The sequence below is a fragment of the Rana temporaria genome, chromosome 6, assembly GCF_905171775.1.
Source record: "Rana temporaria chromosome 6, aRanTem1.1, whole genome shotgun sequence".
NCBI lineage: Eukaryota > Metazoa > Chordata > Amphibia > Anura > Ranidae > Rana > Rana temporaria.
In genome coordinates this window covers 154,870,075-155,446,790 of record NC_053494.1, presented here as the reverse complement: position 1 = coordinate 155,446,790, position 576,716 = coordinate 154,870,075, and the positions used below count along the sequence as shown (strand labels likewise).

General features: G+C 42.7%; 2 protein-coding genes across 2 annotated transcripts; one reads left to right on the top strand and one right to left on the bottom strand.

Annotated features, from left to right (window-relative positions):
• Positions 1-108,030: 108,030 nt before the first annotated feature.
• On the top strand, positions 108,031-312,209 carry ITGA4 (integrin subunit alpha 4). The gene is made up of 28 exons (XM_040357643.1): positions 108,031-108,373; positions 112,503-112,624; positions 173,816-173,922; positions 176,059-176,185; positions 178,845-178,912; positions 180,549-180,678; positions 188,567-188,652; positions 193,303-193,365; positions 196,142-196,279; positions 223,004-223,112; positions 235,801-235,895; positions 239,441-239,531; positions 243,126-243,171; positions 247,039-247,193; positions 248,467-248,621; positions 253,020-253,172; positions 281,673-281,749; positions 287,678-287,825; positions 288,513-288,611; positions 290,637-290,716; positions 294,193-294,282; positions 295,605-295,692; positions 296,657-296,764; positions 297,938-298,057; positions 298,466-298,585; positions 301,047-301,142; positions 305,776-305,895; positions 311,565-312,209. The coding sequence occupies exons 1-28, from the start codon at positions 108,159-108,161 to the stop codon at positions 311,661-311,663; spliced, it is 3,105 nt and encodes a 1,034-aa protein (XP_040213577.1). The 5' UTR covers positions 108,031-108,158; the 3' UTR covers positions 311,664-312,209.
• A 6,335-nt stretch (positions 312,210-318,544) lies between these two features.
• Positions 318,545-483,950, bottom strand: CERKL (ceramide kinase like). Its single transcript, XM_040357642.1, has 13 exons — positions 483,486-483,950; positions 416,276-416,515; positions 386,962-387,093; positions 372,839-372,902; positions 357,821-357,963; positions 339,950-340,024; positions 337,641-337,818; positions 334,086-334,151; positions 330,866-330,897; positions 330,675-330,783; positions 328,322-328,418; positions 320,707-320,891; positions 318,545-318,792 (listed from the first exon to the last, which is right to left on the bottom strand). The coding sequence occupies exons 1-13, from the start codon at positions 483,928-483,930 to the stop codon at positions 318,711-318,713; spliced, it is 1,848 nt and encodes a 615-aa protein (XP_040213576.1). The 5' UTR covers positions 483,931-483,950; the 3' UTR covers positions 318,545-318,710.
• Between the last annotated feature and the right edge of the window lie 92,766 nt (positions 483,951-576,716).

Below are 576,716 nucleotides of genomic sequence, written 5' to 3'. Positions count from 1 at the left end.
CGTTTTTCGGGTTGTAAAAAATGATCGTGTGTATGCGGCATCAGTCGTGCACATTTGGCATTTTTGGAAGAGTGGCAAGAAGAAAGCCATAACAAGTCCCATTTGCAGTTTGTGAGAAGTCATGTGGGAGACACAGCAAACATGTGAAAGAAGGTGCTTTGGTTTTGCCAATGTGCCTATCAATTGCCGCTACTGTGGCCATCAATTGCCGCTACTGTGGCCATCAATTGCCGCTACTGTGGCCATCAATTGCCGCTACTGTGGCCATCAATTGCCGCTACTGTACTAGGTATAAGCAAGCCTTAACAGTTACATTTTCAGGACAAGTTTTCATGATGTACCTCTTTTTTTCTAAGTCCTCATTTACACATACTTTGCTCTCTGAATGGGGATTTACATTCAAAGAGCAAAGTAAGGACACGTGACACCATTACTGAATCTTCTTCCGCCACTGCTGCTCTCTTTCCTCCCCCTGTTCTTTCACAAAAGCCCTGTATTCTGTTCAAGAATACAAGATGCTTTGTAAATGGAGTGAGGGATAAGACAGCAGATAAACACCAGGATCTCCCCTTGTCTATTCCCAGAATGTATTCTGTGAAGTTATTACACTGCAATTTGTAAATGGACAATGGGATAGGAAGTGGAGGGTATGAGAGATGCAGCAAAGTGGCATTCCACACCAAGGACAATATTAATTTGCAGTAACTAGTTTGACTTGTCCTGTTTGCAAATAAGAAAAAAAAGAAATTCCACTTGAAAATGAAAGATCATTTGGGCTTTAACCATTTCCATACAGGGCACTTACGCACCTTCCCGCCCAAGCCAATTTTCAGCTTTCAGCCATGTCAAACTTTGAATGACAATTGTGCGGTCATGCTACACTGTACCCAAACAAAATTGGCGTCCTTTTTTCCCCACAAATAGAGCTTTCTTTTGGTGGCATTTGATCACCTCTGCGATTTTTTTTTTGCGCAACAACTAAAAAAAGACGGAATTTTTTTTTAAAAAATAAAGTTTTTATTATTTTCTGTTAATTTTTTTGTAAATAAATACGTTTTCTCTTTCAATTACGGGCACTGATATGGCGGCACTGATGGGCACCGATGAGGTGGCACTGATGGGCACCGATAAGGTAGTACTGATGGGCACCGATGAGGTGGCACTGATAGGCGACACTGATGAGCGCTGGTATGTGGCACTGATGGGCACTCTTAGGCGGCACTGATGGGCACTCAAAGGGGCACTGATGGGCACTGATGGGCGGCACTGATGGGCGGCACTGAAGGGCACTCATAGGCGGCACTGGGCACTCATAGGCGGCACATATGGGCAATCATGGGCGGCACATATGGGTGGCACTGATGGGTACTTATGGGTGGCACTGATGGTACTTATGGGTGGCACAGATGGGCACTAATAGGTGGGCACTGGGCATGGATTGGCACTGTGGGGTGGCACTGATGGACACTGTGGGGTGACACTGATGGACACTGAGGGGTGGCACTGATGGATCCATGTTGCCAATCAGTGCCCATTTGTGGGCACTGATTGGCATCTTTTTTTTTACTGTCTTTTTTCTATTTACATTTTTTTTACTATTTTTTTTTTTGCCCCTTTTTTTTTTTAATTCCCTGGTGGTCCAGTGTGGCGATCCGAGGGGGGGCTGCGCTGATAAACAATCAGCGTGAACCCCCCTGTCAGGAGAGCCGCTGATCGGCTCTCCTTTACTCGCGTCTGTCAGACGCGAGTGAGGAAGAGCCATCAACCGCTCTTCCTGTTTACATCGTGATCAGCCGTGATTGGACCCGACTGATCACGTGGTAAAGTGTCTCCGTGAGAGACACTTTACCTAGATCGGTGTTGCGGGGTGTCAGACTGACACCCCGCAACAACGATCGCCCCAATGCGGGCCCCCGGGGGCGCGCAGCGGCTCAATATCCTGAGGACGTCATATGACGTCCAGTCAGGATTAAGCAACCACTTTGCCGCCGTCAATCTGTCATTGGCGGGCGGCAAGTGGTTAAGTATGCCTCTGTCATGTATACAGTGCCTTAAAAAAGTTTTAATTCTTCTTGAACTTTTCCACATTTTGTCATGTCACAACCAAAAACTTATATGTATTGTATTGGTATGTTATGTGCTAGACCAACACAAAGTGGCACATAATTGTGAAGTGGAAGGAAAATGATAAATGGTTTTCATTTTTTTTTTTACTAATAAATATCTAAGTGTGGTGTGCATTTGTATTCAGCCCCCTTTACTCTGATACACCTAACTAAAATCTAGTGGAACTACCATATTTATTGGCGTATAACACGCACAGGCGTATAACACGCACCCTAACTTTAAGAGGGAAGTTTCAGGAAAAAAACTTTCCACAGCCCCCTGCGTATAACAAGCAGGCACAGTTTACTCTCTATTTTCAGGGTAAAAAAAGTGAGTGTTATACGCCAATAAATACTGTAATTGCCTTCAAAAGTCACCTAATTAGTAAATAGTCCACCTCTGTGTAATCTAATCTCAGTATAAATACAGCTGTTCTGTGAAGCCCTCAGAGGTTTGTTAGAGAACCTTAGTGAACAAACAGAATCATGAAGGCCAAGAAACACACCAGACAGGTCAGGGATAAAGGTCTGGAGAAGTTTAAAGCAGGGTTTGGTTATAAAACAATAAATCACAAGCTTTGAACATCTCACAGAGCACTGTTCAATCCATAACCTGAAAATGGAAAGAGTATGGCACAACTGCAAACCTACCAAGACATGGCCGTCCACCTAAACTTACAGGCCGAGCAAGGAGAGCATTAAGACAAGAAGCCCATGGTAACTCTAGAGCAACTGCAGAGATCAACGGCTCAGGTGGGAGAATCTATTCATAGGACAACTATTAGTCGTGCAAATTTGGCCTTTTTGGAAGAGTGGCAAGAAGAAAGCCATAACATGTCCCATTTGCAGTTTGTGAGAAGTCATGTGGGAGACACAGCAAACATGTGAAAGAAGGTGCTTTGGTCAGATGAGACCAGAATTTAACTTTTCAGCCTAAAAGCAAAACATGTGGTGGAAAACTAACACTGCATATCACCCTGAACACACCATCCCCACTATGAAACATGGTGGTAGCATTATGTTGTGGGGATGCTTTTCTTCAGCAGGGACAGGGAAGCTGGTCAGAGTTAATGGGAAGATGGATGGAGCCAAATACAGGACAATCTTAGAAGAAAATATGTTAGAGGCTGCAAAAGACTGGGGCGGAGGTTCGTCTACACAGGACAATGACCCTAAACATACAACCAGAGATACAATGGAATGGTTTAGATCAAAGCATATGCATGTGTTAGAATGGCCCAGTCAAAGTCCAGACCTAAATCCAATTTAGAATCTGTGGAAAGACTTGAAAATTGCTGTTCACAGACGCTCTCCATCCAACCTGACAGAGCTTGAGCTATTTTGCAAAGAAGAATAGGCAAAAATTTCGCTCTTTAGATGTGCAAAGCTGGTAGACATCCCCAAAAAGACTTGCAGCTGTAATTGCAGCGAAAGATGGTTCTACAAAGTATTGACTTAGGGGGGCTGAATACAAATGCACGCAAATACAATACAAATGCACGCAAATTACTCTCCTATAGTCCAAGGGAGGGGGCGAGCACGACACTCCACACCAGGGAGAAAGCCTTGCATTACTGTGTGGAGTTACAGACAGAAAAAAAAGGAAGTGAGGATTTCTCAGAAGAAATAAGGACATTTAAAAGCAAAATCGAAGGATGAGGTAAGTGAAGGAGGACTGCACTAAGGTAAAGGAAGCTATTTAGGAAAAAAAAATTGTACCTTTACAACCCCTTTAACCACTTAAGACCTGGACCAATATGCAGGTAAAGGACCAGGCCTCTTTTTGCGATTCGGCACTGCGTCGCTTTAACTGACAATTGCGCGGTTATGCGAAGTGGCTCCCAAACAAAATTGGTGTCCTTTTTTTTCCACAAATAGTGCTTTCTTTTGGTGGTATTTGATCACCTCTGCGGTTTTTATTTTTTGCGCTATAAACAAAAATAGAGCGACATTGTTGAAAAAAATTCAATATTTTTTACTTTTTTACTTTTACTATAATAAATATCCCCCAAAAATATATATAAAAAAACTTTTTTTTGTCCTCAGTTTAGGCCGATACGTATTCTTTTACCTATCTTTGGTAAAAAAAATCGCAATAAGCGTTTATCGATTGGTTTGCGCAAAAATTTATAGCGTTTACAAAATAGGGGATAGTTTTATTGCATTTTTATTAATATTTTTTTTTTACTACTAATGGCGGTGATCAGCAATTTTTTCACGACTGCGACATTATGGCGGACACATCGGACAATTTTGACACATTTTTAGGACCATTGTCATTTTCACAGCAAAAAGTGCTATAAAAATGCATTGTTTACTGTGAAAATGACAATTGCAGTTTGGGAGTTAACCACTAGGGGGTGCTGAAGGGGTTAGGTGTGGCCTCATATGTGTTTCTAACTGTAGGGGTGCGGGGCTGGACGTGTGACGTCATTGATCGCCTTTTCCTATATCAGGGAACAGACGATCAATGACAGTGCAACTGTGAAGAACGGGGAAGGTGTGTTTACACACACCTCTCCCCGTTCTTCAGCTCCTGTGACCAATCGCGGGACTCCGGCGGCGATCGGGTCCGCGGTTGCCGCGGTCACGGAGCTTTGGACCGGGTCGCGGTCGCGCGACCCACGGCTAGGCACTTAAAGAGGACGTACAGGTACGTGCTTGTGCCCAGCTGTGCCATTCTGCCGACGTATATCCGCGTTAGGCGGTCCTTAAGTGGTTAATACCATAAATAATAACATATTTTTCACTCTAGGAGTATATAATGAGTTTGGAAATTGTAGAGAAATGCTTAAATAATGCATTACAATTTAACTACACCCATTAGATTTTGGATGACTAAAATTAGTTTTAGTCGACTAAAATGTACTGGAGATAAGTCAACTACCGTAAATACGACTAAAATGAAAACAATTTTAGATGACTAAAAAGGGACTAAAACTAAATTGTAATTTTAGTCAAAAGACTAAGATTAAAACTAAATCAAAGTTTGCTGCCAAAATTAACACTGCCTCCCACACTGCCAAAAGTACCAATACCTGGTTTAATGATTATGGTATCACTGTGCTTGATTGGCCAACAAACTCGCCTGACCTAAACCCCATAGAGAATCTGTAGGGTATTGTCAAGAGGAAGATGAGAGACACCAGACCCAACAATCCAGATGAGCTGAAGGCCACTATCAAAGCAACCTGGGCTTCCATAACACCTCAGCAGTGCCACAGGCTGATCGCCTCCATTACACGTTGCATTGATACAGTAATTCATGCAAGGAGACTCGGCCAAGTATTGAGTGCATGCTATACTGTACATGGACATACTTTTCAGTAAGCCAACAATTCTGTATTAAAAATCCTTTTTTTTATTGGTTTTATGTAATATTCAAATTTTTGGAGATACTGAATTTTGGATTTTCACTAGCTGTAAGCCATAATCATCAAAATGAAAAGCAAGAAATGCTTGAAATATATCACTCTGTGTGTGTTTCACATTTTGAATTGAATTACTAAAAAAAATTAACTTTTTGATGATATTCACATTTTTTGGAGATGCACCTGTATCTATTTCCTCTTAAATGTACTGCATTTTTCATATGTAACCCCCCTCAAGACTTACAATGATATACTTTTTATTAGGGTTGTCCCGATACCACTTTTTTTCAAGTACTCGCCGATACCGAATACCGATACTTTTTTTTAAATGTGTCCCCAAATGCAGCCATGTCTCCCACGAATGCAGCCATGTCCCCCACGAATGCAGCCATGTCCCCCACATATGCAGCCATGTCCCCCATATATGCAGCCATGTCCCCCACATATGCAGCCATGTCCCCCACATATGCAGCCATGTCCCCCACATATGCAGCCATGTCCCCCACATATGCAGCCATGTCCCCACATATGCAGCCATGTCCCCCACATATGCAGCCATGTCCCCACATATGCAGCCATGTCCCCCATATATGCAGCCATGTCCCCCCACATATGCAGCCATGTCCCCCACATATGCAGCCATGTCCCACACATATGCAGCCATGTCCCCACACATATGCAGCCATGATGCCGCCGCCTAGTTTATCAGCGTGCGGGGAACATTACAGCTTCTCATTTGAATAGCTGTCTGTTCCGCGGCGGGGAAGGATAGTATCGGATCTGGCATCGGGGGCATACAAGTACTCCCGCAAATGCTCAGTATCGGTCCCGATACCGATACTGGTATCAGTATCGGGACAACCCTACTTTTTATATAAAATAAAATATGTAAAAAATTATATAATGTTTATTTATTCGAGTAGGTTTGAAAAGTATACAATTGTGAATTGAATCAGAAAAAAATAAAAATTGTATTTGTGTTTTTTGTAAAACAAAATCTCTGAGATTCCAAATATATTTCTAAAGCACATCCCCATCTTTGCTAACTAATAAAAAGTGACACCAAAATCACTTTATGAACTCAATTTTTAAGAATTAAAAAAAACATTTAAGCAAAATTAAATAATTACAATGTTCTCATGCATATAATTTGATTTTTTACCTCAGCAAATTAAATCAGCATTTTTGCATGTAGCTGACCGCTACCTATAGAAAATACAGTACATATGTTCCAGACTTTGTAAAATCTTCTGTTACTCTACAGTAATTATTTCCCTGACTGTTACTTGTATTTGCTGTAGGTATTTATAGTAAAAAAAAAAAAAAAAAACACCGCAACCCAGTGTGTTTTCTGTTTCTTGAATGGATTTCCCTGATTGCCTCACATATCAAGGTCGTGCCCTTCTCTGCACATCTGTTTCTTAGAAAATGTGAAGGATTTCTGAGACATACTGGTGTAGCGAGCACTACTTCCTGAATAAACATCCATAAAATACAATTCAGTAAAGATGGCAGTGGGCAATACTATGTTATGTTGTCAGACTGGCAATAATAAATCTGAATTCCTGGCAAACAGCTAAAAACACAGGGGTAGATTCACATACAAATAGATCGGCGCAGCGTATGTGAGATACGCTACGCCACTGTAACTTACATTAGGCCAGTTCGAATCCCCAAAGAATTCGCGCCGTAAGTTACGGCGGCGTAGTGTATCTCAAACGGCATAACGGCGCGGAATTCAAATCGGTGATTAGGGGGCGTGTTTCATTTAAATGAAGCGCGTCACCCCAGGCCGAATGAACTGCGCATGCGCCGTCCCTAAATTTCCCACCGTGCATTGCGCTAAATGACGTCGCAAGGACGTCATTTTTTTTTAACATAGACGTGACTTACGTACATTCCGATTCACGGATGACTTACGCAAATAAAATTCAAATTAAACGCGGGAACGACGGCCATATTTAACATGGCAAGTCTAACTATACGCGCCGAAATAGCAGCTTTAACTATACGCCGGAAAAAGCCGACTACAGACGACGTAAAAAAATGCGCCGGCCGCTCGTACGTTCGTGGATCGTCAGAAATAGCTAATTTGCATACCCGACGCGGAAAACGACGTGAACGCCACCCAGCGGACGCCAAAGTATTGCATCTTAGATCCGAAGGCGTACGAGGACGTACACCTGTCGGATCTAACCCAGATGCCGTCGTATCTTGGTTTGAGGATTCAAACCAAAGATACGACGCGGGTAATTTGAAAGTACGCCGGCGTACTCTGTCTGTGGATCTGCCCCACAGTTGCCATACATATATGTGAACTGTTTTACTTTCCATTAATGTAATTCTGTTGAGTTTGTCTTGTAAGGCATATACCCCTGCCAGATATCTTAGCCAGGTCAGTGACTTTATTCATTTTTCCACTGTGGGTAAACAGTACAATATACACTGTTATACAAACTGTACACTCACAACGTTTCAATGCAGCAAAGTGTAATTTCTCAGGCCCCGTACACACGACCAGTTTCCTCGGCAGAATTCAGCTTCCGACCGAGTTTCTGGCTGAATTCTGCCGAGAAACCCGGCCGTGTGTACACTTTCGGCCGAGGAAGCCGAGGAGGACCTCGGCGAGGAAATAGAGAACATGTTCTCTATTTCCTCGTTGTTCTATGGGAGCTCTCGGCCCGCCGAGCTCCTCGGCGGCTTCAGGGCTGAACTGGCCGAGGAACTCGATGTGTTTGGCACGTCGAGTTCCTCGGCCGTGTGTACGGGGCCTCAGAGTTGTAACATTAAAAGATACAAAAAAATATTATAAAAATGTGAGGGGTGTACTCACTTTTGTGAGATACTGTATATATATATATATATATATATATATATATATATATATATATATATATATATATATATACACATACACACACAATTAAGAGAAAGCAGTACTTTTACCTCTCAAGTCAATACTCAATGCAACAGGAGGATAACCCACCGTTATACCTCCTATATACGAGAATCCAAATATTTTTATCACTACATGAAATAAAAAAAGAGAAGTGTGCTGCAACTGCCTGGCTTTGGATTTACTGTATATACAGTAAAAGTAAAAATGTGGTGTATGTATATATATATATATATATATAATTTTTTTGTACATAAAGCACATCGTGCAGGCTACATACCATACTTGAGATAAATCACAGATACAATTCACTAAAGCATGACCTCGTTATTTGGAGCCATGCCAATCAAAAGCTGTCACTAGAAATATCCAATTTTCATTAAAACACTTGATAAAACTGGTTTGCATTAAAATCAACATCTAAAATTCAGTCCAGATTCTCTGCTCTACGCAATAATTCATTAGTTTATCAGGTTTCCTTTTTTTTTTTTTTTTAAACCATGAGAAAGAGAGTTCATTTGGACTTTAATGCCAACTTCAAAAATCAGATTTTCAAATACATCATACAAATTACATAGGGCTAGTACTGTAATATTGTTTTGAGTAGACAGTTATAAGTATCTCACTGCCATCTTAGTTTTATAGGTATTTTCTGCCAATGTAATCACAATCCACCAGTCTTCTTGTGAAATTGCTTGCCACTGCTCCCTGTTCATAGTCCATACCTCTACCTGTTTATAAAATCTGAGGACAGGAAAAGGGAGACCAAAGTAAAAGCTGGAACCCAAAGTGACCAATCAGATTTCTTGGCCTTTTTTTCAAGGAAGTGAAGACCTGATTGGTCATTATTGGAAACAACAGTGATTTTGTCCCCCTTTTCTCTAGACCTCAAAGTGGTTTTGTTCTGCTTACTGAAGACTAAATGCAACAGGCCTGTCAATATTGAAGGACATTGAAGGTTTTTCATCAAACCAAATCCAGAAAATCTTAGATGCTAAATGGACATGGTTTTATCCCAACCTGAAAAAAAAACTGTGTAAACAGCACCAAATTCAGGGAGCAAGTGAAGTATGACTCTAGTTGTTAGTTTATTTCTTCCAAAAACCTTGTGTGCAAATATGGCCACTTTAAAGGAAGTCTGTGCTGAGATGAATGCAAAGCACTCCAAATAGATGTGTTTTATGTGTTTATGGTGATGACAGTGTGACATACAGCAAGAGAGACTGATGTTTCAGGGATTTGCAGGGCCCCTTTCGCAAGGCAACATAGTGATGAAATGTGTGACTTGCTGAGAATACACAGGCTAAACTCCTATTGAAAATTCTGGCTCAGTGACTTGTAATGCAATTTTGATGGCTGGTTCCGATGACTGACTAAACTAATGCCGCGTACACATGGTCGGAATTTCCGATGGAAAAAGACAGATGGGAGCTTTTAATCAGATATTCCGACTGTGTGTATACCCGATCGTACTTTTTCTGTCTGAATTTCCGACAGACTTAAATAGAGAGCAGGTTCTCAATTTTTCAGATGGAAAAAATTCCTATCAGAAAGTCTGTATGGAATTCTGATGGTAAAAAAAAACATGCATGCTCGGAAACAATTCGACGTATGCTCGGAAGCATTGAACTTCTTTTTCTCACCTCATCGTGTTGTACATCACCGCGTTCGTAGCGCTAGAAAGTTCAGAGAACTTTTGTGTGACCGTGTGTATGCAAGCTAAGCTTGAGCGAAATTCCTGTACACACAAGCGGAATTTCCGTCGGAAAAAAGTTGGATGTTTTTTTCTGACGGAATTTCCGCTTGTGTGTACAGGGCATTATTAAATGGTTTGGTTAATGACATCCCCCCCAAATCCCTGGCCACTTTCTCTACAAACAGCAGCTTGCTCAGGGTACTAGTATTTGTAAAGAGAGTAATGGCGGGGCAGCATCATCAGCTGACAGGTCATCGTGGGAGTGTGGAAAAAATGTCTGGTGGAATGTCATCATCATTGACAAGGATCTATGATTCTAGACATGTTATTAGCATTGCATCATTTCTTTTTAAATAAAGGTCTAGGAATGAGTAACAAGATGTAGTAAAGTAGCTCCTCATACTCATACCCCTATAGAGATGTAGGTCCCAGATATCAGATACCCTTATTAAAGGGATCCAACATCACTTTTGGTGAGTAGAAGGCAGAGATGAGGTCCTTCTCTTCTCGACATTAGGACATAGGGCCTTGCAATGACCGCTGACGTGCATGGTCCCCTCTCTGTTTAAAAGCATGTGGTCTGCTATTGTTCAGGAGAACATAGGCCCAGATTCTCAAAGGGCCTAAGACAGCGCAACGCCATGTACGCCATCGTAAGTCCTAATCTGGGCCGTCGTATCTATGCGACTGATTCTTAGAATCAGTTACGCATAGATATCCATTAGATCCGACAGGCGTAAGGCTCTTACGCCGTCGGATCTTAAATGCAATTTTTTTTTTGTCCGCTAGGTGTCGCCTCAGTCGTTTTCCCCGTCGAGTATGCAAATTAGCTAGATACGCGAATTCCCGAACTTACGCACGGCTGAAGCAGTAAAGTTACGATGTTTATGTTAGGCTTTTCCCGGCGTAAAGTTGCCCCTGGGTATATGAGGCGCAACCAATGTTAAGTATGGCCGTCGTTCCCGTGTCAAAATTTATAAATTTACGTTGTTTGCGTAAGTCGTCCGTGAATGGGGCTGGACGCCATTTACGTTCACGTCGAAACCAATGACGTCCTTGCGACGTCATTTGGAGCAATGCACCCTGGGATATTTTACGGACGGCGCATGGGCAGTACGTTTGGTGCGGGAACGCGCTTAATTTAAATGCTACACCCCCCCTACACGCATGCCCTGGGTGAGTTACGCTATGCCGCCGCAACTTCTTTGTGAATAAAGCACTTGCCTGAAAAACTTGCGGCGGTGTAACGTAAATGAGATACGTTACGCCCGCCCTAAGTTACGCCATTCTACGAGAATCTGCCCCATAATGTTTGCTGTTACCCTCTCTTTCCTGCACAACCTGACTGCATGCCTGGATGAGAGTTAGGTATAATTTTTGAGAGGCCCTTATGTCTTTTTTTGTAACTTATTGCAGAATGCTTTTTTTTTCTATGAACATAGTTCCCCCTAAAATCTATGAGCTTGCAGCATTCTCTTCAACACTGGGACAGTGTAAAGGTTTTATCCCTTGCATGGGACGAGGTACAAGAGCCTCATAATTTCTAGAAGAGGGGAGGACTTATTGGAATCTGGAAGCCCCCTTTATAATCAAGGAGTCCTCAGCTTTACATTCCCCACCATGAGGAAGGCGTAAAAGGTGCATTAGTATCCATTATTTACTAAAAAGTAAAAAGCAAAAAAATAAAAACACCATGACAAAAAAAAAAGAATCCATGTCAGTCACATTATCTAGTGATCTAGTGATGTAGCTGCTTACCATTCATGACAACCCCATGCCATGACGACCCACCACCTGTTCACCATTTGCACTCCTAATGCAAAATGACAGATCCCTGGCCAGCTGCTGTATGTAAACAAACCAACCTGTTTGTTTATAACCATCAGCCAGGAGTTCGGACAGGAAATCTGGCCAAATGTGATCAGTTTACTTGGCCATTTGCTGAACAAACAAAATAGCTCATTCCCTACTGAAATACACTTTAACATCTGTCCCTTATCCCTTATACTGACTAATTTGTTAGGAAGAGAAGGTGTAATACTAATAAAATTACTACTGATATTACTATTACTCATTTTAATACTATCACCACTGCTAATGGCAAATATTCCTAATATTATTGTTATCATTTAAAATTATTTATTTATTAAAAATCTATAACCCACAAGGTTAATTGTTGTACAATGTACATTTCTTAAAAAAATAAGACCATACTGTAGAATTATTTGTGCTAACTGAACTGCCTGTAGCTGTACTATGGGGTAATTATGCCTTTCCTGGCACAGATGTCGAGACTTGGGAAATTAGAACCACAACATCTGGCTGCCTGGCATGATACACAGGCAGTCGCACTATATAAATCGGATCTGCCTCTAGGTCCCTCACATAGTGACACTATTGTAATTTTCCTAGTTGTACTTACGACTTCTATTCTAGCCTTGTAACTTGTCAGTCTGTATTACATTTAGCTTGTTTACTGCTTTGATCATATATCGTTTACAGTCATTAAAGCCTAGTACACTGTTTTTGTGTTCTTATTAGCCTCTGTTCAGTAGGGCTGCATTTACCAATTACCAAGTGTGGACTTTTTTTAAAAAGACCTTGTCACCAACTTAAATGTAGGTGAAATCACAGGAAAATCAAGTATTGTACATGCCTGCGTGTGTTTTTTCTTTCTATAAATGATTTTTTATCCCCCTGCACTTTGGAACTTGCTAGAAAATCTGACAAATCAGTTCCCTAGTACATCTCCTTCATCCTTGCAAGTCATAGCCTTCTCTTCTTCTGAGGCCTCGTACACACGGCCGAGGAACTCGACGTGCCAAACACATCGAGTTCCTCGGCCAGTTCAGCACTGAAGCCGCCGAGGAGCTCGGCGGGGCGAGAGCTCCCATAGAACAACGAGGAAATAGAGAACATGTTCTCTATTTGCTCGCCGAGCTCCTCGTCGGCTTCCTCGGCCAAAAGTGTACACACGGCCGGGTTTCTCGGCAGAATTCAGCCAGAAACTCGGTCGGAAGCTGAATTCTGCCGAGGAAACTGGTCGTGTGTACGGGGCCTCAGAGTGTCTAATTACTCCCCCAATTGGCCCAGCTTCTCCCCTCCTCCCTTCACAACCATACATAACCTTTTATGGAGCTGCCAGGGCAAGAACAAAGGCAAATTCTATAAGTGACAGCACTGAGTCTGCTGGGGATGCTGACATCATATTCAAGATGGTGGTGACCAAAAGCAGAGGGGTTGTAAAGGTTAATTTTTTCTTTTCTAAATAGGTTCCTTTAAGCTAGTGAATTGTTGGTTCACTTACCTCTTCCTTCGATTTCCCTTCCAAATGTTTTTTTTCTTTGTCTGAATTTCTCACCTCCTGTTCCTCCTCAGTAAGCTGTTCTCACTGACTAACCCCCAGCCAGAACAGCTCGGATGATGGGGGCAATCTTACTGAGGAGAAACAGGAAGTGAGAAATTCAAACAAAGAAAAAAAACATTTAGAAGGGAAATCGAAGGAAAAGGTAAGTGAATCAACAATGCACTAGCTTAAAGGAACCTATTTAAATAAAAAAACAAACCTTTACAGCCCCTTTAAGGCTTTTGGATATCAATAAAGGATATTACAGATACAAAACGGGTCTAAAATACATTAAACACACATATAATCTTTGGAGAATGTTTTCCGCATAGGCTAGAGACAGGTTAGGCATCCAACAACCATTTTTGGCTGTTAGAGGTCCAGTTGCATGATAGAGATTACTGGGCACTAAGATACAGAGCAGATAGGCTGACGGAGTTCCAATGCAACACCACAGTTTTAGCTGGTGAGAATCTGCGTTCCAGGCTGGTTGGACAACAGTTGGAGGATTTCCCCATCACCACTGATCTTGTATTCAGGTTTCCAACACAAAGACGGACACTGCATCATGATCATCCTCAGGGGCCTCGCCAACTTAACTTTGCTGCCACATTCACCTGGAGGTATCCTTACCAATAACTATATATACCTGGATATACAGTAAATACACAATTACACCAAAACTCTTTTTTGCTGGGCCGTTTGCTGATAATACCCGTTAGTACATTTTATGTATTATTATTCTTTTCTTATATAAAGGTTGTATTATTTCCATACTGGTGGGCATTTGTCTACTTATGGTAATGTTATATACTGGTTGAAGACATTCCTCTGCTCTTAATTACTTATAGAGGAACAGCAGTCTGTTCACATAATTTGTAGTAAAAATATCTTTGCCATTCTAAAGCTTCCCTCTAACCACTTTGCATATTGTTTTATATATACTGTGATTCTGTACTTGCCAAATATGCTACAAAAATCTCCCTCCACTAAGTCTGGCTGCAACTATTTTAACGGTGGGCAGCTGAAGCTGCTGCCTGTTCACTTCCTGGATTTACAGAGACACACAGAGGCACACCTCCAGCTTTGCAGCCCTGCAGCTCTCATTGGCTCTTATGACTCATCATCTCTTCTTGGGAAAACTCTCACAAGAATGAGAGAGAGAGAGAGAGAGAGAGAGAGAGAGAGAGAGAGAGAGAGAGAGAGACATGTGCATGATGTCATAAACCTAGGCCTTTTACCAGACAAGAAACAGGACGTGGGCTGTATAAGGTATTTACTGGCAGAAACAAAATGTTTTATAATCCAAAGTTAAAACAACAAGGGTGGAAGATTTAATAAATGGAAAGTTGAAAAAATGACTGAAGGTCCGCTTTAAATTAGATTACTAGCTACCGTATTTATCGCGGTATAACGCGCTCCCGCGTATACCGCGCACCCCCAAAGTGGCCCTAATTCCTGTGGAAATTTTTTTTTTTGTTTTTTTGTACTTACAGATTTGGTGTCTTGCGCGGCGTTCATCGGCGGCCTCGACGGGTCCGGCGTTCGTCTGCGGCTTCGGGCGTCCGTCTTCGGCGGGTCGGGTGTCCTCTTCGGCGGGTCGGGTGTCCTCTTCGGCGGGTCCGGCGTCCTCTTCGGCGGGTCCGGCGTCCTCTTCGGCGGGTCCGGCGTCCTCGCGTCCTCCCCGCTCGTTTCCCGCCACGAGTTTTGAATACTGCGCCGGCATATACCGAGCGCAGTACACTCGTGAATCTTCGGGCAGGCTCGGCAACTGTCGCGCTGACGTCCTGTACGTACAGGACGTCAGTGCGAGAGGCGCCGAGACTGCCCGAAGATTCACGAGTGTACTGCGCTCGGTATATGCCGGTGCAGTATTCAAAACTCGTGGCGGGAAAGTGGGTATCGGCGTATATCGCGCACCCACGATTTTGCCCTGATTTTCAGGGCAAAATAGTGCGTGGTATACGCCGATAAATACGGTAATTTCCAAAAAAGGAATCCCTTCTATCCACAGAGGCCCTGGCTTTGGTGGACACACTGCCAATGTTATTATCAAACCTGTTTGCCTACAGGTTTAGCATAATATCCTCTTTGGGAAGGACAATTCCTTATAAACCCAACCCACCCCAATAGTGGACTACACTTGTGTAAGATCCCTTTCACACTGATATGGTGGGGTTCGACAGCCCTGTGGGTGTAGCGCAGTGTACCTACTTGTTTTGTGTAGGTTAGCAGCACTTTACCATCTATTATGTCCTAGGGTTTTTTCTTTTGCTTTCTGAAAAAAACTGGGATATACTAGTCTATAAAAGTCTACGCAACATTAACTGCTCATTAAAACATTAACATTTCTCAGGTGGTTATAATGTAGCCTTACTCTCAAGCCTTAATTATCCAGCTAAATAACAATGAATGAAAATTTGATAATGAATTGACACATTTTCCCATTGATAGCAACTTATTTTTAGTATAGTTACTGTTACCACAATAATGTACTTGTAAGAAATGCTTTCAGCATTTCATATGTAATGTGTTAGGGTAAGTATAGGTACAAGCTTGTATGGAATTGAACTCCTTCTGATGATTTGCACATGTCTGATAAACATTACATCTGTCTAGCTACAAAATCCCCTGTGTGTAACGTAAATCACCCTCTTCTATAAGACTATACTTCAGTCATGGAGTACTGTCATTTTATCCTGTGAGCAGGCAGATTAACTTTTATAATAGACATCTGCAAAGGATTTTCCTGCTTTTTGTTCAAGGTAGCAACCCCAGGAGATGATAAGCTTAGATGATAAAGTTACACAATTGTCCTATGAAGTAATATAATTGCTAACCATGTAGGCTGGTCCCCCTGGAGGAACTTATCGCAACTTATCTTGGAATTGCTATGATTTCATTATGTTAGCATGGCTTTTTAGGTCCCACGCAGAAGATATAAAAGTGAATTACTGACTATATATAAACATGCATGAAAAATCTAAAATCTGAGAAAAATATTTTTTTGAAAGAAAACTGTTATGAATTTGGGTCTGTTTGCTTCAAATTTTTTGTGTCTTTAAATTTATAATTTTATTTGACTCTTTATTATTAGACAGTGTGTAGAACTATGCAAATCATTGCTTAAAGATAATTCAAGGGAAATTCTTCTATGCCTCACACTGCAATTGTTATACTGTATGCTTATTAAGGTCTAGGGGACAGGAAAAGCAGTTTTACTTTCCCAATTCTCCACTGTCCTATCAGTTGTCACTCCCATGTTCTACAATGATAGACTGTTCCTTGGTGTCCTTACAACTAAGGCAGTGCTATGAATTGATTTGGATTAGGGGTTAGCTGACAATTCAATCCGAACCTAGGTTCAGATCGATATTTGGTTGTTCAGTTGTTTGGACAAAAGACGATCATTTGCCCATTTGGCCCCCTGTTTAGAGGATCATATATAGCAGTGGTATTTTAGCTTCCTACTGTCACTGGATCCAGATTTGAGCCTGTCACATCCCTATGAACTGCTGACCACACAGTACATTTGGGTTGATTTACTTAAAGCGGTAGTTCCCCCTCCAAATTTTTTTTACCCTTAGTCTGATGCTCATTTTGTCTAGGGGAATCGGCTAGTTGTTTTAAAATCGACGCTGTACTTACCGTTGTTGAGAGCGATCTTCTCCGCCGCTTCCGGGTATGGGTCTTTGGGAGTGGGCGTTCCTTCTGATTGACAGGCTTCCGACGGTCGCATCCATCGCGTCACGAGTAGCCGAAAGAAGCCAAACGTTGGCACGGCTCTATACGGCGCCTGCGCACCGAAGTTCGGCTACTTTTGGAAAATCATGACGCGATGGATGCGACCATCGGAAGCCTGTCGGAAGACTGCCAATCAAGAAGGAACGCCCATACCCGAAGACCATACCCGGAAGCGGCGGAGAAGATCGATCTCTACAACGGTAAGTACAGCGTCGATTTTAAAACAACTAACCGATTCCCCTAGACAAAATGAGCATCAGACTAAGGGTAAAAACATTTTGGAGGGGGAACTACCGCTTTAATGCAAATAGACGGTGCACTTTGCAAAGTGCAATTGTTCCAAAGTTTTGTAAATTAGGTAAAGCTTCACTTTGCAAAATGTACCCACTATGCAATTTGCATTTAGTAAATCAACCCCATTGTCTTAGATGACCAGTACTCCCCAGCCACATAACCAAAAAGGCAGGGATAGTAGTGACATCACTGCCCATATAGAGCCAGGGGCTATATTTGGGCAATTATGTCACCAGTATCCCCGTCCTTTCCCTTTTATCTTTTTAATAAAGGACTGGTCAAAGGTTTATTTCTAGGTTACATTTTTTTCATTAATGAGTGGTGGTTTTATGTACCCCATACTTATTCAGGTAGGGGGGGGGGGCGTTGCTAGGGTCTACTTATTATGAAAGGGGGGTCCCAGATTCTGATACGTCCCCTGCCAACAGTCCCCAGTAACCACTGCTCAAGGTTGTAGGGCCGAGGCCCTTGCTCTCATCAACATGGGGACAAGTTTTTCTCATGTTTAGGACATGTGACCTGGTATGGTTCAGGAGGGGGGCCCACTCGTACTCATAATTTTCTGGTCGGCCAGGGTGTATATATATATAGAGTAAAAAAGTAAATAATTGCGCTTCCCTAAAAGTATCTATGGTGGGCTGCCAACACAACAAAAGGATAATTGTAACAAACTGAATAAATAAAAGTGCAGAGCCAATAACAGGAACTCTTATGACCAGATTTCTAAAATATTGAAAGTGTGACAAAAAACAAATTCAAACGTATCACCGTGAATAAGTGATAAACAAACTCAATATAAGTGACATATATATATGAATGTCCGTGAAGGTGAAAAAGATCCAAAACGGGGGGGGGGGGGGGGGGTGTTAATTCTTGTAGAAACAATATGGAAATTTTTCTTTCAAGGAAAGGTGATCCCTCCAAAGCCAAATAATAGGATACCCTTACCAGATAGGGTGGACCCAAACTACACCATACGGTGGTGGGTCATACTTGCATAGGGGGCATGTGGTAATTCTCCTCGTTCCCACTGGATTGGTGGTCTCCTCGGTTTGGGCACATACCCTGGTCCACACCACTTCCATACTGTGCAAACTGTGTATTGATGACCTTTACATTTTTTTGATATGGTTGTTGTGGTGATTATTTTTAATTTTTAATTTTTATTTTGACATTTTTTGGGTTTAAATGTCTGCCCTTTTGTGGATTTTAAGAATTATTTTTTTTTAGTTTTTACGCTATGAGGAGTCGTTTTCCTTGTTTTTTCTGTTTTCCCCCATGTTGGGAGCCTACTGAGTCTATTATTAGCTGGTTTTGCTTCACCCATTTTCTATATCCGGAATTGGAGCGGAAGGAGTCACCTGAAAGTTGATTTATACAACATCCTGCCGAGGAGACCACCAATCCAGTGGGAATGAGGAGCATTACCACAGCAATGACCAGATTGGGCAATCGACCCCTATGCAAGTATGACCCACCACCGTATGGTGTAGTTTGGGTCCACCCTAAGGGTATCCTATTATTTGGCTTTGGAGGGATCACCTTTCCTTGAAAGAAAAATTTCCATATTGTTTCTACAAGAATTAACCCCTCCCCCCCAGTTTTGGATCTTTTTCACCTTCACAGACATTCATATATATATGTCACTTGTATTGAGTTTATCACTTATTCACGGTGATACGTTTGAATTTGTTTTTTGACAGAAAGACATTGCCTAATATTTCATGCCTAATATTCATTAAACATTCAGTGCAGGTGCATCTTCCTGCAGTTGTTATCCCAATCACTATTTTATAAGTATGCCCCTATGAGTAACTTAACAGTTGACTGTGGTGATGAGTATCTCCACAGGGTAAAGAAAAATTATAGTTTTGTTAGTCTGGCTTCTAAAGACCTTTTCATTGTGTGATGCTAATTAACACTGTATTGTGTGAATTTCTATTGATGATAAATGTGTATTGTATATCAGGTGAGAAGAGCCGGAGTCATGATGTCTGACTTGTCAGCTGTAGCTAATTAGCTCATGTGGATTGTGTCAGACCTGGTGCCAGAAAGTCTACCCAAGATGTGTATTGGAGGCTCGTTAGTACCCATTGTATGATGTTGTGGGTGGAATGTGTCATTGTCCCTTTGATTACTGCAGCATACTTTTTGGTGTATATAAGAAGCCTGAGTTTCCCATTAAAATCTATTCGTTGAACCAGAGAACAGAGCTGTGTCTCGTTTCTGGGGAATCTTTATGGGCCATGTTCGTCTGCTGGATTGTGGAGTGTCGATAAGCTGTCGTGGGTTGGTGGAATGGAATATCGTAAATGGCGTTAACCCCTGACCGTTACAAATGTTGGCTAGCAGTGGGATGATTCCATCGCCAGAAGAACAGCTACAAGAGGACACAGGACAATGGAGACACAGTATGAACGGCTGAAGCTCTCTTCCCTCAAGGACTTACTGAAGAGCCGGGGCAGACCGGCCACCAACCGTAAGAAAAGGGACATTATCGCAGAACTTGTCGAAATGGATAGAGCTGAACAGCCCAGCGTAACAGACAGGACACCCGAGGAGGCAAGTTGTGATCGGGCTGTTAAACTAAGACTGGCACAGTATGGTCCTAATCCTCCACCGGAGATCATAGACCTGGTTATAGCGACTGTGGATGCAACTTGGCTACATCAAAGAGGTGCTGCAGCAGAAGTCACAGCAGCACCAACTGAAGAGAGAGGAGAGGTACAGATACCAGTCGCCATGGAAGAGGAATTCAGAATGAGGTTACAAGAGATGCAGATACAGCACAGAGGACCAGTATCAGAGGAGGCCCTGCTGGGATGGTCTGATTTGATCCGTTGCCAACTCTGGAAGGAAGCGCTAGCTCTTGAGCAGCAACACCAGAGAAAGGTCCTCCCCTCTATCCATGTAAGGTACTGGCCGCAGTATGACATACGAATGCCGTTGTCGGAGGAACAACCGAAGCAGGAGTGGATCAGCCGAGTTAAGCAGGCTGATCCAGGCAGAGATGCGGTTGGACGAGAGCTACAAAACCCCCCGTTGGTATGTAGCCCAACTGTAGCCCAACTCAAAATTCAGGATTTTCTTTTGTTTTTTAGTCTTGGTGACGGTGCTCACCAAGCTCACCAAGAAAAACAGAGAGACAGAAAAAATGTCTTTAGATGCACTTTTAAGCCAATCATTACTAGACTTGATGGGAACATGCTATGTCATCTAATTTGAGTAATGAGACATAACAAAGCTCTATTTTTTTGGAAAGAGATTTTCTTATCTTGATTTATTTATTAAATGTATTTGCTCTGCAGGTGCAATTTAAGAAACTCGTTCCTGTTTAATATGTTCAAATGTTACAACGTGATAGTGATAAGAATATCTAGAAGTAATTTCAGATTATATATGTAAATGAAAGGTACATCCATTTATCCAGCTTACTCCAATTATTTTTAATTATTCACATTGTCTTTATGTATACTGTTGGAGAACTTTTGTGTTTTTCTGTACCTATTTGCTGTTTGCTTAAGATACAATTTCCCGGGTTTATGAAACTTTAATATCAGTTTTTAATTGTATCTTTTTCAGATATTTGGACTACATGTACTGATTTTATGGCTAGTTTGCTTGTGTAATTGTTGTGTTTTTTATGCAATTATGTTTAATATTGCTAGCCAAGTTCATTATTTCAGCTTCTGAAATTTAATTAGAGGAACAACTAAGGACAGATTCTGTTGCTTTCAATTACATTTATAGACCTAGATATCAGACTAGCAAGTACATGTAGTTCTGTCATCAAAGTTACACTCCAGACAGATCTGAAAATTTAAGTTAAACTTTCATGGTTTGGGGCCTATTTTTCATGCTTTGTTAACTTTTTTTGTGGTTTTTTTTTTTCTGTAGACATTCAATAAAGAAAGAACAGCAGAACAGCCATCCCTTTGAGATTCACCATCTTTGTATGAACAATCTAAAGAGAGGGGCTGCTCTGATTCATTCATTGGTTTGAATAAATTTAATCTTTAACTACTGAGCTTTGTAAACAGTTTTTTTTTTTTAGCATGGGAGATAAAGAGACTTTGAAAAATGTGTGAAATACAGAGTTATGCCGCGTACACACGATAATTTTTCGGGTTGTAAAAAACTACGTTTTTTTTAATGTCATTAAAAACGATCGTGTGTGGGCTTCAGAGCATTTTTCGGGTTCTGAAAAAGAGCCACATTTTTTTCCGAACATGCTCTATTTTTTCACGACATTTTAAACGTTGTCGTTTTTCGGGTTGTAAAAAATGGTCGTGTGTGGGCTTTAACAACATGAAAAATCCGCGCATGCTCAAAAGCAAGTTATGAGACGGGAGCACTCGTTCTGGTAAAACTACCGTTCGTAATGGAGTAAGCACATTCATCACGCTGTAACAGACAGAAAAGCACAAATCGTCATTTACTAATACAAAATCAGCTAAAGCTGGGTGGCACCATCAGAATGGAACTTCCCCTTTATAGTGCCGTTGTACGTGTTGTATGTCACCGCACTTTGCCAGAGCATTTTTTTTTCACGGTCGTGTGTAGGCAACGCCGTTTTAATGATCAAGTTGAAAAAAACTTCGTTTTTTCTAGAGCCTGAAAAACGTTGCTTTTTTACAACCCGAAAAATTATCGTATGTACGCGGCATAAAGATCTTCACCTTCTAGCTGTATATGAAAAAAATATTTATATGCAATATTTAAAACCTTTTTTAGTTCTGACTATATTAAATAAGGAAACAGTATGCATTTAATTTAAAGCTTAACTGCATGCATTAATTTCAATAAGGGCCTAAGTCCATTATAATAAGAAGAAGCAACTTGGGTTGCAATACAAACCTTCATTCCAAAGTTTTCCCTGCAGTACATCTCTTTAGTCACAAGATGTGCTCAATCTTTCTGGTTGAATGATGCCCAACATAAGACTGAGGATTTACTACAAAGGTTTCATGGGCTCGTTGAGAGAGTGTAACACAGCCAACCTTCATTATTAGTAATTGTATGCAGAAAGTGGGACTTATGTAATCATGTCACGCATGCGACAATGAGACTGCATCTCACATGACCGGTCAAAAAAGATTTTTTTTCTGACTGGGATCTGAAAATTTCCTTTTGCTTGCCTGTTTAAAAGGCAGAAAAGAGATTTCCAAACATGTCCATTACATACTCTTTGCTTTATGCAGTTACTTGGAAAGCCTGATGGGTCCACGGGTTAGTACTAGAATGTTCTTCACTGTCACAAATCAGATTTAAACCTGCCTTGAAAGTATGACTTAAGTATTAAATAGAATTTAATAAAGGTAAATTAAATCAATTTTCTAATGTAAAATTGCAGAGTTGCTGAACGGCATTAGTAGCTCACTGATTGATGTCACTGGTTTCCTAGTATTTATCTTTTATTTTATTCTTTAACTAGTATCATATTTAATAATAAATACACAGACCATCCACAGATTTAATCACTAAAAGTTCTTCTAAGTATAACCAAATGGCTACATTCAGAGCTGAATGTACTGTAGGTATCAAGCATGGTGGTACATTTTGTTGAGCAAATTTTCCAATTATCTCCTAGCTACTGCAATCTTGACTTGATAGGTTGGTAAGTTTCAATGTCTCTTTACGCTTATCTAAAAAAAATAAAAAAATTCTGATGCCTACTATGCTTAGGTGCTAACAATGCATCAGACTTACTTCCAGGTGTATCAAATGTGTAGTCCTCCACTGAGCCTTCTACTTTCTCCTACTTGTTACTGCTGTGTTCTGTGGTGATGTAGTTGTCAAGGGAAGGATCTACAGTATGTGGTGGGGGGGTCAGTGTTGCCAACCGCCAGTATTTTTACTGGCAGCCAGTTAAAGACAGGTTATTTTCTTCTGCCAGTAAGCCTAGGTTCACACTGCTGCGAATTCAAAATCACGGTAAAATGCGCGATTTTACCGCGATTTCGCGGCCGCGATTTTGCCGCGATTTGCGCCGCAATTTAATGTAAATCGCGGCGCGAAATCGCAAAAAGTAGAACAGGAACTACTTTTTGAAATCGCAGATGCGGCGTCGCACTGATTAGGACAGTGCCATTGCCGACAATTGCCGCCGATTTGAGATGCGATTTGACATGTCAAATCGCATCTCAAATCGTTCCAAATCGTACCCAGTGTGAACCAGGGCTCAATGCCAGTAAAAGGTTGCCAGTAAAAAATATGGCTTTGATGCTCCGCTTGGTCCGGAGCCTGCTGGGACCATCTGAGTTCCTTCTACAGTGTGATCAGACAGCTCTGGTGGAGGCGGTGCCTGAGCATGTCTTGTGGTGTCAAGGTGCAATGGAGCCAAACAGAGCGGCCAGAGCCTTGTGTGTGTGTCAACGGTATGGGAGCAAGGCAGGCTGGGACCAGGACCATCAGTGCTGTTTAGACTGGAGGAACCACTAGGCTTAGAGAGAGACTGTCACTGTGACTCAGCAGGGGACGTGTCATGTCTGTGAGGTCTCATCATCATCTGTGCTTCTGCTGTGAGAGTCAATTTTATGTGTGTGTGCCACCCATTCTTGCCTTCCTGAGGCCAGTCCCTGAGCTATTTATTTACTATATCAAAAATAAAATAAGAAATATGTTTTTTGCCTTATTATCTACCTTAAATAATATTGCTAATTGCATATTGTATTTTTTTGTAGCCTAAATACCCTAATTTACTCTTAAAACTATAATTTTGTAACTTTTGGAAATGCCAGTAAAAACTTGGCTGTGCCAGTGAGGGCGCGTACACACGATCGGTCAAAACCTGATGAAAATGGACTGAAGGACCATTTCATCGGTCCAAACCGATCGTGTGTGGGCCCCATCGGTCAGTTATCATTCGGTCCAAAAAAAAAGAACTTGCTTTAAAATTGAGCCGATGGACGCCTAACTGATAGGTCAAAACCGATCGTTAGTATGCAAAAGCATTGGTTAAAAACCCGCGCATGCTCAGAATCAAGTCGACCCATGCTTGGAAGCATTGAAATTTGTTTTTTTCAGCACGTTGTTGTGTTTTACGTCACCGCGTTCTGACACGATCGGTTCATTAACCGATGGTGTGTAGGCACATCAGACCATCAGTCAGCTTCATCGGTTAACCGGTGACAACGGATGGACTGATCGTGTGTACGCGGCCTAAGTTCTGGGTGTTGGCAACACTGTGGGGGGTGCAGACATCCAAAACAGTTTAATGCTAGAGATTCCTCTAGCTGTTGTAGCTCTGTAGAAGAGTTACATTAAGGCATACAACCCCCAGAGATTTAAGTACTGAAAGCCAGCAGGAGCTGTTTTTTAGAAATTTTAAGGCGGGAGGGTTGTTTCAAAGCAAAAAAAAATCTTTGAAAGATTTGTACCTGGAAAAGAATGCTCTTTTCCTGCCGCCCATTCCTCCAGGATAGAGTAGTCCCTGGCTGAAGTTTCTTTTAAGACTGTCACTTCCAGGAGTGTCAATCTCCTGGGTCTTATGCCGCGTACAGACGGTCATTTTTTGTGATGAAAATTTTTGAAAAATGTCATTTAAAATGACTGTGTGTGGGGAAAACGTTGTTTTATGTCTTTTGAAAAACGACCAAAAAAAAATTCGAACATGCTTGAATTTTTTGTGTCGTTTTTCAAAACGTCGTTTTTTGTGTCAATTAAAATTATGGTGTGTGGGCAAAACGACGTTTTTAAACCCGCGCATGCTCAGAAGCAAGTTATGAAGCTAGTTTCAATGGAAAAGAGTGCTGAACGTAACCGCGCTTTGCTAGAGCATTTTAAAAAAACGATGGTGTGTAGGCAACGTCGTTTTTGAAAATGAAGTTTCAAAAACGTCGTTTTATTTCATGATTTAAAACGTTGTTTTTTTTTCATCACAAAAAACGACCGTCTGTACGTGGCATAACACATTGCTCAACGGTTCCTCTTGCTGACCGTCATTTCTTTACAGGATACAGTAGTGACATTCAGGACAGAAGGAGGAATTGTTGAGAGATGCTGTGAACCCCGGAGATTACCACTTTTGGAAGTCTCAGAAAAAACTTTGGCAAGAGATTAGGCCTACAACATAACAGTGGTTGACAGTATAGGCAGAAGAGAGAAATAAGACAACTGAAGATCAGAGAGTGCTAAGAATGCAATATGACCACAAGATTGATGCAATGATAATATTTCACACGTCGCAAAAAAACATAAAACATGCAGTGGTGGCCATCATTTTGAATGTTCACTGCTGTTAATTTAAAATAAATTTAATTCAATAGAAAATAAATAACATTTTTAAATTAGGAGCACTAAATATAACTGCTAATCCCAAGAACAAAAGTATTATATTGTAGGTTACCAGTCTTTAGATGTGGCAGCTACGATCAATTTTCAGGTAATGAACATTTTGAACCATATTTGAACAATTACAAAACAAAATGGTTGAACTTGCCAAAGATCCATTGACCTTGTTCTTTCCTGTGATATGAAGAGAACACAAAACAAACTTGTCTTTGACTTTGCCATGACTAAGGACTAACATCTCAAACGCGTAGGATGCTTTTACACCATTATACATATCTTTTCAATAAAGAAATACCCCACCCCACAATGCCCACAGCTTATAAATCTTCTTTTTACATTAAAATATTGCCACTAAATACCTAATTGGATGATCTGTATACCACGGTTACATCATAAATTGCACAGTTTCTTCAGTGCTGAGAGTTAAGGAAGGTGTAGATTTGCACCCTGTATACATGCCAACATGTGTGATGTCGATATCATGTGACCTGGCTATCTTTGAGAACAAGAAACTGTTCTCTCCTCCAGCATAAAAGACACAACTGAGCATGTGCATGTGCAGTCAATAGACTGTGTGTTAGCTGGCTTTTCCCAGATAGACATTGCAGGGAGGGGGGATTTAGGCATACAGGATAAAACAGCCTTTTTACACAATGCCCCTTAACCCCTTAACTTCCACAGTGAGTATAACAAGCATGCTATGCTGCATATACAGACTGATTTTACTGTTGTGGGTTTAGTAACACTTTAAAGTGATTGTAAAGCATTGTTTTTTTTCTCTAAAAAAAACAAACAAGTTATATTTACCTGCTCAGTTGGTTTTGCACAGAGCAGCCTAGAACCTCATCTTCTCAGATCCCTCTTCAGCTCTCCTGGCCCCTCCTTACTGTCAAGTGCCCCCACTGCAAGTAGCTTGCTATGGGGGCACTCAAGCTAAGTCACAAGGAGACATAGAGCCCAGGTTCAGCACGCCTACTCTCTCTTGTGATTGGCTAACTGACTTTGATTAACAGCAGCGAAAGCCAGTGCCTTAGCCAATCAGGAGGAGGGTCCCAGATGACCAAGGAACTCGTGGACATCGCTGGAGAGAGATGGGGCTCAGGTAAGTATTAGGGGGTGCTGGGGTGACTGCTACACATAAGTATAGATGAAGTATAGATGAACATGAACAACTTCTGACTTTAAAACCCTTTTAACCTTGTCTTTGTTTTGTAAGTTGTTAATCTCACCATCCCCCGTGTAATGGAGTTGAACAAAAGCAGACATGTTTGAAGGCCATGGGGGGAAAAAACCCTATTGTGCAGCTGTACCTTTAATGCCCTGTAAGAGGGTGCTTGGCCAACAAGGATATCATGAAAAACTTGCAACTAAAAAGCCAAGTACACTGCAAGTAGCTACTGTATATAAAGCCCAATGTTTAACTGACTGCAGGTCCCATTCTGATCAACCTTTAAATAATGAAATATCTTCACTCAAGACCAACATATTACATTTTCACTGACCGAGAGTGTCAGTGTTGAGAAATTGACCTCTTACCCCAAGGCCAGTTCTTCTCCAGCAATTTATGGGAATAATTCTGTTAAAGCAAGGAAATACTGTGAAGGAGGCATAGCAATAGCGAATACTTTTCTCTATATTAGTGTAGCACCTTCTAATGTGTGCTAGAAGTAGTGTTAGAAGTAGGTAAAAATATAGTTTACCTCAGGGCTAAGCCTGAGCTATGTAATCTGGGTGAGGGTTTACTAGAGTTCAGGGGTGGGTGACTCATACTGGCAGCTCTCTGGTGCCTCTCCCTGGTCTAGAAGGTTGGAGAATCGTCTAGAATAAGTGGGAGTAGGGTAGGAGTAGATGCCTTGAATATTTATAAAAGCCTCAGCCAATCCCCAGAGGCTGGCTGGAAGGGGGCTGAGACCACTCCATAAACAGAGGTTGGCCATGCCAGCAGGGGCAGTCAGGTGGAAGATGGAGACACAGTGCAGAGGAGGTTGTCGTGGGGGGTGCCACTAGGGCGGATGTCCTGCCTTGGGCCAGGACACAGCTGCTGGAGGATCCTGCCACAAAACACCAGAGGAAGCCCTTCCTGGAGGCATGGGAGTAAGAGAGGACAGTGTGAGTAGATTAGCACTGCTGGGGACTGACAAGGGAGGTGTGCTTAAGTCTTCATTCTTCCCTGGGAGATCTCCTGAGAGTCAGATGGGTGGGCTGGAGAAGAGTCAGTCTGGAGGAATGGTGTGGAGTGTTAGCCTGGAGGGCTAGAGAAAGGGGAAGCTGCAGCCAAGTGGGTTGTAAGTGGCTACAGAGGAGAGGTGACGAGGTGTTCCACTACATTTTTGCTACAAAGGGGCTTTGAGCTTCTGCCTGTAAAGGGCTATTGCTACAACCTGACTGGGAGTCTGTCAGATCATAATGCAGTGATTCAGCCAGTGCAAGCAAGTGTGTGCAGGAGGAAAGTTGAGACTGTATATAGACTGTATATAAGAACATGTCCCTGAAGCTGTTGTTGAAGGCTTGCTGAAGTCAAGTGGACATCCCATAACCTCCTATCCCTAACCAAGTTATTAACCCTCAAAAAATAATAAAAACAGTCACGGACTATTACAGTACATAACTGCACCAAAGACCCCAATGGTTGGATCACCAGATGTAATGAAAGCTGCAGAATGAAAAATATTCCAAACTACTTTTGAAATTAGATGAATATATTAAAGTGTATATGACATTTTTGTGAATGGGTTTACATATACTTTAAGGAGTATATTTTTTTAATCAGTCAATTTAATTTGTGTTCATGTTTAACACCCAATCATATGGAGATGAATTTTAAAAATAGAGATTTTCTTTGTACATGATTGAAATAAATACAGCTTCAATGAGCTAAGTGAAAAACCTACTTCTTTATTAAATCAACATAATTATCTGCAGCAAGGGCTGAGAGGATATAAATGGTTTTGTTATATTGCCTTCATCTCTGCCTGCATAGAGATCTGATTTATTTTTGGAATCTTGGGATAAACATATGTTTTCCATATGTGTTTATATACTAGTTCAATATGAGCTAAGAAATAGTTTTTATTCCTATAGGGCAGAAGATCATCCAAGGTCACATAATTGCATATAGTCCAAAAACACTGATGTTAAACGGGTTGTAAAGGTAAATGTTTTTTCACCTTAATGCATCCTATGCATTAAAGAGGAGTTCCACCCAAATTTGGAACTTCCGCTTATCCCACTCCTCACCCCCTTACATGCCACATTTGGCATGTAATTTTTTTGGGGGGGGAGTGGGGGCTTCAGGAAGAGTGGGACTTCCTGTCCCACTTCCTCCTTCCTGTAGGTGATTAAGCTTAATCGCCTACAGGAAGGGGCTGCTGTAGGCGATCGCCTAGGACACGTCACAGGTCCTAGGCGATCTCCTGGCCAATTACACGGCAGTGCCGCTCGCGCATGCGCAGTGGGTGCCCGGCCGTGAAGCAGAAAGCAGTCACAGCCAGGTGCCCACAGTGACAATGAAGACACTGGCCGGGGAGGGGGGGACAGGAGTCGAGCCCCGGCCGGCGCGTCGCTGGAACGCTGGAGCAGGTAAGTGTCTGTTTATTAAAAGCCAGCAGCTACACTTTTTGTAGCTGCTGACTTAATAAACATACAAATTGGCTGGAACTCCCCTTTAAGGTGAAAAAACATCCGACAGTACCGCCCCCCCCCCCCCCCGAACCCCTGTTTTACTTGCCTCACGCATCGAAAGTCCCGCGCGTGTCCCCGTGATCCTCTTCGGTTCCCAGCCCGGCCATTGATTGGCTAGGCTGGACGGATTGATAGCAGCGCAGCCATTGGCTGGCGCTGCTGTCAATCACATCTGATGATGCGCGCGCCGGGGGCGGGGCCGAGTGATACAGTTGGCGGCTATGCCCGCAGCTGTATCACGGGAGCACGCTCGCAAAAGCTTTCCACCATGCGAGTTCGCTCACATGAAGGTGGAAAGCTCTTGCGAGGAGGAGCTGAGACAGCCGCTGAGGGATCCCAGAAGACAGGGTTCGGGGGCACTGTGCAAAACAAGCTGCACAGTGGAGGTAAGTATAACATGTTTGTTATTTAAAAAAAAAAATATATTTTTGCCTTTAGTGTTCCTTTAAGTATTGTACACATCTAATAATACATTTGTACATAAAAAATAGAAGATAAGTAATTATTATTGTGGTTGGGAGTGGGGCATGTATTTGTATATGTTTTTACCAGTATATTGGTAGATTGCACTATAGATCTGTACATGCAAAATCTTTACAGAACATATTAATGCTTAAAGGGGTTGTAAAGAAAACATTATTTTTTTCATAATAAGCATCCTTTACCTGCAGACATTCCTCTTTTCACTTCCTCTGTTCTTTTTTGCTCAGAAGTTGCTCTATTTCTTCTCTGTTCTGTTCACTTCCTGCTTGTCTGATTTTACTGACCACCGTGATGGGAGGCTTTACTGCGGTGGTCAGTAACGTGCTCACCCCCTCCTGGGAACTGCATCTGCGTGGCAGGACGCTCTCTACGTGTTAAGCCCCATACACACTATCAGTTTTCCTGATGGTTTTCTCTTCAGGTTTACCAAAACCATCTAATATGAGGTCAAACCTTAAGCGTTTTAATTTGAATGCAATCAGGCAGGTCCTTGTACTACATGGTTTTGGTAAACCTGAAGAGAAAACCAGCAGGAAAACTGATAGTGTGTATGGGGCTTTAGAGACTTCAAGGAGGTGTGAATTACTGGGCGTGCCGCAATTCATACTGGGAAATGTAGTTCTTACATGAACAAGCGATGCAAACCAGGAAGTGAATGAGAGAACAGAAACTAGAATGCCGGAGGTGATATAGATGAAGGAATTTAATAGGTATTTACTCGTTTTTAAGCAGAATCATTACACTATTCTGTCTGTCTACCTTGCAGACATTAATTTTAGGCAAAATTATTTTTTCCTTTAGTGACCCTTTAAGTAGATGTGTGCAGCAACCAATGAAAATTCCTGTTTTATTTTCACAGCTGGGCCACAGAAATACTAGCTGACTGGTTCCAATTGGCAACAACAACATGTGCTAAAGGAGAAGTCCAGCCTGAGCGTGAAGGAGCAGAACAGGAGAGCTGATGACTGACAGGCAGAAGCTCACTGCTCGGGGAGCTGTCAGAACCGAGCCATCAGTGGTGTTCGATGGCTCGGTTTTCATTGCAGAGGCGCCGGGGGACAGATGCAGCATTGGATCGATGCTGCATCCACCTAGGTAAGTATGATGGGTAAAAAAAAAAAAAGTACTTCTCTTTTAAATGTACCCTAGGCCCTTAAAGTCCCATTTGGGGGTTGTTCTCTTCTTTTCAAATATTAATGTTGTATCTAAACACTAACTGGAAGAATACATTACATGAATAAAGCAAAGATAGTTTCAGTGCTGTATTTTCCCATGGCAAAAATGTCATCACTTATGTTTAGTTTGCTCCATGGAATGAGGTTAGAGTCTGACTAATTTGTTTTATTTCCCATAGCAAAATATCTATTTAACCTCAGAAAGCTAGTGATAATACGCAGCAACCTCCATCATTTATTTCATGTTTGTCATATTAATGTTTTCATAGACAGGAGACCGTATGATAAATGAACAATAAAGTGACAACTTTTGTCATGTTAGGTAGATGTTGGAGCAATACTTATTTTGTAGCCCCCACTACCTTGCTCCTAGCTCCCATTGCTAGTCCCCTCATGTACCCAATCCAATGAGATATGTGCTGTGCAGTCATGTTGGGTCTATACATGCACACCGCAGCATGTTTTCAGTTCTATGCATAGTTAGTTTGAAGTGTGAACTTGTGCTTGTAGGTCCTTATTAGGACTGAAAGAAAGCGCTGGCCGGGCATAAAAGATGTTGACAAGTAGCTTTTCAGTTTCACAATGACAACAATGCTGACAGTGAGCAGGGAAGCATATTAGGTGAGTGGCTATGGTCAGGGAGATCAGAGAAGCAAGGGTGGCCATAGTGAAGGAGCATAGCTTCTGTTCCAACTGTCCCTGATTTCGAGAGACTGTCCCTGATATGGAACAATGAAACTCTGGCCCTCTTTCCTTCTCATTTGTCCCTGATGTTGGTCTGATTTAAAGTATATAGTTGTATATAAAATGTACTTATCTTTCCCGGTGCTAAACCTTTCATCCAGTTTCTAAATTGCTGCATTTGCAAATGTTAAAAGCCAAAATAAAGGAATAGTAGTGGTAAAAAAAATGGCTTTAACTAATATTTTTTTTTGCATATTTCTCCTTTTAAGGGGGCGTGGCAGGGAAGTGTGCCCTATGCCTACATACTTTTACTAATAGGTGTCCCTCGTTCCCATCTCAAAAAGTTGGGAGGTATGCAGGAGCAGCGTGGGTATGGTGAAGGAGAGCAGAGAAGCACAGGAACAGAGCAGCCATATTGAATGAGATCAGAGCAGCGCAGGAGGACAATGGCCAGGAATGGATGAAGGAAAGCAGAGGAGCACAGGAGCGGGTAGATTGGCCATGATAAAAAAAAAGATCAGATAAGCACAGGAGCAGAGCAGCTATGGTCAAGAAGAGCAGAAAAACACAGAAGCAAGGTGGTCTTGGTAGAATTAGATCACGAGAAGGACAGGAGCAAAGTGGCCATGTTGAAAGGTAGAAGAGAAGCACAGAGATAGAGCGGCCATGGTGAGGGAGATAAGAGAGGCACAGCAGCAGAATGGCCATAGTGAAGGATAGCAGAGAAGCACAGGAAAGCAAAAAAGCAGCCATGGTGAAAGAGGGCAGATTAGACTTAGTAGCAGAGCCTAGTAGCAGAGTGGCAATGATAATGAAGAACCAAGGCACATGGGAGCTGAACATTGATAGAGAACAAGAACTCTGAGGCCTCGTACACACGACCGAACATGTCCGCTGAAACTGGTCCGGCGGACCAGTTTCCGCGGACATGTTCGTTCGTGTGTAGGGCCGACCGGACAATTTTCCGGCCGACCGGACAGGTTTCCAGCGGACAAGTGTTTCTTAGCATGCTAAGAAACATGTCCGCTGGAACCATGTCCGCCGGACATGTCCGATGGTCAGTATGACTCATCGGACATGTCCGCTGACCCGAGAACCCGCGCATGACGTCGAAGTGATTCGACGCATGCGTTGAAGCATTGAACTTCCGGGTTCGCGCACGTCGCCGCGTCATAGTCGCCGCCACGTCACTGCGTCTTAACCGCGTCGTCACTGCATCGTCTGTCCGCGGGAAATTTGGTCTGATGGTGTGTACAGCCATCAGACCAAATGATCCCAGCGGACATGTCCGATGAAAACGGTCCGCGGACCGTTTTCATCGGACAGGTCCGCTCGTCTGTACGAGGCCTGAAAGACTACATTTTCACTAAATGGTCGCTAGTGCCTATAGTTTTTCCAGAAATAAGTAACAATTCATAGTGCAACTAATGTGAGCCTAATATACACAAAAAAAAAAATAATAACAAAATAGTGGATCGCTTTTTAATTGCTAACAAAATGTGCACAAGCAGTTATGAGCAGCTGGCTGACACAAAATGGAACAAAGGGACACCTTCTCATTTACTTTGCAATTCTTTCTAATTCAAGTTGTTCAAGTCCACATATACAGTTAAGCCGGCCACAGATGGTCTGAATTTCAGCCGGTTAAGGAGGGGCCGGCCTAGATTCAAACTATCTTTGGGCAGGATGAATGTAACCAAGCCGAAAAATCAATCGACATATGAAAAAAAGGAGGTTTGAAATCTTCTGGAAATTAGGCCACATCCCTGGTAGATTGAGAGAAAAATAACTCCCCTGACATTTGGGACTTTATGGGCTCTGAGGAATGTACAAACAACAAAATGAATGTGAAGTATTTATTATTATCAAAAAGTCATTAAAAAAATATAAAATGGTACATAAATACAATTACATGGAAATAATGGGTGGTCAAGGACCAAAAAACGAATCCACTCAGTGGTGGTACTGGAGATTGATACACAAAACCATACACCAACACGTTTCGGAGTCCTTTGAGCTCCTTCTTCAGGGAAGGCTTTAACAATCTTGACAAATACAATCTATAAAACAAAACACATATTAGAGTATTCATTGTTAATCATTGGTGTCATAGCATGATATAAACAGAAAGGGTTATGGAGACGGAAAAACTGAAAATCAATCGACTTAGGTACAACCAGCATGCCGGATTTTTGGCATGTGATTATTGCCAGTGGCCTGATTTACAGAAAGTGTTAAGACTCATCACACAATAACTTGTGTGATTATTCCTTTCAATTATCCAATGATGTGAAAAGTGAATTTCTGTTCAGCTTGATGTATCCCTTGTGATGCTGTGTCCTCATCTAACAAAATTCTTCCTCCCTTATCCTCACCCCAGCTACCTGACCCCTGGCATGCCACATTTGGCATGTAATTTTTTTGGGGGGGAGTGGGTGCCTAGCTTTGACAGGTATCCAGCTCCCACTTCCGCTCTCGCAGCCTAGGCGACTTGAGCGAAAGTTCTCCTCTCCCTCCCTGCAATCTCCTAGGACACGTCACTGGTTCCAGAAGATTGCCCAGCCATTCAGGACACAAAGCGCTACTCGTGTATGCGCAGTGCGCACCTAGTTGTGAAGCCACAAGCTGTCACAGCCCAGTTCCCATACTAGTGATGCCAGCGCCAGGAAGAGGCGGGGGAGAGAACCAAGTCTTCAGAGCGGCAGCATCGCTGGACTGTGGGACAGGTGAGTGTGTGTTTATTAATAAACACAGAAACGGCTGGAACTCGGCTTTAGGTAAATATTTTGATGCTATGTTAAATATAGCATTAAAAAAATTAAAACCAATGAACGACACTTTCACTGGTAGTCCAAGCAACCAATCACCAGCTTGTTAATAGGAAAAGTACATTTTGCCAGCTCCTGCCCAACTCCCCTCCCTGTCCCCACCTCATCTATTTCTTTGCTGACTCCTGCTGTATGCCAGGCCTTGCTAATAGAGTGACAGGGGGCGGACGCTGGGAAGAGAATCGGCTCCTGTTCAAACCCCGCCCCCCCCCCCCCCACACAAACACACACACTCGCCCTCAGCTAATTTTCACTTGCCTAATATGAGCAGGCAAGTGGAAATTTTGAGGGATATCTTTAGTAAATCTGGCAATATGATCATCAATATCACATAATCATCAACATCACACTGAATGTATCATCTTTGATTCTATGGGGTTGATTTACCAAACTTGGAGGGTGCAAAATCTGGTGCAGTTCTGCACAGAAACCAATCAGCTTCCAGGTTTTATTGTCAAAGCTTAATTGAACAAGCTGAAGTTAGAAGCTGATTGACTACAATGCACAGCTGCACCAGATTCTGAATGCTCCAGGTTCCAACCAAAATCTACTCCAGATACCCAAAGCCAGATACAAGTCCAAAGGAGAACGTAGATTTGCGGTCCAAGGACCCAGACTATGGAACCCTCTACCAACCACCATCCAATTGGAGGTAAACCACCTGGCCTTCAGGAGAAAGATCAAGACCCATCTCTTCTGAGGGCCCAGGGAATGGATACCAAGCGCCCAGAGGCGATTCAGTTTGCATGTGTTGCGCTATATAAGTTTCTCACTCACTCACTCAATAAGGCCCCTTTCACACTGGGGCGGGAGGTGCGGTGGCGGTATACCGTTGGAATTGCGGCGGTATTTGGCAGTTTTAACCCCCGCTAGCGGCCGAAAAAGGGTTAATAGGGTATAGCCGCAGGGACCCATTGTTTTCAGGATGGGAAGGAGTGGTGGAGGAGCGGTAAACACACTGCTTCTCTCACAGCTCCAAAGATGCTGCTAGCAGGACTTTTGGAGCGGTCCCGCCAGCGCATCGCCTCAGTGTGAAAGCCCTCGGCCTTTCACACTGAGACTGCAGGGCAGGAGTTTTTCAGATGGTATTTAGGCGCTATTTTTAGCGGTAAAATGCCTGAAAAACTCCTCAGTGTTGTCAAAGAGGTCTAAATCTACTTCTATATTTCATGCATCTTTGCAAAACTTCAACACTTGAACATTTTCTTTTGTAACACACATAAACTGCTTTTTTCAAAAAAATATTTAATTTGTACTGTTTAGTGAATGCGAACACTTTAACAAATATGCCTGCAATGACAACCTGCAATTGTGGGTATTCCTTACATAACTCAGCATTCATTACTGTCTGTTTTTACTGACGGGGTAGACATGAGGACACACACTTTGTAAAAAGATATTTTAAGCACTTTGTGGTAATGTTCCTGGTTCCAATACTGACCAAATATACCATAAGATCCACTATTTGTCTGCATGTTAAAATCCAGTTTTGATCCTCTCTGTATGTTTCCTGTGTGTTTTTGAGTGTGGTTCATTAAAGCAAGCACCACGTTTCCTAAAAGAATATTAAAATGCTTGCACACACAGTTGACATCCTTCCTAAGCACATCTGGAGGACCTAAATCCTGTACTTCAACCACAGCTTGCAAGGTCACTGTGTAGCCAGCCCCTTACAGCCACCGTCTTCTTCCAATTGGCTAATGAGTCGCTTTTACATTTCCTGACTGATAGGAAGGTGTATGTGTCAGGAAGGGTGAACTGCACAATGACATTGTAGGCTCTGACCACAATCATCATTGCAGAGCGAACCCAGGATTTGAGGAAGTTAACTTCACATGCATACACCAGATAGGGCCTGCTATACAACCATGCAAGGCGTTTTATGTCTTTAGGAAACAGACACCCATCTAAATTTCAAAAAATATCACTATATCAAATGAAAATATTACGAAAAACAGTCATTTGCATGAGGGCTTGTTTATATCATGACACACATGCAAGGACATACAGTACATTGCCATGTCTTATAGCTTGTGTTGCATTTTAGAAAAATCCCATTCAGTTGAATTTAGCAACCTTTAAGACTATATATGTTGCCTAATGGCAGTTGAAATGTGTTGCTAAGGGGTACAAGGCACAAGGCAAGCAGCCTTATTCAATAAAAAGCCAATCAGAATTCCTCTAGTCCTGTTCTGACTTAAAGAGCAACTCCATTTTTGTTGAGAACAAGCATTCTGGGTGATCTATGTACAGTACACAGCAAAGATTTTAACTAACTTTGTTGCAGAGTCCTGCCTTTTCTTATTCTGAATAAGTCCATGTGTGTTTCTCTGTGCCCATGTCCCAAATGAGTCTAATAAGTGTGGTTTCATAATTATCAAGCAGCTGCTGCACCTGCAGGGCTCTGTGGAAAATTGCAGGGTCTTCATCCCTTTAGGCCTCGTACAGACGACCGAACATGTCTGCTGAAACTGGTCCGCTGACCAGTTTCAGCAGACATGTTCGGTCGTGTGTGCGGCCGACCGGACAGGTTTCCAGCGGACATTTGTCCCCCCGACCGTTTTCGAGCGGACAAATGTTTCTGTTCAAATGTTTCCGTCGGACATGTTCGGTCGTCTGTACAGACTCACCGTACATGTCCGATCGGCCGCCATCCCTCGCATGCGTCAAAGTGATTTGGCGCATGCGTGGAAGCATTGACCTTCCAGGGTCGTGCACGTCGCCGCGTCATCGTCGCGGCGACGGCGCGACACGTCACCGCGTTTGTTTTCCGCAGGGATTTTGGTCTGATGGTGTGTACAGCCATCAGACCAAAATCTGGCAGCGGACATGTCCGATGAAAACGGTCCGCGGACCGTTTTCATCGGACAGATCCGCTGGTGTGTACGGGGCCTTAGACGTGATTTCCTATTGGGCGTATCACACCAAAAATTACATTTTAGTTGCAGGGGAAGGTTTTAAGCCTTTCTCAGGTTGCTATCGGGGGTTAAATGCGCCCCGCTAGCAGGCGAAATGTGGCACAAATCCACCCATAGCGTTGGCGGTAAAAATAGCGGCGTTTTACCACTGACGCTATAGGCGGCTCAGTGTGAAAGGGGTCTTAAGCAGAGTAAATGAGAACAGAATTCCCCTTTTCAATACATCTTTATACATAAAGTTCTGACACAATATTTTAGGCAATGTTATATTTGCACGGAATGTTCTTCATGTGGTCAGTGTACACTGTTTTAATTATTTTAATAATTTTGATCTATTTATTGATCTATTTTAATTTTGATCTATTTATGAAACACTTGCTTTAAAGGGTAACTCCACTTTCTTGTGCGACACAAGTCAAATTGTAGTTGAATGTTAATAAAAAATTACCTTTCCTTTTCAATTTGCAGCCACTGTAATCTTCTGTCAGTGCAGTGCAATATGGCTCCCTGGAGTTGTTCTGTACCCAGAAACATAATTTCCTGCTTGTGTGATTGGCTCACAAATTTTCCCAGAAGTTTGCCTAAGATACAAGTCAGATTTCAGGCATCCCCTGCAACAAAAATGTCATTTTTGGTGAGATACTCCCAATAGGGAAACGTCTAAAGGGATGCAAGCCAGCATCTTTCCTCATTAGTGCCCTGCAGGTGCACAGCTGATAGATAATTATGAAACCACACCCATTAGACCTATCACAGAGGAACATACAGGGATTTCTTCAGAATAACATTAGGTAGGAATCTACAACAAAGGTTGTTATAATCCTTGCAATGTACATAGATCACCCAGAGGGGAATGTTTTTTTTCTCAACAAAAGTGGAGTTACGCTTTAAGTAAAGGTCTAATTACAGGGCTACCCAATTGACTTTGTTCCAGTAATTATCACTTAAGACTCTGATCATCATTTATTTATGACTCTGTTTTGTAAACGTGATCTTTAATTATTTGTAGCAATTCACATTCCTCTTTTACAATAACAAGTATTTATATCGGAACGTTTTAATATTTCTAGGAAACAATCCACACAGTGGTCTGTGCTAAATTGGTCTTCTGTAGATTTTCTTTTTGAAGTTTAATCTTTGTTCGAGGATAACAGTTTATCTGCCCATGTTGCCTATTTAATGACTTCTCTATGCATTATTCTTTTTAACCTGCTAATGTTTTCTATGTTTCTATATAGATGTGCATTTCAATGTATTTTTCAATGTGGCTTTACAAATCAAGAGCAGCTCTGAAAACAAATAATTTGGATAACCCACTAGTTCTTAGGCTGTGTAGTAATGTGCAGAGGACTCCAGTTGAGCGGAGTAATGCACGTTTAAACGCATACGAGTATGTGAATCAGTGTTTTTTCTTTTTTTTCCAACTCTTTAACCACTTCTCCAGAAGATTTACCCACCTTCCTGACCAGCCCATTTTTTGCAATATGGCACTTCATTACTTTAACTGACACTTGCGCGGCCGTGCGACACTGTACCCAAATACAATTCATATCCTTTTTTTCACAAAAATAGAGCTTTCTTTTGGTGGTATTTGATCAATATTGTGTTTTTTATTGTTTGCACTGTAATCAAATAACTACAAAAAATTTGGGGAAAAAAATCAGTAAAAAAAAAAAGTGCCACCCCACAGTGTCCATCAGTGCCACCCCACAGTGCCCATCCATGCCCAGTGCCCACCTATCAGTGCCCATCTGTGCCACCCATAAGTACCCATCAGTGCCACCCATAAGTGCTGCCCATGAGTGCCCATCTAACAGTACACCAGGTGCCCATCTAAAATGAGATAAATATAAAGATTTGTAGTGGTAGTTTCTGGGGATCCACTACTCCCCATGGACAAACCCAATAGAAAAATAGAAAAAATAAAAAGAAAAGAGGGGATCAAAAATAAAGGAGAGGAAAAATAAAAATAATAAAGGTAAAGGTGTTAGTGTACCTTGCCACAAGGCCAGTAAGCTAATGCCATGAGGGGAGACGCAGGGGATGCAGCCCCGCGTATAGAATCCTGCCCGGGGTTGAGACAGGAGATCCATAGACCAGGATGAAGAGGGGGTCATGGGGATCCCATCAATCGCTGCCATTCATCATGCCGAGGGGGAGTGCTGATTTGGTGGTTAGCCATGTCTGTATGAAGGTGAAAAGATAAATGAGAATAACTAGTGGATCAAGGTGAGGATGTAGTGACGTGTGATGGAAAGGAAAAGAAGGGAGTAGTGGATCCCCAGAAACTACCACTACAAATCTTTTTATTTATCTCATTTTAGATTACTCTTTATGCATCCAAACTCCCGATGAGTGGCAGGCGCCCACGAAACGCGTAGAGTACACATCCTCGGATGCTCTACGTAAACCTATATCATCGTTTATTTATTGTTGCACATGTTGACCATGTAGCTTATTTATTCACTGATTAGTCTTTGATGTACGGTATTTATTATTATGTTTGTATGTCATTAATCATGTTTCCCTAACTAATCATGTGTTATTAAATTAATGATGATTATGAATTGCTCTTTTGTGATTACATTCCTGTATCATAAATGTAACATGATTACTGGTTCATATACACCGTATCATGCCAATCCATAGGGAACTCTGACATCCAATGTATTTCGTTTATCCTATTTATTACACCTTTATGCCTCATTTAAAGTCCCGACTCCAGTATCTTTTTGTTTTTGCATAATATATTTAGGGATGGAGGTATTCTGGTATGCCTTTAGGCTGGGATGGGTCTCACCCCTTCTTTCTTATTCTCTATGGTGGTGCATCATGTGCTTGTAAAAAAACATAAATAAAATATCTAATCTATAATGTGCAGCTAAATGAACTTGGCTTGTCTCTTAAAGCCTTCTAAACATTCTATTGGACCTCAGTTGATTGATGCCTGATTGCTTAAACATTTGTGTCCATGTCACTGGAATTTGATGATACAAAGGACTCTATAAAGCAACCATGTAAACATAGGTCAGCTGTAAAAATAGTTGCAGCGTGTGCCCAATTTCCTGAGCGAGGCGTCTGTTTGTGATTACAAATCAATGAAAGGTTGAATTCCAAAGCAGAAACTACAAAAGGAGCAGACATTGGGGGAAAATTCAATAAAGCTGCCGAACCACTATTGTGCCAAATTCATGAAGCATTTGCCACATTTTTGGTTCTGATAGCAACTCTTGCACCAGGTAGTTCTTACATGTGGCACTTTTACATTGCAAAATAAAAAAAACGACAGTTCGTATCTTAAGAAAGTGGAACTAAATAAGACCAACTCTCTTTTGGCTTACAGAAAGAGAAACGTATGCACAAAGATTTTGCGAAAATGATGCCGCAAATGCCAAATTCAAGTACAAGTTCTACACAGGTACATGAATTTGGCGTATTTTGTGCCACTCTTAGAAAGCATGAGAGACACTTTCACAAAGTCTTTACGAATTCCATTGTGTTTTTAAGGTGACATGATTTCAAGTGAGAGGAACAGAAGTTTCTGCTAAAAATTTAGGACCTGAAATCAGAACTAAGGTTTACATGTGCGATAGTTACTGCCACCCTTTTGAAAAGTAATCTGTGAAAGATACATTTTCAGAGGTGTTTGACTGGTGGTTAGAAGATGATATGCCCCCCTCTAAGGCTACTTTCACACTGAGGCGCTTTACAGGCGCTATAGTGCTAAAAACAGCGCCTGAAAAGCGCCAGAAATCGCCTTTTCTGCCACTCCAGTGTGTTTCACACTGGAGTGGTGCGCTTGCGGGACGCTAAAAAAAGTCCTGCAAGCAGCATCTTTGAGGCATTTTAGGAGCAGTGTATACACTGCTCCTAAAATGCCCTTGCCTGTTCAAATCAATGAGCAGCGCCACCAACGCTTTTAACCCCCGCTAGCAGCCGAAAAGCGCCTCTAAAATGAAGATAAAGTGCTGCTAAAACTAACGCCGCTTTACTGCGACGCCCCCGCGCCTCAGCATGAAAGTGCCCTTAATGCCACACCACTGGGTTGCAACTGCATGCATTACACAGGGTTTCTGTTTTTTTTTTGCAAAGGATCACAGCCACAGTATGTGTGCACCCTTGTTCAACTTCCATTGCAACCCTGGGGGGGCGGTTTCAGTTGGGGGCAGTAAAAATGTGGCTTAAGTACCTGGTTAACCTTGGGCTCCCCCCAAGCCCTTAAAGGTGAAAAAACATCCGACAGCAAAACCCCCCCCCCCCCCCGAGACCCCGTTTTACTTACCTCACCCCTCGAAAGTCCCGCGCGCGTCCCCGTCATCCTGTTCGGTTCCCAGCCTGGCCCTTGATTGGCTAGGTTGGACAGATTGATAGCAGCGCAGCCATTGGCTGGCGCTGCTGTCAATCACATCCAATGACGTGGCGCTCCAGGGGCGGGGCCGAGTGATACAGTCGGTGGCTATGGCAGCCGCTGTATCACGGGAGCGCGCTTGCAAGAGCTTTCCACCATGCGAGGGAGCTTGCATGAAGGTGGAAAGCTCTTGCGAGGAGGAGCCGAGACAGCCGCCGAGGGACCCCAGAAGACGGGGTTCGGGGACACCCTGTGCAAAATGAGCTGCACAGTGGAGGTAAGTATAACATGTTTGTTATTTTACCAAACATGCCTTCAGTGTTCCTTTAAAGTAATTGTAGAGGAAAACATTTTATTGAAAACAAATAACAAACATAGTATACTTACCAGCTTTGTGCAGTAGATTTTCACAGAGCAGCCCCAATCCTCATTTTCTCGGGTTCCCCCACTGGCGCTCTGGGCCACTCCCCCTTGCCATGAGCCCAGGGCTGTCTTAATGAGAGGGCACACCTGGGCACTGCCCAGGGGCCCCAGCTGCATGGGGGGCCCCTGCACTTTCCCCAAAGCAGCTGGTCCTTGAGCCCACGCTTCCCTGAAATTAGAGGCCCCATGATGGCACTGAGAGTGATAGATGCAAAGGGGAGGCAGTCTGCCCCCTACCTACTTAATGTCTGTTTACCTGCACTGTCATCATTGTAGGGGCCCCAGACCATTACTTTGCCCAGGGGCCCATGATGCTGTTAAGATGACCCTGCATGGGCCCCCATTGCAGACCGCTTGCTGTCAGAGCACTTGTGTAAACTCACTCCTGAGTCGGCTCTCTGCATCCATAAAGCCTGGTACACACAATGAGATTATCAGACAAATTTGTGTAAATTGTTTGTGTATGCTGCTAGTCTCATATGAAAAGTATAGAGGTTACTCAACATACGAAAATTCCCGTACGACAGAATTCAACTTCCGATGTGATATAATGTGTTGAATTTTTTTGTATTTGTTCTTTCGTTTCTAAGCATGCATAGTCTTGTTTTTACGATTTTCGGATGAAAACTGTACCAATTGAATGAAAATCGGATTTTGGATTCACATATCACAACATTTTTAGAGCCTGCACATCCAGTTTTTGCCATCCGAAAATTTGGAATCGTCTGTCGAAAGCACCATACTAACGATCAAAAAATTGTCAGATCGTTCATCGGGTGAAATTTTACTTCCGATTTTCTGATTGTGTGTATGGGCCTTTAAGACACAAAGTGTGGCTCAGCCCCGCCCCTCACTCCCGCCTCACTGGCTGTGATTGACAGCAGCAGGAACCATTGGCTCTCAAATTGTATCTCAGCCAATCAGAAGGGAGAGATCTGGGAGAGCCTCGGGTCTTGTGCACATTGCTTTATCGAGATCGGGCTTAGGTAAGTATTAGGGGGGCTGAGGGGGAGCTACACTCTGAAGCTTTTTTTACCTTCATACATAGAAACCTTCAGCCTTTACAACCACTTTAAAGCTTACTACAGCCTTTCTCTGCTCAGAAGTGATAAATCTTTTGGATCTGCTAGCTACCCGAGGGGATATTTTGCTATTGAAAAAGTTATAATGCAATTTTTCTACCAACTACCACAGAAATCCGAAATATCAGTTTTCAGAGGTTTGGGCCTTTAAAAAGTCCAAAAATATACAGAATGATTTATGTGAAATTTATACATAGCCAAAAATATACAGACTGGTTTATGTAAATGTTTTAATGAATTCCATAGATAAACATTTACGAATGTCTGGAACGCCATGTTACATTATATGTCTACTGTACATGCAAATAGTGTATTGTTGATTTTCGTTTTAAATGAATTCAGATGAGGGTGAGATATGATACAAAGCTGATTTATTTCTGATATGCTGCCCCCTTTATAGGCAGACTAAATTATTTCTGCTGATTTAGCCTAGAGGGTCACAGCTGTGGGATCTATTGAGAACCTTCAGGGGAACGCAACATATTGGCCACTGCCAATACTTCTTCCTTCTCTTTTCTGGTGGAAGAAATAGGTCTATTTTTTTTTTTTGCTGTTAGCATTTTAGACTGGCAATTAATTAGAAAGACATATTATTAAGCACATATGCCAGGGAGAGCTGTAATTTCTGGTGCAAAACACATTACTGGCACTAAAAAGCTGAGTTCACTGCCATGGAGAAATTATACACGCATCTCAGACTGGGAAATTAGAAAAGTGTAAGATGTCACTAATGAACAAACGCTTTGCCAAGTCAGAGTGCTAGATGGCTGCTCATTGCACTTGGGACTTAGAAAACTATATTTGCTCGTGTCTTGACAAATTGAAGGTCATTTTCCATAAGATATGGCAAAGAAATGCATACTTTTTGCCTGTTTGAAAGCCAAACACATGTTGGATAAGTAGTTAAGATCTTTTTCTTGTATTGACTTTATTCCTTCATTACTTTCCTGTCTAGTGACAACATCGTAACTTTTGCTGAAATTAGCTTTAGGGCCAATTCACATCATATACGTTGGTCTAAGCTGGGTAGCATTGCCAAATATGTAGGTAGATTCACAAAGAGTTAGGCCGGCTTATCAGTAGATAAGCCAACCTAACTCCGAATCTACGCCGCCGTATGTTTAAGCGTACGCTCAAACAGAGATACGCTTAAACAAAGCTAAGAAAAGACGGCTTGCGCCGTTCTATCTTAGCTTGCAATTTTTCGGATTGGCCGCTAGGTGGCGCTTCCATTGCGGCCGGCGTAGATTATGTAAATGAGCTTTTACGCCGATTCCCGAACGTACGCCAGCCCGCCACAGTCGAATTATGTCGTTTTCGTAAGGCCTTAGGCGGCCTAAAGTTATTCCACCTATGAGGTGGAATAACAATGTTAAAGTATGGCCGTCGTTCCCGCCGCGAGGTTCGAATTTTTTACGTTGTTTGCGTAAGTCGTCCGCGAATCGTGAGTTACGTCGTTTACGTCCACGTCTAAATCAATAGGCCCGTACGGCGTACTTAGCCGCAATGCGCCCTGGGAAATGTAGGCGCCCGGCGCATGCGCAGTGTAAAAAAACGTCAAAAAACGTGAGGTCAAGCCTCATTTCCATACAACACGCCCCCCTCCAACTCATTTGAATTAGGCGCCCTTACGCCCGCTCGTTTGAGGCTACGCCACCGTAGATTAGCAGGTAAGAAGATTGAAAATCATTACTAGCCTAGCTAATTTACGGCGGCGTAGCCTAAACAGGCTAGGCTACGCCGCCCTAAAGATATTCCTGTGTACCTGAATCTACCTAATAATTCCTAAAAATAAGACAAGGCAGCTTGCCCTACATCCTATTTTTTAAGTTCAAACCAATGCTGGAAAAAGTTGGACAAGCTGTGTTTTTTTGGCAGCACAGTGTGATGCAACACAGTAAACCCCTGGTGCCCCCCTGAGTGGCAGTGGGGTGCCTGATGCTGGAACACTTTTTAGAGTTCTCTCCATCCACAGTACAAGAAAAGTTCTGGCCTAGGGAGAGAAAGAGCGTAGTGCAGAAGCATGTGATGGGTAAGTGATTACCAATGGGGATGGGGAGGGGAAATGGAGATTAACTTTCACTGTCACTGACCACCAATGTAGGTGGGGTTGATTTAATTACCATGACCACCAATACAGTGGAGGGTTTACATTTTCTCTGCCACTGACCACCAATGTTGGGGGGTTAATGTTCACTGTTATGACCACCAATGCAAGGGTGGGTTAACGTTTACTACCACTGACCACCAAAGTAGGGCAGAGAGGCTAAACTTCACTACCACCGACATCAAAATGCAGGGTAAGTTAAATTTCACTGCCAGTGACTACCAATGTAGGGGGTTAATAGTACTAACACCCATGCTTGAGGTTAATATTGTGTTTACTAACACCAATGTGGAGGGTTATTATTGCACCCACTGACACCAATGTTGGGGGTTATTATTTCGCTCATTGATACCAATTCTGGGGTTATTGTACTCCAAATTCTTCAGTGTGCATTGTAATATGCTGCAAAAAATGTGTCAGGATCAAAATTTGGGATGTTGAAATATGAATGTGCTACTATTGTGGGACTCCCTGGAAGTGTCAGGGGCTGCACTTGAGGCCTTCTATATTTTCAAGTTGACCATGACTGTGCTAAAATTCAATTTTGTGAAAATTCAATAAAATATATGTAGCACTCTCTCAGCTATTGTAGGATGTTAGGTAAATTAGCGTAACTCCTCTGTGATCAGTGGAGCAGCAGTTGATTGTTTTAGTCTGCTCAGTGTTTCAGAGGCTACTGATCTGATTACTTCCCCCTGTTTTCTAGAGGATTCTAGAATGTCAGTGGATGAAAGAACAAAAAGGGAGCCTGAATATTTATGAGGACCAAGCCAATCCCTGGGGAGGTGTGTCCAGTAGGTGTTTGTTGGGCCAAAAGCCTGGAGCAGAGGATGTGTGGGTCCTGGGTCCAGTCCTGTAAGAGGAAACTCCTGTCTAAGGGGCTTTGCCCTGAGGGCAGTCTGCTGGAGATGATGCTTGAAGGTTATCGAGGTTCCAGCTGTAGTCTAAGCTTGGGGGATCTCTTAAAATCTGGAATTTTCTTACGGTCTGGAGAGCTCACTGGAAAATACCTGGTGGAAGCTGGGGGGGGGGGGGTGTCTAGCTGTCCTGATATTGTGAGTCTGTGTCCTCCTCACTGAATGTTGTCCAGTTGATATCAGGAGGCAACTGATGATCCTGTGGTATTATGATTATTGACCTACGTGCTGTGACTGTGTTCAGTTCTCGGTTCTACAAAGGCAAATCCAGCCAGCAGTGAACTTTGTGGGAGCTCTTCATTTGAACAGTGTGAAGAGAAGTGGTCTTGGTCAATTGTTTTCTTTTGGGGTATGCCATGTGTCTCCTCACCCTTTTCAAGTTTACTTTAGAAATAAAGAATAAAAGTCACTCCCTAGACCCTTAATGAGCCATTGAGGAAACAGAAATGCAGTATTACTGGCTGTGTGTGCAGTCTGGGGGAAGGGGACAATCATAGTCAATGGCACCTTCTGGAGTGCGCTACATAAAAAAGGTACCAATGCATTGAACCACCTCACAAGCACACACAACTCCCCCCGCCCCCCCATACTCCCTGTCCTATAGCCAAAACAGGAAATATGAGGAAATCTCTCTAAAGGAAGGGAGCCTCTGGTTGTTACTAATGTCAATTAGTGTGACTTTCAGTAACAATGGTAAACATGACAGATAGAGAGGGTGAATTTCCCAGACAGCAGAAAAAAATCTAAGAGGGGTTCTAATTCCTCTCCACTCTATTCAAAACTGAAAAACAAAAGTTTTAGTCATATGTAATTTACTATGGCAACTGTATTGCTAGCCATACATACTGGCTTGAATTTTGGGTGATTTCTTTGAAGGAGCTGGGCAGAAAGTTCTAAGTGGAACAGTAAAGCCCTGTACACAGGCCCGGTTTTCTCAGCGGTAAAAAGTCAGAGGGGAAAACTGCCATGGAGCTTTGGTCGGGAATCCCAGTCGTGTGTATGCTCCATCGGCATTGCCTCGCAGTGTTTCCCATAGGAAAGTAGTAGATCTTGCGGAAAAAACGCTGGGAATCCCGGCGGGAAAATAGAGAGCAGGTTTTCCCGGCCAAAAGCTCTCTTGGCACTTTTCCTGGCAGGAAAACCGTGTGTAAGGGGCTTAAAGCGGTGGTTCACCCTCCATAACAACATTTTAGCATAAAATTAGGCATAGTAGCGCGAGCTACAGTATGCCTGTATTTATTTTTTTAGCCCGGTACTCACTGTGCAATCGTATATTATAGATTCCGACTCCCCGCGGGGAATGGGCGTTCCTATCCAGAGGGAAGGTGATTGACGGCCGGCTCTGGCACGTCACTCTCCCCGAAGACAGCCGGAGTAGGTCTCGGCTCTTCACGGCGCTATACGGCGCCTGCGCACAGACTATGCGCAGGCGCCGTGAAGAGCCAAGTCCTATTTCGGCTATTTCCGGAGAAGTGTGACGTGCCAGAGCCGGCCGTCAATCACCTTCCCTCTGGATAGGAACGCCCATTCCCCGCGGGGAGTCGAAATCTTCAATATACGATTGCACAGTGAGTACGGGGCAAAAATAAATAAATACAGGCATACTGTAGCTCGCGCTACTATGCCTAATTTTATGCTAGAGGAAACATTTTTTTTTTTTATAGGGTGAACCCCCGCTTTAAGGACTCATGCACACTGCAGCTCCAAAAAAAAGCTGCTTTTACAGGCATTTGAGCTTTATTTCTCTACAGCTTGAACAAACTTGTGCTTTTTTGTACTCTTTTGCATATTTTTATTTGTGCTTTTTAGAGATTTTTTGAGCATAAGCATTTTTATTTCACAAACCCTCCCCTCAGCTAATTTTTTTATTTTTTTGGCGCTTTTATGAGCTTATTTTTCCAAACTTTTTCAAGCTTCTTCATGCTTTTTTTTATTTATTTTTTGTTTTTAATTTTTTTGGTTGAGAGGGGGTTCTGTCTGTAAGAGCATTTGCCTGTAAACTCCTGAGAAAGCCATATAACTAAGGCCAATCATATGCAGTCACTGTTTGGATACTCGGACATCCACAAATGCAACAGCTATTCAGAATACAATAGTCGACAGGGGGGGGATTTCTCCAATCACACTGTTTAGCATTAACCACTTGCCGTCGCCGCACCGTCATAATACGTCCACAAGGTGGCTCTCCTAGGCGAGATCACGTATTATGACGTCCTACCTTTTAGCCGCCACTAGGGGCGCGCGCGCGCGCCCCCCGCTCGCCCCCGACTCCCGTGCGTGTGCCCGGCGGGCGCGATCGCCGCCGGGCACACGCGATCGCTCGGTACAGAGCGGGGAACGGGAGCTGTGTGTGTAAACACACAGCTCTCGTTCCTGTCAGCAGGGGAAATGCTTTTCTTCGGTTCATACAATGTATGAACCGAGGATCAGTGTTTCCCCTAGTGAGGCCACCCCCCCCCCCCCCACAGTAAGAACACACCCAGGCATACTTAACCCCTTCCCCGCCCCCTAGTGTTAACCCCTTCACTGCCAGTGGCATTTTTATAGTAATCTAATGCATTTTTATAGCACTGATCGCTATAAAAATGCCAATGGTCCCAAAAATGTGTCAAAAATGTCCGAAGTGTCCGCCATAATGTCGCAATACCAAAAAAAAAATCGCTGATCGCCGCCATTACTAGTAAAAAAAATATTAATAAAAATGCCATAAAAATACCCCCTATTTTGTAAACGCTATAACTTTTGCGCAAACCAATCAATAAACGCTTATTGCGATTTTTTTTTATGAAAAATATGTAGAAGAATACGTATCGGCCTAAACTGAGGAAAAAAAATGTTTTTTTATATATTTTTGGGGGATATTTATTACAGCAAAAAGTAAAAAATATTCATTTTTTTCAAAATTGTCGTTCTATTTTTGTTTATAGCGCAAAAAATAAAAAACGCAGAGGTGATCAAATACCACCAAAAGAAAGCTCTATTTGTGGGAAAAAAAGGATGCCAATTTTGTTTGGGAGCCACGTCGCACGACCGCGCAATTGTCTGTTAAAGCGACGCAGTCCCGAATCGCAAAAAGTACTCTGGTCTTTGGGCAGCAATATGGTCCGGGGGGTAAGTGGTTAATAAGAGAAATCTAATGTATCAAGTTCATAAATAAGTCACTTAGTTGGGCCATACGCTGTAATTATTTTTAAAGCCAGTAGTCTGAAGAGAAAAACTAAAAGAATCCTCCATCCACACAAATAAGGTTAATTATAGGAATACCTCCTTGCTGGGACATTGTATTCCGGCAGCTTCAACCACTGCTGGCAGAATACACTAATCAGTGGCTGCAGCTCATTGGATTCAGCCACTGATCGAGAAAAACTTTCCAAACTGTCCCTTTGATAGAAGTCGATCAAATGATTGACTTCTGTTGAGCAGGAACTGTCTCACACACTGACTGAAAGTCCGCCATTCCTTGCGGAGGCGCTTCAGTTTTGATCAGGTCAGCTTTATGTATTGACTTCTGTACGACCACCCTGCTGGAACATGTCCTCTGATCTGTGTGTTTTGTTGGTGGAAAAGTCTCCTCACTGTCAGAATACAAAGAGGGAGGATCAGGTCAGTTTTTTTTTTCTTTCAATCCTCTGGTTGAAAGGCAAAACAAATTGACCCATCTAGGGCCAGCTTTAAGCTGGCATTACCGGGATCTAAATATGGATGATTCATCAGGGACCAGTAGACTTTTTGATCCATCTATGGGCAGGCTGGTTGTACTGAAGCTGACCTATAGATTGACTTCAGTACAACCAGCCTGTCCGTTTTTTTCCATCTGATTGCTACCGGCAGCTATAGCCTTTAGCAGTGATCATTGTATTCTGATGGTGGGACAACCTCCTGCAGTCAGAATACAGTAGCACAGCAGAAGGGATTCCCCCTATCGACACTGACTGTGTTGATGGGGAAATTGAGCAATTTGCTTTTTGTAAAGCTGTGATTGAAGGAAAGAAAATTGCATAATCTATGGCTTGCTATAGTATTTTCAAGTGATTAAAAACAGCGTGAGGTGGCAGGAACATTTAAATGTTTTATAATAGGAAAGTGGGATGTTGTGCCTGTAACACAATGCTAAGATAAGGAGTGGTTGTAGACCATCCTCTGGGGACAGAGCTAGTGTGGAGGGCGGCTTGTTAAACATCTGTGATAGATAACAATGAATGGAGCATTACAAACACTACTCCTACAGGCTAGGAAAAAAAGCCTCCTTACTTGTAGCTTATTAAGCCAAACTTGTCAGAACAATTATATTTTTTTATTAAATAGCAAATTCTTTATTTAGTCTGACTTTTTCAGGAAATAAGATGAGAATTCAAGCCTGACTTAAGGGGTTTATGCTGTTTCAAGCTTTCAATTCATTAAAAAGATATCATTTGTTTAAAGTGTATCTATAGCCAAAACATTTGATTTTATTTTTTATTCCGCGGAGAAGGATTAGAACTTCTGAAAAGTTCTACTGCTGATAGAAGCTCTGTTGGGGATCTTTCTTAATTTTCTTTCTGGTAAGAAGATTGACCCCAGGACAGGACTTGAGGGGACATCTTTCCAATTGAGCCCCAGAGAGCAGCATATTCTGACGGAGTTCTGACCTTCCCATTCTATTCAAAACAACATCATTTTCTGGGTATAAGTACACTTTAAAGCAGTGTTAAATCCAAAAGCAATGATCAGCTTTTATGTATTTATGTAAAACCTTTATCCCAAAAGGAAAAAAAAAACTGTTTGCTGTAACTGCTTATAAAATGTGATCTGCAATTTATTAGTGTATCTTAACCACTTGGGATCATGGGTGTAGGAACCGGGGGGGATGGGGGGGACGCATCCCCCCCAGGAAATAATGCAGGGGGGACATGTATTGTAAAATCCCCCCCAGGTAAAACGGCCGCGGCGCTGTCTCAGCCTGTTTTTTGCTTTTTTTTTTTTTTTTTCTGTGCAGCGCGGAGGCCCAGCCCTCTACATTGCCACCCCCTTCTACTATTCTCCTCACGAATGCTAATACCGCCCCGCCTCTCCAGCCCTCTGCTTTGCCGCTATACTCACAAATGCTGAGGATAGTAGGAGGGAGCGGCAATGTAGAGGGCTGGAGAGGCGGAGTTCAATGTAGAGGGGTGGAGGGCAGGGGATAGTACTGAGCTGCCGATGACTAATGGATTACAAACTTTACTGGTGGAGGCGGAGCCTAAAGCTCCGCCCACCCCCTCCGTGCGGCTGTTGTTCACTGGGTCCTCTCTTGGGAGGGGGAGGCTGTCTGATGACAGGAGGAGGAGAGAGAGAGAAGCACGAGGGGAACCCCCTGCAAAGGACAGCAGGTACAAATGAATAAAATACTCTTATTATGATATGCAGATCATGATTTTGCAATAAAGTGATCCATGCTGCAAACTCAACAGTCTCCCTTCAGCGACAGTTCAAGTTTTGCAAACTTTGCAGTACATGAACTTTCACTGAAGGTGGAGACTGTTTAATGAGTTTGCAGCATGGATCACTTTATTGCAAAATCATGATCTGTATATTAATACACTTTCAATGAATGTGGTCTGTTTAACGAGTTTGCATTGATTTCAGCATGTGCAAAGTGTTCCATGCAATGCATGCTGTAATCAATGCAAACTCATTAAGGAGGTTGAGGCTGCACTCATTGCCACTGATTAGGCAGCACTCTAAGGGCCCTTTCACACGGAGCGGACCAGTAATGATCCGCTCCGTGTGTCCGTACAGCTCAGCGGGGATCCTCTGTAAAATCCCTGCTGAGCTGGCAGCTGACAGGGCGGTCCCCGCACACTGTGCAGGGACCGCCCTGTGTTTCCTCCGCTCTCCCCTATGGGGGATCGGACGAACACGGACCGTATGTCCGTGTTCATCCGATCCGATCCGGCAGACGGAAGAAAAATAGGGTTTTCTTCCGTCTGCAAATGCAGGTCTTTGCGGAGGCGGACAAATTACGGGTGTCAGCGGATGTTCATCCGCTGACACCCGTAATCACATAGGGACCCATTTATGTCCCGTTTTCATCCGCAAACGGACGGATGAAAATGCAGACATACGGTCCGATAGTGTGAAAGGGCCCTAAGGCTACTTTCACACTGAGGCATCAGCAGTAAAGTGCTGCTATTTTAAGCGGCACTTTACTGTCGTTTTGCAGCGCTATTCGCCTGCTAGCAACTCCCAGTTTACTGGATAAGAATATACCTGGCGAGTAAAAATGCTGTCCCCCCCAGATTTGTAAGGGTTCCTACACCCATGGAAGCCGCGCTATGGACGAAAGACGTCCACAGCGCGGCTCTCAAGTGCCGAGTGGACGTCTTTGGACGTCCTGTTGTTGTCATTCCCCGTTCGCGCCGCTGGGGGCGCGCAGCGGGCAAACAACGTGCATGGCGCATCGCTCGGGAGCCGATGCGTGTGCCTGGTGTCCTCGATGTCCGCCAGGTACCCACGATCGGTGGTGACAGCAGGGACGTGGAGCTCTGTGTGTAAACACAGAGCTCCACGTCTTGTCAGGGAGAGAGGAAACCGATCTGTGTCCCTTATACATAGGGACACAGCATCGGTCACCTCCCCCAGTCAGTCCCCTCCCCCCACACAGTTAGAACACACCCAGGATACACATTTAACCCCTTCCTCACCCCCTAATGTTAACCCCTTCACTGCCAGTCACATTTATACAGTAATTAGTGCATTTTTATAGCACTGATCGCTGTATAAATGTGAATGGTCCCAAAATTGTGTCAATTGTGTCCGATACGTCCGCTGCAATATCGTAGGCCTGACAAAAATAATCGCAGATCGCCGCCATTACTAGTAAAAAAAAAAAATATCATAAATCTATCCCCTATTTTGTAGGCGCTATAACTTTTGCGCAAACCAATCAATATACGCTTATTGCGATTTTTTTTAACAAAAATATGTAGAAGAATACGTATCGCCTAAACTGAGGGAAATGTTATTTATTTTTAAAAAAATTGGGATATTATTATAACAAAAAGTAAAAAATATATTTTTTTTCATAATTTTCTGTCTTTTTATGTTTATAGCTCAAAAAATAAAAATCACAGAAATTATCAAATACCACCAAAAGAAAGCTATCTTTGTGGGAAAAAAATGATAAAAATATAATTTGGGTACAGCATTGTATGACCGTGCAATTGTCATTCAAAATGCGTCAGGGCTGAAAGCTGAAAATTGGTCTGGGCACGAAGGGGGTTTAAGTGCCCAGTAATGAAGTGGTTAAGCCTCGTACAAACTTTTTCCCTTGGATTTTTGTCCGAAGTGAGTTGTCCGGTCACACCCATAGCATACACACACTCTGACTTTTTCGGCAACAAACGCAAACGTAGTGACGTTTCAACGTACTGACGAGAGTTTAAAAGAGGAAGTTCAATTCTCCGGCGTCACCCTTTGGGCTCCTTCTGCTAATCGAGAGTTAGTAGAGGTTTCGTCTGTGTGCATTCGCAATTTTCAGTTTCGTGCAATTTTGTTTGTTTCTGAACGTCCGTTCGTCAAACAGACATGTTGCGCAATGGGGTTGTGCTAACACACAAAAATATATAGAAATATGTTTGATTCATATAACCAAAATACACAAATCCAAAGTAAAGACATTTGTTTTTACTCCGTCAGTATCACCAGCAAAGCAGCTTTTAGTATTATCACATTATAAAGAAGAAGAGAATGTGCGCTGCTTTTCTTGATTTCAGAACTTGCCGCGCCACGAATGTGCTCTTTCAAATACGAACGCTAGTTTTACCAGACAGAACGCTTCCGGCTGGTCTTTGCTTCTGAGCATGCGCGTTTGTACTTTGTACAAAAGTCAGATTGCTTGCTGTACACACGGTCGGACTAGGCACCATCGGACTCTTGTTGATGTAAAGTTTGTCCGTTTGCAGACCAAACTTTTTGTCCGATGAAACCCGAAAAAGTTTGTCCGATGGAGCGTACACATGGTCGGACTATTTTGAAAACTTGCTCATTTTGAAGTTTGTTGGCAAAAAGTCCGACCATGTGTATGGGCCTTAAGGCTGACAATACCTTATGTTTTCTGTTTTGTTCAACTAGCGGGTTGAATGAAAGAAAATAAATCGATTCCACCATCCACACATTTGAACCCCTCCCATGGTGCTATTGTATTTTGGCAGAGGGGAGACTTCCCCACCATCAAAATATACTCATTAGCACCATTGTCTAAAGCCGGAAGCACTGATCAAGCAAACATTTTCCCACAGGCCGGTTGTACAGAAGTAAATCGAGAGATCAACTTCTGTACAAGCAGTCTGCCCATAGATGGTTCAATACTTTGCGGCCCCTGCTGAACCAGTCGAATTTCAATTTATCTATGAACGTCTTAAACCTGCTAGTACATCTACAGTGGCTTGACACCCGCTGAAGTTTCCCAATTCTTCACCGTCCCCAGTTGGTGAGAATACTACTCTGGTACTTGCTTCAGCTACTCACAGTGGTCCCTGGTAATAAGATGGATGGTCCCTTAGTGGCAACATCTTCCCCTATACCTCCAACCACGATAGGTTCTCCGGCCGGCAGAACCTTCACTTCTGGTTGGTCTGCAAGCTGCAGTCCCAACCCTACACCGCTCTCTTGCTTCTGGATTGGCCCTCAGACTGCCTAGCAGCCAGATGTACCCGGATAGGCCTCAGGCTCTGGCCTAGCAGCCTGGGGCAGCACAGCACACGTCCACCCAGACAGACGTCCAGGTGGCACAGAACCCCGATCACCTGACCTCACCCAAATAAATAGGCTCTCCCAACTAGCCAGGGGACCCAAGAAAATCCCTGCCCGTTGGCTGAGATGTCCTTTATACTGGCAGTCCCCTAGTTACAAACATCCAACTTACAAACTACTCCTACTTACAAATGGAGGGAGACAACAGGAAGTGAAATTAAATCTACCCCTAGGAAGGGAAATTCACTCCTGAAAGAGTTATTATGGGAAAAAAGTGTCTCCATTGATGCTTTATCACCAATACTTGTTTCCACAACAACCCAAAATTTTCAAAATCCAATTGTTATTGGGACAGAAAGTGAGGTGAAATCTTCTGAACAGAGACACAGACAGCAAAACAAACGTTGTAGGGGTGTTAACCCTTCCCTATGCTATCCTAAAAATATTTTTTTTGGCTGGAGATACACTTATAAAAGTACCTGTTCCGACTTACAAACAGATTCCACCTAAGAACAAACCTACAGACCCTGTCTTGTTTGTAACCTGGGGACCGCCTGTACTTCTATTCTGTCCTTGCATTGCCCTTTTCTTATCTAATGCCACCAGATATCCGTGACAGAAGAGAGAAGTGCAGAAATTTCAGAAGTAGGGTGAAATCAATAGACCTTCTATCAATCGGCCAAGACAACTATCACTTGGCAGGTAGATTTGTTAGCAACCCTGCCTAAACATCAGGGTGCTACATAAAAAAAAAGAAGAAAACAAATCTGACTTTCTGGGAAGAGGGAGGGGTTCACATTCAGGAGAGTCTTTTTAGTCAGAACAAGTTGAGACCAAACAAGTGCTGCTTAGTGGGCAAAAAAATAATACTAAATAATTTACCATGCAAGGCAAAATAACTATACAATAACTGCATATAGAAATTATAATACCATAATGTACATTAATAGCTTTACTATGTCATTTCTATGTGTTGCTGATATTCACGGATGTATCAACATACACATAAACATGTCACTTCATCAATCCCTTAATCCCAAACAGCTTCCATGAATGTGACACAATTTTCCCTCTCTAACTTAACCAGCCATGTCACTGCGTCTTTTTAATGGTGACAGACATTTATCCTAAATTATGTCTGTTTATATATGCTGTCTAACTCTTTGGCCTTTTTGTTTCCATAAGCTAAATAGGTCATGGGAAGCTGCTCAATGAGAGAATTGGAATGAGTGATTCTTACAATGAAACAAGCATCCTAATAATGTATTAACATATTTATCAATTAATTTTCTGCTTTTAGCATATTCAGTTTCTATTCTTAATGTTATGGTGTTACCTAAAACTCAGTTTACATTTTTAATGAATTATTATTTTACTCAACAACAGCATCTTTAAGTTACACAGTAACCCAAACTACACAGGTGGTCCTCCTGCAATGTTCAATGGCGACATTAACATAAACTGATTCCCAGGTGATCAAACCATCATGATTGTCCATTCACCTTCCATGTTTGATATTGCATAACTGGGGCATCTGACAATCACAGTAATAACACATAATTGTCTATAAACAACCATAGAGGTCAGAGAGAACAGGCTGGAGTAAGTATTTTCCGGAATTCACAGCGATGTGCATATTGCGACAGAATCACCTATATCATTTGGGTTTAAAAGCTATTTATATTCACTATGGCCCAGATTCACGTACAGCAGTGTATCTTTGAGCGGGCGTAACGTATCCGATTTACGTTACGCCTCCGCAACTTAGACGGGCAAGTGCAGTATTCTCAAAGCACTTGCTCCGTAAGTTGCGGCGGCGTAGCTTAAATAGGCCGGCGTAAGCCCGCCTAATTCAAAGTGTGAAGAGGTGGGCGTGTGTTATGTAAATTAACCATGACCCGACGTGATTGACGTTTTTAACGAACGACAGGAACGACGTCCATACTTAACATTGGTACACCGCATGTACGCCTCATATAGCAGGGGTAACTTTACGCCGGGAAAAGCCTAACGGTGTATCTGTACTGCGTCGGCTGGGCATACGTTCGTGAATTCGCGTATCTAGCTGATTTACATATTTCTAGGCGTAAATCAGCGTACACGCCCCTAGCGGCCAGCGTAAATATGCAGTTAAGATCCGACGGCGTAACAGACTTATGCCGGTCGGATCTAATACAAATCTATGCGTAACTGATTCTAAGAATCAGGCGCATAGATACGATGGCTCAGACTTAGAGATACGATGGCGTATCTGGAGATACGCCATCGTATCTCCTTTGAGAATCTGGGCCTATATTACCAAAAGTAATTTGGAACGCCTGCCTTTACACGCACATTAACTTCAATGGCATCCCAGTCTTAGTCCGTACGGTTTAATATTAAGTTGGCCCACTCTTTGCAGCTATAACAGCTTCAACTCTTTTGGAAATGCTCTCCACAAGGTTTAGGAGTGTGTCTATGTAAATGTTTGACCATTGTTCCAGAAGTGCATTTGTGAGATCAGGTACTGATGTGGATGAGAAGGCATGGCTCGTAGTCTCAACCCAATTGAACACCTTTGGGATGAATTAGAGTAGAGGTCAGAACTCTGTGCAGGCCAGTCAAGTTCCTGCACCCCAAACTCGCTCATCCATGTCTTTATCTACATTGTTTGTGCACTGGTGCGCAGTCATGTTGGAACATCCCTAAACTGTTCCCACAAAGTTGGGAGCGTGAAATTTTCCAAAATGTCTTGGTATACAGGAGCCTTATGAGTTCCCTTCACTGGAACTAAGGGGCCAAGCCCAACCCCTGAAAAACAACCCCACACCATATTCCCGCTCCACTAAATGATTTGGAGCAGTGCACAAAGCAAGGCCCTTATAGACATGGATGAGCATGTTTGGGGTGGAGGAACTTGACTGGCTGTAACAGGCGCCGTCACGCCGCCTGTTCTCCCTTATAACAGGCGCTCCACGCTGGAATGCATACTGCGCCTGCACGATGATGTCATCGCCCGGCGCCGTGTGCGTTCCAGCCTGGAACGCGGAAGTACGCCCTGGTGTATGGCTATTCTCCATACACCTGCATCGAATCAGTGCTGATGCACTGCACCTGGTTCCATGCCTATAAAGGCATTAATTTAAAATACATACTTTGTTCTATTATTGACGGCCGTAGCCGGCTAGGCTACAACCAATCTATAGCTACCAGTAATCCCTGGACTGCATCGCTCCCCATGCTGCAACACCGCTCCAGCTGCAACTACTACTTAAGTGCTGTTACTTCTAATGCAACAGAGAGCCATTGTTGGGGACAACCTTGAGGCCTTCCTTGCTGAACACCTTACACCACGGAATCTCTCCTTACTACACTGAAGTCTGCAAACAAATAAGTAGCTATTGTGTCACTTGTAGTGCCATAGGAAGATCTGCTGCTTATGTTCCATCTAATACAATTGCTGTTATTTATTAGGCCTTTTACCTATTAACATACTATTTGGGATATAATGTTGTGCTTATTGCTCATTACTAAGTTACAGACAGAAGAACAGGAAGTGAGGATTTCTCAGAAGAAATAAGGACATTTAAAAGCAAAATTGAAGGATGAGGTAAGTAAAGGAGGACTGCACTAAGGTAAAGGAAGCTATTTATGGGAAAGAATTCCTTTACAACCCCTTTAATTCTTCTTAATATGGGACACTCCAATAAAGGGGAGCTTCAAACCATGCAGGATTTATGAAGTAGAACAAAAACACCTCATTGTGCATTATTTTGGACCATCCAACATTTAAATTCACCAAAATGCTCCCAAACAGTGAAGATAAAATCAACATGTCAATCCAAAATGATAAGAAAGTTTCCAACCAACGAAATGGCTGATTCTCATTCGTGGAGGCGTCACGTGTCCAGGCTTCACCCAATGCGTTTCATCGTAAAAAGATGACATCAGGGCCCCCTGGAAATCTGATGCATTAGAATTGGCCATTATGTTGGTTGGAAATGTTCTTATCATTTTGGAGTGACATGCTGATTTTATCTTAATTGTTTGTCAGTATTTGTGTTTATTTAAATAAATGTTGCATTTGAAACAGCCTATGGAGTCACATTCAACTGAATTTGTTTTGCAGTGTTGAAGATCTTCCATAACTTGTCCAAGCCACTTTCTCAGTTCTAAGGAGTGTCCGGAAAATGTCCCAGCATGTACATCCAAACAAATACATTGATTAAAGTGGATGTAAACCCAGTCTTGCCACACAGAGTTAATCCAGCTCTGAGCAATCCTCTTTTATTGTTCAGTGAAAATTAACAGACTTACAGATAAAACCCTGTCGAAATACAAAGTCCTTTCCTCTCTCCTTGCTTTGAGTGACAGGTTATTTACATATCTAGCTTGGACATGTTTATCATATGTTATGTTATGTTTATCATAACATGAGGTGATCCACAGTATAAAAAGTGAGAAATCCACCCCTCCCCCACATAACACATCCTGGTAATATACAATGACTTGTGGATCACCTTATATTATGATAAACATAACATATGATAAACATGTCCAAGCTAGATATGTAAATAACCTGTCACTCAAAGCAAGGAGAGAGGAATGGACTTTGTATTTAGACAGGGTTTTATCTGGAAGTCTGTTAATTTTCACTGAACAATAAACGAGGATTGCTCAGAGCAGGATTAAACCTGTGTGGCAAGACTGGGCACAGATGATAGGAGATCTTATACTCTACATTGTGACATAAAAAAAAACATCCACTTTTAATGGAAAGGGGGTGTTACTGTCTAATGCCGCGTACACACGATCAGAAATTCTGACAAGAAAAGTTCGATGTGAGCTTTTGGTCAGAAATTCCGACCGTGTGTACGCTCCATCGGACATTTCCTGATGGAATTTCCGACAACAAAAATTTGAGAGCTGGTTCTAAATTTTTCCTACAAAAAAAGTTCTTGTCGGAAATTACGATCGTCTGTATGCAATTCCGACAGACAAAAAACACGCATGCTCTGAATCAAACCGAAGAGCCGCACTGCCTATTGAATTTAATTTTTCTCAGGTCGTCGTACGTCTTGTACGTCATCGCGTTCTTAACGGTCGGAATTTCAGACAACATTTGTGTGACCGTGTGTATGCAACACAAGTTTGAGCCAAAATTCAGTCGGAAAAAAATCCATGGTTTTCTTTCCAATTTTCGATTGTATGCGACATAAGGACAGGGTGGTAGGTGTGAAAGTTTGCAAACCACTTATGCCTTGTACACACGATCGGAATTTCCGATGAAAAAAGTCAGACGGAATTTTTTCATTGGATATTCCGACCGTGTGTGGGCCCCATCTGACTTTTTTCCATCAGAGTTTAGAAATAGAACATGTTTTATTTTTTTCCGATGGAAAATCCAATCGTCTGTGTGGAAAAAAAAGAGAAAAGAGAAAAAAAACATGCATGCTCAGAATCAAGTCAACGCATGCTCGGAAGCATTAAACTTAATTTTTCTCGGCTCGTCGTAGTGTTGTACGTCACCGCGTTTTGGACGGTCGGAATTTGGTCTGACAGTGTGTATGCAAGACAGCTTGAACGGAATTCCGACGAAAAATTCCATCAGATTTTACATAATTTGTGTCTGGAAGGCTTCATAAATGTTAATCCTTCAATATACATGTCTTGAAGTATAAATTGTTGTCAAAACACAATGGTAGACTGCAAAAAAAAAAAAAAGCAAGGGTAGGGATGTTAAAATGACATTATATGTGAAAGACAGATGATGTTAAAGGTCCCATCCTCGTTCACTGACTGTTGTCCTGGTTTGATGTAGATGGCTTTTACGGTCACGGAGCTTAGGACTGAGTCGCGAGCACGCCGCTGAGCTCTTAAAGAGGACGTACAGGTACGTGCTTGTGCCCAGCTGTGCCTTCTGCCAACGTATATCGGCGTGAAGGGGTCCTTAAGTGATTAAAGGGATTTAAAAGTAAAACAACTTACTTATCCCACTGACCAGCTCATTGGCAAGGGTCTCCCTTCTCATAACACTCACCAATCTACTTTTTTTAACCAGCACAATTGAGCAGATTCAAGCCTGTGAGCTATTTTTACAGTGCCATCAAAAAGTATTCATACCCCTTGAAATTTTCCACATGTTGTCATGTTACAACCAAAAACGTAAATGTATTTTATGGGGATTTTATGTGATAGACCAACACAAAGTGGCACCTAATTATGAAGTGGAAGGAAAATGATAAATGGTTTTCATTTTTTTTTTTACAAATAAATATCTGAAAAGTGTGGTGTGCATTTGTTCAGCCCCCTTTACTCTGATACCCCTAACTAAAATTTAGTGGAACCAATTGCCTTCAGAAGTTTCCTAATTAGTAAATAGAGTCCACCTGTGTGTAATTGAATCGAAGTATAAAATACAGCTGCTCTGTGAAGCCCTCAGAGATTTGTTAGACAACCTAATGGGCGCGGCCACGCCCCGCGTATTGTTTACGCGCGGATTTCTGTATGATGGTGAGTAAAGCCACCATACAGAAATCCCCGGGCAGACATGTACAGTGAAAACGGTCCGGCGGACCGGTTTCATCGTACATGTTTGCTCGTCTGTACAAGGCATTAGTCAACAAACAGCATCATGAAGGTCAAGGAACACACCACACAGGTCAGGGATAAAGTTGTGGAGAAGTTTAATGCAGGGTTAGGTTATAGATATATAAAAATATCCCAAGCTTTGAACATCTCATGGAACTCTGTTCAATCCATCATCCAAAAATAAAAAGAGTATGGCACAACTACCAACCTACCAAGATGTGGCCGTTCACCTAAACCATGGGTCTTCAAACTACGGCCCTCCAGTTGTTCAGGAACTACAATTCCCATCATGCCTAGCCATGTTTGTGAATGTCAGTGTGTTGCAATGCCTCATGGGATGTGTAGTTCTACAACAGCTGGAGGGCCGTAGTTTGAGGATCCCTGACCTAAACTGACAGGCCGGGCAAGGAGAGCCTTAATCAAAAAAGCAGCCAAGAGGCCCATGGTAACTCTGGGGGAGCTGCAGAGATCCACAGCTCAGGTGGGAGAATCTGTCCACAGGACAACTATTAGTTGTACACTTCACAAATCTGGCCTTTATAGAAGAGTGGCAAGAAGAAAGTCTTTGTTGAAAGAAATCCACAAGAAGTCCTGTTTTCAGTTTGCAAGAAGCCATCTGGGGGACACAGCAAACATGTTGAAGAAGATGCTCTGGTCAGATGAGACCAAAATTGAACTTTTTGTCTAAAAGTGTGGCGGAAAACTAACACTGCACATCACCCTGAACACACCATCCTCACCATGAAACATGGTGGCAGCATCATGTTGTGGGGATGCTTTTTTTCAGCAGGGACAGGGAAGCTGGTCAGAGTTAAAGGGAAGATGGATAACGGATGATACAGATGGATGATACAGGACAATCTTAGAAGAAAACATGTTAGGCCGCGTACACGCGGTCGGACAAAACCGATGAGAATGGACCAAGGTTCAGTTTCATCGGTCCAAACCGACCGTGTGTATAGCCCATCGGTCTGTTGTCCTTCGGTCCAAAATTTTAAAACATGCTTTAAAATCGAACCAATGGCCCGCTACCCGATCGGTCCAAACCGATGGTTAGTACAGAAAGCATCGGTTCAAAACCAGCGCATGCTCAGAATCAAGTCGACGCATGCTTGGAAGCATTGAACTTAGTTTTATTCAGCACGTCGTGTGTTTGACGTCACCGCGTTCTGACCCGATCGGTTTTTGGAACAATGGTGTGTACGCACATCAGACCATCGGGCCACTTCAGCGGTGAACCGATGGAAATGGCCCGTCGGACCATTCTCATCGGTTTGGAACGACCGTGTGTACGCGGCCTTAGGCCTCGTACACACGACTGAACATTTGTCGTGTGTACGGCCGACCGGACATTTGCATGCTAAGAAACATGTCCGCTGGAAGCCTGTCCGTCGGACATGTTCGGTCGTCTGTACGACTTACCGGACATGTCCGCTGGGCCGCCATCCCTCGCATGCGTCAAAGTGATTTGACGCATGCGTGGAAGCATTGACCTTCCAGGGTCGCGCACGTCGCCACGTCATCGTCGCGGCCACATCGCGACACGTCACCACGTTTGTTTTCCGCTGGGATTTTGGTCTGATGGTGTGTACAGCCATCAGACCAAAATCCGGCAGCGGACATGTCTGATGAAAACGGTCCGTGGACCGTTTTCATCGGACAGATCCGCTGGTGTGTACGAGGCCTTAGAGTCTGCAAAAGACTTGAGACTGGGGTGTAGAGTCATCCTCCAGAAGAACAACGACCCTAAACGTACAGCCAGAGCTACAATGGATCAAATCATATTCATGTATTACAATGGCTCAAAGTCCAGACATAAATCTAATTGAGAATCTGTGGCAAGACTTGAAAATTGCTGTTTACCGACGCTCTCCATACAAATCTGATAGAGCTTGATCTATTTTGCAAAGAAGAATGGGCAAAAATGTCACTCTCTTCAACAAAGTATTGACTCAGGGTGGCTGAAAACAAACGCCACACTTTTTTACATATTAAATTGTAAAAAAAAAAATTAAAACCATTTATCATTTTCCTTCCAATTCACAATTATGTGCCACTTTTTGTTGGTCTATCACATAAAATCCCAATAAATTACATTTACATGTTTGCTTGCAACTTGACAAAATGTGGAAAATGTAAAGGGGTGTGAATACTTTTTCAAGGCCCTCTACGTTTTTGTCAGTGCAAAAAAAATTCACAGCATTTTAAACCAACAGGTTTCTGCATTCTGGATAGACTGCATTGCACCATTGAAACACGAGCACTTCCAAATGGTAGTAGTCTTGTAGCTAGATTCAGAGAGAGTTAGGCGGGCGTATCAGTAGATACGCCGACCTAACTCAGAATCTGCGCCGTCCTAAGTTTAAGTGTATTCTCAAACTGAGATACACTTAAACCTAGCTAAGATACGACAGCCTGCGTCGTCGTATCTTAGGGTGCAATATTTAGGCTGGCCACTAGGTGGCGCTTCCGTTGAGTTTGGCGTAGAATATGGAAATGACTAGATACGCCTATTCAAGAACATACGTGCGCCCGTCACAGTAAGGATATGCAGTTTACGTAAGGCGTTTTCAGGCGTAAAGTTATTCCATCAAATAGCTGGACTAGTCAATGTTAAGTATGGCCGTCGTTCCCGCGTCGAAATTTGAAAATTTTACGTTGTTTGCGTAAGTTGTTCGTGAATAGGGCTGGACGTAATTTACGTTCACGTCGAAACCAATACGTCCTTGCGGCGTACTTTGGAGCAATGCACCCTGGGATATGTACACGGACGGCGCATGCGCCGTTTGTAAAAAACGTCAATCACGTCAGGTCACCCCCCATTAACATAAAACACGCCCCCTCAGCCTAATTTGAATTAGGCACGCTTACGCCGGCCCTATTTATTCTACGCCGCCGTAAGTTAGGAGGCAAGTACTTTGTGAATACAGTACTTGCCTCTCTGACTTAAGGCGGCGTAGTGTAAATACAATACGCTACGCCGCCTTAAAGTTGCGGCGGCGTCTCTGAATCCAGCTATTGGAGTTTTTCAAGCTAATTGATAGAGATTCTGGAGCGTGGAGTGATCAGTAACAGCATGTATGCAGGTTTTACACTTTCTGCTAAGAACTAGAAAAACCTCTTTCAATTAAAAAAGAAAGCTAGCAGTGCTTGTTACACATACTGTATACTGACAAAGGGAAAAGTTATATATCCAGTTTGTTAGGAACATGTAAGGAGAAATATTACAGAACTTTCATGGCTGGGCAATCCAGACTTTACCCAAAACATTGCTAATTCAATGTATAATTATAATCTCCTGGGACCATTACTTCACTCTAAAAATAACATAGGGATAATGACAGAAAGTTCTGAAAATTGCTCTGTGCTTCATAGCTCTTTACACTCCATTGCAGCTGAATGAGTGAAAGCGAATGGTAAAAAGCTTAAATCCAGAAATTGTACAGCTTATTAAAACCTTCGTCCTTCATAGGTTTAATTGGTCACTAAGTTTCAAATAGTTTCAGATTCAGTATCACAGATTTCTTAGTACTTCCAGCTGGATGTACATTAATGTTTATGTGTCTGTAATGTGACTGTTATTGTATAAAGTTTTTTTTTCCTTTTGACGGGCTCGGATTAGTGAATTATCCATTGATTGCTCATAAGGCAAAAAATATCAAAAATGTATTTAGGAGAAAAAAAAACAATATTAACTTCCTAAATTCAATGGAATCTGTAGACTGCGACGTCTTAGCTCATTCTCTTGGAACAAATGGCTTGGCTCGAGACTGAGTTGAGAAGTTAAGCAATTGACCTGCAGTAAAGTAATTCAGTACCGGCTTTAAGCTACTGTGATTAAAGGACAGATTTATAAGATATAGCTGTATTTTTTTCTTATAGTCTTTGGATTGAATTTGATCCAAAACCTTCTTCCTAGTTTTGGACAGAGTGAGATGGGTTAGAAGCTTTGTTATCATTATTATTATTATACAGGATTTATATAGCGCCAACAGTTTACGCAGCACTTTACAATATAAAGGAAGACAAAACAGTTACAATACAATAAAATACAAGAGGATTAAGAGGGCCCTGCTCAGAAGAGCTTACAATCTAATTGGGTGGGGCAGGTGGTACAAAAGGTTGTAACTGTGGGGAATGAGCTGATGGAAGTGGTAAAAGATTAGTTGGAGACGTGATAGGCTTCCCTGAAGAGGTGAGTTTTCAGGGATCGCTTGAGGGTAGCAAGAGTAGGGGATAGCCGGACAGGTTGAGTTAGTGAGTTCCAGAGGATGGGAGAGGCTCTGGAGAAATCCTGGAGACAAGCATGGGAGGAAGAGACAAGAGAGCTTGACAGTAGGAAGTCTTGAGAAGAGAGGACAGTTTGGGATATGTTTAGAGACAAGATTGGTGATGTAGCTTGGGGCAGAGTTGTGGATGGCTTTGTAGGTTGTGGTTAGTATTTTGAATTTAATTCGCTGGGTGATAGGAAGCCAGTGTAGGGATTGGAGGAGAGGTTTGACAGATACTGAGCGGTTTGTAAGGTGGATAAGTCTGGCAGCAGCATTCATAATAGACTGAAGAGGGGATAGCCTATAGAGAGGCAGGCCAATAAGAAGGGAGTTGCAATAGTCTTTGTTGGGGGTTTATTGCTGTCCGTGACCCAATTTGGGGGATTTCCCTTTTATTTTATGTCCAGGGAACTACGATCAATGGAATAGAAAGTGAAAGAAGACCTAAAATTTTACAGTTGTCACCAGCTCAGGAGGTGATGAGATATCTTCCAATGGGAACAACTCTTTCAGTGACAACTGCAAAAGATGAGACTTTTCCACTCATTGGTGGGATTTTCTGCTAATTCCATTTATTGCTTTCAGGATAGAAAGTGATAATGAATTAAAAACCAGACAGAAGGTCTAATGTCCTGTACACACGAGCGGAATTTCCATCTGAAAAAAGTTGGATGGTTTTTCCGACGGAATTCCGCTCAAGCTTGGCTTACATACACATGGTCACACAAAAGTTCTCTGAACATTCGATCGTTAAGAACGCAGTGACGTACCACATTAAGACGTGGCGAGAAAAAGAAGTTCAATGCTTCCGAGCATGCTCCGGTAGGTACCCACGTGGTGGGTGCACGTGGGTAGGCACCCACCACGTGGGTACCTGCCGGAGCATGATGGGACGGTGATGCCTATATAAATGGGATGTAAGGCGCGCTTCCATCATTGCAGCGACAAGAGGCGACGAGGCAACATCGGAAGAAAGGAAGAGAAGACCCTGACGCCACAGAAGACCGCGCTGGCTGCCTGTTAGAAATTGAGCTAACACACAAACATAGCAGGCAGCCAGCGCTGAAGAAGAAGGCACCGGACATCTGCAGAAGAACCGGGGTTCGCCGAGTCAACAGCGGAAGAGGGGAGAAGATGGAAGAAGCCCCCCGGAGTCCGGAGAAGCCCCCCCGGAGAGCGGAGAAGACCCCCGGAGAGTGGAAGACCCCCGGAGAGCGGAAGAAGAAGCCCCCCTGGTAATTGAGCTAATAACGAAGACAGGGGGGGCATCCGGAGCAGAATAATAAAATATTTTAAAAAGCCTTGTGTTGTGTGTTTATTAACTTGTACTTTTTGCCTACAGGTGAATGGATATCCATTCACTTAGGGTGGGGGGCCGGTATCTGGGGGCCCCCTTATTAAAGGGAACTCCCAGATTCCGATAAGCCTCCGCCCGCAGACCCCGACAACCAATGGCAAGGGTTGTCGGGAAGAGGTCCTGTCCTCATCAACATGGGGACAGGGTGCTCTGGGGTGGGGGGGCCCGTAGTGCGCCCCCCTGCCACAGAGCACCCAACCCCCCCATGTTGAGGGCATGCGGCCTGGCACGGCTCAGGAGGGGGGGGGGGGCGCTCGCTCGTCCCCACTCCCATTCCTGACCGGCCGGGTAGCGTGCTTTGGATACGGGTCTGGTATGGATTGTAGGGGGACCCCCTACGTCGATTTTTCGGCGTAGGGGGGTCTCCTTACAACCCATACCAGACCTAAGGGCCTGGTATGCTCCTGGGGGGTGAACCCATGCCGGTTTTTTCTTTGAAAATTGGCATGGAGTTCTCCCTCTCAGGAATGCATGCCGAGCGACGCTGTAATTTTTTTTTTTTTTTTCCCCGACGCAACTTTTTTAAGCCGTCGCGATCCTCAAAACTCGGCGTAACGTAACTTCGCGCATGCGCAGTACGGCCGGCGCGGGAGCGCGCCTCATTTAAATGGGACTCGCCCCATTTGAATAGGAATTTTAGTTACACAGCCTGAAATTTCTAGATAAGTGCTTTGTGGATCAGGCACTTAGGTAGAAACTTTAAGGCAGTGTAACTTAAATGGGATTTTTTAAGTTACGCCAGGTTTTTGTGGATCTGGCCCATCGTGCCTGGGCATCCCCTTAGTCTGCCTGTAAAGTGGCACATCCAGGGGCGGACTGACAACTCATGGGGCCCCCGGGCAATAGAATATTATGGGGCCCCTGGGCTTACAGATGGCCACCACGCCAGGAGGCAGTGCAGAGGCGGGGCAGCTAAAATCTCTGGATTTTCACATCAAAAGCATGTCGGTTTCGGACATAACATGGTCACCCGTGTCAAAGGGGGCTTCCAGACTCTGATAAGCTCCCCACTCGCAAAACCCGACAACCACTGCTCAGGGACAACATGGGGACAAGGGGCTTTGGGGGTGGGGGGGACCCCACACCATTTTTTTTATAATTTTGGCATTGAGTTCCCCTTAAAATCTATACCAGACCCAAAGTATGTCACAGTACATGTTGGCATTCGTGGTTCCCTCAATGAACTGTAGCTACCCAGTGCCGGCAGCACTTATGCAGCCCCAGACCCACCCACCACTGTGCTTGACTGTAGGCAAGACACACTGGTCTTTGTACTCCTTACCTGGTTGCCGCCACACACGCTTGACACCATCTGAACCAAATACATTTATCTTGGTCAAATCAGACCACAGGACTTGGTTCCAGAAATCCATATCCTTAGTCTGCTTTTCTTCAGCAAACTGTTTGTGGGCCTTCTTCTGCATCCTCTTTAGAAGAGGCTTCCTTCTGGGATGACAGCCATGCAGACCAATTTGATGCAGTGTGCAGTGTATGGTCTGAACACTGACAGGCTGACCCCCCACCCCTTCAACCTCTGCAACAATGCTGGCAACACTCATATGTCTATTTCCCAAAGACAACCTCTGGATATGATGCTAAGCACATGCACTCAACTTCTTTGGTTGACCATGGCAAGGCCTGTTCTGAGAGAAACCTGTCCTGTTAAATCACTGAATGGTCTTGATCACCATGCTGTAGCTCAGTTTTAGGGTTTTTGCAATCTTCTTATAGTCTAGGCCAACTTTATGTAGAACAAAAATTCATTTTTTCAGAGAGTTCTTTGCCATGAGGTGCCATGTTGAACGTCCAGTGATCAGTATGAAAGAGTGAGAGTGATAACACCAAATTTAACATACCTGCTCCTCATTCACACCTGAGACCTTGTAACACTAACAAGTCACATGACACCAGGGAGGGAAAATGGCTAATTGGGCCAAATGTTTACATTTTCACTTAGGGGTGTACTCACTTTTGTTGCCAGCGGTTTAGAAATTAATGGTTGAGTTATGTTAGGGGACAGCAAATGTACACTGTTATACAAGCTGTACACTCACAACTTTACATTGTAGCAAAGTGTGATTTTTTCAGTGTTGTCACATGAAAATATATAAAATATATATATATAAAAAAAACTTTTGTGACATACTGTGTATCATGTAAAATAAAGTCTGAAATGTCAATGACAATTAGATTTTTTTTTGCAATTCCTTTGTAAGTAGCAGAGTCCTTTGTGCGTTGCTATTGATATGGTTCTTTTCATCTTTTTTAAACTGTGGCTTTCCAAAACAGGAAGGTCTTCCGAGCACCCCTTCATGATAAAAAGACAAACAAACACAAAACATCCTTCACCATTTAAGACACATTATTTCTTTTAGCTAAGGAAGTGATGTTTGCTTGTGCAAGCAGCTGTTTCCAAAAGCCTGTAGTCCAACTAAAATATGTCATCAATATGTATTGTTTGTTACTCCTTATTAGTAACAAGTAGCATTTTTTATTGGCTCTATCTTAAAGTGGCATTAAACCCAAAAACATTATATATTGCAGCTTACCAATTCTTAGATGTGGTGGCTGCATTCGTTTTTTTTTATTATTTAGTTTTTTTTGCCATTATTTCTTCTGGTGATATTGCCAGTAACACACTTCTTGCCTTATGCCGCATACACACGATCAGTCCATCCAATGAGAACGGACCGATGGACAGTTTTCATCGGTTAACCGATGAAGCTGACTGATGGTCCGTCGCGCCTACACACCATCGGTTAAAAAAAACGATCGTGTCAGAACGCGGTGACGTAAAACACAACGACGTGCTGAAAAAAACGAAGTTCAATGCTTCCAAGCATGCGTCGACTTGACTCTGAGCATGCGTGGATTTTTAACCGATGGTCGTGCCTACTAACGATCGGTTTTATTCTATCGGTTAGGAATCCATCGGTTAAATTTAAAACAAGTTGGCTTTTTTTTAACTGATGGTTAAATAACCGATGGCGCCCACACACGATCGGTTTTGACCGATGAAAATGGCCCATCAGACCATTCTCATCGGTTTAACCGATCGTGTGTACGCGGCATTAGAGTGTCTGTATTCTGAATGAAGTAGTAAAGCTGACACCTTTAAACAGCGACATTGTCATTCTAGGAAGAGGGGGGTGTAAAGCCTCGTACATACGGTTCGATTGGTGTACAACCGAGCGTTTGATTTTTGTCAAAAGCGCGTGTGCAGGATTTTGTCTAGCTTACTAACTATCCGCAAATTGATGTTTGACAAACACAAAAGTAGTGACGTATTACGAGAGTATAAGGAGGAAGTTAATTTTTGAAGTGCCGCCCTTTGGGCCCCTTCTGCTAATTTCATGTAAGTAGAAGTTTGGTGAGCGTTGATTCGCATTTTTTTTAATTCATTTTGCTTGGATGGCAGATAGCATCTCTAATTAAATTTTGGTTGTTTTTGTTTTTTTCCTCTGCATAATAAAAAAATTGTGTAGAATAATAGTAGGCAGTTACATTAAAAACAACACAATGGAAAATTAACAAGGGACACCAACATAGTTGTATCTGAAAAAGTTATATTGAAAAACAAAACACTAACTCAGCCACCACATCTAAAGAATGGTACGCTGAAATGTAATATATTTTTTTAGATTTTGGGGTTTAAAGTGTCAATAAAGGACTTTTTTTGGGGGGTTGATTGTGGAAGGATTTAAAACACCTTGTTATTAATCCATAATTTGGCCACCACATAGGAGAGCTGGTTTACATGAATGGTTAATATGTATTCACTGCATCCTTTTGGCTGTTACCTTTTGTACTGAGTTGGAAATGTTTCCTTTGCATAGTTTATCTCCTCATTGTACTTGGCAAAGCTTGATCAAGTAATCTGTCCTATTTTGCCTTAAAAACAATAATCTTAGATGCAGCCCTTGCATAACGCCGCAGCAAGGTTACTTACGGGTGCTGGTAGGAGAGATCATATCACCCCAATTTTGAATACCTTGCACTGGTTGCCCTTTCCGTGAGCGGGTTCTGTTTAAGATTGGCTGTTTTATGCATAGGATAGTCCATGGAGGTGGACCAGGGTACCTGCGGAAAAAATTCACACGATATGCTCCTAGTAGAGCATTACGTTCAGCGGGACAAACAAATGTCATTGTCCCTAAGGGGAGGAAACAGAGACGAGGAGGATGTGCTTTCTCGGTGCAGGGGGGTAAGGTATGGAATGATTTGCCGTTGGTCCTAAAAAACACCACCGACTTGCTAAGCTTCAGGAAGAGTTTGAAGACCTTGCTCTTCCAGAAGTGTTATGGAGGCTTATAGGTCACTGCATCCTGGCCAGTAAAGGAGCTGGATTAAGAAGATCAGAATCTCCCTGCTCATTAAAGTCATACGCATCGAGGCCCAGACTGCGTTTATAAGCATTTTTTAATAATATTCAAGGAAAACACCAATGTTGCTGGCAAGCTGAATTCTAGACTGGCTTCTATTTTTTTAAGCACTTAACATTGATATACACTGTTGTCAACCAAGCTCCCCATCGCCTGACTGCTGTAACCATCAGTGCTTGTTACTCTGTAAACAAAAATAAATACATTCTAGTTAGCTGAAGCGGTCAGAAGAAGCTAATCACAAAGTATCTTATTTTATTAAACATTTTTTTAACACAGGGCATTATTTAAAGGAGTTGTAACATCTCATGGTTTTTCACCTTAATGCATTCTATGCAGGTGAAAAACCTTCTGTGCTGCAGCCCCCCAGAGGCCTCCTTATTTCTTACATGAACCCAATCGTTCCAGCGATGGGGACAAGCAGAGCAGCTTCAGCTGTTGTCTAATCGCATAGATTAATAGCAGCAAGAGCCATTGGCTCCCAATTCAATCCAGTGACATGGGAGGCAGGGGCAGGGCTGAGTCCTGCTGTCTTTGTCAATAGACACAGCAGCAGGACTCGGGAGTGTGCCCACATAAGTACCCCAATGGAAAGCGGCTCTCTGTGGGGGACACTCGATGAAGAGGAGGGGCCAGGTGCACTGCCGGGGGACCCCAGAAGAGGAGGATCGTGGCCGCTCTGTGTAAAACCCTTGCGCAGGGAAGGTAATTATATCATGTTTGTTATTTATTTATTTTTTAAAACAAACCTTTACAATTACTTTAAAGCAGAGTTTCACTCAAAAGTGGAACATCTGCTTTAGGGCCTCCTCTCCAGCTTCTGATGGTAAAACAGAGCTTTTGGGGAGGAGGGGGGAAGCGGGTACCCTATTTTGACAGGTACCCACAGCCACTTCCGTGCCGGTCGCCTTAGGCGATCGGAAGTGGAAGTTCTCCTTCCTTCTTCCTCCCAAAGTCTTCTGGGACACAGGACAGGTCTTAGAAGACTTTGGAACCAATCACAGAGCGCAGCGCCACTCGCACATGTTCAGTGGGCACTTGACTGTGAAGCCGCAAGCTGTAACAGCTGGGTTCCCATAGTAAAGATGCCGGCGGTGCCTAGGGAGGAGAAACTGCTGGGGTGTGTGCACCGCTGGACCGTGGGACAGGTGCGTATGTGTTTATTAACAGTCAGCAGCTACACTTTTTGTAGCTGCTGACATTTCAATAAACACAAATGACTGGAACTCCACTTTAAGTGTAATGAAAAATGTATATCATGTTTAGGAGATATTTCCAGAGCATGCAGCCAGTGTCATGACTGGCACATGTGCTCTGAAGGAACGACCCAAATGAGCCATTCCTTCCGAGCCCGTGCCGTGAATGGCGGCTCCCACGCGCATGTGCCAATCACAGGGCTGGAGCCCACGAACCCCCGAAGGAGCTCTGGGAAAGATGTTGGCTGTGACATCGGTGTGGGAACCGCTGCAACAGCTTTGTTTTAAGGTATTTCAAAATGAGCTCATCATGCCCTTTGTCTTGCAGGATTTTTTTGGGGGGAGGTGGGATTTTTTTTCAGAGGTTTATAACCTCTTTAAGTTTCTTAAGATATGTAGAATTGTTTTAATAAAAAGATTGAATATATAAAGTAAACATGTGATACATCGAGTTGTAGTACCTAAAAAGTCCCAAGAATAAAGGTGTTATGATAAATGGGACAAATTACAGATTCAAATTATTATGTCTTAGAAGACTGTTCACGTTGTAAGGGAAGTTGCACTTTGCAAAACAATTTTCTCCAGGGCTTATGCCGCGTACAGATGGTTGTTTTTTGTGATGAAAAAAAACGACGTTTTAAATCATGAAATAAAAACGACTTTGCCTACACACCATCGTTTTTTCAAAATGCTCTAGCAAAGCGTGGTTACGTTCAGCACTCTTTTCCATTGAAGATAGCTTCATAACTTGCTTCTGAGCATGCGCGGGTTTAAAACGTTGTTTTGCCCACACACTATCATTTTAATTGACACAAAAAACGACGTTTTGAAAAACGACACAAAAAATTCAAGCATGTTCGAATTTTTTTTTTATCGTTTTTCAGAAGACATAAAACAACGTTATCCCCACACGGTCATTTTAAATGACGTTTTTAAAAACAACGTTTTTTTTCATCACAAAAAACGACCGTCTGTACGCGGCATTAGTGTATCAGATAAAACTCTGCTGGCTTCCAGGAAAAATTAAATTTTTTGTTTTTTTTCCCTTGTACATATCTTAATATCTATTGCTGTTTATTTAGACATACACATGCAGTGAATTAATTTTAGGGGATGTCTGTTAAAAAATAGTAAAAAAAAATTGGAGGAAAAAGAAAGCAATTCCTTTTTAAAATGTAAAATTTCTCTAAAGCATTACAAGTTACTTTCTTCCAGGAAGCAAACTACTTTCACTTCTTCTTTTAATTCCAGTCCTACGCAATCTTCTGTCTTACCTAGTTCCATGTTTCCCACATGTACATCACTTCTGACTTAATTAACTATATTATAACTTATGCCTTGTGATTTACGATCTTGAAAACAGTATTGTGGCTTTATACATAATGGAGTAGATTCACATACCTTTTGCGGTGGCGTATCTCCAGATACGCCGCCGTAATTTGAATTCCGTGCCCGCGCAGCGTTACGCCGATTCACAAAGGCAGTTACGCTGAAAGAATAGGCTTCCTCCACCGACGTAACTTGATTGCGGCGGCGTAGAATTGTGTGCAATATAACTTTGGCCGCTAGGGGTGCTTCCGTTGTTGTCGGCGTAGAATATGCTAATTTCCTAGATACGCCGATTCACAAACGTACGTGCGCCCGGCGTTCGTTTTTTACGTCGTTTGCGTTAAGGCTTTTTCGGCGTAAGGCTGCTCCTGCTATTAGGAGGCGCAGCCAATGTTAAGTATGGATGTCATTCCCGCTTCGAAATTTGAATTATTTACGTCGTTTGCGTAAGTCGTTCGCGAATAGGGCTGGACGTAATTTACGTTAATGTCTAAACCAATACGTTGTTACGCCGTACTTGGAAGCAATGCACACTGGGATATGTACATGGACGGCGCATGCGCCGTTCGTAAATCACGTCAATCACGTCAGGTCATCACATATTACCATAAAACACGCCCCCCCTTCCCCATTTGAATTACGCGCGCTTACGCCGGCCCCATTTACGCTACGCCGCCATGACTTATGGAGCAAGCGTGAATACACTACGCTGTGCCGCCGTGACTTATAGCGTAGCTACCTGAATCTACCCCAATGTCTGTATTTTTTATGATCAGGGTTAAAAGAAAATCTAATAAATTATCAGGTAAATTTACAAATGTTGTCTATAAACATTGTGTTGTCTTTTATCAAGCCAGCAGGTAGAGCTCTTATTTCCTTTTCACATGTTTTGCTCAGATTTTTTACCATTAAGCCCAGGTTCACACTGGTGCGAGCCTAAAAACTGCATGTTATTCATACCAGAATTTTGTATGGCTTAAATCACATTGCATCCACACCAAAATGGTGCATGGACAATGTCAAAAAGGGATAAACACAAATACTGAGAGAACAATTTAGTAAAAAACACTTATAAGATCTTTTTCTATGCATTACACCAAGGAAACTTGTTAAGTTCCAGATAAAAACAAGGGTAGCAGTAGGACTGGGCAAGTTAAGTGAAATAGCTCTGTGGAATATATTGAGGAGAGCTGTTTAATCTGTTTTATGCTGCACTGAGGCGACACTTTTTTTTTTCTTCTAGACCTGAATCTCAGCAAATCGTATTCGTTTCCCACATCGCATCACTGTGAACCAGGGTTCACTGTAAATAACCTATTTACACTGTTTAAATTTACATATTTACACACAGATGACAGTGACTCATCTGTCAACTCAATTCTAAGTTTCAATAAGATCATGCCTGAAAGGGACCAAATTTCATCTATGTTGTGTCTATAGCTTCCCCATAGTGCTGTGGGAATCCTTTGCCATTTGTTTTTAAAACTAGATCTAAAACTGGTTAAACTGGTACACAATAATAGGGCTTACCTATAGGTAAATGTCTGCAGAGGAAGTTTCTTTCCTCTGTAGAGGTCAGTCACAAGGTACACATACAGTCAACTGCACTGTAATTATTTATTAAGGTGGGAAGCCAACTGTACTAAAGTACTAGCTAAATAACAATTTAAATCAGAACCATTTAGCATGAAGACTTTGTCCTCTGTGTTAGTGGGAATGCAACATTTTGTACTTGTCTGGAGTTTCCCTTTAAAAACACAATGATCTAATTGAACCTGGATTCATATTTGGAACCAAAGTCTGGAGTTAAGGCTTGCCTTTGCCAACACTAGAAAAAGATCGGTTATTATTTGATGGAAATCATAGTTACTGAGCTTCTTCTTTTTTTTCCTGTTCTTATAAATAAATCCCAAGGTTTTTATTTACTGAAATATTTTATGTGAAAGCAATTACTTTTGACCTTTTCTGTTACTACATGTCCTAACTGAGCTTCATATTTGCTTTTATTTCCCGCATACATGACTTTTTGTACACCTCTGTCCGCCACTTGGCGCGTGACAGCCAAAGGCAACAGTTGACTATTGGGATATATAGTTGCCGCTATTGTTATTGTCTATTTTTTTTCTTTGAAGTATCATGGCAAAGAGCACTCCGCTTCCTTTTTGTAAGACATTCAAGAATTAGAATTTCCGTTCTTATTTTTGGAATGTAACATTTGGCAGGAAGGTGATATTAACACTGATAAGAGACTTATAGGGTTGTTTAATTTACCGGTAATTTTATTATTATGAATATATGCAATCAGGATAATTTCTGCTGGGAATAAAAAGCTAGCAAAAAAATTCTTTACACAGTTGGAACTGGAAATGGTTTGTTTTGCACTTAAGTTCAGAAAGTAGTAACGCTCAGAGGAAGTGGTTTAAAGGTTACTTGTTGATGGGTAATTGTGGCATGTGTGAAGCATCCATGTAAATAAGGGAATAACTGGTGCCTGCTTGGTTAGAGATACTCCAACCAGTTGCAAAATATCGGTGTGTAATAAAGTACAGTACAGTACAGCATATCTAAACACAAAAAACAGAAATTCAGTATATTGCAGATTACCAACCCTTACACGTAACAATAACGGTACCTAGGGGCCAAGAAACTCAAACTTTACCATCTCAGCATCTCAGGTCCAGATGGTTTTACCCCCTTCATGGCCAGGCCATTTTCTGATATTCAGCACTGCGCTACTTTAACTGGCAATTGCGTGGTCATGCCACAGTGTACACCAACAAAAATTATATAATTTTTTTCACACAAATAGACCTTTCAAAAAAAACTGTTTTTTTGTTTGGATTTTACTATATAAATGAAAAAAAATCGAAAATGTTATATTTTTAGCTATGGGTGGGCTTAGCTTGACATAAACTTTCTACCTGACATAGTTTCTAACTCTGTTCCAGCCCATCTGGGATTTAAGCTCTGTACACACGACCCAGAAACGTAGTTTTTCCTGACAAGATTCTTGGAAAGATTCTCTTGACGGCCGAGTGTGCACACGAGCCATTCAAAAGAACCGCCGTTCTTTTGAATGGCACGAATGCTGTGAAGTCATCGAGTACGACGAGCATGCGCTCGTCACATTCGCTGGCGTCTTGCTTTACCCTACCTATTCCTTGGAAGCTACCACGCATGCATCAAAGTCATTTTGAGCATGCGCGGGTTTCCATGGAGAAGTAAGTACACACACGCTCGGGTTTCTCGGCAGGAAAACACTGCCGAGAATCTCACGACGAGAAAATAGAGAGCAGGTTCTCTATTTTTCTCGTTGAGATTCTGGGCAGTTTCCTTGACGAGAAATCTCAAAGCCTCGTACACACGCACGGTATACTCGGCAAGAAAGCTCTGCCAGCTGTTTTCTTGCCAAGAAAACCATGCATGTGTACAAGGCTTTATGGGTGTTTCTCTACACCATTATGTGTTCTAGTCCACATAGGGTTTTATTGACTGATATTGGGGTGAATATAACCCAACGCTTTCCAGAGGCTCTTGAACGCCTCTTCATCAGGGCTTGGAATCTGCATAAACTTGAAATAGCAGGACTCATTTATGGTTAATTATTGGAAGAGATGACTGGATAACTGATTTCAAGTGAGTACTTGAAGCAGCATTAGATATAACCAAAACAATACACTTTATCATTTATTAATACATATGTGCATTAATGTATATTTTTGTATCTGCCTGGAGTTCATCTTTAGGTCTCAGAGATCGTTTTTTTTTTTTATTATTATTTCTTTTTATTTCTGCATTTATGAAATATTGCAACTCAGATAAAATAAATGATGAGTACATAAAAATCTGATTACAAATCCACATCCACTCCCTGGGTGGGTCCTCTTTATGCTTACAGCTGTTCACTGTAAAAGAAAAGAAGAATGCATTTGTCTAGTTTAGTGTGTTTGAATATCTGTAACCACCCTGTAAGTATAAGCCCAACACAAATTTCATTACAGTTATTTGTCTGGTAACAATAAACACATACACAGGATCAGAAAGGGGCATAGACTGTTTGTTATATGTTTATCTCTCCACCAAGCCTATTAAAATGAAAGTCTACCCAAAACTGGTATTTCGATACCAGCTAAATCACCTACTAGCTTATTATATGTCTTGGGAATTGTTATTTGATCTGCACACCTGCTGTGATCCTGCTTTCCTGGATTGTTTCTTAGCGCATTTAACTTTTTGGAATATGCAACAGGCAATGTTAGAACACACAATGGTGAAGAGAAACACCCTTAAATCCCAGATGGACTGGAACAGAGTTGGAAACTATGTCAGGGAGATCTTGTTCTTAAATGTAAAAAGGTTGTGTCAGGCTAAGCCCACCCATAGCTTAAAATATCATATTTTTTTTGAATGGCCATTTTGTGGCATAGTAGTAATATGGAGGGGGTTGCCATCTTCCTCTGTCCCATCATAACTTATTATTATACAGGCTTTATATAGCGCCAACAGTTTGCACAGCACTTTACAATGTCCGGGCAGACAGTACAATTACAATACAATTCAATACAGGGGGAACCAGAATGATTTGAAACCTCATTCTGTTGTTTATATCACCTGATGAATTGAGGATTGTCTAAACAAAATTGATGGTGCTATTATAAATGGATGGACACGTTTAAAGCTCATGTTCACGAACTGACGTTGCTGCGCATACACAAGGCACTGCTGCACTCTCCTACTAGTCCGGCTGTGGGGGAAGGAGCCAAGCTGCTGACGTAATTTGCCGCAGCCTGGTCTCCCAGAAGTGGGGATGGGTATCTGTCAAAGACAGGTAGTGGCTCTTCCCCCCCCCCCCCCCGAAAGGTGCCAAATGTGGCACCAGAGGGGGGGGGGGAGACAAATGAGCAGAAGTTCCAATTTTGGGTAGAACTCTGCTTTGAATTGACTTTTAAATGGAATCCTGTCTAGATGTAAAAACAAATTTCGGGAGTAACTAAATACATTTATTTTTCGGACGAAAACAAAATTCCGAAACAAAATATTTCAGTTTGCACAGGTCTAGTGATTAAGAAGGTCTCCTCTTTCAGTCAGTCCCATCCCCCCACAATTAGAAACACCTTCCAGAGAACACATTTAACCCCTTGATCGCCCACTAGTGTTAACCCCTTCCCCGCCAGTGACATTTACAGTAATCAGTGAATTTTTATAGCACTAATCGCTGTATAAATGTCAGTGGTCCCAAAAAAGTGTCAAAAGAGTCCGATCTGCCCGGCGCAATGCCGCAGTCCCACTAAAAAATTGCAGCTTACCGCCATTACTAGTAAAAAAATAAAATAATAAAAATGCCAAAAATCTATCCCCTATTTTGTGGACGCATAACTTTTGCAGACACCAATCAATATACACTTATTTCAATTTCTTTACCAAAAATATGTAAAAGAATACATATTGCCTAAACTGATGAAGAATATATTTTTTTTATTTATTTATTTGGGATATTTATTATAGCAAAAATTCAAAAAAACATTTTTTTTTTCAAAATTGGTATCCTTTTTTCATTTATAGCGCAAAAAATAAAAACCGCAGAGGTGATCAAATACCACCAAAAGAAAGCTCTATTTGTGGGAAAAAAATAACGTCAATTTTGTTTGGGAGCCACGTCATACGACCGCGCAGTTGTCAGTTAAAGCGACGCAGTGCCGAATCGCAAAAAGGGGCATGGTCCTTTAGCAACAAAATGGTCCAGGGCTTAGGTGGTTGACTAGCATTTTTAGTTTGTGTTGCTCAGTTGCAGTCTAGTTCTACTTTAAAGTAAACTCGTGCAAGCGAAAGCAACAACACACAAAATTTGTTTTTATTCATTTTGTTTCGTTAAAAAAATGCGTTCGTCCGAAAATCCGAATGAATTAAGGTTGAATCTGTCAATGAAGCCTCATGGTGTCTGTCAAATGTTCGAAGAAGATTCGACAAAGCAGCTGAACTGTACGATGTCGCAATTGTACATTTCTGGTCAAATGCTCCGCCCACAAGCTATAGTAGAACACTAGTAATAATTATATTTATTAATTATTATTACTAGTCAACCAACATTCGAATTCTTCTATAGCCTATGGGCCGAGCATTTGACCAAAAATGTTCGCTTGTGGTGATCGTATGTTTTTAGCTGCTTCGTTGAATCTTCATGTCTCTATAATCTTTTCTCACTATGTCAAATCTTTTCTGTCTATAATGTCGAATCTTCGTGTCTCTATAATGTCGAATCTTTCCTCTCTATGTCGAATAATCTCGGACTAATAGAGTTAGGTTAGGTACATTCAACCGCAGATTGATAGAGACTATTGTCACCGTCATGTCGAATCTTCTATCTATATTGAAATGTTGTTGCAACAAAACAAAATCAAAGTATTTTTTATGTCGGATCTTTCGGATTTTGGACTCTGCACATTCGTTATCATTTGTAAAAACGAATGCAAAAATCCCAGAAATTCGGACAATAATGCATTCAGACGAAAACTAATGCACATGTCTATTAATCTCTAAGGCCTCATTCACACTTGGCTACGGAGTCCGCCTGCTCCCGTCGGCTCAGCGGGAGATCAGTCCGCAGATCTCCGCTGAGCCGACGGATGACAAGCTCCTCTCTGCTCACTGAGTAGGGAGGGGCTTGTCAGGCACCGCTGTGTCCTATGGAGCGATCTGATGAAAACGGACAGCATGTCTGTTTTCATCAGATCTTACCCAATCCGATCCGCATGGACGGATGGGGACGTGGCCCCCATACGTCTGTTTTTAGCGGGTCGGATCGGGTCGGATGTCAGCGGACATGTCTCCGCTGACATCCGACGCTCCATAGCAATGCATGGAGCAGCCGTTCAGGTCCTTGACAGACGGACCCGAACGGCCCAGTGTGAATGAGGCCTAAGAACAGCAGTTCTTTCTCTCTTCCCCTGTCAGAACAGGGATCTGTCTGTTTACATTGACAGATCCCCGGTCTGGCTCTTACCCATGATCGCAGGTGGCCGGCGGATATCGTGGCCACCGGCTACGTGCAGTGTGCGCGCCGGCTCTTAAAGGAGCCGACGTGCACCTACAGCGATTTGCAGTAACGAGCTGACCTGCCGCAGTATAATGACAGCGGCTGGTCGGCAAGTGGTTAAAATATGATCTCCTTACCTATCTTTTTTTTATGCTATGTTTTAGGCAATTTTATTTGAGAGAGTGAAGCTCCACTTTAAGGTTTACATGTAAATGTATGAGGTGGAAAACATGCTATACTGGCTGAAACCTACCCCACTACTGGTATTACACATAAATTAAATGCAAGTATAAACTGTATACTTTTAAACTCTGACTTAATGTATATTATATATCTTATTAAATCTAGTAAATGTCATGTACATTGTTTCAACTTATAATAAAATCTCTGTACATAGTGCTATAATATATACAACTATGAAATGAAAACAACAAACATTCTGCCAAACTGACAATGACATGCATACAGTTCAAAAGACATTTTAATAAGTGAAGATATTAATATTTAAAAGGGTACCACAGAGTTGGCAGTGTTATGCAGATCACAAGAGTGTTTCATGAAGTCAGTAGCTTTGACAGAACACAGGTCTGTAGAAACCATGGGTATGAGAGCAAAACATTCAAACAAACTGAACAAATGAAGACACTTATGAGGGTTGATTTGCTAATGCTGTCCATACACTAAGTTCAGATTCCTCCATTGATGCTACACAGCAGGGATGAACAAATGTCCCACTGCCACTTGTATTTTAACAGCTGGCCCTGCCATAGCAGGTCCAGCAAAGCCACCTCCTGAGCAAATTTTGGGCTGGTTCCTCAGGAACCACTCAAAATTTGAACAGTGTATGGCCAGTTTAAAGGAAGCCAAACGTTTTAATTTTGCAAAGTGAACATTTAGTGGGCCAGATTCAAGAAGCACTTGCGCCCGCGCAACCATAGGTTGCGCGGCGCAAGGGCTTACTTGCTCCGGTGTAACGAGTGCTCCTGATTCAGGAACCTCGTTACACCGACTGCAGCCTATGATGTGACAGACATAAGCCTCCTTATGCCTTCACATCCCAGGCTGCATTCTTGCGTTGGCCGCTAGGGGGCGCGGCCATTGTGATCGGCGTATAGTATGCAAATTGCATACTACCACCGATTCACAAAAGTTGCGCGGGCCCTGGGCACGCAAGGTACGGAGTTTCCGTATGGCAACTTTAGCAAATAGCAGGGGCAGCCAATGCTAAAGTATAGCTGCGCTTCCCGCTCGTGAAATTTAAATTTCACGTCGGTTACGTAAGTGATTCGTGAATGGCGCTGGACGCCATTCACGTTCACTTAGAAGCAAATGACGTCCTTGCGACGTCATTTGCCGCAATGCACGTCGGGAAAGTTTCCCGACGGAGCATGCGCTGTTCGCTCGGCGCGGGAGCGCGCCTAATTTAAATGATTCCCGCCCCCGGCGGGATCATTTACATTAGGCGCCCTTACGCAGGACTAATTAGCATTGCGCCCGCGCAATTTACGGAGCTAATGCTCCGTGAATCGCGGGCAAAACAAAATATTTGCGTGGGCGCAGAGAAAAATCTTTGCTCTTTGCCCACGCAAATATTGCCCCGATCTACCTGAATCTGGGCCACTGAGTTTAGTAAATAAAGTTATGTTGTGTTCATTTACATACCCTGGCCGAATTTATGATTTATTGTCCATTTTTCAGAGATTATGAATAATAACACAAAAACGTTTCTTTCACTCATGGTTAGTGTTTGGCTGAAGCCATTTATTATCAATCAACTGTGTTTACTCTTTTTAAATCATAATCACAATAGAAACTACCCAAATGACCCTGATCAAAAGTTTACATACCCCAGTTCTTAATACTGTGTATTGCCCCCTTTAACATCAATGACAGCTTGAAGTCATTTGTGGTATTTGTGGATGAGGCTCTTTATCTTCTCAGATGATAAAGCTGCCAATTCCTCTTGGCAAAAAGCCTCCAGTTCCTGTAAATTCTTGGTCTGTCTTGCATGAACTGCATGTTTGAGATGTCCCCAGAGTGGCCCAATGATATTAAGGTCAGGAGACTGAGATGGCCACTCCAGAACCTTTTCTTTATTCTGCTGTAGCCAATGACAGGTCGACTTGGCCTTGTGTTTTGGATCATTGTCATGTTGGAATGTCCAAGTACGTCCCATGCGCAGCTTCCTGGCTGATGAATGCCAATGTTCCTCCAGTGTTTTTTGATAACATACTGCATTCATCTTGCCATAAATTTTGACCAAATTTTCTGTGCCTTTGTATCTCACACATCCCCAAAACATCAGCGATCCACCTCAGTACCTTTCATCATAGGCCTTGTTGACTCCTCTCCAAATGTAGCTTTTATGGTTATGGCCAAAAAACTAAATTTTGGTCTCATCACTCCAAATGACTTTGTGCCAAAAGGTTTGAGGCTTGCCTCTGTGCTGTTTGGCATATTGTAAGCTGGATACTTTGTGGAATTTGTGTAGTAATGGCTTTCTTCAAGTGCCTCCTTATTGTGCATCTTGAAACAGCCACACCACATGTTTTTTAGAGAGTCATGTATTTCACCTGACGTTATTTGTGTTTTTTTTTTTTTTTTTAAATCCCAAACAATTTTCCTGGCAGTTGTGGCTGAAATTTTAGTTGGTCTACCTGACCGTAGTTTGGATTTAACAGAACACCTAATTTTCCACTTCTTGATTAGAGTTTGAACACTGCTGATTGGCATTCTTAATTCCTTGGATATCTTTTTATATTCCTTTGCTGTTTTATACAATTCAACTACCCTTTCCCGCAGATCCTTTGACAATTCTTTTGATTTCCCTATGACTCGGAGTCCAGAATCGTTATGCAGCACTGGATGAATGATGCAATGGTCTGTAAGGAGTCCAGAAACTCATTGACCTTTTATACACTCACACTAATTACAAGCAAACAGATCACAGGCAAGGATGGTTACCTTTAATAGCCATGCCAACCCCTTTGTGTCAATTTGTGTGCATGTTATAAAAATAAAAAGCTAAAATTGTACAACATTTTAAATAAATACATAAATAAGGGCCCATTCTAACAGGTATTCTGTTTGCATGTTGTGGTAGTGTGGTACCCCAAAAGTGTAGTGACCCAGAATTCTTAACTGGACGGGTTGAGGGGCTCCAGGGAGCTTATAATGTACAGAGGACTGGTGTTTGAGTTTTCTCATTATTTAATAAAGTCCACTTTGGGACCTGGAGCCTGGGGATTTCATAGAGATCTGGTGGGATCATTGGGATGAAATCCCCAGTCCTTGGTCCAGATTTTGAGATTTACCAGCACACTGAATGGTCAGGTGTGTGCTGGCCTATTTGTAGACACCTGACCATGGTTCTGGGCTCCACCCTCCCAAGGGGTCCAGGCTTGCAAGGGAGAACCCAGAGTGTGCAGGTATGCACTGGAGTGGCTAGAGAAGCTGGAGAGTGCAGATTGCACTTTGAATCCCAGAGACCTGAGTCTGAGGTTGCTGACAGGAGTCAGGAGGGCTTCATGTGGGAGCCTGAGCAGTGGTGCTGCTGCTGAAGAGAGCCAGGTAGCTCTGTATTTTCATTTGCATGTGTGAGCCAGGAGGCTGAACATACTATCATTTAATATTGATGGTGAAAACCCTTGCGAGGGAAACCACTTTTGTTTTCATCTCTGGAACTTTGTTTGATTTTCTTTAATAAAAGTGGGCCAACAAGCCCTCAAAAGTAAACATTTGTGTGGGACTGTGCTCGCTAGCGGGTGCTACACTTGAGCTAACAACCCCCAACATTACAATGTATAAGTGGCTTGTTCATGCAGCTGGATCTCCCTGTTATGCTTGGTTTTTCGTTCCTGTCAGCTAGACTGTATGGGACCCCTTGAACAGCAGCCCTGATTGGAGGGTTCTGCTTGCTTCCTGTGTGGTAAAATGTCATCAGAAGAGAATGTAGGGCGGCTTCCCATTGCCTTGCTACGCTTTTGCTAAAAGCATAGCTAATGCACAGTTTTAGTGCTGTTTCAGAAAGAGCACCAAAGATGCAGCATGCAGGAGTTTTGGTGCCCTTCCTGAAACTGCACCAAAACCACAGGTCCTTATAGAAGTCTATATGAAAGCTCATTTAACCCACACAAAATCCGCTGGTTAGCTATGCTTTAGAAAAAGTGCAACGGGGCAGTGTGAAAGCTGCTTGTAATGCGTAAATCACTTCCAGATAGTCCCAAACTATCCTGAGGTTCTAACTATTCCCCATTCTATCCTAAAATAAGAAAAATAGTTTGGGCTGGACTTACACTTTAAAGTGATTGTAAATGATCACGTTGTAAAACAACCCATTCAGTTTAAAATATAATTTGTTTCCCTTTTTTATAAGTGATCACATTCCCTCTGTTCTCAGCTGCATACTGGGTGAGGAGAAGCAGCAGCACACCGAGCTTCCCAGTGAATGGGCGTGAAGGACAGACAAGTCTGAATTTTGGAGAAGAATACACTGAGTTTCCAGCATAGGTAGCGAACTGATTATGCTGTGCTCGCCTGCTTAGTGTGGTCAGTTTTTTTATTAGGAAAGCATAGGGACTGGCAGGAACACCAGATTTCGCACAAAGGAATCAATACAAAGAGAACAGGATACTTTCTCATACAAGTACATGGTACAGCAGGCACATATTTTAGGAATATGAAATGTTGGGATAACAAACACTTAAGCCCAGGCTCACACTGGGCTGTGGAAATGAAGCCGTGTGAGTTCAGCTGAACTCGCACGATTTCACTCCCGCTGGCAGTCCCGATTTCGGCCGGGATTACAATGTAAAATGTGAAATCGCAAAAAGTAGTACAGAAACTACTTTTTGAAATCGGTGCAGCGCCATAGAAGCAGCGTCGCACCGATTAGGACAGTGCAGTGCCGCCGATTTGACATGTGAACCAGGGCTAAAGTCCAGCTATAGGCAAACAGCTAAATACACAATTGAAATATTCACACTATTTGTGCTGCAGCAAATGTGTTATTGGCAAATCTTTAAAATGTACAATATGGCTTGTTTCTTGTTAACCAGAATTTTTATTTTATATTTTATTATTTTTATTTTATGTTCAATACATGTGGAGCAAGTGATGATTGTTCGCTGCTCTAATTGACGATTCTTTAACATTCTACATAAATGATTAATAAAAACCATTGAAACAGAAAATGTACAATATGGGCAATTTTTTGGTAAATCCCTCACAAATCCTCAATGAGTCTTATAAAGGTATACATTTTTTGATTAGGCATATTCTGATCCCAAAAACAAAGATTTAATTGTAATTTTACCGTTATTTAAAATAGTGGGTGGAGCTATGCAAATGTTGGTATGTCCTGGGCTATATATCAATCCAGAACCACTTTTTACATATTTTGCAGCACAGATACAGCACCATAGATGTTCCTAATGATGTATTTGACCCAAAGCAAATATGTTCTCCTTGTGTTCAGACACTTGATATACACATGTTTGTTTCCGGTCAGTGATTTACCATGCAGTGAAGGAAGGATAAGGATGGCAGCACCTTCAAAAAAGTTGTCAGTTGCAACAAGTGGTGGCTGGTGCTCAAAATTTCTTGGGGGCGCAAACAAACAAATAAAAAAAACATCAATTGCAGCCTCCCTGTGTCCATCAAACGCAGCTACTGTGCCCATCAATTGTCGCCACTGTGCCATCAAACGCAGCCACTGTGCCCATCAATTGCCGCCAGTTTGCCCCCTCAAATGCCGCTAGTTTGCCCCCTCAAATGCAGCCACTTATCCCCCTTAAATACAGCCGCTTTGCCCCCTCAAATGCCACCAGTTCGCCCCCTCAAATACCGCAGTTTGCCCCCTCAAATACCACCAAATTGCCCCCTCAAATACCGCCAGTTTGCCCCCTCAAATACCGCCAGTTTGTCTCCTCAAATACCGCCAGTTTGCCCCCTCAAATGCCGCCAGTTTGCCCCCTCAAACGCTGCCAGTTTGCCCCCTCAAACGCTGCCAGTTTGCCCCCTCAATTGCCGCCAGTTTGCCCCCTCAAATGCCACCAGTTTTCCCTTCAAATGCAACCAGTTTGCCCCTCAAATACCGCCAGTTTGTCCCCTCAAATGCAGCCAGTTTGCCCCCCGCCTGGCAAATACCTTTCTCGGATCAGCCGTCCTCCTCCACGCTCCCTCAATATCATCTCTGCTCGCCTGGTGCTTCAGCCAATCAGGTGACCTTTAACCAGACCCGGTAACCAGACCCTACCATAGCACTGTTTAACCAGGGAACGCACAGCCGCGTGCCCTCTGGTTAACCATTTGAAAGCCGATTAGAGCCCACAGGCTCTAATCAGGAAGCTTATTAGGCACTAATCAGGCACTTCCAAAACACACCCACCACTGTTATTCAGATGGCCAGCGCTCAACAGGGGGTCAGACACCTGAATAGTGGGCGGCAATGCATGAATCTCTGTATTGTTAATTGATGGGTGCAGGAGAGAGGGGGCGGCGCTCCTGCAACCACTATGGACACACCACCACTGGTTGCAACTCTTATAGCCCAAACTGGCAGTCATCTCATTTGTATTGGCAATTTTTACTGACTTGCACATTTCTATAAGCACCCCCGCCCCCCCCCCCCCCAAACTCAACTAATACTGGATTTAATGTTTCAACAGGCAATTCGCCTCCAGAATCATATACCTGTGTGTATTACCAATATAAATGCCTATTACTGTTCAGGCATTTAGGCTGATCCAAGGGCCTGGTAAAATCTCATCCATTCTCTTGGGGATTTATCTTTAAAGATTATGAATCCATTTGTCTCTAATAATACCCTCAAAGTAATGTAGTTCAATAGAATTATGCATGAACTCCGCTGACCTATCATAACTCTATTATATTCTCTACAGAGAAAGTGATATTGTCAGCAACAATCCGCCAGAGAGATTCATATGATGAATGGAAACCCAAGGCGGTGAATTCTTAGGACCTGGCATTATGTAAAGCTGGTGAGCCATCAAATTATTTTAAAAATAAATTACAGACATTAATGTTAACACCAGCTAAACATAGGCCCTCCAAGGAGGTGAATTGGAATGATTATCACTTGTATATTGTAAGGTTTCCTTTTATATTCAGAGGTAGTATGGTTATTATTTACGCATGATTGCTTTAGCACTGCATGATTATATGAAGAATTAGGATTACGGTATATGAACATGCATGACTTTTAAATCAACTTTGTTACAAAACTGAAACAATAAAGTGAATCCGTTTTTTTTTGTTGTTTTTTTTTTGTTTTGTTTTTTAACCCTTCTTGCACAGAACTTGCGTATAGATGGCAATGGTTTACTATAAGATGTGTACAGAACAGGTCACATGCAAGTCAAAAATCTGGTTATCAGTCTTTAGGCCTGTACACACCATTGGATTTTCCGACGGGAATTGTGTGATGAAAGGCTGGAATTTCCAACAACAAAGGTGGGATAGCATGCTTTAAAAATTTCCGTCAACAAATGTGTGATGCCGCGTACACACGATCATTTTTCGGCATGACAAAAAAACGTTGTTTTAAAAAATGTCATTTAAAATGATCGTGTGTGGGCTCCACATCATTTTTCGGGTTCTGAAAAACAACAACATTTTTTTTCGAACATGCTGCATTTTTTAACAACGTTTTAAACTATGTCGTTCTTCGGGTTGTAAAAAAATGATCGTGTGTGGGCTAAAACGATGTTAAAAACCCACGCATGCTCAGAAGCAAGTTATGAGATGGGAGCGCTCGTTCTGGTAAAACTACCGTTCATAATGGAGTAAGCACATTCATCACGCTGTAACAGACAGAAAAGCACGAATCGTCTTTTACTAACATGGAATCAGCTAAAGCAGCCCCAAGGGTGGCGTCATCCGCATGGAACTTCCCCTTTATAGTACGTGTTGTACGTCACCGCGCTTTGCTAGAGCATTTTTTAAAATCGATGGTGTGTGGGCAATGTCGTTTTAATGATGAAGTTGGAAAAACGTTGTTTTTTTCTACATGCCGAAAAATTAGTTTTTTTTTAATGCCGAAAAATGATCATGTGTACGCGGCATGAGGCTTTGTCTGCAGAAAGTCCGATCTTGTGTATGAGGCTTTTTTGTCAATCTGTCCACCGGAATGCTTTCAATCTGTGCTGCCCATAGGCATTCAGCTATTGCGAAACACGAAATCATGATCTGGCCACACTCTGGGCAAGCCATCTTCAGAACTTTAGGCAAAACTTTTTTTTTTTTCATTTTGGATAGAGCAAGGGAGGGGGATAATCCCTGTCAGACTTTTTTCTTGCCAACTGTGCTGAACAGGAAGTGAGAGGAAATTGCTGTAAATTATGGGATTTCCTTGGAGACCTCCAGGTCATCAGAACTAGTGTACCTATTGGAAGATTTCAGCGCTATAACTTTTTCTGGGGACAACCCAAAATGTGGGATTTATTTTTTACTTGTACTTTTAATGATAAAGCTAAACAGGACAAATGGAGAGGGGGAATCTGTTTAACGGGGGCACAGACAGCCATAAAAACCCTAATACCTCTTCAATCTATCCAAAACTAAAAAAGTTTTGCTCTTAGTTATACTTTAAGCTTGGCCCACTAAACATTGGCAAGGTGCAGGTCAATAGAAAGGAGGGGTTTGCTTATGAACTGGGAGTCATGTTTCAACCCCCTTGTCAGTTGCTTAATGTTGGTATCTTTGTCCTGTTGATGATATCTTCCTTCATCTCTTTATAAGCAGGTACTGATAGGGTCCCTGTGAATATTTTAGCCCTGTCTGCACTGCATTGTGATTTACCGGTATGTATGTTGTCAGTTCAGGCTGCCCAGGATGGGAAGGGGTTAACTGTGTCTCAACTCTTTCCTGGGCTTTCTGAGTCCTGCCCCCTGCTATAAGCCTCATAAATACCAGGGGAGGGCTCAGAGCTACTCTCTCTCTTCCACATGGGATTTACAGAGGATGGTCTGGTGCATCATGTAGTCCTGCTGGAGCATGTGGCCCCCTTCTAGATCACTGTGCTGAGATTCTCACTGGACTAGGAACCTACCATCACTGGACTTTTGCTGAATGGACTTTTCTTCTGTGGTAGGTGGGAATCTAGGCAGCCTGCATTATTTTATGGGTGCTGTTGAACTGTGTTGCTGAACCTTCAATATAGCTGTTAACTGTTTCAAGCCTGGTCTGAAGTCATTGAAAGGGGTGCATGGTGGTACATGGTGTACCAGAAGAACAAGACCTGTAAAGCAGACATAGGGTACAGGAGGAAGGCCACTACAAGGGCAATCAGCATGGTACTTGGCAAAGGTGACAGGTCCTCCTTTAGCGAGGGGTCGGTTCTCTGGTTCCCTCTCTAGCGGTCGGTTCACCCAAAAGTATCTGGGACTGAACCCACGGTACGAAGACTCCATATACCTATCTGCTTGGTATGGGAGAGTTGAAGGGATTAATTAAGGCCACTCATGAGGTCTGCGCTATGTGCACAACGGTACCCTCTTCTGTCACTGAAAGAGAGGTGGCAGAGTTACGCTGGACTGATGGAGAGGGCATAGGCTCAATGGTGTCCCACCTAAAGGCAACGTGCATCAGGCAAACGTGTGTAGTGACAGAATGCTGGGAACTCTGCTTACAATATATAGCTCACCTATAAGCTGGGGTACTGCCATAATGTTGACATTCACTTAAATGCGTCCCTGTCTGGTTTTGGGAATTGATGAGAGCGCACACTCTGAGGTGTGAAGGGTGGTTATGCCCCTGCCCTGAGACACTATAGGAAATAAGAGGAAATACAGTTTCTGTAATTTGAAACAAAAATCTTTTGGGTGTCCAGTAGTAGGACTTCACCTCTCCACCTATTACAGAGACATGATAAAAGCTATTGGTGGGAAAGCACAGACATCCATATATGTTGGAAAACTCTTGCAGTCAATTGAAGATCTCAATAGAAAAATTATTTTATTGCGCATGCATCATATCCTGATGTTGGTTAAACAGAGGAGATGTGATCTTCTGGTTTTTGCAATAATGCAATGGTCAAATCTGTTGAAAATAGTCCTATACACATAATACCCATAAACATAATATGACTATCTACCCATGATTGTCAATTTTAACAGCTGACTTTCATCAGTCTTGCCTACACACCATCAGTTAAAAATCTGTTTGTGTCAGAACGCGGTGACGTAAAACACAACGATGTGCTGAGAAAAATTAAGTTCAATGCTTCCGACCATGCGTCGACTTGATTCTGAGCATGTGTGGATTTTTAACCGATGGACTTGCCCACAAACGATCGTTTTTTTCTATTGTTTTTATCAGATCATTTTAAAACAGGTTCTACGTTTTTTCACCGATGGGAAAAAAAACGATGGGGTTCACACACACGATCGGTTTGTCCGATGAAAATGGTCCATCGAACCGTTTTCATCAGACAAACTGATCGTGTGTACAGGGCATTACATTCGTAGATATTGGAAGGCATCCTAGTCAACTGTTATTGGAGGAAAGATTTGACATACATATTGGAATTGTTTGACTGTTTATTATTTAGTGCTTCCATTGTCGAAAAAGAGTACTAGCATGCCTGCTCGCGCACTTCCATATACACTTGAACGGCGTTAGTAAAAAATGTTCTTAGGGTGGGGCGGGGGTGTGGTTAGTTCATGTCCTTGTCCTAAGCTCACCTTTTGGAACATGTTACACATTCCACCTATTTTTAGTGTGGAACACGCGACACGTTTTCACTGCTGCCTCTAGTGACTCCCCCCCCCCCCCCGTACTTCCTGTCACAATTTCGCCCCACATGGAATCATTTATTCAGAGTTCTGTAAATAGAAGAACTACAAGTACCAACAGCCTTTACGAAGTATGAGCAGACATCTTACACAGTCTGCAGGAGTCCTGCATTGCACTCGCGATCTGCTGATTGTGGGTGCAATGCTCTGCAGGCTCCTAGTAAAAAAAAAAAAAAATGCACTTTTTTTAACCTGCAAAAAATATGTGCATTTATTATTATTTTTACATAGGTAAACATATACTTTAGGGAGCCAGGCTGAGTTTATGAGCCTGAGCTGGAATGTGTTCATAAACATTTACATTACAGACCATAAAGGTAGACAACCTAATGAGACAGAGGGGGTATAGTAATTCCTGCATTATAGCTGTGTGTTCTCAGCATGGGAGATAAGATCATTTATGTAGCTGGCCTGGAGTCTGGTGATATACAAGGTGATATAGAACTACAGAACAAGAGATAAACAAAGTGCGTTAGAAATAACACAAGGAATGAAGGAAAAACACTTTCTGTACTTTGGTCAAGTCTTTTGAAGGTACCCAAAGATATTAGATGATTGTGGCTATTTTTTTACAGATTTCATCTAATCACTAGCATTTCCTCCAGGATTAGGTTGGCACCTTTTGTGTCTGGTTAATTTCTCCTTTTGAGCTGGCCATAGATGCATTGAAATGTATCTGGTTCAGCAGTTATCGGCCTAATTGTGATGCAGCCGGGGACTTTCTTGTTCCATAGTTACATAGTAACCCTGTTCATCATGAGAAGTCAATCTGATGATTCACGATCACGAATAGGTTTGTTGAAAAATTTGTGTTTAATTAGCTCTGCAGCCAATCAACTGCAGCATTGATCAGTGTATTCTGACAGTGAAGGAGTCCCGCTGTCAGAATACAATGGTGCAGCAGGGAGGATTCCTTTATCGCCTTGCTTGTGTGGAGGGGGGAACACACCTCCCTACTTTTTGAGATGGGAACGAGGGACACCCATTAGCAAAAGTATGTAGCATAGGACCCACCCCCTGCCACACCCCTTTAAAGGCAAATTATAAAAAAAAAAAAACACAAGTGCTTTTTTTTACCACTGCTATTTCTTCGTATCGGCTTTTGAAATTTACAAATGTAGCAATTTAGAAATTAAATGAAAGGTTTAGCACTCGGAAATACTTTTTGAAAGATAAAAAATGCATTTTATATACATCTATATAGATCAGATCAAAGGGATGGACACATGAGGAGGAAAGAGGGACAGTCCCTTGAAATCAGGGACAGTTGGGAGGTGTAACGGTCACCACCGTTTACGACCTTCCATCCCAGTCACGACAGCTTATCGACACTCCAACCGACAGGACCCGATCCCATTTCATTTGCCCAGAATCAAGACGAGACACAGCTCTGTGCTTGTTCCAAATGTAATAACAATTTTAATGGTTTCTTCTCAGCTTTTTATACAGTACAACCATGTGACAGTGAGATGAGTCACTATTGACTGGTTGGGGTCACAATTAACCAACATCTTGCAGTGTCTCAAAATCCTGCAATACGAACTATCAGTGATGTCCCATCTCATGTAATACATGAATTATGATTCACTGGCCACCCCATGCCCAAAGGGCACAGAGTGGACTCAGACCCAAGAGTTATCAGTCACGCTGACACAGGAGTATCCTCCATCCTCACAAAGTCTCTGGTTGTCACGGGTCATTCCGTTACAGGAGGTATGGGGGAATCAGGGACAGTTTTTTCAATCCACCCGCTGGCTAATAAAAAATACAAAAAATCTGAATAATGTATGTCCTGCTTTATTTCTTCACAAGCAAAGGCATGCAAGCTCTTCCAGTTTGTAAGTGCTTGTTTGAGGGTAGCCTAAAGCTGTCCATACACTGGGCAGTTTGAGAGCCAATAAATGTTGGGCTCAATTTATTTTATTGAAATCACAAAATAATTAAAGACATTGTCACTTTAAAGTATAACTAAAGACAAAACATTATTTTTAGTTTTGGATAGAGTGGAAAGGGATTAGTATGTTTGTCTTTTTGTATTGTTGTCTGTGCCCCTGTTAGGGAGATTCATCCTCTCTATTTGTCCTGTTTACCATTATCATTGAAAGTGAAAGTAAAAGAACATTTTGGGTTGTCCCTAGAAAAGTAATAGAGTGGAAATCTTCCAATGGGGACATTAGTTCTTATGACCTGGGGGTCACCAAGACATTCCCTTAATTTGCAGGGATTTCTTCCCACTTCCTGTTTGGCTATGGCACAGGAAGTAAAGGGAAATCACCATAATGGGACACAGATGGTAGTTTTTCTATTCAGCCTATATTACTTTAATCGACCACAAAGAACCATTGGATCAAAAAACAGATTGTTTTCTACAAAATTTATGAAGTTCTGTTCTGATTTCTATTTTAATACAATAAACTGTTTTGAAGCTGTAAAATTCATTACGTAGTTCTAAAATTGTAATCAACCGAATTGAAATGGTTTATCAAACACATTGGTAGTAGATTTATTTGCTTGGTTTCTGGAAATTACTTGCAATCATATTTGTGATTCCTAGTTGCTTTAGGCTGGGTTCACATATGACTAAGCACTGACATAGTGCGAAACATATCGGCTGTCCCCCTCTGTGGCTGTGTTTTGTTTTGAATGCCGACTTTTATTGAATAAAGACAACTTTTTGAAGTTCTTTTTGAGTGCGGCTGTCCATCATCTCCCCATTCTCTACATATGAACACGCAGCTGCTCACAGCAGGAGTCCGGTGCGTCCTCGTTCACTGTTTCAGGCTTGATTTCAGACCGAATTTTTCAGCGCTTCCTGATGACGTTCTAAGTAACGAAATGTAAGTCGAGGTGCATCGGTCACGTCACTTCCGGTTTATGAACACCACGACGGTGGTGCCCCAACTAGCGGAAGCTAAATGGCTGCATTATCTATGTGCCTTATGATATATGTCTTTAGTCCTCGTTTCCTGGACAAGGCACTAATACATGTATGAGGCCATTTGGCTATTTCTATTTTTACTTTTTATCATTAAATGGTTTTACGCTATGGTCCTCTTTCTATCTGTTTTATAATGGTGGAGATATGTGAGGTTCCCAGCCATACCAGTGATCGCCAAGATTCATGTTTCTTACAACACTGCGCATATCGACCTGCTTTTTAGTTAAAGAGGTCATTGTGGTTTGGTGAGTAGGCCCTTCACTCACTTTCCACCGGGTGACATATGTGAAGTTTTTTCCTATTGATGAAGAAGCACAACTGAAGTTCAATGCAATCAATTTATGGACTTTTGTTTGATGAAATATTCACTTATTGTTCATTCGTTGCACTTTTGATGATCATCTAAGTATTAATAAACATCTATGTATTTTTTTTACTGTATCATTCTGATTTTCATATGTGATGCATATGTCATATTATCACTTTGCACTTTACTATTGTTATAGGCAAACTGACTAGAGCATTAGCGCCCCCTTTATTCGCATACATTCACAAGTTAAAGTCAGCACATTGCACTTTCCAGGGGAGCAGCTTTTTTTTTGTATAATGTATTTAATTATTATCCCATAGTGCAAGGTCCTTCTTTACATTTATTACACGTTAATGGCAGTGTGTTGAGTTATTTTGAGGGGACAGCAAATTTACACTGTTATACAAGCTGTACACTGACTACTTTACATTGTAGCAAAGTGTCATTTCTACAGTGTTGTCACCAGTGGCGGCTGGTGCTCAAATTTTTTGGGGGGGCGCAAACGGAAAAAAAAAAAAAACAATTGCAGCCTCACTGGGCCCATCAATTATCACCACTGTGCTATGCCATCAAACGCAACCACTGTGCCATGCCATCAAACACAACCACTGTGCCATGCCATCAAACGCAACCACTGTGCCATGCCATCAAACGCAACCACTGTGCCATAAAATGCAGTCACTGTGCAATGCCATCAAACACAGCCACTATGCCATCAATTGTCACCACTATGCCATGCCATCAATTGTCACCACTGTGCCATCAATTGTCACTACTGTGCCATCAATTGTCACCACTGTGCCATCAATTGTCACCACTGTGCCATGCTATCAATTGTTACCACTGTGCCACCAATTGTCACCACTGTGCCACCAATTGTCACCACTGTGCCACCAATTGTCACCACTGTGCCCAATTGTCACCACTGTGCCCATCAACTGTCACTGTCCAGACATCCATCCACCTCAGAGCCTTATTGTATATGAAACCTGCTGGGACTTGTAGTTCTCCATCTTCTCATGGAGAAGATGGAGATTGGAGAACTACAAGTCCCAGCAGATTATACATACAATATGGCTCTGAGGTGGATGGGTGTGGATTGCATGCACCTATCAATCCCGGGGGGGGGGGGGGTGTGCAGGATCGGATAACAGTGTTATCTGATCCTGCCCCCCCCCCGGGGATTGATAGGTGCATGCAATCCACACACCCATCCACCTCAGAGCCTTATTGTATGTATAATCTGCTGGGACTTGTAGTTCTCCAATCTCCATCTTCTCCATGAGAAGATGGAGAACTACAAGTCCCAGCAGTCTAACTACAATAACAGGCTCCAATCGGGATGGGGATCAAGTAGTGCAGGATTGGCTTGATCGCCCCCAAAGTCATCAGCCGTGACGTGACACAACAACCCAGGCAGGCATCCATCGGCTTACCGTTCCGCTCGGGCTGTATGAAATGATGTGCGCTCCCGCGTGACGTCACTTCCGCTTTTCGTCTAAAAGACGAATGGCCGGAAGTAACAATGCTCCCGCCTCCCAGCGCCAATAGAAGCACTGTCAGGGGGACGGGAAGCTCATCAGCGCTTTGCAATGCGCTCGATAGGCGGGGATTGAAAAGCCGCATATGAAGCACCATGTATGCAATCTAAAGATTGCATTGACACGGCGCTTCATAGGGCAATGGTGGCCGGCGCTCAAACATGTTTTAAATAAAGGAAAAAAAAAATTTTTTTTCAAGTTTCTAAAAGGGGCAACTGAAAATATATATATATATATATATATATATATATATATATATATTTTTTTTTTTTGTGTGCCTACAGGAGGGGGGGCGGCGCCCGGGCGCCCCCTATGGGCGGGCCGCCACTGGTTGTCACATGAAAAGATATAATAAAATATTTACAAAAATGTGAGGGATGTATTCACTTTTGTGAGATACTGTATGTGTTGTGGCAACAAGAATGTTATATGCATTGACGCATTGTGGTGCCATTCGTCTTCAATAGCACTATGAAGGCAGTGCACTGCAATGCGCCACTATTGATTAGTAAAATATTGATTAGTAAAAAACAAAGCATACAAACATATTATAAACTGCCCCACTGAAAAAAATCAAAACACCCCCCCCCCCTTTTTCATACCTGACCCCTACAATGTTGACATAGATCTATCCATTATTATATATGTGCTCTAACTTTGGAGGCCCTCAAAATATATAGTTATAACTACAGTACACTGGGGTGCTGTGAAGTGGCCCTGCAGCTTACACACACAGGGCCGCCATCAGGGGGGTACAGGCATTACACCTGTAAGGGGCCCGGCCGCCCACTCGTGTTTTTTTGTTTTTCGTCTGCCCCCCCACCTTTAGCATCTTGCGGCAGGAGCCAGTTCCCTCCCCCCCCCTGTTGTTTTTTTTTTTTATTGCCCAGGGTCAAATCAACATTTAAGATGGCCGATGAGTAAATGTTCCCAGTTCTGGGATGTGGCATGGGACTGTGCGAATGCGATTTGGAATGTATATAGTGATTACAGAGAATTTGCTGAGGTACCGCAGGGATCACACATGATAGACAAGACTTGTATATATATAAAAAGTATAATTTAATTGACATTAGACATGTACGAAAACATATAAGATATAAAACATGATCACATAGGATAATATGTTTCACCAATTAGGTGACCCTAAGATGGCCCTGGTTGCACACCCATCACATAATATACGTATTAAAGAATACAAATGTAGTTTGAACCCTTTTCACTTCTTTCTGTCTTATTGGTTCTAATCCTACAGATCTATGCAATGATTTCAAAGGAACTTACTTCATGTTTTTTAGCATAAGGGCCAAGCCGAGCTTAGAAGTTTGCAGCTCTCTGCAGACTAAGTGCTCTGAGGTTCATATTTTATAGTATGCAATGTCTAGGATGTATATCTGTAATGTCTTTTTTTTAAACTATTTAAATAAAAAATGTAATTATAAAAAAAAAGTGCCCTGAGGTCAATCCTGCCTTCATAGACCACCGTCTGATGTCTATAGGCTGCCTTAGTGGTTAGCACTGTGGCCTGTGGCAGTGCTGGGTTCAACATCCCCCAGTGACATGGTGTTTGAATTTTCTCCCTATGTGCTTGGGTTTTCTTCCGGTAGTTAAAAAGCATATAAACAGCCTCTAACCAAATTGGCAGTGAAAAGCGTAGTGTAAAACTAAGGTGAGGGTGTTAGACTGTTCCTTTTGAGGACAGAGATTGGTGTTCAATACTCCATGAAGATGCTACCAGTGTCAGAACTAACATCTTTTGACATCATCTGTTTCAAATTCGAATACAAGTAAAGGGACAGGCAAATAAAACAAAATGAATAAAAGTGAACATAAATGTGTGTTCCATAAACAGAAGCTGATGCTCGTTTGTAGCCATACGTTGTGTTCTGTCCTAAAACCAGCTGTGTCTTCACATCATCGGGTCCATCAATAGTACAAACATGTTCTCCACTAAATGCAAACAACTGTGACCAATCCATCATTTTATCCAATTTATTCAAATTTTCTTAGCGGAGAGAAGGGGCCTGAACAGCGTATGGTACACATCTGTATGTAATTACTGTAGCATGTTCCTACCACACTTGTAGGACGCCGAGGAAAATGCTACATTTAATTACATTAGGGCTTGCCCAAAACATGCGAGTCCTGATTTGGAAAAAAAAACTAAAAAAACACTGAAACAATACCAACGTTTTCAGGAAAGGAAAATGGATACCTATACCCTACGGCCTGGCTGATCTGTGAATTGCCCTTCACTATTTTGGTAATGTTCCATTCAAATTTCATATCTGACCACATCTTGTCAATTTTTAGTATATCTAATATTTATAGCAATATTAAACCCAAAAGCAAACATTAATTATATTGCAGCTTACTTGTTCTTAAAGTGTAAGTAAACTCCCCTATCGTTTCCAGCCAAGGAAGCTGCCATCTTTGCCTCTGTTTAATCTACAACTGCCAGGATGCTGCACATGTGATCAGTTATGACACCAGCCATTGGGTGGTTTGACAGTTTGGTTGAGAGCACAACCAATGGGAGTGTTACATTTCTGTCACGTGCCGGAAATGAAACTTTTTTATGGATGGGTTTACTTCCGATTTAAGCTGCGTACTCACGACCATTTTTCATGTCATGGAAAAAAGTTTTTCTCGACGTGAATCTTGTCAAGCCTGCCTTGCATACACGCGATCCTGAAAAAAAAAATGCTCTAGCAAAGCGTGGTGACGTACAACACGTACGACGGCACTATAGAGCGGAAGTTCCATTCGAATGGCGCCACCCTTTGGGCTGATTATGCAAATTTCCCTTCTCATAACTTGCTTCTGGGCATGCATGTTTTTTTCCCAGTTGTTAAAGCGTACATGCGACCTTTTTCATGACGAGAAAATAGAGCATGTTCTAAATTTTTAATGCTCTGGAGCCTACACAATTTAAAAAATTGCATTTTTCTTGTCATGAAAAACGGTCGTGTGTACGCGGCATTAGACGTAGTGGCTACATTATTATTAATTTTTTGGGCTTTTTTTTTATTTATTTTCATCTTCTATTTTTATCTGGTGATTCAACCAGTAAGTCTTTTGTTTTTCCAACAGAAAAGCATTCTTGCCATTATAGAGTTGAGTTAAACTATTTACTTTAAACAATTTATTAAATTATTTATGTAAAACCTTTATCCCAAAAGAAAAAAAAAAAACATATAGGCCCACATTCAGAAAGATCTGCCTATCTAAAGATGGGCGTAGCGTATCTCAGATACACTACGCCGCTGTAACTTAGAGCGGCAGGTCCCGTATTCAGAAACAAGTTGCGCTCTAAGTTACGGCGGCGTAGTGTATCTGACACGGCGTAAGCCCGCCTAATTCAAACTAGGCTGGTAGGGGGTGTGTTGTATGTAAATGTTTCGTGACCCCACGTAAATGATGCTCTTATCGAATGGCGCATGCGCGGGCATGCTCAGTATCACGTCGAATTACGCCCGCTCAATGCTTAAGCGACGTGAACGTAACCTACGCCCAGCCCCCTTCACGGACGACTTATGCAAACAACGTAAAATACGACGCTGTTCGGACGTTTCCGACGTCCATACCTAACATGACTTACCCCTGCTTTTTGAGGGGTAACTTTACGCCGGTCCGACGCCTTACGTAAACGACGTATCTTGATACTTCGGGCGCACGTACGTTCGTGAATCGGCGTATCTAGCTAATTTGCATATTCTATGCGAAAATATACGGAAGCGCCCCTAGCAGCCAGCGGAAATATGCACCCTAAGATACGACGGCGTAAGAGACTTACGCCGCTCGTATCTAGGCAACTGTGAGGCGTATCTGATTCTATGAATCAGGCGCGGAGATGCGACGCCTCACACTCTGGAGATACGCCATCGTAACTCCTTTGTGAATCCGGGCCCCTGTAAGTAACGTAAGTGTAAGCTGGCTTTTTTAAATCGGCTAGTACATCTAAACCCCCCCCCCCCCCAAGACCAATGCTACTGTCCAAAGGTGCCCCCTATCCAGAGTGGGGGCTCTTTAATACAGGAGCTGTATTACTGGCCAGATCATCAGGTGAAAACAAATGCCGCGTACACACGATCGGATATTCCGACATTAAAACTGTGGATTTTTTTCCCGATGGATTGTTCGCTCAAACTTGTCTTGCATACACACGGTCACACAAATGTTGTCGGAAAAGTACGCGGTCAAGTACAACACTACGATGAGCAGAGAAAATTTAAGTTCAATGATTCCGAGCATGCGTAGGATTTTTGTGCATTGGAATTGCATACAGACGATCGGAATTTCCATCAAAAACTTTTGTTATCGGAAAAATTGAGAACCAGCTCTCAAACATTTGTTGTCGGAAATTCCGAGCATACACATGGTTGGATTTTCCGACACCAAGCTCACATCGAACATTGGTTGTCGGAAATTCCGAGTATGCGGCAAAAGGGGAAAAGCCTATAAAAATGAAAATAATTTCAGCCAACGCATTTAATGATTGGTAATCTGCAATATATTACATTTTGGGTTTATGTGTCAAGGTTAAAGCCCCAACAGTTTTATTTATTTGTATTCGCTGTCTCTTCCTGTTGGGGTGATTTACCTTCACTTCCTGTCCCACAACAGGAAGTGAGAGGAAATCTCTCCAAAGCGAGGTTAATCATTTCTTGCTCACCAGAACAAGTGTTCTAATTTGATGATTTTCTCTCGCTTAAGCCTCGTACACACGACCGGATATCTGATGGAATGTAATCCGATGGATTTTTTTGTCAGATATCCGATGAAGCTTACTTTCATCAGTCTTGCCTACACACCATCGGTCAAAAATCAGATTGTGTCCGAACGCAGTGACGTACAACACTACGACGAGCCGAAAAAATTGAGTTCCATACAGACGTTTGGATTTTTCTATCGTTTTTTTTTATCCATAGGAAAAATTTAAAACATGTTCTATTTTTTTCCCCCGATGGAAATCAAACCGATGGGGCCCACACACGATCGGTTTGTCCGATGAAAATGGTCTGTTTTCATTGGACAAACCGATCGTGTGTACAGGACTTTACTGTTCTGGTGAGAATTTAAATGTTTTATTTTTCCTCACATTCAGTCCCAGTGACAACAGTCACCAAGACAAATATGACAATAGTTACCAGGACCATAGTGTGTCAATCTCTTTAGTGGGGACACTCCATTCAAGAAAAAAAATCTTCTGGCTTTCAATATATTTTGAAACTGCCCATCCATCCCTAGCCTGATGTCTATTACAGAGTTCTCCAAACTTTCTAATTAAAGGGCCAGTTTACTGTCTTTCAGACTTTAGGGGGGGGCGGACTTTTCGGAGTAGAAAATGTCCTGGTGTAAGTGAGAGTAAACAATGCAATCATTGGTGTCAGTGGGAGAAATAGTGCCCCATTGATGGTGTCAGTAAAAGGAATAGTCCGAGAATCCGTCTCCTGGGATCCGAACCAAGAGTGCAGGCGATGCAATTAAAAGGAATAGTCCCCCATTGATGGTGTTAGTGGGAGAAATAGTGCCCCATTGATGGTGTCAGTAAAAGGAATAGTGCCCCATTGATGGTGTCAGTGGGAGAAATAGTGCCCCATTGATGGTGTCAGTGGGAGAAATAGTACCCCATTGATGGTGTCAGTGGAAGGAATAGTGCCCTATTGTTGGTGTGTCAGTAGGCAGAATAGTTCCCTATTTTTGGTGTAAGTGGGAGGAATGGTGAGCCTCATTGGTGTCTATGAGAGGAATAGTGTCCCCTTGTTGTTGTCATTGAGAGGAATGGTGCCCCATTGTTGGTGTCAGTAAGAGCAAAAGTGGCCCAAAGGCTGAATAAAGATAAGCAAAGGGCCACATCTGACCCCAGGCTGCAGTTTGGAGACCACTGGTCTAATGCAATCATTCTCAACCAGGGTTTTTGTGAAATCCATGGGCTCCTGCAGAGGTTACCAGGGTTTCCTTGAGCTGTGGCAGCCTGACCTCTGGTGATATGGCCTACCAGGCCAGGGCGCACATGCTACGGGGAGTTACTGACTCTGGGCCCTCAGGGTCCGGAGTAACTGATGCTGCAAAGGGACCCCAGTGACTTACTAGGTTCCCCACCTCTCATCAAGAAGATCCCAAGCGAGTTGTGCTGTTCGATGGGGAGTCGGTCTGAGGTGAACCCGGAGGCAGGTGATCCAACAGGGCTTAGACGAGCCATTGGGGATATGGGTGACCGGACACTGACAGGTTGTATGCTGCAAACTGTCAGGACTGAATAACTGTCAGGACATCCATAGGCCTGAATCTGCAGAATTCTCTCTTTTCACCAACCTACTTCTATCTACCTCAGTTTGATTGTTGGTCATGTTGGACCAGTAATAAAGCACAGAAAACGTCACTCTGCTTTCTGGACATTCCGTTATTGCTTCACACCATCATCATCATCATCCCCTAGACACATCGTAGAGGTAACATAATTACGCCGATCCCAAATCTAACCAGCGGCTCCATGCCAAACGCAGCCACTGTGCCATCAAATGCAGCCACTGTGCCATGCCATCAATTCTTACCACTGTGCCCACATCAATTGTCGCCACTGTGCCCACATCAATTGTAGCCACTGTGCCCACATCAATTGTCCCCACAGTGCCCACATCAATTGTAGCCACTGTGTCCACATCAATTTTAGCCACTGTGCCCACATCAATTGTCCCCACTGTGCCCACATCAATTGTCCCCACTGTTCCCACATCAATTGTAGCCACTGTGCCCACATCAATTGTCGCCACTGTGCCCTGTAAAATGCTGCCAGTCAGATTGCCCCCCGCCCGGCACTTACCTTTCCTGGGTCAGCCATCCTCCTTCCACGGTCCCTCGATGTCTTCTCCCGCCCTCGATGATGCTTCAGCCAATCAGGTTACCGGTTCTTGGGTGACAATGCTGCTTCCCCAAAGGTAAAAGAGCATCGTGACACTTACAAAATCACAAGACGGAAAGAATAAATCGAAATGCAACCACCAAATTTAAAGGGTGAAGCCTCGTACACACGCTCGGTTTTCTCGGCAAGAACCAGCAAGAAAACTGCTGGCAGAGCTTTCTTGCTGAGTAAACCGTGCGTGTGTACGAGGCTTTCAGGTTTCTCGTCAAGAAAACTGCCCAGAATCTAGAGGCAGGTAGGGTGAAGCAAGATGGCGGCGACCGCATCGAATGTGACGAGCGCATGCGTGTCGTGGTCGATGACATCACCGCGTTCTAGCCATTCAAAAGAACGGCGGGCAAGAGAATATTGCCAGGAATCTCGTCAGGAAAAACAACGTTTTTTTCCTGACGAGAATCCGGGCCGGGTGTACAGGGCTGAACTCTCCTTTCATGGGAAAGGAAATTAATAAAAATATAATATAGCATATACAATTGTGACACGAGTCATATTGTAATTAAATGTTATTAAAAATTACCTTTCCTTTTCAATCTGCAGCTCCGTAATTTTCTGTAAAGTGCAATGCAATATGGCTACCCGGACAGAACGCCCCCCCCCTCCCCCCCAGAAACATACATTTCTGCTAATGTGATTGGCTCATTGATTTTCCCAGAAGTCTGCACTAAGACACAAGTCAGATTTTTGGTGAGATGCTCCCTGCAATTTTCCTCATTAGAGCCCTGCAGGTGCAGCAGCTGATGAATAATTAGGAAACCGCTCCCTTTAGACTCACATTGCACATGGGTACAGAGAAACAAACAGGTATTTCTTCAGAATAACAAAAGGTAGGAATCTGCATTAAAGTTTGTTAAAATCCTTGCAATGTACATAGATCAGCCTTTTTCACCCAGGGTGCCTTGAGGTTTCTTAGGAGGTGCCTTGGCAAAATGGCTAAAAATGTATCAAAAATTGTATACAAGCCATGGGTTTTCATTATACACCCTTTCAGTATGCCGGATGCATGAATTCCAATGCGGGGTGGGTGTTTTTTTGAAGCACCAGAGGCTCTAAGAGGCTTCAAAATTGGGTGGGCTCAGGCCGCAGAGAATGCTAACGAAGCCCACCCAGGTGTGTGAGAATAGCGAATTAATATTCACTATTCTCACACTGAATCTCTTCTCCGCCAATCAGGAAGCAGGTCTGAGACCCGTTTCCCAATTGTCCGAAAAGGAGGAGGGGAGAGACGGAAGTCGCTGAGCAGGGAAAGGAGAAGAGGCTTGTGATGCCCGTCGCTATGATGCCACTATGGATGGGGTAAGTGCACCGGCCGACCAACCAATCAGGGGGGGGGGGCTGAACTGTTTGCCGCCCCCCAAAAAAATGACCCTCGGCCGCCACTGCTATACACCATTATTACTTTCTAGACACTGGCATTCTAACATCCAATGATGTTATCAGTTAATAGGGAGGATGTCTGTTGCCTCCACAACATCCTTGTTTGACCCTCCCTTGACCCTCTCCGTCAGCATTGGGGACACATTAGCTGACATATAGGGAGACATTGAGGGACAGGAGAAACATTGGAACACTAGTCAGTACCAGTGTGCAAAAGTGTATTTGCTTTGGAAGAATAAATCACCTCTAACGTTGTGTGGATGTTGCTGCATTGTGTAAAGCTATTAGAATAGTTTTGTTACATTTTAGAATGGGGTGCCTCCAGAGTGTCCATAATTTTAACCACTTCCCACCCGGTTATCCTGACCTGACAGGATAACAGCCACCGTGTGCCCGTGGGGGCGTGCATCGCGGCGATCGGTGTGTCAGTCTGACACACCGCTACACCGATCTCGGTAAAGAGCCTCCGACGGAGGCCATTTACCACGTGATCAACCATGTCCAATCAAGGCTGATCGCAATGTAAACAGGGAAAGCCGTTGATCGGCTTTTCCTCACTCGCACCTGACAGACGTGAGTGGAGGAGAGACGATTGGCTGCTCTCCTGACAGGGAGGGTCTGTATTGATTGTTTATCAGCACATCCTCCCCTTGGATGCCTGCCCAGGACAACTAGCATGCCGCCAGGACTACCAGGGATGGCCATCCACACTGGACCACCAGGTATGCCACCTAGACCACCAGGGAAATGCCAATCTGTGCCAAGGCAGCTGCTAATCAATGCCCAGGCTCCTGCCAACCAGTGCCCACTCAAAATTCCCACCAGGGCCACCAGGGATGCATATCAGTGCCGCATATCAGTGCCATGTATCAATGTCCATCAGTGCCGCCTATCAGTACCCATCAGTGCCGCCTATCAGTGCCACCCATAAGTACCCATCATTGCAGCTTTTCAGTGCCCATCAGTGTCACCTATCAGTGCCGCCTGTCAATGTCCATCAGTACTTACAACCCCTCCTGCCCTGTGCCTTTACAACTAATACTATGCCAGATTGCCAAACATATACTTTTTCATCCTAGGTACAGTGTTACACACCCCTGAAGAGCGAGCTGGATCTTGCGAAACTAGGCTGGTCGGGTAGTATGATGCCCGTTTACTCTGTCCACTACTATACTTGTGTATTAATATTTACTGTCTATGTATTGTTTCAATTGGCAATTGTTGGTGTTATGTATGTAACATTTTTACTCTACGCATGTAAACAATTTTACTGGAATAAATGATATACTATACAATACTGTTATTTTTACTGGCGGAAACGTTGCCCACTTCATTTAAAGTCCCGGGGCGAATCCTTTTGTTTTGACTTTATGTAACAGGGATGGAAGTGTGTCACTGGGGACACCAGACCTTTCCTCTTTCTTCGTATGTCCATCAGTGCTGCATATCAGTGCCACCCATCAGTGCCCATTAGTGCCGCATATCAGTGCCCATCAGTGCCATCTCATTGGCGCTGCCTTGTCAGCGCCGCCTTATCAGTGCCCATCAGTGAAGGAGAAAACTTACTTATTTACAACATTTTATAACAGAAACAAAATAAAAACGTAATTTTTTTTAAGATTTTTGGTCTGTTTTTATTTGTTTAGCAAAAAATAAAAACTGCATATTTGAAAAAATACCACCAAAAGAAAGCTCTATTTGTGGGAACCAAATGATAAAACTTCTGTTTGGGTACAGTGTAGCATGACCGCGCAATTGTCATTTAAACAGCGACAGCACAGAAAGCTGAAAATTGGCTTGGGCAGGAAGGGGGTGTAAGTGCCTGGCATTGAAGTGGTTAAAGAATGCCTCTTCTGAAAAAAGGTTGAGAAACACTGACATAGATCACCCAGAGGGGAATGTTTTTTTTCTCAACAAAAGTGGAGTTCCTTTTTAAAGCGGATGTTGCGCCAAAAAAAAATATTAAAAGCCAGCAGCTACAAATACTGCAGCTGCTGACTTTTAATATTAGGACACTTACCTGTCCTGGAGCGATCGCTCGTCACCCTGCTGCTCCCCCCTCCATCCACGCTGAGGGAACCAGGAAGTGAAGCGCTCCGGCTTCACTGCCCAGGTTCCCTATGGCGCATGCGCGAGTCGCGCTGCGCCCGCCGATTGGCTCCCGCTGTGTGCTGGGAGCCAAGTGTTCCCAGCACACAACGGGGGGGGGCGACGGGATGTGACGCAATGCCCGTCTTTTGCCCGTGAATGCCGGAAGTGGGTGCAAATACCTGTCTTTAGACAGGTATCTGCACCCCCCTCCCCCTGAAAGGTGTCAAATGTGACACCGGAGGGGGGGGGGGTGCCGTTTAGCGCGACTTCACTTTAGGGTGGAGAACCGCTTTAAGTTCACACCCATGGGTATGCTTTGTGTAATGCACACCACTTGGCCTGCGCTGTGGAAGGACTGTTTACTTTTTTTGAATTTTATTGAGATGTCACAAAATTTCATTCATTTTTACGTAAAAATGCAGCATGTCCTATTTTTTGTCCCAGCGCACACCAACGCGGCGGACATAAGGCGAGTTGCGTTTCGAAGCTGTCCAACGCAGCTGACACAATTGTAGTGAATGAGCCCCAGTGAGCTGCATTACATCACATTGGTGTCCTGTCTTCAGATGGGGTCAGTCAGCCCTGTAATGAAGCATTTGAAAGGCAAATAAATAGCTGATCTTTTTTCCCAGTAGCCAATCGGAAATGGTAATGAGTTGTACAGTAATTCTACATCATGGCTGTAATTACAAAGGAGCTCCATTCTCTGTGTGCCCCCAGTGATCGCCTTCAGTGCTGATGATGATGAATTGCAGGGGGGGTCGTCCTCCAACTCTCCTAAACTTAGAGAAGTTGTGTGCTGGGCTGTGGGCGGGGCTCCGACACCAACTACACCCATCCGTCTGCATACAATGAGAGTGATGGGCTGCTGCTGGATCCTCAGTGCAATCACAGGAGCTCAGGATCAGCAGCATCATCCCTCACAATGTACAAAGTTACTTCTACAAGTCCCAGGAGGATGGGGAGGAGGACAGCCGGAGCACTGATCACCCTCAGCCACATCTGTACCTTCATCTGGGTGACTCTTCCTGCTGCTGGAGCTTATAACATCGATGAGTCCAGCCCTATGATCTTCCAAGGACCCAGTGGATCTCTGTTTGGTTATTCTGTCATCCTGCACAGCTATGGGACTGAGAAATGGTCAGTGAATGCTGCTGGATTCTCATTGACTTTTTCTGTTTAGAATTCATCAGTAGAATACAAAATAATGTACAGTATTAGAATGAAACAATTTTTTTGCACATTATTATAATCCTACAATATAAAGTACAGCATTATAATTCTGCATTGCACTACACAGTATTATAATCATACAATATAATGTGCAGTATTATTATCATGCATTGCACTACACAGTATTATAATCATTGAATGTAATGCAAAGTATTATAATCCTACTATATAATGCACTGTATTATAATCATGCATTGCCCTACACAGTATTATAATTATACAATATAATGCAAAATATTCGAATCATGCATTGCACTACACAGTATTATAATCATACAATATAATGTGCAGTATTATTATCATGCATTGCCCTACACAGTATTATAATCATACAATGTAATGCAAAATATTCTAATCATGCATTGCACTATACAGTATTATAATCATGCATTGCACTACACAGTATTATAATCATACAATATGATGCAAAATATTCTAATCATGCATTGTATTATAATCATACAATATAATGTGTAGTATTATTATCATGCATTGCACTACACAGTATTATAATCATTGAATGTAATGTAAAGTATTATAATCCTACAATATAATGCACTGTATTATAATTGTGCATTTCCCTACACAGTATTATAATCATACAATGTAATGCAAAATATTCTAATCATGCATTGCACTACACAGTATTATAATCCTACAATATAATGCAAAATATTCTAATAATGCATTGCACTATACAGCATTATAATCATGCATTGCACTACACAGTATTATAATCCTACAATATAATGCAAAATATTCTAATAATGCATTGCACTATACAGCATTATAATCATGCATTGCACTACACAATATTATAATCATACAATATAATGCAAAATATTCTAATCATGCATTGCACTACACAGTATAGTATTATAATCCTACAATATAATGTACAGTATTATAATCAGATAATATTATGCCTTTTATTATCTAACATTACAATACACAGTATTATATATTATAATCATACAATATAATGCAACATATTTAAATCATGCATTGCACTACACAGTACTGTAATCATACAATATAATGCAAAATATTCTAATCATGCATTGCACTACACAGTATAGTATTATAATCCTACAATATAATGTACAGTATTATAATCAGAAAATATAATGCAAACTATTTTAATCATGCATTGCACTACACAGTATTATAATCACGCATTGCACTACACAGTATTATAATCATACAATATAATATGCAGTATTATAATCAAACAATATAATGCAAAATATTTAAATCATGCATTGCACTACACAGTATAGTATTATAATCCTACAATATAATGTACAGTATTATAATCAGATAATATTATGCCTTTTATTATCTAACATTACAATACACAGTATTATATATTATAATCCTACAATATAATGCACAGTGTAATAATTATACAATGGGGAAACTTTATCACATCTGGAATAGGCATAATCTGAAGCAGCTGTGCATGGCAACCAATCCACTTCTATCTTCAGCTTGTTCTGTTAAGTTTACAACATTTAGGGAGAAGCTGATTGGTTGCCATGCACAGCTGCTTCAGATTCTGGCAGCATCAGTGTCATAACCCCCCAGTATATTTACACAGTATAGTAATCATATAGTATAATGCATAGTATTATAATAATATGGTATAATGCACGACACTAAAATCATACAGTATAATGCACGGTATTATAATCATATAGTATAATCAATACAGTATAGTATAGTTGTATACGGTAGTATAGTTATTATATTATATAGTTATTATATAGTATGCAAACATTATATTACAGTATACAGTAAAACCTTGGATTGCGACCATAATTCGTTGCAGAAACATGCTTGTAGTCCAAAGCACTTGTATAGCAAAGCGAATTTCCCCATACGAAATAATGGAAACTCAGATGATTTGTTCCGTACTCTCAAACCAAGGTTTTACTGTATAGTACAATATGTAATATTATAATCATATATAGCTGGATTCACGTAGGGCGGCGTATGTTTGAGCCGGCGTAGCGTATCGTATTTACGCTACGCCGCCGTAAGTTAGAGAGGCAAGTGCTGTATTCACAAAGTACTTGCATCCTAAGTTACGGCGGCGTAGCGTAAATGTGCCGGCCTAAGCGCGCCTAATTCAAATGAGGAACAGGGGGGCGTGTTTTATGTTAATGATTCATGACCCGACCCGATTGACATATTTAACGAACGGCGCATGCGCCGTCCGTGGACATATCCCAGTGTGCATTGCTCCAAAGTACGCCGCAGGGACTTATTGGTTTCGACGTGAACATAAATTACGTCCAGCCCCATTCACAGACGACTTACGCAAACGACGTAAAATTTTCAAAATTCGACGCGGGAACGACGCCCATACTTAACATTGGCTAGGCCAGCTTTTTGTTGGACTAGCCTTACGCCTGAAAACGCCTTACGTAAACGGCGTATCTTTACTGCGACGGGCAAGCGTACGTTCGTGAATAGGCGTATCTCGCTGATTTACGCATTCTAGGTGTAAATCAGCGTTCACGCCCCTAGCGGCCGGCGGAACTAGACAGCTAAGATTCGAAGGCGCAGGCAGTCGTATCTTAGCTACATTTAAGTGTATCTCAATTTGAGAATACACTTAAATGTACGACGGCGCAGATTCAGAGTTACACCGGCGTATATACTGATACGCCGGCTTAAGCCCCCATTCACACCTAGGCGTTTTTACGCCTGTAGTGCTACGCCGCTGCCGCCAGAGGGACGAAAACACATGTCCCTCTATGGAGATGGTTCACATCTCCACGCTGAACGTCCCGGACCTTTTTTTCAGGCGGCTTTCGGCGTTCGGCTAGGAGATGGGAAGCATCTCCATAGAGGGGGTCAATCTGGGGCACATCTAGGCGGACAATACCTGCGTTTTGTCGCCGCAAATCGGGGGTACAAAACGCCGCTATTTGTACCGCGATTTGCGGCGACAAAACGCCGCAAATTTGTCTGCCTAGGTGTGAATGGAGCCTAGCTCTTTCTGAATCTAGCTAATAGTATAAAGCACAGTATTATGATCATATAGGAATAAGGTGTGTTCTGCGTTTAAACAGCCTATTCATTTGGACGGGCTTTCTACCACATCAAATTGCACCAAAAAACACTATAATCATCGCGATGCGCTGAGATTTCCGCTTTAGCACTGTGTCACCCCAGCACACATCAGTGGCCTTGGTACCAGTGTGGCTGCTGGTGTGAGTCAGCCCTAAGGATAAATGGCACTTTGGTGCACCAACATGCACAACATGAGTTGTTGCTTTTGTGGTGACGCACGCACCAACACGTGTTACTGCAACGCAACAGCCTAATGCAGGCAATGGCATGCAATCATAGGCTCAACAGCTGGAAGCAGTTGCGGCGGCGTAGCGTAAATAGGCCGGCGTAGGCCCGCCTAATTCAAATGTGGTAGATGTGGGCGTGTGTTATGTTAATTGTATGTGACCCCCACATAAATGACGCTTTTTACGAACAGCACATGCGCCGTCCGTGAAAGTATCCCAGTGCGCATGCTCCGAATTAACCCGCAAGAAGCCAATGCTTTTGACGTGAACGTAAATGACGCCCAGCCCTATTCGCGAACGACTTATGCAAACGACGCAAAATTTTTAAAATTCGACGCGGGAACGACGTCCATACTTAACATTGTACGCCTCATATAGCAGGGGTAACTGTACGCCGGAAAAAGCCTAATGTAAACGGCGTATCTGTTCTGCGTCGGCCGGGCTTACGTTCGTGAATTTGCGTATCTAGCTGATTTACATATTTCTAGGCGTAAATCAGCGTACACGCCCCTAGCGGCCAGCGTAAATCAGGCGTATAGATACGACGGCTCAGACTCAGAGATACGACGGCGTATCTGGAGATGCGCCGCCGTGTCTCTGGGCCTGTGATGGGCAATGCATCCTCCGCTGCTCCTGTTATATGCGGCCTTTCCTTCGCTCTGAATGTGATTAAACGTTTATTTGATATAGTGTAGAAAGAATTTTTATCAAGTCCTTTTCTATCCCAGGATGATTGTTGGAGCCCCAAAAGCCAACCAGACTACCCGGCCCAATATTAGCAACCCCGGAGGAATTTTCAAATGTAAGATTGGAGATAACATCAATGGGAGCTGCGAGGCGATGGATGTGGGTGAGTAGAGCGCAGGGTGGGATTGGCGAGGATGGTGATGTCATTGGTGTGTTTGGTTCATGTTTCAAGAGTCTTTGCAGGAAAAATGTCATTAGGTTTGTGTATACTTCCTGGATGACTGGAAACTCCATACAGTCCTATGGGAAGTGTAGATTCAGGTTTCCTGGTGATGCACACAGGAGGGCATTCATGGACTTGTAGTTCCACAACAGCGTCTTTTCTTCTGTGAAGACACATTTTTGTCTTTGGGTTGGTTTCCTAAAGTAATTTTATTTCTGCATCACATTCCTATACAGACAACCAACACAACCCATTTATTAAAATTGGAATAAAAAAACTGATACTGATTATTCGACTTGAAGATACTAGAGGGAAATGGTCTACCCAGACCTAAGCCAGCCATAACCGGAGGAATTCTATTTCCTGCAACCACGGGTTGCAGGAAATAAAATCACCCGATTCCCCATCACGGTCAGTGTTGATGGTTGATGGGGGAATCCCTCCCGTGGAGCCATTGGGGTTGATTTACTAAAACTGGTGCAGCTCTGTACAGAAACCAATCCGCTTCCAGGTTTTATTGCCAAAACTTAATTGGACAAGCTGAAGTTAGAAGCTGATTGGCTACCATGCTCAGCTGCACCAGATTTAGCACTCTTCAGTTTTAGTAAATCGACCCCAATGTGTTCTCCCAGTTGGGGGAAGCTGTCAGGGCCGGCCTTAGGTGTTCAGGCGCCCTGTGCGAGCTAATCCTGTGGCGCCCCCCCATCTTCACCCCTCGCCCCCTGGTCACCTAAACATACACAAAGAGGAAAAAAATATTTATAACAAATAATAATTGTATTTTACTTCTTTTTTTTATTATTATTTTAAGTCCCTTATATCCTCCTCCCCTTCTGTGTGTAGGCTGGCTATAAAAAGTAAATATTTTTTCTTTTTAACTGAAAAAGTATATGCATGCAGGGCCAGGGGCTCAGTTTGACTTACCTTTCGGTGGCGCCCTGCGCCGCCCGGCGCTTAGACGCCACTGCGCATGCGCCCTCTGCCTGAGAATAGTCAAGCGTTTTCTGGCTTTCCCGAGCAGCGGCGGCTCATGCGCAGTGTGCCTATCGGGGGCAGCAGCAGCCATTTTTTTCAGGTGTCGCAGTCGATGCGTTGCTCTTCACCCTGTCCCAGGGCAGGGTGACCTGGCAGTGCCTGCTGCTGTGATTGGTAGGAGTCGGACTCCTGTGATGATCATGTGAGTAACTGACTGCTACTCACATTCTGCGAGCTATGATGGCTGCACGGCGCCCCTTTTGCCCATGGCGCCCTGTGCGGCCGCACAGCTCGCACACCCCAAAGGCCGGCCCTGGAAGCTGTCCCCGCCAGGAGAACACAGTGATAGCTAGCAGCAATAATAGTAAAATCCAACAGGCTGGTCGCACCCAAGTTGATCGATCAACTTGGGTACATTCAGCTTGCCCATACATACATGGTTAGCATCTCGGGCCAGTCCCTGTTGGACCATCTACGGCCAGCTCTAGGTGCACAATTACACCAGTGTCCACTTTTCGGCTTACGAGGTCCTGTTCTCACCAGTGTAAAGAACAAGCATTTACATCACGGTAATGTTTTTCAAACACATTCCAAAGCCAATAAAAACAAATGGTGTAGTACACACATAAAAGTCAGAAAAGCTTTGAGGAGCTCTGCTACACTTTACATTGCTATTGATCTGGCCAGCAATGCTTGACAGACATTGGCAGCTTCCAAAGCATACCAAACTCCTCAATTCAAGTCAGTGCCCATAGACATTCTTTAGACGTTCGGGAAGCTTCTGGTTTTGATACATTTCCTTCCAGCAAATTATTTTAGCAGTGATCATTTTAATCACCCATGCTCTTATTAAGTGGATTATCTCAACCATGTAAACTGATACATTCTGCTGAAAAACTTGAGCCTTTGAAAAATAAAAACAGACTTGTTGGCTGGATCACCAGATTAAAATAGAAGAAAGAAAGTCTAAAGAAGGAAACAAATGCAGCCATAACATCTAAGAATTGGTAAACTGCACTGTATTAAATGTTTGCTTTTGGGTTTAATACCACTTTAAGGCAAAATACAATTTCCAGTGTAATGAATACACACTCAGTGGTTTCCGTGGTTCACCATAGAGAGTGGTGAATGTCACATTGGCAGCGCTATGTATACTGCTATTGTTCCAGCTGAAGAACAGGACAATGCAGATGTTGGTGAAGGTCAGCGAATGTCTCTTCATCCAACCCAAGGTGTGCGCAGCCTATTGCATTAGGGTGTGCACCCCAAAGCTCAAACACACACTACCGATCACTCACCATGTTCATTCAGAAGGGTAAGGGGCTGATAAATACATATTTACCGCCCCCTTCCCTCACTCATGCTAAAACATCTTCGCAGGAACAGCCTGCAGGAGAGGAGGGAAGCCGGAGGTTCTGCAGAGGGAAGGAGTGGGGAGCCAGGGCGGTAGGGGAAATCTGTGCTGCATAGAAAAATGATTAGGGTGTGCCTGGGCACGCCCGGCACACCCTGTGCGCACGCCTATGCATCCAACCAATATGTCAACTAATCTGATCTGAAAAATTGTATTTGATAGAGACTACAAATAATTTGACAGTAGAAACCTTCTTTTATTCTTATATACCAATAACTTACCTCATGTGGTCAATTTACTAAAGGAATAGAGGCTGTTCAGTTGGAAAGTAAATGTTTATTTTGCAAAGTTAATGGGTAAATCTTACTTTGCAAAGCACTGCACAAACAGTTGGCGTTATATAATCCCCCATTCATACGTAAAGTGTTACTAAACCCGCAAGAAATCAGAATCAGTCTGTACATGCAGTATAGCACGCTTGTTATACTCACTGTGGAATTTAAGGGGTTAATCCTCTGCATTGTGTAAAAAGGCAGCTTTATCCTGTATGCATAGATCCTTCCCTCCTGCACTGTCTTTCTGGGGAAGGCCAGCTAACACAGGCAGGGTAGACGACCTGCACATGCTCAGTTGTGTCTTTTATGCTGGAGAGAACATTTACTTGTTCTCAGAGCCAGCCAGGTCACATGATATTGACATCACACATGTGGGCGTGTATACATGCTGTAGTGCAAATCTCCTCCTACCTGATCTCTCAGCACTGAAGAAGAACTAATTTCATATTACTGGATTTAGTAACATTTTAAGTGATTTAAATCAGACTTAAATGCTCGATACCAGACTTCCAGGTTATTTTATTGTGCCCATCCTGCCATCCCCTGATCATAAACAGATCCTAGGGAGCTATATGTAACAACTCAATAACTGTGCAAACTCTCAATACAAAAACCCTATCCGCCATGGTCGCATATGTATGCCACGTGGGCATTAAAGTGATTATAAAGTTTTATTTAGAAACAAAAACAAAAAAACAAACATGGAATACTTACCAGCTCTGTGTAGTGGTTTTGCACAGAGCAGCCCGAATCCTCCTCTTCCTCGCTGAAGCTCCTGGCTCCTCCCTCCTGCCAAGTGCCACCAGAGCAAGCAGCTTGCTCTGGGGGCACCCAGACATGCTCACTCTCCATTCACACAAAAACCCCTGGCTCAACCCTGCTTCTCCCTCTCTTGATTGGCTCACAGGCTGTGATTGACAGCAGTGGGAGCTAATGGCTGTCACCTCAGCCAATGAGGAATGAGAGCCCCAGACTCAGGCTCTTGTGCACATTGCTGGATCAAGATTGGGCTCAGGTATGTATTAGGGGGCTGCAAACAAAAAAAAAATGTTTACCTTCATGTATAGAAAGCATGTAGGTAAAAAAACCTGTAGAACCACCTTCCCTGCTATTGAACATATGCGTTATGTGGTCGGCAAGAGGTTAAATACTCAATAACGTTCTAGATCTTTTCATTTCCCTGGTACATAGTTGTGCATTAGAAGTGAACATTGCTTACCCTTATATTGATCCTTATTATATAAATATATATTATTGTCATTATTATATTATTATTATTATGATTTAATTTATAATATATATATATATATATATATATATGTATATATATATATATATATATATATATATATATATATATATATATATATATATATATATATATATATATATATATATATATTGTACACTTTGCTAGGTTCCATGGCAATGTTTAGTGTTTCAGTTGTAATGGATTCTCTGTTATTTCAGTGTTTTTTGTGTTGCACAATATTTAGCTCCCACGGCATGAACGGTGGCTTTTGTAACATATTTGAACAGACATTTAAACCTGCTTTCACTTTCTTTCCGCTTCTTAAAAATGTAAACAAATGGGCTCATAATTCCATCTCCATTCACTAAGCCATGAATGTGTGAAGGGGGAAGTGTGAGTTGTAGGGGGTTGTGAATTGATCACATCTGCTAGATAATCTGCTGCCATGTTCTGGGCAGGAAATGAAGTTGATATGTAAAACACAACTTCCTTACACCAAGTCTAATCTGCTTATGTTTTGCCTTCCCTGGTTCCTCCTTTCCCCCTTATCAACATTCGAATAACAATCTTTAATAAAAACTTTTTGTTGACATTTGGGCCGGATTCAAGAAGCAATTGCGCCTGTGTAACCATAGGTTACACAGCGCAATTGCTTACTTGCCCCGGCGTAACGAGTGCTCCTGATTCAGGAACCTCGTTACGCCGACTGCAGCCTAAGATCTGCGCGGCATAAGGCTCTTATGCCCGCATATCTTAGGCTGCATTCTTGCGGTGGACACTAGGTGGCGTTCACGTTGCAAATTGCATACTAACACCGATTCACAACGTTGCGCGAGCCCTGTGTATGCAATTTACGTCGTTTACGTACGGCGTAGCCCATGTTACGTATACCCGTCGTATACCCGTCGTTCCCACGTCGCAAAATTAAAATTTTACGTCGTTTACGTAAGTGAATCGTGAATGGCGCTGGACGCCATTCACGTTCACTTTGAAGCAAATGACGTCCTTGCGACGTCATTTGCCGCAATGCACGTCGGGAAAGTTTCCCGACGGAGCATGCGCTCTACGATCGGCGCGGGAACGCGCCTAATTTAAATGATTTCCGCCCCCTACGCGATCATTTGAATTGCGTGCTCTAGCACCGGGCATTTTGCCGGCGCGCCCGCGCAATTCACGGAGCTTCTGCTCCGTATATCAAGGGCAGCGGAGCAAATTTGCGGGGGCGCAGGGCAAAAACGTTGCCCTGCGCCTCCGTAAATAATGCGCAAATCTCTTTGAATCCGGCCCATTATCACTGGTCCTCTTTGCTCCTCTATGCCAGCTTTTTCAAGCAGGGTGCCCAGACACCCTGGGGTGCCTTAAGGTTTCTTCAGGCGTGCCTTGGCAAAATATCTAAGGAGGATGTCTGTTGCCTCCACAGCATTCTTGTTTGACCCTCCTCGGCTTCTCTCCCTCAGCACTGGGGTGACATTTGCTTTCCTAATGTTACGGCTGCGGCGGCAATCCACCGAACACGGTGTGTGCCGATCCGAAGGGGGTGACCCGTTTGGATCACGGATCAACGGTGATCCGTTGCACCACTAAGATCTATCTATGCTCTGTTCAACAGAAGTCGATTTATCAATGTTGGGAATGTTGTAAAATTTGCATTTGTTTAGCAGCTGCAGCCAATGGGTTGCAGCTCTGATCTGTGTATTCTGACAGCAGAGGAGTCCTCACTCTCGGAATACAATAGTACAGCGGGAAGGATTCCTCCATCCACCTTACCAGGGATAGGGGAATGTATTGTTTTTTTTTTTTTTTTATCAGCCCTCCGGCTGATTGAAAAAGAAAAGAAAGTCCCATCTAACATCAGCTATAGCTCCCTAGATTCTGGATCTGGGAAACAATATAAAGCTGCTGTATGCATGTCTGTTTTTTTAGTATTTATATCCTCAGAAGGTCATGTATGTAGCAAAGGTTACAGGAAGACGTGCAAACCCGCAGCTGTTTATTTCCTTGGAAGTAGAGGAAACACACAGTGCTAGCAGTTCTGGGGGCCGGAGTCTGGAAGCTCAATACTAACGAATAAAACATGTTTTGACTGGATTCCCCTATCCAAAGGTGGATGAAAAAATCTTCTCCTGCCATTATTGTATTCTGACAGAAGGGACTCCTGCGCTCTCACAATACCTTATCATGTTAAATGAAAATTTGTGTTTGATCAGCACTGTGGCCAGTCACCTGCAGCACTAATCGAACACAAATGTTCCAACATTCCAGTTCAAGAGGAGTCGATCACTAGGTTGACTCATCTAAAACATGAACAGCCATAGAAAAAAATATTAATATACCGTATATACTTGAGTATAAGCCGACCCGAATATAAGCCGAGGCACCTAATTTTGCCACAAAAAAAAATGGGAAAACGTATTGACTCGAGTATAAGCCTAGGGTGTCCATCTGCATGCCTCACTGTCAGGCCCGTCGCTACAGGACAGGCAAAACAAACAATTGCTTGGGGCCCCGAGCTGGCCTGGGGCCCCCAACATCCCCTTCCCAGGCTGTAGCGTGGCCGAGCTCCTCTTCCTGCCTCCTGGAGTCCTGTCAGTCCGACCAGGTACCACGCACGGTACAGGAGATTCAGTTTCCTGTTCCCGGCTGGACTGACAGGAATGGTACCCGGCCCGGGCACTATCTGATAGGGGACTGGGGACCCATAATGATAAAACACCGGACTGACAGGAGGAAGAGGAGCTCGACCACAGGGGAAGCCTACAGGGAAGAAGGGGAGGTGAGAAAAGAAAAATATAGGGACTGGGGGAGTAAGAACATGGGTGTAAAAAAATTGTGAAGCGCTTATGTAGGCTTTGCGTGCGGGGGGGTGCTTGGGGGCCCCCATTTTGCTTGGGGCCCCCAAATTCCTTCAAACGGCCCTGCTCACTGTGCCTCACTTTGCCTCACGGTGTCCATGTGCATGCCTCACTGTGTCCATGTCTCACTGGGCCCATGCCTCACTGTGTCCTTGACTAGACTGACGTTTAACATGTGAGTCTATGGAAGGGGTGCCCGGCTTTGAAAAATCAGGGGACCTACGGCCGGCCGGTACTGGGTCCCCAAATTCCGGGAGATCAGGCGCAAAAAGGAGACTCGAGTATAAGCCGAGGGGGGCATTTTCAGCACAAAAAAATGTGCTGAAAAACTTGGCTTATACTCGAGTATTTACGGTACAAGCTTTATATAGCACCAACAGTTTGCCAGCGCTTTACAACATGTGGGCAGATAGTACAATTATAATACAATTCAATACAGGAGGAATCAGGGGGCCCTGCATAGATAAATCAAAATGTGTCCAGTCCCTGCTGAAACAGCCTTACAAAGCTGGCCATATACAGAGCGAATTTCAACTGGCTCCTGATGAACTAGCCAAATTTCTTTTAATGAATGGCCTACTGCCTCCTGCCCAACTTTTATTGGTTGAAAAATCACAACGTGTTGGGACGCATAGACTTGGATAAATTGCTGAGAAGGGATTTTTTGGGAGGCTAAAATGGACTTTAATGGTACCGTAACATAATTGGTATGAAATGTTTTCATTTTTATTAATTACAAACAGAGTTTAAAATACATAGTTTTAAAAAAGAAACGGAATAAAGGCTCTATCTGGTCACATACGGTGTGACATTGGAATGATTATACCATGCAAAAACTGTACGCTCGACATGTTTCGCGGAAGGAGTTTCTGCTTCTTCAGGAGCTTATGTTTCTACATACAGGCATATATTTCTATAGAGCGATTATAAATGTCAAACTATGAATCAAAAGAAAAACATATTAGTCATCAGATCCTAATATACAGTCGTTAGAGTATTAATTACATGTGAGGTGAGAATATATTTTATGTAACTGAATTCCCAAAAGGCCATCTTACTTAAGACACAGCCACGTGCACAACCCATAAAGAGGTTTTGAATATATTGTCATTTTTTGACACTTCAATAAAGTAAAAAAAAAGCTAAGCAGTATATGCAATGTGGTGTGCTGTGTAGCGCATTGTGCATTGCATTCTACTGTGCCTTGTCTTGGGGTGCCATTTACAATGGGTTGCAGCACAACACAGCTCCCATGAAGCAAGTGTTTTTCGAAGGAGCTTATATGTTTTAGGCCTTTTTCACATTGTATTAGTTCAGGTGCAAGGATTTTTGACACCCTAGGCGAAACCTAATTTTGTAGCTCCACCCCTTTGTCCTGCCCATGTATACCCCACCTTTTTAATGAAGTGCTAATCAAATGCAGCCCACCAGTGCCCATCAAATGCAACCTCACCAGCACCCATCAAATGCAGCCTACCAGCGCCCATTAATGCAGCCTAAGAGGGCCCATCAATGTAGCCTCACCAGCGCCCATCAATGCAGCCTGACCAACGCCCATCAATGCAGCCTCACCAGCGCCCATCAATGCAGCTTCACCAGCACCCATCCATGCAGAATACTCGTGCCCATCAATGGATGTTTGCTTGCTCCCATTCATTCAGGGACACAGTTATTCGCCGCCACTGCACCTCTAACACTATGTACGAATGGAACGATGGCTGCCTGCTGATGCTGATACTTAGTTACTTGTTGCAGAGAGAAGAGAGTAGGAAAACCAGTGGCCGGGTGCCCCTAGGCAGCAGTGCGCACTAGGCGGCTGCCTAGTTGTAGCACCAGCCATGCATGGTGTATTCTACACCATTCGCCCATGTGAGGGCTGAACACAGAACACCTATGCATTCGAGCGTGGGTAAATGCAGGCATTACTCGGTCACCAATATTTGGGGCCTTGTTCCCGCACCCACACGGATGTCAGATTGGAAGCAGCGTGGACTGCTTGCATGGGATATCACAGAACACCCTCGCACGGGCACACTCCTTACTGCACATTTGCACAACACACAAGTGTAAATGGGCCCCTACTGTTTTGGGGTCCACACAGCTCTAAAAAATGCTGAAATGCACAGTAGTTCAAAAATCTCTCCTGCCTGTGTGGCCATTGGTGTGTTTTCTGAAAAAGTTTTTGCATTGCTTGTGTTTACAGCACATACCAAGATTCTTATTTTTACCACTTCAAGGGTAGCGCAAAGTAACTATCATGCATTATAAACCAATAAAGGAAGTCTTTAGCTAATCTTCAGTATCCTGTTGCCCGGTATTACGTCTGCTGGGAAAGTATAAAGACTGCATTACAGCTGCTTGTATTACAATGCAGTTTTCATTATCAGTGGTGTTACTGAATCTGGTATAAGCATTATAGAGCTGTCAGACCTGCATGCCCACTCCAACTGACAGCCAGGTATTCACATTGCTGATAGACAATCCAAGCCTGCATATTCATGTTGCTGAGTATGACTGTAGAACAGTCAGAACTGTAGAACAGCAAACACTCGTGGATCTGGATTACTGAAATTCAGCTAGAGATGAACGATTGCCTAAATTTTCTAAAATGGGCATTTGCTTTTTCCCTCTGGAACAGTCAGTTGTGGTGTGTGTTGCTTTTGCTGGTGCTCATAGATAAGGGATCATCACCTCATGCAGCCCAAAGCAGCCAGGCAGTTTACTTTCCGCTGTTGGCTTCTGATAGAATTGCAGTGGCGTTGCGTCCATAGAGTGCGCCGGAGCGCCGCCCCCTTTCGCTACCGCACCGCCACTGATACAATACATAGATTCATGCATTGCATGAATCTGTGTATTGTTGCTGCCACCCACTATTCAGATGGCCGGCCCCCTTGTGAGCGCCGAACATGTAAATAATGGCAGCTGGTTGGCTTTGGAAGTGCCTATCAGGCTGTAATCGGCTTCCAAATACTTATCCAGGGGACGCACGGGGGGTGCGTTCCTTGGATAAGACTGACAGGTGTCTCAGCCAATCAGGTTCACCGGTTCTGGGGTAACCTGATTGGCTGAAGCATCTTCGAGGGCGGGAGAAGACATTGAGGGACCGTGGAAGGAGGATGGCTGACCCCAGAAAGGTAAGTGCCGGGCGGGGAGGGGGGGGCAGCATTTTACAGGGCACAGTGGCGACAATTAAAGGGCACAGTGGCGACAATTAAAGGGCACAGTGGCGACAATTAAAGGGCACAGTGGCGACAATTGATGTGGGCACAGTGGCGACAATTGATGTGGGCACAGTGGTAAGAATTGATGTGGCACAGTGGTAAGAATTGATGTGGGCACATTGGCGACAATTGATGTGGGCACAGTGGTAACAATTGATGTGGTAACAGTGGATGGCATGGCACAGTGGCTGCATTTGATGGCACAGTGGTGACAATTGATGGGCACAGTGGTGACAATTGATAGCACAGTGGCTGCATTTGATGGCATGGCACAGTGGCTGCGTTTGGCATGGCACAGTGGCGACAATTGATGGCACAGTGGCGATAATTGATGGCACAGTGGCTGCGTTTGATGGCATGGCACAGTGGTGACAATTGATGGGCACAGTGGCGATAAATGATGGCACAGTGGCTGCATTTAAAGGCATGGCACAGTGATGACAATTGATGGCATGGCACAGTGGCGACAATTGATGGCATGGCACAGTGGCTGCATTTGATGGGCACAGTGGCTGCATTTGATGGGCACAGTGGCTGCATTTGATGGGCACAGTGGCTGCATTTGATGGGCACAGTGAGGCTGCAATTTTTTTTCCGTTTGTTTGCGCCCCCCAAAAATTTTTGAGCACCAGCCGCCACTGGAATAGAGTAGACAGTGTGTTAAATGCTATGAATAGAAAACCTGACCTTAGGCACCCCCCATATATTGGTGCTCTTCATTACCACACTGGTGGCACATATCTTAGATGGTTGGCTTAGATAGCTTACAAATTAGTCATCCATACCTTGGTCTGTGTGCTTTGCAAAACCACATAACATTTTCTGTACTATTCTATTTCCTGTAAGGTCACCATTGTTTCTAATTACCTTTGCACTTTTCCTTTTTCCACACTAATTTCAAATTATAGCATTTTTCAGTGATTTTGATATTTATCGATATTATGTATTCATGCTTTTGTGGTGTTTCTCCTAATGGAAATGTTAATCTTATTTTTATTTATTTTTTGTTATAGTATTAAATATAGATATTTGCAGATTGGCTACTAGAGGGAGCGCTGTATTTGGCAAAGTGCAGAATGCACAGTGGATTTGCCGTTAGTAAATCAACCTCCAATTCTGCAACTTTGCGTGCATGCACTACTTTAAAAACATTTTTTTACATAAACTTAGTTCTGCTTTAAAGGGGGGGTATGGAGAACTTTCATTTTGAGTCATTATTGAAATGTTTACCTGAAAATTATTTTTGATGTGGTTTTCACATTTACCACCTTCCTCTTCCATATTTTTTGTTATTTTACTAAAGTAGAGATTTGTAGATTAGTCCCTAGGACAGTATAGATTAGCACAGTTAGGTGCAATGGGCCTAATCCACAAAAGGGATACGCCGGCGTATCTACTGATACGCCGTCGTATCCCTGTTCCTATCTATGGAACTGATCCACAGAATCAGTTTCTCATAGATAGGCAGAAGATCCGACATGTGTAAGGGACTTACACTGTCGGATCTTAGGATGCAGTACCTCGGCCGCCGCTGGGGGCATTTCTCATCGAAATGCCGCTTCGGGTATGCAAATTAGCACTTACGGAGATCCACGAAGCTTTTGCGCTTCGTTTTTTCTCCATAAGTATTAGTTTGCCGTCGCAAAATTAGGGCTGCTTTTACAAGGCCTAAACTGTTTACACCTTGTAAAAGTAGACCCTTCTATCCCGCGTCGCTGTCTTTTTTTTTTTTTATTTATTTTTTTCCGCCGCAACTCGTTTTTTTTTTTTACGCCCGTCGCGATTCTCAAAACCCGACGCAACGTAAAACCGCGCAAAGCACGTCGGGAAAATGACGTCGGGAGCATGCGCAGTACGTCCGGCGCAGGAGCGCGCCTAATTTAAATGGGACTCGCCCCATTAAATTAGGAACGCTTTGCACCGGACGGATTTAAGTTACACCGCTCAAAATTTCTAGGTAAGTGCTTTGTGGATCGGGCACTTAGGTAGAGATTTTGCGGCGGTGTAACTTAAACGGGAAAAAATACGTTGCGCCGGGTTTTTGTGGATTAGGCCCAATGTTTTTAGGAAGTCAACCAACTCACTGATTTGCATTATGAGAAGGAGCTATAAAGCACAACCATGGTGTAGCACTGCAAAAGCAGGAAGTAGAGCCTGAGAATGTAATGATACTTTGTACATGCTTTATTGTTTTTACGCCTGTAGCGCTACGCCGCTGCCGCCAGAGGGCTGAAAACAGATGTCCCTCTATGGAGATGGTTCACATCTCCACGCCGAACGCCGGATGCCTGTCGCCTGCCGCGTGAAAAAAGGTCCCGGACCTTTTTTTCAGGCGTCTTCGAGCGTTCGGCTAGGAGATGGGAATCATCTCCATAGAGGGGGTCATCTTGGGGCACATCTAGGCGGACAATACCGGCGTTTTGTCGCCGCAAATCACGGTACAAAACGCCGCTATTTTTACCGCGATTTGCGGCGACAAAACGCCGCGATTTTGTCCGCCTAGATGTGAATGCAGCCTTAGGCTGGGTTTACTGTAGTCCCATAGACTTCTATTAGGTTACATGCTTTCTGAAAGCGAACCAAAACTCATGCATGCATCTTTGGTCTCGGCTAAAGCCGCAGATAAAATGCAAGAAAACAGCAGGAACACCTGTGCTGCGGCCAAATCACAGCACATGAGTGTAGGCCTAGCCTTAGACAAACTAGGTACAACGTTGCAAATCTCCTTTAGGTTAGCCAGTGTTCGGGGTAATGTTACAATGTAACACTAATACATTTAGCAATAAAAAAAAAAAGATTATCGACGGCAGAGTTTATTAACCACTTCAGTCCCAGCTGGTTGAATGAAAAGACATGACACCACTCACCCATCCAAACATTCAATCTGGGTAGGGGAATTACTCACTGAGCTATTGTATTCTGACGGCGGGGAGCCTTCACACCGTCAAAAAACACTGATCAACGCTGAACCATACAAATTTTGACCCATGTATGGAAGCTACAATGTGACACACAATTTTGCATAAATTATTAGTGTAACATTAAGACTTGTGCGACTTGAGATCAGATTTGTGAGACCCCAAGTTGCAGGACATGTGAAATTCATTGTAATCTTATGAGAGACATTCCTACTGACACTACAGAAATGCTGCGACTTCAAAAAAGGTTCCTGCACTGGAAATCGTGTGACTTTGGTAAAAGGAGCCTAAATCGGGTTCATGATTATCCTTATCCTGTTTGTCCCTTTGTCCGGAGCTAACTGATCCCATCCTCCCTTTCACAGATGTATACTGACTGAGATCCAATGGTCTCCATTGTTTGTTGATGTCCTGTGCCACAAGTTTCTCTCCTGACCTAGCAGGCAGATTATATCCCTGTAGCTGTCTATGTGAAAATCTACATTTGTCTACCTATAATTCTGTAGAGCTGCTATGTGCCTGCACGGCTAGGACAGAGTGGGCTTGAGGCACAGGATGTCAATAAACGATGGAGGTCATGACAGTTGGAGTTTGATAAGTATACATCTGTGGAGTGGAAGGGGGGGGTGTAGATCCAAAGGAGGCACCATTGTTGGACTATGTTTAGGAGATCAGTTGCCCTGACCCTGGAACAGGCCCATATTTTAAAAGCAGTTCCACATGCTTACACATGAGTCTGTTACTTCAAGCCTTCAGATTGCTTTTCAGAGGTGTTTGACAGACAGTGAGGCGATATGACGCCTCCTCAATGCCACTTTTAACCCTGTAAATTTCCAACCTTGCTTGAATTGGTCATGGATTGAATGCGATGTGGTAGGGGGTAATAATAATAATTTTTGCCCTAGCCATGGTGGCTTGTGTACAGCTGTAGCTTAAGGGGGAAGCTCAAATGTGTTTATACCGAGCCCCCAACCACAAGTGTAAGCTGACAATCACCAAACATTCAATGCAGAAGAATGTAAGTGAGGGGAGCTGTTTTAAGCCCCCCGTGCCTATGGGAATGTTGCAGAGGGGAAGTTTCTAGTTTCCCCCTCTCACACACCTGGAGAGTAATGGGTATTAATCAGGCCCCAAGGGGGCGGGTGTAGTTCTTTCCCACACACCTGTAAGGTAAGGGCTATAGGTGAGGTTAGCTAGGGACCAATGAAAAGCAGGATTCAGGTCACATGGCACATGTGAACGTTCTGGAAGGTGGGAAGGTTATTTAGGACAGGTGCAGCGAGCTGCTTTGACCAGACTATCAGGTAACCCTTACCTGTAAACTCCCTCCCCCCACCTTGTCGCGGCCTAATTATTACGTGGTAACCCTTTTGGTTTTTGTGAATACACAAGAGGGGTTCGTTAATACCGTGTTTCCCCGAAAATAAGACCTACCGCGTAAATAAGCCCTATTGTGATTTTCGAGGAGGGCTGCAATATAAGCCCTACCCCAAAAATAAGACCTAGCGCAGTATGTGATGTGGGCTGTGTGTGTTGGTTTAGCACCACTCGGGGCTCAGCTTGCTTCCCGCTGCTCTCCTCCTCTTCAGACAGCTGTGAGCGGGGAAATTTTGACCTCCCCTCAGTGCTCGGAGCGGGAACAAGCGCTCCGGCGGGCCATGGAAGCACATAGCGGCACTCAGCTGATGTTCCGCTGCTTCTTTCCTCACTTCAGCCAGTTGTCAGCGGGGGATTTTGACCCCCCTCAGTACTCGGAGCGGGAACAAGAGCTCTGGCGGCCCATGGAAGCGCATAGCGGCGCTCAGCTGATATCCCGCTGCTTCTCTCCTCTCTTCCTTCTGCTGTCAGCAGGAGATTTTGACCCCCCTCAGTGCTCAGAGCGGGAACAAGAGCTCCGGCAGGCCATGGAAGCGCATAGCGCTGCTCAGCTGATGTCCTGCTGCTTTTCTCCTCTCTTCTGCCAGCTCTCTTCTGTGGGGGATATCGGACCCCCCTCCATTTGCAGTGCTCTGGCTGGACACGGGTGCGGCGCTATGTGAAGGTGTTTGTCACACATGGATTGCAGAAAGGTACAGTTTTCATTATCTGATAATGTAATCCAGAGCATTCTTGAGTTTTGCAGGCACTTTTACTCGGTTGCACTGGCCACTGGAGATTCCTGACAGGCAGGGAGGGAGATTGGGGGAGAAATCAGCACATGACAAGCCCTACCCCGAAAATAAGCCCTACTGGGACTATTGTTGCCAAAATTAATATAAGACCCGGGCTTATTTTCGGGGAAACACGGTATGACGTTATATCCAACCTGAGTCGTAGTGGCTGGGTTGATGACTGTTGGTGGTTTAAGTTAATAAGTGATGTGTTTATTCGTTATATAGCAATGGTTATGTGTTTAATAAAAGTTGATAAAAGGAAAATAAAATACCAGTAATAAAGGCCTGCGGCCAAGTTTAACCCACTTTCTGCCTCTTGAGTCATTATTTATAGGTAGCATTCTGCATACAGTCCCATATTCCTGATGCATTTGTTTAAAATAACAGTGATTGATTTATTACGAGGGAAAATCTAGTGAACGTCATATTCATTACCTCAAAAATGTGTCCCTTGGTGTTCAAAAGCTTAAAAAAATTTGATTTTTCGGCATGTATTAAGATGTTTTTCCAAGCTTAAGGCCTCATGAACACTGGACGCTTTTTGAAATTTTTCGAGCTGCTTTTTTTGGCTTTAGATGTTTTTTTCTACAGTCAATAAACTCTCCAGCATGTTATCCTGTGTATCCATGCACACATAGGCTGTTATCAACTAGTCAGTTCAGCTGTAAAAACTCTCTAACGTCAAAAAACGCAGTTTTCTAACGTTTTTGATCCCACTGATTTAAAAAAAAACTCTTAAAAACACTGAGGCCCTGTACACACGAGAGGATCCATCCGCTGAAAAATCTCAGCGGATCGGTTTCAGCGGATAGATCCCCTGGTGTGTACGTTCCAGCGGATATTTATCCGCGGATATTTCCGAATTCCAGCAGATAAAAATTTGTAGACATGTCTACAAATCTATCCGCTGGAATCGGCTCCAGCGGATCGATCCGGTGGTCTGTACAGACTCACCGGATAGATCCGTCCGAACCCATCCCTCGCATGCGTCGTAATGATTCAATGATTCGACGCATGCGTGGATATCCTTATATGACAGCGTCGCGCACGTCGCCGCGTCACGTCACCGCGATGGGAATTCGGCGCAGATTTCAATCCGATGGTGTGTACACTCCATCGAATTAAAATCCGCAGAGGATTTATCCGCGGATACGGTCCGGCGGACCGTATCCGCGGATAAATCCTATCGTGTGTACCAGGCCTAATGCTAAAAAATGCGGAAAAACGCAAAAAATGCTAAACAACTTTGAAAAACTCTACTGGCGTTTTTATAACATTATTATAACGTCCAGTGTGCATAAGGCCTATCAGTGAAAGTTGTAATAGATTGGTTCTTCTTATTCGGAATGCGGAAGTTTGTAATCAGCGACTCCTTATCTATAGTCAACTGTAGAATAAACATTGATAAGATGGCTTACATAAACCATCTCCTTTACATGTTTATTCAGAAATAAAGAAAACATTGCCATGGCTGTCATCCCAACTTCAGCTAGAAAAAGATGCATTTCAAGTAGTGGCCTTCCATTAGTTCTGACTACATAGGGAATTGGCTCTTCATTTTGGAGAAGCCATGAAAAGAATTGGATGTTTTTGCAAGTTTAGCATATAAATTAGCCAGTGCCTCTTTATAACAAATAACATTTGTAGTTGTCAGTTGTGATGATTGGACAGCTGTGTAGCTCATCCAATCAGATCAAAGCAAGTGTCATTAGCACAGTTTTGAAAAGGTTGTCACTGTTTGCCTTCAGGTATTAATGACCTTTATGCGGTCTGGCAGGATGAGCATTTGATAAATGCCAAGTACCATTGCTGCTTACACAGCCACCAACAGTTGTCATAGAGTTCACCGATCCTATCAGTGGTGCTGTTTATCACATTTTGTGGGAACCGTAACTTAAAGTGGAGGTTCACCCAAAAACCTTTTTTTTTAACATTAGATTGAGGCTCGTTTTGTCAAAGGGAATCGGGTGTTTTTTTTTTACAATCGAAGCAGTACTTACCGTTTTAGAGATGCAACTTCTCCGCCGCTTCAGGGTATGGGCTGCGGGACTGGGCGTTCCTACTTGATTGACAGGCTTCCGACGGTCGCATACATTGTGTCACGATTTTCCGAAAGTAGCCGAACGTCGGTGCACAGGCGCCGTATAGAGCCGCATCGACGTTCGGCTTCTTTTGGCTACTCGTGACGCGACCGTCGGAAGCCTGTCAATCAAATAGGAACGCCCAGTCCCGAAGACCATACCCGGAAGCGGCGGAGAAGATCGCTCTCTAAAACGGTAAGTACTGCTTCGATTTTAAAAAAACTACCCGATTCCCCTTGACAAAATGAGCATCAATCTAATGATAAAAAAAAAATTTCGGGTGAACTCCCGCTTTAACTGCCTAGGATGTGCCAACGTGTTTGTGAATATGAATGTTTCAGGGCTGCCTTTTGTTATCATGGTGAGTTACCTACTAGAAAGGGAATAAGAATAAAAATCTGGGGCAGGCGCAAGTACGTTCTTGAATCGGCGTATCTAGCTCATTTACATATTCTACGCGGAAATCTACGGAAGCGCCCCTAGCGGCCAGCGTAAATATGCACCCTAGATACGACAGCGTACTAAGACTTATGTCGGTCGGATGAAGCAGGAATTCAGGCGTATCTAGTTCCCTGAATAGCGCGCATAGATACGACGGCGCATCGTTCAACTTACGCAGCGTATCAATAGATACGCCGACGTAAAGGGTGTGTGAATCTAGCTCCTGGTGTCCTGACACTTCACAGGCTTCATTCTTGATCAGGGTCAGTAATTCATCGAGTAGTGAAGGATGGAAGTGCAGGAACTAACAGTCTAATGCCCCTCTCTTGACTGACATGTAGTGGTTCCTCCCCTCCCCATTGCAAAATACATGCTTAGTTTGTCTTGGGCAGGGATCTCCAAATTTTCTAAACAAAGGGCCAGTTTACTGTCCTTGATGCCGCGTACACACGATCATTTTTTGACATGAAAAAAACGACGTTTTAAAAAAATGTCATTTAAAATGATTGCGTGTGGGCTTCACATCATTTTTCGAACATGATGCATTTTTTAACGACGTTTTAAACTATGTCGTTTTTCGGGTTGTAAAAAATGATCGTGTGTGGGCTAAAACGACGTTAAAAACCTGTGAATGCTCAGAAGCAAGTTATGAGACGGGAGCGCTCGTTCTGGTAAAACTACCATTCATGATGGAGTAAGCACATTCATCACGCTGTAACAGACAGAAAAGCACAAATCGTCTTTTACTAACAGGAAATCAGCTAAAGCAGCCCCAAGGGTGGGGTCATCCGAATGGAACTTCCCCTTTATAGCGCCGTCGTACGTGTTGTACGTCACCGTGCTTTGCTAGAGCATTTTTTTAAAACGATCGTGTGTGGGCAATGTCGTTTTAATGATGAAGTTGGAAAAAACAACGTTTTTTCTACATGCAGAAAAACTTGTTTTTTTTTTTTATGCCGAAAAATGATCGTGTGTACGCGGCATCAGACTTTTAAAGGGCTGGACTGTGCCCCATCAATGGTGTCAGTTGGAAAAATAGTGGGAAGAATTGTGACCTGTCGTTGGTGTCAGTGGGAAGAATAGTTGGGGTCTGTGGTAGGAATGGTGACCTATTGCTAGTATCAGTGACAGGAATTATGCTCCATTGTTGGTGTCAGGAATAGTCCTCCAATGTCCAGATAAAGGCAAGCAAAGAACCACATCTGGCCCCTTGGCCACAGTTTGGTGACTACTGGTCTACTACCGCGTACAGACGATCGGACATTCCGACAACAAAACCATGGATTTGTTTCAGACAGATGTTGGCTCAAACTTGCCTTGCATACACACGGTCACACAAATGTTTTCGGAAATTCCAAACGCCAAGAACGTGGTCACGTACAACATGTACGACGGCACTATTAAAGGGAAGTTCAATACCAGTCGTGTTAGTAGAAGTTGGGTCGGAGACGATTCACGCTTTTCAGCCTCAGTCTGTTACAGCGTGACGAATGTGCTATCTCCATTATGAATGCTAGTTTTACCAGACCGAGCGCTTCCATCTCATACTTGATTCAGAGCATGCGTGGAATTTTGTCTACACACGATTGGAATTTACGAGAACGGATTTTGCTGTTGGAAAATTTGAGAACCAGCTCTCAAATTTTTGTTGTCGGAAATGGAGCCTACACACGGTCTTAATTTCCGACAACAAGCTCCCATCAAACATTTGTTGTCAGAAATTCCGAGCATGTGTACGTGGCATTAGGGATGATAAATAAGTGCTGACCTTATGGCTTGCTTATTTCCGTGTTGCTGTCTCCCAGGCAGCGGTCCTGCATTCTACATGAGGCCAGCGAGGGCCTGTCCACATTCAAATAATGTCGAAAAATGGAGAAGAGCACCATATGCCAAGGGAGTGAGGAATAAGGTAAGTATTGTATCTGCACTTATTCCAGTCCCTCTAGACCAACCTTTTTTAAAGCGGAGGTCCAACCAATTTTTTTTTTAAAAGCCAGCAGCTACAAATACTGCAGCTGCTGACTTTTAAAAAATTGACACTTACCTGTCCAGCGCGCCCACGATGTCGGCAGCTGAGGCCGATCAATCGCTTGTCTCTCGGCTGCCCCTGCCGCCATCCTCGGTGAGGGAATCAGGAAGTGAAGCGTTGTGGCTTCACTGCCCGGTTCCCTACTGCCCACACGTGCTGCGCGGCGCCCCATCACTGGTCCCAGCTATCTCCTGGGACCAGTGTGTTTCCCAGAAGACAGTGGGAGGGTGACGCGAAGAGGCGTGACTCCCACGGGAGTCTATTCCCGGAAGTGGGTGCAAATACCTGTATTATACAATGTGACACGGGAGGGGGGGAGGGTTCCGAAAAGCGGAGGTTCACTTTTCGTGTGGACCTCCGCTTTAACTTTTTTTTTTCCCTTAATAAAACTCTTGAAATAATATTCAGGTCTCAGGGAACCCCTGCTAAAAAGGATTATATCTACAGCCTGTAGTATATTATCCACACCACATCAGTAGCTGATGAGAGAAGGGTTTCCTTGCGGTGGTGGTCAGTGGAAAGAATGCCTTGTTAGTTTGATAGTCAGTGAGAATATGCCCATCACAGTGGATACCTGTGAGAAAAATGGAGGCAAGTGTAGGGCCCTCATACATTGGTGGACAGTGGTAAGAATGCTCCTTACATTGTGATTAGCAAGAAGAATATTGTCACTTGTGTCAGTGGTTAATTCTCTGAAGTTCTGGTAGTTCTGCTGAGTGGTGTTGATGCCAGAACTATCTGAGCACCATCATGCAGGAGGTCAATCCATCACTGCTCAAGAAACCCCTAGCAATCTCTGGAGGAACCCCAAGGCTCCATGGAACCCTGGTTGAGAATGTCTGCCAAAGACAAACCAAGCACTTATCCTATTAAATGTGGGAGCCTACTGCATGCTTACATTTTAGCAAAAATCTGTGATGGCCTATTTTTCTGTCCTGATTCTCAGGCCTCGTACAGACGACCGAGTTTCTCGGCAAAAACCATCAAGAAACTTGCTGGGAGATATTTTTTTGCTGAGGAAACCGGTCGTGTGTACATTTTCGTTGAGGAAACTGTCGAGAAACTCGACGAGCCAAAAAGAGAGCATGTTCTTTATTTCCTTGACGGAAATGGAGAAAATTGGCTTGTCGAGTTTCTCGACGGCTTCACAAGGAACTCGACGAGCAAAACAATGTGTTTCGCCCGTCGAGTTTCTCGGTCGTGTGTACGAGGCCTCACGCTTTATGTCTCGTACACACGGTCGCACTTTTGTCCGTGCAAAAGTCCGCCGTGAGTCCGTCGGACTTCCGACAAAAAAAGTCAGATGGAGGCTACACACGGCCAGACTTTCCAAGAAAAAAAGCCTGTCTGACTTTTTTTCTCTTAAAGTCCGACCGTGTGTACGAGGCATTGGGGACCCTATAGATTTGTGTTGCTCCAAACATCTGGTGACAATTCTATGTCTATGGGAAAAAAGCAGACACTACTGGCTAAGATCAATCAAGGAAATAGTGGGATGGGTAAGATAACTTTGTCCAATTGTTTTTTGGTGTTAACCAGCTGTGTCTGCTCCCTTCTGAAAGCACAGACATTAATGTCTGACAAGCCTGTTTACGCTGCAGGCTGTATCTACAGATGACTAGAGATGGTCTTATCATGCTTTGCGCATTTCCTCTTTGATGTCTATAGGAACATTTAGCTACATGGAAGACTCCTAATTGTACTACCATTTGCCTGATAATTTCCCCAGTCTCCCGGACTCTTCCCCCTTCCCCCACTCCCAAATTAGCTGTTCTATAATTCTTTTGGTAGCTTACAATACTAGTATTAGTGTCCCATGTTATTGGGTAACAAACAAATCATTGTTTCTTTTAAGCCACATTCACAATGGCACGTCTGCGTTTAGCTTTCCTGAAGGCAGAAGAAGTCATTTGGGAAGTATAAACAACTTTTATACCATGGTCCCTGGTCGCTTTTTACTGTCTTAAGATGTTCCTATTTAAGCAGGTTTAGCTGCATTTTAGGCCCCTTTCACACAGGCAGTTTGTTGCCGTCTCCAGATGCCTGCAGAAAAAAAATGCTGATTCTTGTTGCAGGAATGACTGGGTTATGCGATTAACATCGGTCGCTCAGCCTATTAAAACTAATGGCGGGCTGACAGCGATTGCTGCTCATTGCAAACAACCACACACAGAAGGATTAGCTGCGGTTCCGGGACAGATGTCCAAGCTTGGATGCAGCTGACTATGTCCAGTCTTAGGCCTCGTAAACACGACTGGACATGTCCGCTGAAACTGGTCCGCGGACCAGTGTCAGCGGACAGATCCGATCGTGTGTACAGGCTAGCGGACAGATTTCCAGCGGACATGTTCGCTGGAAAGCTGTCCAGCGGACATGTCCGCTGGTTAGTACACCTAACCAGCGGACAGATATCTCCCGCATGCGTCGAATGGATTCGACGCATGAGTGGAAGTATTTTACTTCCTGGTTTGGTGACGTGGCGGCGTCAACGTCACCGCCACGTCACCGCGCTGTCTGTCCGCGGGGATTTAGGTTTGATGGTGTGTACAGCCATCAGACCGAAATCTCCGAGCGGACATGTCCGATGAAAACGGTCCTCAGACATTTGCCCTAGAACCGCAGCTAATCCCTCTGTATGAATGAGGCCTAACACACGGTCTGAATTTCTGATGGAAAAAGTCAGATGGGTGTTTTTCATCGAATATTCCGACCGTGTGTTTGCCCAATCTGACTTTTTCTGTCCGAGATTCCGACGGACTTAGACACCTAACAGAAAAAATTTCTATCGGAAAATCCGTTCGACTATATGCAATTCCGATACACTAAAAACCATGCATGCTCAGATTCAAGTACGAGACGGGAGTGATCGGTCTGGTAAAACTAGCGTTCGTAATGGAGATAGCACATTCATCACGCTGTAACAGACTGAAAAGCATGAGGCTGAAAACTTTTACTATTATCAGCAAAAGCAGCCCAAAGGGTGGCGCCGGTGGAATTGAACTTCCGTTTTATACTGCCGTCGTACGTGTTGTACGTCACCGCGTTTTTGACGGTTGAAATTTGGTGTTACCGTGTGTATGCAAGACAGCTTGCGCGGAATTCTGTCGAAAAGAGTTTATTCTGACGGAAAAAAAACGGTTATGTGTCCAGAGCATTAGGCTGCATTTACACCCTGGCATTTTGAATCGCGGGTAGATTTGCCATGATACTGCCCACAATTTCAAAACGCCCAGGTGTAAATGGCAAATCGCACAACGCACATTTCAGATGCCATCATTTGAAAAAATGCAGAGCGGTTCTGCCAAGATTGTTGTCTGATAAATCGTGTTGCTATCACAAACCACATTGCGTGAAGCATGTTGCCCAAAAGAAGCTCCTGAACTTTTTTGGACGACAAGCTTCACTCCATGTGATTTGCCGCGATTGCAGCATGATTTATTGCGGCAGAACCGCACTGTGTTTTTAGGTGCCATTCAAATGCATGGCATCTGAAATGTGCGTTGTGAGATTTGTCATTCACACTTGGGCGTTTTTGAAATCGCGGGCAGAATCATGACAAATATACCCACGATTCAAAATGCCCAGGTGTGATTTCAGCCTTTTGGCCTGTACACACGATCCGAAAATAGGATGAAAAATACCGCTTTTGACACCTCCGTACGATAATCGGATCGTTAGTACAGAGCATTCGAGAGCCGATCACAACAATTCATCCGATATTATTAGATTGGACAAGCACAGAAATTTTCCTCGCACAACACCAGATCGTATGATTTTTGTTTAGTCAGTACAGTTGTCGTCCGAAATACAATAGAAATACACTACAACACATGACATCACTTCCAATTTTTTTTTTCTGTCCTACGAGAATTTTTGTGACTTTAGTAACCTATTCAATTTCTACTTGAGACTAGTATGCGAAAAAAGTCGGACGATCTGTCATCCAATTTTCAGATCGTGTGTACGGGGCATTAGAGTGTCTAATCAGATCCGTGATGCACAGAATCCTACTTTAGGCAGCTAAACTCACCTAAATGAGGTAAATGCACAGTGTAAATAGAACCATTGGAAAATCATTACATGATCTTTTAGAATTTAGAAATGTCCACTAAAGGTATACAAATGCAGGTTTGACAACTCTGGCGTGAATGAGGCCTACAGGTCCCACTGCTGTGTGTGTCTCGTTCACACCACAAGCAATATAAAAATGCACAAAAATTAGCCTCTTTTATAAATTGCAAATCCATGCAGCTCAATCAACCTGGTCTGATTGAGCCCTAAAAATAATTGTGAAAATAAATATTATGCTGCAAAAGCAATCCTTTGCAAATCACCCTTGTAGTAAGATCTTCGATTGCCATCATTAGGGAGCACTTTACTAAAACATTACATTCAACAATTGATTTCTATGTGCAATATGGGTTTGTTTTTAGGAGAATGCCCAGCCCCCAGGTGTCAGGGTATTACATATACTTTTATAATGTATTATTTATCATTTATATAGTGGAAGGAGATTAGGCAGAACTCCATGTAGCACATAGATCTTTACATCAGGGTTGTAAAGGTTTGTTTTTTATTTTCTAAATAGGTTCCTTTAAGCTAGTGCATTGTTGGTTCACTTACCTTTTCCTTCCATTTCCCTTCTTTCTTTTTTTTTGTTGTAAAATCTTTATTTTCATTTTCAAGTAGTATTGACAGTTGCACAATGCAGCATTATCAAACAGACAAAAAGCCAATGCGAAATAATAACAATAACCAGAACAGGGGGTAATGGGAGAGAAGGGGAGGGGACACGGGATAATGGGCAAGGGGGAGGGAGAAGGGAAGGTGAAGAGGAGGGACTCCAAGGGGGGGTGCATCTGGTCCGAGCTCAGGCAAACATTAAACTGGGAGTAATAGCCCACAACAGTACAGGGACAGGAGGGCACATCGCCCGCCCAGGACATTCGATCCACATGGGCAGGTCTCCCCCCAAATTAATGGGGGGCTACGTATACCAATGTCCCCACCCTTAAGTAAGCAACAAGACGGCTCCCTCTACTACATGTCAATCGAGACAAGCCTGAGGTGGCAGGACTAGTCAAACAGACTGGAGGTTGTACCAGAAGTCCCAATACTAAATAAATAAGTACACATTAAACAGTTGGGAAGGGGGAAGGAAGCAGAGAATAGAGAATTTGAGTGAGAACCAAGAAACGGGACAAGAAGAGTGGAAAAAGGGAAGATGAGAAGACATGTGGACCAGCTTTAACCAGATTCACCGACTTCACATCGACGTGGGGCCTCAGGTGTCCAACTGACGATGCGCCCGGACAAGTTCCCCAAAGGAGGGATCTGCTAGCACAAGTAGTGCCTCATCCAGACTGGAGGAGAGCAAAGCCGTGTCATGTACGTGGGCTTTCCACTCTGCCCAAGTGATTTCAAATTTTTCGCGGGTGTCCCTGCAAGTAGCCAGCCAATCCTCCGCTTCCATGATCTCCCCCACCTTCCTCAACCAGTCTTGTTCACTTGGAATGTGTGAACTTTTCCAATGAATCGGAAAAAGTCGTTTCGCCGCATTGAGGAGGTGGGGAAGAGCACTACGTTTATATCGTGACAGAGGGATGGAGGGGACATGGAGCAGGAAGTGTTTGGGCTGGGCCGGGATATCCATGCCCAGGCCCTCAGACACATGTTTGGTAACCATATCCCAGAACGGGCGAAGCACCGGGCACTCCCACCAAATGTGGAGGAACGTGCCCCTCTGTCCACACCTCCTCCAGCATCTATCAGAGACATTAGGGAAGATCCTAGCCAAAGAGGCCGGCACCCTGTACCATCGCGTCAGTAACTTATAATTATTTTCTTGGGTTTTGGCATCTACTGAGCTCTTGTAAGTCAGGCGATAGAGGTGGTAAAGTTGTTCATCCATTAGGTCGGTCTGTAGGTCCCTCTCCCATTCTCTAACAAAGTAAGGAAGGGGGCTAGGCGAAGCGTCCTCCAACAACCGGTATAGTACTGAGATCAAGTGGGGCTCTGGATCCGCAGATGCCCAAAGACGCTCAAACTCTGTCAGGCTGGTTCTGATCTGCGCTACCCTATGACACTTAGTGATGAAAGTCTCTAGCTGACGGTGTCTCCAAAAGTCAAAGGGAAAGCTACCATACCGGGCGCGCAAGGTAGTCAGCGACGTCAAAACTCCATTGTCCACAAATCTTGCGAGGCTGACAACTCCATCCCTAGTCCATGTTCCGAGGGAGGTTTTTAGCTCTCCAGGGGAGAACCACGGGTAACCACCGACAGGCGCCAGAGGAGAAGTCCTCGGCGCCAGTGCTAGGCAACCATTCAATTTATCCCACATGGCCAGGGAGTGAGCCGTCAGCGGGGAGACCCAGTCTGAGAGCCCCCTACTGTCCGTCGGGACCCAGGGTGCGTAGGACAAGTCCCGTCCCGCCATCGTCTTTTCCAAGGGGACCCTCGATTTCCCTTCTAAATGAACGGCTCAGATGATGGGGCAAGCTTACTGAGGAGAAACAGGAAGTGAGAAATTCAGACAAAGAAAATAAAACATTTAGAAGGGAAATCGAAGTAAAAGGCAAGTGAACCAACAATCCACTAGCTTAAAGGAACCTATTTAGAAAATAAAAAACAAACCTTTACAACCCCTTTAAACTGTCGTAACGTCCCTTCCATAACTGTACAGACATATGCATTGAGGCCAGTTCAGGAAACCATATAACCCAGTTGTGTGTTTTTGGTGTGGGAAACCAACACAATCACGTGGACATTTCCACTTAGAGTTCCTCATGATAACGGAACCTGAGATTCCATTGCTGCAAATGTGATTTCAGACCTGCAGCTCCATAGCACTCATACTAATATTTTTGGATTTGGAGAAAAGGTCATTTATGTACTAGCAAGCAAACTGCAGTACTAACTGTTCTGTCCTCGGTTCCCTTTTTGTTCCTCTATTGAACCCAGCAATACCACAACATAACTCTTTTCTTCCTTTTTATTTTTTAACCTATGTGACAGTTTGCTGCTACTTATGTGACTTTTTTTTATTATTTACGTGAATTTTTAATGCTTAAAGAGGAACTGCAGTCTTCTCACATAATTTGTAACTAAAACATATTTGCCATTTTGAAGCTTCCATTCAACCACTTTGCATATTATTTTATATATACTGTGATTCTGTACTTGCCAAATATGCTGCAGAAATCTCCCTCCACTGAGTTTGGCTGCAACCATTTTAACTGTGGGCAGCTGAAGCTGCTGCCTGTTCACTTCCTGGATTTACACAGAGGCAAAACTCCAGCTCTGCAGTCCTGCAGCTCTCATTGGCCCTCTTATGACTAATCACCCCTCCCTTCCTGGCAAACTCTCGCGAGAATTAGAGAAAGAGCTGTGCATGAGCCAATCAGCGGGTCTGGCGGACCCGATGTCCACCGGCCACCCCTGATGGCTCCACAGAGAGGCAGAACCGTGTAAACAAGGAAGATCCCTGTACTTTCTGTTATAAAACATATCCATTAAAAGAAAAAAAAAATCTTCATAATTTTAGGCCAATATGTATTCTTCTACATATTTTTGATAAAAAAATCCCAATAAGCGTATATTAATTGGTTTGCGCAAAAGTTATAGCGTCTACAAACTATGGGATAGGTTTATAGACTTTAACTTTTTTTAATTGTTTTTACTGGTTATGGTGGCGATCAACAATATATAGTGGGACTGCAACATTGCGGCAGACAAATCTGACACTAATGCCCCGTACACACAATCGGATTTTCCGATGAATAAAGTCAGATGGACTTTTTTCATCGGAAATTCAGATCGTGTGTGGGCCCATCGGACTTTTTTCCATCGGTGTTTAGAAATAGAACATGTTTTATTTTTTTCCGATGAAAAAAAAAGCGATAGGAAATTCCTATCGTCTGTGTGCAACTCTGACGGAGAAAAAACCCACGCATGCTCAGAATCAAGTTGACGCATGCTCGGAAGCATTGAACTTAATTTTTCTCGTCTCGTCGTAGTGTTTTACGTCACCGCGTTTTGGACAGTCGGAATTTGGTCTGACAGTGTGTATGCAAGACAGCTTGAATGGAATTCCGACGCAAAATTCCATCGGATTTTAGGCCATCGGAAATTCCGGCATTAGTGACACTTTTTGGGGACCAATGACACCAATACAGTGATCAGTGCTAAAAAAAATGCACTGTTACTGAATAAATGACTCTAAGGCCCCGTACACACGGTCGAACATGTCCGCTGAAACTGGTCCACGGACCAGTTTACGCGGACATGTCCGACTGTGTGTACGGCCTAGCTGACAGGTTTCCAGCGGACAAAAGTTTCTTAGCAAGCTAAGAAACTTGTCCGCTGGAAACATGTCCGTCGGACATGTCCGATGGTTAGTACACCTAATCGGACATGTCCGCTGGTTATGACGTGTAACCAGCATCCCGAAATCCCACGCATGCGTCGAATTGATTCGACGCATGCGTGGAAGCTTTGTACTTCCGTGTTTGAGAACGTCGGTGTCTTCTACGTCACCGCGTTCTCTGTCCGCTGGGATTTTGGTCTGATGGTGTGTACACACATCAGACCAAAAGCTCCCAGGAGACATGTCCGATGAAAACGATCTGCGGACCGTTTTCATCGGACATGTCTCCTCGTGTGTACAGGGCCTTACAGGGAAGGGGCAATCAAAGAGTTAAGTGTGTTCCCTGGGAGTGTTTTTGCTAACTGTGTGGTTGGTGGACTGACAGGAAGAACACAGAGATACCTGTTCCTTCTTACAAGGACCAGAAGATCTCTGTGTACTTCCCTATAAGAACGGGGATCTGCCTTGTTTACATAGGCAGATCCCCATTCTGCCTCTCTGTGGAGCCATCGCGGATGGCCGGTGGACATCGGGTGTGCGCCTACAGTATCTATTGCACAAAATGACATACAGGTATGCAATAGAGCCACCTTGCCCCAGTACAGTAACACCTTGGTTTGAGAGTAACTTGGTTTGAGAGCGTTTTGCAAGACAAACAACATTTTATAATACATTTTGACTTGATATACAAGCAATGTCTTGATGTACAAGTAGCGTCATGTCACAATTGAGTATACAAGAGAAGAGAGGCGCCTCTAAGTATAGCAATATGGTTACATTTAATGAAGGTACACCATTTAGCAATTTCATAAGGCAGATGATTAAAAGAGGAACATCTAAGTATGCAGGCATCCGGGTAAAGCTGTCCACATAGACCATCCCCCGCACAGATATCGTCGTCATCTCTTCCACGCTGCGCTCCGCGACTGTTTCAAGCCTCCCTTTCAGATCCCTCTACTGCAGGGTAGTCTTCCCGGTCACGATTGCAGACTGACAGCGGTAAAGGACGGTGGTGCGGAGGATGGTCTATGTAGCTCCTGCTGTATTTTGCTTCTAATCCCCTTGTGGAGGCTGCCATTTGTAGATGGACATTTTATGGTTACACAACCAATCACATTGCTATAATCTTTTTTATATGGACCACAAACGGAAGGACTTATGAATAAATGGTTAAGGGAACAAATTATTTGAGTTTCCATTATTTCTTATGGGAACATTTGCTTTGATATAAGAGTGCTCTGGATTACCAGCATGTTTCCGGAATGAATTATGCTCGCAATCCAAGGTTTTACTGTATATATGCAGTGGGCGGTCTCTAAGGCTGCGTACACACGGTCGTTCCAAACCGATGAGAATGGTCCGACGGGCCATTTCCATCGGTTCACCGCTGAAGTGGCCTGATGATCAGATGTGCGTACACACCATCGTTCCAAAAACCGATCGGGTCAGAACACGGTCACGTCAAACACACAACATGCTGAATAAAACAAAGTTCAATGCTTCCAAGCATGCGTCGACTTGATTCTGAGGGTTTTGAACCGATGCTTTCTGTACTAACCATCGGTTTGGACTGATCGGGTAGCGGGCCATCGGTTCGATTTTAAAGCATGTTTTAAAATTTTGGACCGAAGGAAAACAGACCGATGGGCTATACACACGGTCGGTTTGGACCGATGAAACTGAACCTCGGTCCATTCTCATTGGTTATGTCCGACCGTGTGTACGCGGCCTAAGTGGTTAAGGTAAGGGAGAAGTAAAGCCATGGCTTGTTTGGTTGTACATCTCCTGTAGATCACACGCAGTACGTTCTGCACCCCTGTGACCTGTTTTGAGCAGACAGCGACATGATCTTCAATAATTTTTTCACCTTTCATCGATTAAATCTTCTGCCCTTGTTTTAAATTTGGATAGTAAAAATGTTTTTTTCTTGCTGTAAATATCTTATTCGGCATGAAATAATGCACAGCTCTCTCTCTCTCTCAGAGTTTGCCAGGAAGAGAGGGGGGGTGAGTCATAAGAGGGCTAGCGAGTTGGAGGTGTGCCTTTGTGCATGGGCGTCTGCAGAACTTTTTTCAGGGGGGGGGGGACCAGGGCTCAAGTCCTGCGGGAACGCGTGGGAACGGAGTTCCTGCACTTTTTTCACAGCAGGAACTCAGTTCCCTTTGCAGGACTAGAGCAGCCGAGCCGCCTGAGCCAATCCTTCACTTCCTCGATGCCGCAATGTCTCCTGGGAGCTTTTGCCATTGTTCCCAGGAGACATTGCGGAGGTCTACCGCGAGTTATCGCGGGATTTAGAAAAAACATGCGGTTTAGTAATTATGCATATGAGCGTATCATTTTTTATTTTTTTTGGTGGGGGAGTTGATCTTGGGTGGGAGTTCCCACACTTTTTCCCCCAGGACTTGACCCCTGGGGGGGACATAATTTTAAGGTCACTCGTGCAATATAAAATTATGTACATTCTCTAGGCTATAGGCACTGAGTAGGCGGCACTGACACTGGCCGGATCTACATAACATGTACACAGGCAGGCAGCCAATCACTGAAGAGGAATGGCGGAACGGCCGAGCTGCCGAGCCATCTCATCCGATGATCGGGCCGGGGGTGAGGGAGGGACATTAGATGTGTCAGGACAGAGAGCAGCCAGCTGACTCAGAAAAAAGTCAGCGGCGGCCAATGCAGCTGGCAACTACAACACCTATTGGACAATTCCAGGAGGGAGGGAAGTTTCCCCCCTTGCCCCTACCTGCAGACGTCCATGCCTCTGTGTGTCTGTGTAAATCCAGGAAGTGAACAGGCAGCAGCTTCAGCTGCCCACAGTTAAAATGGTTGCAGCCAGACTTAGTGGAGGATATTTGGCAAGTACAGAATCACAGTGTATATATAAAATAATATGCAAAGTGGTTGGAGGGAAGGTTCAGAATGGTAAAGATGTTTTTATTACAAATTATGTGAGCAGACTGCTGTTCCTCTTTAATACATGGTTGTATGGTTGTATGTTGACATACTCATAAAAATTGAGTTTATCATGTTGAGCAATGGTTAGCAAGATAGCATTGGTCACATGAGGATTTCCTCTCTGGCTTCCTGAAATTGGAGGGTTAGCTATACTGACCAATATTAACAGTTTAAATAATTGTAACTTCAATCTTTCAATAATCACAACAGTCATAACCTGTCCTATAGGAGGATAAAGCTGCTGAGTTGTCATCGACCTCTACTGCCAAATTATTTACTGTACCAACTCATTTATTGTAATGGCCATATCACTGTCCAAAAGTAGTCACTAATCTACTAGCGAATTCTGAGGCCCCGTACACACGTCCGAGGAACTCGACGGGCAAAACACATCGTTTTGCTCGTCGAGTTCATTGTGAAGCCGCCGAGGATCTCGGCGAGCCAAGTTGACTGACGAGGAAATAGAGAACATGTTCTCTATTTGGCCCGACGAGATCCTCGTCGGTTTCCTCGGCCGAAAGTGTACACACGGCCGGGTTTCTCGGCAGAATACAGCTCCGATCGAGTTTCTGGCTGAATTCTGCCGAGAAACTCGGTCGTGTGTACGGGGCCTCAGATCAGCTGCAGCCGCTGTTTAAAAACTGCTTTTCGACTTGTTCATTCAACAGAAGTCGATCTTATGATCAACCTCTGTCTAACAGGGACAACCATAAACTAATTGAAATTTAGCAGTTCCCCACTGAACAAGCCACGTGGTGACAGCTATAAGATTTCGTATTTCTTCTACATTTCTTTCACAGTGACAATGGACGCAGACAGCAAGTTCTAACCCTCTGCCACTCTACCAAAAAAAAAAAAACTAAGATAAAAAATAAAAAGGTTTCCCCTAGAGTTACACTTTATTGACTTCTGAAAGAAGAGGCACAAAACATGGGACGTATTGTTCTTATGAGAAACATCTATATTAGGAGAACGTGAGACTATGAAGTGGTACTTAAAACCAATTGTTCTTCTTAGCTGGTATCTGATTATCATAAGCTTTAACATCCTCTTATAGCTTTTACTTCCTTTTGCTATTGAAACATTTTGAAGGAATTCCTCTTTCCTGGAACTACAATAACATTCTACAGATTGACTTATATCTCCTCTTTCCAAATCCCAAAGTGTAAACACTTAGAGGAACTGTGAACATATGCCACCGGATTAGTAAAGGACCCCTAAAGAATTAATTATAAAAATTAATTAAAGGAGTTGTAAAGGAAAAACATATTTTGCCTAAAATTAATGTCTGCAAGACAGACAGAATAGTGTAATGATTCTGTTAAATTCCTTCATCTATATCACCTCCGGCGTTCTAGTTTCTGTTCTCTCATTGACTTCCTGGTTTGCGGCGCTCGTTCATGTAAGAACTACATTTCCCAGTATGCATTGCGGCACGCCCAGTAATTCACACCTCCTTGAAGTCTCTAACACGTAGAGAGCATCCTGCCCCACACATGTAGTTCCCAGGAGGGGTTGAGCACGTTACTGACCACCACAGTAAAGCCTCCCTTCACGGTGGTGAGTAACAATCAGACAAGCAGGAAGTGAACAGAACAGAGAAGAAATAGAGCAACTTCTGAGCAAAAAACGAACAATGAGGAAGTGAAAAGAGAAATGTCTGCAGGTAAAGGATGCTTATTATGAAAAAAAAATTTTCCTTTGCAACCCCTTTAAAGTTTAATCTTCCTTACTGTTTCTTCATTAAAATGGAATATCATTGTTATCTTTATATTGATATGGAAGGGGTATTATGACAGCCTTACCTTAAAACTAATCCCTTCAACGGCGTGCTGTCACTGTTGTCGGTGCTTCCATCTCTACTGGTCTTCATAAGCGTGCACACAGGGTGTGCTTGGGCACACCCTAATCACCCTACATTTTGCAGATTCCCCCTGCTTCCTCTCTTCCTCCTGCAGTGGTGCCAGCTTCCCTCTTCTCCTCTAAAGAGCAGAAAAGAGGCAGGCAAATATTTCATTAACCAAATTTTCTGAATGAACTCCATGAGTTATCTGTACCGATCGCTCCTGTCTTCATTCTTAACTGAAGCATAGTTAACTATGTTTACTGCAGGCTCCAGAGAAAGGGACTAGGAAATCTCTGTCCTCAGTTTTTTTTCCATAAAAGTGAGACATCAGGGGTCTGTTTAGACCAGTGGTTCTCAACCTTTCTACTGCCGTGACCCCTTGATAATATTTCACAAATTGTGGGGACCCCTAACAGTAAAATCATTTTCGTAGCGTGGAACCCGTACTACAGTGGTGTCTTGCAGCAGTGACACCTATGAAATCAGGAGATAGGGTCTCTTTCAGCCCATCCCACTTCACTTTCCTCACCAGTCAGCTGACTTCTAGTCTCTGCCCCCCAGCCATGCCGTGAACTGAATGGGCTGAGTGGGCGGCCGTGGGCTCTAGGAACAGCCCAGCTGGGCGGCCGAGAAAAGGCTGGGAGAGCGGTGTGGGCTTCAGAAACAGCCCAGGATTTGGTGACCCCTGGCAAATCATCATTCGACCCAACCCCCCAGGTTGAGAACCACTGGTATAGACCCTTGATATTTCACTAAAGCCCCGTGATGGGCTCCTAAAAAAGTGTAAAAAAGTAATATTGTTAAAAAATAATAAAAAACATAAAATTGTAAAAATAATGATAAATGTAGCACTACCCCCGAAGGAGCTGCTGGTTTGTTTTGTGTGGCATGTTACCTCTATTTCCTCGCCATCTAGGGTATCAGATGAGAGTTGATTTAGACTTATTTTTCTTTACTTTATTTGTTGAACTTGGTAAAAGAATAAAAGTAGTAGTTGAAGAGGTGGAAGAGTAATAGGTAATAGGCTCTGGTGTATAACTTCTATTCGGAAACACTCCTGCTTCCTACAACGCAGCTTTCGTCGCCACTCTAGCCAGAGCGGGTATTATGCACCTGGATAGGCCTCTCTCACTAACCTAGCAGCCAGGGTGTCATATGGAAACTTGGTAGAGTTTCTGCCACAGACCTTTCCAAAGATGGAGGTATATTCGGTCCAAAAACCTCTCAGTACAGGATTAAGCACCCGGATCTCTCCCGAATAACTTCTTGTAACATTAGAACCTGACAGGCGATCATCATTCAGCCTTTCAGTAGTAGTGCATCCTTCGATGAAGTTCAAGGCCTCTCATGAGATACCAGCCTCTTGCTTGATGCTCGCCAAGACAGGTTCTTCATCGAGTGGCTTCCTCCCTCAGGACGGACAGCACAGGACCACTCTGCAAGCGTAGACCCAGTCTGACTACCGGGCCTACTTAGTAGACCACAACTCCGGAAACAACGTGGTCCCGGAGCCAGGAACACTTGAACACGCACCCACGGCCAGGAGGGCCATGCACGGGGGTGGTGGGACGACAGACCCAGGATCGACGACGACCCCGGACTAATGACATCTGTCCCTTAAGTACTCCTCCCCAGCATGCACAGCGGGACGATCAACTCCCTCTGATTGGCTGCCGAAGGGGAACACCCAAAACACCTTGACTTGACTTCTGCCACCCTTGGTCTGGGATGGTAACAGCACCCCAGACAACAATAGTGGTCACTCACAGTACAGCCACGGCTGGAACAGAGGCCAACATTTTGTGAAAAATCATACAGTCTGAGTCAACTAACTCTCAGACTACCCTCTAAATTTAAAGCAGCACCGGCTAGAAAGTAGCAGGCTGCTACATAAAAATAAAATAAAATACTACTGACTCTGTCCACTGCCCTACTGACAGCAATCTTTGCTCTACTGACACCCCCCACTGCTCTGCTGATTTACACGAATTTGTGTTTGTGCTCTGGGCTGCACACCCTAATGCAATAGGCTGCGCACACCAATGCTGGTCTTCCTTCCATATTCACATGCTCTGGCCATTTGAATGGCCAGGCCATGATGACATCACTCCTGTTCATGTGGGAGTTGTGGCACATCTCTCTCATTGGAGCTCCACCCTAAAGTGGAACTTCCGCTCATCGGAACCCTCCCCCCTCCGGTGTCACATTTGGCACCTTTCAGGGGGAGGGGGGTGCAGATACCTGTCTAAGACAGGTATTTGCACCCACTTCCGGGAGTCCACTCTGCGGGGACCTGTGGGTAGTGCGGCATTTCCTGTCCCTGTCCCCCCCGTTGTGTTCTGGGAAACACACGGCTCCCAGAACACAGCAGGGACCAGTGAGCATGTCGCAACTCGCGCAATGCGCCGTAAGGAACCGGGCAGTGAAGACGCAACGCTTCACTTCCTGGTTCTCTCACCGAGGATAGCGGTGGGGGCAGCTGAGTGACGTTAGCTCGTCTTCTGCTGCCGACGTCGCTGGACTCCAGGACATGTAAGTGTCCTGATATTAAAAGTCAGCAGCTGCAGTATTTGTAGCTGCTGGCTTTTAATATTGTTTGTACGGCAGAGCTCCGCTTTAACAGGAGGATAGAACAGAATATACAGAGGTAGGGTTTTAGTTACCATTATGTCACCCTTGGGCAACTGCCTAGAGCAGGGCATAAAGGGGCATTTTGTTTCCCTCTGCATTCCACCAAGAGTTTGCGGGAACAGGGTGACTACGCTGTGGAGACAGGGTAATGATACAGTGGATAATCAGAGTCCAAGCGGAGATTGAGGCAGGCAGCAAGCTGGAAAGTAGTCAGTGTTCAAGCAGAGGTTGAGACAGGCAACAGGCAAGTAGTAGTGTCCAGGCTGAGAATGAGGCAGGTAGTAGATAAGAGAATGGGTCATGTTCAGGCAGAAGTTGAGGTAGGCATAGGCAAGAGAGAAGTCAGTGTCCAGGCTGAGGTCAAGGCAAGTGGCAGACAAGAGAATAGTTGGTGTTCAGGCAGATATTGAGGCAGGCAACAGGCAAGAGAGTATTTAGTATCGGGGCTGAGGTCAAGGCAAGTGGCAGACAAGAGAATAGTTGGTGTTCAGGCAGAGATTGAGGCAGGCAACAGGCAAGAGAGTAGTCAGTGTCCAGGCTGAGGTTAAGGCAGGTGGCAGACAAGAGAATAGTTGGTGTTCAGGCAAAGATTGAGGCAGGCAACAGACAAGAGAGTATTCAGTGTCGAGGCTGAGGTCAAGGCAGGTGACAGACAAGAGAATAGTTGGTGTTCAGGCAGATATTGAGGCAGGCAGCATGCAAGAGGGTAGTCAGTGTCCAGGCTGAGGTCAAGAGAGGTAGCAAACAAGACGATAACCGGAACGAGCAGAGTCATTAATGGGGGCAGGACACATGAGCAGAGTCAGCAAATCTGGGCTAGCAACAAGCAAGGTAGTAATCTCACATGCTAGCAAAAAGGCATCATAACGGAAGGTGTTTAAATGCCCTCCTGGGCATATGTGTATGCCCAGTGTCCGGGACACATATCAATGCCCAATAATGCTTGAATGTTCACCAACACATGCTTGCACACACAACTGGCCAGAGCCTAAATGCTATGATCTGGCACATGTGACACATCCCAATCAAACAGGACTGACCAGGCCCAGGGGTGAACAGATGCAAACCCCAGAGGTACTTAACAGACAAGACTGCAACGGAGGTCCAGGACCAGGACCAACCAAGCTGTTTAGGGTTGTCTTGATTACAAGATAAGTCTTTTGGCAGGGAAAACTTCTCTCATATACATATTTCAGTTTTGTAGATCAGATGATTGTAGCTACCGGTAATTAGTAAATTATGACCTTCAGCATGCATCAATTACTGTATGTGCAAAGTGGAGTGTCTCATGGTAGGCAACCAGTAATTCGTTCACCATAGTAATAGCAAGGAAGATGTGAATATGGTTGCCACAGGAAACTTAAAATAGCATATAGTACTTACTGCTTTATTATGCATTTATATGTATGTGTATATATGCATATATGTTAAGTATTTATATATTATGGTGATCAAAATGTAAACCCATAAAAAAATGATGTCTCAGTTATGAGTAGAAGCTGGCTGGGTTTAGTCACTACCTACTGTATATATCGAAGGTACTTCAGTGGTGAGATCAGTGAGTTCTTAGATATGCCAACCGTCAGCAACTGCTATGTAAAAATGGGTTTCAGTCTCCCTGTGGGATCTCTCAGTTCTTTTACAATACAGAGAATGAAGCAGTCTCAAGGGAAGAGGAGGAAAGACATGTACAGTAAACCTAGACAGGAATATTTCTCTTCTGAAGTTACTGAGATATAAAAAGCCTTTTGGTAATCCAGCCCTCAAGTGTACCTTCATTCCTGGACTGTGATCAGTTTTGAGCGGATGAATCCTTTAATGTTTTATAGATTAATACCTAACCAACATAAATTACATCCTATTCAGGTTTATGCAATAAGGCAAAGTGCAATGACCGACAGCGACTAATCAGAACTCATTGCTTAATGCCGTCAGTGAAGGTTTGTTTGACATAGGTTAATGGACTTTAGATTTGCATTCTACATTCTTTTGTTGATTAAAGGGGTTGTAAAGGTAAAAACGTTTTTCCCTAAATAGCTTCCTTTACCGTAGTGCAGTCTTCCTTCACTTACCTCATCCTTCGATTTTGCTTTTAAATGTCCTTATTTCTTCTGAGAAATCCTCACTTCCGGTTCTTCTGTCTGTAACTCCACACAGTAATGCATGGCTTTCTCCCTGGTGTGGAGTTTCGTGCTCGCCCCCTCCCTTGAACGACTTACGCAAACAACGTAAAATGTTCAAAATTCGACGCGGGAACGACGTCCATACTTAACATTGGCTATGCCTCATATAGCAGGAGTAACGTTATGCCGGAAAAAGCCTTACGCAAACAACGTAAAAAAATCTGCCGGGCGCACGTACGTTTCTGAATCAGCGTATCCAGCTAATTTGCATATTCTACGCTAAAATCGACGGCAGCGCCACCAAGCGGCCAGCGTAAATATGCACCCTAAGATACAACGGTGTAGGACACTAACGCCAGTCGTATCTTAGCAACATTTAAGCGTATCTCAGTTTGAGCATACGCTTAAAGTTGTGACGGCACAGATTCAGACTTACGATGGCGTATCTACTGATATGCCCGTCGTAAGTTTTACTGAATCTAGCCCAAGGTGTTTAGAGGCAGATAAAAAGTCAAACGCCCTTAAAAGCGGCATTTTTGACGCCTAGTGTCCATAATGTCTAAAATATATTGTGTCGCCACATGAAAGGAATGCCTTTATTTTTACTTTCCTACTACTACCCACTATAGTGTAATACTATAATAAAAGATAAAAGCAATTAAGCTGCTAGTCTTTACAAAAAAACATTTGGAGAGCAGAACTAAGTGGGTCATAAAAATTGTGTTTGTTGTCACTAGAAGAAGTGAATCCTCTTCTCCGACATTCAAAAATCCTTCTGCCATATAAAACAAAGGTAAAACAACAAAACTGGTCATCTGGAAATTGTTCTAAGCAAGGGGTTTTGTAATTGTTGTTTTAACCAACATACAGATTACTGGCTTCTGTTTACTACCAGTACTCTTCATTAACAAACAAATGGACACAAACCCATTCTCCTGCTACAATGGATGCTGCAATTTTATTATAATTCTATACTCCAGGCCTATATGAATTCTAGGCAAATCTAAAATCCCAAGATAATCTAGTTGTGGATTTATCTAATGTATTTTTTTAAATTTGCTAAATGTATTTTACAGGTGACTTTAATCTATTTTAAAGTCAACCTTATATAATGCTTTAAATCAGTCACCAAACTGCGGCCCTTTGCTTGCATTTATCCAACCCTTGATGCACTATTCCTCCCAAAAATACAAGGCATTATTTCTCCTACTGACACCAACAATGAGGCTTCATTCCTTCCATTGATACCCACAGTGAGGCATAATTCCTCATTGACACTTAGTGGTGGAACACTATTCCTCTCACTGACATCAACGAAGGGACACTATTTCCCTCACTGACACCAACAAAGGGACACTATTTCCCTCACTGACACCAACGAAGGGACACTATTCCCCTCACTGACATCAACAAAGGGACATTATTCCCCTCACTGACACCAACAAAGGAACACTATTCCCTTCACTGACACCAACAAAGGGACACTATTTCCCTCACTGACACCAACGAAGGGACACTATTCCCCTCACTGACATCAACAAAGGGACATTATTCCCCTCACTGACATCAACGAAGGGACACTATTCCCCTCACTGACACCAACGAAGGAACACTATTCCCCTCACTGACACCAACGAAGGAACACTATTCCCCTCACTGACACCAACGAAGGGACACTATTTCCCTCACTGTCACCAACGAAGGAACACTATTCCCCTCACTGACACCAACAAAGGGACACTATTTCCCTCACTGACACCAACGAAGGGACACTATTCCCCTCACTGACATCAACAAAGGGACATTATTCCCCTCACTGACACCAACAAAGGGACACTATTCCCCTCACTGACACCAACGAAGGGACACTATTCCCCTCACTGACATCAATGAAGGGACACTATTCCCCTCACTGACACCAACAAAGGGACATATGTACCTGACTAACTATGTACTATGTACTATTCCCCTCACTGACACCAACAAAGGGACACTTTCAGCTCAGGAAATCCAGAACAGACTAAAAAAAAACAATCACTGATCCCCTCACTTGAGTGAAGCCAATAATTAAATGTAACCTAGCAGCTTAATTAAAAGGGGGACACTATACTATTATAATGCTGCCAGGTCTAAACATATACCATCATAAATATGGGGCTCTTTTATTTTTTATATTTGCACAGGTAAGTGCTGCAGCAGGGAATACAATATTGGTACCAGCACATAAGGCCCCGTACTCACGACCAAACATGTCTGCTGAAACTGGTCGGCAGACCAATTTCAGCAGACATGTTCCCTCGTGTGTACAGCCGCGCGGACAGGATTCCAGCAAACAATTGTCTGACAGACCGTTTCTGAGCAGACAACTGTTTCCCGGACTTGCTTTAAAACAGTCCGCTGGAAACCTGTCCGCCCGGACATGTACGGTCGTCTGTACAGACCTACCGTACATGTCCTGCCGCCCGCCATCCCTCGCATGCGTCGAATGACTTTGACGCATGCGTGGAAGCATTTTCAAGGCAGGCCGCCCACGCCGGCGCGTCATTGTCGCGGCGACACCGCGTCATCGACGCGTCGACACCGCGGACACGCCCCGCGTATTGTTTACGCGCGCTCTTCTGTTCGATGGTGTGTATAGCCATCGAACAGAAGTCCCCGGGCAGTCCCCGGCCAGACATGTCCGATGGAAACGGTCTGCAGACCGTTTTCATCGGACATGTCCTGCCGTGAGTACTCGGCCTAAGAGAGTTGGACTGCAGCTCTGTCACATAAGGTCTGGTTCACACCTATGCATTTTTTAGAGTGTTTCAGTTTTGCAGAAACACACTACAGCCCATTTAACATGGGTTCCTATGGATGTAGTTCACATCTGTGCATTTTATGTAAAGGGCCAGGGACTTTTTTTTTTAGTTTTTTGGTTCCATAGAATTCAATGGATGAAAAGCATATATTGGAAAACGCAAAATGCATGAATTCATGAAACCATTTTTTTCCCCCCAAAAAAAGGCGTTTGAAAAATGATTGCGCAAATACAGTGAAAGATAAAAAGTTTCAATGACCGTCATTTTATTCCCTAGGGTGTCTGCTAAAAAAAACATATATAATTCTGAGGGTTCTGAGCAAACTTCTAGCAAAAGAATGATGATTCTATTCATGTAGGAGAGAAGTGCCAGAATAGGCCCGGTATTGAGGTGGTATACAAGCCCGGTAATGAAGTGGTTAAAGAGGAGTACCAGCCTGGGGGGAAAAAACTAAAGTCAGCAGCTACAAATACTGTAGCTGCTGACTTTTACTATATGGACACTTACCTTTTCAGGGAGCCCGCAATGTCAGCACCCCAGCCGATCTTTGGATTGGCTGTCGGGGTCCTGCTGCCGCCATTTCTACTAAGGGAAACCGGTAGTGAAGCCTTTCGGCTTCATGGGCGGTTCCCTACTGCGCATGTGCTTTTTTAATTGGCCCAGTGGCAGAGGAAGGAGAAGGGGCCACAGCCCCGTCTCCTGGGAGTGGGAACAGGGACCTGTCAAAAACAGGTCCCCCCTCCCTCTGAAGGGTGCCAGATGTGGCACCGGAGGGGGCAAGAAGCAAATAAGTGGAAGTTCCACTTTAGGGGGAGCGGGGGGGGGGGCTACTGATATTGAACATTTTTTTACCCCTTAAAGATACATTAAGGTAAAAAAAACTTTTTGAGTTTAGAACCACTTTAAATGTACTTTTAATAGTGGTGGTTGTATTCTTATATCTGCATCTTCCATTGAAGAAATGTTGTGTGATCCTGCCATGAAGGTCCTTGTACAGGCAGTTTCTGTCATGGGGTAACAACTGTATCTAAAGCCGGCCATGGACAGTTCAAATCTCGGCCAGTTCAGCAGGGACCATCTGAGATTTGAACCATGTATGGGCGAGCTGAATGTATCCAAGTTGGATTATTGATCAACTTGGGTACAACCAGCCTGTTGGGTTTTACATACGATTAATCTGTAATCACTGTGTTCTACCGGTAAAGACGCCCCCCCCCCCCACCACGGGGGAGAACACAATGGCTCCGGGAGGGATTCCCCATCAATAGTGGCTGGTGTTTTGTTGGCTCTTGTTTCGAGATTCTTCTCCTGGGATTGTACATGCTCCAAAACTGGAGGTCACGCATTGGGTCTTCTGCTACCTTTAGTAGTGCCACATTACTTTGAATATCCTGCTATAACTAAAACCTTATGCAATTAACTTTGTTATAGCTACAGCCTTGATATAAAAGCAAAACGCTACATTTCAGGCAATGAGTGTGAACCAGTGAAGAAAAGCATGATTCCCATTAGGCCATAACTGAGTAAGCTCTGTTTTCAATCAACGTAATGTAGTGTTAGGGGTGGCCACAGACACAGGCAAAATCAGATACTGTATTGCAAAGAACCTGCTGTCCCATTGCTGCGAGAGCAAATAAAAATGGTTCATTGGTTTATTTGTTGATTTCAAGTGACTTGTTTTCAAGCAGTATCCTGATTTATCACAAGGTTAAATGTAGTTAAGCCATAAAAATATCTGAAAATATACTGTCAACATTATAAAAGCAACAGTGAAAAAACACACACAAAAAAATGTATTTAGGGACCTTTAAAGGGACACATTTTTAATGCAATTGCCAAACATTCACTGCAGGTGAATCTTCCAGGTGCATGTGTTTTAAATGACAGTGATATTATTTTAATCACAGAAAAAAATATGTTATAAACTGTCTCACTTGACCTCTCTTGGGGTGCAGCCAACATTTAAAGCATATCTAAGACATTAGATGTGGTAACTGCATTTGTTTCCTATGTTTCACTTGCCTGTAAAACAGGGTTCCCTAAATGGCAGACCGAGATCCGGACCCAGACCATGTGACAGTGCTGTCTGGACCGCAGCTGTGCCACTTATCGGGGATGGTTATGTAAAGGAGGAGAGGGGGGGTTATGACTGCAAGGGGTACTGTGATGTGTAATGGGGCATTGTTGTGATGGGGGGAAGGAGGACAACGATGTACTGGGGGCACTGTGATGTGTAAAGGGGCACTGTGATGTGTAACAGGGCACTGTGATGTGTAACGGGGCACTGTGATGTGTAACGGGGCACTGTGATGTGTAACGGGGCACTGTGATGTGTGACGGGGCACTGTGATGTGTAACGGGGCATTGTTGTGATGGGGGGATGGAGGACAACGATGTACTGGGGGGACTGTGATGTAAAAAGGGGCTTCAAAGTTTTATAGTGCAACATTTTACTGCTCCATGAATTTTAATTCAAGACCCTCGCTGTAACACAACCATTGTCTTTGGGTGACCACACTCACTGTACTTCATTTACAGAGGAACATTGGTGTCACCCTAGTTCAGAAATGTTGTTAGGATTACAGAACACCCCCCTCATCATTTCTGTAACATAGAAAGGAGGTGTTCTGTAGTTTACGAAGGAGAGCTGAACAGGGCTGACAACACTGCTTGAGATAATGCTACTAAGTGCTTAAGAACTTGTGAGCTCATTAGGCCTCGTACAGACGACCGGACATGTCCGCTGAAACTGGTCCACGGACCAGTGTCAGCGGACAGATCCGATCGTGTGTACAGGCTAGCAGACAGATTTCCAGCGGACAAATGTTTCTTAGCATTAAGAAACATGTGTGCTGGAAAGCTGTCCGGCGGACATGTCTGCTGGTTAGTACACCTAACTAGCGGACAGATATCTCCCGCATGCGTCGAATGGATTTGACGCATGCGTGGAAGTATTTTACCTCCTGGTTTGGTGACGTGGCGGCGTCAACGTCACCGCCACGTCACCGCGTATCCTGTCCGTGCGGATTTCTGTTTGATGCTGTTTACAACCATCAGACAGAAATCTCCGAGCGGACATGTCCGATGAAAACGGTCCGCGGACCGTTTTCATCGGACAGATCCTCTCGTCTGTACGGGGCCTTAGAGTTCGGAGAAGAGCAACTGGTTTATTTTAGTAAAAGAATCTAACAAAATACTTTTATTTAATGCATCAAAAAAAGGGAGAAAATAAGAGCGTTTTACCGTTGGGGTTTACATTTAGTTTAAGGATGTTTTTAATGAAAACACGACTGGGTTAGAGGGGGTATTTTACAGTATATCTGCCTACATTTTACTTTGAATTCCTATGTAAGCTGCATGAATCATGGTCCGTTCATGACACGTACCATGAAACCACCATATAACATGAAAAGACTGGGACTTTTTTATTTGACTTTTCCATGGCAGCTGACTCATTTCAGAAATGTTTGGTTTGCTCTCTGCATGAACTCCATAAATGATTGGTGGAGATGTGCTAGATTAGGCAAGTCACATGTTCCTTTATAACTACACTAATTCTTGTCATGTTAGTCCATAATGAAAGAAATACTGCTGTCTTCAACATGGACAATGGAATAGAGCAAATCATGGAACACGTTCTTAAAACATGACGAAACTGATATTTAAAAAAAAAAAACAGCATTGGCAGCAATTTGTATTCCTTGTATATTAAAACTGCCACACAAATGAAAAGTTGAGACTTAGGACGCATTTTATAGCTAACACTGTTTTTATTTTAGATGTTTGGAATTAGAAATAAGCAAAGAGTAAAGGTCGAAGTATGGCAAGCCATTGGTGTTAATTAACCTGAGACAAGATGGTTGCTGCTCACACGGCACTTTTTCACATTGCCATAGGCTACATGGACGTTTTTTTGAATAAAATATGAAGAGAAGGGGGTAAGCCTGTTTTAAGGCCCCCCTTTTCCTTATGGGATCATGGTAAGAGCTGTTTTTAGGCTCCCCACTGTGAGGAAACAGAGAGGAAGCCTGGGATTGGTGTTTCAAGGTCAGCTGACTTGGAATCTTCTAGAATTCTGGAGCCCCCTTGTTGGGATAGGTCAGCTGGGGTCATATGACCCCCTGGAACATTCTAGAATTCCAGGGGGTCCATATATAAAGGGCTAGTCCGTAGTGTCCGTGACCAGTCACATGAAGAGGATCAACAGTGGAACTTCCTACCCCCCTTCCCCTTGTCGCGGCTATATCATGTGGTAGGTAGGGTCCCTTTTGCTATTTAAAGTAAGAGGGGACAGTTTTGTAAAATAATATGGAAGACAGATTGTTTTTTCAGCTTGAGTGGCTGAGCTGTATTTTCTTAAGTTTTGGTGTATTGAGTTATTTCTATGCTGAAATAAAATACATATGGTAATTTAAAACCTAATGAATATGTTTATAAACCAATAATATATGCCGCGGCCAAATTGTATCCAAAAAATATTTGTGCTGAAAGAAGTCTTTTGCTTGTTGAGTTTTCATTTATGTCCGGGCATTCCTGCCTGCGATCCCATATTCCTAGAATGAAAAAGCATGACATTTTAACATGCCCTGGAAACCAGGGGAAGGGGGTGGTAAGGTAGAGGGTATACAGCCAACTAGAAAAGTGAATAGCTGTACTCCCCTTTACTTGTGTAAAGCGCCAATGCTTCTCTGAAATGGCGTCTCATGTGCATGACCTGTTTTCACAAATACTGAAGTTTCACGTTCAGGTAAATACATTATATGTGCATGCATGGGTAAACACTGATGCACAGAAGAAGCAAGTCAAGTGTCTATTGTCCATGCAGTGCTCCATGCCTCTTAAAGCGGAGTTCCAGTCTGCGTAAAAAAATTATTAAGAGTCAGCAGCTACAAATACTGTAGCTGCTAACTTTTAATATAAGGACACGTACCTGTCTAGGGATCCATTGGCTTCAGGTGCAGGCAGCGGCATTGTAAGTAAGGGAACTGGCAGTGAAGCCTTCAAGCCTCGTACACACAATCAGTCCATCCGATGAAAACGCTCTGACTGATGGTCCGTCGCGCCTACACACCATCGGTTAAAAGAACTGATCATGTCAGAACGCGGTGACTTAAAACACAACAACGTGCTGAAAAAAACGAAGTTCAATGCTTTCAAGCATGCGTCGACTTGATTCTGAGCATGCGTGGATTTTTAACCGATGGTTTTGCATACTAACGATCGGTTTTGACCTATCGGTTAGCAATCCATTGGATAAATTTTAACCACTTAAAGACCTCAGGTGTTTTTCAGATTTGGTGTTTGCAAGACTAAAACATTTTTTTCTGCTAGAAAATTACTTAAAACCCCCAAACATTATATATTTTTTTTTCTAACACCCTAGAGAATAAAATGGCGGTCATTGCAATACTTTTTGTCACACCGTATTTGCGCAACATCCTTACAAGCGCACTTTTTTTGGAAAAAATTCACTTTTTTGAATTAAAAAATAAGACAACAATAAATTTGGCCCAATTTTTTTATATATTGTGAAAGATAATGTTACGCCGAGTAAAATGATACCCAACATGTCACGCTTTAAAATTGCGCCCGCTCGTGGCATGGCGTCAAACTTTTACCCTTAAAAATCTAGATAGGCGACGTTTAAAAAATTCTATAAGTTGCATTTTTTGAGCTACAGAGTAGCTCTAGGGCTATAATTATTGCTCTCGCTCTAACGATCGCGGCGATACCTCACTTGTGTGATTTGAACACCGTTTTCATATGCGGGCGCTACTCACGTATGCGTTCGCTTCTGCGCGCGAGCTCGTCAGGACGGGGCGCTTTAAAAAAAATTTTTTTTTGTTTTCTTATTTAATTTTATTGATTTTATTATTTTTTACACTAAAATATAAAAAAAAAAAAAAATGATCACTTTTATTCCTATTACAAGGAATGTAAACATCCCTTGTAATAGAAAAAAGCATGACAGGTCCTCTTAAATATGAGATCTGGGGTCAAAAAGACCTCAGATCTCATATTTAGGCTTAAATGCAAAAAAAAAAAAAAAAAAGGAAAATTTGTCATTTAAAAAAATGACAGAAAAAAAATTGTCTCTTTAAGAGGCTGGGCGGGACTGACGTTTTGACGTCACTTCCGCCCAGCAGAGCTATGAGGACGGGTGGGGGCCATCTTGCCCTCACTCAAGTCCTCACTCTCCTGGCGGCAGCATCGGATCTCCTCCGCCGCTACCGACGGCTCCGGTAAGCGGCGGAGGGCGCGGAAAAGCGGCGGGAGGGGGGGGGGCCCCTCTCCCGCCACCGATAACGGTGATCTCGCGGCGAATCCGCCGCGGAGACCGCCGTTATCGTTTACACGGCCGCCAGCTGAAAACATGGATATCTCAGTTGTGGCAGCAGCTGCTGCCGTTACTGAGATATCCATGTTTAAAAAGAGGACGTATATATACAGTGGGGGGTCCGTAAGTGGTTAAAGCAAGTTTGCTTTTTTTTAACCAAAGGTTAAATAACCTATGGCGCACACACACGATCGGTTTGGACCGATGAAAACGGTCCATCAGACCGTTTTCATCGGTTTAACCTATCGTGTGTATGAGCCTTAAGGCTCCACAGCCAGTTTCCAACTACACATGCGTGAGTGACAGTGGAGGGGGGGAGAGTGCGAACAAGCGGAGCTTCTCTTTTTGGGTGGAAATCCACTTTAATATGCTTCAACAAGTGCAAGTAGTTCTTCTGTGAAATATATCAAGAAATTTGCAGTAGTGTGTACACTGTAACATTTAACATCTGATTCAGACTTCCCAAATGAAAATTTCCAAAGGAGCAAGCTCCAAACTTTTTCTCTTATATGAACAGAACTAAAACATTTTGTTTAATGTGTACTGTGTACTGTTTTCATATGAGAAAAATTGGATACTAAAGATTGTGCATAATCTGAAACAAATTTTCGTACAATTAGTACCATCATCGGTTTCAACCTACTGTGAAACATGGAGAAAAACCGAACAATCGTTATTTTGACTTTCTTATAGTGTATACTGGGCTTTGCAGATATAACCGGCTCTTTCAGGGCAATCATAATGCTGATGGGGCCCCCAATAAAATTGAGTTTGATACCCATTGATACACAATGATCCAGTTGAGAGGATTTTCGCATTCCACTTTGAAGGTGTGGATGAGAGAAAAAAAAAACAGAGCAAGCATTTTAAAACGTGAAAGTCACATTAAAATTACTGTTATAATGACTGTAGGGCCCATTTGATATGTACTGTGTCATATGCAATGTGCGTTTTCCTTTGTGTGTCGACATGCATCTTGTCGCACGTTTTGAAATTTAGAATTTGAAATAAAGAGGGTTTGACAGCCATTGACCAATGTTTGGTAATACTTGTTGCAAACACATCAGAATGTATCAAGATAAGTGATATGCATATCGATGTATTGCCAATGACTTCCTTTGGCAGTTGGTTGCTCAGACTGAGTTGCCTTTTGCTCCCCCATACCTGGAAGCACCAATATTTTTTTAAGCGGCTCCATCAGAGCCATGGAATGCTGGAGAAGTACACGTAAAGCAAGTGTAAGTGTATTGGTGGGAGGTTTTAAAAAGCCCTGAGCTTTTTTTCTTCTAAGAACTGCAAAACTTTTATTTTATATGGTAATTTCCGATGACTCTCACCAACGGACTTTTATGTTTATATGATATTGTTGATTAATACGAGTCTAGCTGTGGGTGATAGCCATCGAGCAGGCTTGCTAACTCTTTCACTATTTGCCATCCTTTTTGTATTTTCAATGTTGTTCCAAATAAAAACATTTTTAACCCCTAAAAAGCCCTGATCTAATGTAAACCAAACAGGCATATTCTGTTCTAATAGCTCAATACGGGTTACATTTGGCTCTGGGATGCTGTACATTTTTCTTAAAGTGATTGTAAACGATCATCTTGTTAGACAACCCATTTAGTTTAAAAAATAAATAAAATGCAAAACATTTTTGTATAGATATAAAAAAACATAATAAATACCTTTTTTTCCCCTTTTTTATAAGTGATCACATTCCCTTTGTTCTCAGTTGCATAAGAGCTGGGGGGAGGAGAAGCAGCAGCACACTGCGCTTTCCAGTGAATGGCTGTGCAGTGCGGGGCATGTCAGGACAGGTCTGATCATCGGAGGAGAGTATACTGAGTTCCCTGCATAGCTAGAGAACTGACCACAGTGGGCTTTTCTGCTTAGTTTAGTGTGGTCAGTTTTTAATAGGAAAGCAGAGGGACTGGCAGGAACACCAGGGATTTCACACAAAGTAAATAATACAAAGAGAACAGGATACTTCCACATACAAGTACATGGTATAGGAGGCACATTTCAGGAATATGAAGTGTTGGGGTAACAAATGCTTTAACTTTTAGTCAATACTAAGAATTTATATTGTGTTAGCTCACTTTCTGTAATGCATAAATATAGTCAAATAAATATTTTTTTTAAAGCCATTGTTTTTTTTGTTGGCTTTATCCCCCCAAAGAATTATGGGCCAGATTCACAGTTATCTGCGGCGGCGTAACGTATCCCCTTTACGTTACACCGCCGCAAGTTTTCAGCGCAAGTGCCTGATTCACCAAGCACTTGCGTGTAAACTTACGGCGGTGTAACGTAAAGCCGTCCGGCACAAGCCCGCCTAATTCAAATGGGGCGTGTACCATTTAAATTAGGCGTGTTCCTGCGCCGAACGTTCTGCGCATGCTCCGTTAGGAAATTTTCCGACGTGCTTTGCGCAAAATTACAGCGCCCCGACAAATTGTTTGAACGGCGATGTGCGTTACGTCGTTTCGTATTCCCGGACGTCTTACGCAAAAAAATAAATACATTTGAAATTCGACGCGGGAACGACGGCCATACTTTAACATGGCTGTTCTAAAGATAAGCCATGAAAAAGCAGGCATAAGTTTGCGACGGGAAAAAAACGACTAGCGACGACGTAAGAGATTGCGACGAACGCGCGTATCTTCGTGGATCGCCGTTATGAGCTAATTTGCATACCCGACGCTGGAAAACTACGCAAACTCCACCCAGTGGCCACCAGAAAATTACACCTAGGATCCGAAGGCGTACGAAGCCGTACGCCTGTCGGATCTTAGCCAAAAGCCGTCGTATCTTTTTTGTGAATTACAAATAAAGATACGACGCGGCAAATTTGAAAATACGCCGGAGTATCAGTAGATACTCCGGCGTATTTCCTCTATGAATCTGGCCCTATGTTCACAGCTAATCAGAACAGATCAAATTCTTTAGCGGAAACCTGTGCTGAGAAAAATATTCAGGCCGCCATTGTAGACATTCTTCTGAAATGCTAGTTGCCCGGCTATGCATGGCTTTAGTCACTGACCTAGGACAACACACAGCAAATGAAGACCGACTGAAGTTTCGGGTCTATGGATCATCATGGCATATTCAGAAATGGGGATCAGAAATAGCAGCTGCAGTTTGGCTACAATGATTCTTCAATACAGGTTTCATTTAGGAATGTTGATCTCGTTGAATACATGTTAAAATAAATCATAAAAGCAGATATCAGCAGTAAGAAACCGTTTTTCTGTCTCTACTCGGAATTTTGTTCAGCTGACTCCTTCAAGAATGACTGTAAGCCGAGGCCACAAACGAAAACCCCAAGCCACCAGCTCACCGCTATTAATGTCTCTATGGCAACAAATAATCATGTTTTTAAAAAAGCTGGCCAACTACATTTCTAACTGAAACTGGCTAAGAAATGTGCACTGAACATGGAAACACTGCACTAACCAGAAATTGTAGGAATATTTAAAGAGATTTATTTTAGGATCGTAAATGTTGGAATGGAATTCTGAGGTTGGCAGTTCCTGGAAGCTTTTAAAGGGATTACCTTCGTTTGTAGACTGAGGGGGTCCACAAAAAATTTGCTTTGCGAATGTCTCACCAATCTTGCAAAAGAAATTGAATAATAACCATAATGTTTGTAATATGTGTGTAATGAACATTTTTATTTATTGCCTCTCTCCAGATGAATGTAACTTTCACTAACATTTGATCCTAAGGCCCCGTACACACGACCGGATCTCTCCGTTGGGATTTCTCCCCGGATCAGTTCCAGCAGACAAATCCGGTCATGTGTACGGCCTAGCGGACATTTTTCGGCGGACATTTGTCCAGCTGACCGGTTTTCAAGCGGATAAAAATTTCTTAGCTTGCTAAGAAATCTATCTGCTGGAAACCTGTCCGTCGGACTGATCCGGTGGTCTGTACAGACTCACCGGATAAGTCCGACCGATCCCCATCCCTCGCATGCGTCTAAGTGATTCGACGCATGCGTGGAAGTATTTACCTTCTAGGGTCGCGCACGTCGCTGCGTCATCGTCGCAGCGACGGCGCGGCCACGTCACCGCGTATGTTTTCTGCGGGGATTTTGATCTGATGGTGTGTACAGCCCATCAGATCAAAATCCGGAGCAGAAATGTCTGCTGGAAACGGTCCGGCGGACCGTTTTCATCGGATATCCGCTCGTGTGAACAGGGCCTAAGAGAAATTAGCCTATATGCCAGGAACATTCAGTCATAAGAGTTGATGAACATTCCACCAATAGAGAAAATAGCCTAACACTTAAGACAAGAACATTCGACCAGAGGGGAAAATAATATGAGGGAGACCACTGCGTTATGTACACAGTTACTGAACTAGTATGTCATCTGCAGTGTGAAGTGAAAAATGTAGCCGTGGTATTAGGGCTCCTGGTTGTTAGGAGGCTGGCACCTTCCGAAGCGTCCTAACAGCCAAGCTCGCCCTTCACATTCAGTTGAATGTTAAAGAAAAATAGTTCCCACAACACACAACATTCATACCAGGCGCTTGAAGTCTGGAAAGATTTTATGGGGACTCCACAAATAAAAGAAAAATACATTTAGGGACCCCCCAAATTCCTGAGAGAATTTAAGGAACAACTCCACAAAAAAATATAAGTAAAAAGAAAAAGCAATATCAATACCAGACCCTTAGCTGAGCATGCAGCCTGGCTGGCCAGAAAAATGGGGGCAGTGCACGAACTTCCCTCCTGAACCATAACATGCCACTTGTACTCAACAAGAGAGAACAGGGTAGACCCCTCTGGCAATGCACCTTGTACCCATGTTGAGGAGGACATGGGCCTCCTCCCTACAACCTTGGCCCAGTGGTTGTGGAGTCTAGCGGTTGGAGGGCTCATTGGAATCTGGAAGCCCCCCCAAAAAAAAAACATTTACTCAATTCCTCCTATCTGAATCTGTAAGGGGTACAATTCAATAGTAAACACACACACACACACACAGATTTTGCCAAATTTTTTAATTGAAAAAATATATATACAGTATATCCACAAAGACAAACAGTGCTACTTTGAGAGGTTTTGGAATCCCTTGATTGAATTTGTTAAAAAGATTTTAATATTACTTTTGTAAAACCTTCTGTGTTTCTTTCTTTAGACAAGGGATTTGCATGACACTGGGTTTCTTTCCTATGTTTTCCTTTCCTCTTCCTCTTTTTCTCTTTCTCTTTGGTTTTCTGTCATCGTTTTTTCTCTTAGATCTTAACCCTTTGGTTCCAGTTATGCCTGATTTTTAGTGATAGAATCTAAAGTCTAGTACAAACTAATAGTTTTTTGTAACTAACTATTTTTTTTTTTTTAAAGCGGAGTTCCGGGCCACAATTTCACTTTTTAAATATAAATACCCCTGTAATACACAAGCTTAATGCATTCTAGTAAAGTTAGTCTGTAAACTAAGGTCCGTTTGTTAGGTTGTTACAGCATTTAGACACTTTATAAAATAGAAATTGACTGGGGCCATCTTAAGTGTGTGCATCATGAAGCCAGACTGTATGACTTCCTGGATTTCAGCCTTGCAAATCTCGCACATGCTCAGTGCTGCACAAGCAGTGTCAGATCAGGTTTCAGCACCTGTGCTGTCCAAGTCACATGATTCTTTGAGACTGGGCAATGCACAGACTCCTGGAAAGTTACACCCACTACATTCCCAGGAGTCTGTGCAGTGTAGGTTAGGAAGCATTAAGCATCTAGGTGCAGGAAGTGGGAAGATTAACTATTCTGCCTAGCAACAACATTTTGAAGGCATCTAAAAAAAAAAAAACATTTTCGTAAAGGACTAATGACATTTTTTTAAAACTACTGATGTAATGTTATATTTATGGGTGGAACTCCACTTTAAACGGTCTACCCCCCAATAAACTGACAGCTCAGTTTGGAGCGATCTTCCCTGCTATTCTATTGTGTTCTGACAGGGGGACTACTCCCCTATCCCTTCCCTCTGGGCCGTTCAGCGTTGATCGGAAGGCCAGTCGACCGCCTTCTTTCAAATCGGCTGCCATACACACAGGCTGAATGTCAGATGGTTTTTTATTGAATGGCTTAATTCAGCTGATCTTTTGAAATATAAAGGGCCTGACTGATGTTATAATGTCTCAGATCGCTGTTTTTGTATGTAGGTATCATTATTTCTCTATCTGAACTAAATATAAAATTAAATTAAATCACTAAAAGTTAAAAAATAATTAAAAACCCGAAAATTGTTTCACAATATAAATCTACCATCAATCAGGTTGACCAGCAATGCAGATCCACATCGATACCCAGCGGTCATCAAAAGAAAAAACTTGCTGCCCACCGACACAGCCAAGCCCATTGCTTAACTCCCACCGAATAACATCTCTTGGTACCTGCAGTTGCAATGTGAGCAAAGGGTCAAGGTCTCCTAGTTGATACCCTTAACCATATATATATATACAGTACATGACCATGTTTTGTCAATGATGTCACGTTGACTTCAGTGACATCATTAGCCACTCCTTTGATCTGGTTGTGTGGCTGCCCCCTCACTTATGTCCTCAGGTACAATGGTGGTTTAGTGGTAACTGCTTGTCCTGCATTATACGTGATGATGTCAAGGACCCACCTAAAGTCCAGGGCTTGAGCAGCAGTGAGGAACAGCGTCAGGAATAAGAGAACCACACCCACTTAGACTGATTGAGCATTAAATCATGAATATATGATGAGGTGGGAATTTATTTAATACCTGGCCAGAGTTCAGCTTCAGCTTTTTTTCAGCCATGTGTCTCTTGAAATGAAGGCCAGCTATGAGATGAAGTGACCTTCAGCTTTGTTTGCCCTTTGGAGATGGCAGTGGTGAAATCTTAAAGGAAACCTGTCAGAAAATGATTTTGGCTGCCTATACTGTCATCCTTTTCTAAAAATGCTTGTTGCCTGGCTATCTTTCTATTTATGCTTTTGCTTCAATACTAATTCAGAACACATGTAGAAATAAGGAATTCTAGCTTTATTCTTCTTTCATTTTCTTTGCTGCAGTTCCTGTATTTAAAAAAATCTATAAATGTCAGTGTAAAGCATTTTACATGTTTGTTATCAGCCATCTAAGAATAGATTTTTACATTTTCACTCTGTGCTTTGATATGTTGCTACCACTGGAAAGAAAAGAGATAGTTGTGATCTGTGATATCTATTTGCTAAATGCCATCTCTATTTTTAACAAATTTAAATCTGCTATTAGGAAATATTCATAACTGATATTTATGGTCACGCTGAAAGTAGGGTTAGGTCCTATTCTACCAGATAGATAATTGAATTCTTATTTGTACTGTAAGTCATTATTCTTTAGGGCCCAACTTTGAACTCAACAAAAAATAATATCCTGGCAGTGGGTAATCCCTGCAAGCTTTAAATGCTGCACTCCAAACCAACGTAGCTTTATTTAAAATAAGAAACAAGCACTACAAGCCACAGCAACGGAACTCAGGACAGTTGACGCGTTTCACACTAGAATGGGCGTCGTTCCCACGTCAAAATTTGAAAATTTTACGTTGTTTGCGTAAGTCGTCCGTGAATGGAGCTGGACGTAATTTACGTTCACGCCGAAACCAATACGGCCTTGCGTCGTACTTTGGAGCAATGCACACTGGGATATGTCCACGGACGGCGCATGCGCCGTTCGTGAAAAACGTCAATCACCGCGGGTCACGAGTGATTAACATAAAACACGCCCCCCTGTTCCACATTTGAATTAGGCGGGCTTACGCCGGCCAATTTACGCTACGCCGCCGCAACTTACGGAGCAAGTGCTTTGAGAATACTGCACTTGCCTGTCTAAGTTGTGGAGGCGTAACGTAAATAGGATACATTACGCCCGCTCAAAGATACATGGCTGTACGTGAATCCGGGCCTTAGTGTTTACTCATAGCTGAAACAAGTCAGCTGTCCTGAGTTCCGTTGCTGTGGCTGGTAGTGCTTGTTTCTTATTTTAAATAAAGCTACGTCGGTTTGGAGTGCGGCTGTCCAAGATATTCTTCTTTTTTTTAATTGCCGGCACCCTTGGTTCTTGAGAGAAAGATCATAGTTCATTAGACCGGCCTGAAGCGACAACCGCTCTAAGCTTTAAATGCTCTTTAAGTCTAAAGGGCACAAAAAAAGGCTTCTGTACTTACCTGACCCTTCGCTCTGGCCAGCTCTGGCACTTTTCTCTTCTTTCCGAAGCTCCGGACTATGGGTGGTCCCTTGGTGTCATCACATTTATTGCAGGACTATAAACCTGCATGCGCAGGGGCGGGCAGAACTCTGCTTTAAGGACCTCAGATTGTAAGCTCCTTGAGGGTAGGGACTGATGTGAATGTACAATATATATGTAAGGCACTGTGCAAATTGATGGCTCTATATTAATACCTGTAATAAATAAATTGTATATACTTGGAATCGCTACTCTAGTTTGAAATGTATGATTATTGATCACAAACATGAAGAAAGAGGTTTTCTGAATCACTCATTTGGGTTCACTGCACCTGTGGGCAGCGCTGTATCCTGGCCTAGGCCAACAAGGCCCAGGCCTAGGGCATCACTTTGCAGGGGGGCAGCACAGAAAGAGTCCCCGTCGGCTTGCACTACACTGTTAGTGTAGCGGCAGTCTAATGGGGCGGACTGGGCTGAGAGGCAAATTAGTCTAGCGCCCCCATAAAATGGCCGCACTGCTTCCGGTATGCGGGTGGGCAGAATTCCGCAACTGTGGGGGGGGGGGGGAGCTGCTTCTAATTTTGACTGTCCTATCATCCTGGAGCACAAACCTTCCTCACTGTGCAATATGTTTTCTGCTGCACCATTGGCATGTTATATCTTTAGTCCTCTCCATAAAATTATCAGAAATATGTGCTTAAAGTAGAACTATAGGCAACACTTTTTTTTTCATTTTGGATGAATAAGGGAGGGTTATAGCCCCTGTTAGTTTATTATTTACTATCCCTGTACCATTGCAGAGATTTCCCTTCACTTCCTGCCCCATAGCCAAACAGTAAGTGAGAGGAAATCTATGCAAATTAAGGGAATCCAATGCCCCCCTCCCCCCCAGGCCCTCAGAACTAGTGTCCCCACTCGAAAATTTCAGGGCGGGTCTTAAACAGAAAGGGGTGTGGCCTTGACAGGAAGGGTTAGGTCATATTTAACTTAGGGGGCGCTCAAGTTTAGTCAGGCCTAGGGCAGCACAAAGCCTAAATACACCACTGCCTGTGGGGCACTGAATAATGATCACGACTTATGCCTTATCTTTTGAGTAATATTGTCTACTGTAAGAAAGGATCCTCAGTGGTGACAATTTGTGCTTACACTGCTGAGGTTTTTGCTCATACTGCTTAGTTGCATTGTAAGGTTTAGGTGTGGATTAGTTGGGTTCTTAGAGACCTTGTATCACGCCTCTTCTGGTTCAGTTCTATATGAATCAACTTTATTCACATTTGTTATCAGCCTGAGAAAGGGCAGGGATGGGTGCACTGTTTGACCTAATTTGGCAATAAAGTAATGACGATGAATCCTTTTACCTTTCTCGCTGCATATGTTTATATGTGTGTGTGTAATTATACATGTGTGTATATGTGTGTGTGTATTATATATATATATATATATATATATATATATATATATATATATATATATATATATATATATATATATATACATACACAGTATTGTGCTACCATTTTATGCAGGTGTGAAGAATTGCTATAAAGTAAAAATGCTTTCTAAAATATATATTTGAATTGTTTATTTTTTTGTTAATTTACAAAATACAAAGTGAGCAAACAGAAGAAAAATCAAATCAATACTTGGTGTGGCTACCATTTGGCTTCAAAGTAGCATCAATTTCTACACTTGTACACTTGCACAGAGTCAGAGATGTTATAGTTTTTTTTGTCAGGTGAATGATTAACCAATTTTGCCAAGCAAGTGCCAATGATCATCAATATAAGTGAAACAGTACAGCTGGGTAAGAGGCTTAAAAGTGGGTGAAGAACAGCCAAACCCTGCTACTAAGGTGAGAATGTGAAAGACAGTTTCATGTTACAGGTCATACACAATGGCAATACTGAGCACAGCAGCAAGACAAAAGGTAGTGTTATTGCATCAGCAAGGTCTCTCTCGGGCATAGATTTCAAAGCAGACTGGGGTTTCAATATGCGCTGCTCAAGCTCTTTTGAAGAAGCACAAAAAAAACGGGCAATGTTGAGGACCATAGATGCAGTGGTCAGCCAAGGAAGCTTAATGCAGCAAATGAAAGACACATGATGCTTACTTCCTTTCGATATACAGCAGTGACATCAGCACAGAACTGGTTGAAACCAGTAGGACCCAGGTACACCCCTCTACTGCCCAAAGATGTCTGGCCAGAAATGGCCTTTGTGGAAGAATTGCAGCCAAAAAGCCATACCATCGACCTGGAAAAAAAAGCTAAGTGACTCAACTATGCATGAAAACATAGGAACTGGGGTGCAGAAAAATGGCAGCAGGTGTTCTGGACTGATGAGTCAAAAATTGTAATATTTAATTGCAGCAGGAGGCAGTTTGTTCGCACATGTGCTGGAGAGCTGTAAAATGATGAGTGTCTGCAGGCAACAGTGAAGCATGGTGGAGGTTCCTTGCAAGTTTTGGACTACATTTCTGCAAATGGAGTTAAATATTTGGTCAGGATCAATGGTGTTCTCAATGAGACATACAGGCAAACACTTATCCAGTCAATGACCCCAAACATACAGTCAGTGTCATTAAGAACTGTCTTTAGTGTAAAGAAGAACAAGATGTCCTGGAAGTGATTGTTTGGCCCTCACAGAGCCCTGATCTCAACATCATTGAGTCTGTCTGGGATTACATAAGGAGACAGAAAGATTTGAGGCAGCTTTCATCCACAGAAGATCTGTGGTTAGTTCTCCATGATGTCTGGAACAACCTACCTGTCGAGTTCCTTCAAATACTTTGTGCAAGTATACTGTACCTAGAAGAATTGATGCTGTTTTGAAGGCAAAGGGTGGTCACACCAAACATTGATTTGGATTTATCTTCTGTTCATTTACTTTCCATTTTGTTAATTGATAAAAAATTAACTATTAACACTTCCATTTCTGAAAGCATTCTTAATTTTTTAATACCTGGCTAAAACGTTTGCAAAGTTATATATGGATATTTTAAATATCTATCTATCTATCTATCTATCTATCTATCTATCTATCTATCTATCTATCTATCTATCTATCTATCTATCTATCTATCTATCTATCTATCTATCTATTTGTAGTGTGTATATATATTGTAATGAGAACAGGCTGAGGTGCTATTGATAGCAGTAAACAATGCATGAGACAAGGACATCCAGGAAGAGTCCTAGCAGTTTTATTCTGTATGTTGTACTTTTATTCAACAGGATATTAAACATACACTGGGGGGGGGGGGGGTTGTGCTGTAAGCCCATAGCAGAAAACAAACAAAACATTTGGGGCTTAGCGGACTCTGCTTTGCTCAGCGGGGGGATCGATCTGCCGATCCCCGCTGAACAGGCAGATGACAGGTCCACTCATTGTGCTGAGATGGGCCTGTCAGAGCCCTGCTCTCCTCTATGGGAAGATCGAATGAAAAACAACCGCCTGTCAGCTTTCATCCGATCCACCAGATGGATGGAAAATAGCCAGAAAATCAGCCATGAATAAGCACTAAGTCAGTGCGAAACGTCGGTTATCCTCCTGTTTCTGTTGCTCCGGTATGTTTTTGCTGTTCGTTTAAATAAAGACAACCTGTTTGGTTTGGAGTGCGGCCATCCATCCTTCATTTTATGCCAATGCTTGCCTAGTGCACTGCCAGCACCCTTGGAATCCTACACCTGTGTATGACCCTATAGCAGACCCACCTTGAGCGGTGATTTTCCTTCTTCTGGATGGAAAATAAGATCTCCATCCGTCTGGATTTCACAGACAGGATCAGATCGAATAGCAGCAAGTGTCAGCGGACATGTCACTGCTGACATCCGCCAGAGCCATATGGCTAAATTGAGTATCCATGTAAAAGGGGCATTGCTTGTCTGGGCCACTAACAAACCTATGTCCCAAATAGCAAACAGGCAACTATTTGTATCTTTTTAGTTTTCTCTCAGCAGTCAGCCTTTTTACCCAACAGCAGGCCCCCACAACAGACAGAGTGAGAGAGAGAGCCCTGTGTACAGCTGAGACTAATAATGAGGTCTGGCTACCAGGTAAGATGTAGACCTAGTAGAAGGGAGTCTTTTTTCACCCAAAGCTTTACAAAGTCTCTGGGCTCTAGGTCCAGGTCAGGATTTATTAGAAATTTGAGAAAACAAAAGTTTTATTTCCCCATTTCGGACACTAAACCCTAGAGCCTCTCACCACATAAGGCTTTACAAAGCCTCTGGGCTTCAGAACAAGGACAAAACTTATGAGGATTTTGAAAAAACAAAAGTTTGCATTCTCCATATCTGACACAAATCCTCTAGTGCCTCATCATGTGTAGCTGACAATATACACTGCCCAGAACCCTGCCAGTGGCTCACAATTTTTAAAAAAAAGAAAAAAAGCGAATGATTGTCAAATCCCTGAGGTTTTTGCCCTCTTTAGTAAAGTAAAGCCATTCTGAAATGTATTAGCAATAAACCCTTCATGAAAAATTCCTGTTTTTACTACACAGGGCTCCATTTCCGCTGATCTGCAAGGAATACATTTCTAGAATGAAATAAACCACTATAATCAGTTCCTCCATGTTATTTGTGGGATTCCATAAATGAAAATTCATCTTAAGTGTAGCCAAATATGATTTGTGGTCGCTTTCAAGTCTGTTTATAATTGCAGTGGAGCATGTGGAATAAATGTGCCATAAATCTAACCGCTGAGCAGTGTTTTTACTTTTGCACATTTTGGATGTGAAGTGCTATCGGCTGCTTTTGATTGTCTTGATATTGGATTATTTTGCATTGTAATATCAAAAACCTGCTCATTTACAAATCAACAAGTGTTTTTAAGTGGTCATCTAAAGTCATACTCATGGTCAGGTTTAGATAAGTTGGGACCATGGGCAAAAATCTAACAGGGCCCCTTTTGGCTGGAATACTGTTGGCTTTCTGACACAACCCACTTCAGTGCAGAATACTCTACTGTGTTGCTTTTGTATCTTTCTTCCTTCTTTTAAATCTCCTAACAGCTAAATACACGTTTTGAAAGCCCCGTACACACGGTCAGACTTTTGACCGGCCAAAATGACATCAGAATTCCGACAGAATTCCAACGGAGTAAACCGCGGTTCTTTTCAAAGGCAAGAACGTGGTGACATCGCCGCCATCTTGCTTCACCCTACCTATGCCTACCCACCCTACACTGCGACAGGTAAGTATACACACTCTCTGGTTTCCCGTCGGGAAACAGGCCGACAAGAATCTCGACGAGAAAATAGAGCACAGGTTCTCTATTTTTCTCGTCGAGATTCTGGCTAGATTTCCCGAAGAGAAAACTGAAAGCCTCGTACTCACGACCGGTTTTCTTGGCAAGAAAGCTCTGCCAGCAGTTTTCCCATTTAGTGTTAATAGTTTCCTGTTTGATGCAACCACTGGACCAGAGTGGGGTGAAGCCATGACAAACGTCTCTGTCTATGTATTATCTATGTAAAATACACAATGGAGTCTATTTGTAAATTCTTTCACCCAAAATTTAGAATCTTGGATGCAGGTTATATGCATCTTGCTTGAAAACATTGATAAATAGACCCTCTATGACACAGGTGTCAAACACAAGGCCCGCGGACCGAATCCGGCCCTCCAGGCAATTTCATGTGGCCATCGCACCTCTTCTGCAGCTGCAGGAGAGCTCCAGTCCTCCTCCAGACCTTTACTTTCTGCTTTTAAGCAATGCTTTCAGCTTCTTCCCAGTAGCAGCATAAGGAAAGGGGGGGGTGCACTTAGGGTAACCACGTGTCCCGGATTGCCCGGGACAGACCCCCATTTTGCAGGTCTGTCCCGGGCACATTTATTCCAGGACAATACAGTGTCCCGGAATGAAACTGACACCCCCCCACCGTGCCAATCCCGCCCCTTTCTTGTGATTGGAGAAATCATAAATCCTGCCTCTTGTGTGCTGTGATTCGTTACAACACAAGCTGATTTTTTGGGAAGGGAGGGTGTCCCTGAATGGTAGTTTGGAAATGTGGTCACCCTAGGTGCACTGTGATGTAAGGGAGAGTGGGGGATTCAACTTTTGATGGTGGGTGGCTCTTAACATCTAATGTAAGGGGAGGGGAGGCCCTTTTGAGGGCAATCATAATGCTGATGCGGCCCACAGTGAAATTTTGTTTGACACCCCTGCTCTATGATATAAAACTATGACAAAAGAGATTTTTTTTGATTATTTCAGGAAATGAAATCTGTGTATTTTATAAGCATTTAAATAAGTGATTTCTTCCCTCTCAGGTGAACAAAACGGGGCAAAGTGTGGACGGACATGTATAGTGGACCAAGATGATCAATGGCTGGGTGTCAGCATGTCTAGACAACAGACAAAAGATGGAGAACTACTGGTTAGTGTCGGTATGCAACAGAATTTTAGGATATGAATTAGCTATACAGTGAAACCTTGGTTTATGAGTAACGTGGTTAACGAGCATTTTGAATAACGATGCCGAGCAGAGCCAAGCGGATCCGGTCAGAGCCAGTCAGAAATACTTGTCAGTTCCCGAGCCTTTCCAATGTTTTCCGAGTTCAGCCGAGCCTTTCCGAGTATTTCTGAGGCTCTCTGGCACCCCCCCACCTCTGGCCACATGTGGTATTTCATGCCATAGAAGTCAAATTATCTTTGTTTCCATTGACTTCTATGGGGAAACTCGCTTTGATATGTGAGTGCTTTGGATTACAAGCATTTTCCTGGAACGGATTATGCTTGTTATCCAAGGTTCTACTGTATCAAAGTGGAAAGAAAGGCTAAAATAACCCACACCTAAAATGTTGGCTACCCACTGCTCTTATAAATATGCTGCATACCTATCGTAAGAAATCTCAGTGCAAATACCCTTTTTTCTTCTTCTGAGTGATCATGTGACTAGAAAACTTCAGTTTCCCTGTGTAGATGTGTGAGCCAACAACAGGGCGTCGTGACGTCGCCCACTTTCATTAGATGGAGCTGAGTTCGTAGAAAATAAATGCCCTAAGTAATTATGCCGGGTCTTGATATATTGCCCTAATATATTGGTTAATAAATAGTCTGTGAGAAATACATTTCAGATATGGTGCATGTATGTTCCTAGCAGCTGTCCAAGCTCTTCAAAGGCAGAGGACAGATATCTGAACAGCCATAACTTCTGACATGTTATGATCAAGCTACCACTTACCACAAGTGTATGTATGAATGTGAGTTTAGAACCTAGATTGTAAGCTCCTTGGGGGCAGGGACTAATGTCATTGTATACCTAAAGAGAGCATAGCACAAGTACTTCCCCTTATGGCAATATTATTGCTCACTCAGATCTCAGGTGATGATATCTAATAAGGTATAAGCCAAATTTCACCTTGAGCTATTGAGCTCTATAAAAAACGAAATTAGAAGAAACTGTAAATGGGGATTTTGATCAGGGTTATAAAATACTATATATATATACATACACACACACACACACACTATCTTAGTCCGTAGGGTTCAATATTGAGTTGGCCCGCCCTTTGCAGCTATAACAGCTTCAACTCTTCTGGGGAAGGCATTGATGTTGGATGAGAAGTCCTGGCTCGCAATCTCCAATTCATCCCAAAGGTGTTCTATCGATTTGAGGTTAGGACTGAACCTGAAACATTTGTTGGAGGGGGGATTATGGCGTGGGGTGGTTTTTCAGGGGTTGGGTTTGGCCCCTTAGTTCCAGTGAAGGGAACTCTTAACGCATCAGCATACCGTTGGACAATTTCATGCTCCCAACTTTGTGGGAATAGTTTGGGGATGGCCCCTTCCTGTTCCAACATGACTGTGCACCAGTGCACAAAGCAAGGTCCATAAAGACATGGACTAGCGATAGAATGCCTTTGGGATGAATTAGAGAAGAGACTGCGAGCCAGGCCTTCTTGTCCAGCATTAGTGCCTGACCTCACAAATGCGCTTCTGGAAGAATGGTCAAACATTCCCATAGACACTCCTAAACCTTGTGGACAGCCTTCCCAGAAGAGTTGAAGCTGTTACAGCTGTAAAGGTCATGGGTGAGCGAGTTTGGGGTGGAGGTACTTGACTGGCCTTCACAGAGTCCTGACTCCAACCCGATCGAACACCTTTGGGATTAATTGGAGACTGCGAGCCAGGCCTTCTCATCCAACATCAGTGCCTGACCTCACAAATGCGCTTCTGGAAGAATGGTCAAACATTCCCATAGACACACTCCTAAACCTTGTGGACAGCCATCCCAGAAGAAGGAATATCTGCAAAGGGTGGGCTAACTCAATATTAAACCCTACGGACTAAGTCTGGGAATGCCTTTAAAAATCATGTGCATGTATAGATAGGCATCCCAATACTTTTGGCAATATAGTGTATATGTAAAGCGCTGTGTATATTGTTGGCGCTATATAAATACCTGTAATAAATAAATAAATAAATATATTTCTTAATTAACAGATCTAGGTCACATATTTGTGTAATTTTCTCTCGGTCTTACAAGTGTTTGTGTTTTTTTTTTATATAGGTTTGTGGTCATAGATGGAAAAATGTCCATTACGAAAAAGTCCACAAGCTACCGCATGGAATATGCTATAAAATACCTGCAAATTTGCGCACAGACTTACAGAACAAAATATGTCCATGTTATAGAGGTATGTAAAGACCAATGAATGATAGATCGATAGCATGCCTGGAAATGAATGAAAAGCTAAAGGAAATTAAACAAAACAAATTGTATAAAGTGTAGCCAGCTTTAGCCTTTCAGCGTTGCTCTGTCAGTGCTCCTGCTGGTCACAGGCACTTTTATTTTTTCTTGGTCCTCTTTCTGGGTTCAGTCTGTTTGGCCACTTGAATGGCTGGGCCACAATGACTTCACTTCTGCACATGTGCACAGGCACGACACAGATGGGTGCTATAAATGTATGCTGAGCTGCTCATGTGTATATGTATGTTGACAGACAGGGAGAAGCATTTATGACAAGGGACACCATTAGGGTTTTTTTTTTTTCTTAGTTCAATTCCACTTTAAAGCCCAGCTGAGGTTTAACACCTTATCTATTGATTACATGTATTTATATAGCAGCAGAAATGTATGCAGCACTTAAAATATACTGTAGATTATACAGTCATATCAGTCCCAGCCCTCCAGGAGCTTACGATCTAAGGCCCCTAACTCACATTCATACATACACATACTAGAGTCAGTTTGGACACGTGAACATGCTGTACTACATGCAAATAACACCTTTTCATCTCTTTATTATCCTATACCCCTGTTTAATTTTTATTGTTTTTCCTTCAGTGATTGCTTCTGGATCCCACCTTTTAGTACTGGCAGAGCTGAGTAACAGCTGCACCCCTTATTACAAGCTTGTTCACTTGGACTTGTAATGAGTAGATAGAGGATAGAGTAGAGTAGATGGAGTACAGAGAAGGAAGGGTCTGATGTGTCTGTTAAATTACAGAGTGCACTTGGCATTAAGGGCCAGATTCTGATACATTTACGTTGCTCCACGGCAGCGTAACGTATCCCATTTACGTTACTCCGCCGCAGGTTTACAGCGTAAGTGCCTGATTCACAAAGCTCTTACCTGTAAACTTGCGGCGGTGTAACGTAAATCCGCTCGGCGCAAGCCCGCCTATTCAAATGGGGCGGGCACCATTTAAATTAGGCGCATTCCCGCGCCGAACGTACTGCGCATGCTCCGTCTGGAAAATTACCCAACGTGCATTGCGCTAAATGACGTCACACGGACGTCATTTGTTTAGACGTTAACGTAAATGGCGTCCAGCGCCATTCACGGACGACTTACACAAACAACGTGATTTTTTAAATTTCGACGCGGGAACGACGGCCATACTTAACATGGCTTAGAACACCTAGGGCTCAGCCCTAATTTTGCGACGCGTATCTCGGCGGAAACGACGTAAAGTTAAAGCGACGGGTAACGCGGACGTTCGTGGATCGCCGTAACTAGCCATTTGCATATTCTACGCCGACCGCAATGACCTAGCAGCCGGCATAGAATTGCATCCTAAGATCCGACAGTGTAATTCAATTACACCTGTCGAATCTTAGGGCTATCTATGTGTAACTGATTCTATGAATCAGCCGCATAGTTAGGACGGGCAGATCACAGAGATACAACGGCATATCAGGAGATACGCCGTCGTATCTCTTTTGTGAATCTGGCCCTAAGTATGGTAACAATTAAACAGCACAGTCATAATTAGACACCATATACGTCGTTTTGCCTGACGAGATTCCTGGCAAGATTTTCTTGCCGGCTGAGTGTACAGACGTATGATTCAAAAGAACCGGCGTTCTTTTTGAATGGCACGAATGCAGTGGCGTCATCGACTACGACGAGCATGCGCTCACCACATTTGATGCTGTCGCCACTATCTTGTTTCACCCTACCTATGCCTTGAAAGCTACCGCACATGCGTCAAAGTCATTTTGAGCATGCGTGGGTTTCCATGGAGGCAGGTAAGTATACAGACGCTCGGGTTTCTCGGACAAAAAACACTGCCAAATATTACGATGAGAAAATAGAGAACAGGTTAACTATTTTTCTCGTCTAGATTCTGGGCAGTTTTCTTGACGAGAGACCTCAAAGCCTCGTACACACGGTTTACTCGGCAAGAAAGCTCTGACAGCAGTTTTCTTGCCGAGAAAACCGTGTGTGTGTACGAGGCTTAAGAGTAAAAAAATGGAGGTTGTTGGTGCTACGTCTTTCTGACTGAACATCTATTTCTGTGACTTCAATATTCAAGTCAGCATTGGTCCTCCAATCTCTCCCTTTTCCAGTGGCTCTAATGATAGAATACCTAACAACCATTCCTCATGATTGTATGCTTTGGGGATTTTGGTCTGATTGGTTTAAAATGTCAGAGCAAGTGGGTAGGGAATCCTGATAACCTGGATCTGTTCTGTGGTTACATACATTCCCACCATACATTGGGGTAATATGGTCGTCACAGAAGCTAGCTGAGCCTGTGATTGATTTCCTGTACTGCTGACCTTATGATTGTGGCCAACCCCCACTTGAAACCCGCTCAACAGTGTTGTTATTTACTTTTTTATAATCTGGCCATATGGTTTTCGTTCTCTGCAACACTACAGGAAGAAGGGTTTTCGGGTCTCTTTGTTGCTTATTTTCTATGGTCATGAAGGTTATAATAGCAATGCTGAAATCTGTGTTTGCCAAACAAATACTCGACATATTTTCCGTAGTGCTGAATTAAACATTTAAAGTAGTTGCATGCATTTAAAAATCTTAATTTGATATTTTTGTTTTCTTTTTTTAGATTATGTTAAAACTTTTGGTGAACATTATGGTTCATGTCAAGCTGGCATCTCCACCTTCTACCTAGAGGTAAGACTTGTGGAGTATTAAGTTATTTCCTACTCTTTTAATTCCAATTAGCCTAGCTTGACAAGAATGTATGTATAAGATTCCCACGGTAATAATGCTTCTTTTGTTTGTTTTATGATTTATACAGTTTTAGGCATGGCTAAATTAAGTCAAGGAATCGGGTATCCCCTATTGGGCTAAAATGTAATCAGGTGAACTAGAAATTTGCTATAGGTCATACATTGGTCAACCAGGTAGTGCATGGATAAGCGATGACTTTAATTTTCAAAGCACATGGCATGCTCAATTGGATATGAAAGTCTAGGGGCTAGTTCGAAAGAACTGAAGCAAAAATTTGGGCCCAAGATCTAGGTGCTGCCCATACCAACTGATGAGGTTTCAGTTGATATGGGCAATAGTGTATTTTTTTAATAGTTACTAAATGTCCTTCAGGGAGATAAGGATTGTAGTTAAAGTGGAGTTCCACCCAAAAAAAAAATCGTCGATCCGGTGTCACGTTTGGCACCTTTCAGGGGGCGGAGGGAGCAAATATCTGTGTAATACAGGTATTTGCTCCCACTTCCTGGCATAGATCACCGGGGTGGACTGAACAGAGCAACACATAAAATCAGAACTAAAATAATATTTAACCCAAGATAAAAACTGTAATATATTGCAGCTTACTGCTCCTGGTGCATTCGTTTCCATTTTACAGTCTAAGAACATTTATGGGAAGTACAGGAAATACCTGTTGATCTTGCCAGAAATACAGTGTCCTCATCACTGCCTGTGAGCTGACCTGTTAGCGTAAAACAATGTTAGCCTTCTTCTGTAAACTACTTACATCAAGAACCTTCATGTATTGGAGATGTATTGGACCCTTCATGTATTGGAGATGTATTGGACCCTTCATGTATTGGAGAAGTATTGGACCCTTCATGTATTGGAGAAGTATTGGACCCATCATGTATTGGAAGGTGTAGGACCCTTCATGTATTGGAGAAGTATTGGACCCTTCATGTATTGGAGAAGTATTGGACCCTTCATGTATTGGAGAAGTATTGGACCCTTCATGCATTAGACCCTTCATGCATTGGACCCTTCATGCATTGGACCCTTCATGTATTGGACCCTTCATGTATTGGAGAAGTATTGGACCCTTCATGCATTGGACCCTTCATGCATTGGACCCTTCATGTATTGGACCCTTCATGTATTGGAGATGTATTGGACCCTTCATGTATTGGAGATGTATTGGACCCTTCATGTATTGGAGATGTATTGAACCCATCATGTATTGGAGAAGTATTAGACTCTTCATGTATTGGAGAAGTATTGGACCTTTCATATATTGGAGGTAGACATGTTTGAAGTCCAGCTTAGCTGGCAATGATGGCTCCTTCCATTGACACAGTGGAGGAATTGGCATAGCCACCTATGGACAGGAAGTGTGGTTACAAGGTTACCAGATGACAATAAATAAAATAAATAAATAACATGCAGCCACGTTATCTAAGTACTGGTAAGCTGCAATATATTGCATTTTGTTTTTGGGTTTAAATATAATGTAATGCCCTAAAACGTCTATTGTATGTTTACATTTGTGGATGTTTTTTATACCGCGCAGTGCAAAAATATGTTTTTTTTTTCTCTCCAGGATTTAATCATTATGGGGGCACCTGGGTCATTCTTCTGGATGGGCTCTATCTTCGTGTACAATACTACACAGAACAAGATTTACACCTATGACAATAAAAATAACACCGTCAAGTATGGCAGCTATTTAGGTAATTCAGCTCTTTTTGGTATATTGTTACATAGTGGACCACTACCTCTGCAACAGAAGTTGAAGGAAAGCTCCCCAGTGGGGACATAGACATACCCAATGCAGCACTGACGTAGACAAGACCAGAACCCCCATAGGATTTGGGACTTTGAAGAGCAACTAGTACACCACAATTTAGTTTAAAAGTATTAACTTATTATGACGAATTAAAAGGAATCCAACAATGAACACAAATAATAAAATACACAGCTTTAATGTACAACCATCAGTAGATTGTTAGTGGTCTTCTCTCAAACTGACACGTTTCAGGTCAATAGCCTTTCTTCAGGGGTATTTTAAAGGAGAAGCATTGATTCAAACATTTTCACCTCAAAGAGGTTAAGGTGTTTGTAGGCTGTGTAGATATTTAAAAGAAAAATTAATATTGCCTCGGCCTGGATAGAGGAACCACTGAGGCATCAACACCCCCGGTCCCCAGAGAGCCCACAGGAAGGTCCCCACAGAGAGGTCACGGTTATCTAGATGCCAGAGGTAGAAGGATAATCTGTGTAGTTACATCATATAGAAGAACTGTTATTGCCTGCCCTCTCGGGAAAATATGGTTATAGATGTTCATAGACCATCAAAGGGGATACATGCCACGTATGTTATAAAGAGCTGTCCGTCTCGCATCCTCCTAGGCAGGCATAAGCTGCCATGTACTTTGAAAATGCCAGTTGCCTAGCTGTCATAGTGATTCTCTTATTTCATCAATTTCTGAATTTTTGGCTCAGAACAAGAATGCAGTTGAGAACTTTTCTGAAACTCCCGATTTGCATACCTGCAGTGACTTAGTAACAAACCCAGCGGTTGTGCAGAACAACCAGGAAAGTAGTATTTTCAGACAATCCTCTTCACATGATAGATTTACTTTAAGCTACCAATAGACTGAGGAAGAATAATGATGTGACCCTTGTACTAACCTCATTTCTTTTGGAATTTCAATCGTAAAACAGAAATTGAGAAAATGTAAAATCATGTAACTATGACATGAACCAGCGTTCAGAGCGTTCTAAGAAAGGAGTAGTGTTTTCTTTGTCCAGAATATTTATTTCAGCAATATTAAAATCAAATTTTTTTTAAATAAAATTTTAAAAACAGAAAAAAAATATAGAATATTTAATGATTTCCGAACAAGTTTTTTTGGAGATCGCTTCCTTTGAAGTGGGTTTATTTAGAATCTAGTGTTTTAAGTTACTTACTGAAATATAAAGTTCAGGAGTTCTGTAGCACACAATTTTGTGGTGACTAAAACAAACTTTATTATTATAATTATTATACAGGATTTATATAGCGCCAACAGTTTGTGCAGCGCTTAGCAAAATGAAGGCAAACATTATAGTTACAATACAATTTGGTACAAGAGGAATCAGAGGGCCCTGCTTGTTAGAGCTTATAATCTAAGAGGGAGGGTCAATTGATACAAAAGTTAATAGCTGTGGGGGATAAGCTGATGGAGAAAGTAAAACAGTGTATTAATTAGAAGCAGGATAGGCTTCTTTAAAGCGGATGTTCCACCCCCAAAAAATATTAAAAGCCAGCAGCTACAAATACTGCAGCTGCTGACTTTTAATATAAGGACACTTACCTGTCCTGGAGTCCAGCACCGTCCGCAGCAGAGCACGAGCGATCGCTCGTCACCCTGCTGCTCCCCCCTCCATCCACGCTGAGGGAACCAGGAAGTGAAGCGCTGCGGTATCTGCACCCCCCTCCCCCTGAAAGGTGTCAAATGTGACACCGGAGGGGGGGAGGGTTCCGATCAGCGGGACTTCACTTTAGGGTGGAGAACCGCTTTAAAGATAAGTTAACCACTTCACCCCCCGGAGGATTTGGCTGCCCAATGACTGGGCCATTTTTTGCGATTCGCAACTGCATCACTTTAACTGACAATTGCGTGGTCATGTGACGTTGCTCCCAAACAAAATTGACGTCCTTTATTTTACAGAAATAGAGCTTTCTTTTGGTGGTATTTGATCACCTCTACGGTTTTTATTTTTTGCACTATAAACAAAAAAAAGCAAGAATTTTGAAAAAAAAAGCAATATTTTTTACTTTTTGCTATAATAAATATCCCTAAAAATATATATATATATATATATATATATATATATATATATATATATATATATATATATATATATATATATATAAATATATATATATATATATATATATTTATATATATATAAAAAATATTTCTCAGTTTAGGCCGATATGTATTCTTCTACATATTTTTGGTATAAAAAAAAAACAATATGCGTATATAGATTGGTTTGCGCAAAAGTTATAGCGTCTACAAAATAGGGGATAGATTTATGGCATTTTTATTAATAGTTTTTTTTACTAGTAATGGTGGCGATCTGGGATTTTCATTGTGACTGCGACCATATGGCGGACACATCGGACACTTTTGAAGCTATTTTGGGACCATTGTCATTTATACAGTGATCAGTGCTATAAAAATGCACTGATTACTTTGTTAATGACACTGGAAGACAATAAGTTAACCACTAGGGGGCGAGGAAGAGGTTAAGTGTGTCCTAGGGAGTGATTCTAAGTGTGTGGGGGCTGGGCTACCTGTGACACGACATTGATCACTGCTCCCGATGACAGGGAGCAGTAGATCAGTGTCCTGTCAAATGCAGAAAAGGGAAATGCCTTATTTACATCTCCCTATTCTGCAGCTCTGTGGCACAATATTTGCAGCATTATGTGAGCACCAACTACGTTTGAAAACCCACTACTTTTATCCACCTTGTAAAAGTTGTAAATTTCATTACTGTGCTGCACATAGCCGTAAAGAGAGCAGAACTTTGACAGGGACCCAGCAGACCACATATTACAGGCTGTCTACAAACTACAAGAGGGGGCAGATACGAGACCAGTCACTCCGAACAAGCAATAAAAGCAGATGGTGCAGCGCTATAAAAAGTCCATATATAATGCAAAGACACCTTCAGTGAATATAGTGCTGGTAAACAAAGGGCATAAGAAGTGACTTCACAAGTGCGATGAAACCTCCACCACAAGATGAAATGGCCTCTCACCTCACACCGAGGACCCTATGATGATAAAGGGTCAAAAGCGCTTTCCCTTAGGGGGGCACTAACAAGTTAATCCAATGATCGATATCCAGGTGATGAACACAGAAGGTTTTCCCAGGTCTCATACATATTATCCCTACTGGGATTTTTTGATTATTGACCCTGGTGTTCAGCTGCTTCATATAGGGTCGTTTGTTGTTTATTGCACTGATTTGTTTTCTCTATATACTCTGAACAAGCAGCAGTGACTGGTCTTTATTACAGGAATCTTCTGCACATAGGCAAAGTTGTATGCTAGATTACTGCACAAATGTGGCGAAGTACCCAATGCATAACAAGATTCAAATAAGAATACATCTGCCTCTTTATTTGCTTATCCCAGAGTTTGGCTTTAAATTACAATCATAGGTGCGCATAGCCTATTGCATTAGGGTGTGCACCCCAAAGCAAAAACACACATGCATTTCTCTGCAGCCTCAGCTGCACTGGACAGTGAATGAATAGGAAGAGTTCTGTGCTGAGCGGCTTCCTGTTCATTCACAAACTGAAGCATAGTAAACACGGTTTATGATTGAACACAGTGGGTGAGTGTGTTCACTGTGTTCATTTAGAAAAGGAAGGGCTGGTAAATGACATATTGATAAGCCCCTTCTCCCGCTCTCCATTTTGAGACATCCTCCACAGCAGCCACGGGGGGGGAGGAGTGGAGGGAAGCTAGTAGCACTGCGGTGGGGGTGGGGCAACAAAGGGGGGGGGGTGAGCCCAGGCAGTAGAGAGAATTAGCACCACACAAGAGTGGAACACACCTGGAACACCCCTTGCGCACGCCTATGATTTCATAAAGACTGGTGCAGACAGATTTTGCGAAAGTGCCTCTAATGCATTCTCAAACTGGTGAAGAACGTGCCAAATTCATGTACCTGTCTAAAACTTGTACTTGAATTTGACTCATGCTGCGCCATTTTTAGAATGCATGTGAGAAACTTTTTGCAAAATCTCTCTTTGCCAGTTTTTCTCTCTGTATACCAAAAGAAAGCTTGGTCTGTAATTAGCTCCACTTTTGGCGCATTCATTGCGGCACAATGTAAAAGTGTCACATTTATTGCGACACAATGTAAAAATGTCACATTTATTGCGACACAATGTAAAAATGTCACATTTATTGCGACACAATGTAAAAATGTCACATTTATTGCGACACAAAGTAAAAGTGTCACATTTATTGCGACACAATGTAAAAGTGTCACATTTATTGCGACACAATGTAAAAGTGTCACATTTATTGCGACACAAAGTAAAAGTGTCACATTTATTGCGACACAAAGTAAAAGTGTCACATTTATTGCGACACAAAGTAAAGTGTCACATTTATTGCGACACGAAGTAAAAGTAGTGCATTTTAGATGGATCTGAATTAGGTGCACAAGGTGTTGTCAGAACTAAACGTGTCGCAAATGAATTTGCCAAGATTAGCAAGAGAGATTAACGCTAGAAAAGCGGTGCAGCAGCTATATTGAATTCCTCCCCATTGTTTTAAACATTTACCATGTAATCTGTGAAAACAGTGGGCTAGATTCAGCAAGCATTTACGGCGGCGTATCTCCAGATACGCCGCCGTAATTTCAAATCTGCGTCGGCGTATCGTTACGCCGATTCTCCAAGGCAGATACGTCCAAAAAATAGGCTTCCTCCTCCGACGTAACTTGAATGCGGCGGCGTATAATTGTGTGCATTCTCACGCTGGCCGCTTCCGTTGTTTTCGGCGTAGAGTATGCAAATTACCTAGTTACGCCGATTCACAAACGTACGTGCGCCCGGCGGTAGTTTTTTACGGCGTAACGTTGCTCCTGCTTCTATGAGGCGCACGCAATGTTAAGTATGGACGTCGTTCCTGCTTCGAAATTTTTATTTTTTACGTCGTTTGCGCAAGTCGTTCGCGAATAGGGCTTTCACGTCGAAACCAATACGTTGTTGCGGCGTACTTGGGAGCAATGCACACTGGGATATGTACACGGACGGCGCATGCGCCGTTCGGAAAACACGTCAATCACATCAGGTCATCACACATTAGCATAAAACACTCCCCCCCTTCCACATTTGAATTACGCGGGCTTACGCCGGCCCCATTTACGCTACGCCGCTGTAAGTTGGGAGGCAAGTGCTTTGTGAATACAGCACTTGCCTCTCAAACTTACGGCGGCGCAGCGTAAATACGATACGCTGCGCCGCCGTACGAATGGGCGCAGCTACGTGAATCTAGCCCAGTGTAATTGCTGAGTATCAGATAATGCCGCATGTCCCTCTAACTGGCTTATAAAACAAGCAGACAGGAAGTTTTGATGCGACTCGCATGTGCTGCTACTAAGGAGACAAAGGATGTGGTTTCTTTTTATATACGTTTTACTTCCCATCGAACAGTTTTGTATTCTGTTTTGATATCAGCAATTTCTAATTCAGATCTACGTTGTGTCTTTAATTAATCTTTAATCTGACCTGCCATCTGGACAATCTTAACAATATAGGGCATTTAAATTGAGTGTTTGTTATGCTGTGTATTGCCATCCCCTGATGCATGTAAAATGATCGTACTAGCTGTTTGTGCCAATAAATGTGCACTGCCAGCATCTGGTGTCAGGGGGGTAGACCTGCTGGCTGCTTTTCAGGCAATGCTGCTGGTAAGCCAAACACTTATGCTTGCTATACAAGTGTTATAGTATTTTTATTTTATTTTAGATATTCATCTAATACTAGACAGCTAATTTATAGTAGGTAAATCATGCTACTGAAATTGTTAGCAATTAATGTATTGTAACAATCAACCACTAAGCTCATGGGTCCTTACTGTGTAAACTATACAAGTGGCATACTGTAGGAATCAATCATCCATAATCACGCAATGCTGCAGTTGTTTGCGTTTTGATCGATACAACATGCTACCACATGTTGTTTGTGTAGCTAACATTATAGAGAGACATTTGTTCTACATGTTTAGCGATCAATTATTAACTCTTGTAGAATTATCTGTCCTGTGAAACGGCATGTACATTTGTTCAGTGTGAACAGGGGCAAAATTTCATGTTGTTAGGCTATTTTCTCTCAAGATCGAATGTTCTTTATAGCGTGAATCAGAAATCTACTACATTATAGCCACCAGATATAGCTGATCATCATAAATACATAGGCCCAGATTCTCGTAGATGGGCGTAAATTTGGGCGGGCGTAACGTATCTGATTTACGTTACACCGCCACAAGTTTTTCAGGCAAGTGCTTTATTCACAAAGCACTTGCCTGTAAAGTTGCGGCGGCGTAATGTAAATCACCCGGCGGAATTCAAATTCGGCGGGTAGGGGGCGTGTATCATTTAAATGAAGCGCGTCCCCGCGCCGAACGAACTGCACATGCGCCGTCCCTAAAAAATCCCAGCGTGCATTGCTCTAAATGACGTCGCAAGGACGTCATTGGTTTTGACGTGGACGTAAATTACGTCCAGCACCATTCACGGACGACTTACGCAAAAGACGTAACTTTTTAAATTTTCAACGCGGGAACGAAGGCCATACTTAACATTGACTGCGCCTCATAGACCCAGGGGCAACTTTACGCCGGAAACGCCTAACGTAAACGTCGTAACTTTATTGCGTCGGCCGCGCGTACGTTCGGGAATTCGCATATCTAGCTAATTTGCATACTCGACGGGGAAATCGACGGAAGCGCCATCTAGCGGGCAAAAAAAATTTGCATTTATGATCCGACGGCGTAAGAGACTTACGCCTGTCGGATCTAATGAATATCTATGCGTAACTGATTCTAAGAATCAGTCGCATAGATACGACGGCGCTAGGCAGAGATACGACGGCGTATCTGGAGATGCGCCGTCGTATCTCTTTCTGAATCCGGCCCATAGTTTACTATGATCAGCACCTTTGTCTTGTGGCCATAATGAGGTATTTTATGATTCACTCTATAAAGAACATTTGACCGGAAGAGAAAATAGCCTAAGAACATTTAATTTTACCCCCATTGGCACATAACAATGGTATATTCAGTTTCCCAGTGTGCTCTGCAATTTTTTTTAATAAATATGCAATTTAGTGATTAATTACCAACAGTTTTAGTAGCTTGAAGAATCCTCCTTGCACTAGGCCGCAGTCACATGACACAGCTCTTCGCCTCTTTTTCCGCACTTGGCAATCCTAAGTGATGCAGGGCAGTGGTGGCCATCCATAGAGGATACACAGGCACCTCCCCCCCTATCCATGTATCCAGCCCTCTGGTCTACATATCAGGCCGCCGGACTATGGATTCCAATGGAGGGGGGTGTTTTTTTGAAGCACCTCATTATAGCCAGAGGCTCTAATAGGCTTAAAAAAAAGGTGGGCTCGGGGGGCGCATAGCACTGCGCTACAAGCCCACCCAGTTGTGTGACACTAGAGAATGAATATTGTCGTTGTGCTGGTGCTGCTCTGCTGGCTTGTTTGCCCCCCCCCCATCCCCCCCCCCCAAAAAAAAACACCAGCCACCACTGATGCAGGGAGTGTCACTGACGTGGTGATGTCAGTGCTGTTCTCTGGATTATTGTATTGAGAGTACAGAGTGGTGTGCTGATGCTCCCCCACCCGCCCAGGAATTGTAAAATTCAATAGTTAATGTTGATATGGTATATAATTAGATGTCACCTCCATTGTTGAGTAGTTTTTGAAATGCTGACTTTAATACTATGGTTAATACAGTATCGTACTATGGCACTGCCACCCGGTAACTATTTTACTGATAAAACACTAATCTACCAACATTAATTTTGTTAGGTTACGCAGTCGGAGCCGGGCATTTTATGGCACCTAACAGCAATGACATTATAGCAGGGGCTCCACAACAAGAACAGATTGGTAAGGTAAGAAAATATCTATCATTTTGCTATGCCTATAAATCAACATATCTTTTTTTTCAGAATCTAAGGCCAAGTAGTACCATAATTCCTAAATGAGCCAACATATATACTTAAAGGAGACCCTTTAAGCGAGAAGGTTTTCATTCTTAAAATGGTAGTTGCCTGACTGTAATGCTGAGCCTCTTGCTTTGGGTTACTAGCCTGGAATATTTATGCAGATCGGACCTTTACCCTGACTTTCTATATAAATGTGTGTGCTCTGGCTCAGTGACTCAAATTATTGAAGCCACAATGTCAACATAATAGCGTGGCAATTGACATTTTCATAGTGACCACAGCCAAAACACCAGGGCCAGCAACAGGGTTGGGCAAACTGGGCAATTGCCCCAAATCATCACATTCTTTAGGGCCCCAAGGGCTTCCCCCCAACTGCCCCACCCGATTTTTTTCCCCCTCAGACTCCATGTCTTTATGGACCTTGCTTTGTGCACTGGTCCAAATCATTTGGTGGAGGGGGGATTATGTTGTGGGGTTGTTTTTCAGGGGTTGGGCTTGACCCCTTAGTTTCAGTGAAGGGAACTCTTAAGGCATCAGCATACCAAAACATTTTGGACAATTTAATGCTCCCAACTTTGTGGGAACAGTTTGGGGATGAACCCTTCCTTTTCCAACATGACTGTGCACCAGTGCACAAAGTGGGATCCATAAAGACATGGCCGAGCAAGTTTGGGGTGGAGGAACTTTATTGACCTGCACAGAGTCCTGACCTCAACCCGATAGAACACCTTTGGGATTTGCTTTCAAATATTTTTAGTTACAAAATAACGGAGTGCCAGTTTTATACAATTCAGTTCCACAGCTGCCTATAGCACTCTGTGCCTATCTTGTAAAAACATTCAGATATTAACTTCAATAGTTGTGGCTGTAAAGGAAATGTTACCCACAGGATAAGGACATTAGGTCAAACCACTAAACTGTGCACATCTAAAGGGGTTTCTAATCAAGGTGAAACGGTTAAGTGTGGTAATTTTTCAAACAATTAAACCAGAAGTAAAACACAGCATTAGCGCAATGTTAATGCCAAGAAAAATGAAACTCGACAGTTGAGGAGTAAACTTTCAATATCTTAAACATTCTCAGGATGTGTCATGCTACTTTACCCTGATGCAAAGATTAGTGAGATGTTCGGTCCTCTGCTGCTGTTAGGCCTCATGCAAGACATTTATTTAACTCTCCTAGAAGCCAGCAGTGTTTTTGCAGAAAAAATTCCCCAACACTTGCAAAAACGTGTAAAGCCTCGGACACACGATCGGACTTCCAACAAACTTTTTCGTGGATTTTTCTCCGAATGGACATTGGTCGTGAACTTGGTATGCATACACACGGCAGGTCTTCTTTCAGCCAACTTTCACCAAGTCACATGGTTTTTCAGCTATTTACCACCACCCTGTGGGCAACTTCTGCTATTGTTGTTTGTGGACTTAAAGCGGGAGTTCACCCTAAATAAATGTTTTAACCTTAGATTGATGCTCATTTTGTCAAGGGGAATCGGCTAGTTTTTTTAAAATCGAAGCTGTACTTAACGTTTTAGAGAGCGATCTTCTCCGCTGCTTCCGGGTATGGTCTTCGGGACTGGGCGTTCCTATTTGATCGGCAGTCTTCCGACAGGCTTCCGATGGTCGCATCCATCGCGTCACGAGTAGCCGAAAGAAGCCGAACGTCGGTGCGGCTCTATACGGCGCCTGTGCACCGACGTTCGGCTACTTTCGGAAAATCGTGACGCGATGGATGCGACCGTCGGAAGCCTGTCGGAAGACTGTCAATCAAATAGGAACGCCCAGTCCCGCAGCCCACACCCGGAAGCGGCGGAGAAGATCGCTCTCTAAAACGGTAAGTACAGCTTCGATTTTAAAAAAACTAGCCGATTGCCCTTGACAAAATGAGCATGAATCTAAGGTTAAAAATTTACATTTCCGGGTGAACCTCCACTTTAAGTCCGATTTAGTTGTGTACACACAATCAGATTAGCCGACGTAGGACATTTGTTGCCTGAACATTCGTTGGACATTTGTAGTCAAAAAGTCCTATTGTGTGTATGGGCCTTAAAGCTTTTAGGAGCTTTTACAGGCTTTTGAGCGTTAATTTTAATTGGCCAGAATAAATAATTAATTCTGGCCATTAAAAATAATTAGTGCTTAGATGCTAGGTTTTAGGTGCATTTAGCAGCTTTTAGCATTGTTTAGCAGCGTCAAGCATTTTTTCTGCCCAAAGTCTGCTGCTCCTGGATGCACTGGCAGTGTTCTTTTTTCCTGCCTCTAAAATCTGCTGCCACTCAACGCTGCTTATGTGTGCATGGTCACATAGGATAACATGCAGGGGTGTTTAAAGCCAGGAAAATTAAATACCTGACGCCCCTAGGAGCAGCTGTAAAAACGTCCAGTGTGCATGAGGCCTTAAACTGTTCCATACAAATGGTGCATGGTGGTTGATTGGTTGTATAGAAGACAGGTGGAGGAATTCACTATATAACAGTTAAAACGATGTGGATTTTTGCTTCTGTTTAGGCCAGTCCTGATATTTACACAGCTTTACTAGAGAAAACCACAAGGTTGGTGACCTGGCAGTTAGAGCAATACAGCTAAACTGCCAGGAATGGTGTTCTCACAACAATCCCATAGGAAAGGAATTGGATAAAGATGGTTAGGTCTTCATTAATTGAACCAGCTGGTAATAACAATGTTGAAGAGTTCATGCATGTGACCCCTGATCGGGTAACTTGAAGAGTTCTGCTGCTAGCTATCCACACAAGTAGTGATAAGTATACACACAGGGCTGGATTCAGATACAACGGTGTATCTATCCGCCCGGCGTAATTTAGGGCGCAAGTTCTTTATTCAGAATCAACTTGCGCCTTTAGTTACGGCGGCGTAACGTATGTGTGTCGGCGTAAGCCCGCCTAATTCAAATGTAGATGAAGTGGGCGTGTTTTATGTATATTAACTGTGACCCCTGCGCCGTTCGTGAAAAAATACCGGTGCGCATGCTCGAAATTCCACCGCAAATCATTGCTTTCGACGTGAACGTAAATTATGTCCAGTCCTATTCGCGAACGACTTACGCAAACGATGTAAAATTTTCAAATTTCGTCGCGGGAACGACGGCCATACTTAACATTGGTGCGTCGCATATACGCCTCATATAGCAGGGGTAACTTTACGCTGGGAAAAGCCTAACGTAAACAGCGTAAATGTACTGCGTCGGCTGGGCGTACGTTCGTGAATTCGCGTATCTAGCTGATTTACATATTCTAGGCGTAAATCAGCGTACACGCCCCTAGCGGCCAGCGTAAATATGCAGTTAAGATCCGACGGCGTAAAAGACTTACGCCGGTTGGATCTAACAGAAATCTATGCGTAACTGATTCTATGAATCAGGCGCATAGATACGACCGGCCATACTCAGAGATACGACGGCGTATCTGGAGATACGCTGTCGTATCTCCGTTGTGAATCTTCCCCACAGTCCGTGTAGATATAGGCACATTGAGGCACACAGTGATGAAACTGCAGCTAAAAAAAAAGGAACAAAGTTTTGTACTGATGGGCTTTAACCTCTAAAAAAATTGTTGCCATGTAGCTGTGAAGCCTAAACTATCTATAGCTGGAAGTGTGATTATTGTCAAACCCTCTCAAGAAACCACAAAAAATAGCAATATTTTGAATTCTGATAATTGATATCAAAATGTCATTGCTGTAAGCCTACGTACGATCCAGACACTTTGTTACACTTGAAGCTAATGCTGTTTGGTTGATGACCACCAGTACTGTCCTGGTGGCTATTAAAGAACTATCATTAATTGTTTTTTTAGACAGTTCTGCCCATCATGGGTCAAAGTACATGTAGTACATTTTCCCATGCTGCTAGGGGCTTCCTAAGTTTAGTCCAACCTGTACCCACCCCCTGCGGCAATCTGATAGCAGGCTATGCTTGAGCAGGGGGCATGTTTAAGGGGCAGGCTGTGACCGGGAGGAGGTGTGCCAGTGGCAGGCTGTGATTGAGGGGGGGTGGTGTAGTGGCTGAGCAGACTACCCAATGCAGGCATGCTGTGTATCTGCACAGTGTCCTGTACCTCTGAATGGTCAGCCAAAGGATGAAAACTGATCACCTAACACAGATCAGCTTCTGTGCTTTGTGTGGTCAGTTTAGAACAAGGAAGAAAGGTAACTGGCAGGATCAACAAGGGAATTTCAGATGTAAGAAGTACATGAAAATGATAGAGGATTTAAAAAATATACATATGTGAACAATTATTTAGAGTAACATACACTTTAATTCTTATTTTCTTTCCTCATCGGAGATAACTCAAAGGGTGGAGGTGCAAATGAAATTAGAACCTAAAAATGAACCACATTGTAAAAGTATTATCGTAACTAAGTATTCTTGACACAACATAAAATGGTCTGTTGGTTAACAGCCACAAAGTGACATATATCTTAGCAGTATTGGTGACAACATATTTACAAACGTTACTTCTGTTTCTGTCTTGATAATGCTTTGTCAAAAGTGTTTCACAATTTTCATTACTAAACCAGAAACAAACAAGGATTACACATAAATGTGCTAAATTGTATTTATTGGCTTTGTGTTTCCCAGGTCTTTATCTTTGCAATGGAGGGGAGGATGCTGATTATGCAATTTGAAGCTGAAGGTAAACAGGTGTGTGTTATTTTTTTAACCGGTTTGTTACATTTGTGGTCATGTGAGCTGGTTTTGGTTCTTCCCAGTTCCTTCTTTTGTTACTTGTTTGAGTTCTTCTAACAAACCACAGTTAAAGAAAAACATTAGTCTTTTAACTTAATTGGGTATTAGAATTATATTATATGCAAAATGTGGTGGCCCTTCCTAAAAACAAGCGCTCATGGAGAAAATTTAAAAAAAGAGTGAATAATAAATGCAGGAAGAGGTACTATAAAACAGGATTAAGCACTAGCTCAGTGCAAAACGCGTCGGCTGTTCCCCTGTTCCTTTGCTGTGACCTTGTGAAGTGATGCATTTGCTGTTCGTTTGAATAAAAAGACAACCTTTTTGGTTATTGGAGTGCGGCTATCCATTTCCTCTCTTCGTATCTCATGCATGGTCAGTGCATTGCCAGCACCCACGGTATCCTGAGTCAGTCTACTCCACATAGCGACCCACTTGGAGCGGTGATCCTCTTTTTTACCTTCCTCCTGCTGCCAATGACGGCTAAAGCTGCTACCTTATCCTGTCGACAGACAGCTAAACAAGTCTAAACATACAACATACAATAAAATATAAAATATATTAGGCAGCGCTACTAAATAGCGATATTTCACATTTAAGAGATATATGCAAATAGCTATACGAGTCCATCAATCCCATGGGAAATATCAGGGAACAGTCCGTGATAAAAGCAAAGAAGGAGAAGTCTCAATTGATTGAAATGATATCCTTCTACCACCAAACACCACCACTCGTGAAAGATAGCGTGGGGATATGAGGCCACCCCTGTTGTGATTGCTCTTACCAGACAGCGCTGGATCACTGGCCTTGAATAACCATAGATAGACCCCTCGTCTCTCAATACCGAAGGATAAATAGGGACATCGAGCAAATGCTCATATGCAGAGGTAAAGGAAATAGCAACAATAGTGTAATTCCGTAATCACTCTTTTATTATAAATCAACCCCCTGCTAAAACCGCACTTACCATATAAAACAATACATCACATTTTAGACGAAAAACCACTGCCGGGACTGTAGGTAATCCAGATGATAGGGCAGATGATAGGGCAGAATTCCTCCCAATGATAGGGAAGAATTCCTCCCAATAACACCAATGATGGGGCAGAATTCCTCCCAATGATGGGGCAGAATTCCTCCCAATGATGGGGCAAAATTCCTCCCAATAACACCAATGATGGGGCAGAATTCCTCCCAATGATGGGACAGAATTCCTCCCATTGATGGGGCAGAATTCCTCCCAATGATGGGGCAGAATTCCTCCCAATGATGGGGCAGAACTCCTCCCAATGATGGGGCAGAACTCCTTTCAATGATAGGGCAGAATTCCACCCAATGATGGGGCAGAACTCCTCCCAATGACACCAATGATAGGGCAGAATTCCTCCCACTGATGGGGCAGAATTCCTCCCAGTGATGGGTCCGAATTTCTCCAAATGACACCAATAATGGGGTCCAATGACACCAACGATGGAGGATTTTGTACTCCTGATGGCCACAGTCCAGCCCCTTAGGCTGCATTCACACCTGAGCGTTTTGTCGTCTGAAGCATGAAGCTCCAAAACGCTAGAGGGGAAAAAATACATTGGCCCAGATTCAAGAAGCTATTGCGCCCGCGCAACCATAGGTTGCGCGGCGCAATAGCTGTTTTGCTCCCGCGTAGCGAATGCCCCTGATTCAGGAACCTCGCTACGCGGACTGCAGCCTAGGATATGACAGGCATAAGCCTCCTTATGCCTTCATATCTCAGGCTGCATTCTTGCGTTGTCCGCTAGGGGGCGCGGCCATTGTGATCGGCGTATAGTATGCAAATTGCATACTACCACCGATTCACAAAAGTTGCGCGGGCCCTGCGCACGCAAGGTACGGAGTTTCCGTACGGCGACTTTAGCGCAAGGTTGCTCCTGCTATAGCAGGGGCAGCCAATGCTAAAGTATAGCCGTCCTTCCCGCTCGTGAAATTTAAATTTCACGTCGTTTACGTAAGTGATTCGTGAATGGCGCTGGACGCCATTCACGTTCACTTAGAAGCAAATGACGTCCTTGCGACGTCATTTGCCGCAATGCACGTCGGGAAAGTTTCCCGACGGAGCATGCGCTGTTCGCTCGGCGCGGGAGCGCGCCTAATTTAAATGATTCCCACCCCCGGCGGGATCATTTACATTAGGCGCCCTTACGCCGGGCTATTTAGCATAGCGCCCGCGCAATTTACGGAGCTACTGCTCCGTGAATCGCGGGCAAATCAAAATATTTGCGTGGGCGCAGAGCAAAAATCGTTGCCCTTTGCCCACGCAAATATTGCGCGGATCTACCTGAATCTGGCCCATTATTCTCAATGGAGATGGTTTACATCTCCACTCCAAAACGCCTGACGCCGAATGCCTGAAGCTCAAACAAGTTCTGGACCCTTTTTTGTCGCTCGAATTGAGCATATTTGGGCGTTTTTTGGTTTTTAACATTGGTGACCCTAGACCTGTCCAAAATCGTAGCAAATATTGCGACAAAACGCGGTAAAAACGCTGCAAAATCGCGGCAAAACGCTACGCTCAGGTGTGAATGCAGCCTTAAAGTCTGGAGGACAGTAATCCGGCCCTTTGTTTAGAAAGTTTGGAGACCCCTGCTCTAAATGATGCAAATGGCAGTTGGAAGGGAATTGCAGATCTATGATAATGATGTTTGTGTTAAATTAGCTAAAGAAAAGTCTAATTCTACATATTTTCTTTCCCTAATAGCTCGGTTCATACTTTGGAGCATCTGTGTGTGCTGTGGATCTCAATGGCGATGGACTTTCCGATTTACTGGTTGGAGCGCCAATGCAAAGCACAGTGCGAGAAGAGGGGAGAGTTTATGTTTACATGAATGCTGGAGAAGTAAGTAACTTTGTCTTACTTACAAAGTCCATAGGTTCCCACATTCCCACACTTCATAGATTTAATTAATCTCGTTTTTTTTTTTTTTTTTTAAACATCAACAAACAGGAGACAAGATGTGAAAAGTTCAGGCACTGAATGTCATGATATTTTGTTCCTGTGTATTTATTAGATTTTAGATCTACTAAATATTTCCTGAATATTTCACAGTAAAGGCACATTGTACAAAAACACATTTCTTTTGTATTAATTTCCTTAGAATTTCCTTTGTTTTGGCGATCCAAGTCTAGAGAGTTGAAATTTTCAGACCAAAGGGAACCAGGACTAAAGAAGGGCCATTATTTGACTGATGGTCAGTTGTACGATAAAATACATTAAAATACAGTACATTAGAGTAAAAGGACAGACATTGCTCTATGCAGCCAATAACATTACAGATCCTAGTGCAAGTTAAAAAAATAAATGATTGTAAATCATAAAGTCAAAGTCAAAATCAAAGTGTAAGTCAAAGCTTTTGAGCTCTACCGCTGTATTTTTCTCGGGTAGTCATGTAGCTGTGTGTTCATATTTACATAGTAACACCTAATTCAGAAAAAAATATCTTCTAGGTCTTCTAAAGCCTCATACACACGATTTGACTTCCATCGGACTTTTTTTTCGTGGATTTTTGTCCGAAGGGGCATTGGCCGTGGACTTGTTCTGCATACACACGGCAGAACATTTTCAGACAACTTTCACCAAATCACGTGGTTTTTCAGCTCTTTACCGCCACCCTTTGGACAACTTCTGCTATTGTTGGCTAATGTTTAGCATTGGTTCTGAGCATGCGTGTTTGTACTTTCGACTTTAGTCCGATGGACTTGTGTACACACAATCGGATTATCCTCCATCGGACATTTGTTGTCGACAAGTTTGAGAGCATTCACAGCGAACATTTGTCTGTTGAAAAACCGAAAACAATTGTTCAATGGAGCAGACACCGGGTCGGATTTTCCGATCAAAAACGTCCGTCGGACTATTGTCAAAAAGTCAGATTGTGTGTATGGGCCTTAAGGACGACATGCACAGTGCCGATCCCACCCCTCTGTGTCTATGAGGCCGCGTACACACAACCGGTTTTCTCGGCAGAATTCAGAAAGAAACTCGATGGGAGACGTATTCTGCCGAGAAAACCGGTCATGTGTACACTTTTCGCCGAGAAACCCGTCGGGAAACTCGTCGAGCCAAAAAGAGAGCATGTTCTCTATTTCCTCGTTGGGCAATGGGAACATTTGGCTCGACGAGTTTTTTGACAGCCGAACAAGGAACTCGACGGGGAAAACGATGTGTTTCGCCCATCGAGTTTCTCAGACGTGTGTACGCGGCCTGATTGTACTCTTATGGTGGGAGTAGAAGAGGTTATACTGAGCTGACCACAAGGTTATTGTTCAGTGTCCAAATCCTTCTGTAGGCAGCAGTATAACCCAACAGTTCCAGTGTCCCTCAATGAACTCCAAAAAAAGAATTTTGGAAGTACAGAAGTCCCATTTTTTTTCTGAATAGGTCACTGTATAGTCAATATAAAATACTGGTAGGAAACTGAAAAATGCCTTAAGGACAGGGCCGGACTTACCATTGGGCTTGACTGGTCTCAAGCCCATGGGCCCCGGGCTCAATCACGGAAACCCTCCGTTCGAGTCAATCCCCTCCCGCAATTTTGCGGCAACCCCCTCCCACAATTTTGCGGCAATCGCGGCAATCCCCCGTTCGCGGCAATGGAGGCAACCCCTTCCACAATTTTGCGGCAATCGCGGCAACCCCCTCCCGCAATTTTGCAGCAATCGCGCAATCCCCGTTCGTGGCAATTTCGGCACGCCCCCCCGCTCAACAACTTCGATGCTCCAGGGGGCCCCTTCACTGCAGCTGTGCAAGGGGCCCCAAAAAGACTTACTGAAGGTGGCCCTGGGAAGAGGTAAGAAGTCCGTCGGCGCACTGCCCCCCGCCATCGCTCAACAACTTTGATAGGTCGGTCAGCGGATCCAAACCCCCCCAACAACTATGATGGGTCGGCGGTAACAACCCACCCACCTCCTTGCCTCTCTGCTTCAGGGGGCCCCTTCAATTATTAAAGCGGTGGTTCCCCCTAAAACACATTTCTAACAATAGATTCGTAAGACCCGTTACACTGCGGGTAGGCTGGCTTTTTTTTTTTTTTTTCCGTACATACCGAGATCTCGGCTTCTCGTCCCTTGGCGGTGGGCGTTCCTATTTGATTGACGTTCGTCGGACGGGCGCATACGTGACGTCACGACTTTCCGACAGAAGCCGAACGTCATTGCGCAGGCGCTGTATAGAGTCGGCTCTATACGGCGCATGCGCAGCGACGTTCGGCTTCTTTCGGAAAGTCGTGACGTCACGTACGCGCCCGTCCGAGGAACGTCAATCAACTAGGAACGCCCACCGACAAGGGACAAGACGGGGAGATCTCGGTATGTACTAAAAAAAAAAAAAAGCCAGCCTACCCGCAGTGTAACGGGTCTTACGAATCTATTGTTAGCAATGTGTTTTAGGGGGAACCACCCCTTTAAGCCCCCACCACCCTAAGTCCTGCCTTGCTTGATCTTTCACCATGCCACTACCACCCTGTAAGATGCAGAACATGGAAAAAGCTGAACACTTTTATGTAAACATTGAGCCACCTGACCCAGCTTCATACCGGTATTTATTGTAATTGGTTAAATACAGCATAATCTGACCAATTCAGGTTTTAATGCCATATTTCCTGTTAGATTATGTTTAGCCTGGGGATACCTAATCTTACCAGTGAAAGGACTGTGTATGAATTAGGACATTGGTCTAATTTATTACTTACTATTAAAACCCTTATAACACTATGTACAAAGTTCTTATAAACAAACAAAAACAGATATAGCATGAAATACACCAAATCAGGTTTTTTATCTTCATGGGTACATTATCTGTATAGAGTTTCTAGATTGACATACTGTAAGGCCCTGTACACACGATACAACATGTCCGATGAAAACGGTCCGCGGACCATTTTCATCGGACATGTACACTGGGAGATTTTGGTCTGATGGCTGTACACTCCATCAAACCGAAATCCCCGCGGACAGACAGTGCGGTGACGTGGCGGTGACGTTGACGCCGCCACGTCACCAAACCAGGAAGTAAAATACTGCCACGCATGCGTCGAATCCATTCGACGCATGCGGGAGATTTCTGTCCGCTGGTTAGGTGTACTAACCAGCAAACATGTCGGACGGACGGGTTTCCAGTCGACAAGTTTTAAAGCATGCTTTAAAACTTTTGTCTGCTGGAAACCTGTCTGCTAGGCTGTACACACGGTCGGATCTGTCCGCTGAAACTGGTCTGCGGACCAGTTTCAGCAGACATGTTCGGTCGTGTGTACAAGGCCTTGGGCCCCGTACTCACGACCAAACATGTCTGCTGAAACTGGTCCGCAGTTTCAGCAGACATGTTTGGCCGTGTGTTGGCCCGAGCGGACCATTTTCGGGCGAATCGGACAGGTTTCCAGCGGACAACTGTTTCCTGGACTTGCTTTAAAACAGTCCGCTGGAAACCTGTCCGCCCGGACATGTACGGTCGTCTGTACAGACCTACCGTACATGTCCTGCCGCCCGCCATCCCTCGCATGCGTCGAATGACTTCGACGCATGCGTGGAAGCATTTTAAAGGCGGGCCGCCCACGTCGCCGCGTCATTGTCACGGCGACACCACGTCATCGACGCGGCGACACCGCGGACACGCCCCGCGTATTGTTTACGCGCGGACCTCTGTTCGATGGTGTGTATAGCCATCGAACAGAAGTCCCCGGGCAGTCCCCGGGCAGACATGTCCGATGGAAACGTTCTGCAGACCGTTTTCATCGGACATGTCTGGCCGTGAGTACAAGGCCTAACAGTTAAAGTGGTATTAAAGTCATTTTTTTCTTAAATCAGTTAAAAAAAAAAAACTCTTTCGAGCTTGTTTTTTTGTTTTTTTTCAATCGTCCCCTGGCCATGCTGCTTGATGTCCATTCTTTCTGTGCCTCCTATGATGCTGGGATGTGCACGCTCGCACTCTGTACTCCCAGTCTACATGCAGGTGCTCCGAGTTCCACAAACATAGCCTGCTGTGGAGGAGGAGGAACGGCATGGCTTTCCCTCTCTGTGTCCCTCTCCTGCTGGCTGTATGCTCTGAGTGATTGTATGTAGACTCAGTGGGGTTGATTTACTAAATCTGGAGAGTGAAACATCTGGTGCAGCTCTGCAGCAGAAGCCAATCGGCTTCTAATTTCACCTTGTTCAATTAAGCTTTGACAATAAAACCTTGAAGCTGATTGGTTTCTTTGCATTTTGCACTCTCCTTTGTTAGTAAATCAACTCCAGTGTACAGATCGGGAGCACAATGCTAATGGAGACTTGGGGGTATCAAGCAGGCCATGGTGCAAAAGCAAAAAACAAGCCCTGAAGAGGAAATAAAAAATAAATAAATAAAAACAACAAACACGTGCATAAATTTCAAATTTTTTATCTGATATAGGAAAAAACAATTTTTTACTTCAATGCCACTTTAAATTGGATGAAAAGGTGTACGTTTTTTATCATAATGCATTCCCTGCATTTAGGTAAAAAACCTTCTATGCACAGGTTTCCCCCCCAGCCCCCAAACCTACCTGAGCCCATTCTCGAACCAGTGCTGTGCCCAAAAGCAGTGGCTCTCTCTGTGTTTTTTCTCCTTACATGGCAGAGAGGCAACAGCGGGAGCCATTAGCTGCTGTCAATCAAATCCTGTAGTGAGGAAGCGGATGTGACATGATAGGAATGCGGCTTTCTATGGTGGCACACCAAAAAGAGGAGGACCCAGGAGCGCTGCTGGGGGACCCAAGAAGAGGAGGAGACAGGAGCGCTGCCAGGGGGACCCAAGAAGAGGAGGTGCCAGGAGCGCTGCTGGGGGACCCAAGAAGAGGAGGAGACAGGAGCGCTGCCAGGGGGACCCAAGAAGAGGAGGTGCCAGGAACACTACCATGGGACCCAAGAAGAGGAGGAGCCAGGAGTGCTGCAGGGGGGACCCATGAAGAGGAGGTGCCAGGAACACTGCCATGGGACCCAAGAAGAGGAGGTGCCAGGAGCACTGCTGGGGGACCCAAGAAGAGGAGGAGCAAGGAGCGCTGCCAGGGGACCCAAGAAGAGGAGGTGCCAGGAGCACTGCTGGGGGACCCAAGAAGAGGAGGAGCAAGGAGCGCTGCCAGGGGACCAAAGAAGAGGAGGTGACAGGAGCACTTCCGGGGGACCCAAGAAGAGGAGGAGCCAGGAGCGCTGTCGGGGGACCCAAGAAGAGGAGGAGACAGGAGCTCTGCCAGGGGGACCCAAGAAGAGGAGGTGCCAGGAACACTGCCATGGGACCCAAGAAGAGAAGGAGCCAGGAGTGCTGCCGGGGGGACCCAAGAAGAGGAGGTACCAGGAGAACTGCCAGGGGACCCAAGAATAGGAGGTGCCAGGAGCACTGCCGGGGGACCCAAGAAGAGGAGGAGACAGGAGCTCTGCCAGGGGGACCCAAGAAGAGGAGGTGCCAGGAACACTGCCATGGGACCCAAGAATAGAAGGAGCCAGGAGTGCTGCCGGGGAGACCCAAGAAGAGGAGGTACCAGGAGAACTGCCAGGGGACCCAAGAATAGGAGGTGCCAGGAGCACTGCCGGGGGACCCAAGAAGAGGAGGAGCCAGGAGCGCTGCCAGGGGACCCAAGAAGAGGAGGTGCCAGGAGCACTGCTGGGGCACCCAAGAAGAGGAGGAGCAAGGAGCGCTGCCAGGGGACCAAAGAAGAGGAGGTGACAGGAGCACTTCCGGGGCACCCAAGAAGAGGAGGAGCCCGGAGTGCTGCCAGGGGACCCAAGAAGAGGAAGAGCCAGGAGCACAGGCGGGGGACCCAAGAAGAGGAGGAGCCAGGAGCGCTGTCGGGGGACCCAAGAAGAGGAGGTTCCAGGAGCACTGCCGGGGGACCCAAGAAGAGGAGGAGCCAGGAGCGCTGCCAGGGGACCCAAGAAGAGGAAGAGCCAGGAGCTCTGCCAGGGGACCCAAGAAGAGGAGGAGCCAGGAGCACTGCCGGGGGACCCAAGAAGAGGAGGATTGGGACTGCTCATGCAAAAATGTTCTCATATATCATTTTATTGAAAGCTTTTTATAAAATACAAAAACTCATACAACAGACAAAAAGGAATAGAATGCAAAGCCGGTTATTCTTTAATTACAAGTAGACAATATGTATTATATCTATTATTCATTCACTAACAATGCTTTATCAATTCTTGACCTGTAGGATTACATTAAGGCTGTCCATACATTATGCAATTTTCTTTCCTTCGACCATGGATTGAAGGAAAGAAAATTGTTAGATGTCTCCATTAATACAGTCCCTCCCGCTGCTCTATTGTGATCTGACAGTGGGAGCTTTTCCCACCGTCAGAATACACTGATCACTGCTGTCAGCTATATATAAACCTAAAAAGTAAAGTTGTACTGAAATCGATCAATAGATCGACTTCTGTACAATCAGCTCAACCATAGATTCTGCTGAAGCGGCTGAACTTCGATCCGTCAATGGCTGGCTTAAGTATAAGTAAGCACACCACAACACTGCACCTTCCATGCACTTTAAATTGTTTTCCACCTAAGTATGATTATACCAGGATCATTATCAAGTGTTAATTTGGGTCGACAATCCACTTCTCTCAATAGCAACATCTATTTCCCAAGAGATAAAGTGATAACATTAGGTGATAATGATATATTACGCATCTCATTCACAGGAGTTCTTTACTCCGATCATCACTGTTCACCTCGGTTTTCCTGAAGAATAATTATAATTCTCAAATGTTTATTCAATCATCTGTTCTTGAGTAGCAGACAAAGTATGACCCCAGTAAGGACATCTCAATTATATTAGCAAATTGGATAGGCTGTGTATACAAAGAGCTGAAGCAGGGAAATTCCTTTGGATGAAGACACAAGACAACTTCAATATGTGCATACTTTTATCATGACATGCTATCATGACACTGTGATGGACATATGGTGAAGTTTCCTTCAGAAATGAATAAGAAATTGTAGCATTGATTTCTGTGAGTGAACGGAGGGCATCTAGTATTGCCCTGTCATGTTGGAAATGTAACCATGCACTGGATTATATGTGAATTTCTCATATTGTCTACTATGACACTGGGATGATTGCTGCTGGGCCCCATCCAAGCTCATGATCCACTGGCTTGAGGCAGATCGTTGAAGTGAAGATTTGTTTTTGGCTTTAAAGCGGAATTCCACCCAAAAGTGGAACTTCCGCTTATTGGATCCCCCCCCTGCGCGTATCAGCACAGGTCCCCCTATTGGGCGGGGCCCATGGGCTTGAGCCCAGTCAAGCCCAATGGTAAGTCCGGCCCTGGGTGCCACAATTGCCACCTTTCGGGGGGGGGGGCAGGATACCTCCCACTTCCGGGAGTCTGGGCCGCAGCCATGACATCAGCGGGGGGGCTCCCTCTTCTTTGCCTGGCCACCAGGACAGTAGGAGAGAGGAGCGGGGCCTCGCCACATGCGCAGTAGGGTTCCCCGTGAAGCCCAAAGGATAGACTGCCGGGTTCCTTTACGACGGTGCTGGAAACATCAGCTGCGGGTACCGACATCGCTGGACTCCAGGACAGGTAAGTGCCCATTTATTAAAAGCCATCAGCTGCAGTATGCTGGTTTTAAATTATTATTTTTTTGGGCGGAACACCGATTTAACTAAAAATGTATCATCCGAGTGTTCTTCCCTTTTAGAACAAACTAGTTGCTATAGATCCTATATATGGAAACAGATGATTTTAAGACCTCAATGTGAATTTTAAATGATTAGGACCCTTTCAGACTGGCTGTCCAATTAGGTCTACCTGTCAGTTTTTCTGGTGGACCTGTTCGGACCTTCTAGTCTCTTCTGACACCTGCCACCATCCGATCTGATCCTGTCCACCAAAAACAGACGGGTGATGGTTCTGTTCCCCATCTGTTCGTTGGATCGGATGGCATCGGATGGAAACAGACAGGTGGTCCATTTCCATCTGGTTGCCCCACAGAGGAGAGTGGGACTGTGTCTGGGTCTGCTCTGCATAGCGGAGCAGACACGAACCTGTCACCTGCCTCTTCAGTGGAGAGATCACCCGTTGAGCAAGCAGACGTCCCTTAGCGGAGGGGTCCGTGTGAAAAGGGCCTTAGGATTCAAGGTGGGGTACGTAGGTAAACTGGAAATAAAGTAAGGGCCGATTCTTTCTCTCCCGGTGGAAAGTAAGGTCTCCTCCCCCTTTTTCACCCCCCTTTATTACACTAATGCAGGAGGTGCGTTACTAGCCAGATCACCAGGTAAAAACAGAGGGAAAAAACGTTCAAAGAAAAGAAAACAATGCAGCCACCACATCTGATCATTGGTAAGCTGCAATATATTTCATATTTTGGTTTCGGGTTTAATACCACTTTAAGCCCTCGCTCACATTGACTTTGGCTTTGAAATTGTGCCACTTCATCTGAAATCGCACAATTTTAAAGCCGCATGTCAGTGTGACTTTAGGTGTGATTTTGAAAACATCTGTGCAGCTTCATGCACAGATGTCTATGCAAGTCATACCCGAAATTGCCAAGAGTAGTGCAGGAACTACTTTTTCAAATCGATGTGGTACCACAAAGTCGGTGTCGCACCGATTAGAACGTGGCAATTGCCGACAATAGGGTGCGACTTGTAATGCGATTTTACCTGTCAATCACATGTACTAATTGGTTTTAAAATGTATTTTATTTGTTTTCCTTTTAGTTTTCTCTCATGTTGTATTTTTTGTATCTTATTTTTATGAAAAGTTTAATAAAAATAGATTGAGTAAAAAAAATCCAAAAAAGAGGAACCACTTCATCAATACATGTGTGATTAGGCTCAAAAAGCCAACTCATTCACACAGCTGATAGCAAGCCTCCCAATCGGTTTACAAGCAAGAATCTTTTTTCTGACTTTTTGTGTGTAATAGGTTAACATATGACTTGGCGTAATCCTTTGCTCTGCCCATCCCATGTGATTGCATACAGGAAACGGTGAAAAGCAGAATCAGTAACCTCTTAGGCCTCGTACACACGATAGGTTAACCAGAGGACAACGGTCTGATGGACTGTTTTCATCGGTCCAAACCGATCGTGTGTGGGCCCCATAGGTTATTTAACCATCGGTTAAAAAAAGCCAACTTGCTTTAAATTTAACCGATGGATTCCTAACCGATGGGAAAAAAACGATCGTTAGCAGGCACGACCATCGGTTAAAAATCCACGCATGCTCAGAATCAAGTGGACGCATGCTTGGAAGCATTGAACTTCGTTTTTTTCAGCACATCGTTGTGTTTTACGTCACCGCGTTCTGACACGATCGTTTTTTTAACCGATGGTGTGTAGGTGTGACGGACCATCAGTCAGCTTCATCGGTTAACTGACGACAACGGTCCATCAGACCGTTCTCATCGGATGGACTGATCCTGTGTACGAGGCTTTAGGGAATCCCTATTTCTCAGTGTTCTGTGGATATATGATCTCTTCAATGTAACTTCAACTATGAAGGGAGGGACTGTCTGTTTCTAGTTTGTCTCTATTGAGTCATGAGCCATCAATTATAACTCCGAACACTGAAGACATTGGCCTCAGTTCACAAAACACGTGTGTTACCATACTGTTTTCTGCAATAGAAATACTGTATATACTTGCGTATAAGCTAAGTTTTTCAGCACATTTTTTGTGCTGAAAAAGCCCCCCTCTGCATATACTCGAGTAAGGTTCCCACTTACTGCTCTCCGGTCTCTCTGGGGCCGCTTTGAGCCGTTGCTGCGACTAGAGGTCTAACAGCAGCCTGCAGTGTTTCGGAGTCGCTGCTATTTTGTTGTAGCCGAGGCTCAAACCCAACAGTACAGTGGACAGCGGGAGACTGTAAACAAGGTGAGGCTGCAGAAGGGCACAGTGAGGCTACAGATGGGCACAGTGAGGCTGCAGATGGGCACAGTGAGGCTGCAGATGGGCATTGTTTACCAGTAGCTGCTGCATTTCCCACCCCCTAGGCTTATACTCGATTCAATAAGTTTTCCCATTTTTTTGTGGTAAAATTAGGTGCCTTGGCTTATATTCGGGTCAGCTTATACTCGAGTAGGTTCATATATACGGTAGGTGTTTTCAGTTCATTAAAGGTTTTATAGCCCAGATCAGTACATTTATATCTACACGTTAAAGCTGAACTCCAGGATAAGCAAATATTGTCTAAACACAAGAGGCATGTGTGTCCTTGCTTGAATCTTGGTGTGCTTTGTATATTTCTTCCTGATCTGTGCGGTAATCCAGTGGGACACTTTGCCTCCTTTCTGTACTAAGACCAGTCAATGCTGCTCTCTCTCTCCTTCTGCAAGGTGACTGGTCTTGTATCCGCCCCTTCCTGAGGTTTCCTGCAGGCAGCCTGTAGTGGGTGGACCTGTTAGTTTGTCCCACAGCTCTGTTCTGTGCACAGTCTATGTTAATGTCACTGTTACTTTTACAGGGTAATAATATTGTTATTATTATTATTATTATTATACAGGATTTATATAGTGCCAACAGTTGGCACAGCACTGTACAACATGAGGGCAGACAGTACAGTTACAATACAATTCAATACCGGATTCAAATGGCCCTGTTCAGTAGAGCTTACAATCTAAGAGGAAGGGTCAAGTGATACAAAAGATAATAACTGTGTGTGTGTGTGGGGGGGGGGGGGGGGGGGTGAGTTGGTGGAGAAAATGAGTACAGTTGTTAGGTGAAGGCAGGATAGGCTTTTTTTTGGGGGGGGGGGGGGGGGAATGTGAGTTTACCATGGCAATCGGTGCTTGCAAAGTGGATTTCTATCCTTTGTGGCTATTGAAGAATAAAGTTAAATGAAAAACTTTTGGACCTGGAGTTCAGCTTTAAATTTTGTGGGTTTTGTAACATTCCATATGATAGAAACAAAAGTATTCCTGAGAAAAAGTACAAATTCTGAAAAAAAAAAAGCAATAAACGTATTCAAAGGTTAATTACCATACAAAGAGTATAGTATAACTTACACAGTGCTTTACATATATATTGTACATTCACATCAGTCCCTTCCCTCAAGGAGCTTACAACCTAAGGCCCCTAACACACATTCATACATATACTAGGGCCAGTTTTAGACGGGATTTAATTAACCTACCAGCATGTCTTTTGGCGGTTGGGAGGAAACCAGAGTACCCGGAAGAAAGCCACGCAGGCACAGGGAGAACATGCAAATTCCAGGCAGATGATGTTGTGGTCGGGATTTGAACCACTACACCACGGTGCTGCCCATGTATCAAAACATTTATAAATAGACTCTTTGGTATTCCCCCCACATGCACCAACATTGGGCAGTAAAGCTTTTTAATGAGTTGCCTTCATACAACTATCAGATGTAAATAGGAGATAAGTCCAGGAGGTGGCATGCACCTTGTTGGACCCAACTCGTATAATGCCAGCCCATTTTACAAAGTGGCTAAAAAAACAGATTTATTTTTACATAAGTTTAGTTTCACCTTAACATAAAAATTACAGTATATGTCCTTTTTAAGGCTTCATTTCCACTGGCGTTTTTACAGCCACTTTTCTGAGCGTTTTTTACAGCTTAAAAACGCCTGTCCATGTTATTCTATGGCATCATGCCCACATAGGCGTTTTTGAGTTGCAAATGGCATAGGGGTTTTTGAGCTGTAAAAAAAACGCGGGACCAGGGCGTTCTGTGGCTCCAGCAATAGAGCTGTAAAAATGCCAGACATTAAAAAACGCTCAAAAACTCGCAAAAACGCTACCGTTGCGTTTTTGAGCTCCAGCTCACCAGAAAAAAAATAAACATGGACTGGCGTTTTTAAGCTGTAAAAAAGGCTAAAAAAAGTGGCTGTAAAAACGCCAGTGGAAATGAAGCCTAAAAGTTACCCTGAAGATCACAAGTTGTTACAGAGATTCGTAAGAAACACAATGAGTTTGTGTGATTTATTTTAAATATGTAAAAAAATTAATTGAACTTGACATTTCCCACATACGGTATATGACGATTTTATTGAGGCGCTCACAATGGGCCTCGCTGAGTCATATGACCTAACACATTGTTAGAAGATGCAGCCAGACCTCGTAGGAATAGAAAGGTCTGCATAATCTGTGCTTCCTATGGTTGGGAGGAGAATGAGAGGTGAAGATCTGCTGTTATAAAGTGGTTTACTGAAGACCGGGCTTTGTGGCTTACTGTTTTTCCGGACTTGAATATTTATGCAGTGTGAATGCAAGGGTGTGATATGTGAGACTGATGTTCCATTCAGCCCTAGCACTCTGCACCTGCTTTTGTTTTTTCACATGACTTTAGATGAGTAGAGGTAATAGTTTCATATGTAGACTTTTTTTTCTTTAACAAGCATGCTTTGTCATCTTAAAAACTGAAGTCTAAGTCATTTAAATGAGTTTGCTAAAAAGCACAAGTGTCATGTTAAAGCAAAATAACCTAATTATTAATTCATACATCATTGTCTTCTTAATGCAACTAGTGTAAGTCCTTGCATTCAGGTGGTTTAAGTCTTATTTCAATAGCTCTCAGACCGGGAGAAGCAGCACAATCACAGGCTGGTGGAGGGACAAGACCTGTTTCACCCAACCCAAGAACAAAAATATACTAAAGTGCATCTTGGGTGAGGTGGTTGCAGTGGTTTCCTTAGTTCAGGCTAAGAACATTTTCAGCAATTACAGAAAAATACCAGTTGCTATAACCAGAAGAGCAATGTCCTTAGGCATCCACACAGGGTGTACCAGATGTGCCTAGGCACACCCTAATCACCCCATGCACATTAGCATTATCGCTCTGTGTGCCAGCAGGAACATGGGAAAGATCTTCATCTTACCCGCACTTCTCTTTGACTGTGACGGTCATATACAGTGCCTTGAAAAAGTATTCACACCCCTTGAAATTTTACACATTTTGTCATGTTACAACCACAAACGTAAATGGATTTTATTGGGATTTTATTTGATAGACCAACACAAAGTGGCACAAAATTGTGACTTGGAAGGAAAATGATAAATGGTTTTCATTTTTTTTTTACAAATATGTGAAAAGTGTGGCGTGCATTTGTATTCAGCCCCCCTGAGCCAATACTTTGTAGAACCACCTTTCGCTGCAATTAAAGCCTCAAGTCTTTTTGGGGATGTCTCTACCAGCTTTGCACATCTAGAGAGTGACATTTTTGCCCATTCTTCTTTGCAAAATGGCTCAAGCTCTGTCACATTGGACGGAGAGCGTCTGTGAAGAGCAATTTTCAAGTCTTGCCATAGATTCTCAATTGGATTTAGGTCTGGTCTTTTACTGGGCCATTCTAACACATGAATATGCTTTGATCTAAACCATTCAATTGTAGCTCTGGCTGTTTAGGGTCATTGTCCTGCTGAAAGGTGAACCTCCACCCCAGTCTCAAGTCTTTTGCAGACTCGAACATGGTTTCTTCTAAAATTGCCCTGTATTTGGCTCCATCCATCTACTCTGATCAGCTTCCCTGTCCCTGCTGAAGAAAAGCATCCCCGGAATATGATGCTGCCACCTCCATGTTTCACAGCCGGGATGGCGAGTTCAGGGTGATTTTCAGTGTTAGTTTTCCACCACACATAGTGTTTTGCTTTTAGGCCAAATAGTTAAATTTTGGTCATGTCCAGAGCACCTTCTTCCACATCTTTGCTGTGTCCCCCACATGTCCTCTTGCAAACTGCAAATGGAACTTCTTATGGCTTTCTTTCAAAAATGGCTTTCTTCTTGCCACTCTTCCATAAAGGCCAGATTTGTGGAGTGCACAACTAATAGTTGTCCTGTGGACACATTCTCTCCTCTAAGCTGTTGATCTCTGCAGCTCCTCCAGAGATACCAGAGAGTTGAAGATAAAAATGTACAACTTATGTAGGAGTATTGCACATGTAAGGGTTTACAACTGCTTTAAGTAAACTTCTAATTCTACCACCATCTGTAATCATCCTCTAGGTCAGTGGTTCTTAACCTGGGTTCGATCGAACCCCAGGGGTTTGGTGAGTCAGTCTCGCGGGTTCGGCAGAGGTCAAGACACACACCTATACACACTGGCGTAGGGCGCAACATTTAGGGGGGCGCCAGTGTGAACTGTGTCACTCTATTAATTTGTATTCACTGTGTCACTTTACCTGTGCACCGGACCTGCCGCCATGTTCAGTCTCGACAATGGCGAGCCGGTGTGCTGTGATTGGGTGAATAGGTCATGTGGCCTGGCCTGAGCTGGCCTGTCTGTGATCACGGCGGGTGGCGCATGCGCTTGGAGTCTCCCACCTCTGGCTCGCTGTCACTCCGATGCCACCGTCATCTCCTCCGCGGTGCGGATCACTTCACCGACCGTGGCAGTGGCACTGCAGGTAGCGGCGGTGCCGCGGCGCATATTGTGCACAGACAGGATTCGGAAGAGCAGGTGAGACTGAGAGACTCAGACGAGTAATGTTGCTTGCCCGGCCACTGCCAGTGTGTCTGGAACTGGGGGAGAATGACCTGAGCGCCGGAGGTCCAGGACGACTAGTGTGGACTGGAGACGGATAAACATTCTGGCTGATTCTGAACGGTAGTGGCTTATTAAGTAAGTAAATAATATATAACTTGATATATATGATATATAACTTATATACCAAACCTAGAAATCTAGAAAGGATTTTAAAGGTGGACCACATACAAAAAAAAATAATAAAAAAAAAGATATTGAGTACAGTGCTATGAGGCTCATGCCTTTCTGGTGCTAATGTTTGCTGCTAATTTTAATGCAAGCCTTTGGTAGAAGTTGCAGAATAGTTGCATCGATAGGATCCTAGCTGTTGCACAGTGCTTAGATTTAGATAAATATATACCTAAATATATATCTATGTTTTGAATTTGAAAAAAATCTTATTTTATTTTTCCAATTAAGAAGGGTTCGGTGAATATGCATATGAAACTGGTGGGGTTCAGTACCTCCAACAAGGTTAAGAAGCACTGCTCTAGGTGTAAATACCCACTATTTTCAACAACACCCTCACTACCACCCCCAAACTCCCAGAACCCTCACTTTTAAAAGCATGGCCCTTCTCAAACTGGGGAGATTTAATTGCACACTTGCTATAGGTGATAGTGATGTAGAGGGATTTAGTATGAACCTAGGGATATATCATTTTTTCCCTTTTTTATCTCTATATGTTTTAATTTTATCTGTGATAATTACAGTACACAGTTTGTCTGGTTAATAAAATGTATGAAACAGTGCTGGTGTTGGCTTGTCTTACGGTTGCATGATTTCCTAATCTATCCCTGGTTACAGCCTGGTTGTATATAAACAGTGATATATCTGAGTAGAATTATTTCTTATCAGAGAGGTCCGTGTTAACGTTCTTTTTCCTGGAGATCAGGATGCAATTTATAAGTCATACACAAGTCACGTGTTGGAGATAAGATAAACATTGCACCAGCATCAGATAGCTGAGCTGCTTGTTGTACTAAATGGATGCGCTGGTACAAATATAAACCGCATCTCCTGTTTGGTGGCCTTTAACACATCATGCCTGCTGATATAATGATCTGGCTTGTTAGATCTTTTCTGAGATTCTGATGTCTAAATTAAGAAGGTTTCATTTTAACAGTCAATGAGCTCCATTCGCAAAGCTTTAACACAGAGATAAGAATATGTTTTGGCTATGTGACTGTGATGCTAAAATGTCATTGACTCAAAGTACGAAAAGTATGAAAGTACGAATCCTTATCTTGGTGTTTTTAGCTTTGCAAATTGTGCCTAATGAATGTAAGCTGAAAATACTAATTATCACATAGTCTGAATTATTTTAGCGGGACTGGGCTATAGTTAAAAAAGTAAAGGAATGTAAAATCCGCGCTCGCTGTAAATAAGGAAAAATAGCAGCCATTTAGCTAACCGTGATACAAGTTAGTAAATTATAAAGGAGAAAAAAAGCAGCGCTCCAAATAGTGCAACAATATATAACATTCAGTTGTACATACAGTAAAAAAGTGTCAATGTGCAAAATAGAACTCAATCTTAACCACTTGCGTACCGGGCACTTAAACCTCCCTCCTGCCTAGGCCAATTTTCAGCTTTCAGCGCTCTTACTCTTTGAATGACAATTGCGCAGTCATACAACACTGTAGCCAAATGAAATCTTTATCATTTTTTCCCTACAAATGGAGCTTTTTTCAGTGATATTTGATCACCTCTGTGGTTTATTTTTTGTTAATTTAAAAAAAAAAAAAAATTAAAATAAATAAATTGCAAAACCGTTTTATATTTTGTTATAACATTTTGCAAACAGGTAATTTTTCTCCTTTGATGTACACTGATGAGGCTGCACTGATGGGCACTGATAGGCTGCACTGATGGGCACCAATGGGCTGCATTGATGGGCACTGATAAGGCAGCACTTGTGGGCACTGATAGATGGCACTGGTGGGCACTGATAGGTGGCAGTGATGGGCACTGATAGGTGGCAGTGATGGGCACTGATAGGTGGCAGTGATGGGCACTGATAGGTGGCAGGGATGGGCACTGATTGGCACTGGTAGGTGACACTGATAGGCAACACTGCTAGGTGGGACTGAGGAGGCACTGATTGGTACCACTGGTGGGCATTGATAGGTGGCATTCTTGGGCATTGATAGATGGCCCTGTTTTGCACTGATTTGTGGCACTGTGGGCACTGGCAGGTGGTACTGGTGGGCACAGATGAGGCAGATGTGCCTCTTCCTCTTCGGGACCGATGTCCCTTGCACAAAAGCCGATGATCGCCTGTCAGCATGAGAAAAAAAAATGATTACCGTGCTTTTGTGTATATCACGTGATCAGCTGTCATTGGCTGTCAGCTGATCACGCGGTAAGGGGCCGGCATCACAGTGCCCTGCAGGGGGCGTGCAGGGAGCGTGCAAAGGGGAGGACATCTAATGGCGGCCTCCTGGCAAAGCAGGTCCATGCTGTAGCCGTCATTCGGCAATAGCGCGGATCTGAAGAAGTTAATAATGTAACAAATATCAAAAACAGTCCATAAGTGCAAAACAATACAATGAAGGAATGATCCGTGCAGAGTGAAAGTGAAGGGATCGGTCACCAGCAGCACCCTCACGCTCAGGCTTCTTACCAGTTGTCCAGGACCATAAATTATAACAGGCAGCCTGTCGGGAAAACCGGCCGCGTGTACACGGGGAAAAGGGACCAAGCCGATCCTCGGTTTTCCCGTCGGGTTTCTCTGCGTTTTTTTTACCGCCGAGAAACTCGATCGTGTGTACGCGTCATTAGGGAGATTCACCCTCTCTATTTGTCCTGTTTATCATTAGAAGTGAAATTAAAAGAAAATCCCAAATTTTGGGTGGTAATAGGGGGGAAATATTCCAATGAGTCTAGTTCTGACGGCCTGAGGGGTCCCAAAGGGATTCCCTTAATTTGCAGGGATTTTCTCTCACCTGTTAAAATCTTTCCAGTGGGGCACACGTGGCAAAAAAATAGGGGATATATCTCTCCCTTACTCTATCCAAAGTAAAAAAAAAAAATGCCTTCAGATCTACTTTAAAACCAAACATTGTATCAGAGCTGAAAATGTACAAAAACATTCAAAACAATACAAATATTGAAAACCATCAGTGTATATCAAAGAAATGGATAAAAAATTAAGTCCATGGTATAGGTCTAACCAATATCACGACACTTTAAGCATTTAATTATTTAATACAAGATGACACAGTTACTAGAAAATGATTGACACTTTTTGTGGTTGAACTGGATGGACTTGTGTCTTTTTTCAACCTGACTAACTATGTAACTATGGGCCAGATTCACAAAGGGGATACGACGGCGTATCTCCTGATACGCCGTTGTATCTCTGTTTCTATCTATGCGACTGATTCATAGAATCAGTTACGCATAGATATCCATAAGATCCGACAGGTGTAATTGTTTTACACTGTCGGATCTTAGGATGCAGTACCGCGGCCGCCGCTGGGGGGAGTTTGCGTCGTAAACCAGCGTCGGGTATGCAAATTATGAGTTACGGCGATCCACGATGGATTTTCGCGTTCACTACGTCGCTGCTAGTCTAGTTTCCCGTCGCAAATTTAGTCGTCGTTTTGGGTGCCCTAACTTTAGTCAGCAATCGTCGCCGTTCGAAAAAATTACGTCACGGCGCGCTAAGCACGACAGGAATTGCGAAACGGAGCATGCGCAGTAGGTTCGGCGCGGGAACGCGCCTAATTTAAATGGCACACGTCCATTTGAATTGGCCCGCCTTGCGCCGGAGGCCGCCGGCGTAGTTTTCATCGCAAGTGCTTTATGAATCAGGCACTTGTGCTGAAAACTTGCGGCGGTGTAACGTATCTACGATACGTTACGCCGCCGCCATTCTAAGTGAATCTGGCCCAATGTAACTATGACCCCCTATAATAAGAGTGGTAAAAAAAAACACCCAATATCAAGCAAGCAATCCCCATAAAACCTCCAGGAAGATCCTCCAACATGGCAGTCTTCCAAGCAAATCCTCAAACCAGGAAGTCGATATGTGAAACAAAAATGCTTCAGATAGTGTAATATGTATAGAAAAGCTCTATATAGAAATAAATAAAAATGAACCCTCACATTTGAGCAAATAATACCAGGAATCGTCTGATTTGCATAATGACGTCATCACAGAAGGCAAATAAAGCCTTGCACACAGACTGGTACTAGAATTCTAAAGCCCTGTACACGCGTTCGGTCCATCCGATGAGAACGTTCTGATGGACCGTTTTCATTGGTTAACCGATGAAGCTGACTGATGGTCCGTCACGCCTGCACACCATCGGTTAAAAAACCGATCGTGTCAGAACGCGTGACAGAAAACACAATGACGTGCTGAAAAAAACGAAGTTCAATGCTTCCAAGCATGCGTCGACTTGATTCTGAGCATGCATGGATTTTTAACCGATGGACGTGCGTACAAACGATCGTTTTCTTTTTCTAACGGTTAGGTATCCATCGGTTAAATTTAAAACAAGATTGTTTTTTTTTAACCTATGGATAATTAACCGATGGTGCCCACACACGATCGGTTTGGTCAGATTAAAAAGGTCCATCAGACCGTTCTCTTCGGTTTGACCGATCGTGTGTACGCGGCATAAGCGTTCCTAAGGAAATAGGACATGAATGTGGTGCCTTCAGTTCAACACTGTTGTTACTTTAGTATTTTTTTAAAGGCTAGATGAGGTTCACTTTAAAATATTCTGGGTAAAAAAATAATAATGGTAGTATGCCTAGAACAAAATCATTTTCAGTGTCAAGCGACTGGAAAGTCTGAGTGGAATTGGTTTGAATGACATGAATGATAGATGTATGACAATTGCTTCCGGCTATGTGTTCAGACTTTATACTCTTTATACTCTTTTTTTGGTACTTTACCAAAATGAGAAAAAAAAAATGATGCCACTTCCTCTGTGTGGCTTAAGGTTGATGAAAGTTTGTGGTAAATTAACAGTGAACTGAACTTTTGAATTTACTACATTGGCACCAAAATTGTATTAAAATTTGTATTGTAGATATTTTCGAGATGTGTTCCGGGAAAAAGATTTGACTGTGCCAGATGTAACTTTTTTTAAAGACTGACATCAAAAGCCTGAAGTGGTATTAAAACCAAGAGCGAACATTTACCATATTGCATTTCAGCTTACCATGTCTTAGATGTGATGACGGAATTCATTTTTTTTATGTTAGGCTTTCCTTCTTCTATTTTTATCTGGTGATCCAACCAGTAAGTCTGTTTTCAAAAGAACAAGCTCTCCAGCAGAATGTATCAGTTACAGAGATGAGACAAACCATTTCACATTAGTAGGGGTGCTTACAATGGCCAGCTTTTATTTTTTTATTTTTTTTCTATAATCTTTCTTTTTTTTAGAGTTAATTGACAGACATATAACCAACAAACATAAATAGACTACCTCATACAAATCCCCCAGTACAATCACACATTCATATCAAAAGAAAAAAAAACAAAGAAAAGGAGGGGGGGGATGAATCTTCAGTACTGCAACAAAAAAAGGGGCCAAATCCTCAAAAAACGGGCTTAACTTAACTTTTCCGAGTTAAGTTACACTGCCGCAAATCTCCCAAGTTAGGTGCCGATCCTCAAAGCACTTACCTGGAAATTTTCAGGCAGTGCAACTTAACTCCGTCCGGCGCAAGGTGTTCCTAATACAAATGGGCGATTCCCATTTAAATTAGGCGCGCTCCCGCGCCGGACGTACTGCGCATTCGCGTGACGTAATTTTCCCGACGTGCATAGCGCAAAATTACGTTACGTCGGGCTTTGTGGATTGCGACGGGACAATAAAGTTGCGTCGGGTAAAAAAAAAGATACAGCGCCAAAAAAAAAAATTCTAATTTAAAAAAAATCGCGTCGCGAGCAAGAAAGGTCTGTTTTTACAAGGTGTAAACAGTTTACACCTTGTAAAAGCAGCCCTAATTTTGCGTTTGCAAAATTAAACTTACGGAGACAAAACGAAGCTGGAAAGCTTTGTGGATCTCCGTAAGTCCTAATTTGCATACCCGAGGCGGCATTTCGACGCAAAATGCCCCCAGCGGCGGATGCGGTACTGCATCCTAAGATCCGACAGTGTAATTCAATTACACATGCCGGATCTTCGTCCTAACTATGGGAAACTGATTCTGTGGATCAGTTCCATAGTTAGGACCAGGGATACGACGGAGTAACAGCAGTTACTCCGTCGTATCTCTTTTGAGGATTTGGCCCAAGATTCCTAAGTTCCACATCCGGGGGAAAAAAAGGGGGGGGTGTCGCTTCCCTTTCATGGAAAAAGAAACTGTAAACTCCTGCTCGCTGTACTAAAATGAATCCATGGTTCCAACTTAGCATGAAACTCTTCCAATCCATTAATATTGGTACAGACCCGTTTCTCATATCTTCCATAATTTTGTTGACCTGTTTCACTCAGTGTTCTATAGTAGGTGCTTGTGGCTTTTTCCAATAGCCCAGAATTAGCCCTTTAGCTTCATCCAACGAGAAGTGGAACTATACTCGTCTTATATGCCCTGATGGAACATTGAGTACCATGAAAGAGGCATTGCACAAGGTCGTCCCTGATCAAGGCCATTGTTATTTTAGAGATCAAATTCCAGAGCTCAGCCCAAAATGGCCTAATCTTAGGGCATTCTTACCAGGTGTGGATATGAGAGCCTTGTTACCCTCAGCCCCGCCAACATCTATCCGAGACTGAGGGGTATGCAACGACCAACATCTGCGGGACCCTGTACCACCTAGACAGAAGTTTATAATTTGTCTCCTGTATTTTAGTATTTATCGAAGATAGTTACTGTATGTGTACCAGTCTTACCATATTCCATTTCTGTAAGTCTATAAGTCTGTGAAGTGATGGTCTAACTCTGTTTCCCACTCCCCCAAAAAATTGAAGGCCTGTGGTGACACACTGGGCCAGATTCTCAAAGAGATACGACGGTGTATCTCCTGATACACCGTCGTATCTCTGAGTTAGGCCGGTCGTATCTATGCGACTGATTCATAGAATCAGTTACGCATAGATATGCATAAGATCCGACAGGTGTAACTGTGTTACACCGTCGGATCTTAACTGCAATTTAAAAATGGCCGCCGGGGGCGTTCTCGCTGATTTACGGCGACGATATGTAAATCAGCGAGATACGCCAATTCACGAACGTACGCGGGCCCGACGCAGTCACTTTACGTCGTTTACGTAAGCGTTTTCCCGGCGTATACTTACCCCTGCTTCTATGAGGCGCAGCCAATGTTAAGTATGGCCGTCGTTCCCACGTCAAAATTTTTTTTACGTAGTTTGCGTACGTCGATTTGCAGAAGCGCTGGACGCAAGTTACGCTCACGCCGCAACCAATGACGTCCTAGCGACGTGATTGGGAGCAATGCGCATGCGCATTTAAATCGGCGCCGGAACGCGCCTGATTTAAATACTACACTCCCCTAGCCGCGGAATTTGAATTCCGCCAGGGGATTTACGATCCGCCGCCGCAAGTTTGGAGGTAAGTGTTTTGTGAATTACCCACTTGCCTCTAAAACTTGCAGCGGCGGATCTTAAATCAGATAGATTACGCGGATCTAAAGATCCGCTAATCTATCTGTACGTCTATTTCGTACAAATACCATACTAATTACACGGAAATAATTTGTTCTGTTATCGTACAAGAAAAAAAATTATGCTTGTCCCTTCTCCAAAACTATCAGATTATCAGACAATTGTTCCAAAAGCAGTATTTTTTATCTGATGTTCTCATAGTGTGTACTAGGCTTTACTGGCCAGATCACCTGAGAAAAAGGCCTAAGAAAAGAAAATGTAGGCAGCCACCTCATCTAATGATTGGTAAGCTGCAATATATTGTAGCTTACCAATCATTAGATGAGGTGGCTGCCTACATTTTCTTTTCTTAGGCCTTTTTCTCAGATGATCTGGCCAGTAAAGCCTAGTACACACTATGAGACACACTATGAGAAATTTTTCGTTTTGGGTTTAATACCACTTTAACCACCTCCCTCCTGCCATATATGGAATTGACAGCTGCGGGGTGGGTCTATTGTTCTGGGACGACATCAGATGACATTGTCCCACTCTCGCCGCACTTGCGCACCAACGGGGGCGTGCATCGTTGTGATCGGTGGTGCTCCGTGTCCCCGGGACATGGCGTATCTTCAATCCTGGTAAAGAGTCAATGACGTGGCTCTTTACCCATGTGATCAACTGTGTCCAATCACAGCCGATCACATGTAAACAATTAAGTGCTGGTTATTGGCTTTCCTCTCCTCACACTGACAGTGTGTGAGGTGAGGAGAGCCGCCTATCCGTGCCCATCAGCTGCATATTAGTGCCTCCTCATCGCCACCTCATCAGTGCCCTTCAGTGCCGTCTCATCAGTGCTGTATCATCAGTTCCCATCAGTGCAGCCTCATCCGTGCACATCAGTGACGGAGAAAAATTACTTATTTACAAAATTTTCTACCTTCTTTTTTTTTTGCAAAAAAATTTAAAACCAGTGGCGATTGAATGACACCAAAATAAAGCTCTATCTGTCTAAAAATTTTTTTTTATAAAAATGTTGTTTGGGTACAGTGTTGGGTACGTGCGATTGTCATTCAAACTGTGACAGCACTGAAAGCTGAAATTTGGCCTGAGCAGAAAGGGGGTAAAAGTGCCTGGTATTGAAGCAGTTCATTTATGTATGCATGGTTACTTTAAAGCAAATGCCTTGATAAGGAAGGCATAAATAAGATAACATAATATTTTATATAACGTACCTTTCAAGCGCGACATTACATGTGTTTGTTTCCCTGAATTATGTTAACACCTTTTCAAATATCTACTGTAAGCATCTGTGTTTTATTTTTTGTTGCTTGTTCAGCTTGTTATAATGTCCTTTAAATTCTGCTTCAAATTATTATTCACTTCCTGCTTTGTTCTTAATGACTTCAAATAAAAAACATCATGACCCCTGATAAGTATATGTAAAAAACAGAATGTATTTATTTTGCTTAATCCCTTGGATGCCAGTTATTCCCCCACCCCTCCCCCCCATTGTTTGTTAAAGCTGAACTAAATGTGAGCTTGTTGTCGGAAAATCCGACCGTTTGTATGCTCCATCGGACATTTGCTGTCGGAATTTCCGACAACAAATGTTTGAGAGCTGGTTCTCAATTTTTCTGACAACAAAAAATTCCAATCGTCTGTATGCAATTCCGACGCAGAAAAATCCTTCCGCATGCTCGGAATCAATTTGACGCATGCTCGGAATCATTGAACTTAATTTTTCTTGGCTCGTCGTAGTGTTGTACGTTACTGCGTTCTTGGTGATCGGAATTTCGGACAACATGTGTGTGACCGTGTGTATGCAAGACAAGTTTGAGCCAACATTCCGTCGGAAAAAAATCCACGGTTTTGTTGTCAGAATGTCCGATTGTGTGTACGCGGCATTACATTAAAAAAAATTCTATCAGGCTTTTATTGCCGAATACACCAAGACACAAATGTGCAGCTTGGTCTACACTCTCTGCATCCTTTGGGTGGTGGGTCAAATCTGTGTGTATGTGCTGGATTCACATGATCTCAGGCCGGGCCAATAAAGAAGCTAAGGCCGCGTACACACGGTCGATCCATCCGATGAGAGCGGTCCGAAGGAAGCAGACTGATGGTCTGATGTGCCTACACACCATCAGTTCAAAAACCGATCGAATCCAACGCGGTGACGTAAAACACAACGACGTGCAGAGAAAAATGAAGTTCAATGCTTCCAAGCATGCGTCGACTTGATTCTGAGCATGCGCGGGTTTGGAACCGATGCTTTTGCGTACTAACCATCGGTTTTGACCCATCGGTTAGGCGTCCATCGATTGAATTTTAAAGCAAGTTCTCTTTTTTTTGGACCGAAGGACAACTGACCGATGGAGCCCACACACGGTCGGTTTGGACCGTTGAAACTGAACTTCAGTCAGTTTTCATCGGTTTTGTTTGATCGCGTGTACAAGTCCTAAGTCCAGAAGAAGACCTAAAGAACATGCCAGCAGTTTCTACAGAGCAACGAGGAAGCTTATGGACATTGCATTGCTGCTTTGAGAAGTAAGTGTGCCATAATGTGCAAGTACTGTATGTTGAACATATTTGCACAATATGGCCCACCCACCGCGATGCAAGCTTATGTTCACTTTAAAGACCAACTCCAGTAAATACCTTTTTTAGTTTATAATCATGTAGGAAAGGGTAGATCTTTTGTCCATTTTTTTTCCATGTACCTGTTAGCCACTTAAGCCCAGGACCATTTTGCAGCTAAAGGACCAGGCCCCTTTTTGCGATTCGGCACTGTGTCGTTTTAACTGACAATTGCACGGTCGTCCAGCGTGGTTCCCAAACAAAATTGGCGTCCTTTTCCCCCCACAAATAGAGATGTCTTTTGGTGGTATTTGATCACCTCTGCGGTTTTTATTTTTTGCGCTATAAACAAAAATAGAGCGACAATTTTGAAAAAAATTCAATATTTTTTACTTTTTGCTATAATAAATATCCCCCAAAAATAAATAAAAACATTTTTTTTCCTCAGTTTAGGCCGATACATATTCTACATATTTTTGGTAAAAAAAATCGCAATAGGTGTTTATTGATCAGTTTGCGCAAAAGTTATAGCGTCTACAAAATAGGGGATAGTTTTATGTCATTTTTAGTGTTAATTTTTTTATTAGTAATGGCGGCGATCAGCGATTTTTATCGTGACTGCGACATTATGGAGGACACATCGGACACTTTTGACACATTATTGGGACCATTGTCATTTTTACAGTGATCAGTGCCGCGGTACACACGGTCGGTCCAAACCGATGAAAACGGCCTGAAGTCCAGTTTCATCGGTCCAAACCGACCATGTGTACGGCCCATCTGTCTGTTGTCCTTCGGACAAAAATTAGAGAACTTGCTTTAAAATCGAACCGATGGTTAGTACACAAAAGCATCGGTTCCAAACCCGCGCATGCTCAGAATCAAGTCGACGCATGCTTGGAAGCATTGAACTAAGTTTTTTTCAGCACGTCGTGTGTTTACGTCACCGCGTTCTGACCTGATTGGTTTTTGAACTGATGGTGTGTACGCACATCAGACCATCGGTCTGCTTCAGCAGTGAACCGATGAAAACGGTCCGTCGGACCATTCTCATCGGATGGATCGACCGTGTGTACGCAGCCTCACTGTGAAAATTACACTGGCAGTGAAGGGGTTAACCTGTAGGGGGGCACTAAAAGGGGTTAAGTGTGACCTAATGTGTGTTTCTTACTGTGTGGGGGCGTGGCTTGGTGTGTAACGTCACTGATCGTCGTTTCCTATGACGATCGGGTCCCTCGGGCGTGGTCACGGAGCTCAGGACCGAGTCTCGAGCGCGCCGCCGGCGGCATGCGCGTCCCGCAGCTGGCCTCTTAAAGGGCACCGCACCTGTATGTGCTTATGCCCAGCCGTGCCGCTCTGCCGACGTATATCGGCATGAGGCGGTCCTTAAGCGGTTAAAGAGAGATCTCTTATGGCCCATACACACAATCAGAAAAACTGACAAAATATAATGCTTTCGAATCGATCGTACGATTATCTGATTGTTAGTGCACAGCTTTTGACTGCTGATTATGACAGTTCGTTCTGATATTACCCAATGGGACAAGCACAAAAGTTTTTCTTGTACGATACCAGAACATAGGATTTTAGTTTAATCAGTACAGTTGTCGTTCGAAATAACAATACAAATACACTACAATGCATTGCATCACTTCCGAACTTTTATTCTGTTGTACGAGAATTTTTGTAGCTTTTATGGCTGTTAGAGTGGTATCCACTCACTTTATGTTCTTTCTGATCTGGACAGGAAGTGGAGGCGATCTCCACAAGGAAACAGGCAGCAATGCAAAAATTTACTCAAAGCATCACTTTTTTGGGCCTTCATAGGGTTTTTTTTTTGTTTGTTTTTTTTGTCTAAACATTTCAGGTAAAATATAGATCTGCAGCAGTTCAAATATGTTTTTCATGCTCTGTGATATTTAAAGTGTTTAATGGACATACAGTATAACAAAACACTCCTGTTTGTTTTGAAGGGGAGAATAACTGAACTGGAATATGAACTTTCCGGAAGTGACTTATATGCAGCAAGGTTTGGAGAAGCTATTACTAATCTCGGAGACCTGGATAATGATGGATTTGAAGGTTGGTTCCTGCTTATATTATTACTATGGTTTATGGATTCATTATTTTGTCTCTACAAGGAGAAGAGTACAGTGAGCACTAAGCTGATATTATCTGAATCGATCTTTTCATCTATTGAACATGGATATGAGGTAGTTACATGTTACTGTTGGGTTATTTCAGACAGGAATATCCAACTTATCCATTTGCTGGTACAATTATTCTTAGGCCTACGACGCCTCCTGTAATAGTCAATGTGTGACCTAGAACTTGTTATCGTCTACATTTCATTCCTTTTTTTTTCCCAACCATGGGGAGTGAATGCCCAGAATCTTGCTACTAATGTCTGGGTCCTCTATGGAACATATGCTCAGTGCTTGTATGTGGGCATTTATGTTCCTCCGTGTTTTTTCTGTTATGAATTAAATACCTGACCTGTATAATCTCTCCTAAGGCGATAGAACGGCATTTTCCTAAAAAAGCCAAAGGGATATCTGGACTGTGGTACTCTGTTGTCTCTGTAATCCACCCATAATATCACATTGAAAACAATGAATGAGATAAAAGTGGAAACACAGATGGGTGATCAGGGCAGCCATCACAAATTTTGGGGCCCCTTTTGGGGCCCCTTACACAGCTTTAGGCAGGGCCCCCCTCTCTCCTGCCGCAAGATGATAAGCGGGGAGGGGTTGTGGTAATGAAAGTGTCATATCACTTGTCTTCTCTCTCCTGCCGCGAGATGAGATGATAAGCAGGACAAACAAAGCCAAGTCAAGTCTTCTATTCTCTCTCCTGACTCAAATAGCAGCAGTGAGAGTGAGACCGTTTTGCAAATCTGCCATTTTTAACAGATTTGTCACAAACTCTTAGGCCTTGTACACACGACCGAACATGTCCGCTGAAACTGGTCCGTCGGTCCAGTTTCCGGTCCAGTTTTACGTTGTTTCGGCTTACGCAAACGACGTAAACAACGTAAAATTCGACGGCTGTCCCGACGTCCATACTTAACATTGGCTGCGCCATCTTTTTGGTGGTTTATCTTTACGCCTGAAAACGCCTTACGTAAACGGCATATCTTACTGCGACGGGTGTGCGTACGTTTGTGAATAGGCGTATCTTGCTCATTTGCATATTCTCGGCGTAAATCGCCGTACATGCCCCTAGCGGCCAGCGTAAATATGCAGCTAAGATACTACGGCGTAGGAGACTTACACCGGTCGTATCTTAGCAACAGAGAAGCGTATCTCAATTTGAGCATACGTTTAAAGATATGACGGCGCAAGTTCGGACTTACGACAGCGTATCTACTGATACGCCGTAAGTCTTTGTGAATCTAGCTAATAGTGATCACAGGGCTTCCACATTGAGGAATCCACACTGTTGAAAACTGCTCAAGCATTCTCCCAGAATTCTCTTCTTAGGCACTCCTCAAGAGAGTCATTTGACAGGAATTGAAGGACTGCTCTCTAATGATAAAGTGTAATTTTTTTTTTTACAATTGCTCAATAATGTGACATCAGCAATTTATTAATGTAGACTAGGGATATGCAATTAGCGGACCTCCAGCTGTTGCAGAACTACAAGTCCCATGAAGCATAGCAAGACTGACAGCCACAAGTATGACACCCAGAGGCAGAGGCATGATGGGACTTGTAGTTTTAAAACAGCTGGAGGTCTACTAATTGCATATCCCTGATGTAGACGAATGAGTTACTGACCAGTCTTAGTAACTTTTTTTAAACAAGTTCCTTTTTGTTAACTTTAGAATGAAGAATGAATCTATTTTTTGCATAGTGAGGAAATATTAATTACTGTCCGTGTCCCCATTAAGGGAGGATCTCTAGCTGCCCTGGTGGCCATTGTCACAGGTACAAAAAGTGATTGGTAATCCAAAATTTTGGAGTTGTCACAGGAATGGGAGGTAGAAAGAAGTTTCCAATGGTGACACCTGTTCGAGTGGTAACAGTATAAGTGGGCATTTCCCCTGCCTTTGTCACTGGGCCAAGAAATGAGGTGTATAAAAAGGGAAAAATGTGGCTTTACTACTTGCTTTAATCTTTTGCAAACAATTAAATTTAAGTTTTAGGAACTGATCGGAATGGGAAATAATAAAATGAAGTTGGTATTGTAAGTAGAGACATTCCCCATCATGCACTTGTGTTACTGTCCAATGATCTCATACAACAAGACTGACAATTGTCTCTTTTCAGCATCCTTTTACATGTGTATTTGTGAATGTTGTAATTCAACCTTTTTAACATTGGTAACTTTTTGTGTTAGGTTTACTGGTCCTTAAAGATTGTTCTGCAAAACAAAATAACCACTAAAAGTGGTAAACACACCCAAGTAGCATAAGCCATAAAGCCCACAGAACATGTAAAGATAGTAAAGGACTAAGTGCGTACAGTGAACTGAAACTGTTTTAACATATTGTGGTAACTCACTTTACAAGGGGCGAGGTATATGTTAGTTCTCTATGGGTTTTTCTCTGAATACTGTGGCTTGACGCATTTATAGGCTTATAATTATACATTTTATAAGTTGCAAGCAAAATACTATACTTTTTTTTTTTTACAGTCAGAGTATTTTTGTGCTCTTTAAGCCCTTGGGTTTTTATGGACTCTAAACTGTCACCATTGTATGCATCCTAATTTGAAGACACATTCTGTTTAAAGTAGAACTATGGCCAAACTATAAAATCATGTGATGTAGACTTTCAATTTCAGTAAGAATGTGCTCTATGTTTTCTGGAACATTTTGCAAATAGACAGTGGGGGTAATCCACAAAGATCCGGCGTAACTTAATTTTTTCCATTTAAGTTACACTGCCTTAAAATTTCTACCTAAGTGCCCGATCCACAAAGCACTTACCTAGAAATTTTGGGCTGTGTAACTTAAATTCCGCCGGCGCAAGGCGTTCCTATTTCCATGGGGGCGATTCCCATTTAAATTAGGCGCGCTCCCGCGCCGGCCGGACTGCGCAAGCTCGTGACGTCATTTTCCCGACGTGCATAGCGCAAAATTACGTTACTCCGAGCTTTGTGGATTGCGACGGGTCAATAAAGTTGCGTCGGGAAAAAAAAAAGATACGGCGCGAAAAAAAAAAAATCAAAATTAAAAAAAAATTGCGTCGCTGGACAGAAAGGTCTGTTTTTACAAGGTGTAAACAGTTTACACTTTGTAAAAGCAGCCCTAATTTTGCGTTTGCAAACTAAAACTTACGGAGAAAAAACGAAGCTGAAAAGCTTTGTGGATCTCCGTAAGTGCTAATTTGCATACCCGAGGCGGCATTTCGACACGAAATGCCCCCAGCGGCGGATGCGGTACTGCATCCTAAGATCCGGCAGTGTAAGTCCCTTACACATGCCGGATCTTCTGCCTATCTATGAGAAACTGATTCTGTGGATCAGTTCCATAGTTAGGAACAGGGATACGACGGCGTAACAGCAGTTACGCCGTCGTATCCCTTTTGTGGATCTGGCCCATAGAGTGGAAGGAGGATATTGATATTTTCTGTTTGTGTAGGTCCCCCTAATCCAAACCTGAACCATATATTTACCTGCATAATTGTGAAAAGGGTCTGCAATGAAGCTGTGGATTTGCAAGTGGTTTGGTGGGAATACAAATATCTTTAGACAATTGTGTTCCTGCCCTCTGAGAGTAGGTTGGAAATGTAATAATTTTAGTAATATTAATAATATCAAAGCTGCTGCCTAAAAAATTGTGGTCAGAACCATAACATAGGTTAATAAGATTATACAACATGATTTTTTTTTACTTTTAATATGTTTATTGAAATTTAACAGGGATAATATAACACACAGTAACAACCAATCACAGAAACATATCATATGAAAACACTAGGCGTGATACAATATGATTTGCTCGCCGCCTGCCAGGGGGTTGTCCTAAGGATTCCTATCACATGCTACTGCTGTCCCATGCTGAAAAATTCCTAAGGGATCACTAGGGGGGATCTTCCAACCGCACCAGGGGATGTCCAGCCCGCCACCCTAATGGGAGCAAACTGTGTCAGGGCTCAACCTCCCCCCGGTACCCTGACCTTCCCCCCCAGCTCCAGCACTGAGAAAAGCTAGTCATGGGACCCGCCTGATCTGCCACAGTAACAGGCTTCTTGGAAAGGAGATCCAGTAAGATGATTTTGGGAACCGGGTTGCTAATATCATCTCGGTATCTCAGCCTGTTCATAACCTGCTCCGCTTCACCAATAAGGGGTGCTGTTTCCCCTTTTCATACTTAGAGGAGAGTGTCCCTGACAGAGAGATTAGGGGGGGGGGAGAGGAATAGGGAGCCAGTTATTGGTTCACAATGCCCGGACAGAGGGAAATATTGCAGTGCGATGCCCAGGGTTCCCAAATGGCTTCAAATTTCACTACTTTGTCCTGAAGTTTCGTAACGATGTGTTTCTGCGCCATTATCCAGGATATTTTCCACTTGGCCCCCCTGAAATAGACGGTAGGAGTTTTCCATGCCCTTGTGAGTATTATTTTTTTCACACCTAGGAGGATATAGAACATTAGGGCTTGCAGATGTTTAGGAATCAAGGGGATTCTGTGGTTTAAAAGGGCAATGGTAGCGTCTGGAGATATTGTGGTGCCCGTTATCTTCCTCAGAGTGTGAAATACCTTTTTCCAGTAGGACCTAACTTGGGGGCAAGTCCACCAAATGTGGAACATCGTGCTCTCCAGATCGCACACCCTGAAGCAAAGGGGAGACATCTCCGAGTAGATCATCGTCAGTCTGGAGGGAACATAGTACCACCTGGTCAAATCTTTTACATTTGCTTCTATCAATGAAACATTAAGGATGCCTTTATATGTGTGTTGGAAGGCCTGGGACCTATGAATGTCCCGTGTCCATTTCTCAGGTCTGGGCGTATGGTGGGATGCCTTCTTTGGCCACCAGGGAGGAGTAGATCAGTGAAATAAGTCCTCTCTGATCCATAATGTTAGAGCACCATCTTTTGTAAGGGGTGATCTTAGGAAGGTATTTCTTATGTACCCAGATAGAATTAAGGAAATGGAGGATTTGGGTGAATTGGAACATTTCCGAGTTGGGCATTTCTAACTGTGTCTTGCAGTGTTGCAGGCTTAGGGGCCCCGACAGTGAGAGGAAGTGGCCAATGCAAAATATGCCTGGGGGGAACATTGGGTTGTGGAAAATGTGAGACAGGGGGCGCAAGGGAGAGCTCATTGAGTGTTGTTTGTGGAGGTTGTTGCACAGTGCTACCGAGTGAGAGAGAGTAGAGGACATAATAGGCGGTCTGGATTTGAAGTCGCTCCATAGGAGGTAGTCTACGGTGTTCAGAGGGACCGCTTTTCTTTCCATCGGGAGCCAGTCTGGTCTAGGACCCTTAGCATATGTTATGGATATTTGGGCGAGCTGAGCGGCTTGATAGTACCACCACAAGTTTGGAAGTCCCACCACGCCCCCCCCCCTGCATTTTTAGCCTGTAGAGATACAACATGATTTTTAAAATTGGAATATTATAATTCTTTGTTACTCTTTAAATGTAAAGGGCAATTTCAATGGTCAATGGATCCAATATGGATAAAAAATTCCAGTGTTTTCCATGAACTAGCTTTGTATTGGATGTGGTTTTATGTATAGGGGATTTATTTAAGATGTACAATGTACATGAGTCTAAAATACAATACGCAAAGATTGTGTAACATGTTTACTTAGACCAGCTCTGTTGAAAAGCCTAATATTTCCATTTGTTATGGTTGCCCATACCTCTTGGTACTCATGGTTCTCCAGTGATGAGAGACTCTTGAAGTCCTCATTTAACAGGTGCTCTATATTTTCTGGTCACAAATTTTACCACTCCTTGGAAATTAAAAAGTAAAATGTATTTTTAGGAGCTCCTGTACATCCTCAGGGTTTATGCCAAGCTTTCTAGATGTTTATATATGAATGCCATTTTAAAAAAAACTTGACAAAGCTTCTAAAAACCTTTTTGCATTGACCACAAACAGTTTCAGGACTTCAAAACAGCCACAGTCATAACAAATGGCAAAGTCTACCACAACCATTTGAGTAATTCCTGATTGTGTTGTGAGGCAGATATTTTATTAGAAAATAAATGTTACTTGGAATTTAAAGTACACTATTCAGAGAAAACATTTTTAGGTTTTATATCAATATCTGGGTTATCCTCTGCTGGACAGTGCCTTGGACAATTCCCTGAATGATTCTGCCTTGAACCTTGTTTGTCTTGTACCTTGAACTTTTTGCTCCTCCTATGAACTTCCTGATTTAGGGCATGTCTCTGCACTTCCTGTTTGTCAGATTATTCTGCTCTCTACAGGCAGTATCTTGCTTTTGACTTTTCTTGCTGCAGTCCATATCTTTGCCGTCAGCTTATTTACTGAATATGCTTCTGTTTGATCCTTACCTGCTATATCTGCTAGTGGACCCCGGCTTGCTCACCTCCTTGTGGGGGAATCCTGAGGATTGTGACCTGGTACTTACATGCAGCTAAACCCATCTCCACCATTAGGAGCTCTGGTGAACACTGGTTAGTACTTAGACTCTGCACCTTAGGTGACCCTGCGTTATTTTCCAGGGTGACTTGCTTGAATACCAATTTTGCTGGTCTGTGGGAGTCCCTCTACTGCTATAGATACTTGTCTCCAAGCCTGACTCCAGACCTTGACACACACCAGTACTTCTGACTAATGTTACAAATGTCAGTATTGTCAGATTGCCAAGCATGTTCTTGATGAAAGTAGTCATCTTTATCATGGAGTGAGCAGTCCTCAGGAGCTAAGTAACATCCTTACCGTCAGCTCACTCATACAGCCATTCTTAAAGTGGAGGTTTACCCAAAAACTCAATTTTTAACATTAGATTGAGGCTCATTTTGTGAAGCAGAATCAGGTGTTTTTTTTTAAATCGAAGCAGTACTTACCGTTTTTGAGATAGATCTTCTCCGCCGCTTCCGGGTATGGGCTGCGGGACTGGGCGTTCCTATTTGATTGACAGGCTTCCGACAGGCTTCAGACGGTCGCATACAGCGCGTCACGATTTTCCGAAAGTAGCCAAACGTCGGTGCGCAGGCGCCGTATAGAGCGGCACCGACGTTCGGCTTTTTTTCGGCTACTCGTGACGCAATGTATGCGACCGTCGGAAAGCCTGTCTGAAACCTGTCAATCAAATAGGAACGCTAAGTCCCGAAGACAATACCCGGAAGCGGCGGAGAAGATCTATCTCTAAAACGGTAAGTACTGCTTCGATTTAAAAAAAAAACACCTGATTCCCCTTCACAAAATGAGCCTCAATCTAATGTTAAAAATTGTTTTTTTTAACATGAGGCTGAATGGAAAACAACTTAACATGTATGCAGTGTGCGGCGTATGGTCTGAGTACTGACAGGCTGACCCCCCCACCCCTTCAACCTCTGCAACAATGCTGGCAGCACTGATACGTCTTTACAGGGAGTGCAGAATTATTAGGCAAGTTGTATTTTTGAGGATTAATTTTATTATTGAACAACAACCATGTTCTCAATGAACCCAAAAAACTAATTAATATCAAAGCTGAATATTTTTGGAAGTAGTTTTTAGTTTGTTTTTAGTTTTAGCTATTTTAGGGGGATATCTGTGTGTGCAGGTGACTATTACTGTGCATAATTATTAGGCAACTTAACAAAAAAAAATATATACCCATTTCAATTATTTTATTTTTACCAGTGAAATCAATATAACATCTCAACATTCACAAATATACATTTCTGACATTCAAAAACAAAACAAAAACAAATCAGTGACCAATATAGCCACCTTTCTTTGTAAGGACACTCAAAAGCCTGCCATCCATGGATTCTGTCAGTGTTTTGATCTGTTCACCATCAACATTGCGTGCAGCAGCAACCACAGCCTCCCAGACACTGTTCAGAGAGGTGTACTGTTTTCCCTCCTTGTAAATCTCACATTTGATGATGGACCACAGGTTCTCAATGGGGTTCAGATCAGGTGAACAAGGAGGCCATGTCATTAGTTTTTCTTCTTTTATACCCTTTCTTGCCAGCCACGCTGTGGAGTACTTGGACGCGTGTGATGGAGCATTGTCCTGCATGAAAATCATGTTTTTCTTGAAGGATGCAGACTTCTTCCTGTACCACCGCTTGAAGAAGGTGTCTTCCAGAAACTGGCAGTAGGACTGGGAGTTGAGCTTGACTCCATCCTCAACCCGAAAAGGCCCCACAAGCTCATCTTTGATGATACCAGCCCAAACCAGTACTCCACCTCCACCTTGCTGGCATCTGAGTCGGACTGGAGCTCTCTGCCCTTTACCAATCCAGCCACGGGCCCATCCATCTGGCCCATCAAGACTCACTCTCATTTCATCAGTCCATAAAACCTTAGAAAAATCAGTCTTGAGATATTTCTTGGCCCAGACTTGACGTTTCAGCTTGTGTGTCTTGTTCAGTGGTCGTCTTTCAGCCTTTCTTACCTTGGCCATGTCTCTGAGTATTGCACACCTTGTGCTTTTGGGCACTCCAGTGATGTTGCAGCTCTGAAATATGGCCAAACTGGTGGCAAGTGGCATCTTGGCAGCTGCACGCTTGACTTTTCTCAGTTCATGGGCAGTTATTTTGCGCCTTGGTTTTTCCACACGCTTCTTGCGACCCTGTTGACTATTTTGAATAAAACGCTTGATTGTTCGATGATCACGCTTCAGAAGCTTTGCAATTTTAAGAGTGCTGCATCCCTCTGCAAGATATCTCACTATTTTTGACTTTTCTGAGCCTGTCAAGTCCTTCTTTTGACCCATTTTGCCAAAGGAAAGGAAGTTGACTAATAATTATGCACACCTGATATAGGGTGTTGATGTCATTAGACCACACCCCTTCTCATTACAGAGATGCACATCACCTAATATGCTTAATTGGTAGTAGGCTTTCGAGCCTATACAGCTTGGAGTAAGACAACATGCATAAAGAGGATGATGTGGTCAAAATACTCATTTGCCTAATAATTCTGCACTCCCTGTATTTCCCAAAGACAACCTATGGATATGACGCTGAGCACGTGCACTCAACTTTTTTGGTCGACCATGGCGAGGCCTGTTCTGAGTGGAACCTGTCCTGTTAAACCACTGTATGGTCTTGGCCACTGTGCTGCAGCTCAGTTTCAGGGTCTTGGCAATCTTCTTATAGCCTAGGCCATCTTTATGTAGAGCAACAATTCTTTTTTTCAGATCCTCTGACAGTTCTTTGCCATGAGGTGCCATGTTGAACTTCCAGTGACCAGTATGAAAGAGTGAGAGCGATAACACAAAATTTAAAGTGGACCTTCAGTCATTTTTTCAACTTTCCATTTATTAAATCTTTTGTCCCTTGTTGTTTTAACTTTGGATAGTAAAAAAAATTTCTGCCAGTAAATACCTTATACAGCCCACTTCCTGTTTTTTCTCTGGTAAAAAGCCTAGGCTTATGACATCATGCACAGCTCTCTCTCTCATGAGAGTTTGCCAGGAAGGGTGGGGGAATGAGTCATAAGAGGGCCAATTAGAGCTGTAGGGCAGCAGAGCTGAAGGTGTGCCTCTGTGTATCTGTAAAAATCCAGGAAGTGAACAGGCAGCAACTTCAGCTACCCACAGTTAAAATCGATGCAGCCAGACTTAGTGGAGGGAGATTTCTGCAGCATATTTGGCGAAGTACAGAATCACAGTATATATAAAATATTATCCAAAGTGGTTGGAGGGAAGCTTCAGGCCCCGTACTCACGACCAAACATGTCTGCTGAAACTGGTCGGCAGACCAATTTCAGCAGACATGTTCCCTCGTGTGTACAGCCGCGCGGACAGGATTCCAGCAAACAATTGTCTGACAGACCGTTTCTGAGCAGACAACTGTTTCCCGGACTTGCTTTAAAACAGTCCGCTGGAAACCTGTCCGCCCGGACATGTACGGTCGTCTGTACAGACCTACCGTACATGTCCTGCCGCCCGCCATCCCTCGCATGCGTCGAATGACTTCGACGCATGCGTGGAAGCATTTTCAAGGCAGGCCGCCCACGCCGGCGCGTCATTGTCGCGACGACACCGCGTCATCGACGCGTCGACACCGCAGACACGCCCCGCGTATTGTTTACGCGCGGTCTTCTGTTCGATGGTGTGTATAGCCATCGAACAGAAGTCCCCGGGCAGTCCCCGGCCAGACATGTCCGATGGAAACGGTCTGCAGACCGTTTTCATCGGACATGTCCTGCCGTGAGTACTCGGCCTTAGAATGGCAAAGAGGTTTTTTTTTTACAAATTATGTGAGCAGACTGCAGTTCCTCTTTAACACGCCTGCTCCCCATTCACACCTGAGACCTTGTAACACTAACGAGTCACATGACAAGTACTCACTTTTGTTGCCAGCAGTTTAGATATTAATGGCTGTGTGTTGAGTTATTTTAAGGGGACAGCAAATGTACACTGTTTTATACAAGATGTACACTCACAACGTTACATTGTTGCAAAGTGTAATTTCTTAACCTGAAAAGATATACAGTAAAACCTTGGTTTGAGAGCGTTTTGCAAGACAAGCAAAATGTTTTAATACATTTTGCCTTGATATACAAGCGATGTCTTGATATAAGAGTAGCGTCATGTCACAACTGAGTATAAAAAAGAAGAGAGGAGCCTCTAAGTGTAGCAATATGGTTACATTTAATGAAGGTACAACATTTAGCAACTTATTGCTACACTTAGAGGGGCCTCTCTTCTCTTTTATATCCTTAAAAAAAAATGCTTTGATATACAAGTGCTTTGGATTACAAGCATGTTTCTGGAACGATTTAGGCTTCATTTCAATGGACGTTTTTACGGCCACTTTTTTTTAGCCTTTTTTACAGCTTAAAAACGCCTGTCCATGTTTTTTTTTTTTTTTTTTGAGCTGGGGCTCAAAAACGCAGCGGTAGAGTTTTTTAGCGTTTTTTGCGAATTTTTGAGCGTTTTTGTGCGTTTTTGAGCGTTTTTTAACGTCTGCCGTTTTTACAGCTCTAAGGCTGGAGCTTCAGAACGCACTGGTCCTGGTTTTTTTTGCAGCTTAAAAACGGCTCAGCCATCTACAGCTCAAAAACGTCATGGTGGGCATGAGGCCATAGACTAACATAGAGAGCCGTTTTTAAGCTGCAAAAAAAGCTCAGAAAAGTGGCTGTAAAAACGTCCATGGAAATGAAGCCTATGCTCGCAAACCAAGGTTTTACTGTAATAAAATATTTACAACAATGTGAGGGGTGTACTCACTTTCATGAGAGACTGTATATATAATGCATAGCCAGGATACATCTATTGAATTTCAGCCACGTGTTAACAGTTATTAAAACTTTTTTTCTCATTATAATAGCAGCTTAAATAAGTATTAATGTGTAATACATTATTGTAAAGTCACAGCAATGTATTTACAATAATATGTGGGTAATTTGAAAAAATAAATTGTATTTAATAAGATGGGTGATGGGCTCCACTGCCACCTTGTGTTTAATCTTAGTATAACATGTTTAAATTGCTTTTCCTTCCTAGTCAGCTTGTATTTAACTTTTTTATAATTTTTTATAACATTTATATGTAAGCAATTAAAACCTAATAGCTGCTATAGTACACCATTAACAGTCTGCAGCCAGAATTCACAACAACATGATAAAACTAAAGGTAAAAATGGTTCAAGCTGCTTTTCTCTGATATCCTTTCACGTAATGTTATCAGGGATGGACAAATTAATTTGTAGTACAGATATCAGTATACCCAATTTGGGATCCACAATGTATAAAGATCTGTGAACACATGTGTTTCTGGAATTTAAGGGGCAGATCCACAGAGATCTGCACCCGCGCAGCGTATCAGAGATACGCTACGCCGCCGTACCTTACCTGGCTTTAAATCGAATGCTTAAAGATTTTGCGCCGTAAGTTATGGCGGCGTAGTCTATCTCTGGCGGCGTAAGGGCGCGGAATTAAAATCAGCGATTAGGGGGCGTGTTTCATTTAAATGAAGCGCGTCCCCGCGCCGATCGAACTGCGCATGCTCCGTTCCGAAATTTCCTGCCGTGCTTTGCGCTAAATGACGTCGCAAGGACGTTATTTTTTTTAACATAGACGTGAATTACGTCCATCCCGATTCACGGACGACTTACGCAAAAAAAATAAAATATTCAAATTAAACGCGGGAACGAAGGCCATACTTAACATGGTGAGTCTAACTATACGCGATGAAATACCAGCTTTAACTATACGCCGAAAAAAGCCGACTAGAGACGCCGTAAAAAAATGCGACGGCCGCTCGTACGTTCGTGGATCGTCGGAAATAGCTAATTTGCATACCCGATGCGGAAAACGACGTGAGCGCCACCCAGCGGACGCCGAAGAATTGCATCTTAGATCCGAAGGCATTCAGTCGTACAGTCGTACGCCTGTCGGATCTAACCCAGAAGCCGTCGTATCTTGTTTTGAGGATTCAAAACAACGATACGACGCGGGAAATTTGAAAGTACGCCGGCGTATCAGTAGATACACCGGCGTACTCGCTCTGTGGATCTGCCCCTAAGTGTCCTACGCTTTTAGGCGTCAGCTGTCACTTCCATTTTGGAATCAGTGGCTATTAGGCTTCAAGGATTTGTTCTTTCCTACATTTTTTGATAATATGTTCGTGATTGACGTCTCTATTTTCAATACAACAATATGCTTTTATTTAATAGATGTGGCTATTGGAGCTCCTCAAGAGGAAAATTTGCTAGGAGCAATATATATTTACAATGGAAGAGAAAAAGGAATCACACGTTCATTCACACAGGTATCTTTTTTAAGATATACATTTTATGTTGATTTTATAGAAGGCGTGTGCCTATCATGAAAAGGGAGCCTCTTGTATCTAAAAGTAGAAGCCGGAATTTGCCTTAGCAATTGAAAATAAAAATTTCCCTCTGCAGGTTTTAAGTACCCAACAGACTTCACTCTGAGCTTGCTTATGCCCCATACATTGCAGGATTATATTAATCTAATATGTCTGATAATTTTCTTAAAAACTGAACTCCAAGCAGATAGAAAAGATACAAATGAATGCAGATTTGTAATAAATAATACATAGGGCCATATTCACGTAGGAGAGCGTATCTTTTACGCTACGCCTCCGCAACTTAGACAGGCAAGTGCAGTATTCACAAAGCACTTGCTCCGTAAGTTGCGGCGGCGTAGCGTAAATCGGCCGGCGTAAGCCCGCGTAATTCAAATGTGGAAGAGGTGGGCGTGTTTTATTAAAATGAGCCGTGACCCCATGCAAATGAAGCGCCGATCGTACGGCGCATGCGCGCGCATGCTCAGTATCACGTCGAATTTACTCCCTAAGATACGCCGGCTCAATGCCTGTGACGTGAACGTAACCTACGCACATCCCCATTCGCGTACGACTTACATAAACAACGTAAAAAGATACGCTTGTTCCGACGTCCATACTTTGCATTGGCTGCGCCTCATATAGCAGGGGTAACTTTACGCCGGACGTAAGCCTAGCGTAAACGGCGTAGCGGGCGCAAGTAGGTTAGTGAATCGGCGTATCTACCTAATTTACATATTTGACACGTAAATCTACGGAAGCGCCCCTTGCAGCCAGCGTAAATATGCACCAAAGATACGACGGCGTAGGAGACTTACGCCGCTCGTATCTTGGCCAAATGTATGCTTAACTGATTCTAAGAATCAGGCGCATAGATACGACGGGTCACATTCGGACTTATGACGGCGTACGTGGAGATACGCTGTCTTAAGTCCTTTGAGAATCTGGCCCATAGTTTTTGTTTAATCAAATCGTTTTCATTGTATGCTTTTTAACACATTTTAAAACATACAAGCTTGTACAAAAACACAACATAGAGATGCACATATTTGTAAAGGAGACTGAATAATACACCATTAAATGTAATTTTTTAAAGCAAGTAGTGTAGATATATACTGTATTTATATATCATTGGGCCTGGCATCAACTTTTTGTAATCCCTGTACAGCAGAGCTCAGAGTAGAAGTAGAAGAAACAGCACAAAGCGCCAACCATTTTTTTTGCTGACAAAACGCATGCTGATAGATGGAAAAAGCAGAGCAACAGAGATGAGTTTGTCATTGTGCTGCTTCTCCATCACTGGACAGTCAGGGGTGGACAAATGACAGCCTGGGTATAGAAGAAGAGGGTTGAATGATGCTGACTGTCATTAAGCCCAGAAAGTGAGACTATCTAGTGTCTGAAAAGTACTGCAGGGACAGCTGTGATTTAAAGATCAGTATTGCAGAAAAAGCACCATTTTTTTAAATGTTATCTTATAACAAGCAATTCATTTTTTTTTCAGCAGGAATTTTGCTTTAAAGAAAAAGTAAAATATCCTCGTACAAATGTTTTGTTTATGATGCAAACAATCAGCAACCATATTTTATAGTGTTTTTAGAGTGTTATAATATTTGGTAAAATCTTTCAACTATCTGCACTGATGAGGCTGCACTGATGTGCACTGATAGGCTGCACTGATGGGTGGCACTGATGGGCACTGATAGGTGGCATGGAAGGGCACTGATGGGTACTGCTAGGTGGCATGGAGGGAACTGATAGGCGACACTGATGGGCACTGATAGGTGGCACTGATGGGCACTGATAGGCGACACTGATGGGCACTGATAGGTGGCACTGATGGGCACTGATAGGCAGCACTCATAGGGGAAACTGATGTGGAGGCAATGATGGGCACTGATTGACAGCACAGATGAGCACTGATTGGCAGCCCTGATGGGCACTAATGGGCAGCATTGGTGGCCACTGTTGGGACTGTACTAATAATCGGGACACTGATAGTGCCCTAATTGTCAGTGTAGATGTCCCTTTTACACAAGCTAGTTATCGGCTCTCCTCTCCTCACACTGTCAGCGCGAGAAAAGGAATGCCGATAACTGGCTTGTGTTTACTTTGTGATCAGCTGTGATTGGACATTAACTGAACACATTGTAAAGAGCCACTGACTGGCTCTTTACCCAGATCTGTGATCATCTGTGTCCAGAGGACACCATCTGATTGCAGGCATGATCACGGGTGGACGTCATATGACACACACCCAGAACTGTAGCCACCATTCAGCTATAGCGCGATCGGCAAGTGGTTAAACTAGAAGTTCAGCCTAAATCTAACTAACGCTAAATCTACTGGCAGCCACATTCTAAAACTAATCTATCTGGTAGCAGCAGTAGCTATCAAAATGACAGTTAAATTATTCTGTTGTATAATTTGATGCATTATTCACTATTATTAAAATAATAATCTGCAAACACAAAAAGACAGCTTAATGACCACTTCTGCAATGATAATGGGCTGGATTCAAGTAGATTTGTGCATTTATTACGGAGGCGCAGGGCAACGATTTTGCCCTGCGCCCCCGCAATTTTTTTGCGCTGCCCTCGATTCACAGAGCAGAAGCTCCGTAAATTGCGTGGGCGCGCCGGAAAATGCCCGGCACAAAGCGCACAATTTAAATGATCCTGTAGGGGGCGGGAATCATTTAAATTAGGCGCCGAGCGTAGAGCGCATGCTCTGTCGGGAGACTTTCAAAATGAACGTGCATGCGCCATTCACGATTCACTTACGCAAACTACGTAAATTTTAAATTTCGCGACGCGGGAACGACGGGTATACGTAACATTGGCTGCCCCTGCTAATAGCAGGGGCAGCCTTATGCAAAAACCGCCATACGGAAACAACGTAAATTGCGTACGCAGGGCTCGCGCAACGTTGTGAATCGGTGTTAGTATGCAATTTGCATACTATACGCTGAGCACAACGGGAACGCGACATATCGGCCATCGCAAGAATGCAGCCTAAGATATGCGGGCATAAGAGCCTTATGCCACGCATATCTTAGGCTGCAGTCGGCGTAACAAGGTTCCTGAATCAGGAGCACTCGTTACGCCGGGGCAGGTAAGCAATTGCGCTGTGTAACCTATGGTTACACAGGCGCAATTGCTTCTTGAATCCACCCCAATGTAAGCTGAGCTAGCTGTGTGCTATTTGTGACAGTCATTACATGTTCATATTACACCCTCAACATATAAAAATGATATAAAACACATAGATATAAATGCCTTGTTATGTCTTGTGTGTTATGTCAAGATTTTGCAGATAATTGGTAATATGAATGGTTTGATGTGAACTTCCCAAGCTTTCTTTCCTGTAAGATTCCCTGAAGGAACTAACCTTTGACTATGTCTTCCTTCATACTTACTGTACATCTGCAGCAAAGCTCAGAATCACATTCATCAGTCTGTATGTTTATTGATATGCCTGACCAATGTCATTATTTCATTTTATAGAGAATACAAGGGAAGACCTTTGGCTATTCCTTGAACATGTTTGGCCAATCAATATCTCAAGGACTGGATGCTGATGGGAATGGTTATCAAGGTAAGTTATTAAAAACATCTCATATATTCATAGAGAACAGAAATGCATTTTTCACCCCAAATTACATAAGAAGGTTATTCCAGTAAGTTATGTTTTATGAAGGGTCTCACCTGCTTTCTTCCAGTGTACCCGGTCATCCTCTGAGGCTTGGCATTTCCATTTGTCTTAGGCCCTGTACACACGACCGGTTCATCCGATGAGAACGGTCTGACGGACCGTTTTCATCGGTCCACCGCTGAAGTGGTCTGATGTGTGTACACACCATCAGTTCAAAATCCGATCGGGTGAGAACGCGGTGACGTAAAACACAAAACGTGCTGAAAAAAACGAAGTTCAATGCTTCCAAGCATGCGTCGACTTGATTCTGAGCATGCGCGGGTTTTGAACCGATGCTTTTGTGTACTAACCAGTAGTTCTATAATTTTTGTCCGACGGACAAAAGACCGTTGGGCCGTACACACGGTCGGTTTGGACCGATGAAACTGAACTTAGGTCCGTTTTCATCGGTTTGGTACGACCGTGTGTACCCGGCCTTAGGCTTCCTCTGTGAACCAAAGAGCATATTTCTCTTAAAAATGCAAAGCATTGTCCCAACTATTTCACAGGTCAAACAAAAGATGTAGTGGTATCTAGTCAACAACAAATTGGCCATTATTTTGCATAAAAAAATATGGATTCCTTAGGTTTCCAACAACTTATGGGGGAATCACAATGACCCAATGTGGTCACTTTAAACTGCTCTAAGTTACCATCTGGGGGTTCATCCCTTGGGCGGGATTGGTCCTGGCCCTGCTCCAACCCATTACTTCATCCCCCTCTATTTTCTTGCTTCTTTTTTTTTTATTATGTTTATATTAATGCTATGATGTCACAGTTGCTATTTAAATAGTATGGGGTTCTTACTGACCTCTTCACATGGGGAGATGCCTCCCCTGAAGCAATATGCAACCCACCCATGTTACTTATGCTTTTTGATCGGTCCTGTCCATTTACTTATAATAATCTTTTATGCCTTGTACACACGAGCGGAATGTCTGATGGAAAAAGTCAGACGGCAGATTTTCATCGGATATTCCGTCTGTGTATGCCCAATCGGACTTTTTCCAATCGGAAATTCAGACGGAATTATTCAATTATTCTGTTGTAAAAAAATTTGATCGAAAATTCTGATCGTCTGTATGCTTTTCTGAGGGAATAAACACCACGTATGTTCGGAAGCAATTCGACACATGCTCAGAAGCATAGAACTTAATTTTCTCGGCTTGTCGTAGTGTTTTACGTCACCACTTTCTTGACGGTCGGAATTTAGTGTGACCGTGTGTATGTAAGACAGCTTGAGTGGAATTCCGTCAGAACTCCATCAGAAAAACCTTTGGAGTTTAGTCCGACGGAAAAAACAGTTGCGTGTACAATGCGTTAGTTGTAAGGCTATGTCAGTCTACTGTTCACCATTAGTAAACTGTTGCATAAATTAAACTGCTGTAAAATGAAATGCTTGTTTAATCCTTGCATAAGCGTAATACTTAATATGCTCAATAAAAATGTATTAAAAAAAGAAAAAAATCAAACTATCACCATTATTATGCCAGCAATAGATTACTGATGGTGTTTTGGCAAAAGGCAAGGTTTTCTGCAGTAGGAAAATATTCTAGCGTTTAAGGAAAAAATATTTCGTCCACACTTAGCATATACCCCTGCTCATGCTTAGCGTATTCCCTAAGTTACTTTATAAATGGAATGTTTACAGACCGTTATTTAATCCTTGATGAGTATAAACCCATCAAAATAAGTGGAGGAGTCTAAAGCGAAGGTAGAGCATCAGTTAGATAGAGTCTAAAAACAATAAGATAAATTGTCAGCGCAAAAGACTAGTGCATAACAAATGTAAATAGATATGGATAGAGGATAGATCTAAAAAACAGTCACAGGGCCTGATCCACAAAAGGGATACGCCGGCGTATCTACTGATACGCCGTCGTATCCCTGTTTCTATCTATGGAACTGATCCACAGAATCAGTATCTCATAGATAGGCAGAAGATCCGACATGTGTAAGGGACTTACACTGTCGGATCTTAGGATGCAGTACCGCAGCCGCCGCTGGGGGCATTTCTCTTCGAAATCCAGCGTCGGGTATGCAAATTAGCACTTCCGGAGATCCACGAAGCTTTTACGCTTCGTTTTTTCTCCGTAAGTATTAGTTTGCCGTCGCAAAATTAGGGCTGCTTTTACAAAGTGTAAAGTTAGTACACCATGTAAAAGTAGACCCTTCTTTCCCGCGACGCTGTCAAATTTTTTTAACATTTTTTTTTCCCGCTGCATCTCTTTTTTTTCCCGACGCAACTTTTTTTACCCGGCGCGATTCACAAAACTCGGCGTAACGTAAAACCGCGCAAAGCACGTCGGGAAAATAACGTCGGGAGCATGCGCAGTACGTCCGGCACGGGAGCGCGCCTAATTTAAATGGGACTCGCCCCATTAGATTAGGAACGCCTTGTGCCGGACGGATTTAAGTTACACCGCTCAAAATTTCTAGGTAAGTGCTTTGTGGATCGGGCACTTAGGTAGAGATTTAGCGGCGGTGTAACATAAATGTCAAAAGTTAAGTTACGTAGGGTTTTTGTGGATCAGGCCCACAGTTCTTTAGTCCATATTCTAATATGTGGTAATAACCAGTCCTTTAAAGGAGGAGAGGAGAGGGATAGGAGGATGGAAGGTGGCAGCTGTCCTCAGAGAAAGTCGGCTCTGTAAGGGGAAGGCAGGTGAACAAAACAGGAAGCGCCACCTAAGTGCAATATGTTGGTCACAATTTATTAGGTTAAAAAGGAAATGCACTTACAAACATGTATAAAAAACGGGCTCATCTGTGTGCTGTAATCACAGTGCGGTCCGGTCCCAGGTGCATCCAGGCTCATGGGTAGGCAGAAGAGAATTCTCAGTGGTTTGCCTCATACTGTCCTTCCCCTGGTGTTCTCTCTGGTTCCGCTTCCTGTGATGTCATCGTATGTGTTCCATGCTGGTTCTGGCTGGCTTCCTGATTACTACAGGATGAATTTCTACACTCTTCTGCCTAGCGGTGAGCCTGAATGCACCTGAGACCGGATCGCACTGCGATTACAGCACACAGATGAGCCCGTTTTTTATACATGTTTGTAAGTGCATTTCCTTTTTAAACCAATAAATTGTGACCAACATATTGCACTTAGGTGGCGCTTCCTGTTTTGTTCCCCAGTTAGTTAGAGTCTGAATAGTCATGGTTCAGAAATAGGATATACACTCTTCTGAAGGCCACTTATTGGTTTTATGTATGTTTCTTAGATTTCTGGCTGCAGTAAGAGAGCAGAAGAGTCAATGATGGGGACATTAACATCCGGCATTGGTCCTATGGGGTAGAGTAAGGAGCATCTCCAATAGAATACATAACACTGATATAGTGTTGCATTATTTGGATTTGTTATTAGGTTTTTGCTGTTACATGGGCAGATATGTCAGTGCCGGCTTGTAATTGTGTTAGCCTGTACTATTAATTCTTAAGAATTAGGACAAGGTCAGCTAATGAATGGTACTTGAAAATCTTTCATATTTGCCATCATAGATGTTGCAGTTGGGGCATTTCTTTCCGACTCTGCAGTGTTGCTAAGGTAAGACTACTTTGCTTTATTATGTTTGGCTTTTACCTACAATAAGGTAAGAAGATAGTAACTCAATTATCAATCTAAGGCAGTGCTTGGCTATCTCTGTCCTTGGGTATGCTTCACAGGTCATGTTTTTAGGGTTTTATTAATAATGCACAGGTGGACTCGATTTGAAAACACCGCTTTAGGGAAGGTGCAATAGCATTCCTATCTTTTTTCATTGCCCTTGCCATATTAAGCATAGCTTCAGGCTATCAGAAAACAGCTCTTACTGCATACTATTTAATGTAGACCGAAACACACAGGTTTTTTTTTTTACAAACTCCCATGAATACATAATGAATATATAAGCAATGTAACTAAAAAATATTACCTTTTTACAAAGAAAATGCTGCTGTAGGCATTCTTCCATGTGACCAATCGCCTAGTTATTTGGTCACATGATCTTTATTGAGAGGGCCAAGCAATACTGAGCCTCCCCATCAGAAAATATCACATACCCAAGTGCCTAAGCTTTTGCTCATGTAACCAGCACAGAATGAGCCTATTGCCTCCCATCTTTAAATATCTATGTACTTGTTTGCCTAAAATTACCCATGGCTGCATTGCAGTCCTTGGAGGCAGATGAGTAATATTAGCTATAATTTGGTAAGAAGGTAATTTAATTTTTCATATGCAATATTACATTTTATTAGGGTCCTTGAGGAAAGGTTTAAGAAAGAGTTGTGTGCCACGAAAGTAAATAAGAATGATAAAATTTAACCATATATTATTTGAGAAAGTTATAGAATATAACATCTGACCACATACATTGTTAGTAAAAAAAAAAGTTAAAGGAATTGTCCAGGATTTCTGTTAAAATTGGACCATTCTTCATGTTTCCTAACAGGTTATTTTGTTTGATGGATTTTCTGTTTCAGCTCATGAGCCCCCAGGATCACGAGTCAGTTATAAAATATAGTAGTGAGCCACACTGTTTACAATTTTTTTTCCCCAAAAGTTGTATCTAAAATGTTACACAGTTTAATGATATGGCAGAAAAGAAATAGCCTATGGTTGGCATGATGCTTATTAAAAGTATAAAACACAACAGGAGTTGGGTAAGCCAGACATTTTAAAATTCCAAGAGCGAGACCTCCATAAATCATCAGACATAATAGAAAGAAACTTGTCATTTAGTCTGTATTTTCTTTCTAATTATGATCAGGGCTATAAAATAAAAATACTATGTATGTATGTGTGTATATATATATATATATATATATATATATATATATATATAATATATATATATATATAATGTGTGTGTATATGTTGTGCTAATAAGTTTACATACCCTGGCAGAATTTATGATTTCTTGGACATTTTTCAGAGAATATGAATGATAACACAAAATCTTTTCTTTCACTCATGGTTAGTGTTTGGCTGAAGCCATTTATTGTCAATCAACTGTGTTTACTCTTTTTAGTTCATAATTGCAACAGAAACTACCCAAATGACCCTTATTTTTGGCCTGATAGCATGCACACAAGTTGACACAAAGAGGTTTGAATGGCTATTAACAGGAACCATCCTCACCTGTGATGTGTTTGTTTGTAATTAGTGTGTGTGTGTATATAAAAGGTCAATGCGTTTCTGGACTCCTGACAGACCCTTATATCTTCCATCCAGTGCTGACGTTTTTGGATTCTGAGTCATGGGGAAAGCAAAATAATTGTCAAAAGAATCTGCGGGAAAAGGTAGTTGAACTGCATAAAACAGGAAAGGGATATAAAAAGATACCCAAGGAATTGAGAATGCCAATCAGCAGTGTTCAAACTCTAATCAAGAAGTGGAAATTGAGGGGTTCTGTTGAAACCAAACCACGGTCAGGTAGACCAACTAAAATGTCAGCCACATCTGCCAGGAAAATTGTTTGGGATGCAAAGAAAAACCCACAAATAACTTTAGGTGAAATACAGGACTCTCTGAAAACATGTGGTGTGGCTGTTTCAAGATGCACAATAAGGAGGCACTTGAAGAAAGATGGGCTGCATGGTCGAGTCGCCAGAAGATAGCCATTACTACGCAAATGCCACAAAGTATCCGGCTTACAGTACATCAAACAGCACACAGACAAGCCTCAAACCTTCTGGCACAATGTCATTTGGAGTGATGAGACCAAAATTTAGTTTTTTGGCCACAACCATAAATGCTACATTTGGAATGGAGTCAACAAGGCCTATGATGAAAGATACAGAGGTGGATCGCTGATGTTTTGGGGATGTGTGAGCTACAAAGGCACAGGAAATTTGGTCAAAATAGTTGGCAAGATAAATGCAGTATGTTATAAAAAAATATTGGAGGAACATTTGCATTTATCAGTCAGGAAGCTGCACATGGGACGTACTTGGACATTGCAACATGACAATGATCCAAAACACACAAGGCCAAGTTGACCTGTCATTGGTTACAGCAGAATAAAGTGAAGTTCCTGGAGTGGCCATCTCAATCTCCTGATCTCAATATCACTGAGCAACTCTGGGGAGATTTCAAACATGCAGTTCATGCAAGACAGCCCAAGAATTTACAGGAACTGGAGGCTTTTTGCCAAGAGGAATGGGCAGCTTTACCATCTGAGAAGATAAAGAGCCTCATCCACAAATACCACACAAGACTTCAAGCTGTCATTGTTGTTAAAGGGGGCAATACACTGTATTAAGAACTGGGGAATGTAAAATTTTGATCAGGGTCATTTGGGTAGTTTATGTTGTGATTATGATTTAAAAAGAGTAAACACAGTTGATTGATAATAAATGGCTTCAGCCAAACACTAACCATGAGTTTAAAAAAAAAAAGTTTTTTTTGTTATTATTCATATTCTCTGAAAAATGGCCAAGAAATCATAAATTCTGCCAGGGTATATAAACTTATGAGCACAACTGTGTATATATATACTGTAACAGGTATAACGGCTTCAAATCTTCTGGGAAGGCTGTCCACAAGGAGTGTGTCTATGGGAACGTTTAACCATTCTTCAAAAAGCGAATTTGCGAGGTCAGGTGCTGATTTTGGATGGGAAGGTCTAGATCGCAGTCTCCACTCTAATTTATCCTAAAGGTATCCTATCGGGTTGGGGTCAGGACTCTGTGCAGGCCAGTCAAGTTCCTCTTCCTCAAACTCGCTCATCCATGTCTTAATGGACCTTGCTTTGTGCACTGGTGCGCAGTCATGTTGGAACAGGAAGGGGCCATCCCCAAACTGTTCCCACAAAGTTGTGAGAATGGTCAAACATACCCATAGACACACTCCTAAACCTTGTGGACAGCCTTCCCAGAAAAGTTGAAGCTGTTATAGCTGCAAAGGGTGGGCCAACTCAATATTGAACCCTACGGACTAAGACTGGGATGGCATTAAAGTTCATGTGCATGTACAGGCAAGTGACCCAATACTTTTGGTAATATAGCTTGTGTGTATGTGTATATGTTAATGTATATATGTATATATATATATATATATATATATATATATATATATATAATTTTATAACCCTGATCATAATCCACATTTACAGTTTCTAATTAGTTTTTTTTATAAAGCTCAATAGCTCAAGGTGAAATAGCTCAAGGTGAAATTTGGCTTATCCCTTATTATATGTCATTGCCTGAGATCTGAGTGAGCATCAATATTGCCATAAGGGAAAGTACTTGTGCTATGCTCTCTTTAGGTAACTCAAAGGACTTTGGTAATCTTTTGGCATGTATTCAATGTCTAATTGTAAAATAAGATTGTATGTGTATGTATGTGCATGTGTACTGTATGTGTGTGTAGGTGACACAAATGGCAATAATAACATCTAATTCTTATTTGCTTCTGCTTGTGTGCTGTCCTTAGAACAAGACCGGTTGTAACCATTGATGCATCTTTAAAACTGCCAAATTCAGTGAATCGTACAAAATTTGAATGTGTTGAGAATGGACATCCTGCAGTGTGCATGAATGTCACAATTTGCTTTAAATATCGAGGACGTAGCGTACCAGGTCACATCGGTAAGATATTCTGCTTGCATGGGAATATTATCTTATGATTGGTTTAGCTTAGTGCATGAGGGGTGGAGCTCCTGGGTCCATAGCGTGACCTGTACTTATGATAGCCAGCCAAAGTTGAAAATCTCAAATTCTATTCTAATGTACATTAGTACTCCAACATTTATTTTTATTTTCAAGGAAGTAAAATCTTGTTAGGACACAATATAACACACATCACCATGTCAGACAAATGATCCAGGATCACTAAGGGACAGCTTACCTTTTCCTATGGAGTTGCTTTCTTATTGGAGAAAACTAATTTGGTTATTTATTTTGTAATTATATCATTAAATTAATTATTATTATTTTGTAATTACATCATTAAATTAATTATTATTATTTTGTAATTATATCATCAAATTAATTTATTACAATGCACACAAAACAAAGTTAGCCAGATCTAGATCATTGAGCCCAAGAGTTCATCAATTAGATATTTTCGAGCTTATGATGAAATGACAAAGATGTGGTCATTGGTTGCCAGGACTAAATAACCATGCATGCAGCTATGAAAAAGTGTAATATTTTGCTATAAAAGGAGGGTTTAAAATTCAATTCTGCAAGCAGATTTGTCTTGAAAATGTTGGGTATTATCTGAGCCTTTTAATTAAGCATTGTTTGCAAAGCTCAGTAGCTGAAGCTTCAATGCATAGAGTGACTCGTCTCTCTTCTTCTATATTTCATCTCTGCTCACACAGGCCATAGAGAGTTTCAGTAAGAGAGAGATTCTGAGGGTCTCTTAGTATTCTGTGAATATAGTGTCATGGGTGCACCTTGTATTAAAAGTTTATATATGGATTAAAGATTTTTGAATACATAGGGCAGCTATATCTTTTTTCTATTAGTTGACCTAATACACTGTTTGTTAGCAAGATTTTTGAGAATGCACTGAGGGAAAAAAGGGCTCCAGGCTGTGATAAGTTGCATTGCATGTATGGCTGAATAAAAGTTTTTTGAGCCTAGTGACTTCATCGATGTGTGGCCTTTTTTCTTCGGCAGTACCTTTTCATGGAGCATGGACAAACTGTAAGACCAGCTCGCAATGAGCTTACTGCAACAAAAGCTTGGAGCAGTGGCTCTCCTATGATTTATTAAAAGATTTCATAAGCCATTGTTAACCACACAAGTCTTAGACAAAATACCCAAAGATTTATTTGTATGTATTATTTTAATGAAAGCAAACATCCTGAGGCCATTGAATGTTTGAATAATGATCTGTTTCCTGCCTTTTCAGTTTTGCACTATAACATCAGTTCAGATGTTAAGAGAAAGAGCGGCACTCCAGCCAGATTCTACTTCTCTTCCAATGGGACCAGTGATGTTTATTTAGGGAAGATTGAATTGTACCAAAAGTTTGCAAATTGTAAAATACACCAAGCATTTATGAGGGTGAGTAAACAAATAACCCCGGTAACAACATAGTACTAGACAGTGTGAGATATAGAAGTAGAAACAAATTCTGATATTGGCAAGGTTATGTTGTGTAACCCTTTATGTAATTTGGGATTGCAAAAGTTTCACATCATGTCCAGCTTTAAATTGCGATCAGCGATTTTTTTTGTGACTGCGACATTATGGCGGCGACTTCAGACAATTTTGACACATTATTGGGCCCATTGTCATTTTCACAGCAAAAAATGCATTTAAATTGCATTCTTTATTGTGAAAATGACAGTTGCAGTTTGGGAGTTAACCACAGGTGGCTCTGTAGGATTTAGTGTACATTTAGTGTGTGTTTACAACTGTAGGGGGGTGTGGCTGTAGGAATGACGTCATCGATCGAGTCTCCCCTATAAAGGGGATCACTTGATCGATGCAGCGCCATAGTGAAGCACGGGGAAGCCGTGTTTACATACGGCTCTCCCCGTTCTTCAGCTCCGGGGAGCGATCGCGACGGAGCGGCTATAAACAAATAGCCGCGCCGTCATCCCGGATCGCTCCCCGAGGGAACCCGACCGCCGTGTGTAGCGGGGGGGGGTCCCGATCGGACCCCCGACCCACGTCTAGGCAGGCACATGCAGGTACGTTGATGTGCCTGTCCGTGCCATTCTGCCGACGTATATCTACATGCGGCGGTCGGGAAGTGGTTAAGGAGCGGGGCGGCATCCTGGGATTCCCAGCTTACATCAGAATATACACAAACCGGTGTCGGCATTCATTTTTTTTTTAAACAGCGTGGGTGACACACCCCTCCCCCAAATCTAGCCAGGCTCTTTAGGTCTAGTATGAAGAACCCCGTGCCAAAATAAAAAAAAATGCAATAGGTCCTCTGTTCCAGATCTTTTTCCGAGCATGCAGCCCGGCGGGTCAGGAAAGGGGGGAGCAGCAAGCGTTTCCCCCTCTCCTGAACCACACCAGACCAAATGCCCTCAACATGAGGGTGCTTTGAGGCAGGGTGCTCCCCCCCAAGGCATCTTGTCCCTTGATGGGACCAAGGGCCTCTTCCCCCAACCCTGGGTGGTGGTTGTAAAGGTCTGCAAGCCGGTGGCTTATTGGAATCTGATCCCTCAGATCCTGCCCCCCATGTGCATGAGTATGGGGTACATTGTACATACCCCTACTCATTCACTAAAAAAGTGTCAAAAATAAATAAAAAACACAGACAGTTTTTGACAAGTCCATTATTTAAAAAAACAATGTCCCTTGAAGTAAATCCAGTGGCAATCACAATAAACAGCGCTGCCACCAACCCAGAACAAAAATTGCTCCACACCCATCGCTTGTCTTCTGGCATCTGACATGGCTGCTTCCCAGTGCCGACGGTAAATAAACAAAGGATGGGGGTCACCTGTCATTGGTGACCCCACCCCATTGTTTATTTTACATCAGTGGTAACTGGAGATGTCAGGTGCTGGAAGACAAGCGATGGGTTTGAGCTATTATTATTTTATTTTTTTCGGGTCACCAGCGAGGGTGTTCATCGTGATCGACATCAGACAAAAAGTTTGATGAAATAAGTAATGCAGAATTATACTTTTGCTAATTAAATGGTATGTTTTTTTTTTTTTTCTATAGAGGTCTATACATAACTAGGGAGGAGTAAGAGACAAAGGGATTTGGTTTCAAAAGGGCACTGTCCTTCAAATTAGGGACAGTTGGAAGCTATGAGTAAATGCCAATCTCAGTGAATACAAACTACACATAACATGATCTTGTGCTGAGATGCTGGAATACACTGGCATACAAAGAGTTATCAAACTGTTAAATAAATGTTAATTCTTCTCCTAGTTTTATTTAATAAGGCTGAAGGGGTCTTTAATTATAAAATGAATTACAACACATTCTGTTTTTTTAAAACAGTAAATATTCATATGGTACATATTGTTTTCACATCAATGAATTTACGGCTGAAAATCATATGTTTTAAATGCACTGTGTATGACTTTTGCACGTTTCCTTTATTTTCTGGAATATAGTCACATTTCATTAAATTGAAAAACAGAATAATTAATAGAAAATGTATTTGATGGAATAATGCTCACACAATCACAGCTAGACACTTCAAATTCAATTACCTGAACATGTGGTCAAACACACACTTTGCGCTAAGGAATGACTATGGTGGAAGAAAAATCTTAAAATAAGCAGTTTTGTTTTAAGTGTTTCTATTTATAGACCTGCATGGCAAAAGATATATATATATATATATATATATATATATATATATATATATATATATATATATATATATATATATATATATATAGTTATTTATTTATTTAAGTTTTCACTTACTCCACAGGAGATCTAAAATCTACTAGACATTGCAGAATTATTGTGGTTCTAAAAAGGATATAAAAAAATACAAGAGAAACCCTCTGGTGGGACTTTGAAGGCAATAACTCCACCCAATTGAGTATGCAAAAAGATTAAATTTATCAAGAAAATATATGTATTACAACATCAATATGGAATGGTCCTTAGAAAAAGACTGCATATTCCAATTGACAAGATAAAAAAACATAAAACAACCACTAATTACAACACTCGTGTATAGTATACATAGTGAAGCTCACTTCACTTTGAGCTTCACTATGTATACTATACAAGAGTGTTGTAATTAGTGGTTGTTTTATGTTTTTTTACCTTGTTATGTCAATTGGAATATGCAGTCTTTTTCTAAGGACCATTCCATATTGATGTTGTTTTAATGATTTTGTAATAAATATATTTTCTTGATAAATTTACTGTTTTTGCATACTCAATTGGGTGGAGGGTTTCCTCTTGTATTTTTTTATGTATTATTAGGGATGTTGGCAATCTCCACCTCTTCCCACTAGAGTTGAACCACTCTTTATATTCTAAAAAGGATAGTGACCCAAGTGGATGGGTCTAAACTCTCATCCCTGTGGCATAGTATTAGGTAGAGTGTGCGGGACTGGTGCCATGGGTGAAGAGTGTGGTATATTTGAGAGTAAAATATGGCTTTGCCAGAGTCCAAACTTGATTGTTCCTGCAGTAAGAAAAATTTTATGACCATGCTAAAAGGGGCCCCATAGCACAGCTATTTAGGCTTGACTTTACAGTAGATGGCTGGTTTTAGTAAGTAAGTAAATTTTTAATTACAAGTGTGAGCCAGGTGCAGGTATTGAGAAAAAAATAAATATTTTTTTTAAGTATTTATTGATCATTATAATAAAAATAATGATAATAATCCTTACATGGAAGCTTTTGTGTTTTTTAAAAAAAACATGCATAATAAGATTAGTATTGTAGCCTTAAAACATCTGATCAGCAACAAAACAAAAATGTCAGATAGCTTTATAGAAAAATGCTCATTTGGATTTCATGCTGGCTTTCATGCTTAACTCACCTGGATCAAACAATGCTAATAAGAACTTCTAGTTTTGACTTATTAAAATACTTCTGTATTATTTAGAGCAGGGGTCTCCAAACTGCGGCCCGAGAGCCGGATGCGGCCCTTTGCTTGCCTTTACCTGGCCCTTGGGACAGTATCCCTCCCACTGATACGAGACACTATTCTGACATCTGACACCGACAGTGGAGCACCATTTCTCCCACTGACACCACTAATGGGGCACTATTCCTCCCTATGATACCAAGGATGGGGCACTATTTCTCCCCCTAATACCATATGTTTAGTTCCACTGATGCCAGGAACATTTCCAACCCCCGCTGGCCAAAGTCCGGCCCTCCAAGAGTCCAAAGGACAATAAACCGGCCCTTTGTTTAGAATTTTTGGAGACCCCTGATTTAGAGTATTGAAACCAGTGAGTTATACCAGCCTGGAAACTGGTGATTTCAGAATGACAACAGCAAAACATGGCAGGCTTTCATTTTTATTGCGATAGGCTGTGTAACTATGATGCCTCGTACACACGACCGGTTTTCACAATGAGAAAACTGCCATTTTTTATATTGGTTGAGAAAACCAGTCGTGTGCTCCCTAGAAGTTTTCTCAACGTAAAAACTGCCTGCAAAAAAATTGAAACCAGCTCTCTTTTCTCGTCGTGTTTCATGCATGCTCAGAATCAAGTATGCAGCCTAAAAGCAGCCCAAAGGGTTGCGCCATTTGAAAGGAACTTCCCCTTTATAGTCCCGTCGTACGTGTTGTACGTCACCACGCTTTGGTCGGACGTTTTTTTGCATGAACGTGTGTATGCTAGTCAGGCTGGAGAGAAATCACGTTGTGATTCTGTGCTTGTTCTAGTAAAGAATGTCCCATTTCATTATATTATTTCTAATAATTTGACCTTTGTTTTCTTTCTGTGCATTGATTTTTGAAATGTATGTGCTATATTTTTTATTATTATTTTCTTTTTGTAGAGAGATGTAAGAGACATCCTGACTCCAATACATATGGAATCCCGATACTATCTTGGAAGACACATTGTTAATAAAAGGAATACAGATGAGCTCAAACCACTTCTGCCAATTTTGCAGAGGAAAGACGGGGAAGAAAATGTGTTACGAAATGTGGTAAGAATCAAACCATAGATTGTGTTCTTTCAATGTTTTGGTTTGTGGTGGATCTCTAGGATTCCAATTCAGGGCAAATCCAGAACTTTTGGCTGATATTGTGCGCCTGAGCTTTGGAATACCAAATAAAGCACTACTTTAGACCTCTTGACACAGAAGACAAAAATATTGAATTTGGATGTTTTCAGATGTGAATGCAGCTCCATTAAATCCAATATGTGCACATGGGGTCATCTAGCTCAGTTTACTAGAGCAACTTTCAGAGGCATAAAACTGAAACGTCATAGTCCTGTGGTAATGGAAGAAAAGTTTGTGATTTTTTTTACACACGTACAGTACAAGCCTACATACATTCTAATGCTTGGAGTAAATTATTGTGTTTAAACACATATGCTTCTAACCGTTGTATCCATGTAATTGTGCTTACTTTACAATACGCTATTACAATAATTTTTCATACACTGGATCCTTCTGCCAGCTTCACACAGCAAGATTCTGTGTTTGAATGAGTATTGTAAAAGGAACTCTGACTGACCACCCAATTTTTTTTGTCTCGCTTACCTGATGGTGGTATCTGGACATTTCAGATACTCACTCATCCAGTAGATCCAGCCTTTACCCAGCCACAGCCATGCCGTCTTGTTTTCTCTGATGTTGTTTAGAGGCTTGTCTGCTTTTCTGGTTTTAGTGGGCGGGAACTTGATGATGCGCCGTTAGGACTGACCCTCCTCCTGTTCTTGAATTGAAGTCTATGCCTCCTGGGATATGTCATGTACATAAACCGGGAGGCACAGCGGGCAGTGTGTGTGTGTGTGTCATTCGCCTGTGGCAAGTGACGTGCATAGGGAGGCAGGGCATACTTAACATAAAAAAATACCTAGACAAAAGGAAAAAAAATTATACCCTATTCCAGTAGAGGTGAAAAGGCGGGATCATCCTCAGGAGGGTGAAGGTCCCCTTTAAAGTATAACTAAAGTCATTTTTTTGGGATAAAGTAAGGAAGGGTTATAACCCCTCTCAGCTTTTTTTTCCATGTGTGTCCCACATGTGATTTCCCTTCACTGTCCCATAGCCAAAACAGGAATAAGGGGAAATGCTTCCAAAGTGAGAGAATCCCGGGGTGTCACCAGGATCAGCAGAACTAATGTCACCATTGGAAGATTTCCCCTCTATGTTCTGGTGTGAGCCCAAAATTCTGGATTTTATTTTATTTTTCTTATTGATGATAACAGTAAACAGGACAAAATAAAGAGGGTGTATTCTCCTAATGGGGGCACAGACAGCAATGAAATACTAACAGGTGTTCAAATCCCTCTCTACTCTATCCAAAACTAAAAAAAAATTGCCTTTAATAACAGTTGTGGGCATGAGCCCTTATGCCTTTGCTCCTAGTCAACAACGGCCAATGATCTGAAGTGGTGGACAACCCAGCCCCCTCACTATAAATGAGGGAGCTCACATTAGCTGTGTTGTCAGTTTTTTGGACTTTCAATATATATAATTAAAGAGTGCCATGTAACTTATTATATATGTTACCTGCATGCAAACTGTTAGAGGAGCCTTTAGGCTTTGTCAGGGGGGCCCCTACGACTCATTGTTCAGGAATGAAAGCTGCGATATCCAAATGCACTGACACTGCAAGAAACGCAGCATAAATTAAATGATAATTTAAAACATGTTACATGTGTATGGTTATGAATGACAACTGTGAGATGGCTGGAAGCCTTGGCATATAAGAAGCTTGGTGTAATGTTCAAGGTGGAGTTCTGGCCTTTAGAAGTATAGGGTTTAAGACAGGACTCCTGCATGTAGAGGCTCTATCCATTCTTGAGTCACTGAAAGCATCAAATTTAGATGAAATTTGAGTCTAATTCGGATGGGGTTTAATATATCCTGTTTTTAATAGTAAAGGATGAGAAGAATATGAGAGGTCAAAGTCAAAAATGAAATGCCCCAGATTCAGAGAACTAAAATGCTTATCAGGCAGGGTCAAAAACAGGGGCATAACAGCAGTTGATACTGGGTAAAGATAAACACAGTCAGGATTTCCTTATTTTGATAAGTAAAAATGTGACACAATGAACTCTTCCTATACTAAACAATTCATTATTTCAGCAATTCAATCATCTTCACTCATCTGAACAGAGTTCATTAGTCTAAAGGGGTTTTCTAATTTTATGCAGTCCCCTACTGAAAATGCAAGTTCACCCTTCTACAGAGTACAGCTAAAGCTCCATCTAATCCCTTCTCCATTGTGTATATTCTTCTTGCATGTGAGTTTATCAGCAGTAACATAAACTAACTGCCATCATGTTTCACCAAGCAATGTAAATTGCTCGTTTTTTTTTTTGGCGAGTGACCTTTCTTGCTTTGGTATGCCTCGTATACACGGCCGGATTTTCGGAGATAAAAAGTCAGACAGGCTTTTTTTCTAGGAATGTCCGGCCGTGTGTGGCCTCCATCTGACTTTTTTTTCCCGGAAGTCAGACGGACCTTAGATAGAGAACCTATTCTCTTTCTTTCCGTCAAACCTCCGACGGACTCATGGCGGACTTTTGCACGGTCAAAAGTCCGACTGTGTGTACAAGGCCGTAGCGTTCATATGGGTGGACAGCTCCATAGAGCAGTTACCTATACAAATGGGTCCTGTCATTTATTTTCTGTGATTATACTGAATTTTAAGACCACATATGTTATCTAACTACTTTAGATTTAGTAAGATACAGAGAAATATACCGTATTTATTGGGGTATAGCGCGCTCCCGCGTATAGCGCGCACCCCTAAATTTGCGCCGAAATTCCTGTGAAAAAAAGATTTTTGTACTTACAGTTTGGTGTCTTGCGCGGCGTCCATCGGCGGCCTCGTCGGGTCCGGCGTCCGTCTGCGGCTTCAGGTATCCTCTTTGTCGGGTCCGGCGTCCTTCTGCATCATCCTCCCCGCTCGTTTCCTGCTTTCCCGCGCCGAGTTTGAATACTGCGCCGGCATATACCGAGCACAGTACACTCGGGCAGGCTCGGCTACTCTCGCGCTGACGTCCAGGACGTCAGTGCGAGAGGAGCCGAGACTGCCCGACTATACACGAGTGTACTGCGCTCGGTATATGCCGGCGCAGTATTCAAACTCGGCGCGGGAAAGCGGGTATCAGTGTATAAAAATAGAAAAAAGGGGGTGGAGATAAGGGCCGTCTAATGTGAGCCACCCTCACTGCGCGTAGCTGGAGAATAAATGTGAACACTAGTGATATTTATAAAATAAATGAATAAATTAATAAATATGCAAGAGCTGCTGCTTTAAAAATTATAGAATCCAAAATAGTTAATATGCAAATACAGTGATACCTATTATAAATAAGGTGCCAAATGTGATATTAAACAGCGCTCAAAAAAATAGGTGAAAATGTAAATCAACAAATATAATATTGGTACAGTGACATAGTGAAAAATAAATAAATAATCCACCCTCTAAGTGAGTCAATATATAAGTGTCCAAAAATCCGTGCAAAAATCGCATCAAAAAATACCAGGTTGGCAAATAAAGTCCATGAACTGTCTAAGTGAACAAAAAAATATATATAAATAGTTCATAAATGGAGAGCAAAGGAAAAGAAAAAATCCTTCCCGATCTTCAATAAGTGCTTTCACCACACCACAGTGACTGCGTGCTTCCACCACCCATCAGAAATGCAAACTCACCGCAACAAATGGCCTGACACTTTCGTGTTTAGGCACACAGGCTTGTTAACTGACCCCCTCAGTTTAGTTGATAGAACTCCTTCTTTTCATATAGAGTGGAGCATTCAGTTAAACAGATGGAGATCCGAAGCAAAAAGAAAACTCCAAGATAACAGCCATATGCAAATAAGAAAAAGAGAGCACAATAGTGTGATACTGTAACACAACTTTTAATAACACACTACAAATCTCCCAAAGAATGCACTCACAAAGGTAACTCTTGTTACAAGCAGTGTATAAATCCAAAAACTGACACGGTGTAAAACAAAAAATAAAAAATAAAGATATCCTCTAGGTGAACTAGTGGTCACAGCGGACCAACGAATAACCCAAGTGTTACTCACAGCCCTTGTGCAGGTGTACTGGAGCCGCTGCTTAGGTAATTGAGCTGGTGGCAGATTAGACCATTCCACGTTCAAGCTTAGAAAGTTAAGGTGTGCGGTTGTGACTTCAGTAATCACTCCCCGACATGTTTCATCGAAATGATTTCTTCATGGGGTTACTTACCAGCTGTCTAGTGCCGCTTTATATAGTTGCCAGGGTCCTCCCTCCCCCCTTGTGTTGATGCGTGCCTACTGATGTTTACAAGCTGCAGCTGAGTGGACTTACGTTCCTCCCAGCCATGCTAACATGCAGCTGATCCACTCATCCAATCAGAGCAGCATCATCGTCATGACGCTGTAGCTGGCATTCTTCCAACGTGGTGGAGGCCCTCAGTGGCGACGTCGGTGTATTACACCACATCCCACTGCCTAGTATCGAATGTAATGTCTAACCCCAATGGTTAAACTGGGGTATGACACGCAACCTGCCTGCAGTGTATTCCATAATGGAGGGATGAAAACCAAATATTGCTGACTGTCAGCTTTTCGGATGTCCCTATGACCACAAGTTACCTCTAGGTCTATGCATACAGAGTATAGCAGTATAAATTCAGAAACACAGAGTACATTGGCTCTCATTATTTAAGCACAAGAGCCAGCCAATTAATGGTGTGTATAGTTATGAATGACATGTATACATATATAAAATATATATTATATAGCACTCTAAAATCTACAAACACATCTCTAGACAATAAGTGTATATACAAAATATAAATGATATTTTAAAAATTGTATATAAAAGAGTTGCAGATATTGTTATCCATATTAAAAATGCATAAAAATATTAGTTAAAAGATATTAATAGGAATAAACAATATATATAAAATACATATATTTTTAAAAATGTTAAAATTATTTAAAAACATTATATTAAAATGAATACTGGAAAAAGATAATAAACTGGGCCATGAGCTGTAAATGACATGTGTATAAATATACGTTAGTAAAACAAATAAATGCTCTGGTTTAGACGTAAGTGGGTGTACTACATCATCCCCATATGCATGCACTCATCAAAACTCTGGTCATGACGGGTAGCCCAGTTGTTTGGCCCCCTTATATAAACATAGCTCATGATCATCCTATATATGTAAAAAAGGAAGGCTCAAATCTATTGCTCATAATTTAGGCATTGCTAATGAAGCAATTCACATCCAGTTCTATGTTTAGTCCCCTCGGAAAATGGCTTTTTAACAGGAAGATCCATTGAGTTTCGCGCTGCGACAGGTCTCTCACCCTATTTGAGCCTCTCCACGAAGGGTACACACAGTCAATACCGCAGAACTGAGCTAACGAGGGGTCTTGGTTATGTTTTTCTTTAAAGTGGACTGACACACTATGATACTCGAAGCCTTTCTTAATATTCGCAAGGTGTTCAGCCACTCGAATCCGCAATAACCGCTTGGTTCTCCCTACATAAAGTAGCCCACAGGGGCACCAGATCAGGTATACTACGTAAGAAGAGTTACACGTAATAAATTCTTTAATAGAAAAACTCTTCCCATCACTACTCATGACCTGTTGTTTACCCCTGTTACTTGTTCGTACAGTTCTACAGCAGATGCATTTCCTACAGGAGAAAAATCCTTTAAGATCTATTCTAAGGGCCTGTTGGTCTGGGGGATCTAAAATCTTACGAACCACCTTATCACCGAAATTAGGAGCCCTCCTGTAGATGAATCGTGGTTGACTCGGAAGAATTTCGGCAAGGTGTCTGTCCTTACCCAAGATGTGCCAGTGATTTTTAAAAATGGCCTCTACCTCCCTATATTGGGCATGAAACCCAGACAGGAATCCGCATTGGTGTTGATTATTGTTTGGCTCTTCTGCCTTCTTCTCCAAGCATTTATCTCTAGGGATAACAGCAATGTCTTCAATCATAGTATTCAAAGCTGGCTCATCATATCCCTTTTGAACAAATTTATTCTTGAGTATTTGTGCTTGTGAGAGATAGTCAGTGACATCTGAGCAGTTGCGTCGAACTCTTAAAAATTGCCCCTTAGGGATATTTTTAATCCACGCTGGATGGTGTCCACTATTAATGGACAGGTAACTGTTCCGATCAGTGGTTTTAAAATACACTTTAGTCTTTAATTTATTTCCTTCTCTTTGAATAGTCACATCCAAGAAATTGACAGTATTTTTTAGGGCATCGGGGGAGGGGAGGGAGAGGCGGGACGCCGAAGAGGTACCCACAGACCAGGAACAACAAGGGAGGAGACAAGCATGCTACTCCGAAATTTCCACAAAGAGGACCAGAAATCTATCAAAGAGAAGACGGGGATGCAGGGCAGGGCGAAGGAAACAATCCCAGAAAACGAATGAGGGAAGTGGAAGCATAGGAATATTTAACCTGAGTAAGGTAGCGTTGAGCCCGAAAGAGCTCAATGTCCTCAATACGGGTTTAAAATGTGCCCCTAGAAAAACGATGAACAAATTCGATGTGTACATGGACACACAGAAATTCATCAGGACTCTTAATTTAAAGAAATATTTCTTGAGCCACCCTGTAACGTCTTCTATGAATAGTACCATTGTGACAACGAAAGTAGATAGTGGACTTAAGAATAAATCATTATTCAATCCCCAGATTTCCAATAATCATTTTATTGAGGTCTTCAAACAGTTGGTACTCAAAGATATTGAGGAATTACCTCTGAAAAAAGGGGTTAACCCCCGTTACAAAGAGGGTATTGAATCTTTGGAGGATAAGAAGGATATTGTGATCCGACCAGCGGATAAAGGGGGAGGGGTGGTAGTCCTGGACAAGGAGTTCTACTGTACCCAATTATCCCATATGTTGAGCGATACCTCCACATATAATAAACTACCATCAGATCCTACTGAACCTTTTAAGGTACAACTTGATGCGTTGGTAGATTGGGGATATCACATTGGAGCTTTAAGTCTTAAAGAGAAAAAATACTTAGCTCCTTCAGCGTGCAGGATACCGGTGATCTATACTTTGCCGAAGATCCATAAGAATGAAACCATTCCACCTGCTCGTCCAATAGTCAACGGGATTGGATCAGTTACAGCCAGACTGGGAGAATATCTCGATAGGTTTCTTCAATTGAGTGTGCGGACCACCAAGGCATATCTGAAAGATACCACTGACCTGCTACAGTCCCTGGACAAAGTGAGCATCAAGGCTGATATAGACATCTTTTTGGTGACAGCCGATGTGGCGTCACTTTATACTATCATTCAGCATGATGATGCCGCACTGGCATTGAACTGGGCTCTTAGCAGGAGGGATGATTTATCGCACATTCAGAAGAGATTTATGGGACATGTATTAGAATTCTGCATGTCCCATAACTACTTCTGGTTCGATGGCTCTTTCTTTTCCCAGCAGGTTGGCGTGGCTATGGGGGCTAAGTTTGCCCCCAGCCTCGCCAACCTGTTTATGGCTGAGTGGGAGGACAGGCATGTTTTTCATAAACGGAGACCCCAATTATTATTTTATCGGAGGTTTATAGACGATATTTTATTTATATGGGAAGGATCACAACAAGAAGCACTCCAGTTCCTGGGAGAACTCAATAATAATTCCAATAATATTAAACTGGAATACACGATCAGTGGAAATACTGTCAATTTCTTGGATGTGACTATTCAAAGAGAAGGAAATAAATTAAAGACTAAAGTGTATTTTAAAACCACTGATCGGAACAGTTACCTGTCCATTAATAGTGGACACCATCCAGCGTGGATTAAAAATATCCCTAAGGGGCAATTTTTAAGAGTTCGACGCAACTGCTCAGATGTCACTGACTATCTCTCACAAGCACAAATACTCAAGAATAAATTTGTTCAAAAGGGATATGATGAGCCAGCTTTGAATACTATGATTGAAGACATTGCTGTTATCCCTAGAGATAAATGCTTGGAGAAGAAGGCAGAAGAGCCAAACAATAATCAACACCAATGCGGATTCCTGTCTGGGTTTCATGCCCAATATAGGGAGGTAGAGGCCATTTTTAAAAATCACTGGCACATCTTGGGTAAGGACAGACACCTTGCCGAAATTCTTCCGAGTCAACCACGATTCATCTACAGGAGGGCTCCTAATTTCGGTGATAAGGTGGTTCGTAAGATTTTAGATCCCCCAGACCAACAGGCCCTTAGAATAGATCTTAAAGGATTTTTCTCCTGTAGGAAATGCATCTGCTGTAGAACTGTACGAACAAGTAACAGGGGTAAACAACAGGTCATGAGTAGTGATGGGAAGAGTTTTTCTATTAAAGAATTTATTACGTGTAACTCTTCTTACGTAGTATACCTGATCTGGTGCCCCTGTGGGCTACTTTATGTAGGGAGAACCAAGCGGTTATTGCGGATTCGAGTGGCTGAACACCTTGCGAATATTAAGAAAGGCTTCGAGTATCATAGTGTGTCAGTCCACTTTAAAGAAAAACATAACCAAGACCCCTCGTTAGCTCAGTTCTGCGGTATTGACTGTGTGTACCCTTCATGGAGAGGCTCAAATAGGGTGAAAGACCTGTCGCAGCGCGAAACTCAATGGATCTTCCTGTTAAAAAGCCATTTTCCGAGGGGACTAAACATAGAACTGGATGTGAATTGCTTCATTAGCAATGCCTAAATTATGAGCAATAGATTTGAGACATGCGTTTTTACATATATAGGATGATCATGAGCTATGTTTATATAAGGGGGCCAAACAACTGGGCTACCCGTCATGACCAGAGTTTTGATGAGTGCATGCATATGGGGATGATGTAGTACACCCACTTACGTCTAAACCAGAGCATTTATTTGTTTTACTAACGTATATTTATACACATGTCATTTACAGCTCATGGCCCAGTTTATTATCTTTTTCCAGTATTCATTTTAATATAATGTTTTTAAATAATTTTAACATTTTTAAAAATATATGTATTTTATATATATTGTTTATTCCTATTAATATCTTTTAACTAATATTTTTATGCATTTTTAATATGGATAACAATATCTGCAACTCTTTTATATACAATTTTTAAAATATCATTTATATTTTGTATATACACTTATTGTCTAGAGATGTGTTTGTAGATTTTAGAGTGCTATATAATATATATTTTATATATGTATACATGTCATTCATAACTATACACACCATTAATTGGCTGGCTCTTGTGCTTAAATAATGAGAGCCAATGTACTCTGTGTTTCTGAATTTATACTGCTATACTCTGTGGGCCAGATCCACAAAAGAGATACGCCGACTTAACTCGATTTTTCTAAATTTACACGGCGTGTATCTTTGCGCCCGATCCTCAAAACGAGAAGCGCCTGAAATTCGGGCTTTTCCGTCCTACCTAAAAATATTACGCTGGCGCATTCTCGTGCGCAAATTACGCTAGGCACGCCGCTTTATTTGATAGGCAAAGATGCAAATGAGGGAGATAGGGCGATCCACAGAATTAAGTGTGTGCGCCATAGATTACGCCCTGTGCGCACCTGTTAGTTTTTTGGTGGGATTTTACACATTATAAAAGCAGCCCTAATTTTACACATGCCGTCTGAATGTCTGCTGAAGCAACACCATTCAGGAAGAGCTCAGCACACAAACGTTCAGGACTGAAATCTCTCTGCCAAAATGCCAGGACCAGCAATGATACTAGCTGCATTAGTTGATATAGAGACACAAAGAAGGAGGAGGGCACAGAGGAGGAGGATGAGGGCACAGGAGAGGGTCTACCGCCCACGGCAAGATTTGTTTGGCATGCCTGCTTGTGAAGTTTACCGCACCTACAGATTTACCAGTGAGGCCATCCTGGAATTAACATCAATACTTCAGGATGATATTACCAGCCCAACCCAACGCTCCCATGCCCTGCAGCCACTCACCAAAGTACTGGCCACTTTGCATTTTCTGGCCACTGGCTCATTCCAACGCACAAGTGGAGGCGTGGCTGGGATGGCACAATCCTCCATCAGCAGGTGTGTGCACCAAGTGGTCCCTGCAATCCTGCTGCGCATGGGAAATCAGTTTCAGAAACCCACCCAGGAGGATCAGCGTTTAAAGTCAATGACCGACTTTTACAACCTTGCCAGATTTCCACGCACCATCGGGGCCATTGATTGTACCCATGTGGCACTACAACCACCCCATGATACTGAGCACATGTTCCGGAATCGTAAAGGCTGGCATTCCATTAATGTGCAAGTCATCGTCGATGCCCATGGCCTCATCTGGCACGTCTGTGCTAAATTTCCTGGATCCTGCCATGATAGTTACATTTACCGGCAGACACAGATCTCAAGAGATTTTGACCAGAACATGTATGGAGACAGCTGGCTGATTGGTGAGTGACATGTGTGTCAGGTATGTCCCCCCCATGATGCTGACATCACAAGGGGCACATGCATGACTAATATCCTCCTGTCTTTTCCCTTACAGGTGACTCTGGATATGCCTTGGGACCTCATCTAATGACCCCATTCAGGAACCCCCAAACCCCAGGAGAGCAACGCTACAACCAGGCGCACATACGAACCCGGGGAGTGGTTGAACGGACCTTTGGGCTTCTGAAGTCCCGCTTCAGATGCCTGGATAAGTCTGGGGGTACCCTGCTGTATTCCCCTGACTTTGTGTGTCAAATAATTGGGGCATGTTGCATACTCCATAACTTTGCCCTCAGAAGGGGACTGCATATTGACTTATGTAATGACCTGACCCCTGACCCAGGCAATACTATCCCAACCAACTCTACCCGGTCTGCTGAGGGCACAACAGCTAGGAGACGCCTTGCAGAAGGCATTTTTTCCCAGTAAATGTACATGATTAATGTCACAATAAGTATGTTTTTTTTTCACTGTAAATGCACATGATTAATGTCACAATAAGTATGTATTTTTTCACTGTAAATGCACATCAATAAAGTCACAATGATAATGCATGAATGCACACCACTGTGGTTCCTTGCACAGACACATCACATGCACATCGAATTGGATTAGATCCAAGTCCCCCCCCCCCCCCCCTTGGGACTTGGGAGCAGTAACGCCACGCCACGGCTCCAATTATGTCACTGTGCATTCATACACCATTCAGGAACCTGGGATTGCACTTCTCCCTGGTCCTGGGGATCCCTTCTCCACCAAAACTGAGGGTGACAACCTTAATTTCTTAGGAATGCCACCCCCCCACATTCACACATCATTCACACACATAAACCAAATCATAAGTACAGAAGACCAAATTAAAAAAAAAAAAAAATGCATAAACAAAAAAAAACAAGTATCCCAGCAAATTTTTTAGCGGCGGCGATTGCTACGCCTTGGCTGGGCAGGGGCACGGGCAGGGGCACGAGCACGGGCAGGGGCACGGCCACGGCCACGCCGTCGCGGAGGATGTCCATTGGGGGGGTGTTGAGCTGGGGAAGGAGGAGCCTCCTGGGGGGGTTGAGCTGGGGAAGGAGGAGCCTCCTGGGGGGGTTGAGCTGGGGAAGGAGGAGCCTCCTGGGGGGGTTGAGCTGGGGAAGGAGGAGCCGCCCCTGCTGGCCTGCCCTCCATGGCCCCTGCAATGCGAGTGAGACAGGCAGTGAGGGCAGCCGCATTGGCCTGGCCAGACCTTGTATTGTCCTGCACAGCCTGGGTCAGGGCACTCAGCTCATGGGCCACGCGCGTTGTGGCGGTCTGTATGTCATTCAAACATGTTATGACCGCCGTTGAGTTGGTGGCCACATCACCGAGTGCCTCCATCATTTCACCATGGCTGTGCTCCATCTGCGTCAGTTTTTCCAGAATTTTACCAAGAATGCGGGTCTGCCGGGCATTGTCCTTCACCACACTGGCCGACAGACGCTCGCCCACAGCCACGGTCTCCTGGGTTGTCCCCCTGGCTGCCGCTGAGTCTTGCGGGCCTGGAGGAGGGGAGAGAGTGACCCTGGTGACTGGAGGCCTGTTGGGGGAGAAGTGGGAGGGGCTACCCCTGATGGTGGCCTGACTGGTGCCAGCCTCAGGGGTAGTCTCAGGGGAAGACTCAAAGGTCATCATATCAGTGGCCAGGAGGACTTCCCGGCCAATCTGCATATTTTCCTCCTCCTCCCCCTCATCATCCTCCTCCCACTCAACCTCAACCTCCTCCCCCTCAACCTCCTCATGAGTGTAGGTTTGGCCAATCCCCTCCCCTGGGGAATCCTGCCCTTCTTGGGACTCATCATCTGCCTGTCTTGGGGGTGGTGCTGCAGCCTGGCCCGATGGGCCTGCAACCTCCTGGCCTCCAACCTCCTGGCCTCCAACCTCCTGGCGTGGAACCTCCTGGCCTCCAACCTCCTGGCGTGTAACCTCCTGGCGTGTAACCTCCTGGCCATCTGTGGAGGACACAAAACAATCACATGTTTGAGGAACCACACACTTGGCACATCTTCCCTTCCCCCACCCACACATGCTAATCAACAGAGAATAAACCAAAAAACATACCTGTCCTCCTAGGAACATCTGACGTATAGCCAGGCAGGCCCACCACCTGCTGTGGGTGGAAACACTGGGCCACTGCCCATTCCTCCTCCGTCAGTCTGACTGGGCAGGGTCCCCCTCCTCCAGTGCCCCTGGTATGGGCGTCGATCCTTGCCATCTTAGTCCGGACGACGCTTCTCAGATCGTTTATTTTTTTCTGTATGCCAGCGGGGGTCCTAGTCTCCCCCCCCCCCGCCGCATTGATCTGGTCCGTTATCTTTTTAAGAAGCTGCCTCCTCCTGGCCGGGGTGGTGTTCTGGCTCTCAGGGCCATGCAGAAATCGCCCATATTTCACAATGCCCCGAGCAAGAATTTGCTTCTCTCCCAGGGTGAAATTAAGCTTCCTGCGTTTAGGGGGCATCTCATACACCACCCAGCAACAACAAACACACCCGACAAACAATCGACAATACACACCCAAAAACCTGACAAAAATCTATACCACAAAAAAATCAAGAAAATCTAAACACACAAGGACACAGCTAATAGTAATTCAAAAAGAAACACGCACCAACAAACAAACAAAAAACAAACACCAAAAAACAAACACCAAAAAACAAACACCAAAAAACAATCAGCAAAAAACAATCAGCAAAAACAATAACAAACAAATTAAATAAATACACTTCTCAAACACAAACAACAACTAGACTCTCCAACTCCTCAAACACTTTTCTCACAAACACAACTTACCAACACACAAACAAACAGAGCAGAAGCAAATTGCTCATGGAAGGGGAACAATGGGATATACTTTAGCAAGGGAAGTGTGTGTGTGTGGTGCTTTTTAGACACAGGGCGATCCTCAAACTAAGTACACTTGGCCTTTTACCTATCTCACTGATTGCGCCGAGATAAGTTCTGCACATGCCCAGTGAGGTCCCGATTCGTGCGCGCATGCGCAGTAGGGCCGGCGCCTCATTTGCATGGGGTCACGGCTCATTACAATGAAGCACGCCCACTTCCTTCCCACTTGCAAAAACCCCGCCTTACGCCTCTGAATTTAAGTTACGCTGGCGCACATTTAGACGCAAATGCGCTGTGGATACGGCACTTACGACACCAACTTAGGGCAACGTAACTTAAATCACATAAGTTAGGAAAAACTAAATTTGCACCGCTGGCTGAGGATCTGGCCCTGTATGCATAGACCTAGAGGTAACTTGTGGTCATAGGGACATCCGAAAAGCTGACAGTCAGCAATATTTGGTTTTCATCCCTCCATTATGGAATACACTGCAGGCAGGTTGAGTGTCATACCCCAGTTTAACCATCGGGGTTAGACATTACATTCGATACTAGGCAGTGGGATGTGGTGTAATACACCGACGTCGCCACTGAGGGCCTCCACCACGTTGGAAGAATGCCAGCTACAGCGTCATGACGATGATGCTGCTCTGATTGGATGAGTGGATCAGCTGCATGTTAGCATGGCTGGGAGGAACGTAAGTCCACTCAGCTGCAGCTTGTAAACATCAGTAGGCACGCATCAACACAAGGGGGGAGGGAGGACCCTGGCAACTATATAAAGCGGCACTAGACAGCTGGTAAGTAACCCCATGAAGAAATCATTTCGATGAAACATGTCGGGGAGTGATTACTGAAGTCACAAACGCACACCTTAACTTTCTAAGCTTGAACGTGGAATGGTCTAATCTGCCACCAGCTCAATTACCTAAGCAGCGGCTCCAGTACACCTGCACAAGGGCTGTGAGTAACACTTGGGCTATTCGTTGGTCCGCTGTGACCACTAGTTCACCTGGAGTATATCTTTATTTTTTATTTTTTGTTTTACACCGTGTCAGTTTTTGGATTTATACACTGCTTGTAACAAGAGTTACCTTTGTGAGTGCATTCTTTGGGAGATTTGTAGTGTGTTATTAAAAGTTGTGTTACAGTATCACACTATTGTGCTCTCTTTTTCTTATTTGCATATGGCTGTTATCTTGGAGTTTTCTTTTTGCTTCGGATCTCCATCTGTTTAACTGAATGCTCCACTCTATATGAAAAGAAGGAGTTCTATCAACTAAACTGAGGGGGTCAGTTAACAAGCCTGTGTGCCTAAACACGAAAGTGTCAGGCCATTTGTTGCGGTGAGTTTGCATTTCTGATGGGTGGTGGAAGCACGCAGTCACTGTGGTGTGGTGAAAGCACTTATTGAAGATCGGGAAGGATTTTTTCTTTTCCTTTGCTCTCCATTTATGAACTATTTATATATATTTTTTTGTTCACTTAGACAGTTCATGGACTTTATTTGCCAACCTGGTATTTTTTGATGCGATTTTTGCATGGATTTTTGGACACTTATATATTGACTCACTTAGAGGGTGGATTATTTATTTATTTTTCACTATGTCACTGTACCAATATTATATTTGTTGATTTACATTTTCACCTATTTTTTTGAGCGCTGTTTAATATCACATTTGGCACCTTATTTATAATAGGTATCACTGTATTTGCATATTAACTATTTTGGGTATCAGCGTATATCGCGCACCCACGATTTTGCCCTGATTTTCAGGGCAAAAAAGTGCACGGTATACGCCGATAAATACGGTAGTTGCACCATACAGAACTGTAATGGAAAGGTTAAAGTGGAGTTGATTTATTAAAGGTAAATAGTGTGTGCACTGCAAGAGTACCTGCAAGTGCACTTAAGCCCAGGTTCACCCAAGGCTGTGGGAATGAAGCCGCGCAAGTTCAGCTGAACTCGCATGATTTCACTCTGTCTTGTCAGTCCCAATTTTGGCCGCGATTACAGAGACATCTGTGCAGGTACAAAAACTACTTTTTGAAATTTGGTGCAGCGACGCAACGATTAGGACGGTGACATTGCCGGCAAATGCCACCGATTTGACATGTCAATACGCACCAATGTGAACCAGGGCTTAAGTGCATTTGCTCTGGATCTAAAAGGTACATGCAAGAAAAATAAAAAAAACTGAATTTTTGCTTACACATGATTGGATGATAGAAATCAGCAGAGTTTCCCCTCAGATCTAGCGCAACTGCACGTACAGTCCACTTGAAGTGCACAAGTACAAGTAACAAATGGCAGTGCAACAATAACAAGAAGGGTTCAGCATGGCTGAGAATACATTTGAAGATATCTTGCCACAAGAACCCCTTGATCTCAAAAATCATTATTTATGGTCCATCCATACATACAATGGGCCAGATTCTCGTAGTTTGGCGTAACTTTGTGCGGGCGTAACGTAACCTATATACGTTACGCCTCCGCAACTTAGACGGGCAAGTGCTGTATTCTCAAAGCACTTGTTCCGTAAGTTGCGGCGGCGTAGCGTAAATAGGCTGGCGTAAGCCCACCTAATTCAAATTTGGAACAGGGGGGCGTGTTTTATGTAAATGTTCTGTGACCCGACGTGATTGACGTTTTTCACGAACAGGGGTAACTTTACGCCGGGAAAAGCCTAACGTAAACGGCGTATCTGTACTGCGTCGGCCGGGCGTATGTTCGTGAATTTGCGTATCTAGCTGATTTACATATTTCGACGTGTAAATCAGCGTACACGCCCCTAGCGGCCAGCGTAAATATGCAGTTACGATCCGACGGCGTAAGAGATTTACGCCGGTTGGATCTAATAGAAATCTATGCGTAACTGATTCTAAGAATCAGGCGCATAGATACGACCGGCCAGACTCAGAGATACGACGGCGTATCTGGAGATATGCCGTCGTATCTCTTTTGAGAATCTGGCCCAATATTTTTAATTTGCATAGTAAATGCCTGACACGTAAAATAAGAGGTTGGATTGTGAAAGTGATTCTAAAGTCTCTTTAAAAAAAATATATATGTTAAACTTACCTGCTCTATCCAATGGTTTTGCACAGAGCTGCCCAGGTCCTCCTCTTCTGAGGTCCCCCGCTGTTGCTGCTGGCTCTTCCCCCCTGTCCATTGATACACAGTAGATGGCTCAGCCCCACTCTATGCTCACTGGCTGTGTTTGACAGAATGAATATAGAATGTATGACATCTACTCATATAAATGATTATGCATAGTAAAAGCAGATTGCTCCATATTCTGAATTTGCGTGGGCTAACATATTGTAAGTTTATGTTGGTTTCTGGAGAGATTGGGAGAAAAAAATATATACTTTGATATTTATTTGAGGTGCGTTGACGCAATCCAAATTTTGATTGCTTGATGTGGTTACTGCAATTGTTCTCAATGCTCTGTGTACTACATTATTAACAATGTCTTGTAACCATAGTTCATGTGCAACATTGTATGTTGCCCATCAAAGCAGTTACATGGAAAATCTGTGTATATAGCAGCAGCAGGTCTTCACACAGTATTGTCATGGGGCTACTGTTTAAATTATGAGGAGCCATATAATTCTCATGGGGAAGTATGGAACTGGTAGCACCATGTTCCTTTTCCTAAAATGAATTAAACATATGGACAGGGAGGCACAGCTTTCCCGGGCTTTGCTTCATTCTACAGCTGTTGTTATGTTTGGCTTGGAGATGCCAAATGTAACCGGGGCATTCCACTCCCAAATTAAAAGGTAGATATTTTTACAAAATAATTCTACAACAATTTATTAATTCATTTATATAATAGTAAGAACATATCCAAAACAAGATTTTACTGTATATCCAGAGGAGCATTAGATACACAAAAAGTCTAAAAGACCTAGAATATTAAATATAAAAAAACTGACAAATCTGCGAAATCTTTTCGCAAAACCTTAAACTGTGTTACATATGCGATTAAATATTGTTTATTTTCAGCCCTGCAATTATTATCAGCAGCTCTCATTGACTGTCATTGCTGAAAATAACTGCCGTTATGGCAAATAACCAATGAATACATCTTAGTAAGTTGAGGTTCATGTCTATTTAAATAGATGTGCTACCTCTCCAGGATAATGGTTCCACTTGATTCCCACCTTTGGCATATCCAGTCAATGTAAAGTAGGTAAATAAAAAAGTCTTATTCATATCTATATCAGTCTGGAGTGTTCTGTAAATCCCCGTACACACTACTAGTTGGGTTGAACGAAAAAAAACAAAAAAACTGACAGCTCATGTTGGTGCCGCTGTACTAAAAATCTGATGTTAGTACAGTAATCTCTCCTGCTGCGCTATTGTGTTCTGAAGGGGGGGGTGGCCCCCTGCCAGAACACTCCGGTCACCGTGGGACATTAACACTGAACAGCAATGTAAGACCTTGTTGTGGTTGGGGGTGTAGTAAAAATATACAGTTGAGCCATGTTTTTTTTTTTTTTACCATCCCTTGACTGCCCCCTTAGGATGAAAAGGCTGCTGGACAGGGTTGTACATGTGCCATGGACATGTTGTGTTGCTTCGTATTTGCGGCATAAATTACACACCTTGTTGCATTTTCTTGGCAGTACCACCACCAGCAATGACCAATTTAAGTGAATGGGGCCATGCCACAACCACCTGCAAATCAAACATTTATGCCAAGGTGATGCAGTTTTTGAGGGATAGACAGGCACCTCCAAGTTACCTGTCAACTGCCCTCTGAGAAGCGACCTACCATGGATTGCTTTGCAGAGGGGTGGCAAGAGCTGCCACATATGTAAACAAAGGCATTTACAGTGACTCCCGCCTTGCTAATCTCTGCATCCGTATACACCCCCTCTCAGCTCATCTTTTGTATCCTTAATCTCCCTATTCACCTCTGCTTACATCTACATACCCCCTTCAGCTGACCTTTGCACTCTAACCCCTGTGCTCACCTGTGCCCCAAAATGGTTAAACCCCTTTGCTCTGCTGCAGTGCTGCATCACCCTTGTACCAAGCATTTATGGTGATGGCAGTAGCAGGCAGGACTCCATATGGCAAAAGAACAAAAAGCGGCGCCCTCTAAGCATAGTATAGAGTTTAATAGAAAAGACAAACAACAATAATTCTTATGAGAGGTTACTCACAATAATGCGGGGGGTACAGGTATTAAAATACTGATGTCATCTGTGGCTGGCGTCCGGAGTACATGAACTCTGCTGAGTTGGTCTTCTCGCAGGCTTCAGGCAGTCAGCGTGATGGTTTATCCACAGGGTGGGGGCCGAGTGCGGCGTCTCTGAATGTCCCTAGATGGTGACACAGCGCTGGTACGAGGGGAGAAGCAGGAACGCCACATTCGGTGTGGTGGAACGCAGCCGTGGAGCGCAAGCAGCAGAGCGTCACTTCCGGATACAGTCTCAGGGCGGTGCACGCGTTCGAGGACTCCATATGGGCAGCATTCAGGAGGTAAAGGTGGGCAGGAACTGCAGGTGGGAATCAGCATATGAATCAGTGCGTAATTTACATATACATTTCACAATATTTACATATGATTCAAATTCATATGTACATATTGTGACATGTATATGTAAATTATCCGATTTCATTGTACACACTGTAACAGGACAGAGATGGTGACAGTCTCAGGCATCATGCTTTGATGCTGTGATTTTGGGACAAAGCTCAGGACTCAAAAATCGGGATTGTCCCACCAAATCCGGGACTGTTGGCAAGTATGAACATTTGATATATTACTTTTCTTTTTTTTAGGGTTTTTTCCTTAATTTTCAACTGTTAATTCGGCAAATAACTGTACTGGATTGGCTATGCTCACTCCTCCAGTGCATCTATAGTGTGAGCAATGGTTGCCAACCAGGCTGGACTTCAAACATGTTTCTGTATTCATCTATATTACATGGGAGATGGGTTGATTAGTAGTTTTTTAGAAGAATAGGGGCCAGATTCTCGTAGATCGGCGTATTGTTGCGCAGGCGTATCGTATCCTATTTACGTTACGCCTCCGCAACTTAGACGGGCAAGTGCTGTATTCTCAAAGCAGGGAGAAAGAAAGGCGCACCAGCCTCGTGTACTACCGTTTGGCAAATTTTTATGAAAAATTTAAATAATGAAAACTACTCACAAACAAAGAATGATAAAAGGCATGTCAAACGATAATTGAAATACCCCTCAAACCACACTCCAGAATGTAGAGGGGGGGTGGCGAGGTGCGTTGCTGCTTGGCTGACGCGTTTCGAGGTGACAGAGACCTCTTCCTCAGAGCCCAGCAGTGTATTCTCAAAGCACTTGCTCCGTAAGTTGCGGCGGCGTAGCGTAAATAGGCCGGCGTAAGCCCGCCTAATTCAAATTTGGAATGCGCATGCGCCATCCGTGGAATATCCCAGTGTGCATTGCTCCAAAGTACGCCGCAAGGACGTATTGGTTTAGACTTGAACGTAAATGACGTCCAGCCCCATTCACAGACGACTTACGCAAACGACGTAAAATATTACAAATTTGACGCGGGAACGACGTCCATACTTAACATTGGTACGCCGCATGTACGCCACCATATAGCAGGGGTAACTTTACGCCGGGAAAAGCCTAACGTAAACGGCGTATCTGTACTGCGTCAGCCGGGCATACATTCGTGAATTTGCATATCTAGCTGATTTACATATTTCTAGGCGTAAATCAGCGTACACGCCCCTAGCGGCCAGCGTAAATATGCAGTTAAGATCCGACGGCGTAACAGACTTACGCCGGTCGGATCTAATAGAAATCTATGCGTAACTGATTCTAGGAATCAGGGGCCAGATCCACAAAAACCTGGCGTAACTTAAAAAATCCCATTTAAGTTACACTGCCTTAAAGTTTCTACCTAAGTGCCCGATCCACAAAGCACTTATCTAGAAATTTCAGGCTGTGTAACTAAAATTCCGCCGGCGCAAGGCGTTCCTATTCAAATGGGGCGAGTCCCATTTAAATGAGGCGCGCTCCCGCGCCGGCCGTACTGCGCATGCGCGAAGTTACGTTACGCCGAGTTTTGAGGATCGCGACGGCTTAAAAAAGTTGCGTCGGGAAAAAAAAAAAATGACAGCGGCATGCATTCCTGAGGGAGAACTCCATGCCAATTTTCAAAGAAAAAACCGGCATGGGTTCCCCCCCAGAAGCATACCAGGCCCTTAGGTCTGGTATGGGTTGTAAGGAGACCCCCCCACGCCGAAAAATTGACGTAGGGGGTCCCCCTACAATCCATACCAGACCCGTATCCAAAGCACGCTACCCGGCCGGTCAGGAAGGGAGTGGGGACGAGCGAGCGCCCCCCCCCCCTCCTGAGCCGTGCCAGGCCGCATGCCCTCAACATGGGGGGGTTGGGTGCTCTGGGGCAGGGGGGTGCACTGCGGGCCCCCCCACCTCAGAGCACCCTGTCCCCATGTTGATGAGGACAGGACCTCTTCCCGACAACCCTTGCCATTGGTTGTCGGGGTCTGCGGGCGGGGGCTTATCGGAATCTGGGAGTCCCCTTTAATAAGGGGGCCCCCAGATACCGGCCCCCCACCCTAAGTGAATGGATATGGGGTACATCGTACCCCTATCCATTCACCTGTAGGCAAAAAGTTAGTTAGTAAACACACAACACAAGGCTTTTTAAAATATTTTATTATTCTGCTCCGGATGCCCCCCCTGTCTTCGTTATTAGCTCAATTAGCAGGGGGGGCTTCTTCCGCTCTCCGGGGGTCTTCCACTCTCCGGGGGTCTTCTCCGCTCTCCGGGGGGGGCTTCTCCGGACTCCGGGGGGCTTCTTCCATCTTCTCCCCTCTTCCGCTGTTGACTCGGCGAACCCCGGTTCTTCTGCAGCTCTCCGGTGCCTTCTTCTTCAGCGCTGGCTGCCTGCTATGTTTGTGTGTTAGCTCGATTTCAAACAGGCAGCCGGCGCGGTCTTCTGTGACGTCAGGGTCTTCTGTTCTTCTCCCCTCTTCCGATGTTGACTCGTCGCCTGTTGTCGCTGTAATGATGGAAGCGCGCCTTGCATCCCATTTATATAGGCATCACCGTCCCATCATGCTCCGGTAGGTACCCACGTGGTGGGTGCCTACCCACGTGCACCCACCACGTGGGTACCTGCCAGAGCATGATGGGACGGTGATGCCTATATAAATGGGATGCAAGGCGCGCTTCCATCATTACAGCGACAACAGGCGACGAGTCAACATCGGAAGAAGGGAAGAGAAGACCCTGACGTCACAGAAGACCGCGCTGGCTGCCTGTTTGAAATCGAGCTAACACACAAACATAGCAGGCAGCCAGCGCTGAAGAAGAAGGCACCAGAGAGCTGCAGAAGAACCGGGGTTCGCCGAGTCAACAGCGGAAGAGGGGAGAAGATGGAAGAAGCCCCCCGTAGTCCGGAGAAGCCCCCCCCGGAGAGCGGAGAAGACCCCCGGAGAGTGGAAGACCCCCGGAGTGCGGAAGAAGCCCCCCCTGCTAATTGAGCTAATAACGAAGACAGGGGGGGCATCCGGAGCAGAATAATAAAATATTTTAAAAAGCCTTGTGTTGTGTGTTTACTAACTAACTTTTTGCCTACAGGTGAATGGATAGGGGTACGATGTACCCCATATCCATTCACTTAGGGTGGGGGGCCGGTATCTGGGGGCCCCCTTATTTGAGGGGACTCCCAGATTCCGATAAGCCCCCGCCCGCAGACCCTGACAACCAATGGCAAGGGTTGTCGGGAAGGGGCCCTGTCCTCATCAACATGGGGACAGGGTGCTCTGAGGTGGGGGGGCCCGTAGTGCGCCCCCCTGCCCCAGAGCACCCAACCCCCCCCATGTTGAGGGCATGCGGCCTGGCACGGCTCAGGAGGGGGGGGGGCGCTCGCTCGTCCCCACTCCCTTCCTGACCGGCCGGGTAGCGTGCTTTGGATACGGGTCTGGTATGGATTGTAGGGGGACCCCCTACGTCGATTTTTCGGCGTAGGGGGGTCCCCTTACAACCCATACCAGACCTAAGGGCCTGGTATGCTCCTGGGGGGGAACCCATGCCGGTTTTGTCTTTACAAATTGCCGTGGAGTTCTCCCTCGGGAATGCATACCAAATGCCGTCGCTGGAATGGGCTTTTACATGGTGTGACTAGTTTACACTTTGTAACATCAGCCCTAGTTTTACACTTGCAAAATAACACTTACGGCGAAAAAACGAAGCTGGAAAGCTTTGTGGATCGCCTTAAGTGCTAATTTGCATACTAGCAACGGCATTTCGACTCGAAATGCCCCCAGCGGCGGATGCGGTACTGCATCCTAAGATTCGGCAGTGTAATTCAATTACACATGCCTGATCTTCTGCCTAACTTTGGAAAAAGCCTTTTGAGGAACGTTTCCAAAGTTAGACACAGACTGAACAGCAGTTAAGTCTGCGTATCTCTTTTGAGGATCTGGCCCCAGGCGCATAGAAATGACCACCCAGACTCAGAGATACGACGGCGTATCTGGAGATACGTCGTCGTATCTCTTTTGAGAATCTGGCCCTAGAAGTTTTTTTTTGTGCTTTCTGTAGAGCATGCAGAAAGAGAAAAGAATGCTGCAATTCTGGCAAGCTAGGTATTTTATGTACTTGCTGAAAATGTTCTTATGCCGCATACACACGATCGTTTTTCATGACGTGAAAAATTACATTTTTTTAAACACGATCTGTGTGGGCTCCAGAGCATTTTTCATGACGTAAAAAATGGACATAAAAAATTTAGAACATGCTCTATTTTTTCGCGCCGTTTTTCACATTGTGTAGGCTTTAACAACGTGAAAAACCGCGCATGCTCAGAAGCAAGTTATGAGACGGGAGCGCTCGTTCTGGTAAAACTACCATTCGTAATGGAGATAGCACATTTGTCACGCTGTAACAAACTGAAAAGCACGAAGACTGAAAATCGTCTCTCACCAAACTTTTACTAACACGAAATCAGCAAAAGCAGCCCCAAGGGTGGCGCCATCCGAATGGAACTTCCCCTTTATAGTGCTGTTGTACGTCACTGCGCTTTGCTAGAGCATTTTTTTTTTTCACGATCGTGTGTAGGCAAGGCAGGCTTAATAAGAATTGGGTTGAAAAAAACGTTGTTTTTTCTAGAATATTAAAATGGTCGTGTGTACGCAGCTTTAGTCTAAAACTAGTGCAGCTGCAACATTAAAAGACTGGTAAGCTGCAATATATTACATTTCATTAGAGGATTTAGTTATGCTGTAAATTGATCTGCGTCCCTATTTAACTCAATGGTTCCTACATCAAGGCTGTACATGCGGCCTCAACATCTCTCCAAGTCTAGATTAAGTCAAACCACTTCCTGATACTAAGCCTGTTGCAAATAATATACTTAAATTAAAGCTAAATCTGCTGCTTGGTGATACAAAAAGTTGGAGCTGCTGCACTCAAATACACCTGTTTTAAAGTGACAACAAATATACCAGAAAAAAAGTGCGCTGTCTCCCTAAGTAATGATATAATAATAAAATAATGAATATATAGAATAACACTTTTTAATTAAGTATTTGATTAAGAAAGAAATTTCACATCTACAATATAAATTATGAATCAAGTTACTCTACATTAAACATTTTCCACTAATAGAAAGTGGGAATCAAAGGTGAACAATAAATGGTTAAAACCTAAATAATTCACAAGTCATGGAAAAATTCAAGTCTATTTACTTATGAATGAATATAATTATGATAAAGTTCTTTATTGCATACATGCAAAAATCAATCATATAAAGTCCATAAAGAAGTGCTGAAAAACGTGCTCAGTGCTCGCTGTAAACAATAAAATTCAAACATGCACCAAAGGTGCCCGTGAGGTAATGCCGCCTCTTACGGGACCAAAATTATCTCAGATTATAGGGATCAATAAAGAGACCAGTTTCTGGTGTCTGCTTAGCCTCTATCCACACCTCCCAGATAAATTCCGACACTCAAAATAGTAAACATAAACAAAAGGATCTCATAACACTCAACTAAAAATATCTATTTATTATTGACCTCCCTTGGGTGGAGTTGGGTCTGTGACGTCATCACGCTGAAGCTGCTCGGATAAAACCGCAGCTGAAGTTCTTTTGCAAGCTGTCTGTCTAAATGATTAATATATCTGCAGTTCATGTAAGTGCAATACTACTTTAATAAATGGATATTTTTAGTCAAGTTGAGCTGTGAGATGCTCTTCTTTATGCTTACTATTTAGGGTGTCTGAATTTATCTTGGAACTGTGGATAGAGGCTGGCTGGGACTGGGCTGTCAGAAACTGGGCTGTTGGTCTTATCTGCAGGTGCCATAGACCGGAACGGCAATCTGAACTGCAATCTGTGGCTGTGAGAGTCGGATCCCTGGATAACATACCAGCTTTAATCTAATAATCTAATACACACGATTGGAAATTCCGACAAGAAAAGTCCAATGTGAGCTTTTGGTCCGAAATTCCGACCGTGTGTATGCTACATCTGACTTTTGCTGTCGGAATTTCCGCCAACAAAAGATTGAGAGCTGGTTCTCAAATTTTCCTACAGAAAAAATTCCTATCGGAAAATCAGATCGTCTGTAGCAATTCCGATGCGCAAAATTCCGATGCATGCTCGGAAACAATTCAACGCATTTTCAGAAGCATTGAACTTAATTTTCTAGGCTTGTTATAGTGTTGTACATCACTGCGTTCTTGACGGTCGAAAGTTCAGAGACCGTGTGTATGCAAGCCAAGCTTGAGCGGGATTCCGGTAGGGTCCGGTTGGAGGCTGCATTACCTCACAGGCACTTTTAGAGCACGTTTGCAATTTTTTGTTTACAGCAAGCACTGAAAACTTTTTTTCTGCACTTCTTTATGGACTTTATATGATTGCTTTTTGCACTCAATTCAATAATGAGCTTTATCACAATTATGTTCATTCATATGTTTATTGGGCTTTATTTTGTACATGAGTTATGAATTTAAGTTTTAACCATTTATTGTTCACCTATGATTCACACTTCCTATTAGTGGAATATATTTATTGTAGAGTAACTGGATTCATTATTTATATTGTAGATGTAAATTTTCTTTCTATATCAAGTACTTAATTGCACAAAGGTGTTATTCTATTATGATCATTATTTAAGGAAACGGCACACTTTTTTTCTGGTATATTTGTTGTAATTAATATAATTTAATAGATAACCTGTGGACATTTGTAGAAACTAAAAGGGTTTGGGTATGAACACTATCCTAGGACACGGGACTGTAAAGTATGTAGTATACGTGTGATTTACTGATAGAATGATTGTATTGTGTTATTCACATTATTACCAGCAGCCTCAATGTCTGGCGTACATATGTGATCTACATAAGTTTGATATTGATATGATGTAATATACAGCCAGATGGCTGTATATTACAAATTATATATTAATCTATATCTCCCAGGAAACTGGGATCTGTCAATTACAATCCTAATTGTTCAGTGCTGGGTGGGTGTTTCACCTTTTTTCATTTGTACGTATATTAAAAAAAAAAAATGTATGTCCAAAAGGTTATTACTTAGCTTAATTGTGTTTAACGTTCAAAAATCAGAAGGAGCTATCTCAGGTTTTTACATGAAACAGACATTTACGTCATACATTGGTTTTTGGTTATGTATCTGGGTGGGGATAAAATAAAGATGCAATCTTCTAATAATATCCTGTTCTGTTGCTAGATAGATATGTTGTCTTCCTGTTTGTGAAGTACTGTACTAATCTTCTCTAGTGTGCACCATTATAAAGCCACAATGAAAATATATGAGGAATGATCGTCTGATTTTTTTTATATTTTTTTGCATGCTAGACTCGTATTGAAAATTAATAGGTTACTCAACTTACGAAAATTCTCGTACGACAGCACACAACTTTGAATGAAATGTAATGTGTTCAATTGTATTGTAATGTATTCTTTCATTTCCGAGCATGCATAGTCTTGCTCCTCTGATTTTTTTTTTTTTTTTTGTCTGAACAGCCAGAATCGGCTGTCGAAAGAATATACTAATGGTCAGATAGTCGGCTGGTCATTCGTCATACTGACATTTTATTACGATTTTCTTATCATGTATACGGGCCCTAAAGGGGTTGTAAAGTGCAGTCCTCTTTTCACTTACCTCATCCTTCAATTGTGCTTTTAAATGTTCTTATTTCTTCTGAGAAATGCTCAGTTCCTGTTCTTCTGTCTGTAACTCACCACCGTAACGCAAGGCTTTCTTCCTGGTGTGGAGAAAGCCTCTTGAGGGGGGAGGGCGCGAGCAGGAGTGTCAGGACGCCCACTAACACACAGCTCCTTTCTCTATCTGCAAAGTAGAGAGTGTCCTGACTTGCCTGCTCGCCCCCTCCCCCCTCAAGAGGCTTTCTCCACACCAGGAAGAAAGCCTACCATTACGGTGGTGAGTTACAGACAGAAGAACAGGAAGTGAGCGATTCTCAGAAGAAATAAGGACATTTAAAAGCAAAATGGAAGGATGAGGTAAGTGAAGGAGGACTGCACTAAGGTAAAGGAAGCTATTTAGGGAAACAAAATGTTTTCCTTTACAACCCCTTTAAGATGTTGAATCTGACTTGCAGTGGTATCATACAATTGAATGACTGCTGGGAAAAGAGCTGCAAAAGGGAAATATGAAATCCACACATGGATTGAGTTAGCTCAGGGGTCTCCAACCTTTCAAAACAAAGGGCCAGTGTACTGTCCTTTAGGCTTTAGGAGGGACGGACTGTGGCCATTGTGAGTAGAAAAGGTTCCTGATGTCAGTGGGAAATAACAATGCCAAATCTTTGATGTTAGTGGTAGGAATTGTGTTCCCTCATTGGTGTCATTGGGCGAAATGATGTCCTATTGTTGGTGTCATTTGGAGAAGTTGTGCTCCATCATTAGTGTTATTGGGAGGAATTGTGTCCTATCATTGGTATCATTGTGGGAAATGTCTCTTCATTGGTGTCAGTGGGGGGGGGGGGGGGGGGGTTTATATAGTGCCAACAGTTTACGCAGTGATTTACAACTTGAGCGTAGACATTAAAAATACAATACACTGTAATACAGTAGGAATCAGAAGGCCCTGCTCCTGAGAGCTTACAATCTAAGAGGGAAGGTCAAGAGATACAAGAGCTAATAACTGTGGGGGATGTTCTGATGGAGGCCAGTGGAGGCCAGATAGGCTTCTCTAAGGAGAGATGAGTTTTCAGGGATCGTCTGAAAGTGGACAAAGTAGGAGAAAGTCGGACAGATTGGGGTAGAGCATTTGAGAGGATGGGAGAGGCTCTGGAGAAGTCCTGAAGGCGAGCATGGGATGAGGTGACAAGGGAGTTTGAGAGCAGGAGGTCTTGGGAGGAGTGAAGAGAACGATTAGGTAGGTATTTTGAGACTAGGTTAGAGATTAAGCTGGGGGCCAGGTTGTGGATGACTTTTCTAAGTTATTGTTAGTATCTTGAATTTAATTTGCTGGTTGAGTGACAGCCAATGGAGGGATTGGTGAGGTGGATGAGCCTAGCAGCAGCGTTCATGATGGACTGAAGTGGGGATAGCCTATTTAGAGGTAAGCTAATGAGGAAGGAGTTTCAGTAGCCGGGACGAGAGATAACCAGGGAGTGGATTAGAAGCTTTGTGGTCACATTGGTTATTAAGGGATGCATCTTGGAGATGTTGCGGAGGTTGAGATGGCAATTTTTGGCTAGCGATAGGATGTGGGGCCGAAAGGTTAGTTCAGAGTCCAGAATTACACCTAGGACCTTGGCGTGAGGGGACAAGTTGATAGTTGAGCCGTTGATTATACCCCATTTTCAGTATCAGTGGATGAAATGGTGCCGCAAGGACCAGATAAAAGCCAACAAAGGGCCACATCTAGCCACAGTTTGGAGACCACTGAGTTGGTCAGCACCCACCAAAAACTGAAACATGAAAACACCGACACCTAGGGGTTAGAGCAAGTAGTGGTCAGTTAATCAAGAAGAATGTGATGCAAATAAAATAGATGTTATAATAAAGTTGTAAATGTTTTTGCAATGGAATGAATTATATATTCCCTTTAAATTTAACTTGGAAACACATGTCTATACATTTTCTGACTAAATGTGCAGCTCATTCAGTGCTTTTGAATTTTATTTTCAGGTTTCCTTTGCAAGATACTGTGCCTTGGAAAACTGCTCTGCAGATTTACAGATCTCAGGAAAGGTTTCCTTCCCAGGGTAAGTTTAAATAAAGGGAGTCCGCTTTCAAAAATAAATTATTTTTATGACGGATTAATCCAACATTTCCTTTCAGCTGCACTAAAGAGCTTTTCATTACCTTATATTCTACCTTCGCTATAAGCAGGATTTCATAAATCTTCACTCTTCAAATACTGTGTTTCTCTACTTCTGTCTTCAAGTCATATTTTCAGGATTTCCTGTTTTTTCCTTTGAAACGTGGGAGTTGAAAAACACTGTACACATGGGGAATGCCACAGATGACAGACTATAGGATTGCATTGACAGCTTTGGCCCATATCTATCACCCCATGCAGGAAAGCATGCATTAAATGCAGCCTGTCTGTGTGTTTGGTCAGTCTCTTTTTTGTTAGATAAGCAGCAATCCTTGAGGAAACAATCTGTGACAGCAGAGAAGAGGAATGCTTGATTGTCACATAAAACTTTTTTAATATTTTTATCTCAATTGAATGGGAAAAAGTTATGCTCTGTCAGGTTTTTATTGCTGTCTGTGTCCCCAGTGATATTACCATGGTGATATTCTCTCAAAGGGTAACTTTCCTCATTAGAACACTACAAGTGCATCAGCTGATTAATAATGAAAAAGTCACCCCCATTCAGATTTACTTTGCACATTAACATAATCAAACAAAGAGCTATTCCTTATTTTCCATATTGCTTCAGTCACCTGAATTTGGGGAGCAGCTGTATATTTGTTATTGTTATTTTTCTTAATTGTAATTTATTTTGGCCCTGCCTCCAAGCAGGTCCAACCGTGGCGCACAGATTTTCTTACCAGAAACAGGTAGGACTCTGAAACAAAGTTGGTTAAAATCCTTGCAGTGGATGTTCCGATCGGGTCCGCCTGTCAGTTTTTCAGGGTAACCCGATCGGAACCTCCATTCTTCTCTATGCAGCTGGGGATATCAGCAGACACCCGCCAGCATCCGATCCTGTTCCCCATCCATCCGGCAGATTGAATAACAGTCGGATGGAAACGGACAGGCAAGAAATCATAGTAAGAAGTTTTATATAGGGGTGTGCAAGTCAAGTTCCACTCTGCTGGTAAAACCTTAATGATTTTAGGTACATTTTTTAATACAATTGTTTATTTTACTGTAAAATCCCCTTAAAATAAATCTGAAAAATGGTTGAGTGGGAAGTAATTTGTATCACTATTGGTTATCAGTCAATTAGCAAGTGCTAACATCCCTGACATTTGCCGTCAGTGCAGACTAGCGATATGCTACTTATTGAGATATTGAGATAACACATTCACACTTGCACAGTATCACTGTTATCAACCACATATTGCTAGACTAATGCTGTCTGGACAGAAGAGGATTAGACTTAATTGAAAAAGGAATGTTATCCCATGCTCATCAGAAATATTGGTGGTGTCCTTTGTTCTTATTCTAGGATAATTTAGATCATGGAAGGCAGAATATCACCTTTGTAATTATTTGATGCACAGATGTAAGCAGAGCCATTGCAATGCGAAGCAGCAGGGTGCTGTCACTCACAGTTGCTGTTTGGGGCCCTGCTAAGTCCAAATCCTGGCCTCCCAAAGTGCTAAGCTTGGCTGTCTGTGAGAATGCCTGTCCTCTGGAGGTTTGTCACTTGGACACATTTGTAAAGAAAAAAAATCTGTTTGTTTTCTGTACTGACGCCTTAGCCAAGGATCTAGAATATTTTGCAGCAGCTATGAACTTTTAAGAGTGCAATGAATACATTAGTTGTTTACAGACACAGCCATAAAGGTAATTCATACTGAAGAATAAAAGTTACGTCTTTTTGTAATTTTCTTTGTTTGCAGTATATTCATTTCAAGGCAGGCAGATAGATACAGTCCTCATGCTGTTACAAATACCATCCTGCCCATCTAAAACCTCAGGAGAGTGTAGAAATGATTGGTCTGTTATGTGTCCGGGTCTGCCAGCAGTGCTGTTCATCATCCTGAATCTTATGCATTCCACATTTAAAGGAGAAGTACAGCCAAAGCTCATCCGGCTATACTTCTCCTGCGGATCACAGGAGCACAGTTCATCCTGCACTCCTATGAGCCATTGTTAGCAAACAGCAGGCTGAAGTTTACTGTCTGCTGACATCACAAAGCTGGTCCAGGCTCAGGCAAGTTCATGACAATGGAGTCGGGATCTAGCCACAGACCTGGACCATCTCCCATCTCAGCGAGCTGCTAAGAGGCTGAGCCGGCCGCTGTCACCCCATCCACAGTCCAGTGCTCCAGTGAGTGCAGGAGGCAGAGTAGAGAGCCAGTGACTGACAATTACAGAGGGCCACTTAAGTGATTTGGTAACTGGTCATAGGCCACAATGAAATAAAATGTTTCAGAATTTTGAATTTTATATTTTAAATATCATAATGAAGTTTTTAAACAACAATGAACAACAACCAGGATCATCATTTTTCGTGAGGGCAAAAATCTGTTGGGTGTTTAACCACTATTACATCATGCAGGTGTGTTGCACTTCCTGAAAGCGCACCAAAACTCTTGCATTCAGGAGTTTTGGCGTGCTTTCGAAACCTGCACCAAACCCGCAGAATATTTTAGAAGTCTATGGACAGGATCCAGCGGTACAGAGGAATCATTGGCCTATGTGGCTCCTGCTCCCTCCATATCCGCTCACTCCCTCCATCGCCTTCTCCATCCACTCAGATGCTCTGGGATGGCGTTGGCAACCTGTGGTTTGTGGGCCCCATCAGAGGGTTCCGCGGGGCACTGGTTGAGCACTCCTGCTTTAGGCATGTATGCACATTGGCCTCAGTGTATTTCATCTATGAAGGAACAGTGTTGTCATTTTAGGACAGGAAGTGTGTCAGGATTACTGACCAACCCCCTATCTCTAATCTCTGTAATATCAGGCATTCTCTAGTTCATAGAGGTAAACTCGATAGAAGAAGATCCTGGACTGCTTGTAGCTACTCGAGTAAGCATCACATGATGTGAAACATGTCAGCCACCTTTTTCGTGTTGTTCACTTCATTTTGACTGCATCGCTTTGGTTGTTTTTTGGATTTCATTTGTACAATAAAGACATCGTTTTAAGGAGTGCGGCAGTCCAGGATCTTCTTCTATCCAATGCACCTGTGCATAGCCAGCACTTTTTTGGTTTAGTGGGACAGAAGCAAAGCCAAGGGATCAGCAGTTTTTAGAGCGGTATCATCTCTCACATAGAGGTACACTGGGCAGAGCCGATAATTCTGCCTGAGATTACACTGCAGAGCAGACAGGAACTTTTAAGCAGGGATGAGCTCAGATGTATTCAGACAGTCTGAACCCACCTGAGCTATCCCACCAGGAAGCTGTCAAAGCAGACAGCCAGTCATATGCAGTGGAGGCATTCCCTGTCCCTCAGTCGTGTGTATATATAACCCTTGTATATGTGAGACTTCAGGCAGGGGCATGCCTCTGCCACCTATGATTGGCTGTCTGCTTTGACAGCTTCCTGGTGGAATAGGTCAGATGGGTTTTAACTAGTTTTCAAACACACCTGATCTCATACCTGCTTGTGAGCTCATTGGATTTCTGGCAGGATCAAAGGGTATTTTTTGCACATATTGAACAGATATAACAAAACATTCTCAAAGCTAAATTTAACATACCCTAAGAGCAAAAACCAGAAGGTTGCTGTTGGGGTTTACATATACTTTAAATCTCTAAAGTCAGTGTAGTGCTAGCCTTGTAATATATGTATTTGTGCACTGTGACCAATTTGTTATTCTGGAGATAACGGTACATGTATAGGAGTGGCAAAATAGGATTGAAATTTGTGCATTGTGCGATCATTTAGAGTCTCACTTTAAATAAAGATCTAAATAAACTTTTCCCCCCCAAATCTTAGCTGAAGAGTGGAAAAAAATGAAAATGAAAAAATGTGAAATGTAATTGCTACACCGTTAGCAATATGTTTCTCTCTAATTTGCTGTTGTCTTGGAACCTAGCTGTTTATGCAGTACTTTCACCTTCTGCTGCTTGTGTCTGTGCCAGCTTCTCTCCCCAAGGTGTACCATGAGTAATGCTTTGGTCTCCTGCCAGATCATTCTATAAATGTCACTTTATTTGCATCTTTTCAAGAATTCTTACAGTATTTAAATGAAATAAGCACATCTGCATTTCCATCTCGTATTTTCTCAATTTTTTTGTTATATAAATTAAAATATCTTAATTTTATTTTAATTTGCATCAACATATACATTGCATAGTCATACGGTGCTCTTTGATGTGAAAATAAAATAAAACAAGCACATTTGTGGTGAAATTTGTTATAGAGGCTCATTTTGGGGGGTGGGTGGTAGACCTAGGCAAGCATCAAGCATCCATGTTTTTTTAGGCTTCACCTGGCTTGTGCTGATCTCACTCTCCTGGCAAAGAGGGCTGGGAAATCTTGGTGGGTGTTTTTGGGCTACATTAATCCATCCAGTAAACATCCTTGTGATTTTAGCCTACAGAGAATGACCTGCTATGCATATCCCATCAAATCATTAAAGCTGAAGTTTATTTTCACGTTTTATCTTTCCTTGCATTTATTGTCCCCATCAACATGCTAATCCAATATCTTAATTGCACAGTACAGGACACAGGCTGCATATTCATAGATCCTGGGTTATAGGCTGCTACCCTCAGTCATGTGACACTGGTAAACTTTTGGAACCCCCCTTGGGCATACCCCTAAAGCCCTACCACTCTGTGAGTGTTTATGTTTGAAGTGTCCTGTAGGTTATAGACCTCTTCTCCCCTATTTATAGACCAAGTTATGTAATCACTGGGCCTCTTCTCAATTCAATGCAGGAAGAACTTGGCTGGTGGGAAGGGTCTGTAAGGTACTGTACATCTACTGATTCTTGCTGGTGGCACCTTCCCCCAGCCATTGCTTTTTGGCCACCAGAATGCACCCTAAACTTGGAAACAAGGCTTTAAGGAAACCTGTACTGTTATGCCTAGTACACACAATCGTTTTTTCTGTCGGGAAAACTTCTGTGTTTTCCTTTGGTCGGTAAAACCGTCCATGTTCATGCTCCTTAGCAGTTTTCCTGACAGGAAACTGCGGTTTAAAAAATAAGAACCTGCTCTCTTTTTTCTCACCTCGTATCGCAGTGTTTTTCCCGCAGTTTTCCTATGGTCAAAGGACCGCCGGGAAAACCGAGGGGAAAACCGAGAACCGCCTCAGTCCCTTTTTCCCTGTACACACGGCCGGTTTTCCCGACCAAAGTTTTCCTGTCGGGAAAACCGGCCGCGTGTACAGGGGTAAAGGGACTGAGGCGGTTCTCGGTTTTCCCCTCGGTTTTCCCGGCGGTCTTTTGACCATCAGGAAAACTGATTGTGTGTACTAGGCATGAGAAATATGGGGACTAAGATAACCAAATATATCCAAAGGTTAATCTGTTGATAAAAAATAATTAGGACAATTGTTTCCACTAGGGCACAGTTAATATACTGCTACAAAGTCTTTTTAAAGGAACACAACTAAAATTTGTGTCTGGTTTAACTCCAAACGAATCAACAGTAAAATCTAGTTGATATAGGTTACTTTATTCTGCATATTACCATTAATGCTGAAATAAAGATAACCTGTCATCTAAGAATCATGGGGATTCTGAACATTTGGGCTGCCAAGCTTTCCCTGCCTTTGGTGCTTCCTGAGTCACCGACTTGAGACAAGTGTGCAACATGTAAAGCCAAAGAGAACAACTCATTCAGATCAGTGACTCAAAGTATTGAATCCACTGGATCAATATGGTGGCCAGGGAGCCTGTTCAGGAGCTGCTTTTGTATCTCACAGGTTTTCTTTTAACTTCTTTTTCAGATATGCGTGGACACCTTCCTTAGGGTTCATACAGAAACCAGTTTGTCATTTGCATCTTTTAGAAAACCACTCTATCTTATGTAACTATGTTCTCTATTTGCAGATTTGAAAACAAAACATATGTTGCGGTTGGAGGCATGAAGACCATCATGGTTAACATCTCATTGTTCAATGCTGGTGACGATGCCTATCAATCCAATCTACAAATGAAACTACCCCGAGGACTTTTCTTCACCAAAGTATTGGACCTGGTAATATACTAGTTTTGTAGTCTTTGGAATAAATATAAAGGTAGGGTGTATCATCCACCTTTATTTTGGAATGTGATATATGAGTGGTAGTGAGTAGTGGATCCAGCAGCAGATAACATTGCTCCATATGCTTACTCCTTCTTGATCCTCCAGTATGTATTGGGTGCCTGCCCAAGAGCGTGCCCTCCCTTCGGCAACCATATGTCAAAGAGGAACGAACAGACCACACATTAAGGATGTCACTGTTTAAAAACAATATATTTTAGTAAAACAAATCCACTACATGTCATCTTGTCTGTCATCTACGTGCTCCACTGCGTTTTGCATGAAAAAGCTGTATCATTGAAAAGCCTTTTTTCTGCAAAATGTGTCATAATGGTGACAACAGTGGAACAAGTCTGTGGAATGTGCACTGACAGGGCTGCTTGAAGTTTCCACGGGGGATCATGTGACAAGGTGACAACACAGCATGATAGGGACAGAGTGTTGTCACTTTTTAATAGGATTTGAACAAGGTTTATATGTGATTTTGATGCTCCTTTGGTGGCAGAACCAGTTTAAACCCCATGGAAATTTAGAATGTTTTAATATTTACTTGTCACTATGAACTTTGCAGAAAATAATATACACTTTCACTTCTGTACTGTAACGTCCTTAAAAACGTGTTTGTATCTTTGTTAATGCCAGCTGGAGAAACAGATAAACTGTGCCATCTACGAGGAAGAAAATCAGCGGACAAGACTGGAGTGTACTATTGGTCATCTGTATGTTGACTCGCTGTCAAAGGTATGTGAAGAATTGTGGGTGGAAAATAAGCTTTCTTACCAGGAAGCAAAAGTGTTGGCTTATGTACCATCATTTGTATGATCATAAAATCCTCCCACCACTTAACAGAAAATGTGCAAGGTAGGGACCCACCCTAAATGTAGTCTTTATGTGGGGGATAGATGGAAATGCATAAAACCGGAATGACTTGATGACAGCCAGAACAAACCTGAAGTTGTATGTCTAGGAAAACCAGACAGGTAGTTTATCTCAAATATTTTGTTTGCTTTGGGTGGCAGCTCCATATTTAAAGGGTAACTCCACTTTCATGGTAAAAAAGAAAAAGCAAATAAAAAAAATAATATAGCATATATAGTTGCAACACAAGTCATATTGTAATTGAATATTATTAAAAAAATATTTACGTTTCCTTTTTAAAGGAGTTCTCTAAGCTAAAACTTTTAACCCCCGCTGTGCCCGGGCTGTAAAACTATACAAAATAAACTTTCACTTACCTGCCTACGATCCCCCGTTGTTCCGTTATCGCCGCCCGTGCTCCGGTTCCTGTCAGCTTCCTCTTCCTGCGGGTCGGTGACTCACCGTGCGCTCAGCCTATCGGCGGCCGCGGCGGGACAAGATTTTTGTACTTACAGTTTTGGTGTCTTGCGCGGCGTCCATCGGCGGCCTCGTTGGGTCCGGCGTTCATCTGCGGCTTCGGGTGTCCTCTTCGTCGGGTCCGGCGTCCTTCTGCGGCGTTCTCCCCGCTCGTTTCCTGCGCCGAGTTTGAATACTGCGCCGGCATATACCGAGCGCAGTACACTCGTGTATAGTCGGGCAGGCTCGGCTACTCTCGCGCTCACGTCCTGTACGTCCAGGACGTGAGCACAAGAGGAGCCGAGCCTGCCCGACTATACACGGATGTACTGCGCTCGGTATATGCCGGCGCAGTATTCAAACTCGGCGCGGGAAAGCGGGTATCGGCGTATATCGCGCACCCACGATTTTCCCCTGATTTTCAGGGCAAAAAAGTGCGCGGTATACGCCGATAAATACGGTATGTATTCATGGGACACTTCTTGGTTGACAGGAAAGTTTATGTACAGTCTAAGCCTGCAGATCAAATATTAGAATTTAGCAAATAATCTTATTTGTAAGAGGTAGCATTGACTCCATCATTAAAATGACTATATCATATGATCCTGATTTGTTGAGTGCAAGATGCACAAAAACTTTAAACACTGTACATTTTTACTTTGTTATTGGTTATCTATGACACTGTTAAGGACTTATTATTAGTATTATAATTATGGTAGTGTAAAACATAGTTCTGGTTTCACAATTTGCTCTGATCAGCATTTTTTTTAGAATCAAAGGTGGCAAATTGCTTTAAAATGACATTAAGAGTAGCACAAAGAACGTGTGAGCAATTTGCACTTAGGAATTTCACACCCAAGAGTGTCAAAGGATGAGTGTCATATAGAGTGATGCACAAGGGAGACGGGAGCATGAACTGTGATCTCACATCTTTTGGCTTACTCACCCGCTGTGCACTTCTGATTGCTATAGATCTAAAAAAGCAACCTGTAGATGTCTGTTTCCATGCTGGGACCTGTGGTTCCAAAGAAGCCAGCTGTTTTATTGGGGGTAGAAACAGGTAGTGGGTGATTTTTTTCCCTTAATGCAAAGAATGCATTAAGGAAAACAATTATTTCTCTATAACATCTTTAAAGGTATTGTAAAGTCTTGTTTTTTGTTGTTTTTGTTAAAATAACAAGTATGTTATACTTATCTGCTCTGTGCAATGGTTTTACACAGAGCAGCCCTGATCATTCTCTTTGGGGGGTCCCTGTTGGTGCTTCTGGCTCATTTCCACCCGCTGAGTTTTTGATGTCAGAATGTCCAATCGTGTGTACGCGGCATACCAGTGTATGGGCAGTTTATGATACAGGGAGATTTCTAGATAAAACACTCTTTATCTGTATATGAGAAGACTTTTTAAATGATGTAGTAGTAATACTGTCCTGTTCTTATTTCTTATTTTTACAGCAAGAATTCTCTTTCCTCTTTGATGCCAGTTCACTAAGCAAAGCTGAAGAAGACCTTCTAATCAATGTAACTGTGAACTGGTAAGATTCAGAAGCGTAATATAAAATATGCCTAGATATACCGTTTGTGTGTAGATAAACGTCTTTATATCTAACATCTATAGGCCATTATATGTTGTTTCATTTGACATTATAAGCAAAAAAAAAAAATATATATATATATATATATATATATAGGAGAAATGCACAAAATTTAAAAGATAAATTAAAACAGAGTGTAGAGTGTTGCCCATAACAGTTTGATAACAATTAATGTTATTTAGCCAAAGAACATACATTCCACATTAATTATGCTGCCAAAATGAGCATGTGCTGTATATTTCCTCAAGCATTGCTCCTGTTCCTTTTTGCTGGAGGCTGTTATTTTGTTAAAGCCCAGATCAGTATTTAAAACTCTCCCCCTCTCCTTGGTCTCAAAAACTATATGTCACTTTCTGCAAATAAATTGTGTGCATTTCCAGCCTTGATTGTACAGTATGTCTTGGCTCAGCTAGAGTAGAAGGCTGACAGAAGCTTACAGTGTTCTGTCTCATAGAGATGCCACAGGGGGAAAGGAGAACAGACCAGGGAGATAAGATAAGACAAGACAATGTCCTTGTAAGATTAACTCTTTTATGTTTCCCTGGCAGTAGAGTTTGTCCTGTCACCTCTCCTGTTTTTCTTTTCTCCCTCCCTAATCAGTTTTTCCTAGGCATAGTCTGTGTGTAATTCCTGTTGCTTCTTCCCCCCTGACCAGCAGTAAATCTTGAGGCTGTTAGCGGATCAGCCTCTAGTGACTGATTATCAGCACAGTGCCAAAAATACAGTACTTCTGAGGCTGTGCGGAGCAGGGTGAGACAAGGCCTTACAGTGGTGGGTAAATACCACCAAAGGAAAGCTTTGCTTGGGTACAGCATTGCATGACTGTGCAGTTCTCATTCAAAGTGAGACAGTGCTGAAAGCTGAAAATTGGCCTGGACAGGAAGGGGGCGAAAGGGCCTTGTAGGCAAGTGGTTGAACATTATATGCACTAGTTTTTAATGTTTTACATAGCTATACCTGAGAAAGGGGCCAGCCTGGAGTCATCTGTCAGGACTGAATTTTCTGACTAAAATTTCACTTTAACAGACATTTTTAGCCCAGTTTTAAATTCTATTCAAAAATACTTTTACTTTTTAAACACTAGCATAATTGTCTAAAATCTACATTTATATAAAATGTATCCACTGCATCTAAACATTTTCAGACACAGGTGCAGTGTTAAAGTGACCCTGTGTTCAGGGCCATCTTTAACACAGGGGAAAAAAGGGGCAGCTGCCCAGGCCCAGTCATTGTTATGGGACCCAAAGCAGCTGACCCTTGAACCTGCGCTGCACGCAAATAGTTGATAAGTGAATTTGGGAGGGCCCAAAAAAATGCTTGCCCAGGGTCCAATCAATAATAAAGACGTCCCTAACAGGGCCATCTTTAAGGCCTTGTACACACGATAGGTTAACCAGAGGACAACGGTCTAAAGGACCGTTTTCATCGGACAAAACCGATCGTGTGTGGGCCCCATAGGTTATTTAACCATAGGTTAAAAAAAAGACAACTTGCTTTAAAATTAACCTATGGATTGGTAACCGATAGGTCAAAACTGATCGTTAGTAGGCAAAACTATCGGTTAAAAATCCACGCATGCTCAGAATCAAGTCGACGCATGCTTGGAAGTATTGAACTTCGTTTTTTTCAGCACGTTGTGTTCCGCATTCTGACACGATCGGTTATTTAACCTATGGTGTGTAGGCGTGACGGACCATCAGTCAGCTTCATCGGTTACTAATGGGGGAAGAGGGCGCTAGTAAAAAAATACCTCTAATGGGGTGTTTAAAACGTGATCCCAAATGGTATATGTGGGAAATGTGTATGTGATACACTCTAATGTCTAAACAATTAATATCTCGATTTGACCATATGCAATCACTGTGCTAATATAGCACACACACTGGTGACCTCAGTGAAAGTCCAAAAAAACACTATCCAAATAGTGCGTCTTATTGCGGTACTCAAAACCATATGCAAAATTAAATAAAACAGTCCATGTGTGCTTATTGACAAATCCAAACGATCATTGGAGCATGCAAAAACGGATCTTGAGTGTTGCTACAGCCACCACCATTAATACATTTGCACCCGAAGTGATCTTGCTAAAAGGGAGGCTTACCAAAGGCAGTGGACCCCTTTCATATGAATTGGGTCAGATAAGCTGAACAGGTGTTAGTGCCTGCACACTGATGATAACGTGCAGACTGCACGTGATGATCAGGATTCCATCCAAAAACATTAACAGAGAGAAAAGCTATAGTGCATTACCGTTTATTTTAAAATCACATAACATAAAAAGCTGATTGGCCCCTTACTTGGAGAGTGCCTGCCCGGCACTAGGACTGCATGCGTCTAACAGGACCCTCAGGTGTGTGGGTTGCTGTGTGAAGATGCGCGTTGTACAATTGCAGCGGCGTGCGGGATCAGCTGGTGTGCTGAGAAAGTGCCAGACTAGCCTCCGACAATTGTTTCGTGGGTTTCCACGTCACGCAGCTTCATCGGTTAACCTAGGACAACGGTCCTTCAGACCATTGTCCTCTGGTTAACCTATCGTGTGTACGAGGCTTGACACAGGGCAAAAGGGCCCAATCATTGTTGATGGGCCCAAAGCAGCTGCCCATTGAGCCCACACTGCCCGCAAATAGTTAAGTGAATTTGAGAGGGCTCCAGAATTTTTTTGCCCAGGGTCCAATCATTATTAAAGATGGCCCTGCCTGTGTTTTCCCACTCTGGGCAAAGACATAGAAAGCAGTGTGTTTTTTTTCATCCATTGTCCAGTAAGTAGACTGGTGGCTGTGACAAGTGAGTTGTAGAGTAGCAAGTGAAAGTTTGGCAATATAACATTCAAAGCAAAAGTAAGCACTTCTATTAAAAGATGCTAGTTGCCTGGCTGTCTGTTTTCAATACTGTCACTGCCCTGGAACAATCAGGCTGCAAGTCAAGTCAGAGTGAAGTCAGAGCTTACATTTTCCAAGTGACTCATAATATTGAAGATAACAGTCAGCTGGACAGCCGAGCAAACAAGATTTTCTGGCACAACAGTTAGGAATGCCAGATTACATGCTTCCCTCAGTACAGGCTGCTATAAATATCTGTGTTCAAGACACCTAGACTGGAGTTAAATGGTGTTTCGCCATGTATCAGTGGGCACAAAAAATGTAAAAGCATATACTTATTGTGAACAGCGAGGAGATTTCAGCACGTCGTATTGTGTGAACCACCTTTTAAGGACTTTCCAGGACTCAGGAGTGATCTCTCCTGGAAGGAATCTCTGGATATCTTGCATCCTGCAGCCGGATCCCCCCCCCCCCCCCCCCCCCAATCATGCAGAGATTGTATTTTTGGTCTTTCTTTCGTCGTACTCCAAACAAACTGTTTTAGATTGCAGGATGATTTTTATACATGAATGCTTCTTTCTTTCTTTAAATCTGCAGTCAAAATGAGGTAAACGAGGCATCGCTATGGAATAATGAAGCCGTTTTCATCATTCCCACAAGATACGAGGTCAATGTCAATGTACTTGGGTGAGTTACTTGTGTTACTTGTTGCAGCCATGTCATGTTGGTTATATAGAGCATTGCCTTTAATCAGAGATGCATTGTATATCAAAGCGAATTTCCCCATAAAAAATAATGGAAACTCAAATTATTTGTTCCACAACCATTTATTCATAGGTCTTTCAGTTTATAGTTCATATAAAAAGATTATAGCAATGTGATTGGTTGTGTAACCAAAAAATGTCTATCCCAAAATGGAAGCCTCCACAAGGGGATTAGAAGCAAAATCCAGCAGGAGCTACAGAGTATAAAAGAGAAGAAAGGTACCTATAAGTGTAGCAATATGTTGCTAAATGTTGTACGTTCATTAAATGTTGCTACACTTAGAGGCACCTCTCTTCTCTTTTATACTCAGTTGTGACATGACGCTACTTGTATATCAAGACATCGCTTGTATATCAAGTCAAAATGTATTAAAAAAAATGTTGCTTGTCTTGCAAAACGCTCTCAAACCAAGTTACTCTCAAGCCAAGGTTTTACTGTACTATACATATATCCTTTATCATTTCTATATGTAAATACTATGCATTACAATTACTACACAGTATTAGTTGCATAGTAGGTGAGGTTGAAAAAAGACACAAGTCCATCAAGTCCAAACTATGTGTGTGAATTTATGTCAGTATTACATTGTATATCCCTGTATGTTGCAGTCGTTCAGGTGCTTATCTAATAGTTTTAAAAAAAAATCTATCAATGCTCCCCGCTGAGTCCACCGCCTGTGGAAGGGAATTCCACATTCTTGCAGCTCCTACAGTTAAGCCCCTTTCACACTGGGGCAGTAGATGCGTCAGTGGTAAAGCACGGCTATTTTTAGCGTTGCTTTACCTCAAATTTTGTGGCACTATTCGGCCACTAACGGGCGGTTTTTACCCCCGCTAGCGGCCGAGGAAGGGTTAAAAACCACTCTGCATAGGAGCTTTGCCGGCGGTATAGCCACGGTGCCCCATTGATTTCAATGGGCAGGAGCGGTGGAGGAGGGGTATACACACCGCACCCTCACCGCTCCAAAGATGTGGCTAGCAGGACTTTTTTTTACTGTCCTGCTAGCACAACGCTCCAGTGTGAAAGCAGCGGCTGTTTCAGGTTGGTTGTAGCGCCTGCTACAAAGGGTCAAAAGAACCCTCTAAGCAGTTTAAGGTTTAGCCACTTTTCTTCTCATTTTAATGAGTAGCCACGTGTCTTATTAAACTTAATATAGGCATGTAGCTCTTGCAACAGTTTTACTTATTAGGAATGCTGTCACTTATTCATGAATTCAGACCAACCAGTTTTCTTTGTTACTTTAGCTCGGCATCTCCGGTATCATTTGTCTACGGCCCACCAGATGATGAGAAGATCATATGCATCAAGGAAAAAATAGACTATACGTTCAAAGTTTGTACCATATACAGTAGATGTTTCTTTTAATTATGATTTAAATATGCATGTGCCATAGACAGGGCTGCTGTTAGAAATCACAGGGCCCCGTACAGCCTACCTGACAGGGCCCCCCTGGCTCCCCCCAAATATATCAAAACAATATTTTCACAAACACACTAAAATCATTATCAGCGGACACAAACCTGTTTGAATTAGCCCATTATCTGTAAGTAAATTGCACACACAATACAGTCCCATAATTTCCATCCCATGCAAACATTTTCTTGGTAGGTAATTGTCTGGTGAGTCAGAATTAGTCCATAGATGCTGAGATTATGGATAGATCGTAAACAACCTTTGCTGGTAATCAGTATGTAATCAGTATGTGTGGCTTACATCTGTCCTCAAAATGATTTAAAATCTTCATTGAGAAGTAAGTAATACCTAAAAGCTAATTTATGCTGCCTTGATGTCATTGGCTTCCAATCAGAAGTTTCGTTGTCTTCAAAGGGCTTTACAAAATTAGCCCCAGTGTATTTTTCTAACCTTGCTCACGAGCTGAAATTTCTACTTCTCTGCTGAGCTACTTATGCCTTCTCCACTCCCCTACATGGCTACAGAATTTCTCTGAATTAGCCCCATTTTCGGGAATTCTCTCCATTGACTAGTCTCTACCAATTTTTGAACAGTCATTCAAAACCCACCATCCCTACCCCAACGTATTGCCATATAACTGACCCTAATTGCCCAAAACCCCTTGCCTGCTCCCTTGTGTCTTTTGTTTACTTACCTCTTAGATTGTGGATTTGTTACTTTTTCAACTTTGTGAAGAATTTTTTTTTGTCTAGACTCATTGTACCATATTATTTAATGTACAAGATTTTCCTTTATAAATAAAGAAAACAAATAATTGCCCTTTGCCAGGTTTGGTTTTAATACTTTCGCTAGAAAACAACATTCTCTTGTTTTTCTTATTTAGGTGATCAATGTTGGACCAAGTCTCGTTCCAAATGCTGTATTTGAGATTAGGTTACCCAACACGTTTGCTCCAAGTGACATCAAGTTATTTCAGATTTTGGATGTTAAAGTAAGTTATATATATCATTATAGAAAACAATGCATGAAAAATGTGTGTGTTGTATGCACCAGCCATATAAGTGCCAAGTGTTTAGGCTTGTACTTAATCATCAGGTTTAATGTAATAAAGTAACTCCACTGAATCTTTCTTGGCTTTAGGGCTCCTATATTATATGATGGGCAAGTATTTTTTTGCTGCAACTCAAAACAGGTCTAATACAGTTCAGAATCAATTAACTGCAGGTCAGATATACCTGTCAGTAAATTTGGAGGGTCTCAAACTGATGGCAAAAGCACATTCCCATAAACACTTAAATTAACGCAAGCTACAAGCACTACTGTTTTGAATTTACAATGAATTCATTGTTTAAGTAGGCCCTCACACTACACAGTTGTTGGTAGATGTAAGGGAGATTGTTCAATCAGATGTTAATGATTGTAGCCAGCTTAAAACTTGGTGAACAAGGGCCGAATATCGGGAGACATCAGCCGGTTCAAATAAAAACTGTCCAACATTTGGCCTGTGTGTATGTCGGTCTGTGTGACAGAGGCTGCCGACCGAGTCCCAATCAGCGTTCTCAGAAAATGGCAGAGAGAGCTGATCGGAGTGTTCTGGCGGGGGGGGGGGGGGGGGGGGCGTCCTCCTGCTAGAACACAACAGCTTAGCCGGGGAGATCACTATACTAATTTTGCATTGTTAGTAAAGTGGCTCAGACCAAAGCCATCAGTTTTTTTCCTTCAACCCACTGAGTGGGCCGACAATATTGGTAATTTCATGTTCCTGGTTATGAGGCAGTTTCTGATCACCTAGGTGGTGAAGGTGTCCTCTGGTTGTAGAATGTGCTCACTATCTTATGTGGAAATTATCCAGCCTTGGTAATTCCTGTACTGTGGACCAGAGGAATGGTGTCTCTACTGGCCAGTTATCATACACATCCCACCACTCTAGTGATTCATACAAGCACAAACAGATATCTCTCCAGCCATTGTCCTCAGGGAGGTATCTTGCTGTCTACAGCCACCATAAGCTTTCAGCGTGAGAAATTTTTCATGTTTTTTTTATGATTTCTATGGGGTACAATGCCTGTTACTGCTCTTTCCAGGGCAAAACCTGCTTCCTTAGAATTTGTGTATTCAGTCATAACATTATAAAAAGTACACAAGTATTGTTTGTTATTTTTAGACTACTACGGGAAGCTGCTATTATCATACTGATACAAAGGTCTGTGACATACCACCTACCAACAAAACAATATTTAATGAGTTCATTGACTTCTTTTCAAGATCTGGGAAAAGGCTTTTGGTAAGTATTGATTTACCAACTTTTGTATTTTGTGTTTTTTTTAAAACTCACTCATATTTACATGAATGTATACAATGTGACAGATTATTTGCAAGAAGAAAGCCAGGAGTTGTATGTTTTTTTACCGGAATATAATAATACTACAGAAACATTCAGTAAGGCCTTCATAAGAGCACTTACATATTGTACAAAGTGCAGTAACCCATGATGGTAAACTATATTTTCAATTTTGATCACTTCAGAGAGTAATAATTACTTTACTACTACAGACTGGTTCTTGTTGTTTGCACTTACTCCTAGTTTTTTGGCTTTACTAAAGAAAGCTGTTAGTATTTTCAATTAGCGTTAGATCAATACAATAAGAAAGTGTTGGATTGTGACATTTATAAGTCTTTGCCCATTTTATAGTACTGCTATAGAGAAGATCCCTCTTGCATACATATTGCATGCCCATTTGGAGACATGGAAGTTGAACATGAAGCAATTGTGGAAGTAAAGGTGGAAACAAATCACGCTCTTCTAGAAATGGTAGGTAGAAGTGTAAAATGTGATGCTTTATTTCAGGGGTAATGAATTAAAATTCACAAAGGTCTAGTCTGTACAATTTTCTTCCAGCCAGTTCTCACCCCCCTTATAGTACGCCCTTCACATTCCTGTGCTCACCCCCTTTATAGCACCCTCTTCACATAGCTGCCCTTACCTCCACCCATTTTATTGCACCCCCCTCTTTACATTTCTGTCCTCACTCATTTTTTTATCACTCCCCTTCACATAACCGTCTTCACCCCCTTTATAGCACCCCCCTTCACATTTCTATATAACAGTAATAGAGCCATCTTCCCCTGTCCTATGTTGCACATGGCAGAGGGCAGGAGGCACAGCAGGTGACATCGGAAGCAGCTGACATCAAAAGTGTAGCACAGAGATGGGCAGAGGTCAGGCACTGGCCCATTTAAAGTGGTTGTATACCGCTGAAAGTAATCCCCCCCCCCCTGCAAGGTAAAGTCATAATGTTCTAGTATGCATTGCATACTAGCACATTATGTGAAACTTGCCTTACGACAAAGTGTTCCAGCGCCTCAATGTCAGTGCTGCAGGGGCTCCCATCTTCACTCGTCTTGCTTCTGGGTTTGCAGGCTCCGACTCTGTGACTGGCCGGAGCCGCGATGACGTCATGCATGCACGCGGGAGTCATTGTTCACCGAACAGGGTTCTTAAGGAACGGCACGGGTGGCCGTTCCTTCAGAGAGCATGCGCCAGTGATTTCCCTGGCTGCATGCAATGTAAATATCTCGTAATCGGTGCATGTTTAGGAGATATTTACACAACCTATAGGTAAGCCTTATTATAGGCAAAAGTCAGTAAAGGAAGTTTACTTTGATGGTTGCTAGAATGCAGGGCTGTGCTGCTCTTCCGATGTCAGCGCTGCAAAGACAACACACCTAGTGGCGGCTAAGGGAAAAAAGTGAATCCTAAATGCCACAAATGCAGCGGTTCCAGGTGGGACAGTCCAGACCCAGACCGCGGTCCACCATTTAGTGATGTCTGCTTTATTTGGGAGGCATTGCCAAATGAATAAAAAAGAAAAGACAGAGTGCGCCAATCTGAGTGCAGTAAGCCCAAATTTAATAGCTGGAGTAAAATAAATATACATATACAAAGTGCCTACTCACAAACAGGAAGTAGAAAAGAGACCAGAATGGGGAGATGTAGGCGATCAGCAAATGGATATGTGCCTGGAGTCCTGCAGTAGTCTTGGATGGCGGGCATCCAGAGTGTAAGCTGTAGCAAATCGTTGGAGATCGGTGTCAGGGAACAGGAACACCGGAGAGCCACAGAGGATGCGGCGTGTGCTTCACCGTGGAGCGCAGCGTGCCGTCGTCGCGCCGGAAGTGACGTGCAGGTCCGTGCCGGCCAATAGGATTACGCGTTTCACAGCGTCATCTGTTTCATCAGATCCATGAATGGATGGATCTGATGAAACAGCTGACGCTGTGAAACGCGTAATCCTATTGGCCGGCACGGACCTGCACGTCACTTCCGGCGCGACGACGGCACGCTGCGCTCCACGGTGAAGTGCACGCCGCATCCTCTGTGGCTCTCCGGTGTTCCTGTTCCCTGACACCGATCTCCAACGATTTGCTACAGCTTACACTCTGGATGCCCGCCAGCCAAGACTACTGCAGGACTCCAGGCACATATCCATTTGCTGATCGCCTACATCTCCCCATTCTGGTCTCTTTTCTACTTCCTGTTTGTGAGTAGGCACTTTGTATATGTATATTTATTTTACTCCAGCTATTAAATTTGGGCTTACTGCACTCAGATTGGCGCACTCTGTCTTTTCTTTTTGATCGTTTCAGAGCAATGCTTCTGCTTTAAAGTGCTGCCGCTAAGTGTTCCCCACAGCCACTTGTACCATATTCCATTGATCCAGGACTTTCATGGACACTTTTATTATTGGACTCTAGTATTAGAATTTTATATACCTCAGTTTATTCACTGGTTGCTCTGCTGGATCGTGCGCCACATATCCGTTTTTTTTGCATTGCCAAATGAATAGCATCTGACAAACATGGTGATGTTATTACTTACAATATTACATTTTTGTGCATGCTTTTGTATGTGTCTATTTGAAAAAAAACCTGTATGGCTTATATTTGTAATATATAGTCTGCTGTAAAAAATAAGTATATTAGATTAGAAGTGACAATATAACTGAAGGCGCAGGCTGAGTACATTGATAAAGGCTATTCAGGTGGGAGGTAGTTGGAATTTATTAAAGCCGTGAGCAGGATTTACTGTGGCAGTGAGGATGGGTTATCTGACAGTGTTAAGACAATGTTCTGAAGTCAGATTGTACTGTTAATACAAATATAATTTAAAGACATCAAATGCATTTCATAAAAAAAAAGTGTTTTCAATGTAATGTTTACTATAGTTTTTATTTAGAAACAACTTACAATATGTTGATTTTGGCACATTTTAGGAGATTTCTTCTTTTCTGCAATTTATGACAACAGCAGCCGTGACATTTGGAGAGAACCGAAGAGTTATCAACCTTCATCAGCAACAATCTGGACATGTGAGAATTTTTTATTTTTTTTGCGGACTTTTATAATTCAGAACCATTTAGGGAAGAGCATAGAGATTGTGGGCCAGATCCACATAGATGTAGAACGGCGCAGCGTATCAGAGATACACTACCCCGCTGTACCTTACCTGGCGCATTTTCGAATCCTCAGCGAGTTTGCGCCGTAAGTTACGGCGGCGTAGTGTATTTCTGTCGGCGGATTTGAAATTGGGCGGGTTTCATTTAAATGAAGCGCGTCCCCGCGCCGAATGAACTGCGCATGCGTCGTCCCGAAATTTCCCGCCGTGCATTGCGCTAAATGACGTCGCAACGACGTAATTTTTTTAACTTAGACGTGACTTACGTCCATCCCTATTCACAGACGACTTACGCAAAAAAAATTAAAAAAAATTTTGACGCAGGAACGACGGCCATACTTTAACATGGCAAGTCTATCTATACGCCACATAATAACAGCTTTAACTATACGCCGGAAAAAGCTGACTAGAGACGACTTAAGAGAATGCGACGGCCGCGCGTACATTCGTGGATCGTCGGAAAAAGCTCATTTGCATACCCGACGCGGAAAACGACGACGCAAACTCCACCCAGCGGACGCCGAAGTATTGCATCTGCGTTCCTGTCGGATCGAACCCAGATGCCGTCGTATCTTGGTTTGAGGATTCAAACTAAAGATACGTCGCAGGAAATTTGAAAGTACGCCGGCGTATCAGTAGATACGCCGGCGTACTTGCTCTGTGGATCTGCCCCTGTATTTTCAGCAAGCCCATTCTATCTCTTGTTTGTGGCAGTCTGCTCAGCACATGGTGTACTTCTGGATGCTCCTGACTTGGTACTGAACAATTTGTAGGGTTCCATTAAATATTTTTGTTCTGCCCCTTTGATATTTTAGCACACATGGCGTCATTGAGAATACCCATGCACTAAATGCAATCAGAATGAAAACAATTTAATATGAGTTGCCTTTAAACATTTTAATGTAAAGCACTCCCTTAGCTCCCCTCTCTCCCAGTCCCTGAAATATAGTCCAGAGAGAGGGCTACCATAATGGTGTAATAAGGCTACAAGTTGGCACCAGCAATATATGTCCCTGCTAGCATGCTCAGCATAAAAGGTAGACACACCAAACCGGGTGCCCTCTGTGTATCCTATCGCCACAAACCAGTCCCATCATTTGCACAGATCAGATATTGTTAGGCAGTGCTGAACATTGTTTCACAATGACAAATCAATTATTTGCAAAGTACATCAGTAGCTTCTCAGATATGGGAATTATACTGTTCAGATTAAATTACACACTACCACATGCATGGACGTACCTGTAAGTCGGCCCGTGGTTTGCGTATCCGAGCCGCCTTGCCACAGTATATATGCGGATGGCGGTTGGCAGGTGGCTAAACTAATTTGTAGATAACTGACCAACAAGCAGGGAAACATTGATTTCTCTGTTTGATTATTATCCACTTAGCTATTTAAAAGATAAAATAGAAAATCCACTCACACAAGAGCTGTATCTTCTTGTCTATGCAATATGTAATGCAGGGGTGCTCAACCCGTGGCCCAGAGAGCACTCTGATGTGGCCCACGACCTCAACCAGGGAGGTGCATGCCCATGCTGGTTGCCAACCCCCCATCCCAGAATATCAGAGTGCATTAAGCTGGCACTGGCATCAGATTGAGCAGAAACCCTGTAAACAATTTTTTTCCTCTGTGGTACCAAGCAGGGTGATACCAAGTGCACTTTATCTGGGAACTTTCTAGCAGCCTGTAGAGTGATGCCAGCATATTAGCACTTCTAAAAATGAGTTATTCTACTGCTTTCACACTGATCCGCAGGTGCAGTGCAGTTGCAGCTTTTCTGCAGGTTAGCTGCACTGAGCCAAGGACTTCTATTATACCCTGTGGGTTTGGTACACTTTCTGAAAGCACACCAAAACTCCCCAATGCAGGATTTTTGGTGTGTTTTCAGAAAGTGTACCACACCTGCAAGATGTAATAGAGGTCTATAGTAAAGCACAGCAAACCCGCAGGAAAGCCACACAAGTGCACTGCACTCGGATCAGTGTGAAAGCAGGGTTATAGGGGGGCTCAGGACAGTAAGGGCTTGTTTATTTTTGGTTTGGAGGGCGGTAAAACCCCTTCATTCATTGTGTCCTGCAACCAATTACCAAATCACTTAAGTGACCCTCGCTCATCAAAAGGTGTAACATTAGCCGGATCGTTCTATCCAGCTCCACAATTTTTGGGCTATTTTATTCCCGTGCACTTTGCACTGAGTTTTACATGCCCCCCTTTTTTACTCAATAAACTTGTGGAGTACACTTAGGCCTTGTACACACGGTCGGACCAAACCGATGAGAATGAACCGAAGTTCCGTTTCATCGGACCAAACCGACCGTGTGTATAGGCCATCGGTCTGTTTTCCTTCGGTCCAAAATTTTAAAACATGCTTCAAAACCGAACCGATGGACTGCTGCCCCATCGGACCAAACCGATGGTTAGTACAGAAAAGCATCGGTTCAAAACCCGCATGCTCAGAATCAAGTCGACGCATGCTTGGAAGCATTAAACTTCGTTTTATTCAGCACGTCGTGTGTTTGATGTCACCACGTTCTGACCCGATCGGATTTTGGACTGACGGTGTGTACACATATCAGGCCGTACGGCCACTTCAGAGGTGAACCGATGAAAACGGTCCGACGGACCAGTCACATCGGTTTGGTCCGACCGTGTGTACAAGGCCTTAGTCTGTCTCCTTCATCTTTTCTGGACCATTCGGGCTCCATTGTGATAACACTCATCACTGCACAACGGAGAGTACTGACATCAAAGGTCAGCCCTGGATATCCAGATCATTTGATCGGAGGCACTCCAGCTGCATTGGCCACTTTCATCATTCCTTGGTGGATACACGCTTACATGACCTTTTCCTAACAGAGAGGTCCACCCTTTCTGGTAAGCACATTTGTGTTTGTGGTGGAGGATTCTATCTCACACTTATCAGCAGAGGATTCACTCATGCTTTTCCCACGAGGGATCTTGTTCTGTTTCACTATTGGGACTTATATTTGATGAACGGACATTTATCTTATATTTTCACTTTTGCGCTGCACGTACTGTTTTTGTATACTGATTGTAGTGATTACCTATTAGTGTTCAGCTTGCAATCCTTTTGTGCTCATATTAGTTGTTTGCGCTTATTGTTTCCATATTTATAAAAGACCCCCAATGTGTCTTTTTTTTCAAATGGGCCCCCTGCAGGTTTATGCCATAATGTGCTTGTATACATCACCTACTAGCGAATTATGACAAACTTACATTTCAAACAGGGCCTTCACTGCCCCCAGCACTTCCATCTTCACCCAGTATTCCTTCTGTGTTTGTGCTCTACAGCTGTTTGACTGGCTGGGCTGCAGTGACATCACGTGCCACTGCAGATTGCAGTGGGTCTATCAATCCCGGGAGTACCCTCAAGTGTTTGGTTAAGTAGAGTCCTTCTCATCATTCTGATTTTGATGTTCTTGTACACCAGTCTGGGTCTAGGTATACTTTCCTCGCAGCCTATCCTTTGTGCGGGTTTCACTTGCACACCCTAACCTCTCCTTCAGGTGAACCAGGTAACCCCATTAGGGTTATTAATGCTCTGAGGGCTTTTGCACACAATTGCATCTTCTTGCATGATTGGTTGTCTGTTAGGCAACCTCTTCCTTATCAGAGATTACTTTCCGTGAATTTCAGGGTTAGGAATGCTAGACTTGTGCCATTTACCAGCTGTTTTTGTTTTTTGGACTTGTTTAGTTTTTCCAAATGTCTCATTTGGGACCTGTTTTCTGGAGATTGGCCCAGTGCATTTATTTCCTGTTGACCACACCTCGTTGTTTGGTCCAGTTTCTTCCTATTCAGGTGGTGTTTTTCTCCACTTGTTTTTTGGTGGAATTTTGGTTGGTCCTACAGTTCTATTGGTTTTTCCTTCAAGTAAGAGTTTACACTCGGAAGTGATTTTCTGTCCTGCTCTGGAACACCAGGATGATCCACGGGGCTCCCCTTTTGGTTGTAACAGTACCCTTGTCTTGGGAGGGGCATTCAATATTGATTTGGATGTTGGACCTTGAGACAATTTTAATGCAGATGGTTCCAAATCCATTTGAGCCTGTCATTGGTTGTTGCCCAATCACTAGTTGGACTGCTTTTGGACATCCCAAATGTTTCTCAATTCCTGTGTCCCTTGAAGGACGATGGAGAAAATAGGATTTTTGTACTTACCGTAAAATCATCTTCTTCAAGTCCATTAAGGGACACAGGTGCAGTTCCTTAGCATTTTTTTTTCTGGCCATATGTACTGCTTGTTTACAATATTGAGGTATGCTGGGAAGAGGATGGGTTATATGGGGACTGGCTTACAAATTTTTCTGATGGGCAATGTCTCAACCCCCTCTAGGCAGCAGTATAACCCAACTGTTTCTGAATTCCTGTGTCTCTCAAAAAACAAGAAAAAGGTAAGTACAAAAATCTTTTTTTAAATAGGGAGCTTTCAAATTTGTGGTGAAGCTTGAAAACATGTGCATCTGCCCTGATAGCTGCATGTGAACAGTTTGTTTAAACATCTTTATTCTTATACTTTCAGGTCCTATTAGAAGCAGTGCATAATCAGAAACCAAGAAGTCGCGTTATATATACAATCATCGGAATCAGCTTAGTATTTGGACTTCTTTTGTTTTCACTAATGACTTATATCTTATGGAAGGTAAATTTTAATTTTAAACACAATTAAAGTGGAGTTCCACTAATTTTTTTATGTTTGTCTGTGCTGCATGCCCTAATCTCATAGTGTTCATAATGGACAATTTTTATTTATTTTGTTGCTTGTAAATACCTTTATTTTGTAGTCCTTCATTACTTCCTCCTCCTTATTAGCCTAGGCTATTAAGTCACAAGGCTATTTGCAAGGGTTTCTGGGATAGGCATCATGTATCCCAGTAGTCCTTGCAAATGGCCTATTTGCATAGAGAAGGGGCGGCAACTTCCTCTGACACTCCCGTTGCTATGGAAACCTGACTGAAACCTATTACAGAGCTATTAATGAGCATGTGCGAGATCTGCAAGGCTGAAATCCTGAAAGTCATACAGTCTGGCTTCATGATGCCCACACTTAAGATGGCCACTGTCTATTTCTAGATTATAAACTAACTAAATGCTCTAACAACCTAACAAAACGGACCTTAGTTTACAGACTAACTTTACTAGACTACATTAAGCTTGTGTATTACAGGGGTATTTATATTTAAAAAGTGAAATTGTGGATAGCGTAATAGGGGTTTTAAGTCCTGACAGTTTTTTTTTCGCCATCTGTGTCCTATTGTGGAGATTTTCCTTCACGCCCTGTCCCATAGCCAAACAGGAAGCGAGAGGAAATCTATGCAAATTAAGGGAATTCGTTGGGGACCCCAAGGTCACCCATTGGAAGATTTCCCCTCTATTACTTTTTTGGGACAACCCAAAATGTTGGATTTTCTTTTACTTTACTGAACTAAATTTCAATGATAATAGTAAACAGGACAAATAGAGAGAGGGCACAGACAGCATTACCAACTGGCAAACATTTTAATCCCTCTCCACTCCATCCAAAACAAACAAAAAAGTTTTGCCTTTAGTTATACTTTATGTTATCCTCTATATGTCTATAGAAATCCTTTTTTTCATTATTATATTAAACACAATACAATGACTATACATCACATTTTGCAATTTTAACCATTATTCTATATGAGCAAAAATGCAATATTGATACATCAGAAATCCCCTTTAATTATGTTGGACTTTATTGATGAAAGTTTACCTCACTTGGTTGCTAAGAGTTAAGCTGGTCATCCAGCATGCTACTGTATATACCACAGATGGACAAATCCCCTACTGTGCTTGTAACAGTTTTCAGGATATCCAAACAGCTGCATCCGATTGGACAGGGCAACCCACGTAACAGATTTGCTTAGGATGCACTTAGATTGTTCAGTTGTCTTTGTTCAACCAGCAGGTTGTACAGTGGAACCTTGGTTTGAGAGCGTTTTGATTTGCGAGCACTTTTTTAAAAAAAATTCTCACTCGGTTTGCGAGTGATGAGCATAATTCAAGCTAAATAGGCCTGCAGTATCTCATTTGGCCTGAGGTACGGTGGCGCAAGAAAAGAACCAAAGTGTCCTCGGGCCTTTTCGGACGTTTTCGTCGCTCTCTGGTGCCCCCCACCTCTGGCCGCATTCGGTATTGCATCCCATTGAAGTCAATGCGGAACAAATTATTTTTGTTTACATTGACTTCAATGGGAAAACTTGCTTTGAGATGCGAGTACTTTGGATTACGAGCATACTCCTGGAACGGATCATGCTCGTAATCCGAGGTTCAACTGTACAAAAAAAATGGACCCAATTCCTTCATCAACACATTCCATGTGGATGAGGGAATCCTCCCTGCTGTGTCATTGTATTCTGACAGTGAGAGAGTTCCCCGCCATCAGATCACACTGATCAGTGTTGTGGCCTAGACCCTGCAGTGCTGATCTAGTGGGGAAAATCCAATCCTAGTGATTATACAGAAGTCGATTAGTAAATCGACTTCTGTACAACCACAGGGGCCATACATGGTTTGAAATTCGACCAGTCCCTGCTGAATGACCTGAGTTCTGATCCATGTATTACTGGCTATAGTGTATGTTCGGCTTTAAAGGGAATGAAGTTTTGAAGTTTAAAATCTTTGGAAGATTAAATTTGGCACTAAAAAATCTGCTTAATAAGTCCACAATTTGTTGGAATTTCCGACAACAAATGTTTTGGTCAGATATTCCGACCGTGTGTATGCTCCATCGGAAATTTGCTGTCGGAATTTCCGACCACAAATGTTTAAGAGCTGGTTCTCAATTTCTGCATGCAATTTTGACACACAAAAATCCTATGCTTGGAATTATTGAACTTAATTTTTCTTGGCTCATCATAGTGTTGTACATCACTGTGTTTTTGACGCTCGGAATTTCAGACAACATTTGTGTGACCGTGTGTATGCAACACAAGTTTGAGCCAACATTGGAAAAAAATCCACGGTTTTGTTGTCGGAAATTCTGATCGTGTGTATGCCGCATAAAAGTTTTTATTGAGCTTTCAACTTCTCCTGATCCTAGATTTTGCCCATTCTTACTTGTATAAGGATAAGTGTATCCTTTAAAAGGTTAAAGCTCATGATTTGCTGTTTTATCATTTAAGGTTTGTTAGTAGCTTTTTTTTTGCTGAGCAACAAAAAGTTAGTATTTGTTTTCATGTTTTAAACTCAATTCAAGGGTAATGTAGTTCCTCAGTTTGAATCCACCAAAGCCATTGCTTAAAGTCAGGTGTCTATATTGAAACAGGTAGAAGTGTGCTTTATGCAATGGCATTAAATCACCGGCTAACTGGATAATCATGTTTTTTCTTGCATGAGAATGAGTGTGTTGTATGCTATCATTTAATGTTACATATTCCATTTTGGCTGAAAATAACTTTTAAAGGAAAACACATTTATTTTAACATTTCCCACTATTTAATTTTAACGATTTAAACATTTCTAGTTACATGTGGTTTCAAATTTTCACTGTTGTATTCTTATCTTATATAGGTTTGAAAATGCGGACCGCTGCATATTAGGGAATCTGATTAGGGTTCTCTGTTTAAAGAAAAAATTTGCCAGCTATCAATATTCAAATATTTACACATTCTTAACAAGGAGCGAATAAGCTTAAAATGGGCCCTCACTGACCTGCACAGCAGAAGCACTGAATTTGTTTTTCTCTGCACTTTTGCATTTTTTTTGCAGCCTTCCAATTACTGTAAACAAAGAACATAAGCTCTGGTAGGGGAGCCAAGCCACTCAGGGAAAAACTTGAATTACTTTAGTTCTTCTATGTACTTTGGATGAATGAATTGCTCAACATGACTGCAGCTAGAGAGATCAGAGAGGATTTGTTTTGAAGCTCATTAACTGCTTGATAGATTACTTGGATGTCCTTAGCATAGACAAAGGTTCACCTGAAGGACTATTTGGATAAGTTATGTGTTTATTTATTGATAGGCTAGGGGAGAATATTAGTTAAGAGCAAATATGGTTTCACCCATTTACTATTATAATTACAATCTATACAGAGACATGAGGAATTAAAAACTTAAAGCGGGGGTTCACCCTTAGAGGGCACTTTTTCCCCTTAGATTCCTGCTCGTTTTCTCTAGGGGAATCGGCTATTTGTTTTAAAATATGTGCAGTACTTACCCGTTTACGAGATGCATCCTCTCCGTCGCTTCCGGGTATGGGCTGCGGGACTGGGCGTTCCTTCTTGATTGACAGTCTTCCGAGAGGCTTCCGACGGTCGCATCCATCGCGTCACGATTTTCCGAAAGAAGCCGAACGTCGGTGCGCAGGCGCAGTATAGAGCCGCACCGACGTTCGGCTTCTTTCGGCTACGAGTGACGCGATGGATGCGACCGTCGGAAGCCTCTTGGAAGACTGTCAATCAAGAAGGAACGCCCGCTCCCGAAGACCCATACCCGGAAGCGACGGAAGAAGATGCAGCTCGAAAACGGGTAAGTACTGCTCATATTTTAATACAAATAGCCGATTCCCCTAGACCGAACGAGCAGGAATCTAAGGGGAGGAAAAAAAAAATTTAATACATGGGTGAACTCCCGCTTTAACATTAATTGATGACATGTCACGAACCTGAGCAAATCAAATTGAACATGATGGAAAATGCATAAGGAGAGGAAGGTGTATATCATAATGATCAGTGGATCTAGAGCTAAAAGACAACTTGAGTAACAGCCAGATCTGAAACTCTTGTAAAATACAACCTTACCTCACCCTTCCCACCTTTTCCTAGGCCCCCTGTTGGGCCTTTAACCACTTAAGGACATATACGTCGGCAGATTGGCACGGCTGGGCACATCCACGTAGCTATACGTTTCCCTTTAAGCCCAGCCGTGGGGTTGCGTGCACGCGACCCGATCCGAAGCTCCGTGGCCGCGGGACCCGTGGACCTGATCGCCGCCGGTGTCCCGCGATCGGTCCTCCGGAGCTGAAAAACGAGGAGAGCTGTGTGTAAACACAGCTTCCCTGTTCTTCACTGTGGCGCTGTCATTGATCGTCTGTTCCCTGTTATAGGGAAACACGATCAATGACGTCACACGTCCAGCCCCGCCCCCCTACAGTTAGAAACACATATGAGGTCACACTTAACCCCTTCAGCGCCCCCTAATGGTTTACTCCCAAACTGCAATTGTCATTTTCACAGTAAACAATGCATTTTTATAGCATTTTTTGCTGTGAAAATGACAATGGTCCCAAATATGTGTCAAAATTGTCCGATGTGTCCGCCATAATGTCGCGGTCACGAAAAACGCTGACCGCCGCCATTAGTAGTAAAAGTAGTAAAAAAAAAATATTAATAAAAATGCAATAAAACGATCTCCCATTTTGTAAACGCTATAAATTTTGCGTTTTTTTTACCAAAAATAGGTAGAAGAATACGTATCGGCCTAAACTGAGAAAAAAAAAATTATATATTTTTTGTGGATATTTATTATAGCAAAAAGTAAAAAATATTGTTTTGTTTTTCAAAATTGTCGCTCTATTTTTGTTTATAGCGCAAAAAATAAAAAACCGCAGAGGTGATCAAATACCACCAAAAGAAAGCTCTATTTGTGGGAAAAAAAGGACGCCAATTTTGTTTGGGAGCCACGTCGCATGACCACGCAATTGTCAGTTAAAGCAACGCAGTGCCGAATTGCAAAAACTGGCCAGGTCCTTTACCTGCCTAAAGGACCGGGTCTTAAGTGGTTAATGTGATGGGTGGTCTTACAAAAAGGTACACTGAGGGAAGTTAGAACGCTTTTCGAGGAAAAGTCCAAATTGATATATAATATTGACTGTTCCTAAAGTCTGGATTTACCAATCACTTTTGCACATGCTTTTCACCAAAGGTCACCTCTGCTTAGACATGTTTCACTATTTCAGGGTTTTAATTTCCCAAGTTTGCGATTGCCTTACTTTAAAACATCTCTATGACAATTAAGTGAAAGGGACACTGTTCTGTTAACATTATGGTTAATAAATATATAAAGGGACTGGGCCTTTCCTAAAAATATGGAAAATAATTCAAAGCATGTTTAGAAATAACATATGCTACATCATTTTAAAATGGAGTTGTCAAATGTGTTATCTGACTGCGGTTTAGCACCTTCTCTCACTTTGATTTCTTGTTGACAGATGTATATAACTGCTGTTAACATACATCCTATCTTCCTTAGCACTGTGTAATTGAATGAAAGCATTTTTTTTAATAATGTTGTCTGCCTGCCATTATATTATATATTATATAACACCTTGTTTTTATCTACTTTTCAGATCGGCTTCTTCAAAAGAAAATACAAGATGCTAGAAACAGACACAGACAGGAAGGAAAGTTGGAGTTTTTTAACACAAGATAAAAGAGAAGAACAATAAAAATATATCAGGACTGATAGCTAAATTTAATCTCCATAAGTTTCGGAAAAGAAATGGAACTTAGGATAGCTTTACCAAACAGAACTGGTTATTTTAGAGACTATTTATTGGGATTTTGCCAAGGTGCAGAACCTGTAATATGTTCTAAAGATGTTTATTTAAAGATCGAAAATGCACTGTGGCCTTTGTAAGTATGTACATGTATCTAAGGATCTCAGGAATGTAACACAAGATTTTTATGAACACAATAGGAATGTAATTCAAATTCTTATTTATAATGTAACTTGATGATGTACATTTGATAGATACTGTAGGTTTCAGATAGTGAGGGACTTGGATGCTTTAAGTTGACTAAAGCTATGAGAAAACTGTTCATAATGCCCAACTGAGTAACCATCTCATGTCTATGGTGGCAGCACCTGGCATGCTAATTGTGTAGCTCACTCTATAAGGAGCCATTTGTTTCATCTATTTTGCGATCAATTGTAAGGGCTTTTATAAGCTGCTAAAAATCTTTGTAGCTCTAGTAAAAAAAGAAAAAGAAAAGGCCAGCAAATGGTTAAATCTCAACAAGAGATGGTCTATAGAGCAAATATGGGATTCAGCTTTTATCAAGTCGGTGTGTACAGCAAGCTTCTACAAAAGTATATGCAAAGCTTTCAGTCAGCTTTGTCGAGGCCTTTAAATTATTATCCAGCTCCAGTTTGGGGAGCATTAACTGTCACTTAAAGTATATCAAAACCAGAGATCAACAATGTAATGTATTGTGGTGCTTGAACTACTAATTCCCGCACACCCCATGAAATTGGGATGAAGAGAAGAAGGCATGTTTAAAGTCCAGCCTAGGTGAAAAACCATGGTTCCCACCATAGATACAGTGGAGGAGTGAGCAAAGCCACTCAGGGAAAGAACGTTTATTGTTCACTATTTGCTGCTTATGGAACAAGCTGCCAACACACGGCAAAAACCAGACAAGACCCTTTTCTTAAATGCAGCACACTGCAAAGTACAGCATGTGCATTAAAGTTCTGGTTAAAGTTACCATAATGCACAAATATAAATGGGCCCTAAAGGTCCTGTTTCATCATTCTACTGCTGCCTTCAGAATGTTTTAGCCTGGGTTCACATATATGCGATGCGGGAACCAGCGCGATTACAGCACCGATTCCTGCATCGCATCTGTCTCACAGGCAGTTCACACTGCCCTCTGCAAACCACTGCGGGTGTCAATACATTGTTAATGACACCCCCCGATTGGTTCACAGATCACAGTGCGAACTGTGAACTCGCACATGAATCAGATCACATGCGATCCGATTCTAGTGCGGGGAAAAAAGTCCTTGCTACTCAGCAGTTCTATGGTTGAACTCGCACTGCACAGACATCGCATGTGATCGGCATCTGCGGTGTGGGTGCGAATCACATGCGATGTCTGAGATCGCACATATGTGAACCTAGGCTCACTCAAGCTCACAATAGGATTTTTACAACAGTGACACTTGAAATCCCAATTCTTTGCAGTTTACACTCTAGGAGATGTAGTTGTGAACCACATATTGTTTTCTACAAAGTACATGAATAATGGCATTTTGTAAAGATGGCATATCATCTTTCCTAACAGAGTTTTATCACCAAAACCAAAAGCCAAGTAATGGTCCGGAACGACCGGTGATCACCACAACATCTATTGCTAACATGGATTATTCTGTTTTGGATGAAATATCTTATAACTTTTTAAGTGTTTTTAATCTGATACACGGTAAACATATACTGTTTAAAGGGGTTGTAAAGGTTTGTGTTTTTTCACCTTAATGCATCCTATGCTTTACGATGAAAAAACACCTGGCTGTCACGGGCCCCCCAACCCCCCCATTTTACTTACCTGAGACCGTTCACCTGCTCTGTGCCTCCACGGCGTCCTCTTCTCCACGGAATCTCTGAGTTGTTTGGATAGATTGATAACAGCGCAGCCATTGGCTCCCGTCAATCAAAATCCAATGACGCAGGACGAGTCATACACTCTATGTCTATGGACAAGGAGTGTATGAGACGGGAGCGCGCCCGCAAGGTTACCCTCTTGGGAGAGAGCTTCCCAGAGGGGGTTAGCTATTGCGGGGAGGAGCCGCGAGAGCCGCTGTGGGACCCCAGACTAGCAGGATCGGAGCCACTCTGTGCAAAACGAACTGCACAGTGGAGGTAAATATGACATGTTTGTTATTTTTTTTTAAACGAACCTATACAACCAATCACTTTAAGTCAGATCTAAAGAGGTTGGGGAATGCTGGGAAATAATGGGTAAAACAAGGTTTCTTAACACATTGTGAGAAAAAGGAAATTTTGGTTTGTAAAAAAACACTAAGCTATATACTGAATTATTCTGAAAACGCCCACACATTTACAGAATGCAATAACTGTTAATAATTCAGATAATAGTGTATAAAGTTTTCTTAAAGCACACCTGTCAAACTGCATTAACATTTCTACCATTTGGCATTTTGAAATCAGTCTGGCATCATTTTGCTGGCTGTTTCTTCCAGCAGTGCCCGAGGCACTGTATGTAAATGGAGACTTGGGAGCTAACAGCGTAAACAAAGAGTGAATCGGTAATTGATAAGCTGCATTTTCAGTAATATTAGTTTAGCATAGAAAATGGCAACCTCCATTGTGTTTACATCGCAGCTGCAATTAAAAGATAAAATAATGGTTTTGTGTTTACAGGCCCACATCAAAATGTTTGTGAATTTCTTTTTTTCTTGAAATTCATTTATATAGCTTCTGCATTCCAAACTGCTTTTCCTTCCACAAATTGTATAGAAAGCCAAGCAACAATAGGTTATGCAGAAAATGGCATATGAGAGGGGTATATTATCTAACAATGTTAGGTATCAAGAACCATTTACATATTAAGCTGCTCAACGCATGCTTTGCCTCAAATTGAGGGAGATATAAGCTGACCTAAATTAGTATTAAATCCTCTTTTTCATAAACATATTAGTGTACATAAATGTAGCACAATGGAATATGTGAATACATTGAACAGGTCCAGAAACTGTTCACCTGAGATCCTGTAAAACCTGAACCCTTCCATCTGCTCTACTATGCTTCCCAGACTTACATTCAGGGAGTGCAGCCAGAGCGTTTTCACAAGTTCACATGACCCCCCCCCCCCTTCTCAGTCATTGGTTGCTAAGGACAGGTCAGGTGGCTTGCACAGCTTTTAATTTTGCCGGCAAGAGTACAGATAACAGCATAAAGGAGGAGAGAACCTAGAGGAGGTGCGAGATATGCTCTCTCCCTCCTCTCTGTACACAGAAGTTAACAGAAGAACCGTTTCATGATCTGCCTCTCCAGGCTGCTTATGTCCCGGCAGTAGAAACTGTGGGTGGGGACAATAATCAAACTCTGTATGGAAAGGGAGTAACCGCTTCAGGTGGGTGTGTTGGGAAAATCAGCAGAAGTTCAGGAAATCAAGGGTGCTGGCAATGCACAAAGCAATTCATATAAGGAAAGACGGGATGGATAGCCCACTCCAAAAAAAACATAAGGTTGTCTTTATTGTAAAAAATGGATAAAAAAATGCACTACAAAACAAGCAAAACACAGGGAAAACAGCCTACGTGTTTCACAATCCAATTAGTGCTTAGTCATGGCACCATGAATAAGCACTAATTGGAGTGTGAAACGCATAGGAAGTTTTCCCTGTGTTCTGCTTGTTTTGTAGTGCATTTTTATCAATTTTTTACAATAAAGACAACCTTATGGTTTTTTTTGGAGTGCGGCTGTCCATCCCGTCTTTCCTTATATCAATCAAACTCTGTATAGTCCTGATCTAAGAGTTCTGTTCTATCTGCTGTATACAGTCAGGAAGGACAGAGCACAGCCTGCACCTCCTCCAGGCTCTCCCCTCCTCCCTGCTGCAGTCACTACTACTACAATGATGAGAGGGATGTAGTGGGATAGGAAATGTTGTGCTGGGTGAAGGGGAATTTGTGCTAGGAGGGAGATTTAGGAGGGGGATTTGTGCTAGGATTTACAACCTACAGACCACCTAACTCTGCCTTACAAACTACATTTGAGGGCTTTTTCACACCAGGTGCAGTGCAGCGCAGTAACGTGTGTAAAATTGCATGTTTTCCTGCCTTGCACAAAAATATGGTGCTTTTTGCAGATGTGTCTGGTGTTATTAATTCTTAATGACACCCCCACACATCCAGCAATTGCATGTACATTAGCGCACACTAAAATGCATGGTACCACAGCACTATGCATTTTGGTGAGGTGCGATTTAAATATCATGCCAGCACCTTTTTTTGCCTGTTTCAGGAGTTGCCTATTAAGAAATGCAACACGCGGGAACATGCAAAAAAAGAAGCATTCGCACTCGGACGCACCTTCTTGTGTGAACAAGCCTTTAGAGCAGGATTGTGTGCAATTCTAAAATTCAGTAGTCCCATCCCCAACACAGTCCTGGGTAGTTCCTCTCCATGTATGTCATGGCCCCTTTATTTCCTAAGGGGCTATACTCCCTAGCCACACCACACTGCCTAGGACTCATCTAATAATGACCAACCTTTCACCCCCATATCAATTCTCAAAATCCTTCTCATGTTGCAGTGCTTGGGCTTCACAGACATCACTTTTTGAGGTATCGGGAGTGTAACATGTTTCCCAATACCTAGCAGTACTGGCTATGGCAGTTATTGAGTGCAGAGAAATTAGGTAAAGGCACCTTAAGATGGCCCTTGTACACAGAACCCCTGCTTTGCCTGGGATAGGCCCTTTTTAATCTGTTTTTGTTCAAACAAGCCCACATGTGGATTGCACTAGTCAAAAGGTGGACACCAACTGAGTTTGGGTCCACACTCAACTTTTGACATCACATTACTTTAAGTTCTGAGTTTTATCAGAAACAATGTTTAGGGTCCAAAATCTGGGACCCAGAAAATAAACACATGGGGTCCTGACAGAACCAAATTAGTGCATCCCTTTTAATTCCCATAATGCTAAAGCAGCCTGTAAACATGTTATGTGAGCTGTCACGTCCCTGTATTTATATTGTAATTATTCACTGACATAATTTTCACCAAACTATAGCAAGAACTTTCTTTTCTGCTCACAGTGGAGAAAACCATCACAAAGCTGCTTCTGATAATGCAGTTAATTGCTAGAGTGGGCATTGCTTCAGCCCACAAAATGACTACCAGAATTATACACTGCTAGATGAAAATCATGAAACAGCTAATTATGATAGCACATTTGTAAATAAATAAAAAAGGAAAGAAAATAAAAAGCACAGTTCAAAAACAAACTTGTAAAAAATTTATTGCAGATTTTTGAAAATGATCTATACTGCAAGTTTACAATTTCTAGTAAAAATATTGTAAAATAAATGTCTCTATTATATGTTTTTTCAAATTTTTGTACTACTATTTTCTTCTTTAACAAGGTCTCCCCCCCCCCCCCACAAAAAAACACCTTTTTTTGGTTATAGGGCAATTAAAGACACACTGGCCCGGATTCTCAGAGGACTTACGATGGCGTAGCGCCATGTACGCCGTCGTAAGTCCGAATCCGAGCAGTCGTATCTATGCGCCTGATTCTTAGAATCAGTTACGCATAGATTTCTATTACATCCGACTGGCGTAAGTCTCTTACGCCGTCGGAGCCTAACTGCATTTTTACGCTGGCCGCTAGGGGCGTGTAAGCTGATTTACGCGTCAAAATATGTAAATTAGCTAGATACGTGAATTCCCGAACGTACGCCCGGCCGACGCAGAAAAGATACGCCGTTTACGTTAGGCTTTTCCCGGCGTAATGTTGCCCCTACTATATGAGGCATCCCGCGTCGAAATTTGAAAAAGTTCCGTCGTTTGCGTAAGTCGTCCGTGAATGGGGCTGGACGTCATTTACGTTCACGTCGAAACCAATTATGTCCTTGTGGCGTACTTTGGAGCAATGCACACTGGGAAATTCCACGGACGGCGCATGCGCCATTCGGGAAAAACGTCAATCATGTCGGGTCACAGTGCATTTACATAAAACACGCCCCCCTGATCCAAATTTGAATTAGGCGGGCTTACGCCGGCCGATTTACGCTACGCCGCCGCAACCTACGGAGCAAGTGCTTTGAGAATACAGCACTTGCCCGTCTAAGTTGCGGCGGCGTAACGTAAATCGGATACGTTACGCCGCCGCAGAGATACGCCCCTGGACGTGAATCTGGGCCACTGACACCACGGTATATTTCGTAGCCCAAACATATGTAGAAAAAGCAGGTATTTATCCTGATCACTTTGGTATCAATCTTTAGTATTTGAGTAATCCAGATTTTAGTTCCGAAACAACTCAGATTTACCAGCAGCTGGGGTTTGGGAATAAAGTGGATGCCTCTACCTGAGTGCTGAGAAATCTATACAAGCATCAGAACCAGTACCTTGCTGAGCAACGTACATAAATATCCTTAGTATGCTGCTGAGTGCAGTCATGTGTGAGGTTTTCCATTCAGCTACTGCAGCCCCGGTGGCATCAGGGTGGTGATGGTGGGGGATCAAGCTGCAGGCTATGGAGGGAGAGAAAGCCCAAAATCTAAAAACTGGATCATTTGAAAAGGAAAGAACAGATTGATACCAAAGATCTGCATTAAGTGCTAAAAGCTTATTTTACTGCAGATTTTCAGACTATAATATTTCCTGTGGTGACAGGGTCCCTTTACGGCACCAAGTGTTTAAACGTAAGTTTACCTCAAGGATCCTGGTGTTAAGATCCATGTGGTAGAGTTCATCTCTTGTACAAAGCAATGGAATAACATTGCAATGGAAAACCTTTGCAACATAAGTCCAGAGGTAACTAAGTTGATGCTGTAATCTATATACACTGAAAAATCATTTTGAGGGAAGATCTTTAATTTGTGTTGGCTTGAATGTTTTATGGCTGTAAAATGCGTTTAAAATACAAGATTACTTCTGAATGAAAAAACAATGTTTCTACTGTCACAAATAAAAATGTCATTTATAAAAAGTGCGGTATGTGAGCATTTTTTTCTCTGCGCTACAAGCAATTGCACTTTCCGTTCACTTCATCCAGCTCTTCAATGTTCGTCCCATAGAGATTAATCAGTTCAGGATGTAATCTATAAAATGAAGAACATTCATTTTAAATTCACTGCTGGAAATTAAATGAATTTAATGAATTACATTTTTTTCATGCAGACTACTTTAAGGTTTACTTAACTATTACAAGTAAACTAGAATTTTGCACTAAAGTGCAACAATTTTTTTTTTGTTCAGGTCAGCTGTGGAAGGGTCTGGCTTTACTACGATTGAATCGGCTGGAGCTCCCCTTCATATGTGAGGTATCTCTGTAAGGCTGGATTTACACCTATGCATTTTTTGCGCTTTTTGCATTTTGCAGATTTGCACTACAGTCCATTTAACCACTTGTCAACTGCCTTCAAAAGACAGCGGGAGGAAGACTCTGTTATTCTGGGTGGACGTCATATGACGTCGCGCCTTCAAAATCCACTAGGGGGCGCGCATGTGTACCCGATGCGTCACTGAGGACCTGATGCGCATGCCCGGTGGCTGCGATAGCCGCCGAGCACCCGCAATTGCCCAGTAACTGAGCAGGAAACTGAGCAGGAAAGTGGATCTGTGGATCCACATCCTGTCAGGGAGAGGGGACCGATGGTGTGTCCCTTGTACATAGGGACAACCATCGGTCACCTCCCTCAGTAAGAATCACTCACTAGGGAATACATTAACCCCTTGATCGCCCCCTAGTGTTAACCCCTTCCTTGCCAGTCACATTTATACAGTAATCAATGCTTTTTTATAGCAGGGATCCCTGTATAAATGTAAATGGTCCCAAAAATGTGTCAAAAGTGTCCGATGTGTTCGGCGCAATATCGCAGTCATGATAAAAATCGCTGATCGCCGCCATTACTAGTAAAAAAAATAATAATAATAAAAATTCCATAAATCTGTCCCCTATTTTGTAGACGCTATAACTTTTACGCAAACCAATCAATATACGCTTTTTTGCGATTTTTATGATTTTAAGAATACGTATCGGCCTAAACTGAGGAAAAAATAAGTTTATAAAAAAATAAATGGATATTTATTATAGCTAAAAATAAAACTTTTTTTTTTTTTTTTCAAACTTGTCCCTCTTTTGTTTATAGCGCAAGAAAAAAAACACAGAGGTGATCAAATGCCACCAAAATAAAGCTCTATTTGTGGGGAAAAAAATGGGTACAGTGTTGCATGACCGCGCAATTGTCATTGAAAGTGTGACAGCGCTGAAAGCTGTAAATTGGTCTGGGCAGGAAGGGGGTGAAAGTGCCCTGTAGGCAAGTGGTTAACATGGTTTCCTATGGAGTATGTTCTGTAGAGCAAATCTGCAAAATGCAAAAAGCACTAAAAATGCATAGGTGTGAATCCAGCCTTAGAAAGAATTTCCTAACTTTGCATAACTTTAATTAAGAAGCCTTTTCCCCAGATTACATTTACTTGACTTATATTCAATTATGGAAAAATGGTGAGATAATCACATTGTTAATGGCTTGATCATTTCCAAAAGCCCTATTAACAGTGTCATTGCCATGGCTGTAAGAAAGAAAGATTGGCATTTAGAGAAAATCATGCCAAGCTGCAGCCTGAAATACAAAGGTAATTATTAATGGAACAACTTTACAATACAGCTTGTAGCAATTGCCATGTTGTATTCACGTAGTTGGTTTACTAAAGGCAAATAGACTGTGCACATTGCAAGTGCAGTTGCAAGTGGATTAGCTCCAGAGCTAAGCAAATGAGGTGAAGCTTCACTTTATAAAGAATACCTAATCACATGCAAGGAAAATAAAAAAACAGCATTTTTGATTGCACATGATTGAATGATGGAAGTCAGCAGAGCTTCCTCTCATTTACTAAGCTCTGGAGAAAATTACCCTTGCAAATGTCAGCACGGCCCATCTCTGCACTACAAGTTTTTGACCCATCTATTGTATTACATACCTTACAAGGCTGACGTTATAGCTGGTACTCACCTGACATGAACCTCAGAGGATGTTTCCAGTAAGTCTCCATCAATATTCCATGGATGGACATCTTCACTAGAAACAGAATGTGCTTCACCATTCTCTTCATGCTTGTCCTTGCCATCGCATCCAATGCTTCTAGTCTGCAACTTTACTTCTTTTACCAAGTATGTTTCCACAAATGGAAAATTAAACTATATAGAAAAAAACATTAAAAGTGGTGTTAAATGTGGAGCCAAGTATTTTCAATATGTTGGTTGAACTGGATGAAATATTTTCAACTATATAATTATATAAGCCTCCTAATTGCAGCTACTACAACCGGCACTAATCCAAAAATCGAAAATGTTATATATTATATAGCCTACCAATCCTCAAATTTGGTGGCTGCATTCATTTCTTTTTTTAGGCTTATTTTCCCTTTATTTTTACCTGGTGATCCATTTAGTAACGCACTTCGTGCCTAAGGGTGTCTACACTCTGGATGGAAGTACAACAGAGATACCTTTGGACATCAGCATTGTCAATCTGGGGAGAATGTTAGATGAACTAGCAGATTTAGGACTTGAATAAAAAATGTAAGCCAAAATCAAGCTTTAATTCATCCCAAATGTGTTCTGTCAGGTTGAAGTCAGGACTCTGTGCAGGCCAGTCAAGTTCCTCCACCCTAAACTTGCTGTGTTGTGGATGGCCTTGTATGTTGTGGTTATTATTTAGAATTGTATACGTTGGGCAAGTGAAAGCTAGTGAAGGGATTGGCAGAGGAAGGCAGCAGCCACAGAACAGTAAGGTGTACAAGTCTAGCAGCAGCATTCATGATAGACTGAAGGGATACCCTGTGTAAAGGTAGGCCAGTAAAGAGAAAGTTGCAGTACTCAAGGCAGGAGACAAACAGGGATTAAATAAGTTGTTTTGTGATGTCATTAGTTAAAAGGAACACTAAAGGCAAAAATATATATTTTTTTTAAATAACAAACATGTTATACTTACCTCCACTGTGCAGCTCGTTTTGCACAGAGTGGCCCCGAATCCGGTCTTCTGGGGTCCCTCGGCGGCTGTCTCGGCTCCTCCTCGCAAAAGCTTTCTACCTTCATGCGAGCGAGCTCGCATGGTAAAAAGCTTTTGCGAGTGCGCTCCCGTGATACAGCGGCGGCCATAGCCACCGACAGTATCACTCGGCCCCGCCCCCCGGCGTGCCACGTCATCCGCTGTGATTGACAGCAGCGCCAGACAATGGCTGCGCTGCTATCAATCCGCCTAGCCTAGCCAATCAACGGCCAGGCTGGGAACCGAACAGGATGACAAGCACGCGCCCGGGACTTTCGAGGGGTGAGGTAAGTAAAACAGGGGCTTGGGGGGGGCCGGTGCTGTCAGATGTTTTTTTACCTTAATGCATGGGATGCATTAAGGTAAAAAAACTTTTACCTTTACAACCCCTTTAAGAAGGGCGAATTGTGGAAATGTTGTGAAAGTTAAGGAGGCAGGATTTAGCTGGATTGGATGTTGGGACCGAAGGAGAAGTCAGAGTCTAAGATTACACCTAACACCCTAACGTGTGTGGAGGGACCAATAATTGTGCTATAGGTCTCAATGGTAAATTCATGAGAGGGGATGGAAATATTACATGCTCAGTTTTAGACAGTCTGAGTTTGAGGAAATGGTGTGACATCCATACTGATATATTGTCCAGTAAATTTGTGATACCTGAAGAGATTGAGGAGGTATGCTGGGGAGTCGAGAGATAGATCTGGATGTCATCGGTAAGAAGGTGGTATTGGAAGCCAGGGAAGCTAATCAATAGGCTCAGGGAAGAGGTGTAGAGAGAAAATAGGAGGGGTCCAAGGACAGAGCCTTGGGGTACCCTTTCCAGAAAGAAGAACAGAGGATATAGAGTTGTATGTGGCACTAAAGGTGCACTGAGATGGGTAGGTGGAGAAACAGGAAATAGCAGAGTCCTGGAGACTAAGGGAGTGGATTTTATTGAGCAGGCGTAGTTGGTTTATTGTGTCAAAGGCAATGGAAAGGTCTAAGAGTATAGAGTAATGGCCATTGGTTTCAGCAGTTAGCAGGTCATTAGTGAGCTTTAGTAGGACAGTTTCATTGCAGGTCAAAACCAGACTGTAAGGGGTCGAAAAGGTTGTTATCAGAGGCAACTGTGGGTAAGGTTCTCAAGAAGCTTGAAGGCCAACGGGAGCAGAGAAATGGGTCTTAAGTTGTTTAAACAGGTGGGGTCCAGTGAGGGTTTTTTGATTATAGGGGTAACCACTGCATATTTGAGAGGGGAGGGAAAGGTGCCGGTGGTTGAGGGAGAGATTAAAGATATAGGTTACAGTGTAAGATAGAGCAGGAAGGGGACCACAGTAGTTGTCCAGGGGAAAGGTGGTGAGGTAGGCCTCAGAAAAGAGTTTGGCAACTTTCTCAGTGGTAACAGGATCAGAGGAGAGTATGGTGTTTGACCTGGTAGGTTGGTTGGAGAAGAAAGCATGATGCTGGAGATCTCACTACAAATTGTATCGATATTGTTTTTGACATGATTGCCAATCTTCTGGGCAATAAGCAAGTTAGTGGGTGGAGGAAATGAGGGGTGAACTAGGGAATTAAGGGTGGAAAAGGGTAGAAGAGGATTGGATGATAAGGTTTTGATTAGAGTGGTGTAGCAGGATTGTTTAGCAATGTGGAGGAATATTTGAAAAGGACATATTTGTAAAGGATAAAGTCTTGCAGGGATTTAGTTTAAGGCTACACTCGCTGAAGAGCACAACTTTCAGAGATGACCAAGTGTGTCCAGGGAAGATGAGAGAAAGTTGTTGAAGACAGCAGTGGCCAGGTCTGGGCAGGACCGGGATGCAATTTTGCCATAAAGGCAGTCAAAAGCAGAATAAAGCTTGGAAGGGTGGAAGTGGTGAATGTGATCGGAGAGAAGAAAAGGGGTGTTGCAGGGGGTGCACAAGTGGGAAAAAAAGGTCTAGGATGTTGCCATTGGAGCGGGTGGCGGTTTGTGTCCATTGCATTAGGGTAAAAGAGTAGATTATTTTGAATATTCGAGAGGTAGATGAGGTGTTAAAACTGACTTTTTATTAAAGTCACAGAGGATGATGCTGGGTACTCCAGAGGAGAGAAAGTAGGGTAGCCATGCATAGAAGTCATTGAGAAAGCATGACACTGGTTCAGGAGGCCAATCAATGACCAATACAGTGTGCTTCAAAAGAGCAGAGGGATAGAGAGGGAGGTGTCAGAAGAACATGGAAGGTACTTTGTGGGGAAGTAGAAGTCCAACTCATTTTTGTCCACTGGGTCTGGGTGAGTGAGTCCAGTGGAGGCCAACATAAGAGATAGCAGCTGGAGAGGCAGAGTCGGATTCCTGGAACCAGGTTTCAGTAACAGAAAATAGGTCTAGAGAGTTGGAGAGGAAAAGACCACTGAGAGAGACACGTTTGTTAGAGACTGTGTGGGCATTCCAGAGGACACATAAGAGGGATGAGGGGGCTGGCTCGTGGAAGCAGAGGAATTTAAATAAGAGAGTGAGGGTTGCAGCAGAAAGGAGACTGATGGCTGGTTGAGGGTTAGATGGTGGAGGTTCAGAGTTTGGGGCGATATCTACAGAAATTAGGAGTAGTAAGTGGGTGAGGGAGGCAAGGTGGGATTGGGATTTATATAAGGACAAATGCCCAGTGATTTGGAAGTGGTAACATTATGCGGACTCTGAAGGAGCAGGAAATGAGAAGTGCAGCAATATTGAGAAGGTGGAAGTGAGGATGGTATGTATAAGATGTGGGGTTGAGAGGAGGGGTAAAGAAGTGAGAGTTTGAAGACAGAGGGAATTATTGCAAAAAGGAAGGTTACTGAGAGCACGTTGGAGGGTGAAGAGAGGGAAGAAGCAGGCTGAGAGAGATGAAAGTAGAGCATTAAAATTTGTCTCCCTTAGTTAAAGTGCAATGGTAAAAGTGCCAAACATTAAATGCAGAAAATGGCCCTTTACACAAAAAAGGCCATGCCCTCCCTTTGCCTACTGTCTTCACGAGTTGTACTGAATTTATACTCGGATGAGGTGGGGAAGGTTTGGACAATTAGTCCATTAAGCACTAATAAAAGGGACACATTGCTGAAAGTGGAAGTTTTCTGCCCTCAGCAAATTGCAAAGCAGGATGGTGACAACAAGATAAGGTTAAATGTTTGATCTTGGACAATGCACCATGAATGTTAGTTTAACTAAATAGTTTAACTAAATAAAGACAACTATAAACAGCAGTTAGAATAAAGCCTGGTATACACGGGTTGAATTTCGCGACACTGTACTGTTAAAAAAAAAAAAAAAACAGCCATCATACGGCCCATGTGTTTTGGTCTGTCCACCAGAAGCCTGCTTCTGTCAGACAAGCACGCGGGAAAACCAGCAGCCCAACAACTCCCGTTCAGCACTCTCAGCCAATGGCAGTGGTGACATAGTGTGTACCAGGCTGAAGTCTTAGTAAGGCAGATGTCTCTTTCAGTCATGTAGAACACACTTAGGCCCGGATTCACAAAGCAGTTACGCTGACGTATTTCGAGATACGCCGCGTAAGTGTAAATGTGCGCCGTCGTATCTATGCGCCGTGCCCACAGAACTAGATACGCCTGAAAATAGGGTTCATCCGACCGACGTAACTTTCCTACGCCGGCGTATCGTGGGCGCATATTTACACTGGCCGCTTCATTGCAAATATGCAAATGAGGGAGATACGTCGATTCACGAATGTAGTTGCGCCCAGCGCATAATATACGCGGTTTGCGTAAGGGTTACGTCCGGCGTAAAGTTATTCCCCATCTATGAAGCGCAGCTCATGCAAAGGTATGGACCAGGGAACAGCCGTTGTATTTTACGTCGTTTACGTAGTAGTACATGAATAGGGCTGGGCTTAGGTTACGTTCACGTCGTAGGCAGTGATTCAACGTATCTTAGGGAGTAGTTTTGACGTGATTCTGAGCATGCGCACTGGGTTGCGTCCACGGGACGGCGCATGCGCCGTTCATTTTAAGTACTTGTCTGTCACTTGGCACATCATTAGCATGGGGTCACGCCTCATTAGCATGGCTCACGCCCACATCCACCTACGCTGGCTTACGCCGAGGAAACCCATCGTAGATTTGACAGCGAGTGGGAGTGGAGTGCTTTGTGAATACTGTGCTTGCCGCTCTGCGCTACGCCGGCGTAGCCTAAAAACGATACGCTACGCCGGCATAAATGTGCGCCAATGTATGTGAATCCGGGCCTTAATGTTTCAAAGATAAGTGCAGTAGTTACCAGGGGCAACAACAAGGCAGATGTCACTTTCAGTCATGTAAACCAGTTTAGTATTTCAGAGATGAGCGCAGTCAGTAGTTACCTGGAGAAGCAGCATATAGAAGACATGAGAAGAGTATGATGAGATGTTTCTTGTGTTAAAAGTGCCAAACACTTAATGCAGAAAATGGCACTTTATGCAAAAGTGCACCGTTTTCAGCATTGTTTTACATTTTTTACTCTCAAGCTGCACTGGTTTTTCAGTATCACAGACTGTTCTGTCCAAACGTGGTTCTTATCTGATTGTAATTGAATTGTCATTGGAACATGATCTGAAATGCATGGCAAGTTCATCATATGCGTTTTTAATTCTTTAACTACTTATCAAAGGTATCTTACAAATATGATGCTTGCTAAACAATTCAACAGATGACGTTTATGAAGGCATCGTTTACGCAAAGCCTTATGCCGCGTACAGACGGTCATTTTTTGTGATGAAATAAAATGACATTTTTAAAAATGTCAATTAAAATGATCGTGTGTGGGCAAAATGTCATTTTATGTCTTCTGAAAAATGACAAAAAAAAAATTCGAACATGCTCGAATTTTTTGTGTCGTTTTTCAAAATGTCATTTTTTGTGTCAATGAAAATGATAGTGTGTGGGCAAAACGACGTTTTTAAACCTGCACATGCCCAGAAGCAAGTTTTGAGACGGGAGGTAAAACTACCATTCATAATGGAGTAAGCACATTCATCACGCTGTAACAGACAAAAAAGCACGAATCATCTTTTACTAACAAGTAACCAGCTAAAAGCAGCCTCAAGGCGAATAGAACTTCCCCTTTAGAGTGGCGTCACTTTGTTCATCATTTTTCAAAATGATGGTGTGTATGCTACATCGTTTTTGAAAATGAAGTTTCAAAAATGTCGTTTTTTTTCATCACTTCAAACGTCATTTTTTTTTCATCACAAAAAATGACCGTCTGTATGGGGCATTACAGGAAACAAGGGAATGTGTGTGCTTATTGATAGAAAGACTGTAAAAAGTTACACAGCTAGATCTTAAGGTATGCTAAGTGTCTAACATTTTTCTCTATTTAAAAAAAAAAAAATCAGGCTAACCATCAAATTATAATGAATATTGTGGGTTTCAGATTGGTAATTAATATGGGGGATCCTTGCGAGATCACTTTCTTGACATACACATCTTTAAGTGCATGCACGTGAGATGATCTTCATTACTGTCTTCACAGTAATATTAACTAAATCTGTGTAGGACATTTACAGCTGCATCCAGTTCAATTGTGACATTTTCTGCATCGTTATGAATGCCCTGGGTTCCTATATACATAGGGCTAAAGTGAAGGAAAGTCCATGTTTTACACACGAAGGAAGACTGTAGTCAGAGCATTTAACATGATGCAGTTTTATGCCATTTAACTAAGTAAATCTTCCCTTGTGGCAAAAGTATGCAGGGGACCTTGGCATAAAAGCACCATTATATTTTTCAGTTTCTTACTATTTGTTGAACAGCACTGAGACAAGCAGGCATCATGCAGCTTACAAATAAGAGAGCTAGAGCCAACCAGCAGCCAAGCTTGGCAGGAAATGAAATTTTGTGCAAAATTCAGCAGCGAGGATGAATTGCCTCATTGTCCCATCTATCCAGACAACACCTGCTCTGAAAATGAGTAATAATGATTTTTAAAGTCATTTTGTAAATGAATAACTTAGTGTTGATTAATTTATTTGAACATATATGCTTTCCAAAAATAATTGTGAATTGACCCCAATTTAAAAGAACATTTCCACCCACAGCTATTGGTTTTGACCTGGGTGGTATAATAGAGCATGGAGCTTATTCTAACGGTAAGCACACATTTTGTTGAATTTCCAATTGTGGAATGGGTGCACAGTTAGGAAAAAAATCAGGCACACCGGATCAGCAGTTGTTTGAATCAACTTTACAGTTGAGAATAATCTGTGCAATTTTTCGACTGGAAAACGGACTCCTGATGTGGAGCCTGGGCCTTGGATTTTTGAGCTCATGTCTTTTAAAGCTGTACTTGTTCTTTAGGGTTAAATTATTGCTCTTTTTTGTCTCCCCCTTGTCTTTACATATACTTTATTATTGTGTGTGCCCTGGATCTTTAGTCCATTCACTCTAGTACGTTAGGTTACTAATAGTATGAGGGATGGATTAAAGAAAGCTAAGCTGCATTAGTCTGATTGGTGATTTACAAGTGAGTCACATAATGGCTAATGTACTCAGACAGGAACTGAAAATAAAGTCTTCCTAAGAGGACATCAATGTTAATCTAGTGTGTTGATTAACAAATACAAGGAAGCATCAAAACAAGTACCTGATTTTTCAGACTGGCATAACGCTTTAAGTGTTTCACAAATTCTTGTCTTGAGGTATTTCGGGCAACTATAAGTGACATTGTTCCATCATTCAGCCTTGAAAATATATAAAAAAAATATATATATATGTGGATGTCAAAGTTAAACAGCCTGAATTGCACAGCTACCACTAGGCTATCTTTAGATCCGCGTGATCTATGTGATTTAAGATCCGCTGCCGCAAGTTTGAGAGGCAAGTGGGTAATTCACAAACCACTTACCTCCAAACTTGCGGCGGCGGATCGTAAAACACCCCCGGCAGAATTCAAATTCCGCGGCTAGGGGGAGTGTACTACTTAAATCAGGCGCGTTCCCGCGCCGATTTAAATGCGCATGCGCCGTCCGTGAAATTTCCCGGCGTGCATTGCTCCCACTGACGTTGCTAGGACGTCAGTGGTTTCGACGCTTACGTAAATGACGTCCATCCGTATTCGAGAACGAATTACGCAAACGACGTAAAAAAATTCAAAATCGACGCGGGAACGACGGCTATACTTAACATTGGCTGCGCCTCATAGAAGCAGGGGTAAGTATACGCCGGGAAAACCGCTACGGAAACGTCGTAACAACACTGCGTCGGGTCCGCGTACGTTCGTGAATTTGCGTATCTCGCTGATTTACATATTTCTCAGCGTAAATCAGCGAGAACGTCCCCCGCGCCATTTTTAAATTGCAGGTAAGATCCGACGGTGTAACACAGTTACACCTGTCGGATCTTAGGCATATCTATGCGTAACTGATTCTATGAATCAGGCGCATAGATACGACCAGCCTAACTCTGAGATACCAGGGTGTATCAGGAGATACACCATCGTATCTCTCTCTGAATCTGGCCCTATGTCTCTGACCCTCTGATATGCAAGTAAAGGCATCCAGTGACCCAAAGTCCAAAATGGTGGCCAATAGTAGCATCTCCATCTGCATGTCCCTCTGTACGATATAAACATCCAAAGCAGAATAAAAATGTTTTGCTTGCATACCTATTTACCTATGTAGCTCAGTGCATACATACATATATAAAGCGTATATATATATATATATATATATATATATATATATATATATATATTTATATACACACACTATATTGCCAAATGTATTGGGATGCCTGCCTTTACACGCACATGAACTTTAATGGCATCCAAGTTTTAGTCCGTAGGGTTCAATAATTACTTGGCCCACCCTTTACAGCAATAACATCTTCAACTCTTCTGGGAAGGCTTTTCACAAGGTTTAGAAGTGTGTCTATGGGAATGTTTGACCATTCTTCCAAGATCACATTTGTGAGGTCAGGCACTGATGTTGGACAAGAAGGCCTGGCTCGCAGTCTCCACTCTAATTCCTACTAAAGGTGGTCTATCGGGTTGAGGTCAGGACTCTGGGAAGGCCAGTCAAGTTCCTCCACACCAAACTCTCTCATCCATGTCTTTATGGACCTTGCTTTGTGATAGGAAGGGGCCATCCCCAAACTGTTCCCACAAAGTTGGGAGCATGAATTTGTCCAAAATGTCTTGGTATGCTGACGCCTTAAGAGTTCCCTTCACTGGAACTAAGGGGCCAAGTCCAACCCCTGAAAAACAACCCTATACCATAATCCCCCCTCCACCGAATGATTTGGACCAGTGCACAAAGCAAGGTCCATAAAGACATGGATAAGTGAGTTTGGGGTGGAGGAACATGACGGTCCTGACCTTAACTCAATAGAACACCTTTGGAATGAATTAGAGCCGAGACGGCAAGCCAGGCCTTCTTGTCCAACATCAGTGCCTGACCTCCCAAATGTGCTTCTGGAAGGATGGTCAAACATTGCCATAGACACACTCTTAACCCTTCTGGACAGCCTTCTCAGAAGAGTTGAAGCTGTTATAGATGCAAAGGGTGGGCCAACTCAATAATGAACCATATGGACTAAGACTGGGTGCCATTAAGGTTCATGTGTGTGTAAAGGCAGGTGTCCCAATACTGTTGCCAATATAGTGTAAATAAATATATGTATATTAGTATAGAATATGAGCGGCATATTTTTTACATTTTACACTTCATTGTGCATTTTTAAATAAATCTTTGGCTTATATTAAATCCTTAGCTTGCTCATGAAATAATGCAATAACAATATGAATACTTGGAATTTTCTAGCTAAACTACTTGACCTAATTTTACAGATCCTTTAATTGCTTATAATCCTAAAGACTGACTAGAGCCCATCTCCACAGAGAGGGTGAATCCAGGAGCAATCTGCAGAAACAATTTACAAAAGGTTTATAATCAAATTGGCAGTGAGGGAAGGAGTAATTCTTGTAAGCTTCTACTGACCTGGTATTAGGCGCCAGGCCTCTTGGGGCCATGGAACAAAGGCAGGGGATTGCCATAATGCTGACATTCAGCAACTGACCCTGGATGTGCTGCCACTGATCCTTGCTCTCTGGACGAAGTTAAACGCATGGTTATTACAGCTCATTACAAGCAAGTACATGAATTTCCCATTCTCTAGATTAGACACTCACCGGGCTCAACACAATTCTCATCTCTTTTCTTTCTAAGGGGAAAGACATTAGATATTAACATTAGTATGGACATGCTTGGTATTAAATGATCATACAGAAAATAGATTTTAATACACAGTGCAATTAAATCTAAATAGATGACAGCCATTTGACCTGGTCATTCTGGAGAACATATGGATAAACCAAGTTAGAAAATTTGCCTTGACGGCTACCATTCTCCTGTAATAAGCAGCATTGCGTTTTTTCTCTACATTGATGTGGCAGCTCCTTGGGATGGGAGTGACTGAGTAGCATCTGTATGATTGTGTATGGATATCTGACCACTATCCAAAGTCTATAACCATCTTAAATGTAATCACATTTCTTAAACTGAGTGAATAAAATAAAGTCGAAAAAGTGAGCACTGATAAGATATTCAATAAGCAGCTAGCACCCGTAAATGTGAATATACAACCTTCAATGAACAGTGAAATAACAGAAAAAGTGCAGCGCCTTAAAATAATAAAATAATGTCCATGTTTAGGGTAGAGCCCCAAGTGCAAACAATCCTATTAGGCTAGAAGGCCTCAATAGGCTCCTAAGCCCATCTGTGACAGTGTAGTGTGCCAGAACACTCACCAGAAAATGAATGAAAACCAGCATATAATCATAAATTTGGGGGTCAAGAGTGATACACAGTGTGCCAGGGGAGGGAGGGACCTACACTCTGACGCCGTTGTGTCCCTGTGCTGGGATCGGCAGCCATTTTTTGTATGTTTTTTTTTCTGGACATTTTTTATTTGTATGCTGCATGCAGCTTTATGAATTCTGATCTTAATAAATACTACACTACTGTATATGAGCATTACTTGGGCTCCTGTGTGTGATCTTTATTTTGCACAGTGTCGGTTTCCCGTGAGGTTTACCTTGCTGTCCACAACCCTGGATAGGATGTCACCAAGCTCCAAGACATTGAGACAAGGCTCATAATGGCTTGTTATCTGGTAAGTGCATAAAATTGGTGATGGGATTCCACAGATAAGGAGCACTGTGTATCACTCTGGACCCTACAAAATATGGCTGCTGCTCCCAGCACAAGGACACAATGGTGTCAGCCTGTAGGCCCCTGCCCTGGTGCACTGTGTATCACTCTGGACCCCCAAGTTTACAATTATATGCTGGTTTTCATTAATTTTCTGGTGAGTGTTTTGGAACATTACACTGTTGATTGGGCTTTGGAGCCTATTGAGGACTTTGTGTTCCATTTATTATTGTGAAGCACTGCACTTTTTTTGTTATTTCAAAAGTTTGTGAATGCCTAACCATAAGGTCTATATAAGCTTGCTGGACATCCCAGTCGAGCACCTTCTTCCCTCATTATAGCCTTTATATGTGGCTATAGCAGTCTATACTTCTGGAGTGCATATGGGGGAATTTGTGCCCATTTGGTCACAAAAGCACCAGTGAGGCCAGATACTGGTGTTTGACGAGTCTATATAAAAACACTGTGGCATGAATTTCACATTATGGCAGTGTCAGCATTCTCTCTTCCAAGCAGGATCTGAGGAGGCTCCCAGGGTCTGAGGAGGCTACCACCAGCATACTATGTAAAAACAAAAAGAAGGAAAGAAAAGCGGCACTATTCAAGTGTAACATTTATTAAAACATATTTATGAAACAAAAACAATAAATATGCACTCACATTTACAAGATATTAAAAAGTGTATCGATAAGTCTCAAGCAGGTGGCAACCTTTCAGGTTGTCAGTAATGATCAAGCCCCTTAATTGTGATGTGATGTAAGGTGCTTGAAACCAGTACATAAATCAGGGAAACACCAGGAAGAGCCAACAGAAGCAGCAGACTGTCTATGTATATCCCATGGATGAGAACCACTGTGGACAGCAAGGAAGTGTTGTAGGCCCACAAGATGGCTGTGATGATGTCATGTGACATAGATAGGCGTGGTTAGACATTTCAGGGCATGGTTTGACAAAGGGGCAACAAGTCTAGACACACACATATATGCTGGTCGAGGTGGTGCCGATCTGGGTACCCTGACATGTAAGCAAATAAAATTGGGGGATTGGTTTAAAATACATTTTAATAAAACTGTGTTGCACGATCACTTTGTTATTTTCTTTCTGGGTGATTGGTGCATATTCTGCTGAGGGGAAAGAACATCTGTGAGGTGGAGAAAAGCTCATCTGGATTTCCATGCTGCCATTTATTGGCATTAGAACACATGCATTGTGGTCCAGTGGCCTTAGGTTTTTGCTTTGTTTTTTGGATTAATCCAATTTTTGCACAATATTGTTCATTTTAATGTTTAAAGGTACAAATCACATAGCACGTATAGGTTAAGGATGTATTTAGTCGAATAGCTCCTACTTTATCTTTTTGGTTTTAATCAGTCTTGCTGCTGTCTGCCTCTAACACAGACAGCTCATCATACACAAGAGAATCTTGTGTGCTCTGAGAGTTATTCAGAGACTTGGAATCTTGATGGCTTACAAAGGTAATCATGTTATAGCTCATTTTGCAAATCATGAGCTGAGGGTGCTGTTTTTAGCTCCCTATTTTACTCATCATAATTCGATTAATTCAAACTCTGCAGTGAGTTGAATCAATGAATTGAATCAGTGATTTAGTAGCCAAGCATACTGTGCAGTGGATTTGCACAGAGCAGCCCAGATCCTCCTCTTCTCGGTTCCCACTTTGGTGCTCCTGGCCCCTCCCTCCTGTTGAGCTTGCTATGGGGGCACTGGAGCTGAGTCACAGCTCTCTGTGTCCATTCAGACACAGAGCTGTGGTTCAGCCCCACCCCCTCGTTCTCCTGATTGGCTAACTGACTTTAATTAACAGCAGCGGGAGCCAACGGCTGCTGCTGTGTCCCAGCCAATCAGTAGGGAGAGTCTCGGATGGTGGAGACACTCATGAACATCATTGGACAGAGAGGGACCTCAGGTAAGTATTAGGGGGTGCTGGGGTGGCTTCTGCACACAGTAGGATATTTATCTCAATGCATAAAATGCATTAAGATAAAAAAAAGTCTAACAATAAATTGCTCCAGAATGCTGACAGCTACAGAGTTCAGTGAGTTGTTTTAAAACTCATTTATCGCTTGTTTAGAGTATGTAATACTTGAATATCTACAGTCTGACCACAGGTTTACTAATGGTGGGCCCACAGCAATTGTTTTTATTGTTATTTATTTATTTGAATGTAAATTCCTTCCTTACTTGCGCTCTCCGTGAAAACTGGATTCATGGCTTATAGGTAAAAAAGAAAGTTCACAGCTTTCTGGTCTGTAAAACATTAAAAAAATTGCATTAGTGACATTTTTCTGCAAACCTTCATTCATATATACTGTAATGCCGCGTACACACCATCACTTTATGTGATGAAAAAAAATGACGTTTTTAAAAACGTCACTTTAATTGACTGTGTGTGGGGGAAAACTTTGTTTTATGTCTTGTAAAAAACGACCAAAAAAAATTGAAGCATGCTTCAATTTTATGTGTCGTTTTTCAAAAGTGCACTTTTTACTTCACAGAAATTGACCGTGTGTAGCAAAAAACGTCGTTTTCTAAGACGGTTTTTCATCCACGCATGTCCAGAAGCTACTTATGAAGCAAGCTTCAATGGTAAAACGTGGTGGAACGTAACCTCACTTTGCAAGATCATTGTGAGAAAACGATGGTGTGTAGGCAACTTCGTCTTTGAAAATTGAAGTTTCAAAAACGTCATTTTTTACTTCACAGAAAGTGTCATTTTTTTTCATCACATAAAGTGATGGTGTGTACGCAGCATAAGTCTTAATTCAATTTCATCAAAAAAGTTTGCCCTAAATACCTGTATATGTTATTGTTGAATATCTTAGTTACTTTGCAAATACTGTATTTGCAAGTGTATCTGTGGATATAAAGCTAGTATGCTTTACTATTGCTAAACACTTTATAAATTCTACAGAAGTTGTTCAGAAGAGAACAAGTTTACTGAAAGGTAACAAAAGGTAGCTTTTATAACATACTCTTCCAGTAAGCAAGCACTGACTTTTAACATCCCTTTTGACAGGTGTCACTTTTCTGCACTTGCCTGTATACAGTGAAGCCCTGTACACATGGCCCAGAATCTCGTCAGGAAAAAATAAGCGTTTTTTCTGACGACATTCTTGGCAAGAATCTCTTTCCAGCCGACACACTCCATTTAAAAGAACAGCCGTTCTTTTGAATGGCACAAACGCGGTGACGTCATCGACTACGACAAGCAAGATCTGGTCACATTTGATGCCGTCGCCGCCATCTTGCTTTACCCTACCTATGCCTTGGAAGCTACCGCGCATGCGTCAAAGTCATTTCGAGCAAGCACTGGTTTCCATGGAGAGGCAAGTATACACACCCTCGGGTTTCTCGGCAGGAAAAAACTGCCGAGAATCTCACAACGAGAAAATAGAGAGCAGGTTCTCTATTTTTCTCGTCGAGATTCTGGGCAGTTTTCTTGACGAGAAACCTCAAAGCCTCGTACACACACATGGTTTACTCTGCAAGAAAGCTCTGTCAGATGTTTTCTTGCTGGTTCTTGCCGAGAAAACCATGCGTGTGTACAAGGCTTTTGTTGGTGTCCTGTAACTTGTGGTCTATGTAATATCTGTACACCAGGTCATTTACTGATGTTATATAGCCACTATATGCTGCAGTTGTTACCATGAACATACAATGCAAGGAACCTGGAAAATCCTATGAAATTTGTGGGATAACTAGACTTGTTAAAATAATAAATAAATAATAAGAAAATGCTTATAAACGCAGTCTTACCCATGGGCCTCGATGCGTATGACTATAACGAGCAGGGAGATTCTGATCTTCTTAATCTAGCTCCCTTACTGGCCAGGATGCAGTGACCTATAAGCCCCCATAACACTTCCGGAAGCTTAGCAAATTGGTGGTGTTTTTTAGGACCAACGTTAAATCATTCCATACCTTACCCCCCTGCACCGAGAAAGCACGTTCTTCTCGTCCTCACCCTAGGGACAACGATATTTGTTTGTCCCACTGAACGTAGTGCTCTACTAGGAGCATATCTTGTGAATTTTTTCCGGAGGTACTCTGGTTCACCTCCATGGACTATCCTATGCATAAAACAGCCAATCTTAAACAGAACCCGCTCACGGACGGGCAACCAATGCAACATATTCAAAATTGGGGTGATATGTTCTCTCCTACCAGCACCCGTAAGTAACCTTGCTGCAGCGTTCTGAATTAGTTGGAGTCTATGCATGATCTTTTTAGGTAGGCCAAGGTACAAAGCATTACAGTAGTCCAACCAACTGGTAATTGTTGCATGGATCAGAGCGATCTTATCCGAGTCATCATCCATCGTTCCTCAAACAAGTGCCCATATTGTGTTACCAACACCAAAACTAATGAGAAGATGCAGGCTTACCAAATATTATTGACCCCCGTATTCAGAGCGGTCACACAGAGCTTCAGTAGAAGTACTCAGGCTTTAATGCCATCTCCCCACGTTCCCCAGGGTCATCAGCAAAAAAGGTTCCCTTGCACAACATGTGTGATTCCCAGCAATATAAGCTCATGTGAAAACAAGCACATATACACTCCTCATAGTGTAGAATAACAAATGATACCTTTATTATACTTTAAAACTGCACTTACAAACAGGTAGAAATAATGCTCTTTCAAAATCAAACACAGCCTGCAAAAATACGTGGACTTCGTAGGCTTCGCTGCGGGCACCAATTTGAGGAACAAGGCCATTCATTCTTTACATTTCATGGGATTTTCCTGGTTTCACTTGGAATTCATGGAATTTTTTCAGATCACTGTTTAATACGCACGTTATGGACACTATTATATTTTTTATGTATTTAGTGTATGAGATTGTCTTATATATTAATTTATATTTGTATTTTGAATTTGTACATTAACAATTTGCACATTCACTTTTTTTACCGCAACACGCTATTTGTTTCTTTTGATACTGGGAGGGATTGTGTTTTCAGCTTTTTTATTTTCATTTGTTATTTTTTTTTTTTTTTAGTTCTTAGTTCTTCAAATGCAATGGACCTGTTTGTTCTATGCTTGCTATGCCTTGCAGAGGTGGGGGCTCTGGACTGTACTTTTTATTTAACACTTTACCTCTTGAAGTTATAGGTAGCAGGATCGATACAGTATTCTGGGGTCATTTTACACCTTTAGATTTAATGCTGCCATTCAAAAAGTCCTACTTGCTGTATATTGCAAGTCCCAACATTTTTACACATAGGGTTATAAAACATAAGAAACTCTGTTGCCAGTCCATTCATTTCAAAAACCATCTCCCCATAAAATTTTAAGTGCATTAAATTAATTTTAAGCCTATCAACCACCTGTAAAAAAGCCTCCCTTCTGTAGAAATCCACACTGCATGTGACGTTAGCAGTCCAGGCAAACTCAGAGTTGTCACTCAAGTGATAGTTGAGTGACAACTACATAAAATATAATATAGGGAGGTGGGTTGAGGCAGTTAGCCAGCAAACAGTAATTACTTTCCTGGAAGGCTATGACAGTCAAAGGGGGAGGGGCTGTTCTAGGGAATAAATCCTTCAAGGAATAGGCAAATTGTATGACAGGTTCAGAGGCACATTGTATATCAAAAATCATTTATGGAAAGGAAAAGCATATTTTTTTTACGTCAGTGACAGTCTCTAGTCAAGCTTTTTTTAAAGGTATAGGTCATGACTGTTTTATGTATTTTCATACCTATTTATAAGACAGACAGGTAAGAAAGAGACTTACTTTAAGTTGGCAAGTGTTTTAATAACAGCAAAATCTCTTCTCTGACTGGAGGGCATCCAGCGATGTTTTTCTGCAAGAGCAAGAGTCCTTCCACCAAATCCAAACATGGAGGAAAACCCAAACCGCAGGAGTTTGTGGCCGCTGCTGAAAGTGCAGGCATCTACTAGCTGGATGTTTCCTAAAATTGTACAGTAAGGTTAATGTATTCTAATAAAGTAAAATATATTCACTTGTATATTAAATTATCTAAACATATAGGCCAACAAAACTGCAACATATTTCACTTCTGATCTATCCTACAAAGTGACACCACAAGTTAAGTGAATGTTATCAAGAATCACATAAAAGGTTATCCAAACTCACTACATTAACAATTGTAAGAGCAAACAATCCAAAGTGAATAGAGGGTGTCATGCACACACAGCACTTGTTACCTCTCTATTGTACCTGAAATAGGTGCACTTACGAGCTGGTCATTTGCCGTCTTAACCTAAACTGTGTTGATGTAATATCCTCTGTTCTCCATTTTTTCCATTTTGGATAAAATACAGGAGGGTGACGTGTTCCATTGGGAAAATGTCCCTTCACTTCCTGTCCCACATCCAAAACAGGAAGTGAGAGAAAATCCCTCTAAAGTGAGGGAATGCCTGGTTGTAACCAGGGTCACCAGAACTATAATCCCCACTATTCCTGTTCTGAAGACAACCCAGAATTTGGGATTTTGTTTTACTTTCACTTTTGGTGATAATGTTAAACAGGACAAATATAGAGTTTGAATCTCCCTAATGGGGGCACAGACAAAGAACCAGACAAGGATTATAATCTCTCCCCACTCAATCCAAAAAAAAAAAATTAAAACTTTTGCCTTTAGTTATAATTTAAGAACTACAATCAATCAGTGAAGCTTAATTATTGCTCCCCCTTTTCCCTTCATGGTTCCTTTGACGTCTATAACAGCCATCATTTCTCAATCATTGCCACGGCATTTCATTAGCTATATAGTCTTAAAGTGGTTGCAAACCTTAGATGTGAAATGTGAACAAAGTCCCTCCCTCTATAGCATGTACTTGTCTTAACTCAGGGCACTGTCATTTCTGTCACCAAGAGTAAAAAGGTGGGGACTCTAGCACATATCCTGTGATTGACAACCTCAGCTCTGTTCCTGTGCTCTCCAATCAGCTCTCATATGTCTCCTTGTTTAACTCTGTAGTGTGTAATTTCAGCTCCTTACCCCATTTTCCAACAGCTCAGACAAGCTTTGTAAAATCTGAACTTTAAATAGATGTAAAGAAGAGAAGCCTGCAGATAAACAGGTACAACATGTGTAGGGGAATTTGTTTTGTCTCTGTGTATCACATCACCAGGGCCCAGTCACTTCACTGGGTATATGCAAGGGTTTACAACCACTTTAAAGGAATGTCCAATTTAAGCAGTAGTTATGAAGAGTACTTCTTGACCTTCCCATGATCCTGCAGGGTTAAATTTACAGTAGAGCCACAAAGGACTGTTGGAGGCAGATATCAATACAGAATTAAGGGTATGCACATTGGTTTTCACATCTGTCAAAGCTAGGCTTTACACTGGTATGTTCTGGTAGGAAGTTGTAACTTATTGCGTGTAGTTCTGCTTTATTATATTTATAGAAGTGTATTTGAACATAAAATCAAATATTTTATATCACTCCAAGACACTATTGTTTCCCTGAAAATTATATGATAGTAAAGCAGGAATGCGTTTAACCAGCTGGAGAATTTCTCTACTTCCTGTCTTTTTGCAGGTAAATAAATGTGCATTGATTATTTTCTTTTGCTAAGGAGCCTGTAAAGCATTGCACCTGCGATCACACGCAGTTTTCAAATAGTGTCAGTGGGTGCGAAGAGAGGGTCCCCTGCCTGCTATCACAAGGAGGGTGAGGTGGTGGATGCTAAACATGTAACACCCTAAATACAGCTGTAAAATGTAACATGTCTAGAAAGGTGAACTTATCCTTAAAAAATACCCATTAAGGGTCCCATCACACCCGATCTGTTTTTCAGGCGGACCTGATCGGACGCTCCATTCACCCCTATGGAGCAGCGGATGTCAGCAGTGACATGTCCACTGACACCTGCTGGTATCCCATCTGATTCTGTCCACCAAATCCAGATGGATTGGTGACTCTATTTTTTGCTCAATGAGTGGAGACAGGCTTGTCATCCACCTACTCAACAGGGATCAGCGGAGAGATGCCCCACTGAGCAAAGCGGGGTCTGCAGAACGGACCGTCAGTGTGAAAGGACTCCAAGAGTTAACAAAAAATGTATACTTGCCCATAATGATGTGCAGTGCTGCAGTTACATAGTGTCTGATTCCATGCAGAGAATAAGCCAAGACATTGGTAGTACCTAGAAAAATAATGCATAAAGTAAACAAAAATCACGCACCTTAAATTTAACAACACTTAAAGTGGTTGTAAACTTTTTACAACCACATTATGCTACAGGTAAGCATATATTAAGGCTTACCTGAAGCTACCCAGGATATCTCCTAAACCTGCCCGGTTTAGGAGATATCCCTTGTCCCCTGCATGTGCCAATGTCATCATAGAACTTAGAACTTTATCCCTGACCTGTGTGGTGTGTTTCTTGGCCTTTATGATGCTGTGTGTAGGCTCTCTAACAAACCTCTGAGGGCTTCACAGAAGTGCTGTATTTATACTGAGATTAAATTACACACAGGTGGACTGTATCTACTAATTACTAGACTTCTGAAGGCAATTAGTTCCACTAGATTTTAGTATCAGTGTAAAGGGGGCCGAATACAAATGCACGCCACACTTTTCAGAAAATTATTTGTAAAAAGAAATAAAAACCATTTATCATTTTCCTCCCACTTCGCATTGGACTATCACAAAAAATTCCAATAAAATACATTTATGTTTTTTTGGTTGTAACAAGACAAAATTTGGAAAATTTCAAGAGGAATGAATACTTTTTCAAGGCATTGTAACTGGGACAAGAAACACTTGGAAATCATGTAAGTGGGACAAGGCCAGACACTTATAAATCATGTGACTAAGACCAGGCTAAACTGTACCGTTGTTCATGAACATGTTTAAAATGAAAATCAACATGGGAGATCAGATACAACCTAACATTTTAATGGTTTGTGCTAATAATAAAGTCTGGTAGGGGTACTAAAAGGATATGTGTGTGTGTGCAATTTATTTTCAACAACTATCGCATTGAGTTAATTAATTTATTCTGAAGCATACTTACATAAAGTAATATAAAACCCTCAGTTTTTAACCACTTTCAGCAGCTGATTTAATCACTAAGGCCTCATTAACGTTGCTCTCTGAAGAGCGGAGCAATCCGCGGTGAATCATTTTGTAAGTGCAGTTCATATTTAGCTGGAAGACAACATGTCCTCCTCACTGTCTGTTTTATCCCCTAAAAAACCCCAACCAGGCCTCAACCCAGCTACCAATCTGTATTTGAATGAACCAGAGGAACAGAGGGTAGCACATTTGTGAGGTCAGGCACTGATGTTAGGCACTGGTCAAATCATTTGGTGGAGGGGGGATTATGGTGTGGGGTTGTTTTTCAGGGCTTGGGCTTGGCCCCTTAGTTCCAGTTAAGCAAACTCTTAAGGCGTCAGTATACCAAGACATTTTGGAAAATTTCATGCTCCCAACTTTGTGGAAACAGTTTGGGGATGGCCCCTTCCTGTTCCAATGGCTCCCCCTACTATCAATCTGTCTAGAGAGGAGGGAGACAGGAACAAGAGCCGATGCTCTCATGCACATCGCTGGATGGGATTGGGCTCATTTAAATATAATGGGGGCTTGGGGGGGGGGATTTGCAGCACAGAAAGTTTTTCACCTTAATGCATAGAATGCAATAAGGTGAAAAACCTTAAGGCTTTAGAACTATTTTAAGGACTCCGAAAAGTAGCTGTAACTCTAAACTTAGTGGAGGCTCAGGATCCCTGTAATCTTGGTGTTGTAGCATGAGTGGATTCAAGTGTTGGCAGGAGAGGGTCATTTCACATGACACTCTAACCCCCACCCCCGGAACACCCCTACACAGGTGAGTGTTTTCTTTGTTCTCTTATGCCCTGTACACACGATCGGTTTGTCTGATGAAAGCGGTCCGATGGACCGTTTTCATCGGACGAACCGATCGTGTGTGGGCACCATAGTTTTTTTTTCCCATCGGTGAAAAAACTTAGAACTGGTTTTAAAATTAGAAAAAAACGATCGTCTGTGGGCAAGTCCATCGGTTAAAAATCCACGCATGCTCAGAATAAAGTCGACGCATGCTCGTTAGCATTGAACTTCATTTTTCTCAGCACGTCGTAGTGTTTTACATCACCGCGTTCTGACACAAATTTTTAACTGATGGTGTGTAGGCAAGACTGATGAAAGTCAGCTTCATCGGATATCTGATGAAAAAATCCATCGGTCCGTTTTCATCGGATAAACCGATCGTGTGTATGTGGCATTACACTATATTTGAGGAGGGACAAAGAGCATGTGTAATCACATGGGTTGGAAATGGAGAGAAGATAGTCACCGCTCCAATTTGGTATGTGGATAAATCCGTATCCTTTTAGAGAAACCCAGGTGCCGGCAATGCACGAAGCAATTGTAGAAAGAAATGTTTGGACAGCCGCACTCTGGAAAAACCTTCTCGGTTGCCTTTTATTGATAAAAGTTATCAAACACCATACATCACAGCAAAGACAGGGGCATACAGCTGTATGCCCCTGTCTTTGCTGTGATGTATGGTGTTTGATAACTTTTATCAATAAAAGGCAACCAAGAAGGTTTTTCCAGAGTGCGGCTGTCCAAACATTTCTTACTACAATGGGTTGGAAATGTTTTGTGGTCAACTCAGTTTTTTTAATTAACCACATTGATGTGCATTCTGCTGAAAATTTGGATTTTTCCAGGCAAAAGAAGATCAGAACAGAAGTAAAACAATAAAAATAAGGAACATCATTATAATGGTGCAAACTGTAGTGTATTTATTGGAGTACATTACATGACAGAGTGCAGCCAATTCATTTTGCATTGGATGTCTGGACACTATCACCGGATACCACCTGGGGTTTGATAATTAGAGCTTGGAGAGGCTCACTGCTCTGTGTGTCTAGCTGGATTTAGAGAATGGAACTTGCAGACACAACCCTTTTTCATGCCCTAAATTCCACCCACTCACCAAGCCCAACCTGTCTGTCATGCAATAAAATATATTGACCGTTTTCATTAAACCAGGGTGTCTATAGACATAAGGACAGGATGTATACTATACTATGCAGTAAAAAGCCAATTCTGGGGCATTTGCCAACCCCAGACTCATGCCTACCGTCACAATGCCTTTTTCAAAAACCCCTCTTGTGTTTAGAGCACAACAAAAAAAATACAATATTGCGTTAGATAAATACTTCAAAACACACTTCAAATATGATATCAGACTATGAAAGCCTTTATATCCGTACTTTTCAAAATAGAGAATACATCAGACAAAAGATGATTATTTCAACTTAAAATTGTATGACAGGAATAAAGAATGTCCTTGGATGAGAAAGCACTTTCTACTGAACAATTAAGTTAATTAACCAGATGATATGAATATTCATAAGGCTGTTAATGTCTCCCACACCAAAGAGATAAATGTGATGTAATGACTTGCCACTCAAGCATGTCTAAAATTCTCCTGAAAAGCTAACCAACACTTTAGTATTTTGCCTAGAAAGATCTGAAAAATTAACAGTCCCAAGGAAATGTTTTATTATCTTGTAATTTATTTTAAAGTTAATGATGTTCTAGTTTAAGCTGCGGACTTACGTTTTTTATTGCTGCCTATGAAATATGTATGTAGCAATAAATAAATACATAGGTTTATTTAATAAAACAGTGCAGAGCTCAGTGATGTATAGTATCTCATGGTAACCAATAACATTTAGTCTTTTATCAACTTAAGATAAATTCCTGTTGTCTATGCTCTTTGCATTATGAAAGCACACCGTGGTCTCAAATCAGTGGCAGCCTCCAGCAGCTTGCAGGTATAGTTGTTGATTGAAACCCTCAGCAAGTCCGTAGTACCTGCTAATACTATATTCATTGCCTTTTACTTTTCCCATAAACATAACATTTACGTGTACTTATCCAATATATACTGTATATATACTATGGCCCGGATTCACATACATCGGCGCATATATATGCTTCAGTAGCGTATCTCTTTTACGCTACGCCGACGCAACGCAGAGAGGCAAGCATGGAATTCACAAAGCAAATGCTCCCAACGTTGCGCCGGTGTAATGTAAATTCGTAGGCTTAAGCCAGCCAAATTCAAAGTAGGTGGAAGTGGGCGTGATCCATTTAAATGAAGCGTGACCCCATGCAAATGATGGGCCGACCGAACAGCGCATGCACTGTCCCGTGGACGCATCCCAGTGCGCATGCTCAGAATCACGTCGAAAATACTCCCTAAGATACGTCGAATCACTGCCTACGACGTGAATGTAACCTACGCCCAGCCCTATTCACGTACTACGTAAACAACGTAAATAACCACGGCTGTGTTCCCTGGTGCAGCCATTTGCATTGATGCTGCTGACTTACACCTGCTTTATGAATCGTAACTTTACGCCGGACGTACGACTTACGTAAACCGCGTATATTAATGCGCCGGGCGCAAGTACGTTTGTGAATCGGCGTATCTCACTCATTTGCATATTCGAATCGTAAATCAATGGGAGCGCCCCTTGCAGCCAGCGTAAATATGCGCCCACGATACGACGGCGTAGGAAACTTACGTCGGTCGGATGAAGCCTATTTACAGGCGTATCTTGCTTTCAAAGTCAGGCGCATAGATACGACGGTGCATACGTGCACTTACTTGGCGTATCTCGAGATAGGTCGGCGTAAGTGCTACGTGAATCCGGGCCAAAATATATATATATATATATATATTTAGCAATTTATCTAATAATTTATCTAATGCTTTTCCCATAAGCATAACATTTACTGGTACTTATCCAATATATACTGTATATATATATTAGCAATTTATCTAATAATAATAATAATAATTAATATTTGTAACTCACCTCCACTTATTTAACTTTTTTTATGAAGCCCTGTACACACGGCCAGAAATCCCGTCAGCAAAAAAACGTTGGTTTTCCTGACAGGATTCCTGGCATTGCAAAGCCGTGCATACAGACGGCCACTCAAAAGAACCGCCATTTTTTTTCATGGCAAGAACGCAGTGACATCATCAACTACGACGAGCCAGCGCTGGTCACATTCAATGCCGTCGCCGCCATCTTGCTACACCCCACACTAACCTTGTATGCTACCGCGTATGCATCAAAGTCTTATCGAGCATGCGCAGGTCTACCTCGGACAGGTAAGAATGCAGACAACTGGTTTTCTCGGCAGGAAAACACTGCCGGGAATCCCGACGGGAAAATAGAGAGCAGGTTCGCTATTTTTCCCGGGCAGTTTACCTGATGGGAAAACTGCTAGGGAGCATACACACGGCCGGGATTCCCCGCCAAATGCTCTCCTGGCAGATTTCCTGCCAGGAAAACCGGTCGTGTGTACGAGGCTTAAAAATCATTTGTAAGTGGTCTCACTTTAATTTTATTTTACGTGTTCCCCTGAATAAGCTGGGTCACTTACATAATTAATTTGTAAGCAATAAACTTATAAACATTAAAATATTTAATATACCGTATATTGCTTAAGACGGATTTTGGTATTATTAAAGCAAGCATAGATTCCAAATAGGGAGATTCAAAAAGAAGTACAAGGAATCATGCTGGCAAAACTACACAGCTGCTATGATGTCAATATGTAATATTTTTTCATGTCTGAATTTTTAACGTCTTCCAGTTTGCACACATGGGCATGAGTGGCTACAATGTCTTGCTGTAATATTTATAAGCATGAATGCATGTCCTTCTTTATATCTGCGTTATGTTTACCTATTTATCTTTGCCATCAATGCCTTTGTGGTGCCCCTCTCCAACTTAGCCTATTTGGCTGCTTTAAATGGATTCCACAGCAACAAATGCCAATGGAAATAGCCAACAGAGTGGCTTCAGGACTCGCCATATGTTCAGGCATTAGTAATAAATGACTGCACAATATCGGAGCCAGTGTAGCAGCTTACGCTGCAAAGCCTTAATGGAATACAAAATAATGATCCGTTCTTCTATTGATAAATGGCACTAGCAACAAATTTATAAACATCTCTGTGATAAATGGCAAATACAATTGTCCACTGTATTTTATTTTTTGTCCTGTTGTTACCTCTTTAGATGGATATTTTGTTATATGGCCTTTGGACATAAATGAGCTGGAAGAAAGCATGTATCATGTGTTCCTGACATCCCTAGGACTGTTTAGACCTGGACTTAAAATGGCCAAAACAGGAATTGGCCTTTGTAGGCTCGTAATAACCTCCACACTTATTTGTAAATGATTTATTTTTGTTATTGGAATCTCTTTATTATGTGATATGGGGCTGCAATTTGGCAAATCTTGTTTGAAAATGACTGAATAATCTGAAAATACAGTAATTAATTAATCCTCTGAAAATGCTATGTGCAAAGGGTTAAATCCTCTTTGAAAATGGTAAACAAAATGTACCCATCACATTAAAGGGGTTGTAAAGGTAAAAAAAATGTTTCCCTAAATAGCTTTCTTTACCTTAGTGCAGTCCTCCTTCACTTACCTCATCCTTTGATTTTGCTTTTAAATGTCCTTATTTCTTCTGAGAAATCCTCACTTCCTGTTCTTCTGCCTGTAACTCCACACAGTAATGCAACATTGTCTACCTGGTGTGGAGAAAGCCTCTTGAAGGGGGAGGGGGTGAGCAGGAGAGTCAGGACGCTTTCTACTTTACAGATAGAGAAAGGAGCTGTGTGTTAGTGGGTGTCCTGACACTCTTGCTCACCCCCTCAAGAGGCTTTCTCCACACCAGGGAGAAAGCCTTGCATTACTGTGTGGAGTTACAGACAGAAGAACAGGAAGTGAGGATTTCTCAGAAGAAATAAGGACATTTAAACGCAAAATTGAAGGATGAGGTAAGTGAAGGAGGACTGCACTAAGGTAAAGGAAGCTATTTAGGGAATTTTTTTTTACCATTACAACCCCTTTAAGGGATCATGCACGCAGGACTTTTTTTCAGCTTTTTTTTAGAGGCGTCTGGTGTTTTTTGTACTGCTTCTAAACTCTCCTCTATGTTAGCCTATGTGTCCATGTACACAATCTTTCAGAGGAGTTTGGAGACATAAGCCTTTAGGGGCATTAAAAAAAAAAAAAAACATCTGCCAGTGCTTCCAGAGGCACAGGCTTTTTGGCTGTAAAAATGCACAATGCCAAAAAACACGACTAAATGCTGTAACCGTGTTTGGCCTTTTTTTAAGAGGGTTTTACATTTTATGAAGTGTTTTTACTGTAAAAATGCCAATGCTCATAAAACGCAGAAAAAAAACGTGCATAAACGCTCATAAACACTATTCAAAAACATTGCTAAAAGCGCGTTTTTAACCCCCCTGACGGTAAACCCGAGCGTGACTCGGGGTTGGTTTTCAATGCTAAAATCGGTATCCCCGGGTCACGCTCGGGGTGGACGTGCAGCGGCGCGGCTTACCTTTTGCTGGATCCACAGGCAAATTACTCACCTTGTCCCTGGATCCAGCGATGCCACCCCGCTGTGTGAGCGAGCGGGACCTCCTCGCTCGATTCACAGTCCCCGTGTGCCGCCGATCTCCGTTCCCTGCGACGTTACGACGCACGGGAGCGGAGAACGGCGCCAAATTCAAAAAAGTAAACAAACACTTTACATACAGTATACTGTAATCTTATAGATTACAGTACTGTATGTAAAAAATACACACCCCCCTTGTCCCTAGTGGTCTGCCCAGTGTCCTGCATGTACTTTTATAAAAATAAAAAATGTCATTTCTGCCTAAAAACTGTAGATTGTCCAAAAGTGTCCCTTTATGTCAAAAATGGTTTTAGATCAGCTAGAAAACAGCGATAATAAATTATAATCACTTGCAGAAATGTGCGATAGCGATTTGTGGGGAAATTCGTCATAAAAAAAAAAAAATAATGACAGCGACAATTCTGCAACTGAGCAAATTTCAGTGATTTTGAGTTGATTACATTATTGAATACTTTTTATTATAATTATATTATTATTTGTTATAATTATTTATAATTATTTATTATATTATAATTTATAATTTTGTTTTAAAAAAAAATCATACCCGGGATGCCTACAAGACTCTTGCTTGGTCAGATTTAAGTGAGTTATTTCTAAAAATTACAGGCCTACAGTATAAAACGCCAAATTTCCTTGCAAAATAAATGTACCGCTTTTGGTACGTAATTCCAGACAGAATCATACCGCCAGGGAGGTTAATGCTGCTTTTTCCTGCAGCAGTGCTGGCATTTTTTAAACGGCATGTGTGCTTGAGATTTAAAGCGGGGGTCCACCCTAAAATAAAACTTTCTACCATGCCATTCAGAATACTAGCATGAGCTACAGTATGCCTTTATTTTTATTTTTTTGGGCTGTACTCACAGTTTAATCCGTTAGTTTCGTTTCAGACTCCCCGTGGGAAGTAGGCGTTCCTATGAAGAGGGGAACATGATTGACGGCCGGCTATGGCGCGTCACGCTTCCCAAAAATAGCCAGAGTAGGACTTGGCTCTTCACGGCGCTATACGGCGCCTGCGCACAGAATAGGAGCTGACTGCGCAGGCGCCGTGAAGAGCCAAGTCCTATTTCGTCTATTTTCGGAAAGCGTGACGCGCCATAGCCGGCCGTCAATCATGTTCCCCTCTTCATAGGAACGCCTACTCCCCGCGGGAGTCTGAAACTTAACTAACAGATTAAACTGTGAGTACAGCTAAAAAAAATTAAATAAAGGCATACTGTAGCTCACGCTAGTATGCTGGATGGCATGAACCCCCGCTTTAAGTCACATAAGATTGCCAAACAGTATCCACATAGAACAAAATAGAGAAATTCCAATACCAAACAAGATTGTAGAGATGCACCGAAATTTCGTCTGCCGACACATTTTGGTTGAAAATGGTGTTATCGGCAGGATGGCGATAAGAGAAAAGGCACCGAAAACACACTGCGTTTTTGCAGAGATTTTGCCGCCAATTTGCAATGATTTTACTGCAAATTTCCAATACCAAATGTGATTCAAATGTCACATTTAGATTCAAACAAGATTTGCTCATCTGTCACATTACAGTATACATAGGGTTAATTCATCTGAAAATAAATGCTATAAATACATTTGATGGAACTGCACAAGTCCAGACAAAATGTATTTTATTTATTATTTGGATACAGTAGGAAATGACCATAATCTTTTTCGGTTTTCTGGTCTCCAGGACTTTGTTAGAGATATTTCCACTCACTTCCTGTCTCTGTGACAATGGTTTCACTAGACAGGAAGTAAGGGAAAACTTGCAATAGGGACACAGACAGAAATAAAGGGCCAGATTCACAGAAGAGATACGACGGCCTTTCTCTGAAACGCCGTCGTATCTCTCAGAGTATCTATGCGACTGATTCATAGAATCAGTTACGCATAGATAGCCCTTAGATCCGACAGGTGTAATTGTCTTACACCGTCGGATCTTAGGATGCAGTACCTCGGCCGCTGCTGGGTGGAGTTTGCGCCGTATTCCAGCGTCGGGTATGCAAATGAGGTTTTACGGCGATCCACAACGGTTTTTCACGTTCGTTACGTTGTTGCTAGTATAGTTTCCTGTCGCAAAGTTAGTCGTCGTTTTACCTGCCCTAACTTTACACAGCCCATGTTAAAGTATGTCCGTCGTTCCCGCGTCGAATTTAAAAAAAAAATTCTCGCGTAAGACGTCCGGGAATACGTAAGTACGCTACGCACGTCGCCGTTCGAAAAAATGACGTCACTTCACGCAAAGCACGGCGGGAATTTCAAAACGGAGCATGCGCAGTAGGTCCGGCGCGGGAGCGCACCTAATTTAAATGGCACACGCCCCTTTGAATTACGCGGGCTTACGCCGGAGGCCGCCGGCGTAAGTTTTCACGCAAGTGCTTGGTGAATCAGGCACTTGCGATGAAAACTTGCGGCGGTGTAACGTATATACGATACGTTACGCCGCCCCAATTCTACGTGAATCTGGCCCAAAGTGCTGACAGGGGTTCTAGTTGTCCCCTACTTCCCACATAGATTGGTGCATATCCTGTTCTTCACTTCTAATCTCTATCAAAGCGGACTTGTCAGTCCAATGTCAGGCTGTAAAGCCTCTGTGAAGGGATGACCAGTCTTCTTTCTGAGCTCAATGCTGATAAGTGACATTCTTTTCAGGCTGCTGGAGAAGGGTAACAACATTAACAAAGCCTTATGTTTTCTTTTGTGTGATCTTGAAACACATTTGTGAGCTTGAAGTAGCACGATTTCAAAGCCTCAGGTCAGTGTGATTTCAGGTGCGACTTGCCTGATATCTGTGTGACTTCATGCATAGCTGTCTATCACATCTAAAATCGCAAAAAATAGTGCAGGAACCTTTTTTCAAATCAGTGCGTCACCACGAAGTCAGAGTCTCACCGATTTGAACAGTTCCATTGCTGGCAATTTGGTGCGAATTGTCATGCGATTTGGAACGGTCACTGTTCATGGTGGCTTATACTAGTTTTTGATTGTATGTTATCACTTCAAATCTGACAAGGAAAAAGAAAAAAAATCATACTTAAGAAGTAAGGCTGCACTATGATAACCCAAAAGTGGAAATTTGGATCATTAGGCCTGGTTCACACGGATGCGATTTCAGATGCCACTTGGGTCACACTGAATTGCATGACAATGAAAATAATATTGAATCCCATGGTGCTCGCTCACATAAATGCAGCGCAGCTGCAAAGATACTTTGGGGAAGGGTCCTGTGTTACTTTGGTGCAATGCAGTGCAGTTTTGTGGTCCACAGACTTCAATGGAGACACATCAAAATCGTATCTAAATTCATTTTATGATGCATTTTTGGGTGTGATTTGTGCTGGTTGTTAGGAGTAGACATCAGCCAGTCCCCTAACAACGAGGGACTCATCCCTGCTGTTAACAGCAAGAATGAGTCATTGGTTGGTAACGAGTGGCACCTGCCGGCGTCCTAACAACGATGAGTCATCCCTGCTGTCAGTGGGGGATTCCCTGCAGACAACAGAATGTAAACAAAAGAGCTAATATAAAACATTTTTTTTAAATGGCATGCAGGTCACCCCAATCCATACCAAGCCCGAAGGCCAGCTCCTTGACAATCGACAGCCCATATTTTTTCTTCTCTTGCTAAGCTACTTGTGGTTTCAAAACAAGGGCATTTCACCTGCATTTCTGATTTTGCCTCCATTCAGTATTGTCCACTCTCCTGCAATGTTCACATGAAGTCTCTCTGATAAAGTATTCACTCCTCCCAACTATGTTTCACCCCTAAATAATGTACAATAAAGCCCAGTGGATGCTTCTTTGTAACCTGTCATCCTGTTTGTTCAACTGCTGGCCTCACCTCAGTACGTGTTGTCCCTCTTCCTGGCATATTTATCTTCTCCTGCCTTACATTCTGCTCTTTTGGTCATGCCATTACCATCCTCCCTTCCAGTATTCTTTGTCTGCTCCTCTGCTACCTATAATTCCTTTAAGATCTCCTCCAGTTCTTACTTTATAGCAGTGGCATTCGGGGGCCAGATGCAGCCCATTGCTTGCTTTTATCCGGCCCTTGGGGCACTACTTCTTCCACGGATACCAACAATGGGGCATTATTCCTCCCAATGACACCAACGATGAAAGCATTATTTCCCCCACTGACATCAATAAAGAGGCACAATTCCTCCCAATGACAGCAACAATGGGGTCCAATGACATCAGTGATGGGGGACAATTCCTCCCATTGACACCAATGATGGGGTTCAATGATATTAATTATGGGGCACAATTCCAACCAGTGTTACCAATGTTGGGGCCCAATGATGGGGCACAATTCCTACCAGTGCTACCAATGTTGGGGCCCAATGATGGGGCACAATTTCTACCAGTGCTACCAATGTTGGGGCCCTATGGCGTCAACGATGGGGCACAATTCCTACTAATGTCACCAATGACAGGGGCCACTGACATTGGGACTTTTTCTGCTCCCACTGGCCACAGTCCGGCCCCCCTAAAGTCTGAAGGTCAGTAAACTGACCCTTTGTAGAAAGATCTCTGCTCTATAGCAATGGTGGCCAAAATTGTGATGGTCCCAACATTCTCTTTAGTCTGCATTGTGGTATGTTGCAAACACGAACAAGAATGAAAAATGGAGTAGAACGAAAATTGTTGGGCATAAAGGTGCATCACAGCCATTCAGTTTAAATAGACTACCTAACCTTGTCTGTTTTACTGCCTTCCTGTTAGCAGAAATTGGTCTACGTTTTCGCAATTCTCTATTTGCAGCTTACTTCATATTCTCCTTTTGTGATATCAAATTTTTTAGTCACCATATCAACCAGACTAAAGTGTGACTACAAAGCAAAATGATTTAGTATTCGAGAGTCACTGGGTATCCCACTATGGCAAACACCAACCCAAAACAAAAACACCATTAGTTAAATTAGGAGATGTGTCCAATATCCTATCTTTGCTTTCATTACATTGTCTGGTACATAGGATCATCCATCACATAGCTCATTGTTCAGAATATTTTAGATCATTTTTTTTTTAACTGTTTTTTTTTTTCTTTTGAAGGAATGGCTGTTAGCGGCAACAAAAACAAACAAACAGAGGTAAAGCTTGATTTTAACTAAAATATAATCTGCTCACTGAGAAAGCTTTATATGATTTCATTCATGATTATATAATAACACATACATAAAACGTTTTTTTTTTAGAATACAATATAAGTACTAAATATATTTGTCCTTCCATATAAACACATTCTAGCTCCCATAGCTAATTTATTTGAGATAGCTTAATACACTGGATAATGCCCATTAGTGTGAATTACCAATATATTAGCAACCGCCAAGAAAAATGCAGCTAAAAAACAAACTGACTCTACGGGTGGCTTCCACTTGAGCATTAGAATGCCAAGATAATGTCATATTCTTTATTTACACTAGGGGATACATACTGATTATATTAATTCACTGCACACAGAAAAAAAAACCTGCCATATTTGCTTTTTTCAAATTTTTAAAGAATTAACGGGAAATGTTATAATTTAGTTTCCTGTAATAATTTTACTTAGATGGATTTACACTATATTCACATATCTATCTATGACAGTTACAAACTGTGACGGTCGAACAAAGTGAAGGACAAATGGACACACCTGTCATCTGAAAACAGGCAGTTATTAAACAGTAAGTTAACAGCTAGTGTTCATACTACAATAAAACAAAACTAAATTCCAATAAAAAAATAAAATAAAAAAAATAAAACAGATACTGTCACATTCATTGTGCTCTTAACCAAACCTGATTTGGGGGTGTCATCAACTTTTAATTGACACTCCCAGCAGTTAGAACTAGTGGTTTGGGCTTTGAAGGCACACGATACAATTTATATGAAAATTACTAGAAAAATGTATTGGTATGAAATATCATAAAATCAGTTATGAACATAAAATCAACATAGAGATTGAATGAATAGCTGGTTCTACAGAGGTTAACACAGTACTTATATAGTCTTTAGTATACAGAGGCTTAAATATAAAGCAAGATTTAGAGATACAGTCTTATACTGTGGAACCCGAGTAGTGTTCCGGAGGATATGGAGGACTTGCTCTACATGTTGCGCGCTTGGGAATAGCGCTTCCTGTGTATTGGCGTCATATCCACACCAGGGGATCTTCATACGGATGCATGTGGAATCTTGGGCTTCAAGGATACTTTTTTACTACCATTGCCTGCAACCATCTCCTCTCTACCGATTGGGGTTTTCCAGGCTGGTAATCGTTTTGGCAGATCTACCCATCTGCCCCTTCTCTATTCAGCCCTAGTTTCCAAGCATATACATCACCGTTTTGGCTATACCCTTGGACCGGATATATCCTTATAGTTGCTTACCAGCAATCGACTGCCTCACTACCCTACGCTATTCTGTCCTCGTGTTTATGACATTACCCTTACACTGAGCTGGATCAGTTTAATTCTGAACACACAGCCATTGTGTGGATAACTACACGACTGCACGTTGTCTACTCCCAACGCAGCCTAACTACTGAAATATCTATGCTCCTGAGGAAGCGCTATTCCCAAGCGCGCAACATGTAGAGCAAGTCCTCCATATCCTCCGGAACACTACTCGGGTTTCACAGTATAAGACTGTATCTCTAAATCTTGCTTTATATTTAAGCCTCTGTATACTAAAGACTATATAAGTACTGTGTTAACCTCTGTAGAACCAGCTATTCATTCAATCTCTATGTTGATTTTATGTTCATAACTGATTTTATGATATTTCATACCAATACATTTTTCTAGTAATTTTCATATAAATTGTATCGCGTGCCTTCAAAGCCCAAACCACTAGTTCTCACTTAAATTCCTCTAATATCGGGGCGGTGGCACACTCTTAGACTGGTGCATTCGCAACAGTATCACCCTGCGACCTATGCACGTTAAATTAGGCCCTTTTTCTCTCAAATACTCCCAGCAGTTAGCATAGGGCAGTGTGAACTGCCACCGAGAGACATGCGATGGGGGAACCCGCAGTGGTTTTGTAGGGTTTTTGCATCGCTGCAGTGTGAACCGAGCCTAAAAGTCTTCAGCCTAGTACACACTAGTATGCACCAGCGGGCTGAACAAAAAAATAAATTAGGAGTTTAGGAGGAGCTGCTGCACTAACAGAGCTATTGTATTATGACTGGGGGACAGTCCCCTTGCCAGAACACACCGTTAGGCACTCTCGGCCAATAGCTGAGAACACTGAACAGATGCCATTTGGAAAATCTTGTTCGGTCATGCCCCTTCGAAGAAGCTTGTCAAAGGGCCGAATGGGTACAGCCCTTTATCTATAAGCTGAGACCAGGTGTCTGCTATTACCTGTATTTGCTGGAAAACCCTACCCTGTGTTCATCTCTAGTTTATCTCTTTGTTTGTGGAGAATTGATTTTCCTGAGTTTTGAAAAAACTTAACCCATATCTGTTGTTAATGGTCACTGAAGTTTTGCTCAATGAACAAGTGAGTGGCAGCTGGACAGGGCCTAACTGAAAAGTCAGGGAAGTCAGGTTTTTAGCAACAAGTGAACAAGTGAACAAGTGAACAAGTGAAGCCATTTTGTAAAGTATAAGGATATTCGAGTTGACATACAAAAAAATCAACAGAAAAAATCAGGCAGACAGACTTGTTGTATTGGAAATGTATAAGTCCGAGTCAGAACCTAATCTGAAATGCTTACTGTCCATAGGAAGGCTTGCTGCTGATTTTTAGGTCCCTGTATTACCTTCGCTCCTCATAACTCACATACTGACACATTTCAAAATACTTCTTATCTTTGAGCCTCTGCCTTCTCCCTCATTACAGACCAGCATAACACTTCGAAAAGCCACTCCAACTTTTGATGTGGCAAGCAGTTCTCCAATCACAACTGCAGAGTGCAGATTTCTCCCAATTAAGAAGTAAGGCTACAGTGTCTGAACCAATGAGGATGGAGAGAACTGAGAGAGCCTGTGCACATCACTGGATCGAAATCGGGCTCAGGAACTACAAATATAAGAAGGGGGAGAGCTGCATGCTGAAGTTTTTTTTACCTTAGCCCTGGTTAAACACTGGTGCATTTTGACATGCGACTTGACATGTCAAATCGGCTGCATTTTCCGGCAATTGCTGGCAATGGCACATCCTAATCTGCGGCGCTGCACTGATTTCAAAAAGTAGTTTTTGTACTACTTTTTGCGATTTCAGCCCGCGATTTACATTGACATCTGCACAGATGTCCCTGTAATCGGGAACTGCCAGCGAGAGTGAAATCGTGCAAGTTTAGCTAAACTCGCATGGTTTCACTGACGCAGCCCATTATGAACCTGGGCTTAATGCAGAGAATGCATTAAAGTGGTTGTAAAGCCTTAAAGTGGGTGTAAACCCTCACATATCCCAGTGAAGTGAACAACCTCAGATGATACAGAGATGAACCATATCTCCCTACATAAGTCTCACATGTATATCTGCTGTCTTCAGCTCTACATACTGTTTAGAAAGTGCACGTTCTGTTCGATTTTTCACTTTGTGGTTCCCCTCTAGGAGGAGATCAATGTGAGACACTGAGGAAGCTGATTGGAGGAAAGGCACACACCCCCCTCCCCAAACATGCAGAGCAAGTCTGTGAATCTATTTATAGCAACCTCCCACAACACACAGTTCAGGCTGCCGTCTTCCTCAACCAGTGAGAAGTTATCAGGCTGATAACAGAGCTACAGAGGAAGAGACAGCTATGGGACTTAGCTCTTTGAAGAGAGATGAGAAAACACTACACTATAGATGTGCTCAGCTAAAATTTCATGAATTGGGTTTACATCCACTTTAAAGTGGAAGTAAACCCCCCTATTGTTTTCAGCCAAGGAAGCTGCCATCTTTGCTTCTGTTTAATCTACAACTGCCATGATGCTGCACATGTAACCAGCCATTGGATGGTTTGACAGTTTGGTTGAGAGCACAACCAATGGAAGTGTTACACTTCCAGGATGAAACTGGTAAATGGATGGGTTTACTTCCACTTTAAGGCTTTTTACCTTAATGGATTCTTTGCATAAAGGAAAAAAAATGTCTGTGCCTAGTATCCCCCCAATACTTAACTGAGCCCCATCACGATCCAGCGCTATGCATGAGAGCAGCGGCTCCCCCAGCTCTGTCCCTCCCCACAGGGCAAATCAATAGCCATGGGAGACATTGGCTTCTGCTGCTGTGAATCAAACTCTGTGACAAGGGAGTGGGGGGATAGGGCCATGCCCGGCTGGGACTATGGATGCAGACAGCTGGGCTCTGGAGCGAGCCTGCATGAGTGCCCCCATAGGAAGCTGATATAGTGCATTCCCCCCTAGGGATTTTAAGAAAGATGCCATCCCATTTGCTATGTCAGTTTCCACTGTGGTGTTTGAGCAGGTTACTTTCAGCTTTTATATACATAAATACTCTGTTAAAACTGCTCACTTTGTGGTAGAGAAATATACAGTATATATTTGATAAGATTCTCATCACACACATTCCTGGAAATGTTCAGAAGTGAACAGATGCTGTGGCAACTACCAGCTTATAGCCCATAACATCACAGACCTAAGTACATAATGCCAGCACACCACAGATCCTTGAGAAAATGTCTGAATGTATATTTAGTTTAGATGATCATATAAGTAAGGTGCAAAGTTTCAAAGCTACGCAGGACCATGTGATGTGGTAGACAAAGGCATTCACCAAAGTCCTGCCCACTTTCTGGCAATCACATACAAATTGCAGTTCACAAAACACAAAGGAGAGCAGCACCATCTAAGTGCAGCAATGGTAAAACATTTTATTTCAAGACAGACAATTGGAAACTCACAAGATTGTGGAGATTACAGCGCATGTAAAATGATTTAGAAGGTTCATCCACTCCTGGGGGAAAGCGGTAGGCTTGCAGATGAAGCAGGTGATGATCCTGGATGAGCTGGTGGCTCCCAGCACTTCCCAACACTCAGAAACGGCTCAGGCGGCTGTACACATCTCTTCCGGGTGGAGAGGGAGTGCGCAAGAGCGTGCATTTGGAGCATGCATGCTCCTTCATCAGGCAATATCCTGATATATATCTTCTGATGAAGGAGCAGACATGCTCCGAATGTGCACTCTTCCCCACTCCCTCTCCACCCAGACGTGTTGTGTACAGCCATCCGTGAGCCAATTCTGAGTGTCGGGAAGTGATGGGAGCCACCAGCGCAGCCAGGATGATCAGCTCCCTCTCCATCTGCGAGCCTATCGCCTTCCCCCGGCAGTGGATTTTATCAGTTGGCTGAGTGTGTCCTAACAAAAAAAAAAACAGGCTATATTATATAATATTATAACTATGAACAGCATATTATAATTATATAAACGTAATGCACTATAAAAGGAAGCAAAAGATGCAAATATAATATTATTTGCATATAATATGGTGAACCTCACACTCACCTGCTGGTATTATTCCAAGTGGTAGTGTTGCTCTGACTGGACTGAAGTTGGCATTTATGTTTTTCCCAGCATCCATCTGGGCTCTGAGAAGAAGACCGTGAGCAACTTCGCTTACTGATCCATCGCCACCAACACAAACAATTCTGCAGAAAAGAGCATACAGTTATATTTATTTCCTCTGCAGTCTTTGTAGTTCACAGCTTGGATTAATAAAAGCAGAGAAAATGAAATATGAAGGACACATGTTTGCTAATTTGCATATTTAAAATATTAGCAGTATCGCACAGTCACTATGAAACAAGAATAAAACTGATCAGTTTAAAAAGTGCCAAACTTGGAGAAATAGTGCCAGTATTTCACTCTAATAACTCTTCCATTCCATCATGCTTGCCGGTGATGTAAAGCCTATTCCTCAATCTGTCTTCATAATATTCTGCTGCATTTCTATAAATTACAAAGGAGCAAGGATGCTAGAAACATTTTACATAAATAAAAGGCACCATTTAGAAGGGTGTTAATTATCATTAATATGCAAGGAAAGTACGGTAATTACTATCATCCATTCACAAGTAAAATTTATTCCTTGATGCGTCTTTAGCAAGTTTTTATTTATGTACCATAATATAGGGAAAAAACAGTCAGGGTAATAATAAACAGGCCACCTACACACACTATATGGCCAAAAGTTTGTAGACCATCACACTTATATTAGCTTGTTGGACATCTGATTCTAAAGCCATGGCCATTAATATGGAGTTGCCTCCCCCTCTCACCTCCTTTTCAGCTAAAACAGCCTACATTTCCTGGCAAGGCTGTGTGTGATTTATGTCCATTCAACCAAAAGAAGAGTTGTAAGGTCAGAGTCTGATGTTGGATGAGAAAACCTTTAGGTAGATTCACAAAGAGTTAGGCCGGCTTATCAGTAGATAAGCTGACCCAACTCTGAATCTACGCCGCCGTTTGTTTAAGTGTATTCTCAAACAGAGATACACTTAAACAAAGCTAAGATAGGCCGGCTTGCGCCGTTCTATCTTAGCTTGCAATGTTTCTGATGGCCGCTAGATGGCGCGTCCATTGCGGCCGGCGTAGATTATGTAAATGAGGGGATACACCGATTCACGAATGTACGCCAGGCCTACACCGTCGCATTACGTCGTTTTCGTAAGGCCTTAGGCGGCCTAAAGTTATTCCACCTATGAGGTGGAATAACAATGTTAAAATATGGCCGCCGTTTCCGCCGCGAGGTTCAAACTTTTTACATTGTTTGTGTAAGTCGTCCGCGAATCGGGAGTTACGTCGTTTACGTCTGCGCCGAAATCAATAGGCCCGTACGGCCTACTTAGCCGCAATGCGCACTGGGAAATGTAGTCGCCCGGCGCATGCGCAGTGTCAAAAAACGTCAAAAAACGTGAGGTCAAGCCTCATTTCCATACAACACGCCCCCCTCCAAGTCATTTGAATTAGGCGCCCTTACGCCCGCTCGTTTTAGGCTACACCGCCGTAGATTAGCAGGTAAGTGGTTTGTGAATCACTACTAGCCTAACTAATTTACGGCGGTGTAGCCTAAACAGGCTAGGCTAGGCCGCCCTAAAGTTAGGGCAATGTTTGTGAATCTACCTACTTGTTTGCAACTAACATTACAGTTTATCTCAAAGGTGTTTATCTACCTCAATACAGGGCACTTTCACCCCCTTCCTTCCCAGACCAGTTTTCAGCTTTCCATGCTCTCGCACTTTGAATGACAATTACTCAGTCATGCTACACTGTACCCAAATGAAAGTTGTATCATCTTGTTCCCATAAAAAGAGCTTTCTTTTGATAGTATATATCCACCACTGGGTTTTAATTTTTTTGCGAAAAAAATGCAACATTTTGAAAACATTTTTGTTTTAAAAGAAAGTCAATAAAATCTAATTTAGTCATAAACTTAGGCTAGATTGTATTCTGTTACATGTCTTTGGTAAAATAAAATCCTGATAAGTGTATGATAATTGGTTTGCGTGAAAGTCATTGGGCCAGATTCACATACAGCGGCGTATCTTTGAGCGGGCGTAGCGCATCTCATATATGCTACGCCAACGTAGAGAGGCAAGACCAGTATTCACAAAGCACTTACTCCCTAAGTTACGGCGGCGCAGCGTAAATGGGCCTGCGTAAGCCCGCCTAATTCAAATTAGGAAGGTAGTGGGCGTGTTGTATTAAAATTAACCGTGACCCCATGTAAATGAATGGCCGAACGAACAGCGCATGCACACGCATGCTCAGAATCACGTCGCATATACTCCCTAAGATACGACGGCTCAATGCGTACGAAGTGAACATAACCTACGCCCAGCCCCATTCATGTACGACTTACGTAAACAACGTAAAATACGACGGCTGTTCCGACGTCCATACCCTAACATGACTTACCCCTGCTTTAGGTGGGATAACTTTCCGCCGGACGTACGCCTTACGTAAACGGCGTTGCTCACTGCGACGGATGCAAGTACGTTCGTGAATCGGCGTATCTAGGTCATTTACATATTCAACGCGTAAATCAATGGAAGCGCCCCTAGCAGCCAGCGTAAATATGCACCCAAGATACGACGGCGTAGGAGACTTACGTCAGTCGAATCAAGCCAAAATTCAGGCGTATCTTGTTTCAAGAATAAGGCGCATAGATACGACGGCACATCCTAGAACTTACGCGGCGTATCAGAAGATACGTCGGTGTAAGTCGTACGTGAATCTGGGCCATAGTGTCTATAAGCTATGTTACGCTGATGTACCGACTGCCTATCTCATTTCTTGAGGCCCTAAAATGTCAGGATAGTAAAAATACCCCCCAAATGAGCCCTTTTTGTGACAGTCCAAGGTAATCAGTAAGAGGCATAGTGAGGTTTTTGAAGTTGCAATTTTTCGCCCACAATTGTTTGGAAAATTAAGATTTTTTTATTTTATTTTCAACTCCACAAAATGGTCATATTAACAAGTTATTTCTCACACATGCATAACTCCCAACCATTCCAGATTCGCCGGGACCATCCCAGGATTTGATGCAAGTCCCGGTGAATCAAGGCTGAGTCCCAGAATGGAGTCCAGTGCCGGAACAAGTTCCAGCACTTGACTCCAGTGATTTCTCCGGCAGGGGTGCAATAGCATGGGCTCCTGTCACTGCCTGCTGCGGGGCTCCTGTCATTGCTCCCTGCGGGGCTCCTTTCACTGCCCACCTGTGGGGCACCTGTCACTGCCGGTGGCTGCGGGGCTCCTGTCACTGCCAGCAGCTGTGGCTGTGATTGGACACAGCCATCATGTGATCAAGAGGGCCAAGTAGAGAGCCCTCATGCCAATCCGAGATGCAGCCTCTCTAGGATCACGCAGCTGCACAATTCCGCTACTTCTGACGGACGTTCAGGAATGTCCACTCACGAGAACGAAACACCTACCCGGCCGTTAATATGCAGACGGGTGGGAGGAGGTTAATATGATTAGGTCAGGGCTCTGTGCAGGTCACTCCACACTACAAGAAATTAGATCGGCAGTCAGTACATCAGGGCTGATACATTTTCAATATATAACATAGTTTGTAGACACTATAACTTTCACCTAAACAAATTAATATACACTTAATAGGATTTTTTATTTTTTTTACCAAGGACAGGTAGCAGAATACATTTTGACCTAAATTTATGAAGAAATTTGATTTTATTGGATATGTTTTATACCAGAAAGTAGAAAATATATTTTTTTCAAAATTCTTGTTTTTTGTTTATATAGCAAAAAATTTAAAATAAAACAGTGGTGATCAAATACCACCAAAATAAAAGCTCTATTTGTGTGAAAAAAATGGTATAAATTAAATTTGCATACAGTATTGCATGACTGCACAATTGCCAGTTAAATTGAATTGAATAGCAAAAAATGATCTGATCATAAAGAGGGTAAAACCTTCCGCATGTCAAGTGGTTAACAATACACTGTAAACATCTGGAAACTGAGGTTGCTGAAGTTTTGGGAGAGGAATGTAGTCAGTTAATTACCAGCCACTCACTGTTTCTGCACTGACTCACCTGGTTACCATTACCTGCCTCATTAGTCCAGCCTACAGCCAGACCCTTTTTTCTATTTAAACTACCTTGTTCATTCCTTCTTTTGCCTTTGCCTGCTCAACACCCTTGCTGTGTTCCTGTTATGACTTTGCCTGGCTGACGTTTCTTCTGGATCCTGATCCTGATCTTTGGCTTCTGACAATGCCGATTCCTGGCTTCCCATTTTGGGCTCGTCTGATTACCCGTTTACTCTGCCTTTTGGCTAAGATCAAGTGTAGTATCTGTTCTTATCAGTTGCCAAGAGGTGGCGCTATGCTAACTGTCCCTAGTACATGGCGAGGCGGTGGAAAGGTATGGCGGTGGCATATGCAAAACCTTTTTGGCGTAACGGCAGTAGCCTCCTGATGAGGATGGAGAACCATTGGGTCTTGGTGGAGGGCCGGGTCCCTGGCCTTCTGGCCTATATTTGTGTGGTACTTGCTCCAGACAGTTTTTCGGGAGAGAACACTGGCTCCCCTTTTCCTCCGGGGGAGCGGTTAGTATTTCCGGAATGTAATTAGTTGAGGAGTGATGGGAGTAGTGGTTGCACCTTCTGGCGTGGGCTCTCCCCAATCTCTCAGAGCTCCATACCTTTCTGACTGGGGTGGATGCTGCACGGTTTGGACTGTTGGTCAGGGTTGAGAGAAAAGCCTGTGGTGAATGTGCCCCTGGAGTGACAGTCCAGGGGTGCCATACTTGCACAAGTGTTAAGGGGCACTTCGAGTTTTGGCACCTTGGTCACTTCACCATACACACTTTTTTTAACACCTGCCTCTAGGGCAGAGTCTTTTGGCTAGGACCAGAGGAATTTTTGGTTCCTGGCCGAAGGGCCGGCCATCGTATTACACAATGGTCACTTTCACTTCTCCCACCTTCCTTCTCCCTACTTTCTTTTCATTTATCCCTGTGTACATCACTTGTATGTCTTTTTTTTGTTGGCTGTTACACATTTTGTCACTGTGTGATTAGTAGGGTGTAGGTCCTCGGGCTTGCCCTGAACATCTTGGGAGGGGGTGGACATGGCTTTATGGCTTAGTCTGCCCTCTTTCATGGGGTCTCCCTTCGGGGGAGCCCCACCAAGTACTTGGGTGGTTCTGTTTTGGCAGACCCTCCAGAGAAAGGGGTCTGTCTGGTTTCGGCCAGATGGACCAAGTGAAGTACCTCAGTCCCCATCTGGAACCCGTCTGGAACCCCCGGGGGATCAGGGTAAGGTCCTTCCAAGTGGAGGATAGTGTAGCACCCGTTGCACGTTTTGTGTCACTCTTTATGTGTGTGCACTTTTTTTGGCACTGGGTGGAGTTTTTGGATGTGTTTCACATGCCACTGGCTGTCAAAATTTCAAAATATTAGGGCAGGGGTCCTCAAACTATGGCCCAGTTGTTCAGAAACTACAATTCTCATCATGCCTAGTCATGTCTGTGAATGTTTGAGTTTTACAATGCCTCATGCGATGTGTAGTTCTGCAACAGTTGGAGGGCCGTAGTTTGAAGATCCCTGTATTAGGGCATGCATTAGGGTAGGGTAAGTGTACATTTTTCGGTTTAGACTACGTGTAAAAAGTGGAACCCTTTTTGTAGATTTGGAGTGGAGACCAGGCTAGAACCTCTCTCATTGTACTTTTCAATGAATAGCAATAAAATGTTAGCATTAAATAACAAAAACTGTATTTATTTAAAAATAAAAACTTCTGAAATTAAAAACACAGAATGAGCTCAAGATCAAGTCAATTACTGGTGTACCTGTGAAAAGCTCCAAAAATCATGTCTTTCAAACTGAGTAAATTACCAGCTGTCAGTAAAATTACTTTCTCGTTATTAAACCACTCTACTTGTGGTTTGCATCGACCGGCAATCTTTTCAATCAGCTTATCTGGAACTCTGAAATTAGTAATTGATTTTTCACTGTGACATGATAATGTACAAATTAAGATGTTGATAAAATGTTTACAGTGTGTTTTGCACTGTAATGACTTCTTTTGTTCTGTGTTTTTTTTTTTATATATAAAATGTGTTCTATTATAAAAATTAGTGCTGTAACTCACAACTACAGTAGAGAAAATCTAAATGTACCCAGGTCAGAACTTTCAGCAAATTGGACCAGTTTCTTTCTTTAAGCATTTGCTGTGTAATGTTGCAGCTCCCATAAGAAAACACTATGCTTCCATATTAGGAGAGCCTCTAAAAATAGCAGGCACTCCTTCGTAGGTCAATAATGTCATGCTTCATAACCCTATAAAACATTGGAGTGGAATCTCCAATGGATCCTGCAAGGTGACTAAAATCACCCAGGAGCATGGGCTTCCTATATGGGGGATCAAGAAGGCTTATGGGAATTCTGCATTTAATGAACTGGCACATGATCCTTTAGATCAGGGGTCTCAAACTGGCGGCCCATCATGCCTCTGCTTTTGGGGGTCATGCTTATACCGGTCAGCCTTGCAATGCCTAATGGCACTAGTTTCGCAAAAGCTGGGCCGCCAGTTTGAGACCCCTGCTTTAGATCATCTTTTAAAACTTGACTAAAATTCCAGGCAAATCTAATAACTGTTTATTAGGTCAAACCATCATCAGAGAATTTTTCGATACTCGCTTTTCTCTGTTTAGAGCGAGGTGACCTTCACGAACATGTAAAGAGGGTGTTGGCTTTAATCTATATATGTACTCAAGTTTCCTTGTGTGCCCCACCTGTATCGCATATCCTGCTATGTTTAACCACTTCCCTACCCAGCTATAGTCAAATGACGACTGCATGAACCCTTTGTCCCTCCGAGCTGCCGTCATATGAAGTCCTCAGCTTCCTGGGCCTCTAGGGGGCGGGCGCCCACTGCGTCATTTGAGAGCCAATGCGCGTGCCCGGCAGAGGCGATGCCCCCTTGTAAATCCCCTCCCCCTACAGGTAGAATCACTCCCTAGGTGACACATTTAACCCCTTGGTCGCCCCCTAGCATTAACCCCTTCCCTGCCAGTGACATTTACACATTAAACAGTGCATTTTTATAGCACTGATCGCTGTATAAATGTGAATGGTCCCGAAATAGTGTCAAAAGTGTCCAATATGTCCGCCGTAATGTCACAGTCATGATAAAAATCGCAGATCACCGCTATTACTAGTAAAATAATAACAATAAAAATGCCATAAATCTATCCCCTATTTTGTAGATGCTATAACTTTTGCGCAAACCAATCGCTTATATACGCTTATTGCGATTTTTTACCAAAAATATGTAGAATACATATCGGCCTAAACTGAAGAAGATTTTTTTTTTAATGGGATATTTATTATAGCAAAAAATTTAAAATATTGTGGTTTTTTTAATTGTCGCTTTTTTTGTTTATGCCGCAAAATTTTACAACGCTAAAAGCTGAAAATTGGCCTGGGCAGAAAGGGGGTGAAAATGCCCTGTATTGAAGTGGTTAAACATGTGATATGTTTTCTATTGTGAATAAAACATGGTTTTATGAGATTTGAAAATCATTGCATTCTTTTTTATGTAGATTTTACAGTTTTGACAATTACTGTTAGCTCAGTTTTTCCTTTTCCATAATCCCTCCTCCACCAAATGATTTGAAGGGGTGGCCCAATACTTTTGGCAATATAGTGTGGATGAGCGAGTTTGAGATGGAGGAACTTGACTGGCCTGATGTCAACCCGAGAGCACACCTTTGAGATGATTTAAAGCAGAGACTGCGAGCCATGCCTTCTCATCCAACATTGCCTGACCTCACAAATGCTCTTCTGGAAGAATGGTCAAACACTCCCAGAAGAGTTGAAGTTGTTATAGCTGCAATGGGTGGGCCAACTTAATATTGAACCCTACGGACTAATGCCGCGTACAGACGGTCGTTTTTTGTGATAGAAAAAAACGACGTTTTATGTGATGAAAAAAAACGACGTTTTTCAAACTTCATTTTCAAAAACGATGTAGCATACACACCATCGTTTTTTCCAAAAGCTCTAGCAAAGCGCGGTTACGTTCAGCACGTACAACGGCACTCTGTTTCATTCAAACTCGCGTCCTAACTTGCTTCTGAGCATGCGCGGGTTTAAAAACGTTGTTTTGAAAAACGACACAAAAAATTGAAGCATGCTTCAATTTTTTTTTTATCGTTTTTCAGAAGACATAAAACAACGTTTTCCCCACACACGGTAATTTTAATTGACGTTTTTAAAAACGTCGTTTTTTTTCATCACATAAAGTGATGGTGTGTACGCGGCATAAGGCTGGGATGCCATTAAAGTTCATGTGTGCGTAAAGGAAGGTGTCCCAATACTTTTGGCAATATAGTGTATCACTACCGTACCCCAATGTTTTTTTTACATGATTCATACTGTTTTACAGTCACTGATATCAAGCATGAAGCTTCCTTAAAGTTAATGGGTTCGTTAACCTAGTTAGCTCAGTTGCTTCTTATATCTCTTGAGACTCAAAATCAATTGAAAAAGCCTCCTGCGGCAATATGTTACTCGTTTTACATTCTTTGTGATCTACAGTATAGAAAACACCTGTCAACAAACATGAGCTGTCCTCTTAATGGCTGCAGGATGAATCTAAAGCTGGGAACTGAGCTGCAGAAAAATACAGTATAACATTCCAAATCCAACAAAGATATAAAAATCGATGACCCTTTAATCAAATGTAATGTTACTACAACATCTTTTCAAACTATTACAAACTAGTGAGCAGTTCCATTGGGGTGACATGCATTTACAAAGCATTGTTTTTCTTTTTTGGGTGGAGACTATAGGTATACATCCACTTTATCATTAACAGACTAAAGTTTTAAAAACAGCCAACTACGGAGTGTAACTAATTTTCAATCTGTTCACACCAGGGTGAACTCCCTTTTGTTACACCTTAATATCGCTTAAGCCCCAATTCCTGTGCAGTGTTCCTGAAGAAGCCAGAGCTATCTCCAGTGAAACATTAGAAGGCTATAGACAAACATGGTCCCTCTCAGTGGCGGTGTATCCATAAAGGGCGTAGAAGTGCCTAAAAGGGTGTCCAATCATAGCAGAGGACGGGAAAAGACATTGAGGACTCGGAGCGCGGAGGACAGCGCCGTGACCGGAAAGTGCCAGGCGGGGGATGCACACTGGCAGAAATTTATGGGGCACAGTAGCGGCAATTGATGGGGCACAGTAGAGGCAATTGATGGGCACACTGGCAGCAATTGATGGGGCAAAGTGGCAGCAATTGATAGGGCACAGTAGAGGCAATTAATGGGGCACAGTAGCGGCAATTGATGGGGAACAGTAACGGCAATTGATGGGCACACTGGCAGCAATCGATGGGGCACATTGGCAGCTATCGATCGGGGACAATAGCGCCAATTGATGGGCACACTGGCAGCAATTGATGGGCACACTGGCAGCAATTGATGGGGAACAGTAGGAGCAATTGATGGGCACACTGGCAGAAATTGATGGGTACAGTGGCTGCGTTTAATGGCACAATGGCTGCATTTTGATGGGCACAGTGGCTGCGCTTGATGGGCACAGTGGCTGCTATTGATGTTTTTTTTCAGTTTGTTTGCACCCCCCAAAAAACATTTGAGCACGAGCCGCTACTGGTCCCTCTGGAAATTCAGAGAACTTTACAGAACTTTAATACTGTGAGAGACTCTCGGATTTTTTTAGCTGGAAATATCTGAGAAAAAAAGGCAATATAATGCGCTCTTCCTTAACACCTTACTCTCCCAATAATACCTTTTTTATGTTTTCCATTTTCATTAGTTCTTTCCACTTGTCTACTCCCTCCTAAAAGAACCCCCCAACGTCTCAATTCAAAAGTCAATTTTATAATTTCACTATTATATAAAAGTAAAAATAAAAATATTTAAGGCACTGTTCACACTAGCGCAGCTTCAAAGTCGCATGACTTTGAAGCTGACATCCCTGCACCACTTCAACATGACTTGCATTGACTTCTGCTAAAGAAGTTGTATGCAAGCCGTGATGAAGTCACCCCAAAGAAGTACAGGAACCTTTTTCTAGGTCGGAACAACTTGAGTCGCACTGATTAGAACAGTTCCATTGCTGTTAATGGGGTGCGATGTGTCATGCGAATTTGAACTCTCAAGTCGCATGACAAGTAGCGGCAGTGTGAACTGGGGCTTAGAGTGAAGCATGACACAAACTACATTTATATGTGACCATAACAATTTTATCATGCAAAACAAAGGTATGTATTTATTATTTTGTGCAATGCATTACTAAAAACTAGACTCCTTGACAATAATACATTTTTAGATGTTCCGACCCAAACCTCACTTTGTTTCACAGGAAATCACATGCTCAAATGGTATAAAATACTGTAGGGTACATACAAAGTTCTAGTTCAAATCAGTCTTAGCTGTGAAAAAGGAACAGTTATTGCGCACACATTAATTCTTTATTTGGATTTTTCACTTAATATATTTTTGCCTATTTGTACATAGATTGCAAACATAGTCAGCAATATGTAAATACAGAATAATGAAAAGGACATTGTTTTAGCTGAGAGGACAAAGAATGCTTTTGCAAAGGCTGCACAAAAGAAAACAATGACAATCTTGGGTTCTAATAAGGAGCATAATTATAATGAAATTACTTGTAAACATATGTTCACACATTTCTGAGTTAACTGTTTTTGCTTTAGGGAACCCTGAATTTTATTAGGAGCTTAATTTCCAGTTTTACTGTATTAACACTTGGCATATACAGAAAACATAATTACATTACATACATGAACCTTGAACCCACAGTACAGATAGAAGCAGCAATACACCCAAAACTGATGTTTCAGTTCTATGTAAGGCCCGGTTCACACTGCTGCGAATCCTATTGCGAATTTGAGCCGTTGCTATTTCTCAAATTCGCAAGTGATTAACCCACTTAATTCCCGGACCATATTGCTGGTCAAAGACCAGAGCTCTTTTTGTGATTCGGCACTGCGTCGATTTAACTGACAATTGCGCGGTCGCGGCTCCCAAACAAAATTGGCGTCCTTCTTTTGCCCACAAATAGAGCTTTCTTTTGGTGGTATTTGATCACCTCTGTGGTTTTTTGTTTTTGCGCTATAAACAAAAATAGAGCGTCAATTTTTAAAAAAAAATTATATTTTTTACTTTTTGCTATAATAAATATCCCCCAAAAATATATAAAAAAATACATTTTTCCTCAGTTTAGGCCGATACAATTTTTTTCGTAAAAAAAAAATCGCAATAAACGTTTATTGATGGGTTTGCGCAAAAGTTATAGCGTTTACAAAATAGGGGGTGGTTTTATGGCATTTTTATAAAAAAAAAATTTACCAATTAAGGCGGCGATCAGCGATTTTTTTTCGGTACTACGACATTATGGTGGACACTTCGGGCACTTTTGACACATTTTTGGGACCATTGGCATTTTTATAGCGATCAGTGCTATAAAAATGCATTGGATTACTATAAAAATGCCACTGACAGGGAAGGGGTTAACACTAGGGGGCGGGGAAGAGGTTAAGTATGTTACCTGGGTGTGTTCTAACTGTAGGGGGGGTGGACTCACTAGGGAAAATTACTGATCGCTGTTCATACATTGTATGAACAGACGGTCAGGCATTTCTCCCCGACAGGACCGGGAGCTGTGTGTTTACTCTGTGTTTACTCTGTAACGAGCGATCGCGGTTGCCCAGGGGTGATCGCACACACTGGGCACACGCGTCGGGAGCCGGGGGCGCGCGCCTCCGGCAGCACGCACGCGCCCCTAGTGGCCGCTTTGCGAGGCGACGTAGAGCTACGGGCTCTCGCGCAGGGGAGCCGACCTGCCGACGTATAACTGCGGTGGCTGGTCGGCAAGTAGTTAAAATAACATTGTTTTCCATTAGTGCCGTTCACATCAATGCGTTGCGAATATAAGCTGCGGAAAAAAGGGTCCTGTGCGAGTTTGATCCGTGTGCGATGCAAATTCAGCTCTATAGACTGGCATTCTCTGAAATCGTGGCCGCGAATCGCGGCAAATTCGCGTCAAAAACGCAGCCGCAAAATTGTGGTAAAATCACGATTTTACTGCGATTTTGAATTTGCAGCAGTGTGAACCTAGCCTTAATGCAGAACAGCCAAATCAACAGCAGATCTCATCTCATTTGGGGGCTTGACATGGCCCACTGTGGTCATTACAGCTTAATTTCCACCTCAGTGTTGCATTCTACATTTGGTTCACGTATTCACCAACTGAAGCATAAGAAGTGGGAGTATATTACAACCATCAAGAATAGCTCATAGCTTGAGCCTAATTCAAGACCAAGGAATATAAGAGGCTAGCATGATTTGGTCCACCAGTGTGTAACTATATTTTGAATGCCAATTCTGTGTGCAATTACTATTTGAAATTCCTGTGGCAGCTAGCTAACACCGATTGTAGTAAAGTACCATTGGAATAAATCAGAAACTAGCATAATGGCAATGACCTCTTACTGGCTTTTTGGTAAACAAGAGCTGTATTACTTAAAATGTAACACCACTCCACTTGAGCACAGATACCAGACTCAAGTATGGCTTCTAAAGCCTAGTACATGGACAGTTGAGTCAGTATTGAGAAAGTGTTGCAACTGTACAGTATATGCCTATGTTGACTGCTTTACTGACAGGAGCTTCTAAAATCTGAAAAACCCAGCCACTGATCAATAATGGACAATAAGTTAATGGGATATTTGCAACTGCAGTTGATATATGAGGTTTGGATTCCGATTTTATGGTGAAAAAATATGCAGCGCTAAAAATTCTTGTAAAGAGCAAATTATGCATCAATGTGATGAGAACACAGTGACCTGTGAATTCCGATTTTATGGGTAAGAAGTTCTTGCGCTAAAGTGTACAGCATCTTTTCTCAAGGGCCAAAATTTGGAGACAATAATAACAATTCATTACATAACCACCTTGCTATTAAAAGATAGTTTGGGGGTTATTTACAAAAGGCAAATCCACTTTGCACTACAAGTGCAAACTACAAGTGCAAAGTGTACTTGAAATTGCACTGAAAGTGCACTTGGAAGTGCAGTCGCTGTAGATCCGAGGGGGACATGCAAGGAAAATAAAAATCAGCATTTTAGCTGGCACATGATTGGATGATAAAATCAGCAGAGCTTCCCCTCATTTCATATCTTCCCCTCCGATTTTCAGCGACTGCACTTTCAAGTACACTTTCAGTGCAATTTCAAGTGCACTTTGCACTTTTCGTTTGCACTTGCAGTGCAAAGGGGATTTGCCTTTCAAAATAACCACCATTGTTACCTTGCCCATGCAGAGTAAATTGACAGTGTCTTTGCAAAGCACTCCCATTAACCCCTTTATACTCACCTTGCCTGCACACCCTCACTAGCATTTCCTGGCTGCGGGTGCATGTAGCCTGCTTCTCTATGACAGTGATTAGGTCAGCAGTTAATCACTATACAAGCGCAGTCACATGACCGAAGGAGTGACATTACCGCTCTGCTACATCACCTATGAGGAAGGAGCAGAGAGGTAGTGCAGACAAGGTCAGGATAAGATGGTCGGGAGGGGTCCTTTCTGGGGACACTGTCACTTTGCCCTTCATGGTCATGGTGACAGAGAATCTCTTTAATATAAATGCTATCCTCCCACTGTGACATAACACACTATTGAACCACATGGATATTGTGATGAACTACTATTGGTAATGTGTGTAAGAAATACATAAAATAAATGTTTCTCACTACAATAAACAAATATTGTGGCCCCAAAATACAGTAAAAAATATTATTTTATACAAACAACTATGCAAAAAAAAAAAACATTTGAGAGGATAAATATAAAAAAAATGGGATCCCCAGTTTTTCCTGAGCACAGGCTTCCTAGGCCTTCCACGTGCACCTTAGGAAAACTATGGGCCGGATTCAGAGAGAACTTACGCCGACGTATCTATTGATACGCCGCGTAAGTCCACGGATGCGCCGTTGTATCTATGCGCCTAATTCTTAAAAGAAGATACGCCTGAATTTCGGCCTCATCCGACCAACGTAAGTCTCCTACGCCGTCGTATCTTGGGTGCATATTTACGCTGGCCGCAAGGGGCGCTTCCATTGATTTACGCATCGAATATGTAAATGACCTAGATACGCCGATTCACAAACGTACTTAGGCCCATTAATGTAATCTACGCCGTTTACGTAAGACGTACGTCCAGCGTAAAGTTATCCCACATAAAGCAGGGGTAAGTCATGTTAGGGTATGGACGTCGGAACATCCGTCGGATTTTACGTCGTTTGCGTAAGTTGTACGTGAATGGCACGCGCCATGCGCTGTTCGTTTGGCCCTTCATTTACATGGGGTCACACTTCATTGTAATACATCACGCCCACTACCTGCCTACTTTGAATTAGGCGGGCTTACGCCGGCCCATTTACGCTACGACGCCGTAACTTAGGGAGCAAGTGCTTTGTGAATACTGGCCTTGCCTCTCTATGTTACGTTGGCGTAGCGCATATGAGTTGCGCTACGCCCGCTCAAAAATACGCCGCTGTATGTGAATCTAGCCCTCTGTCTCCAAGTTCCTTCCCTAATAAATCCACCTCTAGATTGGCAAGACAGATTAGTAAGAGGAAGCCTGAAGATATCATTCCTCCAGCTGTTGGAAATTTCTTCCAGTGTAGAGGTAATCCTCCTATCACTACGATGGCCAGTCTGAATGGCCATTGGCCAAAAGGAATGTGTGTGAGGCTCAATCCTTAAAACTTTGCTAGCAAACGTGACCTGGGCTCTGGAGTATGCACAAAAAGGTAACCTCTGCTTATGCATTTTTCCATCATATGCTTGATTTGAATTGCCCAAGTTTGTGATGGAAGCACTTTATTGAGGTACTTCGTTCTATGGTAAATATAAATCTGTGTAATTTATGTTTGCCTAAATTTGCTATGTAAAAGCAGCTAAAAATTATTTCTATTAAGCAGCTATGCATTTAATCAACATACCCGTCAAATTCTTGAAGTTCACATTCTTTAAGCAATGTAAGAGCATGTCCTGTATATTTAGTTTCTACAGGGGGAAAAAAAACACACACAATTGAAATGTCTTAAGATACTATAGTTAATTTAGTAAACTTTTTAATGGCAATTTGCATATTAAAAATATACCTAATAAACTATAAAGTGTTCTATGAACTCCAAAGAGAACATAGCACTGTCTGAAAGAAACAATATAAAGTAAAATGCCAGCTTTGCTGAAAATAAAATTTCTCCAGGTCAACTAAATACATTGCAAAGATTTTTTAGCGTCTATTGCAGATCCTTACCTCTCTCTGCTCTGTTGATTTGAAAACAACCCTGTCTGGATTAAAATTTTAAATCTAAAGAAATGCCCCTGCAATAGAAGAGCTGTTAAAGTTACCCTTCTGGCAATTCCTGTCTCCAGCATTGCAACCTCCATTAGCATCTTCAGCATTTAACATTTCTGGGAAGCCTATGTTCCCTGCTATAAACTGTGGTTCCATCCGCCAACTCCTATTTGTTTAAAGGGCATAGCGGTTTGTGCCATTTTTACAGTTATTAGGTAACATGAAGTATGTACTATTCTACAGGAACTCCTACAGATATAAATATTAGAGCTGCATTTCTGAAGGTGTGTTTATGAAGATGCGTGCTGTCATTGCTTTATTACTAAAAATGCTAGTTCTCTGGCTTAATTGCTGATCTTCTAGCTTTACTAATTGACTCAATGGAACAAAATGATTACCAGCTTTTTCAAAAGTGTCCAGCAAAGTCAGCTTTCAGTAGAGTCTGCCTCTGAGCAGGGTTGCCAACCACCAGTAAATTTACTGACTGTAAAAATCTGTGATTTTTTTACAACTGCCAGTAAATATCAGAGGCTGGTCATTTCATGCTGTGCTGACTTTTTAAGTTTAAATCAAGCAAATTACTTTGTTATAGGTGTTGTCAGTGTTTCCATATTATGTTTATACTGTTCAAATATTCACTGTGTTGGTTTTCAATAGGAGTTCTGTAATTTCTCAGGTTGCCAGTAAAAAATGTGCTCCGCCAGAATATTTCCTGTTTTGTCAGTAAAAAATGCTGCAGGAGGTTGGCAACCCTGCCTCTGAGCATATATAATTCAACAAAAATGATTTTAATTTTCCTTCCTTAAATGGGCTGTTCTATAACTTGCCCTAAGCTCATTAATGTAATTGGTATAATTTATGCTGAGATGGACAGATTACATGTTAACCTAAACAGCCCACATGCACCCCACCTGGTGACTCACTATGACATATGGCTCAGAACTGGCACATACAGGGGTACCCTTTGGAGGTCGTAACTCTTGCACATTCAGGAGTTCTTATTATAGCACACAACAATTTGGCAACATATGCAACCTGCCTGAATCTACCTTTGCCTCTGCAAGAAAAGGAAAAGGAAGTTGACTGTGCCCCTGTGCATTCAATCCACAGGGTGAGGTGCAGAAGAAGCAGCAGTGAGTCCAGCGGTAGACCAGTTTACTCATCATCGGGGAGATGTCTGCTCATCCAGCCCTTAGTAAGGTTGCTGCTATAGATGATGGGAAACTATGACAGCACCTCCCTTATTCCATCACAGCACTCCATACTTCAAAGTTCCAGATTTTATAAAGTCCTCAGCACTTCAGTCAAATGTGGGCTATAAATTACTGATCACCCCTCTGCAAGGATTTAAAGCATTTATGTAAGGACAGAAATATAAGAAATAACACTCAGAATTGGTTTTCAAAGTTGAGGTTCAAAAACCGCCTTACTGATCGGACTTCACATCCAAGCGATGAGTCACTGACCTGGAACAAACAAGCAGGACTGTTCACACTTTATATTTTAGCTGGAGCTGTCAAACCTCTAAACTCAAGCACTGGCCATCTTCACATACAGTAAAACCTTCAATTGCGAGCATATATTGTTCCAGAAACATGTTTGTAGTCCAAAGCACTTGTATATCAAAGCAAATTTCCCCATAAGAAATAATAGAAACTCAAATGATTTGTTCCACAACCATTTATTTATAGGTCCTTCAGTTTATAGTCCACAAGATTATAGCAATGTGATAAGTTGTGTATACATAAAATGTCCATCCACAAATGGAAGCCTCTACAAGGGGATTAGAGGCAAAATCCAGCAGGAGCTACACAGTATAAAAGAGAAGAGAGGCGCCTCTCCGTGTAGCAATATGTTGCTAAATGTTGTACCTTCATTAAATGTAACCATATTGCTACACTTATGCCGCGTACACACGATCGGAAATTCCGACAAGAAAAGTCCGATGTGACTTTTGCTGTCGGAATTTCTGGCAACAAAAGATTGAGAGCAGGTTCTCTATTTTTCCAACGGAAAAAATTCCTATCGGAAATTTCTATCGTCTGTATGCAATTTTCGATGCGTAAAAAAACATGCATGCTCAGAATCAAGCAGAAGAGCCAAACTGCCTATTGAACTTCATTGATCTCGGCTCGTCGTACGTCTTGTATGTTACTGCGTTCTTGACGGTCGGAATTTCAGACAACTTGTGTGACCGTGTGTGTATGCAACACAAGTTTAAGCCAACATTCCGTCGGAAAAAAAGCATGGTTTTCTTGTCGGAATTTCCGATCGTGTGTACGTGGCATTAGAGGCATCTCTCTTGTCTTTTATACTCAGTTGTGACATGACGCTACTTGTATCAAGACCGCTTGTATATCAAGATAAAATGTATTTAACCTCTTCAATACCGGGCCTATTTTGGCACTTCTCTCCTACATGCATAAATCATAATTTTTTTGTTAGAAAATTACTCAGAACCCCCAAACATTATATATGTTTTTTTAGCAGACACACTAGGGAATAAAATGCCGGCCATTGCAACTTTTTATCTCGCACAGTATTTGCGCAATAATTTTTCAAACGCCTTTTTTTTGGGAAAAAACGGTTTTGTGAATTAAAAAACAACAAAACAGTAAAGTTAGCCCAATTTTTTTGTATAATGTGAAAGATTAAGTTACGCCGAGTAAATAAATACCCAACATGTCACGCTTTAAAATTGCGCACACTCATGGAATGTCGCCAAACGTCAGTACTTAAAAATCTCCATAGGCGTCGCTTATTTTTTTTTTACAAGTTACAATTTTAGAGTTACAGAGGAGGTCTGGTGCTAGAATTGTTGCTGGCGCTCTAACGCACGCGGTGATACCTCACATGTGTGGTTTGAACGGCGTTTACATATGTGGGCGGGACTTACGTATGTGTTCGCTTCTGAGCGTGAGCTACCGGGGACAGGGGCGTTTAAAAATTTTTTTTTATAATTTTTTTATTTATTTTACTCAATTTCTTTTATTTTTACACTTTTTTTTACATTTTTTTTTTTTGAACACTTTTATTCCTATTACAAGGAATGTAAACATCCCTTGTAATAGGAGTGGTTCGTGACAGCCTTACTCTTTATGGAGAGATGCGGGGTCAATAAGACCCCACATCTCTCCTCCAGGCTGGAAAGCATTAGATTGTGAAAAAAAATTCACAGATCTAATGCTTTCAGCCACGATTGCGGCTGTGTTTACATTCCAGGACCCGGGCGTGACGTCATAACATCGCGCCCGGGCCTCCGACGATCATAGAGATGACTGGTGACCATCTGGTCACCAGTCTACTCTATGGTTTCCATCGGACGCCGGCGGATCGTTTCTCCGGGTCTCCGATGGCAAAGGAGAGCCCGGAGAAGCACCGGATGGCGGCGGGAGGGGGGGGCGTCCCCTCCCGCCGCCTATAAGAACGATCAAGCGGCGAAACCGCCGCTATGATCATTCTTATGGTGCACAGAATCGCCGGCTGAAGAGATGGATATCTGAATGATGCCTGTGGCATCATTCAGATATCCCCACTCAAACCCAGGACGTCATTTCACAATGGGTGGGTATTGAAGTGGTTAAAAATGTTGCTCGTCTTTCAAAATGCTCTCAAACCAAGTTACTCTCAACCCAAGGTTTTACTGTACTAGTAACAGGAAAGTTGCTGATAAGCAATCCAATACTCACTCATGATATTAATTCTTCCTGTGAACTGCCACTCCTGCATCATACTAAATGACCGCACACTCTACACTAAATCAGAAATAATCCAGTACAACAGGAAAGAGTTTCTGTTCCAACCTACTCACCTAAGACAGGTTAAAGACGAGTGGTCACAGGTATAACAAAGACGCACATTCTTTGTTGTGTAATTGGCCGTTATTGAATGGCAGGAAGATACCAGTAAAGGTATATACAACAAATGTTTGTTTTTTGTTTTTTTGCAGAAAGGGGTGGACCATTTAATAAAATCATAACAAAATATGTTATGTGACCATTTTGGATACCAATTAGGCTTATCTGAGTTTTTTAAATTTACAAAATATAGTTAAAGAGATTCAGAATCCAATGCAATTAAAATATGCATAATATTTTTAACTGCTCTTTAAAGTCTATAAAAAGAGCAAATATACTCAGGAGATAACTGCAACAAAAAGCCAAATACCAGTAGCTGCTCAGCAAATCTCAAAGAGAAGGGTGGCACAGGCACATACCAGAATATGTACCCTCTAGAGGAAATGAATCTGTCACTCTACATTGTCATCTTGGCCTCTTGCGATGCCCTGTGCAGCGCATGAAATGCCAGAGCAAAACGGATAAGCTGAGCTGCAGATGGCAGAGAGCAGAGCAGCCACGTTTAGCATTTTCTAGGGCGGCAGTGCCAGAAGAGACTGCACAGCTGTAACCAACCATCAAAGATTCTTTTTGACTGACATGACACTTACAGATGGATGTTTTGTGTAAGAATGTACATCGTTATATGCAAGATTACATAAATCTTTCATGCTTGTCTATTCTTGGTTATAGTCTGGTATAAGAATGAGTTGTAGGGCTTTTTGGTATTCTAGACAAGATAATATGGCATTCCCTATTGCTTACATGAAATATTATATGCAGTAAATACTCAATAGCTTAGTAACAGATTTTGACATTTAATACATTTAAAAACGTAGTTAGGCCAAGTATGTTTAATCTCCCTAAATAGAAAGATGAGTTCACAGTGGGTGCTTGAGTTTAAATAATAGGAGCAAATTGTAGGTAAAAATAAAATTAACGTATATATTTATTTTGTCTTGAATAGAGTAAGGGAGGGTTAGAACTCCATGTCAGGTTCTTATTGTTGTCTGTGTCTCTGTGATCTCAGTCTTTATGTGTTCTAGTAACTTTTGTCACCAAGACAGAAAAAGAGAGAAAATCCATATGTATTAGCTGCCACAGAAGGGAAATCTTCAAATGGGGACATTTGTCCCTGTAACGACTGTCTAAAAGATGATTTCCAGGGCTTTTTTTCACAGAGAATAGGTGCAGGAACTCCTCCCTTCCTGACTCCACCCCCTACCCACCTCCGAGCACCGTTCTTTGGTTCCACCCCTTACCCACCTCCCAGTACCACCCCCCTTTAGAGAAAACAGAGCCAAGTATCATTTTGTGGTGCTAAGTATTTTGTATAGATTGCGTTAATGATAACAAGAAAGGGAGTAAATAAGATCTAGCAGCGATGGACACCCCAGCGACAATAGATCCACCCCAGCAATAATGGCCTACCAACAGCCAGCATCAATAGACCCTTCAGCAGCCAGCAACATTAAACTCCTTCCTCAACAGTAGATCCCTCCCAGCAATGATTGACCCCCCTGCAGCAAAAGACCCACCTCCAGAACAATAAATCCCTCACCTGCAACAATAGATTCTCCCCAGCAACAATAGGTTCCCCAGTAGCCAGCATCAATAGACCCTTCAGCAGCCAGCAACAAAGACCCCCTCCCTCAACAGTACATCCCTCCCAGCAATGACTGACCTCCCAGCAACATAAGACCTGCCCCAGCAACAATAGACCCCTCACAAGCAAAAGAAAGAACTCCCTAGCAACAATAGACTCCCTTTCTTCGCAAAAATAGATCCCCTCCAGCAACAATAGATTTCCCAGCAGCCAGAATCAATAGACCCTCCATCACACCACAGCACCCCTTACCTTTACAAACATTCAGTTCTGAAGGTGCTGGAACTGCGTTCCCGCTGAAAAAAAGCCCTGATGATTTCCCATATTTACTCTGTTGTGTCAACAAGATGTTTCCAAATGAGAAGAAAATTAGTAAAAAAAACATAGGCCCCTTTCAGACGTACGGATCCTGTGAGGATCCGTACCTTTCTTATCTGCTTGCTTAGCGGGGATCACTCCGTTGATTCCCGCTGAGCCGGTGGATGACAGGGTGGTCCCTGCACACTGTGCAGGGACTGCCCTTTCAGATCTCTGCTCTCCTCTATGGGGGGATCGGATGAACACAGACCGTCTGTCCGTGTTCACCCGATCCACAGACGGATGGAAAATAGGATTTTCCTTCATCTTCAGAATCAGAGCATAGCAGACACTGATGAGATCGGGTGTCAGCAGATGTTCATATGCTGACACCCACTATCCCATAGGGATACATGTATGTCCCTTTTTCATCCGTAAATGGATGGATGAAAAAACGGACATACGGTCCGCTGGTGTGAAAGGGCCCTTAAAGGCAAGATCCACCCAAAAGGGGAAGCTCCAGTTGTCCACACCCTCCTCTGCCACATTTGGCACTTTTTTGGGGGGGGTGCAGGTACCTGGTTTTGGCGCACAATGTTAATGGAGTAGTAGATACAGTCTCTATATCTGATGTGACAAATGCTGGGGGTCAGTGGCTACTGCTGTAAAGAACCAGAAGGTACTCCGTAGGCAAAGCGTCTTCTGAGTGTAGCATTTGTTGTAGTGTTTATTGTAGTGTGAGTAGTGTTTATTCCAAGAACAGCAGATGGGAAACTTACAGGATAAAATAATAAAAAACGCTCATCACAGGTAGGTAGACAACGCTGCAGCTGGCCAGTCAGATCGCGCTAAATCCCACACTAGTATGGAGCATTCGGTGGTGCTGGTGGCTGCCAGCACTTCCTGGATGGTACGAGAACCCCGGGAGAGTGGAGATGGCATCAGCACAGGAAGCTGAAGGTGGTGGGCATGGCACGTTGGGAGCATGCATGTTCCATTATCACGCCTGAGCGTTTTCTATACTTTTATCTTGTAAGTTGCCAATCTGCCAAAAGTGGAACTTAAGCACTCCTCGCCCCCTTACATGCCACATTTGGCATGTATTTTTTTTTGGGGGGGGCTTCGTTAGGAATGGGACTTCCTGTCCCACTTCCTCCCTCCGCCCAGGGGCCGCCTAGGTAACACCTCCTCTCGTCTTAGGTGGCCCCTCCCTCTAGGCGATCTCCTGGGACATGTGACAGGTCCCAGGAGATCGCTTGTCCACTCTGGGAGTGTGGCGCGACTCATGTCACGGCCGAGGGCCCAGAGTGGCAATGGAGGCGCCGGCGGAGAGGAGCGACGCTCCCTTCGGCTGCATCGCTGGACCATGGAACAGGTAAGTGTCTGTTTATTTAAAGTCAGCAGCTACACTTTTTTTAGCTGCTGACTTTTAATAAACATAAAAAGCCTGGAACTCCGCTTTAAATGTTACATAGAAGGTGCTGCTCTTTCTCTTTTAAAATAACCACTAGGCTTCATTCACACTTACCTGTGAGGCTGACCCACGGGACACTCAGTGGGGTTTCCAAATAGCTGCAGGCAGGAAACCCTGTTTAGAAATGCATGTCTGATTACACGTGATCGGCTGTGTCAGCTTCCCACTGCTTTGAATTGGGCTCCCCGCTCACAGCTAGGAAAGTCCGCAGAGTCCCCCACAGGCAATCGCAGATGGCACCACATGAAAGTGTGTATGTAAGTCAGATAGGGCAATGTGGACACACTACTGTGTGTAAATTTGTGCTTGTATCACCAGCTAGCACACACTATCTGTATGGAGTTTGCATGCTGTCCCGTGTACCTATAAGGGTTTCCTCTCACACTCCAAAGACATGCCATTAGATTAATTAGCTAGTGTCCAAATTGTGTGTGTATATGTATGTAAGTGAGATAGGGACCTTAGAGCTCCTTTAGGACTGATGAGAATGAACAGTATGTAAAGCACTGCGTAAACTGTCAGCGCTATAAGAACGCCTGTAATAAATAATAAATAATGCCGTGCTTCACAAATGTATAACAGCTGCAAACCCTCTTACTAATATTGGCACTCATGTGTGAGCTGTGGGGCAGCAGATCGTGCCATTTATTCCAACATCATAAGATACTTTGATTTAAGAAATACAAATAGTTGGCAAAGAGCCGACTTTAAATGTCATACTGCATACACTTCTGGAGTTCAAAAACTAGAAAGGTAAAAAAATAAATGCATACAGACATGCTTGATCTAATAAAACAAACAGAAAATTTCTAAATGATTTCGTTTTTTAATCCAATTTTTTATTTATTTTTTAAAGTTAACTTTAATGCTTCAATAAATGCTTCCTCTTTGCAAAAGTAAAATTATATTACTTTTTGCTCACAGTGTGCAAGCCATTTCTATCAATGCCTTCAGAAGGTTCTGATTTAAGGACAACAGATTATTTAGCAGGACTTTCACGTCGGGCATCTGCTTGCAGTGGCCAGCAGGTGTCACAATCAGCAAAGGAACTTGTCACAGAGATCATGCCACTTAAACATCATTTGATGTGTGGCAAAAAAAAACGAACAAGCAATAAACAACCAGATTCAAAAGTGTCAAAAATGTAACAAGCCAATAAAACAAGCAGATTCAAAAGAATAACTTAACCAAAACATTTTTTTTTTTAAGATATAAGGACATCCAAAAGTGTTTCTAAACAAATCGAATAGGGCAGTTTTGGCACATTTGACTTCAAACAAGCATTTTATATTTTTTATTGTTTTTTTGTGCAAAAGATTGTCATAATAGTTTATTTGCACTTGAATATCAAAAATATAAAAAAAAATGTTTATTTGCTCAGAACTTTTCCCAGTTTTCACCCTATGTCAGATTTATGAATTCCCTGTGGTAAAAATGATGACAATGAATATCATTCTTTTCACTTATGCCGCGTACACACGACTGTTTTTCGGGTTGTAAAAAAAGCCTTTTTCAATGGTCTAAAAAAAATTACATTTTTTTCAACCTGATTGTTAAAATGGCCTTGCCTACACACGATCGTGAAAAAAAAATGCTCTAGCAAAGCGCGGTGACGTACAACACGTACGACGGCACTAAAAAGGGGAAGTTCCATTCGGTTGGCGCCACCCTTTGGGCTGCTTTTGCTGATTTTGTGTTAGTAAAAGACGATTCGCGCTTTTCAGTCTGTTACAGCGTGATGAATGTGCTTACTCCATTACGAACGCTCGTTTTACCAGAACGAGCGTTCCCGTCTCATAACTTGCTTCTGAGCATGCACGTTTTTCACGTCGTTAAAGCCCACACACGACCATTTTTTACGACGTGAAAAATTAGAGCATGTTCTAAATTTTTAATGCCCATTTTTTACATCGTGAAAAATGCTTTGGAGGCCACACACGGTCGTTTTTAATGACATTAAATATTTTTTTATTTTTTTCAACCCTAAAAACGGTTGTGTGTACGTATCATTAGAGACTGTTTGAAACCTAGGCTCTGGTCAGTATAGCAAATACTCTGGTACTAGATAATCCATAGCTCCCAACTGTCCCTGATTTCGAGGGACTGTCTCTATATTGGAGCAAAATCCTTCTGTCCCTCTTTCCTCCCCATTTGTCCCTCATTTTGGTCTGATCTCTATAGTTGTATATAAAATTCACTTTTTATCTTTCAAAAAGTGTTTCCCAGTGCTAAACCTTTAATCCAAATTCTAAATTGCTGCATTTAGAAATTTTAAAAGCCAATATAAAGGAATATTAGTGGTAAAAAAAAAAACTTTGTGGATTGAATTAACTTTTTTAGGTTTATTCTCCTTTAAGGGGGTGTGGCATGGGGTGTGTCCTATACCAACATAAATTTGCTAGTAGGTGTCCCTCATTCTCATCTCAAAATGTTGAGAGGTGTGGATAATCTCTAAAGTTCTACCTTTAAACTCTCGTAGTGATGTACACTACTCGTCCTCTGCTGCGAACGGCGCTGGACTCCAGGACAGGTAAGTGTGCCGATATTAAAAGTCAGCAGCTGCAGTATTTGTAGCTGCTGACTTTTAATATTTTTTTTTTCAGCGGACATCCTCTTTAATGCATCCTAAAAAACACATAGGTTTACAACCCCTTTTATTCATTTCTAATGTTCAAAGCAAACTCCCCCATCCATGTCTCTAGTCTTTATTTTGCTGATAAATCACTGTGAAAAACACCTCCTAGCATTTCTGGCAAGAGCTATCTTGAGTGAGGGCAGATTATTAATGTAGAATTTACTTCATGGAATCCATCTGCCCTTAGCTCAGGCATGCAGGCAGGAGGGTGTACTTAGCTGAGAAAAGCCGTTCTCCCCTCCTCAAGACTGCTGGGGTGTAGGACATCACTTGCCTAGGCCTGGAAACCAGGAAGTAACTGAAGAACTGTAAAAATAAAAGTTTAAAACAAGTAAATATATACTTTCCTATCCATTTACTAATGTTAGCAGCATAAAAATAGTCAATGTTGATTGGAGAGAGTTAAAGTAGATCTATAGGCAAAAGTTTTTTTTTAAGCAAGGGAGGGTTATACCCGTTATCAGATTTTTTCACCATCTGTGCCCATTTGCAGAGATTTCTCTTCATGTCCTTTCCCATAGCCAAACAGAAAGTGATAGGAAATCCTTGCAAATTAAGGAAATTAATTGAGGACCCCCAGGTCATCAGAACGAGTGTCCCCATAGGAAGATTTCCCCTCCATTACTTTTTTGGGGACAACCCAAAATTTGGGATTTTCTTTTACTTTCAATGATAATAGTAAACAGGACAAATAGAGAGGACGAATGTCCCTAACAGGGGCACACACAGCAATAAAAACTGACAAGCACTCCAATCCCTCTCCACTCTATCCAAAACTAGAAAAAGGTTTTGCCTTTAGTTCTACTTTAAGTTCTGCTTTAATTTAATATACAATGCCTAGGAACCATACAAGGGTGTAATCTCATTGTTGAGAATCAATTCCCTTCCTACGACCTAAATAGGAGGTGCTTATGTACGGCACTAAAATACAAATAAAAAAAAAGTGCAAAGGCATAGAGCAATATTATATATAGTACACACAATAACATACATTTAGAGTAAAAAAAAAGAAGGAAGACGCTTGTAGACGATTATGTCCTTTGTAGTTTCCTCATACAACCTCCTTACATGGCCAGCGCTGGAGCAGAAAACACTTCTAGAACAATGCTAATTCAGTGACATCTGCCTTTGATGCTTATGCATTCTAGGGCCCCGCCCACATTAATGTGCACCTCATTGGGCACTGATGGCAGTAGGTCTCTCCATTCACACAGCACTAAACATATTTGTTTTGGAATCTCAATCAACTCTTTTGAGCAGCATTATATCAGAGAACAGAACAGCCAACAGTCATAGCAGTAGATATAAATAACAATATAAAAGTAAACTGCAAGATCCAATCTTGACATACACAGAATGATCTGACTACTATTCTTATAGGCCTTGTACACATGTCGGACCAGTATCCGCGGACATGTCCGACCGTGTGTAGGGCCTACCGGACAGTTTTCCAGCCTAGCGGACAGTTTTCCAGCGGACAAAAGTTTCTTAGCATGCTAAGAAACTTGTCCGCTGGAAGCCTGTCTGTCGAACATGTCCGATGGTTAGTACGACTCATCGGACATGTCCGCTGGCCCGAAATCCCGCGCATGCGTCGAATTGATTCGACGCATGCGTGGAAGCATTGAACTCCCGTGTCAGAGAACGTCGGTGTCTTCTACGCCACCGCGTTTTCTGTCCGCTGGGATTTTGGTCTGATGGTGTGTACACACATCAGACCAAAAGATCCCAGCAGACATGTCCGATGAAAACGGTCCGCGGACCGTTTTCATCGGACATGTCTGCTCGTCTGTACAAGGCCTTAAAGTGTTAGTAAACCCACAACAGTACAATCAGTCTGTATATGCAGTAAAGCAGGCTTGTTATACTCACTGTGGAGCCTAAGGGGTTAATCCTCTGCGATTGGCGCAGGTCCAATAAGCACTGTCCAGACAGAGGGTCAGGGGTCTTGCAGCCTCATAGAACGTGACTTCCGATCCTCCAGTCTGACTTTCAGTTCAGTTTGACTCAAAGAGATTGTAAACCTCCAAAAGAAAAATCCTCCTCCCCCCAAAAAAACTGCAAGACAAAGGCATAATGAGCTAGCATGCATAGCATACTAGCTAATTATTAAATACTTACCTTAGAACGAAGCCCTGGATAATAAAGCTTACCTGTAGGTACTGTAAATGTCTCCTAAACTTACACTGTTTACAAGATATTTACTATATATGCTGCCATGCTCATGCCGTTTTCTTCAGGGGCCGGGCTGTGAACGACAGCACCCACACGCAAGCGTGGGAGTGACGTAATCGCAGCTACGGCCAATCACAGCGCCGGAGCCCGCAAACCTGTTAGTAACTCCTGGAAACACGTCGGCCGTGTGAGCAGTGTGTCGGTGCCGATCCAGGGCTTTGTTCTAAGGTAAGTATTTAATAATGAGCTAGTAAGCTATGCATGCTAGCTCATTATGCCTTTGTCTTGCAGGGTTTTTTTTTTTTGGGGGGGGGGGATTTTTCTTTTCTTTAACTCAAACTGAACTGAAATAGCAGGACAAATGTCGGAGCAGTGTGAACCTGGTCTTAAAGGGGTTGTAAACCTACGTGTTTTTTCACCTTAATGCATCCTATGCATTAAGGTGAAAGAAACACCTTGCAGTGTCCGGCCAAACAAGCCACCCCCCCCCCCACGTTTTACTTACCTGGGCCCCAGAATTTCGTAGGTGTGATCCCACCGTCGCTCTCTCCACGGGTTCTCGGCTCTTCATTGAATAGATTGATAGCAGCACAGCCATTGGCTCTGGCTGCTGTCAATCAAATACAATGACGCGGGCATTGGGGGGCAGTGCCGAGTCCTGCATTCGGCAGCTACGGACGCCAAATGCTGGACACGGGAGCACGCCCGCAAGGTAACCCCCTTGGTAGAGCGCTTCCCAGAGGGGGTTAGCTGATGCGGGGAGGAGCCGAGAGAGCCGACGGGGGACCCTGGGAAAAGGATGTTCAGGGCCACACTGTGCAAAACGAACTGCACAGTGGAGGTAAGTATGACATGTTTGTTATTTAAAAAAATAAAAAAATCGAACATATAGTATCACTTTAATGATGATCTAAAGATCGCCATCATGATGCTACATACGGTCCTGAATACAACCATCCTTAGATATCTGTGCATATGCACAACATGAAGAAAAAATTAACATTGTTTTAAAAGAAGACAGGGGTTAGGGTGAGATGAGATGGGTTAGGGTTATGGGTAGGGTTAAGCTTTAGGGGTTAGTGTTAGGGTTTCCCATTGAAAAATAAGGCTAGGACTCAGGAATTGGAACTGGGACCTCCCCCAGAGGTCAAAGGTCAGAAGGTGGGTTCCCAGAAGTCAAAGGTCACGGGGTGGCTGACCCACCCCCACCAAAGTGTACCGCCTACCCGAACTAAGTCGGGGATTGAACAAGTCGGGAAATGAACAAGTCAGGGAAACCCCTAACCCTAACCCATCTAACCCTAATTGCATGTTTTTTACATTAGGATTAAAGAACATCTGTACCATGTACAGCCATCATTGTGTGTGTATGGTCCATTAAAAAAAAAAGGCATCTTTTGAATACAATTTTGGTAAAAAACAAATACCCGAGAAGTCTGATGAATAAAAACCTGAGCTTTATGGATATACCTGTAAGTATTTGAAAACACACTTTAATTTAAGCAAAGCAACTATTGTTTTCTTAGAGTTGGCAATTTGATTTTGATGCGAATATGGCTCTGAATAAAACAAACATCAGATCTAACGATGTAAACATGTTGGCTATGTAACCTGATTTACTGTATTTTAAGCTGCAGCTGAAAGCCAGTGGGGATTAACTGAAAGTTCAGCTTGTCTTGGTTGCTTAGCAATGTTTTCTGTCTCTATTCAGTTGATTTATTTACTGAAACAAACTTACCTGTAACATCGGTCTGAATGTCAGCAAGCTTGAAAAGAGGTGCAACGTGCCGATAATACACATTGGTCGCTTCTCCTTTATGGCTGTGCGGGTTAATGATTACTTTAAGAGACTTCGGCCTATTAGGAAAACCTTTAAAAAAAATAATAATAAAAAACAAGTAAAAAACAAGTAAATGTACATTCGCAGAGTTGCATATGATGGCACACAATTAACTCATGACACGTTCACAGCTAAAAAGCACAATATGTTTGACGCTCCGGGGCCTTTCATCTGGATGAGATTGGGTGCATCCTCAGTATATTGACTATTACCAACTTTTTCTGTTTCTACACTTTTCTCTATCTCTCTCTTGCTGTAAGGTCTCGTACACACGACCGAGGAACTTGTCGTAAATTAAACATCGTTTTCCTTGACGAGTTCCTTGTTAGGCTTGTCGAGAATCTTGACAAGCTTTCTTTGCGTACACACAAAGTATTTTTTAACATACTGTCAATAGTCAGTATCGTTGATCACCGCCATACCAGTCATATGATGATGCTGTATTGCACTGGTGACAGTATGTAAAAAAAAAAAAAAGAATTGAAAAATGTGAAAAAATATTTATTACTGAAAAAATTGTGACAAAAAAATTGCAACAACAAAATTGCGACTTAGACCCCTTTCACACTGGAGCGCTTTGCAGGTGCTATTGCGCTAAAAATAGCGCATACACAAAACTTCTAAATTCGGGTCTGGCTTTCATATTTGCCATAGGTAGGATTTTTAGAGCTTAACCAGTTCCCGACCCCCGCATGTACATATACGTCCACAATATGGCACGTACAGGCACATGGGCGTACATGTACGTCCTCGCCTATTAGCGGGTGGGGGGTCCGATCGGGACCCCCCCCGCTACATGCGGAGGTCGGGTCCGCTCGGGGAGCGATCCGGGACCACGGCGCGGCTATTTGTTTATAGCCGCTCCGTCGCGATCGCTCCCCGGAGCTGAAGAACGGGGAGAGCCGTGTGTAAACACGGCTTCCCCGTGCTTCACTGTGTCGGCGCATCGATCGCGTCATTCCCTTTATAGGGAAGACACGATCGATGACGTCATTCCTACAGCCACACCCCCCTACAGTTGTAAACACATACTAGGTGCACCCTAACTCCTACAGCGCCACCTGTGGTTAACTCCCAAACTGCAACTGTCATTTTCACAATAAAGAATGCAATTTAAATGCATTTTTTGCTGTGAAAATGACAATGGTCCCAAAAATGTGTCAAAATTGTCCGAAGTGTCCGCCATAATGTCGCAGTCACGAAAAAAATTGCTGATCGCCGCCATTAGTAGTGAAAAAAAAAATTAATAAAAATGCAATAAAACTATCCCCTATTTTGTAAATGCTATAAATTTTGCGCAAACCAATCGATAAACGCTTATTGCGATTTTTTTTACTAAAAATAGGTAGAAGAATACGTATCGGCCTAAACTGAGAAAAAAAACTGTTTTTATATATGTTTTCGGGGGATTTTTATTACTGCAAAAAGTAAAAAATATTGCATTTTTTTCAAAATTGTCGCTCTATTTTTGTTTATAGCGCAAAAACTAAAAACCGCAGATGTGATCAAATACCACCAAAAGAAAGCTCTATTTGTGGGGGGAAAAAGGACGCCAATTATGTTTGGGAGCCACGTCGCACGACCGCGCAATTGTCTGTTAAAACGACGCAGTCCCGAACTGTAAAAACACCTTGGGTCTTTAGGCTGCATATTGGTCCGGGGCTTAACTGGTTAAGCAGAAGGGGATCAAAATGATGTGCAGCTACCAACACCCTCCTCGTTAACCTTTTTTTTAGTAGCAGAAAGCCTTTTTTTTATCTTTTTCACACCCACTCATCCCTCTCACAAAACACTTCCTTCTCGGGCTTAGGAGTAGGTTATGGTCACAGACTGCGGGTTCTATTTTTAAGGTGCGCCCACACATGGCCAGAATCACTGTACAACCTGTTTTGAGGAAAGCACTGCATGCTGTTAAGATGCCGTTTCTCATAGCGGCCATTGGGTACAGTCTGCATTAGCAAACGTCTTCTGTCGGTGCTGCTGCTCAAAAGGGACAATCATACAAGATCAACAGGTCTACAGCCTGATCTGTTCAGGGAAGGGCACTGCATTTTATTGAGACACAGCCTTTAAAAAAAATAAAAAAAAATAAGCAACGTTAACATATAATAGTAGACCCTACTTTTTCACATTAGTCATCCTTCATGGACAACATGATCAACCATGTCACCCACTTTGCTATTCTAGAACCTGAATTTATTGCACAGAAGCGATTCAGTTCGCATGCGCCGCGCTTTATAAGTTTTTCATTCATTCAGGGTAGTGGAGGGGAAGAGAGACATTTAAGAGTAAATATTTCCTAAAAAAAATGTGAGGCACTATTGTTGACACCTTCGTGAAAATGCATGTTGTCTGGTAGTTATATTGATCCTAAGGTTTCAATAATTTTCAAGATTCACACATTTATATTTAGAGAATGTGTAAATCTTTGGTACAGTTCCTATTTGGATATATTATGCTGTTGTCTGTAAAAACTGCTATACGGTAATTTGTCTGATCTAAAATAAATGTTAGAATTTTTTTGACGCTTTGGTCATCATAACAAATCTTTATAAATCATAGATAATTGTTGGAAACATTATTTGGAATTTACTTTTAGTGATTATACTGTATTTTAAAGAAAGGGGCTTGGAGACATATATTGCAGAATGTGGCACTAAATTTAATAATAATTGAGCAAAATCAAAAAAGAAAAAAAATGACTTTAAAGGGGTTGTAAAGATACAATTTGTGTTTCCTAAATAGCTTTGTTTACCTTAGTGCAGTCCTCCTTCACTTACCTCACCCTTGGACTACAGAAGAGTCAGGAGGCTCTCTACGTTGCAGAGAAAGGAGCTGTGTGTTAGTGGGTGCCCTGACTCTCCAGTAGTCCAAGGGAGGGGGCGAGCACGACACTCCACACCAGGGAGAAAGCCTTGCATTACTGTGTGGAGTTACAGGCAGAAGAACAGGAAGTGAGGATTTCTCAGAAGAAATAAGGACATTTAAAAGCAAAATGGAAGGATGAGGTAAGTGAAGGAGGACTGCACTAAGGTAAAGGAAGCTATTTAGGGGGGAAACATGGTACCTTTAAAACCCCTTTAAAGTTTGCCACTATGATCCCAAATAGGGAAGAGTAATGGATTTGTATTTTGATAAAAAATATATAATTTATTTAATTACATTAAAAAACACATATTAGGAAAAAAGGTAATATGAATACATGAACGTATCTGAAAAAGTACACAGTCTCTAACAAGAAAACAGATGGGGATGCTGAGACAAGGACGTCGCATGGATGGCTTATGAGACTGGGAAGCCAGGTGGTCCTAGAAAATTCCTTTTGGCTTGAGGCTAAGCATACGAAACTTCAATATCGTCTGCAATGGATCGCTACGCGTTTCGTCTTTAGCTTCTTCAGGTATTCTATTGGTACTAAGAGATATATCGTAATCACTATTAAGTTCATATGTAAATTGTAGATTATACTGTATTTATTTAAAAGATCATTCCAACCTAAAGTGTTTCTCAGGTAGATGCTGGACGTAAACAGTCTTCTGTAGAATGTACTATGCAGCTCAGCTTACAATGCAAATACAATCCCTGTGTGCCACAATGACTGACTCCTGCACATGTGCAGAAGTTACATCATCCTGCACCGGCCATAAAGATGCCCGAAGACCTGCCCTCAGAAAGATGTGGACAGGGAACCCTGTACAGGCTTTGGACTACTATAGAGGAGGTAAGCATAGAGCGTTTAGTTTGGCTTTAATTCCACTAGGCTTCTGGCAGGTCCAATGATGCTACTGGTCCTTCCTATTCATACTGGTGATGTGCAGGCCTTAATGACTCCCATTTAATGAGGTATGCACCTCATTTAATGCTACAGTAGGCTAACTCAACTAGGGGGCATGTCCATGAGAGCATGTGCTAACAAGAAGGGGTTAAATGTTGCAAGCTAAACCAGAAGTGGGCTGTGGCAAGTAGAGAAGGACAAGGATGACAGTGCTGAAGCAAGGAGGGTGAGTAGTGCAAAAAAAAATTGCAGGAAGGACGGATAAATAAAAGAAAGAAAAACAGTTATACTTTAAAACAAAGTCAAAGAAGTTAAAGCCTACACTACATAACCAGTACACCAAGGACTGGGGGCTGTGTGAGGGCTGGCTGGGGGCATCCAAATTATTTAGAGGAATTAAAGGGCCTTATAGGCATGTTTGCAGGAAAGAACCTCACTATGTCTATGAGCAGCTTTAGTTTTGATACTTACAACAGTTGACCAATTACTTTAAAGCCTCATACACACGATAGGTTAACCAGAGGACAATGGTCTGAAGGACCGTTGTCTTAGGTAAACCGATGAAGCTGACTGATGGTCCGTCACGCCCACACACCATAGGTTAAATAATTGATCGTGTCAGAACGCGGTGATGTAAAACACGACGTGCTGAAAAAAAAACAAAGTTCAATGCTTCCAAGCATGCGTCGACTTGATTCTGAGCATGCGTGGATTTTTAACCGATGGTTGTGCCTACTAACGATCGGTTTTGACCTATCGGTTAGAAATCCATAGGTTAATTTTAAAGCAAGTTGGCTTTTTTTTAACCTATGATTAAATAACCTACGGGGCCCACACACGATCGGTTTTGACTGATGAAAACGGTCCTTCAGACCGTTGTCCTCTGGTTAACCTATCGTGTGTACGAGGCCTTAAAGTGACCTAGATGAGGGGGCAGATCCACAAAGGTATTACGCCGGCGTATCTTTTGATACGCCACGTAATTTCAAATTTTGCGCGTCGTATCTTTGTTTTGTATCCTGAAAACAAGATACGACGGCATCTCGGCTAGATCCGACAGGCATACGTCTTAGTACGCCGTCGGATCTAAGCTGCAATTTTTTCAGAGGCCACTAGGTGGCGTTTCCGTTGAATTCCGCGTCAAGTATGCAAATTAGCTAGTTACGGCGATCCATGAACGTACGACCCATTTTTTTACGTCATTAGCGTTCGGCTTATAGTTAAAGCTGCTGTTATGAGGCATACTCAATGTTAAGTATGGCCGTCCTTCCCGCGTAGAAATTTGAAATGTTTACGTCGTTTGCGTAAGTCGTTCGCGAATAGGGATTTGCGTAGAATGACGTCACCGTCGGAAGCATTGGCTTGTTCCGGGTTAATTTCGAGCATGCGCACTGGGATACCCCCACGGACGGCGCATGCGCAGTTAAAAAAAAACGTTGTTTACGTCGGGTCACGACGTATTTACATAAAACACGCCCCCATCACAGCCATTTGAATTCCGCGCCATTACGCCGCCAAAGATACACTACGCCGCCGTAACTTACGGCGCAGATTCTTTGTGGATTAAAAAAATAAAAAGTAAGTTACGGCGGCGTAGTGTATCTTAGATAAATGCGCCACTGTACGAGGATCTGCCCCGAGGTGTTTAATATATGGGCTTAGCAAATAAAACAAAATAAGATTCAGCGTATATTACAACCAGTCAAAATTGATGTTGCATTATCTGATTTCTGTGACTACTGATTGGTTACTGTCAGTTAGTGAACTTTGCACAGTGGTTGCTGTGTATTGAATAAGCCAGACGAATTCTAAAGGAGATCCATGATCAAACACAACATTGGCTTTGCCAGACCATATCACAGATTTGCTATTGTCAGATATCAGCTGAGTACTAAAGCCAGTTTCAGTTATGCTCTTCAGAATGAACAGATGTCTACCTGAGAGGAAGACATCTGTCCATCAATGGTCACCTTCGATTTGGAATAACGGCATGTACATAAAATAATTTAGGGATAATGTGTAGAGAGAATTATTATACGATTATGGTAATATAAAAACCCAGATTTGTAGTAGCTTAAACCTGATACCCTGCCAGCCCTCGAGCCAGTGAATTCTTGACCTGCTAATGAGCCTATGGGTATGTATAGTCTGCAAGCTCTCAGTGATGAACTATTACAACAGTACCTTACTGCATGATGTAAGAGAAAGGCTGGGGTCAGAGTTCAAGCTGGAAACAGGGGGAACGGGAAAGAAAATATCCTCGGGGATTTGAAGGGAACCACCTCTCAGCAGGGATTTGATGATAGTGCTGCTGCACAGTTGGTGTGGAGATTTGATACTACAATTTTCTGGATTTGCAGACTCTATATCACTTAGGCCACAGCAGGAGCAGGTGCACAGGAAATTCGCTACTACGACCAAGCCTCGTCAACCAAAAGAAAAGAAAATGGCAACGTAATTAATTTTAACAACCCACTGTCATTTGCCCTATTAATTTTAATATATTTCGCTTTGCAAAACAACTTCAATAAAATCAGCATTAAATCCAAACAGTGGTTGTGATGTTAATTTAAGACTCTGGAGAGGTTTGATAATTAATATTAGATATTTTAGTGGAGAGCTGCAATCTGGGGGGCAGGGACTTTTTTTTTTCTTTCAAAGAATTAAAAATCAAATTTTTTAAGCACAGTTTTAAGCTTTGGCAGGATTTCTTTCAAAGTCAAAGTGAAATGAAAGCTGCTTGTCATGTGCATATTTATTCATCAAATAATTGCAGCGTTCGGAGTGTTTTTGTTTATAAATTTCATTAAACAAATATCATGCTGGTAATCATTCTAAACAGTAAATTATTACCTACGGTGTCAGAGTAATCGCGTAAATTGAAACGCCAGATGAGCTCTTGTTCATTAAGCCAACGCAATAGATGCATATAATGTTTCCGTACAAGCTCTGGGAATGTTCTAATCGGCTATACAATGTGTTCATTAAACGTTTTCTATGGAAGCGGATAAGTTAACCCATTGTTCCAGGAGATGCGGGATCTTCATTCTATCATAATTAGTGCCACTTAGAAGGATTTAAAGTGGAACTGCAGCCCAACCGTTTTCTAGTTTTAGGTAGAATAGGGAAGGCTTATGCCTTGTACACACAATCGAAATTTCTGATGAAAAAAGTCAGACGGAATTTTTTCATTGGATATTCCGACCATCTGTGGGCCCCATCGGAGTTTTTCCGTCGTAGTTTAGAAATAGGATTTTTTTTTCCATCGGAAAAAAATAAAACATATTCTATTTCTAAACTACGATGGAAATTCTGTGTGGAAAAAAACACGCATGCTCAGAATCAAGTCGACGCATGCTCGGAAGCATTGAAATTCATTTTTCTCAGCGCGTCGTAGTGTTTTACGTCACCCACGTTTTGTACTGTCGGAATTTGGTCTGACAGTGTGTATGCAAGACAGCTTGAATGGAATTCCGATGGAAAATTCCATCGGAAATTCCTATCGCGTGTATTGGAAGCTCTGTTAGGTTTTTATTTATATCTATTTGGGGAGATTCACTCCCACTTTCTGCCCTGGTGACCACAGCTATCAAGTAAAAAGTAAAGGGAAATCTATAATATTACAGTTTTCACATAATAAGGACTATTAGGGAAATCGAAGGGAGACACAAGTTGGGATATCCCTTGACTTTGAGAAAACTGCACCAACTTCCTCTGGTGTCTCCAGGACAGAAAGTGAGGGAAAAACACAGGAATTCGGAACCTGATAGAGGTTCTAAACATTTTCCATTCTATTAAAAAAAATGACTGGAGCTTCACATTAAAGTGGATGTAAACCAGATTCATGAAATGATGCACATATATCTGCAGTATTTTGTTATCTCTCTAAGTCCCCTATAGCTCTCTCATGAACTGTTCCTCTGTTATCAGCCTGACAAATTCTTGGACACTTTAGACAAAAGCAGCCTAAATCTTCAGTCTGGGGAGGTTGCTAAAATAGATTAGCAGGGAGCAGGTCCTATTACAAAACACCTCTGAGAGTCTCTGCCTATGATGAGAGGGGGTGTGTGCCTTTCCTCCAATCAGCAATGTTGGCTATCTTGGCTGTATGCCCAGACATCACACTCTGTATTAACCAGGAAGAAAAAATCTCCTAAACAGTATATAAATGTGAAGACAGAAAATATATATGTAAAACCTATGTAGGGAAATTTGGTTCATCCCTGTGTATCATTTGAGACTGTTCACTTCACTGGGTGTATGGGGAGTTTACATCCACTTTAAGCTTGCTAGCTGATAAGGTTCATTGCAAAATCTCATGGTTCCTTGAGAACCTGGTAGAGTTTCTAACCATTTTTCATTCATTTCATTCTATGAAAAAAAATGGCCAGAGTTTCACTTTAAGCTTGCTAGCTCATAAGGTTCATTGCAAGATATCATGGCTACTTACCTAAATACTAACCTCTGAAGTGCTTAGCATGTACCCCGTGCTCTGTCCCCTTTATTAACACCTTTAAAGTGGAGGGACTAAATAATAAAGTTGATCCAAGGAATATCCGATTGCCTCTAGGGAATCAGGAAAGAATATTTTTCTAATGCTGTATAAAATTGGTTTGAGCTTTGCTGGGGTTTTTTGCCTTCCATTGGATAGACCATGGGTATAGGATTGTGTATATAGCAGGGCTCAAAATGTTAAGTCCTGAGCTACCACCAGTTGTCCTACCGCCTTAACTAGAAGCGATTAATGAGGAAACTATCGGCCCGGTCCACCCCTGCTCCACACTCGGCTAATTTTGTCTCGCCAAATGCGAGTAGGCGAGTGGAAATTTTGAGGGCTGTTTTATAAGATTGTATGAATTTTAGGGGATTTTTCTTTTTATCTGTTCAACTAGACGGACTTGACAGCAAAAGTATTTTTTTATATTATTATAAGACCAAAGAATTATGTGAAAAGATGTATGATTTCCCTTTATTCAATTATGTGGGGGGGAAACAATTGACTTTTGATGCTTAGTAAGACTTTAAGTGATATATTTGCTTTTGGATCAATATTATTAAAAATGTCCATGCAAATAACAGTTGCTTTCTGCTTCATAGCCACCTGGAGATAAGTAGAGTAACATATATGGTGTCATGGTAATGGCCAAAAATATAAATTCAAAAGTCAAATACCAGAGGATGTTGGGACCTATATACTGCACATTATTATGTAAATGCTTGTATCTGATTAACAGCTGTTAATTATTTGGGTAATAAACAGTATGTAAAATCACATCGTAACAATATTACAATACCATCTGCCAGTGCATGCAGTGATTGTAGAATGGCTTCTATTATTCCTCACGCAATCCATTCGTTTAGCTGAGGTTCCAAATGCCCAGAAATGGTCATATGTTGAATAGTCAAAACTGTTAGCAGTCAGGAGTTTAAGCCTAAACAACATAGGGACTGTTCAGTCTAAAGTCCAGACTGCAAAAAACATATTGTGTACTTAAAAGGCAGGCTTTCTCCGCTCACCGGCTTGTTTACAATTGTTTGACAATATTTAGGCATCTTGTAAAGACACCCCTGAAGAAACCTCAAGGCACCCCAGGGTGCATGAGCACCCAGTTTGAAAAAGGCTGTACTACATTACACAAGGATAGAGTTACCTGTAGAATGTAGCAAAGAGCCTTATTCCAAGGTTTTGGAATAAAGACAGGTGTCCTACTATTCTTAATTGGAAGGTGGAAGTGGATAAGATAAACAAGGAAGAATGTCGGGTGTCAACATTCCATGATAAGCAAGGACACATGGATATTTGGTCTGGATGGATGTTCAATTGACATCATAGACCATGTCTATTTGTCCTTCCATGAATTTTCTGGTTAGTTCCTGGTAGTTTTGTCAATATGTCACTTACAAGAGATGGATATGACTCTCATATGCTAGTTTCTCTTCATGTCCTCATTGCCAGAGGAATCCGTTATAACCCTGGGATAGTGTTATTCATGCAAGTTCATTGTGAACCCCAAAACATACTTGACTTATGTGCTCTACGTTTGGTATCAGTTTATGTTATCTACATATGGTTTATATTCTTCCAGGTATCATTTTCTTCTTCTCTTTAGTATTTGTTATTGTCTTTTGTTCTTCCTATATGTGACATAGTAACAATGTGTCAGTGGGGTCTCTTGGAGTCTTTCATAGATAGTCTTTCATAGATGGCAAAGTTGAATAAAGAAACCATTTCATCACGTTCAACCGGTGTGGGTGTGGGCGTGTGCATTTATGTCACTATCAATTTCCATATCCCTTTATATTGCATTCGCTTGAGATGCCCCTCTAAGAGTTTTTTTAAGCTATCGACACTTCCGACTGACATCATGATTGTGGAAGGGAGTTCCAAATCCTTACTGCTCTCCCCTATGCAGCTTAAGAGTAAACCACTACTTCTCCAATTTCATTGAGTGGCTATGTGTCTTCTTAAGCTCCCTGAAATTGAATAGTTTTTTCCCTATGCTAGAATCACCATTGAGGTATTAGTATATCACTTTCATATCTCCTCTCAAATGTCTCTTCTCCAGGGAGAATAAGTATAATAGTTATTCCTCATAACTGAGGTACTCCAGTCCCCTTATTAACTTTGTTGTCCTTCTCTGGACTCCCTCCAGTTCCAGCACATCCTTCCTGAGGGCTGGTGACCAGTAATGGACGGCATACTCAAGATGCAGCTGGACCAGAGTTTTTTAAATTGGTAGAATTAAAGTTTGATTTCTTGAGTGAATACCTTTTTTAATGCATGCTAAAAATTAGCTTGCTTCGGCTTGGTATTGCATGCCATTGCTGAGCCTATGATTTATCAGAATCCCAGATCCTTTCCCATCCTGAAATCTGCACAAAGTCTCCCCCCTTAGCGAGTAACTTACACACATATTTTTAGCCCTAAATGCATTACTATAACTTTTTTCAACAGAAAACCTAATTTGTCATGTCGTTGCCCATCCCTTTATTTTATTGAGGTCTTCTTGTAAAGTTTCTATATCCTGTATAGAATATAGAACAGGATGGTAAGGGCAGAAGGTCCCGAAGATCTGTGAGATCTTAATTTTCACACAGACTAAATATTATACTCTGATATGAGTTATTTTTACCCAAATAAAGTAGATTATATTTTTGGCCTAAATTTATGAAGAAAGAATATTTATTTGAAAAATGTTACAACAGATAAAATGTTCAGTATGTTTAGATTAATATAGCAAAAAAAAAAAAAAAAACAATAATTATTAAATACCATCAAGACAAAGCTCTATCTGTCTCAAAAAAATGATAAAAAAATTTGGGTACAGTGTTGCATGACTGAGTAATTTCCATTCAAAGTGTGACAAAGCTGAAGACTTTAAAATGGCATGGGCAAGAAGGGGGTGAAAATGTCAGGCATTAGTTAACCACTTGCCACCCGTATAACTTACTTATATGGTGGTAAGGTGGCACTGCTGCGTGACTTACGTACCTAGTATGCGATCCGACACTTCTAAGTCTGGGGTGTGCATGTGTGCCGCTGGCAACCTGGTCTCGCTGTGATTATACACAGTGGGAGCTGATCTGTGGGCACTGCAGATTTGATGTCTGCCGACACCTGCCCATCATGCAGCACAGAGGCAGAATGGTGATCTATGTAAACAAGGCAGATCACCGTTCTGTCAGTAGGGAAGGTATTGATCCTGTGTTCCTGCAAAGCAGGGACATGGATCCATGCCTTTTCTAGTAAAATAATCTCTCACAGTACACAAACACACTAGCTAGGCACACATGTAACCCTTTGATCGCCCCTGATGTTTAACCCCTTTCCAGCCAGTGTCATTAGTACAGTGACAGTGCATATTTGTTAGCACTGATCCCTAAAAAGTGTCAGTTAGTGTCCGACTGTCCACCACAATATTGCAGTCCTGCTATAAGTTGCTGGTCGCCGCTATTACTAGCTATCATTTTTGCGCAAACCAATCAATATACACTTATTGGGATCCTTTTACAAAAAATATGTAGCAGAATACATATTGGCCTAAATTTATAAAGAAATTAGATTTTTTTATTTTTTATTTATTGGATATGTTTTATAGCAGAAAGTTAGAAATATAAGCATAAACAGAATAAATATAATATTGTGGTATTTTCCCAGCATCTATTTAGAACCAGCAGATAATCTCTATCTGTAAACAGAGTAGTCCACTACAATAAGAATCATCAGACGACATGTGCTGACTAGGCCTTCTCGATTAGACAGTCTGAACCAGCTGTACCCTTACCACCAACAGTTTCCATATGGAAAAGGCAATATCCTGCATGAGGATAATAGAAAAAAAAGCTTCTGCCCACTGCAGACCTCAACAGACTTGTGATCAAAACAAGACGCACGCCCGGGAAACAGGTGCCTGTTACCCATCCTGTAAGGCTGATCATGTTAGTCTTAACCCATCATGACAGGTCAACCATCAACCCCCAACGATGAACACACAAAGCTAGCATTCATCATATCCAAAGAGTTAAAAGTATAGCAATACATTTACTCTAAAAACTAGAAAAACTTATAAACACAAAATATAATAATTATGTAGGAATGTATATATATATATATATATATATATATATATATATATATATATATATATATATATATATATATATATATATATATATATATATATATAAAAACATTCCTACATAATTATTATATATTTTTTTTTTATTGAAAGTATTTAATCAACAATACATAATGTCATTGTCACGTTTAGTTATTTGTAACCAACTTAGCTACACAATACACAATATCTGATAGTCCACACCAACCAACTATTATATGTTTTAATTTGTGTTCCAAAACAAGCAAAATCACATCTGTTTTATATATATATATATATATATATATATATATATATATATATATATATATATATATATATATTTATACACATATGTATTTTTTTTTTCATTTATTCCCCACCTTTTATTCCACCCAAACATGTAAGGTAAAAAAAAATGTATAATTATGTAGGAATGTTTTATATATAATTATTTATTTATTTTTGTTTTATTTTTTTGCTTGTTTTGGAACACACATTCAAAAATATAATAATTATATAAGAATGTTATGTATATATAAAACATTCCTACATAATTATTATATTTTTTAATGTGTGTTCCAAAACAAGCAAAAAAGAGGAAACAAAAACAAAGATATTATATATATATATATATATATATATATATATATATATATATATATATATATATATATATATATATATATATATATATATATATATATATATATATATATATATATTTCTCTTTTTTGCTTGTTTTGGTACACACATTGAAAAATATAATAATTATGTTAGAATGTTATGTATATATAAAACATTCATACATAATTATTATATTTTTTTAATGTGTGTTCCAAAACAAGCAAAAAAGAGAGAAAGAAATATATATAATGTATTTATTTCTTTATACTTTTTTTTGTTTTCTTTTTTTGCTTGTTTTGGAACACACAATAAAAAATATAATAATTATGTAATTATGTAGGAATGTTTTATATATACATAACATTCCTACATAATTATTATATGTTTTAATGTGTGTTCCAAAACAAGTAAAATCACATATGTTTTATATATATATATATATATATATATATATATATATATATATATATATATATATATATATATATATATATATATATATTATTTTTTTATTATTATTTTTTTCCCCACCTTTTATTCCACCCAAACATGTAAGGTAAAAAAAAAAAAAAAAAAAAACACATGCTGAGTGGTTATTCTTATTTAAATGGCAGTATGTGATTCTAGGCCTTTATCTGTGGCCTGTAAAATAAATTGTATATAGTCACCGAACCAACTTTGTACGAGCGCAAAGTACACTGATGTTATATTGTTCGGATTTTCTAAGACCATTATGTCCGATTGAGCACTAACTGGAGTATAATATTTAAATCCCATTGTGAAGTGGCAATTCATATTCTATTACTTTCTCTTCAGCTTTCAGCACTGTAGAGAAGAAGCAGAGGGATAAAGAATGACCAACTGTTCCTCTCATAGTAACAAACGTACTAATATGTGCTAGTTTAAACTTGATCTATCTGTGAGTCAGTGATCCATGAAAAGTGGGGGTTAATCAGGATGTTCAGAAAACAAAAGCTGATAGGGTAGCAGAGACGCTACTTGCAGGCTCACATCTGTGCAGTTTTAGGGCTCCTTTTTAATGGCAATGGGTTCATGCAAGAGAAGAGAAAAGAAAAAATCAGAGTTCTTTGAAATATAGTACTTTCAAACACATACATTAATCATTTAAAAATGTAAAAAGGAGTTGTGGCTTAATCTGAGCTCAGCTAATAAATTAAGGCTGTCGCTTGCCAAGGTAGCTCCAGATAAACTGTAAAAGTTAATGTTAAACAACTCTAGTTAATGAATAACATTAATACCATAAATGGTTGCTATAACAACTTTTGAAGCCTCAAGTCAGTGAAAAAAAAAAAAGAAACAGGTAAAAAATTTAAAGGGATGGATTCTATCTGGATTATTTAATGCAACAGTACAATGAACATATTTGAGATGCAAATGCAGGCGCCCATAGCAAATGCTTAGATTTGAATTTACAATAATCAAGTCACTAAAATATGGATTTCTGACTGGTTGCTCTGGGTTGAAACTTATTAAGTCCTCTATTACGTGTGTTTTTGTTTTAAGTTACTATAGAAGGAGTTCTTTATTTTTTAAATAATATCCAAAAAATAAAATGGTCAACATTTTAATATCTAAGAGAACATTAAAGACATTCAAGCTTAAAGTGCTTGCAAACGATCACCTTGTATAACAACCCATTCAGTGTAAAATAGAAATGAAAGGCAAAACATTTGTATATAGAAAATAATTATAATAATTATAAATACCTGTTTTCCTTTTTTTTTTTATAAATGATCACATTCCCTCTGTTCCCAGCTGCATAAGAGCCGGGGAGGTGAAGCAGCATACACTGAGCTTCCCAATGAATGGCTGTGCGGGGGGGGCGTGTCAGGACAAGTCTGGTCTGGTCATTGGAGGAGAGTACACCGAGTTCCCAGCATAGCTAGAGAACTGACCATGCTGTGCTCTCCTGCTTAGCGTGGTACATTTTTAATAGGAAAGCAGAGGGACTGGCAGGAACATCAGGGATTTCACACAACGAAAGCAATACAAAGAGAACAGGAGACTTTCTCATACAAGTACATGGTACAACAGGCACATATCAGGAATATGAAGTCATACCTCCCAACTGGCACAAATTCTGCATCCCCGTGATAGAAGCCCCCCGCTCAACAACTTTAATGTCCGATAAAAAAAATTGCCATCCCGCGGCAGCACCCCAACCCCCCCCGCGCTTCAATGTCTGATAAAAAAAAATGTTGGGATAGCAGCCTACGCGTTTCACACTATCAATTAGTGCTTAATCACAAATTCTCTACCATTTGCCTTGTGCCTTGCGGGCACCCTGTATCTCCTGAGAAGATATTGATTGCTTAGCATACCCACCTGGAGCGGTGACTCCCTTTTCCCGCAGTACAATGTTGAAAAGTTGGGAGGTATGTTAAGTGTTGGGGAAACAAAAGCTTTAAATAAGGACTTCACTTAAAAAAGTAAGTTCCCCTCATCCTCCTCCTCCTCCTCCTCTGCCATTGTTGGAACATTTTTTTTCTGGGAGCGGGTACCTATTTCTGACAAGTGCCTGCTTCTACCTCTGCTTTTCTCATCCAGGTGGATGTTGGTATCCCCTGCTTGAAACCTCCTGGGCCACATCACAGGTCCCAGGAGGCTGCAGGACAAATCTGTGCAGCATGTCCTGCGCATGCGCAGTGAAAAGCTGCCATAAAACAGCAGGAAGAAGCAGCCCGCTTCCCACAGGCAGGAAACAGCACCAGGGATCCGAAGACTGCAGAAAAAACGGCTCAGGTGAAGACCAGTCTGGCAAGGGTCTGTTTATTAAACAGTATTTGTAGCTATAGATTTTTTTTTTTTAAAGACAGGCTGTTTATTAAAATAATAAAAATAACAAGAATTTTGTACCCCCAGGCTTTAGCCAGGAACAGTGATTTTCTAATTCTCCTGCAGGAATAATTTGGCATTGCCACCTAGCTAATAGGATGTACTGATGTTCTAAAGATGAAGGGTTATGTTACTGTTTACAAGGAAGCTCCCCCCCCAGGTGCAATTCTGTTACATTAGTCGACATCAAAAATTGACAAATTCTAGGAAGAATAGTAATGCTTAGGAGCAAAAAAAGAAATCAGATAGCGCTAACCGCTTTTTAGTATACTCTGCAGTATTTCTCAATATTGAGGCCCATTCATTAAACATAGATGGCGCTATTGAGCTTGGCATGTGACCTACTCCTGGCTTTTTTATTACGCTACCAGTCATTTATATTGTGCTACGTTGGTTTAGGACTCCAGAAGCCACTGGGGTGCAATCCACATTGGTAAAGAACATTGCGGTGCTTTATAAATATGCAAAGCTCTTTTGTGGCCATACAGCTGCCTTGTAAATGTACCCCTTAATGTAATTGTATTCATCCATTTAGTAATAGTGTTTGAGTTAAAAAGTATCTGCTTGAATTGATTTGTAGTTTATGTTCCCTTATCAATGTAAACCCAAAGGTCCTGATGTATGACAATATATTTGTTGACGCCCATAGCAATCAATTCTCGTTTCCTTTTCAAACCTGGACTGCAGAAATGGCAGTAGGAAGCTGATGGTTTTATAGCAATTTTTTTTTCCTACTTCAGCGCAAAACTTTTTCCTGCCAACACAGTAAATCGGACACAAGCCCCTGAAAAAAGTGCAAACATGTAAGTAGTTTTCCACCATTCTTACATTTGATTGCTTTTGATTTGATGTTTTGGGTTTAAATATTACAGTGAGAATAAACCATTAAGCTCCATTTACATCTAGGCTTCCCGGATTGTGGGCCGAAGCGATTCAACCCACAAACCTGAATCACGGCAAATCGTGAGATGCTCTTGCGATCCCTGCCCCTTCCAATGGCACCATGATCATGGCGTGATTTTGCCTTGACTGTCGCCCCCAACGTATCGCGGTAGAATTGCGCAAACTTCTTTTGGATGCCAGGCGTACCGCGATTCTGCTTGCATGATTTTACAGCTATTCATCGGGCAAAATCATGATCAGGGTGCCATTGGAAGTGACGGGGAAGTGTGATGGAGCATACACACGGTCGGAATTCCTGACAAAAACCTCACATTTCACTTTTCTTGTCGGGGAAAACTGATCACGTGTTTTTTCTGTAAATACGCTGCTGGCTTGTCAGAGAGTTAAATAAACGCCCTGTGTGCATGAGGCTTAATTTTGTTTTTTAACCACTTAAGGACCGCTCACTGTATAAATACGTAATTTTTTTAAAGATGGATATCTCGGTAATGGCAGCAGCTGCTGCCACAACTGAGGTATCCATCTTTTCAGTGAGCGGTCCTTTCAGCGATAACCGTGGTCTCCGTGGCGGATTCGCCGCAAGATCACCGTTATCGGCGGCGGAAGAGGGGCCCCCCCTCCCGCCGCTCTCCTCGGGTCTTCTCTCCTGCTTGGCTAGGATACGAGTGAGGGCAAGATGGCCCCCACCCGTCCCCATAGCATAGCAGGGCGGAAGCGACGTCAAAACGTCACTTCCGCCCATGCCTCATATTTAAGAGGACCTGTCATGCTTTTTTCTATTACAAGGGATGTTTACATTCCTTGTAATAGGAATAAAAGTGAACCATTTTTTTTTATTTAAATTTTTTTAGTGTAAAAACGAAAAAAATAAATAAGAAAACCCAAAAAAAATTTAAAGCGCCCCGTCAAGCTCCCGTGCAGAAGCGAAAGGCATACGTGAGCAGCGCCAGCATATGAAAACGGCGTTCAAACCACACAAGTGAGGTATCACCATGATTCTTAGAGCAAGAGCAATAATTCTAGACCTCCTCTGTAGCTCAAAAGATGCAACCTATAGAATTTTTTAAATGTCGCCTATGGAGATTTTTAAGTAAGGTAAAAGTTTGACGCAATTCCACGAGTGGGCGCAATTTTGAAGCGTGCATGTTGGGTATCATTTTACTCGGCGTAACATTATCTTTCACAATATATAAAAAAATTGGGTTAACTTTACTGTTGTCTTATTTTTTAATACAAAAAAGTGAATTTTTTTCAGAAAAAGTGCGCTTGCAAGACCGCTGCGCAAATACGGTGTGACAAAAAGTATTGCAATGACTGCCATTTTATTCTCTAGGGTGTTAGAAAAAAATATATATAATGTTTGGGGGTTTTAAGTAATTTTCTAGCAAAAAAAAACTGTTTTAATCTTGTAAATGCCAAATCTGAAAAACAGGCTCGGTCCTTAAGTGGTTAAATACAACAGACTCCAACACTATTTGAGCTGTCGTAGTTGTGAGTCAACAATAGTAAGTGCAATATATCAGTGAAACAACCTAAGCTAGAATGTTGGAAAAACCTTTCCAAAGAAAAAGCAAAATCAAATCCATAGTGCTCAATGCAGGTTTCACAGATCATTCCTAACAGATGAAACATCTGTCCAGTTATAGCCACTTTAATCACACAGCCGGTCTCACCTATCACGTATTGCTGTGCACTCACCTATATGGTTATGCAAGCCCTTAAGCCAGGCAGTACAGCTGAGAGCAATGTCATTTGCATAAAGCAATTAGATTGCTTCTGTTGGTATAGTACAGACAGTTCTTTTATAAATGTTAATATACTTATAGCTTTAACATAACACTATATATATATATATATATATATATATATATATATATATATATATATATATATATACACACACACACACACACACACACACACACACACACACACACACATACACATACATACACACACACGCAGTATCTCCAAAAAGTGAGTACACCCCTCACATTTTTGTAAATTTTATTATATCTTTTCATGTGACAACACTGAATAAATTACACTTTGCTACAATGTAAAGTAGTGAGTGTACAGTTTGGATAACAGTGTAAAATTGCTGTCCCCTCAAAATAACTCAACACAGCCATTAATGTCTAAACCTCTGGCAACAAAAGTGAGTACACCCCTGAAAATGTCCAAATTGGGCCCAAAGTGTCAATATTTTGTGTGGCTGCCATTATTTTTCAGCACTGCCTTAACCCTCTTGGGCATGGAGTTCACCAGAGCATCTCAGGTTGCCACTGGAGTCCTCTTCCCCTCCTCCATGACAACATCATGGAGCTGGTGATGTTAGAGACCTTGCACTCCCCCACCTTCCATTTGAGGATGTCCCACAGATCCTCAATTGGGTTTAGCTCTGGAGACATCACCTTTACCCTCAGCTTCTTTAGCAAGGCAGTGGTCATCTTGGAGGTGTGTTTGGGGTCGTTATCATGTTGGAATACTGCCCTGTGGCCCAGTCTACAAAGGGAGGGGATCATTCTCTGCTTCAGTATGTCACAGTACATGTTGGCATTCATGGTTCCCTCAATGAACTCCCTAGTGCCAGCAGCACTCATGCAGCCCCAGACCATGACACTCCCACCACCATGCTTGACTGTAGGCAAGACAAACTTGTCTTTGTACTCCTCACCTGGTTGCTGCCACACACGCTTGACACCATCTGAACCAAATATGTTTATCTTGGTCACATTAGACCACAGGACATGGTTCCAGTAATCCAAGTCCTTAGTCTGCTTGTCTTCAGCAAACTGTTTGCCGGATTTCTTGTGCATCATCTTTAGAAGAGGCTTCCTTCTGGGATGATAGCCATGTAGACCAATTTGATGCAGTGTGCGGTGTATGGTCTCAGCACTTACAGGCTGACACACCCCACCCTTCAACCTCTGCAGCAATGTTGGCAGCACTCATGTGTCTATTTCCCAAAGACAATCTCTGGATATGACGCTGAGCACATGCAGTCAACTTCTTTGGTGGACCATGGCGAGGCCTGTTTTGAGTGGAACTTGTCCTGTTAAACCGCTGTATGGACTTGCCCACTGTGCTGCAGCTCAGCATCAGGTTCTTGGCAATCTTCTTATAGCCTAGGCCAACTTTATGTAGAGCAAAAACATTTTTTTTTCAGATCCTCAGAGAGTCCTTTGCCATGGAGGTGCCATGTTGAACTTCCAGTGACCAGTATGAGATAGTGAGAGCGATTAGACCAATTTTAATATACCTTCTCCCCATTCACACCAGCGATCTTGTAACACTAGCTAGTCAAATGACACCGGGGAGAGAAAATGCCTAATAGGGCCCAATTTGGAAACTTTCACTTAGGGGTGTGCTCACTTTTGTTGCCAGCGGTTTCGACATTAATGCCTGTGCGTTGCGTTATTTTGAGGGGACAGCTAATTTACACGGTTATACAAGCTGTACATTCACTACTTTACATTGTAGCAAAGTGTCATTTCTTCAGTATTTTCAGATGAAAAAATATAATAAAATATTTACAAAAATGTGAGGGGTGTACTCACTTTTGTGAGATACTGTGTGTGTGTATATGTATATATATATATATATATATATATATATATATATATATATATATACTTCTGTATTCCCAGTGGGTAAACATTTGAGTTCTTGTAACATTGTTGGAGTGCCAGAGTCAGGGTTAATGTAATCTGCTGGCTGTCTCTCGCTCTGTATCTCGGTTTGTGGACAGAGCACATATGCGGTAAACTGTGCACTTTATAAAATTCTTTTTTAAAAACAAGTACATCGAAATACCTGTTGGGCTGCCAGCTGTCGTTTAGTAGGGACAACTGGGCAAAACATGGTGGCTGTATTGCAGATATGTACTGCACATGCTTTTTTGTTTTGACCAGATAATCTGTGCTGCTATAAAATGTGTAGCCCAACATAAGTATGAAAGAAGACTCATCAATCGCTGAAGAGATAATTTTAAGGATGGTCAATCTGGATAGAACACAAAATGTAGCAAATCATTTTGTGCAAATACATAATTCTAGCACCGAATCCCTACAGATTATGGACAGAGAAGATAATCCTATTAGTGCAGGTGATCGGTTCTCTATCCTCAGTAGGAAACAAGCTTTCTGGAACTCTTATGCCACGTACACACAATCAAATTTTCCGTCTGAAAAACCTTGGATGGTTTTTCCGACGTAATTCCGCTCAAGCTTGGCTTGCATACACACTGTCACACAAAAGTTCTCTGAAGTTTCATCCATCAAGAACGCGGTGACCTACAACACTACGATGAGCCGAGAAAATTAAGTTCAATGCTTCCGGGCATGCGTCAAATTGTTTCCGAGCATGCTTCGGAATTTTGCGCGTCGGAATTGCTACAGACGATCGGATTATCCTATAGGAATTTTTACCGTCTGGAAATTTGAGAACCAGCTCTCAATCTTTTGTTGGCGGAAATTCCAACAGCAAAAGTCCGATGGAGCCTACACACGGTCGGAATTTCAGCTCACATCAGACTTTTGCTGACGGAATTTCCGATCGCGTGTACAGGGCATTACACTCCATGGTTTGAACTTTGAATGGAATGTTAATCATTATTATAAGTAATAGTTTGGATATACTGTAGATCAGATAATGAGACACCCACCTTTTCTCTTCCCTCTCCCCTCCTTGGCCTTTTCCCTATTTCTTCCTCTTCCCCTTTTTCCTTGTGCAGAAATATTTAAAGAAATATTTAAACTTCTTGGTTTTAATATTTTGCATTAAAAAGATTTGTTTTAGTGAGGTGTGTTGTTTTTCTACTGTGCAGTCCAACTTTGCATAACAGACCTGAATTGTGTACAGTAATACCTTGGATTATTATTGGATAATTCATTCCAGAAGAATGCTTGTAATCCAAAGCACTCGTATATCAAAGCAAGTTTCCCCATAGAAAATAATGGAAACTCAGATAATCCGTTCTATAGCCATTGCTTCTCTATGCAGTACCGCATGTGGCCAGAGGTGCGGGGGCACTGGAGACACTCGGAAATTTTCACATCGTCATTTTTCACGTCGTCGTTTTTCTGGCCGTGAAAAACGGTCGTGAAAAACGGTCGTGTGTAGGCTTTTACAGCGGGGAAAAAAACGTGCATGCTCAGAAGCAAGTTATGAGAAGGGAAATTTGCATAATCAGCCCAAAGGGTGGTGCCATTAGATGGGAATTTCCCCTGTATAGTGCCGTTGTACGTGTTGAACATCACCACGCTTTGCTCAAGCATTTTTTATCACGATCGTGTGTATGCAAGGCAGGCTTGAGAGGAATCACGTCGAGAAACACGTTGTTTTTTCCATGACATGAATAACGATCGTGTGTACGCGGCATTAGAGGGCCTGGCTTTTGGTGACGCAATACATTTTGGCTTTGTGAGTTTGCGCTACTTACAATAAAGCTTTATAAATAAAGAAAATTCAAAACAGCAGAGGTGCCGCCTGTTTGTATCTGGATACTGCAGGGAAGAAGGAATCCCAGTGTGTTTGACATTTTGTGGGACAGAACAAAGTACTATCACTATTTTTATTGTGTGAGATTAGGTCTCTGAGGCCTCGTACACACGATAGGTTAAACAGAGGACAACGGACTGATGGACCCGTTTTCATCGGTTAAAACCGATTGTGTGTGGGCCCCATAGGTTATTTAACCATCGGTTAACTTGCTTTAAATTTAACCGATGGATTCCTAACCGATGGGAAAAAAACGATCGTTAGTAGGCACAACCATCGGTTAAAAATCCACGCATGCTCAGAATCAAGTCGACGCATGCTTGGAAGCATTGAACTTCATTTTTTTCAGCACGTGGTTGTGTTTTACGTCACTGCGTTCTGACACGATCGGTTATTTAACCGATGGTGTGTAGGCGCGATGGACCATCAGTCAGCTTCATCGGTTAACCGATGAAAACGGTCCATCGGTCCGTTCTCATCGGATGGACTGATCGTGTGTACGCGGCATGAGTCTGCGACTTTCATTTCCAATTCCTTTCATTTGCCACCAGTCCTGCCCAAGCACAACAGGCTGCACTGCAGCTTACAGGGTAACCCAGAGCATGGGTAAATGCAGGCCTGGAATCTCCCTCCAAACCAGGAAAATCCTAGTAAGCACTAATGAGCAGCAATAAGAAGTAATATTGGTCTCCCTGCCCAAGCTCAAAATTAGGCCCTTGGGATTACGATTCAACAGCAGCTCAGTAGCTTAGGAACAATGAAGCTTATCTAGCCACAGAAACAAAAGGCATTTTATTTCTTATAGAGCGATCCACAAGGGCATTCGTTTTGTGCGTAGACTATCATCGCTCATAAGCCTGTTATTGTACAGTTCAAGGTTCCCAACGTCAATTAAAGCTTTATGAAATCTGATTTGGAGCATACACCACCTGAAAAGAAACACAACCACTGGCATGTCTCTGGTGATGAATACATGATCATATGAAAATGATATCTAAAATAAAAACATCTGCTTACGGTAATGTGTTTTTTTAAGCCTCTTCTCACCACAACTACGAAAGCCTATCATCTCTCAGCAAATGTGCCCCCAAGCCCCTTCCAACCCATTGACATAAAAAAAAGAGAAAAAGGAGAAGAAAACCCTCTTTAGTCACCTAAAGCAAGCCCTACATTATACAAGGTTGAAGGTAAGAAAATTGCTCAACTACTCAATCAACACAGTCATTGTTAATAGGGGAATCCCTTCCACTGTGCAACTGTATAGCAGGGGGTTTCCCAGCCGTCAGAATACAATGATCACTCCTGGCAGTTTTAGCCGCTGGCAGTGATCGCACAGAAAAAAAAAACACAGGCTGTCTGCCCATACCTCATGTGATGGAAGTATTTACAGAGCAGCCCGTAATTCAAGTCCAGGTCCGGCAGCAGGTTTATAATTGATCCGGATAAGGTTGTCTCACCCGGGGTTGAGGCAGGGTAAAAATCCATCTCCTCATGGACCAGAGGGGCAATAGGCCAAGTGCAGAGATGGCAGCCCAAACATCTAGGTCAATCATGGTCTCTAATGATGGATAGGGAATAACTAGAAATGAATAAACAATAATGAATTACAATATACTGTATATCTACACTCCCAACATATTCATTTTCTGCATTTTATTTTTATTTTTGTCACTTTTTTTCAGTTTGTACACATACACCAATTATGTACCCAGTGGTCTCTCACTGTGACATTCCCATTCTTTTCCTTTCGATTTTGGTTGTAACATACACATCATGATTCACCTAGATGTTTGGGCTGCCATCTCTGCCCTTGGCCTATTGCCCCTCTGGTCCATGAGGAGACGGATTTTTACCCTGCCTCAACCCCGGGTGTGACAGCCTTATCCGGATCAATTATAAACCTGCTGCCGGACCTAGACTTAACTTAAGGGCTGCTCTGTAAGTACTTCCATCACATGGTCTTTTTGGCTATCCCCCTTTTAATTCCATCATTAATTAGTTAATTATATCTAGAAAGGAGCCATGTGTTGGTGGGCGTTCTGACACTCCTGCTCGCCCCCTCCCCCCTCAAGGGAGGGGGCGAGCACGACACTCCACACCAGGGAGAAAGCCTTGCATTACTGTGTGGAGTTACAGACAGAAGAACAGGAAGTGAGGATTTCTCAGAAGAAATAAGGACATTTAAAAGCAAAATCGAAGTGAAGGACGGCTGCACTAAGGTAAAGGAAGTTATTTAAGGATTTTTTTTTTTACCTTTAACAACATTAAAGTGGTTGTAGAGGCATATATATCATTTTTTAAAATAACAAACATGGTATTGCAGTAACCTTTTCTTTTAAGATCCCCTGTCAATGCTCTTGGCTTCTCCAGAGAGGGGAGAGAGAGAACCAGCGCAAATGCAGGTGAGAATAGTACTGGATCGATACAGGTAAGTATTTTGGGTGGGGGAAACAACTAGTGTAAGTTTTTTTTACCTTTGTGCATTCTGTGAACAAATTCCTCTGTTCACAAAAGCAAGATAGAGGAATCATACCCGCCGGGGCATTCTATTCTGACTTCTGTTTTACGAGGACAGCCATACACAATTTGGCTGGTACCTGCTGAAGCGGACAAATTTCCAACCATCTACTGTATAGCTAACTTTACTCTACCTAAGGGTGACGCAAGTCCCTTGGAACTAGAAGTGAGAGGTTACCCAAAATCTATTCGTTTTCACTGTTCCAACTCCCTAACCTTATGCTAATAACACACATTGGGGGTTATTCACGAAAAGGCAAATCCACTTTGCACTACAAGTGCACTTAGAAGTGCAGTCGCTGTAAATCTGAGGGGTAGATCTGAAATGAGGGGAAACCCTGCAGATTTTATCATCCAATCATGTGCAAGCTAAAATGCTGTTTTGTATTTTCCTGGAGCACAGTGATGTATGCTGAATGTAGAGTTTATACCACATCTCCAGCAGACTCACATGTTAGTGAGGGACATAGTAAATCTAACAAAAGATGGAGTTCAGCTTTAATTAAGGTATAGCCCCAGTTTTAACCGGGGTAAAAATATTTGTAACAGCGGTCATCTGAATCTCTAAAGTAGAAGAGGAGGACGTCACAATAAGGAAACACTTTTCCTGATTAACGCCAACTCACTCAACAAATAATGCACCTTGTGTTTCAAAGGCATACTGTCAACCCAGGAAAGCATGACAGATGTGAAAAGATAAATTGCTCTAGAAGGATCACTGCATGTGTTTGCTTAGGTAAATCTGAACAGTCCTGTTCACACAGATAGTGGCCTGTGTTAACTAAGGAGTGCGTCTAAATACTATGGAGCTGAATTTTTTGGAACCGAAAGAAAAGAAAATATTTTGGCTATAGTAGCCAATACAAATTGTCTATTCTCTGGAGAAAAAGTTAGAGTTATGACTGTGCGGTTGATTTATTATAACTGGAGAGTGCAAAATCTGCTGCAGCTCTGCATAGTAGCCAATCAGCTTCTAACTTCAACTTGTTCAATTAAGCTTTGACATACGTTTAAATAAGTGATGTAGAAATGCACCAAAGCAACTAAATATTAGATATGCACGATTCATTTGCAATGCAGATCACCACAACGCATGTTAGTGCATTTAAACGCAGGTGTATTGGAGTGTCATTTGAAAGGAATTGTATCGCAATGCATGAATATACATTGCAGTGTAAATGGGCCTTAAAAGTGGAATTGTAGACAAAAAAATCTAAATTTGCCATTGCTTAGAATGTGCAACAACTTAAAACTTTTATATTAGGCGTTATCGTAACAGCAGTCAGCCATAGACAATTCGATTCAAACTGTGAGTGGGCAGGCTGAATGTCCCTCGGGATTCCCCTGTCAGCACTGTCTGTGTTGATGGGGAATCATGCAAATTTCTTTCCTGCAACCCGTGGTTGCAGGAAAGAAATTTGCACCATCTATGGCCTGCATAAGCTAGGAAATCAGTAATCTGCTGAGCTTTACCAATAATGATGTGCCTGTGCAGCTGAATGTGGCTGCTCACAGGTACTTTCTTAAAGGATAAGTTCACTTTAACCACTTCCCGACGGCCGTTCGACTATATACGGCCGCAGGGTGGTTCTACTTCTCTGGGGCGCCGTGTTTTTACGGCCGCCCCTTTCCGCGTTCCCCGCGAGCGCTCCCGAGCGCGCAGCGGGGAACTTCTGTGCTGGCCGTGTCCCTTGGACACAGCCAATCACAGATCGCCGTGAACGGCCAATCGGAGTGGCCGTTTGCTAGGCGATCTGTGCGGCCAATGAGAGATGATCTCATATGTTTACATATGAGATCATTTCTCATTGCCGGCTCTCACAGACAGCGGTGCTGTCAGGGATAGAGGAGACCGATCTGTGTCTCTTGTACATAGAGACACAGATCGTCACCTCCCCCAGTCACCCCCCTCCCCCCAAAGTTAGAACACTATATAGGGAATACATTTAACCCCTTCCTCACCCCCTAGTGTTAACCCCTTCCCTGCCAGTCACATTTATACAGTAATTAGTGCATATTTATAGCACTGATCGCAGTATAAATGTGAATGGTGCCAAAAATGTGTCAAAAGTGTCTGATGTGTCCGCCATAATGTCGCAGTCACAATAAAAATCGCAGATCGCTGCCATTACTAGTAAAAAAAAAATTATAAAAAATAATAATACTGTCCCTTATTTTGCAGGCGCTATAACTTTTGCGCAAACCAGTCGCTTATTGAGATATATTTTTTTTTTTTTACTAAAAATATGTAGAATACGTATCGGCCTAGACTGAGGATAAAAAAAAAAAAAAAAAAATTTCGCTCTATTTTTGTTTATAGCGCAAAAAATAAAAACCGCAGAGGTGATCAAATACCACCAAAAGAAAGCTCTATTTGTGGGGAAAAAAGGACGTCAATTTTGTTTGGGAGACACGTCGCACGACCGCGCAATTGTCAGTTAAAGCGACGCAGTGCCGAATCGCAAAAAGTCCTCTGGGCAGGAAGGGGGTTTACGTGCCCAGTAAGGAAGTGGTTAAAAAAAAAAAAAAAAAACATAATGATAATAAATCCACATTTTTTTGCAGGTATAAAAAAAAATTGCATTAACATTTTTTTTTGTAGGAGCCTGGAAAGCATTGCATCCATACATTGTACAGGCAGGCAATAAAACAAAGACAGGAAGAATCAAAAAACTATTAAATATAAAACACTACACCTGCGTTCGCAATGTACTAAAGCACAGGAAAAAGTAGCAAGCACAGTTTCCTGGTACCAAAATAACTAAAAAGTAAAATATAAGTGCAACGCTTTCACATTAAACATAGAGGTCATATCAATACATCATTTAAAAGTTCAGGGTTGAAGATCCAAGGAGTGCGATTCCACACAGAAAGGAGCTGTAAGATGTCCTCCACCAATAGTAAAGCATTTACTGACCCTTCCCCCATGTGATGGACCACTTGACATAAAGTAGTCAAAAACGCTTGATCACATTCAGCTCTGAACCGACATATCCACCAAACCTTCTGATTTCTGTAATTTTCTTATCATAGAACTCTCCGCCAGGGGGTGGGGGGAGGCCTCAGATCATCCAGGGTTTAGGGATAGGCAAAAAACACTCCATTGTGCAGTATTACTGGTAACAACATTTATTAAAAGCCACCAAAGTACTTACAAGCAATATAAGCAAAAAATCTCATTTCACTCCATAGAACAATGAGAATGTTTCCAACCAACAAAATGCCCAACTCCTGTGCATGGTGATCTCATGTGACCAAGCTCCACCAAACGCGTTTCGTTACACAAACATCATCAGGGGAGTGGCAATCGCTATTTATATGGTGGGAGCAGTATAAAAATAAAGGGCCAGATTCTCAAAAGAGATACGACGGCGTATCTCCAGATACGCCGTCGTATCTCTGAGTCTGGGCGGTCGTATCTATGCGCCTGATTCTTAGAATCAGTTACACATAGATTTCTATTAGATCCGACAGGCGTAAGTCTGTTACGCCTGTCGGATCTAAGTCTGTTACGCCTGTCGGAACTGCTTTACAAGGATTCCAGTAATTGGTAATTCAATGAGAACTACAAGCCAACAGCCGCAAAGGATATTGGCACCTGTAGTTCATTAATTCACAGAACTCTGTGAATGAATGATGTGGCCGTGTGGATGGAGCCCCACATGGCCACAGTGTTTTCAAATAGTGAAAGCAGGTACGGGGAGAAGATCCCCTCCTGCTTTCACAGAGAGGGCACGGATTGGGGAGCAGCTGCAGGAGTGGGAATGTGTTACATCTTTCACCCTAAGAACCACCAACAGCAATGTGCTGCAGCTTTTCCTATCCTCCTTGACTTGCCTTTGACTTATGCCGCGTACAGACGGTCGTTTTTTGTGATGAAAAAAAAACGTTTTGAAAAACGACACAAAAAATTCAAGCATGTTCGGGAAAAAAAAAATTGTTGTTTTTTTGAAGACATAAAACAATGTTTTGCCAACACACGATCATTTTAAATGACGTTTGTTAAAACGTCGTTTTTTTTCATCACAAAAAACGACCGTGTTACTTCTGGAGATGAGAATCCTAGGCAGTGGACACACTAAATAGCTGCCCTGCATAACTAAATCCAAGGGCTTTGTGGTCACATGACAGGAGGACTTTTTAGGAGGAGAAAGGGTAGGAAAAAATAGTCTTAGAATTCGAACTATAAAGATCTAATATTGCTGTGATATTGGATCATTAGAAGGTGTATACAGATAGCCTTTTTTCCCACTTTAAATGTCTTTTGATGCTTTAAAAACATAATATATAAAGCCTTACATTCAAAATGAGTAAAGATTACATTAACCTTTCAGTTATTTGCGTACATTGCCTCCTTTCCTCTTGGCAATCCATAAATGTTGTTTAGCATGATTGACAGCTATAAAAAAAAAAATAATAATTAAAAGTAACTTACCATTCAATATTTCCTTTAATTGTCGGTACCATATGTTACAAAAGTCTTCACTTAAGTTGTGAAGGCTAATGGAGTCATCTTTCAGTTTGTGTCCCTTTCTGATGCACAAAAATAGTGTGATTCCCAACAAGGTGCCACCTTTATCCTGTCCTGCTGCACGGCGGCGTTTCAGCTTCACGGAAAATATATCTCGTAGGTCAATAGATTCCTCTTTCTGCTGTTGGATGCTTTTGGAGCTGCCTGTTTTAAGAAGCACATAAGGCAAAGGTTACAGACCATAAAACACAGATTTTGAGTTAAACGTCCTTTTTAAACCAAGCCTTTGCTTTTTTACTTTCTTTAACAGACCAAGATCTACAGCTGCACAGCAAAAGTAGCAGATAGAGGGTCGAGACAAACCATATTCTGGAACAATTACAGGTGCTTACAATGGTCAGAATTTAATCATGCGGTTTAAAACTTCTTCCAAAATTTTTTGTAGCTGCTAAAAAAGTGTTTGATGGAGTTGGGTTTTAACTTGTTTGTCTCTTACTTAAAGTAGAACTAAAGTTTCCTTTAGCCATTAGATGTCTGCAAGCTCTCTTGTCCCCACTGACATCTTCGCTTGGTCTTCTTTCAGGATCAGCATCTTCGGCTGTCCTGATTGGCCAGCCCATGGTGTCTACAGTATGTATGTACATGGGAGGCAATACACCCAAGGCATGCTGAGATTGCGCACAGAGTTGTGCATGTTCTACTCAGTGTACATTCTATAGAAACTTGCTAGGGAAGAAGTATTTGTTGCAGAAGAGACATATAGGGGACTATTTATCAATGTTTTCACCCAAGATTTACAAAATTTCCAATCCAAGATTCACAAATTTTTCTAACTGAATCTTCTATGGAAATTTGGGAATTATAGGTAGTTTGTGTGACTCTTGGGTGATAAATAGACCCAACAGAGCCTCTTCTGCAATAAAAGACTTTCTGCTAGCATTTAATACACTAAAGTATAAAAAAAATGATCTACCGGCAGGACCAACAGGCAATAAAACTGTGTTACTGACGGATTTAAACCCTTAGAGCCGGCGCCTGCTAGCCCTTCAAGGGCTTTAGAATGCCGGTAGGCAGTGCAGGGCTTATAGTTATGTGATTAGCTCACATGGCGGTCACATGATTGGAAAGCTCCTGATCGCAAGCAGCAAACGGGTGCTTTCAGTTAGCGGCCATTAAAGGAACACTAAAGAGAAATTCTTATTTTTTTTAAATAACTAACATGTTATACTTACCTCCACTGTGAAGCTTGTTTTGCACAGAGTGGCCCCGAACCTGGCTCAAGAACTTTCCATCTTCATGTGAGCTCTCGCGCATGGTGGTAAGTTGTTGCGGGCGCGCTCCCGTGATACAGCCGGCGGCTATAGCTGCTCACTGTATCACTCGCCCCTGCCCTCTAGCGCGCCGCGTCATTGGATATGATTGACAGCAGCGTGAGGCAATGGCTGTGCTGCTTTAAGTCAACCAATGAATGAGCCGAGAAGCCGACCAAGAAGCCAGCACTTTCACAGCGCAGAACTTTCAAAGGGGTCAGGTAAGTAAACGGGGGCTCCGGGGGTGGGGGGATTCTAATGCTCGGAGGTTTTTTCACCTTAATGCATAGAATGCATTAAGGTGAAAAAAACATGTACCTTTACAACCCCTTTAACTGTTCCGGGAGAGTGCAGGGCACATGCTCTTGGCACAGCTCTATCCGCATTATTCCCACACAAATATGAAGCCGCTCGCACCAAAGCCCAGCCACAGAGAGGCCGCATATTTGCGTGCGCTAGGCATGAAGAGGTTAAAATAAAAACTGGTGTGTTAATCATCGTGAAAAACTGTCACTTAAAAAAAAACAAATAGTTTACACTTTTAGTGCTAAATTTGGTATCTGTTAATGACCGTTCATCGGGATAAATCATGCATTACAAGCTTTTGTCTTCAAATGTTTTACTAGATAAAGACAAATTGAAAGGCCCAAAAGCAAACATTCAAATGCAGGATGTTATACTGCATACTCATAAGAACAGATAGTTAATATAATAATCCATCATATGATATCAATAATAATCCATCATATAAATTTAATCTGCTGTTTTGACTCTTGAAAACATCATAGGTAATAAAAACAATTCTTATGCTAAATATTTAGCTTACTATGGGCATACAGTAGTCTGTGAAAAGAAAGTATCTTAGAAACAGTTTGTTAAAAAGATATGTATCAGTAAAAGTTAAAAGCCTAAATTGCCATAACAGTAAATTAGCTTGGGCTAAATATCTACAGCATGTCAGTTTGTACAGTACAGTATCTAATTTTTCATAAAACACAATTAAATGTATTTGGTGTTTGGGCATATAAAAATATGATAAGAGCTTTCAATTTAGAAGTCAAGAGTAACTTGGCAACCATGACTATTTTTTGGACAAACCAACGAGTGGAAGCAGAGCATATTCTCTAAAATTTTAAATATACAGTAGCTCACAAAAGTGAGTACACTCCTTACATTTTTGTAAATATTTTATTATATCTTTTCATGTGACTACACTGAAGAAATTACACTTTGTTACAATGCAAAGTATTGGGTGTACAGCTTGTATAACAGTGTAAATTTGCTGTCCCCTCAAAATAACTCAACACACAGCCATGTCTAAACCGCTGGCAACAAAAGTGAGTACACCCCCTAAGTGAAATTGTCCAAATTGGTCCCAATTAGCCATTAACGCTTTTCCCTTCCTGGTGTCATGTCACTCGTTGGTGTTACAAGCTCTCACTCTCTCATACTGATCACTGGCAGTTCAATATGGCAACTCATGGTAAAGAACTCTCTGAGGATCTAAGAATTGTTGCTCGACATAAAGATGGCCTAGGCTATATTAAGTTTGCCAAGACCCTGAAACTGAGCTGCAGCATGGTGGCCAAGACTATATAGCAGTTTAACAGGACAAGTTCCACTCAGAACAGGCCTTATCATGGTCGACCAAAAAAGTTGAGTGCACGTGCTTAGCATCATATGCAGAGGTTGTCTTTGGGAAATAGACATATGAGTGCTTCCAGCATTGCTGCAGAGGTTGAAGGGGTGGGCGGGGGGGGGTCAGCCTGTCAGTGCTCAGACCATACGCTGCACACTGTATCAAATTGGTCTGCATGACTGTCATCCCAGAAGGAAGCCTCTTCTAGAGATAAATAGCTAGATTCAGGTAGGGGCGCGCAACTTTAAGGCGGCGTAGCGTATCGTATTTATGCTACGCCGCCTTAAGTCAGAGAGGCAAGTACTGTATTCACAAAGTACTTGCCTCCTAACTTACGGCGGCGTAGCGTAAATAGGGCCGGCGTAAGCGTGCCTAATTCAAATTAGGATGAGGGGGCGTGTTTTATGTTAATCGGGGGTGACCTGACGTGATTGACGTTTTTTACGAACGGCGCATGCGCCGTCCGTGTACATATCCCAGTGTGCATTGCGCCAAAGTACGCTGCAAGGACGTATTGGTTCCGACGTGAACGTAAATTATGTCCAGCCCTATTCACGGACGACTTACGCAAACAACGTAAAATTTTCAAATTTCGACGCGGGAACGACGGCCATACTTAACATTGACTAGTCCAGCTATTTGATGGAATAACTTTACGCCTGAAAACGCCTTACGTAAACGGCGTATCTTTACTGCGACAGGCGCACGTACGTTCATGAATAGGTGTATCTAGTCATTTACATATTCTACGCCGAACTCAACCGAAGCGCCACCTAGCGGCCAGCCTAAATATTGCACCCTAAGATACGACGGCGCAGGCTGTCGTATCTTAGCTAGGTTTAAGTGTATCTCAGTTTGAGAATACACTTAAACTTAGGACGACGCAGATTCCGAGTTAGGTCGGCGTATCTACTGATACGCCAGCCTAACTCTCTCTGAATCTAGCTAAAAGTGTAAAATGATGAAGATGATGCACAAGAAAGCCTTAAAACAGTTTGCTGAAGACAAGCAGACTAAGGATATGGATTACTGGAACCTTGTGCTGTGGTCTGATGAGACCAAGATAATCTTATTTGGTTCAGATGGTGTCAAGCGTGTGTGGTGGCAACCAGGTGAGGAGTACAAAGACAAGTGTGTCTTTCCTACAGTCAAATATGGTGGTGGGAGTGCCATGGTCTGGGGCTGCATGAGTGCTGGCAGCACTGGGGAGCTACAGTTTATTAAGGGAACCAAGATTGTCAACATGTACTGTGACACACTGAAGCAGAGCATGATCCCCCCCCTTCAGAGACTGGGCCGCAGGGCAATATTTCAACATGATAATGACCCCAAACACACCTCCAAGATGACCACTGTCTTGCTAAAGAAGCTGAAGGTAAAGGTGATGGACTGGCCAAGCATGTCTCCAGACCTAAACCCTATTGAGGATCTGTGGGGCATCCTGAAACGGAAAGTGGAGGAGCGCAAGGTCTCTAACATCCAGCATCTCCGTGATGTTGTCATGGAGGAGTGGATGAGGACTCCATTGGCAACCTGTGAAGCTCTGGTGAACTTCATGCCCAAGAGTGCTGGAAAATAATGGTGGTCACACAAAATATTGAAACTTTGGGCCAAATTTTGACATTTTCACTTAGGGGTGTACTCACTTTTGTTGCCAGCGGTTTAGATATTAATGGCTGTGTGTTGAGTTATTTCGAGGGGACATCCACTGTTATACAAGCTGTACACTCACTACTTTACATTGTAGCAAAGTGTAATTTCTTCAGTGTTGTCGCATAAAAAGATAAAAAAAAATATATATATATAGAAATGTGAGGAGTATACAAACCTTTGTGAGATACTGTATGTGTAACGCCACCTTCAGACCTATACAGTCCATTAAGATGCATTATAAAATACACATTAATTTGTGCTGGGCTAAGGCAGCCCAGTATTTTATTAGGGGCTGTCATTGCACATCAAAATTTAAAAAAACATACATGACTAAAGCCAGCCATAGATGGTTCAAATCTCAGGTGGTTCAGCAGGGACTGGCTGAGATTCAAACTTTGTATGGGCTGCCTGTTGGATTTTACATGCAATTATTGCTAGCGGCTGTTATAGCCACTGGCAGTAAACCGTGTTCTCCCAGCAGGGATGGCTCCCCCTGACGAGAAAACACAACGGCTCCGCAGGAGGCAGGTGGGAGAATGGATGGACAGCCGCACTCCAAAAAGTCTTGTTGAAAAAAGACGTGCTCTTTATTGTAAAAAGGAAAAAATGCACAGCACACAACAGCATACAGTGGGATAGACAGCTGACGCGTTTCGCATTAACAACTAATGCTTAGTCATAAGCAGGAGGGATTCCCTCATCTGCTAGTGGCTTGCAGGAAAGAAAAATCGCTCCATCTATGACCAGCTTTAGTGAATGGTACCAAAATGCAACACACAAACTGTGTTGCATTAAGGGGTGGTGATACTGCAAAGCAAAGGTCTGAAAGGGGCCTGAAAGATCAGCTTGATGTAAATAAGGTTATTAGTGCGTTAAGTTGACTCTGTCAAAATAATAATGGAGCCAATTTAACTAAATAATATCCCTGCAAAGTAGAGAGTTAACACTCTGTCCTGCAGCTCGCACCTCTGAACACCGATGTGATGAAGAGAAACTGCCAACTGATGTCTCTTCAGAAGCCAACACACAACAGAAATTGAGAGAAAACATCTTCAAATTAACCACTTATATATACTGCGGCAGGGCCGCTCTGCGCCAGATCACATACCTGGTACATGATCTGACACTTCTGGGTCTGGGGCGCACTGCCGGCGAACCACTCTGGCTGTGATTGGACACAGCGGGGGACAATCTAAGAACGGTGGTCTGCCTATGTAAACAAAGCAGATTGCCGTTCTGTGAAAGTGAAATGTGCTGATCCAGGAACACAGGAATCTTTACATTCCCCCAGTGAAAGCATCCTTCCCCCCCCCCACCACAGTTAGTAAGCACTCCCAGGGAACATATTTATCCCTGTGATCGCCCTTGATGTTAACAACTTCCCTGCCAGTGTCATTAGTACACTCAAGCCCTGTACACACGATCAGTTTGTCTGATGAAAACGGACCAATGGACCGCTTTCATTGGACAAACCGATCGTGTGTGGTCCCCATCGGTTTGTTTTCCATCGGTGAAAAAAAATAGAACATGTTTTAAAATGTTCCTATGGATAAAAAAACGATAGAAAAAAAAACGATCGTCTGTGTGGAAGTCTATCGGTCAAAAATCCACGCATACTCAGAATCAAGTCGACGCATGCTTGGAAGCATTGAACTTAATTGTTCTCAGCACGTCGTAGTGTTTTACATCACTGCGTTTGGACACGGTCGGATTTTTGACTGGTGGTGTGTAGGCAAGACTGATGAAAGTCAGCTTCATCGGATATCCGACGAAAAAATCCATCGGATTAGATTCCATCAGATATCCGATTGTGTGTACAGGGCATAACAGTGCATAATTTTTAGCACTGATCACTGTAATAGTGTCACTGGTCGCCAAAAAGTGTCAGTTAGGTGTCCGATTTGTCCACTGCAATATCGCAGTCCCACTATAAGTTGCTGATCATTACTAGTAAAAAAAAATTGACAGTCTTTTTTTGTATATAGCACAAGAAAATAAAAACCGCAGAGGTGATCAAATACAACCAAAAGAAAGCTGTATTTTTGGGAAAAAAGGGACAAACATTTTTTTTGGGTACATCATTGCACGCTCACACAATTGTCAGTTAAAGTAATGCAGTGTCGTATCGCAAAAAAATGGCCTGGTCACGAAGGGGGAAAACCTTCCGTAGCTGAAGGGAAAGCCAGTATTAGACAGTTGCCCCTGGGCGCTGCGTGAATGGGCGATGTCTCCTGGGACACACACAAGGTCCCAGAAGACACCGCTCCCCCATTCCCCAGGAGGCAGCGTGAGGAGGAGAAGAAAGAAGACAGAAGTAGTAGATTAGGACGATCCGCCTAGCAAAGGGCACTTCTGGTATGTATAAAACAGCATTTATTTTTAGGGTTGAGCTCCGCTTTAAGTTTAAGTTTTTGTATGGAGATTTGCACTAGTTATTTACAATGGACTTTTGATTTTTGGTATGACATTTTTTTGGAATATGGATAATATTTTTTAAATACAGTGGAACCTTGGTTTACGAGTAACGCGCGTTTTGAAAGACGAGCAATTTTTTTTAAATCCTGACTCGGTTTGCGAGTGTTGTCTTGCAAAACTAACGTAGCTAATGCGGTGTACGGTACTGCATTTGACCAGAGGTACGGGGCGCCGGTGACACTCAGAGCCGTTCGGAAATACTTGGAAACACTCGTAAATACTCCATTCCTGGGTGTTTCCGAGCCTTTCCGAGATCAGCTGAGCTGTCCCTGAGTATTTCCGAGGCTCTCCGACGCCCCCCCCCCCCCCCACGAGCCACATGCGGTATTGCATGCAATAGAAGTAAACGCGGAACAAATTATCTTTGTTTCCATTGACTTCTATAGGGAAACTCGCTTTCATATGCGAGTGTTTTGGATTACAAGGAATGGATTATGCTTGTAATCCGAGGTTCCACTGTATTCCTATTTTTATGTATGTATATTATTTTCATTGTGCTACTATGAATGAGTGGTTTGACACTACATCTGTTTTCACCTCTTTTCCATATCTTGGATTTTGCCTTACCAATGGACCCCAGGGCTAATAGGTTGAATCTTCTCAGCGGGGACACAGACAACAATAAAAATCTGAAAAAGGTTCTAACTCTTCAACACTTTATCCAAAACTAATAAAATGATTTTAGAAACACTTTAAGTAGTAGAACATCACAATGATGGAACTATATCATATTACACTCTTTGTCGAATTTGGCAAACTGAACAAACATACATTTCAGGATGTGCAGCAGCCATTTAAAGTGGCCATACATAATTCTTATGTGCAAGCGTTTATACGTTTCATTATTTTTACAATGTTCTCTAAGACAACTCTAGAAAAAAAAGTAACAATAAAAAGAATAAATTAAAAGTATTATGCTAATAAGGAGCACAAAGTCCCATGTGGAGCAACACATGGTTAACCACAACATGGGGGCAAAAATCAGTCACATAGCTCAAAATACAATTTACTGATCCGTGCCATCTCAAATTAAATTGTTATATTTCAGCACACAACACATTCTTGTTATTTAAGAGAATATCAACTGGCATCTATAAAGCTAATAAAGCCTAATGTAGAGCTATGTTTTCACCTGCGACTTATTAGAAGCAATTTAATAGAAATTCATTATTCTTTGGCCCCCTAAAGGTGTCCAACTAATCAGTGTTGGAAAGAATCTTGCTTCCATCTGGTAGCAATAAACTTTTCTAAACGACTGAACAGTATTATTTAATCCTATGATTTCTTACTGTGATCTAAATTAACTTTTGCTACTGTTTTGTCATATCACATTGATATCAAATTAACTTTGACGAGTTTAGTGGTCCAGTTAAGAGAAGATAATGGCAATGTGAAAGAAGAGTTTCTTTCAAATAATGTCACTTAACAAGTGATAACTTCCATATGCCTTAGAGTCACAGAGAAGGAAAAATAGATTCTAAGAATAGTTTTTTTTTTTTTTTTATATTCAAATGCCACCAATTACATGTGGCATGCTGTGCAAAAGCACACTTAACACACAAGGCTCCACAAAACAAATTATTTTGATCATCCTTAATGTCTGTTACCTTGGAGATACAGTGAAAGCTGTATTTAAAAATCTCCCTCCTTCAGTCATTATATTACTCACTACACAGGAATAGGGATGAGCTTTGTGTTCGAGTCGAACTCATGTTCGACTCGAACATCGTATGTCCGACCGTTCGTTGAAATACATACCTTACATTTGTACCTTACATTTGTTTGCGCCAAATCAGAGTGTCGTGTCACGGCCCATAATTCACTGCGGCATCGCAAGCATGCACTATCGCCAAGCATGCACTATGACCCGCATGCTTGGCTAATCCCAGCTTGAAAAAAAAACAGAGAGCCATAATTGGCCAAAGCCAGGGTGGCTTTGGCCAATTATGGCTCAGGGGGTTTAGTGCACACCCCACACTAAAAAAGGCCATCTGGAAGTTGGCCTTGTGTAGTGTGTTGCGGTGGTTAAGAGTGGACAGAGAGAGACAGAGAGAGAGTGTAATTTTTTTCAGTTAGATAGAGCAGGTAGGCAGGCAGGCTAGTCAGTTAGAGTTACAGTGTGTAGAGGATATATATGCATCCCAGGTGTTGTATATATATTTATACACTGTATTGAGTTTAGTTAGATCCACTCTTCCTAATATACTGACAGGCAGGCAGGTGATTGTGCTAGCTGCAGTATTCTCACGTGGTGTACTGTCTATGTCCTCTGTAGTGTGCACCTAAAGCTACGTGGTGTGTGTACTGTCTGTGTCCTCTGCACATTGTGCACCTAAAGCTACGTAAAGCTGGCGTTTCTCATATTTATTCCTAGAGGCAGGGATCTGCTCATAATAATACCATAGGCAAGTACTTTCACGTGGTGTACTGTCTGTGTCCTCTGCAGTGTGCACCTAAAGCTATATGGTGTGTGTACTGTCTGTGTCCTCTGCACAGTGTGCACCGAAAGCTACGTAAAGCTGGTGTTTCTCATATTTATTCCTAGAGGCAGGGATCTGCTCATATTAATACTACAGGCAGGGATCAGCAGGTATTGTCAGTATTTGTGCAGCTACATCTCCCTGCAGGCCATTAGTATGTCAGGAAGGACAACAAGGAGAGGCAGAGAGTCACGAGCCGATAAAAGAGGGCAAGCAGGCTCTGCGTCTAGAGGCAACAGTGCTGGTCGTGGACATGGTGCATCCTCATCAGCACGTGGCCGTGGGACACGCTCGTCCTTTTTTTCGGCAGCTGACCGTGTTGAGCCGCAACATGCCAAAGACTTGGTAGAGTGGATGACCAAGCCGTCCTCCTCCTCCTCATCCTCTCTCACCCAGGCTCAGGGTACTTTGTCTGGCAAAGCAGCTGCCAACGCGGCCTCTTCCCTCTGCTCAATGGCATCAGTCATTTCTTCTCTAGCCCCACCATGTCCTCCTGAGGAGTTCCCCGAACTGTTTGACCACAGTGTTGGGTACATGCTGCAGGAGGATGTGCAGCGTTTTGAAGGCTCTGATGATGGTACACAGCTAGAGGAAGGCAGTAACGTGAGCCCAGAGAGAGGGGGGCCAAAGAAGGACAGCAATCTGGCAGTCATGTTCCCCCAGCTGCAGCATACTGCCAGGTTTTCTACAGTGATGAGGAGGGAGGGGATGATGAGGTCACTGACTCCATGTGGGTGGCCGATAGGAGAGAGGAGGAGGAGGCACATCTCCAACGAGGCAGGATGCCCTCCAATGGCCGGCATAAGGGCAGCACACCGACTACATCACGACGCAGAGCTCCGCATGTGCAGGGCGCTGCTGTCTCTCAGCGTTATTTCAAAAGTTCTTTGATGTGGGCCTTTTTTGAGACGAGTGCATCAGATCGCACCGCTGCTAGTTGCAACATATGTCTCAAGCGTATCTCGCGTGGCCAAAACATCACCCGCTTGGGCACCACATGCTTGACCAGACATATGTCGACCTGCCATGCAGTTCGTTGGCAAGCGTACCTCAAAGACACACACCAAAGAACAAAGCGGACCTCTCCTGGCCCCTCATCAGCTGGGATCTCCAACCCCACTATACCCTCAGTCCTCTCTGAAGCCTGCACTGATAGGACTGAAGGTGTAGAATTAGGTGTGTCACAGCCAAGTATTTGTGGGCAATCTACTATTGGTACACCAACGTCAGATTGTACCAGGCAAATTTCCTTGCCCCAGCTGCTGCAGCGCCGACATCCACATGCCCAGCAGTTGAATGCTAACTTAGCTAAATTGCTAGCACTTCAACTGCTGCCTTTTCAGTTGGTAGATTCGGCCCCCTTCCATGAGTTTGTGAAATGTGCGGTACCTCAGTGGCAAGTTCCCAAATGACACTTTTTCTCACGGAAGGCGATTCCGGCTCTCTACCGGCATGTGGAAGGCAATGTCCATGCCTCGCTGGACAGGGCGGTCAGTGGTAACCTCTCTCCTCCAACCCCTCCTATTCTACTTCCTCTGTGGCCTCTTCCTGTGCTGATGTGTCCTCGGAACCAGCGGTGCTCTGTAGGCGTTCAAGGGGCTACGCAGGTACACAGGCAAAGAGGTGTCATGCGGTGCTAGAGCTGGTGTGCTTGGGGGACAGGAGCCACACTGGGGCAGAGGTTCTGTCAGCTCTGCAGGGGCAGGCTCAGAGGTGGCTGACGCCATGCCAGCTTAAACCAGGAATGGTGGTTTGCGACAATGGCACCAACCTCCTCTCCGCACTGCGACAGGGACAACTGACCCATGTGCCTTGTTTTGCTCATTTCCTTAACTTGGTGGTGCAGCGGTTCTTGGGCAGGTACCCCGGCTTACAGGATGTCCTGAAGCAGGCCAGGAAACTCTGTGTGCATTTCCGATGGTCATATAATGCCAGTGCTCGGCTGGCAGACCTCCAAAAGGAATACAACCTGCCCAAGAACCGACTAATCTGTGACATGCCCATCAGGTGGAACTCATGCGTTGGCCATGCTTCAGCGGCTGCACATGCAGCAGAGGGCCATCAATGAGTATCTGTGCCAATATGGCAGCAGGACAGGGTCAGGGGAGCTTGTTTTTTTTCCCCACGCCAGTGGGCCATGATCAGGGATGCATGCACTGTCCTGTCACCATTTGAGGAGGCCACGAGGATGGTGAGCAGTGACAGTGCATGCATCAGTGACACCATCCCTCTTATTCACCTGTTGGTGCACACTCTGCATGGAATAATGGACAGGGCCCTTGAGGCAGAACAGAGGGAGGAAGAGGAGGACTTCCTTACCTCTCAAGGCCCCCTTTATCCAGAAAGTGTTCCTTCTTGCCCGCCTATCACACAGGAAGAGGAGGAGGAGTAGGAGGAGGATTGTTTTAGCATGGAGGTGGAGTCTAGCACTCAGCATCAGCAGCAGTCTTCAAGGGATCAATTACAGTCCCAAGAAACCCATGGACTTGTACGTGGCTGGGACGAGGTGGCTGCAGATCCTGTCGTCCTTAGTGACCCAGAGGACTCTGCACCGAATGTCTCAGAAAACCTACACTGTATGGCCTCCCTGATCCTGCAAAGCCTGCGGAAGGATCCTCGTATTCGTGCTATCAAGGAGAGGGATCATTACTGGCTGGCAACCCTCCTTGATCCACGTTACAAGAGTAAGGTTGCGGACCTTATCTTGCTGGCGCAGAGGGAGCAGAAGATGACACATCTTCGGGAGGCCTTGCAGAAATGTCTGTGCAATGCGTTCCCAGAGACTGGGAGGTTATAAAATCCTGGTCCTGGACAAAGTGTTGCTGAGGCTTCGGTCAGTCACAGAAGGAGCGGTGGAGAAGGTGGCCATCTGACCGATGCGTTCAGACAATTTTTTAGTCCGCAGCCCCAAGGTATGACCGGTTCCAGCAACCATCGTCAGCGTCTGTTTTACATGATGCGGGAATACCTAGGGGTAAGATCCGACTTGGACACCTTTCCCACCGAAAATCCTCTGGCTTACTGGGTCTTGAGGATGGATCACTGGCCAGAGCTTGCACAGTACGCAATTGAGCTACTGGCCTGTCCTGCATCCAGCGTTCTTTCAGAACACACATTCAGTGCTGCTGGAGGCTTTGTAACCGATCACAGGGTGCGCCTCTCCGACTCGGTTGATCGACTGACCTTCATAAAAATGAATCAGGCTTGGATCACCACCAGCTACCAAGCATGTGATGCTGATGTAACTGAATATTTTTTTTTTAAATGTCAGATCCCTTCAAGACTGCCTATGTTGATGCTGAGTGACTATCCTGTTATGCTGAGTGACTATCCTTTTCCTCCTCAATGATCATGCTGATAGATTGTAAGAACATTTTTGGTTCTGGGCACTGTCACCAGTGGCTAAGGCCCAATTTTTTTAAACAGGGGCGTGTAATTACATTTTTTGATGCAATACTTTGCAGCAGGGCTTATTACTGCGCTCCAACTAGAGTATCTGTTAGGGGTTGCAGTGTTGTGGCACCAACACCAGTGCCCAAGGCCTAATTTTTCTGCCCCTGTTTAACAGGGGCGTGTAAATAAAATTTTTGATGCAATACTTTGCAGCGGGCTCATTCCTGCACTCCAACTAGAGTATCTGTGAGGGGTTGCAGTGTTGTTGCACCAGCACCAGTGCCTAAGGCACAATTTTTCTGCCCCTGTTTAACAGGGGCATGTAATTACAATTCTTGATCTAATATTTCACAGCAGGGCCCATTCCTGCGCCCCCCAAAAGTAACTGTGAGGGCTTACAGTGTTGTGGCACCAGCATCACCACCACCACCACCAAAGGCCCAATTTTTCTGCTCCTGTTCAACAGGGGCATGTAATTACAATTCTTAAAATAATATTTCACAGCAGGGCCCATTCCTGTGCCCACCAAGAGTAACTGTGAGGACATACAGTGTTGTGGCACCAGCACCAGCACCAAAGGCCCAATTTTTCTACCACTGTTCAACAATGGTATGTAATTACAATTCTTGATATAATAGTTCACAACAGGGTGTTCCAGCACCCACCAAGACTAACTGTGAGGGCTTACAGTGTTGTGGCAACACCAACACCTAGGGCCCAAATTTCTTCAGAGTATATACGGCAGGCCCCTACTTTCAAACATCCAACTTACAAACGACTCCTACTTGCAAACGGAAGGAGACAACAGGAAGTGAGAGAAAATCTACGCCTAGGATGGGAAATTCTCTTCTGTAAGAGGTGTCTCCTGTCCACTGATGCTTTATCACCAGTCCTTGTTTCACTAAAAAACCCACATTTTCAAAAAATCATTTGTCATTGGGACAGAAAGTGAATTGCAATCTTCTGAACATATGCACACAGACATCAAAACAAATGTTACAGGGGTGATAACCCTACAGTCCCTGTCTTGTTTGCACTGCCTGTATACTGCTGTTCAAAGTATATAGGGCCAAAGGGGCTGGTAATGACCTGGGGGAAGGGGGCGGGGAAACCCATGCTATTTTTCTCAACGATTTTCATCCATATTGCAGGGACCAGACATTACATTAAAGCCGCAAGCAGTTTTAAATGACTTTTTTCTTATAGTAATCTCATTTTGTGCAGGGACAGTTCTAAACGCGTGCCTCTTCACAGGCATACTATAGATACCCAGCAGGTACGATGTTTAAAGGAATTTTTCAAAAAAATGTTTTTCACTTTAAGCATCATTAAAATCAGAAAAAAATACCTTTTTAAAACTTTTTTTTCCATTGATACATGTTCCCTGGGGCAAGACCCGGGTTCTCAAACCCGTTTTACGACAATAACTTGCATATTAGCCTTTAAAATGAGCACTTTTGAATTCGAACGTTCGAGTCCCATAGACTTTAATGGGGTTCTAAAAGTTTGCGCGAACGTTCGGTCCGTTCTAAGGTTCTGGTGTGAACCGAACGGGGGGGGGGTGTTCGGCTCATCCCTACACAGGAAGATGAGATTGTACTAGAGGATGGGATTCCACTGCCTTCTCCTGATGTGCCTTCTTTGTGAGTCCTGTACAGAGTCAACCATATTATTAAGAGTGTGCATATTTATTTACTTATTTATTTATTTTAATGCACTTTATACACACACATCCTTACAAATAGAATCTATGTATAGGTTAATGCTAACTAACCAAATACTACCCTTGTCCCACCACTGACCCCACACAAATTAATATGATTGGGACATAGGCCGCGTACACACGATCAGTCCATCCGATGAGAACGGTCCGAAGGACCGTTTTCATCGGTTAACCGATGTAGCTGACTGATGGTCTCATGTGCCTACACACTATCGGTTAAAAAAACTATCGTGTCAGAACGCGGTGACGTAAAACACATGACGTGCTGAAAAAAACGAAGTTCAATGTTTCCAAGCATGCGTTGGCTTGATTCTGAGCATGCGCGACTTTTTGACCGATGCTTTTGCATACTAACGATCGGTTTTGACCTATCGGTTAGGCGTTCCCCGATGGGGCCCACACACGATCGGTTTGGACCGATGAAACGGTCCTTTCATCGGTTTTGACCGATCGTGTGTACACGGCCATAGGGTTGGAAATCTTTAAAAAATACTTTAATTGTAACTAAAGGCTAAAGACAAATTTGAACAGAGTAAATAATAATTATATCCCTTGACATTTTAATTTTTTCTTGCAGTCTGCACCTCATTTCCCTTACTTCTCGATACAATAGGAAGTTAGAGGAAATCTTCTCAAAGTATGGCAAATCCCCTTTGCTTGTAACCAAAACAAGTGTCCCATTGGAAAATTTCTCCTATATTTCAGTTCCAGTGACACCTTAAAATGTTCTGGTGATAATGGTTATAATGGTTACTAGGACAAACAATAAGGGTAAATTTTCTCAGCTGAAATACAATGAGCAATAAAAAAACTGACACAGGTCCTAACCCCTCACCACTATTCAAAACTGGAAAAAGAAAGAAAAAATAAATCACATTAGATACCACATGGTCAGACTAGTTTTGTCCGACCAAAATCACATTGGAATTCCTACAGAATTCCATCAGAGAAAAAGAGAACATGTTCTCTATCTAAACTCCAACGGAATTCCTCTGAATTTCCGATGGAAATAATCCGATGGGGCATACACCCGGTCGGAATTTCCGATGGAAAAAGTCCATCAGACTTTTTCCAACGGAAATCTTGATCGTGTGTATGGGGCATAAGCCAGCACCATACAGTGTGTGTCATTTGCTGATACTGAAAATCCCTTTTCCTTGGCCAAAAAGGTACTCATCAGACCAACGTTTTACACTAAGGTAAGGGGGGGTGTGTAAAAAAAACTGAATGGTCAATTCTCTTCTACTGTCCTTCTGCTATTTGTGTATTCAGAAAGCACAGGAGAAGCCCATATACAACTGTTTCAGTTGCCCAAGGCTGTTGTCACATGGGTGATCTCTGTAATTCGCATCCACCGGCTCAGTAGGGGATCTCTCCGCTGAGCAGGTGGATGACAGGTCCATGTCTGCTCCGCTTTGCTATGCAGAGCGGACACAGACACAGCCCTGCTGTTTTCTATGGGGCTGTCAGATGAAAATGGACCAACTGTCCATTTTCATCCAATTGTCATCCAATCCGATCCACCGGACAGATGGGGAATGAATCCCCTATCTGTCTATTTTTGGTGGACAGGATTGGATCAGATCCCGGCGGATGTCAGTGGACAAATGCCCACTTACATCTGCCACTTCATAGAGCTATGGATGGTCCGATCAGGTCAACCTGAAAAAGGCAGACCTGATTGGGCAGTTCATACTATGCTGCCAATGGTCCCTATTCCATTTTACTTAATAATGTTTTATGAACCAAGAAGAGAAAAATTTGTATTACCTGAGAATAAGCTATTAATTTATGTATTAAGTTCTTTCCAATGCCTGCATTTTGCTGGCTCATTTACCTTATTTTTAAATTCAAAACAAAATACTGAATATTTACAATTTTAATAACAGGGATTGATTTAAGCATCAATTAAAAAACAGAAACACAAGAAAGCATTGTGTCCAATAATACAATAAAGAATAAAAAATTCTTTGAAAACTGATTTAAAAAACCTTTTTGCCTTGTGGCTCATTGCCAGTTTGTTAATACCGATAGGACCCTGTGAAGATTTTTTTTTTTGTTCTATGAAACTCCAAATTATGTAAAAACGTGGAGTATGCTTTAACCTATTAACAATAAAGCAGCGGATTTCTATTTACACATGTGTGTATTCAAATTTATTGGCGTTCATGCCCCTGTAGGCTTCACTCAGTGTGTGGCACATTCAAACTGAATTTAATATTCTTAATTATTAAGAGATTAGATAAGTCATTCTACACTAAAATGTGCTCAGATCCCCCCACTGCTTTAAAACAGAGGGCAGTATAAATCTCCAAATAATATAGGTTGGTGGAGATTTATCAGGGAGGCTTAATTTTCATGCAGCATTAGAAAAAAATAAAAAATAAAACTGGCATGTTTAAAAACTGCAAGCACAATTAGCGTCAAGCAGATAAATCCTGCTCTAATCCTGTTTACGGTCTACATCAGACAGATGTGCCAAGATTGATTCAGACAGCACCTCGGCTTACAGTAATATTTCTTTTTAAGTGCTGAACGCTATTCTATTTTAGTAAGACCTCTGAGTTTGGTACTCGCTGGCTTTCCTACTATGATGGGCAGCTGTGCTTTTTTTTTTCCCTAGTATAGTTTCAATGGCAAATTTCAAATCGAGACTGATGCCCTGTACACATGACCGGTTTTCCTGACAGGCCAAAACCTGACATTTTTCCCGACATGATTCCTCTCAAGCCTGCCTTGCATACACACGTTCAGTCCAAAAAATGCTTGACCAGAGGGCGGTGATGTCCAACGCGTACGATGGCACTATAAAGGGGACGTTCCATTCAAATGGCGCCACCCTTTGGGCTGCTTTTGCTGATCCTCGAGTTAGTAAAAGTTTGGTGAGAGACGATTCGCGCTTTTCAGCCTTGTGCTTTTCAGTCCGTTACAGCATGATGAATGTGCCATCTCCATTACAAACGCTAGTTTTACCAGAACGAGTGCTCTCGTCTCATACTTGATTCTGAGCATGCGCATTTTTTCCCCTCGGAAAAGCATACACATGAGCGGTTTTCGCGACAAGAAAAAGACATGACGGGAAAAAATAGAGCAGGTTCTAATTTTTTTTTCGGGCATTTTTCGTTTCGGGAAAACTGCTATGGAGCATACACAGTTACACACGACCGGTTTTCCCGACCAATCTAAAAAAATTGTAGTTTTCTCGTAGGGAAAACCGGTCGTGGGTACGAGGCATCAGTATGTATCTAACAATACCTCTACCCCTCCTCTACCTCCAAAGAAGATTTGTCATTGGTGGTAAGAGTTAAATAGCATTATATTTAACAGGATACCTAAATCATAAATGCTGGGAAACAGTAGCTGTTATTTGGAATAACAAGATATTGCACTGCTATCTTTCATGCATGCATATGTAATAGCCACGTGCTGATCCATATCTACAGCAAAATGATATGCCCATAAATAGGAAGATTAAGTCATCCAAGTTTTTAATTCCTTGGCAGCTGACACAGCTGGCTTCAAAGACAGACAAGATAGTGGCATTTTACCTTTACCAGGTAGGCACCCTTATACTATGCAATACATGAGAGTTAACGTTATCTTTAGGGCAAAAACAACATAACATTTACCTTTGCAACATAGCATACACATAGAAAAACAAATCTCTATAAAAAATATTCACCTCCTATGAAGTTTTTTAATTTATTGTCCTTGAACATTGAATTATTGTGGAGCAGAGTAATTTTTTTTTTTACAATTATTGACAGAAATATACTTGTCAAAGTGAAAAAAAAATCTTAAAATCACAATGATTTACACAGAGCAGTCTGGATTCTCCTCTTCTCGGATCCCTCTTCGCTGCTTCTGGCCCCGATCTCTTGTCGAGTCCCCCCCCCCCTTGCTATGGGGGCACCTACGCCGATCTGCAGCTCTGTGTGTCCATTCAGACACAGAGCTGCCATTCGGCCCCATCCATCTTTCTCCTGATTGGCTAACTGACTTTGAGTCACTGCTGTGTCTCAGCCAATCAAGAGGGAGAGACTTGAGCGGCCGAGGGACTCGTGGACATCGCTGGACAGAGATGAGGCCCAGGTAAGTAATAGGGGGTGCTGGGGAGGCTGCTGCACACAGAGGGCTTTTAATCGTAATGCATAGAATGCAAGATAAAAAAACCTTCTGCCTTTACAACTCCTTTAAATAAGTTGTATGCAAGTCCTGATGAAGTCGCACTGGGATGTCAACTTTGAAGTCACAGCAGTGTGAACCGGCAATGACACATCTAAATCATCACTGGTGCAACCAATCTTCTTACATAATTGATTAAATGGAAATTACCTTCACCAGTGCAGTGAAGGGCTTTCAAATGGAGATTCAGTATCGCTGCATAACTTCCATTATGAAAATGAAAAAACACTCCAAGCAACTCTACGAAATTGTATTTAAAAAGTATTAGCCAGGGGATAAATACAAGAGAATTTGTCCTACAGCAAGACAACTGGTTAGATTTGAAGAAAGATGTTCACTAAAAATCCACATGCAACCAGACTGAGCAGTTTTGCAAAAATAAATTGGGAAAAGGTCTTGTGTCCATAGGTGCAAAGTTGAGAGCGCTCGAGACACACACACACACACAAAGATATAATTTCTGCCAAATGTGCATCTACCAAATACTAGTTTAAAGGGGGTGTATAAATTATGCAGGCAGTTATTTTGTGTTTTTCCATCACAATCATTTTAATTCACGTTGCACAAGATCTGTTTTCACTTTTCCATTAAAGATTGTATTTCAATTCACTGTGATTTAATGTTCCATGACAATAAAATATAAAAACTTGCAAGGTACTTTTTAGAAGAACTCTATGCACTGTGTGAGATATTAACAGGTATTGTCTTATGAACAGTCCATAAACAAATAAACAACAATGAAAGGTGCTACTACCCCAAATTAATGGAACTCCTCGTGAGCTGTCGGGTGCAGAATGTGCAGTTACTCAGCTGCCAAAGTGATAAATGGATAAAGGACAATCCGCGGATTGTCCTTTATCCATTGTCTTATAAACAGCCAAGCATGTGGCCTCACTTGCATGCTGTGTAGAGCCAACAGTGGCAATACATACACAAAGTAGGTAAACATAAGTCGCACAATAAATGTGTGGCCTGCAGATAGTTACTTACTACATAATGGAGCGGGTGATGAGTAGATAGAAATTCCTCAAACTCTGCTTTTATCTGGGGCAACAAATTACAATCTTACCAAACCTGCTAGCAACTAATACAAAAAAAATTAAGGGGGGACGGTTCCTTATAATGAAGGAAGGTTAGCTCTTTAGTCCCTGGCCTTTCCCATTTGATGGCCTCAGATTTGAAAAAAACTCTGCCCGCCAACATCTTTGACATGGCCACCACTTACCACAGCACAACTTGTATAATTGTAAATTACCAACAGGACTGGATCATAGAAGCCCAGAGGCTAGGAAGGAGGATATACATTTATCTTTGGGGTGGCTTTGTAACAGACAGCATTAAAAACAGAAATGAGCATGGCAGCCAGAGAACTAGCAATCTTAAGAGAAGGTCAGCTTTTGCAGACCCCATTGTTCTACCATGACAAATTCCTTTTAAAACTTGAATTGACTAATGAAGCTTTGAGGTTGCTTTATATAAAAGCAAGAATAACATTCACTGCCTAACTGTAAGAAAGTAGAATTTTGGCAAGAATACATTTTGGAAAATTAAATAACATATACTGCTATTAATTGCTATAAATTGACCAACTTAAAATCATGGTATTTCCATAAAATATGGAGTTACTGAAATCTCTATAACCAACTACTACCCATCAAATATAATCAATTAAGTCTTGAACCTTCTTTTATTGTACTAAGAATACAATATACTGCTATTAATTGCTATAAATTGACCAACTTAAAATCAAGGTATTTAAATAAAATGTGGAGTTACTGAAATCTCTATAACCAACTACTACCCATCAAATATAATCAATTAAGTCTTGAACTAAGAATACAATATACTGTTGTGTTTCAGCTTTTACAGAGTTTCCCGTTGTGTTTTTATGTACCCATTGAGGTGGGCAAATTTGTCACCTGAATAGGTAAATGTTTTCCAATCAACCCGTTACAAATGAAAAGTCTTGAAAAAGTCTTCTCATATGAATAAACATTACCAATTATATAAAAATGTTCTTTTTTTTGTGAATTTGTAAAGTGAATTTGTTTTTACCTTTGAGACTTATTTCAAATCTATCAAAAAGGTTAAATATTTCAGTATATTATTATTATTATAGTATTATTATTCAGTATATTATTGCATGGAAGTTTGGAAGATTTCCACTCTATTACTGTTGCAGTGACAAGCCAAATAATTCTGGATTTTCTATCACTTTCATTCTCTGTCATAATGGTAAACATGACAACTAAAGAGGATGAATCCTCCTCACAGACAGGTGTTCTAATCACGCTCTATTCTATCCAAAAAAAAAAAAAGTTTGTCTTTATACTCAATTATACTCAATTAGTGTGAAGCATGACACAATTTTATAAATGTATTTCACATACTTTGTTTTTATTTATTAGCTGTATTCAAGAATTTTTATATCTTGCTATATGAGTCCTTATTATTTAAAAAATGTCATGTAGACTGCCGAGAGTGTCTTGTATTATTTTTATAATTTTTACTCATAAAATTAAGAAAAGATAATTAAAAGAATATCTATTATGCTTTGAAATTGCTAAATGCTTGGTGTTGTCAGACACAAAAAAAAAAAAAGCTTATACCTGCTGAACCTTTCAAATGGATGAATTTACTATAAAAAGTGTACACATACCAGCACTCTAGTGTAAGACACTTTGCAAAGCTTTGCATCTGTGGCACAAATTATTACTGTGAAAACATATTTGCATAGGTAGACTTTTCTGTAAAACCAACTTCTAATTTTAATGAATTCATGTTAGAGATCAAGAAAAAGGAATGAAATTGTACATTAAAACAATTATAATGTATGTCATACATTGAAATGACATAATTAAAGTGATTGTAAGGTCTTTTGTTTCCTATAAAAATAAAAAACATATTATACTTACCTGCTCTATGCAGTGAATTTGCACAGAGCAGCCCGGATCCTTCTCTTATCGGGTCCCTCTTCTGTGATCCTGGTCCCTCCCTCCTGTTTTTTTTTTTTTTATCATTAACATTTTTTATTGCAAAGGAAAGAATAATTGTAGTACAAGGATAAAGAATGGTACACATATTTGTGTATCATACAAGTTTAAAATAAAATATATGACTTTGTTAAAGCATATGCTATGCAATAATCACTGAAATATAGGCTAGCCATAAATTTTGTCAATTGAGGTTATAACCCTCCCTCCTGTTCAGTGCCCCCACAGCAAGCAGCTTGCTATGGGGGCACCCAAGCTGAATCACAACTCCCTATGTCCAATTTAGACACGGAGCCCCGACCCAGCCCCACTCCCTCTCTCTCCCCTGACTGACTAGCTAACTTTGATTGACAGCAGCGGGAGCGAATGGCACCGCTGCTGTATCTCAGCCAATCAGGAAGGAGAATCTGGGATGGCTGAGACACTCGTGGACATCGCTGGACAGAGAGGGACCTCAGGTAAGTGTTAGGGGGGCTGCTGCACACATATGAGCTGGGCACATATATCTGTAGTGTTTTCTTATCTCTCTCCAAAGCACTGGGTACCATGTGTTTCTTCTGTCCCGTAGCTCAGCAGCATGATAACTTCTGACAAGTTCTCTGAGATGGGAGATAAAAGCAGCTTGAAGTTTGTGTCGTAGGAGGTTGCTATAAATAGATTAGCAGAGTGCTGCTTGATTCAGAGCAGAGCTTTGCCCATTACTTTCTTCCTTTGCCAATGTGGAGGAGGAGGGGGGAGGTGTGCCTTTCCTCCAATCAGCTGTCTTGGCTGCATGCCAATAATCTCTAATATGAAGTGCACTTTCTAAAGAATATATAAACGTAAAGGGCCAGATCCACAAAAATGGGCGTATATTTAGGCGGGCGTAGCACATCTCATATGCGCTACGCCGCCGTAAATAAGAGTGGCTCCTAGGGTATCCACAAAGAACTTGCTCCCATATGCGGGCCGGCATAACGTAAATCTGCCAGTGTAAGCCCGCGTAATTCAAAGCAGGCTTGGAGTGGGCGTGTTGTATGGTAATCTGGTATGACCCCACGTAATTGACGCTTTTTACGACTGGCGCTTGAGCCGTCCGTGGACGTATCCCAGGGCGCATGCGCAAAATCACGTCGCAAATAGTCAATGCTTTCGACGTGGACGTAATTTACGCAAAGCCCTATTCGCGAACATTTTACGCAAACGACGTAAACAACGGAAAATTCTACGCTGTCCCGACATCCATACCTAACATTGCGTATACCTCAAAGAGGCAGGGGTAACGTTACACCGAAAAAAGCCTTACGTAAGCGACGTAAAAAAATTCCCCCTGGGCGGACGTATGTTTGAGAATCGGCGTAACTAGCTAATTTGCATACTCTACGAGGAAATCAACGGAAGCGCCACCTAGCGGCCAGTGTAAATATACACCTAAGATCCGACGGTGTACTACGACGTACATCAGTCGGATCTAGCCCACATTCAGTGTTGTTTTGTGGATACAAAACAAAGATACGACGGCGCATCGTAGAACTTACTTAGGGGAAAATATCACTATAACTTTACAAGGGCAACGTTTTTAATCCCTTGGGAAAGGTATTCCCATATTATCCTATAGTAGTTATAGATTTAGATATCAACAATTGTATGAAATTCATCAATTCCTTTGTTAAACGTGATTATGATCTTATGCAGTAAAGAATTCCATTTGCAGAAAAACCTCAAAGCCTCGTACACACGCACGGTTTACTCGGCAAGAAAGCTCTGCCAGCAGTTTTCTTGCTGGTTCTTGCCGAGAAAACCGAGCGTGTGTATGAGGCTTAAGTGTTATTCGTTTAATACACGACTGATGCCCCTGCCCCTTTGACAATTCCAAAGCCCGCCTGATCAATTTAAGCCCAAATTATGAACACAAGTGGGCCAGATTCTCATACATTCGCGCTGCTCCTGGGCAGCGGAATATATGAGATCTACGTTACACCGCCGCAGGTCTACAGGTTTACATCCTGATTCTCAGAACACTTACCTGTAAACTTGCGGCGGTGTAGCGTTAGATTGCTCGTCGCAAGCCCGCCCAATTCAAATGGGGCGGGCACCATTTAAATTAGGCGCGCTCCCGCGCCGAGCGTACTGCGCATGCTCCGTCGGGTAAATTACCCGACGTGCATTGCGCTAAATGACGTCGCCCCGACGTCATTTGCCTAGATGTATACGTAAATGGCGTCCAGCGCCATTCACGGACATCTTACGCAAACGACGTAATTTATATTGAATTCGACGCGGGAACGACGGCCATCGTTAACATTGGTTGCGCCTGCTAATTAGCAGGGGCAACCTTACGCGTCGGGTACGCTACGCAAACGACGTTAATTCGCTGCGTCGACCTCGCGTATGTTCGGGAATCGCCGTACTTACCTCATTTGCATAGACGACGGGGAAAAGCGACGATGCGACACCTAGCGGCGGGAAAAAAAAATACATTTAAGATCTGACAGCGTAACAGCCTTACGCATGTCAGATCTAATGGGTACCTATGCGCAACTGATTCTGAGAATCAGTCGCATAGATACCCGGGGCCAGATGAGGTGTTACGACGGCGCTAATGGTGTTGCGCCCTCGTAACGCCTTTGAGAATCTGGCCCAAGTATAACTGATACTAAAACATGTTTTTTTTTGTGGTTTTAGTTTTTTCATTTTAGACAGAGAGGCAAAGGAAATCTCTATTGGGTTTATTTTTGCTATTTCCTATTTAGGAGATTTTCCTTCACTTCCTGCTCCATAGACAACAGGAAGTGTGAGAAGCTTTCTGCAAACAGAGGTAAGTCCTTTATTGGGATAGTTTTCATTGGAACACGTCCCCATAGTTGTTCCAACTACATGTCCATATTGGAACACATAGGCCCGGATTCACAAAGCACTTATGCCAACGTATCTCGAGATACGCCGCGTAAGTATAACTATGCGCCGTCGTATCTATGCGCCGTGCCCACAATCTGAGATACGCCTAAAAATAGGCTTCCTACGACGACGTAACTTGCCTACGCACTGCTGGGGCTTTACTGTACTCAGGCCCCTGATGATCAGTGCTCTGATTTCCTGTCCTGGTCTCCCCTGCGAGGAGATGTCACTGATCGCCTCTCTTCACAACACACTCTGTCAGTGTGAGGCAAGGAGATCCGATTAACGGCACTTCCGCATTTACATGTGACCAGCTGTGAAAGGACACAGCCGATCACATAATTAAAGAGCCGCATCATCGGCTCTTTACAGAGATCGGGGGCGAGCCGTGATCTATAAACATGGCACAGGCGCAGTTGAGCGGTCGTTCTGCCGTCATGTGACGTCCTCCTAGAACGAGAGCAGCATTGTCATTTGATGGTGGGAGAGGGGCAAGTGGTTAAACAAGGGGTTTAAAAGGGGCCCAGTCTATATTATATTGGAAAGCATCTCTATATCTCTAAAGAGAAAGTAAATGGTCTCAATCAACCTTAACTATTTGTCATCCTTTTGCTGCTAGCCGGAAGGTATATTATGTTTACTTGTATTAATGTTTTTCTTCAACTGCTTCCTGGTTTCTGGCCTAGCCCAAAATAATTAAAAAAATCCCAGGAATCTTCATGAGCATTTTTTTATTTCATCTTGAGCAGGGGCTTTCTCAGCTAAGCACACCCTCCTGCCTGCATGTTTGGGCAGATAGATTCCAGGAAGTAAGTGCTACATGAATCATCTGCCCTCACTCAAGATGGCCAGAAAAGCTAGCAGGTGTTTTTTAAAGTTTCTTCAGCTAAATAAAGCATGGAGACATGGATAAAAGGAAGAGTTTGCTTTGAAAATGACAAATGAATTAAATAGTGTTTTTTGTTCGCTTTAAAAAATGAAGTGAAATATGCTTGGTGAATACTAGTGCCGATGGAAAGACTACAGCAGCCAATCTTTTTCCAAGTTATCAATAGCACCTATTCTTGATCTTCTGCTGAATGCCCATGAACTGTATTCAATTACATATAATAAGATAGATGGAATATACAATATATGTGGCACTTGCTGCACCTTTAATCTCAAATTTTATTTAGTGTCTATTACATCCAAGTAGTTAGAACAACATGTTTTTCAACCATTAGCACAGTCAGCTAAAGCGCAGTGTATTTAATACCCCTTTGTACCAAAACAAAGTGCTCAGGTTTCTACAAAAGAACACCACATTCAATTACAGTTATTTAATGCTGATGTCAGGGATTTTTATGCAATTTGTTTGCCAAATGTTTGTTTTTCTAAGAATCAGACTCTAGTCGGCAAAGATTAGCTTCTAGGAGACGCAAAATTGTGTGGAGAGAAACATCTGCTACTATGTATGTTCTAGGCTTATACATTCCAATATCTAGGCAAGCTAAATGGTTCTTCTGGCAGTATACGGCACTTTATGGTAAATATGCAATTTTGTAGTGTCTTAATCAATAAGATCGCATTTTATCATATCATTAGCCATGGTGTTAAGCAAGCCATCAGAAGTAGGCTTCCAGCAGTTTAGGACTAAAGACTAGGTGAATTGGGACAGTTGATTTAAATTGTTATGGGTTACGCCTGACTGGGGAGTAATTGAAGTGAATGGGCTGTATATCTTATTAGGAAATCTACAATGAATTATGGGGAGAGACTCCCTATACGGTCAATGATGATTTGAACATTTTGTAACAATCATATTTCTTATCTGTAACTGAACCGATCATAAGTGACAGGGGGCTGGGAATTGTCCCCATAATAATCTGGAGGTCTAATCATAGGAAATACAGGCAATTTGCTTTAAACATTATTACATGTGATGCCAACACAGTGCATTAAACCTGTTTTTTTAGGGCTGTTACTGATCAAAAATTTTCTGTTCGATTAATCGTTTTTTTTTTTATCGATTAATCGACTAATTTACATTAATTATAATGCACATACAGATCCAACTACTTTTAGCTGATCTCCTCCTTGCAGGCTGATTCCCAATGCAGCTACCAACCACTGGAAAAATGGAGAGCAGGATACAACAAACACACAAAGGCAGCGCTGGATGGGAATAGCATTAAAACTTTTATAGTCTTAAAGTAGGTAACCAAATAAATATTGCACTGGAGATAAAATCGATGTAGCTATATAAACTGTAAAAATGGTGCGAGTAATACCAAACGGTACCAAAAGCAGTCATAAAAAAACATGTAGCTAAGTATGATACTGGTATAAAAATGTGTACAACGATACCACTGCTGAATCCAGATGAGGAGAGGTTAACATCAGTCCGTCGGCATGTAGATGTCCCATGAAGGGAACTATCACAACTCCCAGTGGATGGTTGTATCATCCCCGGTTGATAGAGGGAAGTGATAGAGGGAAGTGTAACAGCCCTTGCGTGTGGCAGATAGTGAGGTCCCGCTGGCATGCAGATATGAAGGCACAGCAAAGGAGCCCTTCAGATGGACACGGCAAGCCCCGCCGGTGTCCGTGACGTTACTGGATCTCCGACGGAACTCCCTGAAGGCCCAGAAGCCGGCGGAGAGGTGAGTACCAATCAAAAGAATTTTAATCGATCAAAAATATTTTGATCGATTAAAAAAATTAAAGATTAATCGATTAATTAAAAGTTAATTTGCACAGCCCTAGTTTTTTGTATAGGTGCAATTTTATAGAATCTTATTAAATTCAATTAGGGACCTAAAGCTGAGTTCCAGCCTTTTATTAGGTTTATTAAAAGTCAGCAGCTACAAAAAGTGTAGCTGCTGACTTTTAATAAACAGACACTTACCTGCTCCACGGTCCAGCGACGCGGCTCTCCGGAGCTCCGCTCCTCTACCCCCCTCTTTGCCGGCGCCTCCATTCACTCTGTGGGCACACGGGCGTGACAGCGTTCGGCTTCACGGCCGGGCATGAGCGAGTGGCGCTGTGCACCCTGAGTGGACAGGTGATCTCCTCGGACCTGTCACGTGTTCCAGGAGGATCGCTCAGAGGGAGGGGCGCCTAAGGCGTGAGAAGGAGTCGCCGAGGCGGTCTCTGGGCGGAAGAAGGAAGTGGGACAGGAAGTTCCACCCTTACCAAAGCCCCCACTCCCCCCCCCCCCAAAAAAAAAACATGCCAAATGTGGCATGTAAGGGGGCGAGGAGTGCTTAAAGCGGAAATTCCACTTTTGGGTGGAACTTCACTTTAAATCTCCCCATTTTATGTTGACATTTGTGAGAACTCTATACTAATGATAAAACGCAAAAAAATATTACAAAAGACACACAGTAACAATAATACATTAATCTGACCTTTCTTCAAAACACCTATGAAAATCTACAACAATTGTACAGCTTTCTAAATGAAAGATTTGAGCTTTATGTACTTTGAGTTTTCAGCCCAAGTATCAGGAGGTCTTACACTTATGTAAAAGCAAAACATTTTTTTATTAATTCCCTTTGTAAATTTCTTGGCATTTAACCACTTGACCCCTAGAAGATTTTACCCCCTTCATGACCAGAGCATTTTCTGTTATTCAGCAATATGCTACTTTAATTGGCAATTGTGCAGTCATGCAACACTGTACACAAATGCAATTTATATAATTTGTTCACACAAATAGAGCTTTCTTTTGGTGGAATTTGGTCACTACTGGGTTTTTTTATTATATAAATTAAAAAAGACCAAAACATTTAAATTAAATTATGATGTACTGTTAAAAAAGATATCCAATAAAAAAAAAAAAATTTATTTCTTTACAAATGCAGGGCAAAATGTATTCTGCAACATGTGTTTGGTAAGAAAAAAACAATAGGGGGCAGATGCACAAAAGAATTACGCCGGCGTATCTATTGATACGCCGGCGTAATTTTAAATCCCCCGCGTCGTGTCTTTGTTTTGTATCTACAAAACAAGATACGACGGCATCTGGGATCGACCCGACAGGCGTACGTCTTAGTACGCCGTCGGATCTTAGATGCAATTTTTCGGCGGCCGCTAGGTGGCGTTTCCGTCGAATTCCGTGTCGAGTATGTAAATTAGCTAGTTACAGCGATCCACGAACGTACGTCCGGCCGGCGCATTTTTTTACGTCGTTTGCCTTTGGCTTTTTCCGGCGTATAGTTAAAGCTGCTGTTATGAGGCGTACTCAATGTTAATTATGGCCGGCGTTCCCACGTACAATTTTGAATTTTTTACGTCGTTTGCGTAAGTCGTTCGCGAATAGGGATTTGTATAGAATGACGTCACCGTCGTGAGCATTGGCTTGTTCCGGTTAATTTCGAGTATACGCACTGGGATACCCCTACGGACGGCGCATGCGCAGTTAAAAAAAAACATTGTTTACGTCGGGTCACGACGTATTAACATAAAACACGCCCCCATTACATCCATTTGAATTCCACTGCCTTACGCCGCCAAAGATACACTACGCCGCCGTAACTTACGGCTCGAATTCTTTGTGGATTCAAAATAAAAAAAATAAGTTGCAGCGGCGTAGTGTATCTTAGATACGCTGCGCCCGGCGGAAGATTACGCACAGGTACGTGGATCTGCCCCTAGGTGTATAATAATTTGTTTGTGCAAAAGTTATAGCGTCTTCAAACTATGGTATATATACTGCAATTTACACAGCTATGATTCTATACTCGAAATTGCAGTAATCAGTTACTTATAGTGGGACTTTAATAGGGTGGCAGACAATCTGGTGCTAACAGACACTTTCTGGGATGGTCACTAACTGACACTGATGTCCCTAGTGACACTAATACAGTGATCAGTGATAATACTGTACACTGACACTTCACAAATAACACTGGCTGGGGTTAACTGTGTGCCTAAAAATGTGTAATGTGTGCGGCTTTTAATTTGTGATATGGCTGTTTTTTCACCTTGCTTTTCAGGGAGAAGAAAAAGCCAGATCACTGTTCACAGTATATAGGGTTACGTGTTTTTGAAAACACGGGACTCTGGTTGTGATTGGACACATCCGATCAGCTGCCAAACTTGTGCTGTGTCCAATCACCCAGAAGAAGGTGTCACGTTCATACACGTGATCGTGCCCATATCTGCTCTACCAGCAGGTAGTTAGAGTGCATACAACTTCACATTATTACTAAATTATGTGAACACATACTTTGCAAAGTGAACCTCCACATTACTAGCCTCTATTCGGCTTCTATTCTTTCAGTAAATCAATCTGTCTCCCAACTCCTGAAGCTGAATATAATGACAAATAACAGAGCCCAATATTGGGAAGAAATATAAGCAACCACAGGGCTCTCTAGTTTTGCCACTTTTTTGCACTCTCATGCCGTGTACAGATGGTCGTTTTATGCGATGTAAAAAAACAACGTTTTCTGTGAAGTAAAAAACGACGTTTTTGAAACTTCAATTTTCAAAAACGATGTTGCCTACACACCATCGTTTTTTCACAGTGCTCTAGCAAAGCGAGGTTACGTTCACCACGTTTTTCCATTGAAGCTCGCTTCATAACTAGCTTCTGGGCATGCGCGGGTGTAAAAACGTTGTTTGAAATGTTGTTTTTTGCTACACACGGTCAATTTCTGTGAAGTAAAAAACGACACATAAAATTGAAGCATGCTTCAATTTTTTTTGGTCGTTTTTCAGAAGACATAAAACGACGTTTTCTCCCACACACAGTCAATTAAATTGACGTTTTTAAAAACGTCGTTTTTTTACATTGCATAAAACGACCGTCTGTACACGGCATCAGAAGTTGAAAGTCAGTTGACAAATTACCAAATGTCATATTTGAGGTGACTGTTGTCATGCAAGTTGAAATGTCATTCTCAGATGAAGTAAAGCGAAATAAGACAGCAGATCAGTAAGTTTGCAAAAATATATTATTATTACTATTTAAAATATACACAGTCCTCCTCGAGTCGTCTCTAACTCAACCCCATGTCTTAAAAAAAAAAACATAGTGCTCACTCCCATACTGTATTGCTTGCACCTATAGGTGCCAGCACTTGCCTGTGAACTTCTTAGTCCCCTTTCACACGGTCGGACTATTTAGGTCCGCCTGTCAGTTTTGACAGCGGACCTGAACAGCCGCTTCATGCAGTCCTATGGAGCGTCAGATGTCAGCGGAGACATGTCCGCTGACATCCGACCCGATCCGCCAAAATCAGACGGATGGCGATACGTCCCCATCGTCCATGGCGAATCGAATGAGATGTGATGAAAACGGACACCAGACAGAGGCGCTGCACAAGCCCCTCCCCGCTAAGTGAGCAGAGAGGGACTTGTCATCTGCCGACTCAGTGGAGATCAGCGGAGAGATCCCCCTCTGAGCCGGCGGGAGCAGGCGGACTCCGTATCGACGAAGTCCACCTGTGTGGAAGACGCACTATAGGGTATACCAGGAACCTATAAACCTAGTGTGCTCTGCTGCTTCTATAACACTAACCTGTTTCTACAGCCACATGCTATGTTCTGCACCTCATTATTTTAAACTGAGGCCACACATCACAATAATGACTCAAAAACAAGGCTTAGGTGATGGGAAGGGGCAAGCCATTGTCAGAGACCATAAAGGCTGGATGCTGTTTGCACAACAAAGCATCTTGGCGTTATATTTATGTGACACCACATATTCGGTCTCTGGCAACAAAGTGCCAGTGTTTGAATCACCAGTAATCCTCTTACCTTGTCCTATGCTCCCTCATTGATAAGACCAGCTAGTAGTTAATCTGCTCACTTACTAGTGATCCAAATTCTGAAGCATTCTGGCCAACAAGGGGGAGAAATCCATTGGGTAAAGCAAGTTGAACTTTGGTGGTCTTAGACTGAACACCACATAAAAAAAATAAAATAAAATATAGATTCTTCCCAGATATACTTTTTTAGTGGTGTTAAGTTATAATAATTTTAATGAAGTACTGTACATGATCCTTTATCTACAGTGATAAATATATAGAAAATGGTGACTGCGCTGTAGGGAAGGGGGTGAGGAAAGGGGCTGTGGATGGAATAGACAATGAAAAGAAAAATTACTATGATACTGCAATATACAGTAAAAACTGAGTGCATATAAATGATACAGTGAACGAACACCTATGGTGCTGCAATAGGTAACAGTGAAAACTGATGAATACAAAAAAACAAAATGCATTGAAAAAAGTGCATATATAATATGAATAACAATTAGGAATGCAATCACACATGTTAAAAAATGCCCCATCCGTAGAAGTGATCAAATATGAAAGTCCAATAAATAGTCCACAAAACAGTGTCCAGATGAAACACCTCCACCAAATGCAGCATGCTAAATTGAATCTTCAGTGATATCACCTCTGAGTGCACTAGCAGCTCACCTCACTGCTGTTTGTCCAAACAGCTAAAAAATGTCACAGGTCAAACTGGATGTAGAAACTGGCAGACACCTTCTCCTTAATTCCTAGGGCAGATCTCAGTAGGCGATATATAGCATTAAAGAGAGAAGATAAACACAGAGTGCATGTAGCGTAACACTGTGAGGGAACCAGAAAAGATGGACCTCTCTGTGGGAGAAGGTCATGTGAGCCTGTATCTACAGTGTTCTTCAATCAAAACATTATACAAAAAATAAGCTGCAACTGTTTGGCATGCACCACTTCTCTCTTTTAGCTTTTGGGAGTTGTGAATTTTGAAACCTGCAATAAACGGTTATCATGGAGTCAAAACTTTATAGCCATATATCCCCTCTGCAGATTGCTATTTCCATAGTTACATAGTTAGTCTGGTTGAAAACAGTCCATCCAGTTCAACCAATAAAAGGGGGGGGGAATCATACAAATCATATGCACAATCCTATACTCACAGTTCATCCAGAAGAAGGTAAACAACTTCAGCAAAGCATAATCCAATTTGCTCCAGCAGGGGGAAAAAAATCCTTCCGGATCCCCCATGAGGCAATTGGAAACTCCCTGGATCAACTTTACCTATATATGTTAGCATACAATTACATTATGTGCATTTAGGAAATAATCCAGGCCTTTTTTAAAGCAGTCTACTAAGCTCGCTAGAACAAGCTCTTGAGGGAGTCTATTCCACATTTTCCCAGCTCTTACTGTGCAGAAACCTTTCCGTATTTGGAGATTAAATCTCTATTCCTCCAGACATAAAGAGTACCCCCTTTTCCTCAATGATGACCTTAAATTCAATAGCACAACACCAAGTTCACTATATAGACCACTTATGTATTTATACAGTACATGTTGATCATATCCCACCTTAATCTCCTCTTCTCAAGAGAGAATAAATTCATTTCCTTTAATCGTTCCTCGCAGCTGAACTCCTCCATTCCTCTTATCAGTTTGGTTGCCCTTTTCTGCACTTTCTCCAGTTCCCCGATATCCTTTTTGTGAACTGGTGCCCAAAACTGAACTGCGTATTCCAAATGAGGTCTTACTAAAGAATTTCCATTATTAGTAGGTGTTTTCTGATATCTACAAGTATCTCAAGAGCCAATTCACCCATGTCTGCTTTCCTATAAGACATGTACATTAAATGTGCAAAAAAAATACTATATATATATTTATATAAACATATTTCAAAGATGTGCACTACTATATACAGTACATATGTGTTTTGAAGGGCCTCATAGAAAATAAAAAATGTGATAAGTCCAGAATTTTATAAATATAAAATATAACTTAAATAGTGTTTGTTTAAAGTACTCAAACCTGCTGTACTTCCCAATAGGCTGTACAATGCTAGATTTGTAAATGAATTAAAATGATAATACCGCAATGAATATGTTTAATACACTTATCTGGTGTTCAGTTTATGTGCGCACTTCCTCGTTATTGATTAAGAAATGATTAACGTTTAGCAGCAGTGCTCTGAATCCCAGCTGATCAGGTTTCTGGTGACAAACGGCTGAATCCACATATTGACAATATTTACCAGCAATAAGCAATGATGACCTGGGAAATAGCTAGCCTTTCAGGCAGTCAATGGAGGAAGACAAGTCACATGAAACTTCAGATACCACCACAAATCTAACAGATGTTTCAGGGGTCATCTGTGCAAAAACACAGGCATATGTGCAGGAAATGTGACACTATCATGGAATCAGTTGGTGTCTAAAATAATGGCACTTTCTTCTGGCTGTGTGGCAATATATGTATCAAATGCACAACACATTCTATCTTTGTACTATGTGCAGTAAAAAGGTGAAAAATAGGAGGTTTAGACAAAAGCTCCATTGCAAGATGAGAGGTTTGGGAAAGCAGTTCTAGAAACAGGTCATCTTTTTTCTCTTATGCCGATTAAAGTATCATGTACATAGCAGGCGACTAAAGATGAAAATTGTTGGAAGGATTTACAGTAGACGGATCCTGGATCCCTGGCTTTGAGGCTCTCCCATCTTACTCTCATTTAGATCTCACTATAGCTGATTGCTTACATATAAGAGAACAGCACCACAGGCACAGATAAAGAGTGATAGATAAATTACCCTGGAATTGGCCGAGGCACAGGTTTATTTAAGATTTAAACTAAGGCTTTTAACTTTTTTTTTTTTTTTTTTTACTACTACACATATACAAATTTTGCTTTAGAAAGAAACATTTTATACAAGAGAATGGATTTTCAGAGCACCATGGATATTCTTGAAGCTGGGTTCACACTATTGTGAATTGGATGAGAGTTCTCCCCATCCAATTCGCAATAGCAGGAACCGGTTCACATATCTTTGCTGCGGGTCTGGTGCGAATTTGCGAATTTGCACAGAAGTCCTGTGTGTCCTTTGGTCCGTTTCAGGTACGAATTCAGCCAAATATCCGGACTGAAATGAGACCTGAAACGATGAATGGGGAGCCCCTAAAAGTAGAGCCAGTACAGGTTAATTTCAGACATAATGTTAAAAAGAAAAACTGTGCTGTTTCACCAAATAAAACAAGCGGCAACTCAAAAGTGAAATACACACCAACTGCGCTAATAGTGAATCATCAAATATGCTTACATGTGATTAATAAAACAGTTTTGATAACACAAATATTTTTGTGCAATAAATATAATATTACATAAACCAAGTAACAAAAAGTCTCTTTCGTGAATGTTCAAGTGAACATGAATATTAAAACACCCTGTGAAAGATCTTCAATGAAGGGTAAGTGAGCCAGACATTATTGGAGACTTGGGGCCAGATCCACGAAGCAATTACGCTGGCGTATCTATTGATACGCCACGTAATTGCTAGGTAGCTCCGGCGTATCTTTGTTTTGTATCCACAAAACAAGATACGCCTGAAGCTGGGCTAGATCCAACTGGCGTACGTCTTAGTACGCCGTCGGATCTAGGGTGCATATTTACGCGTCGAGTATGCAAATTAGCCAGATACACCAATCCACAAACGTACGTACGTCCGGCCGGCGCATTTTTTATGTCGTTTCCGTAAGGCTTTTTTTGGCGTAACGTTACGTTATGAGGCGTAGCCAATGTTAAGTATGGACGTCGGGCCAGCGTCGAATTTTCCGTTGTGTACGTCGTTTGCGTAAAACGTTGGCGAATAGGGCTTTGCGTAGAATGACGTTCACGTCGAAAGCATTGGCTTGTTGCGGGTTAATTTGGAGCATGCGCACTGGGATACCCCCACGGACGGCGCATGCGCCGTTCAGAAAAAAGATAATTTACGTTGAGTAAAGACATATTAACATAAAACACGCCCCCATCTCATCCATTTGAATTGCGCGCCCTTACGCCGACACAGTTACACTACGCCGCCGTAACTTACAGTGCAAATTCTTTCAGTATACGGAAAATATGCTGAAAGTTACGGCGGCGTAGTGTATCTGAGATACGCTACGCCGGACGGAAAAATGCGCGGAGGTACGTGGATCTGGCCCTTGGTGTTTTAACCTGCAGAAAGTGGCAGAGGAGGTGGCAGAGAGGCCACAATATCACATACAGCTTTGTAATAAACAAACTTGCCCCACTTGAGCTGTACAGACTTGCTAACCATTGGAGGACCATAGGACCCAGGCTGGAGCTCCAGGAACACCCGGCTCGTTAGCAATTTGATATGTTGGGAGGACCATAGGACCCAGGCTGGAGCTCCAGGAACACAGGGCTCGTTAGCCGTTTGATACGTTGGGAGGACCATAGGACCCAGGCTGGAGCTCCAGGAACACCCGGCTCGTTAGCCATTTGATACGTTGGGAGGACCATAGGACCCAGGCTGGAGCTCCAGGAACACCCGGCTCGTTAGCCATTTTATGTGTTGGGAGGAGCCCAAGACCCATGCTGGGTATGAGTGACAAGCTTTGACAGCTTGTATAGCTGGTAAGCCTTCATTCTGTACGATGGTGGATTCAGAGTGTCTCTCGTTCATTGAAGATCCTTCACAGGGTGTTTTAATATTCATGTTCACTTGAACATTCATGAAAGAGACTTTTTGTTACTTGGTTTATGTATTACTATATTTATTGCAAAAATGTATTATCAAAGCTGTTTTATTAATCACATGTAGGGTTGTCCCGATACCGATACTAGTATCGGTATCGGGACCGATACTGAGCATTTGCACAAGTATTTGTACTCGCGCAAATGCTCCCGATGCCTGACCCGATACTTTTTTTCCCCCCGAGAGCTGGTGGAGAGGGGGTGGAGTGCGGGTGGAGAGGGGGCGGAGAGCGGAGCAGAGCAGTCCTCGTATGGAGGAAAGGAGAGCTGCTGCCACTGCCACCTAGTCCCCTAAGACAAAGCCAAGTCGTCCCCCCCCCCGCTGCTGCCGACATCTAGTTAATTTGCGCTTGGGGAACACAACAGCTTTCATTTAAATAGCTGTGTGTTCCCCGCTGCGCCTCATGTATAGACACTCCCCCTTGCCCCAGAAACTTTGATAAACAGATCACCCGTCCCAGGATTGGACGGGTGATCTGTCTATCAAAGTGCCCGGGCAAGGGGGAGTGTTTATACATGATGAGGCGCGGCGAGGAACACACAGCTATTCAAATGAAAGCTGTTATGTTCCCCCAGCGCTGATCAACTAGATGTTGGCAGCGGCGGGGGGGGGGGGGCTTGGCTTTCTCTTAGAGGACAAAAGGCTGCATTAGGGACATGGCTGCATTAGGGACATGGCTGCATCTAGGGACATAGCTGCATTAGGGACATGGCTGCATTAGGGACATGGCTGCATTAGGGACATGGCTGAATTTAGGGACATAGCTGAATTAGGGACATGGCTGAATTTAGGGACATGGCTGAATTTAGGGACAAGGCTGCATTTGGGGACACAAGGCTGCATTTGGGGACACATGGCTGCATTTAAAAAAAAGTATCGGTAATCGGTATCGGCGAGTACATGAAAAAAAGTATCGGTACTTGTACTCGGTCCTAAAAAAGTGGTATCGGGACAACCCTAACCACATGTAAGTATATTTGATGATTCACTATTAGTGCAGCTTCTATTATGTTATAATTGGTGAGGGGACACACTGGATAACTTTGCTGCCATTGTGGTATTGCTGGGTGTCTAGCGCATCCCGATACTGCAAAAGAGGGGTGGGCTCCCTCCAAGCATATCTTCCCTCAATCTATCCATTATTATATATGTGCTCCAACTCTGGAGACTGTCAAAATTATAGAGATAGGAATGCAGTACACTGGGGTACCGTGACGTGGTTGCTGCAGCTTATATATGTATTTTCAGATGTGTGCAGACTAAACCCCTTGGTTTTAACCTAAACTGTTAAGCCCTGTACACACGATCGGATATCTGATGGAATCTAATCCGATGGATCTTTTCATCGGATATCCGATGAAGCTGACTTTCATCAGTCTTGCCTACACACCATCGGTCAAAAATCCGATCGTGTCCACGCGGTGACGTAAAACACTACGACGTGCTGAGAAAAATTAAGTTCAATGCTTCCGAGCATGCGTCGACTTGATTCTGAGCATGCATGGATTTTTGACCGATGGATTTCCCCACAGACAATTGTTTTTTTCACCATAAGAAAAATTTAAAACATGTTCTATTTTTTTTCACCGATGGATAAAAAAACGATGGGGCCCACACACGATTGGTTCATCCGATGAAAACGGTCCATCAGTCCGTTTTCATCAGACGAACCAATCGTGTGTACGTGGCTTTAGGCTGGATTCACACCTATGCATTTTTAGTGCTTTTTGCATTTTGCAGATTTGCACTACAGAATGAGTTCCATAGGAAACCATGTTAAATGGACTGTAGTGCAAATCTGCAAAATGCAAAAAGCACTAAAAATGCATAGGTGTGAATCCAGCCATAGACAGCACAATTCAGTTTGTTGCAGGCAGGTTGGTTAGTGAGCTGGGAATTTTTGTTTGCTGTTTTTTTTTAAATGGCAAATGTACAGGTTTTGCAGGTCATGTTTTTAACTAATTTCTTTAATTACTAACATCTAATAATTTAAATGGGATGTCAGGACAAAATGAAAAAAACAAACAAATGCATTACATTTTTTACAATATCTGCATATTTCCTCATGTTTTACTACTTGAAAAATCCTGAAAAAATTCAGACCCCACCCACTTCAAAAACTGGTAAAGCTATAAAAGATTCCTTGAGACAACACAGGAAATGTGCACAGGACAGCTATAGATTTCTAAACACAAGAATAAAGGGGGGCTGGATACAGAGATTCTAAAGCCAGCCATAGATGAATCAAAATTCAGCCAAGTTCAGTAGGGACCAGCCAGAAATTTCAACTTATCTATGGGCAGGCTGGTCATACAGAAGTCAATCTCTCAACAACTTCTGTACAACCAGCCTGTTGGAAAATGTTCGCTCTATGGGTGCTGCCAGCTATAGCCGGAAGTGCTGATGAGTGTATTCTGATGGCAGGCAAGCCTCATTGCTGTCAAAATACAATAGCTAAGCGAGAAGGATTCCCCCATCTATCTTATGTGTGGATGGAGGAATCTATTTTCTTTCATTCAAAACAAAAGAACATGAATCATATAGTATCGTACGAAAAATGTCGTCCGGTGGAAGAATCGTACGATAATCATTAGTACAGAGCTTTCGAGAGCTGATCATGACAGTTCATCCAATATTATTTTATTGCACATACCCAAAAAAAATTCTCGTACGGTACCAGATCGTAGATCGAAGATTATCAGGGTTGATATTCAACAAAGGATGAAAAAAAAGAGGATGACAATTTAATGATAAATAATTATATACAATGCCATCACATGCAGAACAAAAAACAAGATGAATAATGTATACCATTTCAAAAGTCTACTTTACTGGCCTACTTTTTGACATATTGGTCAGAAAAAATAAGCTACATTTTAAGATAAGATATTCTTAAAGCGGGAGTTCACCCATTTAAAAAAAAAAAAAAAATCTCCCCTTAGCTTCCTGCTCGTTCGGTCTAGGGGAATCGGCTATTTATATTAAAATATGAGCAGTACTTACCCGTTTTCGAGCTGCATCTTCTTCCGTCGCTTCCGGGTATGGGTCTTCGGGAGCGGGCGTTCCTTCTTGATTGACATTCTTCCGAGAGGCTTCCGACGGTCGCATCCATCGCGTCACTCGTAGCCGAAAGAAGCCGAACGTCGGTGCGGCTCTATACTGCGCCTGCGCACCGACGTTCGGCTTCTTTCGGAAAATCGTGACGCGATGGATGCGACCGTCGGAAGCCTCTCGGAAACCTGTCAATCAAGAAGGAACGCCCATTCCCGAAGCCCATACCCGGAAGCGACGGAGAGGATGCGTCTCGTAAACGGGTAAGTACTGCACATATTTTAAAATAAATAGCCGATTCCCCTAGTAATAACGAGCAGGAATCTAAGGGGGAAAAGTGCCCTCTAAGGGTGAACCCCCGCTTTAATAAGCTGAAAAGAGATAATGTCAAAAAGTTTGACTTTTTTTCTACATAAAAGTATAACGGTAACAGATGTGTAGAGAACTTCACATACTTTAGATAACTGCATGCTGAGGGAGAGGCAATATAAGTGCTTTATACAGGTAGCAGGTGCAGGATAAACGTACGTGGCAACCTATTCTATCCGTTCAGGTCAACTATATACAAATTAACCATCTGCAGCCCAGTTGTCAGTGTCTGTGGATTGCGCATTCTCCGGAGTACTGAATAAGATCCAAGGGCCAGATTCAGGTACATCTGCGGCAGCGTAACGTATCGCATTTACTTTACGCCGCCGCAAGTTTTACGGGCAAGTGCTTGATTCACAAAGCACTTGCCTGTAAAGTTGCGGCGGCGTAGCGTTAATCCCTCCGGCGCAAGCCTGCCTAATTCAAATGATCCGTGTAGGGGGCGTGGATCATTTAAATTAGGCGCGTTTCCGCGCCGAACGTACTGCGCATGCTCCGTTTTGAAATTTCCTGCCGTGCTTTGCGCGGCGTCATTTTTTGAACGTCAAAGTGAGTTACGTCCTTTCCTATTCACGGACGACTTAAGCAAAAAAAAAAAAAATTTAAATTTGACGCGGGAACGACGGCCATACTTTAACATGGCAAGTCTAACTATAGGCCACAAAATAGCAGCTCTAAATATACGCCGGGAAAAGCCGACTAGCGACGACGTAAGAGAATGCGACGGCCGCGCGTACCTTCGTGGATCGCTGGAAAAAGCTAATTAGCATACCCGACGCGGAAAACAACGCAAACTCCACACAGCGAGCGCGAAAGTATTGCACCTATGATCCAAAGTCATTCGAAGCCGTACGCCTGTCGGATCAAAGCCAAAAGCCGCCGTATCTTGGTTTGAGGATTCAAACTAAAGATACAACCCGGCAAATTTGAAAGTACGCCGGTGTATCAGTAGATAAGCCGGCGTACTTGTACTGTGAATCTGGCCCCAAATGTTTAGATGCAGTACAGTGATGCAGAATTGTTACAAGTTAAACCTCCAGCCTGTGACTGGACAAGGATGCAGCAACACTAATAAGGTCATCCTTGTGGCTTTTCCTATACCTCCCAGTAGTCCCACAATGTGCGGGACTGTCCTGCATTTTTACCCTACTATTGCTGTCCCGTATACAGGGGCTGTGTCCCGCTAAGGCTGTGCCTTGTACACCGCACCCACAGCTCATGCATATGCAAATTGTCACTGGATTTGCATAACTTACATATGAATGAGTCAGCTTCTGTTTTGCATATGAATGTGCTACATCTGCTCATTTATATGCAAATGATCATGGAGACACCACAACCGCCCCACAAATGCATGCAAGGTATGCAGATGCAGCAAGTTGGTGTGGCATTTACGGGGTTAAAACAAGCAGTGAGGAGGAATTATAATGCCTCTTTTCAGAGGTACACCAATTTAGCTGCACATGAAAACTTAACCTAAAGCCAGGTCTTAGACGGTTCGAATCTTGGCCGGTCCCTACTGAACTGGCCGAGATTTAAACCATATATGGGCAGCCTGAATGTACTCAAAGTTAATCGATCAACTTAGGTACAACCAGACTGTTGGATTTTACATGTGATAATTGCTAGGGGCTATTATAGTCATTAGCAGTAAACACTGGCCCAGATTCAGGTAGATCGGAGCAATATTTGCGTGGGCAAAGAGCAAAGATTTTTCTCTGCGCCCACGCAAATATTTCGATTTGCCCGCGATTCACGGAGCAGTAGCTCCGTAAATTGCGCGGGCGCTATGCTAATTAGCCCTGCGTAAGGGCGCCTAATGTAAATGATCCCGCCAGGGGGCGGGAATCATTTAAATTAGGCGCGCTCCCGCGCCGAGCGAACAGCGCATGCTCCGTCGGGAAACTTTCCCGACGTGCATTGCGGCAAATGACGTCGCAAGGACCTCATTTGCTTCTAACTGAACGTGAATGGCGTTCAGCGCCATTCACGAATCACTTACGTAAACGACGTGAAATTTAAATTTCACGAGCGGGAAGCGCAGCTATACTTTAGCATTGGTTGCCCCTGCTATTAGCAGGAGCAACCTTGCGCTAAAGTTGCCGTACGGAAACTCCGTACCTTGCGTGCTCAGGGCCCGCCCAACTTTTGTGAATCGGTGGTAGTATGCAATTTGCATACTATACGCCGATCACAATGGCCGCGCCCCCTAGCGGCCAACGCAAGAATGCAGCCTGGGATATGAAGGCATAAGGAGGCTTATGTCTGTCATATCCTAGGCTGCAGTCGGTGTAACGAGGTTCCTGAATCAGGAGCACTCGTTACACCGGAGCAAGTAAGCCCTTGCGCCGCGCAACCTATGGTTGCGCGGGCGCAAGTGCTTCTTGAATCTGGGCCCCTGTGTTCTCCCGGTAGGGACAGCTCCTCCTGTCCAGAGCACCTGTGGATGCAGAAAAGAAAATCGCTCCATCTATGGTCAGCTTAAAGGGGTTGTAAACCCTCGTGTTTTTTCACCTTAATGCATTCTATACATTAAAGCGGTGGTTCCCCCTTAAAAACAACATTTTTTTATTCCACTGCCCCCCCCACATTCCATCACGATTAATGCTCTTAATATTTTTTTCCTGCTGTACATACCTTAGTTCAGCATCTTCACCCGTGCATCCGGGTTGCGAGTCCCGCGGGAGTGGGCGTTCCTCATAGGCTGCTGATTGACGTTTTCCCCAAAAACGAGCTCTCCCCCCGTCGCGTAAGCCGCGTCACGGTTGGCGAAAGGAGCCGAACGGCGAGTCGGCGCTATACTGCGCATGCGCATCGCCGTTCGGCTCCTTTCGCCAATCGTGACGCGGCTAACGCGACGGGGGGAGAGCTCGTTTTTGGGCAAAACGTCAATCAACAGCCTGTGAGGAACGCCCACTCCCGCGGGACTCGCTACCCGGATGGACGGGTGAAGATGCTGTACTAAGGTATGTACAGCAGGAAAAAAATATTAAGAGCATTAATCGTGATGGAATGTGGGGGGGCAGTGGAATAAAAAAGTTATTTTTAAGGGGGAACCACCGCTTTAAGGTAAAAAAACTTCTGACACTGACCGCCCCCCCCAACCCCCCTGTTTTACCCACCTGAACCCTACGTTCCCTCGGGAGAGACGCGCTCTTCCTCTCTGCCTGGTGTTCTCTGCTATTGATTGGATAGATTGATAGCACAGCAGCCATTGGCTTCCGCTGTCGTCAATCAAATCCAATGACGCGGGTGCCGGGGCTGAGTGCGGCACTCTGTCTATGGACGCAGATGCTGGACTAGGGAACCTGCAAGGTAACCCCCCCAGGAAAGCTCTTTTCCTAGCTGGTTTTACAATGCGGGGAGGAGCTGCGAGCGCCGCTGGGGGACCCCAGAAGAAGATGACCAGGGTCATACTGTGCATATGCATATTTTCTAAACAGAATGCAGGTTCTTGCACCCTAAAGTACTCGCGTTTAGATGAATACATTGTTTAGCCACGTACAGTTCTTCTAATGGCTTATGCATGTATACATGGGCGTCCGCTGAAACTTTTTCGGGGGGGGGGGGGGGCTTCGGGATCGGCAATACATAGCCGCATTTAACACGGCCAGCTGGCAGTGTGAAATAGCTCTTGAGATAATTCAGCTTTACTCCATGCCCATATAATTATAGCCTAGAGAATGTACAGACCCCCCTTCAGCACAGATGGACCCCCCCCTTCAGCACAGATGGACCCCCCCTTCAGCACAGACCCCCCCTTCAGCACAGACCGCCCCCCATTCTGCAAAGATCCCCCCATTCTGCACAGACCCCTCCATTCAGCACAGATGGACCCCCCCTTCAGCACAGACCCCCCCCATTCCACACAGGTCCCTTCATTCAGCACAGACCCCCCCCCTTCAGCACAGATGGACCCCCTTTAAGCACAGACCCCCCCTTCAGCACAGATGGACTCCCCATTCAGCACATACCCCCCTTCAGACAGCCCACGGCCGCAAGACTCTTCAACACCTTCTCGATTTTCCAGGGGGGGTCAATTTCCCCCCCCCCTTGCCCTATGGAGCGGACGCCCATGCATGTATACATACATGCGTTTACACATAAAGCTTTGTTCAGATGGGCGTTGGGACCCAACAGTTTACTGAGGAGGAACAGGAAGTGAGAAATTCAGACAAAGAAAACAAAGAAAAAAAAACATTTAGAAGGGAAATCGAAGCAAAAGGCAAGTAAACCAACAATGCACTAGCTCAGGGATCCTCAAACTACGGCCCTCCAGCTGTTGCGGAACTACACATCCCATGAGGCATTGTAAAACTCTGACATTCACAGACATGACTGGACATGATGGGAATTGTAGTTCCTGAACAACTGGAGGGCCGTAGTTTGAAGACCCCTGCACTAGCTTAAAGGAACCTATTTAGAAAATAAAAAAATTAACCTTTACAACCCCCTTAATAAATGAGGTAAAGCATCACTTTGCAAAAAATAACCAATCACATGCAAGGAAAATAAACAAAATAACATTTGTGCTTGCACATGATTGGACAATGGAAGTCTGCAGCCTAAAAACACATATATGTCCATTATATGTATATGTTCTATAATGCAGAGCAATATACTGCCATTACTTTCAACTTCCTGCATACTATTCCATTACAAGGCACTGCTGTAGAAAATGACAGATGTCTTAGTTTAGGTATCCAAAACAGACTAAGAGTATCTATTTCAATCACATCTGTTCCCAGAGAGCCCGAGCAGAAGAGGATATACACTCAGAATTAATTATGTTTCAGGATCTTTCTGCCTTTGTTATGGTGTTTTAAAGCATGCTACCCTGATCTGCATGACGGGCAAATTTGGTGTCTTAAATTAAATCATAGAAAGTAGTGTTTTGGAATACGCAAAAAGAAGGCTAGAGTGTTCTACTTTAAGGCTCAATGTGGATGGGACGTTTTACAACCTCTCCTAAACGATTCAACTTGACAGATGGTAACTGACATTTAAAAACTTCAGATTTGCCGCGTTTACATGCCGCGTTTGCGTTTAGAAGCGTTTTCAAATAGTCAAAAAATTTAAAACGCCTGTAAACGAAACGCGGGTTTCAAATGCCTCTAAATATTTGTCCTGAGTGCATTTTTTGGCTTTCCAAAAACTGTTTCTAAACCCAACTGCCTAGAAATGACTATAAACGACCCTGTGTACATGTACTGATAAGATAACAAAGAGGAGAGTTCAGGAGCAGTTTAAAAAAATGCCCAACTGCTCTCAAACATTTGTTTACCAGCAGCAGTGTACATGAGGCCTTAGGCTGCATTCACACCTCGGCGTACAAAATCGTGGCGTTTTGTCCCGCGAATTGCGGCGACAAATAGCAGCGTTTTGTACCGTGATTTGCGGCGACAAAACGCAGCGATTGTGAATGCAGCCTTCACCCCCTCTATGGAGATGGTTCACATCTCCTATGCCGAACGCCGAAAGCCGCCTGAAAAAAAGGTCCGGGACTTTTTTTCAGGCGGCAGGCGTACGGCGTTCGGCGTGGAGATGTAAACCATCTCCATAGAGGTGCATGTTAAATCATCCCTCTGGCGTCTTGGGGCTGCAGCGGCGTCGCACTACAGGCGTATATACGCCTAGGTGTGAACGGGGGCTTAAGGTACTTTCACACTGGGTCGGCGAGTCCGTTAGCGGTAAAGCACCTCTAGTTTTAGGGGCACTTTATCGCAGTTTAAACTGCGATTTTTGTATGCGAGTGGGATGCTTTAAACCCCCGCTAGCGGTCGAAGAAGGGGTTAATAGTGCCCGTGTATCGGCACTCAGACTTTCACACTGGGGTGGCATAAGAGGCAGTTTTTGGGGGCTATTTTTAGCGCTAAAACACCTAAAAACTGTCTCAGTTTGAAAGTACCCTTATAAGTTGATTTTTGAGGTCAGAGGAGAATGGGCAGACTGGTTCAAGATGATAGAAAGGCAACAGTAACTCAAATAACCACTCGTTACAACCAAGGTATGCAGAATACAATCTCTAAATGCACAACATATCGAACCTTGAAGCAGATGGGCTACAGCAGCAGAAGACCCCACAAGGTGCCACACCTGTCAGCTAAGAACAGAAAACTGGGGCTAAAATTCGCACAGGCTCACCAAAATTGGACAACAGAAGATTGGAAAAACATCCTGGTCTCAGAAGTCTCGATTTCAGCTGCGACATTCAGATGATAGGGTTAGAATTTGGTGTAAACAACATGAAAGTATGGATCCATCCTGCCTTGTATCAATGGTTCTGGCTGGTGGTGGTGTACTGGTGTGAGGGAAATTTTCTTGGCACATGTTGTACACCTTAGTACCAATTGAGCATTGTTTAAAATAGGGTTGTCCTGATACCGATACTAGTATTGGTATCGAGACCGATTCCGAGTATTTGCGGGAGTACTTGTACTCCCGCAAATGCCCCCGATGCCTCATCCGATACTCCCCCCCCCCCCCCGCCGCCGCCGCTACACCGCATCCCCGTTGCTGCCGCTTGGTTAATACGGGCGGGGAACATTACAGCTTTCATTTGAATAGCTGTAGTGTTTCCCGCCGTCCTGCGTATAGACACTCCTCCTTGCTCGGGTGAACTGTCCAATCCCGAGCAAGGGGGAGTGTCTATACGCAGCGCGGCGCGAAACACTACAGCTATTCAAATGAAAGCTGTAATGTTCCCCACCCGTATTAACCAAGCGGCGGCACGGCAGCATGTAGGAAAGGGGGACATGGCTGCATATATGGGGGGGACATGGCTGCATATATGGGGGGGCATGGCTGCATATATGGGGGGGACATGGCTGCTTGCATATGGGGGGGGACATGGCTGCATATGGGGGGGACATGGCTGCATATGGGGGGGACATGGCTGGATATGGGGGGACATGGCTGGATATGGGGGGGACATGGCTGCATATGGGGGGGACATGGCTGCATATATGGGGGGGACATGGCTGCATATATGGGGGGGGGACATGGCTGCATTTGTGGGGGGACATGGCTGCATTTGGGGACACATTTTTAAAAAAAGTATCGGTATTCGGTATCGGCGAGTACTTGAAAAAAAAGTATCGGTACTTGTACTCGGTCCTAAAAAAGTGGTATCGGGACAACCCTAGTTTAAAAGCCACAGCCTACCTGAGTATTGGTCCTGACCATGTCCATCCCTTTATGACTACAGTGTACCCATCTTCTGATGGCTTCTCCAAGCAGGATAATACACCATGTCACAAAGCTCAAATCATCTCACCACTGGTTTCTTGAACATGAAAATTAGTTCACTGTACTCCAATTGCTTCCACAGTCACCAGATCTCAACCCAATAGAGCACCTTTGGGATGTGGTGGATTAGGAGCTTTGCATCATGGATGTGCAGCCAACAATTTTGAAGCAACTGCGTGATGCCATTATGTCAATATGGACCAAAATTTCTGAGGAATGTTTCCAACACCTCCTTGAACCTATGCCACAAAGAATTAAAGCAGTTCTGAAGGCAAAAGAGGGTCCAATTGGGTACTAGCAAGGTGTACCTAATAAAGTGGCCAGTGAGTGTATATTGGACTGGAACTCAAGAATAGAGACACTCTGCTGTGCAGACCTCTTTCTGAATGGGACCCCCAGGTAAGCTCTGTATTTCACTCTAATGCTACCGTGTTTTCCCGAAAATAAGCCTGGGTCTTATATTAATTTTGGCAACAAAAGACACAGTAGGGCTTATTTTCGGGGTAGGTCTTACCATGTAATGTGCCGTCTTCTCTCCCCCTCTCTCTCCCTGCCTGACAGGAATCCCCAGTGTAAACTGAGTTAAAATGCTTGTAAAATCCTATAATCCACTCTATTACAGTAGTATACAATGTACAATGTGCGTGTTTCTGTAATATAATTGTGCCAAATACCTTCGTTATAGCGCTTCTGTGACCCGCCGGAGCTCTCTTCCCCGCAATTATATTACAGAAACACACACATTGTACATTATATACTACTGTAATAGAGTGGATTATAGGATGTTACAAACATTTTAAAATAGGGCCTTTTTTCGGGGTAGGGCTTATATTGCAGCCCTCCTGGAAAATAACGCTAGGTCTAATGCCGAGTACACACGATCATTTTTCAGCATGAAAAAAACGTTGTTTTTCAAAAACTTCATTTAAAATTATCGTGTGTGGGCTTCACATCATTTTTCAGGTTCTGAAAAACGACAAAAAAAAAAAATTCAAACATGCTGCATTTTTTAACGTCGTTTTAAACAATGTCGTTTTTCGGGTTGTAAAAAATGATCGTGTGTGGGTTAAAACGACGAAAAAAACCTGCGCATGCTCAGAAGCAAGTTATGAGACGGGAGCGCTCGTTCTAGTAAAACTACCGTTCATAATGGAGTAAGCACAATTATCACGCTGTAACAGACAAAAAAGCGCAAATCGTCTTTTACTAACACGGAATCAGCTAAAGCAGCCCAAAGGCGAATGTAACTTCCCCTTTAAAGTGGCGTCGTACGTCATCGCGCTTTGCTAGATCATTTTTTAAAAACGATGGTGTGTAGGCAACATCGTTTTAATGATGAAGTTGGGAAAACATCGTTTTTTAGACATGCTGAAAAACAACGTTTTCTTTCATGCTGAAAAATGATCGTGTGTACGTGGCATTATTTTTGGGGTAGGTCTTATTTTCGGGGAAACACGGTATTATATTCACTTCAGAAAATGTTTAAAGCCTAGTTACAGAAGCAATAAATTATTGCAGTTTTGTAATCATTGAAGCTGAACTACTGTTTTCCAACTTTCAGTATTTGCACACCCCTGACCACCTAGTCATTTCTTTGGACATTTGCCTATATGGCTGCCCCCCCCCCCCCCTCCTCCACAGCCCCCGGAAAGAACGATACAGACTGTTTAAGGATCTTCTTTTGTTTTCCTTTGGCTTCATTTCTAATGGGGAGATTTATGGGAACCAAGAATCTACTTGAATGTTTACCCTGTTTTGGAAGTTCATTAGGACGAATATGCACAATTGTAAGTTTTGGTTTTCCCTCTTCTTTCTTTGCCTGTCCCCTCCCCCTCTCTTTTTACCTCCCCTTTTCCTCCCCTTTCTGCTCTGATTCTCAACAACCCTGTTTTTAATATCAGATGTTTATATATATCTCCTGAGGAAAATGAGCATTGTCTTGCGAAACGCGTAGAGTAATTTATCATATATACATTTACACCTTGGGCTGTCAGTTATACCTTAATTTATGTATTTATGGAAACCCATGCATATGTGTATGTACTCATATCTACCAGAATTATTTTTAATTGTATGCATTAACCACTTTAAGACCGAGCCTGTTTTTCCGACTCTGGGACAGATTCTCGTAGTTTTGCCGTGGGTGTAGCGTAAGCCATTTACACTACGCCGCCGCAACTTACTGGAGCAAGTGCCGTATTCCTCAAGCACTTGCTCCGTAGTTTGCGATGGCGTAGTGTAAAAGGCCCGGCGTATCCCCGCGTAATTCAAAGGGGGCGGCTTGTATTTAAATTAAGCGCGCCCCAGTGCCGATCGAACTGCGCATGCGCCGGGCTTAAAATAGCCCAGTGCGCATGCTCCAGTTCTCGACGGAAAACATCAATGACGCCGACGTGTGCGTCATTGACGTAAAGTCGTATTCAAGAACGACTTAGGAAAACGACGTACCCGACGGGAAAAGACAACGCGGACCCGACGCCATACTTAACATGGCATACGGCGGACTGGCGTAAGGTTACCCCTCATATAGGGGGGTAACCTTACGCTTACGCAAACGACATAAACGACGGCTACGCGACGCAAATTTTTTCGGGAATCGGCGTATCAGGCTCATTTGCATAAACAAATGAGACCTGAACGTAAACGCCACCTAGCGGCTGACGGAGAACTACATTTAAGATCCGACAGTGTAAGTGACTTACACCTGTCGGATCTACAGCGTATCTATGCGAAAATGATTCTAGGAATCACTCGCATAGATACGCGGGTCAAAAAACAGAGATACGACGGTGTTTCCTGACATACACCGTCGTAACTCTTCTGAGAATATGGCCCTCTGTGTTCACAAGTCAAAAACATGTTTTTTTGCTAGAAAATAACTTAAAACCCCCAACAAACTTCTAACACCCTAGAGAATAAAATGGCGGTCATTTTAATACTTTTTATCACACCGTATTTGCGCAGCGGTCTTACAAGCGCACTTTTTTTGGAAAAAAATAAGACAACAGTAAAATTAGCCCAATTTTTTTATACATTGTGAAAGATAACGTTACGTAATTGATACCCAACATGTCACGCTTCAAAGTTGCGCCCGCTCGTGGAATGGCGTCAAACTTTTACCCTTAAAAATCTCCTCAGGCGACGTTTAAAAAATTCTACTGGTTGCATGTTTTGAGTTACAGAGGAGGTCTAGGGCTAGAATTATTGCTCTCGCTCTAATGATTGCGGCGATACCTCATGTGTGGTTTGAACACCATTTTCATATGCGGGCGCTGCTCATGTATGCGTTCGCTTCTGCAAGCGAGCTCGTCAGGGCCGGGGCACCTTTATTCCTATTACAAAACATCCCTTGTAATAGAAAAAAAGCAAGACAGGTCCTCTTGGTCAAAAATACCTCACATCTCATATTTTGACTTAAATGCAAAAAAAAAATTGCCATTTGAAAAAATGACAACAAAAAAATGGCCCTTTAAGACGTATGGGCGGAAGTGACGTTTTGACGTCGCTTCCGCCCTGCAGTGATATGGAGATGGGTGGTGGTGTGGAGAAAGCCTCTTGAGGGGGGAGGGGGCGGACAGGAGTGTCAGGACGCCCACTAACACACAGCTCCTTTCTCTATCTGCAAAGTAGAGAGCGTCCTGACAATCCTGCTTGCCTGCTCCCCCCTCAAGAGGCTTTCTCCACACCAGGGAGAAAGCCTTGCATTACGGTGTGTAGTTACAGACAGAAGAACAGCAAGTGAGGATTTCTCAGAAGAAATAAGGACATTTAAAAGCAAAATGGAAGGATGAGGTAAGTGAAGGAGGACTGCACTAAGGTAAAGGAAGCTATTTAGGGAAAAAAAATTCCTTTACAACCCCTTTAATGCATAGGGTGCATTAAGGTGAAAAAACAGGAAGGTTAAACCCCTTTAAACTTAAAGGGGTTGTAAAGGTACAATTTTTTTTTCCTAAATAGCTTTCTTTACCTTAGTGCAGTCCTCCTTCACTTACCTCATCCTTCAATTTTGCTTTTAAATGTCCTTATTTCTTCTGAGAAATCCTCACTTCCTGTTCTTCTGTCTGTAACTCCACACAGTAATGTGAGGCTTTCTCCCTGTTGTGGAGTGTCGTGCTCGCCCCCTCCCTTGGACTACAGGAGAGTCAGGACGCTCTCTACGTTGCAGATAAAGGAGCTGTGTGTTAGTGGGCTTCAACATTTTATGAATATGCTTCAACATTTTCTGTGAATTTTTTTAATCCCCTCCGCTAAGTGTCTCTCGTGGTCTATTTTAGCTGCCCTGATTGTACTTTAACCTCCCTGGCGGTATGATTCTTTCAGAAAAAAGGTGCTGAAAGCGGTACCATTATTTGCAAGGAAATTCGAGATTTTCCTAGCTTGTGACGGAAAATATTGATTATATGAAGACAGGAGGCGAGTATCTTATGCATTATCTTTCTTTAATAATGCCCATAGCAGAAATACAGTAAACATTTATTGTAACTTAAAAGAAAAAATTCAAAGAACTACCCTTCCCAGCAGTCCCTGGGCCAGCGTAGCCCCTCCCAGACTGTAGTCTATATAAGGGACTGTCTGAGGTAACCTATTCCTCTTTCTTCATGCGAATTAGTGTAAACAGGAACCGAAAGTCCAATTAGACATCTCCGCGGCTGCCGGGAACCTTCCGACCGGAACACAACATCTGAATCTGGAGGAAACGAAAGGACAAGGCCAACACGGACCAACTTCATCCGGACCAACTTCATCCCAACGGGGACTATAGGAAAACCAAAACCATTCGGAGCCGACCGGTCAGTCGTCTTCAGGAACATGGACCAACGGATTCAGTCAACGGCATCCCGACTCCGGATCTGGAACGTAGTAGGAGCCTCCATCTGCGGTGAACTAAACCCATGGATCGAAACGGAACAGCAATCCCGACGGGGTTAGTGAAAACGAACTGCCGGGGCGTGCCAGCCTCCGACTTGCAGGGTGTGTGGTTCAACAGTCTAGAACGAGAGAGAGACAACCTCGTGACAGGGTTGGGTCGGGAGGGAAGATACTCGCCTCCTGTCTTCATATAATCAATATTTTCCGTCACAAGCTAGGAAAATCTCGAATTATACCTCAGACAGGAGGCTCATATCTTATGCAAGTTCAAAGCTATAACAATGCATATATAGATGATAACAAATGAAACAACTACAAAATTGATATAGATATGTGTTCCTCCGATCCAAGCAGAATTGGCGGAAAGCAATCGTGGTTACCAGTCCGCCGCTAGCCGTAAATCCTATAGGGAGCCGCCCGGGGTGATGACCTAGGAGCCACCGCTCCTCTGGAGGGGTGGGCGCCCAACGGGGTTACGTAAGACCCTGCCATTTCCATGATTGATCGTACCCCTCTGGCTAGCGTAGCTGAGGAAACCGGAAACTGAGGTTTAGCGTAGGAATGAGAAGTAGGAAGAGATGCGAAGATCGCAGTGGGATCGTGAAGGACTAAGAAATCCGTAGACAACAGAGTACGATGTGCGGGGAAGAACGGGTAGAAAAAAACGATGAAGTCCCGCCGCTGTCCTACGCACGACGGAAAAACCCAGACTCTCCGAGGCGGGAGCCGACGCCTGGAATGGCCAACGTCGTGACACCCGATATGCGTCTGACGGAATCAGACACGAGGGGGCAGTAGCTCAAACGACAATAACCTCCGACAGAGTGAGATTGTCCCCCCAGTCCTGGCGCGTGGTCAGGACCACTGATCACCTCCCAAGAGCGTTGATACCCTGGGTGTGATGGGCGTTGAAACTTAACGCTTACTAAGTCGGTACACCATGGGTGTTATCCCACCGGTAGTAAGTCTACAAGGGAGCGGTAGTCCGAGTTCGCAGCGCGGAAGGCGCAGGGGAGCTATAGGACCTCCCGGACTCAAACGAGTCCACCAGGTAGTTGGTCATCTCAGACGAACGCCTTCATGAGGTTAACTTGTCGTTGATCACCAACTAACCCAGAGTCCTCCGGATGATCGAAATGTATATCTAGTCCCAAGGCCTAGATCAAGGCAAGTGGAACCCCCGTTATAAAAGAAAAGGTCGCTGTCCGTGACCGACACCCCGAAAACCCAACCATGCGAAGAGAAGTAGGACGTGCGTCGTGAATAGAGGGTGCAGATCCCCGTACAGACTGGGGAGAGAAAGGATCCCATAAGGGAGCAAGGGCCAGGAACACTGACCGGTGCAGTCGTCAGTCGATGGAATTGGGCGGGTAACGAGAATTCCAATCTAACACCATAGCGGAAGTGCCTGGGGTACATTTCGCAGCTGGAACGATGTCGCGTTCCAGGCAGAAATGTCAGAGATCTTGCTAGATCCGTTAGGATTTTGGGTCAAGGACCCCCCAAGCGAAGGTCGTACTGGACCGCGGATACGGTGTCCATACGCAAGAACACACCGTAGGTGGACGTGTGTGGCATTAGAGTCCTGATGGCAAGGCGGTCGTCAGGATTTCCACGTGTGAACGTGCAGCAGAGACTCCGCTGTGGGCCACGCCCCTCCTGTGGACGAGGGACCGCATCAAGTACCCCAACCGAGGTGGTTGGCAACCTATTCCAAGATGAATCCGTCGTGGAGTTGCAGGTGGACCTGCCGTGCCGTCTGTCGACCTGACGTAGCCACCACCGTAGTTCAATTATGGCTTCCGTGTCCAGAGTGACGACGTCTGCACAGTGAAGCCCCTGGCAAAGACGTAGGGACTGAGACTCTGAAGGTCTCGATAGTGAAAAGAAGCTGGACAAATGGCCTGGATTAACGCCAGAAACAGGCCGACCAGGCGAGCCAGTCCGCGTAAGGATACCCGTCGTTATCCCAGCACGATACTGACCTCGTGCAGATGGCGGCCAAGTGGTCATGGGTAGCCGAAGGAGCACTAGGTTGGTGTCCACCAAGAACCCTAAAACTCTACCTCCTGAGATGGGGAGAGGATAGACTCCCCGTGGTCTATGGGGGACTGTCCCGGAGGCGTGTTCGTTCGCCAGGCAAGGGGTACGAGCCATTAAGAGTAGGTCGTCCAAGTAGATAATCAACCTCACCCTTTGTGTCGCAGAATGTCGTCACTGTATACGGTAATTACGAGAGATTTCTCAAGTTACTACCGGGCGATAACCGCCCTCCTTTCCTGAACAGGAAGACGTTGTTGGGGAAACCCGGGGAGAGCGGGTCCGTCTCCACTATCGTTTGGGTGAACCAGAGGCCCTGCAATTCGTTGTCTATTAGGGCGGTGTTCAGGTCTGAAGACCGAGGAAAGAGGGACTAGGTCCATCTCCGGTCCTATAATCCTGATAGACCGGCACTGTACCGTGTTAGACTTTGATGACGTTTGGGCTCATCCGGGATGGAATAGAGCCCTACCGTCTTGGAATATCTTAATCAGCGTGATCCCGACTAGCCTGCCCTCGGTGGTCGGACCGGGGTCTGATTCGGCTAGGTGAGACAGCTGGGGAACAAGCCACGTTAAGATTCGAGCGGCGGTGTCCAGTCGGACCCGTAGTGTCCACGCATCCCAGGAGGCGACCGCCCGTTGGGCCCAGCCCCGATTTGGGACAGGTCAGTCGGCTGTTCAGCGGCGTGGCCTGCTCACTAAGGTGTGGGATGATGGTGATAGGTCCCAAAGATCCAAGGCCCTGGTCTGTATGATCCGAAGGACCTCTCTATTCCCAGCTTGGGGGATTTCCCGTGTATGGTGGGATACCCCCAGGGTATGGGGTTCACCTCGGGAGTGTGCACAGCCATAAATGGTAAAGGAAGGGGGTTACGCCCTGAAAATGATTCGGTGAGTTTTTCGACCGATCTCCGGGGTCCATTATGTGATGTATTGGATCACCTCGGGCGGAGGTGCCCCATCATCGGAGTGTGGATGGCATATCGCCCCCGGATCTATAATGGCTCTCTACGAGAATCCATAGAGTGTCACCCTGGGAACAGGGTTGGCGTCGTCATAGAGCGCCATGTGCCCACTGCCCTAACACTCATCATCATTCTCATCATCTACAACCTCAGACTCAAGGTGTTAGCCGCCTCAGACTCCGCGGACAACTCTGAAAGAGTCCACGAATGGGTCTGGCTTAGTCCGTCTAACGGATCGCTGCCTCTGCATGTGCATCTCCCCGAGGCTCGGGGGTCGGTCGGAGTCTGGGAGGGCAGTGGGTCGGCAGTCCGGGTAGGGTACTGCCTGGGACATATTATTTACTTCCCCTGTCGGGGAGTCAAGGGCCACAGAAACGTGGCAGCGTTTTGGAACGCCCAGCCCTTCTCAGGGGTGGTAGACCGTTGCCGGATGGTCCGGGCATATGGTGTGCAGGCGGGGGTAACCGACGCCATGGTCGTAAAGATTGGTCTACCGATCAGTTTTGGCAACTGTGTAACACTGTTGAGATTTGGCCTCCTAGGACTGTGTCCACCCTATCCGGGGTACCGGCATGAACAATGCCATGATATTCATTAAATTGTAGAATCTTTGTACAATTCAATACAATTTTTTTATACATATTTGTATAATTTATTTATATAATGAATATATAATTTGTATAATCCATCTATAATTTATTATTTGTAAAATTGAATAATGGATTTAGTTATATATTATAAGTAATAATATATATTAATAATAATATCATTAATAATAAATGTATTTATTCATTCAATCCTTAGATAGTTATTTAATACATTATTTATTAGGAGTATGTTGTAGGGAATAAATTCCCTGGAGATAAACATGCTATAATTTCTTTATTTAATTTATTGATTTATTGATCTATCTACATATTGATTATTTATTTATTAGGATAAATAAGGTATATGTTCTAGGGAATAAATTCCCCAGAAATATAATTTGGGTATATATTGAATTATTTATTGTAGATTCGGTTATTTAAATTATTTAATTTAATTTATTTATTTATTTATTTATTTATTAGATATTGATTCATTGGAATGAAATATATATATTTATATATATATATCTGAAAAGATGTACTGCCATCTAGTGGTTGAAAGCATGGTGAAACAGCAGCAGGTTCCTGGCTACGACACCGCTGGGAAGGACATCCTGCGGTGTGAGGGGAGCCTGACGAGATTCTAACTCCAGAGGCGAAGTCTCGCGAGACTACGGCCTCTGGAGTTCTTATTGGCCCGAGGTTGTGAGGGACGGAACGGTCGATGAGAACCGTTCTCCCCCGTCTCGCTCTCGATACCGAGAGAGGCACCGAAAGAGAGGCGAGGAGGAGAGGAGCGGCCGCGGCGGAGACCCCGCCCCCCACCTGAGCGCGCGAAGGGGAGCGTGGGGAGGGAGGGGGGGTTTGACAGTTGCCCAGGCATGGCGCCCGCCGAGGGAGCGAATGAAAAACAGCGCGGATCCCGCACGGACGCCGCAGTGCTCCGGCGTCAAAGAAAGGGAAAAAACCCGAGCAAAGAATCAAAGAATTGGATACAAACAAACGTGGCCTCTCAAACATATCTGCCTGACACCGCTCCGGTGTCAGGCAGACAGAAATAAAGCACAGAAACGGGGGATAGCAGGGAGAACCCCCAGTATTCCACATCTTCCAAAAACTACAGAACAATCAATTCCGACAAAATACCTGACACCGGGGCATTCGGTATCAGGGAGGAATTCCAGGGAAACTCCCCATGTTCCACAATACCTCAAACATATCAGTCAAGACTGAACAAAATCACCCGACACCGGGGCACTCGGTATCAGAGACCATATATACAATCAAACAATAAAGGTACATGAAACACCTATCTTGTAAATAATAAAGATACAAGAAGTACCTATCCTGTAAATAATAAAGGTACATGAAATACCTATCTTGTAAATAATAAAGGTACATGAAATACTTATCTTGTGTGCTCTGCCATGAGCAGAAAGAAAGAGGAATAGGTTACCTCAGACAGTCCCTTATATAGACTACAGTCTGGGAGGGGCTACGCTGGCCCAGGGACTGCTGGGAAGGGTAGTTCTTTGAATTTTTTCTTTTAAGTTACAATAAATGTTTACTGTATTTCTGCTATGGGCATTATTAAAGAAAGATAATGCATAAGATATGAGCCTCCTGTCTGAGGTATAATTTGGTGATTTGTACTGTAGGCCTGTAATTTTTAGGAATAACTCACTTAAATCTGACCAAAACCACTTTTGACATAAAGGGACACTTTTGGTTGCTATGGACAATCTACAGTTTGCAGGCAGAAAGAAAAGTTTTTATTATATAAAAGAACATGCAGGACACTGGGCAGACCACTAGGGACAAGGGGTGTGTGTATTTTTTACATACAGTACTGTAATCTATAAGATTACAGTATACTGTATGTAATGTGTTTGTTTAAGTTTTTGAATGTGGCGCCGTTTTCCGCACCTGTGCGTCGTAACGTCGCAGGGAACGGAGATCGGCGGCAGAGGAGGACTCTGTGTGAATCGAGCGAGGTCCTGCTCGCTCACACAGCGCGGTGGCATTGCTGGATCCAGGGACAAGGTAAGTAAACACTCCCTGTGGATCCAGCGAGGCGAGCCCGAGTCTGACTCGGGGTTACCGATCGCAGCATGAAAATCTAACCCCGAGTCAGACTCGGGAATACCGCCAGGGGGTTAACATTTCTTATTGCATTCCTTGAAGTGATGTAATGCTGACAATGACCCCTCTGCCTTATATTTTTTAAGTGTCCATTTCCTTCCTCCTTTTTATGCCTTTTAACAATAAAAGTTTAGCTACCCAGGTTTAACCTTTATCCACTTACCATGATCCATCAATGGCAGATGCTACAATTTCCTTCTGCCGCCGTGGCAGAGGGACTCACAGAGCACACCAGAAGGATTTCTAACAAATTTTTCAACATTATAGCTGAGCGATTTGTAGTTCACTCAGATCTTCCTGAAGCCTTGTAACATAAGATCCATACCTCTGTTTGGACATGAGGCTGGTGGTAAACAATGAATGAGCCTGTGCATTGCACCTGATCACAATTGCAATGCTCTGCAGGCCCAAAAGAAAACAAAAAATGCAAATTTTTTATTTTATCAATGTTGGTGCATAATTATTATTATTTATTTTTCAAAAGGGTGGACAATGTCTTTAGCATAGCTTATATGGTATGCAGGAAGGGAATTACAAACTGTGTATGCAATAATTACAGAGTATTTGTTTTTTATTTGCAAAGTTTGCTGTCAGTTCACGGTTCCTAGAGAACAATTAAAGATCAAATTAATAACTTCCTTGTTAGAGAGAAATAATGCCAGGATCCTTGCTTTTCTTCTTAGCTATGCTGGACTGTTTCCAGGTGGCAGTATTATAAATTAGTTACCTAATGTTTGGACGCTACTCTAATAGGTAACAGGAACCTCTGCTAGAAGTTTACACAATGCTCCCATACAACACATTCTATGCAAGGACTGAAAGCACAATCAGGTCCTGAAAGATATGCTTGGCTGCACGCTGCTTCTAGGTTATTATTAAAGGGTTTGTAAGGGAATTTTTTTTTTTTATCTTAATAGCTTCCTTTACTTTAAAGTGGAGGTTCACCCTCAAAAAAAATTCTGACATCACACGGAGTCGAGCCATCCTACCGACAGAATGCCGGTGGCCTTTTTTTTTTCTCAGCACATACCTCGTTATGTGCGATTTTCACCTCACGGCAATCCCGCGGGAGTGGGCGTTCCCAAGCACTGCCTGTGGTTGACAGGCTTCCGAACGGCGCTTACTGCACGTCACGGGTAGCCGAAAAAACCCGAACGTCGGTGTGGCTCTATACGGCGCCTGCGCACCGACGTTCGGGTTCTGTCGGCAACCTGTGACGCACAGTATGCGCCGTTCGGAAGCCTGTCAATCACAGGCAGTGCTTGGAAACGCCCACTCCCGCGGGATTGCCATGAGGTGAAAATCGTGATAACGAGGTATGTGCTGAGAGAAAAAAAAAACACCGGCATTCTGGTCGGTAGGATGGCTCGACTCCGTGTGATGTCAAAAATTGTTTTAAAGGGTGAACCTTCACTTTAATGCAGTGCTGTTTTCATGTCCTCGTTGTTCATTTTTGCTCTCAAGTTGCTGTAATTCTTCTCTGATCTCCACACTTCCTGGTTGTCTGTTTCCTGATGACCACAGTACTGGGAGCTTTCTCTCTGTGGTCACTAACTTCAAGGAGGTGTGATTACTGTGGGGCAGATTCATCAAGAGATACGACGGCAGATCTCCTGATCCGCCGTCGTATCTGTGAGAGCCGACGGTCGGATCTGTGAGATCCCACGGTCGGATCTATGCGACTGATTCATAAGAATCAGTTCCACATAGATCTCCCTTAGATCCGACTGGTGTAAGTGACTTACACCAGTCGAATCTTAGGCTGCATATGCAAATGAGGAGAACCGCAGATTCAAGTCCGTACGCCCGCCCGTCGATTTTTTTTAACGTAGTTTGCGTTCGGCTTTTTCCGGCGGATAGTTACCCCTGCTATATGAGGGGTAGCTAATGTTAAGTATGGCCGTCGTTCCCGCGCCAAGATTCAAATTTTTACGTCATTTGCGTAAGTCGATCGGGAATACCGATGGCCGCAATTGACGTACCCGCCGCTAACAATGACGTCCTAGCGACGTCATTTGGAGCATGCGCACTGGGATATTTCGCCGGCAGCGCATGCGCAGTTAAATCGGCGCGGGAACGCGCCTGATTTGAATTGTACACTCCCCCTAGCCGCGGAATTTGCATTCCGCCGGGGGGAGTTACGATCCGACGGTGCAATTTGCGAGGTAAGTGCTTGATGAATACTGCACTAGCCTCGCAAAATTGCACCGGCGGATCGTAAAACACGTAGATCTAGCGGATCTAAAGATCCGCTGATCTACATGAATCTGGCCCTGTGTGTCTAGTTTCTAGTTTCGTTTTCCAAACCATCACTGCTCTATGGCTCTGTATGCTCTGTATAGCACAGAGGCAGGAAATAACATGCAAAAACGAAACTAGATGCAAAAACGAAACTAGAAACTTCAGGTACATTATATGATTGATTTTTATTGATTTTTAATCATTTTTAAAAGGAATCAGTTAACTATTATGTCTCTATACCCTGTAAACAGTCATTTCAGCCAAAAAATGTTTTTCCTTTACAACTCCTCCTTTAAGTTTAACAGAATATAGAAATTGGTGACCTTCAGCCGGGACACAGAAATCTGTGAAACAACTTGTTGTAACACTTTATGATTGTCAATAGTAAGGCACTCATGTTTATTAACCTTACTTCAGTTTAACATCTAAAAAAATAAATAAGACTAAAAACCTGTATTGATTAAATTATTCTGCAATATCAACGTAAATTAGTGGCATGCAAATAAAATATCCTAGATACAGTGATGAAAATAAGTATTTGAACACCCTGCTATTTTGCAAGTTCTCCCACTTGGAAATCATGGAGGGGTCTGAAATTGTTATCGTAGGTGCATGTCCACTGTGAGAGACATAATAAAATAAAAAAAAATCCAGAAATCACAATGTATGATTTTTTTAACTATTTATTTGTATGATACAGCTGCAAATAAGTATTTGAAGACCTGAGAAAATCAATGTTAATATTTGGTACAGTAGCCTTTGTTTGCAATTACAGAGGTCAAACGTTTCTTGTAGTTTTTCACCAGGTTTGCACACACTGGAGGAGGGATTTTGGCCCACTCCTCCACACAGATCTTCTCTAGATCAGTCAGGTTTCTGGGCTGTCGCTGAGAAACACGGAGTTTGAGCTCCCTCCAAAGATTCTCTATTGGGTTTAGGTCTGGAGACTGGCTAGGCCACGCCAGAACCTTGATATGCTTCTTACAGAGCCACTCCTTGGTTATCCTGGCTGTGTGCTTCAGGTCATTGTCATGTTGGAAGACCCAGCCTCGACCCATCTTCAAAGCTCTAACTGAGGGAAGGAGGTTGTTGCCCAAAATCTCGCAATACATGGCCCCGGTCATCCTCTCCTTAATACAGTGCAGTCGCCCTGTCCCATGTGCAGAAAAACACCCCCAAAGCATGATGCTACCACCCCCATGCTTCACAGTAGGGATGGTGTTCTTGGGATGGTACTCATCATTCTTCTTCCTCCAAACACGGTTAGTGGAATTATGACCAAAAAGTTCTATTTTGGTCTCATCTGACCACATGACTTTCTCCCATGACTCCTCTGGATCATCCAAATGGTCATTGGCAAACTTAAGACGGGCCTTGACATGTGCTGGTTTAAGCAGGGGAACCTTCCGTGCCATGCATGATTTCAAACCATGACGTCTTAGTGTATTACCAACAGTAACCTTGGAAACGGTGGTCCCAGCTCTTTTCAGGTCATTGACCAGCTCCTCCCGTGTAGTCCTGGGCTGATTTCTCACCTTTCTTAGGATCATTGAGACCCCATGAGGTGAGATTTTGCATGGAGCCCCAGTCCGAGGGAGATTGACAGTCATGTTTAGCTTCTTCCATTTTCTAATGATTGCTCCAACAGTGGACCTTTTTTCACCAAGCTGCTTGGCAATTTCCCCGTAGCCCTTTCCAGCCTTGTGGAGGTGTACAATTTTGTCTCTAGTGTCTTTGGACAGCTCTTTGGTCTTGGCCATGTTAGTAGTTCGATTCTTACTGATTGTATGGGGTGGACAGGTGTCTTTATGCAGCTAATGACCTCAAACAGGCGCATCTAATTTAGGATAATAAATGGAGTGGAGGTGGACATTTTAAAGGCAGACTAACAGGTCTTTGAGGGTCAGAATTCTAGCTGATAGACAGGTGTTCAAATACTTATTTGCAGCTGTATCATACAAATAAATAGTTAAAAAAACATAAATTGTGATTTCTGGATTTTTTTTTTTGATTATGTCTCTCACAGTGGACATGCACCTACGATGACAATTTCAGACCCCTTCATGATTTCCAAGTGGGAGAACTTGCAAAATAGCAGGGTGTTCAAATACTTATTTTCCTCACTGTATGTCTGACCATACACACCTAGGTCAGTTCCTTAACCCCTTCCTTACTGGGCCATTATAAAATGACGCCGGCAGGAACCCTCCCTCCCTCCGGGTGGACGTCATATGACGTCCTTTCTTCCCGGCAAACTAGGGCGAGCGCGCGCACCCGAGGCAACGCTTGTGACCCGGTGTGCGATGTCCGCCGGGCACCCGCCGCCGATCACGGCAGGAGTGTGGATCTGTGTGTGTAGGTGAGGAGAGGTGAGGAGACCGATGTGTGTTCCCAGTACAGAGGAACACACATCGGTCTCCTCTCCTTGTGAGTCCCCTCCCCCTACAGTAAGAATCACTCCCAGGAAACATATTAACCCCTTCAGCGCCCCTAGTGTTAACCCCTTCCCTGCCAATCACATTTATACAGTAAGCAGTGCATATTTATAGCACTGTTCGCTGTATAAATGTGAATGGTTCCAAAAATGTGTCAAAGTGTCCGATGTGTCCGCCATAATGTCGCAGTCCCAATAAAAATCACAGATCGCCGCCATTACTAGTAAAAAAAAAATAATAAAAAAAATGTCATAATTCTGTCCCCTATTTTGTAGGCGCTATAACTTTTGCGCAAACCAATCACTATACGCTTATTGTGATTTTTTTACAAAAAATATGTAGAAGAATACGTATCGGCCTAAACTGAGAATTTTTTTTTTTTAACCACTTAAAGGGTCACTAAAGGAAAAAAAATGTTTTTGCTAAAATGACTGTTTACAGGGTATAGAGACATAATAGTTAACTGATTCCTTTTAAAAACGATTAAAAATAGATAAAAATCAATCCTATAATGTGCCTCTAGTTTCACTTTCGTTTTTGCAGCTAGCTTAGTTTTTGCATGTAATTTAATGCCTCTGTGCTGGACAGAGCCATAGAGAGCGATGGTTAGGAAAACTAAACTAGAATCTCCCAGTACTGTGGTGATCAGGAAACAGACAACCAGGAAGTGTCCAGAACAGAGAGGAATTACAGCAACATCAGAGCAAAAACGAACAATGAGGACTGCAGTAAGGTAAAGGAAGCTATTTAGCTAAAAAAAAATTCCTTTAGTGACCCTTTAAGCCCCGGACCAATATGCAGGTTAAGGACCTGGCCCCTTTTTGCGATTCGGCACTGCGTCGCTTTAACTGACAATTGCGCGGTCATGCAACGTGGCTCCCAAACAAAATTGGCGTCCTTTTTTTCCCACAAATAGAGCTTTCTTTTGGTGGTATTTAATCACCTCTGTGGTTTTTATTTTTTGCACTATAAACAAAAATAGAGCAACAATTTTGAAAAAAATTCAATATTTTTTACTTTTTGCTATAATAAATATCCCCAAAAAATTTCGGAAAAAAAAAATTCCTTAGTTTAGGCCGATATGTATGACCTGGCATACACCTGTGTGGGGTGAGGAGGATAGGACACACCTGTCTGACCTGGCATACACCTGTGTGGGGTGAGGAGGATAGGACACACCTGTCTGACCTAGCATACACCTGTGTGGGGTGAAGAGAATAGGACACACTGGTCTGACCTGGCATACACCTGTGTGGGGTGAGGAGGATAGGACACACCTGTCTGACCTGGCATACACCTGTGTGGGGTGAGGAGGATAGGACACACGTGTCTGACCTGGCATACACCTGTGTGGGGTGAAGAAGGCACACCTGTCTGACCTGGCATACACCTGTGTGGGGTGAGGAGGACACACCTGTCTGACCTGGCATACACCTGTGTGGGGTGAAGAGGATAGGACACACCTGTCTGACCTGGCATACACCTGTGTGGGGTGAGGAGGATAGGACATACCTGTCTGACCTGGCATACACCTGTGTGGGGTTAGGAGGATAGGACACACCTGTCTGACCTGGCATACACACTATTTATTTATTTATTTATTTAAAATGCTTATTGAGAGCGCAGTCATTACCAGCAGGCCTCGATGCGCTAGCTACAAGTAAGCATCACATGATGTGAAACATGTCAGCCACCTTTTTCCTGTTATTCACTTCATTTTGACTGCATCGCTTTGGTTATTTTTTGGATTTTATTTGTACAATAAAGACATCGTTTTAACCACTTGCCGCCCCCCCTATTACAAATGACGGCGGCAAAGTGGTTTTAATATTCTGACTGGACGTCATATAACGTCCTCAGGATATTGAGCCGCTGCACGCCCCCGGGGGCGAGCATCGCGGCGATCGTTGTTGCAGGGTGTCAGACTGACACCCCGCAACACCGATCTAGATAAAGAGTCTCTGACAGAGACTCTTTACCACGTGATCAGCCGTGTCCAATCACGGCTGATCACAATGTAAACAAGAAGAGCCGGTTATCGGCTTTTCCTCACTCGCGTCTGTCATACGCGAGTAGAGGAGAGCCGATCGGCTGCTCCTCTGACAGGGGGGGTTTGTGCTGATCGATTATCAGCACAGCTCCCCCGAGGATGCCCACACTAGACCACCAGGGATGCCACCAGACCACCAGAGATGCCCACCACCAGGTATGCCACCCTAGACCACCAGGGATGCCAATCAGTGCCCACAATGGATGTCAATCAGTGCCCACAATGGGCATCACTGATTGTCAGGCATTGTTTTTTGGCACTGATTGGCATCCATAAGTACAATATAATACAGTACATCTGTGCCACCTATCAGTGCCCATCCATGCCCATCCGTGCCACCTATCAGTGCCCATCCATTCCACCTATCACTGCCCATCCATGCCGCCTATCTGTGCCCATCCGTGTCGCCTATCTGTGCCCATTCATGCCGCCTGTGCCCATCTGTGCCGCCTATCAGTGCCCATCCATGCCGCCTATCAGTGCCCCATCAGTGCTGCATATTAGTGCCCATCAGTGCCCATCAATTCCACCTCATCAGTGCCCATCAGTGCCGCCTTATCAGTGCCTGTCAGTGCAGCCCCATCAGTGAAGGAGAAAATGTACTTATTTACAACGTTTTGTAACGGAAACAAAAAAATAATAATTTGTTTTTCAAAATATTCGGTCTTTTAATTTGTTTTTTGCAGAAAATAAAAATCCCAGAGGTGATCAAATACCACCAAATGAAAGCTCTATTTGTGGGAACAAAATGATAAAAATGTAGTTTGGGTACAGTGTAGCATGACTGCGTAATTGTCATTCAAAGTGCAACAGCGCTGAAAGCTGAAAATTGGTCTGGGCAGGAAGGTGTATAAGTGCCCTGTATGGAAGTGGTTAAGGAGTGCGGCAGTCCAGGATCTTCTTCTATCCAATGTACCTGTGCATAGCCAGCACCTTTTTGTTTTAGTGGGACGGCAGCAAAGCCAAGGGATCAGCAGTTTTTAGAGCGGTATCACCTCTCACTGGCATACACCTGTATGGGGTGAGGAGGATAGGACACACCTGTCTGACCTGGCATACACCTGTATGGGGTGAGGAGGATAGGACACGCCTGTCTGACCTGGCATACACCTGTATGGCGTGAGGAGGATAGGGACACGCCTGTCTGACCTGGCATATACCTGTGTGGGGTGAGGAGGATAGGACACACCTGTCTGACCTGGCATATACCTGTGTGGGGTGAGGAGGATAGGACACACCTGTCTGACCTGGCATACACCTGTGTGGGGTGAGGAGGATAGGGACACGCCTGTCTGACCTGGCATATACCTGTGTGGGGTGAGAAGGATAGGACACGCCTGTCTGACCTGGCATACACCTATGTGGGGTGAGGAGGATACACCTGTCTGACCTGGCATACACCTGTATGGGGTGAGGAGGATACACCTGTCTGACCTGGCATACACCTGTGTGGGGTGAGGAGGATAGGACACACCGGTTTGACCTGGCATACACCTGTGTGGGGTGAAGAAGACACACCTGTCTGACCTGGCATACACCTGTGTGGGGTGAGGACGACACACCTGTCTGACCTGGCATACACCTGTATGGGGTGAAGAAGACACACCTGTCTGACCTGGCATACACCTGTGTGGGGTGAGGAGGATAGGACACACCTGTCTGACCTGGCATACACCTGTGTGGGGTGAGGAGGATAGGACACACCTGTCTGACCTGGCATACACCTGTGTGGGGTGAGGAGGATAGTGACACGCCTGTCTGACCTGGCATACACCTGTGTGGGGTGAGGAGGATAGGGACACGCCTGTCTGACCTGGCATATACCTGTGTGGGGTGAGGATAGGACACGCCTGTCTGACCTGGCATACACCTATGTGGGGTGAGGAGGATACACCTGTCTGACCTGGCATACACCTGTATGAGGTGAGGAGGACACACCTGTCTGACCTGGCATACACCTGTGTGGGGTGAGGAGGATAGGACACACCGGTTTGACCTGGCATACACCTGTGTGGGGTGAAGAAGACACACCTGTCTGACCTGGCATACACCTGTGTGGGGTGAGGACGACACACCTGTCTGACCTGGCATACACCTGTATGGGGTGAAGAAGACACACCTGTCTGACCTGGCATACACCTGTGTGGGGTGAGGAGGATAGGGACACGCCTGTCTGACCTAGCATATACCTGTGTGGGGTGAGGATAGGACACGCCTGTCTGACCTGGCATACACCTATGTGGGGTGAGGAGGATACACCTGTCTGACCTGGCATACACCTGTATGGGGTGAGGAGGATACACCTGTCTGACCTGGCATACACCTGTGTGGGGTGAGGAGGATAGGACACACCGGTTTGACCTGGCATACACCTGTGTGGGGTGAAGAAGACACACCTGTCTGACCTGGCATACACCTGTGTGGGGTGAGGACGACACACCTGTCTGACCTGGCATACACCTGTATGGGGTGAAGAAGACACACCTGTCTGACCTGGCATACACCTGTGTGGGGTGAGGAGGATAGGACACACTTGTCTGACCTGGCATACACCTGTGTGGGGTGAAGAAGACACACCTGTCTGACCTGGCATACACCTGTGTGGGGTGAGGAGGACACACCTGTCTGACCTGGCATACACCTGTGTGGGGTGAAGAGAATAGGACACACTGGTCTGACCTGGCATACACCTGTGTGGGGTGAGGAGGATAGGACACACCTGTCTGACCTGGCATACACCTGTGTGGGGTGAGGAGGATAGGACACACGTGTCTGACCTGGCATACACCTGTGTGGGGTGAAGAAGGCACACCTGTCTGACCTGGCATACACCTGTGTGGGGTGAAGAGGATAGGACACACCGGTCTGACCTGGCATACACCTGTGTGGGGTGAGGAGGATAGGGCACACCTGTCTGACCTGGCATACACCTGTCTGACCTGGCACACGCCTGTCTCACCTGGGCTCTCCGGATAAATGGGCGTCCACAGTAATTGGCTGGAGGTGAGGGAGACATCACAGCTCTTCTTGTGGATCTGGAATATCCCCCTGAGGAGGCTGTTCTGGCGGCCATAGTCCCGGGATAGGCGGGCACTGTACTCCCCCAGGGATCGCTCCTCCGGGTCACTGTACCCCCGGGCTCCAGAGCGCTCACTCCCCGAACTCCACTCCTCACAGCGATCGTTCAGCTGCTGGGGCACCGAGGCGGGTCTCCTCCAGTGCCGGGGACTCCCGGGCTCCATGCACTCCTCTCCGCTCTCACTCCAGGCACTCACACGCCGGTACACGCCGGGCAGGCGCAGAGTCTCCCCCATACTGTCACTGGCGGAGTTCCGGAGTTGGGGGGACAGGTGGGTGCCGAGAACTGGGATGCCAGGGTAACCAGCGGGCACGCGCGACGCCATCTCCGGTTGTCTGAGTGACGGGGGCGCGCACCGGGCTGGAGGAGAGGAACGCGCATTGCTAATCCCAGTGAGGTGAGGGGCTGGAGGTGACACCGAGCACACATGATACACCCGGACATTAGTTTGGATAGTTCTGTATGGAACACAGCAGATTGTTCAGCCCGTGAATGATAAATACTACAAGATGTCTGCAGTCAGCTTTATTATTGAGAAAAGCTCCTCTCTGATCTAGTTTCACTGGAAAACCTACAGGACATGGGACAGGGAGAGTCAGGCCCTAGAAATAAATGTAAAAATAAATCAAAGGATAAGATTGGGGGGACGTGGCGTTCCATCCCAGTGTTGCCAACCTACCAGATTGAAATGTACTGGCACGACACCCGAAATTCACTGGCGCAGCCAAGTTTCTACTGGCATTTCACAAAAGTTACTAAATTAAATTTTTAGGTACAAATTTCAATATTTAGGCTACAAACAAGTACGCTAGGCAAATAGCAATGTGATTGAAGGTAGATATTAAGGTAAAAAAAACAAACATATTTTTGTTATTTTCCATATAATAAGGGCAAATTATTTAGTCACATCACCCCCTGCCTCCATCCCCCTCTGCTACCAACACCCACTGCCTTCACCCCCCCTCTGCGGTGCCACAATCTCCCCCTGCCTCCAATCTCCCTCTGCCTCCATCGTCCCCTGCCTCCAATCTCCCACTGCCTCCAATCTCCCCCAGGCCCCTTGCCTCCAATCACCCCCTGCCTCCATCCCCCTCTTCGGTGCCACTAACAACCCCTGTCTCCATCCCCCACCCTCTGCGGTGCCACCATCCACCTCTGCGGTGCCACCAACACCCCCTGCCTCCAATCACCCCCTGCCACTAACACCCCCTGCCTCCAATCTCCCTCTGCCTCCATTGCCCCCTGCCTCCATCCCCCTTTGCGGTGCCACCGCAGCCACCATCACCCCCTGTCTCCAATCTCCATGCGCAGTAACAAGCCAAATCAATCTCGGCTATTTTTACTGGCACATTTCCGCAACAACTGACATTTACGAACGGGGGAAAAAGTGCCCGTTTGTACGTACTGTCCATAAAAATATGGACGGGTTGGCAACACTGTTCCATCCATACAGGGCACAGGGGCGCTGCCCCCCTAATGCATGCGCCTGGCCCCTAATCTACACGCAGGGCACCGGACGCATACATTTCAAAGATTATTATTTTTTTAGAAGCACATGATTAGAACCTGAGCCCAACCTCCGGTGTTTGGTGGAGACAGACGGACAGATTGCCCCCCAAAATAAATATCTACCACCAGCCGCCATTGGTCTCCACACTTTTCAGCACTGGGGCCACATTACATACAGTGCCTTGAAAAAGTATTCATACCCCTTGCACATTTTCCATATTTTGTCATGTTACAAGCAAAAACATAAATGTAATTTATTGGGGTTTTATGTGATAGACCAACACAAAGTGGCACATAATTGTGACGTGGAAGCAAAATGATAAATAGTTTTCATTTTTTTTTTTTTTACAAATAAATATGTGAAAAGTGTGGAGTACATTTGTATTCAGCCCCCCTGAGTAAATACTTTGTAGAACCCCCTTTTCCTGCAATTACAGCTGCACGTCTTTTTGGAGATGTTTCTACCAGCACGGGTACATTTTTGCCCATTCTTCTTTGCAAAATAGCTCAAGCTCTATCAGATTGGATGGAGAGCGTCTGTGAACAGTAATTTTTAAGTCTTGCCACAGATTCTCAATTGTATTTAGGTTTGGACTTTGACTAGGCCATTCTAACACATGACTATGCTTTGATCTAAACCAGGGGTCTCCAAACTGCAGCCCGAGGGCCAGATGTGGCCCTTTGCTAGCCTTTATCCGGCCCTTAGGGCACCATTCCTCCCACTGACACCAACAATGGGGCACTATGTTTTCCACTGATACCAACAATGGGATACTATTCCTCCTACTAATACCAATAATGGGGCACTACTCCTCCTACTGACCACCAACCCATAGGCCATATTTATTCTCACTGATGCTGGGTTCAGCACATTTTCTACCCCTGTTGGCCACAATCCAGCCCTCCTAAATTCTGAAGGACAGTAGACTGGCCTTTTGTTTGAAAAAGTTTGGAGACCTCTGATCTAAACCATTCCACTGTAGCTCTGGTTGTATGTTTAGGGTTGTTGTCCTGCTGGAAGGTGAACTTCCACCCAAGTCTCAAGTCTTTTGCACACTCTAAGGCCCCTTTCACATGTGCGGACCGTATGTCCGCATTTTCATCCATCCGTTGCGGATGAAAACGGGACATACATGTGATTGCGGGTGTCAGTGGATGACCATCTGCTGACACCCGTAATCACCCGCCTCCGCAAAGCTCCGATTTTTCGGACAGAAGAAAATCCTATTTTTCTTCCGTATGGCGGATCGGATTGGGTGAACACGGACATACGGTTCGTGTTCATCCGATCCCCCCCCATAGGGGAGAGCGGAGGAAAGACAGGGCCGTCCCTGCACAGTGTGCGGGGACCGCCCTGTCAGCCGGGCTCAGCTGGGATTTTACGGAAGATCCCTGCTGAACTGACAGACACACGGAGGCGGATCATTACTGATCCGCCCCATGTGAAAGGGCCCTTACGGGTTTTCTTCTAAAATTGTTCTGTTTTGGCTCCATCCATTTTCCCATCAACTCTGAAAATTCTGCTGAAAAAAAGCATCCTCACAACATGATGCTGCCACCACCATGTTTCATGCATCGCTGGCTGATTATTGGCCAACCATGCACTATGACCCGCATGCTTGGCCAATCACAGCTTGCAAAAAACAGAGAGCCATAATTGGCCAAAGCCAGGGTGGCTTTGGCCAATTATGGCTCAGGGGGTTTAGTACACGCCCCACACAATAAAAGGCCACCTGCAGGTCGGTCTTGTGTAGTGTGTTGCGGTGGTTAATAGAGGACAGAGAGAGTGTCATTTTTTGCAGATAGATAGAGCAGGCAGGCAGGCAGGCAGGCTAGTCAGTTAATGTTGAAAGTGATCCATTTTTTTTTTCAGTGTAAAAATTAATAAAATAAATAAAAATAAATAAGAAAACCCCCCAAATTTCTTTTAAAGTGCCCCGTCCCGACAAGCTCGCACGTAGAAGCGAACACATACGTGAGTAGCACCCGCATATGAAAACGGTGTTCAAACCACACAAGTGAGGTATCACCGCGATCGTTAGAGTGAGAACAATAATTCTAGCCCTAGACCACCTCTGTAGCTCAAAAGATGCAACCTATAGAATCTTTTAAACGTCGCCTATGGAGATTTTTAAGGGTAAAAGTTTGACGCCATTCCACGAGCGGGCGCAATTTTGAAGCGTGACATGTTGGGTATCATTTTACTCGGCGTAACATTATCTTTCACAATATATAAAAAAAATTGGGCTAACTTTACTGTTGTCTTATTTTTTTATTAAAAAAAGTGAATTTTTTCCAAAAAAAGTGAGCTTGTAAGACCACTGCGCAAATACGGTGTGACAAAAAGTATTGCAATGACCGCCATTTTATTCCCTAGGGTGTTAGAAAAAAAATATATAATGTTTGGGGGTTTAAAATGTATTTTCTAGCAAAAAAAACTGTTTTAGTCTTGTAAACGCCAAATCTGAAAAACAGCCAAGGTCCTTAAGTGGTTAAAATAGTTTCCTGGCCTTGGGAACCCCTTCTAAAACCAATTGTTTGGGGGTCAATGGGAAAAATGGCCTTTACATTGGTGGTTAGTTGGAAGAAAGGTGTTTAGTTACATTTGACCTTCAGATAAAATATTAGTTATTCAGAGATTTGGATGTAGCCAAATCTCTGAATCACAATAGTAACAAATTTCAACGAATCGGAAATCAATTATAAAAATACAAGAAATTCATTCATATTCTTATGTGTTTGCCGCTCCTCCACCGCTCCTGCCCATTGAAATCAATGGGACAGCACGGCTATACCGCCCGCAATGTGCTGCTTCAGCAGCGCGTTGCGGACATTTTTAACCCTTTCTCGGCCGCTAGCAGGGTTTAAAAGCGCCCCGCTAGTAGACGAAATCCGCCCATAGCGTCCGCAGTAAAAAGAGCAGCATTTTACCGCCGACGCTATGGGTGGCTCAGTGTGAAAGGGGTATAATAGTAAAGTATAAAAGTGAAATAAGAGGAGTCCTACTTATTATTGAGTTTGGGTTGGATGTTGGTAGATCCATCAGAATCTCCGAATCATAACATAACAAATTAATCAGAATCTTCCAAATAACAAGATTAACCCAAAAACTTCTGCGCTGCCTATCTATTCACCAAACTCAGGATAAAATATGAAAAATAGATCTTCGGAAATAACTTCTGAAAATACAAATTGATTTGGAACAACAAATATGCGAAACGAATCAGAATATACAAAACAAATTCTGAAACTGAAATTCTTTCAGAGGATGCTAGGGGTTTCATGGGCAGTGGCCAATTGATTTCCTTGTTAATGGTGCCTGCATAGTTCTGTCTGTAATGTACCGCAGCAGAGCCCAAAATAATGAGACTAGTGGTGTTTGTCCTCTTGTTTTTCAGGCAAGTCACCTCAATGATCTTCGCAATTGTCTGTAAGGGGGAATTATTTCTACTGACCACTAATGTAAAGGGGACCCTTCTTCCATTGGTCACTAATGTAAGGGGGCATTCTTTCTTCTGGCCAGCAATGAAGGGGTCCCTTTTCCACTGACCATGTAATAAGGCCTTACCCATGGACTTCCAATGTACTGGGCCCTTCCCCATCTGACCAATGTAAAGGGGTTCTTCTTTCACTGACCACCAATATAAGGGGGCCTTCTCAACTGACCACCAGTTGAGAATACCAGTGTCCTTCTCCTACTGATTACCAGTGTAAGATGATCCTTCTTCTATTGGTCAACAATTTAAGGGGGCCCTTCTCCAATTGATACTTTTTTGCTAACCACCAATGTAAGAGAGTCCTTCTTCCAATGGCCAATAATGAAGGGGGCGGTGTTCTACTAATGACCAACGTAATTGCCACTATACTGACCACTAACATAATGAGACATGTCTACACTGACCATCAATGTAAAGGGACCCTACTAGGAAAAGTAGAGGTGATGTTCCAAACAGCAGAAATAAAGCAAAAAATTTAGGTATCCCTCCCTATGCATTTTCTCACTACCAGGAGCATCAGGGGCGGGGACTTCCAGTTGCCACATCACTTCCGCTGTTTGGAACGCACGCTGGTTCTGTGGATGGTTTGGAGCGACGGTGGTTCCGCAAAAGTATACGCAGATGATTCCAAGTGCCAGGGGTGCCCCAGAAAATTGTAAGTGCAATACCGTTTTATGCTTTTAAGTGCAGTTCAATAAACATACTACACAATGATGATTGTTTTGGTTCCCTCTCTCTTACAGTATAACAATCTTGGCATGCAGTGTACAGGCATCTGGACAGCACAACGCGATTAAGACCTTCCTGAGTGTAAGCACTGGTGGTGTAGGAAAAAGCTAGGGGGAGATATACGGTAAGTGGAATCCACTTGCCACCTTTTCATACATCACAGTAACTTTGATTGAACATTTGTTGCAGTTCACTAAATGCACTTTTTGAATGGACGTATGCACAATAATTTTGTACTTTTAATAATCGGCACATTATACTCATTGTCACTGGACACTTTAGATATTGATTGTGTTTGAATTTAATGTATGGTATTTTATATGTATTGTATATTCTAAAAAAAACAACACAAGACACCAGGTATTAATTTCATAAGTATTTATTGTAGGGCTGTGCAAATTAACTTTTAATTAATCGATTAATCTTTAATTTTTTTGATCGATCAAAATCTTTTTGATCGATTAAAATTCTTTTGGTTGGTACTCACCTCTCCACCGGCTTCTGGGCCTTCATGGAGTTCCGTTGGAGATCCAATAACGTCACGAACACCAGCAGGGCTTGCCGTGTCCATCTCAAAGGCTCCTTTGCTGTGCCTTCATATCTGCATGCCAGCGGGACCTTACTATCTGCCACACGCAAGGGCTGTTACACTTCCCTCTATCACTTTCCTCTATCAACCTGGGATTCTACAACCATCCACTGTTGTGTTGTGATAGTTGTGATAGTTCCCTTCATGGGACATCTACATGCCGACGGACTGATGTTAACCTCTCCTTATCTGGATTCAGCAGTGGTATCGTTGTACACATTTTTATACCAGTATCATACTTAGCTACATGTTTTTATGACTGCTTTTGGTACCGTTTGGTATTACTCGCACCATTTTTACAGTTTATGTAGCTACATCGATTTTATCTCCAGTGCAATATTTATTTGGTTACCTACTTGAAGACTATAAAAGTTTTAATGCTATTCCCATCGAGCGCTGCCTTTGTGTGGTTTTTGTATCCTGCTATCCATTTTTCCAGTGGTTGGTAGCTGCACTGGAAATCAGCCTGCAAGGAGATCAGCTAAAAGTAGTTGGATCTGTATGTGCGTTATAATTAATCGAAATTAGTCGATTAATCGATTAAAAAAAAAAACGATTAATCGAACAGAAAAATGTTGATCAGTAACAGCCCTAATTTATTGGTTTATTATTGCATCTCAGCACATGTTTCATACACAGAGTAAGCATAGCTTCTTTTCTTTAACATTGGCATCAGAGATTTAGCTTATTTATTTTTAAAGTGTTACTAAACCCAGGACCCTGCATTCACTATATCTGGTCTCCCACAGTACACAGAACATGGAAATGCAATTATTTTAGTAAATATAAACTGCTAAATACTAGGGCTGTGGAAATTAACTATTAATTCATCGATTAATCTTAAATTTTTTTGATCGATCAAAATTATTTTGATTGGTACTCACCTCTCTGCCGGCTTCCAGGCCTTCAGGGAGTTCCGTCGGAGATCCGGTGACGTCACGGACACCAGCGGGGCTTGCCGTGTCCATCTGAAGGGCTTCTTAGCTGTACCTTAATATCTGCATGCCGGCGGGACCTTACTATTTGCCACACGCAAGGGCTGTTACACTTCCCTCTATCAACCTGGGATTCTACAACCATCCACTGGGAGTTGTGATAGTTCCCTTCATGGGACATCTACATGCCAACGGACTGATGTTAACCCCTCCTCATCTGGATTCAGCAGTGGCATCGTTGTACACATTTTTATACCAGTATTATACTTAGCTACATGTTTTTATGACTGCTTTTGCTACCGTTTGGTATTACTCGCACTATTATTACAGTTTATGTAGCTACATCGATTTTCTCTCCAGTGCAATATTTATTTTGTTACCTACTTGAAGACTATAAAAGTTTTAATGCTATTCCCATCGAGCGCTGCCTGTGTGTGTTTTTTGTATCCTGCTATCCATTTGTCCAGTGGTTGGTAGCTGCATTGGGAATCAGCCTGCAAGGAGGAGATCAGCTAAAAGTAGTTGGATCTGTATGTGCATTATAATTAATGTAAATTAGTTGATTAATCAATTAAAAAAAAAAAAAACGATTAATCGAACACAAACATTTTGATCAGTAACAGCCCTACTAAATACTTTTTCTCATCAGCAGTATATAGCAGTCTTGTGACTTTTTTGGGTTTTTGGCCAAGCACTGGTTAGAGCTTGTAGGAGGAGATTTCATTCTCCTCTGATTGTCCTATGAGGCTGCATGACTCTTGACCCTCTGTCTGGACAAGGCTGATTGGCCCTGTGCAACCTCCGCCAAAAAAAACAACTCTCTAGCAATACACACCAAACTAAGCATATGGAGCTTACCCCAAGGCTTTGTTCTATCAGGAGATGGATTTGGCACTGTGGAAGGAGAGGAGGATCAGAGAATGCATGCGCCGTCCCTAAATTTCCCACCGTGCATTGCGCTAAATGACATCGCAAGGACGTCATTGGTTTTGACCTGGACGTAAAGTACGTCCATCCCGATTCACAAACGACTTACACAAAAAAAAAATTCAAATGAAACGCGGGAACGACGGCCATACTTAACATGGCAAGTCTAACTATACGCCGAAAAATAGCAGCTTTAACTGTACACCGGAAAAATCAGACTAGAGACGACGTAAGAGAATGCGACGGCCGCACGTACGTTTGTGGATCGTCGGAAATAGCTAATTTGCATACTCGACGCGGAAAACGACGAGAACTCCACCCTGCGGACGCTGAAGTATTGCATCTAAGATCCGAAGGCGTACGAAGCCATACGCCTGTCGATCTAACCCAGATGCCATCGTATCTTGGTTTGAGGATTCAAACCAAAGATACGACGCAGGAAATTTGAAAGTACGCCGGCGTATCAGTAGATACGCCGGCGTACGCTCTTTGTGGATCTGCCCCTAAGTTGGTAAAGTAAAATTTGAAAAATAGATACATAAAACTATTTTTCAGAAATAAAAAAATTATAATTGGCATGTGCCTTTGTTATGAAGCCCATAAAAAGCTCTGGTGCAATCAGTTACCTTCAGAAGTGACATAATTAGGGAATTTTTTTTTTTTTTTTTTTTTTTTCGCCTCAGAGAACTATCAGGATACTTAATCAATTTGCGTTCAATTCGCAGTCTCCTTAGTTCGCATCATGGTTGGAAGATTTTTTTGTTATTGCAAAAGTGCTTTTAAATATATGTCAATAAATATACAAAAGAAGAGAAAAGAAAAAATACTTAAATACGTAAATAAATACATTAATTTCCCCTAGCCGAACAAACCCTCATCCCACCCTCATTCCACCCCAGTCCCTTAACCCCACCCTCCCACCCTCCCCTATCTCCGAAATTCTGTCTCATATTGTATCACTCTTTGCCCGTTAACCTTCCTACACTATATCATCCTATCTATATACCTTGGTGAAAGTTTAAAATTAACCCAATCCTGCCATTTTCGTTTAAATCCGCCTTCTCCTTCCTCTCCCATGAACCTGAGCTGTTCAGCATAATATATATCATTAATTCTGCAAAACCAGCTCTTCTCTGTTGGGCTCATAGGGTCCTTCCATTGTTTGGGGATCAGACTCTTTGCTGCATCTAGTACGTGGGGAAGTAAAGTTCTCATGTACTGTTTAGTTGACATTTCTGTCCCATGGAACAAACAGACCCATGGATCAGGAGGTATTTTAATTCCGGTTATCTCCTCGATTACTAATAATACGTTATTCCAGTATGTTTTAATTTTTGGGCAGGTCCACCATATATGTGACATAGTACCCACTTCAAGACAACCCCTCCAACAATATTTGGAGGTATCGTCTTGATAACGGTGTGCTATGGCCGGGGTTATATACCATCGTGCTAAACATTTAAAGTTCATTTCGATCAATGCACAGTTAGTTAAAGTCGTATGCGTCTTTTTTAATATTTTCCTGACCTCTATCTCGGTTTTACCCGTTTCTAATTCCTCTTCCCATTTATTAATATAAGGAGGGAAACCGGGATCTTTCAATCCCATCAATATTTTATAAATTGAGGAGATCCCGCCCCTTCCATTTGGTGCTAAACACAAACGCTCCAAAGGGAGCAAATATCTATCTGACCTCAGCGGGGAGGGGAAGGAATCTACGAAATGCGTCAGCTGCAAATATCGCCACCTGTTCAGCTCGAACAATTCTTTTTTTTTACTTAGTTCCTGGTAGGTAAGAATTTTGCCGTCTTTTAATATGTCTTTTAATTGTGCATCTGGTTTTTTAATCCAGTTACCAAACAGGCCTATTTTCCCTGGTACAAAAAAATTTGTGTCAAATAAAGGGATTAGTGGGGAGTTATAGCCCCATCTATGTTTTTTATGTGCCCTATCCCATATAGACATGGATGCCAATGTGATTTTGTGCATGTGCGGATTTTGTTGTCTAGAATGTGGCGGTATCCAAATCTCTTTTCCTAACAGTGACTTATTTGAACAACTTTCTAATCTCACCCACCTTTTCTCTTTGTTATCTCTAACCCAATCAACCACCCGTGCCATGTGAATAGCCATATAATATGTGTAAATATCAGGTACCCCCAAACCACCATGTTCCTTATCTCTAATTAATACCTCCATACTTATGCGCATTTTTTTGTTCCGCCATATAAACCTGTTTAATAACTGTTTTAGTATTTTAAAGTAAGCACCCGGTAGTACGATTGGTAACATTTGAATTTTATATAATATCTTAGGGAGAGTAAACATTTTAAAACAATTTATTCTCCCTAGTAGAGATCTTTGTCTCGATGCAATTCTCTTTAAATCTTTTTTGATATCATTTAATAATGGGATATAATTCTGTAGGTAAATTAGGTCAGGGGATGATGTAATATTAGCTCCCAAATATTTTATCTCGGTATCTTTCCAAATAAATGGAAACTCTTGCTTATATCTCCGTACATCCTGTGCATTCACGCTAATATTGAGGATTTCTGATTTTAGGGGATTGATTTTAAAATTAGATACATCTCCATACAATTTAAGGGTTTTTAATAGATTCGGGAGGGTTATAGTAGGATTCGTTATATATAATAAGATATCGTCAGCGAACGCTGCGAGTTTATGTTCCCCATCATTTGTTTGAATCCCCCTGATGTCGGGGTTATTTCTAATCCCGGCCAGCAATGGTTCCAAAGATAAAATAAATAAAAGAGGGGACAGGGGACACCCCTGTCTAGTCCCATTGAACATCTCAAATGTCCCTGATAGTATCCCATTCACCTTAACTCTTGCCGTTGGGTGTTTATACAGAGCATTTATCCACCCCATCATTTTTGGACCGATCCCAATAAACTCCAATGTGTTCAGTAGAAATCCCCAGTCTACCCTGTCGAAAGCCTTTTCGGCGTCTATAGACAGGAGTAGACCTGGGGATTTACTATCTTTTATTATCTGTGTCAACAGAAGTGTTCTGATGCTATTGTCCCTGCCTTCCCTCCCGGGGACAAAGCCTACTTGGTCAGTATGTACTAAATCTTTCATGATTATTTTCATTCTCCCAGCTAAGATTTTGGCGAACAATTTTACGTCCGCATTTAATAACGAGATGGGTCTAAAACTAGAACATAAGGAGGGATCTTTACCTATCTTAGGAATTATTGTAATTGCAGCCTCTAATGCCTCTCGACGAATATCCCAGTTTGAACCAATACCGTTTATATAAGAGCACATCCTGGGGATCAGAATGTCACTGAACTTTTGGTAATATGCAGTTGTTAACCCATCGGGGCCTGGGCTTTTCCCCTTTGGTGACTCCTTTAAATTATTACGAATTTCCATTTCCGTTATAGGTTCTTCTAAAAAACTAATTTTATCCTCAGGTATTTTATTTAAACATGTGTTACTTAAAAATTTTTTTGTATTATCACTTCTCCTTTTTGTTTTTTCGGGGGAGTCCCCTTGCGATATCGAATACAACTTCCCATAGTATTCTTGAAATACTCTTGCAATCTCTGATGTTGTATATACCTTACTCCCTTTGCCTGTTTGAATGCTTTCTATAAAATTACCCTTAAATTTGTTTTGAAACCCTTTTGCTAGGTATTTACCCGACAGGTCACCCCATTGATACTTCTCTTTCTTACGTCTGTAAGATGCCGCTCTATTTTCATATTCAATAAGATCTCTTAATTCCTCTCTTTTTAGGATAACAGTGCGCTCCGCTTCATGCTCCCCTGTTTGTTTATGGGTCTGTTCAAGATCAAAGATAGTTTTATATAACTCATCGTATTTCTTCTTGGTTTCTTTTTTTTTCGCTGATCCTATTGCGATCAGTATGCCCCTAATATAGGCCTTGTGAGCCTCCCAAACTAATGATTCCGGCATGTGTTCGGAGCAGTTTGTCTTGAAATACCATTCTAATTCCTGTTTTATCCTTTCTACAACCTCTTCATCCTGTATTAAATCCTCGTTAAGTCTCCATTTGGTGTTACTTTTGGGAGCTTCCTCGATTTTTAAATTAATTGAAACTGGCGCATGATCCGACAGGGTAGTTATCCCAATTCCCGAACTTGTCACTACGTCCAATGAACTATGATCTACTAAAAAGAAGTCGATCCTAGAGTACGTCCCGTGTACAGCGGAGTAGAATGAATAATCACGTGTTTTCGGATGCTGTATTCTCCAAACATCTATCAATTGAAGTTGATGTAATTTTTTTTAAGTAATTTTCTTTGTGCATCTCCAGTCCGCTGTACACGGGACGTACAATCGAGATCCAGATCCAGACAGAGGTTCATATCGCCCGCCACAACTACCCTGCCTATCCTGAAATCCATAAACATCTCGATGACCCCCTTAAGAAATCTCATGGAGTTCTTATTTGGACAGTAAATATTTGCAATAGAATAATCCACTTCATTTATTTTTCCTCTAAGTAGAAGATACCGCCCCTCGGGATCTGCTTTTCTCTCTCCCAGGACAAATCTTACTTCCTTGGCAAACCCTATGGCAACACCCTTTGCCCGTTTAGTCGGTGAGTCTCCGTAGTACCATAATGGGTATTCCGGTGAGCTTATTTTAAGATTTGACTCCTGCGAGATATGTGTCTCTTGTATGAGTACTATATCCGCTTTAAGATGTTTAATTTCTCTTAAAATATTACCCCTTTTTAAAGGGGAATTTAATCCCCGTACATTATATGAGAGTATTTTTAAGGTTCCCATAATATCTACCAGATAGTCACTCAGGATTTCCAATAAGCATCAAGGCAAAACCACGACAGGCAACTTATTTCTGAAACTGATAACCGGAGATGCTCCCCCCCGAACCCTCTCCCAAACCCCCCCACCTCCCCCCACTTACTCTGTACTATAACCCCTCCATTCACCCTATCCCTCCCCCCTCCCTCCCTTCCCCCACCAATAGGGGCATTACGGCCTTAAATAGGCACATGGATCCGTGGCCAACCTACTCCACCCGGCCCTACGGTTCTCGCCCCGGAGGTTGAGCTCTGCAAGTGTGACTACATCCCGAACTGCCACCGCCATCCCCCCCAACCAAAAGGTTGGGGGTGGGTGAGTAGCCCCAGGACCCTGGAACTCCCCGAGCACATGCCAGCCGGCCCCCCCCACCCCCCGGCCTCCCACATCATCATCTCCATTTTTAGTTATTTATCTTGTGCGGATTTTTTCTTAATTATTTTCCTCTTTTATTTCCTGAGATAAGGTTCCATGTCTGATGACCCGGTATAGGTGATATCTTCTCTTGTGGTTCACTCCAACCAGGTATCTCTATCAATGGAATGTCCAGTCTCTTACAGAACTTAGTCATCTCTTCAGGGAACCTTAAGGTCGCAGACCTGCCCTCCTTCTTCCCGATTAAACACGCTGGGTAACCCCAAGAATATTGGATACCGTGAATTTTTAAATGTTCGAGTAGCGGTTTTAATAATCTCCTTCTAGAGAGGGTCTCGGTGGCAAGGTCCGGAAAGATCTGTAAATCAGTCTCATTGAATGTTACCGGCCTAATGGTTTTAAGACACTGCCAAATCTGTTCTTTATCTTGAAAATTATGAAATCTTGCGATCACGTCTCTGGGTATTTCCGCTGCCAATTCCGCCGGTTTTCTAATCCGATGAATTCTCTCGAATTTGATTTTTTCCGTTTCTATTTTACCCAAAATGTGACCGAATAATTTATCGAGTTTGACTTGGAGGTCTTCTCCTTCCTGGTCAGGTAAACCGCGGATCCTCAAATTTTTCCTCCGGTTCCGGTTTTCTTGATCTTCCATTCGGTACCTCAAGTTCCTTTGTTCCATTTGTAATTCCTTCATTTGCATTTTTAACTCTGTCACCTCAGCTGCTTGACTATCCAGTTTTTCTTCAGTTTCTTCCACTCTTCTCAATAAATGACTCATGTCTTTGTGTACAATCGTTATCTCGTTTAATTAGGGAAATGATGTCCACCTGTGTGCAATCTAAGTGTCACATGATCTGTCATTACATAGACACACCTTTTTGAAAAGCGCCAGAGGCTGCAACACCTAAGCAAGAGGCACCACTAGCCAAACACTGCCATGAAGACCAAGGAGCTCTCCAAACAAGTAAGGGACAATGTTGTTGGGAAGTACAAGTCAGGGTTGGGTTATAAAAAAAAATATCCAAATCTTTGATAATCCCTAGCAGCCCCATCAAATCTATCATAACCAAATGGAAAGAACATGGCACAACAGCAAACCTGCCAAGAAACTGCTTCACAGCAAAATTCATGGACCAGGCAAGGAGGGCATTAATCAGAGAGGCAGAACAGAGAACTAAGGTAACCCTGGAGGAGCTGCAGAGTTCCACAGCAGAGACTGGAGTATCTGTACATAGGACGACAATAAGTCGTATGCTCCATAGAGTTGGGCTTTATGGCAGAGTGGCCAGAAGAAAGACATTACTTTCAGCAAAAAACAAAATGGCACGTTTTGAGTTTGCAAAAAGGCAAGTGGGAGACTCCCAAAATGTATGGAGGAAGGTGCTGATGAGACTAAAATTTAACTTTTTGGCCATCAAAGAAAACGCTGTGTGGCACAAACCCAACACATCACATCACCCAAAGAACACCATCCCTACAGTGAAACAGTGGTGGCAGAATCATGCTGTGTGGATGTTTTTCAGTAGTCGGGACTGGGAAACTGGTTAGAGTTGAGGGAAAGATGGATGGTGCTAAATACAGAGACATTCTTTAGCAAAACCAGTGCCACTCTGTGTGTGATTTGATGCTAGGACAGAGGTTCTCCTTCCAGCAGGACAATGACCTAAAGCAACACTTGAGTGGTTTAAGGGGAAACATGTAAATGTGTTGGAATGGCCTAATCAAAGCCCAGACCTCAAGCCAATAGAAAATCTGTGGTCAGACTTAAAGATTGCTGTTTACAAGCGCAAACCATCCAGCTTGAAGGAGCTGGAGCAGTTTTTCAAGGAGGAATGGGCCAAAATCCCAGTGGTAAGATGTGACAAGCTCATAGAGACTTATCCAAAGCGACTTGGAGCTGTGATAGCCGCAAAAGGTGGCTCTATAAAGTATTGACTTTAGGGGCTGAATAGTTATGCACATTGACTTTTTCTGTTATTTTGTCCTATTTGTTGTTTTCTTCACAATAAAAAAACATCTTCAAAGTTGTGGGCATGTTCTATAAATTAAATTATGCAAATTCTCAAACAATCCATGTTAATTCCAGGTTGTAAGGAAACAAAACACGAAAAAATGCAGAGGGGGGGTGAATACTTTTGCAAGACATTGTAAATAATAATAGTAGAAAAGGTAAAAAGAGAAAAAACAAATCTCTTATGCTGTCAATCCGAGGAAAGTAGAAAAGAAAGCCCACTGTGAGAAACAGCCAGAGATGTGCAGCAGAGTTGCAAAGTGTATAGTATTGAGTAGATATAGTCACTGTTTAAACTCAAGCAGAACACTGACCTGAAATGCAGTGTCTCTTACCTGAGATGGGGTAGGTGGCCACCCAACCCAACCCATTGACCTTAATGCAGAACTGTAAAGTTAGAGAGGAACCTTGATGCTTGGTGAACAGTTCTGAGGAAACCTACCTCTTTGCCTGTTTTGGACCCAGATCAGCTGAACCACAAGTGCCCTTGATGAACATTTTGACTGGCTACAGACCAGCAAAAGGGAAGCCTCCAAACTGGTATTAAAGTTGTGCCATGCATGACACCTGTAAACCAATGAAAACATACACATTAGCTGGATAGGATCCCCGGAAGTAAGGCAGGCAGATGGCTTGACTTTCTAACTGGCTTTTAACTGCTTGTGAATCAAAATTGCCATCAACCAGCACAATTTTATATCACTCGAAGCCCAGAGACAGGTAAATCATTATCTCCTAGGGGTGGGTTACAATTTAGGCAGAACCGGTGGATCCCTTAACCCCCCCCCTGGCGGTATTCCCGAGTATGGCTCGGGGTGGAATTTCACGACCAAAAGCGGTAACCCCGAGCCAGACTCGGGATCGCCTCGTAGAGTCCACAGGCACAAGTTACTTACCTTGTCCCTGGATCCTGCGATGCCCCTATGCTGTGTGATCGAGCTGTGTCCTCCTCGCTCGATTCACAGTGCTGAGTGCCGCCAAGCTCCATTCCCTGCAATGTTACGACGCACGGGGGCGGAGATCGGCGCAAAATTTAAAAAAGTAAATAAACACAATACATACAGTATACTGTAATCTTATAAATTACAGTACTGTATGTAAATAATACACACCTCCTTGTCCCTAGCGGTCTGCCCAGTGTCCTACATGCACTTTTATAAAATAAAAACTGTTCTTTCTGCCTGGAAACTGGAGATTGTCCATAGCAACCAAAAACTGTCCCTTTATGTCAAAAGTGGTTTTAGACCAGCTAGAAAACAGTGATAATAAATTAGAATCACTTGCAGAATTGAGCGATAGTGATTTGTGGGAAAATTCGTCATCCAAAAATTTAAAGTAATAATTTTTATTATTATTATATTATTTGTTATAATTATTTATATATTTATTTATTGTATTAAAATATATGATTTTGTGTTTCAAATTTTAATATACCCGGGATGTCTACTAGACTTTTGTTTGGACAGATTTAAGTGAGTTATTTCTTATGCAGCGTACACACGGTCGTTTTTTGTGATGAAAAAAAAAATACATTTTTAAAAACGTCATTTGAAATGACCGTGTGTGGGGGAAAACGTTGATTTATGTCTTCTGAAAAACGACAAAAAAAAAAAAATTCGAACATGCTTCAATTTTTAATGTCGTTTTTCAAAACGTCGTTTTTTGTGTCATAAAAAATGATCGTGTGTGGGCTAAAATGATGTTTTTAAACCTGCGCATGCTCAGAAGCAAGTTATGACGCGAGCTTGAATGGAACAGAGTGCCGCCGTACGTGCTGAACGTAACCGCGCTTTGCTAGAGCATTTTGAAAAAACGATGGTGTGTAGGCAACGTCTTTTTTTAAAATTAAGTTTGAAAAACATCGTTTTTTTTTCATGAGAAAAAAACAACATTTTTTTACAAGACAAAAAACGACCATGTGTACGCGGCATCAGAATTACAGGCCTACAATATATAAAACGCCACATTTCCATGCAAAATAATGGTACCGCTTTCAGCACCTAAAATCTGAATTAATCATACCGCCAGGGAGGTTAATTTTCTCTTTGCACCTGATTTGCAAACTAATTAATTGATGGCTTTTCTATAGTTTTACCTTTCTACATTTCTTATGACAAACAAAAAGTATAATAGTAAAAAATAAACTATATGACTATTGTACCTTATTCGACAAAATAGAGAATAGAGCTGCATAGATGTGAAAAGTCCAGGGACTCATCAGCAATGACCTCAAAGGCAGTTATAAGTACTGTTGCACATCGTTTTTGCGCTTTTCACTGTCTGATTTGATGGGCTATATATATTTTTTCTTGCAAATGTAATCTTCTACCCTGTGGAGAATTTTTTTTCTAAAAGCCCAAGAGAAATGAAACATTTGTATAATCCCTATAAGAAAAATATCTATGTCAATGTCTAAATGTTTGTATATTAAAATGAGTTAGGAGAGATGCCACACTTTGCACAGGCCAGGGGAAATTATGATTTTAGACGATGACAGGATAGAAGCAGCTTAGGGGATTATTTAAGATTTTAGTGGATGTGTTCCAAAACCTCAGCCTGTGATCAGTGCATACCTTGAGTTGTAATATCTCAACAGATGGCATCACTTCACAAGGTAAAATACCTAAATCTTGTACTTGGTTCCCGTTCCAATAAAAGGGAAGAAAAGGAATGTGATGTATCTCACACACACACACACACACACACACACATCAGCCCTAATATATGGAGTATATATTGACATGTACAATGTTTGGTGCAATAATTGTTTTTTGAAAGATGTTTAACTTCAGGAGAAAAAAAGTATATTTTTAGTTTTTGATAGAGAAGAGGAGGGTTAGAATCTCTTTCATGGAAGATTCATCATGCAAAGAAGATTGAATCTCATGTTCTGTTCAGATGATTGCTGTCACAAGGACAGAAAGTGATGGGGAAATAAAAAATGTTGTAGTTGTCAGCAGAACAGGAGCTGAAGGAAAATCTTTCAATGGGAAACAAGTTTCAGTAGCAATTTTCTATTGCAGGATTTGCCCTCCTCACTTTCTGGGAAATGTAATCTCATTTTCTGTAGTGTCTCCTAGACAGCGAATGAGGGGAAATATCCCCAGAAGGACATGTACTTCAATAAAAAAAGAAGACATGACAAAGGTACTAGCGCTTCCTTATTCTATCCACTAGTAAAAATGTTTTGGCTGCAGTTTCAACTTAAAGGGTTTGTAAAGGATTTTTTTTTTATCTTAATAGCTTCCTTTACCTTAATGCAGTGCTGTTTTCATGTCCTCATTGTTCGTTTTTGCTCTCAAGTTGCTGTAATTCTTCTCTGATCTCCACACTTCCTGGTTATCTGTTTTCTGATAACCACAGTACTGGGAGCTTTCTCTCTGTGGTCACTAATCAAGGAGGTGTGATTACTGTGTGTCTAAAACCCCTCAGCATCAATCAGTTTCATTTTCCAAACCATCACTGCCCTGTATTGGCTCTGTGGCTCTGTACAGCAGAGGCAGGAAACAACATGCAAAAACGAAACTAGAAACTACAGGTACATTATATTATTGATTTTTATCTATTTTTAATCATCTTTAAAAGGAACCAGTTAACTATTATGTCTCTATACCCTGTTAACAGTCATTTCAGCAAAAACAAATTTTCCCTTTACAACTCCTTTAAGTTCAGAGTTATGGGGTTATTGTGATTATAAAGTAGCTCTATCGCAAAAAAGGAATAGATATTTAAAAGCTTTTCCTTTAAAGATGATAGTGGACACTTACTGTACCACTCCTGCTGCCCACACTGTAGAATGCTACTGTTGAGGAGAGATTGTCCACCAAAGACTTTGGAAACCAATAGTTCTATGAGTGTTCCTCTCTACAGAACACAGTAGTGATGTATGAATCACTGGAAGGAACCACTAAGTGCTGCTGGATACCAGCAGATCAACATTTCTATTGAAGAAGAGTTCAGGGGATCATTTCACTTCATCATAGTGGTATACAGTGGTAGGGTGAATATCTCCTTTACAGCAAAAACTGTAATCCAAATTTTCAGTTTAGCGACAGAGTCGCTTTAAAGTAAGCTGGAGGATGGTCACATTATAGTGAACTGGCTGCTTAGGAATTAGGAACTGGAGAAATGAATAAACAGAGATTCTAAAAGACAAGCTAGGATTCACTTTCATCAAGGTGAGCTTTTTTTAAACCTCAATCTTGGACATAGGCATGCGCACAGGGTGTGCCGGATGTGCCCAGGCACACCCTAATCACCCCATGCACATTGGTGTTATCACTCTGTGTAGCAGCAGGAACATGGGAAAGATCTCCCTCTTACTGGCTTTGCTATACGAGAAGTGTTTATGCTCTTCTCTTTCACTGTGCCAGCAGGGAGATCAATGTGCTGGGATCATATATATATAGATGCATACACACGCATGTGTTTCTGAGCTTAAGGGTGCATACCCTAATGCAATAGGCTGCGCACACCTATGATCTTGGATATTTGCCATACGGGATCTCCCAAAACATTTTTAGCTGGTAAAAATCTATAGAAGCCGAACATCACCATTACAAGTGTAGCAGGTAACAACCAATCCTGGACGAGCCCCCCAAGTGTAGCACTACCCCCGAAGGAGCTGCTGGTTTGCATGCACAGCGAGGTGGCCCACCCTCCTGATAGGCTGCTGAGGAAAGATATCCAACCACTTGACCCCACTGCTGCCACCTGCCGTCCGGGGGTGACGGTAGTCCCTAGACAAAAGGATAGCACACAGTGCAGCCAAGCTGGAGCAGAGACCCCTAATTTAACCATATAACAGGTTCAGAGCCAACTATCTCTGAACTTTCCCCTAAATTTTCAATAGCACCGGCAGTGAACATAGCCAGGCGCTACACACTCCCCCCTGTCAAATAGACACTGTCCTCAGTGTCTGAAAAAAATATATAGCGTTCAATCCTGAACACCTACCTGAATCTGCTTAACAATAAATTATAGTGGGAGAAAAGAAGAGATAGAAACAGTACAAAAATATAAAACTTTTTTGGCTTTACTCAATGATACATTTGACATTGTTATACCTGACTATCTAGCCTGCCCCATTATCCGACAGTCTTGATAGAAGATCTACAAGACCTGAAAAACAAACAAAGAATTACACACACAAAATATCACATTATTTACAGTTAAGGGTGAATGAAGCTGCACCTTTTACAACGAAGGCAAAGCTTTCTTCCTCCCCCTAGGAACATCAAAAACGAAGTGCTAGCATTAGCAACTATAAAGGCCCAAAAGAAAAAAAAATGTCTCTCTGAGCAGAAAGTTGCAAAACACCGCCCTCTAGCGGCAGCGTTCCGACCAAGTAAGTGCACTATAGTCTGTACCAGGAAATAGAACATGTGGGCAAAGAAGAATTTTCTCTCTTTAGGGATGAAGCCCACAGGAACTTAGTCTAACTGACTAAACATTTTCATTCCCCCCAGAGTCAGTCACACTGCAGCAAACGTGGGGTGGGAGAAAAAAAAATCTTTCCTGTTCAGGACTTCTCCAGGCAAAAAAAAAAACACTTTGGGGTAGATCCACATACATCGGCGCATATATAGACCGGCGTAGCGCATCTCATTTACGTTATGCCGGCTCAACTTAGAGAGGCAAGTACTGTATCCTCAGAGTATTTGCGTCCGACGATGCGCCGGCGCAACGTAAATTCAAAGTAGGAAGGAAGTGGGCGTGTTCCATTGAAATGAGCCGTGACCCCATGCAAATGAAGGGCCGACCGGACGGCGCATGCGCAATGACGCTGACTATGTTCAGCGCCTCTCTGCGCATGCTCAGAACTCGGCCCGGCGTAATCAGTGAGATATGAACTAGGCCCGGCGTAATTAGTGAGATACGCCCAGGGCATAAATACTCCCAAACATGCGCCCGTCCAGTGCAAAAGTACATCCTCTTGTTTCCCCCCACCGAAGCAAGGTGCTTTTGTTCTGTTGTTTGTAGGTGTTTGTTTTGGAGCCATGTCAGCAGCTCAGAAGAAGAGGAAGCATAATTATTCCCCACAGGAGAGGGCTATCATTATCAGGGCCATGACCCAATATGATAGGTATCTCCATGGGCCAGAGAGTGCCAACACCACCCAGGCCAGGAGGAGGGAGATCCTGGCGCTGATTGCAGATGATGTCAATGCGTTGGGGAGTGAGGCCAGGACCCCCAATGAGATCTTGAAAAAGATCAACGATCTGTGGCGCGTGGTCCGAGGTAAGCTGGCTAAGATGACCACTCATGCCAGGGGCACTGGAGGGGGACCAGCAACTACTTTGTCGCTCACTGCTGAGGAGCGGGTGGTTGCCCAGTGCCTCCACAGGCATCAAGTGGAGGGAGTTCCTGGCTTTGACTCCATTGAGGAGGTCTTGAGGACAGGTAAGTGTGTTTTATTTCCTATCTGGTGTAAGGGAACATGTGACAAGTGTGTGGATCCTCCAACCTGTGAATTTTTTGTGTCATCCACAGATGTACAGGAGGGTGCTGGGCCATCTGGCCAGTCCACACCATCCCCCGGACATGAGTCTGAGGCAGACCCCCTGGCAAGCCAGGAGTCCTCTGTGGAAGGGAGTGGCCACACCTCTCCTCATGAGGGGGTTGAGGAGGAGGAGGAGGTCACCAGTGGCAATGAGGTGAGGCTCCATTTGGAGGAGTCTTTCCCTGATGCTGGCACCAGTCAGCCCTCCATCAGGGGTAGCCCCTCCCGCTCCTCCCCCAACAGGGCTCTCCCCCCAAGGGGCTCCCCTTCTCCTAGGCCCCAAGCCTCTTCTGGACACAGGAAGGCGACCAGGAAGACAAGGGGGGTGGCAGACATTCTGCCCGAAAACCTCCAGAGGAACCAGGCCCGCCATCTGGGTGAGGTCGTGAGGAGTATGGAGCACATGGCAGACAGCATGTCCTCCATAAAGGAGTCTGTGCAGGATGTGGGATGCAACTCCTCAGCTGTGATCACCTGCATGTATGATCTGCAGACCACCACAGCAGGCGTGGGTGAGGAGATCCACGCCCTGACAGAGGCTGTCAGGGCCAACATGGCAGCCATCCAGGCGGGGGTGAGGCTGCAGGAGGACACCAATGTGGTCCTCACCCGCATCGCCCTGGCGTTGGAGGGCAGGCCGCCAGGTGTGCAGAGACCAGGGGATGCTTCTCCTCTTGATTTCCCCCCCATGAGTCTCCCCTAAGGAGCTGGGGCCGCCGCAGGCGTGGGGCACGGCAGCGTCGTTAGATTTTTGTTTATTTTTTTTAGTTCGACTCAGGTTATGAGTTTTTTTTTTGTAGCCCAGGCAGGCTACAGTGTGACTGATGTATGAATGTGGGGGTGACATTCCTGCTGGAAAAGGGGTGTCATCCTCGGTTGTTGGGGAGAAGGGATCCCCAGGGAGAAGTGATCCCCAGGTCCGTGCGAATGGTGTATGAATGTCCAGCAACATAATTGGAGCCTTGGCATGGCGTTGCTGCTCCCAAGTCCAGATTGGTGGACTTGGGCTAATCCAATTTGATGAGGATGTGGGGTGTGTGTGCTAGGGACCACAGTGGTGTGCATGCGTGCATTCTCCTTGTGCCATGATGAATGTGTGTGTTTAATGTGCAAAGATGCCTACTGTGAGGCATCTCCTGACTGCTGTTCCCTCAGAAGACGGGGTAGCCTCAGTTAGGGGGGATTGTCTGGTTCGGAGGTCAGGTCCTCACGTAGGTCAATCTCCAGGCCCTTTCTCACGGCAAAGTTGTGCAGCATGCAACATGCACCGATGATCTGGCACACAAAGTTTGGGGAATACAACAGGGTACCCCCAGACTTATCCAGGCATCGGAAACGGGACTTCAGGAGGCCAAAGGTGCATTCCACCACTGCACGGGTACGCGCATGTGCATCATTGTATCTTTGCTCTCCTGGGGTTTGGGGATTCCGGTATGGAGTCATGAGATGGGGTCCAAGTGCATATGCAGAGTCACCTGGAAGGGAAAAGACAGGAGGATGTTAGTCGTGCATGTGCCCCTCGTGATGTCTGCATCATGGGGGCGGACAGTCATGCCTGACACCCATGTCACTCACCAACCAGCCAGCTGTCCCCATACACGTTCTGTTCAAATTCTGTTGGGATGGGGCTTTGACGGTATATGTAGCTGTTGTGGCTGGACCCTGGGTGTTTGGCACGGACGTGCCATATGAGGCATTGGGCATCGACTATCACCTGTACGTTGATGGAATGCCAGTGCTTCCGATTGCGGTATATGTGCTCTGTGTCATGGGGGGGCCGTAGTGCCACATGTGTGCAATCAATGGCCCCCACAGTGCGTGGGAATCCTGCAATTCTGACGAAATCCTGCATTGCCTTCACCCGCAGATGCTCCTGGGTGGGTCTGATGATTTGGTTGGCCATGCATCTGAGGATTGCGGGGACAACCTGGTGCACACATCTGCTAATGGAGGATTGTGCCATCCCAGCCACAACTCCACTTGTACGCTGGAACGAGCCACTGGCAAGGAAATGGAGTGTTGCCAGTACCTTGACCAGTGGCTCCACTGCATGTGAGCGATGTGTCTGGCTGGTGATGTCATATTTCAGGGTTGTGGTTAATTCTAGGATGGCAGTAGGGCTGAATCTTAAGATGCGATACACCTCAGAATCCACCATGCCAAAGACGTCTATGCGCGTGCGGTATATCCTCTCCCGTGCCCTCCTCCTTCTGCGCGCTTTTAAAGCCAGTAAAAAAATAAACATTTATAAAAAATAAAAAAAAGGAGGGGGGGGGTTGCCACATGGGGCCCTGGGGACCTCCGAGCCCTTTAATAATAAAAAAAAAAAAATATATATATATATATATATATATATATATATATATATATATATATATATATATATATATATATATAAAAAAATATATATATCTATATATATAAAACTCAACGTGTGTGTGTGTGTGTGTGTGTATGTATGTTCCAGCATCACGTCCAAACGGCTAAAGATATTAACATGAAACTTGGCACACATGTTACTTATATGTCAGCAACAAACATAGGATAGGTGGTTTAACCCTTACCCACCCCCATTTGCCATGGTCGGGGTTTTTCTTTAAAGTCCCATTCAACTCTATGGGAAATACATGTTACTTCATAACTTCCAAACGGCTGTAGATATTTCGATAACACTTGGTCACATGTTACTTATATGTCCACTTAAACTATAGGATAGTTAATTTATCCCTTAACTACCCCCATTTGTGAGGGTCAGGGTTTTTGTTTAAAGTCCCATGCAAATCAATGGGAAATGTATGTTCCCACATAACTTCTGTACGCCTGGAGATATTTCAATAATACCTGGTACACATATTACTTATATGCCAAATAAAAATATATGACAGTTAAATTAACCCTTACCTACACCCTTATATAAAAGATGGGTATATTTATATTACTATGATTTTCCTCCCCAAAAGGTTAAGATAGGAAGACCGGGCAACGCCGGGTATTCAGCTAGTTTTTTATAAAAAAGGGGGGGTTGCCATCCGGGGGCCCTGGGGACCTCTGGGCCCTTTAATAATAATAATAAAATAGAGATAGATATAGATATATATAAAAAAATATATATATAAAAATATATATATATTTTTAATAAAAAAATTATAAAAAAAGGGGGCTTGCCAAATGGGGCCCCTTACAGGTGTACTGCCTGTACCCCCCTGATGGCGGCCCTGCTTACACATAAATGAGGGGGACACGGGGAGCTAACATAGCCACCCTAGAACAGGAAGTCAACGAATAGCAGAAAAAAAGCTTCAAGATGAAACTAAAGAATAAAGAGATTAAAGGTACATTCTATTTTTATTTAAACATATGGCTTTTTTTTTTATAGAAACACCTGAGGCGAGGCGATTAATTTCGCATTTGTTTGCGCTATATACGTTTCTCACTCACTCACTCATATATATTAATATAAATGTAAAAATGTAATAAATATAAAATAAATTTAGTGTAGTGCCACTTTAAACATGCTTTACATGGATCCAAAAAAAAAAAAAGTAATAAAAATCTAAACTCTCTGTTTCTATGTTTTATTTAAAAAATCTCTTTTGCTGTCATCCAGATAAACCTGAGCAGAAAAGAAAACGCGTAGTGAGAATCAGCCAGAGTGCTGCTGCAGCGTTACAAAGTGTGTAGCACGGTTTCTCTGATATCAAAAAGGTAAAGAGAGGGCCGCACATCAAAGTCACAAAGTAAAAGGGAGGTTGCTGCATACTGAACAAGATTCCACAATGCACAGAATAAGTCAGGGGCATGGGATATTACTAAGACTCGAACGGATGGTCCCTTGGGGAGGGAGTGTGGAAAAGGCAGGAGGAGGTGGTGTGGGAAACCACCAATAAGAATTAAATAAAAAAATGACTTGCAAGAGATTTCCTTGGAGAAAAAAGGGATGCTAAACAGCATTGTAAGTTTGTTTTAGAAGTAGAAGAAAAACTATTTGTTGTTTGCTCTCCCATTTTGTCTACACGTTCCTACAAAAAAAAAAAAAAACGTTGTAGATTTATAAACCCCCTGAAAACACTGTGCGCTTAATTATTTTATGTACCTGTGCAAGGAAGAAGAAATATACTATGTGTAATTGGAAATGTCAGGCATTAGAAGAGCAGGCTTGCTTTTGCTAGTATTAAACAGGGACCCAGCTGGTGATTTGTGGTTCCACACTGCCGTTAATCCAGGCTTTGTCTGGGTAGACAGCCAGCCTTCATAACCAGAATCTACAGGAACATAGCCAGGGTTAAACCGTACTTAATCCAGTGGAAATTTGCTTGAAGGGGATTATTGTTTTATTTATTTATTTTCTATTTCTCTCTTTGACAACACGGCAACAATACATCTCTGGTAATGGTGTCTTCTTTAAATGTTTTAAAATGAGGATTTAGATTCTTTGATGTCGCTCACTGTAAAAGCATTTCAACAAAGCATACGCGCTCAGTGTTGCAAATGCAAAATGTACTTTTATAGATGCTTTAGAGCAAAACAAGAAAATATGGCTTTTCAAAAGGGTAGAGGCGCACCGAAATGGAAATTTCAGAACCGAAACGAAACCGAAATAAAAAAAATGTCAGGCCGAAACCAAAAATTACTTTTCTTTTTTTTTTAATAATTGTATGTTAAAACAGTGCAGTCGGATTGCAAAAATGTATGGAGCATCCTATCACTGTCCCCCAATTGCCGCCTCTTGTTTCTTTTTTTTTTTTATTATTATTACTTTATCACTTTTTTGTTTTGTAGCTCGTCGTTTTACTTTTTTTATTTTTGTATAATTTTCTTATTTTTAATATTATTCTTCTTATTCTTTACTTTTTAATTACTTATTTTTAGGGCTGTGGAAATTAACTACTAATTCATTGATTAATCTTAAATTTTTTTGATCGATCAAATTTTTTTTGATTGGTACTCACCTCTCCGCCGGCTTCCAGGCCTTCAGGGAGTTCCGTTGCAGAAGGAGAGGTCAGTAGTAGAAGCCTCTATATTTGTCGGTTGACCTGGTGTCCTAAGCTCAACAGATAATCAGCTCGACAATTTATTCTTAGCAGATAAAGCGGTGGCTGAAAAACCGTCTGTGTATTATTTCCTTCACAAGGTAACAGCTACCTAAGCTGACATTTGTCAGTTTTCAGTTAAAAGGCAGGCTTCTTTCACCAGGTTACCAACAAGAACCAGAGTGGTGGAAAATAATGCTATATAAGTAAATACAGTACATGTGCGTGTTTAAAGTATGTCATGTCCTGTAACCTTTGCGCTAACAGTGATTAGTGTTCATAATAAATACATTTATCAAAAATAAAATCCACAAGTTAACACTTTATTACATAAGCCATTAAACGTTGCACTTACTGTACATTGTATTAGTATCAAAATCACCTTAAAAACATGTGTGGCGGCGACACTAAGGAATCAGATTTTCCAGATGGTGGATGGTGATGATTTTCAATCAAGGACTTTATTATTTCATCACATGTGGATTTTATTTTTGAATTTTTATTTTACAGTAGGTGAACCCGATATTGTGTCAATCTCGCTCTCTTTCTCGGCGAGATTGAGCACCTACGAGCCCCATCGCGGGAGCCAGCGCCGAGCTGGCTTGCCGCGATGGAGACAGAGCCGTCATAGAAGCGACGGGAGATCCGACTTGGATTCCCGCCAATTCTACACGTGTGCGGCGTTTGTTATGAATCCTGAGGGGGAAGTCCCCACCGGATTTTAAATAAAAATCCGGCATGGGTTCCCCCCTCAGGAGCATACCGGGCCCTTAGGTCTGTTATGGGTTGTAAGGAGAGCCCCCCTACGCCGAAAAAAACGGCGTAGGGGGTCCCCCTACAATCCATACCAGACCCGTATCCAAAGCACGCTACCCGGCCGGCCAGGAAGGGAGTGGGGACGAGCGAGCGCCCCCCCCCCCTCCCACCTGAGCCGTACCAGGCTGCATGCCCTCAACATGGGGGGGTTGGGTGCTCTGGGGCAGGGGGGCGCACTGTGGCCCCCCCACCTCAGAGCACCCTGTCCCCATGTTGATGAGGACAGGGCCCCTTCCCGACAACCCTGGCCGTTGGTTGTCGGGGTATGCGGGCGGGAGGCTTATCGGAATCTGGGAGCCCCTTTAATAAGGGGGCCCCCAGATACCGGCCCCCCACCCTAAGTGAATGGATATGGGGTACATCGTACCCCTACCCATTCACCTGTAGGAAAAATGTAAAAGTTAATAAACACACCACACAAGGGTTTTTAAAATAATTTATTTTTCTGCTCCGGAGGCCCCCCCTGTCTTCTTTATTAGCTCTGTTTACCAGGGGGGGGCTTCTTCTTTGACGTCTTCGGGTGGGTGGGGGCCGCCGTCTGGTTCTCTTCCACCGCCGGGGGGGTCGCTTTTAAAAAAGCCCCCACCCCCCGGCGGGTTTCCTCCGGCGTCTTCGGCGGGGGGGATTCTTCTTCCGCTATCCCGACGGGTCTTCTCCGCTATGCGGGGGGTCTTCTCAGCTCTCCGGGGGTCTCCTTCTATGTTCGCCGCTCTCCGCTGTGAGTTCTTCTTCCGTGCTGTGACGTCATGTTCTTCACTTCTCTTCTTCTCCCGATGTTGACACGTCGCCTCTCCTCGCTGCAATGACGGGTGCGCGGGTGCATCGGACCTATATAGGCCTCACAATCCCATCATGCTCTGTACCTACCCATGTGATACCTACCCACGTGGGTAGGTATCACATGGGTAGGTACAGAGCATGATGGGATTGTGAGGCCTATATAGGTCCGATGCACCCGCGCACCCGTCATTGCAGCGAGGAGAGGCGACGTGTCAACATCGGGAGAAGAAGAGAAGTGAAGAACATGACGTCACAGCACGGAAGAAGAACTCACAGCGGAGAGCGGCGAACATAGAAGGAGACCCCCGGAGAGCTGAGAAGACCCCCCGGATAGCGGAGAAGACCCGTCGGGATAGCGGAAGAAGAAGCCCCCCCCGCCGAAGACGCCGGAGGAAACCCGCCGGGGGGTGGGGGCTTTTTTAAAAGCGACCCCCCCCGGCGGTGGAAGAGAACCAGACGGCGGCCCCCACCCACCCGAAGACGTCAAAGAAGAAGCCCCCCTGGTAAACAGAGCTAATAAAGAAGACAGGGGGGCCTCCGGAGCAGAAAAATAAATTATTTTAAAAACCCTTGTGTGGTGTGTTTATTAACTTTTACATTTTTCCTACAGGTGAATGGGTAGGGGTACGATGTACCCCATATCCATTCACTTAGGGTGGGGGGCCGGTATCTGGGGGCCCCCTTATTAAAGGGGCTCCCAGATTCCGATAAGCCTCCCGCCCGCATACCCCGACAACCAACGGCCAGGGTTGTCGGGAAGGGGCCCTGTCCTCATCAACATGGGGACAGGGTGCTCTGAGGTGGGGGGGCCACAGTGCGCCCCCCTGCCCCAGAGCACCCAACCCCCCCATGTTGAGGGCATGCAGCCTGGTACGGCTCAGGAGGGGGGGGCGCTCGCTCGTCCCCACTCCCTTCCTGGCCGGCCGGGTAGCGTGCTTTGGATACGGGTCTGGTATGGATTGTAGGGGGACCCCCTACGCCGTTTTTTTCGGCGTAGGGGGGCTCTCCTTACAACCCATAACAGACCTAAGGGCCCGGTATGCTCCTGAGGGGGGAACCCATGCCGGATTTTTATTTAAAATCCGGCGGGGACTTCCCCCTCAGGATTCATAACAAACGCCGCACACGTGTAGAATTGGCGGGAATCCAAGTCGGATCTCCCGTCGCTTCTATGACGCGCTTGCTGGGATGTGCTGTCACTATTCCAGTGAGTGCGAGATGTCGGCGAGATCTCGGCACCATGTCGCCGAGAATCAGCGCGATGCTGTCGTGCTAAAAACACAATATCACAAACACCTACTGTATTTATTATGGACACTAATCATTGTTAGCGCAACTCAACAAAGGTTATAAGATTTAAACTGTGTACATCTCGCAGGAGAGTTGCTGCTTAACCACTTCCGGACTGCCGCACGACTATATACATCGGAACTTTGAAGCGGGATATCTCTGTTATGTCAGCAGCTAGCTGCCATAACCCAGATATCCTCGTCTTCAGGCAGCGGTCCGGTTTATGATAATGGTGGTCTTTGCAGCGGATTCGCCGCAAGATCACAGTTATCGGCAGCGGGAGAGGGGTCCGCCTCCCGCCGCTCTCCCGTGTCCTCTGTCGCTTACCGGAGCCATCAGTAGTGGCGGAGGCGAACCGGTCCTCTCTCGTGCTGGGTATGGAGACGAGTGAGAGGAAGATGGCCCCCAACCGTCTCCGTACCATAGCAGGGCAGAAGCGACATCAAAACGTCACTTCCTCCCATAGTGCTTAAAGGGACATTTTTTTTTTTGCATTTTAGTGTAAATATGATATCTGAGGTCTTTTTGTAGTTCAAACTACACGTACGAAGGGAAACTTGTACAGTCGCACTCCAAAAATGTTCTTTTAATTAAAATCGATCACAAAATGAACATGCCACAGCAAACCAATTGGAACAAAAGCTAACGTTTCGCACTGTAGCTTCAGTGCTTAGTCATAGCTATTGATTGATTGATTGATTTAATAGATTTATAGTGCGCCAAATACTGGCCCATCAGGGCAGTGTCTAAGCGCAGGAGACATAACTAGAGAAAAGCAAATCAAATCAGGGAGTGAAAAAAAAAGATAGATAAAGGAGAAAAAAGGAAAGCAAGAAAGACTAATAAACAGATCCACAGGGAACAGCAGGGAGAACTAACATAACTTGGCATGCTTTTTCTCAAAAAGCCAAGTATTTAGCCTTTTTCGAAAGGCCATAATAGAAGGGAGTGACCGAATGGAAGCAGGGAGACTATTCCATAGAGCCGTAGCTCTCACAGAAAAGCATCTGCCCCCAAAGGTAAGCAAACTGGCAGATGGACAAGTGACAAGACCCGCTGTTAATGATCTGAGTGCTCGTGCAGGGGCATATCGCGTTATCAGGGAATTCAGATATTGCGGGCCCGTCCCATGATAAGCACGATAGGCGAGACAAAGAGCCTTAAACTCAACGTGATCTACCACCGTGAGCCAGTGCAGTGATCGCAGGGTAGGGGTAATGTGCTCCCGCCTGTTTAGGCCGGAGATTAGCTATGACTAAGCACTTAAGCTACAGTGCGAAACGTTATCTTTTGTTCCAATTTTTTTGCTGTGGCATGTTCATTTTGTGATCGATTTTAATTAAAAGAACATTTTTGGAGTGGGACTGTCCAAGTTTCCTTCGTATTTTTGCATACACGTGTGAGGTATTGCCGCGAGCAATAATTCTAGCCCTTGACCTCCTCTGTAACTCAAAACATGCAACCTGTAGAATTTTTGAAACATCGCCTATGGAAATTTTTAAGGGTAAAAGATTGTCGCCAATCCACAAGCGGGCGCAATTTTGAAGCGTGACATGTTAGGTATCAATTACTCGGTGTAACATTATCTTTCAAAATTTAAAAAAAATTGGGCTAACTTTACTGTTGTCTTATTTTTTAATTAAAAAAAATGGCTTGTAAGACCACTACACAAATACGGTGTGACAAAAAGTATTGCAATGACCGCCATTTTATTCTCTAGGGTGTTAGAAAAAAATTATAATGTTTGGGGGTTCTAAGTAATTTTCTAGCAAAATTGCGTTTTTTAACTTGTAAACAACACATTTGAAAAAGAGGCTCGGTCCTTAAGTGGTTAATAATACAGGAAATTTTAAATTTTAAATTTAAAAACATTGTTTACACATTAGCACGGTTTCTTTTTTCTTTTTGATTTCATGTCCTGTGCCAGCCATGATGTCATCATTACCCTTTTGACAGAAATGGATATAGCAGCCTACAGCAGTCATATATATGTTAAACAATTTAAATTAAGGGCTATTTCTCCTCCTCTGCATGCTGTAGGTCTGAGTGTTGAGGGTAGGCAGAGGCAATCCCTCTGATTTCTGAAAAAAATGTTGCGCACAGACTGCAAATTATAATAACTATATGGTTAAAAAGACTTGATAATCCGTATATTAGCTACTATGCCAAATCTGAAACTAAAACAACATTTATACTGGCTTATCTTCAGGGATGTAAACATTATAAAATGTGCCATTATAAAACTATAAAAACACTTTTAAAGATCAGAATTCTTCCTTATTTTAAAACCTATAGGCAAATACCAAAAATTTGATCTAATATGGCTTTTTAAAACATACTATCCCACTCAAAGAATGAACAAACAGTCATCTGCACTTCAGTGAGGTCAGCCACAAAAGTATTTTTATTTTAGGACTAGATCACAGAAGAGTCCACCCAGACCAAGCCTCACTCTGACATGTTATGCCCCGTACACAGGCTCAGAATTTCCGAAGGGAAAAAGTCCATCAGGAATCCCAACGGGAAAAAAGAGAGCTGGTCCTCTTTTTTTTGATGGCGAGTTTGGCAGTTTTCCCATCTGAAAAACTGCGAGGGAGCATACACACGGCAGGTATTCCCGGCCGAAAGCTCTCCTTGCAGTTTTCCTGTCGGAAAACCCGGTCGTGTGTACGGGGCATGGCACTCAAAAAGTCCTAGTATGAGTATTCAGACATTGAGCTTAACAATTTTTTAATGCAATGTTTTAACCACTTCCCGACCTCCTCATGTACATATACGTCAGCAGAATGGCACGGACAGGCACAAGCACGTACCTGTACGTCCTCTGCTAGACGTGGGTGGGGGGTCTGTTTGGGACCCCCCCGGTACATGCGGAGGTCGGGTCCGCTCGGGGCGCGATCCAGGACGACGGCGCGGCTATTTGTTTTTAGCCGCTCCGTCGCGATCGCTCCCCGGAGCTGAAGAACGGGGAGAGCCGTGTGTAAACACGGCTTCCCCGTGCTTCACTGTGGCGGCGCATCGATCGAGTGATCCCTTTTATAGGGGAGACTCGATCGATGTTGTCAATCCTACAGCCACACCCCCCTACACTAGTAAACACACACACAGTGATCCCTAAATGTTACAGCGCCCCCTGTGTTTAACTCCCAAACTGCAACTGTCATTTTCACAATAAAGAATGCAATTTAAATGCATTTTTTGCTGTGAAAATGACAATGGTCCCAAAAATGTGTCAAAATTGTCCGAAGTGTCCGCCATAATGTCGCAGTCACGAAAAAAATCGCTGATCGCCGCCATTAGTAGTAAAAAAAAATAAAAAAAATAAAAATGCAAAAAAACTATCCCCTATTTTGTAAACGCTATAAATTTTGCGCAAACCAACCGATAAACAATTATTGCGTTTTTTTTTTTCCAAAAATAGGTAGAAGAATACGTATCGGCCTAAACTGAGGAAAAAAAAATTTTATATATGTTTTTGGGGGATATTTATTACAGCAAAAAGTAAAAAATATTGCATTTTTTTCAAAATTGTCGCTCTATTTTTGTTTATAGCGCAAAAAATTAAAACCGCAGAGGTGATCAAATACCACCAAAAGAAAGCTCTATTTGTGGGGAAAAAAGGACGCCAATTTTGTTTGGGAGCCACGTCGCACGACCGCGCGAATTGTCTGTTAAAGCGACGCAGTCCCGAACTGTAAAAACCCCTTGGGTCTTTAGGCAGCAATATGGTCCGGGGCTTAAGTGGTTAATGAAATGAAGAGCAAAAACATGCAAGAAATATTTGCAGAAAAAAGATTACAAAGCAGACAGAAGCAATTGTAAAATTTGTAAGAGTCACTGGCCCTCATAAATGACTATTCATTTTTAGGGTTGAGCGAACCCGAACTGTAAAGTTCGGGTTCGGTACGGACTTTGGGTTTTTCCCGAAACCCGGACCCGAACCCGAATAATTGGAAAAAGTTTGGGTCCGGGATCGGAGTTCGGGAAAAAAAATGCGCGGAGGTCCCCGCAAATTCAATAACCAGACCCTTTAGGTCTGGTATGGATATTATGGGGAACCCCGCCGTCAATTTAAAACAAAAATGACGTGCGGTTCCCCCTAAATTTCCATAACCAGACCCTTCAGGTCTGGTATGGATATTAAGGGGAACTCCCACCGTCAATTTAAAACAAAAATGATGTGCGGTTCCCCCTAAATATCCATAACCAGACCCGTTATCTGAGCACGTTGACCTGGCCGGCCGCTGAAAAGAGGGGGGGACAGAGTGCGGCCCCCCCTCTCCTGAACCGCACCAGGCCACATGCCCTCAACATGGGGAGGATGTCCCCATGTTGATGGGGACAAGGGTCTAATCCCCACAACCCTTGCCCGGTGGTTGTGGGGGTATGCGGGCGGGAGGCTTATCAGAATCTGGAAGACCCCTTTATCAAAGGGGACCCCCAGATCCTGACCCCCCCCCTGTTTGAAATGGTAATGGGGTACACTGTACCTCTACCATTTCACAAAGGAAGTGTAAAGTCTTGTAAAAAACTACACACACACACACACACACACACCGTAGAATAAAGTCCTTTATTAATAAAATAAAAAGACTCCAGCGGTGATAATCCACTCGTTCCCGGCTTCCTGCTCCAACGTTGTCCCAATCCTGCGACGGCTGCGGGTGATCTCCAGCGATGAGAAGATCCTGCGACGGCCGGGTGATCTCCGCTCCAGCGATGAGAAGATCCATCCGGAGCGCAGCATCCCCGACCTCCTCTCACCGCTGGACACAGCCCAGCGAATGACGCGCTGGAGCTGTGACATTACTTATATAGAGGAGGCAGGGCCACCCATCACGTGACCCAGCACCCTCTGACATACCCTCTGCTATGTCACTGGGGAAGCCCAGGAAGAGGGAAGACTCTGGGCTTCCCCAGTGACGTAGCAGAGGGTACGTCAGAGGGTGCGGGGTCACGAGACGGGTGGCCCTGCCTCCTCTATATAAGTAATGTCACAGCTCCAGCGCGTCATTCGCTGGGCTGTGTCCAGCGGTGAGAGGAGGTCGAGGATGCTGCGCTCCGGATGGATCTTCTCATCGCTGGAGCGGAGATCACCCGGCCGTCGCAGGATCTTCTCATCGCTGGAGATCACCCGCAGCCGTCGCAGGGATCGGGACAACGCTGGAGCAGGAAGCCAGGAACGAGTGGATTATCACCACTGGAGATTTTTTCTTTTTTTTTTTATTAATAAAGGACTTTATTCTACGGTGTGTGTGTTTTTTTACAGTGTACCCCATTACCATTTCACACAGGGAGGGGTTAAAGGGGTCTTCCAGATTCTGATAAGCCTCCCGCCCGCATACCCCCACAACCACCGGGCAAGGGTTGTGGGGATGAGACCCTTGTCCCCATCAACATGGGGACATCCTCCCCATGTTGAGGGCATGTGGCCTGGTGTGGTTCAGGAGAGGGGGGGGCCGCACTCTGTCCCCCCCTCTTTTCTGCGGCCGGCCAGGTCAACATGCTCGGATAACGGGTCTGGTTATGGATATTTAGGGGGAACCGCACGTCATTTTTGTTTTAAAATGACGGCGGGGTTCCCCTTAATATCCCTACCTGACCTGAAGGGTCTGGTTATGGATATTTACCGGGAACCGCACATCATTTTTTTTTTAATTGACGGCAGAGTTCCCCTTAATATCCATACCAGACCTAAAGGGTCTGGTTATTGAATTTGCGGGGACCTCCGCACATTTTTTTTCTAAAAGTCCGTGTCCCATTGACTACAATGGGGTTCGGAGTTTGGGTTCGGCTTCCCGAACCCGAACTTTTTTTTTTAAGTTCGGGTTCGGACCCGAACCCGAACATCCATGTGTCCGCTCAACTCTATTCATTTTCCTTGATAGTTGTAATAGTATCAAATATAGCGGCTTTTTCTTGTCCCTAGAGAGGATGTTGCAGTGCTATCTCCACCCAATTAAGGGGTCGTAATAGTCTGCCAACTATCCTGGGATGTTTCCATATGACAATGTCTCACCGTCTGTAACCAGCATATTATTTAGCAGAATAACTCTCTGTAGATTTTAAAGTGGAGGTTCCATCAAAAAAACAATTTTGCTTTAAACTCTAGCTTACGACTAAAAAAGAAAAAAAAAAAGTTTTTTTTTTTTTTTACTCATCTGAAAATGCCTGTTGCTATGCGGTCCCACGAAATCTGCCTTTGAATCCACCTAGGATTCTGACATCATCTCCCTCTAATGCTCCTGGGAAATGTGTGTCATCATTTCCCAGGATGCAGTGCGCTGTCCAATTATCACTCCCCATCCAAGACTTCCAGGAAGTAAGTGCCTGTAGGCTTCACATTGCCCACAAGCAAAATGACAATGGTGTGGACATAGTTTTATAAACTATCTTTTTTGAATATCTATGCGGATTGGCGGCGGATTGTAAAATAGTAAGTGAACAGATTTATATTATAAAAACGCAGGATGAAAGGACATACATTTAAAAAATGCTAATTGTGGTTGGAACTCCGCTTTAAGTATATTTATCCTATTAGGACCAGTGTGTCTTATTAGTCTTACAGAACTTGTAAATTAGGTGTGTATCCACTCTTCAGGAAGGTAACTCTATTTCTGTAGGAGTTGTGGAATAAAGAACTAGAGTTTGAAGTCTGAGAGGTATGAAAGTTCAACTCTAGGTCAATTTACTACATTCACTGTATTCCTTACCCTGCTACCCAGACTGTTTATGACTAGACTTGACATTTACAAAAGGGCCCCATCAAAAGTTCTTTGAAGACCCTAGGGCTAGTGAATGTTTATTAACCATGCATAACATGTCTGCTTTTTGTCAAATATTCCTTGAGCTGGACTATGGTTTGTCAAATATGTAACCTTCCCTGGCTACCTAGCATAGACCAGATTTAAACGTTTTTGGGGAACATGAGGATGGCATGGTGCTCAGTTTAACTCCTTCATTCTCCCTGCACAATTTAGTGTTTATCAGAGTTCACTGTCTTCACAACTAGTTGGGACGAACACAAATATGTAGAAGAATGCATATTGGCCTAAATTGATGAAGAAATTTGATTTTTTTTTCATTTTTTTATTGGGTATGTTTTATAGCAGAAAGTAAAGTATATTGTGATGGTAAAGTCACAAGGGAGCAGTGCCACCCGCTGATGTCGCCAGGTGGCATCACCCCTTACCTATATAAGAACTGTAAAATGGTTGAGCCTGCAGTTGGCCTTCGTCACGGGTGGAGCTTTTTTTTCTTGCTTTTTTCGGGTCCAGCGGTGGCAGTGGGTGTCGTGATTGACGATGGGGGAAATTTTATTTTTATTTTTAATAAAGGAATTGTTAACAACTGTGTGTGTTTTTATTTATTTTTGACACTTGTTTTGGTGAATGGGTAGTGGTACAATGTACCCCATACTCATTAACATAGCTGGGATGAAATCTGGGGGCTTCCAGATTCTGAATAACCACCCCTGCCTGCAGACCCCCACAACTATAGCCCAGGGTTGCGGGGAAGAGACCACTGTCCCCATCAACATGAACATGAGGACAGGGTGCCCCAGAGCATCCCCCCCCATGTTGAGGGCATGTGGCCTTGTATGGTTCAGGAGGGGGGGCACTCGCTCCCTCCCCCCTTTTCCTGGCCTGCAAGGCTGAATGCTTGGTTAAGCGTCTGATATGGATTTTGGGGGGCCCCACGCCATTTTTTTTTTAATTTGGCATGAGTGTTCCCCTAAAAATTCATATCAGACCTAAGGTTCTGGTATGGACTTTGGGTGGGACCCCACACCGTTTTTTACATTTTGGCGTGGGGTTCCCCTTAAAGTCCATACCAGACCCAAAGGGCCTTGTATGGATTTGGGCCCTGCAATGTTTTTTTAAATTCAGCTGTCCACAGGGAAGCACGCAGTGCATTTTGGGGTGCTCGGAGAGCGAATATCCCACCTGCAAATTCAGGTGTCACCCTATTCATTGCTACTTTATCATACTTCATCACGCTATTAAGGAGGCAGGATTATCAATTGAGGGATAGAGGAGGATAAAGAAGATTTCTCTGCTTTAGGAAAGAAAAAGAAAACAGAGGCCAATCACTGGAGGAGTATATTAGGCAAAGAATTTATTTGCTTATAGTGTTACTTTAAGTCAGTGCTAAATATCATGATTAGGACATTGCTATTTGACTTTCATAACCTATTTATATCAGCGCCTTTAGGGATATTAGTGTAGATGTAAGCCATCTGTATGATACAAATTCACTAATGTACCTTAGCCAAAATGTGTTTCTGCCAGATTAGCTTGTAAATATGTGGCCCAAGTTCACCTTTCAATTTACATGTCTGCTGTTGGCATTTTTTTGGTTTAATTTACTAAAAAAAATGTGTATATATATATATATATATATATATATATATATATATATATATATATATATATATATATATATATTCTTTTAATGATTATAGCTTTCAGTTAGTGAAAACCCCAAATTCCGTATTTTAGAACATTTTAAATGGGTTGTAAAGGTTCATTTTTTATTTTCTAAATAGGTTCCTTTAACCACTTAAGGACCCCTTCACGCCGATATACGTCGGCAGAATGGCACGGCTGGGCACATCAACGAAGCTCCGTGACCTTGACCGCGGGACTCGCGGACCCGATCGCCGCTGGAGTCCCGCGATCGGTCCCCGGAGCTGAAGAACGGGGAGAGCCGTGTGTAAACATGGCTTCCCCGTTCTTCACTGTGGCGGCAGCATCGATCGTGTCATCCCTTTTATAGGGAGACACAATCGATGACGTCACACCGACAACCACACCCCCCTACAGTTGTAAACACACTTCAGGTCACACATAACCCCATCAGCGCCCCCTGTGGTTAACTCCCAAACTGCAATTGTAATTTTCACAATAAACAATGCTTTTTAAATGCATTTTTTGCTGTGAAAATGACAATGGTCCCAAAAATGTATCAAAATTGTCCGCCACAATGTCGCAGTCACAAAAAAAATCGCTGATCGCCGCCATTAGTAGTAAAAAAATAATAATTAATAAAAATGCAATAAAACTATCCCCTATTTTATAAACGCTATAAATTTTGCGCAAACCAACCGATAAACGCTTATTGTGATTTTTTTTAACAAATATAGGTAGAAGAATACGTATCGGCCTAAACTGAGGAAATTTTTTTTTATTTTATATATTTTTGGGGGTTATTTATTATAGCAAAAAGTAAAAAATATTGAATTTTTTTCAAAATTGTGGCTATATTTTTGTTTATAGCGCAAAAAATAAAAACCACAGAGGTGATCAAATACCACCAAAAGAAAGCAGTATTTGTGGGGAAAAAAAGATGCCAATTTTATTTGGGAGCCACGTCGCACATCCGTGCAATTGTCAGTTAAAGCGACACAGTGCCGAACTCGCAAAAAGGGGCAAGGTCCTTTAGCTGCATTTTGGTCCGGGTCTGAAGTGGTTAAGCTAGTGCATTGTTGGTTCACTTACCTTTTCCTTTGATTCCCCTTCTAAATGTTTTTTTCTTTTTTTTCTTTGTCTGAATTTCTCACTTCCTGTTTTATCTCAGTAAGCTGTTCAGTAAGCTGTTCTGGCTGACTAACCACCGCTCGGATGATGGTGGCAAGTTTACCGAGGAGAAACAGGAAGTGAGAAATTCAGACAAAGAAAAAAAAACATTTAGAAGGGAAATCGAAGGAAAAGATAAGTGAACCAACAATGCAGAAGCTTAAAGGAACCTATTTAGAAAATAAAAAACAAACCTTTACAACCCCTTTAATATTACATAAGACCAAAAAAAAAGGATTTTTAATACAAAAATTTTGGCTTACTGAAAGTATGTCCATATACAGTATAGTATGCACAAGTGGTGGCGCGTCCATTAATGGCGCCCGGGCACTGCCCCCTCTCTCCTCTCCACCCCATATATGCAGTGGATAGATTCATGAATAGCATGTAACTAAAGTGGCCACCCCCTATTCATGTGTCCAGCCCCTTTCAGGGCACTGGCTAGGTTTTTACAACCTCTCCTGAATGATTTAACTTGACAGATAGTAACCCACATTTGGCGCTTGAAATGCCTCTAAACTCAGCGTCTGAATTCATTTTTTTGCTCTCCAAAAAAAGCCTCTAAACTCAACTACCTAGAAGCAACTATAAACTACCCTGTGTACATGTACTGATAAGATAACATAGAGGAGAGTTCAGAAGCAGTTGAAAAAAATGCCCAATTGTTCCTAAACCTCTGTTTACCAGTAGCAGTGTACATGAGGCCCTTAGTTTTCTGGAAAAAAAAAACAGTGGGCCAGATTCAGAAAGATCAGCGGATCTTTCTACTGGCGTAACGTATCTCATTTACGTTACGCCGCCGCAAGTTTTTCAGGCAAGTGCTTTATTCACAAAGCACTTGCCTGTAAAGTTGCGGCGGCGTAGCGTAAATCACCCGGCGGAATTCAAATTCGGCGGGTAGGGGGCGTGTATCATTTAAATGAAGCATGTCCCCGCCGAACGAACTGCGCATGCGCCGGCCGCGACTGAATCCCAGTGCGCATGCTCCAAATAACGTCGGCAAATCGTCATGCTTTCGACGTGAACGTAAATTACGTCCAGCCGTATTCGCGAACGACTTATGCAAACGACGTAAAAATTTCAAAACTCGGCATGGGAACGACGGCCATACTTAACATAGGATACGTCGCACATACCCCTCATATAGCAGGGGTAACTTTACACCGGAAAAAGCCGAACGCAAACGACGTAAGAAAAAAACGCCGGGCGCTCGTTCGTTTCTGAATCGGCGTAAATCCTAATTTGCATATTCCTCGCATAAAACTTACGGAAGCGCCACCTAGCGGCCAGCCTGAAATTGCAGCCTAAGATCCGACGGTGTAAGACACTTACACCTGGCGGATCTTAGGGATATCTATGCGTAACTGATTCTCTGAATCAGTCGCATAGATACGACCGGCCGGACTCAGAGATTCTCCTGATACGCCGTCGTATCTCTTTCTGAATCCGGCCCAGTGACTGCTCAGACTAGAAAACTGTCAGGCTTGCTTTAGTTTTACTGCAACAGTTTTATTATAAAAGAAAAAATGTGAAGAAATGTGGCCATTACTGTAATAAGCACCCTCGGCAGTGTTATACTTTCTCTCAAGTCCAGCAACTTTTTCTAGGTATCTTGGTGGAAAAATAAAAATGTAGGCACATAAATTTAAAAAGAAATTCATATATCAAACCCTATCATTACATATATTAAATGTAATAGGTTATTAATACACAATTTTCAGCAATAATGGCATAACAATGATTATAATAAGGGAATTTTAATGTAAGCATATTCACACATATAATTTGTATGCGTACTAGCCGGTGATTATCATTTTAGTTAATATAATATTTTATGCCACTTGCAAATGTAGCTATATAATTCTTATTTCATGTAGGAAAGAGTGATATATTTTTTTCTAGACTTGTTCTGTTATTAATTTTATGGTTTTAGCTTCTAATTAAGAAGCAGTGCAAATGAATTTCCTAACTCCCTCAAGATTGTTAATTTTTACATACCAGCTGTGTACTTAATTATATTATTAAAAATATACATTCCTTAGAACATCCTGTCTAATTAATGGTGCACTGCTGTCAGCCAAAACAAATGGGAAATAACTGCATAATTTTGTTTTTGCCTAATCTCAGTGATAGAATTTACATATTATATTAAGCGTTGGACAAGATAAACTATTTTTTGGGATTATTTTTCCTTCACTGGGTAGTTGTGTGCAAAGGTCTATTATTGACTAAACTGTCACATTTATATTACTTTGAGTTAGATGTCTAGGAACACAAATGATTACATCAGAGAAGTATACATAATACATTTCTTATTGTACAGAATCCATAATATGGATTTACTAGAATAAAGGATAGAGCAGAATATTTACACCTATCCACTGCTGCTTCTGCATCAGCTTCCTGGACCTAAATTGTAGCAGTAAAGCCTCAACTGAAAGCTGGACTCCAGGCAAACAGCTCAATACAAAGATGAAATACACACGTGCCAAGAGATTTGTATTTCTGTTCACCCAGCTCTAAAATGTATATAGCAATTCCACATAGCACAGTCCTGTTTTAGAAGGCGGGGTGGGGACCCAGGGACTTGGGGCCAGATTCACAAAAGAGATACGACGGTGTATCTCCTGATACGCCGTCGTATCTCTGTAACCTGCCCGTCGTAACTATGTGGCTGATTTATAGAATCAGTTACGCATAGATAGCCCTGAGATCCGACAGGTGTAATTGACTTACACCGTCGGATCTTAGGATGCAATTCTAGGCCGGCCTCTAGGTGGCGATTCCATTGCGGTCGGCGTAGAATATGCAAATGACTAGTTACGGCGATTCACGAACGTACGCTTTACCCGTCGCTCTAAATTTACGTTGTTTCCGTCGAGATACGCCGCGTAAAACTAAGGCTGCCCTCTAGGTGGCCTAGCCAATGTTAAGTATGGCCGTCGTTCCCGCGTCGAAATTTTAAAATTCACGTTGTTTGCGTAAGTCGTCCGTGAATGGCGCTGGACGCCATTTACGTTAATGTCGAAACCAATGGCGTCCTTGCGACGTCATTTAGCGCAATGCACGTCGGGTAATTTGACGGACGGAGCATGCGCAGTACGTTCGGCGCGGGAACGCGCCTAATTTAAATGGTGCCCACCCCATTTGAATTAGGCGGGCTTGCGCCGAGCGGATTTACGCTACACCGCTGCAATTTTACAGGTAAGAGCTTTGTGAATCAGACACTTGCGCTGTAAACCTGCGGCGGTGTAACGTAAATGGGATACGTTACGCCGCCGCAGCACGTATTTTGTACCTGAATCTGGCCCTTGATCTTTCTCGTTTGCAGTTTCACTTTCTCTTATGCCTTGTACACACGTTCCGACTTTTGACCATGCAAAAGTCCGCTGTAAATCCGTCGGAAGTCCGACGGAAAGATAGAGAACAGGTTCTCTATCTAAGGTCAGTCAGACTTCCGACAAAAAGTCAGATGGAGGCTACACAAGGCCAGACTTTCCGAGGAAAAAAGCCCTGTCTGACTTTTTTACTCGGAAAGTCCGGCCGTGTGTACAAGGCATTACAGGTCTACTCCCCACACAGTGAATGGATAGTAAAAAGGAAAGCAAAAACAGAGACATCTCTGCCTTTTCCTTCTATTAGCATGCCGCTTGCACTCAGGGATAGACTGGCCATAGGGACTACAGGGAGTTTCCCAGTGGGCCGATGGCTCAGTGGGCCGTTTTTTAAAACAGAGATGCTGCTTGGAGGACTTTTTCTAACGCCCTGGCAGCGCCCCAGTGTGAAAGCACTCAGGCTTTCACACTGGGACTGCAGCGGAAGCGTTTTTCAGTTGCTTTACAGGCGCTATTTTTAGCCCAAAATCGCCTAAAAAACGCCTCAGTGTAAAAAGGGGTCCTACACTCACCCCCTCTCTTTTACACTCACTCTCTTTTTCTTACACTCACCCCCCTCTCTCACCCACCCCCTCTCACCCCCTTTCCCTCAACCCTCCCTCTCTCTCTCTCATTCCCCTCTCTCTCACCCTCTCATGATATACAATAACGGGCAGCATTTTATTGAATTAAAGTGGGCCGGTCTGGATGAAGTCCAGGGCCAAATTTTTGTCCCAGTCCAGCCCTGCTTACACTGCAATACTCCTGATTGGCTCATTGTGCTTCTCCTCCCTTTCCCCTCACTGGGCTTAGCTGGGCAGTGGACTCTAAAGCCTTGTACACACGCTTGGTTTTCTCGGCAAGAACCAGCAAGAAAACTGCTGGCAGAGCTTTCTTGCCGAGTAAACCGTTCGTGTGTACGAGGCTTTCAGGTTTCTTGTCTGGAAATCTGGCCAGAATCTCGACGAGAAAAATAGAGAACCTGCTCTCTATTTTCTCGTCGAGTTTCTTGTCGGCCTGTTTCCTGACAAGAAACCAGTCGCCATGGAAACCTGCGCATGCTCGAAATGACTTAGACACATGCGCGGTAGCTTCCACGGCATAGGTAGGGTGAAGCAAGGTGGCATGCTCGTCATGTGCGATGATGTCACTGCATTCTTGCCTTTCAAGAGAACCGCGGTTCTTTTGAAAGGTCTGTGTGTACACTCGGCCGGCAAGAGATTCTTGCCAAGAATCTCGTCGGGAAAAACAACGTTTTTTCCTGATGAGATACTTACCTGTGTGTACGAGGCCTAAGGCTTTATGTACACTTGGCCGTCATTTACCACGACCGTGGGAAAAAGCAAAGCGCTTCAAAATTGCATCGAAATTGTGGTTTCCCACTGTCAAAACGTTCAAAACTTTCCTGAATATGATCATTTTGCATTCAGGAGAGAAACCTCACTTAACCGCAGCAGCTCCTAAGCTCTGCTAAAAGCCTAAGGCCGCGTACACGCGATCAGTCCATCCGATGAGAACGGTCCAAAGGTCTGATGTGCCTAAACACCATCAGTTAAAAAAACGATCGTGTCAGAACGCAGTGACGCAAAACACAACGATGTGCAGAAAAAAACGAAGTTCAATGCTTCCAAGCATGCGTCGACTTGATTCTGAGCATGCACGTTTTTTAACCGATGCTTTTGCATACTAACCATCGGTTTTGACCTATCGGTTATCAGTCCTTTGGTTACATTTTAAAGCAAGTTCTACATTTTTTGACCGAAGGATAACTGACCGATGGGGCCCACACAAAATCGGTTTGGACTGATGAAAAGGTCCTTTAGTCCGTTTTCATCGGTTTTCACCGACCGTGTGTACGCGGCCTTACACATTGACACATAGGGGTTTATTTACTAAAGACAAATCCACTTTGCACTACAAGTGCACTTGGAAGTACAGTCGCTGTAAACTTGAGGGGGGTATGCAAGGAAAATAAAACACAGTGTTTTAGCTTGCACATGATTGGATGATAAAATCAGCAGAGCTTGCCCTCGTTTCAGATCTTCCCCTCAGATTCCCCTCAGTTCAGTGCACTTGTAGTGTAGACTGGATTTGCCTTTAGTAAATTAACCCCATAGGCTTTTATGGAAGCAAATAATCCCTAAAAGCTCCTAGCTCAAGTTTAAGAGCTGCTAGTGTACATGGAGCCTAAGAAGGTAATACCAGGTCAAATTCAGGTTTTACTAGTGCATTTCTAAGCTGCTTTAATTAGTGAACTTTAAGGACAGTCCAGCTTTAAGGATGCCATAAATGGGAAGTTTAATTGCCAAAATCCGTCTGTCCATGTTTGAATGACAGGCCATTGGAACCTGTCCTGAATGACGATGCATATGGGGTGCTTGTAATAGCTTATTGCTGCTTAGATTCCTAGAATGAAAAAAAAAAATTGGGCTGAAATTCCACGTTAACCTTTTAGAACTTGATAGATAATGTAGCATGCTGGAGAAATCCTTTGTCTTAGATCAAGTGATGCATGTATTTTTTATTTTTTTTTGGAGGGGGGGTCATAGCTATCTGAAAATTTTAGAGAATCTCCACGACCCTGGGGGAGATTTACTAAAACCGAAGCACTCAGGATCTGGTGCAGCTGTGCATGGTAGCCAATCAGCTTTTAACTTCAGTTTGTTCAGTTAAGCTATGACAATGAAGCCTAATTGGTTTCTATGCACAGCTGCACCTGATTTTACACGCTCCAGTTTTAGTAAATCCCCCCAACTGTGTTTCTCATTTTTTTGCATGGCACAGTGAGGATTTACAAGTGCTTGCCACCTAGCACAGCCAATATAGTGACTTTACTTTTTCTTGTCATAGGTAAAATGTATGCATAAAAGTTATAGATAATGGGCCAGATTCAGAGAAGAAGTACGCCGGAGTATCTGCTGATACTCCGGCGTACTTTCAAATTTGCCGCGTCGTATCTTTATTTGTAATTCACAAACAAAGATACAACGGCATTTGGCTAAGATCCGACAGGCGTACGGCTTCGTACGCCTTCGGATCTTAGGATGCAATACTTCGGCGGCCGCTGGGTGGAGATCGCGTTGTTTTCCGCGTCGGGTATGCTAATTAGCTGTTTACGGCGATCCACAAAGGTACGCACGTTTGTCGCATTCTCTTACGTCGTCGCTAGTCGGTTTTTCGTGTCGCAAAGTTACGGCTGCTATTTAGGTGGTGTAACAATAGACAGCCCATGTTAAAGTATGGGCGTCGTTCCCGGGGCGAATTTCAAATTTTATTTTTTTTGCGTAAGTCGTCCGGGAATACAAAAGAACGTAACGCACGTCGCCGTTCAAAAAATTACGTTGGGGCGACGTCATTTCGCTCAAAACACGGCGGGAAATTTCAAAACGAAGCATGCGCAGTATGTCCGGGGGGGGGAACGCGCCTAATTTAAATGGTACACTCCCCATTTGAATTAGGCGGGCTTGCGCCGGACGGCTTTACGCTACGCTGCCGCAAGTTTACACGCAAGTGCTTTGTGAATTAAGCACTTACGGCGGTGTAACGTAAAGGGGATACGTTACCCTGCAGCGCAAGTACGTGAATCTGGCCCAATGTGGACAGATTGAAGCCTGGTACACATGGGCCAAATATCAGCAGGTATCAGCCGATTCAACAGAAATTGGCCAACATTCGGCCCGTGTGTACAGCAGCCTGACCTACAGAAGTCATTCCAACACCCAGCTTCTGTTGAAGGGGCATGCTGGGAAAACAGCAGGCATTTGGCAGCTGATCAGTGCTTGCAGCCAATGGCAAAGCTCGCAACTGTCCCTGATTTTGAGGGACTGTCCCTGATTTGGAGAAATGTGCCTCTGTCCCTCATTCCTCCTCATTTGGCCCTCATTTTTGTCTGATATATAGAGTTGTATATACAATGCACTTTTTATCTATCAAAATGTGTTTTCCAGCCCTAAACCTTTCATCTGATTTTTAAATTGCTGCATTTGTAAATTCCAAAAGTCAATATAAAGGAATAGTAGTGGTAAAAAAAGCACTTGTGGGTTTAACTACTTGCCGACCAGCCGCCGTCATTTTACGGCGGCAGGTCGGCTCCCCTGCGCGAGAGCCCGTAGCTATATGTCGGCTCTCGTGCAGGCCACTAGGGTGCGTGCGCGCACCCCCCACTCACCCCCCCCTCCCGTGCCCGGCGAGCAGGTTCGCCGCCGGGCACACGCGATTGCTCGTTACAGAGCGGGGACTGGGAGCTGTGTGTAAAAACACAGCTCCCGGTCCTGTCAGGGAGAGAAATGATGATCTTCTGTTCATACAATGTATGAACAGCGATCAGTCATTTCTCCTAGTGAGGCCACCCCCCCTACAGTTAGAACACACCCAGGGAACATACTTAACCCCTTCCCCGCCCCCTAGTGTTAACCCCTTCACTGCCAGTGGCATTTTTATAGTAATCCAATGCATTTTTATAGCACTAATCGCTATAAAAATGCCAATGGTCCCAAAAATGTGTCAAAAGTGTCCGATGTGTCCGCCATACTGAAAAAAAACGCTGATCGCTGCCATTACTAGTAAAAAAAAAAATATTAATAAAAATACCATAAAAATACCCCCTATTTTGTAAACGCTATAACTTTTGCGCAAACCAATCAATAAACGCTTATTGCGATTTTTTTTTTTTAAAAATATGTAGAAGAATACGTATCGGCCTAAACTGAGGAAAACAAATGTTTTTTTATATATTTTTGGGGGATATTTATTATAGCAAAAAGTAAAAAATATTCATTTTTTTCAAAATTGTCGCTCTATTTTTGTTTATAACGCAAAAACTAAAAAACCGCAGAGGTGATCAAATACCACCAAAAGAAAGCTCTATTTGTGGGGAAAAAAGGACGCCAATTTTGTTTGGGAGCCACGTCGCACGACCGCGCAATTGTCAGTTAAAGCGACGCAGTGCCGAATCGCGAAAAGTGCTCTGGTCTTTGACCAGCAATATGGTCCAGGGGTTAAGTGGTTAATCAATCTTGTTTTTTGTACAATTCTCCTTTAATGAGGCGTGGCAAGGGGTGTGTCCGATGACTACATACTTTTGCTGATAGGTGTCCCTCATTCCCATCTCAAAAAGTTGGGAGGTATGGCCAATGGCCGTGAGTGCTGACTGGTGGAGGCGGTTCCCCTGTCAGAACTCAATAGCTCAGTGGGGAGATCACTGTACTAACAGCACATAGTTAGTACAGCAAACATCTCTAGCACCTTCTTTTTATTTTATTCTCCCCACTGGGTTGAACGAAAGAAAAAAATGAAGTGTGTCCTCGCTAGGGGAATTGACTTTCTCTCATTGTCCTGATGATCACTGTCACCAAGGCAAAAAGTAATGGGAGATCAAAAATTGCATTATAATTTGGTCACATCCCTAACCTCAGATTGTGATTTGACAATAAAAGAACAGTAGCAGACTAATAAGCTGATATCTCTCGTATCTATAATTGCTAAATTCTTTGGGCCAGATTCTTTTATTTTCTTGCGGCGGCGTCGCGTAAGCTATTTACACTACGCCGCCCCAACTTACAGGAGCAAGTGCTGTATTCCCCAAACACTTGCTCTGTAGTTTGCGGCGGCGTAGTGTAAAAGGCCCGGCGTATCCCCGCGTAATTCAATGGGGGCGGCTTGATCGAACTGCGCATGTGCGGGGCTAAAAATAGCCCAGTGCGCATGCTCCAGTTCTCAATGGAAAACGTCAATGACGCTGACGTGTGAGTCATTGACGTAAAGTCGTATTCAAGAACGACTTACGAAAACGACGTACCCGACGGGAAAAGACGACGCGGACACGACGCCATACTTAACATGGCATACGTGGGACTGGCGTAAGGTTACCCCTCATATAGCAGGGGTAACCTTACGCTTACGCAAACGACGTAAGCGATGGTTACGCGATGCGATTTCGTTCGGGAATCGGCGTATCAGGCTCATTTGCATAAACAAATGAGACCTGAAGGTAAACGCCACCTAGCGGCCGGCGGCGAATTACATTTAAGATCCGACAGTGTAAGTGACTTACACCTGTCGGATCTACAGCGTATCTATGCGAAAATGATTCTAGGAATCACTCGCATAGATACGCGGGTCAAAAAACAGAGATACGACGGAGTTTCCTGAGATACTCCTGTCGTAACTCTTCTGAGAATATGGCCCTTTGTTAGCAGAGTCCGATGGGCTCAGAGCACTGACCCTCCATCTCCCAATCTTCTTCACAGATTGTAAGAGGCTAATATCAGGACAGACTGAGGTACTCACTCTAGTTGCTTTATAAAAATAGATATTTCATAATTTTTTTAATCAATGAATAACTGCATGAAATTGTGTTTTTCTTATCTGCGAAGAGAACAACTTTAAAATTCACACTTGCTATGAATTAATAATGGGCATTTCAGCATTACCAAATAACATTCACATGAATACTGAAATCCCAAAAGAAGAGTTACTAATTTGCACATACAGTACTCATCTTCTACATAAACTACATAAACTTTGGTCTTCATTTACATAAACGTAAAACTGTCCAAAGAGTACCATAAAGTGTCAGGTATTACTTTTTTTTTTTTTTTTTCACAAACAGGGGTATTACTTTTTTAACCAGAAAAATATTTTCTGTGTGCCCCTCTGATTTCACTTTACTTTACTATCAGTGGCTTACCTTGCCCTTGCTGATGTCTGGGCTAAGCCATGCCCAGCTGCCATTCTCCTATCCAGCGGAAGAATTTTAGTGGCTAAAAGAGCACTCCACAGATTAATGACAGCTGGGCAGTCAAACTCTACTAAGAATGTACGCTAAATCAGGGCAGTTTCCTGACTAACAAATGTAAAATCAGCCGCACTGTCGTGTCTTCTCTTAAAGCGGAGGTTCACCCTAAAAAAATTATATACCATCCCATCCAGCATACTTGCGTCAGCTACAGTATGCTTTTTTTTTTTTTTTTGCTGTACTTACCGTTTAATCGTTCATTTTCTTTTCTTCTTCCCGCGGGGAAAAGGCTTTCCTATGAAGAGGCGTAGATGATTGATGTGCGGCTAAAGCGCGTCATGCTTTCCGAAAATAGCCGGACTAGGACTCGGCTCTTCACTGCGCTATACGGTGCCTGCGCACAGACTAGGAGCTGACTGCGCAGGCGCCGTATATAGCCGAGTCCTAGGTCAGCTATTTTCGTAAAGCGTGACGCGCCTTAGCCGCACGTCAATCATCTACGCCCCTTCATAGGAAAGCCTATTCCCTGCGGGAAGAAGAAAAGAAATTGAACGATTAAACGGTAAGCACAGCGAAAAAAAAATAAAAAGCATACTGTAGCTGACGCAAGTATGCTGGATGGGATGGTATATAATTTTTTTAGGGTGAACCTCCACTTTAAGCATTTTCAGCACACCTTATTGCACATTGTGGTCACAACTGCAGTGACACCCCAACACACCTTGCCAATGTACTACAATGTGGTGTTGTGTGCTGTGTTACAGAAAATTGTACACTTTCTTTTTTTGGTGTTCCTTGGTGTGTTAGGCAGCCTATACAGTGAAACCTCGGATTGTGAATAACGCGGTTAACGAGTGTTTTGCAATACAAGATTTTTTTTTTTTTTTTAATCCTGTCTCGGTTTGTGAGTGTTGTCTCGCAAAACAAGCAGGATTCAAGCCACAGCGGTGTGCAATACCGCATTTGGCCAGAGGTACGGGGGCGCCAGAGCAGAGCCAAGCCGTTCCGAACCTGTTCGGAAATACTCAGAGAAACTCGGAAATACTTTTCTGAGGTTTTCCGAGTTCAGCCAAGCTGTCCCAGAGCCTTTTCCGAGTATTTTTGAGGCTCTACGGCACCCCCACCTCTGGCCACATGCGGTATTGCATGCCATAGAAGTCAATGCAGAACAAATTATTTTCGTTTGCATTGACCTCTATGGGGAAACTCGCTTTGATATGAGAGTGTTTTGGATTACAAGCATTCTCCTGGAACGGATTATGCTTGTAGTCCAAGGTTCCACTGTATAAGGGAAGGGACACATTAAGTTCCAATCATTCCAATCAGTATGTAGCTGGCTGTTTGAGTTGAAAGACACTTCTTGAATGCAAGAGATTTATTGTCTCTTAAACAGAACTGAGGGATAGAGGGTTGGGGCCAGGACACCCTTGACATGTCACAAGTGGCACCTCTGCTTTTCCGGTGGGTCCCTGACTTGGCACTTGCTGAAGTTTTCTCACTTCTTCGCTGTCCCCGGCTGGCGAGATGTCTGCTCTGGTACTGGCCTCATCTTACTCACAGTGGTCTCCGATAATAAGGTGGATGGTCCCTTAGTGGCGACAGCTTCCCTTCTACTTCCGACCACGACTGGTTTCCCAGCCAGCATAACCATTACTTCTGGTTGGACTGCAAGCCGCAGTCCCAACCCTACGCTTCTCTCTCACTTCTGTATAGGCCCTCAGACAGATGTCACCAGGATAGGCCTTAGGTTTATGCCCTAGCAGCCCAGGGCAATACGACACATGTCCACCCAGACAGCCATCCATATGGCCCAGAACCCAGATCACCTGACTCCACCCAAATAAATAGGCTCTCCCAGCAGGCAAAGGGACCCAAAAAAATCCCTGCCCATTGTATGAGACACCACATTCATTCCTAATCTGCACGTGCAATACCCTTGTCTTATCTAATGCTGCCAGATACCCGGCCATCTAGTGACAGAAGAAAGAAGTGCAGCAATTTCATAATTAGGGTTAAATCAATTGACCTCCTTTCAAATTTGCCAAGGCTTGGCAGATACATTTTAGAGCCACCCTGCCTAAACATCAGGGTGCTACAAAAAAATACTTTACAACCCCTTTAATGTAATATTGAGGACTGTGCAACTACCCTAGATTATTAGTGCCATATTTTTCCAATGTCTTGATAATAGACTTTGTGTATCCTTCTTTGTATCTCATTTCCTCCAGCCATTTCCTGTCTACATTCAGTTTATCTAGCATCTGTTGCTGTTGAGTACTTTGTGCTGCCTTCCTAACAACAGAGGACTATGCCTACCTAATGCAAATTGGCATGACTGGCTGTAGTCTTTGCCAGAGGCCTTTGTGGCATGTCCTAACATAGGAGGAATATTGGAAGAGATGTGTCATTCCAAAACAGGAAGTGCCTGAACAAGGACCTGCGTGGTTGGATTGCCAGGTATTATTTTAATAGATACTAGATTATTTCAGAGTGAAAGAAATAATTAACATACTTGTTGCTGAATGGAGAACAGTTGTTGTGGCTGTGTAGGTGTCGTGCTGGACCGCAGGAGATAGACCGCGTCTCCTACACAGAGTACAGCAGTCCTTATCTACAGTGTGCTGTGGGGAAATGTACTTTTGGAGCTGGCACAGATGCACAATAAAATAACAAATGTAAGACAATTCAAAACCCAATCACCCATGTTCACCTAGCTTATATTGGCATCTTAAAGCATTTGTTATCCCAACATTTCCTATTCCTGATATGTGCCTGTTGTACTTGAATGAGAAAGTATCCTGTTCTCTTTGTATTGCTTCCTTTGTGTGAAATCCCTGGTGTTCCTGCGGGTCCCTCTACCTTCCTGTTAAAAACTGACCACACTAAGCAGGGGAACACATCGTGGTCAGTTCTCTAGCTATGCTGGGAACTTAGCCTGTTCTCCTCCAATGACCAGACTTGTCCTGACATCCCCCCCCCCCCGCTGCACAGCTCAGTGTGCTGCTGCTTCCCCCCACCCAGCTCTTATGCAGCTGAGAACAGAGGGAATGTGATCACTTATTAGAAAAGGAAAACAAGTATATATAATGTTATATATACATACAAAAATGTTTTACCTTTCATTTCTACAGGGTTGGACATTTATATGGATCCACCCGGGTGGGCCATTTATATGGATCCACCTTAATATAATGGGAATGGTTGGTGATATTAACTTCCTGTTTGTGGCACATTAGTATATGTAAGGGGGGGAAACTTTTCAAGATGGGTGGTGACCATGGCGGCAACCATTCCCATTTTATTAAGGTGTATCCATATAAATGGCCCACCCTGTTTTTTAAACTGAATGGGTTGTTTTACAAGGTGATACTTAACAATCACTTTAAGACTTATATGAGATTTTTGTCATTATTATTACATCTGCTTTAACCCCTTCCCACCCAGCCCCAGCATCCCTTTAATAGGGTCTTTATGCCCGGGAAGCAGGAATAATCGCTGCGGCCACTGGGCGTTCCTACTTGATTGACAGGCTTCCGACAGGCTTTCGACGGTCGCATACATCGCATCACGATTTTCCAAAAGTAGACGAACGTCGGTGCGCAGGCGCCGTATAGAGCCGCACCGACGTTCGGCTTCTTTCGGCTACTCGTGACGCGATAAATGCGACCGTCGAAAGCCTGTCAATAAAATAGGAACGCCCAGTACCGAAGACCATACCCGGAAGCCGCGGAGAAGATCGCTCTCTAAAACGGTAAGTACTGCTTAGATTTTTTAAAAAAACTACCCGATTCCCCTTGACAAAATGAGCATCAATCTAATGTTAAAAAAAAAATTTCGGGTGAACTCCCGCTTTAAGTCCAAATAATTTTTATTGATCCCAGTTTTGGACATTCATAATTGAATAAAAATTTTAAAAATTTGCCTAATTCACAAAACCTTTATAAACAGCCCACCGTCTTTATATATGTATTTATTATATTCTTATATTATATATTTTAGGTTTTAAATATATATAATTTTTGCACCATTACCACTGAAATGCTGTTAATACGAAATGTCAAAATACTGAGTTATTGTGTATTGAGACTGAAGGTGTGTGGTATTCTATAGGTGTGAGAAAGTAAAAGCGCCTGTGAATATAAGGCATTAGAGGGGAGAGATATTCATGTTTCTCAAACCTCTCCATCTGTTCACAAAGCTTTTAATGAAGACCTGGGATTAGTGGGTCACCACAGTAAATGCTCACCGCTCTCTGTCCTCTGTACTGTGCCGGGCTCTCCCACAAGAACACCTTTTAGTGTTGGCTGACACTCAGCAATGTATTGACCACACTGTTGGCTACAGCATCTCCAAGAAGAGAACTGTTTGGTAAACACTGCTTTACGTGTTGTAAGTGAAGTCACACATCTACATAGCCAGTGGCTAGTAATAATGAGCACTTCAAAGCAGCGAGCTTACCAAATCGGTTACATGCTGTGAGCCAAGTAGACATTTGTACTGCATCGTTTTCTATAGGATCAGTCAACATAAATATTTCTAACAGAGGTTCTAAAATAAAATGGATGAATACTAGCGAAAACACTGCGTCAATTTAACTGACAATTGCACGGTCGTGCGACGTGGCTCCCAAATAAAATTGACGTCCTTTTTTTCCCCACAAATAGAGCTTTCTTTTGGTAGTATTTGATCGCCTGTGCGGTTTTAATTTTTTGGGCTAAAAACAAAAAAACAGCGTCAATTTTGAAAAAAAACACAATATTTTTTACTTTTTGCAATAATAAATATCCCATTTTTTTTACAAATATATATTTTTTTCCCAGTTTAGGCCGATACATATTATTCTACATATTTTTGGTAAAAAAAAAAAAAATCGCAATAACCTGGTTTGCGCAAAAGTTATATTGCCTACAAAATAGGGGACATAATGATTTTTTTTCTATTTTTTTTTTTTTACTAGTAATGGCGGCAATCTGCGTTTTTTTCGGGACTGCGACATTATAGCGGACACATCGGACACTTTTGACACATTTTTGGGACCATTCACATTTATACAGTGAACAGTGCTATAAATATGCATTGATTACTGTATAAATGTGACTGGCAGGGAAGGGGTTAACCACTAGGGGGCGGGGAAGGGGTTAAATGTGTATCCTGGGTGTGTTCTAACTGTAGTAAGGGGGGGTGTGACTGGGGGAGGTGACCGATCTGTGTCTCTATGTACAAGAGACACAGATCGGTCTCCTCTCTCCCTGACAGGATGTGGAGCTCTGTGTTTACACACAGAGCTCCACGTCCCTGCTCACCTACTGGGCAATCGCGGGGTCCCGGCGGCCATCGCGCCCGCCGGGCATGCGCACTGTGTTCCCAGTGACGCGACGGGTGTGCGCGCGCGCCGCCGGCGTTGCTCACGCGCCCTAGAGGCTTTAAATGACAGGACGTCATATGACGTCCTGTCAGAACAATAGAGCATTCCGCCTGCCGTCATTTAAAGGCGGGCGGGTGTCAAGTGGTTAAAGGGGGATTTTTTTTGGTGGAGGGTGTGTTAATCAGTGTTAATTTCATCAACTAAAACTAACTAAAACATTTTAGTTGACTAACCTAATATCATTTTAGTCTACTAAAATACGATTAAAACTGAAACAATTGAGATGACTAAAATACGAATAAAACTAAAATGGAATTTTAGTCAAAAGACTAAAATGTAACTAAAACTAAAATGGAATTTTAGTCAAAAGACTAAAATGGAACTAAAACTAAAATGACATTTTAGTCAAAAGACTAATGCCGCGTACACACAACCGTTTTTCCGGTTGTAAAAAATTAAGTTTTTTTTATGTCATTAAAACGATCATTTGTGGGCTCCAGAGCATTTTTCTCGATGTAAAAAATGTCCATTAAAACTTTCAAACATGCTTTAATTTTTTACGTTGTTTTTAACGTTGTAAAAAATGGTTGTGTGTGGGCTTTAACAACGTGAAAAAACTGTGCATGCTCAGAAGCAAGTTATGAGACGGGAGCGCTTGTCCTGTGTATTCCTTACACTTAATTCTGCTATGATCACTAACATGTGTTAAAAGATGAGGTACATCGCAAAAGCAATATATGTGAAAAATTTGTGATGACACCAAAAAAGAAAAAATTAATAAAATATATAAACTGATATCCAAATATAGACCACAACCTAACGTGATTAATATAAATTGTGTACATAAACTATAAACAGGGTAAGTGAATACCAATCTGTTTTATGGACATTTCCATTCACTTATATTTATTTATTTGTTTAATGCCATATGATCACTAACATCCAGTCAAAATCCAGAAAAGTAACCACATGTCTCCCGAAAAGGAGAGTGGGTGGGAATTAAAACAATGCCTGTCTCCAGGCTAGTGCATGAGATATGTAAATCACCTGTCATTCACAGCAAGGGGGAAAAACGGACAAAAGTTTTCTCCTGTTTGTCCGTTTATCTCACTGAAAAAAGAAAAGAGGATTGCTCAGAGCTGGATTAACTCTTTGTGGCAAGACTGGGCACAGATGATAGGAAATCGTATACTCTACAGTGTGACAGCAAAAAATTAAATTATAAAAATAATAAAATAATAAAAATAAAATAACAAACAATTTCGGGTTTACATCCACTTTTAAAATTAAAATTAAATTAAAATGAAAAAACTGAACAATTAAATTAAAAATTAAAACAATTAAAATTAAAAAACTGAACAAATGATTTTTCACTGGAATTTTAAGAAAAAAATAATAAAATCCCTTCGGTACAGCATTAGCTTTATAGAACATGATGCATTCCATTCTAAAAATAACTTTCCAGCGTATTTATAAAGCCGTGATTCAACAGCTTGGCAGTCAACTGCCTATTTTTGCCACTGGATCTTCAGCTGTAGTCATAAAGAATATTCACTTGATAACTATGGTCATGTGTTTGAAAGACTGGATAATATTTGCTAGTGTTCACACACATCTGGATTTCACATTCTTGAAGGAATGTGGATCTCAGTAACGTAATTATAAATATGGCAAATATTACAGCAGATGGATTTTTTTGATGATTCATTGATTTCTATGGAGGAACAAAACTTCCCACTAAGGCCCCTTTCACACGGGGCGGATCAGTAATGATCTTTCCCCCGTGAACCTCCGCTTGCTCAGCAGGGATCGCTCTGTTGATCCCCACTGAGCCGGCGGATGACAGGGCGGTCCCCGCACACTGTGCAGGGACCACCCTGTCTTTTCTCCGCTCTCCCCTATGGGGGGATCGGATGAACACGGACCGTATGTCCGTGTTCCCCCGATCCGATCCGCCAGACGGATGGAAAAGTAGGTTTTTCCTCCGTCACACTTTGGCGGATCGGAGCGGGTCGGATGTCAGCGGGCATGTCACCGCTGACATCCGCGGCTCCATAGAGGAGCACGGAGCGCCCGTTCAGGTCCGCCTAAAAAACCGGCAGGCGGACCTGAACGGGCCGCCCGTGTGAAAGAGCCCTTACTGTTTTACAGGTTCACCACAAAGGTGATGTCCTGTAAATGGGGATTTTAGCCTTAGATTATTTAATAGGCCTAGATTTTCTAACGTTTAAAAAATATATACAAAAATGTAGCTGCTCATTTAATGACAATGGGCGGAGTCATGTAAATTATACCCTTATAATGGAACACATTTTTTCTTTAAAACACCCTAAATATTCTGTATTTATATAAAAAATGGTCTCAGTGGCTAGCTAATCCTAAATGCCTTGGCAGAATTATTCTGTCTTATTATTGCAATTAGTATTTTTGAGTATAAAAATCAAAGCACTAAGTCCAAAATTTGATTTTGCCAATGCATGTTTTAACGATGTGTGGTCCACACATCGTTAACCACTAGCTGACGGCCGTACGACTTTGTACGGCCTCAGCGCGGCTCCCAATCTCTAACAGGCCGTCTTTTTACGGCCGCCCCTTTGCACGTTCCCCGCGCGCGCTCCCGAGCGCGCAGCGGGGAACTGCTGTGCTGGCCGTGTCCCTTGGACACAGCCAGTCACAGATCGCCGTGAACGGCCAATCGGAGCGGCCGTTTACTAGGCGATCTGTGCGGCCAATGAGAGATGATCTCATATGTTTACATATGAGATCATCTCTCATTCCCGGCTCTCGCAGACAGCGGTGCTGTCAGGGGAGAGAGGAGACGGATCTGTGTCTCTTGTACATAGAGACACGGATCGGTCACCCCCCCAGTCACCCCCCCTCCCCCACAGTTAGAACACTAATTAGGATACACATTTAACCCCTTCCTCACCCCCTAGTGTTAACCCCTTCCCTGCCAGTCACATTTATACAGTAATTAGTGCATATTTATAGCACTGATTGCAGTATAAATGTGAATGGCGCCATGTGTCAAAAGTGTCCGATGTGTCCGCCATAACGTCGCAGTCCCAATAAAAATCGCAGATCGCCGCCATTACTAGTAAAAATAAATAAATAATAATAATAATTCTGTTCCATATTTTGTAGGCGCTATAACTTTTGCGCAAACCAGTCGCTTATTGCGATTTTTTTTTTTTTTTTTTTACTAAAAATATGTAGAATACGTATCGGCCTAGACTGAGGATAAAAAAAAAATGTAAAAAAAAAATTGAGCTATTTATTATAGCAACAAGTAAAAAAATGTTTTTTTTTTTCAAAATTGTCGCTCTATTTTTGTTTATAGCGCAAAAAATAAAAACCGCAGAGGTGATCAAATACCACCAAAAGAAAGCTCTATTTGTGGGGAAAAAAGGACGTTAATTTTGTTTGGGAGCCACGTCGCACGACTGCGCAATTGTCAGTTAAAGCGACGCATTGCCGAATCGCTAAAAGTCCTCTGGTCAGGAAGGGGTTTAAGTGCCCAGTAAGGAAGTGGTTAAAACAAAAAAAAATGTATATAAAAGATATCTCATAATTGTTTTAACACACCTCCTAACATTTTGAGAGGGGAATGAGGGACACCTACTAACAAACGTATGTAGGCATAGGACACGCCCCCTTCCACACCCCCTTAAAGGAGAATTTAATTCCACAAGAACTTTTTATACTACTACTATTCCTTTATATTGGCATTTAAAATTTACAAATGCAGCAATTTAGAATTTGGGTGAAAGTTGTAACACTTTTTGAAAGATAAAAAGTGCATTTATATGCAACTATATGAATCAGATCAAAATGAGGGACAAATGAGGAGAATGAGGGACAGAGGGACATTGCTCCAAATCAGGGACAGTTGGGAGCTATGGTTTTAATATTTAAATTAACTAGTTCATACAGGCGGTCCCCTAGTTACAATCATCGGACTTACAAACGACTCCTACTTACAAATGGAGGGGGACAACCAGGGGCGGACTGACAACTCATGGGGCCCCCGGGCAATAGAAGATTATGGGGCAGCTAAAATCTCGGGATTTTCACATCAAAAGCATGTCGGTTTTGGACATATCAGGGACAGATCTAAAAAATCATATATTTTTACATACTGTCCCTGGTTTTACTGAGCCTGGCAACCCTGATGGGGCCCCCTAGTGGCATGGGGCACTCGGGCAGTGCCCGAGTGACTCAATGGTCAGTCCGCTCCTGGGGACAATGGGAAGTGAGAGGAAATCTACCCCTAGGAAGGGAAAAAGGTGTCTCCACTGATGCTTCATCACCAATCCGTTAACACAGCAGCCCAATGTTTTTTTAAATCCAATTGTCACAGAAAGTGAGGTGAAATCTTTTGAACAGGGGCACAGACAGCAAAACAAATGTTACAGGGGTGATAACCATTCCCTATGCTATCCAAAAAGCTTAAAAATAGTTTTTTGGGGCTGAAGATACACTTAGAAAATGTACCTGTTCCGGACAAACCTACAGACCCCATCTTGTTTGTAACGCGGGGACCGCCTGTACTTGGTTACTTGTGTTTTACTGTTATTCCCCTGTTTTTTCATCCCACCATTTCTACTCCCCCCTTCCTTCTCCCCCTAACGTTTATACTGTTCCTTAGTGCAGCCTTTTTCAACCAGGACGCCCAGGCACTGGTGTACCTTGAGGTCTCTTCAGGGGTGCCCTGGCAAAATGCCTAAAAATTTGCACAAAAATTGTATACAAGCTGTCAAGTGGATAAAATCTGCCTTTTTAGTTACACTAAATCACAGGTTTTTATTTTGCACCATTACAACCTTCTACGGCTGGCGTCCTAACGACCAATGGAATCATCAGTTGATAAGGAGGATGTCAGTTGCCTACATAACATCCTTGTTTGACCCTCCCCTGTCTCTCTCCATCAGCGTTGGGGGGGTTACATTAGCTGAATGATGGAGAGAAATTAAGGGAGAAGAGAAACATTGGAACACTAGTCAGTACTAGTTTGCAAAAATGTATTTTCTTTGGAAGAATAAATCACCTCTAATGTTGGGTGTCCTACCTGGACTTGTAGATGTTGCTGCATTATGTAAAACTATTAGAATGCTTCTACATATTACAATGGGGTGCCTCGAGACCGTCCATAATTTTTAAAGGGTGCCTTGACTGAAAAAAGGTTGAGAAACACTGCCTTAGTCATAAAGCATAACTAAGAATTTCAAACAATTTGCAGGAACCTATCCATCTATCCAGGGCTGATCCTAGGGTCACATGCGCCTGGGTGCAGAAATATTTCTGGCGCCCCCACGTGGGCATGGTCATTTTACTAAAACACATGTTTCTATAGCAATGACTCAACCACAGAGATGCTCCTCCACAAAGTCTTCATTACCCTGGGATCCTTACATGATCTTTTAATAAACAAAATACTGGAAGAGAAGCAGAATACTTTATTGGGACCTGGAGGGGGGCCTCTCTGATGGACACAGAGAGGGCTTCTGTTAGAGAGTCTATTAGAAAGATCCCCAGACATACTACAGACATGATACAGGAGATGGTCAGAGACAGCAGACATTATACAGGAGATAGTCAGAGACCACAGACATAGTACAGGAGACGGTCAGAGACTGCAGACATGTTACAGGAGATAGTCAGAGACCACAGACATAGTACAGGAGATGGTCAGAGACTGCAGACATGATACAGGAGATAGTCAGAGACCACAGACATAGTACAGGAGACGGTCAGGGACTGCAGACATGATACCGGAGATAGTCAGAGACCACAGACATAGTACAGGAGATGGTCAGAGACTGCAGACATAGTACAGGAGACGGTCAGAGACTGCAGACACGGTAAAGGAGATGGTCAGAGACTGCAGACATAGTACAGGAGATGGTCAGAGACCGAAAACATAGTACAGGAGATAGTCAGAGACTGCAGACATGATACAGGAGATAGTCAGAGACCACAGACATAGTACAGGAGACGGTCAGAGACTGCAGATGTAGTACAGGAGACGGTCAGAGACTGCAGACATGGTAAAGGAGATGGTCAGAGACTGCAGACATAGTACAGGAGATGGTCAGAGACTGAAGACATAGTACAGGAGATGGTCAGAGACACAACAGTTATGGGCGGACACACACCTATGCTCAGAACACTAGTTCTGGACGGACACAAACAAGGAGAGAAGAAGGGAGGGGAGAACTCTGCCACTTCGGCGCCCCCACCTCTGCAGGCGCCTGGGTGCAAGGCACCCTGTGCACCCTGCCTAGGATCGGCCCTGTATCTATCTTTTATACATGTATTTTACTATGTGTGTCTATTGTACTATGCTCAACACTACAGCTATGATTTATAGTTGTATGGCTTCTAACAATGATGCTGAATAGGTATATGTCAACCATTTTTTCACTATTCTTATCCTCATTTCTTTATATGTGTATATATATATATATATATATATATATATATATATATACTGTAAATGGTCAGTATCATAGAAACTGTTTTTATGGTTGTTTAGAATAAAGATTTTTAATACATATGCATACTGTATGTGTATAAATGATTTCCTCACTTCAGTAACTCTACTTTTTCTTACTTTTTCCTACGCATTATAACTTCTTTACTTTAGTTCTTTGCCCATCTGCCACCCTTCAGATGGAAGCACACAGCAATTCTTTCAAAGGGTACAAGGCATACATTTGCATTGTTTAAATATGTAGATGAGATGCACAAGCACTTTTAACTATCCCCTGAGCTCATTTACATCAGGGGGGCACATGTGACATTTTGTACTTGCTGTATTGTTATATATTACTTATTTATGGTGCAGAACAGCACTGTGTCAGCATTGTTATCTGTACGTTTGTCTGCATTTAGAAATATTTGTATAACATTTCAGCAGTGCAGTTGGACACACTGGGCCAGATTCTCAGAAGAGTTACGCCGGAGTATCTACTGATACACCAGCGTAATTCGAATTTCCCGCCGGCGTATTCACAAAACAAGATACGATGGATTTAGGCTAGGATCCGACTGGTGTAAATCACTTACACCGTCGGATCCTAAATGCAATACAACGCCGACCGCTAGGTGGCGTTTACGTTCAGGTCTCATTTGTTTATGCAAATGAGCCTGATACGCCGATTCCTGAACGAATTTGCGTCGCGTAGCCGTCGCTTACATCGTTTGCATAAGCGTAAGGTTACCCCTGCTATATGAGGGGTAACCTTACGCCAGTCCGCCATATGCCATGATAAGTATAGCGTCGGGTCCGCGTCGTCTTTTCCCATCGGGTACGTCGTTTTCCTAAGTCGTTCTTGAATACGACTTTACGTCAATGGCGCACACATCGGCGTCATTGACGTTTTCCGTCGAGAACTGGAGCATGCGCACTGGGCTATTTTAAGCCCGGCGCATGCGCAGTTCGATCGGCACGGGGGCGCGCTTAATTTAAATACAAGCCGCCTCCTTGGAATTACGCGGAGATACGCCGGGCCAATTACAGTACGCCGCCGCAAATTACGGAGCAAGTGTTTGGGGAATACAGCACTTGCTCCTGTAAGTTGGGGCGGCGTAGTGTAAATAGCTTACGTGACGCCGCCGCAGGATCTACCAGAATCTGGCCCACTGTGTGTTTTGTGTATACACAGGACATTAAGGGATTAGGATGTCTTCTTGCAGATCAAAGGAAATCTTTATCATTTTTATTATTTGTTTTATGTGAATGTGAATGAAGATCATTTAACCACTTCGGCTGCCACACCATTACACCGCCTATGGACCAAATACATTTCTTCTATGGGCCTGTTTATTTAACAATAACTTTGCTGTTACTTAACTAGTTACCTCCCACCCGCCGCAGTTGTACTGCATCAAGTACGAATCAAAGTCATTGTGTGTCGGGCGCGTATACAGCGATTTGTGGGGGCTCGCGTGCGCGCCCATTCACGGGCGAGAAAGCCAACCAGCGCGTCCGGTGGACTCGATGTCCGCTGGCCACCCGCGATCACTCCAGAGACAGAACAGGGATCTGTCAGTGTAAACAAACAGATCCCCATTCTGTCAGGGGTGGAGAGAGAGATCTTCTGTTCCTAGTGTTTAGGAACAGCGATCTGTCTCCTCCTCCAATCAGCCTTGCCCCCTACAGTTAGCAACTCCTCCCAGGGAACACACTTACCCCTTGATTGCCCCCTAGTGTTAACCCCTTCACTGCCAGAGATATTTATACAGTAATCAGTGGCTATTTTTAGCTCTGATTGTTGTATATATGTCAATGGTCCCAAAAAAGTGTCAAAAGTGTCCGATCTGTCACCCGCAATGTCGCAGTCCCGCTTTGTTTATAGTGCAAAAAATAGAAACCGCAGTGGGGATCAATCACCACCAAAAGAAAGCTCTATCTGTGGGAAAAAAAGGAAATCAATTTTGTTTGGGAACTGCGTTGCACGACCATGCAATATTCAGTAAAAGTGATGCAGTGCTGTATCGGAAAAAAAATAGCCTGATCATTAAGGCCCCTTTCACACTGGGGCGGGAGGTATGGCGGCGTTAAAGCACCGCTATTGCACCGCAAATTTTGCGGCGCTATTCAGACGCTTGCGGGGCGGTTTTATCCCCCGCTAGTGGCCGAGAAAGGGTTAAAACCACCTGCAATGCACCTCTGCAGAGACGCATTGCCGGCGGTATAGCCGCGGTGTCCCATTGATCTCAATGGGCAGGAGCGGTGGAGGAGCGGTATACTCACCGCTCCAAAGATGCGGCTACCGTCCTGCCAGCGCACCGCTCCAGTGTGAAAGCCCTGGGACATTCACACTGGAGAAACAGCAGCCGCTGTTTCAGGTCGGTTTGTAGGCGCTATTTTTAGCGCAATAGCACCTGCAAGCCGCCCCAGTGTGAAAGTTTCTAAGGGGGAAAATCTTCGGGTCTTTAATTAAATGGTAAGTTCATCTTTTGAAAAAAATTAATAAATGCACATTTTGTGCAGGTAAAAAAGTCTGCATTTATAATTTTTTATTTTGGGAGCCTGAAAAACATTGCATCAGTGATCAGCGGATCACTGATGCCATGCAGGTCTCCTGCATATCTATCAGTGTATCAGCTTGCTCATACCTCATACAAGGAAGCCAATACATTCTGACAGAAAGACTCAATGAACTACCACAGCGCTCACAGTACAAAGGCTGCGTGACCTTGTCATTTTCAATTCACAGAGGACTTTGTATGAGTGACTCGGCCGGGTGGGCCGAATTAATTTTTTTTAATTGTGGCAGCAGGCACAGGGAGAAGAACCCCAGTCTGCTGTCACAGTGCAGGGGCTGGAGCATTCATTACATGTTACACCCTGAATATGTAGGTGAACTCAACTTCATTGGTCGACAATGGTGAGGCCTGTTCTGAGTGGAACCGGTCCTGTTAAACCGCTGTATGGTCCTCACCGTGCTTCTGCTCAGTTTCAGAGTCTTGGCAATCTTCTTATAGCCTAGGCCATCTTTATGTAGAACAACAATACTATTTTTCAGATCTATAGGCCCAGATTCTCAAAGGAGATACGACGGCGTATCTCCAGATACGCCGTCGTATCTTTGAGTCTGAGCGGTCGTATCTATGCGCCTGATTCTTAGAATCAGTTCCGCATAGATTTCTATTAGATCCGACCGGCGTAAGTCTCTTACGCCGTCGGATCTTAACTGCATATTTACGCTGGCCGCTAGGGGCGTGTACGCTGATTTACGCCTAGAAATATGTAAATCAGCTAGATACGCAAATTCACGAACGTACGCCCGGCCGACGCAGTACAGATACGCCGTTTACGTGAGGCCCCATACACACGACCGAGTTTCTCGGCAGAATTCAGCCAGAAACTCGGTCCGAGCCGTATTCTGCAGAGAAACTCGGTCGTGTGTACACTTTTCAGCGAGGAAGCCGACGAGGAACTCGTCGGGCCAAATAGAGAACATGTTCTCTATTTTCTCGTTAGTCAATGGGAAAAGTCGGCCCGCCGAGATCCTCGGCGGCTTCAACACTGAACTCGACGAGGAACTCGATGTGTTTGGCACGTCAAGTTCCTTGGTCGTGTGTACGGGGCCTGAGGCTTTTCCCGGCGTAAAGTTACCCCTGCTATATGAGGCGTACATGCGGCGTACCAATGTTAAGTATGGATGTCGTTCCCGCGTCAAATTTTGAAAATTTTACGTTGTTTGCGTAAGTCGTCCGAGAATGGGGCTGGAGGTCATTTACGTTCACGTCGAAACCAATATGTCCTTGCGGCGTACTTTGGAGCAATGCCACTGGGATATTCCACGGATGGTGCATGCGCCGTTCGTGAAAAACGTCAATCACGTCGGGTCACAAGTTATTTACATAAAACACGCCCCGCTGTTCCACATTTGAATTAGGCGGCCTATTTACGCTACGCCGCCGCAACTTACGGAGCAAGTGTTTTGAGAATACTGCACTTGCCCGTCTAAGTTGCGGAGGCGTAACGTAAATAGGATACGTTACGCCCGCACAAAGATACGCCGAACTACGAGAATCTGGCCCTTAGAGTTTTTTGCAATGTGGTTCCATGTTGAACTTCCAGTGACCAGTAGGAGACAGTGAGAGCAATAACACCAAATTTAACACACCTGCTCCCCATTCACACATGAGACCTTGTAACACTAACGAGTCACATGACACCGGGGAGGGAAAATTGAACCCAATTTGGACATTTTTACTTAGGGGTGTACTCGCTTTTGTTGCCAGCAGTTTAGACATTAATGGCTGTGTAGTAAGTGTGTAAATGTAGAGCTAAAGTAACATACAGAGTATTCACTCTTATCAATAATTGGATGATATATCACTCTGGATGCTAATTTTTATTGCTGGTACCACTATTGTCCGTTTAAGAACAACCACTTGTCCCCCTTGGACTCTGGCTGCCCTCCATAAGGATTTTTTTATTTATTTCTCACCACTGGACTTGTTGTTCATCTAGCCATTGTTTTACACAACAGGACTTTTTGACCTTTTTGCACATTTCACTTTGTACACTTTCACTGTATGTTACTTTAGTGCTACATTTACACACTCCCTAATCTTGAATATTTGTCACATTCTTATGTAGCAGCTGCTCTTCACTTGTTTTTGGTAAGCGCAATAATTTTCTATAATATCCATTAATGGCTATTCGTTGAGTTATTTTGAGGGGACAGCAAATTTACACTGTTATGTCCTGTACACACGATCGGATATCTGATGGAATCTAATCAGATGGATTTTTTCGTCGGATATCCTACGAAGCTTATTTTCATCAGTCTTGCCTACACACAATCGGTCAAAAATCTGACCGTGTTAAAACACGGTGACGTAAAACACTACGACATGCTGAGAAAAAGGAAGTTCAATGCTTCCGAGCATGAGTCGACTTGATTCTGAGCATACGTGGATTTTTGACCGATGGACTTCCACACAGACAATTGTTTTTTTCTATCGTTTTTTTATCCATAGGAAAAATTTAAAACATGTTCTATTTTTTTTCACCGATGGAAAACAAACCTATGGGGCCCACACATGATTGGTTTGACCGATGAAAACAGTCCATCGGTCTGTTTTCATCGGACAAACTGATCGCGTGTACAGGGCTTTAGAGCCGGTTCACACAGGGGCAAACCGACTTACAGCGCGACTTTGCAAGGCAACTTCAGTGCGACTTGGAGCAACTTACAACGCGACTTAAAGTTGCCTCTAGGACAGGCGACTTTGCCAGTGGACAATCAAACAATAATCAGTTCTGTGGGAGGGAGGGGTTTTCCTGAGAAAACTATTTTCTCTTCCTGTAAAGTTGCTTCAGTTAAGACAGTGGTCCGACTTTGGAGACAACTTCCATTGAAATCAATGGGTACAAGTTGCCTACAAGTTGCCTAAAAATCGCCTTGAAGTAGTACAGGAACCTTTTCTGAAGTCGGAGCGACTTCCGTAGTGTACAATAACTTCCATTAAATTTTGCGCGACTTGGGGCGACTTGGGGCTACACAAGTCGGATCTCAAGTCGCGGTAGTGTGAACCGGCACTTATACAAGCTGTACACTCACTACTTAAAATTGTAGCATAGTGTCTTTCTAGTGTTGTAGTATATGTATGTATAGTGTATTTCTTCAGTGTTGTCACATGAAAAGATATAATAAAATATTTACAAAAATGTGAGGGGTGTACTCACTGTATATTGTTTTAGGACAAACTAGGCTTTTTTTGGTGACATTGGGGTTGGTTTATGAAAGGCAAATAGGCAGTTTACTTTGCAAAGGAAATTTAACTTCGAATACCCAATCGTGAGCTAGAAAAATATTGAAACTTTTTTTCTTGCTTGCATTTGATTGGATGATGGAAATTCCCTTGCAAAGTGAACAACCTATTTACCTTTTGTAAGTCAACCCTATTGAATTTGCACAGTAGCAAACAGATCTTGGTGACTTCTATTCACTGTGTGTTCAGTGCTTGATAAAGGCAGTCTGGGGAGCGACATAATTGTGTTTATACAAATAAGAAGGTAATTGTCTTTTTTACTCCTTGACGCTCTCCTTTGCCTATTCAGTCCGCCTGCGGATCTATGAACATTAAATTGCCTCGTTTAACCAACAAGAACTATTGTCAGCCTTGCAAAGTGTATTTATGTAAACCTGTCAGTGTTATCTAAACCTTTTCTTTGAAAGCAGACAGGAAGAGGAACGTAACAATGAACCTGGCGACTTCTTGTGGTAATTCTTCACTTGTGTGATACTTGAGATGTTATGGATCATTACCTGTTTTTCATAGTCTTGCCAAGGACTGCTTATTGCTTATTTCAGGAAACACTTACTAGATACATTGTGGGTAAAGTGTCATACATACAAATAACAGTGCTTAATACATGTATGGCATCATTTCTGTGTGCAGTAAACTGCACTGTGTTCAGTGTGTGAGGGTGTCGCGTCTTCGCGTTTTGTGTGCGTGCGATTTACATGCACCTGTATGTATGTGAATGTAGTCTAAATGTGATTTGATTAATAATATTAAAGGGGTTGTAAACCTTTCGTGTTTTTTCACCTTGCATCCTATGCGTTAAGGTGAAAAAACACCTTGCAGTAACCGGCCCCCCAGTCCCCCTCGTCCCCCCCCCCCGGTTTTACTTACTTGAGCCCCAAATTCCTGTGTGCACACCCCCGCCGTCCTTCTCTCCACGGCGGCTTTGATTGGATAGATTGATAGCAGCGCAGCCATTGGCTCCCGCTGCTGTCAATCAAATACAATGATGCAAGCGCCGGGGGGCGGGGCCAGGTTATAGACTCTGGGCCAGATTCTCAAAGAGATACGACGGTGTATCTCCTGATACACCGTCGTATCTCTGAGTTAGGCCGGTCGTATCTATGCGACTGATTCATAGAATCAGTTACGCATAGATATGCCTAAGATCCGACAGGTGTAACTGTGTTACACGTCGGATCTTAACTGCAATTTAAAAATGATACGCCAATTCACGCCAAGTACGCGGGCCCGACGCAGTGTTTTTACGACGTTTACGTAAGGGTTTTCCCGGCGCATAGTTACCCCTGCTTCTATGAGGTGCAGTATGGGCGTCGTTCCCGCGACGAAATTTGAATTTTTCATGTTGTTTGCGTAAGTCGTTCGCGAATACGGATGGACGTCATTTACGTAAGCGTCGAAACCAATGACGTCGTTGCGACGTCATTTGGAGCAATGCACGCTGGGAAAATTTCCGAACAGCGCATGCGCTATTCGATCGGCGCGGGGACGCGCCTGATTTGAATAGCACACTCCCCCTAGCCGCGGAATTTGAATTCCGCCAAAGGAATTACGATCCGCCGCCGCAAGTTTGGAGGTAAGTGTTGTGAATTACCCACTTGCCTCTAAAACTTGCGGCGGCGGATCTTAAATCAGATAGATTACGCGGATCTAAAGATCCGCTGATCTATCTGAATCTGGCCCACTGCATCTATATGACTCAGAAGCGTGCCCGCAAGGTAACCCCCTCGGGAGAGTGCTTCTCCCAGGGGGTTATCTAATGCAGGGAAGAGCTGCGAGAGACGCAGAGGGCCCCCAGAAGAGGAGGTGCACAGTGGAGGTAAGTATGACAATCTTTAGTTTCACTTCAAGGACCCATTCCCACCAAAAACTGCATGTCTACTGCATGTTTTATTTATGTATATTTATATGCATTTGATGCAAATTGTTATGTGTGTTTACATGCAGTTGACACACGTCTTTCCGTCTGCATTTGTCCTGTGAAGTCACCTTCTTCTTTTTTCTTTCTTTCTTTGGGCTTTCATTTGCATTGCAATGCTTTGTGGTGTATTTGTGTGCTATTTTGGAAGTTTGTGGTTTAGAAAAATGCACGTAGCTGTACTTTTTTCACTGTACTGCAACGCACTGTAATAGTGTGAACTATGCCCATAGGATAACCTAGATTTTAGACCATCTATGTAGTTGGAATGAAGTCATAAATGCATCCAACTGCATCTGGTGGGAATGGGGATTAAAGTGTTACTTAACGCAGGACCCTGCATTTACTAAATCTCGTTTTCCACAGTATACAGACATGGAAATGCAATTATTTTAGTTAATATGAACTGCTAAATAACTTTTCTCATCAGCAGTATATAGAAGTTGTATGAATTCTATCAGTGTCCAGCCAAGCACTGGTTAAAGCTTGTAGGAGGAGTTTTCATTCTTCTCTGACTGTCCTGTGAGGCTGCATGACCCCTGACTTTCTGTCTGGACAGTGCTGCTTGGCCCTGTGCTGATCACATGCACCCTCCCAAAACAACAACTCTCTAGCAATATATCAATTTGGAGTACCCCTTTGGTGGAAATTTTAAGGCTATATGATACAACTGTGTTAAAAGTATAGCCAATTTTATTTATACAAAATGTTAAAATTCACATCAAATCAAATTTCAGGTAATTCACTTTGTATACACGCATTCATTTTTTTTTACAGCATATTGATACTTGAATACCACCCCACCGCACAATTAAAAAATACTTGGGTAGATTCGGTACTCAGGCTGGGGGATCTCCACTCCCCTGTTTGCAAATCCAAAGCAAAAATTAAAGCGGAGGTCCACACAAAAAGTGAACCCCTGCTTTCCGGAACCCTCCCCCCCCTCTGGTGTCAAATTTGGCACTTTTCAGGGGGGGAGAGGTGCAGATACCTGTATAATACAGGTATTTGCGCCCACTTCCTGCCCCCCCCCATACTGTCTTCTGCGAAACACACAGGTCCCAGAACACAGCGGGGACCAGTGAGAGCGCGCAGCGCTGCTCGCGCATGCACAGTAAGGAACCGGGCAGTGAAGCCGCAACGCTTCACTTCCGGATTCCCTCACGGTGGATGGCGGCTGGGGGCAGCCGAGAGAAGATCGATTGCTCGGCTTCGGCTGCCGACATCATGGGCACCCTGGACAGGTAAGTGTCCATTTATTAAAAGTATTAAAAGCTGCTGGCTTTTAATATTTTTTTTTAGGTGGACCTCTGCTTTAAGCCGGCAATGTAAGAAATCCTTAGTAATATACTTTATTTGGCTACATCATATACACAGGATCAATGCTGACATGTTTTGGCTATTATAGCCTTACTCATGCTATATGTAAGCTTAATTTCAGCTTTAATAGTAACTCTAAAATGCACACAACTTTTAAAGTAGAGCCACAGACAAAACTTGTTTTCATTTTGGATAGAGTAAGGCTGATTGGATTTGTATTTTTTTTTTTGCTATCTGTATCCCATTGGGGAAATTTCCTTTCACTTCCTGTCCCATAGCCAAAATAGGAAATGAGGGGAACTCTCTCCAATGTGAGGACATCTGTTGTTGTCACCAGGGTCACCAAAAATAGTGTCCCCATTGGAAGCTTTCCCCTCTGTTACTGTTCTGGGGACAACCACAAATTGGGTTGGCACTGGGGAAGGGTTAGAACTTCTACCCAGTTCTTACTGCACATGTCTTTCTGTCTCAGGCCCCGTACACACGTCCGAGGAATTTGACATGCCAAACACATCGAGTTCCTCGTTGAGTTCTGTGTTGAAGCCACCGAGGATCTCGGCGGGCCAACTTTCCTCATTGAACAACGAGGAAATAGAGAACATGTTCTCTATTTGGCCCGACGTCGGCTTCCTCGCTGAAAAGTGTACACACGAACGAGTTTCTCAGCAGAATCCAGCTCCGATCGAGTTTCTGGCTGAATTCTGCCGAGAAACTCGGTCGTGTGTACGGGGCCTCAGAGACAACCATCCTCTTATTTCTTGTCCTGCTGTCAAAGGGACAGGAAGTAAAAAAAATGCTTTTGACACCTATTTTGCTACTTACAATATAAAAGTAAAGTTGCATTTTATTTCTATTAGGATAGATAGATAGATAGATAGATAGATAGATAGATAGATAGATAGATAGATAGATAGATAGATAGATAGATAGATAGATAGCCCTTATAATAGGGATCACCCTTATAATATGGATCGACCGATTATCGCTAAGGCTGATTATCAGTGGCCAACATTCACTTTTTAGAAGTATAGGGCACAAACATACACGATATTACCGATATTGCATCAAGGGGTTTTACCGGTGTGATGCATGTATCTGCATGCATCACCTCGGTACCGTTCTTTAGAGCGGACGGTCGGCTTTATTGTAATAACAACCAATGCGTCTCAGCAGCCGCTCGACTGTTATTACAAACAGCGGGAGGGAACATCCCCCTCCCGCCACCGTCCGCCATCCGCCCGGGCGCCCCTGTTCCACTGGGAGGCCCAAGCAACCAGCCGGTACATCCGTCGGCTGGTCGAAGACCCAAACAAAGCAGATGCTTCGCTCGGGTCTCGGATCTAGTAACCAGGAAGCAATGTCAAGACATCACTTCCCAGATTACTGTCATCTTAACCTCCCTGGCGGTATGATTCTGTCTGGAATTACGTACCAAAAGCGGTACATTTATTTTGCAAGGAAATTTGGCGTTTTATACTGTAGGCCTGTAATTTTTAGAAATAACTCACTTAAATCTGACCAAGCAAGAGTCTTGTATGCATCCCGGGTATGATTTTTTTTTTAAAACAAAATTATAAATTATAATATAATAAATAATTATAAATAATTATAACAAATAATAATATAATTATAATAAAAATTATTCAATAATGTAATCAACTCAAAATCACTGAAATTTGCTCAGTTGCAGAATTGTCGCTGTCATTATTTTTTTTTTTTTATGACGAATTTCCCCACAAATCGCTATCGCACATTTCTGCAAGTGATTATAATTTATTATCGCTGTTTTCTAGCTGATCTAAAACCATTTTTGACATAAAGGGACACTTTTGGACAATCTACAGTTTTTAGGCAGAAATTACATTTTTTATTTTTATAAAAGTACATGCAGGACACTGGGCAGACCACTAGGGACAAGGGGGGTGTGTATTTTTTACATACAGTACTGTAATCTATAAGATTACAGTATACTGTATGTGAAGTGTTTGTTTACTTTTTTGAATTTGGCGCCGTTCTCCGCTCCCGTGCGTCGTTTTAGCATTGAAAACCAACCCCGAGTCACGCTCGGGTTTACCGTCAGGGGGGTTAAAGGCCACCCAGTTGAAGTCTTTGCGGACGAAACACGTAGGGTTAATACGCTGGCCCAAGCCGCTCTATACTGTGCCTTTTATTGTTCAATTGAGCAATTTTTTTTATCTAATATTTATTTGTTTGAATATTTTTTATTTTTAATAAATTCCATCATTTGGATTTACTGTACGTGGAGGCCCTTTTCTCTCTTTTTTATAATTTGAATATAATTCCAACATTTGGAGGAGACACATTTCGGAGAGCTGCACACAATCATTTACTGTTCAGAGAACTATCTAGAGCTGGCCCTTTGGATCCATCGCTTGCTTGCAGAGGAGGGGATTGAAGGATTCGGCTTGGGAACCTGATCCTACGTTTCCACATTTTGGGATACATGCTTTGCAGATCCACCACCGTATGGTGAGTTGGGTCAACTACTTCGGGTAAGGGTACCCTTTTCTCTCCCCCAGTCCTGGAAGGTGAAGGCACTCCTGGGTGTAATTATCTACTGTGCAGTACGTCCACCTAAGAGATGGTCAGACATCTGCAACAACAGTGTGTTGTCCTCAGACGTCACTGCCAACCCTTGATGTCTCAACTTTATGGACTATTGTGTTTTTAACCACTAGAGTTAATCATGTGTTTGGTTTTTATCGTTCACTCATAGCCATATATGGGTTGTGATTCTTATACATAATTATTACTATATATGTCACTGAATTCATGGTTTGATATATGAATAATGACCACACATGAGCCTATGTCATAGTCTTTTGATATTGTGGTTTTAACAGTCACTTATTCTACCGTTAGCATTTTGTTTTCATTTTTGATTATTCTCCCGCGACTTTATATCGCATGAGATTTTTTGTACACACTTACTGTGTGTCACATTTAGATTGTGCCCTCTCACTAAGGGTTACTCATATATATATATATATATATATATATATTTTTTTTTTTTTCACTTTATGGTCTCACTACTTAGCCTTCTTTAAGGTTTGGTTGGGTTCACTTACCCAACACACTTTCAGCGCTACACTTTCTATTTTTATATCTTAAAGGCGCTAGTTTAAAAAATATATAAAGTATTTAAAAACGCAGATCTTGACATTTTGAATATTTTTAAGTGCAGAGGAGGGGTTTGGAGTGTTATAGACTGTCACAAAGGATTTTTTTTTCAAATGTACAGAATATCGTCAGACAATATCGGCTATCGGCCTGAGAGGTGGCCAAAATATCGGTATCGTATCGGAGCCGAAAAACGATATTGGTCGATCCCTACCTTATAATGCATCACTAGTCATCTAGGGATGCCATGGTAACCAGCTTTGTTTACCAACCTGGGCAATTATATGCAGTATAATAGCTTCTTTAAGATAATCACATGGGATGTTCTCTCCCGAGCTGAAATTTAATCACATACATTAGCCATAAAAGCCCCTATAAACCAAGCAATATAAAAGCTTTCCATGAGTTATGACTATAGTAAAAATAGATTTAACTGTACATTTCTTCTCAACAATAAAGGGGAACTTCAGCAATGACCATACCAAACTGAAAATCTTGCCCAGGATTTCCTTTATTTCCCAGTGTGGAAAACCATAAATCCCAGAGAAGAAAAGGTGAGTCAGCTCCCTGGCTTCTGCACTTTTCTAAACATGAAACGTGCAAATGAGTAGCAATTACTATTGGTTAATGATCTCTCTAACATCGTTTGGATTCCCTTAATGCAGTGTCTAGAGACCAAGGTAGTGCAGGCCAACAAGGGAAAAGAAATGATTTTGTCGAACATAAAAAAGATATCCAAATACCACCAGATGGATCAAATAAGCTGTGCAATACAGGATGGGGTTTATACAAGAAACAAAGTGAAATCTTTGACCTGTCCTCTGGGTGTCCAAGACTGAATCCCTGTTTAAACAACTGATATTTCACCAAAGCCCACATACAGGTTTCCAAAGAAATGTGTAAAAAAATGTTTTAATTTTTTCTTTAAATAATAAAAAAAATTAATAATAAAAATAAAAACTACTGACACCATCCACTGCCCTACTGACACCATCCACTGCTCGACTGACACCATCAGTATCATATATACACATGCACACACACATATGTGTTTGAGCTTTGAGGTGGACACCCTAATGCAATATGCTGTGCACACCTATGACCCTACCTACATTATCTTAATGGGTGTACAAATAGTGACCAGTGCTTTTGTTATATTGTTTGTTTGAACATTTTGGCTTTTACTAAGAATCAGGGGCCAGATTCATAGAAGAAGTACGCCGGCGTACTTTCAAATTTGCCACGTTGTATCTTTATTTTGAATTCTCAAAACAAGATACAAGGGCATTTGGCTAAGATCCGACAGGCATACGGCTTTGTACGCCTTCGGATCTTAGTATGCAATACTTCGGCGCCAGCTGGGTGGAGTTCGCGTCGTTTTCCGCGTGAGGTATGCTAATTAGCTGTTTACGGCGATCCACGAAGGTACGCGCGCTCGTCGCATAGTCGGCTTTTCCTGTCTTAGAGTTGAGAGTCCTATTTAGATGGTGTAAAAATAGACAGGCCATATTAAAGTATGGCCGTCGTTCCTGCGTCGTATTTCGATTTTTTTTTTTTTTGCGTAAGACGTCCGGGAATAGGAAAGGACGTAACGCACGTCGCCGTTCAAAAAATTACGTCGGTGCGACATCATTTCACGCAAAGCACGGCGGGAAATTTCAAAACGGAGCATGTGCAGTACGTTCGGCGCGGGAGCGCGCCTAATTTAAATGATACACGGCCCATTTGAATTAGGCGGGCTTGCGCCGGACGGCTTTACGTTACACCACCACAAGTTAACACGCAAGTGCTTTGTGAATCAGGCACTTGCGCTCAAAACTTGCGGCGGTGTAACATAAAGGCCATACATTACACCGCCGCAATTCTATGTGAATCTAGCCCCAGATTGCTAAAAAAAAAAAAGTTTATTGACAACTACTGTACTGCAAATCACTTGGAGAGTTCTACCTCTATGCTGTATTCTATGAAAGTAGCATCACTTTTCTTTCTCATTTTAACCCCCACATCTGTTCCTCTCAACCTCTCTCTTTTCCTCCCTTTTTCTTTCCCATCCTAGATAACGCCTGAGTATCCTAATCCACAGTTGTTAATCCCTTCCTTCCCTACATATAATTGATGATTTCCCTGTAGATGTATCTCACCATTTCCCTAGATAACTACACCTGTTAAAGTAATTTTTCTACACAGTGTAACTTGGAGGAGGTTCTAAAGAATTTTTGAAAAGGAGCAGGTTGTAGTTTAGTAAAAAAAAAATTGTTTTAGTTTCAAAGCTTGGAAACCTCTTATAAAATCAAATAAAGTAATAATATAAAAACAATACATTGACATGACACATAAATAATATAATTTCAGATACCCTTGTTCTATGTTATTACCACCAGTGCAGATTTATCTACATGAAACAAAAACAAAAAAATATATGCAAACAATTTGATATTGCACACAATTAAATAAATATATAACAAATACATAAAATAAAATAAATGTAATTAAAATTCAAATCTTAATAACAAAAATTCATATCAACTTGATAAATCAGTGACATGCGTGATAAAATAAAGTAAACCCTAAATCATAATCTCTAAAAATCTGCAACTAATGTGATATAAAAAGTCCAAAAAATTATTTTGATGTTCAAATATCTTAATCCCTTTTCAATATGTTCATTACAATCATATATAATATGTCAAAAAAAGTTAGATTTTATTTCCATCATTTACACTTTCAAAATTACAGAAAACAAAAAACGAATTTTTACCTGGGGTGCCCAAACTTTTGATCCCCACTGTAGCATTGGGCTACAGTCCTCTTTTGCATAACTGTCTGTGTTCCACTTTTTAAATGTGGCTGAATTATTCATAATGACTTTTTATATATAGTTTTTTTATATATATGTATATTCTTTGTATCTTTTTTTTTACAATTATGGCTGACAATCCTCTAGTAACTTTTATCAAATAATGTGAATTCTTTATAATGTCCTTGGTTCATAATACCATTATGTTATTTTCTATTTATTGGTATAGTGGAAAATTTTGGTTGTAAATAGGTCATTGTATTCTCAGTGGATGGGGTATAGACTGCTGTATGTGTCAATGAAAATGTCCAGCTACTGTTGCAAACTGGCACTATGACAGTTAACAAGGGAAGCATAAGGAGCTTTGCGCAGCAAATTATTACCGTGTAAGGGATAAATTGTAAGGCTGCTATAAGCAGCTTCCCCAGTGACGTCTGCCAGTAACAAGGAATGTTTTATTACATTTCCATGAGATGAATCAGCAAGATATATCAATGATGCCATCTCACATAAGCCTTCAAAGTGTTTTGCTTCAAAGTTATGAATGGTATCATGATGTAAATTAGAACTCATACTTAATCTCATATTAATAATATATAGAAGAAAAATGTAATTTTATAGAATATAATTTCAATCTACATGGTGCTAGAGCTGAGTTAACTTTAAAAAGCTGTTCCACGGTTGGCTCGCTTGCTATGTACCGTATTTATCGGGGTATAGCGAGCTCCCGCGTATAGCGCGCACCCCTAAAGTTGCCCCCATTCCTGTGGAAAAAAAATGGTTTTTTGTACTTACAGTTTTGGTGTCTTGCGCGGCGTCCATCGGCGAATCCGGCGTCCGTCTGCGGCTTCGGGTGTCCTCTTCGTTGGGTCCGGCGTCCTCCCTGCTCGTTTCCCGCGCCGAGTTTTGAATACTGCGCCAGCATATATCGAGCGCAGTACACTCGGGCAGGCTCGGCAACTGTTGCGCTCACGTCCTGTACGTCCTGTACGTCCAGGACGTGACCGCGGAAGAAACCAAGACTGGCCGACTATACCCGAGTGTACTGCGCTCGGTATATGTCGGCGCAGTATTCAAACCTCGGCGCGGGAAGGCGGGTATCGGCGTATATCACGCACCCACGATTTTGCCCTGATTTTCAGGGCAAAAAAGTGCACGATATACGCCGATAAATACGGTATTCATGATATAATTTATGGATATGTTTCCTGCATCTTTTTTCTCTTTTCTCTTTGTATCGAAAATAACTTGACTGTACCTTTATCTGGGGGATATCAGTCTGCATTCCTGGGGTGGGGGGCTGAGGGTATTCAAAACATTTGTCTTTCTAAATTTTAATTATAAACTGAAAAAATAATATTTAAAGTAGAAAAAAATTAAAGGGGTTGTAAAGGTTCGTTTTTAATTTTCTAAATAGGTTCCTTTAAGCTAGTGCATAGTTGGTTCACTTACCTTTTCCTTCAATTTCCCTTCTAAATGTTTTTTTTCTTTGTTTTCTTTGTCTGAATTTCTCACCTCCTGTTCCTCCTCAGTAAGGTGTTCAGTAAGCTGTTCTAAATGACGTTCCACCGCTCGGATGATGGTGGAAAGCTTACTGAGGAGAAACAGGAAGTGAGAAATTCAAACAAAGAAAAAAAACATTTAGACGTGGAAATCGAAAGAAAGGGCAAGTGAACCAACAATGCACTAGCTTAAAGAAACCAATTCAGAAAATAAAAGACGAACCTTTACAACCACTTTAAGCAAAAAAAAGGAAAAAATCTGAGAATGAACCATGATTCTTATTATTCTTGATTATCCAAATATTAACAAATCGGAACTAGCTAGGACCCTAGTTAGCCCTTTCATTTGTGGCATTTAATTATTTCCTTTATGGTATAATCCAATTGCTTTCTAGTTGCACCCCAAGCCCTACTATATAGATGCCCTTATTTCTATGCACCGAGCTGATGATGGCCAACAAACCTGAAAGACCTGTAACCAGTTTGGAATGAATGGCTCTATAATATTAGGTTGTGTCTGTACAGAACCAGCAATTCTGGATGTATAATTACCGGTGGGGCAGAAATTAATTATTTGCTTGGCTCTACCCACTATCTTAAGATGATAAATGACAATTTTTTTGGGGGCTTGTTCACACTTGACTAAATTTCTAATGCTTACAAGTGCTCCTACAGTGTTAGTATGGGCATTAGCCTTTTATTAATAAACTTTAGTATGGACGTTAGACTAATGTTTTACAAGAGTTAATGAGCGCGGCGAACAGTGGTGCTGTGTGTCAGTCTGACACACCACATCTGTTGGAGGCTCCTTACCACGTAATCAGCTGTGACCAATCACAGCTGATCATCGCGTGAACCAGGAAGTGGTAAGCGTCTTTCCTTGGTTCGAGCCGACAGAAATAGCCATCGGTGGCTCTGCCTGTCAGAGGAGGGGTCTGTGCTGATAATCAGCACATTGATTATCAGCACAGCCACCATCAGGTTTGCCCAACAGCTGCCAATCAGTGCTCATAAGCTGTCAGCCTGTGCCCCATCAAAAACACCTGTCAGTGCCAATCAGTGTCCACAACAGTGCCAATCAGTGCTTATAAATGTGCCAGTCAGTGCCCCATCAGTAATGCCTGTCAGTGCCCTTCAGATGCCAATTAGTAATGCCTGCCAGTAGCTCCTCATCAGTGCTGCCTATCCAGTGCCATTTATCAGTGCCTATCAGTGCCACCTACCAGTGCCCATCAGTGCCGCCTATCAGTGCCACCTATTAGTACCCATCAGTGCTGCCTATCAGTCCCCATCAGTGCCGCCTATCAGTCCCCATCATTGCCACCTATCAGTCCCCATCAGTGCCACCTATCAGTCCCCATCAGTGCCACCTATCAGTGCCGCATATCAGTGTAGCCTATCGGTGCCCATCAGTGCTGCATATCAGTGCCACCAATCAGTGCCCATTAATTCTGCATATCAGTGCCACCTCATCAGTGTCCATCAGTGCTGCCCCATCAGTGTCCATTACTGCAGCCTCATCAGTGTCCGTCAGTGAAGGAGAGAAAATTTTTTTATAACAGAAACTAAGAAAAACATATGTTTTTTACATTTTGGTATTTTTTAGTTTGTTTAGCAAAAAAAAACCCCAGTGGTGATCAAATGCCACCAAAAGAAAGCTCTATTTGTGGGAAGAAAAAAAAAAAATTGAATTTGAGTACAGCGTTGTATGACCTCACAATTGTCATTCAAAGTGTGACAGCGCTGAAAGCTGGAAATTGTCCTGGGCAGGAAGGGGTGAAAGTGCCTGGTATCGAAGTGGTTAACACCCTCTCAAACACTTGCTTTTAATGCCAGTGTGAACTTAGCCTAATGCCGCGTACACACGATCGGTCAAACCGATGAGAAGGTCTGATGGACCGCTTTCATCGGACCAAACCGATCGTGTGTGGGCTCCATCGGTTATTTATCCATAGGTTAAAAAAAAGCAATCTTGTTTTAAATTTAACCGATGGATGCCTAACCGATAGAAAAAAAGCGATCATTAGTAGGCACGACCATCGGTTAAAAATCCACGCATGTTTAGAATCAAGTCGACGCATGCTTGGAAGCATTGAACTTAGTTTTTTTCAGGACGTCGTTGTGTTTTACGTCACCGCGTTCTGACACGATCGTTTTTTTAACCGATGTTGTGTGAGCACGACTGACCATCAGTCAGCTTCATCGGTTAACCAATGAAAACGGTCCATCAGACCGCTCTCACCGGATGGACCGATCGTGTGTACGAGGCATTAGATTTGTAATTGAAGAGAGGCAGGTGTTTCTGTTTTAGGAAGGTGCATTGTGTGTTAAACTATGTTGTACTGTATATATTGTGAAAATATTTTCTTGTATTTACCCCTGTATGATGGTCTATTGTATATAAACTCTGAATAGGTACAGAAGAAAAAACACCCATGTCATTTTTTTTACACTTGACAAAGTCACGCAGAATATGAGGTTTTGTGCCCAGTTTTAATCTGTGACCCACTGCTTTCTAGGGGGTACATGGAATTTTATTTTATGTTTTCAAATTTGAAGATACAGACAACAGTATTGGGAATAACGTGATCTGAGGTTTCAAAACATCTTTTGGGTTACCACAACAAGCTTCTGGTGCCCAACTTCACAAAGGCTGCAAACCTTTCTAGACCAATGTCTCTTAGCTCAAGACCTCAGGGATTAATAAAAGCCAGGTTCAATCAATACTGATAGTTTGGATTTGTATGGTAGTGAACAAGCATCAATTTGTAAAGCTTCTTATATCCCCAATAGAATTCTCAGTTCCACCATTACAAAGCTAAATAATAGTATTGTGCCTCCCAAGTGTATTCACAATAATGCAGATAAAAAGTAGTTGGCAGATTCAGATGAGAGGAACTAACAATTATTATGGCTTTGTGCGAGGGGACAGAGGGTTAAGCCTCGTACACACGCACGGTTTTCTCGGCAAGAAACAGCAAGAAAACTGCTGCCAGAGCTTTCTTGCCCAGTAAACCGTGCGTGTGTACGAGGCTTTTTAGGATTCTCGTCAAGAAAACTTCCCAGAATCTAGATGAGAAAAATAGAGAACCTGCTCTCTATTTTCTCGTCATGATTCTCGGCAGTGTTTTCCTGCTGAGAAACCCGAGCGTGTGTATACTTACTGTCTCCATGGAAACCCGCGCATGCTTGAAATAACATTGACACATGCGCAGTAGCTTCCAAGGCATAGGTAGGGTGAAGCAAGATGGCGGCGACAGCATCGAATGTGATGAGCGCATGCTCGTCGTAGTCGATGACGTCATGCATTCGTGCAATTCAAAAGAATGGCAGTTCTTTTGAATCTTACGTCTGTACACTCGGCCGGCAAGATATTCTTGCCAGGAATCTCGTCAGGAAAAACAACGTTTTTTTCCTGACGAGAATCCGGGCCGTGTGTACAGGGCTTCAGACTTTTGCAGTGACATCTTGCCACTGGAGTCTCCACATTTTAAATTAATTTGTTTATTAAACCCAATAATGTGTATTCATAAGTGACATTATGATTTTTGATGTTGAAAGTATATCTTTCACACTTCCAGATAGATACCCATGGTTTAATGCAGTACTACTTAATGAGTAGCTTGGAATAATCCAAAAATATACAGGTACCGTATTTATCGGCGTATACCGCGCACTTTTTTGCCCTGAAAATCATGGCAAAATCGTGGGTGCGCGATATACGCTGATACCCGCTTTCCCGCGCCGAGTTTGAATACTGCGCCAACATATACCGAGCGCAGTACACTCGTGTATAGTCGGCCAGTCTCGGCTCCTCTCGCGCTGACGTCCTGGACGTACAGGACGTCAGCGCGAGAGTAGCTGAGCCTGCCCGACCATACACGAGTGTACTGCACTCTGTATATGTCGGCGCAGTATTCAAACTCGGCGCGGGGAGGACGCGATGACGCCGCAGAAGGACGCCGGACCCGACGAAGAGGACACCCGAAGCCGCAGAAGGACGCCGGACCCGACAAGGAGGACACCCGAAGCCGCAGAAGGACGCCGGACCCGACACCAAAACTGTAAGTACAAAAAAACTTTTTTCCACAGGAATTTTGGGCAACTTTAGGGGTGCGCGCTATACGCGGGAGCGCGCTATACCCCAATAAATACGGTAATTAGGGGTGGCGTAAACACGTTATGTCACATGACGTCAGAAAGGGGCATCACCGTCACCACGTGGCCCTGCCCTCAGCTATATAACAGCTGTCATCACGAAAAGGCTGTAGTTGCGGGGACACCTCCCATCGAGGTGGAGTTTTTCTGGTTTTTTTTTCAGTCGTCTGTGCTGTGATTGAACATGGATTTACATTGTGGGACACTTTTAATTATTTTTTAATAAAGGAATTGTAAAACACTGTCTCCTGTGATTTTTACTTTTTTAAAACTTTTTTTGGTGACTAAGTAGGGATATAATGTACCCAATACCCATTCACATGGGGGGGCGGGATCTGTGGGGGATCTTCCAGATTCTGATAAGTCCCCCGCCCGCAGATCTCCACAACCACCGGGCAAGGGTTGTGGGGATGAGGCCCTTGTCCCCATCAACATCGGGAGAAGGTGTTTTGGTGGGACCCCAAAGCACCCTCCCCATGTTGAGGGCATGTGGCCTGCTAAGGTTCAGTAGGGGGGGCACTCTCATCTCGGCCTGCCAGGTTGCGTGCTTGGATAAGGGTCTGCTATGGTTTTTGGGGGACCCCCACGCCATTTTTTTTATTTTGGCATGGGGTTCCGCTTAAAATCCATACCAGACCTGAAGGGGCTGGTATAGATTTTGGGGGGGGACCCTTACATCACTTTTTTTTCACGGGTTCCCCTTAATATTCCTACCAGACCCAAAGGGCCTGGTATTGAACTGGGGGGGATGTTCACGCTGTTTTTTTCAATGATCTTTATCTATATTGCCGGGGTCTGACAATACATTACAGCCGTGAGCAGTTTTAAATGAAATGTTTTCTTTTAGAAATGTTATAATGCTGCGCTCCTGTTATGAACATGGGTAAGATGTGCTACTTTGCAGGCAGACTACAGAGACCCCCCCCCCCCCCCCCCCCCCGGCATGATATTTAAAGGGATATTTAATTTTTATTGTTTCACTTTAAGCATTATTAAAAATCACTGCTTTTTTTTGCATTGATACATGTCCCCTTGGGGCAGGACCCGGGTCCACATAAACTTTGTTTATGGCAATAACTTACATATAAGACTTTAAAATGAGCACTTTTGATGTTTCACGTTCGTGTCCCATAGACTTTACGGTGTTCGCACAAATTTTTTGCCTGTTCGCATGTTTTGCTGTGAACCGAACGGGGGGGGGGGGAGTTCGGCTCATCCCTACAGGTAATCATTAACCAAGAGTTTTGTTTTCACTTTGACAAATGTATCAGAATGTTGGAAAATTTCTATTTTTCAGACATTGATCCATAAAGCAGCATGGTAGCAATTAACCGATACAAGGTAACAATACTTTCCTTACAAAGGCATTTTTACATGCTTGCTTTTCATATTTTTGTTATTGTGTTAAAAATAGAGATTGGTAGATTAGCCTCTAAAAGGCCCCATTTATAAATGACAGAAATATTCATTCTCCACTGGATGTCACAGTAATTACTCAACACTGCGTTTGTATTTTACAATTCATTTATAAGATGCAGATTGTGATGTGGAGTCTGTTCTTTAGAGCGTTCTCTGCATAATGCTCCACAAGGGAGGAAAACCCAGTCACAAGACCTGTCAATCATTTGACATGTCCTCTCTACCTCTGAGCACTTTTTTATGCTTAACCGCTTGCCGACCGCCTCCTGTACATTTACGTTGGCAGAATGGCACGGCAGCGCACAGGTACGTTGCTTTGAATTTTCCGCCGTGTGGGTGCGCGCCCCTGCCGCAAGCTCCGTGACTCTGCTGGTGTCCTGTGATCGTGTCACGGAGCTGCAGAACAGGGAGATGCCAGTGTAAACAAGGCATTTCCCTCTTCTGCCTTGTGACCGGACACTGATCTACTGCTCCTTGTCATCGGGGCAGTGATCAGTGTCGTGTCACTGGTAGCCCAGCCCCCACGGAGTTAGAATCACTCCCTAGGACACACTTAACCCCTTCCTCGCCCCCTAGTGGTTAACCCCTTCCCTGCCAGTGTCATTTTCACAGTAATCAGTGCATTTTTATAGCACTGATCGCTGTATAAATGACAATGGTCCCAAAATAGCATCAAAAGTGTCCGATGTGTCCGCCATAATGTCGCAGTCACGATAAAAATCGCAGATTGCCGCCATTACTAGTAAAAAAAAAATCATTAATAAAAATGCCATAAATCTATTCCCTATTATGTAGACGCTATAACTTTTGCGCAAACCAATCAATATACGTTTATTGCGATTTTTTTACCAAAAATATGTAGAAGAATACATATTGGCCTAAACTGAGAAAGAAATTAGTTTTTTATATATTTTTTGGGGATATTTATTACAGCAAAGAGTAAAAAATATTACCTTTTTTTTCAAAATTGGCACTCTTTTTGTTTATAGCACAAAAAAAAAAACGTAGAGGTGATCAAATACCACCAAAAGAAAGCTCTATTTGTGGGAGTAAAAGGACTTAAATTTTGTTTGGAAGCCACATTGCATGACCATGCAATTTTCAGTTAAGGCGACGCAGTGCCGAATCGCAAAAAATGGCCCAGTCATTGGGTAGCAAAATCCTCTGGGGCTGAAGTGGTTAAAGTGTTACTAAACCCACAACAGTAAAATCAGTCTGTATGTGCAGCATAGCCCGCTTGTTATACTCTCTGTGGAATTTAAAGCGGAGGTCCACCCATTTTTTTTTTTTAAACCAGCAGCTACAATTACTGCAGCTGCTGACTTTAAAAAAAGGGACATTTACCTGTCCAGCGCGCCCACGATGTCAGCAAACGAGGCTGAGCAATCACTCGGTCCTCAGCTGCTTTCCCAGAGGACAGCGCGAGGGGGGGGTGATGTGACGAGGCTGGAGTTAGAACCCGGAAGTGGTGGAAATACCTGTCTCAGACAGGTATCTGCACCCCCCTGAAAGGTGCCAAATGTGATACCGGAGGGGGGGAGGGATCCAAAAAGCGGAGGTTCACTGCAATGTCTATCTAGGGAAGGCCAACTAACACAGGCAGGGTAGCTGACCTGCACAAGCTCAGTTGTGTCTTTTATGCTGGAGAGAACATTTACTCAGAGATAGCCAGGTCTCATGATATTGACATCACTCATGTGGGCGTGTATACAGGCTGCAGTGGAAATCTCCTCCTACCTGAACTCTCAGCACTGAAGAAACTGTGCAGTTTATCATGTAACTGTGGTATACAGATCATCCAAAAAGGTATATAGTGGCAATATTTTAATGTGCCAGTGCTGTGGGCACTGGGGGGGGGGGGGACTATTTTCATATTACTGGGTTTAGTAAGACTTTAATCATTAGAATGAATAAAGCTTGGCTTGCTTAAGATTCCCTTTACTAACAAAGATAAAAGCACAATTGAAAAATACAGATCATGTGCCATACTGATGCTTTATAAATAGGCCTTTTTTGGCATAAGATATCAGCCTTAGGCCGTGTACACACGGTCGAACATGTCCGCTGAAACTGGTCCGCGGACCAGTTTCCGCGGACATGTCCGACCGTGTTTACGGCCTAGCGGACAGGTTTCCAGCGAACAAAAGTTTCTTAGCAAGCTAAGAAACTTGTCCGCTGGAAACATGTCCGTCGGACATGTCCGATGGTTAGTACACCTAATTGGAAATGTCCGCTGGTTATGACGTGTAACCAGCATCCCGAAATCCCGCACATGCGTCGAATTGATTAGACGCATGCGTGGAAGCATTGCACTTCCGTGTTTGAGAACGTCGGTGTCTTCTACGTCACCGCGTTCTCTGTCCGCGGGGATTTTGGTCTGATGGTGTGTACACACATCAGACCAAAAGCTCCCAGGAGACATGTCCGATGAAAACGGTCCGCGGACCGTTTTCATCGGACATGTCTCCTCGTGTGTACGGGGCCTTACAGGGAGTACAATGTTTTAAACCAACATATAGAGCAGTGTTTCTCAACACTTTTTCAGTCCAGGCACCCCATTCTAAAATGCGAATGTAAAAGGAGGGAGCAAGGATTTGTGCCCGCCTTCATGGGCTTGTGGCAGCCCCGCCCCCTTTTTTCCTTTTCCTGTCAGGTCATTCCCGCTCTTTTTAACAATAGGTATTAATGTTGTATAATGTGTACTGTCTCTTGAAAAATTTGAGGTGATTGTATGGACCAATAGGGAGTGATGGATTTTTCCAGAAGGATTGGTACCCTATATATAGGGGTGCTCTGAGGTAATTCACCTCAGACTAGCTTATCAAGCTGAGTTTAAGGAGCTACCCACCCTACCCTCCCCTGTCGTAGGCACTTATGTGGTTTAAATCACCTCGGATTTCCGGGGGGGATGTTTTATGTTTTAAATATTTGGTTTGGCTCGAGTTCCAATAACTGAGCTGACATATTTACAGATTTATTGATTTTATGATATTTATTTTAAATAATAATCTTTAATATATATATTTAAGAATTGTATTTTATATTATACCAATATAGTGACACGGCCATTAAAATTTTTGCCAAAAGTACAATTGTGTTTGTTTATTTATTTAAGGTTAAAATTAATTATTATTTATTGGGGCTGTGGGCTGATTGCAATCCCATAACTACACTAATCAATTTACATATCGCAGCAACATCCACAAACATACAACACCCAACGTTAAAGGTGATTTATTTTTCCAAAGAAAAACACTCCTTTGTACACAGGTACTGACTAGTATTCCAATGTTTCTCTTCCTCGCTCACCTAATGTGACCTCAGTGCTTACAGAGGGGTCGGGAGGGCAGGGCTGTCTTTTCCATTGGGCACGCTGGGCAGTTGCCCGGGGGCCCCACTTGCCTGGGGGGCCCCCATCGGCTGCCCAGCAACCCCAGTAAAAAATGGTGGAGAGCAGCGGGTCAGATCTGTAGAAACTGTATCGTGTCTACAGTCTCTGAGGAAGAGTCTGAAGAGGAGTCTAGAGTGGGAGCGCCTCCGGGATGGGGGTCACGGGAGAAGTCAGACATGAGGAGACAGTAGGATAAAACCAGAGCAGCCATGCTGGAGCCATCTGACTGAGCCGTGCATGTTGCACCTGAGAGGAGGTCAGTCTAAGAGGCGGGTGGTTGCTGATGTAAGGGGGGAGTGAATACAAAAATATTAGTGACCCCCCTTACCTTAGTGTATTTACTCTACGGAAGGTGGTCTCTGGTCACCAGAGTGCCCCACACATCAGAGTTCCTGGTGTTCCCCTTTACATCAGAGTCTGCAGGATTCCCCCTTACAGTGCAAGGACCCTGATGTAAGTGGGAACTCTGATGTAAAGAGAAAGCAGTGAACTCTGATATAAGGTAGTCTCTGGTCACCAGAGTCCCCCTCCACATCAGAGTTCCCCCTTACATCATGATCTGCAGCGTTCCCCTTTACATAAGAGTTCCCTTTCACTGTAAGGGGGACTCTGATGTAAGAGGAAACTCTGAGAAGGCTGGGTTATAGTAACCTAACCTTAATGTCAATGAAGAAATTTGTAAAACTGTAATTTTAGGTACTTTTATTGCAGTGCAGTAAAAAAAATGTGGTTCTGCCAGTAAATTTCATGATTTTTGTCAGTAAATTCTCGTGCACGATTGTGTAGACAGGGCCCCAGTGCACTGTATTGCCCGGGGGCCTATAATTCTCTTAAGATGCCACTGCGGGAGGGGCAAACAAGGATGCTCTACAAGTGGTTGATATCCTCCTTATCAACCGATGATGTCATTAGTTGTTAGGAGGCCAACAAATAGAAGGTTGCAATGCTGCACATGGTGCATGAAAACCTGTGGCTTTCTGTAACTAAAAGGCAGCCTTGATCCACCCTTTGGCTTGTATATAGGCTAATCTAATTAGTATCATATATAGAAATGTGAGCAAATGTGGAGTTTTATTCAGATAAGCTTAATTTTATTAATATTTTATATATATATATATATTGAGTGAGGAAACTAGTATGGTATATCAAGATGTAAAAATAAATTGACCATCAATAGCAGCTCATTTACAAGGAAATATCACTTTTCTGAGCATCACATACAATGGTGTTCTTTCTCTGTAGACTGAAATAAGATAAACCCATTATTCATACTTCTATCATTATAAGTGGGTTTTGTTCTTTAATGTTTCCCTTACGAGAAATGCTTTTTATGGTGAAGTATATATTATTTTTACAGGCCAGAGATGTCATTCTTCAAAGCTAGTACATCTCTGTAATGAAACATGAGGATGTCACCAGGACTTATAAGATGGACTCGAAGCATGAGGATAACTGATTTGGATGTGAAAATGATCAGTTCAGTCAAAAGGTGACCTCCACTGCTTGTTGATGGACATCCTAGCCAGAAGGAGTGATGAAGAGCATGCCTACCCCTTGTATCAGCCAGGCAAAAGTACAAAAAGTTGCTGAAGTAAAGTGGAATGTGAATGGTACAGGCTCATCTTGCACACTGCATCACTGTACTTTGCACTACATTATTGATTAGGTCGATTTATGTAAAATAATATACTGATAGCATAAATAGGTCGCTAATACAGCACATGGTGGGGGCAACTGATTAACCAACTGCCATTCAATACAGCTACAGTATGTGTGCTATGAGTCTTAACTGATTATCTGACTGCTTGCTAAATGTGTTCTCTAGTTTTCCTGTTTAGTAGCTGAAAGTAGTTCCTCGACAAGCCTAACAAGGAACTCGTCGAGGAAAACGATGTGTCTCACCCGACGAGTTACTCGGTCGTGTGTACGAGGTCTAATACCATTTTAGTCTATTAAAATACGACTAAAACTAAAACAATTCAGATGACTAAAATACAAATAAAACTAAAATGGCATTTTAGTCAAAAGACTAAAATGGAACTAAAACTAAAATACCAAAAGACTAAGACTAGAACTAGATTGAAATTTGACGTCAAAATTAACACTGGTCTGTAGTAGACTTGTGTACAACGGAAAAATTTGTTTTGTTTAGTTTCTTTTGCGTCCTGTTGATTTGTAATCATTCGTAATTTTGCTAAACGTGATTTTTCGTGTTCAGACTAATTTGTATTTTCGCAAGCGTAATTTTTTGTTGAATCATAATGATTCGTATTAATGTAAGCCTTATTTTTTGTTGATTTATAATTCGTACTTTCGGTAGAGTACGTTGTTTTTCGTTGATTCGTAACTTTTTTTTGGTTCGTTGATTTGTAATTTTCCGTGTCTCTCTCACAATGGCGCTGCCTAACGTGCTTCGAATGGATTTGTACTTTTCTAAATACATTGCGGTTATTTGTAATGATTCGAAATCTCGTTTTTGACATTCGGCTATAGCCTCTGCCCCTGTATACCATTTTGAGAGGGAGTTCAGCACGGTGAGGGAGGAGCAGAGAGTGTTATTGTTGGATGTGTGGTTGGGATCACAACAAGTCGACTTGCTGTTGAATTAGGTCGCATTAACGCAACAACGAATTATGCTGAAGGCATTTGGGCATTCGCTATTTGCGATATAATTTATTTCAGATTCGGTTTTATTTGTAATTGCTTTGTTCGGAAATTCAAATGCTTCCGAGCCTCAGAAAGTTGCTAAATTCGTCCAAATTTCGATTCGTTACAAAACGTATTGCACAAGCCTAGTCTGAAGTGCATGTTCATATCTCAATACCATAAATAATAACATATTAGATTTTTCACTCCAGCAATATATGACGAGTTGGAAATTGTAGAGAAATGCTTAAATAATGCATTACAATTTAACTACACCTATTCGATTTTAGAAGACTAAAATGGGCCAAAAAAGCTTTTTTGTCTGTTGCAGCGTGATGAATGTGCTTACTCCATTATGAATGGTAATTTTACCAGAACGAGCGCTCCGGTCTCATAACTCGCTTCTGGGCATGCGCGGGTTTAAAACGTCGTTTTTGCCCACACGATCATTTTTTTTACAAAACGAAAAACGACATTTTAAAAAAGGACATAAAAAAATGCAGCATGTTCAAAAAAAAATTTGTAATTTTTCTAAAGCCGAAAAACGATGTGAAGCCCACACACGATCATTTTAAATGGCGTTTTAAAAAAACGTTGTTTTTTTTCATGCCGAAATATGATCGTGTGTAAGACTTATGCCGCGTATACACGATCATTTTTCAGCATGAAAAAAACGTTGTTTTTAAAAAACGTCATTTAAAATGATTGTGTGTGGGCTCCACATCATTTTTCAGGTTCTGAAAAAAGACAAAAAAAAATTCAGGTTGTAAAAAATGGGCTAAAATGACGTTAACCACTTCCATACAGGGCACTTACGCACCTTCCCGCCCAAGCCAATTTTCAGCTTTCAGCCATGTCGACAATGAATGACAATTGCGCGGTCATGCTACACTGTACCCAAACAAAATTGGTGTCCTTTTTCCCCCACAAATAGAGCTTTCTTTTGGTGGTATTTGATCACCTCTGCGATTTTTTTTTTGCGCAACAACTAAAAAAAGACTGAAAATGTTGAAAAAAAATAAAGTTTTTATTTTTTTCTGTTAATTTTTTTGTAAATAAGTAAGTTTTCTCTTTCAATTACGGGCACTGATATGGCGGCACTGATGGACACCGATGAGGTGGCACTGATGGGCACCGATAAGGTAGTACTGATGGGCACCGATGAGGTGGCACTGATAGGCGGCGCTGGTATGTGGCACTGATGGGCGCTGGTATGTGGCACTGATGGGCACTCATATGCGGCACTGATGGGCACTCATAGGTGGCACTGATGGGCACTCATATGGGTGGCACTGATGGGTACTTATGGGTGGCACTGATGGGTACTTATGGGTGCACAGATGGGCACTGATAGGTGGGCACTGGGCACGGATTGGCACTGTGGGGTGGCACTGATGGACACTGTGGGGTGGCACTGATGGACACTGAGGGGTGGCACTGATGGATCCATGTTGCCAATCAGTGCCCATTTGTGGGCACTGATTGGCATCTTTTTTTCTGTCTTTTTTTAAATATTTTTTTTACTATTTTTTATTTTTTTGCCCATTTTTTTTTTCAATTCCCTGGTGGTCCAGTGTGGTGATCTGAGGGGGGCTGCGCTGATAAACAATCAGCGCCAACCCCCCTGTCAGGAGAGCCGCCGATCGGCTCTCTTCTACTCGCGTCTGTCAGACGCGAGTGAGGAAGAGCCATCAACGGCTCTTCCTGTTTACATCGTGATCAGCCGTGATTGGACACGGCTGATCACGTGGTAAAGTGTCTCCGTGAGAGACACTTTACCTAGATCGGTGTTGCGGGGTGTCAGACTGACACCCCGCAACAACGATCACTGCGATGCGTGCCCCGGGGGGCGCGCTGCGGCTCAATATCCTGAGGACGTCATATGACGTCCAGTCAGGATTAGACAACCACTTTGCCGCCGTCAATCTGTCATTGGCGGGCGGCAAGTGGTTAAAAACCTGCGCATGCTCAGAAGCAAGTTATGAGACGGGAGCGCTCGTTTTGGTAAAACTACCATTCATAATGGAGTAAGCACATTCATCACGCTCTAACAGACAGAAAAGCGCGAATCGTTTTTTACTAACACAGAATCAGCTAAAGCAGCCCAAAGGCGAATAGAACATCCCCTTTATAGTACGTGTTGTACGTCACTGCGTTTTGCTAGATTGTTTTTTAAAAACGATGGTGTGTGGGCAACGTCGTTTTTTCATGATGAAGTTGGAACATGCTGAAAAACAATGTTTTTTTCATACTGAAAAATGATCGTGTGTACGCGGCATTAGACTAAAACTGAATCGAAATTTGCTGCCAAAATTAACACTGCAGCTAATACTATAAGTGGTTACAGCCAACAGTTTTTGTTGTTTTTTTGGGGGATAAAGGCTTTACATAAATATATAAAATGTAATTGTTGCAAGCACGCCTGTCAATGTTACATGGTTTTTCTCAATACTCTAACTGCTACATCTGCAGGACATCTTGTTCTGCTAAAAAAAAAAAAAAAACTTACTGGCAGGATCACCAGATGAAAATAAAGGAAAGAAAGCCTAAAACCAAAAACGAATGCAACCATCGTATCTAGGAATTAGTAAGCTACAATATAATAAATGTCTGCTTTTGGGTTTAGTATCACATTAAAGTATCTGTTTTCATGCCTCAATATTGTCCCAATAAAGGAAATTTGTATTTTATGAAGTCTAACGAGTCAAATTTTTGTGACGAGACTACTAAATAAAAGCCCTAGTTTGTTTTTTAAAATACGGTATATCTTAGAAGTACCGTGTAAACGTTTGAATACAACATACCCAAAACACTCACAACAAAAGAGAAACACAAGATCTGACAAATGGAATCACTTTTGCACTGCCATTATGTCCTTCACTGTGACAAAAATACTTGTGACACCTGAGATAATTTGCAGCCGTCACTTGCTGAGAATTTAATAATAACGTGCACTGATCCTCTATAAATTGGAAGCAAAGAGTGGACAGATGGCATGTATGCTTCTGTGGGCTTGGCACATAAATGATTATTTTCCAATATGACTGGTAATCCAGCAGAGTCACTCCAGTAAAGAGAAATATTGCACTGTTATTATAATGGATGGCACACTAGGGTGACATATGGTATATATGGCTGTCACCTACACACTACAGGCAGGTGTGCTACATACTGTAAACTACACAATCAGACAAGGCAACGTTCACTGGGTGTATCAATGTTCATATCCCATTTAGTGAAATTACAATTTTTTTTATATAAAGATATACTTTCTTAAATATAAATATATACTGTATTTTATAATGGTGGAATATACTGTAAAATATATAATTATAGATTTTATATACAAATATATAGATAGATACTGTAGAAAATAATTTTTTTTCATCAATTTATGCCAATATGTATTCTGCTACATATTTTTAGTAAAAAAAAATCCCAATAAGTGAATATTGATTGGTTTGCGCAAAAGTTATAGGGGATATTTTTATGGAATTTTTTATTTTTTACTAGTAATGGCAGTTATCAGCGACTTATAGAAGGACTGCAATATTGCAGCAGATAGTGTTACTAACTGACACTTTTGATACAGAGATCAGTGCTAAAAAATATGCACTGTCACTATACTAATGATAATGGCTGAGTCTCCAACCGCA

What these genes read in the sequence shown, in the direction of transcription:
- ITGA4 (XM_040357643.1), top strand. Translation starts at nt 108,159, where the DNA reads ATGTACAAAGTTACTTCTACAAGTCCCAGGAGGATGGGGAGGAGGACA. An exon ending in GGATAATGATGGATTTGAAG is followed by an intron (nt 223,113 to 235,800) that starts GTTGGTTCCTGC and finishes TTTATTTAATAG; the next exon opens with ATGTGGCTATTGGAGCTCCT. An exon ending in GTCAATGTCAATGTACTTGG is followed by an intron (nt 294,283 to 295,604) that starts GTGAGTTACTTG and finishes TTGTTACTTTAG; the next exon opens with CTCGGCATCTCCGGTATCAT.
- CERKL (XM_040357642.1), bottom strand. Translation starts at nt 483,930, where the DNA reads ATGGCGTCGCGCGTGCCCGCTGGTTACCCTGGCATCCCAGTTCTCGGC. An exon ending in CATTCAGACCGATGTTACAG is followed by an intron (nt 372,903 to 386,961) that starts GTAAGTTTGTTT and finishes TTCCCCCTGTAG; the next exon opens with AAACTAAATATACAGGACAT. An exon ending in GAACTTCAAGAATTTGACGG is followed by an intron (nt 357,964 to 372,838) that starts GTATGTTGATTA and finishes TCTTTTCTGCAG; the next exon opens with AATTGTTTGTGTTGGTGGCG.